Source organism: Aegilops tauschii, chromosome 6 (genome assembly GCF_002575655.3).
Source record: "Aegilops tauschii subsp. strangulata cultivar AL8/78 chromosome 6, Aet v6.0, whole genome shotgun sequence".
NCBI lineage: Eukaryota > Viridiplantae > Streptophyta > Magnoliopsida > Poales > Poaceae > Aegilops > Aegilops tauschii.
Genome location: NC_053040.3, coordinates 50,215,873 through 50,792,588, shown reverse-complemented (window position 1 = coordinate 50,792,588; position 576,716 = coordinate 50,215,873). Strand labels below are relative to the sequence as shown.

Below are 576,716 nucleotides of genomic sequence, written 5' to 3'. Positions count from 1 at the left end.
AAGTGAAAGTATGTGTGTATCCGACGTCGGTTGAGCCGTACTACGGACCACAAGCTAGTTGTGCCTCCGTCGATGCCCATGGGATTTTGAGTGCGTAGTTATGTACACGCGGCACGAATGCCATTACTTGATCGGGGCTGCGAGGGAGGCCGGATTGCTAGTCGAGCTCCTGACGAGCCGAGCTGTCCTGCTGCAGAGTAGTTCGGACCCTCTTAACGGTGTCCGTGGGCTTGGCAGCTGAATTAAGGTTCTGCTTGAGAAGGCCGCTCTGTACTTCTGCTGCTAAGGCAGCTGTGTGCTCTTCTGTACAGAGGGAGCGTTCCGTATTTCCATTGACTGTTATGACGCTGCGTGGACCGGGCATCTTGAGCTTGAGATAAGCATAATGTGGTACTGCATTGAATCGAGCAAACGCAGTTCGTCCGAGCAGTGCATGATAGCCGCTGCGGAAGGGGACGATATCGAAGATTAACTCCTTGCTTCGGAAGTTGTCCGGAGATCCGAAGACAACCTCTAGTGTGATTGAGCCCATACAACGGGCCTCTACACCTGGTATGACTCCTTTGAAGGTAGTCCTGGTGGGCTTGATCCAAGATGGGTTAATGCCCATTTTTCGCGTTGTATCCTGATAGAGCAGATTAAGGCTGCTACCTCCGTCAATAAGGACACCAGTCAGGTGGAACCCATCGATTATTGGGTCTAGGACCAGTGCGGCTGAGCCACCGTGACGGATACTGGTCGGATGATCCCGCCGATAAAAGGTGATCGGGCATGACGACCATGGATTGAATTTTGGGGCGACTGGCTCTATCGCGTAGACATCCCTGAGCGCACGCTTGCGCTCCCTCTTGGGGATGTGGGTAGCGTATATCATGTTCATCATTTTGACCTGAGGGGGAAACTTCTTCTGTCCCCCTGTGTTCGGTTGCTGGGGCTCTTGGTCATCGTCCTCGCTTTGCGATCCTTTTTCCCTGTTCTCGGCGTTTAATTTGCTGGCCTGTTTAAAAACCCAGCAATCTCTATTTGTATGATTGGGTGGCTTGTTTGGGGTGCCATGAATCTCGCACGGACGATCAAGTATGCGGTCCAAGCTGGATGGGCCTGAATTGTTCTTTTGGAATGGTTTCTTCCGCTGGCCGGACTTAGAGCCCCTGAATCCGGCTTGACTGTCGTGTCCTCGGTGTTATCACTATTGTTTCGATGCTTGTATCTGTTGCGTCGAGACTTGTCTTTGCTAGTTTTAGCTTCAGGGGTACCGGTGTCGCTTGCATTGTTTTTGCTACGGGCCAACCAACTGTCCTCACCCGCACAAAAAACGGGTCATGAGTGTCGTGAGAGCTGCCATGGATTTTGGCTTTTCTTGGCCGAGGTGGCGAGCGAGCCATTCATCGCGGATGCTGTGTTTGAAGGCTGCTAGGGCTTCGGCATCCGGACAATCAACGATTTGGTTCTTTTTAGTTAAGAACCTAGTCCAGAATTTCCTGGCGGACTCTCCGGGTTGTTGGACTATCTGCCTTAAGTCATCAGCGTCCGGAGGTCGAACATATGTACCTTGGAAGTTATCGAGGAAGGCCTCTTCCAAGTCCTCCCAGCTGCCAATAGAATTTGCAGGCAGATTGTTGAGCCAGTGCCGAGCTGGCCCCTTGAGTTTTAAAGGGAGGTATTTGTTGGCGTGGATGTCATCGCCGCGGGCCATATGAATGTGGAGAATAAAATCTTCGATCCACACCGCGGGGTCTCTGGTTCCATCGTATGATTCTATATTTACGGGTTTGAACCCTTCTGGGAATTCATGATCCAGGACCTCATCGGTGAAGCAATGAGGGTGTGCGGTGCCTCTATATCGGGCCGTATCGCGACGTAGCTCTGATGGAGTCCGTCTGCGGTTTTCATCCCGCGCATGACTAAATTTGTCACGTCCGAATAGGTGGCCGTCGTCGCGTGTCGAGGCACTGCCTCATGATCCATATATTGATCTAGTACGTCCTGCTTTATTGTCCAGGCTTTGCCAGAGGTCATATGTATGACCGTGGGCTAATTTACCTCTACTTGTGCGACGAGGCAGGGCTGGCTGGTGTTCGGCGTGAGTTGCCGTTTTGTCCCGACCACGTGGTGGTCGGTCAACCGCTTTGTACAATGGAGGTATGTATTCTGGCGCCTCCTCGTCGAACTGAGGTAGCAATTTGCGCTTTGGGTAGCTTTTGGTTGGGCGCTTGAGGCCGTACTCTTTGGCTGCTAGGATATCGGTGCATTTATCATTCAGCAGATCTTGGTCAGCTTGAAGCTGCTGCTGCTTCTTTTTCAGGCTCCTTGCAGTGGCAATTAGCTGGCGCTTAAAGCGCTCCTGCTCAAGAGGTTCCTCAGGCATGATGAAATCCTCGGTGCCGAGGCTCACCTCGTCCTCGGAGAGCGGAAGGTAATTATCATCCTCCGGATCTTCGTGCGTGGCCTGTTTACCGGGGCTAACCTACCCGCCTTCCCGTTCATCTTGTTCATTAGCTGTATCGACGGGGTCTTCATTGTCTTCGGCACCTTCCGGAGTGTTATCTTCTCCTTGCCTGTGTTGTTGTGTTTACTACGGCGAGACTTAGAGCGGCGCCGCTGACGTCGGCGCTTGGATTGTATTTCGGAAGGTTTATCCTCTACCGGATCTTCCTTGTCATCGCCGCTGTTCTCCTTTGGTGCATCCACCATGTATACATCGTACGAGGAAGTGGCCGTCCAGCGTCCGGTGAATGGCGGGTTCTGGGCCTCTTCTTCTCCGGCATCGTCGTCCATGCCGTCGATGTCCTCGGAGTCATAATCAAGTTCGTCGGTCAAATCCTCGACTGTGGCTATGAAGTGGGTGGTGGGTGGGAAGCAAAATTCTCCACCGTCAGCCCCTAGTTCGAGCCGAATATAGTTTGGCCGTGAGTCCTCCGCCAAGGACAGGTTCTTTAATGAGTTTAGCACATCGCCCAAAGGAGAGTGCTGGAAGATGTCTGCGGCGCTGAATTCGAAGGTCGACAAGCGATCAAGATCGGCAATGATCATGGAACTTCAGATCAAGTTGTTACTGAACCTCGTAGGTCAACCAGAGTAAGATCCGCACCAGAGTGGTACGGTAATCCTGTTCTGGAGGTTATGTTACTAGACCATGACGAACTACGAACTATGAAGAAGCGATGGTGAGCCCAGATTCCGCAAAATGGCTTGAGGCCATGAAATCTGAGATGGGATCCATGTATGAGAACAAAGTGTGGACCTTGGTTGACTTGCCCGATGATGGGCAAGCCATTTAGAATAAATGGATCTTCAAGAAGAAGACTGACGCTGACGATAATGTTACTGTCTATAAAGCTCGACTTGTTGCAAAAGGTTTTCGACAAGTTCAAGGGATTGACTACGATGAGACCTTCTCACCTGTAGCGATGCTTAAGTCTGTCCGAATCATGTTAGCAATTCCGCATTTTATGATTATGAAATTTGGCAAATGGATGTCAAAACTGCATTCCTGAATGGATTTCTGGAAGAAGAGTTGTATATGATGCAACCGAAAGGTTTTGTCGATCCAAATGGAGCTAACAAAGTGTGCAAGCTCCAGCGATCCATTTATGGACTGGTGCAAGCCTCTCGGAGTTGGAATAAATGCTTTGATAGTGTGATCAAAGCATTTGGTTTAGTACAGACTTTTGGAGAAGCCTGTATTTACAAGAAAGTGAGTGGGAGCTCTGTAGCATTTCTAATATTATATGTGGATGACGTATTGCTGATTGAAATGATATAGAATTTCTGAATAGCATAAAGGGATACTTGAATAAGAGTTTTTCAATGAAAGACCTCGGTGAAGCTGCATACATGAAGGAAATATGCCCTAGAGGCAATAATAAAATTATTATTTATTTCCTTATATCATGATAAATGTTTATTATTCATGCTAGAATTGTATTAACCAGAAACATAATACATGTGTGAATACATAGACAAACAAAGTGTCACTATTATGCCTCTACTAGACTAGCTCATTGATCAAAGATGGTTATGTTTCCTAGCCATAGACATGCGTTGTCATTTGATTAACGGGATCACATCATTAGGAGAATGATGTGATTGACTTGACCCATTCCGTTAGCTTAGCACTCGATCGTTTAGTATGTTGCTACTGCTTTCTTCATGACTTATACATGTTCCTATGACTATGAGATTATGCAACTCCCGTTTACCGGAGGAACACTTTGTGTGCTACCAAACGTCACAACGTAACTGGGTGATTATAAAGGTGCTCTACAGGTGTCTCTGAAGGTACTTGTTGGGTTGGCGTATTTCGAGATTAGGATTTGTCACTCCGATTGTCGGAGAGGTATCTCTGGGCCCACTCGATAATGCACATCACTATAAGCCTTGCAAGCATTGTAACTAATGAGTTAGTTGCGGGATGATGTATTACGGAACGATTAAAGAGACTTGCCGGTAACGAGATTGAACTAGGTATCGAGATACCGACGATCGAATCTCGGGCAAGTAACATACTGATGACAAAGGGAACAACGTATGTTGTTATGCGGTCTGACCGATAAAGATCTTCGTAGAATATGTAGGAACCAATATGAGCATCCAGGTTCCGCTATTGGTTATTGACCGGTGAGGTGTCTCGGTCATGTCTACATAGTTCTCGAACACGTAGGGTCCGCACGCTTAACGTTACGATGACAGTTATATTATGAGTTTATATGTTTTGATGTACCGAAGGTTGTTCGGAGTCCCGGATGTGATCACAGACATGACGAGGAGTCTCGAAATGGTCGAGACATAAAGATTGATATATTGGAAGCCTATGTTTGGACATCGGAAGTGTTCCGGGTGAAATCGGGATTTTTCCGGAGTACCGGGATGTTACCGGAACCCCCCGGTAACTTAATGGGCCTTAGTGGGCCTAGGTGGAAGAGAGTAGAGGAGGCCAGGGCAGGGCCGCGCGCCCCTCCCCCCAGTCCGAATAGGACAAGGAGAGGGGGGCGGCGCCCCCCTTCCTTCCTCCCCTCCACCTTTTCCCCCTTCCTCTCCTAGTCTAACATGGAAAGGGGGGAGTCCTACTCCCGGTAGGAGTAGGACTCCTCCTAGGCGCGCCTCTCCTCCTTGGCCGGCGGCCTCCCCCTTGCTCCTTTATATACGGGTGCAGGGGGCACCTCTCTACACACAATTGATCATTGATCTCTTAGCCGTGTGTGGTGCCCCCCTCCACCATATTACACCTCGATAATATCGTAGCGGTGCTTAGGCGAAGCCCTGCGTCGGTAGAACATCAACATTGTCACCACGCCGTCGTGCTGACGAAACTCTCCCTCAACACTCGGCTGGATTGGAGTTCGAGGGACGTCATCGAGCTGAACGTGTGCTGAACTCGGAGGTGCCATGCGTTCGGTACTTGATCGGTCGGATCGTGAAGACGTACGACTACATCAACCGCGTTGTGTTAACGCTTCCGCTTTCGGTCTACGAGGGTACGTGGACAACACTCTCCCCTCTCGTTGCTATGCATCACCATGATCTTGCGTGTGCGTATAAATTTTTTGAAATTACTACGTTCCCCAACAGTGGTATCAGAGCCAGGTTTTATGCGTTGATGTTATGCACGAGTAGAACACAAGTGAGTTGTGGGCGATATAAGTCATACTGCTTACCAGCATGTCATACTTTGGTTCGGCGGTATTGTGAGATGAAGCGGCCCGGACCGACATTACGCGTACGCTTATGCGAGACTGGTTTCACCGTTGCGAGCACCGTTGCTTAAAGGTAACCGGCGGGTGTCTGTCTCTCTCACTTTAGTTGAACCGATTGTGGCTACGCCCGGTCCTTGCGAAGGTTAAAACAACACCAACTTGACAAACTATCGTTGTGGTTTTGATGCGTAGGTAAGAACGGTTCTTGCTAAGCCCGTAGTAGCCATGTAAAATTTGCAACAACAAAGTAGAGGACGTCTAACTTGTTTTTGCAGGGCATGTTGTGATGTGATATGGTCAAAGCATGATGCTAAATTTATTGTATGAGATGATCATGTTTTGTAACCGAGTTATCGGCAACTGACAGGAGCCATATGGTTGTCGCTTTATTGTATGCAATGCAATCGCCCTGTAAAGCTTTACTTTATCACTAAGCGGTAGCGATAGTCGTAGAAGCATAAGATTGGCGAGATGACAACGATGCTACGATGGAGATCAAGGTGTCGCGCCGATGACGATGGTGATCATGACGGTGCTTCAGAGATGGAGATCACAAGCACAAGATGATGATGGCCATATCATATCACTTATATTGATTGCATGTGATGTTTATCTTTTATGCATCTTATCTTGCTTTGATTGACGGTAGCATTATAAGATGATCTCTCACTAAAATTTCAAGATAAAAGTGTTCTCCCTCAGTATGCACCGTTGCGAAAGTTCTTCGTGCTGAGACACCACGTGATGATCGGGTGTGATAAGCTCTACGTTCAAATACAACGGGTGCAAAACAGTTGCACACGCGGAATACTCAGGTTAAACTTGACGAGCCTAGCATATGCAGATATGGCCTCGGAACACGGAGACCGAAAGGTCGAGCGTGAATCATATAGTAGATATGATCAACATAGTGATGTTCACCATTGAAACTACTCCATCTCACGTGATGATCGGACATGGTTTAGTTGATTTGGATCACGTAATCACTTAGATGATTAGAGGGATGTCTATCTAAGTGGGAGTTCTTAAGTAATATGATTAATTGAACTTGAATTTATCATGAACTTAGTACCTGATAGTATCTTGCTTGTCTATGTTAATTGTAGATAAATGGCCCGTGCTGTTGTTCCGTTGAATTTTAATGCGTTCCTTGAGAAAGCAAAGTTGAAAGATGATGGTAGCAATTACACGGACTGGGTCCGTAACTTGAGGATTATCCTCATTGCTGCACAGAAAAATTACGTCCTGGAAGCACCGCTGGGTGCCAGGCCTGCTGCAAGAGCAACACCAGAAGTTATGAACGTCTGGCAGAGCAAAGCTGATGACTACTTGATAGTTCAGTGTGCCATGCTTTACGGCTTAGAACCAGGTCTTCAACGACGTTTTGAACGTCATGGAGCATATGAGATGTTCCAGGAGTTGAAGTTAATATTTCAAGCAAATGCACGGATTGAGAGATATGAAGTCTCCAATAAGTTCTACAGCTGCAAGATGGAAGAGAATAGTTCTGTCAGTGAGCATATACTCAAAATGTCTGGGTATAATAATCACTTGATTCAACTAGGAGTTAATCTTCCGGATGATAGCGTCATTGACAGAATTCTTCAATCACTGCCACCAAGCTACAAGAGCTTCGTGATGAACTATAACATGCAAGGGATGAATAAGACAATTCCCGAGCTCTTCGCAATGCTAAAGGCAGCGGAGGTAGAAATCAAAAAGTAGCATCAAGTGTTGATGGTCAATAAAACCACTAGTTTCAAGAAAAAGGGCAAAGGGAAGAAGAAGGGGAACTTTAAGAAGAACAGCAAGCAAGTTGCTGTTCAGGAGAAGAAACCCAAGTCTGGACCTAAGCCTGAAACTGAGTGCTTCTACTGCAAGCAGACTGGTCACTGGAAGCGGAACTGCCCCAAGTATTTGGCGGATAAGAAGGATGGCAAGGTTAACAAAGGTATATGTGATATACATGTTATTGATGTGTACCTTACTAATGCTCGCAGTAGCACCTAGGTATTTGATACTGGTTCTGTTGCTAATATTTGCAACTCGAAACAGGGGCTACGGATTAAGCGAATATTGGCTAAGGACGAGGTGACGATGCGCGTGGGAAATGGTTCCAAAGTCAATGTGATCGCGGTCGGCACGCTACCTCTACATCTACCTTCGGGATTAGTTTTAGACCTAAATAATTGTTATTTGGTGCCAGCGTTAAGCATGAACATTATATCTGGATCTTGTTTGATGCGAGACGGTTATTCATTTAAATCAGAAAATAATGGTTGTTCTATTTATATGAGTAATATCTTTTATGGTCATGCACACTTGAAGAGTGGTCTATTTTTGTTGAATCTCGATAGTAGTGATACACATATTCATAATAATGAAGCCAAAAGATACAAAGTTGATAATGATAGTGCAACTTATTTGTGGCACTGCCGTTTTGGTCATATTGGTGTAAAGCGCATGAAGAAACTCCATAATGATGGACTTTTGGAATCACTTGATTATGAATCACTTGGTACTTGCGAACCGTACCTCATGGGCAAGATGACTAAAACACCGTTCTCCGGAACTATGGAGAGAGCAACAGATTTACTGGAAATCATACATACAGATGTATGTGGTCCGATGAATATTGAGGCTCGTGGCGGATATCGTTATTTTCTCACCTTCACAAATGATTTGAGCAGATATGGGTATAACTACTTAATGAAACATAAGTCTGAAACATTTGAAAAGTTCAAAGAATTTCAGAGTGAAGTTGAAAATCATCGTAACAAGAAAATAAAATTTCTACGATCAGATCGTGGAGGAGAATATTTGATTTACGAGTTTGGCCTACATTTGAAACAATGCGGAATAGTTTCGCAACTCACGCCACCCGGAACACCACAGTGTAATGGTGTGTCCGAACGTCGTAATCGTACTTTACTAGATATGGTATGATCTATGATGTCTCTTACTGATTTACCGCTAACGTTTTGGGGTTATGCTTTAGAGACGGCTGCATTCACTCTAAATAGGGCACCATCGAAATCCGTTGAAACGACACCTTATGAACTATGGTTTGGCAAGAAACCAAAGTTGTCGTATCTTAAAGTTTGGGGTTGTGATGCTTATGTGAAGAAACTTCAACCTGATAAGCTCGAACCTAAATCGGAGAAATGTGTCTTCATAGGATACCCAAAGGAGACTGTTGGGTACACCTTCTATCACAGATCCGAAGGCAAGACATTCGTTGCTAAGAATGGATCCTTTCTAGATAAGGAGTTTCTCTCGAAAGAAGTGAGTGGGAGGAAAGTAGAACTTGATGAGGTAACTGTACCTCTCCCTTATTGGAAAGTAGATCATCACAGAAACCAGTTTCTGCGACACCTATGCCAATTAGTGGGGAAGTTAATGATAATGATCGTGAAACTTTAGATCAAGTTATTACTGAACCTCGTAGATCAACCAGATTAAGATCCGCACCAGAGTGGTACGGTAATCCTGTTCTGGAGGTTATGTTACTAGACCATGACGAACCTACGTACTATGAAGAAGCGATGGTGAGCCCAGATTCCGCAAAATGGCTTGAGGCCATGAAATCCGAGATGGGATCCATGTATGAGAACAAATTATGGACTTTGGTTGACTTGCCCGATGATCGGCAAGCCATTGAAAATAAATGGTTCTTCAAGAAGAAGACTGACGCTGACGGTAATGTTACTGTCTATAAAGCTCGACTTGTTGCGAAAGGTTTTCGACAAGTTCAAGGGATTGACTACGACGAGACTTTCTCACCCGTAGTGATGCTTAAGTCTGTCCGAATCATGTTAGCAATTGCCGCATTTTATGATTATGAAATTTGGCAAATGGATGTCAAAACTGCATTCCTGAATGGATTTCTGGAAGAAGAGTTGTATATGATGCAACCGGAAGGTTTTGTCGATCCAAAGGGAGCTAACAAAGTGTGCAAGCTCCAGCGATCCATTTATGGACTGGTGCAAGCCTCTCGGAGTTGGAATAAACGCTTTGATAGTGCGATCAAAGCATTTGGTTATATACAGACTTTTGTAGAAGCCTGTATTTACAAGAAAATGAGTGGGAGCTTAGTAGCATTTCTGATATTATATGTGGATGACATATTGCTGATTGGAAATGATATAGAATTTCTGGATAGCATAAAGGGATACTTGAATAAGAGTTTTTCAATGAAAGACCTCGGTGAAGCTGCATATATATTAGGCATCAAGATCTATTGAGATAGATCAAGACGCTTAATTGGACTTTCACAAAGCACATACCTTGACAAATTTTGAAGAAGTTCAAAATGGATCAAGCAAAGAAAGGGTTCTTGCCTGTACTACAAGGTGTGAGATTGAGTAAGACTCAATGCCCGACCACTGCAGAAGATAGAGAGAAGATGAAAGATGTTCCCTATGCTTCAGCCATAGGCTCTATCATGTATGCAATGTTGTGTACTAGACCTGATGTGTGCCTTGCTATAAGTTTAGCAGGGAGGTACCAAAGTAATCCAGGAGTGGATCACTGGACAGCGGTCAAGAACATCCTGAAATACCTGAAAAGGACTAAGGATATGTTTCTCGTTTATGGAGGTGACAAAGAGCTCATCGTAAATGGTTACGCTGATGCAAGCTTTGACACTGATCCGGACGATTCTAAATCGCAAACCGGATATGTATTTACATTGAACGGTGGAGCTGTCAGTTGGTGCAGTTCTAAGCAAAGTGTCGTGGCAGGATCTACGTGTGAAGCGGAGTACATAGCTGCTTCGGAAGCAGCAAATGAAGGAGTCTGGATGAAGGAGTTCATATCCGATCTAGGTGTCATACCTAGTGCATCGGGACCAATGAAAATCTTTTGTGACAATACTGGTGCAATTGCCTTGGCAAAGGAATCCAGATTTCACAAGAGAACCAAGCACATCAAAAGACGCTTCAATTCCATCCGGGATTTAGTCCAGGTGGGAGACATAGAAATTTGCAAGATACATACGGATATGAATGTTGCAGACCCGTTGACTAAGCCTCTTCCATGAGCAAAACATGATCAGCACCAAGACTCCATGGGTGTAAGAATCATTACTGTGTAATCTAGATTATTGACTCTAGTGCAAGTGGGAGACTGAAGGAAATATGCCCTAGAGGCAATAATAAAGTTATTATTTATTTCCTTATATCATGATAAATTTTTATTATTCATGCTAGAATTGTATTAACCAAAAACATAATACATGTGTGAATACATAGACAAACAGAGTGTCACTAGTATGCCTCTACTAGACTAGCTTGTTGATCAAAGATGGTTATGTTTCCTAGCCATAGACATGAGTTGTCATTTGATTAACGGGATCACATCATTAGGAGAATGATGTGATTGACTTGACCCATTCCGTTAGCTTAGCACTCGACCGTTTAGTATGTTGCTATTGCTTTCTTAATGACTTATACATGTTCCTATGACTATGAGATTATGCAACTCCCGTTTACCGGAGGAACACTTTGTGTGCTACCAAACGGCACAACGTAACTGGGTGATTATAAAGGTGCTCTACAGGTGTCTCCGAAGGTACTTGTTGGGTTGGCGTATTTCGAGATTAGGATTTGTCACTCCGATTGTCGAAGAGGTATCTCTGGGCCCACTCGGTAATGCACATCACTATAAGCCTTGCAAGCATTGTAACTAATGAGTTAGTTGCGGGATGATGTATTACGGAACGAGTAAAGAGACTTGCCGGTAACGAGATTGAACTAGGTATCGAGATACCGACGATCGAATCTCGGGCAAGTAACATACCGATGACAAAGGGAACAACGTATGTTGTTATGCGGTCTGACCGATAAAGATCTTCGTAGAATATGTAGGAACCAATATGAGCATCCAGGTTCCGCTATTGGTTATTGACCGGAGAGGTGTCTCGGTCATGTCTACATAGTTCTCGAACCCGTAGGGTCCGCACGCTTAACGTTATGATGACAGTTATATTATGAGTTTATATTTTTTGATGTACCGAAGGTTGTTCGGAGTCCCGGATGTGATCACGGACATGACGAGGAGTCTCGAAATGGTCGAGACATAAAGATTGATATATTGGAAGCCTATGTTTGGACATCGGAAGTGTTCCGGGTGAAATCGGGATTTTTCCGGAGTACCGGGAGGTTACCGAAACCCCCCGGTAACTTAATGGGCCTTAGTGGGACTAGGTGGAAGAGAGGAGAGGAGGCCAGGGCAGGGCCGCGCGCCCCTCCCCCCCCCCCAGTCCGAATAGGACAAGGAGAGGGGGGCGGCGCCCCCCCTTCCTTCCCCCCTCCACCTTTTCCCCCTTCCTCTCCTAGTCCAACATGGAAAGGCGGGAGTCCTACTCCCGGTAGGAGTAGGACTCCTCCTAGGCGCGCCTCTCCTCCTTGGCCGGCGGCCTCCCCTTGCTCCTTTATATACGAGGGCAGGGGGGCACCTCTCTACACACAATTGATCATTGATCTCTTAGCCGTGTGCGGTGCCCCCCTCCACCATATTACACCTCGATAATTTTAGCGGTGCTTAGGCGAAGCCCTGCGTCGGTAGAACATCAACATTGTCACCACGCCGTCGTGCTGATGAAACTCTCCCTCAACACTCGGCTGGAACGGAGTTCGAGGGACGTCATCGAGCTGAACGTGTGCTGAACTTGGAGGTGCCGTGCGTTCGGTACTTGATCGGTCGGATCGTGAAGACGTACGACTACATTAACCGCGTTGTGTTAACGCTTCCGCTTTCGGTCTACGAGGGTACGTGGACAACACTCTCCCCTCTCGTTGCTATACATCACCATGATCTTGCGTATGCGTAGAATTTTTTTGAAATTACTACGTTCCCCAACAATATATTGGGCATCAAGATCTATAGAGATAGATCAAGACGCTTAATTGTACTTTCACAAAGCACATACCTTGACAAAGTTTTGAAGAAGTTTAAAATGGATCAAGCAAAGAAAGGGTTCTTGCCTGTGTTACAAGGTGTGAAGTTGAGTAAGACTCAATGCCCGACCACTGCAGAAGATAGAGAGAAGATGAAAGATGTTCCCTATGCTTCAGCCATAGGCTCTATCATGTATGCAATGCTGTGTACCAAACCTGATGTGTGCCTTGCTATAAGTTTAGCAGGGAGGTACCAAAGTAATCCAGGAGTGGATCACTGGACAGCGGTCAAGAACATCCTGAAATACCTGAAAAGGACTAAGGATATGTTTCTCGTTTATGGAGGTGACAAAGAGCTCATCGTAAATGGTTACGTTGATGCAAGCTTTGACACTGATCCGGACGATTCTAAATCGCAAACCAGATATGTATTTACATTGAACGGTGGAGCTGCCAGTTGGTGCAGTTCTAAGCAAAGTGTCGTGGCAGGATCTACGTGTGAAGCGGAGTACATAGCTGCTTCGGAAGCAGCAAATGAAGGAGTCTGGATGAAGGAGTTCATATCCGATATAGGTGTCATACCTAGTGCATCGGGACCAATGTAAATCTTTTGTTACAATACTGGTGCAATTGCCTTGGCAAAGGAATCCAGATTTCACAAGAGAACCAAGCACATCAAAAGATGCTTCAATTCCATCCAGGATTTAGTCCAGGTGGGAGACATAGAAATTTGCAAGATACATATGGATCTGAATGTTGCAGACCCGTTGACTAAGCCTCTTCCATGAGCAAAACATTATCAGCACCAAGACTCCATGGGTGTAAGAATCATTACTGTGTAATCTAGATTATTGACTCTAGTGCAAGTGGGAGACTGAAGGAAATATGCCCTAGAGGCAATAATAAAGTTATTATTTATTTTTCTTATATCATGATAAATGTTTATTATTCATGCTAGAATTGTATTAACCGGAAACATAATACATGTGTGAATACATAGACAAACAGAGTGTCACTAGTATGCCTCTACTAGACTAGCTCGTTGATCAAAGATGGTTATGTTTCCTAGCCATGGACATGAGTTGTCATTTGATTAACGGGATCACATCATTAGGAAAATGATGTGATTGACTTGACCCATTCCGTTAGCTTAGCACTCAATCGTTTAGTATGTTGCTATTGCTTTCTTAATGACTTATACATGTTCCTATGACTATGAGATTATGCAACTCCCGTTTACCGGAGGAACACTTTGTGTGCTACCAAACGGCACAACGTAACTGGGTGATTATAAAGGTGCTCTACAGGTGTCTCCGAAGGTAATTGTTGGGTTGGCGTATTTCGAGATTAGGATTTGTCACTCCGATTGTCGGAGAGGTATCTCTGGGCCCACTCGGTAATGCACATCACTATAAGCCTTGCAAGCATTGTAACTAATGAGTTAGTTGCGGGATGATGTATTACGGAACGACTAAAGAGACTTGCCGGTAACGAGATTGAACTAGGTATCGAGATACCGACGATCGAATCTCGGGCAAGTAACATACCGATGACAAAGGGAACAACGTATGTTGTTATGCGGTCTGACCGATAAAGATCTTCGTAGAATATGTAGGAACCAATATGAGCATCCAGGTTCCGCTATTGGTTATTGACCGGAGAGGTGTCTCGGTCATGTCTACATAGTTCTCGAACCCGTAGGGTCCGCACGCTTAACGTTACGATGATAGTTATATTATGGGTTTATATGTTTTGATGTACCGAAGGTTGTTCGGAGTCCCGGATGTGATCACGGACATAACGAGGAGTCTCGAAATGGTCGAGACATAAAGATTGATATATTGGAAGCCTATGTTTGGACATCGGAAGTGTTCCGGGTGAAATCGGGATTTTTCCGGAGTACCGGGAGGTTACCGGAACCCCCCGGTAACTTAATGGGCCTTAGTGGGCCTAGGTGGAAGAGAGGAGAGGAGGCCAGGGCAGGGCCGCGCGCCCCTCCCCCCCAGTCCGAATAGGACAAGGAGAGGGGGGCGGCGCCCCCGCTTCCTTCCTCCCCTCCACCTTTTCCCCCTTCCTCTCCTAGTCCAACATGGAAAGGGGGGGAGTCCTACTCCCGGTAGGAGTAGGACTCCTCCTAGGCGTGCCTCTCCTCCTTGGCCGGCGGCCTCCCCCTTGCTCCTTTATATACGGAGGCAGGGGCACCTCTCTACACACAATTGATCATTGCTCTCTTAGCCGTGTGCGGTGCCCCCCTCCACCATATTACACCTCGATAATATCGTAGCGGTGCTTAGGCGAAGCCCTGCGTCGGTAGAACATCAACATTGTCACCACGCCGTTGTGCTGACGAAACTCTCCCTCAACACTCGGCTGGATCGGAGTTCGAGGGACGTCATCGAGCTGAATGTGTGCTGAACTCGGAGCTGCCGTGCGTTCGGTACTTGATCGGTCGGATCGTGAAGACGTACGACTACATCAACCGCGTTATGTTCACGCTTCCGCTTTCGGTCTACTAGGGTACGTGGACAACACTCTCCCCTCTCGTTGCTATGCATCACCATGATCTTGCGTGTGCGTAGAATTTTTTTGAAATTACTACGTTCCCCAACAATATATTGGGCATCAAGATCTATAGAGATAGATCAAGACGCTTAATTGTACTTTCACAAAGCACATACCTTGACAAAGTTTTGAAGAAGTTCAAAATGGATCAAGCAAAGAAAGGGTTCTTGCCTGTGTTACAAGGTGTGAAGTTGAGTAAGACTCAATGCCCGACCACTGCAGAAGATAGAGAGAAGATGAAAGATGTTCCCTATGCTTCAGCCATAGGCTCTATCATGTATGCAATGCTGTGTACCAGACCTGATGTGTGCCTTGCTATAAGTTTAGCAGGGAGGTGCCAAAGTAATCCAGGAGTGGATCACTGGACAGCGGTCAAGAACATCCTGAAATACCTGAAAAAGACTAAGGATATGTTTCTCGTTTATGGAGGTGACAAAGAGCTCATCGTAAATGGTTACGTTGATGCAAGCTTTGACACTGATCCGGACGATTCCAAATCGCAAACCGGATACGTGTTTACATTGAACGGTGGAGCTGTCAGTTGGTGCAGTTGTAAACAAAGCGTCGTGGCGGGATCTACATGTGAAGCGGACTACATAGCTGCTTCGCAAGCAGCAAATGAAGGAGTCTAGATGAAGGAGTTCATATCCGATCTAGGTGTCATACATAGTGCATCGGGTAATGAAAATCTTTTGTGACAATACTGGTGCAATTGCCTTGGCGAAGGAATCCAGATTTCACAAGAGAACCAAGCACATCAAGAGACGCTTCAATTCCATCCGGGATTTAGTCCAGGTGGGAGACATAGAAATTTGCAAGATACATACGAATCTGAATGTTGCAGACCCGTTGACTAAGCCTCTTCCACGAGCAAAACATGATCAGCAGCAAGGCTCCATGGGTGTTAGAATCATTACTGTGTAATGTAGATTATTGACTCTAGTGCAAGTGGGAGACTGAAGGAAATATGCCCTAGAGGCAATAATAAAGTTATTATTTATTTCCTTATATCATGATAAATGTTTATTATTCATGCTAGAATTGTATTAACCGGAAACATAATACTTGTGTGAATACATAGACAAACAGAGTGTCACTAGTATGCCTCTACTTGACTAGCTCGTTGATCAAAGATGGTTATGTTTCCTAGCCATAGACATGAGTTGTCATTTGATTAACGGGATCACATCATTAGGAGAATGATGTGATTGACTTGACCCATTCCGTTAGCTTAGCACTCGATCGTTTAGTATGTTGCTATTGCTTTCTTCATGACTTATACATGTTCCTATGACTATGAGATTATGCAACACCCGTTTACCGGAGGAACACTTTGTGTGCTACCAAACGTCACAACGTAACTGGGTGATTATAAAGGTGCTCTACAGGTGTCTCCAAGGGTACTTGTTGGGTTGGCATATTTCGAGATTAGGATTTGTCACTCGATTGTCGGAGAGGTATCTCTGGGCCCTCTCGGTAATGCACATCACTTAAGCCTTGCAAGCATTGCAACTAATGAGTTAGTTGTGGGATGATGTATTACGGAACGAGTAAAGAGACAACGAGATTGAACTAGGTATTGAGATACCGACGATCGAATCTTCGGCAAGTAACATAACGATGAAAAAGGGAACAACGTATGTTGTTATGCCGTCTGACCGATAAAGATCTTTGTAGAATATGTGTGAGCCAATATGAGCATCCAGGTTCCGCTATTGGTTATTGACCGGAGACGTGTCTTGGTCATGTCTACATAGTTCTCGAACCCGTAGGGTCCGCACGCTTAACGTTTCGATGACAGTTATATTAGGAGTTTATATGTTTTGATGTACCGAAGGTTGTTCGGAGTCCCGGATGTGATCACGGACATGACGAGGAGTCTCGAAATGGTCGAGACATGAAGATTGATATATTGGATGACTATATTCGGACACCGGAATGGTTCCGGGGGGTTATCAGATATATACAGGAGTACCGGGGGGGTTACCGGAACCCCCCGGAGGCTATTGGGCCTCATGGGCCCAATTGGTGGAAGAGGAGAGGCGGCCAAGAGGCAGCCGCGCGCCCCTCCCCCCCCCCCCCCAGTACGAATTGGACAAGGAGGGGGGGCGGCGCCCCCCCTTTCCTTTCCCCCTCTCTCCTTCCCTCTCCTCTCCTAGTCCAACAAGGAAGGGAGGGAGTCCTACTACCGGTGGGAGTAGGACTCCTCCTGGCGCGCCTCCTCCTGGCCGGCCGCACCTCCCTCCTTGCTCCTTTATATATGGGGGTAGGGGGGCACTCTAGACACAACAATTGATCGTTTGATCTTTTAGCCGTGTGCGGTGCCCCCTCCACCATAGTCCACCTCGATAATACTGTAGCGGTGCTTAGGCGAAGCCCTGCGTCGGTAGAACATCATCATCGTCACCACGCCGTCATGCTGACGAAACTCTCCCTCAACACTCAGCTGGATCGGAGTTCGTGGGACGTCATCGGGCTGAACGTGTGCTGAACTCGGAGGTGCCGTGCGTTCGGTACTTGATCGGTCGGATCATGAAGATGTACGAGTACATCAACCGTGTTGTGCTAACGCTTCCCCTTTCGGTCTACGAGGGTACGTGAACAACACTCTCCCCTCTCGTTGCTATGCATCACCATGATCTTGCGTGTGCGTAGGAAATTTTTTGAAATTACTACGTTCGCCAACATCCATAAGTGGCTCTCATAATAGATTCATATGGTAATTTAATTTTCTTTCTAGGGAAGTGTTCCATGCCTTTCCTTAACGGAAATTGGAATCTAATATTCCCTTCCTTCATATCAATTATTGCACCAATCGTTCTAAGGAAAGGTCTACCAAGAATAATAGGACACGAAGGATTGCAATCTATGTCAAGAACAATGAAATCTACGGGCACATAGTTCCTATTTGCAACAATAAGAACATCATTAATTCTTCCCATTGTTTCTTAATAGTGGAATCTGCAAGGTGCAAGTTTAAAGAACAATCATCAAAATCACGGAAACCTAGCAAATCACACAAGGTTTTTGGAATCGTGGAAACACTAGCACCCAAATCACACAAAGCATAACACTCATGATCTTTAATTTTAATTTTCATTGTAGGTTCCCACTCATCATAAAGTTTTCTAGGGATAGAAACTTCCAACTCAAGTTTTTTTTCATAAGATTGCATCAAAGCATCAACGATATGTTTAGTAAAAGCTTTATTTTGACTATAAGCATGAGGAGAATTTAGAACGGATTGCAACAAGGAAATACAATCTATCAAAGAGCAATTATCATAATAAAATCCCTTGAAATCCAAGATAGTGGGTTCATTGTTATTTAAAGTTTTAATCTCTTCAATCCCACTTTTATCAATTTTTGCATCAAGATCTAAAAACTCCGAATTTTTGGAACGCCTTCTAGGTAAAGGTGGCCCATCTTCAGTCCCATCATTATCAAGATTCATATTGCAAAACAAAGTTTAATAGGGGACACATCAATCACTTTTAGATCTTCATCCTTATTATCATGAAAACTAGAAGAACACGCTTTCACAAAGCAATCTTTCTTAGCCCGCATCCTAGCGGTTCTTTCTTTGCACTCATCAATGAAAATTCTCATGGCTTTGAGAGACTCATTGATATCATGCTTAGGTGGAATAGATCTAAGTTTCAAAGAATCAACATCAAGAGAAATTCTATCAACGTTCCTAGCCAATTCATCAATCTTGAGCAATTTTTCTTCAATCAAAGCATTGAAACTCTTTTGCGAAGTAATAAATTCTTTAATATTAGATTCAAAATCAGAGGGCATCTTATTAAAATTTCCATAATAATTGTTGTAGGAATTACCATAATTATTAGAGGAATTACTAGGAAATGGCCTAGAATTGAAATTACCTCTATACGCGTTATTACCAAAATTGTTCCTACCAACAAAATTCACATCCATAGATTCATTATTATTCTCAATCAAAGTAGACAAAGGCATATCATTAGGATCAGTAGGAGCACTCTTATTAGCAAACAATTTCATAAGTTCATCCATCTTTCCACTCAAAACATTAATCTCTTCAATTGCATGAACTTTTTTACTAGTAGATCTTTTAGTGTGCCATTGAGAATAATTAACCATAGTATTATCTAGGAGTTTGGTAGCTTCTCCTAAAGTGATTTCCATAAAAGTGCCTCCCGCGGCCAAATCTAAAAGATTTCTAGAAGCAAAATTCAACCCGGCATGAAAATTCTGTATAATCATCCATAAATTCAAACCATGTGATGGGCAATTACGTATCATTGATTTCATCCTCTCCCAAGATTGTGCAACATGTTCATGATCAAGTTGCTTAAAATTCATAATATCGTTTCTAAGAGAGATGATCTTAGCGGGAGGAAAATACATAGAGATAAAAGCATCTTTGCACTTATTCCATGAATCAATACTATTTTTAGGCAAAGATGAAAACCAAGCTTTAGCACGATCTCTAAGCGAAAACGGAAACAACTTCAATTTAACAATATCATTATCCACTGTTGGAAATATGCCCTAGAGGCAATAATAAAATGGTTATTATTGTATTTCCTTGTTCATGATAATTGTCTGTTGTTCATGCTATAATTGTATTAACTGGAAACCGTAATACATGTGTGAATACATAGACCACAACATGTCCCTAGTAAGCCTCTAGTTGACTAGCTCGTTGATCAATAGATGGTTATGGTTTCCTGACCATGGACATTGGATGTCATTGATAACGGCATCTCATCATTAGGAGAATGATGTGATGGACAAGACCCAATCCTAAGCATAGCACAAGATCATGTAGTTCGTTTGCTAAGAGCTTTTCTAATGTCAAGTATCATTTCCTTAGACCATGAGATTGTGCAACTCCCGGATACCGTAGGAATGCTTTGGGTGTACCAAACGTCACAACGTAACTGGGTGGCTATAAAGGTGCACTACAGGTATCTCCGAAAGTGTCTGTTGGGTTGGCACGAATCGAGACTGGGATTTGTCACTCCGTATGACGGAGAGGTATCTCTGGGCCCACTCGGTAATGCATCATCATAATGAGCTCAATGTGACTATGGAGTTAGCCACGGGATCATGCATTACGGTACGAGTAAAGTGACTTGCCGGTAACGAGATTGAACAAGGTATTGGGATACCGACGATCGAATCTCGGGCAAGTAACGTACCGATTGACAAAGGGAATTGTATACGGGATTGATTGAATCCTCGACATCGTGGTTCATCCGATGAGATCATCGTGGAACATGTGGGACCAACATGGGTATCCAGATCCCGCTGTTGGTTATTGACCGGAGAGTCGTCTCGGTCATGTCTGCATGTCTCCCGAACCCGTAGGGTCTACACACTTAAGGTTCGGTGACGCTAGAGTTGTAGAGATATTAGTATGCGGTTAACCGAAAGTTGTTCAGAGTCCCGGATGAGATCCCGGACGTCACGAGGAGTTCCGGAATGGTCCGGAGGTAAAGATTTATATATGGGAAGTCCTATTTTGGCCACCGGAAAATGTTCGGGATTTTTCGGTATTGTACCGGGAAGGTTCTAGAAGGTTCCGAAGTGGGGCCCACCTGCATGGGGGGACCCACATGAACGTGGGTAGTGGGGGCAAGGCCCCACACCCCTGGTCAAGGCGCACCAAGATCCCACCTTAGAAGGAATAAGATCATATCCCGAAGGGATAAGATCAAGATCCCTAAAAAGGGGGGATAACAATCGGTGGGGAAGGGGAATGATGGGATTTCTTTCCCCCACCTTTGCCAACGCCCCAATGGACTTGGAGGGCAAGAAACCAGCCCCCTCCACCCCTATATATAGTGGGGAGGCGCATGGGAGCAGCACGCCCAAGCCCTGGCGCCTCCCTCCCTCCCGTGACACCTCTTCCTCCCCGCTTGCGCTTGGCGAAGCCCTGCCGGGATCCCGCTACTTCCACCACCACGCCGTCGTGCTGCTGGATCTCCATCAACCTCTCCTCCCCCCTTGCTGGATCAAGAAGGAGGAGACGTCGCTGCTCCGTACGTGTGTTGAATGCGGAGGTGCCGTCCATTCGGCGCTAGGATCATCGGTGATTTGGATCACGACGAGTACGACTCCATCAACCCCGTTCTCTTGAACGCTTCCGCTCGCGATCTACAAGGGTATGTAGATGCACTCCTCCCCTCTCGTTGCTAGCATCTCCTAGATTGATCTTGGTGACACGTAGGAAAATTTTGAATTTCTGCTACGTTCCCCAACAGTGGCATCATGAGCCAGGTTTATGCGTAGATTCTATGCACGAGTAGAACACAAAGTAGTTGTGGGCGACGATTTGTTCAATTTGCTTACCGTTACTACTCTTATCTTGATTTGGCGGCATTGTGGGATGAAGCGGCCCGGACCGACCTTACACGTACTCTTACGTGAGACAGGTTCCACCGACTGACATGCACTTGATGCATAAGGTGGCTAGCGGGTATCTGTCTCTCCCAGTTTAGTCAGATCGGATTCGATGAAAAGGGTCCTTATGAAGGGTAAATAGCAATTGGCATATCACCGTTGTGGTTTTACGTAGGTAAGAAACGTTCTTGCTAGAAACCTATACAAGCCACGTAAAAACTTGCAACAACAATTAGAGGACGTCTAACTTGTTTTTGCAGGGTATGCTATGTGATGTGATATGGCCAAAAGGATGTGATGAATGATATATGTGATGTATGAGATTGATCACGTTCTTGTAATAGGAATCACGACTTGCATGTCGATGAGTATGACAACCGGCAGGAGCCATAGGAGTTGTCTTAATTTATTGTATGACAGGCGTGTCAATGAAAAATGCCATGTAATTACTTTACTTTATTGCTAACCGTTAGCCATAGTAGTAGAAGTAATAGTTGGCGAGACAACTTCATGAAGACACGATGATGGAGATCATGATGATGGAGATCATGGTGTCATGCCGGTGACGAAGGTGATCATGCCGCGCCTCGAAGATGGAGATCAAAAGGCGCAAGATGATATTGGCCATATCATGTCACTTTATGATTTGCATGTGATGTTTGTCATGTTTACATCTTATTTCCTTAGAACGACGGTAGCATAAATAAGATGATCCCTCACTAAAATTTCAAGAGATGTGTTCCCCTAACTGTGCACCGTTGCGAAGGTTCGTTGTTTCGAAGCACCACGTGATGATCGGGTGTGATAGATTCTAACGTTCGCATACAACGGGTGTTGACGAGCCTAGCATGTACAAACATGGCCTCAGAACACAAGCAAAACACTTAGGTTGACTTGACGAGCCTAGCATGTACAGACATGGCCTCGGAACACAAGAGACCGAAAGGTCGAACATGAGTCGTATAGTAGATACGATCAACATGGAGATGTTCACCGATGATGACTAGTCCGTCTCACGTGATGATCGGACACGGCCTAGTCGATTCGGATCATGTATCACTTAGATGACTAGAGGGATGTCTATCTAAGTGGGAGTTCATTAAATAATCAGATGAACTTAATTATCATGAACATAGTCAAAAGGTCTTTGCGAATAATGTCGTAGCTTACGCTTTAGTTCTACTAAGATATGTTCCTAGAGAAAATTTAGTTGAAAGTTGATAGTAGAAATTATGCGGACTGGGTCCGTAAACTGAGGATTATCCTTATTGCTGCGCAGAAGGCTTATGTCCTTAATGCACTGCTCGGTGTGCTGAACCTCGAGCGTCGTCTGTGGATGTTGCGAACATCTGACATACACGTTTTGATGACTACGTGATAGTTCAGTGCGTAATGCTAACGGTTTAGAATTGAGGCGCCAAAGACGTTTTTGAAATGTCGCAGAACATATGAGATGTTCCAAAGACTGAAATTGGGATTTCAGACTAGTGCCCACGTCAAGAGGTATGAGACCTCTGACAAGTTTCTTAAGCCTGCAAACTAAGGGAGAAAAGCTCAATCGTTGAGCATGTGCTCAGATTGTCTGAGTACTACAATCACTTAAATCGAGTGGGAGTTAATCTTCCAGATGAGATAGTGATGGTTCTCCATAGTCACTGCCACCAAGCTATTAGAGCTTCGTGATGAACTATAACATATCAGGGATAGACATGATGATCCTTGAGCAACTCGCGATGTTTGACACCGCAAAAGTAGAAATCAAGTAGGAGCATCAATTGTTGATGGTTAGTAAAACCACTAGTTTCTAGAAGGGCAAGGGCAAGAAGAGATACTTCATGAAATGGCAAATCAGTTGCTGCTCTAGTGAAGAAACCCAAGGTTGAACCCAAACCCGAGACTAAGTGCTTCTGAAATGAGGGGAACGGTCACTGAAGCAGAACTACCCTAGATACTTCGTAGATGAGAAGGCTGGCAAGGTCGACAGAAGTATATTGGATATACATTATATTAATGTGTACTTTATTAGTACTCCTAGTAGCACCAGGGTATTAGATACCGGTTCGGTTGCTAATTGTTAGTAACTCGGAATAAAAGCTGCGGAATAAACGGAGACTAGCTAAAGGTGAGATGACGATATGTGTTGGAAGTGTTTCCAAGGTTGATGTGATCAAGCATCGCATGCTCTATCTACCATCGAGATTGGGGTTAAACCTGAATAATTGTTATTTGGTGTTTGCGTTGAGCATAGACATGATTGGATCATGTTTATAGCAATACGGTTATTCATTAAAGGAGAATAATGGTTACTTTGTCTATTTGAATAATACCTTCAATGGTCTTGCACCTAAAATGAATGGTTTATTGAATCTCGATCGTAGTGATACACATGTTCATGCCAAAAGATATAAGATAATAATGATAGTACCACATACTTGTGGCACTTCCACTTGAGTCATATTGGTATAAAACGCATGAAGAAGCTCCATGTTGATGGATCTTTGGACTCACTCGTTTTTGAAAAGATTGAGACATGCAAACCATGTCTATTAGTATATATGCATGAAGAAAGTCCATACAGATGGATCGTTTGGACTCACTTGATTTTGAATCACTTGAGACATGCAAATCATACCACATGGGCAAGATGACTGAAAGGCCTCGTTTTCAGTAAGATGGAACAAGAGAGCAACTTGTTGGAAGTAATACATTTGATGTGTGCAGTCCAATGAGTGCTGAGGCACGCAGTGGATATCGTTATGTTCTTACTTCACAGATGATTTGAGTAGATGCTGAGAATATTTACTTGATGAAACACAAGTCTGAATTATTGAAAGGTTCAAGTAATTTCAGAGTGAAGTTGAAGATCGTCGTGACAAGAGGATAAAATGTCTGTGATATGATCATAGAGATGAATATCTGAGTTACGAGTTTGGCACACAATTAAGACATTGTGGAAAATGTTTCACAACTAATACCGCCTGGAACACCATAGTGTGATGGTGTGTCCGCACATCATAACTGCACCCTATTGGATATGGTGCATACCATGATGTCTCTTATCGAATTACACTATCGTTTATGGGTTAGTCATTAGAGACAACCGCATTCACTTTAAATAGGGCACCACACAATTCCGTTGAGACGACACCGTATGAACTATGGTTTAGAGAAACCTAAGCTGTCGTTTCTTGAAAGTTTGGGGCTGCGACGCTTATGTGAAAAAGTTTCAGGCTGATAAGCTCGAACCCAAAGCGGATAAATGCATCTTCATAGAATACCCAAAACAGTTGGGTATACCTCCTATTTCAGATCTGGAAGCAAAAGTGATTGTTTCCAGAAACGGGTCCTTTCTCGAGGAAAAGTTTCTCTCGAAAGAATTGAGTGGAAGGATGGTGGAGACTTGATGAGATCATTGAACCGTCACTTCAACTAATGTGTAGCAGGGCACAGGAAGTTGTTCCTGTGGCACCTACTGTTGGTGAACGTAGCAGAAATTCAAAATTTTCTACGCATCACCAAGATCAATCTATGGAGTAATCTAGCAACGAGGGGAAGGGGAGTGCATCTACATACCCTTGTAGATCGCGATGCGGAAGCGTTGAAAGAACGCGGATGAGGGAGTCGTACTCGTAGCGATTCAGATCGCGGTTGATTCCGATCTAAGCACCGAAGAACGGTGCCTCCGCGTTCAACACACGTGCAGCCCGGTGACGTCTCCCATGCCTTGATCCAGCAAGGAGAGAGGGAGAGGTTGGGGAAGACTCCATCCAGCAGCAACACGACGGCGTGGTGGTGGTGGAGGAGCGTGGCAATCCCGCTGGGCTTCGCCAAGCACCGCGGGAGAGGAGGAGGAGGGAGAGGGGTAGGGCTGCACCGAAAGAGAGACGTTCTCATGTCTTGGGCAGCCCAAACCTCAACTATATATAGGGGGAAGGGGGCTGCGCCCCCCTTAGGGTTTCCACCCCCAAGAGGAGGCGGCCAGCCCTAGATCCCATCAAGGGGGGCGGCCAAGGGGAGGAGAGGGGGGCGCCCCACTAGATGGGCCCTAAGGCCCATCTGGACCTAGGGTTTGCCCCCTCCCACTCTCCCATGCGCCTTGGGCCTTGGTGGGGGGGCGCACCAGCCCACCTGGGGCTGGTCCCCTCCCACACTTGGCCCACGCAGCCTTCTGGGGCTGGTGGCCCCACTTGGTGGACCCCCGGGACCCTCCCGGTGGTCCCGGTACATTACCGATTTCACCCGAAACTTTTCCGGTGACCAAAACAGGACTTCCCATATATAAATCTTTACCTCCGGACCATTCCGGAACTCCTCATGACGTCCGGGATCTCATCCGGGACTCCGAACAACATTCGGTAACCACGTACATACTTTCCCTATAACCCTAGCGTCATCGAACCTTAAGCGTGTAGACCCTACGGGTTCGGGAACCATGCAGACATGACCGAGACGTTCTCCGGTCAATAACCAACAGCGGGATCTGGATACCCATGTTGGCTCCCACATGTTCCACGATGATCTCATCGGATGAACGACGATGTCGGGGATTCAATCAATCCCGTATTCAATTCCCTTTGTCTAACGGTATGTTACTTGCCCGAGATTCGATCGTCGGTATCCCTATACCTTGTTCAATCTCGTTACCGGCAAGTCTCTTTACTCGTTCCGTAACTCACATCATTCCGTGATCAACTCCTTGGTCACACTGTGCACATTATGATGATGTCCTACCGAGTGGGCCCAGAGATACCTCTCCGTTTACACGGAGTGACAAATCCCAGTCTCGATTCGTGCCAACCCAACAGACACTTTCGGAGATACCCGTAGTGCACCTTTATAGCCACCCAGTTACGTTGTGACGTTTGGCACACCCAAAGCATTCCTACGGTATCCGGGAGTTGCACAATCTCATGGTCTAAGGAAATGATACTTGACATTAGAAAAGCTCTGAGCAAACGAACTACACGATCTTGTGCTAGGCTTAGGATTGGGTCTTGTCCATCACATCATTCTCCTAATGATGTGATCCCGTTATCAACGACATCCAATGTCCATGGTCAGGAAACCGTAACCATCTATTGATCAACGAGCTAGTCAACTAGAGGCTTACTAGGGACATGGTGTTGTCTATGTATCCACACATGTATCTGAGTTTCCTATCAATACAATTCTAGCATGGATAATAAACGGTTATCATGAACAAGGAAATATAATAATAACCAATTTATTATTGCCTCTAGGGCATATTTCTAACAGTCTCCCACTTGCACTAGAGTCAATAATCTAGTCCACATCACCATGTGATTAACAGTCATAGGTCACATCACCATGTGACCAACATCCAAAGAGTTCACTATAGTCAACAATCTAGTTCACATCACTATGTGATTAACACTCAATGAGTTCTGGTTTGATCATGTTATGCTTGTGAGAGAGGTTATTAGTCAACGGGTCTGAACCTTTCAGATCCATGTGTGCTTTACGAATATCTATGTCATCTTTGTGGATGCTACCACGCGCTACTTGGAGCCATTTCAAGTAATTGCTCTACTATACGAATCCGGTTTACTACTCAGAGTCATCCGGATTAGTGTCAAAGTTCGCATCGACGTAACCCTTTACGACGAACTCCTTTTCACCTCCATAATCGAGAAAATTCCTTAGTCCACTAGGTACTAAGGATAAGTTCGACCGCTGTCATGTGATCCATTCCCGGATCACTATTGTACCCCTTGACCAACTCATGGCAAGGCACACTTCATGTGCGGTACACAGCATAGCATACTGTAGAGCCTACGTCTAAAGCATAGGGGACGACCTTCGTCCTTTCTCTCTCTTCTGCTGTGGTCAGGTCTTGAGTCTTACTCAATACTCACACCTTGTAACACAGCCAAGAACTCCTTCTTTGCTGATCTATTTTGAACTCTTTCAAAATCATGTCAAGGTGTGCGTTCTTTGAAATTATCATCGGGCGTCTTGATCTATCTCTATAGATCTTGATGCCCAATATGTAGTAGCTTTTATCCAGGTCTTCCTTTGAAAAACTCCTTTCAAACAACCCTTTATGCTTTCCAGAAATTTTACATCATTTCGGATCAACAATATGTCAATCACATATACTTATCAGAAATGTTGTAGCGCTCCCACTCACTTTATTGTAAATACAAGTTTCTAACAAACTTTGTATAAACCCAAAAACTTTGATCACTCCATCAAAGTGTATATTCTGACTCCGAGATGCTTGCTCTAATCCATGGAAGGATCGCTGGAGCTAGCATACCTTTTAGCATCCTTAGGATCGACAAAAACTTTCTGATTGTATCACATACAACCTTTCCTTACGAAAACTGGTAAGGAAACTTGTTTTGACATCCATCTGCCAGATTTCACAAATGCAGCTAATGCTAACATGATTCCGACGGACTTAAGCACCGCTACGGATGAGAAAATCTCATCGTAGTCAACTCCTTGAACTTGTGGAAATGCTCTTTGCCACAAGTCGAGCTTCATAGATGGTAACATTACCGTCCATGTCCGTCTTCTTCTTAAAGATCCATTTACCTCAACAGCCTTACGACCATCAAGTAGTACTCTCAAAGTCTATAATTTGTTTTCATGCATGGATCCTCTCGGATTTTATGGCTTCTAACCATTTGTCGGAATATGGGCCCACCATCGCTTCTCCATAGCTCGTAGGTTCAGTATTGTCCAACAACATGATATCTCAGAGAGGATCACGTACCACTCTGAAGTAGCACGCATCCTCGTCGTCCTACGAGGTTTGGTAGTGACTTGATCCGAAGTTTCATGATCACTATCATAAGATTCCACTTCAATTGGTGTAGGTGCCATAGGAACAACTTCCTGTGCCCTGCTACACACTAGTTGAAGTGACGGTTCAATAACCTTATCAAGTCTCCATCCTCCCACTCAATTCTTTCGAGAGAAACTTTTCCTCGTGAAAGGACTCGTTTCTAGAAACAATTACTTTTGCTTCCAGATCTGAAATAGGAGGTATACCCAACTGTTTTGGGTTTTCTATGAAGATGCATTTATCCGCTTTGGGTTCGAGCTTATCAGCCTGAAACATTTTCACATAAGCATCGCAGCCCCAAACTTTTAAGAAACGACAACTTAGGTTTCTCTAAACGGTGTCGTCTCAACGGAATTGCGTGGTGCCCCTTTTAAAGTGAATGCGGTTGTCTCTAATGCCTAACCCATAAACGATAGTGGTGATTCGATAAGAGACATCATGGTATGCACCATATCCAATAGGGTGCAGTTATGATGTTCGGACACACCATCACTCTGTGGTGTTCCAGGCGGTATTAATTGTGTAACACTTTCCACAATGTCTTAATTGTGTGCCAAACTCGTAACTCAGATACTCATCTCTATGATCATATCACAGACATTTTATCCTCTTGTCACGACGATCTTCAACTGCACTCTGAAATTACTTGAACCTTTCAATAATTCAGACTGGTGTTTCATCAAGTAAATACACTCAGCATCTACTCAAATCATCTGTGAAGTAAGAACATAACGATATCCACTGCATGCCTCAGCACTCATTGGACTGCATACATCAAAATGTATTACTTCCAACAAGTTGCTCTCTTGTTCCATCTTACTGAAAACGAGGCCTTTCAGTCATCTTGCGCATGTGGTATGATTTGCATGTCTCAAGTGATTCAAAATCAAGTGAGTCCAAACGATCCATCTGCATGGAGTTTCTTCATGCATATATACCAATAGACATGGTTCGCATGTCTCAATCTTTTCAAAAACGACTGAGTAAAGATCCATCTACATGGAGCTTCTTCATGCGTTCTATACTAATATGACTCAAATAGCAGTGCCACAAGTATGTGGTACTATCATTACTTTTGGCATGAACATGTGTATCACTACGATCGAGATTCATTTTAGGTGTAAGACCATTGAAGGTATTATTCAAATAAACAGAGTAACCATTATTCTCCTTAAATGAATAACCGTGTTGCGATAAACATAATCCAATCATGCTCCACGCAAACACCAAATCTTGATGGTAGAGGGAGCATGCGATGCTTGATCACATCAACCTTGGAAACACTTCCAACACATATCGTCATCTCACCTTTAGCTAGTCTCCGTTTATTCCGCAGCTTTTATTTCGAGTTACTAACACTTAGCAACCGAACCGGTATCTAATACCCTGGTGCTGCTAGGAGTACTAGTAAAGTACACATTCATATAATGTATATCCAATATACTTCTGTCGATCTTACCTGCCTTCTCATCTACCAAGTATCTAGGGTAGTACTGCTTCAGTGACCGTTCCTCTCATTACAGAAGCACTTAGTCTCGGGTTTGGGTTCAACCTTGGGATTCTTCACTAGAGCAACAAATGACTTGTTGTTTCATGAAGTATCCCTTTTGCCCTTGCCCTTCTAGACTAGTGGTTTTACTAACCATCAACAATTGATGCTCCTTCTTGATTTCTACTCTCGCGGTGTCAAACATCGCGAATAGCTCAAGGATCATCATAACTATCCCTGATATGTTATAGTTCATCACGAAGCTCTACTAGCTTGGTGGCAGTGACTATGGAGAACTATCACTATCTCATCTGGGAGATTAACTCCCACTCGATTCAAGCGATTGTGGTACTCAGACAATCTGAGCACATGCTCAACGGTTGAGCTTTTCTCCCTTAGTTTGCAGGCTTAAGAAACTTGTTAGAGGTCTCATACCTCTTGACATGGGCACTAGTCTGAAATCCCAATTTCAGTCTTCGGAACATCTCATATGTTCTGCGACGTTTCAAAAACGTCTTTGGTGCCACAATTCTAAACCGTTAGCATTACGCACTGAACTATCACGTAGTCATCAAAACGTGTATGTCAGATGTTTTGCAACATCTACAGACGACGCTGAGGTTCAGCACACCGAGCGGTGCATTAAGGACATAAGCCTTCTGTGCAGCAATGAGGACAATCCTCAGTTTACGGACCGAGTCCGCGTAATTGCTACTATAAACTTTCAACTAAATTTTCTCTAGGAACATATCTTAAACAGTAGAACAAAAGCGTAAGCTATGACATAATTTGCAAAGACCTTTTTGACTATGTTCATGATAATGAAGTTCATCTGATTATGAACTCCCACTCAGATAGACATCCCTCTAGTCATCTAAGTGATACATGATCCGAGTCAAACTAGGCCGTGTCCGATCATCACGTGAGACGGACTAGTCATCATCGGTGAACATCTCCATGTTGATCGTATCTGCTATACGACTCATGTTCGACCTTTCGCTCTCTTGTGTTCCGAGGCCATGTCTGTACATGCTAGGCTCGTCAAGTCAACCTAAGTGTTTCGCATGTGTTCCGAGGCCATGTCTGTACATGCTAGGCTCGTCAACACCCGTTGTATTCGAACGTTAGAATCTATCACACCCGATCATCACGTGGTGCTTCGAAACAACGAACCTTCGCAAAGGTGCACAGTTAGGGGGAACACTTCTCTTGAAATTTTAGTGAGGGATCATCTTATTTATGCTACCGTCGTTCTAAGCAAATAAGATGCATAACATGATAAACATCACATGCAATCAAATAGTGACATGATATGGCCAATATCATTTTGCTCCTTTGATCTCCATCTTTGGGGCACCATGATCATCTTTGTCACCGGCATGACACCATGATCTCCATCATCATGATCTCCATCATTGTGTCTTCATGAAGTTGTCACGCCAACGATTACTTCTACTTCTATGGCTAACGCGTTAGCAATAAAGTAAAGTAATTTACATGGCGTTATTCAATGACACGCGGGTCATACAAAAAATAAAGACAACTCCTATGGCTCCTGCCGGTTGTCATACTCATCGACATGCAAGTCGTGATTCCTATTACAAGAATATGATCAATCTCATACATCACATATATCATTCATCACATCTTCTGGCCATATCACATCACATAGCACATGCTACAAAAACAAGTTAGACGTCCTCTAATTGTTGTTGCAAGTTTTTACGTGGCTTGTATAGGTTTCTAGCAAGAACGTTTCTTACCTACGTAAAACCACAACGTGATATGCCAATTTCTATTTACCCTTCATAAGGACCCTTTTCATCGAATCCGTTCCGACTAAAGTGGGAGAGACAGACACCCGCTAGCCACCTTATGCAACTATTGCATGTCAGTCGGTGGAACCTGTCTCACGTAAGTGTACGTGTAAGGTCGGTCCGGGCCGCTTCATCCCACAATGCCGCCGAAACAAGATAAGACTAGTAGCGGCAAGAAGAATTGGCAACATCTACGCCCACAACTACTTTGTGTTCTACTCGTGCATATAAACTACGCATAGACCTAGCTCATGATGCCACTGATGGTGAACGTAGCAGAAATTCAAAATTTTCTACGCATCACCAAGATCAATCTATGGAGTAATCTAGCAACGAGGGGAAGGGGAGTGCATATACATACCCTTGTAGATCGCGATGCGGAAGCGTTGCAAGAACGCGGATGAGGGAGTCATACTCGTAGCGATTCAGATCGCGGTTGATTCCGATCTAAGCACCGAAGAACGGTGCCTCCGCGTTCAACACATGTGCAGCCCGGTGACGTCTCCCATGCCTTGATCCAGCAAGGAGAGAGGGAGAGGTTGGGGAAGACTCCATCCAGCAGCAGCACGATGGCGTGGTGGTGGTGGAGGAGCGTGGCAATCCCGCAGGGCTTCGCCAAGCACCGCGGGAGAGGAGGAGGAGGGAGAGGGGTAGGGCTGCACCGAAAGAGAGACGTTCTCATGTCTTGGGCAGCCCAAACCTCAACTATATATAGGGGGGAGGGGGCTGCGCCCCCCTTAGGGTTTCCACCCCCAAGAGGAGGCGGCCAGCCCTAGATCCCATCAAGGGGGGCGGCCAAGGGGAGGAGAGGGGGGCGCCCCACTAGATGGGCCCTAAGGCCCATCTGGACCAAGGGTTTGCCCCCTCCCACTCTCCCATGCGCCTTCGGCCTTGGTGGGGGGCGCACCAGCCTACCTGGGGCTGGTCCCCTCCCACACTTGGCCCACGCAGTCTTCTGGGGCTGGTGGCCCCACTTGGTGGACCCCCGGGACCCTCCCGGTGGTCCCGGTACATTACCGATTTCACCCGAAACTTTTCCGGTGACCAAAACAGGACTTCCCATATATAAATCTTTACCTCCGGACCATTCCAGAACTCCTCGTGACGTCCGGGATCTCATCTGGGACTCCGAACAACATTCGGTAACCACGTACATACTTTCCCTATAACCCTAGCGTCATCGAACCTTAAGCGTGTAGACCCTACGGGTTCGGGAACCATGCAGACATGACCGAGACGTTCTCCGGTCAATAACCAACAGCGGGATCTGGATACCCATGTTGGCTCCCACATGTTCCACGATGATCTCGTCGGATGAACCACGATGTCGGGGATTCAATCAATCCCGTATTCAATTCCCTTTGTCTAACGGTATGTTACTTGCCCGAGATTCGATCGTCGGTATCCCTATACCTTGTTCAATCTCGTTACCGGCAAGTCTCTTTACTCGTTCCGTAACTCACATCATCCCGTGATCAACTCCTTGGTCACATTGTGCACATTATGATGATGTCCTACCGAGTGGGCCCAGAGATACCTCTCCGTTTACACGGAGTGACAAATCCCAGTCTTGATTCGTGCCAACCCAACAGACACTTTCGGAGATACCCGTAGTGCACCTTTATAGCCACCCAGTTACGTTGTGACGTTTGGCACACCCAAAGCATTCCTACGGTATCCGGGAGTTGCACAATCTCATGGTCTAAGGAAATGATACTTGACATTAGAAAAGCTCTGAGCAAACGAACTACACGATCTTGTGCTAGGCTTAGGATTGGGTCTTGTCCATCACATCATTCTCCTAATGATGTGATCCCGTTATCAACGACATCCAATGTCCATGGTCAGGAAACCGTAACCATCTATTGATCAACAAGCTAGTCAACTAGAGGCTTACTAGGGACATGGTGTTGTCTATGTATCCACACATGTATCTGAGTTTCCTATCAATACAATTCTAGCATGGATAATAAACGATTATCATGAACAAGGAAATATAATAATAACCAATTTATTATTGCCTCTAGGGCATATTTCTAACACCTACACCAATTGAAGTGGAAGCTTATGATAGTGATCATGAAACTTCAGATCAAGTCACTACCAAACCTCATAGGACGACTAGGATGCGTACTACTTCAGAGTGGTACGTAATCCTGTCTTGGAAGTCATGTTGCAAGACAACAATGAACCTACGAGCTATGGAGAAGCGATGGTGGGCCCGGATTCTGACGAATGGCTCGAGGCCATAAAATCCGAGAGGATCCATGTATGAAAACAAAGTATAGACTTTGAAAGAACTACTTGATGGTCGTAAGGCTGTTGGGTATAGATGGATTTTAAAGGGAAGACAGACAATGATGGTAAGTGTCACCATTAAGAAAGCTCGACTTATCGTTAAGATGTTTTCCGGCAAGTTCAAGGAGTTGACTGCGATGAGACTTTCTCACTCGTAGCGATGCTAAGAGTCTGTTAGAATTATATTAGCAGTTACTGCATTATTTATGAAATCTTGCAGATAGGATGTCAAAACATTGTTTCCTCGACGATTTTCTTGAGGAAAGGTTGTATGTGATACAACCAGAAGGTTTTGTCAATCCTGAAAGATGCTAACAAGTATGCAAAGCTCCAGCAATCCTTCTAAGGATTGGAGTAAGCATCTCGGAGTTGGAATGAACGCTTTGATGAGATGATCAAAGATTTTGGGTTTATACAAAGTTCATGAGAAACTTGTATTTCCAAAGAAGTGAGTGGGAGCACTATAGAACTTTTGATGAGTATATGTTGTTAACATATTGTTGATCAGAAATGATGTAGAATTTCTGGAAAGCATCCAGGGTTATTTGAAAAGTGTTTTTCAATGGAAAACCTGGATTAAGCTACTTGAACATTGAGCATCAAGATCTATAAGGATAGATCAAAACGCTTAATAGTACTTTCAAATGAATGCATACCGTGACAGGATTTTGAAGGAGTTCAAAATAGATCAGCAAAGAAGGAGTTCTTGGCTGTGTTACAAGGTGTGAGTATTGAGTAAGACTCAAGACCTGACCACGGCAGAAGAGAGAGAAAGGACGAAGGTCGTCCCCTATGCTTTAGACGTAGGCTCTACAGTATGCTATGCAGTGTACCGCACCTGAAGTGTACCTTGCCATGAGTCAGTCAAGGGGTACAAGAGTGATCCAGGAATGGATCACATGACAGCGGTCGAACTTATCCTTAGTATCTAGTGGACTAAGGAATTTTCTCGATTATGGAGGTGGTAAAAGAGTTCGTCGTAAGGGGTTACATCGATGCAAACTTTGACACTAGTCCGGATGACTCTGAGTAGTAAACCAGATTCGTATAGTAGAGTAGTTATTTGGAATAGTTCCAAGTGGCGCGTGGTAGCTACATCTACAAGATGACATAGAGATTTGTAAAGCACACACGGATCTGAATGTTGCAGACCCGTTGACTAAAACCTCTCTCGTAAGCATAACATGATCAAACCCTAGAACTCATTGAGTGTTATTCACATGGTGATGTGGACTAGATTATCGACTCTAGTAAACTCTTGGGTATTAGTCACATGGCGATGTGAACTTTGAGTGTTAATCACATGGCGATGTGAACTAGATTATTGACTCTAGTGCAAGTGGGAGACTGTTGGAAATATGCCCTAGAGGCAATAATAAAATGGTTATTATTGTATTTCCTTGTTCATGATAATTGTCTGTTGTTCATGCTATAATTGTATTAACTGGAAACCGTAATACATGTGTGAATACATAGACCACAACATGTCCCTAGTAAGCCTCTAGTTGACTAGCTCATTGATCAATAGATGGTTATGGTTTCCTGACCATGGACATTGGATGTCATTGATAACGGGATCACATCATTAGGAGAATGATGTGATGGACAAGACCCAATCCTAAGCATAGCACATGATCGTGTAGTTCGTTTGCTAAGAGCTTTTCTAATGTCAAGTATCATTTCCTTAGACCATGAGATTGTGCAACTCCCGGATACCGCAGGAATGCTTTGGGTGTACCAAACGTCACAACGTAACTGGGTGGCTATAAAGGTGCACTACAGGTATCTCCGAAAGTGTCTGTTGGGTTGGCACGAATCGAGACTGGGATTTGTCACTCCGTATGACGGAGAGGTATCTCTGGGCCCACTCGGTAATGCATCATCATAATGAGCTCAATGTGACTATGGGGTTAGCCATGGGATCATGCATTACGGTACGAGTAAAGTGACTTGCCGGTAACGAGATTGAACAAGGTATTGGGATACCGACGATTGAATCTCGGGCAAGTAACGTACCGATTGACAAAGGGAATTGTATACGGGATTGGTTGAATCCTCGACATCGCGGTTCATCCGATGAGATCATCGTGGAACATGTGGGAGACAACATGGGTATCCAGATCCCGCTGTTGGTTATTGACCGGAGAGTCGTCTCGGTCATGTCTGCATGTCTCCCGAACCCGTAGGGTCTACACACTTAAGGTTCGGTGACGCTAGAGTTGTAGAGATATTAGTATGCGGTTAACCGAAAGTTGTTCGGAGTCCCGGATGAGATCCCGGACGTCACGAGGAGTTCCGGAATGGTCCGGAGGTAAAGATTTATATATGGGAAATCCTATTTTGGCCACCGGAAAATGTTCGGGATTTTTCGGTATTGTACCGGGAAGGTTCTAGAAGGTTCCGAAGTGGGGCCCACCTGCATGGGGGGACCCACATGAACGTGGGTAGTGGGGGCAAGGCCCCACACCCCTGGTCAAGGCGCACCAAGATCCCACCTTAGAAGGAATAAGATCATATCCCGAAGGGATAAGATCAAGATCCCTAAAAAGGGGGATAACAATCGGTGGGGAAGGGGAATGATGGGATTTCTCTCCCCCACCTTTGCCAACGCCCCAATGGACTTGGAGGGAAAGAAACCAGCCCCCTCCACCCCTATATATAGTGGGGAGGCGCATGGGAGCAGCACGCCCAAGCCCTGGCGCCTCCCTCCCTCCCGTGACACCTCTTCCTCCCCGCTTGCGCTTGGCGAAGCCCTGCCGGGATCCCGCTACTTCCACCACCACGCCGTCGTGCTGCTGGATCTCCATCAACCTCTCCTCCCCCCTTGCTAGATCAAGAAGGAGGAGACGTCGCTGCTCCGTACGTGTGTTGAACGCGGAGGTGCCGTCCGTTCGGCGCTAGGATCATCGGTGATTTGGATCACGACGAGTACGACTCTATCAACCCCGTTCTCTTGAACGCTTCCGCTCGCGATCTACAAGGGTATGTAGATGCACTCCTCCCCTCTCGTTGCTAGCATCTCCTAGATTGATCTTGGTGACACGTAGGAAAATTTTGAATTTCTGCTACGTTCCCCAACATCCACATCTTTCTTCTTTTGCATATCACACAAATCAACAAAGTTGTTTAGATGGGTAGCGGCATCTTCACTAGGAAGGCCAGAAAACGGATCTTTCATGACAAGATTCAGCAAAGCAGTATTAATTTCACAAGATTCGGCATCGGTAAGAGGAGCAATCGGAGTGCTAATAAAATCATTATTGTTGGTATTGGCAAAGTCACACAATTTAGTATTATCTTGAGCCATCGTGACAAGCAAGCAATCCAACACACAAGCAAACAAGAAACGGGCAAAAAGGCAAATAGAAAAAGAGAAGGGGAACGGAAAGAGAGGGCGAATAAAACGGCAAGGGTGAATTGGGGGAGAGGAAAACGAGAGGCAAATGGCAAAAATGTAATGCGAGGGATAAGAGTTTGTGATGGGTACTTGGTATGTCTTGACTTGTGCGTAGACTCCGGCAATGGTGCCAATAATGGCTCGTTGTTGGGAGTCAAATCTTGACTTGACTTGGCGCGAATCTCCCCGGCAACGGTGCCAGAAATCCTTCTTGTGACCTCTTGAGCACTGAGTTGGTTTTCCCTTGAAGAGGAAAGGGTGATGCAGTAAAGTAGCGTAAGTATTTCCCTCAGTTTTTGAGAACCAAGGTATCAATCCAGTAGGAGATCACGCTCAACTCCCACGCACCTACACAAACAAATAAGAACCTCGCAACCAACGCGATGAAGGGGTTGTCAATCCCTTCACGGTCACTTACGAGAGTGAGATCTGATAGATATGATAAGATAATATTTTTGGTATTTTTATGATAAAGAGAAATAAAGATGCAAAGTAAAATAAACGGAAAAGGAAATAACTAAGTATTGGAAGATTAATATGATGGAAGATAGACCCGGGGGCCATAGGTTTCACTAGTGGCTTCTCTCAAGAGCATAAGTATTGCGGTGGGTAAACGAATTACTGTCGAGCAATTGATAGAAAAGCGAATAATTATGAGAATATCTAGGTATGATCATGTATATAGGCATCACGTCTGAGACAAGTAGACCAAAACGATTCTGCATCTACTACTATTACTCCACACATCGACCGCTATCCAGCATGCATCTAGAGTATTAAGTTCATAAGAACAGAGTAATGCTTTAAGTAAGATGACATGTTGTATAGGGATAAACTCATGCAATATGATATAAACCCCATCTTTTTATCCTCGATGGCAACAATACAATACGTGTCGGTTCCCTTTCTGTCACTGGGATTGAGCACCGCAAGATTGAACCCAAAGCTAAGCACTTCTCCCATTGCAAGAAAGATCAATCTAGTAGGCCAAACCAAACTGATAATTCGAAAAGACTTGCAAAGATAAACCAATCATATATAAAAGAATTCAGAGGAGAATCAAATATTGTTCATAGATAATCTGGATCATAAACCCACAATTCATCAAATCTCAACAAACACACCGCAAAAGAAGATGACATCGAATAGATCTCCAAGAAGATCGAGGAGAACTTTGTATTGAGATCCAAAGAGAGAGAAGAAGCCATCTAGCTAATAACTATGGACCCGTAGGTCTAAAGTAAACTACTCACACATCACCGGAGAGGCCATGGAGTTGATGTAGAGGCCCTCCGTGATCAATGCCCCCTCCGGTGGAGCTCCGGAAAAGGCCCCAAGATGGGATCTCTCGGGTACAGAAGGTTGCGGCGGTGGAATTAGGTTTTCGTGGTGCTCCTGGATGTTTGGGGGTACGTGGACTTATATAGGAGGAAGAAGTACGTCGGTGGAGCAACGAGGGGCCCACGAGGGTGGAGGGCGCGCCCCCCTGCCTCGTGCCTTCCTCCTTTGTTTCTTGATGCCTACTCCAAGTCTCCTGGATCACATTTGTTGAGAAAACCACGTTCCCGAAGGTTTCATTCCGTTCAGACTCCGTTTGATATCCCTTTTCTTCGAAACCCTAAAATAGGCAAAAAAACACAATTTGGGCTGGGCCTTCGATTAGTAGGTTAGTCCCAAATATGATATAAAAGTGTAAAATAAAACCCATTAACATCCAAAATAGATAATATAATAGCATGGACCAATCAAAAATTATAGATACGTTGGAGACGTATCAGAGCACCACCGACCCGAGATGTATTTTGATGGTGTCCTGGAGGGGTCCCGCATTGTTGCGGATCACTGTGCGAAAGACATTATCTTTGAGTGAATGTACTTGAGCTCCCTCTGCCTTGTATAAAACAAGTTGTTTATGCAATATAATGCTTGTTATGTTATTAAAATTTTACTTCCTATGCGGCCGTATTGTATGGAATCTGAGGGTTAACCAGTCGTCGGCTTCTGCCCCCACGTAGGTAGTACGGCGATGTTCGGGATGGAATCTAAACAATCTTGATCCAATTACATGGTCCTTGAAGGAGTTGTTTAGCGCAATGAACCAGGCAACCAGACTATGCGGCTGTAACGCCCTCACTTAGCCATAGGAGTGCGACAATAAAAACATGGGCGCATCCCCTAGTATCCGAACTAAGGTGCTATAGTCGTCAGAATTGGGAAGTACCAATCCTTCGCGTAATGCGGAAGAAATCTCCAACGATTTGCAACCTCTGAACAGCTGACCGGCTCTCGCCGCATCATGACAGTCAGTTTTCGGCTTTCTCTACTAAGGTGCTCCTTTGGATAAACCAAGGCACAATCATAGTAGTTCTCCCATTACTACCATAGCCGATATAGCGGAACGTAAAGTAGCAAGCACAGGAGCTGGGCAACCCAACTACCAAAGACATGATTCGGAGCCAATGCATATAATGCTAAATTCGGGGTGCCGAACTATACTTATAAAAAGTGTTCGGACTTTTGTTGCCATAGTGTGGGGTGCTATGCAGCCCCTGGAGAACATGAAAACGTACCAAAGTGTACGTGTGCTACCTGGTAGGATTATCCACAGGGGAGCTGAAAGAAAGAAAACAGAAAAGATACGAAGGTAAAAAGCTGGAGTCCTACAGCTCCAGCTGCAAACTGTTCTCATTGTAATTTAATTAGTATGTCAAAGCGCATTGATACAGGTAGTTCGATAAGCAACATGCTATTTGACATGCCGAAACCAAGAGAGAGCTGCATATGGGTCTTGAAAAACAGGTAGAGTTGTTGTTAACGGAATCACCTAAAAAGTCCCCCGTATGTCTGTGTTTCTCGTCGTCTTGGTGTGTTTATCCTTCCAGAGGACCGATGATCAGACCACCAGATGGTGCATGTGGGATTGAGACCTGCAAAGGAAACAAGTAAAAGTGAAAGTATGTGTATATCCGACGTCGATTGAGCCGTACTACGGACCACAAGCTAGTTGTGCCTCCGTCGATGCCCATGGGATTTTGAGTGCGTAGTTATGTACACGCGGCACGAATGCCATTACTTGATCGGGGCTGCGACGGAGGCCGGATTGCTAGTCGAGCTCCTGACGAGCCGAGCTCTCCTGCTGCAGAGTAGTTCGGACCCTCTTAACGGTGTCCATGGGCTTGGCAGCCGAATTAAGGTTCTGCTTGAGAAGGCCGCTCTGTACTTCTGCTGCTAAGGCAGCTATGTGCTCTTCTGTATAGAGGGAGCGTTCCGTATTTCCGTTGACTGTTATGACCCTGCGTGGACCGGGCATCTTGAGCTTGAGATAAGCATAATGTGGTACTGCATTGAATCGAGCAAACGCAGTTCGTCCGAGCAGTGCATGATAGCTGCTGCGGAAGGGGACGATATCGAAGATTAAATCCTCGCTTCGGAAGTTGTCCGGAGATCCGAAGACAACCTCTAGTGTGATTGAGCCCGTACAACGGGCCTCTACACCTGGTATGACTCCTTTGAAGGTAGTCCTGGTGGGCTTGATCCGAGATGGGTTAATGCCCATTTTTCGCGTTGTATCCTGATATAGCAGATTAAGGCTGCTACCTCCGTCCATAAGGACACCAGTCAGGTGGAACCCATCGATTATTGGGTCTAGGACCAGTGCGGCTGAGCCACCGTGACAGATACTGGTCAGATGATCCCGCCGATCAAAGGTGATCGGGCATGACGACCATGGATTGCATTTTGGGGCGACTGGCTCTATCGCGTAGACGTCCCTGAGCGCACGCTTGCGCTCCCTCTTGGGGATGTGGGTAGCGTATATCATGTTCATCATTTTGACATGAGGGGGAAACTTCTTCTGTCCCCCTATGTTCGGTTGCTGGGGCTCTTCATCATCGTCCTTGCTTTGCGATCCTTTTTCCCTGTTCTCGGCGTTTAATTCGCCGGCCTGTTTAAAAACCCAGCAATCTCTATTTGTATGATTGGGTGGCTTGTTTGGGGTGCCATGAATCTCGACGGACGATCAAGTATGCGGTCCAAGCTGGATGGGCCTGAACTGTTCTTTTGGAACGGCTTCTTCCGCTGGCCGGACTTAGAGCCCCTGAATCCGGCTTGACTGCCGTGTCCTTGGTGTTATCACTGTTGTTTCGACGCTTGTATCTATTGCGTCGAGACTTGTCTTTGCTAGTTTTAGCTTCAGGGGTACCGGTGTCGCTTGCATTGTTTTTGCTACGGGCCAACCAACTGTCCTCACCCGCACAAAAAGCGGGTCATGAGTGTCGTGAGGGCTGCCATGGATTTTGGCTTTTCTTGGCCGAGGTGGCGAGCGAGCCATTCGTCGCGGATGCTGTGTTTGAAGGCTGCTAGGGCTTCGGCATCCGGACAATCAACGATTTGGTTCTTTTTAGTTAAGAACCTAGTCCAGAATTTCCTGGCGGACTCTCCGGGTTGTTGGACTATCTGCCTTAAGTCATCAGCGTCCGGAGGTCGAACATATGTACCTTGGAAGTTATCGAGGAAGGCCTCTTCCAAGTCCTCCCAGCTGCCAATAGAATTTGCAGGCAGATTGTTGAGCCAGTGCCGAGCTGGCCCCTTGAGTTTTAAAGGGAGGTATTTGATGGCGTGGAGGTCATCGCCGCGGGCCATATGATTGTGGAGAATAAAATCTTCGATCCACACCGCGGGGCCTCTGGTTCCATCGTATGATTCTATATTAACGGGTTTGAACCCTTCTGGGAATTCAAGATCTAGGACCTCATCGGTGAAGCAATGAGGGTGTGCGGCGCCTCTATATCGGGCCGTATCGCGACGTAGCTCTGATGGAGTCCGTCTGCGGTTTTCATCCCGCGCATGACTAAATTTGTCACGTCCGAATAGGTGGCCGTCGTCGCGTGTTGAGGCACGTCCTCACGATCCGTAGATTGATCTAGTACGTCCTGCTTTATTGTCCAGGCTTTGCCGGAGGTCATATGTATGACCGTGGGCTAATTTGCCTCTACCTGTGCGACGAGGCGGGGCTGGCTGGTGTTCGGCGTGAGTTGCCGTTTTGTCCCGACCACGTGGTGGTCGGTCAGCCGCTTTGTACAATGGAGGTATGTATTCTAGCGCCTCCTCGTCGAACTGAGGTAGCAATTTGCGCTTTGGGTAGCTTTTGGTTGGGCGCTTGAGGCCGTACTCTTCGGCTGCTAGGACATCGGTCCATTTATCATTGAGCAGATCTTGGTCAGCTTGAAGCTGCTGCTGCTTCTTTTTCAGGCTCCTTGCAGTGCCAATTAGCTGGCGCTTAAAGCGCTCCTGCTCAAGAGGTTCCTCAGGAATGATGAAATCCTCGGTGCCGAGGCTCACCTCGTCCTCGGAGAGCGGAAGGTAATTATCGTCCTCCGGATCTTCGTGCGTGGCCTGTTTACCGGGGCTAACCTACCCGCCTTCCCGTTCATCTTGTTCATTAGCTGTATCGACGGGGTCTTCGTTGTCTTCGGCACCTTCCGGAGTGTTATCTTCTCCTGTGTCGGTGTTCCTGTGTTTACTGCCGCGTGACTTAGAGCGGCGCCGCTGACGCTGGCGCTTGGATTGTATTTCGGAAGGTTTATCCTCTACCGGATCTTCCTTGTCATCGTCGCTGTTCTCCTTTGGTGCATCCACCATGTATACATCGTACGAGGAAGTGGCCGTCCAGCGTCCGGTGAATGGCTGGTTCTGGGCCTCTTCTTCTCTGGCATCGTCGTCCATGCCGTCGATGTCCTCGGAGTCGTAATCAAGTTCATCGGTCAAATCCTCAACTGTGGCTATGAAGTGGGTGGCGGGTGGGAAGCAAAATTCTCCACCGTCAGCCCCTAGTTCGAGCCGGATATAGTTTGGCTGTGAGTCCTCTGCCAAGGATAGGTTCTTTAATGAGTTTAGCACATCGCCCAAAGGAGAGTGCTGGAAGATGTCTGCGGCGCTGAATTCGAAGGTCAACAAGCGATCAAGCTCGACAATGATCATGGAACTTCATATCAAGTTGTTATTGAACCTCGTAGGTCAACCAGAGTAAGATCCGCACCAGAGTGGTACGGTAATCCTGTTCTGGAGGTTATGTTACTAGACCATGACGAACTACGAACTATGAAAAAGCGATGGTGAGCCCAGATTCCGCAAAATGGCTTGAGGCCATGAAATCTGAGATGGGCCATGTATGAGAACAAAGTGTGGACTTTGGTTGACTTTCCCGATGATTGGCAAGCCATTTAGAATACATGGATCTTCAAGAAGAAGACTGACGCTGACGGTAATGTTACTGTCTATAAAGCTCGACTTGTTGCAAAAGGTTTTCGACAAGTTCAAGGGATTGACTACAATGAGACCTTCTCACCCGTAGCGATGCTTAAGTCTGTCCGAATCATGTTAGCAATTGCCGCATTTTATGATTATGAAATTTGGCAAATGGATGTCAAAACTGCATTCCTGAATGGATTTCTGGAAGAAGAGCTGTATATGATGCAACCGAAAGGTTTTGTCGATCCAAAGGGAGCTAACAAAGTGTGCAAGCTCCAGTGATCCATTTATGGACTGGTGCAAGCCTCTCGGAGTTGGAATAAATGCTTTGATAGTGTGATCAAAGCATTTCGTTTTGTACATACTTTTGGAGAAGCCTGTATTTACAAGAAAGTGAGTGGGAGCTCTGTAGCATTTCTAATATTATATGTGGATGACATATTGCTGATTGAAATGATATAGAATTTCTGAATGGCATAAAGGGATACTTGAATAAGAGTTTTTCAATGAAAGACCTCGGTGAAGCTACGTATATATTGGGCATCAAGATCTATAGAGATAGATCAAGACGCTTAATTGTACTTTCACAAAGCACATACCTTGACAAAGTTTTGAAGAAGTTCAAAATGGATCAAGCAAAGAAAGGGTTCTTGCCTGTGTTACAAGGTGTGAAGTTGAGTAAGACTCAATGCCCGACCACTACAGAAGATAGAGAGAAGATGAAAGATGTTCCCTATGCTTTAGCCATAGGCTCTATCATGTATGCAATGCTGTGTACCAGACCTGATGTGTGCCTTGCTATAAGTTTAGCAGGGAGGTACCAAAGTAATCCAGGAGTGGATCACTGGACAGCGGTCAAGAACATACTAAAGTACCTGAAAAAGACTAAGGATATGTTTCTCGTTTATGGAGGTGACAAAGAGCTCATCGTAAATGGTTACGTTGATGCAAGCTTTGACACTGATCCGGACGATTCCAAATCGCAAACCGGATACGTGTTTACATTGAACGGTGGAGCTGTCAGTTGGTGCAGTTCTAAACGAAGCGTCGTGGCGGGATCTACATGTGAAATGGAGTACATAGCTTCTTCGGAAGCACCAAATGAAGGAGTCTAGATGAAGGAGTTCATATCCGATCTAGGTGTCATACCTAGTGCATCGGGTAATGAAAATCTTTTGTGACAATACTGGTGCAATTGCCTTGGCGAAGGAATCCAGATTTCACAAGAGAACCAAGCACATCAAGAGACGCTTCAATTCCATGCAGGATTTAGTCCAGGTGGGAGACATAGAAATTTGCAAGATACATACGGATCTGAATGTTGCAGACCCGTTGACTAAGCCTCTTCCACGAGCAAAACATGATCAGCACCAAGGCTCCATGGGTGTTAGAATCATTACTCTGTAATCTAGATTATTGACTCTAGTGGGAGACTGAAGGAAATATGCCCTAGAGGCAATAATAAAGTTATTATTTATTTCCTTATATCATGATAAATGTTTATTATTCATGCTAGAATTGTATTAACCGGAAACATAATACTTGTGTGAATACATAGACAAACGGAGTGTCACTAGTATGCCTCTACTTGACTAGCTCGTTGATCAAAGATGGTTATGTTTCCTAGCCATAGACATGAGTTGTCATTTGATTAACGGGATCACATCATTAGGAGAATGATGTGATTGACTTGACCCATTCCGTTAGCTTAGCACTCGATCGTTTAGTATGTTGCTATTGCTTTCTTCATGACTTATACATGTTCCTATGACTATGAGATTATGCAACACCCGTTTACCGGAGGAACACTTTGTGTGCTACCAAACGTCACAACGTAACTGGGTGATTATAAAGGTGCTCTACAGGTGTCTCCAAGGGTACTTGTTGGGTTGGCATATTTCGAGATTAGGATTTGTCACTCCGATTGTCGGAGAGGTATCTCTGGGCCCTCTCGGTAATGCACATCACTTAAGCCTTGCAAGCATTGCAACTAATGAGTTAGTTGTGGGATGATGTATTACGGAACGAGTAAAGAGACTTGCTGGTAACGAGACTGAACTAGGTATTGAGATACTGACGATCGAATCTTCGGCAAGTAACATACCGATGGCAAAGGGAACAACGTATGTTGTTATGCGGTCTGACCGATAGAGATCTTCGTAGAATATGTGGGAGCCAATATGAGCATCCAGGTTCCGCTATTGGTTATTGACCGGAGACGTGTCTCGGTCATGTCTACATAGTTCTCGAACCCGTAGGGTCCGCACGCTTAACGTTTCGATGACAGTTATATTAGGAGTTTATATGTTTTGATGTACCGAAGGTTGTTCGGAGTCCCGGATGTGATCACGGACATGACAAGGAGTCTCGAAATGGTCGAGACATGAAGATTGATATATTGGATGACTATATTCGGACACCGGAATGGTTCCGGGGGGTTATCAGATATATACCGGAGTACCGGGGGGTTACCGGAACCCCCCGAAGGCTATTGGGCCTCATGGGCCCAATTGGTGGAAGAGGAGAGGCCGCCAAGGGGCAGCCGCGCCCCCCCCCCCCCAAGTCTGAATTGGACAAGGAGGGGAGGCGGCGCCCCCCCCCCTTTCCTTTCCCCCTCTCTCCTTCCCTCTCCTCTCCTAGTCCAACAAGGAAGGGAGGGAGTCCTACTCCCGGTGGGAGTAGGGCTCCTCCTGGCGCGCCTCCTCCTGGCCGGCCGCACCTCCCCCCTTGCTCCTTTATATATGGGGGCAGGGGGGCACCCTAGACACAACAATTGATCATTTGATCTTTTAGCCGTGGGCGGTGCCCCCTCCACCATAGTCCACCTCGATAATATTGTAGCGGTGCTTAGGCGAAGCCCTGCGTCGGTAGAACATCATCATCGTCATCACGCCGTCGTGCTGACAAAACTCTCCCTCAACACTCGGCTGGATCGGAGTTCGAGGGACGTCATCGGGCTGAACGTGTGCTGAACTCGGAGGTGCCGTGCGTTCGGTACTTGATCGGTCGGATCATGAAGACGTACGAGTACATCAACCGTGTTGTGCTAACGCTTCCGCTTTCGGTCTACGAGGGTACGTGGACAACACTCTCCCCTCTCGTTGCTATGCATCACCATGATCTTGCGTGTGCGTAGGAAATTTTTTGAAATTACTACGTTCGCCAACATCCATAAGTGGCTCTCATAATAGATTCATATGGTAATTTAATTTTCTTTCTAGGGAAGTGTTCCATGCCTTTCCTTAACGAAAATTGGAATCTAATATTCCCTTCCTTCATATCAATTATTGCACCAATCGTTCTAAGGAAAGGTCTACCAAGAATAATAGGACACGAAGGATTGCAATCTATGTCAAGAACAATGAAATCTACAGGCACATAGTTCCTATTTGCAACAATAAGAACATCATTAATTCTTCCCATAGTTTCTTAATAGTGGAATCCGCAAGGTGCAAGTTTAAAGAACAATCATCAAAATCACGGAAACCTAGCAAATCACACAAGGTTTTTGGAATCGTGGAAACACTAGCACCCAAATCACACAAAGCATAATACTCATGATCTTTAATTTTAATTTTTATTGTAGGTTCCCACTTATCATAAAGTTTTCTAGGGATAGAAACTTCCAACTCAAGTTTTTCTTCATAAGATTGCATCGAAGCATCAACGATATGTTTAGTAAAAGCTTTATTTTGACTATAAGCATGAGGAGAATTTAGAACGGATTGCAACAAGGAAATACAATCTATCAAAGAGCAATTATCATAATTAAATCCCTTGAAATCCAAGATAGTGGGTTCATTGTTATTTAAAGTTTTAATCTCTTCAATCCCACTTTTATCAATTTTTGCATCAAGATCTGAAAACTTCGAATTTATGGAACGCCTTCTATGTAAAGGTGGCCCATATTCAGTCCCATCATTATCAAGATTCATATTGCAAAACAAAGATTTAATAGGGGACACATCAATCACTTTTAGATCTCCATCCTTATTATCATGAAAACTAGAAGAACACGCTTTCACAAAGCAATCTTTCTTAGCACGCATCCTAGCGGTTCTTTCTTTGCACTCATCAATGAAAATTCTCATGGCTTTGAGAGACTCATTGATATCATGCATAGGTGGAATAGATCTAAGTTTCAAAGAATCAACATCAAGAGAAATTCTATCAACGTTCCTAGCCAATTCATCAATCTTAAGGAATTTTTCTTCAATCAAAGCATTGAAACTCTTTTGCGAAGTAATAAATTCTTTAATATTAGATTCAAAATCAGAGGGCATCTTATTAAAATTTCCATAAGAATTGTTGTAGGAATTACCATAATTATTAGAGGAATTACTAGGAAATGGCCTAGAATTGAAATTACCTCTATACGCGTTATTACCAAAATTGTTCCTACCAACAAAATTCACATCCATAGATTCATTATTATTCTCAATCAAAGTAGACAAAGGCATATCATTAGGATCAGTAGGAGCACTCTTATTAGCAAACAATTTCATAAGTTCATCCATCTTTCCACACAAAACATTAATCTCTTCAATTGCATGAACTTTTTTACTAGTAGATCTTTCAGTGTGCCATTGAGAATAATTAACCATAATATTATCTAGGAGTTTGGTAGCTTCTCCTAAAGTGATTTCCATCAAAGTGCCTCCCGCGGCCGAATCTAAAAGATTTCTACAAGCAAAATTCAACCTAGCATGAAAATTCTGTATAATCATCCATAAATTCAAACCATGTGATGGGCAATTACGTATCATTGATTTGATCCTCTCCCAAGATTGTGCAACATGTTCATGATCAAGTTGCTTAAAATTCATAATATTGTTTCTAAGAGAGATGATCTTAGCGGGAGGAAAATACTTAGAGATAAAAGCATCTTTGCACTTATTCCATGAATCAATACTATTTTTAGGCAAAGATGAAAACCAAGCTTTAGCACGATCTCTAAACGAAAACGGAAACAGCTTCAATTTAACAATATCATTATCCACATCTTTCTTCTTTTGCATATCACACAAATCAACAAAGTTGTTTAGATGGGTAGCGGCATCTTCACTAGGAAGGCCAGAAAACGGATCTTTCATGACAAGATTCAGCAAAGCAATATTAATTTCACAAGATTCGGCATCGGTAAGAGGAGCAATCGGAGTGCTAATAAAATCATTATTGTTGGCATTGGCAAAGTCACACAATTTAGTATTATCTTGAGCCATCGTGACAAGCAAGCAATCCAACACACAAGCAAACAAGAAACGGGCAAAAAGGCAAATAGAAAAAGAGAAGGGGAACGGAAAGAGAGGGCGAATAAAACGGCAAGGGTGAAGTGGGGGAGAGGAAAACGAGAGGCAAATGGAAAATGATGTAATGCGAGGGATAAGAGTTTGTGATGGGTACTTGGTATGTCTTGACTTGTGCGTAGACTCCGGCAACGGTTCCAATAATGGCTCGTTGTTGGGAGTCAAATCTTGACTTGACTTGGCGCGAATCTCCCCGGCAACGGTGCCAGAAATCCTTCTTGCTACCTCTTGAGCACTGAGTTGGTTTTCCCTTGAAGAGGAAAGGGTGATGCAGTAAAGTAGCGTAAGTATTTCCCTCAGTTTTTGAGAACCAAGGTATCAATCCAGTAGGAGATCATGCTCAAGTCCCATGCACCTACACAAACAAATAAGAACCTCGCAACCAACGCGATAAAGGGGTTGTCAATCCCTTCACGGTCACTTACGAGAGTGAGATCTGATAGATATGATAAGATAATATTTTTGGTATTTTCATGATAAAGACAAATAAAGATGCAAAGTAAAATAAACGGCATAGGAAATAACTAAGTATTGGAAGATTAATATGATGGAAGATAGACCCGGGGGCCATAGGTTTCACTAGTGGCTTCTCTCAAGAGCATAAGTATTACGGTGGGTAAACGAATTACTATCGAGCAATTGATAGAAAAGCGAATAATTATGAGAATATCTAGGTATGATCATGTATATAGGCATCACGTCCGAGACAAGTAGACCGAAACGATTCTTCATCTACTACTATTACTCCACACATCGACCGCTATCCAGCATGCATCTAGAGTATTAAGTTCATAAGAACAGAGTAATGCTTTAAGTAAGATGACATGTTGTAGAGGGATAAACTCATGCAATGTGATATAAACCCCATCTTTTTATCCTCGATGGCAACAATACAATACGTGTCGGTTCCCTTTCTGTCACTGGGATCGAGCACCGCAAGATTGAACCCAAAGCTAAGCACTTCTCCCATTGCAAGCAAGATCAATCTAGTAGGCCAAACCAAACTGATAATTCGAAAAGACTTGCAAAGATAAACCAATCATACATAAAAGAATTCAGAGGAGAATCAAATATTGTTCATAGATAATCTGGATCATAAACCCACAATTCATCAAATCTCGACAAACACACCGCAAAAGAAGATGACATCGAATAGATCTCCAAGAAGATCGAGGAGAACTTTGTATTGAGATCCAAAGAGAGAGAAGAAGCCATCTAGCTAATAACTATGGACCCGTAGGTCTGAAGTAAACTACTCACACATCACCGGAGAGGCCATGGAGTTGATGTAGAGGCCCTCCGTGATCAATGCCCCCTCCGGTGGAGCTCCGGAAAAGGCCCCAAGATGGGATCTCTCGGGTATAGAAGGTTGCGGCGGTGGAATTAGGTTTTCGTGGTGCTCCTTGATGTTTGGGGGTACGTGGACTTATATAGGAGGAAGAAGTACGTCGGTGGAGCAACGAGGGGCCCACGAGGGTGGAGGGCGCGCCCAGGGGGGTAGGCGTGCCCCCTGCCTCGTGCCTTCCTCCGTTGTTTCTTGACGCCTACTCCAAGTCTCCTGGATCACGTTTGTTGAGAAAATCACGTTCCCGAAGGTTTCATTCCGTTTGGACTCCGTTTGATATCCCTTTTCTTCGAAACCCTAAAATAGGCAAAAAAAACACAATTTGGGCTGGGCCTCCGATTAGTAGGTTAGTCCCAAAAATGATATAAAAGTGTAAAATAAAACCCATTAACATCCAAAATAGATAATATAATAGCATGGAGCAATCAAAAATTATAGATACGTTGGAGACGTATCAGAGCACCGCCGACCCGAGATGTATTTTGATGGTGTCCTGGAGGGGTCCCGCATTGTTGCGGATCACTGTGCGAAAGACATTATCTTTGAGTGAATGTACTTGAGCTCCCTCTGCCTTGTATAAAACAAGTTGTTTATGCAATATAATGCTTGTTATGTTTTTAAAATTTTACTTCCTATGCGGCCGTATTGTATGAAATCTGAGGGTTAACCAGTTGTCGGCTTCTGCCCCCACATAGGTAGTACGGGGGTGTTCGGGATGGAATCTAAACAATCTTGATCCAATTACATGGTCCTTGAAGGAGTTGTTTAGCGCAACGAACCAGGCAACCAGACTATGCGGCTGTAACGCCCTCACTTAGCCATAGGAGTGCGACAATAAAAACATGGGCGCATCCCCTAGTATCCGAACTAAGGTGCTATAGTCGTCTGATCGGGAAGTACCAATCCTTCGCGTAATGCGGAAGAAATCTCCAACGATTTGCAACCTCCGAACAGCTGACCGGCTCTCGCCGCACCATGACAATCAGTTTTCGGCTTTCTCTACTGAGGTGCTCCTTTGGATAAACCAAGGCACAATCATAGTAGTTCTCCCTTTACTACCTTAGCCGATATAGTGGAACGTAAGGTAGCAAGCACAGGAGCCGGGCAACCCAACTATTGACCAAAGACATGATTCGGAGCCAATGCATATAATGCTAAATTCGGGGTGCCGAACTATACTTATAAAAAGTGTTCGGACTTTTGTTGCCATAGTGTGGGGTGCTATGCAGCCCCTGAAGAACATGAAAACGTACCAAAGTGTACGTGTCCACAGGGGAGCTGAAAGAAAGAAAAAAGAAAGAAAACAGAAAAGATACGAAGGTAAAAAGCTGGAGTCCTACAGCTCTTGCTGCAAACTGTTCTCATTGTAATTTAATTAGTACGTCAAAGCGCATTGATACAGGTAGTGCGATAAGCAACAGGCTATTTGACATGCCGAAACCAAGAGAGAGGTGCATATGGGTCTTGAAAAACAGGTAGAGTTGTTGTTAACGGAATCACCTAAAAAGTCCCCCGTATGTCTGTGTTTCTCGTCGTCTTGGTGTGTTTATCCTTCCAGAGGACCGTTGATCAGACCACCAGATGGTGCATGTGGGATTGAGACCTGCAAAGGAAACAAGTAAAAGTGAAAGTATGTGTGTATCCGACGTCGGTTGAGCCGTACTACGGACCACAAGCTAGTTGTGCCTCCGTCGATGCCCATGGGATTTTGAGTGCGTAGTTATGTACACGCGGCACGAATGCCATTACTTGATCGGGGCTGCGACGGAGGCCGGATTGCTAGTCGAGCTCCTGACGAGCTGAGCTCTCCTACTGCAGAGTAGTTCGGACCCTCTTAACGGTGTCCGTGGGCTTGGCAGTCGAATTAAGGTTCTGCTTCAGAAGGCCGCTCTGTACTTCTGCTGCTAAGGCAGCTGTGTGCTCTTCTGTACAGAGGGTGCGTTCCGTATTTCCGTTGACTGTTATGACGCCGCGTGGACCGGGCATCTTGAGCTTGAGATAAGCATAATGTGGTACTGCATTGAATCGAGCAAATGCAGTTCGTCCGAGCAGTGCATGATAGCCGCTGCGGAAGGGGACGATATCGAAGATTAACTCCTCGCTTCGGAAGTTGTCCGGAGATCCGAAGACAACCTCTAGTGTGATTGAGCCCATACAACGGGCCTCTACACCTGGTATGACTCCTTTGAAGGTAGTCCTGGTGGGCTTGATCCGAGATGGGTTAATGCCCATTTTTCGCGTTGTATCCTGATAGAGCAGATTAAGGCTGCTACCTCCGTCCATAAGGACACCAGTCAGGTGGAACCCATCGATTATTGGGTCTAGGACCAGTGCGGCTGAGCCACCGTGACGGATACTGGTCGGATGATCCCGGCAATCAAAGGTGATCGGGCATGATGACCATGGATTGAATTTTGGGGCGACTGGCTCTATCGTGTAGCCGTCCCTGAGCGCACGCTTGCGCTCCCTCTTGGGGATGTGGGTAGCGTATATCATGTTCATCATTTTGACATGAGGGGGAAACTTCTTCTGTCCCCCTGTGTTCGGTTGCTGGGGCTCTTCGTCATCGTCCTCGCTTGGCGATCCTTTTTCCCTGTTCTCGGCGTTTAATTTGCTGGCCTGTTTAAAAACCCAGCAATCTCTATTTGTATGATTGGGTGGCTTGTTTGGGGTGCCATGAATCTCGCACGGACGATCAAGTATGCGGTCCAAGCTGGACGGGCCTAAATTGTTCTTTTGGAACGGCTTCTTCCGCTGGCCGGACTTAGAGCCCCTGAATCCAGCTTGACTGCCGTGTCCTCGGTGTTATCACTGTTGTTTCGACGCTTGTATCCGTTGTGTCGAGACTTGTCTTTGCTAGTTTTAGCTTCAGGGGTACCGATGTCGCTTGCATTGTTTTTGCTACGGGCCAACCAACTGTCCTCACCCGCACAAAAAGCGGGTCATGAGTGCCGTGAGGGCTGCCATGGAGTTTGGCTTTTCTTGGCCGAGGTGGCGAGCGAGCCATTCGTCGCGGATGCTGTGTTTGAAGGCTGCTAGGGCTTCGGCATCCGGACAATCAACGATTTGGTTCTTTTTAGTTAAGAACCTAGTCCAGAATTTCCTGGCGGGCTCTCCGGGTTGTTGGACTATCTGCCTTAAGTCATCAGCGTCCGAAGGTCGAACATATGTACCTTGGAAGTTATCAAGGAAGGCCTCTTCCAAGTCCTCCCAGCTGCCAATAGAATTTGCAGGCAGATTGTTGAGCCAGTGCCGAGCTGGCCCCTTGAGTTTTAAAGGGAGGTATTTGATGGCGTGGAGGTCATCGCCGCAGGCCATATGAATGTGGAGAATAAAATCTTCGATCCACACCGCGGGGCCTCTGGTTCCGTCATATGATTCTATATTAACGGGTTTGAACCCTTCTGGGAATTCATGATCCAGGACCTCATCGGTGAAGCAATGAGGGTGTGCGGCGCCTCTATATCGGGCCGTATCGCGACGTAGCTCTGATGGAGTCCGTCTGCGGTTTTCATCCCGCGCATGACTAAATTTGTCACGTCCGAATAGGTGGCCGTCGTCGCATGTCGAGGCACGTCCTCACGATCCGTAGGTTGATCTAGTACGTCCTTCTTTATTGTCCAGGCTTTGCCGGAGGTCATATGTATGACCGTGGGCTAATTTACCTCTACATGTGCAACGAGGCGGGGCTGGCTGGTGTTCGGCGTGAGTTGCCGTTTTGTCTCGACCACGTGGTTGTCGGTCAGCCGCTTTGTACAATGGAGGTATGTATTCTGGTGCCTCCTCGTCGAACTGAGGTAGCAATTTGCGCTTTGGGTAGCTTTTGGTTGGGCGCTTGAGGCCGTACTCTTCGGCTGCTAGGACATCGGTCCATTTATCATTGTGTAGATCTTGGTCAGCTTGAAGCTGCTGCTGCTTCTTTTTCAGGCTCCTTGCAGTGGCAATTAGCTGGCGCTTAAAGCGCTCCTGCTCAAGAGGTTCCTCAGGCATGATGAAATCCTCGGTGCCGAGGCTCACCTCGTCCTCGGAGAGCGGAAGGTAATTATCGTCCTCCGGATCTTCGTGCGTGGCCTGTTTACCGGGGCTAACCTACCCGCCTTCCCGTTCATCTTGTTCATTAGCTGTATCGACGGGGTCTTCGTTGTCTTCGGCACCTTCCGGAGTGTTATCTTCTCCTGTGCCGGTGTTGCTATGTTTACTGCGGCGTGACTTAGAGCGGCGCCACTGACGCCGGCGCTTGGATTGTATTTCGGAAGGTTTATCCTCTACCGGATCTTCCTTGTCATCGCCGCTGTTCTCCTTTGGTGCATCCACCATGTATACATCGTACGAGGAAGTGGCCGTCCAGCGTCCGGTGAATGGCAGGTTCTGGGCCTCTTCTTCTCCGGCATCGTCGTCCATGCCGTCGATGTCCTCGAAGTCGTAATCAAGTTCGTCGGTCAAATCCTCGACTGTGGCTATGAAGTGGGTGGCGGGTGGGAAGCAAAATTCTCCACCGTCAGCCCCTAGTTCGAGCCGGATATAGTTTGGCTGTGAGTCCTCCGCCAAGGACAGGTTCTTTAATGAGTTTAGCACATCGCCCAAAGGAGAGTGCTGGAAGATGTCTGCGGCGCTGAATTCGAAGGTCGACAAGCGATCAAGCTCGGCGTCTGCGGGCTCACGTGGTTCGGAACTTACGGCCGGAGACGAGTCCGGAGTTCCGCTGACAAAGACGTCGTGAGAGGTTAAGTTTATGTGCGGCTCCAACGCCGTGGAATCTGTGGTCTCCGTGGTGGGGTTGATCCTCCCGTCCTTGGATGGCGCAGCTTGCTCCGGATCTAGGGCCAGAGCGGTTACAGGAGCAATCTCCTGGATGCGACCAGATGACAGATTTAGGTCATGATCATCAGGGTGACCGGGAGCGGCTACCGCGGTTTCGAATCCGGCAGAGATCAAGTCTCCACGGGTGTCCGCAACATAGTTCAAGCTCCCAAATCTGACCTGATGGCCAGGGGCGTAGCTTTCGATCTGCTCCAGATGGCCAAGCGAATTGGCCCGCAGTGCGAAGCCGCCGAACACGAAGATCTGTCCGGGGAGGAAAGTTTCTCCTTGGACGGCATCATTATTGACGATTGAAGGGGCCATCAAACCTTTTGGCCATAGCACAGTGGAACTCTCAAGGAAAGCACCAATGTCGGTGTCAAAACTGGCGGATCTCGGGTAGCGGGTCCCGAACTGTGCGTCTAAGGTCGATGGTAACAGGAGACAAGGGACACGATGTTTACCCAGGTTCAGGCCCTCTCTATGGAGGTAATACCCTACGTCCTGCTTGATTGATATTGATGAATATGAGTGTTACAAGAGTTGATCTACCTCGAGATCGTAATGGCTAAACCCTAGAGGTCTAGCGTGTATGGCTATGATAATGAGTATCCTCTATCCGGACTAAGTCCTCCGGTTTATATAGACACCGGGAGGATCTAGGGTTACATAAGGTCAGTTACAAAGAAAGGAATCTACATATTCGGTCACCAAGCTTGCCTTCCACGCCAAGGAGAGTCCTATCTAGACACGGGTACAGTATTCGGTCTTCGTATCTTCACAGCCCATCAGTCCGACCCATAGCCAACAGGCCGGACGCCCGAGGACCCCTTAGTCCAGGACTCCCTCAGTCGTCCGGTATAAGGTTTATGTTTTTTCTAGTTTTTAACTTAAACGGTTGAAATATTGACCTTTATATTTAAAATATATGCGGACTTGAATGAAATCCATCTGGTTTAATCGAATTTTGTAAGGTTGGTTTGAATTGTAGGCCCAATGTATGCGGCTAGCGTTGGATATTGTCCTCCCACATCCGTGTCCACGGGCTGGTCTCTCCCTTTCTGCAGACGGATGCGGGAGAAAATTTGCGGGTTCCTATTGGAGATGCCCCTTATTGATTGTATAATAACAATGTCATTTACAAGTTGTGATGAAATAAAGTTCGGGATTCTGAACCCCAGAAAGCTAATGTTGAAATTTGCTCGGCTATCAGCAACATGATTAGGTTTATAGAGTCATAAGTGATCTATGGCGATTGGAGGAGTCCAATGTCGGTTCGGTCTCCTTGACTTGCACGACACAAATGCCGATTTCCTTCTTCTTGGAGAGCCCATAAGCCAGGCTAGAGTTTGGGACCCAATATTAGCACGGGGGCCCTGCATCGGCCTGATGGATTGAGTTACGGTGTCCTGCGGCACCCCTGGGCCATGGCACCGTGATTGTTGAAATTCATCATGGGCCGATGGCATTGGAGAACATGTCTATATACAATCTATTGTCTGAGTTATACATTATCCGTGGTTCACGCCTCGTTCCAATTGTGAAATTTTGGGGCTGACATCGGAGTCGCTTGATCACACTTGCCAATCACGACATTCAATAACACATTCAATAACACAGAAGAACTCATTGCACGATCATGATTAGCAGACCAATGAACACAAGTTGTAGGGAGACAAACTTCGGAGCTCTTGGTCATTAATCTTTGGTGGATTTATGTACAAGATCAAGTGAGCTACTCGACACCCTTGTGTTTTTATTTATTTACCAAACTCTCCCAAAAGGAGAGTATATATAGCCATTCATTCCTTAGCCCATAAGAAATCTTGCTTCATAAGTTTGCTACACTCCTTGGTCACCAAGTTACTTCATCTCTCAAAGCTTATCTACAAGATACCTTGGAGCGGAAGGAACTTGCATCACAAGTTTCCTTAGTAGTGAAGCAAACTTGCAAGACAAGGTTTCTTACTAGTGAAACTTGATTGTAGGGTAAGCTTGCTTAGTGGAGAAGAAAACTTGTATGGCAAGCTAGCTCAGCCAAGCGTGTCCAGATATATCTGTATCTCGATAAATCTAAAACTACTTTTTAAGACAAAGGGGCATGAGTTAAATGTTTCTATTACAGTATTATATTACCTGCATAATTACGTGTTATAATACGTAGTTTCAAACAGTTCCAAATATATTTCGCCATACTAAAAAATCGCCAATTGTGACGACCACATTGACAACCAATGCTACCGGACGCCGAAGCCCATGGGCCAGAATCGTGGGCATCGTGCGTCTATGCTAGGTGTGGTCAGGTCGCGTGTGAGTTTCTCTCAGCCGATGTATATGTACAGCGTGAGATAGTAGGGTGGTGTACAGCGTGAGACAGCGCGAGTAGTATTAATTGTCTTCATACACTCTAAACCCCAAATCCCAGCTTCTTCTGTTCATTCTCTAGCCCCCAATTCCAATCTAGATCTGGATCCAGGAGTGTGACAACGACCTGCAGCGTCAAAACACAGCGCCGCGTGCGCGGTCTTAAACCGAGATCGATCGACGATGGCATCGGAGCCGGTCGCGCTACCGGACGACGCGCTCGCGGAGGTCCTCCGGCGTCTCCCCCCGCACATCCTGGCCGAGACCCGACAGGTCTGCAAGGCGTGGCGCGACGCCGTCGACGACCGCCTGCGCGGCATCTTCATCAACTTCTCGGGGCAGTACTTCTCGGAGTTTTTCTCCCGCCCGTCAACGGGCCCGGCGATTGACGGAGGGTTCGACTTCCTGCCTTGCATGGGCGTCGAGGTCAAGGACCACTGCGACATGGGCGTCAAGGTCAAGGACCACTGCAACGGCCTTTTGCTTTGCCGCGAGTCGAGCTACCGTGCACTGCCGTGCCCGCGCGAGTACGTCGTCAACCCGGCCACCTGGCGGTGGGCGCGTTTGCCCAAACGCCCCCCGCCGCTCATGCCAGGATTCGACCACACCGCCCACCTCGCGTTCGAGCCCGCTGTGTCGCCGCACTACCAGGTCTTTTTGATCCCACGCGTGCCATGGCGACTGCCATCCGACGGAGAATCCGGCGACGACGATGACAACCCGTTGCTCGAATTGGAGTGGCCTCCCGCGTCATACCTCATCGATGTGTTCTCCTCGGTGACTCAGCGATGGGACACAACAACCTTCCTTCGGGAAGGGGAAGCTGCCGGGATCGTCGCCGATATGCAGTTGGATTGGCGGTATGATCCGTCTCTCTATCATGCCGTATACTGGCAAAGCGCACTCTACATCCATTGCCAACATGGCTATCTTATGAGGTACGTATCATAGCTCACTTCAACAAATTGTACATACCACCATGATTCACCCATGTTTATATTAATCTACTTTATCTGATTTGTTTGTGTTTGCAGAATGTCCTTGTCAGATCACTCGTACAGAGTGATTAAACTACCAGGTGCCGTTGGATTGATAGTATATTCCAACCACCGTCTCGGGAGATCATCGCAAGGGGTGTATTGTGCAATACTTGATGGCTCGAAACGACTTCAGGTTTGGTATCTCAGTGAATCGTGCGGTCGAATAGAATGGGTGTTAAAACATGATACCCGTCTTAAGACCGTCTATGCTCAACAGCTGGGCAAACAATGGATCTTACAACAGGTTAACCTCCGTAAGGAGGACCCTGAGCACAAAGCCTCAGTGGACGTGAAATATGACTATGACTGGAACTCTGATGAGGATAACGTTCTTGACATTGAAGACGTCGTTGAAGAGGCGGTAGATGTCATTGAAGATGAAGAGCATATATCTTATGGTTTCCTTGGATTTCATCCTTATAAAGAGGTTGTCTTCTTGAATACATCAACAAGAGGACTAGCCTATGACTGGATCAACTCAAAATTCCAGGACTTGGGCAGTTCATGGACATGTCAAGCGTATGGAACACCATATGGAGAGACAGGCGTATCTTTTCCATACACGCCTTGCTGGGTAAGCGCGTTTCCTGGAAACGAATTAGAATCTCTTCTTTTAGACGAGAAGCTATATAGGAACAAGCTAGAACTGGAAGCTCAACTTGAGGAGGAATCCTACTTCACCTACATGGGCGAGTACGAGCTGCGCAAGCAGTCTGGGCGTGCCAAGAGGGTCAAGGACTCCGCCGCCAAGATTCGTCGCAGACACCACATTGCCGCTCGGCAGGAACCCATCATCACCGACATGAAGTCGAAGGTGAATCGCACCGGGGCGACCAAGTTCAGCCTTGGCAAGGCCACCACAGAACTAGTCACCGCCATAGTTGGATCCTAGCTACCTACTTGATTAGTTTCCTGGAAACAAAGATGAGTATGTATGTGCAAATCAGATGCCCTAATCATCGCCAGCTTCATTTATCTTGCCTTACTTATCTATTTGTGCTCAGCTGCTGTCGGAGCCTTGTCTCGGTACTCTGCACAATTTGTATCGTTGTTATTTCGGTTTGCCTCGTAAGACTATGTGACTTTGTTATTTTCCGTTGTCGGGCTTTATTAATTTAAACCCGAGTGTTTCTTGTGACTTTCTTCTAAAGTAGGTATGTGCAAGCAATTTGGAAAATAATTTTTTTTGTGTATCTTGCATTTGATTGGAGAAAGCTAACATTGCCTTCCATGCATCTGCCTACCTATTTGGTCAAGAACGCACACAAGTTCAGGTTTCTTGCTTTCTGGTGGATGCTTGAGATCAGGTTAAAACAACCACAAAATGTTAATTTGCGAGTTTGTCGGGCGGCAACCTTGTAGATGTGATGCTGTTGTTTCAAACTGTGCAAATGGGCCGGTGTATCTCGTCTGATGTGAAACAGTATTTACTTTAGACAGGACGTATAGTTCATCTATTTTTAGTTTGAGCAACTAACTGTGTACGGGAATTTTCACCTTGTTTTTGTACGTGATGATGATGGCTCTCATGAGTAACTCTTTTTGTACGTGATGATGATGATCATGTGATTGAAAAAAAGTTTAACTAAACGACAATAGAAATTTGGGAAACTCTTCTTGTATTACTTTCGGTTCTTTCTTTTTCTCGAGGATAGTACTCTACGCCGGCGTGCCGGCCGAAATTTTCGGCCGGTCAGCCCCCAGCCGCATGATGTGCGCCTTCCCAACCACATGATTCCACACCTCGCCCCCACATGTGTGCCTCCTTCCTTACGCCAGTCTCCTTCCTCGCGCCCACCAGCCATGACTCCACGCTTGCCCCTGAGCCTCCCGTGCTCGTCGGCCGCCGTTGAGTGGTCGTGGCTTCCTCCCCGGGCGTTTCCAGCTTCCTTGATATGTAGTTCCAGCACTGCCGGTGGTGAGCGCCGCAACTCCGGGAAGCAGCGTCGCTGGCTCTCCGTCGGACTGGTTCCAACATCGATCTCTCTCCGCCGGTCCGCAGTTGCATCATCCCAAAAATCAAAAGAGGTCACCCCCCTTATAGCTCCACCGCACCGTGGTTCCAGCTCGCCTGGTAAGCAGCTGCAACATCCCAGCCGTAGGGGGTACTCTTGCAGCTCCATCGGACCGCCGTTGCAGCTCCGCTGGACTGCGGTTCCGGCTCTTGTGGCCATGGTTGCAACACCCCTTGCCTTGTTGCAAGCACGCCATGCCGGTGGCTATGTCGTCATCCATCACTGATGCAGCAAAATTCATCACCGATAGTAGCAGAACCAACAACGGTTGTAGCAAAAAAGGTCATATGTCGTCTCGCTGTGACTGTTTGTAGCAAAAACCGATACAGGTTGTAGCACCGAGGCTCGCCGGTTGTAGCAAAAAATCACCATGCTTGTAACCTCGTCGTCCGCCGGTTCCAGCAAATTTGCGCCGAGAGGTTGTAGCACCGAGGCTCATCGGTTATACCAAAAAAATCACCATGGTTGTAACCTCGACGTCTACCGCTTCCAGCAAATTTGCACCGCGGGAGTGTATCCCGGCATGGCTGGTTGCAGCTCCGGCGTGGCCGGTCCGGCGAGGTAGGCAGAGCTCCGATGCATGTGGATCCACGCGGATCTGGTCGAGGGCGGCCAGATCGGCTGATTCCCATGGCGGCGGTGCCCTGCGAGGCCTCCGGGCGGGGCGACGGTTGACAATGGCAGCGGGGGGAGAGAAGAGAGAGACGAGGCGACAGGAAGAAGAGAAAAAGGAGGGAGAATACGCATGTGGGCGGCCCCCCCATCCTACGTGTTGCTAGGCGAGTCGTTGAGTGCGTTTGCGCGTGGACGTGATCAGCCAAAGCTTCGACCAGCGCTCCGTCGTGAAACATTTTCCTTTTAACAAACGCATGCAAAACCTTCGGCACAACAGATTTTTCCAATGATGTAAATAAATAATAGTCAATCCATGGTCTTTCATCTGTTAAAAAAATCCATGGTCTTTCCCAATAATAAATAAATAATGTTGTACAAGACGATGGTGTCAATTAGCTATTTTCTTTTACAGGAATAGGACTTTATTCATTGTATAATACTAATGTCATTTACAAGTTGTGATGAAATAAAGTTTAGGGATCTGAATCCCAGAAAGCTGATGTTCTAGAACTGAAAGTAGCCTTTGCTCGGCTATCAACAACATGATTAGGGTTATAGAGTCCTAAGCGATCTATGGCGATTGGAGAAGTCCAATGTCGGTCCGGTCTTCATGACTTGCATGACACATATGCCGACTTTCTTCTTCTTGGAGAGCCCATAAGCCAGGCTAGAGTATGGGGCCCAATATTAGCACGGGCCTTGTGTCGGCCTGATGGGTTGAGTTACGGTGTCCTGCGGCACCCCTGGGCCATGGCACCGTCCTTGTTGAATTTGATCACGGGCCCAATGGCGTTGAAGAACATGTCCATGATCGCCTTCATCCAAGTTGTTGCCTCGACGCTAGCCCTCATGATGATGAGTGTGTCATCCGCGCATTGACTCAAGGGACACGGGGCGTCGTCGGCTAGGGGCTGTCTGGGTAGTGGATCCCGCGCAATGAAGCGATGGAGAATGTCTGCAACAAGAAGGAAGAGGTAGGGCAGGATCGTCTATATTGTCGCAGGCCCCTCTTGCAACCAATCCATTTGTAATTCAACATGTTAACAGAGCTGCCAATCTCCTAGCCCAATTGTGTGCGGAGCATGCTTGCTCGCTTCAGCCGAGTGAGGGTTTACTTAACTTAACTCCCTTCTTGGTCACTAGCCTCATGGGTATGATGACTCCATGACCATCCTTAATAAATGCTCTCAATTTCCGCAACAAAAAAGCAGACAAAAAAATAGATGAGCCGAAATACAATCTATCATCTGAGTTATACATTATCCAAGGTTTACACCTCGTTCTAGTTGTGAAACTTTGGGGCTGACACTGGAGTCGCTTGATCGCACTTGCCAATCACGACATTCAATAACATAGAAGAACTAATTGCACAATCATGATTAGCACACCAATGAACATAATATGTAGGGAGAGAAACTTGGGAGCTCTCGGTTATTAATCTTTGGTGGATTTGTGTACAAGATCAAGTGAGCTACTCGACACCCTTGTGTTTTTATTTATTTATCAAATACTCCCAAAAAGAGAGTACATATAGCCATCCATTTCTTAGCCCATAAGAAACCTTTCTTCATAAGTTTGCTACACTCCTTGATCACCAAGTTATTTCATCTCTCAAAGCTTATGAAGAAGGAACTTGCATAGCAAGTTTCCTTAGTAGTGAAGCAAAGTTGGATGATAAGGTTTCATAGTAGTGAAACTTGCTTGTTGGGTAAGCTTGCTTAGTGGAGAAGTAAACTTGTATGGTAAGCTAACTTAGCCAAAAAAAACTTTTATGGTAAATTTCATTGCTGAAAAAGATTGGTCCTCGATCTTTATCTAGACAAAACGTGTCCAGATACATCTGTATCTAGACAAATCTAAAACAACCCTTTTAGAACGAACAGAGTATGAGCTAAATGTTTGTATTACGGTATTAACCGCATAATTACGTGTTATTTCAGACAGTTCCAAATATATTTCGCCGTTTCTCGCAAAAATAAAATAAAATTCGCGATACTAAAAAATAATAATTCGCCAACTGTCACGATCACATTGACAGCCGTGCGTCCGTGTTATGTGTGAACAGGTCGCGCGTGTGGGTTTCTCTCAGCCGATGTACAAGTAGTTAAGTAGAGCGTGAGACAGTAGGTGGAGCAAATCTGATCCCCGCTTCTTCAGTTCGTGCCCTAGCCCCAATTTCCCCCCTGAACCTCCAGATCCAGGAGTGTGAGAACGAGCTGCAGCACCAAAACACCGCGCCGCCGCGTGCGCGATCTCGAAACGAGATCGACCGACGATGGAATCGGAGCCGGCCGCGCTACCCGACGACGCCCTCGCGGAGGTCCTCCGGCGTCTCGCGCCGCACGTCCTGGCCGTGGCCCGGCGGGTCTGCACGGCGTGGCGCGACGCCGTCGACGACCGCCTGTGCGGCAGCCTGCTTCCGCGCTCGGTGCGCGGCATCTTCATCAACTTCCCGGGGGATTACTTCTCGGAGTTCTTCTCCCGCACCTCGACCGGCCCGGCGATCGACGGAGGGATTGATTTCCTGCCCTGCCTGTGCATGGGCGTCAAGGTCAAGGACCACTGCGAAGGCCTTTTGCTTTGCCGCGAGTCGAGCGACCGCGCACTGCCGCGCCCACGCGAGTACGTCGTCAACCCGGCCACCCGTCGGTGGGCGAGTTTGCCCAAATGCCCCCGGCCGCACATGCCAGGATTCAACCACACTGCCCACCTCGCGTTCGAGCCCGCCGTGTCGCCGCACTACCAGGTCTTCTGATCCCACGCGTGCCATGGCGACTGCCAGCCGACGGGGAATACGACGACGACGATGACAACCCGTCGCTCGAGTCGGAGTGGCCTCCCGCGTCATACCCCATCCATGTATTCTCGTCGGTGACTCAGCGATGGGACGAGACGACCTTCCTTCGGGAAGGGGAGGCTGCAGGGATCGTCGCCAACATGGTGTCGTATCCGTGGTATGATGAGTGTCGTTATTATGGCGTCTACTGGCAAAGAACGCTCTACATCCAAACCAAGAATTGCTATCTTACCAGGTATCAACCTCCTCATCGGCCATCATTCTCCTTTAAAAAATGTATACCACCATGGTTCACTCATGTGTATATTAATCTGCATTATCCGATTTGTTTATGTTTGCAGAATGTCTTTGTCGGATCACACGTACAGCGTAATTAAACTACCAGGTGCCAGTGAATTGATGGGATATCCCAACAACCACCATCTTGGGAAATCATCGCGAGGGGTGTATTGTGCAATACTTGATGTCTTGAATCGACTTCAGGTTTGGTATCTCAGTGAATCCTGCGGTCGAATAGAATGGGTGTTAAAACATCATACCCGTCTTAAGACCTTTGAATATGTCGACTATGCTCAACAACTGGGCAGACAATGGATCTTGCAAAAGTTATGTGCAAATCAGATGCCCTAATCGTCGCCAGCTTCATTTATCTTGCCTTACTTATCTATTATCTATTTGTGCTCAACTGTTGTCAGAGCCTTGTCTCAATACTCTGCACAATTTGTATCATTGTTATTTCGGTTTGACTTGCAAGACTATGTGACTTTGTTATTTTCCGTTATCGGGCTTTATTAATTTAAACCCGAGTGTTTCTTGTGACTTTCTTCTAAAGTAGGTATGTGCAAGCAATTTGGAAAATCAACTTGAAGATGACTCGTGTCTGAGGCCCTATGTTGTAACTTGTTGGGTCAATGGAAAACAATGTTTTATACCCTTTTTGTGTATCCTGCATTTGATTGGAGAAAGCTAACATTGCCTGCCATGCATCTGCCTTCCTATTTGGTCAAGAACGCACACAAGTTCAGGGTCTTGCTTTCTGATGAATGCTTGAGATCAGGTAAAACAACACCTCTTTTTTGCGGGAAAGGTAAAACAACAACAAACTGTTTAATTTGTGAGTTTGTCGTGCGGCAACTTTACTCACTCGTAGATGTGATGCTGTTGTTTCAAAATGTGCAAATGGGCCGGTGTATCTCGTCTGATGTTAAACAGTATTTACTTTAGGCAGGATGTATAGTTTATCTATTTTTAGTTTGAGCAACTAACTGTGTATGGGAATTTTCACCCTGTTTTTGTACGTGATGATGATGGCTCTCATGAGTATAACTCGCTGCAAGCATTCACATCAGGTGATAAAAAGACTTTAATTAAATGGCAATAGAAATTTGGGAAACTATTCCTATATTACGTTCTGTTCTTCGTTTTCTCAAATGCCTGCAAAACCTGCGATACAGAATGTTGATCCAACGACGTAAATGAATAATAGTCAATTCGTGGTCTTTCTCAATAGTACATAAATAATGTTGTACAACATATAGGACTCTATTCATCATATAATAGCAATAACATTTACAAGTTGTGATGAGATGAAGTCTGGGGATCTGACTCCAATAAGCTGATGTTCTAGAACTGAAAGTAGCCTTTGCTTGTGTATAGGTGACATGATTAGCACTATGATTACATAAATAGAAGGAAGATTATTTGCGAAAATTCACCGCTAGTTGCAGACATTCAGCATAAACCGCAGCGTCGGCACCAAAGTACTGAGAGGCATCACAGATCGCTTCAATTATTACTGGTTGGTAGCTGGGAAGTTTAAAGGGAATGTCGACCCTTTCTTCCATAGGTTGCATAGGTGGACGAGTAGTGAGGAGTAAATGTAAGAAACTTGTATGATCTTGGTGGAGGCATTATTTTGCCTTTCTTCTTTAATATATAATATGCACACTCATGCATATTCGAGAAGAAAAAAATTACTGGTTGACAGTCGGACTCAGCTTCAACCTTACTGCAGTGCAGCCCATATGATCCGCCAACACCAAGCCATTTCGGAGAACCAAAGCTTTGGTTGCCCCTGCATTAGCGACATCAATATTTATTTAACCTTTACAATGTCATGCGGCGGGCCTCTGCAGGATGTCGGCCATCCATGGCTGGAGTGACGGCGAGGCTGCTGCTGATGCCGCTTGAGGAGTTGGAGCTGAAGCTGAAGCTCAAACTTGACTCTCAGGGTCAGATAGTACATTGACAGTTTCTCTCTTCAGATGGCTCGTATCTGTTTTTAAGCACAAACTGTAGTGGTGCCAAGGACCGAGCTTGCGGCGGAGGATGCTCCGGTGGAGTCGTCGAACGCTTCCGTCTCCGGCGAGCTGCTACCTGTTTCTGAAGCAAACAATGGAGAAGTTGCAGGGCCTGTTAAGCTGGACACAGAGGATGCACCTTTTTTCTTCAGAGAGCTACTATCGGTTTCTGAAGCACACAATGGAGAATTGCCTGGGTTTGTTGAGTTTGACACGGAAGGTGTTTCCACATCCTGACCTGTTCACTACAGCCAGATTATTCATCTTGCTTGAGAGGAAGGAGTGAGACATTTTATTTAAGGCAGGTGCAAATTGCAATTCAACATACAGGAGCTTCTTCACAGCTCCTAGGTCAGACTACTGGTGCAATTCAACATACGTGAGCTTCTTCACACCTCCTAGGTCAGACTACTGATGCAATTCACACATCAGAACCACTGCGATTTCTAGATACTGAGCTCGGAATCAGATTCTAGATACTGCGATTCTAGATTCAACACAAACACACACGCACAGACAAGCACAAATGGGACAAGCAGGGACATCATGGAACATATATAAGCAGAAACCCGGCGCCAAATTAAAATCTCCTGGCCTGATGCAACATGCAATCGGCACAGAGAGGGAGAAATTGTGCTGCCGCGAAAAACCATGGGCAAATCAATTTGTTCCTTGCTTACCAGTAACTAATCACCGTATTCCCCTCCCGAAAAGACATCACGATACATTCCCTCTACCATCCACAGATATCCGCATACACATTCGCAATTCATCCAATCCGCGAGATACGGTACATAGGAAAAACCTGACGGGCAGTGTCATAAGAACACACATGTTCGTGTAATACGTCTATTTTCACTTCCATAGGCACAGCAATATGTCTGGCAACCGTATATGTAGTATCGCGACCAAATGAGATTTCACCAGATACGAAGTGGTTATCGCACACGAAGCATCATGCCGCCGACCTGAAAAGGAGTGGTAAGGTGAAAGATGATTAGAACCATGTAGCCGAGGCATGTTTACATATGTGAAATCATCCACACAAAATATTTCTGAGATACAACTACATAAGCTTTCATACTAGGTGCAAAATATAAAACTAAGGTTTTCACTTCCAGCTCCAACAAACAGGCAGCGAGTAATTCAGAGAACAAGGAGGTAACCAAACATATGTTACCGGCTTTGTGGGTATATGCACCTAGACACAGAGAACAGAGGGGGAGCCAAAATACTTGTATAGATCAAACAGCTTTGTGGGTATATACAACTAGGAGTGTGTCGTGAAAATAGTACAACTTGAATCAGCTAATAATCATGCTAATCGAACTATAGCAAAAAAGGAGAGAGAAAACACTAACCAATTATAACATAACATGATCAAAATTGGTTGTCCTAGAGCATGATTGGTTGATTACCTAAAATTGGCCAACCAATATTTTGGCAAGACAAAAATTTGGCTACCAATTGGTTGGCCACCAACTTACTTTGACCATCTCACAAAATTTGCCAAAAACAGGCAAATCTTGGGTGTTGCAATATTTTGGCATGCCAAAATGTTGGCTAGCAAATTCTTGGCTACCAACCAATCATGCTCGACGCCTCGACATTGTTCATCCACAGATGTTCACTAATGCCAGTGGGAAAAAGGCTTACTGATCTATCAGCTGTTCGAGTTTCAGTGTTGTTCAAAGTCATGTTGCAGATATAGCTTATTAGGTGTTTCTCTACTCAAGATTTGTTTAGCTAGACTCAGTTATACTAAATTTACAATCACCAAGCCAATTTCAGGGGGGAAATGAATAATAATGCTAGCAGGCAGTAGTACATGAATTAGTAGCAATGCCGAATTTCCTTTGTTGTACTTCAAACAGTAAAAATCAGTTTGCTAGCAGATATGACAACTGATCTTTTTAGATCTTCACTCAAGCTGTATATATAGCACATTAGGCATTTTTTTCATGAACATTTATTGCCTATACAGAGGTATTTATAATATATTAAAAAACTAGAGGAAGTGTGAATGTATGAAAGAAGATGATAAGGATGCAAACATATGGTCCATCGAACTTTTATTTATCACAAAAGAAATTTCAGTACAAAGGATAGTATTTGATCCATTCAGAAATTTGTACCAAGAGAACATGAAGATACTCGTTACACTAGGCGATTTCACTCCATTGACCAGATAACGCTCACTCACATCCTAATTGACACTCAAATCGAGCGCAACTGGACAATCTACCAGCATCCACTTACAAGAACCACCGGTGAAGAAAGAGTATTCAAGTTTTTCACTAAGCATGGGAAAGAGGAAAATTTTCATTCTGCCACAACTTAACATGGCAGACACATCATCTATGAGAAGGCAGTGCAGTAGAGCCTGGAGAAAACATCCAGGAGACAGCGATTCATGGAAGCATGATGGGAGGCTGCTAGGTGGGCAATAGTTGAGCAAAGGGTTGTAGAGAGAATCATAGAGTACTCTCTTGAAATTTGGTACTTGAGAAATGGTAATAAAAATTAAAGCGAGACATTTTCGTAAAATAACAGTTCAGATGCCTCAACTTGCATGCAGAGGTTAAGCTTACCTTGCTCGACCAATACATCACAATAGCATATCTAACAGAATAATCCTCTTATTTGTTATCTCCATCGTTTCCACCACGAGCGCAACTGAATAATCCTCTTATGTGTTGCCTACATCGTTTCCACCACGAGCGCCTCTTGTCAGTTCCCTCTTGTCCACCACCAATGCCTGTTATACATGCATAAGAAGTCAAACGACCAATGGCATTACAAAAACAAAAGGCCAAATAGATACGAGGATGCACAAACAAGATACTTGGATCAACTCGCAGCTATAATCTGAGAAACAAAATAGTTTTGATAAAAAAAATGAATTGATAAACAGAACCACACCTGCTGTCAAATTCAAAGAATATTCTCAAAACAGTATATACTCATTATATCATGTAAGTGAAGAACATGCAGACTTGGACCGTCATCTGATCACAAAAGAAGTGAAGTTGTCCAGAATTATCTTATTCTCATTCCACTCCATACCGAACAACACAAAATAATTCGTACCAACAGAAGTGATCATGACTATTTAGATTTAGATTATCTTTTCAAAAGAATATCCTGAAAAGATGAACTGAACTTTATTTATTAACTTTCCCTGGTACAGATGGACCTGTCTCACATGCAACAGGACTCTCCTACAAGTGACAAAATGAGCAATTATTTCATACATTAAAAACTAAGTCGTTATTAATAATTTACTATTATTAGCAAGATCACCAGAGACAACAATATCGAAGGGAAGAAATATAACTAGCTTTTGATCCTCCAAGTACCAGTTGAGCTACATATTTGACATTTTTAGTTTGTTCAAGCTAGTTATTCATATATAGTTGTCTAAACTTCAAACTACTATGCATCAAATCTCAATAGGAAAAAAGCTGCACTGCAGCTATCTGCTAACACTACCATTATACATCTCTTGCATATTTCAGTAGGCAGGCAATTATGTAATTCAGTTCAGTTATTACACAAAGAATTAGCCAATCTTGGTATTAATTGTATGCCATTTCATATCACCTATGTATCCTGTTTAACTGATGCGGGGTCAATCCACGACATCAACAAAATAGATTGTCCGTTTGATAATTTCACAGCTTCATAGCCGCCGAGTAATTCCCTGTTACGGTATGCCTAGGTTCATATTGTTTTTGTTCTTCCTTGCATAGCTCTGACTTGAAGCAGATAGTTCAAAGTTCGATGAAAAAATAACAATAGTAGAAACAACATTTGTAGATAGGGAAGAGATATGTTGAAGAGGTCATGAAGCAGCAAAAGAAACAAGTGATCTTACTGCTACCTAAAATGGCCAGATTAACACAAAAGGAAATAAGCAACATTTAATCAGCCAATTATGAAAGGAATAACTCAATTTTGTTATAACCACAGTGAAAAGGCATGCTAATACCTGGAGTATAGACGGTTTCGAATGGATGATAACCATAACCAGAGATGCCAATCTCAGAAAGTCTCGTGGGCTCCAATGACTGAAGGTTGAACATGAAGACACCAACAACTGTCCAGAAGAACACCACATTGTTTTCCTCCGCATAACCTAACATACGCAGGGCTTCGTTATCTGAACCTGGGGGAAGTAACTTGTCCAATTCAACAGTTCCTCCAAGCATCCATGAACCATCACAGTCTGTCTCCCTCCTCCAAAATTCGGCAGTGAAGTCTGCCACGTTGAGGAAACCCATCCCACCACCCTCTGCTCGCATAACCGTGGACTGGTGACTCCTGCCGGTAAGCATGTCCGCTGGCACCAATATCACAGCTAGGCTCTGGCTATCCAAATCAAACTCGAGGATACTCGTCACAGAAATCAACCAGTAAATGCAACCCCCAGCCAGCACAGAGGGCTCGCCCCAATGGACCATGGTCGCGGATTGGAGCTGCGCGGAGATGAAATCACCCCATAACCCAGTCTCCGACGAGTAAACGCAGGCAAGTGCTGGTCGTCTCCCGTCGCTGGTTACCAGGACCACCTGGAAGTGGTCGATGTCCCCGGCGGCGCGAAGCACCGCCCCGTTGACTGGGTCCTCCGACGGGTCGAGCACGAACCCCTCGGGAATGTCGAGGCGGTGCTGGGCGCCGGCGAGGGGGTCCCAGACGACGACCTGGAGCGAGTCCGGGAGGTAGAAGAGCGCGAGGCCGTGGCGCCATCCGAGGGTCATGTAGTCGTCGTCGAGGTTGAGGGAGAAGTGGCCGCGGGGGAGGCGGTCGGGGGCGTCCAGGGCTGGCTGGAAGGTGACGACGCCCCGGCTCGAGCCGAAGAGACCGAGGAGCGGAGGGGTGCCGCGGCGGTGGTGAATGCGGAAGCGGCGGCGGAAGGCGGGGTCGGAGAGGAGGCGGCGCCAGCGCCTGCAGACGCGGGAGGCGCGCGGGAGGGAGGACGGCTGCGGGGGGAGGCGGAGGAGGATCTCGGAGACCAGATCGTCGTTCTCCAGCACCGCCGCCGCCGCCTCCGGCGAGCCGGGGAGGCTGGCCGTCGCCATCTCGCCCTCCTTGCTCACGCAGGTCGTGCGGTGCGGGGTGGTGTGCAGTGAGTCAAGCGCAGGTCCAAACCGACGCTCGGCTCAACAGACGACGCGGATATCACGCTGCGCTGCTGCTCAGAGCCCATAAGGCCATGACTGGAGGCCCAAAGTCACGTTCTGCTCCTTTCCCACACAAAGATTGAAGCCCACACACGAACACACGCCGCAGAGGTTGAAATCACCACTAATTTCTTTTATTCTTTTATATACCCCCTAAAAAATGATTTCTTTTGTAATACTCCCTCCAATCCATATTAATTGTCACAGACTTAATACAATTTTTTATTAAAGGTATATTAAATTTGTGACAATTAATAGGGATTAGAGGGAGTACTATATATATATATATATATATATATATATATATATATATATATATATATATATATATATATATATATATACTAGTTAAGTGCCCATTGGGGGCGTATATATTCTTGTAGTTCAATATCAATCAGTCATCACCTTTATCTTGGGCTCCAACATGAGTTACATGATTTTGGAAAAATAATTAACATTATTATAGTAGAATGACAGACACTCACATACATAGACAGAAAAGTTATTCTAACATGCATAGGATGTTGTTTTTTCTATATAAACACAGTTGTAGACCATATTAACACAGTTGTAGACCGAATGCATCAAGCCTCTTTTGCATTAAAATAACTGAGTTCTAGGATGCACCCCTCGCACACATTATTTGCAGCAGAAATTCCGGAAACTTTGGTACCACAAACAAAAGATGGGCTAGTGATTGACATTTGTAGATTTTTTCCAACAACGAATATCTAAAACTTTTCTTCCGATTCAACTATTTTGTGTCATATTTAATTTTAATATCATCCAAAGAATGGGGAAGTGCAGGTGACAATTCTTCACTTGGTTGGTTGGCCCCTGCCTGAAACCCTTTCTTCCTTTACACTTGCTTTCAATATCATGCACACTGAGAGCCCTTGTCCAATGATTCAAGGAAACACACAAAAGTGATATGACGTTTGTGGTTGAGAAAAAAGAAAAAGGAAAAATCATACCACATGCATACATTTCCATGACCTTCAAACTAAAGTCAACATAAAAGTTGCATGTTGAGTTTCATAACTATTTCAACCCTAGGGAAAATCCAAATAAATTATTCTCACAATATTAGTAAGAAACAAAGTTATTTTTACCATCCTCACCATGTGTCTAACCCCTCACTACAAATTTTGTTTAATAACTACATTTACAACAAGAGTCCAATTATTTTCCTTTTAAGCTAAAAAATCAATAAATTTTAAATATAGTTTCTTCTCAATATTACCCTAACCAAAGATATTGTGGTGCAACAGTAGCAATAGCAGGAACAAGATGAGCATTACCTTAATGTTGCAGAGATCCTTGTCATCCTTCTACAAATTGTCTCCTCTTACCATTACAACAACACGGTTGAGCTTGCCCAAATCTTAGACTTCACCAACTAGCTTTACCTGATGATGTTCACCTCGTGGGAGTCTCGCTATCTTTCGAAGCATGTTTGGGGAGGGTACTCAACAGTCGGTGGCTTTTGTCCACGTACGGATTACCGATTAGGTCAATTGAACCCCACGTAGAAAATTGGATGCCCACAAAGGAATGACGGTGATCGGAAACGAGAAGGGGTGATCTATTAATTAATTTCATTATTTTCATATGTTTGGCATCCGCATTTGCAAGGGGAAATTATTACCTTGTGCTCCGATGGGTTCGCTGGTTAAGATGCCAATAGGTGGGTCTTATATTTTTTCAAACTTATAACTGCAGGGCAAAGCCCCACAGCTCTTCCTTTATTAAAACACCAAAGAAATCAGATATGTACAAAGAAAATTACAAGGGAGAAGTCCCCAAAAAGAAAAAGGAACAAAAAAAATAAAAGAACCATACAAAAAATATAATAAAAAAAGAACTATCCTCCCTCAAGGAGGCAAGTGAGAAATCCACCTGATTAACTCCTGCTTATTTTTTGCCTTGATCCTATAAGCTAAGAGGGCCATGTCATTAATGAAACTAGCTCTCCGCCTTGCAAAAGATGGTCTCTCATTTCTAAACACCTTTGTTGTTCCTGATTATCGAAATGTTCCAACAGGCAGTAAAGACCACCTCAGCAAAGAAAGGTGGGTCTTATAGTTGATTTGATGATCATGGTGCATGGGACATGCAGCCTTCAGCAACACTTCTTGCATGCGATATCAAAGATATCATCAAAATTGAAATAAATCAACACCAAGAGGACATAATTGCATGGGGACTCGAGAAGTCTGGTATTTTCTCAGTCCCTAGTGTCCATAGAGCAGAGCTTGTGGATCTCCACCGACATAAAATCTAGTGCAGTGAGCGAGGCATTGGACCGCATGCGCGTCGTTTGGATGACACTATGGACGTGCCCTGCCCCACCTAAGGTATGTACCTTCATGTGGAGATTAGGCACTAACTCTTTTGCCACCTGCGATAACAGGCACTCAAGAAACGTAGGTGAAACTTTTATATGTCCACTTTGTGGTGCCAAGCCAAAAAATTATTTCCATGGTCTATCAGATTCCAACACGTATGGTGATCAAATGGCGGCTATTTGGTGCTTACGTACCTAATCTAGCTAATATCAAGCGTGCTGGCACCAAATGGATCATACACTACTTGACTGACCTTCCGGAGATGGAGCATGTCATGCTCTTCATGACTATTTGGCGAATTTTGCACCGCGGGAATGAGGCATATTAGGCGTAGCGAAACCAAGTGGATCATACACTACTCGACTCGATTGGCCTTCAGGAATTATCATCATGGATCACTTGGGAGGTATTGTTGTATTAGCTTGCCATCAACCTTTTTTCGTGTCGTAATGTGTTGGATTCAGATATTCAAGTGATTAGAGAAGGATGTTCACTTGCTCTAGAGTGGTGTCATTTGTCTTTGAAGCTAAAGATTGATATGTGTCTGGAAGCTTGTGCGATGATCAATAAAGGCGGCACATGTATGTCAAGGTATTGTAGCCTGGTGCATGAGATGAGAGAATTGATGTGTGTTGAACATGTAGTTTGTTTTACTTATGTTAGTTGTAGTCAGGATCTTGGCAAAATATGGTAGTACCAAACCTAGAACTACTGCTTGGATAGGCTATCTACATGTTGGACGAGGATTTGTGGCACACACGTCTCAGGGCACCGAGTCCCCTGCGCGTGCTTTTATTTTTGACTTCCGATTTTCAAACTTCTATATCATTTGAGCGAACAATCGATATTAAGTTTGTTTTCATATTTGTGTTTCTCGCGAGGATGGCTTTCAAATAAGATCCATTTTGAATATGTTTTGACGAATTTTACAGATAAGTGTTAAGTTTTAACTCTTGAAACTTGTACGAGCGACAGATAAAAATCACAATTTTTGCGCCTACCACCGACAGAACAATGCGCCTTTAAATTTTATCTATGAAACTTGGTAAAAGCGAGCGAGAAAATCGCAAGTTTCAGAATAAAATAAGTTTCGTGACTGAAACTTAAAACTTACTATGCCCTCGTGCGTGATTCAACTATATACTTCGCGAATCGTGAGACACTCAAGCGCCTGGGCAGGGCTTGGCAGGTGCGTGCCCTTGCAAATTTTGGCACATTTGGCCATGGTTGAGTAATACAAGCCACTATTCACCCCCAAAAAACCGACATCATCCTTGTAACAATGCTGTTTTCGCGAGGGAAAAATAATCTACATCCCGAGACCATTCTCTTTTATTTGATTATATTTCAATGTTTATCATACGTGATGAACAAAATGAGTGAATTCATTGCAAGAAACAGAGGACCAGTGACAATAAATGTTAAGTTTTAACTCTTGAAACTTAGTACGAGCTACAGATAAAAATCGCATTTTTTGCGCCTACAACCGACAAAATAATGCGCTTATAAAATTTATCTATGAACTTGGTAAAGCGAGCGAGAAAATCGCAAGTTTTAGAATAAAAATCATAAGTTTCAACGACTGAAATTAAAACTTATTGTGCCTCATACGAGATTCAACTACTTCGCGAATCACGAGACACTCAAGCGCCTGGGCAGGGCTTGGCAGGTGGGTGCCCTTGCAAATTTTGGCACATTTGACCATGGTTGAGTAAAGAGTTTTTAGAAATGGAGGAGGACCTCCGGCCTCTGCATCTGGATGACGCATGCAGCCACTTTATTAATAATTCATACAAGACCTTACAAAGTCATACAACAGTAAGACTGAAGCCACCGTCTAGGCAACAAAATTGTTGCTACTCCTATCCAATTGATGAAGGGATGCTGATAGTCTGGACCTAGTACTAAACAGACCTCGCAGCCAAACCTAACATCTAAGACCTAAGGTCCCAACCAGGACGCCTGCCGGGTATGGGGCACCTACCAGTCCGGCGCACTCCTCAACCAGGACGCCTGCCGGGTATGAGGGTCGCCGCAGCCACCTGCCACCAATCCATCCTCGGTGTTGTACTGTTTTGTAACATCCCAAATTTTCAATTTGGAATGTTATACATAGGTCATCATATGCATATCATATTTTATCTGCATTTCGTTTGTGATCCTACAAATTCTAAGCAACTCAAGGACCCACGGAGAGAGTTGGGGATTTCATTTATTTTTCATATTTGAATTTTTCTCAAATTTGAAAAGAGGATTACTTTGGTTTTAATTATTTTTCTCTCCAAAAATATTTCCAATATAAAAATAAACGAGAGGAGATAATATGACTTCTCCAAAATAAAAGAAATATTGGAGGAAAAATATTAAAATCAAATGATTATTTTATTTGGATTTTATTGCTATTTTATTCGAATTAGGAAAAAATATGCATTTTTCAAAATTGCATTTTTAGGCCAAGAAAATGTTCACTTTGTTCTAAATATTTTACTTAGACGGTGAAAATTGATTTTGGCATTTTTAGAATTTTTTATATTTTATTTAGGATTTTCTCTTTTCGGCGGAATTTGTTTTTTTAAGAGAGCCAGGCCGGCCCAGCCAGAGGCCGAGCCAGCCCCGCCGCCGCCTCCCCGTGCCTTGCGCGCGCGCCCGAGTGGGCCGCGGCCCAGCTCGCGCCCCGGTCGCCCCCGACCCCGAGCCGGAGTCCCGCCGCCGCACAGCATCACCGGCAAGCCGTCGCCGCCCCGGACTCCCTTGCCCCTCCCGCAAGCAGCCCCCCGGCCCCTTAAATACCGGAGCCCGAGCCCCCTCTCCACCTCGTCCCACGCCTCGCCCAGCCGCCCCGCCGCCTGCAGCCGCCGCCCCGCCGCGCCGCGCCGCACCACCATCCCGCGCCGCCGTCGCCCCACTCCGCCGGAGCCACGCCACCGTTGACCGAAGCCACCGCCGGTTTTTTTTCGATTTAGGTAAAAACCGTTCATTTTTTTAAACCCTAGATCAGTTTTTATTTATTTATTAGATCGGTTCGGTTTTCTCGGTTTAGCTTATTCCGCGAACGTTCGTTCATTAGCTCGTTTTAACGAACGTTTTCGTTCGTTTGTCTCTGTTAGCGGACGTTCGTCCGATAGATTTTTTTTTCTGTTTATTTTCGGCCAGGGACCTATCCGCGATTATTTTTATCGCGGATTAGCCCCTGATCTTCAAACCCTCGCAACTTTTTAACCGTTCGTCCAAATCCAGTGAAACCAACGCCAAAATCTTCGTCTCGAACCCCTCTTTCTGGTTAAGCAACTTGAACATGGTTTTGACAATTTAAATATTGGTTTCAAGCAGATTTGAATTCAAAGTTCTTTTGACCGTAGTTTCAGTTCCGTAGCTCCGATTCGATCGATTCTTTTTGAAAATCGAATCTCTTCAGTTGAACTTTCAGATTGGATCTTCTTATTTGAGTTTTACCCTTGCATCTGTGTTGGAGTGCTTATGTATGCTATTGTTTGTTTGCGATAGAATTCCCGGAGTACGAAGCGTGCTACTACGAGTCTCTAGGGTTTGCAGATCGTCAGCAAGGCAAGTAACACATTGATATTACCCCTTTATTATCTAGTTTTTATGCATTAGTTACAATCCTCAAACACTGCATGATTAGGATGTGATTTAACATGTGGGTATTGGGAAGTAGATGATGAGGTAGAACCTATTGTCCTTTATTATCAAACCATGGGAGTTACTTCTACGCTATGCTTATATTGCCATGCTATGCTCGTAGACGTGGATTGGGTTTGAGTGTATCCATGACAGATGTGAGATTGTTAATTAATGGTTAACTTAAGGTGGCTACTTGAATACACATCTAGGTGGATTGGTTGCGGGCACCTGGGGATATACCAGTGCTGTCCTTTTGGTTCGCCACCCAGGCTCAAAGGGATCATAAGATTATTCATGCAAGAAACTTCCGTGTGCAGCCACAAGCTATTATTGGCTCTAGCATAGTTGAGTACGTTGCATGACCTCTTTCAGTGGTAGACTAGCAGATGTAGGGGATGTAGGTTGGTACTGTCTACCCAGAGTAAAGAGTTAATGTTTCTGAAAGACTGTGTCTCGGTCATCCGTTTCTCAAACACCATGTAGTGCGAGAAATCCAACAGAGGAGATCGAGTCTTGTGGGGAATAGTGCGCAAACCTCTGCAGAGTGTACAAACTAATCATGGTTAGCCGTGTCCCCAGTTATGGACATCTTGAGTATCTGGTTCTTGGATTATCATGTTGATCTCATCACTCTAAATTAACTTTGTTGGGTTGTTAATTACTTTTAATTGGGATTGAGATGGGGGTACCATTCTCAATGTTTATCAACTATCATGATAGTTAAATAAAATATATTCCTTTGATGTAGGAATAAATTGGCTTTTTCGCAAAACCTTCTAACCGTAGAGCCTCCACCAGCCATATATACATGTAGTGATAGTATTTACTTGTTCATTGCTCTATTGTGTTATCTTGCCAGGATATTCCATGTGCTGACCCGTTTCGGGCTGCAACATATCATGTTGCAGACTTTTCAGACGAAGAGTAATGTGCGCTAGGTCGTTGTCGTGCACTCAGCCATGCCATTGGAGTTGATGGACTCACTTTATCTTCCAAGCCTTCCGATGTTATCTTATTTAGATGCCCTTAAGCCATATTTATTGTAAAAAGTTCTCTTTTGAGACACTCGATCTACTAAGTGTGTGATTCCACTCTGTTATAAATCCTTCAAGTATTGTGTGTGTCAGCATTAGCGATCCAGGGATGACACTTAAGCACAGAGATTCGACTGTTTGAGGTTGGATCGCTACAAGATGGTATCAGAGCACACGCTGATTGTAGGACACGACCACTAAGAAAAGCCATAGGTCACTCTTCTCTACTGATTTCTGACTCCTCTCCATTTTTGACTCTAAAGGATGGCGGACTCAAGGAACAAGTTTGCACAACCGGATGAAGACACACCTTTTGGGAGACACTTGAAGGAAGTCACTAGGTACCCGAACATCGGAATACCAAGCTTCACCGAGACCTACACCGCCACTTTACTAGAAGAGGAGCGTGATACGTCTCCGTCGTATCTACTTTTCCAAACACTTTTGCTTTTGTTTTGGACTCTAACTTGCATGATTTGAATGGAACTAACCCGGACTGACGCTATTTTCAGCAGAATTGCCATGGTGTTATTTATGTGCAGAAACAAAAGTTCTCGGAATGACCTGAAACTCCACGGAACTTATTTTTGGAAAATATTAAAAATACTGGAAGAAGAATCCACGTCAGGGGGGGCTCCACCTGTCCACCAGGGTGGGGACGCGCCTGCCCCCCCTGGGCGCGCCCCCCTGCCTCGTGGGCCCCCTGACGCTCCACCGACCTCAACTCCAACTCCATATATTCGTGTTCGGGGAGAAAAAATCAGAGAGAAGGATTCATCGCGTTTTACGATAGAGAGCCGCCGCCAAGCCCTAAAACCTCTCGGGAGGGCTGATCTGGAGTCCGTTCGGGGCTCCGGAGAGGGGAATCCGTCGCCGTCGTCATCATCAACCATCCTCCATCACCAATTTCATGATGCTCACCGCCGTGCGTGAGTAATTCCATCATAGGCTTGCTGGACGGTAATGGGTTGGATGAGATTTATCATGTAATCGAGTTAGTTTTGTTAGGGTTTGATCCCTAGTATCCACTATGTTCTGAGATTGATGTTGCTATGACTTTGCTATGCTTAATGCTTGTCACTAGGGCCCGAGTGCCATGATTTCAGATCTGAACCTATTATGTTTTCATGAATATATGTGAGTTCTTGATCCTATCTTGCAAGTCTATAGTCACCTACTATGTGTTATGATCCGGCAAACCCGAAGTGACAATAATCGGGACCACTCCCGGTGATGACCGTAGTTTGAGGAGTTCATGTATTCACTATGTGTTAATGCTTTGGTTCAGTACTCTATTAAAAGGAGGCCTTAATATCCCTTAGTTTCCGCTAGGACCCCGATGCCACGGGAGGGTAGGACAAAAGATGTCATGCAAGTTCTTTTCCATAAGCATGTATGACTATATTCGGAATACATGCCTACATTAATCGATGAATTGGAGCTAGTTCTGTGTCACCCTATGTTATGACTGTTACATGATGAACCGCATCCGGCATAATTCTCCATCACCGATCCAATGCCTACGAGCTTTTCACATATTGTTCTTCGCTTATTTATTTTTCCGTTGCTACTGTTACAATCACTACAAAACCCAAAAATATTACTTTGCTACCGTTACCGTTACTTCCATATTACTTTGCTACTAAATACTTTGCTGCAGATACTAAGTTATCCAGGTGTGGTTGAATTGACAACTCAAGTGCTAATACTTGAGAATATTCTTTGGCTCCCCTTGTGTCGAATCAATAACTTTGGGTTGAATACTCTACCCTCAAAAAATTTTGCGATCCCCTATACTTGTGGGTTATCAAGACTATTTTCTGGCGCCGTTGCCGGGGAGCATAGCTCTATTCTTTGAGTCACTTGGGATTTATATCTGCTGGTCACTATGAAGAACTTGAAAGACGCGAAAACAAAAATTTATCCCTCAACTACGAGGGGAGGTAAGGAACTGCCATCTAGCTCTCCACTTGATTCACCTTCTGTATTGAGTAAGCTTGCGACACCTAAACCTGCTTCTGCTATTAATTCTGATATGTCGCATGTTATTGATGATGCCACATCTGCTATGCATGATACTTATGATGAAACCACTTCTATGCTTGATACTACTGTGCCACTTGGTGAATTTCTTGATGAACAACTTGCTAGGGCTAGAGAGAATGAAATTATTGAAACTGATAATATTGAAGATAGTGATGATGAAGACTCTCCCCCTAATAAATATGAATTGCCTGTTGTGCCTGAGGGTTATGTTCTGGATGAAGAATCTGCTAGAGCCATTCTTGCTTGCAATGATAGAAGTGATCTTAAGAAATTATTAGCTAAATGGAAGTAGCAATCTCTTAATGCTAGAATGAAACCTGACCCTGCTTTTGCTACTTCACCTATCTATGTTCCTGATAAGGATTATGAATTCTCTGTTGATCCTGATATAATTACTTTGGTTGAATCTGATCCTTTTTATGGCTATGAATCTGAAACTGTTGTGGCACATCTTACTAAATTAAATGATATAGCCACCCTGTTCACTAATGATGAGAGAACTCGCTACCTTTATATCCTTAAAATATTTCCGTTCTCATTAAAGGGTGATGCTAAGATATGGTTTAATTCTCTTGATCCTGGTTGTGTGCGTAGTCCCCAGGATATGATTTATTACTTCTCTGCTAAATATTTCCCTGCTCATAAGAAACAAGCTGCTTTAAGGGACATATATAATTTTGTGCAAATTGAAGAAGAGAGTCTCCCACAAGCTTGGGGGAGGCTTCTCCAATTACTTAATGCTTTGCCTGATCATCCTCTTAAGAAAAATGAAATACTTGATATCTTTTATAATGGACTAACCGATGCTTCCAGAGATTACCTGGGTAGTTGTGTTGGTTCTGTTTTCAGGGAAAGAACACCGGATGAAGCAGAAATTTTATTGAATAATATGTTAACAAATGAAAATAATTGGACACTTCCTGAGCCAATTCCTGAGCCTATTCCTAAACCAACTCCGAAGAAGAGGGGTGTTCTATTTCTCAGTCCTGAAGATATGCAAGAGGCAAAGAAATCTATGAAAGAAAAGGGTATTAAAGCTGAAGATGTTAAGAATTTACCTCCTATTGAAGAAATACATGGTCTTAATTTACCGCCTGTTGAAGAAACATATGATCTTAATCCATCACCTATTGAAGAAACTCATGGTCTTGATAACCCGACATAGGTAGTAAAGGTAAATTCTCTCTATAGATATGATAAAGCTGAAATCCCTCCTATTAAGTTTGCTAGCCAATGTTTGGATGATTTTGATAACTTTATGGTTAAGCAAGAAGACTTTAATGCTTATTTTGGTAGACAATTAAAACAAAATGCTTATATGATTGAACCTTGGGTGATTATATGTCTAGAGTTAAAGGTGAACTTAAACTCATTAGTAAACATGCTTCTATGGTTACCACTCAAGTAGAACAAGTACTTAAAGCTCAAAATGATTTGCTCAATGAATTGAATAGTAAGAATAATGATTATGCTGTTAGAGTGGCTACTAGAACTGGTAAAATGACTCAGGAACCTTTGTATCCTGAAGGCCACCCTAAGAGAATTGAGCAAGATTCTCAGAGAAATAATATTGATGCACCTAGTCCTTCTAAAAAGAAGCAAAAGAAAAATGATAGGACTTTGCATGCTTCTAGTGAACCTATTGCTGAAACACCTGAGAATCCAAATGATATTTCTATTTCTGATGCTGAAACACAATCTGGTAATGAACATGAAACTAGTGATGATGTTAATGATGATGTTCATGATGATGCTCAACCTAGTAATGACAATGATGTAGAAATTGAACCTGCTGTTGATCTTGATAACCCACAATCAAAGAATCAGCGTTATGATAAGAGAGACTTTGTTGCTAGGAAGCACGGTAAAGAAAGAGAACCATGGGTTCAGAAACCCATGCCTTTTCCTCCCAAACCATCCAAGAAAAAGGATGATGAGGATTTTGAGCGCTTTGCTGAAATGATTAGACCTATCTTCTTGCATATGCGTTTAACTGATATGCTGAAAATGAATCCTTATGCTAAGTACATGAAAGAAATTGTTACTAATGAAAGAAAGATACCGGAAGCTGAAGTTTCCACCATGCTTGCTAATTACACTTTTAAGGGTGGAATACCAAAGAAACTAGGAGATCCAGGAGTACCAACTATACCATGCTCTATTAAAAGAAATTATGTTAAAACTGCTCTATGTGATCTTGGAGTCGGTGTTAGTGTTATGCCTCTCTCTTTATATCGTAGACTTGACTTGAATAAGTTGACACCTACTGAAATATCTTTGCAAATGGCTGATAAATCAACTGCTATACATGTCGGTATTTGTGAGAACGTGCCTGTTGTGGTTGCAAACGTTACTATTTTAACGGACTTTGTTATTCTTGATATTCCCGAGGACGATAGTATGTCTATTATTCTTGGAAGACCTTTTTGAATACTGCAGGGGCTGTTATTGATTGCAACAAAGGCAATGTCACTTTTCATGTTAATGGTAATGAGCATACGGTACACTTTCCGAGGAAACAACCTCAAGTCCATAGTATCAATTCTATTGGAAAAATTCCATCGATTATTTTTGGAGGTTTTGAATTTCCTCTTCCTACTGTCAAGAAGAAATATGATATTCTTATTATTGGGGATGTGCATATCCCCGTTGAGGTAACATAGTGTTATTCGAAATTTCTCCGGTTTCATGCGATTCGGAATGAGTTTGTTAAGTAGACATGATCAACCTTGTTAGTGGATTCCTTTTGATGAGCATGAGATGGATGAAGTTAGAAAGCACAACCTTCTGTACCCTCCTTTTACTTTCTGTTATTTGGTTGAAATAAAGTAAAAATAGTATTTTTTTTGTCTGTTTTCTGATTTATCCGTGCAATATAAAAATACCCCGAAAATAAAAGTTCTCCAAATGCCCTGAAAATGGAATATGATTTTTTCTGGAATATTTGAGAATATCTGGCACTGAGAACACAGCAGGGGGAGCAAGCACCTGGCGACGAGGGTCCAGGGCGCGCCCCCTGCCTCGTGGGCCCATGGTGGCTCCCCTCCACTTATTCCTGCACCCACACACTTCTTCCTCCCAAAAAAATCACCATCCAGCTCAAGCACGAGTTCTAGCTCATTTTGCTACGATTTTCGATCTCCTTGCTCAAAGCACCTCTCACAAAACTGCTTGGGGAGATTGTTCCTTGGTATGTGACTCCTCCATTGGTCCAATTAGTTTTTGTTCTAGTGCTTTATTCATTGCAAATTTGTGCTGCCTAGGTGACCATGTTCTTGAGCTTGCATGTCAAATTTATATGGTTCCAAGTAGTTCTAATGCATGATATAGCCTCTAGGCACTTGTAGGAGTAGTTGCTATCAATTTTGTTGAGCTTGGTTCACTTTTATTTGAAGTTACTAAAAATTTCAGAAATTTTTCAGAGGAAGAAATATGCTTAGGAAAATATACCAAGGTGGTCCTTCAAGGAAGCAAGGACCCAGGCTCGCTATGCGCGATGCCGATGATGAGCCACCAAGGAACGCTCCAGTGCGGCCTTGTGAATGGCCTTCAGAAGGCTTTATGGATCAAGCGGGAATCAAGGAAGAATTTAATGTGTATTTGTGTAACGCTAATCTTGTGAGTTTTGAGGGAGAAAAGTGCCGCCAGTACCACTATCTCACTAGTTCCTTTGTGAGGAGGTTTGAATTTTCATCTTCACGCAATTCTCAAACTGTCCTGTTTGATCTCTATGAAAAATCTTACACTATGGACTTAGAGGATTTTACCACTGCTTGCAAACTTCCACAATGGGGTAGTACTAGTGAACCCCGCAAATCTGAATTTAGAGAATTTCTTGCTAGTATAACTATGGGGGAATCTAGAGATATAGCACAAGCAACCATAGGGAGCATTCATTTTCATGCTATACATTATTTTGCTCTCTTCATAGGTAGGTGCATAAATGGTAAGGATGAAGCATGTCACATGTGTGTCCCTGACCTCAGTATTCTTAGGAGTGCTGTGTTAGGAGATAAATCTTATAATTTGGGAGCCATTGTTGCACGTAGGTTGCATCACAATAGATTTAATGGAGATTTCTTTGGTGGAACTTATGCAACCCGCTTAGCTGATTTTCTTGGTGTAACCATACGTGATGATGATATGAATTGCCTCCTACTTATCTAGACTTTAATGCTATGGTTCATCATCAGGTTGTCGAGAGGAATGAACCACCTCTCCAGTACAGACTAATCTTTGACAGGCGTCACGCCGTCAATATTGTTCTTCCTGCCCCTACTCTCTTTGACTTTCAGGAAAAAGGGAGACATTACATAACCAGAGAGGAGGTGGAGGAGTATAAGAGGAGGGCTGAGATAGCTCGCCTCCAAGCTGCTGCACACGATGCAATGACCGCTGCATCTCAGTACGACCCCAACTACAACTATGGATATCCGCCAGGCCATCCGTGGCAATAAACCAACTTAGGCCAAAAGCCTAAGATTGGGGGAGTACGTATTCCCCACCGACATTACATTTATGTTCACACACTCATTGCTAGATGTCAGTGCTCATACTCTTTCTCTGTAATATACATGCTAGTTTATTTTCCTTTTTCTTGCTTTCTTCTTGTGTGTTTAATAAACCTTAAGAAAAACAAAAAAATAGTTGTAGCTTTTAGTTAGTTTACTTTTCTTGCTGTAGTAGTAATAATTAAAAAGAAAACCCAAAAATATTTCCCGTTCTTCTTTTTGCTTGTTGGGAGCTTTCCCGTGTAAATAGTTTTATTTCTTTTCTTTTCTTTGGGGGTCGATAGGAGAAGACCATGATTAAATTGTTGAAGTGGCTCTTATATGCATTATTGTTGATTTAACCAAGAGCCCATATTGCCTTGTCTTCTCCTGTTTATTGAATGCTCGCAGATTCCAGCTTAGTCCAATGCACGTGCACTCTTATTATTTTCACATCGTTCGGTCGTGCAAGTGAAAGGCAATTATGACGATATATGATGGACTGATTGAGATGAGAGAAGCTGGTATGAACTCGACCTCTCTTGTTTTTGTAAATATGATTAGTTCATCGTTCCTGATTCAGCCTATTATGGATGAACATGTTTGCAATGACAATTAGAGATCATAGTTTCTTATGCCATGCTTGATTAGCTATGAGTTATAATGGTTTACCTTGCGTGCCAACATGCTATTAAAATGGTTGTGATGTGGTATAGTGGGGTGGTATCCTCCTTTGAATGATTTAAGTGACTCGACTTGGCACATGTTCATGCATGTAGTTGAAACAAAATCAACATAGCCTTCACGATATTTATGTTCATGGTGGATTATATCCTACTCATGCTTGTACTCAATGTTTATTAATTTTAATGCATGTTCATGACTGTTGTCGCTCTCTAGTTGGTCGCTTCCCAGTCTTTTGCTAGCCTTCACTTGTACTAAGCGGGAATACTGCTTGTGCATCCAATCCCTTAAACCCCAAAGTTATGCCATATGAGTCCACTATACCTTTCTATATGCGGTATCTACCTGCCGTTCCAAGTAAATTTGTATGTGCCAAACTCTAAACCTTCAAATGAAATTCTGTTTTGTATGCTAGAATAGCTCATGTATCAACTAGGGTTGTCCGTATCTTCCATGTTAGGCGGGTTATTCTCAAGAGGAGTGGACTCCGCTCCTCACTCACGAGAAAATGGCTGGTCAGCGGGATGCCCAGTCCCATGCTTTATGCAAATCAAATCAAAATAATTGCAAACAAAACTCCCCCTGGGACTGTTGCTAGTTGGAGGCACTCGTTGTTTCGAGCAAGCCATGGATTGATGCTTGTTGGTGGAGGGGGAGTATAAACTTTACCATTCTGTGTGGGAACCGCCTATAATGTGTGTAGCATGGAAGATATCGCCATCTCTTGGTTGTTATGTTGACAATGAAAGTATGCCGCTCAAAATATTATTTATCTCTGCTTTAAAATCGAGCTCTGGCACCTCTACAAATCCCTGCTTCCCTCTGCGAAGGGCCTATCTATTTACTTTTATGTTGAGTCATCACCCTCTTATTAAAAGCGCCAGCTGGAGAGCACTGCTGTCATTTGCATTCATTATTATTAATTTATATTGGGCATGACTATGACTGGATCTCTTTTACCATGAATTACAATGTTTACTCAGTCCTTGATCTTTAAAGGTGCTCTGCATTTATGTTTTGCGGTCTTAGAAAGGGCTAGCGAGATACCATCCTGTTATATCATATTATGATTGTTTTGAAAAAGTGTTGTCATCCGAGATTTATTATTATTGCTCGCTAGTTGATTATGCCATTGATATGAGTAAGCATGAGACCTAAGAGTTATTGTGAATGTGGTTAGTCATAATCTTTGCTGAAAACTTGAATGCTGGCTTTACATATTTACAACAACAAGAGCAAACAGAGTTTGTAAAAGTTTTTCTTTATCACTTTCAGTTTATCAACTGAATTGCTTGAGGACAAGCAAAGGTTTAAGCTTGGGGGAGTTGATACGTCTCCGTCGTATCTACTTTTCCAAACACTTTTGCCCTTGTTTTGGACTCTAACTTGCATGATTTGAATGGAACTAACCCGGACTGACGCTGTTTTCAGCAGAATTGCCATGGTGTTATTTATGTGCAGAAACAAAAGTTATCGGAATGACCTGAAACTCCACGGAACTTATTTTTGGAAAATATTAAAAATACTGGAAGAAGAATCCACGCCAGGGGGGCCTCCACCTGTCCATGAGGGTGGGGGCGCGCTTGCCCCCTAGGCGCGCTCCCCTGCCTCGTGGGCCCCCTGACGCTCCACCGACCTCAACTCCAACTCCATATATTCGTGTTCGGGGAGAAAAAAATCAGAGAGAAGGATTCATCGCGTTTTACGATACGGAGCCGCCGCCAAGCCCTAAAACCTCTCGGGAGGGCTGATCTAGAGTCCGTTCGGGGCTCCGGAGAGGGGAATCTATCGCCGTCGTCATCATCAACCATCCTCCATCACCAATTTCATGATGCTCACCATTGTGCATGAGTAATTCCATCGTAGGCTTGCTGGACGGTGATGGGTTGGATGAGTTTTATCATGTAATCGAGTTAGTTTTGTTAGGGTTTGATCCCTAGTATCCACTATGTTCTGAGATTGATGCTGCTATGACTTTGCTGTGCTTAATGCTTGTCACTAGGGCCCGAGTGCCATGATTTCAGATCTGAACCTATTATGTTTTCATGAATATATGTGAGTTCTTGATCCTATCTTGCAAGTCTATAGTCACCTACTATGTGTTATGATCCGGCAACCCTGAAGTGACAATAATCGGGACCACTCCCAGTGATGACCGTAGTTTGAGGAGTTCATGTATTCACTATGTGTTAATGCTTTGGTCCGGTACTCTATTAAAAGGAGGCCTTAATATCCCTTAGTTTCCACTAGGACCCCGCTGCCACGGGAGGGTAGGACAAAAGATGTCATGCAAGTTCTTTTCCATAAGCACGTATGACTATATTCGGAATACATGCCTACATTACATTGATGAATTGGAGCTAGTTCTGTGTCATCCTATGTTATGACTGTTACATGATGAACCGCATCCGGCATAATTCTCCATCACCGATCCAATGCCTACGAGCTTTTCACATATTGTTCTTCGCTTATTTACTTTTTCGTTGCTACTGTTACAATCACTACAAAACCAAAAAATATTACTTTGCTACCGTTACCGTTACTTCCATATTACTTTGCTACTAAATACTTTGCTACAGATACTAAGTTATCCAGGTGTGGTTGAATTGACAGCTCAACTGCTAATACTTGAGAATATTCTTTGGCTCCCCTTGTGTCGAATCAATAACTTTGGGTTGAATACTCTACCCTCGAAAACTGTTGTGATCCCCTATACTTGTGGGTTATCAAAGCGTTGGATGATTTGAGTTCAAGTTCCAGGAAGGACATTCACACTAGTTACTGAGCCCATAGAGTTTTCCTTTGATGCACCAACCTGGAGTCTAGGTAAGAGCATGGCAGCCCACATCGCCATGGGATGCATCGGCAAAGTTTATCACAAGGATCTTAAGGACACCATCTACCAGATATGTGGGCGCCGAAATGAGCAATGGGAGATGATCAGCACCAGGAGGGACAGGTCCATTGCAGCTTTCATCCAGGAGTTAAACCAGTACATTCGTCGACAGGAGAACTAGATGTGCGCAAGCATGATAGATTTGAAGAAGGTGATGACCAGGAACACGGAGCTAGAAGAGGAACTCAAGTCTACACGCGACGGATACAAGGAGGAAATTGCAATACTAGTGGAGAAGAATGACGACCTGACAAGGAAGCTAGGAGTATTCATGGGAGACCCCGCGCCAGGAGGAGATGACGACCATCCCGAGGACTACATCATCATCGACGACACTGACTCCGACCCCGACAGTAGTGATGATGATTATGAAGATGAAGTTGGAGCGGATATCATGGAGTCTTCCACCGATCAAAATTTCTAGTAGACCACCCTATTATTAGTAGTATTTCCCCATGTAGATAGTAGTAGTCCGAGCATTTCCGTAACGATAGTTAGATCGATTGTATGCCCTTGCTTGAATTGATTTGGTGCGATATGAATGTGTTTGTCTCATGTGCATATGGGTAGTGCTTTCTCATTAGACCTCACTCTATTCTAATCTCTTCCCTCTAAACCCATCAGATGCCTCCGAGACGTGACCCCGGATTTGTCTTTCCACCGAAGCTCACTCAGTTGATCCAACAGCAGAATGCCCTGATGCAGTTACTAGTCCAGAACCAAGGCAACAACAACAACAACAACAACAACAACAACAACAACAACAACAACCCACCGCCACCACCTCCTGTTGACAACTTAGCCCGTTTTCTGAGGTTGCAGCCACCGGTGTTTTCCAGTAGCACCGAGCCAATAGTTGCTGATGACTGGCTACGCAGGATTGGAAGGGAGTTGACCATCGCAGGTTGCACAGATGCAGAGAAGGTGCGTTTTGCCGCACATCAATTGGATGGACCCGCAGCCGCATGGTGGCAGAATTACGCAGCCACTTTCCCTATAGCCAATGCCACTTGGGAGCAGTTTCAGCAAGCATTCCACACTGCTCACGTCTCAACTGGAGCTATGAGCATGAAGAAGCGTGAGTTTCGCAACTAACGCCAGGGAAACCATACTGTGGGGCAGTACGTGGATGAGTTCAGTAAGTTAGCTCGCTATGCACCAGATGATGTGGCCACAGATGCCGCGAAGCAGGAGAAGTTTATGGATGGGCTGAATGATGAGATGAGTATGCAGCTGATGGTAGCGACATTCGCCAACTACCAGGAGTTGGTAGATAAGGCTCTTATGATTGAAGGGAAGCGGTGATAATCCCCAAGTGCAGGGAATCATCGTAGCAATTTCCAAAGGTGGAAGTGATAAGTATGGAGTGTCGAAACCATAAGGAGCTAAAGGTAAGATCAATATTCTTTCAAACCCTATCTGCCACTGATACGACTCTACGTGCACCGAACGGCTGCTTCCAACTAGAAACGAGAAATAAAACTACGTTGTGGGTATGAAGAGGATAACTTTGCATGATATCGGAGAGCTAAAATATAAAAGTAGGTGCTGTTATCATAAAGTTAGAATATATTACTAAATATTATAAATAGCGAGTGTGGAATAATGGTGGATCGGTGTGCAGAATTGTCCTAGGCAATTATTAACAAGACCGGTAATCACTATTGCAGTTTCATATGAGGGAGAGGCATAAGCTAACATACTTTCTCTACTTGGATCATATGCACTTACGATTGGAACTCTAGCAAGCATCCGCAACTACTAAAGATCATTAAGGTAAAACCCAACCATAGCATTAAAGCATCAAGTCCTCTTTATTCCCATACGCAACAATCCCTCTTACTCGGGTTTGTGTTTCAGTCACTCACCAACCCACTATAAGCGAATCATGAACGTATTGCAACAGCCTACAACGGGAACCCCTCACGCTTGCGCGACACGGAGGGCACCATAGGACAGCATCAAAGTAAAACATACAACTCATACCAATCTAGATCATCAATCAACCCAAAGACAAAAGATATCTACTCAAAACATCATAGGATGGCAACACATCATTGGATCATAATATGTGGCATAAAGCACCATGTTCAAGTAGGGATTACAGCGGGGTGCGGGAGAGTGGACCGCGTAAAAGAGATGAGGATGGTGATGATGATGGTGATGTTGATGAAGACGATCACCGTGGCGATGATTCCCCTCCCGATGGCACTCCGGCGCCACCGGAAGAGAGGAGGAGAGGTTCTCCCCTTGTGCTTCCTCCTCCATGGCCTCCACCATCTGGTCCTTGGCCTTCGTGGTGATGATGGCCCCTCCGGGATACTCCTCCATGGCCACCGGTGATGATGGCCCCCTCCGGCAGGGTGCCAGAGAGGGCCTAGATTGACTTCTCGTGGCTACAGAGGCTTGAGGCGGCGGAACTTCCGATCTAGGTTTCTTTCTGGAAGTTTGGGTATATATAGAAGAGTTTTGCATTGATTTCACGTCAGGGGGGTCTCCGGGCTGTCCACGAGGCAGGGGGCGCGCCCTCCACCCTCATGGGCAGCCCGGGACTCTTCTGGCCTGCTTCTGGTACTTCGTGGGCTTCTTCTGGTCCAAAAATGATCTCCGTCAAGTGGCACGTCAATTGGACTCCGTTTAGTTTTCCTTTTCTGCGATACTCTAAAACAAGGAGAAAACAGAAACTGGCACTGGGCTCTAGGTTAATAGGTTAGTCCCAAAAATCATATAAAATATCATATAAATGCATATAAAACATCCTAGAAGGATAGTATAATAGCATGAATACTTCATAAATTATAGATACGTTGGAGACGTATCAGCATCCCCAAGCTTAATTCCTGCTCGTCCTCGAGTAGGTAAATGATAAAAGAAATAATTTATGAAGTGTGAATGCTAGCAAGTGCTTAAGTTTGATCAATGATAATTCCAATCACTTTTTCTAGCATCATTACATGTCATAACAGTAGCTCATCTCATAAAACTTCTCATGATAAAGTAAAAAGCTATCCACATGATAAAGTATAGATCGTAAACTTTCTTGAAAACTAACAAACAATATTCTCAGTCATCAAACAATTGCAATCCATCTTATTTTCAGGAAGAGTCTATGTCAGAGCTTTGATTTAGCAAACTCCACATACTCAACTATCATTTAGTCATTCATAATTGCTAACACTCACGCGATATTTATGGGTTCAAAGTTTTAATCAGACACAGAGAAAGATAGGGGCTTATAGATTCGCCTCCCAACCTTTTACCTCAAGGGTAATGTCAACAATAATAGTTCATGATGCCTTACATCCAACTGGATATATATATATCAGAATCTTTCCAACACAAGGTGCTTGCCAAAGGATAAAATGTAAAAAGGAAAGGTGAAAATCACCATGACTCTTGCATAAGGGTAAGAAATAAAAGTAAAAGATAGGCCCTTCGCGGAGGGAAGCAGAGCTTGCCATGCGCTTTCAGGGTTGGATGCACAAAATCTTAATGCGAAAGAACGTCACTTTATATTGCCACTTGTGATATGAACCTTTATTATGCAGTCCGTCACTTTTATTTCTTCCACATCACAAGATCGTAAAGCTTATTTCCTCCACACTAATCAATCACACATATTTAGAGGGCAATTTTTATTGCTTGCACCGATGACAACTTACTTGAAGGATCTTACTCAATCCATAGGTAGGTATGGTGGACTCTCATGGAAAAACTTGGTTTAAGGATACTTGGAAGCACAAGTAGTATCTCTACTTAGTGCAAATAATTTGGCTAGCATGAGGGGGAAAGGCAAGCTCAACGTGTTGGGCGATCCATGACAATATACTTTATTTCAGATATAAGAAAACATAACCCATTACGTTGTCTTCCTTGTCCAACATCAACCTTTTATCATGTCATATTTTAATGAGTGCTCACAATTACAAAAGATGTCCAAGATAGTATATTTATATGTGAAATCCCTCTTCCTTCAATATTCTTTCATGAATTGTTCAAGTGACCAATTCTACGTTTGCTAACTTTCAATAAGTTTACTACTTATACTTATTATATGTGAAGTCATTACTCCCCATGTTATAAGCATACGAAACATATATAAATTCAGATTTATGACATTCAATTTATTCAACCATTTACTCATAGGATATACATGAAGCACATGAGCAAATGACAAACTACACCAAAAGATATGAGTGAAGAACACTGAGTAGTCAAATAATTAACTAGCCATGGGAGGATTCTTTTTCATTCAATATTTCAGATCCAATGATTTTATTCAAACAGCAAGTAAAATTGAAAATACGCTCCAAGCAAAACACATATCATGTGACAAATAAAAATATAGCTCCGAGTAAGGTATACCGATAGTTTTGAAGACGAAAGAGGGGATGCCTTCCGAGGCATCCCCAAGCTTAGGTACTTGAGTATTCCTTGAATATTTCCTTGGGGTGCCTTGGGCATCCCCAAGCTTAGGGTCTTTCCACTCCTTATTCTCCTCATATCGATATCTCACCCAAAACTTGAAAACTTCAATCACACAAAACTTAACCAAACTTCGTGAGATAGGTTAGTATGATAAAGAGCAAACCATTCACTTTGGTACTGTCAAATACAAGGTTCATAATTTTTCTCACACAATGCCTACTGTACCATATCATTTCTACAATTTATATTGAGAAATATAAATCATAGAAATTAGAAAACAAGCAAACTATGCAATGAAAACAGAATCTGTCAGAAACAGAACAGTCTGTAATGATCTGAACATAAACCATACTTATGCTACTCCAAAAATTATGAAATAAATTGGTGGACGTGAGGAATTTGTCTATTAATCTTCTTCAAAAAGAATCAACTAAAAATCACTCTTCTGTAAAAAATGACAGCTAATCTCGTGAGCGCAAAGTTTCTGTTTTTTACAGCAAGATCACATTGACTTTCTCCCAAGTCTTCCCAAAGGTCTTACTTGGCACTTTATTGAAACAAAAGCTATAAAACATGATTACTACAGTATCTTAATCATGTAAACACACAAAAACAGTAAGGGTAAATATTGGGTTGTCTCCCAACAAGCGCTTTTCTTTAATGCCTTTTAGCTAGGCATGATGATTTCAATGATGCTCACATAAAATATAGGAATTGAAGCACAAAGAGAGCATCTTGAAGAATATGACTAGCACATTTAAATCTAACCCACTTCCTATGCCTAGGGATTTTGTGAGCGCACAACTTATAGGAACAAGAATCAACTAGCATAGGAAGGTAGAACAAGTATAACTTCAAGACTTTAAGCACATAGAGAGGAAACTTGATATTATTGCAACTCCTACAAGCATGTATTCCTCCCTCATAATAATTTTCAGTAGCATCATGGATAGAAACTTTGTTCTCATACTCAATTGGAACCTCTTCCGAAATAGTGGAATCATTACTAGCTAAAGTTGACACTCTTCCAAATCCACTTTCATACATATCACACTAAGATTCAACACCCTCCAAAATAGTGGGATCACTAATTCCTAAAGTTGACACTCTTGCAAACCCACTTTAAATGATGGTATTATTCATACTCCAAAATATATAAGTGAAGTTCATGGAGAATTCTACAATTAATATAGACTAACCAATATCCAAGCTCAAAATGTATAAGTGAAGCACACGAAGCATTCTATAAAACCATACTCAAAAGATTTAAGTGAAGCACAAAGAGCAATTCTATAAGATCATTCTTAAAAGATATAAGTGAAGCACATGAAGTATTCTATAAATTTATGAAGGTACATCTCATACTATCATGGTTCTTAAAGAAAAAGAAAAACACAAAGGACACAAATCCTGTGAACAAAACAAAAACCGAGGTATACCGATAATTGTTGAAGAAGAAAGAGGGGATGCCAACCGGGGCATCCCCAAGATTAGATGCTTGAGTATCCTTTGAAATATTTACTTGGGGTGCCTTGGGCCTCCCCAAGCTTTAACTCTTGCCTCTCTTTATTCTTCTCACATCGGTAACTCCTCGTTCTTCGAACACTTCATCCACAAAAACTTAACAAAAACTTTGTGAGATCCGTTAGTATAACAAAGCAAATCACTACTATAGGTACTGTTGGAAACCAATTAATATTTTTTTTTTGCATTGTAGCTACTGTAATATAAATTTTCCATGGCTTAATCCACTAATATAAATCAATAGTTTCATCAAAACAAGCAATCAATGCATCAAAAACAGAATCTGTCTTAAACAGGACAGTCTGTAGTAATCTGGAAGTTTAGTAAACTTCTGTAACTCCTAAAATTATGAACTAAATTTTACAATTTGAAACATTTGTACAGAAGTAATGTGCAAAAAGTTTCAGACCCATTTGACTTTCCAGTAAAAAAATTAAATTCACGCATTACAGCCAAAGTTTCTGTTTTTGTTCTGCACATAGTAAACAAGCAATCTAATCATCCTAAAACCAAAGCTTGCCACATTATTTTTATAATACAATGAATATATACAAGGGGATAATTATTTACAGAGAAACTTCCATGAAAAATTCTACATTGTTTCCGTGAGCATGAACACAAGTGCTCAAGGTCGACCCTCACTTCTTCAATGCATAACTTTCCAATCGCTTCTCTTTTTGAAAAACTTTTTAGGTAAGTATTTTTTTTTGTATTTTCATTCTTTTAAAAAAATTGTATGTTTCACCCACAACTAAACAGAAACAAAAAGGAAAAGCAAAATCTACTTAGTGAAGAAAGCAAACAAGCACACACAAGAATATCAACCCCACGCTATTGCTCCCCGGCAACGGCGCCAGAAAAGAGCTTGATAATCCCCAAGTGCAGGGAATCATCGTAGAAATTTCCAAAGGTGGAAGTGATAAGTATGGAGTATCTAAACCACAAGGAGCTAAAGGTAAGATCAATATTCTTTCAAGCCCTGTCTGCCACTAATACGACTCTACGTGCACCGAACGTCTGCTTCCAACTAGAAACGAGAAATAAAACTACGTTGTGGGTATGAAGAGGATAACTTTGCATGATATCGGAGAGCTAAAATCTAAAAGTAGGTGCTGTTATCATAAAGTTAGAATATATTACTAAATATTATAAATAGCGAGTGTGGAATAATGGTGGATCGGTGTGCAGAATTGTCCTAGGAAATTATTAACAAGACCGGTAATCACTATTGCAGTTTCATATGAGGGAGAGGCATAAGCTAACATACTTTCTCTACTTGGATCATATGCACTTATGATTGGAACTCTAGCAAGCATCCGCAACTACTAAAGATCATTAAGGTAAAACCCAACCATAGCATTAAAGCATCAAGTCCTCTTTATTCCCATACGCAACAATCCCTCTTACTCGGGTTTGTGTTTCGGTCACTCACCAACCCACTATAAGCGAATCATGAACGTATTGCAACAGCCTACAGCGGGAACCCCTCAAGCTTGCGCGACACGGAGGGCACCATAGGACAGCATCAAAGTAAAACATACAACTCATACCAATCTAGATCATCAATCAACCCAAAGACAAAAGATATCTACTCAAAACATCATAGGATGGCAACACATCATTGGATCATAATATGTGGCATAAAGCACCATGTTCAAGTAGGGATTATAGCGGGGTGCGGGAGAGTGGACCGCGTAAAAGAGATGACGATGGTGATGTTGATGAAGACGATCACTGTGGCGATGATTCCCCTCCCGATGGCACTCCGGCGCCACCGGAAGAGAGGAGGAGAGGTTCTCCCCCTTGTGCTTCCTCCTCCATGGCCTCCACCCTCTGGTCCTTGGCCTTCGTGGTGATGATGGCCCCTCCGGGATACTCCTCCATGGCCACCGGTGATGATGGCCCCCTCCGGCAGGGTGCCGGAGAGGGCCTAGATTGACTTTTCGTGGCTATACAGGCTTGCGGTGGCGGAACTTCCGATCTAGGTTTCTTTCTGGAAGTTTGGGTATATATAGAAGAGTTTTGCGTTGATTTCACGTCAAGGGGGTCTCCGGGCTGTCCACGAGGCAGGGGGGCGCGCCCTAGGGGGGTGGGCGCGCCCCCCACCCTCGTGGGCAGCCCGGGACTCTTCTGGCCTGCTTCTGGTACTCCATGGGCTTCTTCTGGTCCAAAAATGATCTCCGTCAAGTGGCACGTCAATTGGACTCCGTTTAGTTTTCCTTTTCTGCGATACTCTAAAACAAGGAGAAAACAGAAACTGGCACTGGGCTCTAGGTTAATAGGTTAGTCCCAAAAATCATATAAAATATCATATAAATGCATATAAAACATCCTAGAAGGATAGTATAATAGCATGAATACTTCATAAATTATAGATACGTTGGAGACGTATCAAGCAGCAGCAGATTGAGAGCCACAAAAGGAAGTATGGACAAGGGAAGTACCATTCAGGAGCTCAGCAGAAGCCACGTTTTACCCCGAACTCGGGAGGTTATACCCATAACCATGGAGGCCACACCCACAATGGAGGAAGTTCACATAACCACAGTGGCCCCAAGAATGGAAATGGGAATGGAGCAGGTAGCAATCAGACCGCTCTAACCCAGCCAAACCCGCCAAGAAGGATCAAAGTCACATTACTTGTTTCAAGTGCGGGAAGACTGGACACTATGCCAATGAGTGTCCTAAAGCAAAGAATGGTAATGGCAATGGAAGCTCTGGGAAGAAGCCCAACCCTTTCAACAGGGGACAAGTGAACCACGTGAACGTAGAGGAGGTTGAAGAGCAGCCAGATGCAGTTATCGGTAAGTTTTTGGTTAAGTCATTTACCGCTCTCGTTCTTTTTGATACTGGTGCATCACATTCATACATATCAAGAGGATTTGTGGACAAGTTTAAGTTACCCACCTTAGCCCTTAGGTCACCCATGCTAGTAAGCTCACCAGGAGCAGAATATATGGCCAGCCGATGGTGCGATCGGATACCCTTAACCATTGGTAGCCATGTTTTCCCCTCAGACCTAATAATTTTGGAGTCACAAGGATTGGATATAATACTAGGCATGGATTGGCTATCAGAGTATGGAGGGAACATTGACTGTGCTAGTAGGTCAATTCTGCTCACCACCCCGGAGGGAAAAAGGATTAAGTATGTATGCAGGCACACGCCAAAGAGAACCCAAGTAAATTCCCTCTCAGGAGTTGTTCACGAGGAAGTGCATGTAGTGAAGGATTATCCGGATGTATTTCCAGAGGAGCTACCAGGCATGCCGCCAGATCGAGACATTGAGTTTTTGATAGAGCTGTTGCCAGGCACCGGACCGATATCAAAAAGACCATACCGGGTGCCCGCAAATGATCTAGAGGAGATTAAGAAGCAGATTAAGGAGTTATTGGAAAAAGGTTACATTCGGCGAAGTTCGTCACCGTGGGGAGCCCCATTGCTATTGGTTGAAAAGAAGGATGGATCTTTGAGAATGGTTGTTGATTATCGGGCATTGAATGAAGTGACGATCAAGAACAAGTACCCACTGTCGATGATCAATGATTTGTTTGATCAGTTGCAAGGAGCTAAAGTATTTTCCAAGATCGATCTGCGATTAGGATACCACCAGTTGAAGATCCGAGAACAGGATATACCTAAGACAGCCTTCACCACTAGGTACGGGCTATATGAGTACACGGTTATGTCATTTGGATTGACTAACGCCCTACCTATTTCATGAGTATGATGAATAAGGTGTTCATGGAGTTCTTGGATAAGTTTGTCGTGGTGTTCATTGATGATATTTTGGTGTGCTCGAAGAATGAAGAGGAGCACAAGGAGCATTTGCGTTTAGTTCTCGAGAAGCTCAGGGAACATCAGTTGTATGCCAAGTTCAGCAAATGTGAGTTTTGGTTGAAGGAAGTTGGATTTCTTGGACATGTTATATCAGGAGAAGGTATAGCAGTGGATCCCACCAAGGTTCAGTCAGTCACTGAGTGGTTGCCACCCACCTCAGTTGGAGAGATCCGCAGTTTTCTTGGACTCGCGGGATATTATCGGAGATTCATTGAGGATTTTTCTAAGATTGCGAAGCCCATGACGAAGTTGTTGAAGACGGACACCAAGTTCAACTGGACATATGAATGTGAAGCAAGTTTTTAGGAGTTGAAGAAATGTTTGGTTACAACCCCAGTGCTGATTCTACCGGATATACGCAAGGATTTCCAAGTGTATTGCGACGCTTCCCGCTTAGGACTTGGAGGTGTACTTATGCAGGACGGAAGAGTTGTTTCATATGCCTCACGTCAGCTTCGACCGCATGAGTTGAATTATGCCACGCATGATTTGGAGTTAGCAGCGGTAGTGCATGCACTCAAGACCTGGAGACATTTTCTTATTGGAAACCATTGTGATGTGTACACGGATCACAAGAGTTTGAAGTACATTTTCACACAGAAGGAGCTGAATCTCAGGCAAAGGAGATGGTTGGAGCTTATAAAGGATTATGATATGAAGTTGCATTATCACCCAGGAAAGGCCAATGTCGTAGCAGACGCTTTGAGCCGGAAGAGTTATGTCAATACCCTCGTAAGCAGAGGATTACCAAAGGAGTTAGCCGAAGATCTCAGGGAGCTTCGTTTGGAGATAGTCCCTAGAGGTTTCGTCGTAGCAATGGAGGTTCAGTCGACATTATTGGGAAAGATTCGAGAAGCTCAGAAGGGTGACAAGGAAATTGCTGAGATAAAGGAGAAGATGAGTAAAGGAAAAGCCAAGGGATTTCGTGAAGATGAGCACGACACCTTGTGGTTTGAGGACCGTGTTTATGTGCCCAATAATGCGGAGATCCGGAAGTTAATACTTCAGGAAGCTCATGACTCGCCATACTCGATACACCCCGGAAACACCAAGATGTATTTGGATTTGAAGGAGCATTTCTGGTGGACTGGAGTGAAGAAGGATATTGCCGAGTATGTAGCCGTATGTGATGTATGTCAGAGAGTGAAGGCAGAACATCAGAAGCCAGCAGGATTACTGCAACCTATGCCGATACCCGAATGGAAGTGGGATAAGCTTGGCATGGATTTCATCACCGGATTGCCCAGGACCCAATCGGGATATGATTCTATCTGGGTAGTAGTGGATCGGTTGACCAAAGTGGCTCATTTTATCCCAGTGAAGACCACCTATACAAGTGCAAAGTTGGCCAAGATATATATGACCAGGATCGTATGTCTGCATGGAGTTATGAGGACCATCGAATCTGATAGAGGGACTCGGTTTACTTTGAAGTTTTGGCACCAGCTGCACCAAACTTTGGGTACCAGGCTAGAGTTTAGTACAGCCTTTCATCCGCAATCAGATGGACAGACCGAGAGAGTCAATCAGATTCTGGAGGACATGTTGAGAGCTTTGTGCTAGATTATGGATCTATTTGGGATGATAATTTGCCTTACGCGGAGTTCTCATACAACAACAGTTATCAAGCCAGTTTGAAGATGGCCCCTTTCGAAGCTTTGTATGGAAGGAGGTGCAGGACACCGTTGATGTGGGATGAAGTTGGAGACCGTCAGTTGTTTGGACCAGATTTGATCAAAGAGTCCGAAGAGAAGGTTAAGTTGATTCGAGATAGACTGAAGGTAGCTCAGTCCAGATAGAAGAGTTATGCAGACTCAAAGCGCAAGGAGGTAGTCTATGAAATCAGAGACAGAGCATATCTTCGAGTGTCACCTCTGCGAGGAGTTAAAATGCTTTGGAGTTAAGGGAAAGTTAGCCCCGAGATTTTTAGGACCAAACCGAGTTTTGGAACATATGGGAGAAGTGGCCTACAAGTTGGAGTTACCCGAAGGACTGTCAGGAGTTCATGATGTGTTTCACGTTTCTCAGTTGAAGAAGTGCCATGCTGAGATGGCCGATATTCCTCTGAGAGATACAGTGCCCCTGGAAGCAATACAGTTGGATAGTGATCTGACCTACGAGGAGAAACCAGTCAAGATTCTCGAGTTTGCCAGCCGAGTGACACGCAGCAAGGTTATCAAGTTTTGCAAAGTTTAGTGGAGCCACCATACCGAGGATGAAGCCACCTGGGAACGAGAGGAAGACCTATGGAAAGACCACCCACACCTATTTTCTAGCCAACCCGAATCTCGAGGACGAGATTCATCTTAAGGGGGGTAGGTTTGTAACATCCCAAATTTTCAATTTGAAATGTTATACATAGGTCATCATATGCATATCATATTTTATCTGCATTTTGTTTGTGATCCTAGAAATTCTAAGCAACTCAAGAACCCACGGAGAGAGTTGGGGATTTCATTTATTTTCATATTTGAATTTTCTCAAATTTGAAAAGAGGATCACTCTGGTTTTAATTATTTTTCTCTCCGAAAATATTTCCAATACAAAAATAAACGAGAGGAGATAATATGACTTCTCCAAAATAAAAGAAATATTGGAGGAAAAATATTAAAATCAAATAATTATTTTATTTGGATTTTTATTGCTATTTTATTTGTATTAGGAAAAAATATGCATTTTTCAAAATTGCATTTTTAGGCCAAGAAAATATTCACTATGTTCTAAATATTTTATTTAGACGGTGAAAATTGTTTTTGGCATTTTTAGAATTTTTTATATTTTATTTAGGATTTTCCCTTTTCGGCGGAACTTGTTTTTTTTAAGAGACCCAGGCCGGCCCCGCCAAAGGCCGAGCCAGTGCAGTCGCCGCCTCCCCGTGCCTCGCGCGCACGTCCGAGTGGGCCGCAGCCCAGCTCGCGCCCCGGTCGCCCCCGACCGTGAGCCGGAGTCCCGCCGCCGCACGGCATCGCCGGCAAGCCGTAGCTGCCCCGGACTCCCTTGCCCCTCCCGCAAGCAGCCCCCCTGGCCCCTTAAATACCGGAGCCAGAGCCCACTCTCCACCTCGTCCCGCGCCTCGCCCCGCCGCCTGCAGCGGCCGCCGCAAGCCGCCACCGCCGCTGCTTCGCCGCCGCCGCTGCACCGCCGCCGCCGCGCCGCACCACCACCCCGCGCCTGCGCCGCCGTCGCCCCACTCCGCTGCAGCCCCGCCGCCGTTGACCGAAGCCGCCGCCGGTTTTTTCGGTTTAGGTAAAAACCGTTCAGTTTTAAAAAAAAACTAGATCGGTTTATTTATTTATTAGATCGGTTCGGTTTTCTCGGTTTAGCTTATTCCGTGAACGTTCGTTCGTTAGCTCGTTTTAGCGAACGTTTCTGTTCGTTCGTCTCTGTTAGAGGACGTTCGTCCGATAGATTTTTCTTTTTCCGTTTATCTTCGGCCAGGACCTATCCGCGATTATTTTTATCGCAGATTAGCCCCTGATCTTCAAACCCTCGCAACTTTTTAACCGTTCGTCCAAATCTAGTGAAACCAACGCCAAAATCTTCATCTCGAACCCCTCTTTCTGGTTAATCAACTTGAACATGGTTTTGACAATTTAAAATTTGGTTTCAAGCAGATTTGAATTCGAAGTTCTTTTGACCGTAGTTTCAGTTCCGTAGCTCCGATTCGATCGATTCTTTTTGCAAATCGAATCTCTTCAGTTGAACTTTCAGATTGGATCTGCTTATTTGGGTTTTACTCTTGCATCTGTGCTGGAGTGCTTATGTATGCTATTGTTTGTTTGTGATAGAATTCCTGGAGTGCGAAGCGTGCTACTACGAGTCTCTAGGGTTTGCAGATCGTCAGCAAGGCAAGTAACACATTGATATTACCCCTTTATTATCTAGTTTTTATGCATTAGTTACAATCCTCAAACACTGCATGATTAGGATGTGATTTAACATGTGGGTATTGGGAAGTAGATGATGAGGTAGAACCTATTGTCCTTTATTATCAAACCATGGGAGTTACTTCTACGCTATACTTATATTGCCATGCTATGCTCGTAGACGTGGATTGGGTTTGAGTGTATCCATGACAGATGTGAGATTGTTAATTAATGGTTAACTTAAGGTGGCTACTTGAATACACATCTGGGTGGATTGGTTGCGGGCACCTGGGGATATACCAGTGATGTCCTTTTGGTTCGCCACCCAGGCTCAAAGGGATCATAAGATTATTCATGCAAGAAACTTCCGTGTGTAGCCACAAGCTATTATGGGCTCTAGCATAGTTGAGTACGTTGCATGACCTCTTTCAGTGGTAGACTAGCAGATGTAGGGGATGTAGGTTGGTACTGTCTACCCAGAGTAAAGAGTTAATGTTTCTGAAAGACTGTGTCTCGGTCATCCGTTTCTCAAACACCATGTAGTGCGAGAAATCCAACAGAGGAGATCGAGTCTTGTGGGGAATAGTGCGCAAACCTCTGCAGAGTGTACAAACTAATCATGGTTAGCCGTGTCCCCAGTTATGGACATCTTGAGTATCTGGTTCTTGGATTATCATGTTGATCTCATCACTCTAAATTAACTTTGTTGGGTTGTTAATTACTTTTAATTGGGATTGAGATGGGGGTACCATTCTCAATGTTTATCAACTATCATGATAGTTAAATAAAATATATTCCTTTGATGTAGGAATAAATTGGCTTTTTCGCAAAACCTTCTAACCGTAGAGCCTCCACCAGCCATATATACATGTAGTGATAGTATTTACTTGTTCAGTGCTCTATTGTGTTATCTGATACGTCTCCAACGTATCTATAATTTTTTATTGTTCCATGCTATATTATATTCTGTTTTGGATGTTTAATGGGCTTTATTATACACTTTTATATTATTTTTGGGACTAACCTATTAACCGGGGGCCCAGCCCAAATTGCTGTTTTTTGCCTATTTTAGTGTTTCGCAGAAAAAGAATATCAAATGGAGTCCAAACGGAATGAAACCTTCGGGAACGTGATTTTCGGAACAAACGTGATCCAGAGGACTTGAGTCCACGTCAAGCAATCAACGAGGAGAGCACGAGGCAGGGGGCGCGCTCTCCACCCTCGTGGGGCCCACGTTGCTCCACAGACGTACTTCTTCCTCCTATATATACTTACGTACCCCCAAACCATCACAAGCATCCACGAAAACCTAATTCCACCGCCGCAACCTTCTGTATCCGTGAGATCCCATCTTGGGGCCTTTTCCGCCGTCCTGCCGGAGGGGGCATTGATCACGGAGGGCTTCTACATCAACACCATAGCCTCTCCGATGATGTGTGAGTAGTTTACCTCAGACCTTCGGGTCCATAGTTATTAGCTAGGTGGCTTCTTCTCACTCTTTGGATCTCAATACAAAGTTCTCCACGATTCTCGTGGAGATCTATTCGATGTAATCTTCTTTTGCGGTGTCGAGACCAATGAATTGTGGGTTTATGATCAAGTTTATCTATGAACAATATTTGAATCTTCTCTGAATTCTTTTATGTACGATTGGTTATCTTTGCAAGTCTCTTCAAATTATCAGTTTGGTTTGGCCTACTAGATTGATCTTTCTTGCAATGGGAGAAGTGCTTAGCTTTGGGTTCAATCTTGCGGTGTCCTTTCCCAGTGACAGCAGGGGCAGCAAGGCACGTATTGTGTTGTTGCCATCGAGGATAACAAGATGGGGTTTATATCATATTGCATGAGTTTATCCCTCTACATCATGTCATCTTGCTTAAAGCGTTACTCCGTTCTTATGAACTTAATACTCTAGATGCATGCTGGATAGCAGTCAATGTGTGGAGTAATAGTAGTAGATGCAGGCAGGAGTCGGTCTACTTGTCGCAGACGTGATGCCTATATACATGATCATACCTAGATATTCTCATAACTATGCTCAATTCTATCAATTGCTCGACAGTAATTTGTTCACCCACCATAATACTTATGCTATCTTAAGAGAAGCCACTAGTGAAACCTATGGCCCCCGGATCTATTTTCCATCATATTAATCTCCCGTCAACAAGCTATTTCTGGCGCCGTTTATTTTGCTTTCTTTACTTTTAGTCTTTATCATAAAAATACCAAAAATATTATCTTATCATATCTATCAGATCTCACTCTCGTAAGTGACCGTGAAGGGATTGACAACCCCTTTATTGCATTGGTTGCGAGGTTATTATTTGTTTGTGTAGGTGCGAGGGACTTGAGCATGGTCTCCTACTGGATTGATACCTTGGTTCTCAAAAACTAAGGGAAATACTTATGCTACTTTACTGCATCACCCTTTCCTCTTCAAGGGAAAACCAACGCAGTGCTCAAGAGGTAGCAAGAAGGATTTCTGGCACCGTTGCCGGGGAGATTTGCGCCATGTCAAGTCAAGATTTGACTCCCGACAACGAGCCATTTCTGGCGCCGTTGCCGGGGAGTCTACGCAAAAGTCAACATACCAAGTACCCATCACAAACCCTTATCCCTCGCATTACATTATTTGCCATTTGCCTCTCGTTTTCCTCTCCCCACTTCACCCTTGTCGTTTTATTAGCCCTCTCTTTTCCGTTCGCCTCTTTTTCGCTCGCTTCTCGTTTGCTCGTGTGTTGGATTGCTTGCTTGTCACGATGAGTCTACCTAGATTTGGTGATCTTCACCTTAAAAGGTTAGAGGAGATCGAAAGCAACGTCAGGAGTTTTATGACTTTACAATTTGAGCATAATGTTTCTTTAGGAACGAGCTTAAGGAACAAAAAAGCTTTATGGGATATATGAATAAAGAGCTCGATGATATGTCAAAAGAATTTTATGGTTTGAAATCTCATATTGCTCATCTTGAAAAATCAATAGCTGAAGTTTCGAATAAGCAGGCCACCTTAGTTAATAAGATGGCCGCTAAGCCGGAAAATTTCTATGAGAATAAAGATGAAGATCTAAAAGTTATTGATGTGTCTCCTATTAAATCTTTGTTTTGCAATATGAATCTTGATAATGATGGGACTGAATATGAGCCACCTTTACCTAGAAGGCGTTCCAAAATTCGGAGTTTTTAGATCTTGATGCTAAAATTGTTAAAAGTGGGATTGCAGAGGTCAAAACTTTAGATAGTAATGAACCCACTATTTTGGATTTCAAGGAATTTAATTATGATAATTGCTCTTTGATAGATTGTATTTCCTTGTTGCAATCCGTGCTAAATTCTCCGCATGCTTATAGTCAAAATAAAGCTTTTACCAAACATATCGTTGATGCTTTAATGCAATCTTATGAAGAAAAACTTGAGTTGGAAGTTTATATCCCTAGAAAACTTTATGATGAATGGGAACCTACTATTAAAATTAAAATTAAAGATCATGAATGCTATGCTTTGTGTGATTTGGGTGCTAGTGTTTCCACGATTCCAAAAACTTTGTGTGATTTGTTAGGTTTCCGCGAATTTGATGATTGTTCCTTGAACTTGCACCTTGCGGATTCCACTACTAAAAAACCTATGGGAAGAATTAATGATGTTCTTATTGTTGCAAATAGGAATTATGTGCCCGTAGATTTTATTGTTCTTGATATAGATTGCAATCCTTCATGTCCTATTATTCTTGGTAGACCTTTCCTTAGAACGATTGGTGCAATCATTGATATGAAGGAAGGGAATATTAGATTCCAATTTCCGTTAAGGAAAGGCATGGAACACTTCTCTAGAAAGAAAATAAAATTACCTTATGAATCTATTATGAGAGCCACTTATGGATTGCCTACCAAAGACGGCAATACCTAGATCTATCCTTGCTTTTATGCCTAGCTAGGGGCGTTAAACGATAGCGCTTGTTGGGAGGCAACCCAATTTTATTTTTGGTTTTTTGCTTTTTGCTTCTGTTTAGTAATAAATCTTTGATATAGCCTCTGGTTAGATTTGTTTTTATGTTTTAATTAGTGTTTGTGCCAAGTTAAACCTATAGGATCTTCTTGGATGATAGTTATTTGATCTTGCTGAAAATTCCAGAAACTTTCTGTCCACGAAAACAATTGTTAAAAATTACCAGAACGTGATATAATATTGATTCCAATTGCAGCAGATCAATAAACAAAATATTTAGGTCGTCCTATTTTGGTTGAATTTTTAGAGTTCCAGAAGTTTGCGTTAGTTATAGATTACTACAGACTGTTCTGTTTTTGACAGATTCTTTTTTTCGTGTGTTGTTTGCTTATTTTGATGAATCTATGGCTAGTAAAATAGTTTATAAACCATAGAGAAGTTGGAATACAGTAGGTTTGACACCAATATAAATAAAAAATGAGTTCAATACAGTACCTTGAAGTGGTGTTTTGTTTTCTTTCGCTAACGGAGCTCACGAGATTTTCTGTTAAGTTTTGTGTTGTGAAGTTTTCAAGTTTTGGGTAAAGATTTGATGGAGTATGGAACAAGGCGTGGCAAGAGCCTAAGCTTGGGGATGCCCATGGCACCCCAAGATAATCTAAGGACACCAAAAAGCCAAAGCTTGGGGATGCCCCGGAAAGCATCCCCTCTTTCGTCCTCATCCATCGGTAAATTTACTTGGAGCTATATTTTTATTCACCACATGATATGTGTTTTGCTTGGAGCGTCTTGTATGATTTGAGTCTTTATTTTTTAGTTTTCCACAATCATCCTTGCTGTACACACCTTTTGAGAGAGACACACTTGATTCGGAATTTGTTAGAATACTCTATGTGCTTCACTTATATCTTTTTGAGCTATATAGTTTTTTCTCTAGTGCTTCACTTATATCTTTTAGAGCACGGTGGTGGTTATATTTTATAGAAACTATTGTTCTCTCATGATTCACTTATATTATTTTGAGAGTCCCACAAAACAGCGTGGTAATTTGCTTTAATTATGATAGGCATTCAAGATTAGTAAAAAAATTATTATGAGTGTGTTGAATACTATGAGAAGTTTGATGCTTGATAATTGTTTTGAGATATGAAGATGGTAATATTAGAGTTATGCTAGTCTAGTAGTTGTGAATTTGAGAAATACTTGTGTTAAAGCTTGTGATTCCCGTAGCATGCACGTATGGTGAACCGTTATGTGATGAAGTCGGAGCATGATTTATTTATTGACTGTCTTCCTTATGAGTGGCGGTCAGGGACGAGCGATGGTCTTTTCCTACCAATCTATCCCCCTAGGAGCATGCGCGTAATACTTTGTTTCGATAACTAATAGATTTTTGCAACAAGTATATGAGTTCTTTATGACTAATGTTGAGTCCATGGATTATACACACTCTCATCCTTCCACCATTGCTAGCCTCTCTAATACCGCGCACTTTTCGCCGGTATCATACACCCACCGTATACCTTCCTCAAAACAGCCACCATACCTACCTATCATGGCATTTCCATAGCCTTTCCGAGATATATTGCCATGCAACTTACCACCGTTCCGTTTGCTATGACATGCTTCGTCATTGTCATATTGCTTTGCATGATCATGTAGTTGACATCGTATTTGTGGCAAAGCCACCGTTCATAATTCTTTCATACATGTCACTCTTGATTCATTGCATATCCCGGTACTCCGCCGGAGGCATTCACATAGAGTCATATTATTGTTCTAAGTATCGAGTTGTAATTCTTGAGTTGTAAGTAAATAAAAGTGTGATGATCATCATTATTAGAGCATTGTCCCAGTGAGGAAAGGATGATGGAGACTATGATTCCCCCACAACTCGGGATGAGACTCCAGACTAAAAAAAGGCCATAAAAAGAGAAAAGGCCCAAACAAAAATAAAAAATGAGAGAAAAAGAGAGAATGGACAATGCTACTATCCTTTTACCACACTTGTGCTTCAAAGTAGCACCATGATCTTCATGATAGAGAGTCTCCTATGTTGTCACTTTCATATACTAGTGGGAAATTTTCATTATAGAACTTGGCTTGTATATTCCAATGATGGGCTTCCTCAAAATTCCCTAGGTCTTCGTGAGCAAGCAAGTTGGATGCACACCCACTTAGTTTCTTTTGTTGAGCTTTCATATACTTATAGCTCTAGTGCATCCGTTGCATGGCAATCCCAACTCACTCACATTGATATCTATTAATGGGCATCTCCATAGCCCGTTGATACGCCTAGTTGATGTGAGACTATCTTCTTCTTTTTGTCTTCTCCACAACCACCATTCTATTCCGCATATAGTGCTATGTCCATGGCTCACGCTCATGTATTGCGTGAAGATTGAAAAAGTTTGAGAACACCAAAAGTATGAAACAATTGCTTGGCTTGTCATCGGGGTTGTGCATGATTAAATACTTTGTGTGATGAAGATAGAGCATAGCCAGACTATATGATTTTGTAGGGATAACTTTCTTTGGCCATGTTATTTTGAGAAGACATGATTGCTTAGTTAGTATGCTTGAAGTATTATTATTTTTATGTCAATATTAATCTTTTGTCTTGAATCTTTCGGATCTGAACATTTATACCACAATTAAGAGAATTACATTGAAAATTATGCCAAGTAGGATTCCACATCAAAAATTCCGTTTATATCATTTACCTACTCGAGGACGAGTAGGAATTAAGCTTGGGGATGCTTGATACGTCTCCAACGTATCTATAATTTTTTATTGTTCCATGCTATATCATATTCTATTTTGGATGTTTAATGGGCTTTATTATACACTTTTATATTATTTTTGGGACTAACCTATTAACCGGAGGCCCAGCCCAAATTTTTGGGACTAACCTATTAATCGAGACCAATGAATTGTGGGTTTATGATCAAGTTTATCTATGAACAATATTTGAATCTTCTCTGAATTCTTTTATGTACGATTGGTTATCTTTGCAAGTCTCTTCGAATTATCAGTTTGGTTTGGCCTACTAGATTGATCTTTCTTGCAATGGGAGAAGTGCTTAGCTTTGGGTTCAATCTTGCGGTGTCATTTCCCAGTGACAGCAGGGGCAGCAAGGCACGTATTGTATTGTTGCCATCGAGGATAACAAGATGGGGTTTATATCATATTGCATGAGTTTATCCCTCTACATCATGTCATCTTGCTTAAAGCGTTACTCCGTTCTTATGAACTTAATACTCTAGATGCATGCTGGATAGCGGTCAATGTGTGGAGTAATAGTAGTAGATGCAGGCAGGAGTCGGTCTACTTGTCGTGGACGTGATGCCTATATACATGATCATACCTAGATATTCTCATAACTATGCTCAATTCTATCAATTGCTCGACAGTAATTTGTTCACCCACCGTAATGTTGGAAATATGCCCTAGAGGCAATAATAAATTGGTTATTATTATATTTCCTTGTTCATGATAATCGTTTATTATCCATGCTAAAATTGTATTGATAGGAAACTCAGATACATGTGTGGATACATAGACAACACCATGTCCCTAGTAAGCCTCTAGTTGACTAGCTCGTTGATCAATAGATGGTTACGGTTTCCTGCCATGGACATTGGATGTCGTTGCTAACGGGATCACATCATTAGGAGAATGATGTGATGGACAAGACCCAATCCTAAGCCTAGCACAAGATCGTGTAGTTCGTCTGCTAAAGCTTTTCTAATGTCAAGTATCATTTCCTTAGACCATGAGATTGTGCAACTCCCGGATACCGTAGGAATGCTTTGGATGTGCCAAACGTCACAACGTAACTGGGTGGCTATAAAGGTGCACTACAGGTATCTCCGAAAGTGTCTGTTGGGTTGGCACGAATCGAGACTGGGATTTGTCACTCCGTGTAAACGGAGAGGTATCTCTGGGCCCACTCGGTAGGACATCATCATAATGTGCACAATGTGACCAAGGAGTTGATCACGGGATGATGTGTTACGGAACGAGTAAAGAGACTTGCCGGTAACGAGATTGAACAAGGTATCGGGATACCGACGATCGAATCTCGGGCAAGTAACATACCGATAGACAAAGGGAATTGTATACGGATTGATTGAATCCCCGACATCGTGGTTCATCCGATGAGATCATCGTGGAACATGTGGGAGCCAACATGGGTATCCAGATCCCGCTGTTGGTTATTGACCGGAGAACGTCTCGGTCATGTCTGCATGGTTCCCGAACCCGTAGGGTCTACACACTTAAGGTTCGATGACGCTAGGGTTATAGGGAATAGATATACGTGGTTACCGAATGTTGTTCGGAGTCCCGGATGAGATCCCGGACGTCACGAGGAGTTCCGGAATGGTCCGGAGGTAAAGATTTATATATGAGAAGTCATGTTTTGGTCACCGGAAAAGTTTCGGGTGCTATCGGTAACGTACCGGGACCACCGGGAGGGTCCCGGGGGTCCACCAGGTGGGGCCACCGGCCCCAGAGGGCTGCGTGGGCCAAGTGTGGGAAGGGACCAGCCCCTAGGTGGGCTGGTGCGCCTCCCACAAGGGGCCCAGGGCGCAGGAAGGGGGGGGGGAAACCCTAGGCTCAGATGGGCCTAAGGCCCACCTAGTGGTGCGCCCCCCTCTCTCCCCCCTTGGCCGCCCCCCCAAGTCCCATCTAGGGCTGGCCGCACCCCTTGGGGGGGGAACCCTAGATGGGGGCGCAGCCCCTCCCCCTCCCCTATATATAGTGGGGGTTTTGAGGCTGCCAGAGACATGAGAACATCTCTCTCTTGGCGCAGCCCTACCCCTCTCCCTCCTCGTCTCTCGCAGTGCTTGGCGAAGCCCTGCTGGAGTACCGCGCTCCTCCACCACCACCACGCCGTCGTGCTGCTGCTGGACGGAGTCTTCCCCAACCTCTCCCTCTCTCCTTGCTGGATCAAGGCGTGGGAGACGTCACCGGGCTGCACGTGTGTTGAACGCGGAGGCGCCGTGGTTCGGCGCTTAGATCGGGATCAACCGCGATCTGTATCGCTACGAGTACGACTCCTTCATCCGCATTCTTGCAACGCTTCCGCATCGCGATCTACAAGGGTATGTAGATGCACTCCCCTTCCCCTCGTTGCTATATTACTCCATAGATTGATCTTGGTGATGCGTAGAAAATTTTGAATTTCTGCTACGTTCCACGACACGTAATACTTATGCTATCTTTAGAGAAGCCACTAGTGAAACCTATGGCCCCCGGGTCTATTCTCCATCATATTAATCTCCCGTCAACAAGCTTTTTCTGGCACTGTTTATTTTGCTTTCTTTACTTTTAGTCTTTATCATAAAAATACCAAAAATATTATATTATCATATCTATCAGATCTCACTCTCGTAAGTGACCGTGAAGGGATTGACAACCCCTTTATCGCGTTGGTTGCGAGGTTCTTATTTGTTTGTGTAGGTGCGAGGGACTTGAGCGTGGTCTCCTACTGGATTGATACATTGGTTCTAAAAAAACTGAGGGAAATACTTATGCTACTTTACTGCATCACCCTTTCCTCTTCATGGGAAAAACCAACGCAGTGCTCAAGAGGTAGCATTATCTTGCGAGCATATTCCATGTGCTGACCCGTTTCGGGCTGCAACATATCATGTTGCAGACTTTTCAGACAAAGAGTAAGGTGCGCTAGGTCGTTGTCGTGCACTCAGCCATGCCGTTGGAGTTGATGGACTCACTTTATCTTTCAAGCCTTTCGCTGTTATCTTATTTAGATGGCCTTAAGCCATATTTATTGTAAAAAGTTCTCTTTTGAGACAATCGATGTACTAAGTGTGTGATTGCACTCTGTTATAAATCCTTCAAATACTGTGTGTGTCAGCATTACCGATTCAGGGATGACACTTAAGCACAGAGATTCGACTGTTTGAGGTTGGATCGCTACATGCTGCATCTACCTTGCCTGGCCTAGCTGTCGTCGACGCCAGACAACGCCACCATCCTGCGCGAGTCCATCTCCGTGCATCGGGCGCCGAGTCTCCACTACGCCACGCCGCCGAGATCCGCCGCTATAAATGGGCAAGATGAAACACCGCTCTTCCTTTTGTCCCCTTCAGCCAGCACTTGCTCCAAAACGATGCCCCCAGGAAGGAGAACGACACCGAAAGCTCCGTCATCGTCCGATCCGGTAGACCCAGATCTAAGGTTTCCCCCGGAACATCCGAATCAGGTTGACGTGACCTGCAACGATGATGCCTCGAGAAGGGAACGATGTTGAGACGCCGCCATCGTCCGCCAAGACCGCAGTCAGGAGCGATTTTCACCGGAAGCCACGTCGTCCCGATCTCTCTCGGCTGGCTGGAACCGAGCGGAGCCTCGCCACGAAGACGTACGCCGCCGTCGGTACTCCTGCGGAGATCCGTCATCGCCTCACCGGTCCCTCCACGCGCTGCCGGTCGGCGCAAGACCAACCCGCGGCGGATCCGATCGGGGCGTTGGATCCGCAGCCACCACCGTTACCATCTCCGTACAGATCAGCCACCCCCGCCGGATGGGGCGTTGCCACCGCCGACGTCCATCTCAGGGTCGCCGCTCCGCTAGCCATGGAACTGCAGCCACCGCTGCGCGGCATAGGGTCGCCGCCCTAGCCGCCGCCCTCGGACTCCCACGAGAGGTGCCGCCCCTGCCGCCTCAGATGGGATCCCGCAGCCTCCGCCCGCCCAGGTGCCTTCGACGCCGGGCCTGCCGCCACCGCGGCCCACGCCTAGCGGTAGCGGCGGCAGGAGGAGGCGCGAGGGGTAGCCTGCGGCGCTAGGGCGTCGCCCAGGGGAGGCGACGCGAGGGGAGATTGAGTAAGGAGTACAACCCACTATTCACAAATAAATAAATAAATCGACATCATCCTTGTAACAAATGCTGTTTTTCTGGGTGAAAATTAATCTACACCCTGAACGTCGAAACCATTTTCTTTTATTTGCTTCTATTTCAATGCTTATTATCACACTCACACATGATGAACAAATGAATGAATTCGTTGCAAGAAACAGAGGACCGGTGACAAGTCGCTTGGAACCGGCAAAATCCAATTTGTTTTGAGCTGCCTCCCGCCTCACTAGACGAAATTCCAGAGCCACACCAGCGATCCGCGCCATCTCTCCCCGGATCGTTATCCTGACCGTCCATTCTGTCTAGATCCAACGGCAGGCTGCACCTTCCTCCCCTATTAAATCCCCCCTTCGCTTCCGTCTCCTACCAACAGCCGCCACCACCGCACCGCTCCTCCTCCATTTCCAAACTCCATCAGCGCCACCAATCATGTCCGGGCGCGGCAAGGGCGGGAAGGGGCTGGGCAAGGGCGGCGCGAAGCGTCACCGGAAGGTGCTGCGGGACAACATCCAGGGCATCACCAAGCCGGCGATCCGGCGGCTGGCGCGGCGGGGCGGCGTGAAGCGCATCTCGGGGCTCATCTACGAGGAGACCCGCGGCGTGCTCAAGATCTTCCTCGAGAACGTCATCCGTGACGCCGTCACCTACACCGAGCACGCCCGCCGCAAGACCGTCACCGCCATGGACGTCGTCTACGCGCTCAAGCGACAGGGCCGCACCCTCTACGGATTCGGCGGCTGATCTGCTGCTGCTGCTGCTGTTCGGTTCAGTCTCTGCTCTATGGCTTTCTTCTGAGTGCGTGCGTTGTTGTTCCATTGATCTGTGTAGTTACTGGCGATTGAATATGAATGGAATGGAATTAGCGTTCTAATGGTTTTATCTTGCCTGCATCTCTCAGATATGTTCCTGTCTGCAGTCACTACCAATTTGCGTCATCCTAATTCTTCTCAGCAATGAAGTTGGTGCACTGATTGTGGGAAAGAAAAGTGCTCTTGTAATTTGAATGTGAATAGAATGGGATGGAATCAGCGTTGTATTAGGTTGTGCAGAAACGTTCTCTGAAGTTATGTATTTTTTTGGTTTTCTTTAAACAAGTCATACTGATTTGTGTTCTAAAACTCTTGAGAGTTGAGATGGCACAATTTTAGTTTACTTGGTCATTGAATTGCCCATTGGTCAACACAAAAGCTAGCTAACTTGTACTAATGTTTAAAAAAATTCACAATCATCTTGTGGTACTTTGTCAGTTGCTAGTATTTAGGTACCACTGGGGTTTCCTCTTCTTTGATGACATGTGGCCAAGGCTTCCATGAATTTGTTAACATTTGGGTGTCAATCCTTTTATGAGTGTTGTTATAAGAAATACGACATTTGAGTTACCAAAAAAGGCTCATGACTCGCTTTAAAAATAAAGTCAAGACCACACACCAACATATATCAAGTACGCAAACAAATGGGCAGACAGAGGTGCAAAGAACAGAAAAGAAAGACATCATGCTGAGGGCATAGCTCAACAAGCCCCAAATAAAAGGAAAAAAAGGGCATTTGAGTTACTAGAGGAATATGGACATTTGATCCAGATGGCTCGTAACGTAGCAATGGAACATACTGTTTCACTACAGTATTTATAGCAAATCAAATTCCAAGATGAGTCTCCTTTTGAATACCAATTCCTTCCGTGGTATTCAGTTTTCTGGACAATTGTGTCTTCCTGTCACTCGCCGGAAAAAAACAGCCTGGATCTTAAGCCGAGGAGACAAGCATGAGTTGTGCATGTACTCCCTCTGTAAACTAATATAAGAGTGTTTAGATCACTTTACAGAGGGAGTATCTTTTTCAGACACATCATTATGAAGCAGTTTTGATATAATGATGCTCATATGGCATGGCAAATTGGCCATGACATAGTAGTGAAAGGTCTTGTATGTGTTATTTAAGAGACATAAGCACCCCTGTTTAGTAGTAACAGGGCAACTACTTAACCTGATGTCAAGATCAACGGCGGGAGCACCTCCAAATGCCGGCAGAAGTCATGTATCTGCAGAATACCTCTCTTGCATACACTTACATCAATGTTTATAAGAAAATTATGTAATCATAAAATTTAACTATTTTGTTATCCAAAATATATTTTTACTAACTAATCTAGCAAATAATTCGTGATTTATTTTCCTACATATCTTCTAAACAATGAAAATTTGTATCGGAATTGCTGTGCGTACGACCAAAAGTGCGTACAATTTCCGTATGACGTCATCTTACCCATCCATGGAATTCAATCAACGGTTGATAACGATTGTCGTACATAAATTGTACGAAATTTGTCGTACATGTAGCAGGGCTCAATTTGTATCCAGCAATACTAGAATTTGCTTCCAGCAAAATTATTTTGTCATACTAGGAACCTACTAGGAAATTCTTCGGTTGACATGTTTTTGAATTGTGTGACTAATTCTTTTTGAATTATGCAAATATATTTTTAGTAATGTCACAAACATACTTTTGAAATGCGTTGACACTTTTGAATTGTTTGATTTTTTAAATTAGAAGAACATTTTTCACATGGTCTAAACATTAATAATAATAATAGTAATGAAGAGTTTCGAGAATGCATGAAACAAATTAATTGCTATGATTTTTATTTTGAATGGTACAAGCACTTCTTAAAGAGTGCATGAACAATTTTTTTACACTCCATAAATTATTTTTAGATGCACGATGACTGATTTTCAAAATTTAAGTAAAATATTTCCCATTTCAGAAATATACATAAAAGAAATATAAAGTAAAAGAAACTATGTATACGGACGTATTACTAATGGGCCGACCCACTAAACACTGTGCCACGTCGAGATTTCGTTTCATGCAAGACCGACGGGAGCGGCTTCGCCCGCAGCGAGACACAAGCACGTTTCGCCTCAAGGAGCCTAAATGGGCCTCCCAAGCGCATGTTGATATATTATTTTGATTTGCATTTATGAAATGTGAATAAAATTTGTTTATATTTCCATGAAAACATTAATCCTCATTTAAAAATGTACATGTAGTGAATAATAAATGTTGGTGCAACTTTTAGTTTTTTTATAGTATTGTCAAAATATGTTCGGCAATTTAGAAGATGTCAGCATCTTTAAAAAATATGTTCCTATTTTTTAAGTTAATACACTGTAAGAAATGTCCCCATAATTTATAAACATATGTCTCGTAATTAATTTTTTTTTTATGAAATGTAAAAACAATGTTCGCTTAGTTTTAACAAAAATGTTTGTACCGTCAAAAAAAATTGTTCGTATAGTTTAGAAAAATGCTCATGTAGTTTTAAGAAATTTTTGAATCTCAAAAAATATTTATGACATTATAAACTATATTTTATACAATGTAGAAAAATGTTTGCATAGTTTAAACATATTTTTATGTATTATTAAAATAAATATATCAATATGTATTTGAAAAATGTTGACATGTATTCGCAATAGTTCAGAAAGTTGTATACGCAAAATGTTAAACATGTATACAAATATACCATAGGTATGAAGAAAATAGACATCAAAACATATACTTCAAAACAAATATCAGTTATTTTATTGAAAATGTGTAACCTGAATAAAAAATGTATCTAATGCATACAAAATATGTAGAATGTATATGAAAATTAGACATGTGTTAAAAAATAAAGAAGAATAAAAAAAGGAGAGACTAAAATCGAAGAAAGAGAAAAAAACAGAAAAAAAAACCCAGACACAAAGTGTGAAAACCCATAAGAAACACAGAGAAAAAAAAATTCGAGCCAGAGAGGTAAGATCAAATTACATCCTGTACGGGTCAGAAATAGCTCTCGCGTGAGACCGACGACCGCCTCACCTCAAGCAGGCTTATGGTGGGCTCACACGTTAGTATATGGCTCATTAGATTCATTCATTTCCTTAGTTTCACTTGTCCTTTTCGCTTCCCTTTTTATTCCTTATTTACATTTCGTTTATATTTCAAAATTATTGCAACATAACATTGTTTACGGGGTAGAAGACCTATCATGGGCCCACACGCCCACACGGCGCACCCTGTTCCTAGGGCGCGCTAGTAGGGCCTGTGGGGGCACACACTTACCGCCTTACCTCGATTCCACCGCCATAAATCCCTATAAATACCGAAACCCTTTGCCTTATTTTTAGAAGAATTTTATCGCGCTGCAAGTTCCTATTTTGCAAAGATCCAATCTGGAGGCCTATTCCGAAGCTCTGCCGGAGGGGCAAGCCATTGCTGGAACCTTCTTCATCAACCTTGATTCCTCCATGATGATGTGTGGGTAGTTCCATTAGGACTTTAGGGTTCGTAGTAGTACTTAGATGGTTCTCTCTCTTTTTGGATCTTCATGGAGGGCCAGACAACCCCTGCACGGCCGCACATGGTGCCCAGCACCACCACGCGTGCAGCCACCGAGCCATACCCACCACGTGGATGCTACATGAGCACCCACCTAGCAACTAGAACATGTACTACCGCCTCTAACATGCCCCTTCACACCTAATTCAAGGTTCGCAACAAGACAAAGCCACACGATGCAGTGGAGGTTGACGCGAGGCCTTCCGCGGGTAGCTTCAACGAGATGCCGTCTGCTGACTAATGCAAAATCTGGGCGAGATGAGGCCAGCCACACCAGGAAAAAATACCAATGACCCGATGACGCGTGCCGACGATGACGAGGGAAGGATGGGAAGGGAGTGTTGGCGAGGTCCCTCTTGAGCCGCCTAATCGGGGAGAGGCCGCAAGGGCTCCTTACGCGTGATAATTCAATTGTCTTACTATTACCACATTTGATTACTCTATTGTACTTTAGGTAGATCCAATAACGAATGAAAAATTGATCAGTTGCCACACTGCTCCCCAACTGGTGGAGTCTAGGTTCACCCTCCATTGACACAACACATGACAAATGATCAAACACCCAAATAAAGTGTGGCAAATGATCTAACCCCCACCATTACAAAACTAGACTAGATCTCAGTTCACAAAGGTATCACTCCGGGGGCTCAAAGTTTGAGGGGGTGTATGAATTAGACTTCCTTCGACAATTTTTTTGAGACAAATGTGTGATGTACCATAGTACACGCGGGTTCTAAACATGCTGAGTATTGGGCCTCATGGTTGCTGAACTATGGCCCATCACTACTAGAATCTCGAGCGTCCAACTTTGCCGAGTACAGAGGTATGGGATCTTGGTGAAGACGGCATCTCGACACACTATTGCCGCCACGTGTCCCGCCCCAGGGCATATGAGATCGCCGAATCCCTGCGGCCGGCTCTCGGCAAAGACATCTGCCACGTGGCAGCCGCCATCTCTATTCGTCCCGTCAAGTTACTTTTGTTTGCTGAGTCCCCGACAGGTTTTGGGCCGAGTACCCTTAGCCGAGAACTATACTCGACAAACTCTATGCCGAGTGTGAAACAGCTTTCGTCGAGTTTTTTCAGTTCTCGGCAAACTCGGAAATTCAGGTAGCGCATGAGCTACCCATGAATCTTAACAACAGAAGGAAGCTCCTTAACTATCACTAGAGGTTGTTCTAAAGAAAAACCAGAGGCCTTCTAGGGCGGCGTCTATGGTTTTGTGCCCGATGGAGTCGAGATGCGGTGGATGGGAAGGGGGTCCTAGGGGGGCGTCTATGGTTTTGTGCCCGATGGAGTCGCCCTAGGACTACGCAGGGCCGGCGGGCCGGGGGTGGTGGCCAGGTTTGTGTCTGCGAGCTGCTCTTTGAAGATTGTTAGGATATAATTTCATGTCTCGGCTTTGCGAGCTGCATTGGTTCCAACTCCAATCGAATTAATCTTCACTTATTTTTGTGTTTTTTTTCAGCGATAAGAATGAATATTCACTTGTTTTTGCAAGTGACGCTGGTTGACCTTGGGTGCAGCCGTGCAGGTAATCGAGAAGCCGACATCAAGATCGCATCGCCACACCGACTTCAATTTCCCCTGACAAAGCTGACCAGTGAAATATATAGTGTCAGACTAATCGCATCTGCACGCCAGTTTAAAAGATACTACGTATCAGCCGGGTAATTAAGAGAGCTGTCAACAAAATCTTCCATCGATGCAATTTTTTTCCTAATCTACGTAATAATCAAGCACCCTCGACATGTATTCCAGCGCTATAAATATAAGTAAATAGCCCAGGCTTCCTATCATCACACTCACTCACCCCATCTAGCTTGTGTCTTCCATTGTAGCTAGCCATCTAGCATCACCTCGCCATGGGTGCTACCAAGCTGGTCGTGTCCGCTGCCCTCCTCGTCCTTCTAAGCATAGGGCTGTCCAGCGCCATTAGGGTAGTAAACCACGCCGCCACCGCCGATGGTCAAGGCAGTGGGGGCGGAGGCGGCAGCGGGACCGGCACCAGCCAGGCCTCTGGCCACGGGTCCGGCCACGGGACGTCCGAGGCGTACGACAAGAACAGCTACGTCTACGGCTCCGGAGGAGCCCGCGGCGGCGGCAGCTGGGAAGGCAGAGAGGAGCCCGCGGCTGGTTACGGAACTGGCGGCGCATCCGGCTCGGGCCACGGCGACTCGAGTAACACGGACACCGGCGGTTTGTCCACAAACGCGAATGGCCAAGGCGGCGGTGCTGGTTCTGGAGGGAGCGCCGGGAAGGGCAGCGGCTCCGGCTCCGGCGACGGAAGCGGGTCAGGGATAGCTGATAGCTATGGACCAGACGGTTCGAGCTACGCGAACAGCGGAGGGGGAGGAGGTGGCGACGCCGGCGGTAGCGACGATGGGTTTGCCAGTGGTTCTGGAGGTGGATCAGGGAACAGCAGCGGTGAATCAACACCTTAATTTGCTAGAGGCGACCTCATTTCATTTGGCTCCAAATAATACGGCTGGCCAGCTAGCTCTGGCCACTGCCTACTGTTGTTCTATTATGTCTAGCGTGTCAACGTGTTACCCTACACGTACTGAATGTTTCTTAGAATGTTTAAGCTGTAATATTTGGCTTTTCTAGTACTAAAAGCCAGCCCATTGGCTGTTTCTGAATAGCATAATGGTATTGCACAAGTGAAGAAACTCACCCTCGAGTCCCGGAAAACACTTACCCCAGATACTTCTGCAAAGAAACTGATACACTGGTTGTAATGGTTGGAAACATGAGCAATTTACCAAAAGATTTTATTAACAGAAATACAAAATAAAGCACGACTAGTATAGCAGTGATAAAACAAATCATGCGATTTGACAAAAAGAAGGTAAACATCATCTTCATATATGAACTGTAACTAAACACATCTAGAGCAGATAGTATAGCAAGTTGCATATATGAAACAGAGTCTAACATATCTAGGGCAAACACTAGAAGAAGGAACTGTAGCAGGGTCTCTAATAAAAAGAGAAAAAACACGTACGGGACAGCAGCAGCAGAAGCACTGGACTTGGGGTCGACATCCTCTCCAGCCATGTCATCGATGAGGTTGTCGACGTCGGGGAATAAGTCGTCGTCGGGGAAGTAGTCGTCGGAGTTCGTGATGGAAAAGTCAGTAGTCGCGCGGAGCGCTCCCCAAAAGCCTTATCACCCTTCTCCCGTACAGGACTCAAAGTGGTGCAGTTTCGGAGGCCTGCTGTCCCGAACTGCGGTGCACGCCGCAAGCCGGGATGGGGAAGATCGTAGCAGTAGCTCAGTGGTCGGAAACTCTGAGGCGAGAGGGTTGTGTTGTTCTGGTGCGCCTCTCTGAGAGGAGCGACCTCCCTTTTATAGGCGCAATAGAAGGAGGCGAGAGGGCAGCGACGGGAGGCGAAACGAAGAGACGGAGATGAAGCGAATAGCCAGCAGCCGACCCGTTCGCATTCGAACTCCACTTTCACAAAAATCTTTTCAGCTTCCGTGTGACCTTTCGTATACCCATAGTGCGTGGCAAAAATTTAGACATCGGCTCGGCTCATTCCCGCAACCCGCGGCGCGGCGCGGCGCGGCGCGGCGCGGCGCGGCGAGGCGGGCGGCGGAGGAGGAGCGCGCGTGGATGTCCCTCTTGTTCTCATGCTCATACAAGTGGGGAAAGAACCTCCCTTATAAAGAGGTCCAACTCCCTCTAAGCTAGCAATGTGGGACTAAACTTTAGTTCCACCTCTTGCCTTGCACGAATGGGCTGCGTGGGCCTCTAGGATTTATTAGGAATTTCTGAAACTGCTATTGGGCTAGGCCCAAAATAGACAAAATTCCAACAATCCCCCACCAGATCCCAGAGGCACACAAAATTTGCCTTTGATTCCAAAACACTTTTTTATATACCGGTACTGCAGTGGAGACTGTTAAGTTGAACTTCCACCTAGAACTCTATGCTACACTAGTAAGCAACTTGAACAGTGGACTAGGCCTTGAACTGCAAGTTTTCTGCGAATCTAGCTTCACATAAAACCTTGACCGATACGTGGCTACCGTGGGTCTTCCCCACGGGTGGATCTTATGCGTCATACTCCGAGACCTTTCATGAGTTTACTAGAGAGAACCCTACTCTCATAGATTGCGACGTTTAACAATCAGACTCATATAGGTGCGTTCTTCAAAAGATGTTCTGCAGGACGACATCTCTGCTTCAATGAGCCACTTAGAACACATTAAGATATACATCAACCTGCCATGCAGATTAGGAGAGTATTCCATCTTCATGGAGTGGTATTGTTAATAGTAAGGATACTCTCCTCTCAGTTGATCAACAGCTTGTCTTCCACATCTAATTCACGCGATCTCCGATCACAAAGAATAGGTTACCACTGTGAACAACTCATATTGTGGGTCTCATACCCATCTCCCTCGATGCATTATCTATCACATTACGTGATAGACCCTTAGTAAAAGGATTTGCCAGATTTTTAGACGTTTGGATATAATCCAATGCAATAACTCCGGAGTTTCTCATTTTCCCGACAGACTTTAACCTTCTCTGAACGTGTCTTGATGACTTCATGTTATCCTTTGAGCTACTCACTTTCGTGATCACAGTTTGATTGTCGCAGTTCAAAAGGATACCCGGTACAGGTTTCTCAACAACTGACAAGTCATTCAAGAGCCGACGAAGCCAATCTGCTTCGACCGTAGCTGTATCTAGTGCTGTGAGTTCTGCTTCCATCGTTGACCTCGTTAAGATGGTCTGCTTGCAAGACTTCCAAGAAACAGCGCCACCTCCACGAGTGAATACATAACCGCTCGTGGCCTTTATCTCATCAGCATCTGAGATCCAGTTTGAGTCACTATACCCTTCAAGCACCTTTGGGTGCCCGGTGTAGTGAATTCCATAATTCGCAGTGCCTTTTAAATAACGCAAAACTCTCTCTAGAGCTTTCCAATGCACATCTCCTGGTTTTGAGACAAACCGACTCAGTTTGCTAACAGCAAAAGAGATTTCAGGTCTTGTAGCACTGGCTAAGTACATAAGCGAGCCAATAATCTGAGAATATTTCAATTGATATCTAGCAATTCTTCGATTCTTTCGAAGTAACACACTCGCATCATATGGTGTTGGAGAGGGCCTGCAGTCACTATAGCCAAAGCGACTCAAGATCTTTTCCACATAGCGAGATTGAAGCAATGTAATCCCACCATCATCGTCTCTGAACAACTTGATGTTCAGAATAACATCAGCCACTCCTAAATCCTTCATCTCAAAACAACGAGATAGAAAATCCTTGACCTCCTTAATAACATTCAGATTTGTTCTGAAAATCAGTATGTCATCAACATACAAGCAAAGGATAACTCCCTCGCCCCCACCATGGCGATAGTACACACATTTGTCAGCTTCGCTTACAACAAAGCCTGCAGTTGTTAAAGTTCTTTCAAACTTCTCGTGCCACTGTTTGGGTGCTTCCTTGAGTCCATACAAAGACTTCAGCAACTTGCACACTTTTCCTTCCTGACCATCTAGTACAAACCCATCTGGTTGTTCCATATAAATTTCCTCGTCCAACTCTCCATTTAGGAAAGCAGTCTTAACATCCATTTGATGAACGAGAAGACCATGTGAGGCAGCTAGTGAAAGTAGAACTCGAATAGTGGTCAGTCGAGCCACAAGTGAGTAAGTATCAAAGAAGTCTTCACCTTCCTTTTGGGTATAACCCTTAGCCACAAGCCGAGCCTTGTACTTTTCAATAGTACCATCAGACCTAAGCTTCTTCTTGAATACCCATTTGCATCCTATAGGTTTGCACCCATAAGGACGATCAGTTATCTCCCAAGTTTCATTCGCCAAGATGGAATCCATCTCGCTACGAACCTCTTCCTTTCAGTAGTCAGCATCTTCAGATCCATAGGCCTCTGAAATAGAACTGGGAGTATCATCTATGAGATACACAAGAAAATCATCACCAAAGGACTTTGCAGTCCTCTGTCTCTTGCTCCTAGTAGGAACTTCATTGTTCTCCTCCACAGGACTTTCAAAGTGTTCCATCGAAATTGCAGGTTCAGTAATTGTAACTGGTTCCTGATTCGATGAACTAGGCATCTCCTGATTAGATGAGGTAGTCATATCCTTCATGGGAAAGATATCTTCAAAGAAAGTCGCATCATTCGACTCCATGATCGTACCGACATGCATGTCAGGTACCTCAGATTTTACAACCAAGAATCTGTAACCAATGCTATGAAAAGCATATCCCAGGAAAACACAATCCACGGTCTTTGGTCCAAGCTTGCGCTTCTTTGGAATTGGCACATTGACTTTCGCCAAACAACCCCAGGTTTGTAGATAAGAGAGTTTTAATCTTTTCTTCTCCCATTCCTCAAATGGAGTTATCTCTTTATTCTTTGTGGGAACTCGGTTTAGGACATGACATGCAGTCAATATCGCCTCCCCCCACCATGCCTTGGAGAGACCCGATGTGTCTAACATGGCGTTAACCAAATCTGTTAGAGTACGGTTCTTTCTTTCGGCCACACCATTTGACTGAGGTGAATAGGGAGGCGTCCTCTCATGGATTATACCACGTTCCGCACAAAAAGCATCAAATTCATTGGAAAAATACTCTCCACCACGGTCGGACCTAAGCCTCTTGATTTTCCGATCAAGTTGGTTTTCCACTTCAGCTTTATAGATCTTGAAAAAGTTCAAAGCCTCATCCTTAGATTTCAGAAGATACACACGGCAGTATCTAGTGGAGTCGTCAATTAACGTCATGAAATATTTCTTTCCACCTTTTGTCAAAACACCATTCATTTCACATAGATCTGAATGTATGAGCTCTAGTGGTGCAAGATTTCTCGTTTCCGCAGTCGTGTGAGACTTACGAGGTTGCTTAGCTTGCACACAAACTTGACACTTAGATCCCTTGACAGTGGTGAAACTAGGGATTAAGTTCAACTTCGCTAGTCGCGACATGCAACCAAAGTTAACATGACAAAGACGTGAATGCCACACATTTGATTCACTATTGTTGCAAACATGATTAACAACTTTATTGCAAACGTCTGACAAGGATAAACGAAACAGGCCTCCTGACTCATAGCCTTTACCAACAAAGGTTCCATACTTGGATATTACAAATTTATTCGACTCAAAGACATGCTTATAGCCATCTCTACACAGAAGAGATCCGCTAACAAGATTTTTATTGACGGAGGAGACATAATGCACGTTCTTCAGCCGCACGATCTTCCCCGAAGTAAACTTCAGATCGACCGTGCCAACACCACGAACAGAAGCACTTGAACCGTTGCCCATCAGCACGGTTGAAGTTCCTGTAGTCTGATAAGACGAAAACATGGAAATATCACTGCATACATGCACATTAGCACCCGTGTCAATCAACCAATCAGGAGAATGACATACTGAAAGAATAGTGGGAAATATACCATACCCAACATCCTTCATGTCAGTGTCTCCAATGACAACATTAGCGGTCTTGCCGCCTTTCCCAGGATGATGCTTGTCATAGCGATTAGGGCAAGTACGAGCCCAATGATCAGGATTCCCACACACATGACAAACACCTTTCTTCTTGTCATTCTTCTTCTTGAAGTTCGTGTGTTGCACAGCCTTGTTCTTCCCATCAAACTTTGCTTTACCATCAAACTTGCCCTTGTTCTTGAACTTGTGGGGCTGGAAGTTCTTCTTCTGTACCAGATTGGCACTAGATCCTCCCTCAATACCTCGAGCACGTGTGTCCTTTGCTCTCGCCTTCTCTTCCACATCAAGAGTGCCAATGAGATCCGGGACGGAAAACTCCTGTCTCTTATGCTTCAGTAAGGTAGCAAAGTTCCTCCACGAAGGAGGAAGCTTAGTGATGATACCTCCGGCAACAAACTTGTCCGGGAGCATACAACTGAAGTGCTCAAGTTCTCTAGCAAATGACTGTATCTCATGAGCTTGCTCGACCACGGAGCGCTCTTCAGTCATCTTGTAATCATAGAATTGCTCCATGATGTACAGCTCAGTGCCAGCATCCGAGACCCCAAACTTGGCCTCGGGTGCATCCCACATATCTTTTCCATTATCAATTGACGCATAAGCATCAACTATGTTCTCACCAAGAACACTCAAGAGAGCAGCATTAAACAGAGTATCCATTTTCTGAAAAGCTTGTGCCTGTTGAGCATCAAGCTCTCCTTCAGGTTTGCCAAGAGTGGCGTCATAGCAACTCATGGTTTGAAACCATAAGACTGCTCTCACGCGCCACCTCTTATAGTGGATACCCTCAAACATAGGAGGTCTCATGGAAGCAGCAAAACCACTCGGGGTAAATTGCCTATAATAAGGTTTTTGGGTTGTTGGAAATATGAGCAATTTACCAAAAGATTTTATTAACAGAAATACTAGATAAAGCATGACTAGTATAGCAGTGATAAAACAAGTCATGCGATTTGACAAAGAGAAGGTAAACATCATCTTCATATATGAACTGTAACTAAACACATCTAGAGCAGATAGTATAGCCAGTTGCATATATGAAACAGAGTCTAACATATCTAGGGCAAACACTAGAAGAAGGAACTGTAGCAGGGTCTCTAATAAAAAGAGGAAGAACACGTACGGGACAGCAGCAGCAGAAGCACTGGACTTGGGGTCGACATCCTCTCCAGCCATGTCGTCGATGAGGTTGTCGACATCGGGGAATAAGTCGTCGTCGGGGAAGTAGTCGTCAGAGTCCGTGATGGAAAAGTCAGTAGTCGCGCGGAGCGCTCCCCAAAAGCCTTATCACCCTTCTCCCGTACAGGACTCAAAGTGGTGCGGTTTCGGAGGCCTGCTGCCCCGAACTGCGGTGCACGCCGCAAGCCGGGATGGGGAAGATCGTAGCAGTAGCTCAGTGGTCGGAAACTCTGAGGCGAGAGGGTTGTGTTGTTCTGGTGCGCCTCTCTGAGAGGAGCGACCTCCCTTTTATAGGCGCAAGAGAAGGAGGCGAGAGGGCAGCGACGGGAGGCGAAACGAAGAGACGGAGATGAAGCGAATAGCCAGCAGCCGACCCGTTCGCATTCGAACTCCACTTTCACAAAAATCTTTTCAGCTTCCGTGTGACCTTTCGTATACCCATAGTGCGTGGCAAAAATTTAGACATCGGCTCGGCTCATTCCCGCAACCCGCGGCGCGGCGCGGCGAGGCGGGCGGCGGAGGAGGAGCGCGCGTGGATGTCCCTCTTGTTCTCATGCTCATACAAGTGGGGAAAGAACCTCCCTTATAAAGAGGTCCAACTCCCTCTAAGCTAGCAATGTGGGACTAAACTTTAGTTCCACCTCTTGCCTTGCACGAATGGGCTGCGTGGGCCTCTAGGATTTATTAGGAATTTCTGAAACTGCTATTGGGCTAGGCCCAAAATAGACAAAATTCCAACAATCCCCCACCAGATCCCAGAGGCACACAAAATTTGCCTTTGATTCCAAAACACTTTTTTATATACCGGTACTGCAGTGGAGACTGTTAAGTTGAACTTCCACCTAGAACTCTATGCTACACTAGTAAGCAACTTGAACAGTGGACTAGGCCTTGAACTACAAGTTTTCTGCGAATCTAGCTTCACATAAAACCTTGACCGATACGTGGCTACCGTGGGTCTTCCCCACGGGTGGATCTTATGCGTCATACTCCGAGACCTTTCATGAGTTTACTAGAGAGAACCCTACTCTCATAGATTGCGACGTTTAACAATCAGACTCATATAGGTGCGTTCTTCAAAAGATGTTCTGCAGGACGACATCTCTGCTTCAATGAGCCACTTAGAACACATTAAGATATACATCAACCTGCCATGCAGATTAGGAGAGTATTCCATCTTCATGGAGTGGTATTGTTAATAGTAAGGATACTCTCCTCTCAGTTGATCAACAGCTTGTCTTCCACATCTAATTCACGCGATCTCCGATCACAAAGAATAGGTTACCACTGTGAACAACTCATATTGTGGGTCTCATACCCATCTCCCTCGATGCATTATCTATCACATTACGTGATAGACCCTTAGTAAAAGGATTTGCCAGATTTTTAGACGTTTGGATATAATCCAATGCAATAACTCCGGAGTTTCTCATTTTCCCGACAGACTTTAACCTTCTCTGAACGTGTCTTGATGACTTCATGTTATCCTTTGAGCTACTCACTTTCGTGATCACAGTTTGATTGTCGCAGTTCATAAGGATACCCGGTACAGGTTTCTCAACAACTGACAAGTCATTCAAGACCGACGAAGCCAATCTGCTTCGACCGTAGCTGTATCTAGTGCTGTGAGTTCTGCTTCCATCGTTGACCTCGTTAAGATGGTCTGCTTGCAAGACTTCCAAGAAACAGCGCCACCTCCACGAGTGAATACATAACCGCTCGTGGCCTTTATCTCATCAGCATCTGAGATCCAGTTTGAGTCACTATACCCTTCAAGCACCTTTGGGTGCCCGGTGTAGTGAATTCCATAATTCGCAGTGCCTTTTAAATAACGCAAAACTCTCTCTAGAGCTTTCCAATGCACATCTCCTGGTTTTGAGACAAACCGACTCAGTTTGCTAACAGCAAAAGAGATTTCAGGTCTTGTAGCACTGGCTAAGTACATAAGCGAGCCAATAATCTGAGAATATTTCAATTGATCTCTAGCAATTCTTTGATTCTTTCGAAGTAACACGCTCGCATTATATGGTGTTGGAGAGGGCCTGCAGTCACTATAGCCAAAGCGACTCAAGATCTTTTCCACATAGTGAGATTGAAGCAATGTAATCCCACCATCATCGTCTCTGAACAACTTGATGTTCAGAATAACATCAGCCACTCCTAAATCCTTCATCTCAAAACAACGAGATAGGAAATCCTTGACCTCCTTAATAACATTCAGATTTGTTCCGAAAATCAGTATGTCATCAACATACAAGCAAAGGATAACTCCCTCGCCCCCACCATGGCGATAGTACACACATTTGTCAGCTTCGTTTACAACAAAGCCTGCAGTTGTTAAAGTTCTTTCAAACTTCTCGTGCCACTGTTTAGGTGCTTGCTTGAGTCCATACAAAGACTTCAGCAACTTGCACACTTTTCCTTCCTGACCATCTAGTACAAACCCATCTGGTTGTTCCATATAAATTTCCTCGTCCAACTCTCCATTTAGGAAAGCAGTCTTAACATCCATTTGATGAACGAGAAGACCATGTGAGGCAGCTAGTGAAAGTAGAACTCGAATAGTGGTCAGTCGAGCCACAGGTGAGTAAGTATCAAAGAAGTCTTCACCTTCCTTTTGGGTATAACCCTTAGCCACAAGCCGAGCCTTGTACTTTTTAATAGTACCATCAGGCCTAAGCTTCTTCTTGAATACCCATTTGCATCCTATAGGTTTGCACCCATAAGGACGATCAGTTATCTCCCAAGTTTCATTCGCCAAGATGGAATCCATCTCGCTACAAACCGCTTCCTTCCAATAGTCAGCATCTTCAGATGCATAGGCCTCTGAAATAGAACTGGGAGTATCATCTATGAGATACACAAGAAAATCATCACCAAAGGACTTTGCAGTCCTCTGTCTCTTGCTCCTAGTAGGAACTTCATTGTTCTCCTCCACAGGACTTTCAAAGTGTTCCATCAAAATTGCAGGTTCAGTAATTGTAACTGGTTCCTGATTCGATGAACTAGGCATCTCTTGATTAGATGAGGTAGTCATATCCTTCATGGGAAAGATATCTTCAAAGAAAGTCGCATCATTCGACTCCATGATCGTACCGACATGCATGTCAGGTACCTCAGATTTTATAACCAAGAATCTGTAACCAATGCTATGAAAAGCATATCCCAGGAAAACACAATCCACGGTCTTTGGTCCAAGCTTGCGCTTCTTTGGAATTGACACATTGACTTTCGCCAAACAACCCCAGGTTTGTAGATAAGAGAGTTTTAATCTTTTCTTCTCCCATTCCTCAAATGGAGTTATCTCTTTATTCTTTATGGGAACTCGGTTTAGGACATGACATGCAGTCAATATCGCCTCCCCCCACCATGCCTTGGAGAGACCCGATGTGTCTAACATGGCGTTAACCAAATCTGTTAGAGTACGGTTCTTTCTTTCGGCCACACCATTTGACTGAGGTGAATAGGGAGGCGTCCTCTCATGGATTATACCACGTTCCGCACAAAAAGCATCAAATTCATTGGAAAAATACTCTCCACCACGGTCGGACCTAAGCCTCTTGATTTTCCGATCAAGTTGGTTTTCCACTTCAGCTTTATAGATCTTGAAAAAGTTCAAAGCCTCATCCTTAGATTTCAGAAGATACACATGGCAGTATCTAGTGGAGTCGTCAATTAACGTCATGAAATATTTCTTTCCACCTTTTGTCAAAACACCATTCATTTCACATAGATCTGAATGTATGAGCTCTAGTGGTGCAAGATTTCTCGTTTCCGCAGTCGTGTGAGACTTACGAGGTTGCTTAGCTTGCACACAAACTTGACACTTAGATCCCTTGACAGTGGTGAAACTAGGGATTAAGTTCAACTTCGCTAGTCGCGACATGCAACCAAAGTTAACATGACAAAGACGTGAATGCCACACATTTGATTCACTATTGTTGCAAACATGATTAACAACTTTATTGCAAACGTCTGACAAGGATAAACGAAACAGGCCTCCTGACTCATAGCCTTTACCAACAAAGGTTCCATACTTGGATATTACAAATTTATTCGACTCAAAGACATGCTTATAGCCATCTCTACACAGAAGAGATCCGCTAACAAGATTTTTATTGACGGAGGAGACATAATGCACGTTCTTCAGCCGCACGATCTTCCCCGAAGTAAACTTCAGATCGACTGTGCCAACACCACGAACAGAAGCACTTGAACCGTTGCCCATCAGCACGGTTGAAGTCCCTGTAGTCTGATAAGACGAAAACATGGAAATATCACTGCATACATGCACATTAGCACCCGTGTCAATCAACCAATCAGGAGAATGACATACTGAAAGAATAGTGGGAAATATACCATACCCAACATCCTTCATGTCAGTGTCTCCAATGACAACATTAGCGGTCTTGCCGCCTTTCCCAGGATGATGCTTGTCATAGCGATTAGGGCAAGTAGGAGCCCAATGATCAGGATCCCCACACACATGACAAACACCTTTCTTCTTGTCATTCTTCTTCTTGAAGTTCGTGTGTTGCACAGCCTTGTTCTTCCCATCAAACTTTGCTTTACCATCAAACTTGCCCTTGTTCTTGAACTTGTGGGGCTGGAAGTTCTTCTTCTGTACCAGATTGGCACTAGATCCTCCCTCAATACCTCGAGCACGTGTGTCCTTTGCTCTCGCCTTCTCTTCCACATCAAGAGTGCCAATGAGATCCGGGACGGAAAACTCCTGTCTCTTATGCTTCAGTAAGGTAGCAAAGTTCCTCCACGAAGGAGGAAGCTTAGTGATGATACCTCCGGCAACAAACTTGTCCGGGAGCATACAACTGAAGTGCTCAAGTTCTCTAGCAAATGACTGTATCTCATGAGCTTGCTCGACCACGGAGCGCTCTTCAGTCATCTTGTAATCATAGAATTGCTCCATGATGTACAGCTCAGTGCCAGCATCCGAGACCCCAAACTTGGCCTCGGGTGCATCCCACATATCTTTTCCATTATCAATTGACGCATAAGCATCAACTATGTTCTCACCAAGAACACTCAAGAGAGCAACATTAAACAGAGTATCCATTTTCTGAAAAGCTTGTGCCTGTTGAGCATCAAGCTCTCCTTCAGGTTTGCCAAGAGTGGCGTCATAGCAACTCATGGTTTGAAACCATAAGACTGCTCTCACGCGCCACCTCTTATAGTGGATACCCTCAAACATAGGAGGTCTCATGGAAGCAGCAAAACCACTCGGGGTAAATTGCCTATAATAAGGTTTTTGGGTTGTTGGAAATATGAGCAATTTACCAAAAGATTTTATTAACAGAAATACTAGATAAAGCATGACTAGTATAGCAGTGATAAAACAAGTCATGCGATTTGACAAAGAGAAGGTAAACATCATCTTCATATATGAACTGTAACTAAACACATCTAGAGCAGATAGTATAGCCAGTTGCATATATGAAACAGAGTCTAACATATCTAGGGCAAACACTAGAAGAAGGAACTGTAGCAGGGTCTCTAATAAAAAGAGGAAGAACACGTACGGGACAACAGCAGCAGAAGCACTGGACTTGGGGTCGACATCCTCTCCAGCCATGTCGTCGATGAGGTTGTCGACGTTGGGGAAGTAGTTGTCGGAGTCCGTGATGGAAAAGTCAGTAGTCGCGCGGAGCGCTCCCCAAAAACCTTATCACCCTTCTCCCGTATAGGACTCAAAGTGGTGCGGTTTTGGAGGCCTACTGTCCCGACCTGCGGTGCACGCCGCAAGCCGGGATGGGGAAGATCGTAGGAGTAGCTCAGTGGTCGGAAACTCTGAGGCGAGAGGGTTGTGTTGTTCTGGTGCGCCTCTCTGAGAGGAGCGACCTCCCTTTTATAGGCGCAAGAGAAGGAGGCGAGAGGCCAGCGACGGGAGGCGAAACGAAGAGACAGAGATGAAGCGAACAACCATCGTTCGCACTCCACTTTCGCTTTCAGCTTCCGTGTGACCTTTCGTATACCCATAGTGCGTGGCAAAAATTTAGACATCGGCTCGGCTCATTCCCGCAACCCGCGGCGCGGCGAGGCGGGGCGTGGCGAGGTGGCGGCGGAGGAGGAGCGCGCGTGGATGTCCCTCTTGTTCTCATGCTTATACAAGTGGGGAAAGAACCTCCCTTATAAAGAGGTCCAACTCCCTCTAAACTAGCAATGTGGGACTAAACTTTAGTTTCACCTCTTGCCTTGCACGAATGGGCTGCGTGGGCCTCTAGGATTTATTAGGAATTTCTGAAACTGCTATTGGGCTAGGCCCGAAATAGACAAAATTCCAGCAGTAATTGGAAACTCGATTTGGAATAATAGAAATTCTAGCTGAAAATAATAAACAGAACTGATTTTTCATCCAACATGACTGGGATTCGGCTCATACAGGCCCACTCTTTGGATCTCTCCCACCCTCCCAAATCCCAATCGTGTCATGTAAAAATGCCTAAGAAACCTGGATCCGATCCCTCCCGACATGTTTCATATACCTTTCCCCCTCTGCATATCCCCATCAAAAATGATATTATCTTTAACACCACTAGCATGAGGAAGTGTTTGTAATTTTTTTAAAGATCTCTTCCATGGTATATGTAAGTCCTCATTTTAAGTTGAGCAAGGCTATGTACTTCTCTAGACATTCAATGCATGTTTTTAAGGAAGGTATTTGGCCAAAAATAATGCATAAGATGCCTCTAAACAATTTGGGCCCCTAGATGGAAGATTATAGAACCCGCTCTTAGAACTTCCTTCTAGTGAAAAAACATTAACCTGAGCATCAGAAAAATATGGGTTGATGTCTTAGCGAAAAAAAAAATCTCCTCAGTTATATCCATATGAGCAAAAAAAAATCTTATACTATTATTTTCCAAAAGAATTACCCCCCCCACACACACAGAGACCCACACCCACCTAATAAGCACCCCAATTTGCCAATTCCTCCGTCCTTAAACCTAATTCCCGTACACCGCCACCTTGAGCCTCTAGAACTATGTTAAGCTAATGCGAAATAAAATCAAATAAAGAAAATCCATGAAGCTACTGGTTACAAGGCAAAACCAGAAAAATTCATTAAGGCTCCCTACATCGCGCATTCTCCATAGATGGATCAATATTGTATGTAACATAAGGACCTCCACATCACGCCATAGATGCAATTTAGTCGGTGACACGCCAACAATGTCTCTTTTGATGCCATCCTCGATACATAATGTGTGCATTACTTTGGGCTATATAAAACTGTTGGTATGATGTCATATTTAACAAACAAACCATTACAACAATTTTGTAGGTCATCTTTTGGGCATCTGTACGGATTCGTACATGGTTGTTACTCAGCCATGCGAAAGTTAGGGAGCTTATGCCTATGGGTGCAACCGCCGGGAGATAGTAGCATGAGACACATACAAACGGTTTGAATGGCGGTCCAACAATTGGATAGGTGTCTAGTCATCTTACCCTATTTTTTGCCGGTTGTGGCAGTTTCTCCTTTTTTTATTCGGCTTTGATTGAGAGATTGTTTTGAACTTCATACTTTATTGCTACTTTGTTTAATAAAATGGTTGTGTGCATCGCAAGATGCAGAGGCCGGGGTCATCCCCTTTCCGAAATGTCTGAAATCACCTCTGTGAACGCACAATGTGAAAAAGTTCCCCTTTGTTGCATGTGTTTTTTGTTTATAGGCATGAATGGGCAGGGTCATTGCTCATATATCCACTCCATGGATTCACGCGCGAATCGTCGTTTCTCACATATGTATCTATGATATAGCTTTTGCTTCAATCACATCAATGTGCTTCAATCATCGTAGTATTGCTTCTTTCATTCAACTTTAGTTGGTGTGTGCTTCATCATTTTCCATAGATGTATATGTTGAAGTGAGCAGACCTAGCTGGAAACAGCAGCACCAACAGTGGAAATAGGCAGAGCAGCAATAGAACGCAAGCACCAGTATGACGGCAGTAGGCAAAGCAACAACATAACCTATGAAAACGGCTAGGCAATTCACATATACACTTCAACAATATCTATTTTACAGACATTTTGCTCTACTAGGTTGAAATCATGCTTCTTTATTTCCCGCGTGCACATGCGTATGACATTCCAATGTCGTCCAATGTCCCACGACCACGGTCTGCCATAGCACTGACGAGGAGCTAGCTTGCTAAGGCGTGGAACTCGTCCATGATTAGTCTCTTCAACACAATTCATCGTCTTTTAGGTGTTTATGTTGCAAAAAGGGTCATAAAGAGAGGATGCTGGTGGGATGCAATGCTGACTGGGCCATCGAAGACCGATGCCGATGGCTAAGCGGGCGCTTCCTTTATGTGATTTGGAATGCATGGAAAGAGAGGAACCCAAAGATCTTCAATGAAACGAGGCGAACCTACATCGAAGTAGCGAATCTGGCCCCCAAGGATATTCAGAAGCACGAGCTAGCTTTTGGAGTGCATGGCCATGGCCTTGCCATGGTGTCCGCAGAGTTCATTTTGTTCTGTTTAGCTAGGGTTTTGACGTGTTCCCTTGAAAAACATGTCGCCTCTTGTAAATAATTGGTTCTCTCTTCTATCTTAATGAATAGGCAGCGCTCCTGCCTATTGCTTGAAAAAAGATCATAAAATGTGGTCACATCCAACGATTTTTTTAGTGTATGTGCTTCTTATTTTGCCTCTTTCTCTTGTGAAGAAATGTACTTTATTTCCATTGCACCGACAAATTATATGGTTCTATACATGAGAACAAATAATTGGTACTTCCATCCATCATCAATACCGTTTCTGTTGCACAAAAGCATGTTGAACTTTGCTTTGGCACACCCCCACTGGAAAAGTTTATATATTTTGATACAAATTAAAGATTAGAAGTTATCAATTTTCAATCAAAAAGGATAATATAGTCTTTTGTAGCTAAATTTCTATCCAATATGTTTGATTTGCAGGCTAATATGGTGATAGAATTTTTAAGTAACTTCAAGATTCGCGTAAACTTTTAGGGGGTGTATGGAAGCAAACTCAAACATGTTTCCAATGGTGACATTTTTTTTTGATTTTACAGGTCTTTCAAAGATAAATTGATTTTACAAATTTATCTGCTGGAAACCCCATAATTCAGAAAAATCGAACATTAACAGAGACTACCCCTAAAATGAATAAAGAAAAAGGAAAAAAAGGGACTAACTAATTAGCACCAGATTCGAGAAAAAAAAACTAATTAGCACCACACGTACGCACGCATATCGTACAGGCCGTGATTACTTCAGTGTAACTTTGGGCCGATCCAGTTCACTTTGGGCTGCCTGCTCTGCTTCCACTCCACCGCATCCCGCATCCGCAGCGAGGAGGGCGAGATGAGCCGCCGCCGCCGCCGCCGCCGCCGCCACCCCCTCTCGCCGGCGGCGGCGCCCCTTGATGATGACGACCTGCTCTCCGAGATCCTCCTCCGCCTCCCCCCGCAGCCGTCCTCCCTCCCCCGCGCCTCTCTCGTCTGCAGGCGCTGGCGCCTCCTCGTCTCCGACCCTCGCTTCGCCCGCCGCTTCCGCATCCACCACCGCCGCAACCCTCCTCTCCTCGGTTTCTTTGATGAAGGCTTTCGCGACATCTCCTTCGTACCTACTCTGGAGCCCCACAATCGTGTCCCGCCCGGGCGCTTCTCTTTGAAGTTCGACGGCGGCGGCCGCTTCGTGCCTCTCGGATGCCGCCATGGCCTGGTACTCGTTTACCACGCATTTTGGAAACAGATCCTGGTGTGGGATCCTGTCACCACCGACCAGCACCGCATTGCAGTTCCCCCAGGGTTTGCGAGCGATAAGGGTTTCATCTTGATTACTGCGGCGGTGCTTCGGGCTTCCGTAGACGTCCACTTCCAGGTAGCCTTAGCAGTGGTAGACAGAGAACACAGGCGAGCTCTCGCCTGTGTTTACTCGTCAGAGACTGGAGAATGGAGTGATATCATCTGGACACCTCTTCCATCCGAGGCTTCTGCGGGCAATCTGTTCTTTACAGAGAGGCCCGCTGTGCTGGTTGGGCATTCTCTTTACTGGCTGCTTGTTGGGAATATGATTGGATTTCTGGAGTTTGATTTGAAGAGGCAGAGCCTAACTATGATACGGATACCGGTGGATTTGTTTACCAAGGGCACTTTTGATATCTGTGCGATGCGGGCAGAGGATGGTGGTCTTGGTTTCCTCTTTCTGCTGCACACAGACCACAGTATCCAATTATGGAAGAGGCGGACTGAATGTCATGGTGCTGCTTCATGGGTGCTAGGAAGAACTATTGAACTGGACAAGCTAATTCCCTTGAATTTAGTGGACAAATGGCCTTTTATGATACTGGGGTTTGCTGAGGACAATAATGTGGTGTTTCTGTGGACAAGTGGCGTCTTCTTTATGATCCATCTTGGGTCATTGCAGTTCAAGCAACTTTCTGAAGCCGAGGACAATAATGTGGTGTTTCTGTGGACAAGTGGCGTCTTCTTTATGATCCATCTTGGGTCATTGCAGTTCAAGCAACTTTCTGAAGCCGAGTTCATTTTTTATTGTCACCCATTCGAAAGCGTCTACACTGCAGGTAATAACATGCCTTCACATATTGGGTTTAACAAAACCAAGTTAATGTTCAATAATTGGTTGATGGAATTCCGCTCACATCCTTTGAGTTAGCAACTTTAAGTAGTGTCATATCACATGTTTGTTTTGCTACTTAATGACCTCTTTTACATTAATATTCCTGGTCTGATTCTTGTATGTAATGATTATGATTCATTTTAGTGGTATCTGATTTATTTTATGCTCTGTAGCCAGGCGGTGGGCTGCAATTGGTCTACTGTGAGCTTCATTTCTGTAATTCTTGCGGTTCAAGTCAGAACTAGCAAACTGTCTTTATTAAGTCATTATACGAATATTTATACAATAAAACAGTGAACACCAAGATTGGCAAATGATTTCTTTAAAGTTGAACTATGTTTCAATGTTCTATGCCTATGAACATATACTGTACAATGGTAGTTTTAGTGCATAGCTACAGCGCAGTTTTTTCTCGAGATAAGATACATGGTAAGGTTGAAGCCAACTACTTGAGACACTTGCTTGCAACAACAACAACAACAAAGCCTTTAGTCCCAAACAAGTTGGGGTAGGCTAGAGGTGAAACCCATTAGATCTCGCAACCAACTCATGGCTCTGGCACATGGATAGCAAGCTTCCACGCACCCCTGTCCATAGCTAGCTCTTTGGTGATACTCCAATCCTTCAGGTCTCTCTTAACGGACTCCTCCCATGTCAAATTCGGTCTACCCCGCCCTCTCTTGACATTCTCCGCACGCTTTAGCCGTCCGCTATGCACTGGAGCTTCTAGAGGCCTGCGCTGAATATGCCCAAACCATCTCAGACGATGTTGGACAAGCTTCTCCTCAATTGGTGCTACCCCAACTCTATCCCGTATATCATCATTCCGGACTCGATCCTTCCTCGTGTGGCCACACATCCATCTCAACATACGCATCTCCGCCACACCTAACTGTTGAACATGTCGCCTAGCTTTTAGTCGGCCAACACTCCGCGCCATACAACATTGCGGGTCGAACCGCCGTCCTGTAGAACTTGCCTTTTAGCTTTTGTGGCACTCTCTTGTCACAGAGAATGCCAGAAGCTTGGCGCCACTTCATCCATCCGGCTTTGATTCGATGGTTCACATCTTCATCAATACCCCCATCCTCCCGCAACATTGACCCCAAATACCGAAAGGTGTCCTTCCGAGGTACCACCTGGCCATCAAGGCCAACCTCCTCCTCCTCACACCTAGTAGTACTGAAACCGCACATCATGTACTCGGTTTTAGTTCTACTAAGCCTAAACCCTTTCGATTCCAAGGTTTGTCTCCGTAACTCTAACTTCCTATTTACCCCCGTTCGACTATCGCCAACTAGCACCACATCATCCGCAAAGAGCATACACCATGGAATATCTCCTTGTATATCCCTTGTGACCTCATCCATCACCAATGCAAAAAGATAAGGGCTCAAAGCTGACCCCTGATGCAGTCCTATCTTAATCGGGAAGTCATCGGTGTCGACATCACTTGTTCGAACACTTGTCACAACATTATCGTACATGTCCTTGATGAGGGTAATGTACTTTGCTGGGACTTTGTGTTTCTCCAAGGCCCACCACATGACATTCCGCGGTATCTTATCATAGGCCTTCTCCAAGTCAATGAACACCATATGCAAGTCCTTCTTTTGCTACCTATATCTCTCCATAAGTTGTCGTACGAAGAAAATGGCTTCCATGGTCGACCTCCCAGGCATGAAACCAAACTGATTTTTGGTCACGCTTGTCATTCTTCTTAAGCGGGTGCTCAATGACTCTCTCCCATAGCTTCATTATATGGTTCATCAGCTTAATTCCACGGTAATTAGTACAACTCTGAACATCCCCCTTGTTCTTGAAGATTGGTACTAATATACTCCGTCTCCATTCTTCTGGCATCTTGTTTGCCCAAAAAATGAGGTTGAAAAGCTTGGTTAGCCATACTATCGCTATGTCCCCGAGACCCTTCCACACCTCAATGGGGATACAATCAGGGCCCATCGCCTTGCCTCCTTTCATCCTTTTTAAAGCCTCCTTCACCTCAGACTCCTGGATTCGCCGCACAAAACGCTTGCTGGTCTCATCAAAGGAGTCGTCCAGTTCAATGGTAGAACTCTCATTCTCCCCATTGAACAGCTTGTCGAAGTACTCCCGCCATCTATGCTTAATCTCCTCGTCCTTCACCAAGAGTTGGCCTGCTCCGTCCTTGATGCATTTGACTTGGCCAATATCCCTCGTCTTCCTCTCTCGGATCTTGGCCATCTTATAGATGTCCCTTTCACCTTCCTTCGTGCCTAACCGTTGGTAGAGGTCCTCATATGCCCGACCCCTTGCTTCACCAACAGCTCGCTTTGCGGCCTTCTTCGCCATCTTGTACTTCTCTATGTTGTCTGCACTCCTATCCAGGTATAGGCGTCTGAAGCAATCTTTCTTCTCTTTAATCGCCTTCTGGACATCATCATTCCACCACCAGGTATCCTTATCTTCGCTTCTCCTTCCCCTGGACACTCCAAACTCCTCCGAGGCCACCTTACGAATGCAAGTCGCCATCTTCATCCACACATTGTCCGCATCCCCTCCTTCCTCCCAAGGGCCCTCCTTAATGACCCTCTCCTTGAACACCTGAGCTACCTCCCCCTTGAGTTTCCACCACTTCGTTCTAGCGACTTTGGCATGCTTATCCCGCTGGACACGAATCCGAAAGCGGAAGTCAGCAACCACCAGCTTATGCTGGGGTACAACACTCTCTCCAGGTATCACCTTACAGTCTAGGCACGCACGCCTATCTTCTCTTCTCGAGAGGATGAAATCAATCTGGCTAGAGTGTTGGCCACTACTAAAAGTCACCAGATGTGATTCTCTCTTTCTAAAGAGGGTGTTAGCTACAATCATGTTGTAGGCTAGAGCAAAGCTTAAGACATCTTCTCCTTGTTGATTCCTGATGCCATAGCCAAAGCCCCCATGCGCCCCTTCAAAACCTGTGTTAGATGTACCCACGTGGCCATTGAGGTCTCCTCCTATGAAGAGCTTCTCACCAATCGGTACACTCCTAACCATGTCTTCCAGGCCTTCCCAGAACTCCCTCTTGGTGTTCTCATTGTGGCCTACTTGCGGGGCATACGCGCTGATAACATTGAGAACCAAGTCCTCAACTACCATCTTGACCAGGATAATCCGGTCCCCATGTCTCTTGACGTCTACCACTCCATACTTGAGGCTCTTGTTGATCAAGATGCCTACGCCATTTCTGTTTGCAGCCGTCCCCGTGTACCACAGCTTGAAGCCGGTATCCTCCACCTCCTTTGCCTTCTGTCCTCTCCATTTGGTTTCTTGGACGCAAAGGATATCAACACCTCTCCTCACCGCTGCATCAACTAGCTCCCGAAGCTTCCCTGTCAGAGACCCTACGTTCCAGCTACCTAAGCGAATCCTCCTAGGCTCGGCTAGCTTCCTTACCCTTCGCACTCGTCGAGTCAAATGCGAAGACCCTTGCTCATTTTCCACTACATCCGGGCGCCGATGTAGCGCGCCACTAAGGATGCGACGACCCGATCCTCGCTCACTTGCCACCGTATCCGGATCAAGATACGGCGCGCCACTTGGGGGGTGACGGCCCGGCCCTTGCCCATTTTCCACCACACTCGGGTTCCGATGTGGCACGTCACTGAGAGGGTTACGCCCCAACGAAAATCTTTTGGGTTTCATCTCCATAAGAGTGGCTGAGTTTTTACGTTGGCTCGCCAAGCCTATCACAACCCTCCTCCTTTACCCGGGCTTGGGACCGGCTATGTTGAGACAACATAGGCGGAGTTACTTGGGACACTTGCTTGAACCAACTAAAATGTCGAATAGGTAGCTCAATTTGTACAGTTAGAAGCTTCAAGCTCATTCTATTTCCTTCATTCAACATTTATTATCTTGCTACTAAATTAAGCTCATATTGATGAATAACTTTTCACTTTATCACTTTTAGGAGATTCCTAGCACGAGTAGCAAATCCATTTGTACCAGGGAAAGAAAATAAACTGATATCATTTATTTTTTTGGGCTAAATTTATTTTAAGATGATCTAAATCTGAATGGTCTTGATCACTTTTATTGCTAGTTTATTTAGTATTGATTTAATTTTTTTGAGGCTAAATTTACTTGAAAATAATCTAAATTTGGATAGTCTTGTTCCCTTTTGTTGCTAGGATTTATCAGTATGCCTATATTTTATTTATTCCAATATGGCGTGGAATGAGCTTAATTATTCTAGATAACTTGTCTCTTCTGACCAGCTAATGCCTAATAGTCTCGAGTGTCCATCTTCTTCATTTTTAAGATAGTAATCAGCTTATACTTTTTTGGAATATTCATCAAATTTGATAGTAGGTGTGGTTTTGTTTATCCATTCCTAATCTGGTATAAAACTAATATTTTTTCCCAAACGATAACTGTGAGTTTATCTAAATTTCTTTTTGATGCCTCATCGTATCTATTTGGTTTTTTGTTGGAATGTCATTGGTTGTTTGACTTGATTACTTCTTATGCTTGCAGAAACAGACATTGGTGGACACGATGGGGCTGGTCTTTTGCAGAATACATAAGATGATTATCAGGTTAGATATGCTGTCATGTTGTACTGATTGAGCAGGTAAGCATATCTTCCGCATGTATGCTGAGGTATCTGGACTGTTTCATACTTTCATTAATGTATTGCTTCCCCTTTTATTGCCATTTCTCAAGTATCAAATTATAAGCGAGGACTAAGATTCTATCGACAATTCTTTGCTTAGCTGTTTCCTGCCTGGCCACCTCCTATACACGTCATGCCAAGCTGCATCTTCGATCTTTTCTCCAGGCCCTGCTTTCTCATCCCCTCATGCCTTCGTGAGCAGCTCTCCATTCTCTTTCCCATAACTTCACCCCTCCTGCCTTCCCTGTTATTTGCTGATGTTCTACTGAATGTGCTCTTTCGCTTACCTTCGCCGTCCATCTAGCTGCTTTGCTTTCAGTTACCTTCTCCCCTTCTCCTTAATACTCTCCTGGTTCCTTCTGTTAGTGCAGTTTCTATAGCTCCTCAGATGACTAATGACTTAGGGCCTCCCCCCCTTTTGTGTACATGTTAAGTGATAGCATAGTCAAATGCACTCTCTTTCTGCATTTGATTTTTTTACTACCAGTTGCTACATGTCTTTGGTTCGTTTTTTTACTATGCACTGTAGGGGAAAACCCCCACAGCCTGATTTATTTATTGCAAGAACACATCAAGTACAATATTTACAACAGAGTGGGGGGGGGGGGGGGGAGGATGTACAAAAGAACTTACAAAAAAATCCCAAGGAGGCAAGAAAGAGATCCACTTGAGGAGATCATCCTTGAATCTGGGTTTTATCCTGTGAGCCAGCAAGGATATATCATACACAAATCCTCTCTTCCATTTGTAGAATGTTGGCCTCTGGTGTCTAAAGACTCTGGCATTTCTGACCAGCCAAATATTCCAGCAGGCAAGAAAAACAACCTCAACAAAAAAGGGCTGATGAAACTCCCTCCTTGCATGCATTGCCACCTGTGAGATACTTCCATTATATGTCCAGTCTGCTTGCAAGTAATTCTAGACCCTTGTGCTAAATAGACACTCAAAAAAAACAAATAATTTCTGGTCTCTCTAAGTTGTGCATGACAGAGCAGACACTCTACTCCATCTGAAATATTCCAATGCCTTCGCTGAAGCATGTCTTTGGTGTCCACTCTGTCCATTATAACCATCCATGCAATCACCTTAATCTGCAAAGTACAACAACTCTTCCAAACTCAGTTAGAAGTGGAAAGGATCGCATAGTCTTATGGACCAAAGAGTAATATAGATTTGGTCGGAAACTTGTCCATATTTTCTCCATAAGCACTGTCACTGAATTCTTTCCAATTGCTTCATAATCCCAGGTGGTATGTTTAGACTGCACAGAAAGAACAGTGGCATGGAGGATAAATCGGAGTTTAGAAACTGTAGGCCTTCCACTTAGAGCCAAAAACATAGAGCTGGTAGACAATCTTCTCTCCGTGCAATCAACTACAGGCATCAGATCAGATATCTTAGGTCTGGTTGTTCCCACTGACAGCCCCAAATTAGTGAATGGCAGAGTGCCCACCTGGCAACCAAAAGCTTCAGCCAGTCTCTTAGTCTCCTGGTGATCAACTTTAATGGGGATCAGGGAAGATTTATGATAGTTGATGTTGAGGCCTGTAGAGATGGAGAACAAGTCCAACATTTTCTTCAAGGCCATCAACTGTGTCTCATCAGCAGGTATAATAAGAGTGTCATCAGCTTGCTGTATAATATGGTAATCCTTATCATGACAGGGAATAGGAAGCTCTAACTGCCCCAACTGCAACATATTATTGACAATTGATTGCAACAAATCAGCTGCCAGAACAAAAAGGAGAGGTGACAAAGGGTCACCCTATTTGACACCTTTCTTACAGTAGAAAGCCTTGCTAGGCACCCCATTTAGGAGAACTGCTGAAGACCCAGAGGATAGCAACTGTTGCACCCAGGAAATCCACGTAGGTGGAAAACCCTTGTGCTTCAAAATTAGCAAAATTGCTTCATACTTAATTGTGTCAAATACCTTCTCAAAATCCAATTTAAGGATCACAATGGGTTTCTACTGGTGCAAATACTCAAGGGTCCACCCAATACAATCCTGTATTGTTCTAGATCTGATGAAACCATAATGGTTTTTGGGCTAGTGGTCCTCTCCGGTGATCTACTCCCCCCCGTCTCTTGTCTGCCCTTGCTTTAGTGGTCTTTGGGGGTCCGTGGTCTTGGGCCGGGGCGAGATCCCTGCGCACTGACTGCCTGCGCTGACAACGGCGACACCTGAGGGTGTCGTTACCTCAATGGAGATGCTCTCAAGGCCTTGACTGGCCCCTCTCCTCGAGCACCGGGGGAAACCCTTGGTCTAGTTCGCTGGACAAGGCAGCGGCGGTGTCTCAACGCCATCCCCTTCTTGAAGGCGCTGTTTGGGTTTGCACTTGGAGTCCCCGATGCGTTGCTGTGATGTGGGCTCCAACATAGGGTGTGGGCGTTTAGGGCGCAATGTGCGCCAGCGTGTCCAAGACGATGGCTTCGCTAGTTCCGTCTGGGTCCTGCCATCGGCTTGCCGATTCTCCTAGGTACATGGTTGGAAGGTACGTTGGCCGAGGTAGCCTTGGAGATGTGGTCTTCTTTGGAGGCACCTCGCAATGGCTGTGACGCAGCCTTGACGCTTGGAGTCTAGCTGCCTCAGCCATTCATGGTTGGAGGCTGGACAAGGTGAGACCTTGCATCGTTGTTGTCTGTAGTTGGTGACACCTCCTCACCTGCTCATTTGGTGAGGACGGTGGTGTGAAATTTAAATTCGAGTCCCACCATTTTTGTCATAGCCTTTTCTTTGCAAATTAGTTTATAAAACCCGATCTCCCAAACGGCACAAGCGTTTACGGTCTATTTTAATAACAAATGGTCCGCTACACAAATATGACCTCCATCTCTCACAACATGATAATAGCAAGAAATTCCTTTTGGACAATCTCTAATTACTGACCTCGAGGGCCTTGCTATAAAATGCCATAGGGTGGTCATGTTACATAAGGACAACTTCAATCCCTGTAGCACATGCATCAGTCTCAATGCAAAAGGGTTGATTAAAGTTAGCTAACACTAGGATAGGGGTGGTGATCATAGCTTGCTTCAAACTATCAAAGGCCACCTGAGCTTCTGGGTTCCATTGAAAAGATTTCTTTTATAATAATGCAGTTAGAGGTCTAGCCAGAATTCCATGTCCTTTGATAAATTTCCTGTAGTACCCTGTGAGCCCCAAGAACCCTCTTAGTTTAGTGATATTTGTAGGGTTAGGCCACTGTAACATGGTCTAAGTTTTGGCTGGGTCTGTAGCTACCCCTTGAGTTGAGTTTTTATGTCCCAAATATACTAACTGAGGTCGAGAGAAAGAACATTTGGATATTTTTGCAAACAGCTGATTCCCTCAAAATTTGGAACATTACGGTAAGGTGTTGCGGGTATCTAGCCAAATCATTGCTATAGACTAGGATGTCATCCATGAACACAAGTACATACTTCTTGAATGGCCAAAGGCATAGACTGCATCATAAACACACTGCAAAAAAGGCCCTCGGGTCGCTCCAGGTGCAACACTGGCGACAATATCCTAGCTGCCAACAGGCCTCCCCCCACTGCCTTCCTCTTTAACTCGCCATTGCCAGAGGATCCCGACGGGCAAAGCCCACACCGGAGGATGGCTGCAGCGTGGCTACTCTGGCTCATGGTGGGAGTGATGCTTGCGGGGCATGGTCGGGTGCGTGAGGTGTGGTGGAGCTCATCGCCTGGCAGGTTGTGCGGTGCGTGCGGGAGGGCGCTGCTGTCAGGCGGGAGGGGGGGGGGGGGGTGAATAGGTGTTTTAAAAGCTTTCTACAGATTTGGCTTTATCCTAATGCGGAAATAAACTAAGAGGATACTTTTCAAGCACAAATCCTAAATATACTAGGCTCAACTAAGTGCACCAACAACTTAATCTAAGTAAGTGAGCACAACAAGGATACTAACAAGCACAAATTACACAAAATTGCTTGAGCAATATCACAAGATATGGAAGTGTATGTCACACGTTAGCAATTCACACCGATCTCAAGATTTTTTTTTGAACCGGGCTAATCCCCTTTCCATTAAAGATATAACGGAAATACAGCCAAATCCGAGTTCACACGACAAGGGAAAGGGAAAAAGCGAGTTCAGGCACTTTAGTGAAACCCGCTGTGAACGCTCGCAATCGAAACGCCCACTACGAGGCAAAAACCCTGAAGCACCGTCAACACGCACCAACCAAACTCAAGTTCAGACCACGTTACAGCCTACGCAGAGGCAACACAGACATGCAGAACACCAAAATGAACGCCGCAAAGACCTCCAGAAACACCGATCACAAGATATATCAATAGTAGCAAGTATGAATTGGGGAATATAAAGTGTATGCCTAATTAATCTCTACAAGGGAATAGCCAACATGATATGAGGACAAGAAGATATAGTGAATGCACGGTCAAGTGACCAAAGTAAACCACAGGTAAGGAGCTAGGGTTATGGATAACCGAAGTCATGGAGACGAGGATGTATCCCGATGTTCACTTCCTTGGAGGCAAGGTAGTCATCGTTGGAGGGATGGGTGTTACCATGAAGGCTCACCCTATTCTCCTTGAGATATCACCACAAAGACGATTCTCAACCACTAGTGGTAGACCTTGAGGCGGCCTTCAAACCTTTACAAACTTTTCAAGGGGTGGGGGAATCAAGTTGATTCATCACGGGAGCACTCCTACCGCCTAGGAGTCTCCAACCTCGAAAAGTAACACGGTGGAAATGTGTTGGGGAATGCAGTATTTCAAAAAAAAAATTCTACGATCATGCAAGATCTATCTAGGAGATGCATAGCAACGAGACGGGAGAGTGTGCAGTAACAAGGTGGAAATGTGTTGAGGACGAGGAAGAGTTCCGTCAGCACGATGGCGTGGTGACGGTGATGATGAAGTTACTGGTGCAGGGCTTCGCCTAAGCACTACGACGATATGACTGAGGTGTGTAACTGTGGAGGGGGCACCGCACACGGTTAAGAGAAACTTGTGTGTTCTAGGGTGCCCCCCTGCCCCCGTATATAAAGGAGAGGAGGGGGAGGCTGGCCGGCCCTGTAGGGCGCGCCAGGAGGAGGGAGTCCTACTAGGACTCCAAGTCCTAGTAGGATTCCACCTGGAGGAAAGGGGGAAGAAGGAAGGGAGAGGGAAAAGGGAAGGAAATGGGGGCGCCGCCCCCTTCCCCTAGTCCAATTCGGACCCCGGGGCGGGGGGGCGGCCAGCCCCTTGTGGCCCTTCCTCTCTCCCTACTAAGGCCCATCAAGGCCCATTAGTTCCCCCGGGGGGTTCCGATAACCCTCCGGCACTCTGATAATTATCCGGTACCTCTTGGAACTCATCCGGTGTCCGAATAACATCGTCCAATATATCAATCTTTATGTCTCGACCATTTCGAGACTCCTCGTCATGTCCGTGATCTCATCCGGGACTCCGAACAATCTTCGGTCATCAAATCACATAACTCATAATACAAATCGTCATCCAATGTTAAGCGTGCGGACCCTACGGGTTCGAGAACTATGCAGACATGACCGGGACACATCTCCGGTCAATAACCAATAGCTGAACCTGGATGCTCATATTGGCTCCTACATATTCTACGAAGTTCTTTATCGGTCAAACCGCATAACAACATACATTGTTCCCTTTGTCATCGGTATGTTACTTGCCCGAAATTCGATTGTCGGTATCTTCATACCTAGTTCAATCTCGGGCTATGGCTGAATGATCTAAGTCTCTTTACTCATTTCGTAATGCATCATCCCGTAACTAACTCATTAGTCACATTGCTTGCAAGGCTTATAGTGATGTGCATTGCCGAGAGGGCCCAGAGATACCTCTCCGAAACTCGGAGTGACAAATCCTAATCTCGATCTATGCCAACTCAACAAACACCATCGGAGACACCTGTAGAGCATCTTTATAATCACCCAATTACGTTGTGACGTTTGATAGCACAAGGTGTTCCTCCGGTATTCGGGAGTTGCATAATCTCATAGTCAGAGGAACATGTGTAAGTCATGAAGAAAAGCAATAGCAATAAAACTAAACGATCATTATGCTAAGCTAACGGATGGGTCTTGTCCATCACATCATTCTCTAATGATGTGATCCCGTTCATCAAATGACAACACATGTCTATGGCTAGGAAACTTAACCATCTTTGATTAACGAGCTAGTCAAGTAGAGGCATACTAGGGACACTTTGTTTTGTCTATGTATTCACACATGTATCAAGTTTCCGGTTAATACAATTCTAGCATGAATAATAAACATTTATCATGATATAAGGAAATATAAATAACAACTTTATTATTGCCTCTAGGGCATATTTCCTTCAAAATGCTCAAGACTTGCTCAAATCACAAATTGCTTTGGTCAAAAGAGAGAGGAGTGGATCTATCAATGGGTGAAATCTCTCTAAGAACTCCCACAAATCTCTCCGGGATCTAAGATTTGGTGTAGGAGAAAGAAGAGGGAACTTTTCTAAGTTCCTAGGTCAGATATTTGTGTTTCTCAGCCCCTTCACAAAGTGGTGAAGGGGTATATATAGGCTAGAGGAAAAACTAGCCATTTGGGACATTTTTCTGTAAGTGCCCAGATTGTCCGGGTAGCAAACCAGATCATTCGACCATAGCCCGGACATCTGGGAAGAAACCTAGATCATCGTGCTATGAGGCACAACCTTTTGTTGATTTTAGGTGCCATACCCGAACGTCCGGGTAGCAACTCAGATCATTCAGCTACTAACTGAGTTCGCCTAACTTGGTCCGGGCTATGGCTGAATGATCTGAGTTGCCTCTCTTGTGCCTTTGTCAACCATGTAATCCTTCGGGATGCCTCTCTTGTGCCTTTGTCAACCATGATCATCAATACTTGATGTCATCCTCTCATGGACACTTGGAATATTCCTCTTGATGCAAGCTGATGAGAATCGCCTAACCCACATAGACCTAGACAAACACATAGTATGGGTTAGTGCACAAAACACAATTGACCCTAGATCTGTGTGATTGGACGATGATGGTGCTTTGGCATCGTATCCCCTCTCGGTGTCTTCGTGTTTGGAGCTATGCATCGGCAAGCGAGACCGATGGATGATGACGGTGTTGGCGTCGAGGCTTCTGTGGCAATGATGATGGGAATGTGTGACATTAGAGACGCGACAATGGTTGCGATAGTTTGCCTCTTCTCTGACGTGTTTGTGGAATTACCTCACGTTGTTTTGTTGCGGTGAAGTCGGAGCTCAACGGCGGGGCCCCAATGGTGATGACGACAGGCAGCAGGTGGTTTGTTCGGTGGTCTTCCGCAGCGCCAACTTTGCATAGTTCTCCTTCTGAGCTATCCTTCAGAGTCGGAGTTGCGTTGCCCTCGGCGTGTGAGGTTGAGTTTGGCACGGGCTTTCTTGTGTTTTCGCAGCGCCTAAACGGCGAGGGTTGAGTCGATGTTCATCTTCGGCGGAGTTGGTTGCTCGGAAATTAGGGAGGGCGATGACGCCATGTGGGGAGAAGTGATGACGATGATGCGGGTGTGCGATGTTGATGAGGCCCTCTATGTGAGGTGTGCGTGGGGTGTTGTGTGAGTGCCGCTCAGCGGTTTGTGATGGTTTTTGCCCGGTTTTCCATTAATTAACTGGGCAACTCTCTTCTGATTAATTAATAGATGAGGCAAATCTTTTGCCTCTATTTTTTTTAGAAAAAAAGGCAGAGTAGGGTGTTGAGCAAAAACGGAGTTCATCAGGCAGGCACTGAAGGGTAGATGGTGCATTAGTGAGGCCAAAAGGCATGACCTTAAATTGGAACTGTCCATGGTGGATCTTAAAAGCAGTTTTATGCTCATTTGCTTCCACCATCCTTGTCTGATGGTACCCAGCTCTCAAATCAAATCCAGCTTGGATAAGTATGTTATACCAACTCATCCAACAATTCATCTACTATGGGCATGTAGAATTTGCACTGTGATGGAAGTCAACCTCATGTAGTCTATACAGAATTTCCATGAAGTCATCACTTTTTGACTTGCTTCTCAATCTTATCCTTCTGTAAAGGAGAGTACCTGTATCAGGTGTGTAGCATGATCAAACCGTCTGCTAGGAGGTAGAGTTTGGGATTCCTGAAAGATATCTGAAAATTTAGTCAGAAGCTACTCTATTTCAGAAGGCACAGGGTCAGTGTAGTCAGGTTCTATGGGCAACACTACTGCACTAGCCCAAATTTCATTGACCTTGTGCCATTTGATTACCTGATCAGCAATCAGCTCTTTTAGTGCAGAGATTTCAGTATTTTGCAAAGTCACCATTTTTCCTTTGTACTGAAATTGAATCCATTTTTTGTTTTCAGTGGCAAGTCATTGTTCCCCACTGTTCTAGCCAACCCATACCCAATATTAAATCATAATCCCCCTTTTATTGCATGGTAATACGTGTCTCATTTATATTATAAAGACCATAATACAAGCCACGTACACACCGACCTAGCAAAACTGAAAAGACACCAAAACACTAACCTTTTGCACAAAGGAACACCAGTCAAGAAGGAAAATTACAATCAAGACCGAAGAATCCTCTGAGCTTGACACCTACACCTGTCACCTGCCTGTGGCACCACCACAGCAGCCACCAAAGGAAAAAAAATGACGGATCACCTTCTCACCCGAGCTTGATGCGGCTCCATCGCTAATATGCAACTTTGAGGACCTCCAAGGTGGCTCACCAAAGGCGAAATCATTACCGTTGAACAAATCAGACCGGGGCAACACCTCGGACACGCCATCAGACTTGAGATCTAGCACCCCCGCACAACTAAGACGTCCCAGGAGGAAACCATATTTGCCATCCACGAATCATGAACCCAGCACACGATCCACCATCTTCCAGATGCAGTCGATGCAGACCACAATCTGCATCCGCTCCTGGACCATCTCCCAAGCTCCCCGCCGGCGCTGGAGCACACACTGTCGCAACGGCAGAGCCCGAAGGCACAAGTCCTCCACGAGGATGCCGCTGCTGCCGCCACCACGTTATCCTTGCTTGAGTAGACTGGCTTCCAAATCCATCCCCAACCAGAGGACCGATTGCCTCGTCCGCAAGGATCTGAAGATACTTTATTCAGCGCCACCATGGCTGTCGCTGAAGCTAAGACGATGAACAACCTAAAAACCTAAGCAACCAGGGCCTAAAAACGATCCGCACACGTGGATTCGACGACCCCCTCACCACCGGAGGACGGTCGCGGTGGAGACTCTCCTGGCGGCTAGGCGGATCGCCTTTCCTTTCTTCGAGAGGAAGAAAGAAAGGGGATATTATTAGATCATATCCCCCTAGCTCTAAAACTTTAAACTGTACTGGAAGGTTGGCCCTGAATCCACCAACATAGGTCAGGCATTCAGACTGACAGAGCATTTTGTCACCGTTTGAAACTTTAACAGTGAGAGGAACATCCACTGAAGCAGGTACCGTGTTGATGCGATCAAGCGAAGCACAACAACAACAACAAAGCCTCAAGTCCCAAACAAGTTGGGGTAGGCTAGAGGACTTCCAGAGTAAAACAAAAAACTATGAGAACTTCCAGGGTCTAGAAGAACCAGGACAACTTGATTGCCAATCATAGCATGCAGGCGAATAGTTTTTGGATGATCAGCACCTGACAGCGCATTGACTGACATTAGTGACTCTTCTTCCAGCCTCCGTCGATTTAGCCAAAGCAGGCCTGGAGAAAATAATGGGACTGCCTTTTCAATTGGAATGACATCAAGCACAATGTCTGAGATGAGCACATCTGCACTTTCCACTGTTTCCATCGCCTGAACTTGAGCTGGTACCGCTTTAGCAGAGACATGGCCAGGACTGTATTTTTCGCCACAACTGAAGCACAGACCATTAGTGTGACTGTACTTCAGTTGTCTCGCATGCCATAGCTTCCCTGATGGCGCAGTCTGACGATTGTCCTGCCGCCCAACTGTAGGGAATGCTGCTCAGTTGGTCTTGGCTCTATTGAGAGTTTCTTCCTGAACTGTTGCATAGGCTGCTGTCGCTGCTACAGTAGCCGGAAACTGAATATTAACAGCGCCCTTTAACTCATCCTTCAGTCCCAAAATGAATCAGGTAACCAGATAAGTATCACTCACAGCCGGCTCATACAGATGGATTTGGTACGCCAATTGGCTGAGCTGAATGCTCGGTTGTACTTCTCCACCGTACCCTCATGTTTCACCAGCAACAGCACATCTTGTCATGGTGAGTATTGAAGTCAAATTCCTGAAGCACAACACAGAAATTGTTCCCAGTCCAGCCATCCCACCATACTCTTGTACGTGTGATACCAGTTTGTTGCGTCACCCCTCAGATGCAGAGTAGCTGAAGTAACTTTGAACCCCTCAGGAATGTCGCAAAGGAGGAAGAATGCGTCGAACCTGTCCAAACATCAGTTCCATCAAATCTGGGAAACTCCATCTTTGGCATCCACAGGCGACAATCATGTTATTTGTCAGGCAGCCGCCCGCAATCAGGTTGTTGTTCAGACGTGTTCTATCCTGTCAGCTGTGGCATCTGCGGGATCTGCAGTGGCGGCGGTGGGCGGGGAGGTGGGGAGGGAAGCAATCGATCTCCTACCGATGCCAGGGAGGTCGGCTGCGGTGGTGCCTTCTGTGTCCTAACTGCTGTAACCTGCTCCTGACGCACATCCCTGATGGAGGACATTGTGAGGTTTACATTGGTCTGTATCTTGTTGGTCTGACCCGCCTGACCCTCAAGCGCTGATCAATGCCATCTAGGCGCTTGGCGACCTCGTCCATCCTCTTGAACTTCTCACGGACCAGCTTCAGATTCTCGAGCTCCTTCATGACCCTCTCCTCGAACTGCTCCATGGCCGAAATAACTTGCCGAGTCTGTGCGCTTGGCTTCGACGGCGCCGTCACTACTCCCACTCCGAATCGGCGAATCCGGTTTCGGAATTACACCGATCAAGCCCGAGGGGCGTTAGGTAACCTTCCCAAGAAATTACGAGCTAGATCAAGAGAGTATGGGAATGGGAGTCACTCAACTGGCCCACAACCCGCTAATTCAAAAATATGTAAAAATAGTTTAATAAACAGAATTTAATAAACATTGACATTTATTTTGGTCGAAAGGAAGTGTGTCTTTTAATAAGATGCTGCATGCCTCTTGTACTGCACGAGTTTAATCAAATTCAATCTGTTACTGACTAGCTAGCTCGTTCATTTCTAACAAGTATGTCTATGGGCTAGCAACCAGATGGTTCGGTGAGCCCCTTATATGCCCATGATAATAAGGTACTTTTTGATAAGCTAGGATGTCCAATATCTCCCTCTGATGGAGTTATTTGAGTCACTATCTTTTAGCCTTTACTAAGACCAGAATACCAGATGTAGCCACATACTTGAGAGTACGCCAACAATAAGAGTCAAAGGTGCAGCAGTAAAAAAGTAAAATAAACCATTCTCATAAGCTGCTCTCTGTTTCTAATGTTGGTTTTGTCCAATAATCGCCTAGACGATTCAGTTTTTGAACTTTTGGCACAATTTTCCACAAGGTAGTGAAGTTAATGTTTACCTTTTGAGTCATCCTTATACATAAATTTAACGGCTTTTCCGTGAATAAAGTGTAGAAATTGGGTTGACTGATGAAATGTGTTTCTCCGCAGGTAAGAATTGCATGCAGAAATGGGTTGTGTGCTGTAGGTTCTTCCATTTTGTATGATGTGCTCTGCTCAGAAATTGGCCCTCTTTACTGGTCAGTTGTGAAGTATGTGACTTGTAGAAACGAATCGCTTCAACTGCTAACCAGAGGTACTAGTATTATCTAAGTTATGTATTAGGACCCAGTGACTTGCTCGGGTTAATGAATGATCAGTGTTGGCCCTGTCGGTTTACTCTTGCGGTTCGTTTGCCTGATGCATTCCAAGCAAGCAATGCTGAGGCGAGCTCACCTGTCAGTTGCGGGCGCACGCCTCTTTTTGGTATCGCTTGCCTATGTCCCATGTTGCGTCAGATTCAGTTTTACTTTTCTGTTTTGATTGAGGAAGAGTAACAAACTCATCAGATAGAACTACATTCAGAGAGCATTACAGAACTGAGCCCGCTGGCGATGAATTCTTGATGGCGGTTTATGCTGGCGTGGGCAGCCAACTCATGTGACATTTGATTTTGATTTCTGCCCACAGAACAAACCTGATGGGAAGCGAAGCAAGCAAGCAACCTCTTTGATGTCTCTGACGAAAGGAAAACAAACTCATCTGCTTGTCGCTGGCTCATTCAGTTCTCTGGCAATAGAAGTGCTGTCCACCTCCAGGAGTACAGGACCCTTGTACACCTTCAGGAGGGTCGATAAGCCAATCAGAACCCCACTCACCTCTGCTTCATCAGCGTTGTTGCAACTTGCAAGTGCCTGTTTGGTGACGGACCGAGATGAAGACAATGCCTTTCTGATCACGAGCGACAGCTCCCGTCGAGCTCTGGCCAGTATTGATCTTCGCCGTCCTCTCTGCAGGAGCCACCCAAGTGCTCACCCCACCGGTCTCAGAGGCATCTGTACAGGCTCTACCTCAACAGTCCCGGGGTCTTTTGCTCTCACAAACTCAGCGCCCCGGACAATCCCCTTATGGCCTTATCTCATCAGCATACGGATCAGGAAGGTCACGGTCTCACGGATCCGAAATTGGCTCCTTGTTTCCATGGATGCAGTTATTTCCCGAGTGCCAAGCCCTCCATAAAGTTTTTCGCAAAAAAAAGCCCTACATAGAGTTAATACGTAGAATTTTACATCTCATCTCTTCGGTACATGAGCTCAAAAATAAATTCCTCTTTTCACTGGAACAGGGGCTTTCCAAAATAGCACCCCAAAGACTACGATCATCAGCATCACGTGTTGAAGAAGTGGTCGTAACTCGTCCAGTATGATTCAACCAGCTTGTATGCCCAACCAAGATACCGCAATAAGTTTTTTTGGAAAGGAGGTTGAAACTCCGGACATCTGCATCATTATGATGCACACAAATTTATTAAAATTGATGCCTGAGCGTATGTCAGATGGTTAGGTTCCTTGCGGTGGAATCAACCCAGCAGGGTTCAAGTCCTATATTTGGCATAGATGCTTGCATTTTTTTAGATTTTATTTCAAACTTTCCAGCGATGTTCATTAAGAGTGAGGAGACGTTCCCGTCGACTACCAGTCAAAAAAATAATGGAACTGTGTAACTAAAATTGAGGAGAGAATTCCAACTTGTTATACAAATGAGGTGATACCTATTTTTTCTTACTATAGCCAGATCTGATCAACCTTTTCTAATGTAGACCAATCTAATAACTTTGTGGTACAAACAAGACCAGACCTCAGCTCACAGGTAATAGCCCCGGCCGGGGCTCAAAGTTCATGGTTGGTGAGAACTGGATCTTAACTAGAGATTTTGATTTTACTTTAGTTCTCTTCTTACTCTTATCGGTGGCGCGATGGAGGCTATGTTTTGCGGGTTCGATTGCACATCTCCTTTGTTGAGTACTTGGGCATGCAGCTGCCAAGCTGCCTTGCTCACGATCGAATTAATCTTCACGTGTTTCCGCGAGTGAAACGCTGGTTGACCTTAATTAGGTGCAAGTGAGGGACGTACTACAAGTGATCGATCGAGAGGCCGACGACAGTGCGATCGCATCGCCAGACTAGTATATACAGCGACTTCAATTCCACCTGACAAGGCTAATCACTGAAAGATAGTGTCAGACTAATCGCATTTGGATGCAAAAGATACGCATCAGCCCAGTAATTAAGAGGCCCAACTCACCAAAATCTTCCATAATCTTCAGTGGGTAATAATAATCACGCACGCTCAACATGCATGCTAATTTAAAACTATAACCAAGCGCTATAAATAACCACGTTACTCACTTCCGACCATCACTCACTTCATCAAGCTTGCTTGCTTCTTCCACTGGAGTGGCAATCTAGCATCGCCTCGCCATGGCTTCCACCAAGCTGATCCTGTCCGCTGCCCTCGTCGTCCTCCTAAGCGTGGGGCTGTCCAGCGCCATTAGGGTAGTGAACCACGCCGCCACCGCCGACGGCCAAGGCAGTGGAGGAGGAGGCGGCGGCGGGACCGGCAACAGCCAGGCCTCCGGCTATGGGTCCGGCGATGGCACCGCCGAGGCGTACGACCAGGACAACTACGCCTATGGCTCCGGAGGCGGTGGCGGCGGTGGCCGTTGGCGAGGCCGCGACAAGTCCGCGGCTGGTTCCGGAGCTGGCGGCGCGTCCGGCTCGGGCCACGGAGACTCGAGTACCACGGACGCCGGCGGGTCTTCAACCAACGCGAATGGCCAAGGAGGCGGTGGTGGCGCTGGGGGGAGCGATGGCAATGGCAGCGGCTCCGGCTACAGCGATGGAAGCGGGTCAGGGGTAGGTGAGAACTATGCACCGTATGGTTCGAGCTACGCGAGCAGCGGAGGGGGCGGGGGTGGCGACGGTGGCGGCCGCAACGGTGGGTTTGCCGCTGGTTCTGGAGGTGGATCAGGGAGCAGCAGCGGTGAATCAACCCCTTAACTAGAGGCGAGCTCATTTCACTTGGCTCCAAATAATACGGCTGGCCAGCTAGCTCTGGCCACTGCCTAATGTTGTTCCATTATGTCTAGTGCATGTGTCAATGTGTGACACGTATTGTATGTTTCTTGGGACAATGGTTAAGCTGTAATATTTGGATTTTCTAGTACTAAAAGCCAGGCCAGTGGCCTAGTTTCTGAAGAGAATAATGTTATTGAATCAATAAAGAAAACTCATAGCAAATCCTCCTAGTCCGAAAAACGCTTACCCGAGATGCTTTTGCAAAGAATCTCATATCTGAGATGGTTGTATTTTGAAACTCGATTTGGAATAATAGAAATCTAATTGTTTTTTTCAAAATAATAATCCAGAATGACTTTACGTGCAAGATGACTCGGATTCGACTCAACTTTGGATCTCCCCACCATTCCAATTGTGTCATGTAAGTCTAAGAAACCCGATCCAATCCCTCCCGGCATGCTTCTTATGCCCTTCCAGAAACTTCCAACATCTTTCCCTCCCCCGTTTCACCGCATCCCTTCAGATCCCCATCAAAAAGCATATTATCTGTAATACCATTAGCAAAACAAAGTGTTTGTATTTTTTTAATAAAAAACCTCTTCCATGGTATAGGTAAGTCCTTATTTTAAGTTGAGCAAGGCTGTGAACTTCTATAACTGATCCATGCAAGATTTTTAAGGAAGGTATTTAGCAAAAAACAATGCCTAAGATGCCTCTAAACTATTTGTGCCCTTGGATGGAAGATTATAGAACCCACTCTTAGCATTTCCTTCTAGTGAAAAAAGATCAACTTGAGAATCAGAAAAATATGGGGAAAAAACAAATATCTCCTCAATTCTACTCATATGAGCAAAATTATTATAAAATTTCTGGGTTCACCCAGAACAATTCAAGACTACATATCAACTTCTCAACAAAAACACATGCCCCCCCCCTTCTAAAACCTAATTCTCTTTCACTACCACCTTGAGCCTCTAGAACTTTGCTAAGCTAATGTGAGAATAGATTGAATAAAAAAACCATGAAGCTGCTTAGGTTACATAGAAAAAATAGAAAAAAATTCATTAAAGCTCCCTACATCGCACATGATCCATTTATAGGTATGGATTGGCATGGTTATTGTTCATATAGCCACTAAATGTAATCAGGATTCGTCGTTTCTCACATATGTATCTATGATAGTTAACTTGTTCTTCGACCTCATCTATGTGCTTCACCCATTGCATCATTGGTTCTGTCATTCAACTTTAGTCGGTGTGTGCTTCATCATTTCCCATAGATGTGTCGAATTTACATACATTTTGATCTAGTGGATTAAAGTTGTGCTTCTTTGTTTCGTGTAAATGCCTATGGCGTCCCAATGTCGTTCAGTGTGCCACGGCCCCATGCACTCTCTTTGTCTGCCATATTGGTGTCGAGGAGCTATCTTGCTAAGGCAGGAACTCGTCCATGATCAGCCCCGTCAACATGATTCGCCGCCTTTTAGTTTTTATGTCACAAAAAGGATCATAAATTGTTGGCCACATCGAATGGATTTGTTTCTGTGTCAGGTGCTTCTGGATATGACTCTCTTTTTTGTGAAGCAAATGATCTGTAGATAGAATTTTTCTGTTGCACTGACAGATTGTTTCAAAGCACAAAAATATTTATGATAATGGGATGGTTTCTTTTTACCGGTCTCAAGAACTGCTCTCATAGTGCAAATTCCGAACATTAGATGTATGCTTTTGTTACATCAGAAAATATAATTGGTGCTTCCATCCATCATCAAGACCGTTTCTGTAGCGCAAAAAAAAGTGTTTCCACTAGCGAGAAGAGTATCTTAAAAATTAAAATCATCATTGATTTTACAGATTTTAATTTGTTGGCAGAAACCCTAATTTACCCTAATTGTTTTAAAAAAAATGCCACAATTTTTTTCTAAGAGGAGATCATACACACATGACTCTAGGAAGCAGCAACTAGTTTCCTCAATCAAAAGAAAGAAAGGAAGCCGCATGTGGGAAACAAATCAAAAATTAATGGTGACTAACTTCCTACTAAAAAACCCAGAGACAACGGTGTAACTTTGAGCCGATCCACTGCGCTTTGGGCTGCTGCTGCTTCGACTCCATTAGCTACCCTAGAGGGCTATTAGAAAGTGTAACTTCACTCATACGACAATTTTGGTGGGGGAGTAAGAGAGGCAAACGCAAACCTGCTTGGGTTGCCTGGGATTTGATGACAAGACCAAAGAGTTTGGGTGGCCTTGGTTTCCGGGATATAGAAATTTTTAACCTGGCCTTATTGTCAAGACAAGCATGGAGAATCTTGAATGAACCATCAACTTTAAGTGCTAGAATTCTCAAAGCTGCATATTTCCCAAACTGCTCTATTCTTGAAGCAGACTTGGGGGCTCACCCCTCTCAGGTGTGGCATTCTATTCTAGATGGGAGAGATATTGTCAAGCAAGGAGCAATTAGAAGGATTGGAGATGGTGCTTCAACTAGCATCTGGACACAAAATTGGATACCCAGGACAGGGGTGATGAAACCTATCTCATCACTTGTACCAAATCCTCCACGCTTGGTTTCAGAGCTGATTGACCACTCCACGGCGTCATGGAGGGAGGACTTAATTCGTCAGGTGTTCCTTCCGGTTGATGTTGAGGCAATATTACAAATCCCACTCTGCTCACGGCAAGTTGATGATTTTTGGGCTTGGCAAGAGGATAATAAAGGCCGGTTCTCTGTCCGATCTGCGTATCGTATGGTTCTCAAAACGAAAATCTGCCGCGAGGCGTGGCTGGAAGAAAGAGAGGACCCATCAAATTCGGAGGCTGAATCCAAGGGATGGCTATCACTCTGGAAGACCACAGTACCACCGAAGTTGAGATTTTTTGCTTGGCGTTTAGCACAACATTCACTCCCCACGGGAGATGTGCTTCTTCACTGCAACATGGCAACAACTGGCTCATGTCCTCTCTGTGGAGTGCATGACAATTGGCGCCACGCCTTGCTGGAGTGTACTGCATCCCGTTGTGTATGGGCTTTGTCAAACGAGGAACTGGTTGAGCATATGACCATGACTACGCAGACAGATGCTAAGCTCTGGCTCTTCTCAATGAGCGAGTCCCTCCCGCCGGATCAGTTTCTGTTGATGACTGTAACTTTATGGGCAATATGGAGCGCTCGCCGGAAGGTGATACATGAGGATATCTATCAAACTCCTTTTGCAACTGACAGATTCATCACGTCTTATCTCGCGGACATTGGGTTTCTACAAACGAAGAAGGACATGCCACTTTCGATGCCGAAAACAAAGCCAAGGTCTTGGATAGCACCACCACCTGAGCACATGAAGATCAATGTGGATGCAGCTGTTTCCAGGACAGGGAGGTTTGGCGCTGCTAGTGCTATCTGTAGGGATGAAGCAGAAGGTTTTGTGGGAGCATCGACACTTGTTCTCAACAACATCTTTGATCCCCAGATTCTTGAGACCATAGCAATACGAGAAGCTCTAGCTCTTGCTCAAGATCTCTATATCAACAAGATGACCATAGCATCCGACTGCAAGGTGGCCATCGATGCGATCAAGGAGGGGAGTGCTGCAAACTTTGGTGCAATAATCAGAGAAGTTAAAGATACCTCTAGTAATTTTTCTTCTTGCTTTTTTAGTCATGAGTTTAGGACCTCAAATGAGGAGGCCCATAATCTCGCAAAGTACGCTTTATCCTTAGGGTTTGGCCGCCATGTTTGGTTAGGTCAGCCCGGAGATCTTGTATTCGTCCCTACAAACATTGTGACGCAATAAAGCTTTGTGAGATTCTAAAAAAAAAGCTACCCTGCCTTGGATAGGGACCGGGACGCGGGAGGAATTATGATTTTCTGTTGGTCTGCCCCCGCGCTTGTGGTGGGGAGATCGGACTGCTGGACGTCACGAGTATGGCGAACAAAGGCGGATCGGCTACATCGGGGAGCAAAGGAAAGGGAAAGGTCGAGGACCTCATGAAGGAACTTGCCCTAAGGGAGGACGACCTAGATGATGGTGTCTGAGGAGGAGGATGCGCCGCCAGTGGAATATCTCAGGTGGATGATCTTGGTCGTGTTCATATGGATAAGGGATTCAACTCTTATTGGTTCTTCCGTAATATGCGGTCTGCATGGGATCTGGCCAGAAAAGTCAATTAAAAACCCTAGAAGACAACCTCTTTGTCATGCAATTCAATTGCCTGGGGGATTGGGAGAGGGTGACCCAAGGGGGGCCTTGGAACTTCAGAGGTAACCCAATGATCATCACGCCATATGACGGATATACTAAATCATCGACCATAGAGCTATTTAAGTTTGAAATTTGGGCACGAATTATCAACCTCCCAATAGCTTACCATGGAAAGGTGAAGGCTCTTGCTTCAAAATTTGGCGAGTTTGTGGACTCGGAACCCTCGTCCTTCGATTTTGAAGGCAACTTCTATAGGGTGAGAGTGCGTTTGGATGTGCGCAACCCTCTGAAGAAGGCTACTTCGCTCGTCCGAGGAGGGGAGAGGTAGATTTTTGCAGTAAAATATGAGCGACTACCAGATTGGTGTCAGGTTTGCGGTATGATGGGGCATGAGTTTAAAGAGCAGGAACATGGAGTTCATCCTCCCTCGGCCCTGATTTACAAGAACTTGCGAGCGCCAGCGGCTACAGCTTGGGGAACCAGGCGTAGGAGTAACAGGCAGCAAGCAAAAGAACATGACCAGCCGACGGGAAGCGATCTGAAGAATCCTGTGGTAATAATGGAAAAGGAGACGAGCCAACTGACACTGATATGGATGATTCTGACCTGAACCACAAGCGCTCATCTGATGAGGTTGTTGGACAGGACAATCTAACGGTTGGTACTGGAATGGAATTGGCCCTAGTTGCTAGGGATAGCAGCGGGGCGGCTGTAGTCCCACCTAGCCCTCCACCAAAACAGGACCCGACGAGATCCAAGACCTCGGTGTTGCCTGAGAAGAGCGGCAATGGAGGAGGGAGGAAGGCTCTGCTTAATAGAAAAAATGACCCACAAATGGCGGCCTCCCTGGCGGAGGACCGCCGGACGAAATGAGTCTTTTGTGCTAGAATTGTCGTGGGATTGGCAACGCCCCGACAATTCAAGAGCTACGTGCAATCGCGACAAAGTTTGCCCCTAAAGTTATTTGCTTAGTAGAAACTCAAATTAGTAGAGTTCGTGCTGAGAATCTAACAAATACATTAGGTTTTGATAATGCTTATGGTGTTGATCCCACTGGTAGGAGTGGTGGGCTTGTTATGCTTTGGAATAATGAAATAAAATTGGAGTTCTTGGGTTACTCTAAGTTCCATATAGACATGAAAGTTTCAGAACTAGGGGAGAGTCCCTGGAGATTATCTTGCTTGTATGGTGAGGCCCAAACCCGTCTCCGCCATCACACTTGGGACACCATGAAAGATGTGGCAAGTACAAGCACATTACCTTGGATGTGTTTTGGGGATTTTAATGAGGTTTTGGAACTGGAAGAACACAATGGGATAGGCCAGTGGCATTAGACACAAATGCAAGCGTTTTGGGACGCGGTGGATGTATGCAGACTGATTGATTTAGGTTTCCAAGGGAGACCATGGACCTATGAAAAGAAAGTTGCAGGGGGTTCTTTCACAAGAGTACGTCTCGATAGAGCACTTGGATCAGCGGAGTGGTGCGCCCAGTTCCCATTGGCGACCCTAGAACACTTGACTGCAGCGACGTCTGACCATTCACCCATACTGCTGAAGCTGCAAGCGAGCCAGGTACCACCTATGACGAAGCAATTTCGCTATGAAACCATGTGGGATACCCATGCAGATATGAAAAGAGCTGTGAAAGAAGCATGGAATGTGGATAATAATAGCTCATCTGTAGCCGAGATTAGGCGAAAGCTTACAGAGTTGGCGGGCAACCTGGGAACTTGGAGCAAGACTACCTTTGGTAATGTCAGAAACGAAGTTAAAAAGCTGAAGCAGGAACTTGACAATCTGCGCAATGATCCTCTTAGGATTGGCCCAACCCCAATGGAGATAAAAGTGAATGATAAACTGATTGAGTTGTACTTGAGGGAGCAACTCATGTGGCAGCAACGTTCACAGGTGGAATGGCTTTCAGCGGGGGACAAGAACACACGTTTTTCCATATCCGTGCATCTTTGAGGAGAAAGAAGAATCCGATACGTGCGCTACAGCGACCGGATGGGCAAATGACTGACATCCAATCGAGATGCAGGCATTGGCATTGGAATTTTACAAAACTCTATATACCTCGAAAGGGGTTGACGGGGTACAAGAGGTGCTAAACCATGTACCTAGAAAGGTTACAGCTGAGATGAACACAACACTAATGGCGCCATATAGTGAGGACGAAGCGAAGAAGGCCTTTTTTCAAATGTTCCCGACTAAGGCATCGGGACCAGACGGGTTTCCTGCACATTTCTATCAACGTCATTGGGATATTTGCGGACCGGCTGTGACAAAAGCTGTGTTGGGAATTGTCCGGGGTGACGAGAGTGTTGCCTGCATTAATGACACCATCTTGGTGCTAATACCCAAGGTTTCAAACCCTACCCTTTTATCTCAATTCCGTCCAATAAGCCTAGGTAATGTGTTCTATAAGATTGCATCAAAGGTCATAGCAAATCAGTTGAAACAAATCCTACCGGATATCATATCGAAAGAACAGTTCGGCTTTTGTCCCCGGAAGATTGATAACTGATAACATTATCTCAGCTTATGAGTGTTAGCATTTTATGAAAAGAAACAGGTCCAAGAATAATTGCTTTGCCGCTCTCAAATTGGACAAGATGAAAGCATATGATAGAGTGGAGTGGAGCTACCTTAGGGCAATTATGGTGAAGTTGGGATTCGTGTCACAGTGGATCTCAACACGATTCACAGCCTTTTAGTTTTTATGTCGCAAAAGGATCATAAATTGTTGGCCACTTTAAGTGCATCTAGTGCCCCTTAGTGATTTTGGTGTATTGAAGACTTATAGGTTAAGGGACTGGTGCGTTTGTGAGTGTACAAAGGTCTATAAGTCTAGGAGGAGTTTGATAATTACAGAGAAAGTCGACCCCTAAAAATGAATGTCTTCAACTGAAGACTTTGGATTTCTGAAGACTTTGAAAGTGAAGAAATTGGTGTGACCGTGAAGACTCTATATTCATGAGAGGAATATGAAGAGTGAAGACTTTGTTTTCGTAGTTTCGTTTTTCTCTTTATTGAGTCATAGGAAACACCGTATTGTTAGAGGGAGTCGAGGAAAAACTAAGGAAAAGTTTCCAAGTGATGCTCATCTCAAAATCCTACACCTACCAATCCTTTCGAGTGAAGCCATTGGAAATATCATGTAGTTCAGTCAATTTCTTCAGTGACTGAGGAGTTAGGAATTCGCCAGTGGGGATTGCCTACAAGTGAGGAACATGATAGCCCTGAGGAATTTGATAGTCAAATTTCCGAACGTTGTTGTGCTATGCGGCAGCTGTCCCAAAATATCTACCCACCTAACGGTCATATCACTTAAGGGCATTTATGTCTTATCATGTCGGGCTGCTCCCTAGGCTATAAATAGCCGCCCCTACAACCACTAGCTGGTTGGCTGCTTCGAGAGAAACTGACACTTGTCATTGAGAGCATCCCATCCTCCGAGGACTTTGAGCGAAAATCATCAAGTGAGGAAAACCCAAACCCAAACACCTACAAACCCAAGTGATTGAGCATCACTGAAGAAATTGTTCCTATGTGGATCCGACGCTTGTTACCTTTGAAGACTGTGCATCTTCTAGCCGGTTAGGCGTCATGGTCTAGAGCATCCAAGAGGAAATTGTGGATCGCCGAGTGACCGAGTTTGTGAAGGTTTGGAAGTCACCTGAAGACTTACCACGAGTGATTGGGCGAGGTCTGTGTGACCTTAGCTCAAGGAGAATACGGTGAGGACTGTGTGTCCGGGACTATGTGTACTCAGGTTTAAATACCTAGCCGCTCCAACCAGACGTACAACTATCACAGCAGTTGCAACTGGTCTACCAAATCATTGTCTTCACTGAGCTAACTGGTTCTATTTCCTCAACCCTTCCATTTCCTCATTACTGTGTTGTGTGCTTGTTCATATCTGTTTGCAAACTTTGCCTGAAGACTTTCTCAATTTCCTCAGTTTAATTTCTTCAGTCTGTTTGTCTTCATCCTGTTTTATCCTGTGCTTACGCTTTTTGTACTCTCACTACAAAAAAATACACTTCCGTGATGATACGTGTTTGTCACAGTAGGTCGCGTTTTTTGTCATGCATATACATCCATGACAAATTTATGACAGAATCAAGATAGTCATACCTGTGCTGTCGTAGAAGTGTTCCATGACATTACCAAAATTATCATCACGGAAGTGTCCACTTCCATGACGATAAATCGCGCGTCACAGAAGTGCTTTCGTCAAGGGTGACCGACACGTGGCATCCACCGTAACGGAACACCGTTAAGCTATCGGGTCGGGTTTTGGATCCGATAACCCGTTAACTGCCCCGACCAATGGGGATTTTCCACGTGTAAAATCATCATTGGCTGGAGGAAACACGTGTCGGCTCATCGTTGGGACAGATGTCATCCACTCATTGGACAGAAGGCGCCTATGATACGTCGACACGTGGCACGGCCCAACAGAGGCCCATTCCTGTGAAAAGGCCGGCCCATTTGACTTGGTCAAAAGGTGGTGGGCCGGCCCATGGAAAGCCTGTTAACGGCCTGTTCGCATATAGCCCATTTACAGCCCGCTAACCCAAGGCCCGTTACGCCCTATCCGAATTAGGCCCAGTAGCGTCATCTGGGCCATCCAATATGATTCCAGCCCGTTTTCACTTCTGGCCCATGTATGGCCCATGACGTCTTTCGGCCCATATGAGGCCCTATGTAACTCTTGGCCTATTAACGGCCCGTGGTGAAACTGGCCCGTAATGAACAGTGTATCACTTTACACCCATTAACGGCCCGTGGTGAAACTGGCCCGTAATGAACAGTGTATCACTTTATACCCATTAACGGCCCGTTATTCTGTTGGGCCGTTTCTAGCCCATGTTATCTTTCGGCCTTCTCAGAGCCCATTTATTCTTGGGCTCATTTCCAGCATTCGTTTACATACGGCCCGTTACTGTCATTTTCTGCTTGTGGGCCAAATTCAGCCCGTGGTTACAGTCGGCCCGTTTGTGGTCCGTTAATACATTGGGCCGTTTTCATAGCGTCATCAAATACGGCCTATTAACGATGGCCCGTTATGGTCGGCCCATGAACGGACGATTCCAACTCTAGCCCGTTTACGGCCATAATGCGGTCTGTTTGGCCCATGTTTGGCCAATCGATCATACGGCCCGTATAAGGCCCATTGATGATACGGCCCGTAGAAGGCCCATTGTTTCTACGGCCCGTAGAAGGCCCACTGTTTCTATGGCCAGTAGGAGGCCCAGTGTCACTACAGAAAATATTAGCCCATGGTTATTGTGGCCTAGTTTAAAAAAATAGGTTATTGCAGGCACTAGCTAACCGCGGAAAAAGAACTGCAATTACTACAAGCAAACAAATAAACAAGACAACAAGGAAATAAATAAGCAAGCAACTAACGCTAGGCTATCACGGCTATTACACATATTACATCCACTGGGCATCAAAGTTCGCCACCAGTGCAAATATAGGGAACAAAGCAGCATATCATATACACTGGTTGTCAAAGTTGGCGACCAGCGCAAATAAACGCCGCAGCAAAACAAATCCAGAACTGAAACCACTTCAGAAGATCTCAAGAAACAATATCCTGGGTACCCATAATGCTGGCAAGATGCTTAGCAAGCTTATTAACTTTCTCTTGTTTGGCGCTTAAATCCTCCAGCGCTTGCTGTTGCACCAGAAAATATGCATCTGAATTCTGCAGGGACTTCCTCAGTCCTTCAGCTTCCTATCGCAGTACATCTAATCGATGTCTTTCAACTTGAAGTTGAGACTCAAGAAGACGAACTGATTCAGGCAGCGAGTTCGAAGAGCTTGTGCCAGCAGTAGTGGCCAGTAACTCAAACACTACATCAAGACAGGACTTTTGGGTTCCCTCACTGTCGTCAAGATAGTTTTTATCAGCTTTCTTGGAGACCAACAGGGATGTCTCACTATCTTGAACCTTATCTGCATTACTTCCTTTACCATTGGATAATGCGGTACTGTTCTCCAATATTTTGTCCGCATTCTAAAAGAGAAACAAGCAGACACATCACGTGTTTACCATGTTGTATATGAAACTCATTTTGATAAATGAGTTCAGTAGTAAAGTGGACAGGATAACATCATGAAACAAACATATATCTATGTACCATGGTCACTTTATGGTCTATACCATTCTAGTTTTTGTTGCCAAATCAAGATAGAGACACAGTTCAAATAATATTTGTTCAAGACAAAGCAGAATAGACAGAATATAAGTGTGGGTAACTATAGAGTAATAAAAACACTTGTAATGTGCATGACATGAGAACATAACTGTTTATTCAATTGAAACTGAAATCAACATAGAGCAGGTTTCCAACAGCAAACCAGTTAAAGAAACAGGTTTAAAACATACCTGTTGCGCCATTGGAGTTTCAATTCCATCCTTCAAATTTGAAAATAGTTGGTATGAGTAAATACAGTAATGCAAGAGCAAAGGAGTATGAACCATAGCTACAGAACCTGACCTGAGAACAAATCTTCTTTTCCTTTAAGCGTTGAGTTGGGATTCAGAGTGGTGGTCCTCGTGCTTTGGGCACTGCAGTTCCCTTACTAACTACTCGTGTTTGGGTGCTCTGTGGTGGAGACGGTGCTGTGTCAACTGGAACTGGTTTACTATCTGCCGGGGTTGGGGTTAGAAGGGGTGTAGCTGGTTCTCTGTCCAACTGGGTAGGGGTACAATCTGCGAGAGTCTGGGTTATGTGTGGTGGATCAGGTCCTTGGGCAAGTACAACCGTGGTTCTATCTGCATCAACTGGTAGCACTATCTTTTCTGAAGACCGTGTTGTTACTCCCTTAGATACTGCCATCACGCTCTCCAATTCAAATGGCTGATAAACAAGAAAAGTAATTGAAAGTATAGACATTGTATGATAGACAGGTGCAATGGATAGTGGGGAATAAAACAGGGCATGAAATAATTCATATTTATGTTGTCTAACCAAACAGGATAGCATGACACAATTTCACATATATGATGGCTAACTAAACAGGATAGCATGACACAATTTCACATTATGATGGCTAACTAAAAAAGATGGAAAGACATAGTTCAAAATATGAGACTATGTAAACAGGATGACATGACATAACTATATAATGTGTTTATTAAATAGGTTGGCATGCCATAATTCACATACATTCACGGATAGAATGCCATAATTCAAAATATGATGACTGTAAACACTAAACAGGATAAGATGATATAACTATATGATGTCTTTATTAAATGGGTTGCCATGCCATAATTCAGATAGATGATGTGTATGTACTATGTAAACATGATGGCATGATATAATTCAAATATATGATTTATATAGTAAGCAAGTAAGCAGATGGCAATCCATATATGATGTAAAAACTAAGCAATGCAAGACAACATGCATGACATGGGTAATATAACCCTGCCAAGTTTGAGCATAGACCTCAGGGGGGAAATAGGACTGGTCATCAGTCTCTGAATCCTCCTCTGAGGAGCTCTCTGTAACCAGCAAGATGTCTGCTTCAGCAGGTAGCATTGTCTGCTTTGAATACCTTGTTTTCACTCCAGATACTTCCATCACCGCTTCAAATGGCTGATGCACAGGAAGAGTAGTTGAATATACAAACGTTGTCGACAAATGGAACACGTAATACAAAAAATGATAGCATGATATAATTCACATACATGATGATTGGCTAAACAACATGGCATTGCATAATTCACATATATAATGCCTTTGCAACAAGATAGCATTGTATAATTCACATACATAATGTCTTGCAACAAGATGGCAATGCATAATTCACATATATGGTAATTAGACACTGAACAGGTGGCATTCACACAAAGCATGTCTAAACTAATCAAATGACATAGCAATGCGAGACACCATACGCACGATATGAGCAACATAACCCTGCCAAGTTAGAGCATACACCTCGGGGGGGGGGGGGGGAATAGGACTGTTCATCTGTCTCTGAATCCTCCTCTGAGGAGCTATCCGTAACCAGCGAGATATGCGCTTCGTCAGATAGCATAGTCTGCTCTGAAGACCTTGTTTTCACTCCAGAATTTTCCATCACCGTGTCAAATGGCTGATGCACACGAAGAGCAGTTGAATGTACTAACATTGTTGACAAATGTAATATGTAACGAAAAAAAAGGATGGCCTGATATAATTTACATATAAGATGACTGGCTAAGCAGGATGGCATTGCAAAATTCACATATATGATGCCTGGCTAAACAAGATGGCGTTGCATAATTCACATAAACGATGAATAAACTAAATAGATGGCATTTGCACAAAGGATGTCTAAACTAAGCAGATGACATATTTGATGTATAAAGTAAGCAATGCAAGACACCATATGCATGATATAACCAACACCAGCATGCCAAGTTAGAGCGAAGACCTCAGGGGGTAAGTAGGAGTTGTCTTCTCCTTCTGAATCCCCCTCAGAACAGATATCTTCCTCTCGATTACAATCCGAAATGCGTGGAGGGGGGGGCTGCCTTTGCGCCTACCATGGAGCGACGTCTGCATGAAATTTTATTGCCACGCAAGGCTCGTCTCTTTTGCTCTACATGTTCAGTTCCATTGTTTACAATAACTGCCATGCATAGGAATAAAACATAGTGAGATTATGTAAGGAGTGCATGCAGAAATCCAGAGTGATGGTAGCAACCTGTGGATAGACCCAAAACCAATAATAGCAGGCAAATAATGGCTTCAGTTAAAAAATACAGATAATGGCTTCTTTACTGTTTGTTTCCCACCCAACATGAAACTCATAGTAGACACCGGAGATTAACCAGATAGTAGATAGATACTATTGATAGTGGCCCCGATATGTACCCCACAACCATTTAAAAACTCAAGTTTGACCATTAGTTTGGAGCTCACTCAGAGTCTAATCGGTGAACAGGACGATAAAGTAGCATGTAATATTAAGCGATGCATAACGTAAGCAGACATGAAAGAGTGCGACCTCTCTTGCGGACCCGTGTAGTCCTCGAGGTCATCTGCTCGGTTGATGATGGTAATGCAGCTTTCATGGCTGCTAGCAGCGGGGAAGAAGATCTGAGGCGGCGAAAGACAGTCTGGAGGCCGGATCCCTGCTGTGCTGGACCCTTCTGTCGTTGGAGCAGCTGAGCTGGGGTGGACGACGGCGCAGCAGGAGCGGGACAAACCACGCAAGGTTTTCTTTGACAACTATCTGTAAGAGAAGTAATTCTGTAAGGGCTCGTTTGAATTGGAGGATTCCAACAATGCAGGGATAGGAAATAGACAGGAATAGGATAGGAATGCACGTGCAAAACAGAGAATTTAAAAACACAGGATTTCTGCCAATCTGGGTGTTTGATTCACAACAATTGGAAGATCACAGGATGCAAAGAAGCATGGTGAGATTAAGTCAAACCACAAGAAAATGTACGGTTATAATGCTATTATGCTACTATCTCTTAGTCTTGTGCTTCATGAATAGGAATTTGAAAAGGAGGACAAGTGAAAATTAAAATTCCTACGTTTTTTCTTTCAAGGAGACACTAAAGGAACAAATCCGTGTGCTCAATGGACAATATATATAACATGTAGAGTAAAAAAGAGATGCAACAAGTGTAGAACCTCTTTGGCGAAGCCATGTCGATCTCAGCGTGATTGGGTTGGCCGGTGAGGATGCTCCGGCTGACTTTGCTGTCGGAGGAGGGGAAGAAGATCTTAGGCGTCTGGAGATGGAGCCCGAGGTACTGCTCCGCTGTGATGGAGGGTTTCGTCGTTGGAGCAGCTCCGGTGAGTTGTACGACGCTGAGGCTGAAGCAGGACAAGAGAGACAAGGAACAACGTTAACCTGAGTGGAATTCTAATAGCATCTCCAATACATGACGTAAAATACATAACCACAAAGTGCTAGATGTAAAATACATCAGCCGCTCATCTCTGAACTTAACTGTCGAAACTGAACTTAACCGTCGAAACTAAATTTGGCTGTCGAAACTGAATTTTGCTGTCGAAACTGAACGCACTAGCAAGGTGAGGCTACACGTCGGCCGACTGACTTTTTCATCTCTGGTCAGTCGATTTTGCAGCCGTTGGATACAAAATCAAGGGCCTGCGGTTCATCTTCAACCTCCACCCCCTGAGCCGCCAGCCACGACCGGCCAAACAGCAGCCCCCCGCCGCCCGCGGCCGGCGGTGCGCCGTCCCGCCCACCCCGAAAACACTCCCCACCGCCGGTCCGCCGCCGCCCCGGCCATCCCTCTAGGCCCCCCCGTGCCGAGATTTTTCTCCGGCGATCCCCACGCCACCGCCCCGCCAACGCCGGTGACCACCGCCCCCATCCTGAACCCTAAGATAGATAGTGGGGTACCTCTCCGGCGAGCCCCCCTCCCCGCTGCGGCTGGTTCTTCCTTCACCCCGGCGAGCCCCCCCACCCCCTGAAAATCGACTGACCCAAAAGTCGATTCAGTCGACTGAAGTGTAGCTAAATCGGAGCAGCATCACAAGCAAGAGCAAGAGGAAGAGCGAGAGCAGCAGCGCGAGCAAGAGCAATAGCAAGAGCAGACCAGGCAGGGGACCGAGAGCAAGAGCAGAGCAGCAGCGCGAGCGAGAGCTAAAGCAGCAGCAGCTCCTACTAATGTGGACGTCACCGCCGAGGGAGCGACACCGTGGAGGAAGTGGCCGGCGACGCCGCCGTGGATGGAGCCGCGCCGTGTCGGCTCGGGACCGAGCGCCGGCAGCACCGTGAGATCGAATCAAGAAGAAAATGCGGCGATTAGTGTACAACCTCTTTGGTGGTGCCGATTAGGCCGCAGCTTCATCCGAGGAAACGGTGATGATGATGCTCTTCCGGTGGTGCAGGTGAAGACGGTGGTGTGGGAATGGAGGTGGCGCGAAAGACGAGGGGAACGTCGGGGCAGCTCCTTGGAGGTGGAGGACGGGGTGGCTGAACCGGCGGGACAATGAGATCGACGACGGATCCTCATCCAGTACGGTGGATGAGGGACGTCGAGGTGTTGCTGTGGACAACGTCGTCGGGGAAGAGGCTCCGGCTGGGTGGCGGACGAAGCAGGGTGTGGGGTTTCGTCGCGGGTTTTCGCGGCCTCGGTGTACGAATGGGTGGGCGGATGGGATGGCAGTGGGGAACCATGGCTTAGAGACGCGCTTGTCCGAAATGTGGGGTAAGTTACGAAAATACCCCCACCGATTTGAGGCGGTTCTTTCGGTTCAGGGGTACCACGGGCATTTCGCGTGTCGGGATTGCACAGGAGGTGGGAGTTTTCGCGTGCGTTGTAATTTCGGAATAGCAAGGCGCGGGTTGAGATGGAGGGAGTTGTCGGAGCACAACGAGACAAAGATATATCTTAAATATTTCGGGCTAACAAGGCGCGGGTTGAAATTTCCGGACAAGCCTAACGTGTACTGTACCAAATCAATGCGCACTACAAATGTCATACAAAACTTTGAATTCATGTTATGTTCAATTAAAATATTTCGCTACGTGTATAATGCATGCAACCTACTACTCAAATGAACGTTTTAGTGCATTCCAAACGTATATACTACCGCTTCAATATGAACTAAATTTGAATTCGTTTCTCTATTTGAATAAGATCTACAGTAATGATTGTTGTGAAGTCAAAGCATTTGAATTCGTTTCTCTGTTTTAATAAGATCTACAATCATCATTATTGTCAAGTTAAACCATCGTTTGTGTATTATCTTCACAGCACACCACATGATTAGTCTCGAGTTACATATGAACTATGTGTACTATATGAACTCGAACTAGATTTTTTGAATCCACTTTATTTTGATTTCAAATCACATTACATTTCTAGCTCTAGCTAGATCTTCATAATCTAAACCATGTCTCATATGTATAATGTGTTTATCACATTATGTATGGTGCCCCGCCCCCTACGCCTACAAGTATTTAGATGTGAGTTGCAAACACCACACATTACCACAAATTCAAATAAAATGTGAGAATGTTCGATATATAGTATTGTTTAGATTGTTCGATATTTAGTTGTAAGCTGCAAACGCCACACATTATCACAAATTCAAATAAAATGTGAGATTGTTTGATGTATAGTATGGTTTAGATTGTTCGGCATTTAGCTGTGAGTTGCAAACGCCATGCATTATCACATTATGGTATAACATGTGCACAGCACGTGTATGACCGCTATATTCATGCATGCAATGTTTAAAACACTATGATCTCCTATTCAAATATATGAATCCGCTTTCATATCAAATTATGATCTTTGTTAGTCTCTTACACCCACACAATCCTCTAACCTTTGTAGCTACCACTAACTTTCTCTCGTGCATGCACACGCCCTCCTCGCCCTCCCCCTCCCTCGGCATTCTATCCACCGGGCACATTCATTTTTTTCTTTAGGTCGTTCTCCCAGAGTCTCCACAACTCCTTTCCGACACACACCGATCGATAAACCTCTCCAGCGATGCCTGCCTACAACATACACACACACCTTCAATCTCCTCCTTTATGTGTCCTTGCCTCGTGTCTCTCATACGGTCAGACACACGTGTAAACTCTCGCCCCTCTTTTCATCGATCTCACAACCGCACACTCCTCCCCCTATCTAGCTAGTAGTTGGGCCTCTCGCACCACCTCCTAGCTCCATTCTCTCTGTCTATCCGTCTCGCTGGGCCTTATTTGCCTCTAACAAATGGACGTACACCAACCGATCTCTCGCTATACATATAGCTAGCTAGGTCCTTATAACTCATTTTTACCCACACGTCAATCGATCTACCTCATTAGTTGTGTCTCTCCCTTCCTCTGACAAACAACAATTGATCTACCGATCTAGTTAGGTTTGCTTACCAAACACATGGTTCCCCTTCATCATCCATGGATGCGTCCCGACAGATCTATCACGCACAGGCACACATAGAAACACATCCCCACTCTTATTGATAACATTGCAGTTCCACCCTCAGTTTGTCTAGTAGGCCTCTCCCACCATCTTCGAGAAGCAACTCCATCACCCATCCAGCACTCTACCCCTCTCCCTCCCTCTCCCTCTCTCTCTCTCCTCTCTCTCTCTCTCTCTGTCCCATCATATTTCCCGTCCTTCAGTTATGTATGGATGTCGACCGATCTCCCTCAAGACATAGCTGGGTCTCTCCTTCTCAACACATATACGAGTCGTTCTACCTCTATAGTTAGGCCTCTGCCTACCCCTCCCCCCACTCCCTCCCCCCCACACACCGATACATCGAGCGCTCTAATCATGTCTCCCTGCCACACACAAACTTGACATGTGCCCTCTAACGTTCCGGTAGGCCAGTCGCCCTATATCTTTGACTTGCACACACACACAATTTCGATGGCTCTCTTCATCGATCTCGCACCCACCCACTTGATCCTCTCTTCGACTCTATCGATAGCTATGACCGCTCCCTCTCTTCTCGTGGATTGCCCGACCCTCTATGTATGATATGGATAGGCCTCCATTTCACACACATTGCATGCAAAAATTTGTTTGAGATGTCATCGACACATATTCCCACAAATAATTCACGAAATCAACCCCCCACCCCACCCCCACCCCAAAACAAAAAACACTCACGAACGCGGTTTGTATCTCTCACACACACCCACGTACGTGGGGGACGTGCACGAAGAGAAGAGGTGCATGCACGGCGCACGTACTCCCGTCTCTTTCCCAACCACACCCGCGCGGGTACACGGTGGAGCTCATTTCTGTACGAAAAAGGCAGCCCACGTGGTAATTTGGCACGTGTACTGGTTGTCCACTTGGTGGAGGGAGAATCGTCTACCACGGGTGAACAAACAAATTGCGACTTGACGTGTTATGTTGAAAAAAGAGGCAAACCATGTGGGACCTACCTTAGAGGCAAGGCTCTATACACTGGAGTACTTTTGATGTGTCCCGTCAACTCGCAGAACGAGGAGAAGCTTGCTTAGTACGCCGTCTCCCCCGCCCACGGGCGCGGTGGCTCGCAGGATGAGGTGAAGCTTGCTCCGCCTTACGCCCGCTCCCTCGCCCATGCGCGCGGTGGCTCGCAGGACGAGGAGAAAAATTTGCTACTCCCTCCGTTTACTCCTCGTCCCTACTACCTTGGTTATAGAGATTATATCATATTGTTTGGAATATATATGTCCTTTAGTAGATTTCAATATGAACTACTAGTACATACTCCAAACACTGATGTATATAGACGTATTTTAGAGTGTAGATTCACTCATTTTGCTCCGTATGTAGCACTCTCCCTCGCCCCTCGACCCTCGCCCACGTGGTGGATGTGCAGCAATTCATTCGGTCTCATATAGCCAGAACGATATATACTGCACTACCATTATTGCTCGACTCCCCGAAGAGGCGAAGAGCCAATCGCAAGGTTAATATTCTGGAGATGCCAAGCGCAAGGTTATAGGAGAACGAGTAGTAGGTGCCGCGTCATTTATAAATAAAGTTTTTTTTTCTTCAGTGGCACGTACGCAATATGATAGGTTCATATGGAGAGAAAAGGAAACCGCTCCACTATATACATAGTCAGGACGGGCCAGCCTACACGGTTGCTTGCTGGGGTTGCTCTCTTCACACTCCCTCGCACAAAATGACTGTGGCCACATCTCTAACATCCCGGCGGATCACGTCCGCTTGGGGAAGGGGTGGATGCTTAATGTAGATGCGGTGGCGGTCGCCGACAGCGAAAACCCACTGTCGGCACGTCCCGATCAGGGGTCCCTGCCGTTCTCTCTCACAAAGCCGGTAAGGTTGCCTTCGTCCCTTGCTCACTGCCGCGATGTGGGTAGTTGCCGCCTCCCGCCGCCCTCCTCAAGGTTGAGCTACGTCCCTCAGGTACAACTCCCTTTACAGCTGGCTTGCACCACTGCTCCAGCTGCCCACATCACTCCCTGTGGATATTTCTCTACTTCTTTGCCCTGCACATACCTCTACTGGCTTCTACGTACTGTATTTGTGATGAGTTTATGTCTCATCAACTAGTCCCAGTAATCTTATTCTAATCATGCTTCTTCAATTTCTTTGCCACAGGGATGCTCATCTCGATTTTGGTGAAACTGCACAAAATGATCCGATGGTCAAAAGGTTGCAAACTTCATTTATTAGGAAGCTCGAACGTTGCCAGCAAATTGAAGCCTGGTCAGGGTTCACGGTTCAAGGGCTAGGGACTGCATGGATCGTTTTTTTCTTTAGCTGCCTCTGTTCCAAAATAAGTGTCAACTTTAGTAGTAGTACAACTTTGTACTAAAGTTTGCACAAAGTTGAGACACTTATTTTGGAACGCAGGGAGTACATATTTGCTATGATCTGTCAATCATTGAGATGCAATAGCATGCATGTTAGTCTCCTTTGTATTTGATGAAATGTTGCAACGGGCAACCTTGGACGCAAGATACATGTAACAGAAGCTGGAAGCTTCATAGCATTGTACAAATTTATCTCGCTGATAAATTACAGTATGTACTATACTAGTACTTCCTCCATTCCTAAATATAAGTCTTTGTAGAGATTTCACCATGAACCACATGCGGATGTATATAGATGCATTTTAAGTGTAGATTCATTCATTTTGTTCCGTATGTAGTGGAATCTCTACAAAGACTTATCTACTAGTAATAGCTAGCCCCCACTTCTAGGAATTCTCTATCCTCTCCTTGAGCCACATCATCAAAATTGATGTAGCCGTTAGATGAAGTAAATCAGTCCATAATAGCCGTCTGATCTAGACGTTGAGAGGCTCCGCACTAAGCCACATGCAAGCATGCAGAAATACCGTGGCACATGCATGTGAGTGGGTTTTAAATCACATCAACATGTCTGCATGCAAGAATGCATCGGTAGCATGCATGTAAGTGAGCTTTTAAGTCCCATTAACATGTCAAAAAGAAAAATATAATCCCATTATGCAGTAGGAGTTGGCTGATCTTTTTTCCTTACGTGGGATGATCTAAATGATGATGGGAGTTTATTTAGTTTGGCTACCACATTTGTCATGCGGTTATAGAGTTTTTTTTAGTTCTATGAAATCGATAATTTTGCGCAGAGAGATATACCGCTGTTCCGCGGCAACGCGCGGGGACTCATCTAGTAATATTTAGGAACGAAGGGAGTACTATGTAAAGAGTTAGGTGTCGCACGGTGATAGTGTGAGGTGGGCCATGTAATCACTGAGCCTGTGTGTTTTCACTGCTCTTGCACGCCTCCGCTGTAAGAATGGAGAAAATTGTAATCTAGTAGTAGTACCTCCTTTCGCCGAAAGCGTGGGACATCCAGCAGTCCTACCACCTCAGTAATAAAGACCAATGAGCCGTCAAATCACATAGACCCAGAAGTAAGTTGGACGGACGAAGCAACCATCACTCTTGCGCCAGTGAGAGGTCGCGTCCGCTCTGCCCGGGCATGAATGTGGCACCGATTCTTTGGAGCGGCGCTGACCGTTTCGGGCGGGAAGCGCGCGCGGGCGATGGAGGGGCTTTGGGTGGGCCAGGCTGGTCAGGAGCAGGCGTGGCAGCTGTCCACATGTCCCTACCAGACACGCCCGGAAACGAGAGGATGCACCGACTCTCGCGGCTAAAATCGTTCTACACTACACAACATCTCTCTGTAGGAGTAGGTCGATCTGTCGCTCTCTCTAACACACACATGCTGTTAAACACACACACACACACACACACACACGCACGCACCTTGGTCCCGTTGCACCTTCTAACGTGACTACACCTAGACGGAGGGAGTAGTAAGTATACGAGATATGGTGGCACACTGACTTAAGTCGAATACAAGTGCCCAAAATTTGTGTGCATGTTATAATAAGGATTCACTTAAAATAGTACGTGAGCTAACAGAGGGATCAATTGGACAGTGTTCCCGAGCAGTAGCGAGATGTGTGAGGTAAGATACACCGCTGGCGCTTTTAATTTTTCTTATTAATTTGTTTGTTTCACACTCTGACTGGTGGGACCCAACGTACTACGTGGAGAGAGGTAAGGTGACTAAGGCTGCATTATTTCTGCACCACTATGGATAGTCTTACCACCAAAGCCACATGACACGATTATGATTGAAATCCCAATGACTCCCACACACACAAAAAAACACGGCATGCTTGTCACACGAATGCAGGAATGTATAAAAGGTTATTTCCCTCTCGTTGAACATAACGGGAGGGTTGTGTAGCTGGTTAGCCTGTTCGCTCATCAAACTTGAGGTCTCGGGTGGATTCTTTGACTGGTCAAAATGTTTTCTAGGGTTTGCACGCTTCACACACACTCTCTCTCCAGTATATATATATACACGCTGGAGCCTCAGCGCTTGTAGTTGCTCTCTTCACACTCTCTCGCCCTCTCCAGATCTAAACAAGACTTCGTTGGCCTCTCTCTCCCCTCACTGCTGCTCAAAGAGCCGGCAGGATCCGTCCGCCGAGAAGGGAAGGAGGCTTAACGCTGTCGCCGTCGGCGAGGGACTACCGGCGCAGCTGTTCACTTTCCACCCAGCGGCGGCGCGGGAGGGCCTCCGACCCCTTCTTCTTCGTCGCCGTCCCGTCGCCCACCAAACCACGCCCCAAGAACCTTAAGGTATAATTTACTTACTCCACATGCATTGCTCTAGCTGCATGTATACCATGAATCTAGGACGTGGTTCAAAGAGGAAAGGAGTGGGGGAAAGTAGTGGGAAAAGTTGTATATAGCATGAATCTAGGATGTGGTTCAAAGAGGAAATGAAGGGGGAAAGTTGTATAGCATGAATCTAGGATGTGGTTCAAAGAGGAAAGGAATGGGGGAAAGTAGTGGGGAAAGTTGTATCGCATAAATCTAGGACGTGGTTCAAAGAGAAAAGGAAGGGGCGAAAGTACTAGTTCAAAAAGAAAAGGAAGGGACAAGGCTGTAGAGTTTGAGCAGGACTAGATTTGCTGCGCTCACATAGGGAAAGGTGTCTAAAGATAACAAAACTGGGACCAACAAAAATATGCTCCTTGGTTGTTTGTTTTTTTGTTGCAACAGACTGTGCAGGACCACAGTACATCGGTAGATGCACATGGTGCTGGTGCGTCCACTGTCCCGTGCAACTCATTAGCTGTTGTTAATCTAAGGCCCTGTTTGGTTAAACACTCCCTAGTCCCTACCTGCTTGGTTCCAGGGACTAAACATGGACTAGAGGTTATTAAATGACATGCTAAAAGACCATGTTACCCCTAGTAATGAACTAATAGAGACAAGGTGCGATGCGTGGCAGGGGCAACTGTTGGAAAAAGTCCCAAAAAGACTCCCTCGGGGTCTTCTTTCTTTAGTCCCAAATGCCCACTTTTAGTCCCTAAAAGTCCCTCCTGTTTGGTTTAGATGGGACTGACACGGAGTTTTTTTAGTCCCTACACCAAAATGTCCCTGTAAACAAACACCCTCTAATAATGCCGCTGGAAAATTGATGCAATGCCACAGTTAAAAGCAAATTACATGTTTAACGAATTTTATTGTTAATATAATCTCTATGTTAATATTAATCAATGCCACCGTTTGAGAAATGCTACTGTCTTGCTTTCTTTCCCATTTAGATAAGGTAGATGCTTCTTTTTGTTGGCTTCTGTGTCATCCACCGTTATTGATCACTAATTGTTTCCTTTGCACCTCTGTGTAAACAGGGTTATCTACTTCACCTCGTTGCCATTGTGATCTTTTGTTGCACTGCACAAAACACTTTTGTTTTAAGAGTGTTTTGTGCAGTTCAACCAAAATGTCACACCGACAACGTTGCTTGATTGCTTGATCTTAGTGGAACTGCACAAGAGGAGATCTTACTTCCTATCCGTTAAGGCGAATTTGGTTCAGATCTTCTTCTTGTGAGTTGTTTGAATTCCGCATCATGAGAGGTCAGTACTAGCCTTCTTTCACATGATTCTGCAGTGTGCTTTCATATGTTGTGCTACTTGTACGATTTGCTTGATTTTAGTGAACTGCACAAATGGAGACAAGACTTCCAATCTGTATGTGCACCGTAATATCCCATTGAGGTAAGATAAGGATATTTCACAACTGCTAGCCTGTATTTTGCCACTTTCATCAGAAAATTAAGTTTAGTACTATACTTGTGCTCCCTAATTGACATGCCAAATCTTACATTGAAGGCGAAGCTTGTCTGTTATTGAACCAAGTGATGAAGGGGATGAACAAGCGGAAGAAAAAAAATCAACTCCCGGTGTTGTAATGAAGCACTGGAACTGTGATGACACAAGTAATGATATAGTTTTGCATCTTAATTTATTGCTATGGCTGGAACGAGCAATTGTTTTGCCACTGATTTGATGCCACTCTTAATGTAATATGTAATTATCTCTACTTGTGCAAACAGGGACCTTCTTTGAAGATACCATATATTTTAGTGGAACTGCACAAGAAGATGTTGGAAACATTAAACTAATCGAGGAGTATATAGTAAGCATGGCCACCACCGTAGATAGCAACAGATGGTTCCGGAGAAGTGCTTCCTCTGTATGCTCTACACAATAAGCCTCCTGACAAAGGTTGGTACTCGCCCACTGATTTCATCCATATGATTGAGCTTTGTCATCTCTATTGGTGTTGTGCTACTGTTTAGATACTGTCATGAAAAAGTGGTATTGTCCTTGAGAAGTGCTTCATCTGTGTTGTTTTAAATATTTCCTTTCCTTTTTTTCGAGCAAACAGGGATGCTAGCATTTAGTAGTCCTCTTGTCTTTGCACAACAGGATCATCTTCCTCTGAAGAAGAATATGGAGTACGTGAAGTGACTAGTTCCGATTATGCCAGGATGAAGAAGCCCTGTCTATCTTCTCATCAGAAGGAGCAGTTGAAGGATGGTTACATTACTCCCCACAAGACCAAACTAACTTCAGCTCAGAAGGACTGACAAATCTCCATTTTTTTGCTGTGATGCGCGAGTACAATGTTGTTCTAGGATTCTTTCTGGTGAGTTCCATTTTTCTAAAAGTGTGCTCTACATGGACCATGTATGTGCCTGTTGAAACTGTCAATTCATAGTACTGTTTGCTTTATACTAATCACTTTTTTGTATTTGTGCAAACAGGGGTGCTCAGCTTGATTTCAATGGGAACTGCACAAAATGTTCATGAATACATCGAATCATTCATTTCCACCACAAGAAAGGAGGTGCCGATAAGTTCAAGGCGTTGCAACATATGAGGGCGAAATCATACAAGCTACGTGCGAATTTGGTTGATTTTGGTGGAACTGCACAAAAAGAACAGCTGGTTTATTTAGCACGAGGTGCCATGTCAATGTCCGAATTGATGGCAAACCCTGCCCATTCCACAATCGTAGGCATTTAATATTTTGGAATGGGACAACCTTGTCAAATTTTCCTCATTGATTTTAGCAAGACATGCGTTTGATATTTTCGAATGGGATGCCCTTTGCTGTCAGCAGCGTCGATCAATTTTTTCTTTATTCTTTAGTTGTGAAGTAAATATTGCCTCGGACATGTGAGTCGCTGAGATGCATAATCATCGATTGTTTGAATGTTCTCTATGAATTGCCAGGCCTGTGTGTTTGATTGCAATGTACAGAAACGCTAAAAGCTGCTCAAACTCTTTGTACTCCTTCTATTCCTTTTTATTTCGCACATTGTGAAAGTACATACTTTTTTGTATAAGATTGGTCAAAGTAGAGATACTTTGACTGCAGACAAAACTTGTATGCAGACTAGAAAGGACCGGAGGGAGTACATGTGAAACTGCTGCAAACGAGGTGATCACCCTGGGAATAATGCTAGTACGTATTGTTTTGCATGTTCATCCAATGCCAGTGATACATGAATTCGAACTAATCGAAATAAATTCATTCATACACGGTCGGATTTCATATAAACATGTCGGATTTCATTACATTTCATACATTCTTCAACTAAAAAGGGGTGCGCTGGAGGTATAATTAATTAACTGAAGCTACCCACCTGTGTCCCGCTGAGCCGAACAGAAGCTTTAGTGACTTAACTGCAGGTGCAGTTGCGTAACTCACATGTGGCCTGTTGGGCCCACGTGTCAGTCAGCCAACTACACCAGCAGTTAAGTAGAAGCAGCGTTCTTCTCCAGCGCAGCTCTCCGACTCCACGTCGCCGCCAAGAAGCTAACTGGCCGTCAATGGTCAACCCGCCTAGCTTGGCTTCAACAGGAGGGTAGCAGCGGTGGCCTTACTTGGACCCGAGTGGCGGCGACCTACCGTGTTCTACTCTTCCTCGTTTTCTGTGTGGCGCGGCCTCGTTGGCAGCGGGGCGGGGCCTCGGCGGAGCCGGCGATGTCCTCTATCTCGTTGCCGGCGGGCGGCGCCTCAGCGGAGCGGTGGAAATCCTCCCCCACGTTGCCGGCAGGGTGGGGCCTCGGCTGAGCCGGCGATGTCCTCTACCTCGTTGTTGGCGGGGCGGGGCCTCGGCGGAGCCGGCAGTGTCCTCTGCCTCGTTGTTGGCACCGCGGGGCCTCGGCGGAGCAGGGCCTCGTCGACGCCAGCGGAGCGGGGACTCGTCGGAGCCGGCATTGTCCTCTGCCTCGTCCTCGGTCTCACCAAACAGCACCTCGCCCGCTTCATCGCCCTCTTTGCTAGCCTCTTTGTAGGCGGCCGCAGCCTCCGTCACCCGCATGCGGTACCGCCAGCGCTCGAGGCGGCCCTTGCGGGCGGAGCGGTACGAGTCGAGCAGCGCCTCCTGCTCCGCCCGCTCCACGGCGATCTGCTCCTCCGCCTGCAGGTGCTCCTGGAGGAGATGGTGGTTGTAGGCGGCGTCGGCCTGCGCCTCCCGGAACTGCTCCTCACGCATCTGCCTCACCCTGTCCATATATTGGGCACGGGCCTCGCCGATGGTCATGGTGCAATGCACCGGCGAGGATGGCGCGGAGGAGGGGGTTGGCGCCGGATCGTCGACTACCATGTTCTCCATTGGGACGTCGTCGTCCTCCGGCTGCCTGCCGGCCAGCCGGTCGGCAGCAATGGCTGCCATCTCCTTGTGGTCCATCGTCCGCCCGTCCCGAAGAGCGCTGGAGCGCGAGGAAGCCATGGTGGGCAGTAGTGGTGTGGACAGGAGAAAGGGAACGGATGCGGATGACTGCGGCTATGGCCGGCGCAGCAATTTATATAGCAATGGTGGGCGGGCGGAGGGACGGACGTGTGGCGCCAGAGTAGCCGCCTCGGCAATCGCGTATCATTAATGTGGGCGGCAGATGGACGGACGGACGGCACTTGTGTCGTTTGAAGGCGGAGCAATCGCCTGCACCGGGGAGCGGGGCAGGCGGCGCTGACTGTTTCGCGCGGAAAGCGTGCGCGGGCGAGGAGATGACTTTACTTGGAGAGGATGACAATGGGGACCCACCAGGTCCATAGCCTCACATACGCAAGTGCCTCCTTATTATATATATATAACTATAATTTATTTTGCTTCCTCCTGGTTTCCTGACATCACGGTCCCACACCATTGTCAACCTATGTAGTAGTCAATAAACGAGAGAATTGCACAAGAAGCGGCCGACAGCTGGGACCAAGCAGCTCGAGCAGTATCTGTGTTTTTGAGGTGTGAGCACTGCAGAGTTTTGCGATGTTTAGCCCAGATATTAATTTTTCTCCTCTGAACAACAACGAAAACATCGCTGCAGGTATTAACTGGGCGGGTTGTGGCCCGTCTAGCCCAGACCAGATATTCAGCCCAGATATTAATTTTTTTCAAGCTGAAAATGGCTAGCCCAGCTATACTTTTTTTAGGAATACCCTGGCAAGGTCAAGTTGTTATTCTCCGCCCCGCTGGCCTGCAAATCTTTCGTAGGACGGATGCATTAGGCTTAACAAGAAAATGGGCTTTAAGAAATAATAAATGGGATGTAATTATAAAAACTGGGCAGTAACTATAAAAAAATGCACCAAACACGTGATTACTTTATAAAATATTATTTTTGGATATTGAAAACTTTAATTTCATTAATTGTTGCGAGCGCAATGTTTCGTTGGAGTTTTACGTAATATAAATTTATATTGAAATTGTATTTAATTTGACTAGAAATTTCGGGATAAAAATATTTCGGATCCCATCAAAATGTGGGAAGTTTTATTGAATTCTGTTTTGAACGGTTGGTTGAAATGGGCTGTACTTTTAACAAACTGTAAATGGGCTGTAGTAAATTCCATTAGAATTCAAAAATGGGCTACACATTCTTACAAATCTCAAATGGGCTATAAGTTCTCTGCCACACACTTCTGGCTTACTAAGTTGACGCGTCCCCTAAAAAAACAGAGTTGACGCATATGCAAGGCTTTGTCAACTTATAGTCAACACACGGTTCTAGCAGCAGTGGTCGTTGGATGTCCATCCAACACATGCCGTGCTTCTTCTTCAATCTTGGATATTCTAGCTTCACCCACCCAAAAAATGGTTCCTCCCCCTGACATCTCGGGCGCACCATTTCGGAAGCTGACCTGTGGGCCTACTAAGTTGACGTACCAAGGGCTTTGTCAACTTAGTCAATATAAACGATTCTAGCTGCAGTGACCGTACGATGTCCATCCAACGGCCATCGTGCTTCTTCAACCTCTGGTCTTCTTGCTCCAGCCGCCCAAAGCAGCGCCGGTCGTGCCGCCTGCTCCTGCCTCCCGTGGCCGGCTGTGCTGCCGCGGAGGCCTCACCGCCCCCTACTACTCCAACCGCTGGCCAGGCCATCCCTCCACTCACCCACACCCCCTGTTATTCTACGGCGACGGCAGCGCAGCCGAACCAGTGAACCCTCGTACTCCTCTCCGCGTGTGGATCCACTGCCGCGTCTTCCCCGGCTCCGCGTCGTCCCCTTCCTAGGCCTCGCCGTCGTCCACCGCCCTGGTGCTCTCGGCGCGGCGTGGTCAACGTGGTCAAGGAACGACTTTCATCGGACGTGGACTGTATGTGGAGAGGCTGACAGCTGGGTCCACGGCAGCCGCAAGGAAGTGCCTCCTTATTACGCGGAAAATAATTATTCATCCACCTGACAGCGGGGACCCACCGGACGGGCCACCAGTATTTTGCAAAAAAATCGTTTCCCCCTGACTGTTGGGACCCACCGGACGGGCCACCATATTTCACGAAAAAAACGTTCCCCCCGCTGTCAGCTCAGACTCACCGGAAGTGCCTCCTTATTACGCACAAAAAAATGAATACTCCCCCGGCTAGCCGGGACCCACCTTGGTGGGAGGCTGACTTGTGGGCCTACTAAGTTAACGGGGACGAGTCAACTTAGTCAATATGAACGATTCTAGCTCCAGTGACCGTACGATGTCCATCCAACGGCCGTAGTGCTTCTTCAACCTCTGGTCTTCTTGCTCCAGCCGCCCAAAGCAGCGCCGGTCGTGCCGCATGCTCCTGCCTCCCGTGGCCGGCTGTGCTGCCGCAGAGGCCTCACCGCCCCCTACTATTCCCACCGCTGGCCAGGCCCTGCGGCGACGGCAGCCTCACACCGCAGCCGAACCAGTGAACCCTCGTACTCCTCTCCGCGCGGGCTTCCACTGCCGCGTCTTCCCCGGCTTCGCGTTGTCCCCTTCCTAGGCCTCGCCGTCGTCCACCGCCGTGGTGCTCTCCGCGCGGCGTGGTCAACGTGGTCAAGGAACGACTTCCATCGGAAGAGTACTGTACGTGGTGAGGCTGACAGCTGGGTCCACGGCCACAACCCAGTTTTTTTTGTGATTTGCCAAGTAAGTCGCTTTGTCAGGCCTGTTGGGCTGCAAATCTTTCAAGATGAGGAGAGCTTTCATTCGGCTGGTCGAGAAAATGGCCCATCAGTAATGAGAAATGGGTTGTACATTTTTAAAACACATCAAACCGGCAATTAGTTTCAAATATCTTTTTTTCATTTCAAGATTTTAAATTACATTAATTTTTATGCGTGGAGAATTTGTTGGATTTTATATTGATATACATTTATTTTTAAAATCAGTTTGAATGTGAGTCGAAATTTCGGGATTAAAAACAGTTCGGACCGCACCGAAATATGCAAAATTTCGTATAATTTTTTAACCGTGGCCACAATATGGGCTGTAATGCTAACAAAAAGAATATGGGCTCCAAAAAAAACCTTAAGAATTAGAAAATGGGCTGTAAATTATTAGAAATAATGGAAGATGGGCTGTATGCTTTTTTCCACAGATTTGAGGCTTTCCTTAAAAGAAAGGTTGACGCACAAGCACTGACTGTTGGATGTCCATCCAACGGCCGTCGTGCTTCTTCAATCTCTGCTCTTCCTGCTCCAGCCGCTCAAACAAGTGCCGGCGGGACTGCCTGCTCCCTCGTCCCCGCGGCGGGCTGTGCTGCCGCGCAGGCCTCACCGCCCCACCGTACTCCCATCGCTGGCCTAGCCATCCCTCTACTCACCCACACCTGCTGTTATTCTCCGGCAACGGCAGACGAACCAGTAAACCCTCGTACTCCTCCGTGTGGGAAACAACTGCCGAGTCTTCCCTGCCTCCGTGTCGTTCCCTTCCTAGGCCTCGCCGTCGTCCACCGCCCTGGTGCTCTCGGCGCGGCCTGGTCAACGTGGTCAACGACCGACATGCATCTGAAGTGGACTGTACGTGGAGAGGTCGACAGCTGGGTCCACGGCCGCACGCAAGGAAATGCCTCCTTATTACGCGCAAAATAATGATTCCTCCACCTAACATCAGGGACCCACCGAAAGGGCCTCTGTATTTTGCGAAAAAACGTTACCGTCGCTGACAGCTCGGACCCACCAGCTATATCTTCGCACGCAAGGAAGTGCCTCCTTATTACGCACAAAAAAATGAATACTCCCCCTGTTAGCTGGGACCCAGTATAGTGGCAGGCTGACTTGTGGGCTTACTAAGTTGACGGGGACGGAGGGCTTTGTCAACTTAGCCAATATGCACGATTCTAGCTCCAGTGACTGTACGATGTCCATCCAACGGCCGTAGTGCTTCTTCAACCTCTGGTCTTCTTGCTCCAGCCGCCCAAAGCAGCGCCGGTCGTGTCGCATGCTCCTGCCTCCCGTGGCCGGCTGTGCTGCTGCGGAGGCCTCACCGCCTACTATTCCCACCGCTGGCCAGGCCCTGCGGCGACGGCAGCCTCACACCACAACCGAACCAGTGAACCCTCGTACTCCTCTCCGCGCGGGCTTCCACTGCCGCGTCTTCCCCGGCTCCCCGTCGTTCCCTTCCTAGGCCTCGCCGTCGTCCACCGCCCTGGTGCTCTCGGCGCGGCGTGGTCAACGTGGTCAAGGAACGACTTCCATCGGACGTGGACTGTACGTCGAGAGGCTGACAGCTAGGTCCACGCCCGCAGCAAGGAAGTGCCTCCTTATTATGCGGAAAATAATTATTCCTCCACCTGACAGCTGGGACCCACCGGACGGGCCACTGTATTTCGCGAAAAAAATGTTTCCCCTGACTGCTGGGACCCACCAGCTACATCTTCGCACGCAAGGAAGTGCGTCCGGGCAAAAAAAATGATTCGCCCCCTGACTGCTGGGACCCACCAGCTACATCTTCGCAGGCAAGGAAGGTGCCTAACAGTCAGGACCTACCTGGTCGAAGCGTACGTAGCGTTGTCATTCTGGTCGCGAACGTGTACGTACATATATTCTGGGGGATGTAGAGGCGCGCACATGTCGTAGTAGAGGCGCGTACGTGTCGTAGTAGAGGCGCGCACGTAGCATGTACACGTACGTACAACGGCCAGGGTGCAGGAAAGAAAATACGGCCACGTATGTGTACATACGGGCGAGGTCTCGAACGCCTACTCGCGCATAGGTACGGCCAGGGCTCGTGTACATGGTTGGGTCGGAACAGAGAAACAGCATCGTCGTCGTGTTCATGGGGAGCCAACCGGCTGGGTCGGAACGGAATGCGTGGTCGTGTTCATCAGGAGGGCTTGGACGGAACATGTGATGGAAACGAGGCCTGGTGTAATGCAGAACGGAGGAAACGGACCTCCTATGGTCGAAACGGGGGTCCTGTTGATCGGGAGGGGTGTGGCGTACCGCAAAACGGAGGAAACGGACCTCCTACGGTCGAAATGGGGGTCCTGTTGATCGGGAGGGGTGTGGCGTACCGCAAAACAGAGGAAACGGACTTGTGTTGGAGCGCTACGGTCGAAACGGGGGTCCTGTTCATCGGGAGGGGTGTGGCGTACCGCAAAACGGGACTCCACGGGATACTGTTCATCTCCACCGTCGACCCCCTCCAGCCTCCAGGGGCTACTGTTCATCCACCGTCGACCTCCTCCAGCCTCCACCTGCGACTGTTCATCCACGGGCTCATGTTCATCCAGCCTCCACCACGCGCTACTCCACTGGCTACTGTTCAACCAGCCCTCTCCACGGGCTCCTGTTCAACCACCCCTCCACGGGCTACTGTTCATCCAGCCCTCCATCGTCTACTGTTCATTCTGCCCTCCACGGGGTGGTCCTGTTCATCCTGCCCTCCACGGGGTCCTATTCATCCAGCCCCAACCGGCTCGATCGATCGGGGTCCTGTTCATCCAGAGGCAACACCACGGGGTCCTGTTCATCCACCCCCACTGGGAACTGTTCATCCAAACCCCCCCAGCAACGCTCACTGTTCATCCAGAGGCAGCATCGATCGGCTTCAGTTAGCAGCAGTAGCGAAGGAATCGCTCAATCGGGTTCAGTTAACAGCCATCGATCGATCGCTCAGGTTCAGTAACGCGTAGCCTGCAGTGCAATCGCTCGGGTTCAGTTAGAGCCCAACGCCTCGCTCGGGTTCAGTTAGAGCCAACGCATCGCACACACGCGCGTACGTGTACGAGAGAAACGCGCATCGCTCGGCCCCCGACCTCCCACCGTAACCGGGAACTCCCCGAAATTTTCCTCGCCCTCGCTTCTACCACGGTTTTTTCCGTCATGGACGGCCCAAAGAATGTCATGCAGCTGCGTCTCCGGCCCGCCCAGGACGAAAAGCCCATTTTCTATCATGATTTTTTGTCATAGAAGTAGGAGACCACCACATCTATGATGATACCGGGTTTTGTCACAATTATCGTCATAGAAGTGTCATATGTATGACAGGAAAAAATTTCGTTCGGCCCAAAATGTCGGGGATGTGTCTTTTTTTTGTAGTGTCTGTGTTTGTTTTCATTTCATCATGATGACTGTGCTTATGTTATGTTATGTTTTCATCTGAGTACTTATTCCGCTGCAAGTAGTTCTTCCCTTAGGAAATTCCTCACCCTGAAGTTCCTCAGTGAAGAATTCATAAAAATCGCCTATTCACCCCCCTTTAGCTGACTTAACGCACTTTCAATTGGTATCAGAGCAAGGTACTTCCTTGTTCTGTGTGATTTTGGTTTAACCGCCTGGAGTTTTAGTTATGTCGATCGCAGGTATGATCAAGGTCTTTGTTGGGTGTCCTACCTTCGATGGTACGGACTACCCCTACTAGAAGAATAAGATACGCATACATCTTGAGGCAATTGATAACGATCTCTGGTATGTTGTGGAGAATGGTGTCCCCTCTGTCACCCCTACCATCAACGCTGCTGACGTGAAGAGATTCAAGCAACTCGACTCTCAAGCGAAGAACATCATATGTGGCCATCTGAGCAAAGGGCAGTATGGTAGAGTGAGTTCTTTGGAGACAGCTAAGCTTATCTGGGATAGGTTGTCCAAGGTCAATGAAGGAGTCTCAACATAGCGTGACTCTCGAGTTGACGTTCTTCGCAGTATCTTCAACCGCTTCAAAAGACTCGACAATGAAAATGTTCAGCAAACCCGCGACCGCCTCACTGGCATCTCAAATGAGCTTCAAGCACTTGGTGCCACTGACATCACCGACCATGAGGTGGTGAAGATATTGCTGAGATCGCTTGATTCCTCATTTGATACTCTGGCATTGATAATACAAGAACATGGAGACTATAAGTCACTTGATCCCGCTGATATCCTCGAGAGGCTAAACACTCATGAGTTCTAGCTTGCTGAGAAGAGAGATCTCTATGGACCGAGCTATGGCAGATCACGTGCTCTGAAGGCCAAGGCAGTGTCTGAATCTGAAGGTGAAGATTCTGGTAGCAGCCTTGGTGATCCTGAAGAACTGAGCCAGGAGCTAGCAATGCTCATGAAGAAATTCCAGAAGTTCTCAAGATGTGGTCGCTTTGGAAAATCCTCAAGAAGTGATGATTCCTCATCCCGTGACTACAAGAAGAGACTGTGCCACAAGTGCAAGAAACCTGGTCACTACATTCAAGACTGTCCTCAGTGGGAAAAGGAATCAAAGAAGAAGAAATACAAGGATTACAGTTCTGATGACTCAAAGAAGAAGAAGACGAAATATTCAAAGTCTTCATCATCAAAATCCTCGAAGTCTTCACCTCACAAGAAGAGTAGCTCGAAGAAGGCTCGGGCATTCATTGGCAAGGAAATAGACTCTGAAGCTGAATCTGAGGAACATGAGGATGAGGAGGCATCTGAGGAGTCAGAATCTGGTGTGGCAAGCCTAGCCCTCGCTACTGCATTCGTCAGCAAGTCCATCTTCAACTCTGAGGAGAATGACTTCCCCAACAAAGCTGACGATGGCGATGATGACTACGATCCCACCTAGTGCTTCATGGCAAAGGGTGCCAAGGTACTCAAATATCCCTCCTCTGAATCAAGTGAGGATGAATCTGATGAAAACATCAAGCCTAGCTACTCTAAACTTGCTAAGATTGCTGTGAAACAACAAAAGGCTTTTGAAAAGGTTCAAAATATGTTAGATAAAAGTGATGATATGTTGGGTGAAGAAATGGATCGCACTAAAACCTTGACTGAAAATCTTTAGAGACTTCAGTCTAAGTTTGACAACCTTCAAAGTCATCATAACACTCTCTTATCTGATCATGAGAAGCTTTCTTATGAATTTCTTCAAAGAAAGCAAGATCTTGAGAAGCTAAGGGTGAGTTATGAAGATCTTCAGAAGGAGCGTGATTCATTACTTTGCTCAACAAATCAGCGCTGCTCAGGAAGAATTCATTCCTCCATGTTTGAAGTGCATTGAACGTGAATCTGCTAATTCTTCACCTGAAAGTTCAAATGCTTCTATTGCTGCAAATTCTTCACCTGTCTCTGCTATCACTGATTCCTCATCTGAGGATATTGCTAGTATCACTGACAATGCAGGGCTGAAGGAATTGTATATGATAGGCATGTACAAAAGCCTCAAAGGGCATTAGGCCCTTTGTGATGTGCTTAAAAAGTAGGTCCTCAACAAGAACCCTAGGAAAGAGGGTATTGCCTTTGAGAGGAAACTCAATGTTGATGGAACATACTGGAAGCCTGAGCAGTATCCCAAAACCTCATGGGTTGCTGCAAAGGGACCTCCAGTAGATCCATCTACTTTATCTGGCTTTACATGTGAATCTTCTCATTCTTCTGATGAGTTATTTGACTCCAACTATAAGATGTTCAAAAATCAAAATGGTGAAGTATTTGCTAGATATGTTGGCACTAACTGCAGGAACAGTTCTCCTATGAAGAAAAACTGGGTTCCCAAAAGGTGCCTTGAAAGTCTTCAGGTGAATGTCATCATTGTTGGGGAACATAGTAATTTCAAAAAATTCCTACGCACACGCAAGATCATGGTGATGCATAGCAACGAGAGATAAGAGTGTTGTCCACGTAACCTCGTAGACCGAAAGCGGAAGCGTTAGCACAACGCGCTTGATGTAGTCGTACGTCTTCACGATCCGACCGATCCAAGTACCGAACGTACGGCACCTCCGAGTTCAGCACACGTTTCAGCTCGATGACGTCCCGCGAACTCCGATCCAGCAGAGCTTCACGGGAGAGTTCCGTCAGCACGACGGCGTGATGACGGTGATGATGATGCTACCGACACAGGGCTTCGCCTAAGCACCGCTACGATATGACCGAGGTGGAATATGGTGGAGGGGGGCACCGCACACGGCTAAGAGATCAATGATCAATTGTTGTGTCTAGAGGTGCCCCCCTGCCCCCGTATATAAAGGATGGAGGAGGGGAGGCCGGCCAGCCCCTAGGGCGCGCCAGAAGTGCGGAGTCCTACTAGGACTCCCTAGTCCTAGTAGGATTCCTCCTCCCACATGGAATAGGAAAAAGGGAAGGGAAAAGGAGAAGGAAGGAAGGGGCGCCCCCCTTCCCTAGTCCAATTCGGACCAGACCATGGGAGGGGCGCGGCCACCTTTTGCGGCCTTTCTCTCCTTTCCCGTATGGCCCATTAAGGCCCAATACGAATTCCCGTAACTCTCCGGTACTCCGAAAAATACCCGAATCACTCGGAACCTTTCCGATGTCCGAATATAGTCGTCCAATATATTGATCTTTACGTCTCGACCATTTCGATACTCCTCGTCATGTATCCGATCTCATCCGGGACTCCGAACTACCTTCGGTACATCAAATCACATAACTCATAATACAAATCGTCACCGAACGTTAAGCGTGCGGACCCTACGGGTTCGAGAACTATGTAGACATGACCGAGACACATCTCCGATCAGTAACCAACAACAGAACCTGGATGCTCATATTGGCTCCTACATATTCTACGAAGATCTTTATCGGTCAAACCGCATAACAACATACGTTGTTCCCTTTGTCATCGGTATGTTACTTGCCCGAGATTTGATCGTTGGTATCTCAATACCTAGTTCAATCTCGTTACTGGCAAGTCTCTTTACTCGTTCCGTAATGCATCATCCCGCAACTAACTCATTAGTCACATTGCTTGCAAGGCTTATAGTGATGTGCATTACCGAGAGGGCCTAGAGATACCTCTCCGATACGCGGAGTGACAAATCCTAATCTTGATTCATGCCAACCCAACAAACACCTTCGGAAACACCTGTAGAGCATCTTTATAATCACCCATTTACGTTGTGACATTTGATTGCACACAAAGTGTTCCTCCGGATATTCGGGAGTTGCACAATCTCATAGTCCGAGGAACATGTATAAGTCATGAAGAAAGCAGTAGCAATAAAACTGTAATGATCAAAATGCTAAGCTAATGAATGGGTCTTGTCCATCACATCATTCTTCTAATGATGTGATCCCGTTCATCAAATGACAACACATGTCTATGGCTAGGAAACATAACCATCTTTGATGAACAAGCTAGTCAAGTAGAGGCATACTAGGGACACATTGTTTTGTCTATGTATTCACACATGTATCAAGTTTCCAGTTAATACAATTCTAGCATGAATAATAAACATTTATCATGAAATAAGGAAATAAATAATAACTTTATAATTGCCTCTAGGGCATATTTCCTTCAATCATGACACCACCTGTGAAGAATAGGAACCCCGGATCAAATTCTTCATATGGATCCAAGTCCTCATATGGACCAAATTCCTCACGTGGATCAAATTCTTCAGATGGATCAAAGTCCTCATATGAACATCATCATGCTAACACTTCTGTTTCACAGGGAAAGACTAAGGGTTATGAATATGTGCATTATTCTTCAAATCATTATATTCATAAGTCCTTGAAGAATTTCTCTGCTTATTCATATGCTTACCCTAACTCCTCTTATGTGAAACAAAGTGAACTGGCTTCTATGCCACCTTTCTCTTATGGAGCTCGCAGAATGATGAACTCTTTGCCACCCCTTCAGATGTGGGTGGTGAAGAAAAAGAACTAATCTCTTATGCAGGGTCAGGTCTCCAGACGTACTTAAATGTCTGAAGAATTTGTTGGAGACCTGAAGATGCTTGAAAGGACGCAAGCTAATCATGAAGAAATGAACTTTCTTTTCTCTCGTCCTCATACTGCTTTATCTGTTCTATTGCTTGATGAAATTGATCTGATGAAATTGATGTCATATTCTTCACTGATGAAGTATATGAGTTCATAAGTTGCACTAATTCATCTGCAGGATGATCAACCCAAAGCCACTGAGTGGGTCCTTGATAGTGGATGTACAAACCACATGACTGGTGACCAGAATCTATTGATGGATGCTCCCTTATCTCCATCGCATCTGAAGCATATCACCTACGCTGACAAAGGAAACAAGCAAGGTATTGGGTCTAGGTAAGGTTGCGATCTCAAAGGATCGACACATGGACAAAGTCATGCTTGTCGAGTCTTTAGGATTCAACCTCATGTCAGTCTTAGTGCTTTGTGATCTTGATATGGTTGTTATCTTTGGCAAGTATCGTTGTGTTGTGATCATGGAAGCTGACCATTCCAAAGTCTTCGAAGGCTTTAGGAGAGGAGACATGTATATTGTTGATTTCTCTACAGGACCACAACCCGCTATATGCCTACTTGCAAAAGCTTCAGAAGGCTGGCTATGGCATCGACAACTTGGTCATGCTGGCATGAGGAACTTGCACACGCTCGCGAAGAAGAAGCATATCATTGGCATTAAGAATGTCAAATTCCTCAAGGATCACTTGTGTGGAGCCTGTGAAGCTGGAAAGATGACCAAGGCCAAGCATCCAGCGAAGACTATCATGACTACCACTCGTCCATTTGAATTGCTTCACATGGATCTCTTTGGTCCTAACCATTATTCTGCATTCACCAATGAAGCTTCTCTATATGGCTTTGTTATTTTTGTTGATTACTCTTGTTACACATGGGTACATATCGTCACTTACAAACGTGAAGTGCAGGAAGTCTTCAAACGATTTTCCTCGAGGGCTTCAACCAACTTTGGTGTGAAGATCAAGCACATCAGAAGTGACAATGGAACTGAGTTCAAGAATAGTGGTCTTGATGACTATCTTGATGAAGTTGGTATTACTCATGAGTTATCTGCTCCTTATACTCCTCAGCAGAATGGCGTCGTGGAGCGCAAGAACAGGACTCTTGTTGAGATGGCTCGCACTATGCTTGGTGAATACAAGACACCTTGTCATTTCTGGACTGAGCGCAAGAACAGGGTATATCTTCACAAATTCTTCAAGAAGACTGCATATGAACTCCTCACTGACAAGAAACCCAATGTGAGTTATTTCAAAGTCTTCGGTGCTAAATGTTGGATTAGAGATCCTCATCACAATTCTAAATTTGCACCGAAAGCACATGAAGGTTTTATGCTTGGTTATGGAAAGGACTCGCACACCTACATAGTCTTCAACACCGTTCACCACAAGGTTGTTGAAACTATAGATGTGCGGTTCGATGAAACTAATGGCTCGCAAAGAGAGCACCTACCTCCTGTGCTAGATGAATAGTCTCCTAAGGAAACCATCAAGTTCAAGGCTACTGAGGATGTCATTCCTACCGAAGAATCTGCTGAAGAAGTTATTCCAGACCGTGAAGAACATCATGTTGGTGCACCTGAGGAAAATGGATCTGAAGAAAATGCTGATCCAATTCCTCGTCGCCAACCCACTCATCCTCGAGTTGCAAATGAAGTGCAGATTGAGAAAATCATCAACGACGTCAACGCACCAAGTCCTCTCACACGCTCAAAAGCTTCACATTTGTCTAACTTTTGTGGGCACTTTGCTTTCGTCTCTATCACAGAGCCCACTAAGGTAGATGAAGCATTTCTGGAGCCTGAGTGGATTCAGCTATGCAAGAAGAATTACATCAGTTCAAGCTCAACAACGTCTGGGAACTTGTCAAGCGACCAGACCCTCGCAAGCACAATATCATCGGCACAAAGTGGATCTACCGCAACAAACAAGATGAAAATGGCCTTGTGGTGAGGAATAAGGCACGGCTTGTAGCTCAAGGCTACACACAGGTTGAAGGAATTGATTTCGATGAAACTTCTGCACCTGTTGCTAGACTTGAGGCTATTCGCATATTACTTGCTTATGCTAACCATCATAATATAATCTTATATCAAATGGATGTGAAAAGTGCATTCCTCAATGGTAAGCTTGAGGAAGAAGTATATGCTGCTCAACCCCCAGATTTTGAAGATCCAAAGCATCCTGACAAAGTCTTCAGACTCAATAAGGCCCTCTATGGCCTCAAGTAGGCCCCTCGGGCGTGGTATGAGACTTTGAAGGAATTCCTCATGAAGAAAGGTTTCAAACCCGCTTCACTTGACCCAACTCTTTTCACCAAAACTTATGATGATGAACTATTCGTGTGCCAAATATATGTTGATGATATTATCTTTGGCTGTACTGACCAACGTTACAGTGATGAAATTTGCCTATATGATGAGTGAAGAATATCAAATGTCTATGATGGGAGAATTGAAATTCTTCTTAGGTCTTCAGATACGTCAACAATGCAATGGCATATTCATATCTCAGGAAAAATACCTCAAAGATGTACTGAGGAAATCTGGCATGCAAGATTGCAAAGGCGTCAAAATCCCTATGCCCACAAATGGCCATCTATGCACTGATGAAAATGGTATTGACTTCGATCAAAAGGTATAGCGCTCCATGATTGGTTCTTTATTGTATTTATGTGCATCTAGGCCGGGTATTATGCTTAGTGTTTGCATGTGTGCCCGCTTTCAAGCTACACCGAAGGAATCACACCATAAGGCTGTGAAGCATATTCTTTGATATCTAGCTCACACTCCAACACTTCGATTATGGTATCCCAAGGGCTCGGCTTTTGATCTCATTGGATATTCAGACTCTGACTATGCTGGTGATCATGTGGACCGCAAGTCAACATTAGGCACATGTCATTTCCTCGAACGATCCTTGGTATGTTGGTCCTCGAAGAAACATAACTGCGTATCACTCTCTACTGCTGAAACTGAGTACATTGCTGCTGGTTCCTGCTGTGCTCAATTGCTATGGATGAAGCAAACCCTCAAGGACTACGGCATCAATGTGAAGAATGTGCCACTCTATTGTGACAATGAGAGTGCCATCAAGATTGCTCATAACCCAGTTCAGCACTCGAAGACAAAGCACATTCAGATTCGTCATCATTTTCTTCATGATCATGTGTTGAAGGGCGACATCTCTATCGAGCACGTGAAGACTGAAGAACAACTAGCCGACATCTTCACAAAACCCTTGGATGAGAAGAGATTTAGCTAGTTGCAGTGTGAGCTAAATATCTTAGAATCTTCGAATGTCCTTTGAAAAGGACACACATCCTAACACTTATGTAAAATTAATAACTTAGATGTGCAACAGACGAAGTAACATTTTTCTTCAATCAATGAAGACTAACACCCTAAGTGTGAAGAAACTAACGAAGAATTTGATTCTCAGAGCCCTACGACAATTGTACGCGGTGTCTGAAATCAGCATTCTTATACGGTGGGTTACGCCACCAACAACAGTTGAAAATCTTCAATTTGAGTTTTTCTTCATTTTTGAAATTCCTCAGTTGTTCAATTTCTTCAACTTTGCATTGTCTTCTCTCTCTCCGTCGTTTTTCTTCCTTGGCTATATAAATATATGAGTTTATGTCCTCTACGGCATTCACTTATTGCTAATTCCTCAAGTTGCTTTTTCTGCTAAGTGAATGTGATCGGACCCTTCCCCCTCTATGCTAAACTCAACCCAGTCTGTTAACAAATTCTTCTTGTGCGTTCTATTTGAAACCCGTTCAAAATCTTCACTATGTCCTTGTCAGCTGAAGAATTTGCGAACGAAACCTTAAAATATTCTAATCTGAATTTTCGGCTTTTGCTGCTCAAACCGTTCCACATTCCATGATATGATTATCTATTCACCCACGATCTCACACGATCTCCACCTCACAGTATGTGGGTGACACATGTCGCACGAATGAGAAGGGTCAGGGGCACGTTCGTCCATTTTCCTCGGACGAGCGGTTTTTCACCTCGGCTATAAATAGCCCTCACCCTCCTCAGACTGTTTTTACTCCGCTCGACCTCACTCCCTCGCTCGAGCTCTCAAAACCTAGCGCCGCCGCTACTTCCATCGTCGCCAGTGAGGAAGAGCTTCGATGCCTCGACCTCGTCGCCGTCGTACTCGCACCGGCCACGGAATTCTTCACTCCGCCGCCGTCGTAGCTGTCTTCCTCCGCCAAGTTAGGGCGTGGAAGATCTGAACTGACGAGCTTCAAATCTACTATTCACAGTTCGTTGTGTTCTTCGTTAAGGGTAATTAAAACTCATTTTTACTACCCTTGTTGATTCCTTTGATTTCTAAAAATCTTCAAAAGGTGTTTATTCTTCAATCTTCACACTCTAAAAACCTCACACAAACATCTGTTCTTGATCTGTTTCCCTAAGCAACGTTTTTCTTCAAGATTCCTCAGTTGTGTGGATTTTCAATCTATACAACTCTGGAACCTAAGACAAAGAACGCTTAATTAGTGAAATTCCTCAAGACACATCTGGTCAAATTCCTCAAACTTGTTCTTTTTGCAAATACTTCTGAGAACGCATATGACCTCTCCAAATTCCTTGCACCTATACTCTGTTCACAGGTACACATGTCCGCTGCTGAATCACTAGGTTCTCATCAACTTAACTCATTTGCAGCATTCCTCGAAGAAAAGTTGCATACCTCTTCACAGAATTCTGTTGTTCAGATTCCTCAGCTGAAGAAAATGGCTGACGGCAAGAAACCTCGGAAAGGAGGGAAGAAACCTGAAGTCAACACTGCGTTTGAGATTCCTGATGTCATCTATGCAGGGTACTGCACTCCTCCTCATGAAACGAAGAATGAGCGCAAAGTGCGCATTCAGAAGATAGAGAGGAGATGGGCCAGAGAATGGAGGGAATATCGATATGTCACTCCAAAGTACATGAAGAAATTCGCTGTACACCCTCCATGCCCAAGACCTCCACTGGCACCTGGCCAAGAAGCGGATCCCTCAAGCATCAGACGTGGTGAGGAATTTCCTGCTGAATGGGCCAAACGTCAAGCTAAACTGGCCAAAATGGCAAAAGAGATAGTGAAGAAATTCAATGAAGATTCTGCTGCTGCCACTACTGGGGCCTCTGCTCGCAAGCCTAAGAAGGCTATGCCCAAGAAGCCCGCTCACAAGCCCAGTACATCTGCTTCAATGCCCTCTCGGTCCAGTTCTGCAAAACCCTCACAGAAAATTCCTCATGCTGCTCCTGCTCCTCCAAAGTCCTCAACTCCTCCGACAACGTCCTCAGCACCTGTGCATCTTGCCTCGTGTCAAAGGACCATAGGCAAATCAATTGCCTCAGGAGGCTCCGCAAGTTCTTCAGCTCCTCCGAATTCCTCAACAGGCCCTACCTTGCTGAAGACCAAGACCATTGCTGGACAAGGCTCTAGACGAAGTCCTCACAAGAAGCAGGTTGCCTTTCAAGTACCGTCCGATGATGACGAAGCTGATGATGAGGAACTTGCCGAAATCATCAGAGATAGACAACAAAGGGCCGCTAGAGCCAAAGGAAGTGAAGTTCCTCTCCTACTGGATCCAAAGTTGATCCTTGAGTACATCGATCTCTGGCACAAGGACCCCAACACACCTGTGCCTGACTTCAAGCTCACCCCTGGCCAAAGTCACATGTTGACCGCCTTCATTGGCGAGGAAAAATGGAAGTTTGAGAAGGCCAGGCAGCTGAAGAAAGCTCAATACAAAAAGGAGCGCTTTCTGAAGAAAAATGTTGTCAACATGACAACTGATGAACTCATTACTATACAAACTGAGGTCAAAGGACTCACTGATGAATTCAACGTCTACCGCACTGATTGTCTAGGAGCCAAGGTCAGATTCGTCAAGTTGGCTGAAGGATTCACCACCAATATTGCAGCCCCAACGCAACATGAATCCCTTCATGCTGAAGCATCTGCTCAACCGACTGAAGAACATGAAAGCACCGCTGATGAAAATCAGGCTGCTGATGAAACTGCTAGTACCAGGGCTGATGACTCTATTTCAGCCATTGATGAAATTGCCAGGGCAACCACTAGTGTTGCGCCTGAGGAACAATCCAGGCCAGCTGAGCCATCAACCGCCGAGCCTGAAGAAACTGAACCAACCAGGCCAACTGCATCAGTTGTGCCTGAGGTAAATGTACCAAATTCCTCTGCTCCTCCTGCACCAACACCAAGTCCAGTTCTTCCTTCTGCATCAGAAGCGAAGAAAACCAAGGCTGCAGAGCGATCAGCAGTGAAGAAAAGGAAATCATCAGCTTCATCAGATTCTTCAACCCCGAAGAAGATGAAGACATTGACAAGCTCTTTTGAGAATCCCATTGATGCTGTTCCTGTCTCTAGTATGCCATCAAAGGAACTCGTTCCTTTTGGTGAAGATTATGAGATCCCAAGCGGATCGGATGAAGACGTTCCTTCTGCTGCTTCTTCAAAGCAGTTGGACGAAGAAATTGAAGTGGATAATATCCCTTCAACCCCAGTCATCTCATTGCCTATGCCTCAGTTCATAGCTGAAGAGGCAGGGGTTGAAGAATTAAGTGAAGAAGATGAAGACGTGGACATTGGGATCACCACGGCTGTGATGAATGATGACTTTTGGGAAAGTCAGCACCCCAACTCTGCTTTGTTGACGCCACTGCAACAAATTCCTCAGTCCCCAGTACACACTGAAGTTCAAATTGGCTCTGACGAACCTCACACCACTCCTTCCATTCCTGAAGAAATTCCAACCACTAGTGCTGATGAAAATGCTAATGAAGAAAAGAAGACCCAGGCTGCAACTGAAGCAGAAACTGAAATTCCTCAGCCTGTGGTTCCTGAGAATGTGATTCCTGAGCCTCTGATGACTTTGACTGATACTCCTCAGCCCAAGCCGAAGAATCCCTTCTCTAAGAAGCAAAACTTCAAGGTTGATGACTTCTTCCACGAGCATGTATTCTTCACATACTACAATCCCTATGACTCTGCTCGCCTACGAAGAAAGCGTTTCTAGACCACCAGCCAAGCAAACTTCTATTCTTCACTCCTTTGTGATAAGGACAAAGTCTTCGACCATGAGCATATTCCTCATGTGGACATGGAATCGCTGTCGTGCTTCACACCAGTTCTCAGCGTTCTTCACGACGTTGGATTGCTCAACTTCTGCATCGATATCTGTGATTGGAATGAAGAGCTAATTCTTCAGTTCTGTGTGATGCTGCACATCACAGGAAATACTAAAGATGTGAACTCTTGGGTGTTGGACTCGATGATAGAAAACACTCACTTCAAAGTACCAGCCTCTGAATTGCTTCATGCCCTGCCTGTCAGTCCTCCCCTTGAAGGTGCTTGTTGTATATATCATGAACCTGAACTCACTGATCACTATATGCAAGTGTTGATGAAGCCACTGAAGCCCAGTCAAGCCCCAAGGACCAAATTCCTCGTGAAGGAATTGCTATATGTGCCACGGACTGACTATCGCATTCTGACCAAGACATTGAGTCCAATCAAGGGCCACGACTCGAATGAAGAAGAGGTCGTTGGCATCATGAAGAATCTTCTGTTCAAAATCATTCATGGCGTTCTTGTCAACTACCATGATTTCTTCATGAGGACTCTGGCCAATGTTACATTGTCCCCTTTTGAATTAAAGCCTTACGCTCCCTGGATTATGAGATTCCTAAGATTAAGGTCTTCAATCAATTACAAGGCTGACACACTCAACCATGGCAGTAATGACCCACATGTATAGGGGATCTATCGTAGTCCTTTCGATAATTAAGAGTGTCGAACCCAACGAGCAGCAGAAGGAAATGATAAGCGGTTTTCAGCAAGGTATTCTCTGCAAGCATTGAAATTATAGGTAACAGATGGTTTTTGTGATAAGATAATTTGTAACGAGCAACAAGTAAAAAAAGTAAATAAAGTGCAGCAAGGTGGCCCAATCCTTTTTGTAGCAAAGGACAAGCCTGGACAAACTCTTATATAGAGAAAAGCGCTCCCGAGGACACATGGGAATTATCGTCAAGCTAGTTTTCATCACGTTCATATGATTCGCGTTCGGTACTTTGATAATTTGGTATGTGGGTGGACCGGTGCTTGGGTGCTGTCCTTACTTGGACAAGCATCCCACTTATGATTAACCCCTATTGCAAGCATCCGCAACTACAAAAGAAGTATTAAGGTAAACCTAACCATAGCATGAAACATATGGATCCAAATCAGCCCCTTACGAAGCAACGCATAAACTAGGGTTTAAGCTTCTGTCACTCTAGCAACCCATCATCTACTTATTACTTCCCAATGCCTTCCTCTAGGCCCAAATAATGGTGAAGTGTCATGTAGTCGACGTTCACATAACACCACTAGAGGAGAGACAACATACATCTCATCAAAATATCGAACGAATACCAAATTCACATGACTACTAATAGCAAGACTTCTCCCATGTCCTCAGGAACAAACGTAACTACTCACAAAGCATATTCATGTTCATAATCAGAGGGGTATTAATATGCATATAGGATCTGAACATATGATCTTCCACCAAATAAACCAAGTAGTATCAACTACAAGGAGTAATCAACACTACTAGCAACCTACAGGTACCAATCCCAGACTTAGAGACAAGAATTGGATACAAGAGATGAACTAGGGTTTGAGAGGAGATGGTGCTGGTGAAGATGTTGATGGAGATTGGACCTCTCCTGATGAGAGGAGCGTTGGTGATGACGATGGCGATGATTTCCCCCTCCCGGAGGGAAGTGTCCCCGGCAGAACAGCTCCGCCAGAGCCCTAGATTGGTTCCGCCAAGGTTCCGCCTCGTGGCGGCGGAGTCTCGTCCCGAAAGCTTGCTTATGATTTTTCTTCGGACAAAAGACTTCATATAGCAGAAGATGGGCACCGGAGGGCCAACCGGGGGCCCACGAGGCAGGGGCGCGCCCCCACCCTCGTGGCCAGGGTGTGGGCCCCCTCTGGTATTTCTTCCGCTCAGTATTTTTTATTATTTCCAAAAATAAATTTCGTGGAGTTTCAGGACTTTTGGAGTTGTGCAGAATAGGTCTCTAATATTTGCTCCTTTTCCAGCCCAAAATTCCAGCTACCGGCATTCTCCCTCCTTATGTAAACCTTGTAAAATAAGAGGGAGTAGGCATAAGCATTGTGACATAATGTGTAATAACAGCCCATAATGCAATAAATATCGATATAAAAGCATGATGCAAAATGGACGTATCAACTCCCCCAAGCTTAGACCTCGCTTGTCCTCAAGCGGAAGCCAATAACGATAAATATGTCCACATGTTTAGAGATAGAGGTGTCGATAAAATAAAATACGGACGTGAGGGCATCATGATCATTCTAATAACAGCAACATATATGGATATTGTCATATGATTTCTTATGCTCAAGTAATAATCTATTCACAATGCAAAGTATGAATCAGAAACTTCATTGAGAACCAACAAACTATAATCTCAGTCATTGAAGCAATTGCAATTTATCATAACATCGGAAAGAGTCAACATAAGAGCTTTTGAGCAAGCCCACATACTCAACTATCATTTAGTCTTTCACAATTGCTAACACTCACGCAATACTTGTGGTTACGGAGTTTTAATCGGACACAGAGAAAGATAGGGGCTTATAGTTTCGCCTCCCAACCTTTTACCTCAAGGGTAATGTCAACAATAATAGTTCACGCTAACTTACATCCAATTGGATATATATATCAGGATCTTTCCAACACACCGTGCTTGCCAAAGGACAAAATGTAAAAAGGAAAGGTGAAGTTCACCAAGACTCTTGCATAAGGGTAAGAGATAAAAGTAAAAGATAGGCCCTTCGCAGAGGGAAGCAGAGGTTGCCATGCGCTTTCAGGGTTGGATGCACAAAATCTTAATGCGAAAGAATGTCACTTTATATTGCCACTTGTGATATGGACCTTTATTATGCAGTCCGTCGCTTTTATTTCTTCCACATCACAAGATCGTATAAAGCTTATTTCCTCCACACTAATCAATCATACATATTTAGAGAGCAATTTTTTATTGCTTGCACCGATGACAACTTACTTGAAGGATCTTACTCAATCCATAGGTAGATATGGTGGACTCTCATGGCAAAACTGGGTTTAAGGGTTTTTGGAAGCACAAGTAGTATCTCTACTTGGCGCAAAGAATTTCGCTAGCATGAGGGGGAAAGGCAAGCTCAACATGTTGGATGATCCATGACAATATACTTTATTTTAGATATAAGAAAACATAACTCATTACGTTGTCTTCCTTGTCCAACATCAACTCTTTAGCATGTCATATTTTAATGAGTGCTCACAATCATAAAAGATGTCCAAGATAGTATATTTATATGTGAAACCTCTCTTTCTTTATTACTTCCTATTAATTGCAACGATGACCAAAGCTATGCTTGTCAACTCTCAACAACTTTTAATCATCATACTCTTTCTATGTGAAGTCATTACTCTCCATAAGATCAATATGATCTCTTTGTTTCTTTTTATTCTTTTCTCTTTTCTTTTATTCACTCAAGATGATAGCAAGATAATCAAGCCCTTGACTCAACACTAATCTTTATTATATATAGCTCATGGACTCGATTACATAGAGGGATCATAAAGCAAAACTCAAAACTGGATCATGCTTAAAAACTTTATTCTACTAAATCAAGATATTACTAAAAAGAATCGAACTAAGAAAAACGGTAAAGATAGGAGATGAGGTGGTGATACAATACCGGGGCACCTCCCCCAAGCTTGGCAGTTGCCAAGGGGAGTGCCCATACCCATGTGATTATGTTTCCTTCTTCGGAGGTGTTGGTGTGATATTCTTGGCGATGATACTCCTTAGGATACGATTCTCTTCTTCGAGCTTATTGAGTTGTTGCTTGAGATCCATTATCTCCTTACGAAGCTTTCCTGTAATGGCCAAAGCTCCTTGCACCCAAGGGTGTTGCATAGCTGCGGGAGAACAAGTGACACTCTTCTTCATATTTTCATAAGAAAGAAATCTAACATTGGAAGGGATAACCGAGTTTGGAATAGCCGAGCTCTGTAGTTCTCCCATTGTGAATCCAGCTCGGAATCGAGAAGTGACTTCTTGATCCTCCTGCATGGCGTCTATCCTTTTCAAATCAGCCTCCATCTCTTCCTTCGTTGCTGGCCTGAAGTGGTCAGCATCGCTATTTGTCCTTGATCTCGGTGCAGGATGAGACACCCGGCTCTCCCCGACTGACTCTTGAGAAGATATCTTTCTCTAATCTGCAGCAGCAGCAACAGCTCGAAACGAAAACAGAGGATATTTGCGTGATACAGGGGTCAAAACCTTCGGGAGATTATATAATGAATTTTTACCGACCAAAATACGTATCGTGCAAGAAAACGGAGTCCGGAGAGCGCACGAGGTGCCCACGAGGCAGGGGGACGCGCCCAGGGGGGTAGGGCGTGCCCTCCACCCTCGTGGAGTCCTCGTGTCCTTCCTGGACTACTTCTTATTTTTCTATTTTTCTAAATATTCCAAAACGGAGAAAATTTGCCATTAGAACTGTTTTGGAGGCGGTTTACTTACCGTACCACATACCTATTCCTTCTCGGAGTCTGAAACGTTCCGGAAGGTGTCCCTTATGTATTCCTCCGGGGTCACGGTTTCAATAACATTGGTTTCAACATTTATGGGATTACCTGAGATATAATGTTTGATTCTTTGACCGTTCACCACCTTTGGATTTGTGCCTTCGAAGTTGTTGATTTTTATGGCACCGGAACGATAGACCTCCTCGATAACGTAAGGACCTTCCCATTTAGAGAGAAGTTTTCCTGCAAAAAATCTTAAACGAGAGTTGTATAGCAATACATAATCACCTATATTAAACTCACGCTTTTGTATCCTTTTGTCATGCCATCTTTTAACTTTTTCTTTAAACAATTTGGCATTCTCATAGGCTTGGGTTCTCCATTCATCAAGTGAGCTAATGTCAAATAACCTTTTCTCACCGGCAAGTTTGAAATCATAGTTGAGCTCTTTAATAGCCCAATAAGCCTTATGTTCTAGTCCGAGAGGTAAGTGACATGCTTTTCCATAAACCATTTTATACGGAGACATACCCATAGGATTTTTATATGCAGTTCTATAGGCCCATAATGCATCATCAAGTTTCTTGGACCAATTCTTTCTAGATCTATTAATAGTCTTTTGCAAAATTAATTTGAGCTCTCTATTGCTCAATTCTACTTGACCACTAGACTGCGGGTGATAAGGAGATGCAATTCTATGATTAACATCATACTTAGCAAGCATTTTACGAAAAGCACCATGAATAAAATGTGAACCGCCGTCAGTCATTAAATATCTAGGGACTCCAAACCTCGAAAAAATAACTTCTTTAAGCATTTTAATAGAAGTGTTATGATCAGCACTACTAGTTGGAATAGCTTCTACCCACTTAGTAACGTAATCAACAGCAACTAAAATATGTGTGTATCCATTAGAGGCAGGAAAAGGTCCCATATAATCAAAGCCCCAAACATCAAATGGTTCAATAACAAGTGAATAATTCATAGGCATTTCTTGATGTCTACTAATATTACCAATTCTTTGACATTCATCACAAGATAAGACAAACTTACGGGCATCCTTGAAGAGAGTAGGCCAATAAAAACCGGATTGCAATACCTTATGTGCAGTTCTATCTCCAGCGTGGTGTCCTCCATAAGCCTCAGAGTGACACTTGCGTAGGATCTGTTCCTGTTCATGCTCAGGTACACAACGCCTAATAACACCATCTACTCCTTCTTTATAAAGATGTGGGTCATCCCAAAAGTAATGTCTCAAATCATAGAAAAACTTTTTCTTTTGCTGGTATGTGAAACTAGGTGGTATAAATTTAGCAACAATGTAATTAGCATAATCAACATACCATGGAGTAGTACGAGAAGCATTTATGACATTTAATTGTTCATCAGGAAAGCTATCATCAATAGGTAGTGGGTCATCAAGAACATTTTCTAACCTAGACAAGTTGTCTGCAACGGGGTTCTCAGCTCCCTTTCTATCAATAATATGCAAATCAAATTCTTGTAGCAGGAGAACCCATCTAATAAGTCTAGGTTTAACATCTTTCTTTTCCATAAGATATTTAATAGCAGCATGATCAGTGTGAATAGTTACTTTAGAATCAACAATATAATGTCTGAACTTATCACGAGCAAATACAACTGCTAAGAATTCTTTTTCACTAGTAGCATAATTTCTCAGAGCATTGTCTAGAGTTTTACTAGCATATTGAATAACATTTAATTTCTTATCTACTCTTTGCCCTAGAACAGCACCTACAACATAATCACTAGCATCACACATAATTTCAAAGGGTAAATTCCAATCAGGTGGCTGGACAATAGGTGCGGAGATCAATTCTTTCTTAAGTATTTCAAATGCTTCTACACAAACATCATCAAAGACAAATGGTATATCTTTTTGTAACAAATTAGTCAGAGGCCGAGAAATTTTTAAGAAGTCCTTGATGAACCTCCTATAAAATCCTGCGTGACCAAGGAAACTTCTTATACCTTTGATGTCCTTGGGACATGGCATCTTCTCAATAGCATCTACTTTAGCTTTATCAACTTCAATGCCTCTCTCAGAAATTTTATGCCCCAAGACAATACCTTCATTAACCATAAACTGGCACTTTTCCCAGTTCAAGACAAGATTAGTTTCTTCACATCTCTGCAAAACTCGATCAAGGTTGCTTAAGCAATCATCAAAAGAGGATCCATAAACAGAGAAATCGTCCATGAAAACATCACAAATCTTTTCACAAAAATTGGAGAATATAGCCATCATGCATCTTTGAAAGGTAGCAGGTGCATTACATAAACCAAAAGGCATACGTCTATAAGCAAAAGTACCGAAAGGACAAGTAAAAGTGGTCTTAGCTTGATCATCAGCTGACACAGGTATTTGAGAGAAACCAGAGTAACCATCTAGAAAGAAAAAATGTGTATGTTTGGACAATCTTTCTAGCATTTGATCAATAAAAGGTAAGGGGTAATGATCCGTTTTGGTGGCTTTATTTAATTTGCGGAAATCAATTACCATCCTATAACCAGTAATAATTCTTTGCGTAATCAATTCATCTTTATGATTAGGAACGACATTAATACCTCCCTTCTTAGGAACACAATGGACAGGACTTACCCACTGACTATTAGCAACGGGATAAATTATACCTGCCTCAAGGAGCTTTAGTATTTCCAACTTCTTTCATCTTAGGATTCAGCCATCGTTGATGATCAATAACCGGTTTGGCATCTTTCTCCAAATTTATCTTGTGTTGACATATAGTGGGACTAATACCCTTAAGATCATCAAGAGTATAACCAATAGCAGCACGGTGTTTCTTCAGAGTTTTCAATAATTTTTCTTCGTCCTTTGAAAGGTTAGCACTAATAATAACAGGATATATCTTCTTTTCATCAAGATAAGCATATTTAAGAGTATCAGGTAATGGTTTAAGCTCAAACACGGGATCACCCTTGGGTGGAGGAGGATCCCCTAGGATTTCAACAGGCAAGTTGTGTTTCAAAATAGGTCCCTGTTTAAAGAGCACTTCTTCTATTTCCCTTCTTTCAGTCATAAACATATCATTTTCATGGTCTAGCAAATATTGTTCTAAAGGATCACTAGGAGGTATGGCAATAGAAGCAAGACCAATAATTTCATCTTTACTAGCCAATTCCTCTTCACGGTGTTGTCTACGAAATTTAGAAAAGTTAAACTCATGAGACATATCACCTAAACCAATAGTAACAACATCCTTTTCGCAGTCTATCTAGCATTAACAGTGTTCAAGAAGGGTCTACCAAATATAATGGGACAAAAGCTATCTTGTGGGGAACCAAGAACAAGAAAATCAGTAGGATATTTAGTTTTCCCACACAAGACTTCAACATCTCTAACAATCCCCATTGGTGATATAGTATCTCTATTGGCAAGTTTAATTGTGACATCAATTTCTTCTAACTCAGTAGCTGCAATATCATGCATAATTTCTTTGTATAAGTCAATAGGTATTGCACTAGCACTAGAACCCACATCACACAAGCCATGATAACAATGATCTCCTATTTTAACAGAAATAACAGGCATGCCTACCACAGGTCTATGTTTATCTTTAGCACAAGGTTTAGCAATTCTAGCAGTCTCATCACAGAAATAAATAACATGCCCATCAATATTATCAGCCAAGAGGTCTTTAACAATAGCAATAATAGGTTCAACTTTAAATTGCTCAGGAGGTGTATAAGTTCTAATATTTCTTTTACGAACCACAGTTGAAGCTTTAGCATGATCTTTTATCCTAACAGGAAAAGGTGGTTTCTCAACATAAGCAATAGGAACAATAGGATCATTATAAGTGATAGTCTTTTCTTCAACTTTAATAGGTGCAGCTACTTTTACTTCTATGGGAGGATGATATTTAAACCACTTCTCCTTAGGGAGATCAACATGAGCAGCAAAAGATTCACAGAAAGAAGCTACTATGTCAGAGTCAAGTCCATATTTAGTGCTAAATTTACGGAAAACATCGGTATCCATAAAAGATTTAACACAATCAAACTTAGGTGTCATACCTGACTCCTTACCTTCATTGAGATCCGAATCTTCAGAGTTGCGTTTAATTCTTTCCAATAAATCCCATTTGAATTCAATAGTCTTCATCATAAAAGAGCCAGCACAAGAAGTATCGAGCATGGTGCGATTGTTACCACAAAGCCGAGCATAAATTTTTTGAATAATCATTTCTCTTGAGAGCTCATGATTGGGGCATGAATATAACATTGATTTAAGCCTCCCCCAAGCTTGAGCGATGCTTTCTCCTTCACGAGGCCAGAAATTATATATATAATTGCGATCACGATGAACAAGATGCATAGGATAAAACTTCCGAATTCCAAATTCAATCGTTTGTAGTTCCATGATCCCATATCATCACATAGCCTATACCATGTCAATGCATCTCCCTTCAAAGATAAAGGGAAGACCTTCTTCTTAATAACATCATCGGGCACACCTGCAAGCTTAAATAATCCACAAACTTCATCCACATATATTAGGTGCTCATAAGGATGCATTGTTCCGTCTCCTGCAAAAGGATTAGCTAGCAGTTTTTCTATCATACCCGAAGGAATCTCAAAGTAGACATTTTCATTTTCAGTAGGTTCAGTATGTTGAGTAGCAACTATGTGCTCTACTGGTCAGGGTGAAGATACCCCGAACAAGCCCCTCAGAGGATTACTTTCCATAGTAACAAGTGACAATAAATTTCAGCACACTATATAAAAATTTTCTTACCAAATTCCACCTACCAAAGGCGCTTCACTCCCCGGCAACGGCGCCAGAAAAGAGTCTTGATGACCCACAAGTATAGGGGATCTATCGTAGTCCTTTCGATAAGTAAGAGTGTCGAACCCAACAAGGAGCAGAAGGAAATGATAAGCGGTTTTCAGCAAGGTATTCTCTGCAAGCACTGAAATTATAGGTAACAGGTGGTTTTTGTGATAAGATAATTTGTAACGAGCAACAAGTAACAAAAGTAAATAAAGTGCAGCAAGGTGGCCCAATCCTTTTTGTAGCAAAGGACAAGCCTGGACAAACTCTTATATAGAGAAAAGCGCTCCCGAGGACACATGGGAATTATCGTCAAGCTAGTTTTCATCACGTTCATATGATTCGCGTTCGGTACTTTGATAATTTGATATGTGGGTGGACCGGTGCTTGGGTGCTGTCCTTACTTGGACAAGCATCCCACTTATGATTAACCCCTATTGCAAGCATCCGCAACTACAAAAGAAGTATTAAGGTAAACCTAACCATAGCATGAAACATATGGATCCAAATCAGCCCCTTACGAAGCAACGCATAAACTAGGGTTTAAGCTTCGGTCACTCTAGCAACCCATCATCTACTTATTACTTCCCAATGCCTTACTCTAGGCCCAAATAATGGTGAAGTGTCATGTAGTCGACGTTCACATAACACCACTAGAGGAGAGACAACATACATCTCATCAAAATATCGAACGAATACCAAATTCACATGACTACTAATAGCAAGACTTCTCCCATGTCCTCAGGAACAAACGTAACTACTCACAAAGCATATTCATGTTCATAATCAGAGGGTTATTAATATGCATATAGGATCTGAACATATGATCTTCCACCAAATAAACCAAGTAGTATCAACTACAAGGAGTAATCAACACTACTAGCAACCTACAGGTACCAATCCCAGACTTAGAGACAAGAATTGGATACAAGAGATGAACTAGGGTTTGAGAGGAGATGGTGCTGGTGAAGATGTTAATGGAGATTGGCCCTCTCCCTATGAGAGGAGCGTTGGTGATGACAATGGCGATGATTTCCCCCTCCCGGAGGGAAGTGTCCCCGGCAGAACAGCTCCGCCAGAGCCCTAGATTGGTTCCGCCAAGGTTCCGCCTCGTGGCGGCGGAGTCTCGTCCCGAAAGCTTGCTTATGATTTTTCTTCGGACGAAAGACTTCATATAGCAGAAGATGGGCACCGAAGGGCCAACAGGGGGCCCACAAGATAGGGGGGCGCGCCCAGGGGGTAGGGCGCGCCCCCACCCTCGTGGCCAGGGTGTGGGCCCCCTCTGGTATTTCTTCCGCTCAGTATTTTTTATTATTTCCAAAAATAACTTTCGTGGAGTTTCAGGACTTTTGGAGTTGTGCATAATAGGTCTCTAATATTTGCTCCTTTTCCAGCCCAGAATTCCAGCTGCCGGCATTCTCCCTCCTTATGTAAACCTTGTAAAATAAGAGAGAGTAGGCATAAGTATTGTGACATAATGTGTAATAACAGCCCATAATGCAATAAATATCGATATAAAAGCATGATGCAAAATGGACGTATCAGGCAGCTACTTGCCCCCCATTGAAGTCCTCAATCGGACATTTTCCTCAGCTGATGAAAAGGGCAATTCTACTGTTATTGATTAAGGCATTCGTCCATTGGATGGTCAGTTCCGCTAAGCTGCATCTTACTCCACCAATGATGACTCTGCCACTAATGACTCTGCCGCCAATGCCTCAAAGCAAAATCCTCAAGGCACAGCTCCAAGGGTGATGACTGATCCTGAGCTTCTCCTCAGTCTTCTCCAGAAGGTCGATCGCAACCACAAATGGGTTAGGCGTCAGTTTGGTTCAATTCTTCACAACATGACTGCTACGCACAATTCAGTGAAGAAGAACCACTACTACCTCCATGAAGTATTCAATCACACCTGGGCTGTTCTGTCTCATCTTTATGGTGAAGAAGATCTCAAGCAGATGGGCTTCAAGCAAGACTTTGACTGGTCTCAGCCATCGGCGAAGAAATTCAAGAAAGTCAAAGTTCCTTCCTTGGTAGCGAGCTCATATTCGTCATCGCGCGAGACTGATGAGCATGAAGATTTGGACGACACTGCGGCAGGCCATACTTCAACAACCGACCCCAACAATGCTGGCGCTCCTCCATCAACTTCATGATGATATTCTTCAGGGGCGTTAGTCCTCACTTTTCGTCCTTTTTGGTCATTCGATGACAAAGGGGGAGAAATTTGAGTTAGTCTTCAAGCGGGTCTATATATGGGCGTTTTTTTCTAAGTTACAACTCTCGTTCTTCTGAAGACTTTATTGGATCGAGTTGTAAACTTAAACCCGATGGTGGTCTAATACTTTTTCTATGTTCTTCTGCATGCTATTTCCTCATATATGTTAATGCACGCATGCTGAATTACACCAGTCACCATATTTCATCATGCATTTCAAATTCTTCATATCATATGTTAAATGCGTGTATGAATTACAAGATATAGGGGCAGATCTCCATGATTCTACTCTTCAAAATGTGCATTGATTCAAAAGAAAATTCCTCACTATGCACATCTTCAGGGGGAGTTCTTTTATATGTTGCAATCAAATTCCTCAATATCAGTATTTACACTTCAAATGTTTATCCCCGTTGAAAACTTAACCTATATTGTCATCAATCACCAAAAGGGGGAGATTGTAAGTGCATCTAGTGCCCCTTAGTGATTTTGGTGTATTGAAGACTTATAGGTTAAGGGACTGATGCGTTTGTGAGTGTACACAGGTCTATAAGTCTATGAGGAGTTTGATAATTACAGAGAAAGTCGAACCCTAAAAATGATTGTCTTCAACTGAAGACTTTGGATTTCTGAAGACTTTGAAAGTGAAGAAATTGGTGTGACCATGAAGACCCTATATTCATGCGAGGAATATGAAGCGTGAAGACTTTGTTTTCGTAGTTTCGTTTTTCTCTTTATTGATTCATAGGAAACACCGTACTGTTAAAGTGGGTCGAGGAAAAACTAAGGAAAAGTTTTCAAGTGATGCTCATCTCAAAATCCTACACCTACCAATCCTTTCGAGTGAAGCCATTGGAAATCTCATGCAGTTCAATCAATTTCTTCAGTGACAGAGACGAAGTTCTTCTGGTCTCTGAGGAATTTGTTCTGACTGAGGAGTTATGAATTCGCTAGTGCGGATTGCCTACAAGTGAGGAACATGATAGCCGTGAGGAATTTGATAGTCAATTTCTGACCGTTGCTGTGCTGTGCGCCAGCTGTCCCAAAATATCTACCCACCTAACGGTCATATCACTTAAGGGCATTTATGTCTTATCATATCGGGCTGCTCCCTAGGCTATAAATAGCCGCCCCCTACAACCACTAGCTGGTTGGCTGCTCCGAGAGAAACTGACACTTGTCATTGAGAGCATCCCATCCTCCGAGGACTTCGAGGGAAAATCATCAAGTGACGAAAACCCAAACCCAAACACCTACAAACCCAAGTGATTGAGCATCACTAAAGAAATTGTTCCTGTGTGGATCCGACGCTTGTTACCTTTGAAGAATGTGCATCTTCCAGACGGTTAGGCATCATGGTCTAGAGCATCCAAAAGGAAATTGTGGATCGCCGAGTGACCGAGTTTGTGAAGGTTTGGAAGTCACCTGAAGACTTACCACGAGTGATTGGGCAAGGTCTGTGTGACCTTAGCTCAAGGAGAATACGGAGAGGACTGTGTGTCCGGGACTATGTGTCCTCAGGTTTAAATACCTAGCCGCTCCAACCAGACGTACAACTGTCACAGCGGTTAGAACTGGTCTACCAAATCATTGTCTTCACCGAGCTAACTGGTTCTATTTCCTCAACCCTTCCATTTCCTCATTACTGTGTTGTGTGCTTGTTCATATCTGTTTGAAGACTTTGACTGAAGACTTTCTCAATTTCCTCAGTTCAATTTCTTCAGTCTGTTTGTCTTCATCCTGTTTTATTCTGTGCTTACGCTTTCTGTACTCTGTGTTTGTTTTCATTTCATCATGATGACTGTGCTTATGTTATGTTATGTTTTGATCTGAGTACTTATTCCGCTGCAAGTAGTTCTTCGTTTAGGAATTTCCTCACCCTAAAGTTCCTCAATGAAGAATTCGTAAAAATAGCCTATTCACCCCCCTCTAGTCGACTTAACGCACTTTCAGCCACATCGAATAAATTTGTTTCTGTGTTAGGTGCTTCTGGATATGCCTCTCGTTTTTGCAAAGCAAATGTTCAGTAGATAGATTTTTTCTGTTGCACCGACAAATTGTTTCAAAGCACAAAAATATATATTATAATGTGATAGTTTCTTTTTGCTGATCTCAAGAACTACTCTCATAGTGCAAATTCCGAACATTAGCGGTATGCTTCTGTTACATCAAAAAATATAATTGGTGCTTCCATCCATCATCAAGACCGTTTCTGTAGCACAAAAAAATGTTTAGCAAAATGAGTATCTTAAAAAGTAAAATCAGCTTTGATTTTACAGATTTTAATTTGTTGGCAGAAACTCTAATTTACCCAAAATGTTTAAGAAAATGCCAACACTTTTTTCTAAGAGGAGATCATACACACATGACTCTAGGAAGCAGCAACTAGTCCCCTCAGTCAAAAGAAAAAAAAAGGAAGCCGCATGTGGGAAACAAATAAAAAATTAACGGTGACTAACTTCCTATTTAAAAAAAACAGAGACAAACTACAGTAGACGTGCGTGATTTCTTCGGTGTAACTTTGGGCCGATCCACTGCGCTTTGGGCTGCTGATGCTTCGACTCCATTAGCATCCCGCATGAATATCAGGTGCAGCGGCGGCGATCTGCAGGGACAAGGACGGAAATTATTTGGGTTCTTCAGCAGTCAAATTTGACGGTTTGGTTGATGCTGCAAGCCTGGAAGCTCATGCGTGCAGCGAGGCCCTGGCTCTTGCCAAGGACATCAACATCTCACGTGTGATCATAGCATCTGACTGCTTGCAAGTAGTTTCAGATATTAATGGACGGGTGCTATCATCTTATGCCCTAGTCTTAGAGGAGATTAAAGAGTATGAAAGTTTTTGATAGAGTTTGTTATAGATATGAATGTAGGGAGGCAAATTCTGAAGCTCATGCCATTGCTAAGGCTGCTTCATCGCTCCCGTCAGGTCGCCACTTGTGGCTAAGGATCCTACCGGACATCACTTGTACTAGAACATAAGGGCGCGCATTGCCGCGCCCGTGCATTTTATTGGAAGAACAATACAAATATATGAGAAAATCTGGACGTCATAAAAAAGAAAAAAAAACTTACTTCAATATAGATAGTTGGGCATTATTGAAACTTTAGGTATAATTTGCGAAACTGAATGCCATCTAAGTCAGCATTGGATTGTCATTGTGCATTTTTTTGTCTATGCATAACATTTGCTAAGGCATTTGAATAATTGAATAAGTGGTGGATCATATTTGTGTGGTATGTGTCATCGTTCATCGTAGCCTTGCCGTGCTAAGGGGAAACCCTTGGTCCGTCCTTTGGACCAAGCAGCGGCGACAGCGGCGTCATGGCGTCGTCCTCTTCTTGGAGGCGTCGTCTTGTTGCTCAAGGAGTTCCGGTGGCACGGCTCAATTCGGTGTTGGCTTCTACTATGGGTGTGGGCCTCCTTGGCGCAATATACACCATCACGGGCGCTCTCTCGATGACGTCGTCTCTAGATCCGCCCAGGCCCTACCGTCCACTTGCCGACTTCTTGTTGGACAATGGGTTGGGTACATTAGTCTGTGTTGGCCTCGAGTTTTGGTCTTGTTGTAGAGGTCTCCGGCGTCGGTTGTGATGCGGCTTGGTTGCTCTGTGGCTTGCCCCATCGCCATCGGCATGAGGTTGGCCTAGGTGAAGCATGTATTGTAGTACATGTGGTGGGTGTGTTTCATGGATGTGGATTCTAGTTCTTGTGATTGGCGTTGCAATGGCCGAAAGACATTGTATCCAGCTTCTTTGCCGCTTCTCCTTTAATATATAATATGCATGCCAATACGTATTGCAGAAAAAAAAATAGTTGCTACGTAGTTGAGGAATAGTAAAAGGAACAAAGAATGATGATGTCCTCGTTTTAGCCTTGCAAGGTAGATGCTCCGTAGTACAGGAATATATATATATATATATATATATATATATATATATATATATATATATATATATATAATTTATTATTAAAGGTATGATTGATTCTTCCTCCAAAAAATTCGTCCGTGCTTTGTACGTCCGTTTCGTCCGTCATCTATTCGTTCTTCTATTTTGAAAACATGTGTACGTTGAGGTGGTTATTTTCAGATCGTGCCGCCGTATTGGGCCACGAGGCCACCAGGTGGCTTTCCAATTGATTTTCCTTATGGGCCGCCGCAGACTCCCCTAAAAAAACTAACGACCAGACATTAGTCCATTATTATGGGAGGAGAAGAGAGAGACCATGGGATTGTACGTTTCCTAATTATGAGAGGGCTCCTGATTAAAATATGCCGGAACATATAAGGGATTAAGGGGATGTTTGCTGTCAACTAATTAAGCTTAAATGCATGCATTCAGTTATGGCTACGCCTTGGAACGGAAAGTGCAAAAGCGATTAATTTCCAGATCCACAAACCGTTGATGATGAATAAAATTTAGAAGTTTAACAAATATTGAAGAAAAAACGAGGTTCTAGAGTACATATTCAATTTTTTTGGAAAATAAAAGCTTTATTACCTCAACGCCAGCCACGTTATATGTTTTGTACTATAGAAAAAATCCTCAGTTTTTTCTATTATATCATCAGGAGAATGTAGGCTCTTTGTTCAACGATTATAATCTTATCGAGCACGAACGGCGCTTGACGACCAAGTTCCTTCACCCGGTCAATCCTGGTTGATGTCAACTGATGTTTACTCCATAGCGAAGTATAACTCGCAAGGGTAACACTCGCGTCTAGCTCGATGATATTGGGTTTTTGTCATAAATTGTCACTTGCTCAGACGCAATTCGATGGCATGTGTGTCATGTTATGTACCAACTAATTGTTTTTGGATTGATTAGGGTCGAACACATTATGATCATGCAAACACTGCGGCCAATGTAGGCAAGACAGGAAAAAGGATAAGCGGCAACACGTGTGAGGTGTCGTGTTGACGTAGGGGGCATGGACCTTTGAAAGTAAGGGTTAGCTGAGTTGATATTTTTTTCACCCGTTGTAATGCACGGGCATGTTTGCTAGTAAAAGGATAAAAGAATGGTGCAGTAGAACCATAGGTAGCCAAAGTTTTTTTTAGACAAAGGTAGCCAAAGTTGAACGCTACTTTCTTGCACCATTAATCACGAATCGGCAGCAGCACCACGGATCGGCAGCCCGATCACTCTCACGACAGAAAATAAGTCATCAGGCGGCCGGCCTCACAGCCCACCACAGCCCAGTGCTTCAGAAGGCTCGGAAATAAGCCTGCGGAGCAGCGGCCCTTTTGATGTTGGTTCGACTTCGGCCGGTTTTGATGAGCGAACAGGCGCAAATGAATGCTACGGGGGGATGGAGTGATCTCACTCATTTATACGATTAATCGGACGGTTTAGGATGCCAAATCACTGTGGAGGCTCCTAACTAGCTGAGTTATACTGTTTAGTAATTCCTTCTTCATTGCATTATCAATAAAATCCCTAGTTCACTAAAAAAATTAGCATCCCGCATAGCCCTAAAAAAAATAGCATCCCGCATCAGCCGTGAGGAGCGTGAGATGAGTAGCCCCCGCCGCCACCCTTGCCCGGCGGCGGCGCCCCTGGATGACGACGACCTGCTCTCCGAGATCCTCCTCCGCCTACCCCCACTGCCATCCTCCCTCCCCCGCGCCTCTCTCGTCTGCCGGCGCTCGCGCCTCCTCGTCTCCGACCCTCGCTTCGCCCGCCGCTTCCGCATCCACCACCGCCGCAACCCTCCCCTCCCCGGCTTCCTTCACACAGGCTTTGACACAGCCTTTCGCGAGATCTCCTTCGTGCCTACTCTGGAGCCCCCCAATCGTGTCCCGTTCGGGCACTTCTCTTTGATGTTCGACGGCAGCAGCGGCGGCGGCCCCTTGGCGCTCCTTGGATGCCGCCATGGCCTGGTACTCGTCTACCACGCGTCTTGGAAACAGATCCTGGTGTGGGATCCTGTCACCGCCGACCAGCACCGGATTGCCGTCCCCCCAGGGTTTGCGAGAGATGATGAGGGGCACACCCTGCTCAGTGGAGCGGTGCTTCGTACCGCCGGAGATGCCCAACATTTTCGTGTAGCCTTGACAGTGGTGGACGACGAGGACAAACAACACAGACGAGCTCTCGCATGTGTGTACTCGTCAGAGACTGGAGTATGGGGTGATGTCGTCTCGACGCCGCTTCCATGCGAGGCTTCTGCGGGCAGGATGCTTATTACAGATAAGCCCGCTGTGCTGGTTCAGAATTCTCTTTACTGGCTGCCTACTGGGAATTTGGATGTATTTCTGGAGTTTGATTTGGAGAGGCAGATCCTAGCTGTGATATGGATGACAGTGGATTTGGTTGCCAAGGGCTGTTACGATATCTGCGTGACGTGTGCAGAGGATGGTGGTCTTGGTTTCTTCTGTGTGCTGCAGTTGGACTACATTGCCCAATTATGGAAGAGGAAGACTGATTATCATGGTGTTGCTTCATGGGTGCTAGGAAGAACTATTGAACTGGACAACCTAATTCCCTCGAATTTAGCAGGTAAATTGCCCATTGTGGTACTGGGGTTTGCTGAGGACAATAATGGGGTGTGCCTGTGGATAGGTGGCGTCTTCGCTATAGTCCATCTTGAGTCATTGCAGTTCAAGGAACTCTTTAAATCCAACCGCCTTTTTCATTGTCACCCATTCGAAAGTGTCTACACTGCAGGTAATAACACGCCTTCACATATTGGGTTTAACAAAACCAAGTTAATGTTTAATAATTGATTGGCGGAATTCTGCCGACATCCTTTTGCCTTAAGTTAGCAATTTTAAGTAGTGTCATATCACCTGTTTCTTTTACTACTTAATGGCCTCTTTTACATTAAGTGGCTTTGTTTCTGTAATATTCCTGTTCTGGTCTTTGTGCATTTTAATGAATGATTATGATCTAGATTTTTTTGTCAGTGGCATCTAGGTTATTATATGCTCTGTAGCCAGGCAGCGGTCTGCAATTGGTCTACTGTCAGCTTCATTTCTGTAATTCTTGTGGTTCAAGTCAGAACTAACACTAGTAGAAAACAGGGCTTAGGTCACAGGGCAGTTTTCACATTAGCCCCGGTTCAGTCACGAATCGGGACTAATGTGAGCATTGGTCCCGGTTCGTGAGCCCAGGGGGCCGGCCGGGGCCTCGTGGGCATTGGTCCCGGTTCGTATGGACCCTTTGGTCCCGGTTGGTGGTACAAACCGGGACCAATGGGCCACGCTCCTGGCCCACCACCCTTTAGTCCCGGTTCATACCGTGGTATTATAGGAGCATACCACATCACCTTGGCAGGAACCCTCTTCCTGGGGCGCTCGCCGTCAACATCACCAGGGTCATCTCGTCTGATCTTATACCGCAATGCACCGCATACCGGGCATGCGTTCAAATCCTCGTACGCAGCGCGGTAGAGGATGCAGTCATTAGGGTATGCATGTATCTTCTGCACCTCCAATCCTATAGGGCATACAACCTTCTTTGTTGCGTACGTATTGTCGGGCAATTCGTTATCCTTTGGAAGCTTCTTCTTCAATATTTTGAGTAGCTTCTCAAATCTTTGTCAGGTACACCATTCTCTGCTTTCCACTGCAGCAATTCCATTGTGGTACCGAGCTTTGTGTTACCATCTTCGCAATTGGGGACCCTTTTTGTCATCCTCTAACATGCGATCGAACTTCAGCTTCTCCTTTTCACTTTCACATTGTCTCTTTGCATAAACAATGACCCGGCAAAGATCATCATCGGGCACACCGTCTGGTTCCTCTTGATCTTCAGCTTCCCCCGTTGCAGCATCACCGTATTCAGGGGGCACATAGTTGTCATCATCCTCTTCTTCTTCGTTGTCTTCCATTATAACTCCTCTTTCTCCGTGCTTGGTCCAAACATTATAGTGTGGCACGAAACCCTTATAAAGCAGGTGGCTGTGAAGGATTTTTCGGTCTGAGTAAGACTTCGTATTCCCACATATAGGGCATGAACAACACATAAAACCATTCTACTTGTTTGCCTCAGCCACTTTGAGAAAATTATGCACGCCCTTAATGTACTCGGAGGTGCGTCTGTTACCGTACATCCATTGCCGGTTCATGTGTGTGCATTATATATAATTAAGTGTGTCAAAAACCATTACAGAACATCATGAATACATAAGTGACCAAATTAATGGAAGTTCATCATCACATTAAAACCAAAGTACATACATAGTTCTCATTGAACAACATATAGCTCTCCAGAGCATCTAATTAAACCATACATTGAAACTATCTAAAACATTTCAATGCAACAACAAATGCGATCATAATCGCAACTAAGGAAACAATTGATCGAACGGCATAATGATACCAAGCCTCGGTATGAATGACATATTTTCTAATTTTTCTAATCTTCAAGCGCATTGCATCCATCTTAATCTTGTGATCATCGACGATATCCGCAACATGCAACTCCAATATCATCTTCTCCTTCCTCAATTTGTTTCAATTTTTCCTTCAAGTAATTGTTTTCTTCTTCAACTAAATTTAACCCCTCGACAATAGGGTCGGTTGGAATTTCCGGTTCACATACCTCCTAGATAAAAAAATCTATGTCACGTTGGTGGGCATAATTGTCATAAACACTAAATGAACCAAACAGTTATAAAAGATAATATATACCACATCCGAATAATAGACAGGACAAGGGCCGACGAAGGCGGATACCAAAACCATCACACTATATAATAACAAACAATAATAAAAGTAAGAAAATTACACAAGTATCTATCTAAATCATACATGTAAGAACTTTTTTCTTTTAGAAAGAAGATAAGAAGAAGAGGCTAACCACGGTGGTGCCGGCGACGAGATCGGCGGGGGCAATCGACGACGGTGAGGACGGGGACGGGACAGGACGGACCGCCAAACCTAGACAAATCTTGAGGAAAATGGGGCTTGGACAAGGAGCTTCGAGAGGAGTGTGACGCCCCCGATTTGACCGTACACTAATCATGCACGCAAATGTGTACGATCAAGATCAGGGACTCACGGGAAGATATCACAACACAACTCTACAACATAAATAAGTCATTCAAGCATCAATACAAGCCAGGGACCTCGAGGGCTCGAATACAATTGCTTGATCATAGACGAGTCAGCGGAAGCAACAATATCTGAGTACAGACACAAGTTAAACAAGTTTGCCTTAAGAAGGCTAGCACAAAAGTAGCAACGATCGAAAAGGCAAGGCCTCCTGCCTGGGACCTCCTAACTACTCCTCGAAGCCGAACTCCACGTAGAATCATCCTCGGGATCTCTAGCTCCTGGACTCCAGCATCTGGTTGCGACAATCAGGTATAGAAAGGGGAAAAGAGGGACAAAAGCAACCGTGAGTACTCATCCAAAGTACTCGCAAGCAAGGAGCTACACTACATATGCATGTGTATAAGTGTAAAGGGGCCATATCAGTGGGCTGAACTGCAGAATGCCAGAATAAGAGGGGGATAGCTAATCCTGTCGAAGACTACGCTTCTGGCAGCCTCCATCTTGCAGCATGTAGAAGAGAGTAGATTGAAGTCCTCCAAGTAGCATCGCATAGCATAATCCTACCCGGCGATCCCCTCCTCGTCGCCCTGTTAGAGAGCGATCACCGGGTTGTATCTGGCACTTGGAAGGGTGTATTTTATTCAGTATCCGGTTCTAGTTGTCATAAGGTCAAGGTACAACTCCGGGTTGTCCTTTTACCGAGGGACACGGCTATTTGAATAGATAAACTTTCCTGCAGGGGTGCACCACATAACCCAACACGCTCGATCCCATTTGGCCGGACACACTTTTCTGGGTCATGCCCGGCCTCGGAAGATCAACACGTCGCAGCCCCACCTAAGCACAACAGAGAGGTCAGCACGCCGGTCTAACCCTATGTGCGCAGGGGTCTGGGCCCATCGCCCTATGCACACCTGCACGTTGCGTACGCGGCCGGAAGCAGACCTAGCCTAGTGGCGTTCCAGTCCAATCCGGCGCGCGCCACTCAGTCGCTGACGTCACGAAGGCTTCGGCTGATACCACGACGCCGGGATACCCATTACTACTCCCGCGTAGATGGTTAGTGCGTATAGACCAAATGGCCAGACTCAGATCAAATACCCAGAACTCGTTAAGCGTGTTAAGTATCCGCGAACGCCGACCAGGGCCAGGCCCACCTCTCTCCTGGGTGGTCTCAACCTGCCCTGTCGCTCCGCCACAAAGCAACAGTCGGGGGCCGTCAGGAACCCAGGCCCACCTCTACTGGGGTGGAGCCACCTGTCCTTTCAGCCCCCTCATCAGAATCACTTGCAGGTACTCAACGAGCCGACCCGACTTTAGTCACCACATGTGTCATGTATATAATGCATATAGTATATACCCGTGATCACCTCCCAAAGTGATCACGGCCCAGTAGTATAGCATGGCAGACGGACAAGAGTGTAGGGCCACTGATGGAACACTAGCATCCTATACTAAGCAGTAGGATAGCAGGTAAGGGTAACAACTGTAGCAACAATGACAGGCTATGCATCAGGATAGGATTAACGGAAAGCAGTAACATGCTACACTACTCTAATGCAAGCAGTATAGGGAAGAATAGGCGATATCTGGTGATCAAGGGGGGGGGGGGCTTGCCTGGTTGCTCTGGCAAGAAGGAGGGGTCGTCAACTCCGTAGTCGAACTGGGTAGCAGCAGCGTCGGTCTCGTAGTCTACCGGAGAAGGAGAGGGGGAAGAAACAGTAAATACGGAGCAAACAAAGCATCACAAAACATAAGGAGGCAAAACGCGGTGCTAGGTATGCCCTAACGCGGTAGTAAGCGATACCGGCGAAGCGGGGAAACATCCGGGAAAGTATCCCCGGTGTTTCGCGTTTTCGGACAGATGAACCGGAGGGGGAAAGTTGCGAGTTCGATAGGTTAGGGATGTGTGGTGGACGAACGGGCGGATTCGTCTTGTTGTTCTGAGCAACTTTCATGTACAAAGTTTTTCCATTCGTTATTTTATATTAATTTTTAAAAATTTAAATCATTTTAGGATTTATTTAATTAATTTATTCAACATTATCCAGAACAGTAAAATATGATGTCAGCATGACATCATGCTGACGTCAGCAGTCAACTGTGCATTTGACTGGGTCAACTACGGGTGGGTCCCGCATGTCATACACTTCTTAGCTTAATTAGGGTTTAGCTAATTAATTACTGTTTAATTAAATTAACTAATTAATTAGATTAATTTAATTAGGATTAATTAACTTAATTAATTTACTAATTAATTAATTAACTATTTAATAATTTTATTAATTACATTTTTATTAATTATTATTATTATTATTATTTATTTTTATGAATTATTTTTATTATTTATTTATTTATTTTTATTATTTATTTTTATTTATTAATTAATTATTTAATTTATTATTTTTTACATAAATCGTTCTGGGCAGTGGGCCCCGTTTGTCATAGGCCCAGAGTGCCGATGCGGGTTAGCGGGCGTCGGGTGCTGGGCGGAGCCGGGCGTCGGGCGTCGTCGCCCAACTGGGCGGGCGCCCAAATCGACGGGCAGGGGGGGCGCCAGCCACGGGCGTGGCGAGGCCGCCGGCGCCCACGATGCCGGCCAAGGGAGGCGGCGGAGGGCGGCGCCACGGGAGGGAGGAGAGGGCGGAGACGAGGCGAGCGGCGGTTCCGGCGAGCTGCAGCAGCTTCGGCGAGGCAGGGTAGCGAGGGACGCGGGCAAGGGCTCGGCAGGCGGGGCACGGGGTAGGGGCGACCGGCAGCGGTGGCCGTGGGCGAGGCAGGGCACGGCCACGGGGCACGGGTGGGCGCGTGCAGGGCGCGCCCCGAGCAGTGTGCAGGGGAGCGGGTGAGCGGCGTGGTGGCGCTAGGTGAGGGCGGGCGCGTGCGCGCACGACGACGCGTCGTGCGGTGAGCAGGGGAGGGCGCGCGTCGGCCGGGAACGAGGCAGAGGAGAGAGGAGAGGGGGGTAGCGGCTCACAGGGGGCCGTAGGGTTCGGGGCAACGTGGCTTGGGGAGGAGGACGAGGAGGCGACGACGGGGCATGGAAGTCTGGCGACGGGAGGGGCTCCGCGTGGCGACGTCGGCCTCAGGCCGCCGCGGGTGTCGGGGGCGAGGCGAGGCTTAGTGGAGCTCCGGGCGGCGAGGGACGGCGACGGGCCGTCGGGGGCGACGCGGCAGGCGCGGCGAGGGGCGCCGCTGAGGGAGAGGGGACGGGAGCGCGAGGATGAGGGCGGGGGCCGGCGAGGTCCAGGCGGCGGCGCGGGCGGGGACGGGCGCCGGCGTCGGCGCACGGCGTCGGGGTTCGGCCCGATCCAGTTCTGGATCGGGGGGGGGGGGGAAGAGGAGCAGGGGGATCGTGTGGGGGGGGGGAGTGGGAGGTGTCGGTGGGGGTTACGGGTTAGGGTTCGGCCTCCAGGGGGTTAAGGAGGAGTGGAGGGGTGACTGGGCCTTTGCCCAGTTGGGCTGGGCAGCTGGGCCACGGTTGGCCCAGTGGGGGGTTCTGTTTTTCTTTTCTTTTATTTTATTTCTTTCCTTTTATTTATTTTCTTTTACTGTTTTCTCTTAGTTTCACCCTTTTATAGTTTAAATGAAATACAAAACTAGTTCCTAATTTAGTTTTAATAAATATGCCACTGCCACAAACAGTTTAGCACTGAAATAAAATAGTTTTGAAATTGTTTATTATTTTTAAAAGCATTTGAGTAACTGTTTTGCCTCAGTTTATTTATTATAGTGCATTTTAACACTTCATAAAAGTGTGGTTTCTCCATTGATATTACATATGATTTATTGTCATATTTAGAACATTTTAGTTTAGACATTTGAAAACTTTTAATTTTTGCTTGATTTCGAATCTTGAATTTGAAACGATTTCGAACTAACGCGAGATTAGCAACAGAAATCGAAGTGACGTGGCATCCTTAACAGAGGGTTACTGTAGCTTAATTATCCGGGCGTCACAAGGAGAAAGCTTAAGTGTGGCTCGGGCATTTCATCGAACATCTCATGTGCATAGGAGGTGAGCTAGAGCACCACAAAGCTCTCCCATGGCCGGCCAAAAAAACAGAGCACTTCACTGCTCCGCTCGCGGGCAAGGGGGTATATATAGTCATCTCATTGGTCCCGGTTCGTGGCTGGAACCGGGACTAAAGGACCCCATTTGGTCCCGGTTCCAGCCACAAACCGGGACCAATGGTTGTGGGCCAGGAGGGAGGCCCATTGGTCCCGGTTCGCGTCTGGAACCGGGACCAAAGGGGCCAGACGAACCGGGTCCAATGGCCCACGAGGCCCGGCCGGCCCCCTGGCCTCACGAACCGGGACTGATGTCCCCATGGGACTCGGTTCGTGAGTGAACAGGGATTAATGGGCTTACCCGGCCTGGACCAAATCCCTGTTTTCTACTAGTGAAGCCGACACCATAAATATCCCAATATATTATTGAATTGCACATGTGTGACACGTGCAGGATTACTACTGCTTACAAGTGTTAGAGATTGTAATTGGTACGTTTGTACTCCTCCCTACAATAAAAAGGATCTTCTAGAGAAAATAGTATTCGTTTTCCTAACGAGAACCGAATGATCATCTTGACATTCACGTCAAGCCTCCTGTAATCTCTTATAACTCCACAACAATTTATGGACCGCTATACATACAAGTACGGTCCGAGACAAAGGGTTCAATGCTTCTCATTGTTTTTTACGTCAAAAAGGAAAGTATGCCCTTTGGCGCCGACTAGCACCCCTCCCTCGCAAATCCGTAACGCCACCATGAAGGAGAACCACCAAACCCCTCCTCCGCCATCACATTCATAATCACTAGACACATGAACGAAAGTACAAATCAAGAGAACCAAAAAACAAAACGAACTCAACACCATGGACCTATGTTGAATGAGAATCCAATGGATCGACACGCATCTATCCACGAGATAAAAACACCAGTAGCTTCCTGACATTGGTCGTGGTGAACACGCCAGGATTGAAATTGAGATGAGAGATAATTACTATGTACGACACCGGGACGTCTATGACAAAGACACAAAAATCAGTAATAGCCCCATAGAGCGTCGAGTGTGGGGTTTATGCAGGGCTGTGTACCGACCTATGTGTCAGAGACCTGCAATTGTAATCAAAACCTTGTTGCATAATAACTAGATTTAAATAAAATAATAATACTCACAAGTATTGTGAAACAGAATGAGTATCCATACATGATCGGTTCACAAAGTGAGGATTTAGTGAAAAACAGTACAACTCAGGAAGCAAAAACATGAGGCATTTACAGATTAATGTGAGATGTGTACTTATACGTTGATATGCAAATGTGAGCCAGTGAAGAATAGAAATGGATAACTCAGAAAATAATAAGAAGAATGGATATGAATTATTATGCTCTCTTTCAGGGTCTGAAGTTTCTTCAGCGTAGAGACAAGAGGGCAAAGACTGAACTGATATATCCCCAAGAAACTGATGGTGAAACGCGACAGCCAACTTCACCTTGTTCTGCTTTCGTTTGCTGTTAGATGATATTGGCGATCTGCTCTTTGAGCACTGCCTAGCTGACTATTCCCTGCGTCGCAGGCTATTAGGAGTTGATTGAGGCTTGGATGATTTTGTGCTGCGTAATACACGCATGACACATGGTGAGCTCGTGCACAGGAGTCTGAAACTCTGAAACCAACTGAAGAAATCGACGATCAACTAACAATATTTTCCCTTCTTTTTCTGAGGTACCATGAATGAAACCTTCCTATTATGAACGAAACGTCTTGTGCCATGTCGTCAGAGGCGCACAAGAACTAAGCAAAGAGAGGAGAGATTTTTTTTTTCCTGTAACGAATTTTTTTATCAGGTTTCACGGGCAGACCTACACTTTGACCGGGACTTCTTCACCACCGGCTCTTTAGGCAGGCCTGCCGGCACACACAGCTTCAGGAGAACTTCACTACGGCTCTTTTGGCAGGCCTGCCGGTATAACAACTTGCAACACAGAAAACAGATTCTCTAACGGTACAACAACTATAGACAGACAGGCACCCCGTCGAGCTCTTCTATGGGCGCAAGCAGGACATCATCGATCACGGATTCACGGTGTACAAACCCCACAGCAGAGGCAACTCGTGTTGCGGCAACATGAACTGGAGCAAAGACGCTTCTTCAGTCACCGCATCCCAAACAAAAAGAAAAGGGAAGCAGTACCAAAAATCAGGCATCTTTCAGTCACCGCATCCTAAGGTAAAAGAGAAAGAAGGTAGAGTACCAGGCAGGCAGACAGTTGCAGCTCAACATTCAACATTCAATAGGAAGGACCAGATAAAAGTTCAACATTACATAATTGATGCGGATTAGCAAAATACGCAGTCAAATTCCTAAAAGTCCACCGCACAGTTCTCCGTTGTGGTAGTACGAAGAGGGAGCACACCACAGGAACACCCCAACAGGCCATTTTGCATCTCGTTCTCAGCCATACGGAACAGAAGAACCTACGCCCAACCCAAGCCCATCTCTGGACCTCCTGCTAATACCTGCGGAGCAATAGTCAATGTTATTGGTCAAACAAGGTTGTACTGTTCCTTATATCTCACAATATTTGTATGATTCAAACACTGAACATTAGCTTCAACATCGTGGAAACTGGGCTGAAAGCTCCAAAGTCGAATCATCTAAGCTATTGGACAAAACCAACGGAACAGTTCATTTCAAGTGGCGCACCTTCAACTTCTTTTTTTTAATCGACGGCCTTCAATTTCTATTGTTGGCATATTCTAACTAAGTCTTTGGCTACATCAGAAGCTAAAAGACCAGTTGCTCAAATACCTCCATCAGAGGTAAATGCATAAAACAGGTGCATTCAGTTTGAACCTAATAGGTATACTTTTTAGAAATATACAAGCTAGATAGTCAGTAGCAAACCAAAACTAAGTAAATTCATGTTCATTTAGAAAAGCCTCAAGCAAAATAGTCAGTAGCAAATCGAAATATACGAGCTAGATAGTCAAGGGATTCCTCCAGCCATGTGCCATTGCCTGCTGGACTTTCGCCACCGTTGTCGCCAATCATCTTATATTAATTAATAATCACTGTTTCCTTCAGCTCTCAATTGATGAAGGCTAAATTTGACTATGTAGGTGCTCCAACCATAGCAGGTTTTATTGCCTTCACTCAAAAGGGAAGATTTATTTGGATGTAACTGCTCCTCATTCAATCATGATTCACTTCAATGATGACTGCCATGTATAGAATATTACATTTTGATACATATGTTTAACTAATAAAGAATCAAGAATAGCACATTCCATATCCATTTGGAGGCATGAAAAAAGTTCTAAGTTTTCATATCCGAAGCAGACTCATCTGATAGTGCGGCTATTTTTCCAGTAGAGCTCAATGTGATTTTTAATGATTCCTTTGAAATTGCTTTTTACAGCAGACATAGGCCTTTGTTCTTTAAGTCCATTGATAAGGTTGACAACTAGGATTCCAATTTGCAATCAGCAATGAGAGGTGGGAAAGATTTGTGCTCCGGATTTAAAAGGCTCTTCTAATGTTTTAGAAATTAGAAAATAAATGCCTCTATGAAGTCTGGGTGGTCAACCTAAAAGTTCTCAATGTGGAAGATCTTTGCTTTAGGGACTTTTGATCTGAATGGACAGAACACAACGGATGTACCCGAGGTGAGTCTTGAAAGAGGTTTGACAATGGTATTAGGGAATACCATAGTTCAGGACTCAAGATTTAAAAAAACAACATGTTCATATTTATTTATGGTTTTGTGAAAAAATGAAAACATAAAGGCAAACAGTTCCCACTTTGAATTTAAATTTCATATGTAAAATTCAGTTGTAGACTGTTCAATACTATCTGCCAATTGTACTTGTAAAATTTAATTTTAATGTGTTGCATGTTTTCAATCTCAAATAATTAGTGAGAACGTCTGAAAATAAATTATAGAGATGGTGAAAATAATCAGATATATCAAGTAAGATTATTGAAATCTATTTCATGAGAAGATTAATGTGTTTTATAAGATATTGCGTTCACGCTTCTATTAAAATTAATTAAAACTAAAATCTACCACGGTATTATTTGTTTCCTTATCTATCAAATGGCAGCTGACTACACTAGACCTTTAATGGTATTGGATAAAACCTTGATGAATGTGGACTCTTCGATCATACACTTGATGGTCCATACTCTACAAAATATCAACATCTAAAAGAACTTCTAGTTGGAGATAACATATGTGAGTTAGAGTGACAAACATAGGCATGTTGGTAAAATATTTAAACAAACTGCCTACAAGGCTAATATTGCACAATAATTGCAAACGAGCACTAGGTATTACAACAATCCCAAATGAGCAGCCACGTGAGATGGCAATTTATATAGGCACAATTTAATAAATGAAGTTCAAAGCCAAATGCTAAGGTATTTTTGGGTATCAATTACTTGTGTAGAGAGGACGACATACAAATTACACTCAGACTTCATAGATCCCTAGACAAAGAAATATCGAATGCAATGTTGCAACGACTAAAATGTAAATAGAAAATATAAAAGAAGCAAGGTAAAGGGAAAATATTTCATTCTGCTGCTACTTAAAGATAGGTTACTTACTCAGTTAATACGTCACAGTAGCGTATCCATGTGACCAATCATCTTATGTATTACGTAAACGTTCAGCTCCATCATGTCCACCACCAATACCCTTGCCTACAAGGGGGCATGCTAACCATTAGGTAACTCATTTCAAGAAACATCTGCACTGCTATGCACTGATACTACCATTCATATCAGATAAAAATATAAAATAGATACAAGGGGGCATCGATCAAATATTTGGCTAAACTCACATATAGAGTTAGGAAAACACCTCGGGTTTGATACACCATGAGAATATAAACAAAACCCCATCTACTATCAAATAAAGAAAAATATTCTCAAAACAGTATATACTCACTAGTGTAATACTCCCTCCGTCCCAAAATAACTGTCTCAAGCTTAGTGCAACTTTGTACTAGAGTTAGTACAAAGTTGAGACACTTATTTTGGGACAGAGGGAGTAGACATGAAGAATCCTGCACTCTCAAACTATTAGCTGACCGGAAGGGAGAAGTCACCTAAAATTATGCTTAAGCTCGCTCCATGCCATATGATAAAACAAAATACACTAATACTAATAAACCCACCAAGAGATGTTTTGCCAAATCATAACCATCACAGAAAACGCAACAACACAAACATCCAGAAAGAGGACGCTAGAACAACATTGCTATATGTTGAGAAGATCACCAAGTAGCAAGAAACAATTTATATGGCGCCACTTAAAATTGTTAGCTTAACACGAAAGGATTTGAGTGCTATTCAACGACCAATTATAAGTAATATCTTGGTTTTGTTATAGCAGCAATGTAAAGGCATCTGATATTATCCGCAAAAAAAGGCATATGTTGTTACCTGCAACAAAGACACTTTCGAATGGAAGATACCACCCCGAGATGTTGGTTTTGGAAACTTTCTTGAATTGCAGTGACTCAAGCTGGATCATGAAGAGGTCGGTGTGTGTCCGTAGGAACACCACGTTATTGTATTCAGCAAACCCCTGTATACTTCGGTGCCATCGATGCCATCTCTTCTTCTTCCCTGAATCAATGGGAAGTAGCTTATCCAGTTCAACAGTTCTTCCTAGGACCCATGAAGCAGCGCCATCACAATCGGTCTCCATCTCCCATAATTGGGCGCTGAAATTTGACAGAAAGAGAATGCCAAGGCCACCACCCTCTGCCTGCATAACCTGGAATTGCCATATGTTTTCCTTGGGAATACACACTGGCACCGGTTTCACAGCTAGGATCTGCCTCTCCAAATCAAACTCAAGTATGCCATCCAATATTGGAGTTTTTGCCGATCTGTCATTGAACAACCAGTAAAGGGAATGCCCAACTAGCACATCCATGGTAAAGACCATACGTCTCTTGGTGGGAAGTTTGGATGGTAGTGGTGTTGAGATGCGATCGCCCCATCCTCCAGTCTCCGACGAGTAAACGCGGGCGATGACCCGTGGATGTTGTTGCTCATCTGTCTCTGGTTACCAAGACCACCTGAAAGCGTCGGATGTCTCCGGCGGCGCGAAACACAGCCCCGCTGAACCGGGCCTTCTCCATATCGAACTCAGGGGGAACGGCAAGGCGGTGCTGGTCGACGTGGGTCCCACACCAGGAGCAGCTTCCGCGAAAGGTGGAAGATGAGTACGAGGCCATGGCGGCATCCCAAGGGTATGAAGTGGCCGAGGCCGTCGTCGTCGTCGATGCACGAGGGAAAGCGGCCACACGGGACACGATTGGGGGGAGCCATTGTAGGTATGAAGCGGAGGTCGTCGAAGAAACCGAGTAGGGGAGGGTTGCTGCGGTGGTGGAGGCGGAAGCGGCCGGAGAAGCCGGGGTCAGAGATTAGGCCGAGCCAGCGCTTGGAGACGAGGGATGCGCGAGGGAGGGATGAAGGATCTGGAGGGAGTCGGAGGAGGATCTCAGAGAGCAGGTTGTCGTCCTCCAGCGGCGCCGCCGCCACCGCCGGCGAGAGTGGGCGGCGGCGGCTCATCTCGCCCTCGTCACAGCTCATGTGGGGAATGGTGGTGGTGGAGTCGAAGCAGCAGCCCACGATGTGGATTGTGTTGTGGGGCTGTGGTGTAGTCACCTACGCGATACGAGAGCTCAAGTAAAAAAAGCCCACTACCCACAACCAGCATACCTAGATTTATTTTTTCTTACTTTCATGATTGATTTTCTTATGCAGAATCAAATTAATCAACTACTGTACAGAACAACTCCCCTGAAAATGTACACACAGCTAACAAAAATACAAGATTCAATGGCAGTCCAAGCAAAATTTAGGGCACCCTAAACCGGCATGGCCACAATATCACAAAGTCGACACACCGAAAAAAGAAAGCTAAAAGGAGCCGATGCTAGCATCATTGCCGTCACCCGTCGCATCACGGCCAAACGATCGTAACTTTATGACGGAAAAACACGGACGCGTTTTACATAGTGGTCATCCTTCCTACCTTCATGCATTCTTGGTCGAAGAGCCAAGTCTGTGTAAGAAACAAACAAACTTGCGCCAAGGACACTTTCTTCTCTACCCCACTGTTAATGCAATGAGGGCAAGGCTTGCCGCTTGACCATATGCTAGACATAGATAATTTCAACTTTGAATAGTACCTTCGAAGGAAGGATGTGCACAACTTGTATGTATTTGATTCGCTGCAACCTGTCACCACCGCCTGGATGATGACACGACTCCACTATTATGAAAATAAAAACATAACACATGAACCATCAAACATGTAACATAGTCGACTACAAAACCCTTGGTGCGACCCAAATGTCGCATGCCATGATTGTTATTTCCACCACAAGCCATCATGCCAATAACGTGCGTCACCCATAGGGAATGCACAAAGGGATGCACGTCTATCATGGCTAGCGAGGTGCCTCTGTTGGACACAATGCCATTTTCCAATCTGGCAAGCCTTATCCAAAGATTTCATCCAAAGACCAATGCTCAGAAGTAGACAATGATGCCCTTAGGCGTCGATGCGAGTAAAGGTTTTGCTCAGAGCACCTCTGACCAAACATCCCTGCACAACCATCCATGGCAGTAGCCACTGGCTTGTGGCCATAGTCCCGACTCTAAAGACCACACTCACAAGGGCCAGTAGACCCTACAGCGTCACTGGCTCTCACTCCCGCTGACTCGCAACCCTCCCCTCAAATTCATGCCGCTGTCGGCGTTCTGGGAACTAGGGTACCCAGACTTGCCTGCATGCGGCCCACGGCGTGGCTCCACCAACGGCTTGGTACGGCCCATCTACGAGCCATCAAGACAAGACCCTCGAGAGGGGCCAAGTCCCGCGAGGCGGGTGACATCAAGACCTCTGGAGGGAGCAGCCTCTCCAGGCGGCCTCTTGAGGAGCGGAGATTTCTATGCAGGTGCCCAACCTCATGAGGTTGCGGTGACGCAAGCCATGATGACCAAGGCCAGGTAGGCGCCAGCAGGCGCAGAGAAGATAGTTTCCTCTTTGGTGCTAAGGAGGCAGGCGCAGGCATGGGTTACCAAGGAATCAGACAAAGGTTTCCATTCCAGTGCAACGAGACCAAGACCGCCAGGATGGCAGGGCGGATGTCATCACCGAGCCCACCATGGCGTCACGACCAGAAGCTTTGCAGGCGAAAGACCACCTTTCATCAGGATAAGATGTACTACTTGTCCCCTTTCAAGTTGGCCACTGTGGGATCCCTTCCCGCCTATGTTTTGGGGGGGAAGAGGACCGAGGCCACTATAAGTATAGGTTAGCCACCACCGAGAGAGGGATCCAGACCAATCGGACCCTTTCCACCCTCACAAGAGCAGACCCCACGAGGTTGTTCATCCCTTGTACCAGTTCATCCTTAGCCCCTCGTGAGGCTAATCCACCACAAAGCAGGAGTAGGGTCTTACACCGCAAGGTGGCCCGGACCTGGGTAAACTGTCGTGTCCATCTTCTCCTTTGTTCATCGAGCTAGGCTGTGGGGGTGACGAGTTGGTTGGCTGGAGAGGTTGAGTTCTTCGCACACACCCCAGAGTTCGAACCTTTCTTGGGTCTGCGGAGCCCTGAATCCGACATTTGGCGTGCCAGGTAGGGGCGTGTCGAAGCTCGGTCTCTTCACCAACTACGTTCAGCCCTCACCCATCGCATCCATGGCGGAGGCTCCCCGACCTTGCGCTGAGCATTGGGCCACTCGCAACACCAGGGAGGCGCCCCTCGGCCGCGGAGATCATCATCACCCCATGCTCCCACTAGTAGAAAAAGGGCCTAATGTTCAGCTCATTACTCTCGGTTTGTAATTGAACCGGCACTAATGTGACCATTAGTGCTGGTTCCAATGGCTAGGCGGCCGGCGCTCATTAGTCTCGGTTCGTGGCGAACCTTTAGTACCGGTTCGTGCCACGAACCGGGACTAAAGAGGTGGCGGCAGGCTGGTGGCAGGTTGCTGCCCCACCAACACCTTTAGTCCCTGTTCGTGGCACGAACCGGGACTAGAGGTGCACCTTTAGCCCCGGTTCGTATAACCAACCGGGACTAAAGATCATCCTATATAAACCCTTCATCGACCCCGAGCTCTCTGTTCTTCCCCTTTCCTCTCCTCTCTGTTTTCTTCCTATCCTCTCGAGCTCATCCTCCATTTTTGACAAAATTTGTCAATATTTGAAGGCACCCCATCCATCCAAGTGATCACAAAGTTTAGCAACTTTGTCCTTTCATCTCTCATTGCTAGATTAGCTATTGCAATGCTTTATAAGTATAGTGATTTGTGGATTTTAGTTTGGGAGGAATTATATGTGGTAGTTTATTTGATTTATATGCAATTTGAGCTCAAAATAACTCTTAGTTTGCATATGTAGGTGTGGTTTACTTAGTGCCTTCCCGTCTCCATCCTAACCACCGTCGATCGCCCGCACCGTCCCGTCGCCGGCGTGACCTTGTGGTGAGCCTCTTGTTCTTATCTTCTTTATACAAAAAATAATGTATGTGTGATTTAGATATATAGTTACTTGTATAATTATCTTACCCGTACGTTGTTTGTTATACATAGTGCCATGGTTTTGATATTCGTCCCCGTCGGCCCTCGTCCGGTTTATGATTCGGATGTGGTATATTCTCTTTTATAACTATTTGTTGCATTTCGTGTTTATGAAAAATTATGCACATCAAGTTGACATAGATATTTCTATCTAGGAGGTATGTGAACCGGAAATTCCAACCGACTCTATTGTTGATAGGTTAAATTTAGATGAAAATGAAAACAAGTATTTGAAAGAAAAATTGAAAAGAATTGAGGAGCAGAAGATGGAATTGGAGTTGCATGTTGCCGATGTCGTCGATGATCACAAGATCAAGATGGAGAAAATGTGCTTGAAGAGTAGAAAGATTAGAAAATATGCCATTGATAGTGAGGCTTGGTATCATTATGTTGTTGGATCAATTGTTACCTTAGTTGCGATCTTGATCGCATTTGTTGTTGCATTTAAATGCTTTAGCTAGAGAGTTTGTATGTTGTTTTATGAGAATAAGTGTGTATGAACTTTATGTATGAACTTGTATTAATTTGGTCTTTTCGGTGCTGTGTAATGAAGATGAGCCGGCAATGGATGTACGATGACCGATGCTCTCCCCAGTTCGTTAATGGCGTGCGTACTTTTCTGCCTGCGGCTGAGGCAAACAAGCGGGCGAATGGTTTTATGTCTTGTCCATGTGCTGGCTGTAAGGATGATCGGAATTACTCTAAGTGAAGAACCATTCACGTCCACCTGTTTGAGTACAGTTTCATGCCCCACTATAATGTTTGGACCAAGCACGGAGAAAGAGGGGTTATGATGGAAGACAATGAAGAAGAAGAGGACGGTGAAAGCTATTCTGGCCATGGGTTCCCTGAATATGATGGTACAACAATGGGGGAAGAAGCTGGGCCGGTAATGCAGGAAGAAGCTGAAGAAGAGGCATCAGATGAGCCCATTGATGATCTAGGTCGGGCCATTGCCAATGCAAAGAGAAAGTGCACAACTGAAAAGGAGAGGCTGAAGTTGCAGCGCATGTTAGAGGATCAGAAGAAATTGTTGTACCCAAATTACGAAGCTGACAAGAAGCTGGGCACCACACTAGAATTGCTGCAATGGAAGGCAGAGAATGGTGTATCTGACAAGGGATTTGGAAACTTGGTGATAATGTTAAAAAAGATGCTTCCAAAGGACAACGAATTTCCCAAGAGTACGTACGAAGCAAAAAAGGCTGTCTGCCCTCTAGGATTAGAGGTGCAGAAGATACATGCATGCCCTAACGACTGTATCCTCTACCGCGATGAGTACGAGGATTTAAACGCGTGCCCGGTATGCGGTGCATTACGCTATAAGATCAGCCGCGATGACCCTGGTGATGTCTAGGGCGAGCGCCGCAGGAAGAAGATTTCTGCCAAGGTGATGTGGTATGCTCCTATAAAACCACGGTTGAAATGTTTGTTCCAAAACAAAGAGCATGCCAAGTTGACGCGATGGCACAGAGAAGACTGTAAGAAAGACGGGAAGTTGAGAGTACCTGCTGACGGGTCACAGTGGAGAAAAATTGAGAGAAAGTACTGGGAGGACTTTGCAGGTGATGCATGGAACGTATGGTTTGGTCTAAGCGCAGATGGCATTAGTCCTTTTGGGGAGCAGAGCAGCAATCATAGCACCTGGCCTATGACTCTATGTATGTATAACCTTCCTCCTTAGTTGTGCATGAAGCGGAAGTTCATTATGATGCCAGTGCTCATCCAAGGCCCTAAGCAACCAGGCAACGACGTTGATGTGTACCTAAGGCCATTAGTTGAAGAACTCTTACAGTTGTGGAATGGAAAAGGTGTACGTGTGTGGGATGAGCACAGACAGGAGGAATTTGACCTACATGCGTTGCAGTTTGTGACCATCAATGATTGGCCGTCTCTCAATAACCTTTTAGGACAGACAAACAAGGGATACCGCACATGCACGCACTGTTTGGATCATACCGACAGTATATATCTTGATAATTGTAAGAAGAATGTGTACCTGGGACATCGTCGATTTCTTCCGAGCAGGCATCCCGTAAGAAAGAAAGGCAAGCATTTCAAAGATGAGGCAAATCACTGGACGAAGCCTCGCCACCGTACTGGTGATGATGTACATGATATGTTAAAGGATTTGAAGGTAATCTTTGGAAAGGGTCCTAGCGGACAATCTGTTCCGAATGACGCTGACGGACGTGCACCCTTGTGGACGAAGAAATCTATATTTTGGGACCTACCCTATTGGAAAGACCTAGAGGTCCGCTCTACAATCGACGTGATGCATGTGACGAAGAATCTTTGTGTGACCCTGCTTGGCTTCTTGGGCGTGTATGGGAAGGCAAAAGATACACCGGAGGGACGGGAGGACCAGCACCGTATGCACGGAAAAGATGGCATACATCAGGGTCATATGCCAGCTATGCTCTTAACAAACAAGAGAAGGAAATCTTCTTTGAATGCCTGCTTAGTATGAAGGTCCCGTCTGGCTTCTCGTCCAATATAAAGGGAATAATAAACATGGTAGAGAAAAAGTTCTAGAACCTAAAGTCTCATGACTGCCACGTGATTATGACGGAGCTGCTTCCGGTTGCATTGAGGGGGCTTCTATCGAAAAATGTTCGATTAGCCATTGTGAAGCTATGTGCATTCCTCAATGCAACCTCTCAGATGGTAATCGATCCAGAAATCATACCAAGGTTAGAGAATGATTTGGTGCAATGTCTTGTCAGTTTCGAGTTGGTGTTCCCACCATCCTTCTTCAACATCATGACGCACGTCCTAGTTCACCTATGCGAAGAGATTAACGTTCTGGGTCCTATATTTCTACACAATATGTTCTCCTTTGAGAGGTTCATGGGAGTCTTAAAGAAACATGTTCATAACCGTGCTAGGCCAGAAGGAAGCATCTCCAAGGGCCATGAAAATGAGGAGGCCATTGAGTTTTGTATTGACTTTATTCCTGACCTTAAGCCGATTGGTGTTCTTGAATCGCGGCATAAGGGCAGACTGGGTGGAAATGGCACGCTAGGACCGAAACAAATAATATATATGGAGTGGCATTCTCTCACTCAAGCACACTACACAGTTCTACAAAATTCTGCCTTGGTGGCTCCGTATATGGAGGAACGCAAGAATATTCTACGCTCCAAACACCTGGAGCAGTCTGACGACTGGATTACACATGAACAAATGGGGACTTTCGCCGGTTGGTTGCACACACGTGCCATGCATGACGACGCTGTTGAAGATGACATGTACTTGTTGTCCCAGTTACCATCTCCGAATATAATGACTTTCAAAGGGTACGAGATAAATGGGAATACATTTTACACGATCACCCAAGATAAGAAGAGCACCAAAACAGTGGTGTCCGCTTTGATGCAGCAACCCAGAGGGGAAAGGACACATATTATGGTTACATAGAGGAGATATGGGAACTTGAATATGGACGTGGTTTGATGGTCCCTTTGTTACAGTGCAAATGGGTCAATCTGACACGAGGCGGTGTAATGGAAGACCCGCAGTACGGAATGACAACAGTGGATCTCAACAATCTTGCGTACGCGGACGAACCATTCGTCCTAGCCAGTGATGTGGCGCAAGTTTTCTATGTGAAGGACATGTCTACCAAGCCGATAAAAAGAAAAGATAAGGAAGTGAATACATCATACGATGAGGCAAAGCGCCACATAGTTCTTCCAGGGAAAAGAAACATCATGGGAGTGGATGACAAGACAAACATGTCAGAAGATTATGAAAAGTTTCATGAAATTGCTCCCTTCACAGTGAATATTCACCCGAGCATCCAGTTAAATGATGAAGATTGTCCATGGTTACGGCGCAAAGGGACACACGCAAAGAAAAAGTTTCACACCCAAAGATCCAACTCTGGGATGTGACCGGCTTCACTGTCATCACTTTCTTCTCTAGTGAGTTTCCGGACTTATATATCTGGAAAGTCCCACTTTGGACAAACCGTAGGGAATCTTTGTAATAGTTAGGGTGCTTATGTGTTTTCGCATTTGAAATGTGTACTTTTGTGCTTCGGAAAAACGTGTACCTTTCTGACTTCATTTGCTATTTTTCAGCTCACTTACTGATTTTTTTGAGCTAAATGACCCTGAAACTGAAAAGCACTACAAAATGAACTCTCAAAAGGTTGAAAGTTGGCATGGCATCACCATTTCACCCACATAGCATGTGCTAAAAAGTTGACAGGGTTACGGCAAAAAAAAGGATGCACTTCGTGTACAAAATGGACAATCTCTTTTGAAGTATCAGGGTTTCGGACGAAAACTCATTTGTTACAAAAGGCATTTCCTTTTCTTAAACTTATTTCAACTCCAGACTTTTTGTGCATTTAGTATGCACCATTCAAAGCCACAGCATCAATTTTCAACCCTTTCTAACTTCATTTGCTATTTTTCATGCATTTACTGATTTTTTCGAGCTAAATGACCCTAAAATGAAAATCACTACAAATGAATTCTGAAAAGGTTGAAAGTTGGCATGGTATCACCATTTCACCCACATAGCATGTGCTAAAAAGTTGACAGGGTTACGACAAAAACTTGATGCATTTCGTGTACAAAATGGACAATCTCTTTCGAAGTATCAGGGTTTCAGATGAAAACTCATCTATTACTGATACATCTCCAACGTATCTATAATTTATGAAGTATTCATGCTATTAGATTATCCATCTTAGATTTTTTATATGGAGTCCAATTGACGTGCCAATTTTTGATGATTTCTTATGGACCAGAAGAAGCCCACGGAGCATCGGAGATGGACCAGAAGAGTCCCGAGCCGTCCACGAGGGTGGAGGGCGCGCCCTACCCCCTGGGCGCGCCCCCTACCTCGTGGACGCCTCGATGATCCCCCTGACGTGAAACCGACGCCAAAAATTCCTATAAATACAGAAACCCCTAGAAAATAACCTAGATCGGAAGTTCCGCCGCCACAAGCCTCTGTAGCCACGAGAAATCAATCTAGGCCCTCTCTGGCACCCTGCCGGAGGGGGCCATCATCACCGGAGGCCATGGAGGAGGACCCCGGAGGGGCCATCATCGCCATGAAGGCCAAGGAATAGAGGGAGAACCTCTCCCCATCTAGGGGGGAGGCCATGGAGGAGGAAGCACAAGGGGGAGAATCTCTCCTCCTCTCTCTCGGTGGCGCTGGAGTGCCATCGGGAGGGGAATCATCGCCGCGGTGATCGTCTTCATCAACATCACCATCATCAGCACCATCCTCATCTCTTTTACGCGGTCCACTCTCCCGCACCCCGCTGTAATCCCTACTTGAACATGGTGCTTTATGCCACATATTATGATCCAATGATGTGTTGCCATCCTATGATGTTTTGAGTAGATATCCTTTGTCTTTGGGTTGATTGATGATCTAGATTGGTACGAGTTGTATGTTTTATTTTGGTGCTGTCCTATTGTGCCCTCCGTGTCGCGCAAACGTGAGGGATTCCCGCTGTAGGGTGTTGCAATACGTTCATGATTCTCTTATAGTGGGTTGCTTGAGTGATAGAAGCATAAACCCGAGTAAGGGGGTTGTGGCGTATGGGATAAAGGGGACTTGATGCTTTAATGCTATGGTTGGGTTTTACCGTAATGATCTTTAGTAGTTGCGGATGCTTGCTAGAGTTCCAATCATAAGTGCATATGATCCAAGAAGAGAAAGTATGTTAGCTTATGCCTCTCCCTCATATGAAATTGCAATGACGACTACCGGTCTTGTTAACAATTGCCTAGGATAATTCCGCACACCGACCCATCATTATTCCACACTCGCTATTTATAATATTTAGTAATATATTCTAACTTTATGATAACAACAACAACTTTTATGTTTTAGCTCTCCGTTATCATGCAAAGTTATCCTCTTCATACCACAACGTAGTTTTATTTCTCGTTTCTACTTGGAAGCAAATGTTCAGTGTACGTAGAGTCGTATAAGTGGCAGATAGGACTTGAGAGAATATTGATCTTCCCTTTAGCTCCCTTGCGGTTCGACACTCCATACTTATCACTTCCACCTTTGGGAATTGCTACGATGATTCCCTGCACTTGGGGATTATCAAGGTCTTTTCTGACGCCGTTGCCGGGGAGCAATAGCGTCGGGTTGATATTCTCGTGTGTGCTTGTTTGCTTTCTTCCCTAAGTAGATTTTGTTTTTCCTTTTTGTTTCTGTTTAGTTGTGGGTGAAACATATTTTTTTTAAAAGAATGAAAATACAAAAAAAATATTACTTGCCTCTCATGCCTAAAAAGTTTTTCAATAAGAGAAGTGATTGGAAGGTTATGCATTGGAGAAGTGAGGGTCAACCTTGAACACTTGTGTTCATGCTCATGGAAACAATGTAAAAGATTTCATGGAAGCTTCTCTGAAAATAATTATCCCCTTGTATATATCCATTGTATTATAAAAATAATGTGCCAAGCTTTGGTTTTAGGATGATTAGATGGCTTGTTTACTATGTGTAGTACAAAAACAGAAACTTTGGCTGTAGTGCGTGAATTTACATTTTTACTGGAACATTAAATGGGTCTGAAACGTTACAGAAGTTTACTAAACTTCCAGATTACTACAGACTGTCCTGTTTTTGACAGATTCTATTTTCTATGTGTTGATCGCTTATTTTGATGAATCTATGGGTAGTATCGGGGGGTATGAACCATGGTGAAGTTGGAATACAGTATATAAAGTGGTAATATGAAATTGGAATGAGTTTGCAACAGTACCTAAAGGTAGTGATTTGCTTTAGTATACTAATGGATCTCACAAAGTTTTTGTTATGCTTTTCTGGATGAAGTGTTCGAAGAACGAGGAGTTACCGATGTGAGAAGAATAAAGAGAGGCAAGCGTTCAACCTTGGGGATGCCCAAGGCACCCCAAGTAAATATTCCAAGGATACTCAAGCATCTAAGCTTGGGGATGCCCCGGTTGGCATCCCATATTTCTTCTTCAACAATTATCGGTATACCTCGGTTTTTGTTTTGTTCACATGATTTGTGTCCTTTGAGTTATTCTTTTTCTTTAAAAACCATGCTAGTATGAGATAGCCCTTCATCGATTTATAGAATGCTTCATGAGCTTCACTTATATATTTTGAGCTTGGATATTGGTTCGTCTATATTAATTGTAGAATGCTCCATGAACTTCACTTATATCTTTTGGAGTATGAATAATACTATCATATAAAGCGGGTTTGGAAGAGTGTTAACTTTAGGAATTAGTGATCCCACTATTTTGGAGGGTGTTGAATCTTAGTGTGATATTTATGAAAGTGGATTTGGAAGAGTGTCGACTTTAGTTAGTAATGATTCCACTATTTCGGAAGAGGTTCCAATTGATTATGAGAACAAAGTTGCTATCTATGATGATTATTGTGATGACATGTATGCTATAAAGAATAATGTTAACCATTAAACTTGTCATCATGATTTTAATTTTCAATTGGATTATGCCTCACATGGCAGTTATTTTGTTGAGTTTGCTCCCACTATTCCGAATGAGAAGAATTTTGCTTAGTGGAGAGTAGCAAAATTTCTATGCTTGTAGATCATGAAAAGAATGCTGTATGTGATGGTTATATTGTTGAACTCATTCATGATTCTACTGAAAATTATTATGAGGGAGGAATACATGCTTGTAGGAGTTGCAATAATATCAAGTTTCCTCTCTATGTGCTTAAAGTTTTGAAGTTATACTTGTTTTGCGTTCCTATGCTTGTTGATTCTTGTTCCTATAAATTGTGTGCTCACAAAATCCCTAGGCATAAGAAGTGGGTTAGATTTAAATGTGCTAGTCATATTATTCATGATGCTCTCTTTATGTTTCAATTCTTATCTTTTATGTGAGCAATATTGAAATCATCATGCCTAGCTAAAAGGCATTAAAGAAAAGCGCTTGTTGGGAGACAACCCAATATTTACCCTTACTGCTTTTGTGTGTTTACATGATTTAGCTACTGTAGTAATCATGTTTTATAGCTTTTGTTTCAATAAAGTGCCAAGTAAGACCTTTGGGAAGACTTGGGTGAAAGTTAATGTGATCTTGCTGTAAAAAACAGAAACTTTGTGCTCACGAGATTAGCTGTCATTTTTTACAGAAGGGTGATTTTGAGTTGATTTTTTTGAGGAATATTAATAGACAAATTCCTCACGTCCACCAATTTATTTCATAATTTTTGGAGCAGCAGAAGTATAGTTGCTGTTCAGATCATTACAGACTGTTCTGTTTCTGACAGATTCTGTTTTCATTGCATAGTTTGCTTGTTTTCTAGTTTCTATGGCTTATATTTCTCAATATAAATTGTAGAAATGATATGGTACAGTAGGCATTGTGTGAAAACAATTATGAACCTTGTCTTTTACAGTACCAAGGTGAATGGTTTACTCTTTATCATACTAACCTATCTCACGAAGTTCCGTTATGTTTTGTGTGATTGAAGTTTTCAAGCTTTGGGTGAGATATCGATATGTGGAGAATAAGGAGTGGAAAGACCCTAAGCTTGGGGATTCCCAAGGCACCCCAAGGTAATATTCAAGGAATACTCAAGTGCCTAAGCTTGGGGATGCCCCGGAAGGCATCCCCTCTTTCGTCTTCAAAACTATCGGTATACCGTACTCGGAGCTATATTTTTATTCGTCACATGATATGTGTTTTGCTTGGAGCGTATTTTCAATTTTACTTGCTGTCTGAATAAAATCATTGGATCTGAAATCTTGAATGAAAAAGAATCCTCCCATGGCTAGTAAATTATTTGACTACTCAATGTTCTTCACTTATATCTTTTGGAGTAGTTTGTCATTTACTCACGTGCTTCACATATATCCTATGAGTAAAGATTGAATGAATTGAATATGATAAATCTGAAAGTATATACCATGGGGAGTAATGACTTCACACAGAATAAGTATAGGTGGTCAACTTATTGAAAGTTAGCAAACACAGAATTGGTCACTTGAACAATTCATGAAAGAATATTGAAGGAAGAGAGATTTCACATATAAATATACTATCTTGGACATCTTTTGTAATTGTGAGCACTCATTAAAATATGACATGCTAAAAGGTTGATGTTGGACAAGGAAGACAACTTAATGGGTTATATTTTCCTATATCCGAAACGTTATATTGTCTTGGATCATCCAACATGTTGAGCTTGCCTTTCCCTCTCATGCTAGCCAAATTCTTTGCACCAAGTAGAAATACTACTTGTGCTTCCAAACATCCCTTAAACTAGTTTTGCCATGAGAGTCCACCATACCTACCTATGGATTGAGTAAGATCCTTCAAGTAAGTTGTCATCGGTGCATGCAATAAAAATTGCTCTCTAAATATGTATGATCTATTAGTGCGAAGAAAATAAGCTTTATACGAACTTGTGATAGGGAAGAAATAAAAGCGACGGACTACATAATAAAGGTCTTTATCACAAGCGGCAATATAAAGTGACGTTCTTTTGCATTAAGATTTTGTGCATCCAACCATAAAAGCGCATGACAACTTCTGCTTCCCTCTGCGAAGGGCCTATCTTTTACTTTTATCTTCTACCCTTATACAAGAGTCATGGTGATCATCACCTTTCCTTTTTACACTTTTTCCTTTGGCAAGCACTTTGTGTTGGAGCGATCCGGATATATATATCCACTTGGATGTAGGTTTTCATAAATTATTATTGTTGACATTACCCTTGAGGTAAAAGGTTGGGAGGCAAAACTATAAGCCCCTATCTTTCTCTGTGTCTGACTAAAACTTTGAACCCATAAATATCACATGAGTGTTAGCAATTGTGAAAGATTAAATGATAGTTGAGTGTGTGGAGTTTGCTGAATCAAAGCTCTTACATAGACCCTTCCCGAAAATAAGATGAATTGCAATTGTTTGATGACTAAGAGCACAGTTTGTTAGTTTTCAAGAAAGTTTATGATCTATACTTTAACATGTGAATAGCTTGTTACTTGATCATGAAAAGTTTTATGAGATGAGCTACTGTTATGACATATAATGATGCTAGAAAAGGTGATTGAAATTATCATTGATCAAACTTGTGCACCTGCTAGCATTCACACTTCATAAATTATTTCTTTTATCATTTACCTACTCGAGGACGAGCAGGAATTAAGCTTGGGGATGCTGATACGTCTCCAACGTATCTATAATTTATGAAGTATTCATGCTATTATATTATCCATCTTAGATGTTTTATATGCATTTATATGCTATTTTATATGATTTTTGGCTAACCTAGAGCCCAGTGCCAGTTTATGTTTTTCCTTGTTTTTGAGTTTTACAGAAAAGGAATACCAAACGGAGTCCAATTGACGTGCCAATTTTTGATGATTTTTATGGACCAGAAGGAGCCCACGGAGCATCGGAGATGGACCAAAAGAGTCCCGAGCCGTCCACGAGGGTGGAGGGCGCGCCCTACCCCTTGGGCGCGCCCCCTATCTCGTGGATGACTCAGAGACCCCCCTGACGTGAAACTGACGCCAAAAATTCCTATAAATACAGAAACCCCTAGAAAATAACCTCGATCGGAAGTTCCGCCGCCACAAGCCTCTGTAGCCACGAGAAATCAATCGAGGCCCTCTCTGGCACCCTTCCGAAGGGGGCCATCATCACCGGAGGCCATGGAGGAGGATCCCGGAGGGGCCATCATCGCCATGAAGGCCAAGGACCAGAGGTAGAACCTTTCCCCATCTAGGTGGGAGGCCATGGAGGAGGAAGCACAAGGGGGAGAACCTCTCCTCCTCTCTCTCGGCGGCGCCGGAGTGCCATCGGGAGGGGAATCATCGCCGCGGTGATCGTCTTCATCAATATCACCATCCTCATCTCTTTTACGCGGTCCACTCACCCGCACCCGGCCGCTGTAATCCCTACTTGAACATGGTGCTTTATGCCACATATTATGATCCAATGATGTGTTGCCATCCTATGATGTCTTGAGTAGATATCCTTTGTCTTTGGGTTGATTGATGATCTAGATTGGTATGAGTTGTATGTTTTATTTTGGTGCTGTCCTATTGTGCCCTCCGTGTCGCGCAAGCGTGAGGGATTCCCGCTGTAGGGTGTTGCAATACGTTCATGATTCGCTTATAGTGGGTTGCTTGAGTGACAGAAGCATATACCCGAGTAAGGGGGTGTGGCGTATGGGATAAGGGGGCCTTGATGCTTTAATGCTATGGTTGGGTTTTACCTTAATGATCTTTAGTAGTTGTGGATGCTTGCTAGAGTTCCAATCATAAGTTCATATGATCCAAGAAGAGAAAGTATGTTAGCTTATGCCTCTCCCTCATATGAAATTGCAATGACGACTACCGGTCTTGTTAACGATTGCCTAGGATAATTCCGCACACCGACCCATCATTATTCCACACTCGCTATTTATAATATTTAGTAATGTATTCTAACTTTATGATAACAACAACAACTTTTATGTTTTAGCTCTCCGTTATCATGCAAAGTTATCCTCTTCATACCCATAACGTAGTTTTATTTCTCGTTTCTAGTTGGAAGCAAACGTTCGGTGTACGTAGAGTCGTATCAGTGGCAGATAGGACTTGAGAGAATATTGATCTTACCTTCAGCTCCTTGTGGGTTCTACACTCCATACTTATCACTTCCACCTTTGGGAATCGCGATGATGATTCCCTGCACTTGGGGATTATCAGTTACAAAGGCATTTCATTTTTTAAAACTTATTTGAACTCCAGACTTTTTGTGCATTCAGTATGCACCATTCAAAGCCACATCATCAATTTTCAACCCTTTCTGAGTTCATTTGCTATTTTTCATGCATTTACTGATTATTTTAAGCTAAATGACCCTGAAACTAAAAAGCACTATAAATGAACTTTGAAAAGGTTGAAAGTTGGCATGGTATCATCATTTCACCCACATAGCATATGCTAAAAAGTTGAGAGGGTTACGGCAAAAACTGGATGCACTTTGTGTACAAAATGGACAATTTCTTTCGAGGTATCAGGGTTTTGGACGAAAACTCATCTGTTACAAAGGCATTTCACTTTTTTAAATAACCTAAGTATTACCAAATTGAATATAATGATAAAACACACTAATATTAAACATAAGAAAAAAGAGTCACTGAAAAATCTATTTTTAAAGTAAAGTTATTCACAAACTAGTGATTCACACAAATTTCAAATAATTCAAATTTAAACTATTCAAATTGGAAAACTACTGGCACTAACAGAAAGTTTATATTTTTTACCTAAAACAAAAATATTCACAAAGAAACTCTAAATAAAGCAAAAAACAACTCAGAAATAAAAGAAAATAAATAACGCAAAAAAGCCCGCCTACTGGGCCACAACGGCTTGCATATGACTAGAAACCCAACCTGTAGTTGGGCCAGGATGCAGGCCCGCAAGGCCCAGAACGCCCACAGGGAAGCACAGTCGTTTTAGGCCCAGAAGCCTGCTTTGGAGAGGAGCTCGAAGGAGCAGCCGCGGCTGGGTTTATAAACCAGGGCAGCTGCCCTTCGCTCGGCGAGGTGGGACTAAACTTTGTGCACCGCGGGTGGCAGCGCATCACCTTTAGTCTCGGTTGGTGGCTCCAACCGCGACTAAAGGGGGGGTCTTTAGTCGCGGTTGGAGCCACCAACCGGGACTAAAGGCCTACGCTTCCCGCCGCTTGGCCTGGCAAAAACAGACCTTTAGTCCCGGTTGGTGGCTCCAACCAGGACTAAAGGCCCCTCATATATATACTCGCACTTCAAAAAAATTCAGTTTCATCTCCCTCTTCCTCTGCTTCAACTTCGACGACATCGCCGCCGCCCCCCGTCGCCACCGCCATCGCGCGCCGTCCCCGTCGCCGCCGCCCCGGCCCGTCGCCGCCCCCTGTCGCCGCCCCGGTCGCCCCGCTGTGAGACCCCCTGCCGCCATGGCCGCGCCCTCATCCGATCGAGCCTGCACACACACACACACATTTTCTTAATTATTTTCTTTTTTCTGTTTTTTAGTTTTTATACTTTTAGTTATAGAAATGTTAGATGAATTAGATATATATAAATGTTAGATTAATTTCAAAGTTTTAGATGAATTAGATTAATGTCAAATGTTAGATGAATTGGATATATTAATGCCAAATGTTAGATGAATTAGATAGAAATGTTAGATTAATGTCAAATGTTAGATGAATTAGATAGAAATGTTAGATGAATTAGTTTTTTTATACTTTTAGTTAGATGAATTAGATATATATTAATGTTAGATGATTTAGTTTTTTTATACTTCTGTCAAATGTTAGATGAATTAGCTAGATATATTAATGTTAGATGAAATTAGCTAGCTAGATATCATATGTCAAAGTTTGAATGTTGACATATGCAACATTTGATCATATATGAAAGTTTGATCATATGTCAAAGATTGAATTTTGACATATGCAACATTTGATAATATGTCAAAGTTTGAATTTTGACATATGCAACATTAGATCATATGTCAAAGTTTGAATTTTGACATATGCACCATTTGATCATATGTCAAAGTTTGATCATATGTCAAAGTTTGAATTTTGACATATGCAACAATATTTGATCATATGTCAAAGTTTGACTTTTGACATAATTTATCAAGAATGCCTCCATTAGGGATATGCACAAGTTGATCCAATTTTTTCTGATCTCATCTATATATATATATATTCTTCTATATGTCACGTTTTCTGTCAAAGTATTGAAGAAATCCATGGCTTCATCATTAGCCCGAAGTAACAGGCGTATGATGCTACAAAGCTCTTCAAAGTTGTTTTGGAACGGAGTTCCGGATAGAATAATTCGCTTTTTGGTACGAATTTCAGCAAAGGCCTTCCAAATAGCGATATTCGGAAGGCTCTTGCTGAACTTCTTACCAAAAAGCTAATTATCCTATCCGGGACTCCGTTCCAAAACAATTTTGGAGAGCCTCGTACCATTATGCGCCTGTTACTTCTGGCTAATGATGAAGCCATGGTTTTCATGAATCCTTTGACATTAGACAACCTGACATATGGAAGGGTAGATGAGATCAGGTAAAATATGGACCATTTTCTGCACATCCAGAATGGCACCATTTTGTTAAATCCCTTAAAGGTTAAGAGCCGTTATGATTCTGAATCCTGTTCCTATAGTCAGGGACTAAAGGTTTCCTCATATATAAGAAATCACAATCCAATCATTTAAAAAATGTTAGATTTGCATATAGAATTTGTTATCGACGTCAATGATGCCCGACCCGCATCCTCGCCGTCGACCCGTTCGCGACGACGTCCTGCTTCAGATGAGGCATGTCTGAGACTGGGCTCCACCCGGCTGGCACTGGGAGGTGCTACCTTCAGGGGCACACCGCTTGGTGAGGAACCCGGCCTCGGGTCCTGTCGTCGACCCGGAGCTCCTTTGGTGGCGTTTGCGTGGGCCACTTTCGGTGCGCAGGGAGCCGGCCCCGCCGGAGGTGGTACGTCACCGTGTGAGGGAGGAGGACGAGCTCGTCCGTCGCTACATGGCTGCGTGATGACCCACATGTATAGGGGATCTATCGTAGTCCTTTCGATATGTAAGAGTGTAGAACCCAACGAGGAGCAGAAGGAAATGACAAGCGGTTTTCAGTAAGGTATTCTCTACAAGCATTGAAATTATCGGTAACAGATAGTTTTGTGATAAGGTAATTTGTAACGAGTAACAAGTAATGAAAGTAAATAAGGTGCAGCAAGATGGCCCAATCCTTTTGTAGGAAAGTACAAGCCTGGAAAATTTCTTATATGAAGGAAAATGCTCCCGAGGACACATGGGAATTATCGTCAAGCTAGTTTTCATCACGCTCATATGATTCGCGTTCGTTACGTTGATAATTTGGTATGTGGGTGGACCGGTGCTTGGGTGCTGTCTTTTCTTGGACAAGCATCCCACTTATGATTAACCCCTATTGCAAGCATCCACAACTACAAAAGAAGTATTAAGGTAAACCTAACCATAGCATGAAACATATGGATCCGAATCAGCCCCTTACGAAGCAACTCATAAACTAGGGTTTAAGCTTCTATCACTCTAGCAACCCATCATCTACTTATTACTTCCCAATGCCTTCCTCTAGGCCCAAATAATGGTGAAGTGTCATGTAGTCGACATTCACATAACACCACTAGAGGATAGACAACATACATCTCATCAAAATATCGAACGAATACCAAATTCACATGACTACTAATAGAAAGACTTCTCCCATGTCCTCAGGAACAAACGTAACTACTCACAAAGCATATTCATGTTCATAATCAGAGGGATATTATATGCATCATGGATCTGAACATATGATCTTCCACCAAATAAACTAACTAGCATCAACTACAAGGAGTAACCAACACTACTAGTAATCCACAGGTACCAATCTAAGGCTTTGGGACAAACATTGGATACAAGAGATGAACTAGGGTTTGAGATGAGATGCTGCTGGTGAAGATGTTGATGGAGATTGACCCCCTCCCGGTGAGAGGATCGTTGGTGATGACGATGGCGATGATTTCCCCCTCTCGGAGGGAAATTTCCCCGGGAGAACAGCTCTGCCAGAGCCCTAGATTGGTTCCGCCAAGGTTCCGCCTCGTGGCGGCGGAGTTTCTTCCCACAAGGTTCCTTATGATTTTTCCTCGGACGAAAGACTTCATGTAGCAGAAGATGGGCACTGGAGGCCTGCCAGGGGGCCCACAAGGCAGGGGGGCGCGCCCCCACCCTCGTGGCCAGGGTGTGGGCCCCCTCTGGTATTTTCTCCGCTCAATATTTTTTATTAATTCCAAAAATGACTTCCGTGAAGTTTCAGGACTTTTGGAGCTGTGCAGAATAGGTCTCTAATATTTACTTCTTTTCCAGCCCAGAATTCCAGCTGCCGGCATTCTCCCTCTTCATGTAAACCTTGTAAAATAAGAGAGAATAGTTATAAGTATTGTGACATAACGTGTAATAACAGCCCATAATGCAATAAATATCGATATAAAAGCATGATGCAAAATGGAGGTATCAACTCCCCCAAGCTTAGACCTCGCTTGTCCTCAAGCAGAAGCCGATAATGCCAAATATGTCCACATGTTTAGAGGTAGAGGTGTCGATAAAATAAAATACGGACATGAGGGCATCATGATCATTCTTATAATAGCAACATGTATGCATATTGTCATATGATTTCTTATGCTCAAGTAATAATCTATTCACAATGTCAAGTATGAATCAGAAACTTCATTGAGAACCAACAAACTATAATCTCAGTCATTGAAGCAATTGCAATTTATCATAACATCGGAAAGAGTCAATATAAGAGCTTTTCAGCAAGTCCACATACTCAACTATCATTTAGTCTTTCACAATTGCAAACACTCACACAGTACTTGTGGTTACGGAGTTTTAATCGGACACAGCGAAAGATAGGGGCTTATAGTTTCGCCTCCCAACCTTTTACCTCAAGGGTAATGTCAACAATAATAGCTCATACTAACTTATATCCAATTGGATATATATATATATATATATCTGGATCTTTCCAACACAATGTGCTTGCCAAAGGATAAAATGTAAAAAGGAAAGGTGAAGATCACCATGACTCTTGCATATTGAAATAGACCAAAGCAAAAGATAGGCCCTTTGCAGAGGAAAGCAGAGGTTGTCATGCGCTTTCATGGTTGGATGCACGAAATCTTAATGCAAAAGAACGTCACTTTATATTGCCACTTGTGATATGGACCTTTATTATGCAGTCCGTCGCTTTTATTTCTTCCACATCACAAGATCGTATAAAGCTTATTTTCTCCATCCTAATAAGTCATACATATTTAGAGAGCAATTTTTATTGCATGCACCGATGACAACTTACTTGAAGGATCTTACTCGATCCATAGGTAGATATGGTGGACACTCATGGAAAAACGGGTTTTAAGGATATTTGGAAGCACAAGTAGTATCTCTACTTGGTGCAAAGAATTTGGCTAGCATGAGAGGGAAAAGGCAAGCTCAACATGTTGGATGATCCATGACAATATACTTTATTTCGGATATAAGAAAACATAACCCATTACGTTGTCTTCCTTGTCCAACATCAACTCTTTAACATGTCATATTTTAATGAGTGCTCACAATCATAAAAGATGTCCAAGATAGTGTATTTATATGTGAAAACCTCTCTTTCTTTATTACTTCCTATTAATTGCAATGATGACCAAAACTGGGTTTGTCAACTCTCAACAACTTTTATTCACCATACTCTTTATATGTGAAGTCATTACTCTCCATAAGATCAATATGATCTCTTTTATTTCTTTTTATTATTTCTCTTTTTTTTAATTCCCTCAAGATCAAAGCATAGTAATCAAGCCCTTGACTCAACACTAATCTTTATTATATATAGCTCACGGACTCGATTACATAGAAGGATCATAAAGCAAAACTCAAAACTAAATCATACTAAAACTTTATTCTACTAGATCAAGATATTACCAAAAGGATCAAGCTAAGAAAAACGGTAAAGATAGGAGTGTGATGGTGATACGATACCGGGGCACCTCCCCCAAGCTTGGCAGTTGCCAAGGGGAGTGCCCATACCCATGTGATTATGTCTCTCTCCTCGGAGGTGAAGAGGGTGGTGATGATGAAGATAATTGTGCCTTCAGCTTTTTCATATTATACTTGAGAAGAGCAATTTCCTCCTTTAGGTTATCGACTTCTGTTTCCAGCTTCAAGATCTTGTCACATAAATCTCCTTTGCTTTTCTGCCAAAAACGAGAAGGAATAGATCGGTGGTTAGACAATTTAGCTCTCTTAGGAAGACTAGACTTCTTGAACTTCACGTGCATATCCCCAGGTTGAGGTAGAGGGACATCCTCCTCCTCCGAACTTGAATCGTTGATCCTCATCAAATGAGCATCCTCTTCATCATCCGTAGTTCGACCACAAGGATATAGATCCCCATAGATCTTTGGGTCAGCAACGAGATGTGAGACATAGCTCTCTCCGTCGGAATCCTGAGATGACATATTGCTCCAAACCTGTGGCAGAAACAGCTCGAAACAAAAACAGAGGATATTTGCGTGATACGGTGGTCAAAACCTTCAGGAGATTATATAATGAAATTTTACGGACCAAAAGAAGTATCGTGCAAGGAAACAGAGTCCGGAGAGCGCACGAGGTGCCCACGAGGCAGGGTGCGCGCCGTCCACCCTCGTGGAAGCCTTGTGTCCTTCCCGGACTACTTCTTATTTTTCGTATTTTCTTAAATATTCCAAAACGGAGAAAATTTGCCATTAGAACTGTTTTGGAGTCGGTTTACTTACCGTACCACATACCTATTCCTTTTCGGAGTCTGAAGCGTGCTGGAAAGTGTCTCTTATGTATTCCTTCGGGGTTACAGTTTGAATAACATTAGTTTCAACATTTATAGGATTACCTGAGATATAATGTTTGATTCTTTGACCGTTCACCACTGATAACCCACAAGTATAGGGGATCAATTGTAGCCTCTTTCGATAAGTAAGAGTGTCGAACCCAACGAGGAGCTAAAGGTAGAACAAATATTCCCTCAAGTTCTATCGACCACCGATACAACTCTACGCACGCTTAATGTTTGCTTTACCTAGAACAAATATGAAACTAGAAGTACTCTGTATGTGTTTTTGGATAGGTTTGCAAGATAATAAAGAGCGCGTAAATAAAATCTAGGGGCTGTATAGGTAAAGAAGCAATAAAGTAAATATAGCGAGTGTGGAAAAGTGGTGGTAGGAGTTGCGAAATTGTCCCTAAGCAATTGACTACTTTACTGGACCGATAGCAAGTTTTATGTGGGAGAGGCCACTGCTAGCATGTCATCCTTGACTTGGAATTCTATGCACTTATGATTGGAACTATTAGCAAGCATCCGCAACTACTAACGTTCATTAAGGTAAAACCCAACCATAGCATTAAGATATATTGGTCCCCCTTCAATCCCGTATGCATCAATTTCTATGCTAGGTAGAAGCTTCTGTCACTCTTGCCCTCCAATACATAGTCCTATCAACATACAACTAACCCTATGGTGTGATCCACGCGCACGCTCATATGATGGGCACCAAAGGACAACAACATAACCACAAGCAAATTAAATCAATCATAGCAATTCATCAACCACCGATAGGACAACGAAAATCTACTCAGACATCATAGGATGGCAACACATCATTGGATAATAATATGAAGCATAAAGCACCATGTTCAAGTAGAGGGTACAATGGGTTGCGGGAGAGTGGACCTCTATAGATAGAGGGGTAAGGTGATGGAGATGTTGGTCAAGATGGCGGAGGTGTTGGTGAAGATCGCAGTGATGATGATGGTGGCCACGGCAGCGTTCCGGCGCCACCGGAAGAGAAGAGGAGAGGGGGCCCCTTCTTCTTCTTCCTTGACCTCCTCCCTAGGTGGGAGAAGGGTTTCCCCTCTGGTCCTTGGCCTCCATGGCATGGGAGGGGCGAGAGCCCCTCTGAGATTAGATCTATCTCTCTGTCTCTCTCTGTTTCTGCATTCTCCCCTCTGCCCTTTCACCGTTTCATATATATATGGAGATCCGTAACTCCGATTGGATTGAAACCTTCGCCCAGATTTTTCTCCAAAAATTAGCTTTCTTGTGGCCAAAGTAGAGCAGCAACCGCCTTACGGGGGGCTCACGAGGGTCAGGGGTGCCCCCAGGGGGTGGGGCGCCCCCCCTGCCTCGTGCCCCCATCGGGCACCGTCTCGCGTTGATTCTTCTTTCGGAATTTTCCAAATATTCCAAAAATATTCTCCGTCCGTTTTTATCCCGTTTGGATTCCATTTGATATGGGGTTTCTACGAAACATAAAACATGCAACAAACAGGAACTGGAACTGGGCACTGGATCAATATGTTAGTCCCAAAAATAGTATAAAAAGTTGCCAAAAAGTATATGAAAGTTGTATAATATTGCCATGGAACAATCAAAAATTATAGATATGCCAGAGACGTATCAGCATCCCCAAGCTTAATTCCTGCTCGTCCTCGAGTAGGTAAATGATAAAAAAGATAATTTTTGATGTGGAATGCTACCTAGCATACTCTTGATCATGTATCTAATCATGGCATGAATATTAAGACATGAGTGATTCAAAGCAATAGTCTATCATTTGACATAAAAACAATAATACTTCAAGCATACCAACCAAGCAATTATGTCTTATTGAAATAACATAGCCAAAGAAAGCTCATCCCTACAAAATCATATAGTCTGGCTATGCTCCATCTTCACCACACAAAGCATTCAAATCATGCACAACCCCGATGACAAGCCGAGCAATTGGTTCATACTTTTTAACGCGCTTCAGCCTTTTCATCCCTCACGCAATACATAGCACTGTAGGTAGAATAGCATATGATGATGGACGTTGTGTGAGAAGACAAAAAAGGAGAAAGTCTCACATTGACGCGGCTAATCAACGGGCTATGGAGATGCCCATCAAGTGATGTCAATGTGAGGAGTAGGGATTGCCATGCAACGGATGCACTAGAGCTATAAGTGTATGAAAGCTCAAACTGGAAACTAAGTGGGTGTGTCCAACTTGCTTGGTCAGGAAGACCTAGGGCATTTGAGGAAGCCCATCATTGGAATATACAAGCCAAGTTCTATAATGAAAATTCCCACTAGTATATGAAAAGTTATAACTCAAAAGACTCTCTATATGAAGAACATGGTGCTATTCTGAAGCACAAGTGTGGTAAAAGGATAGTAACATTTCCCCTTCTCTCTTTTTCTCTCATTTTTTTTCTTTTTTTTTTCTTTTTTTTCTTTTGGTGGGCTTCTTTGGCCTCTTTTTTTTATTTGGGCTTATTTGACCTCTTTTATTTATTTTTAAAGTCCGGAGTCTCATCCCGACTTGTGGAGGAATCATAGTCTCCATCATCCTTTCCTCACTGGGGCAATGCTCTAATAATGATGATCATCACACTTTTATTTACTTACAACTCAATATTACAACTCGATACTAGAACAAAGATATGACTCTATATGAATGCCTCCGGCGGTGTATCGGGATGTGCAATGATCTAGCGTAGCAATGACATCAAAAAACGGACAAGCCATGAAAACATCATGCTAGCTATCTTACGATCATGCAAAGAAATATGACAATAAATGCTCAAGTCATGTATATGATGATGATGGAAGTTGCATGGCAATATATCTCGGAATGGCTATGGAAATGCCATAATAGGTAGGTATGGTGGCTGTTTTGAGGAAGATATAATGAGGCTTATGTGTGATAGAGCGTATCGTATCACGGGGCTTGGATGCACCGGCGAAGTTTGCACCAACTCTCGAGGTGAGAAAGGGCAATGCACGGTACCGAAGAGGCTAGGAATGATGGAAGGATGAGAGTGCGTATAATCCATGGACTCACATTAGTAATAAAGAACTCATATACTTATTGCAAAAGTTTATTAGCCCTCGAAGAAAAGTACTACTATGCATGACCCTAAGGGGATAGATTGGTAGGAAAAGACCATCGCTCGTCCCCAACCGCCACTCATAAGGAAGACAATCAATAAATACCTCATGCTCCAACTTTGTTACATAACGGTTCACCATACGTGCATGCTACGGGACTTGCAAACCTCAACACAAGTATTTCTCAATTTCACAATTACTCAACTAGCACAACTCTAATATCACCACCTTTATATCGCAAAACTATTGCAAGGAATCAAACATATCATATTCAGTGATCTACAAGTTTTATGTAGGATTTTATGACTAACCATGTGAATGACCAATTCCTGTCATCTCTCTAAATAGATATAAGTGAAGCAAGAGAGTTTAATTTTTTCTACAAAAGATATGCCCACGCTCTAACAAATATAAGTGAAGCAAAAGAGCATTCTACAAATGGCGGTTTTCTATGTGAAGAGAAACAGGCAATCCAAACTTCAAATGATATAAGTGAAGCACATGAAGCATTCTATAAGGCCATACTCAAAAGATATAAGTGAAGTGCAAAGAGCATTCTATAAATCAACCAAGCACTATCTCATACCAGCATGGTGCATAAAAGAAAAGTGAAAACTAAAAGCAAAAGACGCTCCAAGATTGCACATATCGCATGAACGAAATGAATCCGAAAACATACCGATACTTGTTGAAGAAAGAGGGGATGCCTTTCGGGGCATCCCCAAGCTTAGATGCTTGAGTCTCCTTGAATATTTACTTGGTCTGCCTTGGGCATCCCCAAGCTTGAGCTCTTTCCTCTCCTCCTTTTCCTCATATCGAGACCTTCTCGATCATCGAACACTTCATCCACACAAAACTTCAACAGAAAACTCGGTAAGATCCGTTAGTATAATAAAGCAAATCACTACTCTAAGTACTGTTGCAAACGAATTCATATTTTATTTTTGCATTCTAGCTACTGTAATATAACTTTTCCATGGCTTAATCCACTGATAGGAATTGATAGTTTCATCAAAACAAGCAAACTATGCATCAAAAATAGAATCTGTCTAAAACAGAACAGTCTGTAACAATCTGAACATTAACCATACTTCTGGTACTTGAAAAATTCTTTCAAAATTATTAAAAATAAACAATTTTTATAGAAAGACAGTGCAAAAAGTTACAGAACCATTTGACGTTCCAGTAAAAAAATGTAAAATCGCGCACTACAGCCAAAGTTTCTGTCCTGCACCGCACAAACCAACAAGTATTGTAAACATCCTAAAGGCAAACCTTGGCACATTATTTTTATAATACAAGGAATTGTACAAGGGGATAATTATTTTTGTTGGAAAGTTTCTGTAATCAAGATTCACAAAGTTTCCGTGAGCATGAACAAAGTTCAAGGCTAGCTCCCACTTCAACAATGCTTGTCTTTCTCACTTTCACTTTCCTTTTTGAAAAGTTTCGGGTTCCCCTCTTTATTTTTTTTGTTTTTAAACTATATGAAAGCACTCAACAGAAATAAATGACTCTCTAAAACTTCCGGGTTGTCTCCCTGGCAGCGCTTTCTTTAAAGCCATTAAACTAGGCATATAGTGCTCAAGTAGTGAATCCACCCGGATCCCAAGGTATATCAAAGCCAATTTTAATTAATAATGATTTGGCATTTAGTAGTGAGCACAAGGCAACATATATCAAGCAATGACGAAGTCTAACTCTCTTCCTATGCATCGGCATGTCATAAAAGAACAATTCATGCACACATAGTAAAGGCTAATGCATAGTATAAACAGTTTCTTGCAATTTTTTCGTGTTGGAAACATAAAGAGGCGGAGATGTAGTTCCTCTCTCATAATAATTGCAAGTAGGAGCAGCAAGCACATGCATATTACACTCATCAAAATCATCATGTGCAACGGTAAAAGGCAACCCATCAATATAATCCTTAATAAGTGCAAACTTCTCCGATATAGTGTAGTCGGGAGAATTCAAAAAGATAATAGGACTATCATGTGTGGGTGCAATAGCAACAATTTCATGTTTAACATGAGGAACTATAGCAAGTTCATCTCCATGAGCATAATTCATATTGGCATCTTGGCCACAAGCATAGCAAGCATCATCAAAAAGGGATATTTCAAAAGAATCAACGGGATCATAGCAATCATCCTTCGGTAAGCACGAAGGGAAATTAAACACTGTATGAATTGAAGAGTTACTCTCATTGGAAGGTGGGCACGGGTAGCTAATCCGCTCTTCCTCCTTTTGTTCTTCGCTCTCCTCATCATCTTTTTCATCCAATGAGCTCACAGTTTCATCAATTTCTTCTTCCATAGACTCCTGCAAAATATTAGTCTCTTCTTGGACATCGGAGACTTTCTCAATAAATGCATCAATATCGGCATTGTATTCATAATTCTCATAGCAATTTTTAAGGATAGCTAAATTTTCAGGTCTATAAACAGCATCATAAAGATTTTCAAACTCTTTGAACATAGATTCAATTTCATAAGCACCCATAAAAGCAACAAATTCTCCTATTTGTTCCACATCATAGTAATCATATATACCTTTAGCATAAGAAGCCAATGTTTAATTATCATTAAATTTGCATGAAAAAGGAAGGTGTGGAGCCTTCATCCTAGAGCAACAAGTATAATCATATCTCAAGCATAGTTGCCTAGCATACCACTTCAATATATGAATTTGATCCCATAATAGTTTCCCTTTTTGAGTCAAGCGATAAACCCTAAAGTATTCACATTGATCCAACGTGTCTCCCATTACATAGTTGAATGGGGTTTTCTCAGGATTACCAAAGTAGTACATAATATCTTTCACATAACCAGCATCGAGGGTTTTAGGAGGTTCCCCATCTCCATGAGTAGCAAGTACCACTAATTTTTTTGGTATTTCGTGTTCCATATACATAACTAAAGATAGAGAACAACTAAGAGCAGCATATAAAAATTACTTAGTGATAAAGCAAACAAGCACACACGAGAATATTCACCCCACACTATTGCTCCCCGGCAACGGCACCAGAAAAATGTCTTGATAACCCACAAGTATAGGGGATCAACTGTAGCCTCTTTCGATAAGTAAGAGTGTCGAACCCAACGAGGAGCTAAAGGTAGAATAAATATTCCCTCAAGTTCTATCGACCACCGATACAACTCTACGCACGCTTAACGTTTGCTTTACCTAGAACAAGTATGAAACTAGAAGTACTTTGTAGGTGTTTTTGGATAGGTTTGCAAGATAATAAAGAGCGCATAAATAAAATCTAGGGGCTGTTTAGGTAAAGAAGCAATAAAGTAAGTATAGCGAGTGTGGAAAAGTGGTGGTAGGAGTTGCGAAATTGTCCCTAAGCAATTGACTACTTTACTAGACCGATAGCAAGTTTTATGTGGGAGAGGCCACTGCTAGCATGTCATCCCTGACTTGGAATTCTATGCACTTATGATTGGAACTATTAGCAAGCATCCGCAACTACTAACGTTCATTAAGGTTAAACCCAACCATAGCATTAAGATATATTGGTCCCCCTTCAATCCCGTATGCATCAATTTCTATGCTAGGTAGAAGCTTCTGTCACTCTTGCCCTCCAATACATAGTCCTATCAACATACAACTAACCCTATGGTGTGATCCACGTGCGCGCTCATATGATGGGCACCAAAGGACAGCAACATAACCACAAGCAAATTAAATCAATCATAGCAATTCATCAACCACCGATAGGACAACGAAAATCTACTCAGACATCTTAGGATGGCAAAACATCATTGGATAATATTATGAAGCATAAAGTACCATGTTCAAGTAGAGGGTACAACGGGTTGGGGGAAAGTGGACCGCTGTAGATAGAGGGGGGAAGGTGATGGAGATGTTGGTGAAGATGGCGGAGGTGTTGGTGAAGATCGCGGTGATGATGATGGTGGCCACAGCAGCGTTCCGGCGCCACCGGAAGAGAAGGGGAGAGGGGGCCCCTTCTTCTTCTTCTTCCTTGACCTGCTCGCTAGGTGGGAGAAGGGTTTCCCCTCTGGTCCTTGGCCTCCATGGCATGGGAGGGGCGAGAGCACCTCCGAGATTGGATCTGTCTCTCTCTGTTTCTGTGTTCTCCCCTCTGCCCTTTCACCGTTTCGTATATATATGGAGATCCGTAACTCCGATTGGATTGAAACCTTCGCCCAGATTTTTCTCCGAAAATTAGCTTTCTTGCGGCCAAAGTAGAGCAGCAACCACCTTACGAGGGGCCCACGAGGGTCAGGGCCGCGCCCAGGGGGTGGGGCGCACCCCCCTGCCTCGTGCCCCCATCGGGCACCGTCTCGCGTTGATTCTTCTTTCGGAATTTTCAATATTCCAAAAATATTCTCCATCCATTTTTATCCCGTTTGGATTCCGTTTGATATGGGGTTTCTGCGAACCATTAAACATGCAACAAACAGGAAAGGCACTGGGCACTGGATCAATATGTTAGTCCCAAAAATAGTATAAAAAGTTGCCAAAAAGTATATGAAAGTTCTATAATATTGGCATGGAACAATAAAAAGTTATAGATATGACGGAGACGTATCAACCACCTTTGGATTTGTGCCTTCGAAGTTGTCGATTTTTATGGCACCGGAACGATAGACCTCCTCGATAACGTAAGGACCTTCCCATTTAGAGAGAAGTTTACCTGCAAAAAATCTTAACGAGAGTTGAAAAGCAACACATAGTCACCTACATTAAACTCACGCTTTTGTATCCTTTTGTCATGCCATCTTTTAACTTTTTCTTTAAAAAGTTTGGCATTCTCATAGGCTTGGGTTCTCCATTCATCAAGTGAGCTAATGTCAAATAGCCTCTTCTCACCGGCAAGTTTGAAATCATAATTGAGCTCTTTAATGGCCCAATATGCCTTATGTTCTAGTTCGAGAGGTAAGTGACATGCTTTTCCATAAACCATTTTATACGGAGACATACCCATAGGATTTTTATATGCAGTTCTGTAGGCCCATAATGCATCATCAAGTTTATTGAACCAATTCTTTCTAGATCTATTAACAGTCTTTTGCAAAATTAATTTGAGCTCTCTATTACTCAATTCTACTTGACCACTAGACTGCGGGTAATAAGGGGATGCAATTCTATGATTAACATCATACTTAGCAAGCATTTTACGAAAAGCACCATGAATAAAATGTGAACCACCATCAGTCATTAAATATCTAGGTACTCCAAACCTCGGAAAAATGACTTCTTTAAGCATCTTCATAGAGGTGTTATGATCAGCACTACTAGTTGGAATAGCTTTAACCCACTTAGTAACGTAATCAACATCAACTAAAATATGTGTATACCCATTGGAGGAAGGAAACGGTCCCATGTAATCAAATCCCCAAACATCAAATGGTTCAATAACAAGTGAATAATTCATAGGCATTTCTTGACGTATACTAATATAACCAATTCTTTGACATTCATCACAAGATAAGACAAACTTACGGGCATCTTTGAAGAGAGTAGGCCAATAAAAACCAGATTGCAATACCTTATGTGCAGTTCTATCTCCAGCGTGGTGTCCTCCATAAGCTTCGGAGTGACACTTGCGTAGGATATGTTCCTGTTCATGCTCAGGTATACAACATCTAATAACACCATCTACTCGTTCTTTATAAAGGTGTGGGTCATCCCAGAAGTAATGTCTTAAATCATAGAAAAACTTTTTCTTTTGCTGGTATGTGAAACTAGGTGGTATAAATTTAGCAACAATGTAATTAGCATAATCAGCATACCATGGAGCAGTACGAGAAGCATTTATGACAGCTAATTTTTTATCAGGAAAGCTATCATCAATAGGTAGTGGGTCATAAAGAACATTCTCTAACCTAGACAAGTTGTCTACAACGGGGTTCTCAGCTCCCTTTCTATCAATAATATGCAAATCAAATTCTTGTAGCAAGAGAACCCATCTAATAAGTCTAGGTTTAGCATCTTTCTTTTCCATAAGGTATTTAATAGCAGCATGATCAGTGTGAATAGTTACTTTAGAATCAACAATATAAGGTCTGAACTTATCACAAGCAAATACAACTGCTAAAAATTCTTTTTCGGTAGTAGCATAATTTCTCTGAGCATTGTCTAGAGTTTAACTAGCATATTGAATGACATTTAATGTCTTATCAACTCTTTGCCCTAGAACAGCACCTACAGCATAATCACTAGCATCACACAGAATTTCAAAGGGTAAATTCCAATCAGGTGGCTGAACAATAGGTGCAGAAATCAATGCTTTCTTAAGTATTTCAAATGCTTCTACACAATCATCATCAAAGACAAAAGGAATATCTTTTTGTAATAGGTTAGTCAGAGGCCGGGAGATTTTTGAGAAGTCCTTAATGAACCTCCTATAAAAACCGGCATGACCAAGGAAGCTTCTTATACCTTTAATGTCCTTGGGACATGGCATATTTTCAATATCATCAACCTTAGCTTTATCAACTTCAATACCTCTTTCAGAAATTTTGTGCCCCAAGACAATACCTTCATTAACCATAAAATGGCACTTCTCCCAATTCAAGAAAAGGTTAGTTTCTTTACATCTCTGCAAAACTCGATCAAGGTTGCTCAAGCAATCATCAAAAGAGGATCCATAAACAGAGAAATCATCCATGAAAACCTCACAAATCTTTTCACAAAAGTCAGAGAATATAGCCATCATGCATCTTTGAAAGGTAGCAGGTGCATTACATAAACCAAAAGGCATATGTCTATAAGCAAAGGTACCGAAAGGGCAAGTAAACGTGGCCTTTGCTGGATCATCAGCTGACACAGGTATTTGAGAGAAACCAGAGTAACCATCTAGAAAGCAAAAATGTGTATGTTTGGATAATCTTTCTAGCATTTGATTAATGAAAGGCAAAGGGTAATGATCTTTTTAGTAGCTTTATTTAATTTGCGGAAATCAATTACCATCCTATAACCTGTAATAATTGTTTGCGGGATCAACTCATCTTTATCACTAGGAACGACAGTAATACCTCCCTTGTTAGGGACACAATGGACAGGACTTACCCACTAACTATCAGCAACGGGATAAATTATACCTGCCTCAAGGAGCTTTAATATTTCCTTTCTTACCACTTCTTTCATCTTAGGATTTAGCCATCGTTGGTGATCAATAACTAGTTTGGCGTCTTTCTCCAAATTTATTTTGTGTTGACATAGAGTGGGACTAATGCCCTTAAGATCATCAAGAGTATATCCAATAGCAGCACGGTGCTTCTTCAGAGTTTTCAATAATTTATCTTCTTCACGCTCTGAAAGGTTAGCACTAATAATAACATGATATATCTTCTTTTCATCAAGATAAGCATATTTAAGAGTATCAGGTAATGGTTTTAGCTCAAACACGAGATCACCCTTGGGTGGAGGAGGATCCCCTAGGATTTCAACAGGCAAGTTGTGTTTCAGAATAGGTCCCTGTTTAAAGAATACTTCATCTATTTCTTTTCTTTCATTCATGAACATATCATTTTCATGGTCGAGCAAATATTGTTCTAAAGGATCATTAGGAGGCACGACAATAGAAGCAAGACCAATAATTTCATCTTTACTAGGCAATTCCTCATCACGGGGTTTTCTACGAAATTTAGCAAAGTTAAACTCATGAGACATATCACCCAAACCAATAGTAACGACATCCTTTTCGCGGTCTATCCTAGCATTAACAGTGTTCAAGAAGGGTCTACCAAATGAAAGAAATATGCCCTAGAGGCAATAATAAAGTATTATTTATTTCCTTATATCATGATAAATATTTATTATTCATGCTAGAATTGTATTAACCAGAAACATAATACATGTGTGAATACATAGACAAACAGTGTGTCACTAGTATGCCTCTACTTGACTAGCTCGTTAATCAAAGATGGTTATGTTTCCTAGCCATAGACATGAGTTGTCATTTGATAAACGAGATCACCTCATTAGGAGAATGACATGATTGACTTGACCCATTCCGTTAGCTTAGCACCCGATCGCTTAGTATGTTGCTATTGCTTTCTTCATGACTTATACATGTTCCTATGACTATGAGATTATGCAACTCCCGTTTACCAGAGGAACACTTTGTGTGCTACCAAACGCCACAACGTAAATGGGTGATTATAAAGGTGCTCTACAGGTGTCTCCAAAGGTACTTGTTGGGTTGGCGTATTTCGAGATTAGGATTTGTCACTCCGATTGTCGAAGAGGTATCTCTGGGCCCACTCGGTAATGCACATCACTATAAGCCTTCAAGCATTGTGACTAATGAGTTAGTTGTGGGATGATGTATTACGGAACGAGTAAAGAGACTTGCCAGTAACGAGATTGAACTAGGTATCGAGATACCGACGATCGAATCTCGGGCAAGTAACATACCGATGACAAAGGGAACAACGTATGTTGTTATGCGGTTTGACCGATAAATATCTTCGTAGAATATGTGGGAGCCAATATGAGCATCCAGGTTCCGCTATTGGTTATTGAACGGAGAGGTGTCTCGGTCATGTCTACATAGTTCTCGAACCCGTAGGGTCCTCACGCTTAACGTTATGACAGTTATATTATGAGTTTATGTATGTTGATGTACCGAAGGAGTTCGGAGTCCCGGATGAGATCGGGGACATGACGAGGAGTCTTGAAATGGCCGAGACGTAAAGATCGATATATTGGACGACTATATTCGGACTTCGGAAAGGTTCCGAGTGATTCGGGTATTTTTCGGAGTACCGGAGAGTTACGGGAATTCGTATTGGGCCTTAATGGGCCATACGGGAAAGGAGAGAAAGACCCCAAAGGGTGGCCGCACCCCTCCCCATGGGCTAGTCCGAATTGGACTAGGGAGGGGGGGGGGCGCCCCCTTCCTTCTTTCTCCTTCCCCCTTCCCTTCTCCTACTCCCACAAGGAAAGGAGGAGTCCTACTCCCGGTGGGAGTAGGACTCCCCCCTTGGGCGCGCCACCTCCCCTTGGCCGGCCCTCTCCTCCATCCTTTATATACGGGGGCAGGGGGCACCCCATAGACACAACACTTGATATATGATATTTTAGCCGTGTGCGGTGCCCCCTCCACCATATTACACCTCGATAATACCGTTGCAGAGCTTAGGCGAAGCCCTGCGTCGGTGGAACATCATCATCGTCACCACGCCATCGTGCTGACGAAACTCTCTCTCAACACTCGGCTGGATCGGAGTTCGAGGGACGTCATCGAGCTGAACGTGTGCTGAACTCGGAGGTGCCGTGCGTTCGGTACTTGATCGGTCGGATCGTGAAGACGTACGACTACATCAACCGCGTTGTTATAACGCTTCCGCTGTCGGTCTACGAGGGTACGTGGACAACACTCTCCCCTCTCGTTGCTATGCATCACCATGATTTTGCGTGTGCGTAGGAATTTTTTTGAAATTACTACGTTGCCCAACAGTGGCATCCGAGCCTGGTTTTATGCGTTGATGCTATGCACGAGTAGAACACAAGTGAGTTGTGGGCGATATAAGTCATACTGCTTGCCAGCATGTCATACTTTGGTTCAGCGGTATTGTGAGATGAAGCGGCCCGGACCGACATTACGCGTACGCTTACGCGAGACTGGTTTCACCGTTGGGAGCACTCGTTGCTTAAAGGTGACTGGCGGGTGTCTGTCTCTCTCACTTTAGTTGAACCGAGTGTGGCTACGCCCGGTCCTTGCAAAGGTTAAAACAACACCAACTTGACAAACTATCGTTGTGGTTTTGATGCATAGGTAAGAACGGTTCTTGCTAAGCCCGTAGCAGCCACGTAAAACTTGCAACAACAAAGTAGAGGACGTCTAACTTGTTTTTGCAGGGCATGTTGTGATGTGATATGGTCAAGACATGATGCTATATTTTATTGTATGAGATGATCATGTTTTGTAACCGAGTTATCGGCAACTGGCAGGAGCCATATGGTTGTCGCTTTATTGTATGCAATGCAATCGCCATGTAATTGTTTTACTTTATCACTAAGCGGTAGCGATAGTCGTAAAAGCAATAAGTTGGCGAGACGATAACGATACTAAGATGGAGATCAAGGTGTCGCACCGGTGACGATGGTGATCATGACGGTGCTTCGGAGATGGAGATCACGAGCACGGTGCTTCGGAGAGGGAGATCACAAGCACAAGATGATGATGGCCATATCATATCACTTATATTGATTGCATGTGATGTTAATCTTTTATGCATCTTATCTTGCTTTGATTAATGGTAGCATTATAAGATGATCTCTCACTAAAATTTCAAGATAAAAGTGTTCTCCCTGAGTATGCACCGTTGCAAAAGTTCTTCGTGCTGAGACACCACGTGATGATCGGGTGTGATAGGCTCTACGTTCAAATACAACGGGTGCAAAACAGTTGCACACGCGGAATACTCAGGTTAAACTTGACGAGCCTAGCATATGCAGACATGGCCTCGGAACACGGAGACCGAAAGGTCGAGCGTGAATCATATAGTTGATATGATCAACATGGTGATGTTCACCATTGAAACTACTCCATCTCACGTGATGATCGGACATGGTTTAGTTGATACGGATCACGTGATCACTTAGAGGATTAGAGGGATGTCTATCTAAGTGGGAGTTCTTAAGTAATATGATTAATTGAACTTAAATTTATCATGAACTTAGTCCTGATAGTATTTTGCAAATTATGTTATAGATCAATAGCTCGCGTTGTTGCTTCCCTGTGTTTATTTTTGATATGTTCCTAGAGAAAAAATTATGTTGAAAGATGTTAGTGGCAAAGATGCGGATTGGATCCGTGATCTGAGGATTATCCTCATTGCTGCACAGAAAAATTTGTCCTTGATGCACCGCTAGGTGATAGACCTATTGCAGGAGCAGATGCAGACGTTATGAACGTTTGGCTAGCTCAATATGATGACTACTTGATAGTTTAGTGCACCATGCTTAACGGCTTAGAATCGGGACTTCAAAGACGTTTTGAACGTCATGGACCATATGAGATGTTCTAGGAGTTGAAGTTAATATTTCAAGCAAATACCCAAGTTGAGAGATATGAAGTCTCCAACAAGTTCTATAGCTAAAAGATGGAGGCGAATCGCTCAACTAGTGAGCATGTGCTCAGATTGTCTGGGTACTACAATCGCTTGAATCAAGTGGGAGTTAATCTTCCATATAAAATAGTGATTGACAGAATTCTCTAGTCACCATCACCAAGTTAGTAGAACTTCGTGATGAACTATAGTATGTAAGAGATGACGAAAGTAATTCCCGAGCTCTTCGCGATGCTGAAATCGATGAAGGTAGAAATCAAGAAAGAGCATCAAGTGTTGATGGTTAACAAGACCACTAGTTTCAAGAAAAGGGCAAAGGGATAGAAGGGGAACTTCAAGAAGAACGGCAAGCAAGTTGCTGCTCAAGTGAAGAAGCCTAAGTCTGGTCCTAAGCCTGAGACTAAGTGCTTCTACTACAATGGGACTGGTCACTGGAAGCGGAACTACCCCAACTATTTGGTGGATAAGAAGGATGGCAAAGTGAACAAAGGTATATTGGATATACATGTTATTGATGTGTACTTTACTAGTGTTTATAGCAACCCCTCGGTATTTGATACTGGTTCAGTTGCTAAGAGTAGTAACTCGAAACGGGAGTGCAGAATAAACAGAGACTAGTAAAAGGAGAGGTGACGATGTGTGTTGGAAGTAGTTCCAAGATTGATATGATCATCATCACACACTCCCTATACTTTCGGGATTAGTGTTGAAACTAAATAAGTGTTATTTGGTGTTTGCGTTGAGCATGAATATGATTTGATCATGTTTTTTGCAATTCGGTTATTCATTTAAGTTAGAGAACAATTGTTGTTCTGTTTACATGAATAAAAACCTTCTATGGTCATACACACCAACGAAAATGGTTTGTTGGATCTCGATCGTAGTGATACACATAATCATAATATTGAAGCCAAAAGATGCAAAGTTAATAATGATAGTGCAAATTATTTGTGGCACTGCCGTTTAGGTCATATTTGTGTAAAGCGCATGAAGAAACTCCATACTGATGGGATTTTGGAATCACTTGATTATGAATCACTTGATACTTGCGAACCGTGCCTCGTGGGCAAGATGACTAAAACGCCGTTCTCCGGAACTGTGGAGAGAGCAACAGATTTGTTGGAAGTCATACATACAGATGTATGTGGTCCAATGAATATTGAGGCTCGTGGCGGATATCGTTATTTTCTCACCTTCACAGATGATTTGAGCAGATATGGGTATATCTACTTAATGAAACATAAGTCTGAAACATTTGAAAAGTTCATATAATTTCAGAGTGAAGTGGAAAATCATCGTAACAAGAAAAATAAAGTTTCTACGATCTGATCGTAGAGAAGAGTATTTGAGTTACGAGTTTGGCCTTCAGTTAAAACAATGTGAAATAGTTTCACTACTCACGCCACCTGGAACACCACGGTGTAATGGTGTGTCCGAACGTCGTAATTGTACTTTATTAGATATGGTGCGATATATGATGTATCTTACCGATCTACCACTATCGTTTTGGGGTTATGCATTAGAGACAGCTGCATTCACGTTAAATAAGGCACCATCAAAATCCATTGAGATGACGCCTTATGAACTGAGGTTTAGCAAGAAACCAAAGTTGTTGTTTCTTAAAATTTTGGGGTTGCGATGCTTATGTGAAAAAGTTTCATCCTGATAAGCTCAAACCCAAATCGGAGAAATGTGTCTTCATAGGATACCCAAAGGAGACAGTTGGGTACACCTTCTATCACAGATCCGAAGGCAAGACATTCGTTGCTAAAAATGGATCCTTTCTAGAGAAGGAGTTTCTCTCGAAAGAAGTGAGTGGGAGGAAAGTAGAACTTGATGAGGTAACTGTACCTGCTCCCTTATTGGAAAGTAGTTCATCACAGAAATCTGTTCCTGTGACTCCTACACCAATTAGTGAGGAAGTTAATGATGATGATCATGTAACTTCAGATCAAGTTACTACCAAACCTCGTAGGTAAACCAGAGTGAGATCCACACCAGAGTGGTACGGTAATCCTGTTCTGGAGGTCATGTTATTTGACCATGACGAACCTACGAACTATGAGGAAGCGATGATGAGCCGAGATTCCGGGAAATGGCTTGAGGTCAAGAAATCTGAAATGAGATCCATGTATGAAGAACAAAGTATGGAATTTGGTTGACTTGCCTGATGATCGGCGAGCCATTGAGATTAAATGGATCTTCAAGAGGAAGACAGACGCTGATAGTAGTGTTACTATCTACAAAGCTAGAATTGTCGCAAAAGGTTTTCGACAAGTTCAAGGTGTTGACTACGATGAGAGAGTTTCTCACTCGTATCTATGCTTAAAGTCTGTCTGAATCATGTTAGCAATTGCCGCATTTTATGAAATCTGGCAAATGGATAAACAAAACTACATTCCTTAATGGATTTATTAAAGAAGAGTTGTATATGATGCAACCAGGAGGTTTTGTCAATCCTAAAAGTGCTAACAAAATATGCAAGCTCCAGCGATCCATCTATGGACTGTTGCAAGCATCTCGGAGTTGGAATATACGCTTTGCTAAGTTGATCAAAGGATATAGTTTTATACAGACTTGCGGTGAAGCCTGTATTTACAAGAAAGTGAGTGGGAGCACTACAGCATTTCTGATAAGTATATGTGAATGACATATTGTTAATCAGAAATAATGTAGAATTATTCTGCAAAGCATAAAGGAGTGTTTGAAAGGAGTTTTCCAAAGATAGACCTCGGTGAAGCTGCTTACATATTGAGCATCAAGATATATAGAGATAGATGAAGACGCTTGATAAGTTTTTCAATGAGTACATACCTTAACAAGATTTTGAAGTAGTTCAAAATAGAACAGTCAAAGAAAGAGTTCTTGCCTGTGTTACAAGGTGTGAAATTTAGACTCAAAGCCCGACCACGGCAAAAGATAGAAAGAGAATGAAAGTCATTCCCTATGCCTTGGCCATAGGTTCTATAAAGTATGCCATGCTGTGTACCAGATCTATTGTATACCCTACACTGATTTTTGGCAAGGGAGTACAATAGTGATCTAGGAGTAGATCACTGGACAGCGGTCAAAATTATCCTTAGTGGAATAAGGATATGTTTCTCGATTATGGAAGTGACAAAAGGTTCGTCGTAAAGGGTTATGTCGATGCAAGTTTTGACACTAAATCTAGATGACCCTAAGTCTCGGTCTAGATACATATTGAAAGTGGGAGCAATTAGCTAGAGTAGCTCCGTGCAGAGCATTGTAGACATAGAAATTTGCAAAATACTTACGGATCTGAATGTGACAGACCCGTTGACTAAAATTATCTCACAATCAAAACATGATCACACCTTAGTACTCTTTGGGTGTTAATCACATAGCGATGTGAACTAGATTATTGACTGTAGTAAACCCTTTGAGTGTTGGTCACATAGAGATGTGAACTATGGGTGTGAATCACATGGTGATGTGAATTATTAATGTTAAATCACATGGCGATGTGAACTAGATTATTGACTCTAGTGCAAGTGGGAGACTGAAGGAAATATGCCCTAGAGGCAATAATAAAGTATTATTTATTTCCTTATATCATGATAAATGTTTATTATTCATGCTAGAATTGTATTAACCGGAAACATAATACATGTGTGAATACATAGACAAATAGTGTGTCACTAGTATGCCTCTACTTGACTAGCTCGTTAATCAAAGATGGTTATGTTTCCTAGCCATAGACATGAGTTGTCATTTGACTAACGAGATCACCTCATTAGGAGAATGACGTGATTGACTTGACCCATTCCGTTAGCTTAGCACCCGATCGTTTAGTATGTTGCTATTGCTTTCTTCATGACTTATACATGTTCCTATGACTATGAGATTATGCAACTCCCGTTTACCGGAGGAACACTTTGTGTGCTACCAAACGTCACAACGTAAACGGGTGATTATAAAGGTGCTCTACAGGTGTCTCCAAAGGTACTTGTTGGGTTGGCGTATTTCGAGATTTGGATTTGTCACTCCGATTGTCGGAGAGGTATCTCTGGGCCCACTCGGTAATGCACATCACTATAAGCCTTGCAAGCATTGTGACTAATGAGTTAGTTGCGGGATTATGTATTACGGAACGAGTAAAGAGACTTGCCAGTAACGAGATTGAACTAGGTATCGAGATACCGACGATCGAATCTCGGGCAAGTAACATACCGATGACAAAGGGAACAACGTATGTTGTTATGCGGTTTGACCGATAAAGATCTTCGTAGAATATGTGGGAGCCAATATGAGCATCCAGGTTCCGCTATTGGTTATTGACCGGAGAGGTGTCTCTGTCATGTCTACATAGTTCTCGAACCCGTAGGGTCCGCACGCTTAACGTTACGATGACAGTTATATTATGAGTTTATGTATGTTGATGTACCGAAGGAGTTCGGAGTCCCGGATGAGATCGGGGACATGACGAGGAGTCTCGAAATGGCCGAGACGTAAAGATCGATATATTGGATGACTATATTCGGACTTCGGAAAGGATCCGAGTGATTCGGGTATTTTTCGGAGTACCGGAGAGTTACGGGAATTCGTATTGGGCCTTAATGGGCCATACGGGAAAGGAGAGAAAGACCCCAAAAGGTGGCCGCACCCCTCCCCATGGGCTAGTCCGAATTGGACTAGGGAGGGGGGGCGCCCCCTTCCTTCTTTCTCCTTCCCCCTTCCCTTCTCCTACTCCCACAAGGAAAGGAGGAGTCCTACTCCCGGTGGGAGTAGGACTCCCCCCTTGGGCGCGCCACCTCCCCTTGGCCGGCCCTCTCCTCCATCCTTTATATACGGGGGCAGGGGGCACCCCATAGACACAACACTTGATATACGATATTTTAGCCGTGTGCGGTGCCCCCCTCCACCATATTACACCTCGATAATACCGTTGCGGAGCTTAGGCGAAGCCCTGCGTCGGTGGAACATCATCATCGTCACCACGCCGTCGTGCTGACGAAACTCTCCCTCAACACTCGGCTGGATCAGAGTTCGAGGGACGTCATCGAGCTGAACGTGTGCTGAACTCGGAGGTGCCGTGCGTTCGGTACTTGATCGGTCGGATCGTGAAGACGTATGACTACATCAACCGCGTTGTTATAACGCTTCCACTGTCGGTCTACGAGGGTACGTGGAAAACACTCTCCCCTCTCGTTGCTATGCATCACCATGATCTTGCGTGTGCGTAGGAATTTTTTTGAAATTACTACGTTCCCCAACACCAAATATAATGGGACAAAAGCTATCTTGTGGGGAACCAAGAACAAGAAAATCAGCAGGATATTTAACCTTCCCACACAAGACTTCAACATCTCTAACAATCCCAATCGGTCAAATAGTATCTCTATTGGCAAGCTTAATTGTAACATCATTTTCTTCTATCTCAGCAGGTGCAATACCATGCATAATTTCTTCGTATAAAGAATAAGGTATTGCACTAGCACTAGCACCCATATCACATAAGCCTTGATAACAATGATCTCCTATTTTAACAGAAATAACATGCATGCCTACCACAGGTCTATGTTTATCTTTAGCACCAGGTTTAGCAATTCTAGCAGTCTCATCACAGAAGTAAATAACATGCCCATCAATATTATCAGCCAAGAGATCTTTAACCATAGCAACATTAGGATCAACTTTAATTTGTTCAGGAGGTTTGTGTCTCCTAATATTACTTTTGTTGACTACAGTTGAAGCTTTAGCATGATCCTTTATTCTAAGAGGGAAAGGTGGTTTCTCAACATAAGCAGTAAGAATAATCGGATCATTATAAGTGATAGTCTTTTCTTCATCTTTAATAGGTGCAACTACATTTACTTCAATGGGAGGATTATATTTAAACCACTTCTCCTTAGGGAGATCAACATGAGTAGCAAATGATTCACAGAAAGAAGCTACTATCTCAGAGTCAAGTCCATATTTAGTGCTAAATTCACGGAAAACATCGGTATCCATAAAAGATTTAACACGATCAAACTTGGGTGTTATACCTGACTCCTTACCTTCGTCGAGATACCAATCTTCAGAGTTGCATTTAATTCTTTCTAATAAATCCCATTTGAATTCAATAGTCTTCATCATAAAAGAGCCAGTGCAAGAAGTATCGAGCATGGAGCGATTATTGAGAGAAAGCCGAGCATAAATTTTTTGAATAATCATTTCTCTTGAGAGCTCATGATTGGGGCATGAATATAACATTGACTTAAGCCTTCCCCAAGCTTGAGAAATGCTTTCTCCTTTGCGAGGCCAAAAATTATATATATAATTACGATCACGATGAACAAGATGCATAGGATAAAACTTCTGATGAAATTCCAATTTCAATCGTTTGTAGTCCCATGATCCCATATCATCACATAGCCTATACCATGTCAATGCCTATCCCTTCAAAGATAAAGGGAAGACCTTCTTCTTGATAACATCATCGGGCATACCTGCAAGCTTAAATAATCCACAAACTTCATCCACATAGATTAGGTGTAAATCGGGATGCAATGTTCAATCTCCTGCAAAAGGATTAGCTAGCAGTTTCTCTATCATACCCGAAGGAATTTCAAAGTAAACATTTTCAGTAGGTTCAGTAGGTTGAGGGGTAGCTAATTGTGGTTCCGGACGAGGTGAAGATACCCCAAACAAGCCCCTCAAAGGATTGTTTTCCATAGTAACAAGTGATAGTAAATTTCAGCACACTATATAAAATTTTCCTTACCAAATTCCACCTACCAAAGGCGCTTCACTCCCCGGCAATGGCGCCAGAAAAGAGTCTTGATGACCCACAATTATAGGGGATATATCGTAGTCCTTTCGATACATAAGAGTGTCGAACCCAATGAAGAGCAGAAGGAAATGACAAGCGGTTTTCAGTAAGGTATTCTCTGCAAGCACTGAAATTATCAGTAACAGATAGTTTTGTGATAAGGTAATTTGTAACGAGTAACAAGTAATGAAAGTAAATAAGGTGCAGCAAGATGGCCCAATCCTTTTGTAGCAAAGGACAAGCCTGAACAATTTCTTATATGAAGGAAAACGCTCCCGAGGACATATGGGAATTATCGTCAAGCTAGTTTTCATCACGCTCATATGATTCGCGTTCGTTACGTTGATAATTTGGTATGTGGTGGACCGGTGCTTGGGTGCTGTCCTTTCTTGGACAAGCATACCACTTATGATTAACCCCTATTGCAAGCATCCACAACTACAAAATAAGTATTAAGGTAAACCTAACCATAGCATGAAACATATGGATCCAAATCAGCCCCTTACGAAGCAACTCATAAACTAGGGTTTAAGCTTCTGTCACTCCAGCAACCTATCATCTACTTATTACTTCCCAATGCCTTCCTCTAGGCCCAAATAATGGTGAAGTGTCATGTAGTGGATGTTCACATAACACCACTAGAGGAAAGACAACATACATCTCATCAAAATATCGAACGAATACCAAATTCACATGACTACAAATAGCAAGACTTCTCCCATGTCCTCAGGAACAAACGTAACTACTCACAAAGCATATTCATGTTCATAATCAGAGGGATATTAATATGCATAATGGATCTGAACATATGATCTTCCACCAAATAAACCAACTAGCATCAACTACAAGGAGTAATCAACACTACTAGTAATCCACAGGTACCAGTCTGAGGCTTTGGGACAAAGATTGGATACAAGAGACGAACTAGGGTTTTAGATGAGATGGTGCTGGTGAAGATGTTGATGGAGATTGACGCCCTCCCGATGAGAGGATCGTTGGTGATGACGATGGCGATGATTTCCCCCTCCCGGAGGGAAATTTCCCCGGCAGAACAGCTTTGCCGGAGCCCTAGATTGGTTCCGCCATGGTTCCGCTTCGTGGTGGCGGAGTTTCTTCCCGCAAGGTTTCCTTATGATTTTTCCTCGGACGAAAGACTTCATATAGAAGAAGATGGGCACTGGAGGCCTGCCAGGGGGTCCACGAGGCAGGGGCGCGCCCCCCACCCTCGTGGCCAGGGTGTGGGCCCCCTCTGGTATTTTCTTCGCTCAGTATTTTTTTTAATTCCAAAAATGACTTCCGTGAAGTTTCAGGACTTTTGGAGCTATGCAGAATAGGTCTCTAATATTTGCTTCTTTTCCAGCCCAGAATTCCAGCTGACGGATTTCTCCCTCTTCATGTAAACCTTGTAAAATAAGAGAGAATAGGCATAAGTATTGTGACATAACGTGTAATAACAGCCCATAATGCAATAAATATCGATATAAAAGCATGATGCAAAATGGACGTATCACTGCGTTAGACGTCAGGTTCTCCAATACCTGGCAGGTTCTTCGGGGATCTCACCCGAGCTACGATCCTATGATGGTTCCTTCTCTTTGGGTGTCCACCGCCCGCGCCTCAGGAACCGCGAGTGAACTAGATTATTCGATAGTATTCGATATGTATTAGCTAGTGATGTATTCGAGATATTCGAGATGATTTATTCGAGATTATATTATTTGATAATATTCGAGACTATGTATTCGAGATTATATTCGATGATGCATATTAATTATCTAGATTATTCGAGATGCATATTTTGTACTATGATTCAGTTTTTCCTTATTGATTGGATGCATGCATTCTAATTTGAATACTAAATTGTTTTATATTTCTTCTGGATTAGTTAAATAAAAGTTATGGCTGACAATACCGGCAGAGAAGGAGAGGAGGCCCTGTTCGCGATCATACGCTCCCCGAGCCGGCTAGATGAGAATGAAGAAGATGACGACTCACAATATCTGAACAATACGGGGGAGGGTGATATGATATTCGATGAAGACGAACGAATAGATGAAGTCCAGAACTATGATGATCTTCAAATTGCAAATACCGGTGAGGTATATTTATAGAAGCAGGCATCTGGTGATCATCACCTGTTTTAATTAATGAATCGATCTTTCTTCTTTCAGCCCTCCGGATCGAGCAAATCTTCTACAGGCAGCAGGATAGTGCGAGGCCCGGCCAAAAAGTTGAAGGATGGCGTAAAGTACAAGATCGATGCCATCAAATCTAATGGCGAACCGCGCGACCCTAAGAAGAATGCGGGCAAGTTCATTCGTCAGCGCGGCGTTCTTGTGAAGGACCAAATCTCGATCTCCATTCAAGAATGGAAGAAGCCAGCAAAGGAACGTCCAGATCTTACTTTTGTCAACCAAAGAGCAAAAGATTGGCTTTGGGAATCTCTCATGTCACATTTCACGCTACCAGATAATTTCACAGATACAGAGAAAGTCAAGAACGCTGCTCTTAGGAAGATGGTGATAGCATTCAACAACCACAAGAAAACTATATGGAACAAGTACGTCAAAGGAGGAAAGAAGACTCCAGAATTCAAGGGAATACTGGAGAAGCAAATAGATCACTGCGACGCTTTCGTGAAATTCAAGGAATCGGAAGTAGCTCAGGAACGGTTGAGAATAAAAAAGATCAATGCCGCGAAAAAGATATGGCACCATAAGCTAGGGCCAGGTGGCTATGAGGTGGCCCGACCTAAGTGGGATCTCTCTGAGCGACAGATGATGGATGCAGGGGTCACTCCAGTTACATTGAGCTGGCCCCCACAGGTGCAGGACTTGGTTCTATGCGCATGGGGGGGCATTGGACCCAAAGACAGGCGAGGTTTTGGAGCGGGCAAGTCTTAAAGGAACCGACATCGATTTACTTGTTGCAATCGAAGAGGCTCGAACGGGGGTGTTCACGCCCAACAAAGAGAACGACAAGCTTACACGCGCCCTGAAGAACACTGAACACCCGGGAAGAACACAAGGCAAAGTCGTTGTTCCGTGGTTTGAGGGGTTTGCGGACTAGAATACCGACTACAGAAGCCGTCCGAGAAAGAAGATGGAGGAGGAGAAGAAGAGGAAGCTGGAGGAGGAGCAGAGGAAGCAGGAAGCAGACCGCCTTCAAGGCCTAGAATCAGCGCACGCGAGGTTGGCACTCGCTTTCCAGCAGCAGCAGATCGACTCACTTAGCCAGGAAAGGGGGTCTCAGCAGCGGCAGCAGCTAGCGGATCCAGCATTGGATAGCACCATCCCATCCATGCCGAGGAGTAGCATGGGTTCCGCCATGGGTGATGAGGCACTGCTGGATAGATACCCTGTGGATGACATCATTGATAACACTAATTGTGAGCTACACTTTAAAATGAAGAACATATCCATGAAGGTGGCGGACGGCGTTGCTTATACAAATCCCCCTGAAGCAGCCTTCCATTGCAATCCGATTCCAGCTGGTTATGCTCGTGTCGCGGTTGATGAAGTGGTGGCACAATATTCAGGGATAGAGCTTAAAATTCCTGGAGGTGACGACGAGCACACACTAGGAGAGGCCATACATCATATCATTCTATGGAGAAAGGATTGCATCGTCTTTCCAAGGCCACCGACACCGCGTGAGCCGGCTCCTCCTCCAAGTCCGCCATCACGTCAGCAGACTCCAGCTCCTCCAAGTCAGCCCCCGCCTCTGTAGACTCCTGCTCCTCCAAGTCCGCCAACGTGTCAGCCCACTCCTCCTCCTCCAAGTACGGCACCGCGTCAGCCCACTCCTCCTCCAAGTACGGCACCGCGTCAGCCCAGTCCTCCTCCTCCAAGTTAGGCACCGCATCAGCCGTCTCTGCCGCCTAAGCAACAGCGGAAGAGAGCCGCTGTAGCTACGACGACTAGTGGTACAAGTATAGGAGGCAAGAGATACAAATTTGGTCCAAGCCTCAAGCTTCTTCGGAAGAGGCCTTACGACATGACTGAGGAGGAAAAGATGCTGAAGTGCAAGCCCAACTGAGGGCCCATTTTGGACCAAAACCGCCACCGTCGCCAAAGGAGAAAGTGCCTGAGCATGTCATTGCCCACTTTATTCGTATGGATGAACCACCATCTCCCAAGCCTATTGACTCAGACTATCAGCGCCAAATCAGGAAGTCATATCAAGCACAAAAAAGAAGGAGTCAGGCTCGAGCTCGAGCCAAGCAGCCGCCAAAAAAAGCGGGAAAACTGTTCCCCAACTGGGAGAACAGGTGGTGCAATCGATCCCCCCGGCCGCTCATTGTACCAACACATGTGAGTACCGGCGCCGATCATCTGGTAATAACCGATGATTATAGAAGGCAGGCTGCAGAGATCGGATGCACTATAGAACAAATCCTAGGCATCGAGCCCATGGAAAAGTTTACAGAGCAGGAACTAAAATGGAAATATGCCTACGGCTAGCCTATGGTGAAGCCTGAGAAGGTCAAGAAGCTCTCAACGAGAATGTATGAATTGCATGAATGGTACATGAAAATTGCCAAGACTATGAATCGAGAGTCCCTCGTGGTGAGAGTCAAGCCAGACCATTACTACCATGAGAATGATTTGTATGTTGAGTTTACAGAACTGTTTCAGTTATTCAATCAAGACACACTCAACAAATCTATCGTCAGTTGCTATTGTCTGTAGGTGATCTCTTTATGTAATTTAAGTCTCTAACTAGCTGTAGTGCTCGTTGATCATTACCTGTAATTATCCTCACTATATTCTTTTCTGTGGTATTATGCAGAATGAAGATCTATGAAATGAAAAAAGCTGGACGCTATGGCATTGGGTTCATTGACCCAAATACCATTAATCAAGAGACATGGACCTGTCAATGGGAACGAAAAGACACAAAGAACAGCTTGCTAGAGTTCTTGAAGCGCCTAAATACCAATCGAGATATACTACGTCCTTACAACTTCAGTGAGTCACACTGTCTTGTACTACAAATTCTACTTTTGCTTACTAGCTAGATGTTAATAAGTGTATAGGGTTTACGGTAGTTGATGAGTTAGATGCACATGCCCGCTTAATTTATACATGCAAATGTGTGCACATGCAATTTCCACTGGATCTTGTTAATCATTCAAGTTGACGATGTGTGTACTAAGACTGACAGTAGAATGGGGGGTAGGTATGAGGAGGCAAGATCTCAGCTATGGTGAAGTTGTACACACAAGATTTACGAGTTCAGGCCCTTCAGAGTGGAAGTAATAGCCCTACGTCTCGGTGCCCAGAGGCGGTCGACTGGATTATATGTGTGTTGAGTTACAGGGGATGCGAGCCCTTGTCCCTGAGGAGGGGGGTGGCTTATATAGAGTACGCCTGACCCCTCCGGCCCTCAGTTGCACAGGGTTTAAGGTACATAACTATGGGGCGCTTCTGGTAATGCCAGTAATAAAGTGACATAAATGACCATTAAGTCTACAGAGTAAATGTCCGACCGTTGCTATACAGAGTGGCTTTAGGTCTTCTGGTCGTCGAGTGATAATTGCTGCGGTCGAGTGACTTCGAGTCTTCCGAGTGGAATGCTTATGGTCGAGTGGATGATGATGATATCCCTCGAATGTTTCTGGCTTTAGGGTGATGTCCTAGGAGAGGGTGTCTAGGTCAGGCCTATGACCCTACCCTAGGTACATAGCTTCATCATTAGCCCCCGAATGGTTCAGGGTTCGAGTGGAGAAGGAGTTGAGAATACCTCCGACTCAATTCTTGCGCTTCAGAAGCGTCTTACTGGGATTAAATGAACAAATCATGATGACTTCAACTTCTTTTTCAGTCGCCTTGATCCATTCTTAGTTTGTCGAGTGAACTTTTACTGAAAAGCTCCGAGTGTTGATATGGAAAAAAACTTCCGTCTGACAGGTTGCTCTGCTGCTTGCGGATCTTGCGGGATTCGAATTTCAGGAAGCGCGCGGGGCAGAGGAGGCCGCAGTAATAGAAGAAGATTAGGTAGGGGCGCCTTGATCCCCGCGCCACCTTTTTCGCCACATACTGCGCGCGCCTATTGCGGGATTTGACGGGATTGCTTGGACCCACAAGTCAGCCACTCGGGAGAAGACCTCATATAAGGTGACGCGGCTGGTGGTTTCTGTACAGTGCGCCTCATTCTACCCCTTTCTCCTCTGTTTCTCCACCGTATCCGCTTCTGCTCTCGGCGCTGCCGTCTCGCTCGAGCTCCGTCCGCTGCAATGGGGAAAGAGAAGACGGTAGCCTTGGAGCGCGTGAAGAAGGCGACGGCGAAGGCGAAGGGGAAGAAGACCAGCCGGGGCGGATCTTCGTCGAGATCCGGCCTGTCGCGTTGCTGGATCCAGGGCAATTGGATTCGGTCGACGATCCGGCAAGACGACATTGATGATCTGGTTGAGGGGGGACTGATTCCCCACGGATCAGGGCGGCTCCCGGAAGACGAGACCGAGCCACGGCCGCAGGAGGGTGAGTGTGTCCTCCTCGCCACCCATGTCGACCGTGGTTTTTCTTTGCCTCCCCACCCTTTCTTCCGACGTTTCTTGAACTTCTTTGGAGCACAACTCCATCACTTTTCCCCCAACACCATCGTGTATCTTGCTGCGTTCGTGTCCATGTGCGAGAATTTCCTGGGTTGTCGACCACACTGGGGTCTCTTCAAACACATTTTCACCTGTCGTTCTCAGTCGGTCAAAAAGGCTAATCCGAGTGATGAGAGGACACATGTGATCCAGATGTGTGGGGGTCTTTGGGGTCCAAATGATAGGTAAGAGTACTTTCCCAACCATGATTCTCTCCGAGTCAGTCAGAGGGTGGCAGTCGACCTGGTTCTACTGCAAAGACCAGCCGACTCCAGGCCAGTCGACTGTGCTTCCCCCCTTTTCTATGGCTCGAGTCGAGAAGCCCTCTGCCTTGAAAGTGACTCCGGCAGAGAAGGCGGAGGTGAAGGTGCTGGTCGAGCGAGTAGTCCAGCTCGTTCGTGATGGCGTGACCGGCATGGATCTGCTGGAGGTCTTCCTCACACGACGCATTCAGCCGCTTCAAGCTCGCGACCATCCGATGTGGATGTATTCGGGCATCGATGATACCACTCGGATCCACCCATAGGAAGTCGACGAGGATACGGTGGAGCAGTGGTTGAGAGGCATCACTAGCAACAAGGATAACCCCAGGTGGTCTAGGAGAATCCCTCCACTCGACCACTCATATGAACCAGACAAGGTCCAACTCTAAACTTCCGAGTGTTTTCTTAATCCATCATGTAATTGCTTTTTTGCCAGTCGACTGACATTTGTTCCACTTGTTGTCTTTCAGGCCCTCACTGAGATGTACTCGATGCCCAACGGAGAGCAGGAGCAGGACCCAGAAGGGGAGGCGAGCGGAGGCGAGAGCGGCGAGTGGCATCCTGACGGAGGAGAATATGACGAAAGCAACGACTCTTGCGACGGCGAGGAAGTCGACTCGCCTCCTCGCACCAAAAGGCGGTCCAATCACTCTCATGACCCGGCGAGTGTCCGTGCCAAAGCGACTCCGTCTACTGGACAGACCTCGAAGCGCCCTCGGACGTTTTCTCCAGCACCGACTGAGAAGGCCCCAAAGCAGTCCAAAGTTGTAGCATCGAAGTCTCGGAAGACCCTGCCCAAAATCAAAATCGATATCCCCGTTGCTTCCGCGTGAGTGTTTTGTCTTCATTTTTTACCCGAGGTTCTATGATGTCTATTCTTTTCTTGGTTTGACCGAATGAATCTTGAAACCAGCAGTGCCGCTACCTCTGGGACTTCTGCTTACAAAAACGAGGACGAGGACATGGAAGACGCGGTTACTTCTAACCCAGGTATGACCTTCGTAATCTTGTCGTTGTTTTGTCGATTGAACTGCGGTCGACTGAATTCTGGCGACTAATCTTTTTGCAGCTCCTCCCAATGTCATTGATCTTCCAGACGACGACGAGGATGTGCGGCTGAGGCCCTTGGGTAGGAAAAATAGGAAAACGTCAACTGGTAAGACGCCTCAGTCGACACCGGTGATGGAACCGGTAATCCAGGAAGCCGGCGATGCCAATCGGACTTCTGTCACCTTCGCCATACCACTGTCGAGTGCTCAGCCTTCAGCGTCAACCGCGCAGACTCCAGCCGATCCACCTTCACTTTTTGCTGCACATCACGTCCCAGAGGACCAGGTGGGTGCAGCCAAGGAGGCTATACATCAGGCGGGTATTATGATGGAGCAGATGAAGATGGTCCGGGAGGCCAACCAAGCTGCTTATGATGCCAGCTCAGCTCTCCAGAGCAACGTCCAGGTTAGCAGATTACCGACTGACTCTTTAGCTTGGCGCTTGTTCTGTTAGGATATGCTACCTGAAAACTTTCTTTGAAGGATCTTTCCATCAGTCTGTGTTTTGCATTGGTACACCCACTGGGTGTTTTGACATGCCGTTGAGTAGATTTCTGTCTTGAGTCGGCTAAGTTATGTCGATTCAATCTTTGTACCAGTGGGGGCACGCTAAGTGCACCCACTGGGTGTAGTCCCCGAGGCCATACACTACAAAAAAAGACACATTCGTGACATTTTGGGCCGAACAATTTTTTTTTCTGTCATACATATGACACTTCTATGACGATAATTGTGACAAAACCCGGTATCATCATAGATGTGGCGGGCTCCTACTTCTATGACAAAAAATCATGACAGAAAATGGGCTTTTCGTCCTGGGCGGGCCGGAGACGCAGCTGCATGACATTCTTTGGGCCGTCCATGACGGAAAAAACCGTGGTAGAAGCGAGGGCGAGGAAAATTTCAGGGAGTTCCCGGTTACGGTGGGAGGTCGGGGGCCGAGCGATGCGCGTTTCTCTCGTACACGTATGCGCGTGTGTGTGAGGAGTTGGCTCTAACTGAACCCGAGCGAGGCGTTGGGCTCTAACTGAACCCGAGTGATTGCATTTGCAGGCTATGCGTTACTGAACCCGAGCGATCGATCGATGGCTGTTAACTGAACCCGATCGAGCGATTCCTTCGCTATTGCTGCTAACTGAAGCCGATCAATGCTGCGTCTGGATGAACAGTGAGCGTTGCTGGGGGGTTTGGATAAACAATTCCCGGTGGGGGTGGATGAACAGGACCCCGTGGTGTTGCTTCTGGATGAACAGGACCCCGATCGATCGAGCCGGTTGGGGCTGGATGAACAGGACCCCGTGGAGGGCAAGATGAACAGGACCACCCCGTGGAGGGCAGAATGAATAGTAGACGGTGGAGGGCTGGATGAACAGTAGCCCATGGAGGGGTGGTTGAACAGGAGCCCGTGGAGAGGGCTGGTTGAACAGTAGCCGTTGGAGTAGCGTGTGGTGGAGGCTGGATGAACAGGAGCCCGTGGATGAACAGTCGCAGGTGGAGGCTGGAGGAGGTCGACGGTGGATGAACAGTAGCCCGTGGAGGCGGGAGGGGGTCGACGGTGGAGATGAATAGTGTCCCGTGGAGTCCTGTTTTGCGGTACGCCACACCCCTCCCGATGAACAGGACCCCCGTTTCGACCGTAGCGCTCCAACACAAGTCCGTTTCCTCCGTTTTGCGGTACGCCACACCCCTGCCGATCAACAGGACCCCCGTTTGGACCGTAGGAGTTCCGTTTCCTCCGTTTTGCGGTACGCCAGACCCCTCCCGATGAACATGATCCCGTTTCAAACGTGGCCGATCGAACACAAGGCCGTTTCCTCCGTTTTGCGGTACGCCAGGCCTCATTTCCATCGGTTGTTCCGTCCAAGCCCTCCCGATGAACACGACGACGCATTCCGTTCCGACCCAGCCGGTTGGCTCCCCATGAACACGACGACAACACTGTTTCTCCGTTCCGACCCAGCCTTGTACACGAGCCCTGGCCGTACGTATGCGCGAGTAGGCATTCGAGACCCTGCCCATATGTATGTACGTGGTGGTATTTTCTTTCTTGCACACTGGCCGCTGTACGTACGTGTACATGCTACGTGCGCGCCTCTACTACGACACGTGCGCGCCTCTACATCGACCAGTATGTACGTACATGTTCGCGACCAGAATGACAATGGTAGGTACGCTTCGACCAGGTGGGTCCCGACTGTCAGGCACTTCCTTGCCTGCGAAGATGTAGCTGGTGGGTCCCAGAAGTCAGGGGCGCGAATCGTTTTTTTTTCGGACGCACTTCCTTGCGTGCGAAGATGTAGCTGCTGGGTCCCAACATTTAGGGGGAAACGTTTTTTTCGTGAAATACAGTGGCCCGTCTGGTGGGTCCCAGCTGTCAGGTGGAGGAATCATTATTTTCCGCGTAATAAGGAGGCACTTCCTTGCTGCGGCCATGGACCCAGCTGTCAGCCTCTCCACGTACAGTCCACGTCCAATGGTAGTTGTTCCTTGACCACGTTGACCACGCCGCGCCGAGAGCACCAGGGCGGTGGACGACGGGGAGCCGGGGAAGACGCAGCAGTGGAAGCCCGCGCGGAGAGGAGTACGAGGGTTCACTGGTTCGGCTGCGGTGTGAGGCTGCCATCGCCGCAGGGCCTGGCCAGCAGTGGGAATAGTAGGGGGCGGTGAGGCCTCCGCGGCAGCACAGCCGGCCACGGGAGGTAGGAGCATGCGGCACGACCGGCGCTGCTTTGGACGGCTGGAGCAAGAAGACCAGAGGTTGAAGAAGCACTACGGCCATTGGATGGACATCATACGGTCACTGGAGCTAGAATCGTTCATATTGACTAAAGTTGACAAAGGCCCCCGTCCCAGTCAACTTAGTAGGCCCACAAGTCAGCCTCCCACCATGGTGGGTCCCAGCTAGCAGGGGGAGTATTCATTTTTTTCGTGCGTAATAAGGAGGCACTTCCTTGCGTGCGAAGATATAGCTGGTGGGTCCGAGCTGTCAGCGGTGGTAACATTTTTTTCACGAAATACAGAGGCCCTTTCGGTGGGTCCTTGATGTCAGGTGGAGGAATCATTATTTTGCGCGAAATAAGGAGGCATTTCCGTGCGTGCGGCCGTGGACCCAGCTGTCGGCCTCTCCACGTACAGTCCACTTCAGATGCATGTCGGTCGTTGACCATGTTGACCAGGCCACGCCGAGAGCACCAGGGTGGTGGACGACGGCGAGGCCTAGGAAGGGAACGACACAGAGGCAGGGAAGACTCGGCAGTTGTTTACCACGCGGAGGGGAGTACGACTGTACGGGGGTTTACTGGTTCGTCTGCCGTCACCGGAGAATAACAGCAGGTGTGGGTGAGTAGAGGGATGGCTAGGCCAGCGATGGGAGTATGGTGGGGCGGTGAGGCCTGCGCGACAGCAGAGCCGGCCGCGAGGAGGAGGGAGCAGGCAGTCCCGCCGTCGCTTGTTTGAGCGGCTGGAGCAGGAAGAGCAGAGATTGAAGAAGCACGACGGCCGTTGGATGGCCATCCAACACTCACTGCTTGTGCGTCAACCTTTTTTTTAGGAAAGCCTCAAATCTGTGGAAAACAGCATACAGCCCATCTGCCATTATTTCTAATAACTTACAGCCCATTTGCTAATTATTAAGGTTTTTTGGAGCCCATATTCTTTTTTTAGCATTACAGCCCATATTGTGGCCACGGTTAAAAAATTATACGAAATTTTGCATATTTCGGTGCGGTCCGAACTGTTTGTAATCCCGAAATTTCGACTCACATTCAAACTAATTTTAAAAATAAATGTATAACAATATAAAATCCAACAAATTCTCCACGCATAAAAATTAATGAAATTGAAAATCTCGAAATGAAAAAAAAGATTTTTGAAACTAATTGCCGGTTTGATGTTTTTAAAAAATGTACAACCCATTTCTCATTACTGATGGGCCATTTTCTCGCCCTGCCGAATTAAAGCTCTCCTCGTCTTGAAAGATTTGCAGCCCAACAGGCCTGACAAAGCGACTTACTTGGCAAATCATAAAAAACTGGGCGGTGGCCGTGGACCAAGCTGTCAGCCTCTCCACGTACAGTACTCTTCCGATGGAAGTCGTTCCTTGACCACGTTGACCACGCCGCGCAGAGAGCACCACTGCGGTGGACGACGGCGAGGCCTAGGAAGGGGACGACGCGGAGCCGGGGAAGACGCGGCAGTGGAAGCCCGCGCGGAGAGGAGTACGAGGGTTCATTGGTTCGGCTGCGGTGTGAGGCTGCCGTCGCCGCATAGCCTGGCCAGCGGTGGGAATACTAGGGGGCGGTGAGGCCTCCGTGGCAGCACAGCCGGCGACGGGAGGCAGGAGCATGCGGCACGGCCGGCGCTGCTTTGGGTGGCTGGAGCAAGAAGACCAGAGGTTGAAGAAGCACTACGACCATTGGATGGATATCGTACGGTCACTGGAGCTAGAATCGTTCATATTGACTAAGTTGACAAAGCCCTTCATCCCCGTCAACTTAGTAGGCCCACAAGTCAGCCTCCCACCAAGGTGGGTCCCAGCTAGCCGGGGGTGTATTCATTTTTTGTGCGTAATAAGGAGGCACTTCCGGTGGGTCTGAGCTGACAGCGGGGGGAACTTTTTTTCGCGAAATACGGTGGCCCATCAGGTGGGTCCCAGCAGTCAGGGGGCAAACGTTTTTTTCGCAAAATACGGTGGCCCGTCCAGTGGGTCCCTGCGGTCAGTTGGAGAAATCATTATTTTCCGCGTAATAAGGAGGCACTTACTTGCTGCGGCCGTGGACCCAGCTGAGACTCTCCATGTACAGTATACTTCCGATGGAAGTCGTTCCTTGACCACGTTGACCTCACCGCGTTCCGTTGCATCCATGGGCGTGGTGCGTCCCCACTATCAGCCTCTCACGTACAGTCATCTTTCGATGACTCTCGGCTGTTGACCACGTTGACCACACCGTGCCGAGCGCACCCAGACTGGAACGACCCGGAGATGGGGAAGACGGGGCAGTGGAGTCGCAGATGAAGAGGAGTGGGAAACTTCACTGGTTCGGGTGCGCGGCAGCACAGCCGCGGTGCCGCCCACGGGAGACAGGAGCAAGAACAGAGGTTGAAGAAGGAGCACGGCTGTTGGATTAACATCAACGGTCCAGCTGCTAGAATCATTTGTTGATTAAGTTGACAAAGCCATGCGTACACGTCCGCTTAGTAGGCCCACAAGTCAATCACCAAATCTGACGGGTCCCAGCTGTCAACGGGATGAATAATTTTTTTCACAAAACAAGGAGGCACTTCCTTCCGTGCGAAGATACAGCCGGTGGGTCCCAGCTGTTAGGTGGAGGAAACATTTTTTTCAGCTTAATAAGGAGGAACTTTCCTTGCGTGCGACCATGGACCTCGTGGGTCCCAGTCGTCAGGCTCTCCACTTACAGTCCTCTTCCGATGACTCTCGTTTGTTGACCATGCCATACCGAACGCAGCGAGGCGGTGGACGACGGCGAGGCCCCGGACAGGAACCACTCGGAGATGGGAAAACGCGGCAGTGGAGTCGCAGATTGAGCGGAGGAGAAGGGTTATAACTGGTTCTGTTGCGGCGTGGGGCTGTAGTCTGTGGAGAATAACAGGAGGTGTCGAGGGGTGGAGGGATAGCCTGGCCGGCAGTGGGGTAGCGCTTCGCAGCGATGCGTGCTAAGCAGAGCCGCTAGCCGCCGGAGGCCGGACCAGGCGGTCCCGACGACGCTGGAGGAAGAAGACGAGAGATTGAAGGTGCATGCCGGCCGTTGGATATAAATCCAATGGCTGTGGATGACACAATCATTTGTTGACCAAGTTGACAATGCCCTGCGTAGGCTTCGACCTATTGGCCCACATGTCAGCCTGCAAAAATGTGGCATATATTTAACCCATGTTATCTAGAATGTACAGTCCATTTGCTGGGCTGGGTGAACAAATAATTTCGCGTCAGTCAGGCCCATTTATATTTTCTAAGAAAACCCAGCCCATTTGCACTTCCTTGAAATACACGTATTAGGTGGGCTCGTTATATATATAATGTTATGTTAGAAGGAGCAATTAATATCAAAGAATAAACCGGAGAGGCACATTATATATATATATATAATTAAGAAATTAGCGAGTTATTGCTCAAAATAAAAATGAGCGCTTTATTATTAAATTGGTCCTTAAAATCTTCGCAAGCTTTTGTACGCAATCACCAGGATTTTCCTTGCCAACTTCCGTTAAACATTTACTTTTATAAGTTAATAACACGTGGGATGTTTTTATAATGTATATACAAGTCTCTATAAAATATACGATAATAGTAATAATATGAATATATATAATGTGGTTAGAAGGGAAAACATAAATTGGACACAACATTACTTTTATAAGAGACCTGCGTTTTATACCCCACAGTAGGCATACTAACAAGTTCACACACAAATACAACAGAAAATGTAAACATTCATATCAAACTCAGGTTCACGGGACACGTTCATATTCATAGCCAACATTCACTATCAACAACCAAAAGATTCATATATACACAAGCTCAGCATATCTATGCATCCAAATGATTGATAGATCACACGACAATATTCATACATAATTCACAAAAAGATTCAGATATACACATGTTCAGTATGTTTATGCATCCAAATGATTGAGATCACAGCCAATATGATCCATGGACGAAAGGAGGCGGTTGAGAAAATGAACCACCCAAATTTTTTGTGCAGTTCAACTGAAATGGAGCATCCTTGGCGTGCAGACTGATTAAGTGCCAGATGAATATACGCGTCAACCAACTTGTCTGGAATCTTTAGACTCCATGCCATATAGTTCTCTACCATATGTGCCGATAACCAAAAGGCACAAGTTGGGACCAAAGACTGGACTGCGTTTTTCTGGGCTATGCACCAAGCAATATTTTTGGCATTCACTCTCCTAATACTTCGAGTTTGACAATTGGTTGATGCCGGTTGATACTCGAATAAATATAGGCACTTCTTGTCAACATCGATGCTTGTCTGAGTGAACTTTGGAGTACATAGCAGCAGCATAAGTACCTGTCCATCTGATCATTTTGTGCAGTTCTACTGAAATCACCCGATGTAATGATTTGTCTGCGAGTTCAGGCTCCAAATTACTCCTTTATGAAATCGGCAAACAGTAGCACAATACCAAATTACCAATACATATGACAGGCACAATAATCAGGATAAAGACCAGTACCAACCTGTGTGAGGTAGCATATCAATTACTATTTCCTTTGACTGGAAGCCGAGATAAGCCAAGCGACTGACAACAAAGGAAGAAAGAAAGCGAAGATTAGCAACTGACAGGAAAGGACGGAAGCTATCGAGGCAATGAAGCACCCAAAGTTTTTGTGCAGTTCCACCAAAATCGAGCATCCCTGTTGGCACATATATTGAGAGAGTAAGATTACTGTAATAGTGGGACTAGTTGATGAAACATACACTAACAAATAGAAGCACCCTCATTATCTTAATGGGTAAAGTTAGCAACTTAGTAGTCTTGCTTAAAGAGAGGTATTACTTTATTTAATCAGTGCCAATTAGCTCAACTCAACACTCAAAGCATTGCCATTTATCATAGGTTGCAAAACTTTAACGTGCAAAGATAAAGGAGTTCTCATGAAAGTAGCATGATACAAATAGAGATGATAGCAAACTAATATGGATGAAGGCCTTAGGCCCGTACCAACCTGAGAAAAAAGCTTATTCATGTAGTCCCATAAGAGATGATAAGGCACTCACTTGAATCACACAATAGTATATATTTTTTTGCACTTCAAATGTATGGTTGAAATCACTCTTGTTTACCAGTGTTGAGATTATATCGAAAGATTATCAAGAACTTCCAGCAGAGTTAAAGCATTGGCTGGGATACAGTTCATTGTATTGTCTTGTGTAGTTCCACTAAAATGTATGATTGGCACAACATGATCCCTGTTTGCACAAGTAGGAACAAGGTGAAACCTTTATTAGCTTAGTGAGAAAGGATAGGAAGACATTAGCATATTACTCAAATAGTAGCATCAAATTCATGATGGACAATACGCAAAACATTGCCTCATTGAACCAATGGCAATAAATTGACATGCAAAACAATAGCACTATTATGTCATGACACTAATAATATTCCCTCCCTGCTCCACCACATGATTCACCTCCATAGACAAACATACACACGTACATGATTTAGCATAGGGTCCTACTAAAGATTTGTTTAACTCCAACAGGAAAATTAGGCAGTAATAAATTAGTGGTACTTAAGTACTCCTAATTAATTAAGTGAGACACCAGAAGTGGAAGGGCTCCCTGGAGGATCGTCTCACATGTAAGGTAGTCATTGCCGGAGCCCTTGAATGGCCTCGACTGAGGCCTCTGGCTTCAACAAGATCGTCTTGGCACTGTTTATTCTTCTTCTTCTTCTTCTTCCTCTTCATGCTCGGTTTCTCATTCTCCTCTACATGATTGGCCTTCTAATTCAGAATTGGTTTTGTCAGTGAGGGAGTACAAGTGTACTAGTAAAAAATAGCATTATATTCTCATGACAGTCGGAAAATAGAGATGAACACATGCATTAAATATCATTCTTACCTAAAGGAAGGTTATGGCGCCAATATGGATGATGAGGATTGGAACACAGATCTCCCTTTGTGCAGTTCCACCAAAATGAACCAACTGTTCCATTCTGACATTCCAGTTAAACAACACAAAAGTCACTTCTTTTGAGAAGAGTTTTGTGCAGTGCACCAAAAGGTCACAACAGCAACCAGGTGAATTGGATATCCCTGTTTGCACAAAAAGGCACAGAGGAAACAGTCAGAGTCTCAAACAATTACAGGCAAAAACATTTGGCTAAACTTGTCATGGCTTATAATAGTGGCATGGCTTCATTTTTACCAGGGACATTAGATTAAGAACAGCTAAGGCTGCGTTCGGTTCACAGGTTTGGTGCAGGATTTTCGTAGGAACACAATTCCTACGGTATTATTTCCCTTCCAACCGTTCGGGACACGGGAAAGGTGAATAGTGTTTCATAGGAAAGCTGGTCTGGTAGTACTGATTCCATAGGATTAGAAACATCCACGCGCTGCTCATTTTTTGGGCGGAAGCCCGAGGCAGGCGCTCGCTGCCATGCGTTAGACAGGTTGCTGTGCTGTGTTGCCGGAATAAAAAAATCAACCTATGTGTGGTACGTGAGGTGAGGACAAGAGCAGTCACTGTGCAGCTATATAAACAAATAGCATCTCATACTGCCAAGCCTGCTACTCTAAAAAAACAAATCTGTACATTTCGTAGTCCATCCGAACACATTCTCTTGAGAGTTTCCTCCGGTTCGCTGTTCCATAGTTTTATACCTACATTCCTTTCCTATTCCTCTATTTTCATCAAGACCTATGCTTTCTGCCCCTTTATTCCGAACGGAGCCTAAATATTTGGTATAAGGGCATGGGACAGTGGGTGCACCAGCAGTCCAACACCATGTACGTAAACAGGGGCATAAAGTGGTGATTCATAGTTTGTTGCCCCGAGAAACAAACATCCAAGAAACATATCTGGGTTGGTCCCATTTTTGTTCACTCTAGCCACCTACTCCTATGTGTGGATAGCAAATCTAGTCCTGGTCATACCACTGTGTACAGCGTTACCCCTATATTTCCCTTTTAGACCAAGAGACCGGTTGGATGACCAATCTGTACTACTTTCACTCCCGTTCCTTCCTGTTTGTACCAAGTCCGATGTACTCCCTCCATTCGGAATTACTTGTCGCAGAAATGGATGTATCTAGATGTACTTTAGTTCTAGATACATCCATTTCCGAGACAAGTAATTCTGAACGGAGGGAGTACATACTAAATTCCCCCAGCCCCACTTTATTTCTTGTTAGAACCAAGTACTCCCTCCGTCCGGAATTACTTGTCATCAAAATGGATGTGTCTAGAACTAAATTACATCTAGATACATCCATTTCAATGAAAAGTATTTTCGGACGGAGGGAGTACAAGATTCGACTCCATGAAGTAGCTTTACCTCTAACAATAGAAGAAAAAAAAATGTGACATTGGACCATCAGATCAAGAGGCGCTGAGAGGTAGAAAATGATGCACATGCAGCGACGTAGTGAGCTGGGGAAGTAGAGCTAAGGCGGTTTCGAACGAAGATATACCTGAAGGTCGTCGGGATGTGGATAGGTGGGCGGCGGGAGGGCGGATCCGCCCACAGGCAACGACGAGGCAACGACGAAGGGATCGGAGGACCCCCCGTGCCGGCGCTCGGCCAGAGATAACGGTGCGGCCGGCAGTGGGTCTCCTCCCTCACTGTCGACGACGGCCTAAACGCTGCCCCTCCTCCCGTTCACCGGCGGAGGGGGATACGTCCGGATCTGTAACCAGCGGTGAGGATAGAAAGCCGGTGTTTTTTGAAGGGAGAAAGACAGTGTTACTACCCCTATCTTGTTTATATCTGGAGAGGATGAGAGTGTGTGAATAGAGCAACGCTAGCAAGCAAGCGCGGAGGCTCCGGCCTATATATACGTAGTGGGGTAGTTTTCCTTTTTCACTCCATCAAAACAATCGTTTAAAATTGTGCACTACTACATGCCAGGTCGCGGTTTTTTTAGTTGTTGATTGTTTTTTGAGATAGCTACCCGCTTGTTCCAAGTGGTGTTACGGTGTGCCAGGTCGCACTTTGTATCGTTCAAGTCTGGTACAACAAGTCCCTCCATTAAATGAACAACCAACCCCTCGTAAAAATTGTGAACAAGCCCACGGCTAAAATTAACGGAAACGTGGGTTGCCCCAACATGCATTATTATTTATATTTTCTACTCCCTCCGTTCCTAAATATAAGTCTTTTTTATAAGCCACACCTAAGACAAGATTTTTTTTATTAGCAGTGAACCCCACATGTCATAGACACAAAAATTGTGGCAAGATTCCCTTAGGCAAGCCAAAGTGTGTCTAACAATTTGAGCAACTCAGGTTAGGCAAGTGTGGCAAAAATAATGTGGCAACATAAGACAAACATAGTCACAATCCAAACAGCCCCGTAATTTTTTGTGACATGCATGAAAATTTGGTTAGTTAAATTTATAGTCAAAATTTGGCAAGGTGCATCAAATCAACACATGCAAGTATCAAAAGGAAAGTCACGGCATGCATGCATGCGTTGTACTCCCTCCATTTCCAAATATAAGTCTTTTTAGAGATTGCAACAAGTGACTACATACGAAGCAGAATATGTCTACTCCTACATATGAAGTAGCCCATTTTAAATGTGTAAAAAGACTTATATCGAGTGCAGTGCTTTGATGTGTCGCGTAAACTCGTACAAGACCGAGAAATTTGATTACTACAATGCCCTCTCCCTCGCGGACTGAGGTCCGGTGACTTAACTGCACCTGCCTTTGGCTGCATGACAGGAGGGCCAACCACCTGTTGGGCCCACCTGTCATAGACGCAAAGGCAGGAGCAGTAAGTAGAAGCTTTCGCTACACGCTATCCCTCCCGCACGAGGTGGACGGACATGCAGCAGTGGATTCGATACTGTAGAAGTAGGAGTAGCATCATTGTTCGTCTTCTCGAAGAGGCGAAGAGCCAAGCGCAACCCGAACGTGGCAGTTGCGAACGCTCGTGTGGTGCGGTTCCTTGGAGTACTAGCCAGGCTCTTGCATGAGACAAAATTGCTATTGTTTAACAATTAAACTCCATTATCCATTGGTTGATACTCATTCTGCATAGGTCCACGCGCTTAGCACCGTTTCCTCCTGGGGTCACCAATGTTTATTTGCTAATTAATAGCATTGCATGCAATGAACTAGCCATTGCATTTCATTAAAAGCATGCACACCTCTCATCTCTTATTGGTTGATATGTCAAGAAACAAGAAACAAGGTAGAAGTTAATGCACCGTGCCTAAGTGTTTTGGGACTATTTGGTTTTCATAAGATGACTTACACACCTAGACGGAGGGAGTAGTATAGCCCTGTAAACCGGAAAGGAGTATTTGCCTTTCTAGAGATTTCAACAAGTGACTAGACTACACCGTGTGCAGTACTCCCTCCCTTCTGGTTTATAGGGCTCAAATCTCAAATCTCATGAACCAAGGCATTTTGCGATTGGAGGAATGTATCTCGTACTTTACAAAACTACCATAATTAAACTCATGCATTAATTACGTAGTTCTCTCGTTTTCCTCTCCGCCTTGGTCGCGGTGCACAATATTGAGCACTCCTATATGACTAGCCGCTCTATCTACATGCAGCACATTTCAAAGCATCCGGGCCCGCGTGCCATCCACCAAATCACAGCGAGGTGCTACAGTCGAGACTCACCTGTCACCCCGGTGTGTCCGTCATGACCCGTCATATCACAAAACCCACACCTTTACCAGCAGTGGTAAGGTGGCCTCCAAGTTGGACTGGACGAAGCAACCTTCATTTCACTGGAACGCTCATTCAATCCCTTTCTTGAAGAAAACCTCACTCTAGGCTACTCACTTCTGCCATTTTTCTTCTGTACCGATGAAGGAAAGGTGGGCGAATCAGTTATCCTGCTATATTTTCATTCCAAGAATCTTCTTTTTGCGAAGCACCAACCGATTCTCACATCCTATTCTTTTCCCGTTTTCATTGAGATTGTGGTTTCCTTTCGATTGTTTTTGTTTGTCAGTTCATTGATGGATCCTGGAGCACTAGGCAAAGAGTTGCCGGCGGACAACCCGCTGGAGACAGCGATCTCCAGGAAGCGAGCACCGACCAACGAGTTGACCATGTTGGCGGCCAACCCATGGACACGAAGAACTCCAAGAAACAAGCACTGGCCAAAGAGTTGAGAACGTTGGCGGACGAACTCCTCAAAGAAAGTTGGAAGAACAGCAAGGGCCCCACCGTGCCTACCCCAGGAACTCTGATTGCCACCTATGTGAGGCTAAAGACCGAGTTTGAGGAGATATTCGCCGTTGAGAAGCAGTATTTCCCTGGCAAGGTGATGGCCCCATCGAGGACGAGGAGATGGCCCCGGAGGGATGAGATCCCCCGGTGAGCTGCACAAGGTAAAAAATAATGGCTTATTACCATAGTTGTGGTTTTTGATTATTTGCAATGTGCTTGCTAATATGTTAGGGTTGTGCAGGTGCCGGTGGACGTCCTTGATGATTCCGATGTCGTGGCCCGTCCTGTTGGCGTCACCCCGGAGATCGATTCCGATGCCATTGTCCATCCTGTGGACATCGCCCCAGAGATCGATTCCGATGTCGCGGTCAGTCCTGTGGACATCGCCCTAGAAATCGATTCCCATGCCGCTGTCCGTGTTGTGGTCATTGCCCGAGAGATCGATGACAAGAAATAGTTGGTCGCGCTAATCCTTCAGGGTAGTTTGCATTGCCCTGTGTTTAATTACCAGAACGATGCGTGTTATCAAACCATCGTAGGGCTAGTGCACTGTCTTGTGTGGGCGGATCTTGCTACTTTTGTTTGATAGTGAATCATGCGAACCCTCTCCGAGTTATGGAAACAGATGTATCCTCACCAGCTTTTGATGTAATATATGGCATGCTTAGATGTAAGTTTGAACTGTTTATCATATCAGCAGGGCTTGTTTGATGATTCTTGGTGTTAGTAGGCTAGCTACTGTGCGAGCTATAGTACTTGCAAAACACTCACTGAAGAGAAACGTTGGGGCTGATGAGCTCGTGGTACTCTTATACTTATCCCTCGTCGATCGACCAATAGCCCTAGCTCCTAAAATTGTAGGCTTAGCGATCGATCAGACAATAGTCGACATACATTCAGGCCTCATTTGGTTCATAGGGTAGGAAAATCATAGCAAAAGTACGGAGAACGTGCAACACAAAATCATAGCAGTGCAGAGACGTACTCCCTCCGTTCCAAAATAGATGACCTAGGCGGGCTAGTTTGGCCTAGTGGGTTTCATTGATATGACGTGGTACAGTGCCGTCCAGTCTTCGCGTGTGGTAGCAGTATTGCGGGTACAGTAAGTTTTCTTGAAGAAGCGGAATTCAACGAAGTCATGATGGTTCCTTCGTCCAAACAACTTACAGTGGGAAAGGTTGGGCCTGTGATTCGACCGGGGTAGACCAGGATAATTTTGTGCATGGCAGGTGGACCAGGATGGTCGACGTCCCACATGTCGGCGAATGAAAGTATTATTTTCCGATATAGAGGATGAGCAACGAGTATTTATTGTTTATTTTTGATGAAAGCTATTGTCTCCACTGTTACGATGGAGGAGTGTGAAACACGGCAGCCCAGTGAACTTGGCATGTGCACCACTCCCTCCTTCCTCATGTAATGCCCAGGTTACAACTTTTTCTCACTTTCTCTCTATCTATTTCCTCTCAAATGTTTTTCACCTTTCAGTACTAGGAAAAGGGCTATAGATGGAATGGCCACTAATGGCGCACTGTACATGTGGTGCGCCATTACTAAATACTAATGGCGCACCTTGTGTCGGTGCGCCATTAGTGTGAAAATACTAATGGCGCACAACATCCACGGTGCGCCATTAGTAATTTTTTTTTTAATTTTTCCAAAACTACTAATGGCGCACCATGGGATGGTGCGCCATTAGTAGTTCAACTAGTAATGGCGCACCACCCCACGGTGCGCCATTAGTAATTATGTTTCAATTTTTTTTTCAAATTTTTTTATTTTTATTTTTTAAACTACTTATGGCGCACGTGTGAGTGGTGCGCCATTAGTAGTTCAACTACTAATGGCGCACCACTCCCACGGTGCGCCATTACTAGTTGAACTACTAATGGCGCACCACTCACAGGTGCGCCATTAGTAATTTTGTTACAAATTTTGTTTGTTTCATTTTTTTTGGAAAACTACTAATGGCGCACGGTTGGGGTGGTGCGCCATTACTAGGTGAACTACTAATGGCGCACCACCCCCACGGTGCGCCATTAGTAACTTGGCCCATTCCACCGAATGCACCCCCCCGGTGGACCGCCTTTTCAGTTTTTAAAAAAATAAAAGAAAATGATGGAAATGTCAAAAAAATAAAATAAAATAATATTCCCATGTGATATGTGGTCTAGTTGTTGGGAAAATTAACAAATATGAATTTCGACTTTATTTGCAAAATCTCTCTGGAATTTCTTAAAATGGGCATAACTTTTGCATACGAACTCGGATGAAAAAGTTTTTTATATGAAAAATCATCTACTCGAAAAGTTACATCCGAACCCCGTTAAACATTTTCAAAATCCTCAAAAACCTAACAAAAAAAAGATACGGGGCTTTCAAGATCTGGAGGCAAAAAAATTCAAAAAATTTCAAACTTACTAATGGCGCACCTGCCCATGGTGCGCCATTACTATCTTCCCGCCTTCAAAATTCAAAATAAATTAAAAAAATAAAAAAAGTTACTAATGGCGCACCTGCCCATGGTGCGCCATTAGTATCTTCCCGCCTTCAAAATTCAAAATAAATAAAAAAAATAAAAAAAGTTACTAATGGCGCACCTGCCCATGGTGGGCCATTAGTATCTTCCCGCCTTCAAAATTCAAAATAAATAAAAAAAATAAAAAAAAGTTACTAATGGCGCACCTGCCCACGGTGCGCCATTACTATGCCGTATGTATGGCTGGGCGTGTCCTCTCCTCCTTACCCCTTCATTCTTCTCCTCCACTCCACCTCTGCTCCACTTCATCTCCTCCTCCCTCCTCTCCGGTGAGCTCCTCCTCCCTCCTCTCCGGTGAGCTCCTCCTCCCTCCTCTCCGGTGAGCTCCTCCTCCCTCCTCTCCGGTGAGCTCCTACTCCCTCCTCTCCGGTGAGCTCCTCCTCCCTCCTCTTCGGTGAGCTCCCCTCATGGTTTCTCCTTCCTCCTCTCCGATGCTCCGGTGAACTCCTCTCCGGCGACCTCCTCCTCCTCTCCGGCGACCTCCTCCTCCTCCTCTCCGGCAAAAGAACACGGCAAAAGAACGTACAAGATCCAAAAACAGGAACAAAATTTGAAATAATATCGTGCAAAAAAATGAGCCAAAAAAACGAGCAAAAAATGGGCAAAAAAATCGCGATCCAGATCCAAATTCAAAAATAGCAAAGGATACTAATGGCGCATCACTAAACAGTGCGCCATTAGTATGCCGAAGTTACTAATGGCGCATCCTGTTGTTGTGCGCCATTAGTATGCCAAAGCACCTGGGTATAAATGGCCCCCTGGGAGGCATACTAATGGCGCATCTGGGGTGCGCCATTAGTATACCAGATACTAATGGCGCACCAGTGGTGCGCCATTAGTAAAATATACTAATGGCATGCTACTAATGGCGCACCACTAATGCGCCATTAATGGCCAAATTAGGTGCGCCATTAGTAGGCCTTTTCCTAGTAGTGTTTCTTTTTTTAATTTTATGCCTTTTTTAGAATTATTTTTTTATACCTAGGAGCACGTGTAGAGATGCGCTCTTGCAGAGCCCACACCTTGACTTTGTCAATGCCTCTCTCTCCTCCACATAAGGAGTACTACTTGCTATGCATGCATGCGGCGGGCAGCAGGCATCTTGAGGGGCCAGGGCGGTGAGAGCGGGCTCCGGAAGCGGTCCGAACTCCAGCATGGCCCACCTCACATTATCACCATATATTTCTTGGAGTCCGTGCGCGGCGGGTGGGCGATCTCTTCTCCCTCCCCCATTTCTCTCCTCAGCCGACGCCCGCCGAGCGATTAGATTTCGGCTATCGACGGTTTATTCAATTACGGTCCCACATGTCAGTGAAATTGCAAGACAATGTGTGTCCCCTCTGGTAAGCGGCGTGCGAGCCGGACTGTCGGGGTTGCGACGCGTACGAGTCGTAAGTGTGCCGCCTTTTCCTTTAGAACTTGCGAAGCATAACATTTTTGCGCGATCGATCGATAGAAATCCAGAACAAAATGACGAGGGCGGTGCTTTCCCGCTCGTTAGGCGGGCTAGTTCGAGTGATATGACGTGCTACAGTGCCGTCCACTTGCTCCATTTTTATGTAAGCAAAGTTTACACTCTTACGCGGGAGGAGTGCGAAACACCGCGGATCTGATTTTGATCGAGGGATAACTGTTCCCTGCCAAATAATGGAGGATTGTTAGTGATTATAGCATGATAGTTAGGGCATCTCCAGCGCTGGCCCACAAATTTACACCGGCATCTGTCCGAGGACACTGATGGATGCCATCCGATGCTGCCCGCATACCTTTCAACAACTATATGAACTAACCGGACGAAATTCGTGCAAACAAAGCAAATTTCAAGTTAACCGGATGAAATTCATTACATTTCGAAAACTTTTCCTACAAACTGGACGGAATTCATTACATATTTCGCACAAACCGTACTAAAACCTACTGTAAACCTAATCTAAATGATCACCGGCGCCCGACCACCATGTCGGGCCATGAACCCGAGAAAGCCGGCCATTACCTTTTCCTCCTCCTCATCCGCCTCGATAACCTCCTCCTCCAGAGCGGCGGCGACCTACCGTGTACTACTCTTCCTCCCTGCCGGCTGTGCCTGCGCACGCGCGCCGGCTTTGTGGTTGTGGCGGCGGAGGGCGGCCGGGGCCGGGGGGGGGGTGGTGCCGGCGATCTCCTTGGTTTGCTCCTGTGACAGTACGTCGAAGAGAGCTTTGGACCGCGCCCGGAGCGGAGCCGCCGATGTCCCTCGTCTGCTCGTGCGACAGTACGTCCAAGAGAGCTTCGGAGCGCCAGGAGGCCATGGTTGAAGTGGTGCCGACAGAAGGAAGGGACTGGAGGAGAATAACTGTTGGACTTTGGCTATGGCTGGGAGCTGGGGCTCAAGTTAATATAGCGGGCGAATGGCAATGAGCCGTGGCAGACGGATGGACAACTGGCACCGGAGTAGGTTCATCGGGCGTGAATGCGGACGCTGCTTCAGTGACTTAACTGCAGATGCGTTTGGGTTACTGACATGTGGGCCCAACGGGCATCTGGCCCGCATGTCAGTGACACACCAATTGCACCTGCAGTTAAGTCCGGTGAATGCGGCATTGACATTCTGGAGAGACGGTGACCATTTCAAGCGGGAAGCGCGCGCGAGTAATGGAAGGGGTTTCGGTGTGCAGTGGCACTAAGATCGGTCGCTCACGATAGTACATACTCCGTACCATACTACCATAGTACCCTCTCTAGCCTAGGTTGTTTTATAGATTGTTGTTGTGATGGATGATATACATGAGCATGGCGGTCCGAGTATGACCGTTGGTGTTGAGCCAGGTGAATACATGCTCGGCGTTCGCGTAGGCCTCCATCAAACGTCTAAACAGTAATGTCAGGCACCGCCGGGGCGCGCAGGTGATGGGCTCGCCGTTTGCATTGCGCCATGAGGAGGACTTTGATTTAGAGGGCGACGTGCATGCATTAGCATGCTTTGACAACATGAGCGTGAGTGTCTGACGCGAAGTATTTCATTTTCATTTGGCTAACGAGGGTGCGTTGCAGCGACGAGTCCGTGGTTTGATTCCCCACATACGCATAATTTTGGTTTTTACAGTATTTCTTTCTCCATTGACAGGTAGGCCCGCGTAGATAGATAAAGAACACGAGTTGATGAGGCGCATGCGGACTGTTTGACTGGTCAACCAGACAAATACGGAGCTATACGCTGAGCCAGTGACTGTATAATCACCATATCTCGTATACAATGATCAAAGTGAGCTATCAAGACAAGTTCGATGACCGCCAATGCATTTTACTTGGTAATAAATGACCAGGATTGAAGGGGAATCCAAATTTGCTTCGTCTTCTGTCCTTGAGCTCTTGATAAACCAATGCACTATACGGTTGTCCGGCCACTCCACCCCAGAGCTCTCACCAAGCGTCGTTCATGCCATCGCGCCGCACACTAACGGGTAAGGCAGCGATGGCATCCCGCCGCGCCGAGTTCCTCGCCGCCCACGACCGCACACAAAATGGTAGGGAAGCGATGGCATCCCGCCGTGCCGAGTTCATCGCCGCTCGCGACCTCACAACAATGTGGGAGGAATTTGAAGATGCCAAGGCCGAATGGGCGGTAGAGCAAGAGGCGGCCAAAGCCGCACAGAGGGAGCGGAAAAGTCAGAAAGCACTCAAGAAAAGAGAGGCTCGCCGCCGCAAGAAAGAAAAGGACGCACGCGCTGCTGCGGAGAGGTCGGCGGAGATCCAAGCACGGTGGGGTGTCGCCGACAAAGCCGGGAAGGAGAACGACGGCGTTTGGCCAGCATGTGAGAAGTAGTAGTACTAGTAGTTAGTGTGTGTGTCTATGTCTGAGTACGAGCATGTACCAATACTACTAGTTACTACTGTAGTTTTAGAGCAAATTACCAGTACATTAGCCTAGACTAAATGGAAAAATTCCTATCCAAAGAATCAAATGGCATCTCTTTCTCTATAGGAATTGAGATGCATGTCATCTCACTTCCTATGATTTTCATATTCCTATCCTATGAACGACAGGAGGCCTCTGTTGGAGTAACTACTGTAGCTAGCAGTACTGCTGGTACAGTAGTTTGCTTCAAGAAGCGGAATTCAATGAAGTCATGATGGTTCCTTCGTTCGAGCAACTTCAAAGTGGGAAGTGGGCCTGTGATTTGACGGCTCATTAGTCTTTGTTACTGCGGCGCGACGACCTGGGTGACTCTCCCTTGGAGTTCTGCGTGCATGGCAAGTGGCCCAGGATGGTCGACGTCCCACATGTTGGCGAACGGAAGTATTCTTTCCGTTATCGAGGAGCAAGGAAACCGCGTGGTATAGTATCACTGCTGATTGGTTCGCAAAAAAATAGTATCACTTCCGATTTATAATTATTTTTTATTTCTGATGAATGCTAGCGTTTCAACTCTTACGACGAAGGGTGCCAAACACGGCACATGCTGGATGTCCCACACGTCAGCGAAAGGAGTGGGACATGAACAGCGTGGTAGAGCCCAGCGTAAAAAAACAGCGTGGTAGAGCGTCTCCACTTCTTCCACTTCTGGGTCAGAGACCACACGTAGTAGTACTTAGTGGTATGAACGATACAAAGTGCGACCTGGGGAGAAAGACACGTCTAGTTGGAAGGTCTCGGGGCATACACGTAAACAAATATAAAAGTTAATATGTGCCTCCAACTAATATAGTAGTAGTAGAGTACTTAGGCACGTACTCCATAACATCACCGTGCATTGCACGTACAACATTTAGTGGTAGTACGTAGTAAGAGACAAATGCCGCCCAAGAATTCCCTTCTTGACCTACTTTTGTGTGTTTGGTAGAGTGTATGGAGGGTGCATGAGTCCACACTAGTTTAGCACAAATACACTAGAAGCATGCATGAAGAGAGCATGCATGAAGAGGGAACAACTATGCTGAGACGAGAACGCAACCAAACACACCCTATATGCCACGCATGTTCATACCATTTGTGCCTTTCTACTTCACTTACTGCGTTACATTACTCAGGTTCGTACGTCCACTCCTGGGTACATGTCCGTCTCGTAGTTCCAGTCCCACGTGTTCTTCATATAGGTGGAACGATCCTTGCATAACATGTGCACCTTGATGCTAGATGTCTCGCGTGTTGGCAAAAGGATGAACAAAGCTCACGTAAAAAAAAGAGTGGAAGAACATAGTTTCCGGACGACCGAGAAGGAGCAAGAAACCTCGTGGTGGAGCGTCTGCACTCATAATATTTAATATTATTCAGCGATATAAAATTAACCAATCATCTCCACAGTGGACTGGAAGAGTACGAAACACGGCAGCCCAGTGTAGTTACATCATACTAGTACATAGCTAACCCACGCTATCACCATATTTCTTGGCTTCCATGCGACACCTATCTCTAGTAATCCAGCAGCCTGTATCGCTTCTCAATCCTCGTCTCTATCAAAGTGCGGCGGGCTGGCGTTTCTGCCGTCTATTGAGGTCGGTTAACTATCACATGTTAGCGACATGCCAAGAGCATTCTAAAAAAAATTCCTTTCACGTTCCATTTTCAAAAAGAAAAAATCCTTTCACGTACGAATTTGCCTGTATGCTTTGAGCAACTTGCATGTCCTATACTGCTCCTGTTTGATACTCTAAGTTAGCTAGAGGTTAGACTAACTCATGACTAACCCCGAACTAACTGTAGCCAAAGAGGTGTTTGGGTGACGGGGTTAGATTGACAATAAATGCACTTCATGGAGAGAGAAAAGTGATTTTTCAGTGGTCCCAATGAGAACTATCTCCAGTTAGCACCTCTTGGGTGGGATAGTTTTTTTTGGTGGGTTCGGTGCAACTTTCTCCAATTAAAACCCTCATGCTTGGATACTTTAGGGCTATTTGAGCCCCAACTAGCTCAAACTAACTCTAACCCATGGATCCAAACAGGGCCTATGGCCAGTCTCGACGCGGAGCAGTCGCGTGCATCGGGAAGCGGCGCTCTCTCGGCCGTCGCGCCACTTCAAAGCCGGCGCCAGTGAGAGGTCACCTCTGCTCTGGCCGGGCATTAATGCGGCACTGACGCTCCAGGGCGACGCTCCAGGGCAAGGGAGTATAGGTTTTGAACCGTTTCAGGTGTAGTACTGGTAGTTTGCAAAACTACTCAATTATTGCACTCAGTTTCCTATGAAATTGTGGTAAAATACTTTACTGCACAGCCCGCTTCCCTTCTCCTTCCTCTTCCACCGCCCGCGCACGTCCGCGGGAAGCGACATGTCAACCCTTATATAGGAGTGCTAGCACAAAAAGATGCATGCATGACCACTAAAATTTCCATATTAAAGCGCCGCTCCGGCGAAAGTATGGCGTATGTTGTTACCTTCGGCCGGCCCATGGCTACCGGGCGACGGCGACCAGAGAAGAGGCGGCGGGAGGGGAATGAATGCAGCTAATGTTTGGGTTCGCCTTCCGGCTTAAATAAATGCGCAGCGTCACGTGTACCCGCGGGTGCACAAATTGTAACATACGTGTCTGCTTAAGTGGGCGTCACGTAACTGGTGTGTGTGTGAGAGAGAGATTCTGAGAGACAGAGTGCATGTGTGCGACTCTACTCTTCGTACATGTACTCAACCTTTTGCATCGGGATATAAGTATAATGGTATTTACTTTAGCTAGTGATTTACGTGGCCATGTTAACGTGGTTGTGTCAAAAAAATGTCACTTCCTGCTCGTGATTTGCGTTATATAATTACAAGCAAGATTCTCGTGCATTGCACGGAACATCAATATGCTTTTTTTACAGAACACCTGTTGTGATTGACCCATGCAGGAGTAATCCCATGTGCAAAAACTAATGATATCTCGAGAATTTTATCGGAAAACCGGTATCTCGAGAATGTCATCGAAAAAATGAAAGATGAGAGATAAGGCGAGGAGGAGTGGAGTGTGGTGGTGACTGGTGGTCGGAATGGGTAGAGGCATGGGGATGGACGGCGCCGGCAGGCGGCAGCGGCCACCATGCATGCTAGATTGTTCCAGAGACTTATTCCTTTTTTAATTGCTGAGCAATGAGGTTGCGGGAGATAATGATGTGGAGAGAGGTGCGGGTATCTTTTGTAAAATTATCATAGTTTGATTTCTATCCTCAGATATAGATCATACGGTCTGTATTACAAGATGGCAGGCACACCATCACCGCCAACTCGTTTTTTTATAAGGGTACAGATGATAAGTTTGCTGACTACTAAAGTAAAGTGGAATTTGTCCATGTTATGCAAGTAAATAAAGGTGATTGTTTATCATACGGGTAAGGTTGGATGAAGGGTGGTAGGAACAAATGCTCCGCCTAGAGCATGTGTGTGTGAGATGGAGTCTTAGTGTGTGTGTGGGGTGTGTGTGTGAGAGAGAGAGAGAGAGAGAGGAGAGAGAGAGAGATGGAGTCTTAGTTTGTGTGTGTGTGTGAGAGAGAGAGAGATGGAGTCTTAGTGTGGGTGTGTGGGGGGGGGGTGTGCATGCGTGAGTGCATGTGTGTGTGTGAGAGAGAGAGAGAGAGAGATGGAGTCTTAGTGTGTGTGTGGGGGGGTGCGTGCGTGCGTGTGCGTGTGTGTGTGCGTGTGTGTGTGTGTGTGTGTGTCGCGGGGTCCTCTGTGGTGGATGTAATTTAAGTCTGCATGGCTTCATCATAGAGAGGTGATGTGTATGGCAGAGGCCACCAACGATGGGGTGCGAGAGAGAAAATGCCCATAGAGAGGGAAGAGAAGGTGTGTGCGCGTGAGAGGAGTCGACATCGAGAGAACGTGTTTGTTCGAGAGACACCGAGGAAGACTACTATATATCGATGGTGCATGTAGGCGGGAATTAAACAAAGGGATGGTCTTATTGGTTTCGGGGATATAGGGGAAGAGTGAGAGGCGGGGGGGGGGGGGGTAGCTAGATGGAGATTGTTAAGTGTGAGTGTGTGTTTTACCCATCCAGGCGGAAGTTATGTGCACAAAACAGGAGAACGATTCGATGTGGTGTTAGGATTGAGGGTAATTAACTACGTATGGAGACATAGAGACCTTGAACGTGCATGTGTGAGAGGTATACATGTGTACGTGGGATGTGTGTGTGTGCGCGCGCATGATCGAGATAAAAGAAAGAAGACATAAGTCATAAGATCAACGACATGGGAGAGACGGATCGGTATGACAATATGCATGCATGTGAGAATGCATGGAAGAAGGCCCGACAATTGAGCATGTGTTTTTGTCTTTAAGAGATAGTGGCGTGGGCTGGAGCATGCATCTATGGCGAGCAGAGGGAGTGAGGCGCAACAGTTGTGCAAAAGAGACCAACCTATAAATGCATATGTATGGAGAGACATATATAGTGTGGGTGATAGGAAGCAAGACTCCGTGCGAGAAAGAAATGTTGACAGAGAAACTACAGATAGATACAGAGATGGAGATGCTAGCTAGAGGGACATCCGCTAGTTTGGGTGTTGGAGATGACCGTCGGGTGGTTCAAAGGGTGAAGTTATATATGTGTGTGAGAGGGCACTTGACTGCATGTAGAGAGAAACATATGTAGTGTGCGTGATAGGAATCAAGAGTGAGGGCGAGAAAGAAGTTTGATGGAGAAACAGATAAATAGAAAGATAAAGATGCTAGCTAGTGTGCGTTAGAGATAGGAGTCGAGTGGATCAGAAGGCCGGGTTATGTGTGTGGGTGTGAGAAAGATAGAGAGAGGGTGCATGTGAGTCACATACAAACAGATATCAGAGAGAAATGAGATCCAGAGAGACGGAGTTTTGTGTCTGCGAGAGAGAAAGATATTTCACAACGAGAGTGATAGCTAGAGAGACATACGAGGGAACGCAAGATATCTGTAGGGAGAGAGGGTGTGTGTGAGCGACATACAAGAGAACAATGGAGAAATATGAGACCCTGGGAGGCAGAGTTTGTGTTTGTGTGTGAGAAAGAGACATTGAAGAGGAAGAGTCGTCGGTTCTCATATCTAAGGAGCGAAAGACATCTCTGTATGTGGGGTGTGCGAGTGGCACACATGGGAATAGTAGAGAGAAATGAGACCCCGGGAGACAAAGTTTTGTGTTTGTGTGAGAGAAAGAGATTCCACATGGAGAATCATAGTTAGAGACACATAGCAGGGAGCGAGATATACTTAGAGAGAGATAGAGTGATGAAGGTCGAGGGAGAGAGTACCGTGAGTGTGTTACGAAGATAAAAGATCATTGTCAACATACAGGTATCATGAGAGATACCTGAGAGACGATGAACGCGTATAGGTCTAGAGAGATAGTCCTATATAAGCATGAGTGATAGCTATATGAGACGAATATCCGGATTAAAGGGGATTCAAATATTTAAACTGGAGATCACAACATCGATAATATCATAATGCAAATTGGTGTATCAAACATGCATATTCATTTGAATTTGGGCACACGTGTAATATTATATAGTTTATCAATATTGGTGATCCATGGATTCTTCAATTACAAACAATGCATGGTTTATATGCAATTAATGTCTAAACGGTATTACACTATATGTTGCGTGTGTGAAACACATTATACATGTTTGAGTAGTAAAAAAACCGCATGAAACACACATTAATTGGAGACAGTTAGCGAGGAATGCATACATTGGATTTCAACATAAAGTGGTTTAAAATATTTGAAAATCCAAATTGATGAATACAACCTTATGAATCTGAGATCATGCCATTTGTAAACCATATTTATGTATAAATGGTGTTGTGCTTTTAAAAGTATATATAAAAAAATTATGTATATAGAATGTAATTCCAATTGAAAATGGATCCCGCAAAATTTGAACGGGATTCGAATTGAGTTGGCACGGTAAACGTGCACTCTGCGAAATTTGAACGAAGCGGGGAAAGTCACAGTAACCGCCCGAAACCAAAATCTGCGAGATGGAAATCACTACTGCCTATCCCTGCCACGCAAAGCCTATCTGCTGGATTTCTATAGGTTTCGATAGGGGTAGGTTTGTAATTTCACCCAAACGTGACATAACCGCGTCTCGCCCGGATTCATACATGGTGGGCGCCAAAACACAGTGTGTCCTCGGCCAAAATCGACTCCCTCCCAGATTCATATTCATACACGGTGGGCGCCAAAAACAAACTCTCGTCGTCAAATATTCGGTGCATGCAAGATTACCGTCCTATCCCCAACCGACTAATGTTGCTGCGATGTAGTAGAAATTTGAAACGGGGGCTAAGTTTGTAAATTTCCTCGCATTTGAGACAAGCGCGCCCTGAATACATGGTTCCCCCCTTCCTCTCTACCTCCCTTTCCCCATTCGTACTCCGCGGGCGCCAAAACACCCTCTCCACCCCACCCTCCTCCGTCCGCCGCTGTCCGCCACCCCATTCACCGCCGTCCTCCTCCACCATGCCGGAGCTCATACCCCGACGCCGCCGTCCATTACAAGAGATCGACCTCATCCACGGCTTCAGACCGGGATTCTTGCATCCCGTCCTCTCGCTTCATCCCCGCCATTGTCCACCTTGCCGGCGCCGCTCCTACGACCGTCTCGGCCACCCCGCCCCGCCGCCACCGTCTACCCTCCTAGATCTGCTTCCACACCGCCGACAGCCATCGCTACCGCGGCACCGTCAAATTCTCAGCAGATGCATACACGGGGCCGCACCAGAGGCGGTACTGTTTCGTATCTGCTCAACTTATTTATCGCAGCAAGAAAATAGATCGCCACCGCTTTACTCTGATTTCTTGTCTTGGTTGCAAAGTTGCCTTTGTCCGGTTTGCACCTTCAGATCCGCCATGGCACTCTCAACACTATACTACCAATGCTTATGGTTTTCTCCATTTATATTCCACACTAGTTAAATCACAGTAGACTAAATTTCAAAATTGGGCAGTCGATATTTTAGAGCTCGCCGGAGTTCGCCGGTGCGAACGAAGGCGCTCGGGTGGTTGTGGGGCCTCGCCGAACGAAGAAAACTCGACTCGGGTGGGGGTTGGGGCGGGGGTGGGGGTGGCGGAGGAACACAGGCGGCGGGGGCCGGTGGTCCGGCCGGCAGCCCGTGCGGTGTTCTGTATGGGAAGAATTAGAGACGAGGAAGAAGATGGGTTAGGAGACGTAGGATCTTCATCCAACCGCCTGAAATGTTCGAGAGACAGCTGGGAGTTACATTCTTAATGCGCTCTGGTTCATCATGTGTGGGCACTGCGCAACCAACATTTTATTATCCAAAATCTGCTTGCTCTTCTTTACCATGTTCCTCTTCCGTTCTTCTTTAATATGTACTCTCTCCGTTCCTAAATACAAGTCTTTGTATAGATTCCATCATGGACTATATATGGAGCAAAATGAGTGAATCTACACTCTAAAATGTATCTGGATACATATGTATGTGATCCATAGTGGAAATCTCTACCAAGACTTATATTTTGGAACGGAGGGAGTATGATAGTGGTACAGTATGTTCCTTGTACTGAAGATGAGCAGGGACTTTTGTAGTGTACAGGTCTATACGGTCGGTTGTGATGGACACTTTGAGCCTCTTTGATTCGTAGGATCTTGTAAACATAGGAATAGGATTTGTAGTCACCTGCCCACTTGAATCCTATAAGAATAGCAAGGAAATGCGGGGAGCTGTGTCGCCTTTGAGAGTAACACTGATATTAACAGTACCGCACCTTCACTTGAAGAGAGCTGGTATCCGAAGCCTTTCTAGCCGTACCGGCAATACTAGCACATATATTCCAGCAAGTTCCACTTTGCTGATTTTACTCTGATGCTTACGGTTTTCCCCGTTATATCTACACTATGATCTGTGTAGCTACTTTGTGTCACACTAGCAGCAGTCCACACTTGAAGCTAAACACTGCAATGACTTACAAAATTGGCACCAAGGCATTGAGTGCCATTCTGGATGCAATGAAACTCATACGCTCCCCACCTGTTGATTCTTGTTCAGAATATGATCCTAATGACTCTTGTTCAAAATTGCCACATATAGAGAGACAGCATGGAATTGCATTTCTTTGGGCGCTGTGATTCATCATGAGTGGGCAACCAACATTGTATGCAATGATGCGGAACCTCAAGAATATGCTTCCTCTTCTGTTCTTTAATATGTTCCTCTTTGTTTATTCTGTATTTAGTACGTACAGTATGTTCCTTGTTAGGAAGGGGCGCAGGGACATCTGCAGTCAACAGCTGATAGAGCTGGCCTGTACGTGATCGATAGGCTTTCAATTAGTAGCGGCAATACAACACCATATTTTCAAGCCAGTTCCACTTTCCCGATTTATATATCGTGGTTATGGTGTACCCCTGTTATGTACACTATGATCTGCCTAGTTGTTGTGTGCTCTTGTTATCATGGTTTTGCAATAAACTCTCTATATAGTATATTATGAACCTATCATCTGCCAGCTATCCTTACTTCTGGAGCCTATTTTTTTGTGTACTTGTGCCAGATTATATAAATGCACGCACCATATTACAGCACACATGAGCTCTCTCATCAGAATCCAGTGATAGCACACAAGTGTTTACAGGGGCGCCCCTATATTAGAATATCATCTGCATTACAAAAATAATCTCACAACTATTTATGTTTTCATGGTTCTCAGATATTATACGCAATTACAGTGAATATCAGAATCCGCATCAGAAGAATATTGTGGAACACTGCAATGACTTACAAAATTAGCACCAAGGCATTGAGTGCCATTCTGGAAGCAATGAAACTCATACGCTCCCCACCTGTTGATTCTTGTTCATAATATCATCCTAATGACTATTCTAACCTCGAGGAGTCAAAGGCAGATGGCCTGTCCTGTTCACCCATCAAGGTGCCTGTTCTAATTTGGCAAGGTTTAATTGATTGCGTGTATCTTGCATATGTTGTCTTGCTTTTCTTCTACTTTGTTGCACCGCCATCTGCTTAGTTTACTCATCATATAACTCGAGATGCCATGCCCATCCATTATCAATACATATTCCATTTGTCATCATACCATGTTTTTTCACTCAAATGCTGTTCTTGTGCATCAGACATCAAAAATGAAGAGGGTGATTGCCGAACCTGAAGGAGCACTAGCAAAGTCCTTGAAAAATGTGATGGTGCCGGAGAAATCAGACAGCGCCCCACTTATATTGGTTGTACAACCAGTGACACTAAACGTAGGACCGACTCCAGCTGACTATACCCATACTTCACTGGCCACACCACTAGCCCCACCACACAGGACCTGCACTCCAGCAAAAGGTATACCGATTTCATTTGCCATAGCACCAGCTGTACCACAGAAAAATCCCACTCCAGCAAAAAGTACAGCAAGTCCACCGCCCGAAGATCTATCCCAACTGAAGAGACGGCCAATTCCTGGAGGTTGGAACCCCATTCCATTTATTCCTAGTTTAAAAGACAATGCTTTCAATGTTGTTAGGGACTACGTGCATATATTCCCATCAAGGGAAGATTATAGTGAAGACAAACACCATTTTCACATCTTCCTGTCCAACTTACGTGTAAGTGCTATTATTCATGGTTATTATTTTCCTGTTTTCTGTTGATCGAACACATCAATGATTTACATTACATTGTTGTAACTAGGCGAGGGTCAATCTGGATAGTCATGACGAGCAAAGCTTGCTTGTGCTTTTCAAGGAAGCATTGCAGCAGTATCGGTGTTACCTGAGGAAATCACACTTTGATGGCAAGTCTATAAACGAATTTCCGGTGAAGTCTCCTGTGCTAAATTTAGAATACATTGAATGGAAAAACCTTGTTATGCACTGGTCTCGTTCCCAGGATGAGGTACTGTCTATGAAATCAAATGACAATTTGAACTTCTACTTTTCCGCATGTGCCTTACGGATCTTTTTTGTAGGAAATCTGCTCGAAGAAGAATTCCGGTTTGAAAAGAACGACAGGATATTGCAAATATGCAGCCTGCTGCTTTGCTCTTGTTAGTACATGTTGTCCTGTATCACTGTACTTGCATACATACCTTGTTCATTATGTGACAGCAGTATGCATGATAGCTTGCTTATCAATTGGTCGCTCCAAATTATCTGATCTGTATGAATGGTTACATTAGTGTAGAATATATCCAATGCCAATGATTTTTTTAGCTCTGCATTGTTCTTGTAAGTACATGCTGTCCTTTATCAGTGTACTTATCTTGACAGGTAGTTGTTCATGTGCCATCACTCTGCAGCTTATTTTCCTTTGCCCTCCATTTTCTACACATCAAATCTATACTTACTCTTACCATAAGGTTGGCACTGAAGAAGTTTAGCTGTGCATTGCTCTTGGCTGTGCCTTTTGCCTGTATCGCTGCACATACATTTATAGCTACTTGGTTATGTAGCATCACTCTTCATCTTATCTTAAATATTCTCCATTTTTTCGTATATTATCACATCTATATTTACTCTTAACAAAATGTAGAATAAAGGCAATGCTTATGAAGAAGATTATGTGGTAAACTTCTTGAATTGCCCCCCCCCCATCAGCATGGACAAGGGCTTTATAGAGCCTGTCTTCACCAGTAATGTAAGTTTGTCCTTCTCAAGCCTTCAAAATTTGTTGTGTATATTTTGTTAGGCATGACTGCAACAACTGTTTATTTTTGGTGTTTGCATCAAATTGCATGTTTAAAGTTTATTATGTAGTTCATAAACAAAAGTTTGTCCTTCTCAATTTAAGTTTTCAGTTGTACAACTAAGTGTCTTCTTCATACCATGTAAATTAAACTATACAGAGCAAGTGATCTTCTTTTGCACTACATGTATGCTTCTGTTCTTCATCCGTAATCCAGTGGTGTGGTGAACCTACCCACTACAACACAATGTCATATTCTGCAATGTCTTAACTATGAACAATGTCATATCATTCTACTATTATTTAAACTGTCTCTTTATTTGCCAATCTGAAATGGGATAAATTGATAGCACACTAACCATTGATACTTATGAGTTCTTGATCTGTAATCCAGTGGTGTCGTGAAGCTGCCAACTCCTTCACAATGTCATTTCCTGCCATGTCTTGACCTGAACAATGCCATATTGTGTTAATGCAATTTTAAACTGTGTCACTTTATTCGTCAGTAAGAAATGTGATGAATTGTCAGCACTGATACTTTTATGTGCAAAACCTGTCATCTGTTTGCTTGTTTATCTTTCAGAGTGAGGAAGATATAAGTGTTGGACAAGCGCAGTCTCACCATCTTGCTCAGGTGGTTGCGCTGCAGCTCGCCAGCAGGGCTAACCTTTCTTGAACTCTATTGAAGTGCTGTCGGTTTTGTATATTATTTTGTCGGCGTGTTTATTTGCACTGGTGGCGATCTTTGATGCCCAGTATATGTAATCTGCTGTCTGCTTGTGCTTTATTATCATAGTGGCGAACTTTGATGCCCAGTGGATGTAATATGCTATAATTTCTTTATTGTATAGTCTAGGTTTTTTCTTATTCACGATGCTGCAGTTATTTTACTGTATATATATCCTGTCTTTGCAGTAAACCGGCCAAACCGTAAAATTACGGTACATAATCGGGCCGTCATGCAATCATGATGTATGATCCGCATCATGGGCCTCGTCAAACTGGCCCACTAGTAGATTCAGGACTCTAATAGGCCGAGTAACCCCCGGCCCTCTTTTCGCAAGAAAACTCAATGGGCTTTTAGGAGGCTGAGAAGTAGGTTGGGCCTGAAACATGCCGAACAGCTCACGGGCCGGCAGCAGCCCGAAATGGACCCCGGCCCATGATTGTGCGAATCAAATCACGGGCTTTTAACAGGCCAAAATTGTCTCGGTCCTTGTTTGGCCCAATCAGATATCGGCTGCGAGCAGGCCGGATGCAAACCGGGCCGTAGTTAGGTCCAACTATATGACGGGCTTTTAACAGGCCGAAATTAATGTAGGGCCAAAATGTTAAACGGGCCCTTAACAGGCCGAAACTAATATCAAGCCGAATTACAAAATGGGCCTTTAGCAAGTGGGCCCAAAAGCATAGCGTCCAGTTAACGGGCCCAATCTGATATGGGCCATAATTGAGGCCAAAGCCTCTTAAAGGGCCGGACTTGATATGGGCCATGATTTGGCCCAGAACATGGGAGGCTTTTAACGGGCCGGATCTCATATGGGCCATTATTAGGCCCGGAACGTGGCAGGCCATTAATGGACCGGATCAAATATGGGTCGGCATTTGACCCAAAACATGGCAGCCAATTAATGGGCCGGCCTACTAGGGTCCTCAAAATCTTGTGGGCCTACAGCTAGGCCGACCCATTAGTGTCGGCGAAATCTCATGGGCCTTTAGGGGCCGACCCATTATGATCCGCAAGAATTTTGTGGGTCTTTACCTGGGCCGGCCCATTATGGCACACAAAAATCTTGTGGGCCTTTACCTGGGCCGGCCCATTATGGCCCGCGAAATCTTGTGGCCATTTAGCTGGGCCAGCCCATTATGGTCCGCAAAATCTCGTGGGCCTTTAGCTGGGCCGGCCCATTATGGTCCGCAAAATCTTGTGGGCCTTTAGTTGGGCCGGTCCATTTAAACTTGATGGGCCGTGCCACGTGTCGACGTATCATAGGCGCCTTCTGTCCAATGAGTGGATGACATCTGTCCCAACGATGAGCCGACACATGTTTCCTCCAGCCAATGATGATTTTACACGTGGAAAATCCCCATTGATCGCGGCTGCTACCGGTTATCGGATCCAAAACCCGACCCGGTAGCTTAACGGCGTTCCGTTACGGTGGATGCCACGTGTCGGTCACCCTTGACGAAAGCACTTCTGTGATGCGCGATTTATCGTCATGGACGTGGACACTTCCATGATGATAATTTTGGTAATGTCATGGAACACTTCTACGACAGCACAGGTATGACTATCTTGATTCTGTCATAAATTTGTCATGGATGTACATGCATGACAAAAAACGCGACCTACTGTGACAAACACGTATCATCACGGAAGTGTATTTTTTTGTAGTGATAGTTGAGTGCGGGCAGTCGACTATGGTTTGAGAGTCAGAATTTTCTCACTCGGCCTGGACGGACCATGTCGAGTGGAACCTGAGCCAGTGGGGGCACGCTAAGTGCACCCACTGGGTGTAGTCCCCGAGACCGTAGTTGACTGCGGGCAGTCGACTGTGGTATGAGAATCACCCCCCTTTTTTTACACTCAGCCTGGACAGACCATGTCGAGTGGAAACTGGACCAGTGGGGGCACGCTAAGTGCATGCACTTGGTGTAGTCCCCGGGACTACTATTGGATGTTTGATTGGGCAGTAGTCTTAGAACCTGTTGAATTTATCACTCTTTTGTTCTAAAGTAACCAATCCTTTCATCTGCCGACTGACTGTCCTTTGATTACAGAAATCCTGTGAACTTGGAGCTCGTTTTGCTGACCTGGAGCAGAAGCAGATTCAGCTCAATCTCGATCTAGAGCTAGGCAAGACGAACTTGCAGAAGGCCAAGGATGAAGCTACTAGTATGAAAAATTTGTCGACTACTCAGTTGCTGAACCGGGTGTTATTTGCTTTTGCTGAACCGAGTGTTATTTCTTTCAGAAATAATAAACCAAGCTCTGGCGAAGAAGGATCTGGACCTTGCAGCCGCACAGAAAGCAGCCAACGAGAAAACTGCACTCGCTGACCAGAAGCTGGCTTCAGTCGGCAAGATGGAGGAAGAGAATGCGAAGCTGAAAACTTCCCTTGATGAAGCCAACAAGGAGGCGACTCGTCTGAAGAAGGACAAGAAGAATCTGACCGAAAAGATGGAAGGCATTGCTCGCAAGTGGGATGACCTGGAGAACTATCTGGGAGGGCTTGTCAAGAAGCTGTTCATCATGCTTGAAGGTGCTTTCCTTTGTCCGACTGACTTGTTGCTGTCGACTCGATATATAACCATTGACTCATCGTTGTATTGTGTGTGCAGAATTTTGCCAAGACTTCGAGGAAGAAACTGGGCGAGTTGAGACAAGCTTGGACCCCATCGTCTCTCATGTAAAGGACGAAGCTGCTATGAACGTGCTCCGACGGGAATCCCGTGTCGCTGGTGTTGTCGACTATCTAGCCCGACTGAAAGTCGCGATGTCGCGGATCGACACCACACTCTGGCCAACGGCGACGCTCCAAAACGACCTCGAGTCTCTGATGGCTCGACTTAATGAGGTTCCTGGTCGAGTGCAAGAATGGAAGAAATCTTCTGCTTGGTACGGCGCTGATGTGGCTCTGTCTCTGGTTCGTGTCCACTGCAAGGAAGCGCGAGAAGAGAAGCTAGTAGTAATCAAGGTTGCCAACACCAAAAGGCACGACTTCCAATCCTGCATGGAAACCTTCATCGCTGCCGCCACTTGGATTGTTGACGGAATCGACCTCGACGAGTTCGTCGAGCCTGCTAGCCCACCTCCTGCAGAGTGAACAAACTTTATGCCTCACCTTAAATTTGCCTCGGAATGCCGAGTGATTTTGTAACCGTTAAACTCCTTTGGGCTTGATGCCCGAGTACTTTAATCCGTGGTCTGGAACCTTAGGATTTATCTGAACTTGGTTTATCTCTGAATATGCTTGTGTTTGTCTTCGAGTGGAACTTGTTCTTCACTCAAAATAGTCTTTGTACTTGTGATGCAACTCTGAGGAGAAGGTCACAGTCGACCAGCACCTCGTCGTCCTTGCGGATCCGGATGGAGCACACATTGTACTTATGGCGCACCTCCGAGGAGAAAACCGCAGTCGACCTATACCTCGTCGTCCTTGCGGATCAGGATGGAGCGCACATTGTGCTTATGGCGCAGCTCTGAGGAGAAAGCCGCAGTCAACCTGCAGCTCGTCGTCCTTGCGGATCAGGATGGAGCGCACATTGTACTTGTGGCGCAACTCTGAGGAGAAGCTCACAGTCGACCTGCACCTCGTCGTCCTTGCGGATCAAGATGAAGCGCACATTGTACTTGTGGCGTAGCTCTGAGGAGAAGGTCACGGTCGACCTGCATCTCGTCGTCCTTGCGGATCGGGATGGAGCGTGTGGCCAAGTTCCCGAGCGAGAAGATTGATTCTCACTTGGAACGTGTTTTATACTTAGGTGAGTACCAGACTGCAGCTAAGCCCCCGAGTGGGAGGATTGCTCACCACTCGGTTGGATTTTTCAAACTTAGGCGGGTACTGGACTGCAACTAAGCCTTTGAGTTAGAGGGTTGCTCACCACTCGGTAGGATTTTTCAAACTTAGGCGGGTACTGGACTGCAGCTAAGCCCCCGAGTGAGAGGGTTGCTCACCACTTGGTAGGATTTTTCAAACTTAGGCGGGTACTGGACTGCAGCTAAGCCCCCGAGTGAGAGGGTTGCTCACCACTCGGTAGGATTTTTCAAACTTAGGCGAGTACTGGACTGCAGCTAAGCCCCCGAGTGAGAGGGTTGCTCACCACTTGGTAGGATTTTTCAAACTTAGGAGAGTACTGGACTGCAGCTAAGCCCCCGAGTGGGAGGGTTGCTCACCACTCGGTAGGATTTTTCAAACTTAGGCGAGTACTGGACCGCAGCTAAGCACCCGAGTGAGAGGGTTGCTCGCCACTCGGTAGGATTTTTCAAACTTAGGCGAGTACTGGACTGCAGCTAAGCCCCCGAGTGGGAGGATTGCTCACCACTCGGTACGATTTTTCAAACTTAGGCGAAACAGATTCACAGCTAAGCCTCTGAGTGAGAGGCTTGCTCATCACTCTGCAGGATTTTCTTTTTTTTGGAACTTAGGCGAAACAGATTCATAGCTAAGCTAAGGCACCCACTAGGGGATTTAGGACACATGAGAAAAAAACAACAATCATTTAGACGACTGTAAAACTGTGTCTTTGATAATCAAACTAGAAGATATTTCTAATTACATCTCAACAGTCTGAATGCTTAAGTATAAAAGGGGCGGAGCAGCTCCGCATTCCAAGCGTGTGGCTCTTCTTAATTGTGCTCGACATTGTAGAGGTGATATGCTCCGTTGCGGAGCACTTTGGTAATGATGAAGGGGCCTTCCCAAGCAGGAGCAAGCTTATGAGGTTTCTGCTGATCCACTCAAAGGACCAAGTCTCCCTCTTGAAATGCTCGACCCCTCATGTTTCTGGCATGGAACCGACGCAGTTCTTGCTGATAAATGGTTGACCGGATTAAGGCCATCTCTCTTTCCTCTTCTAGGAGATCAATTGCATCTTGCTGAGCCTGTTCTGCTTCATCTTCTGAGAAAAGCTTGACTCGGGGTGCATTGTGAAGCAAGTCACTCAGAAGGATAGCCTCAGCCCCATAGACTAGGAAGAATGGAGTTCGACCAGGCGACCGGTTAGGAGTCGTCCTCAATCCCCAAAGGACTGATGGAAGTTCATCGACCCAGGCGCCTGCTGCATGCTTGAGGTCACGCATCAATCGGGGTTTCAGTCCTTTGAGAATCAATCCGTTTTCTCTTTCAGCTTGTCCATTCGACTGGGGATGAGCGACTGAAGCATAGTCGACCCAAGTGCCCTGGGAAGCGCAAAAGGCTCTGAACTCATCAGAATCGAAGTTCGACCCATTATCTGTTATGATGCTGTGCGGGACGCCATATCTGAATGTTAACTCTCTGATGAAGCTGACGGCAGTACTTGCTTCGAGATTCTTGATAGGCTTGGCTTCAATCCATTTGGTGAACTTGTCGACTGCTACGAGCACATGGGTGAAGCCACTTCTGCCAGTCCTCAGAGGTCCAACCATATCTAATCCCCAAACAGCAAAGGGCCAGACGAGTGGAATGGTCTTCAAGGCTGATGCAGGCTTGTGAGACATGTTGGAGTAGAACTGGCAACCTTCACATTTGTCGACTATGTCTTTTGACATTTCATTTGCTCACGACCAATAAAATCCCGCTCGGTATGCTTTGCCCACAATGGTCCGAGAGGATGCATGGTGACCACAGGTCCCCAAGTGGATATCGTTGAGGATCACTTGACCTTCTTCTAGTGTTATGCACTTCTGAGCAACTCCGGTAACACTTTCTCTGAACAGCTGTCCTCTTATCACAGTAAAGGCTTTGGATCGATGGACGATCTGTCGAGCCTCTTCTTCATGCTCTGGGAGTTCCTTCCGAAGAATGTATGTGATGTATGGCACTGTCCAGTCGGGAGTGATGACCAAAACCTCCATGATCAAGTCGACCACGGCTGAGACTTCGACTTCAGTCGGATCAGTGGCACTCTTTGGTTGTGGGGGCTCTTCAGTGAAAGGATCTTCCTGAACTGAAGGTGTATGAATATGTTCCAAAAACATATTGCTGGGAATGGTCTCCCTCTTGGAACCTATTTTTGCTAAATTATCAGCTGCTTGATTTTTCGGTCGGGGTATATGATGCAGCTCTAACCCCTCAAACTTCTTTTCTAATTTTCTCACTGAATTACAATAACCAGTCATAGCCGGGCTCCTGACGTCCCACTCCTTCATCACTTGATTAACCACCAAATCCGAGTCGCCATAGACCATTAGGTGACGGACGCCGAGTGAAATGGCCATACGTAACCCGTACAAAAGTGCTTCATATTCAGCTTCGTTGTTGGAGGAATCAAAATGAATCTGAAGAACATAGCTGAGTCTGTCTCCTCAGGGGGATACCAAAACCACCCTAGCACCAGAACCATTCAACATCTTGGATCTGTCAAAGAACATAGTCCAGTGCTCCGAATGAATCTGAGTCGGTTGTTGCTGCTCAACCCACTCGGCGAGGAAATCTGCTATTGCTTGGGACTTGATAGCTTTCTTTGCCTCAAACTTGATATCCAAGGGAAGGAGTTCAATCACCCACTTTGCCACTCGACCAGTTGCATCTCTGTTGTTCAGAATTTCTGACAATGGTGCGTCGCTGACGACTGTAATGGAGTGATCAGATAAAAAATGCGCAACCTTGTTCGTGGTCATGTAAATTCCATAGACAAGCTTCTGATAATGTGGATATCTTTGCTTGGATGGAGTCAAGACTTCAGAAACATAGTACACTGGGCGCTGAACTTTATAGGCTTTTCCTTCTTCTTCCCGCTCGACCGTGAGTACTGTACTGACAACTTGTCCAGTGGCTACAATATAAAGCAGTAAAGGCTCTTTGCTGATTGGGGCAGCGAGCACCGGCTGGGTGGAAAGCAGGGCTTTGAGCTCTGCAAACGCTGCGTCAGCTTCAGGAGTCCACTCAAACTTATCAGATTTCTTCCTCAGTCGGTAAAGAGGTAATGCCTTTTCACCGAGGCGAGAGATGAACCAACTCAAGGCGGTCAAACAACCAGTAAGCTTCTGGATATCATGCACACGCACAAGGCGCTTCATCTGGAGTATGGCACCAACTTTCTCTGGGTTCGCGTCGATCCCTCGTTCAGAAACGAGGAAACCGAGTAACTTTCCACCAGTAACTCCGAATGTGCACTTCGATGGGTTAAGCTTGATATCATACCTTCTCAGGTTCGCAAAGGTTTCAGCGAGGTCAGCAGCAGGTCGGAACCTTTGCGCGACTTGGCCACAATGTCATCCATATATGCTTCCACATTCCGACTGATTTAAGTGAGCAAACACTTCTGAATCATCCTCATAAATGTGGCTCCGGCGTTCTTGAGGCCGAATGGCATGGTGACATAACAAAAGCACCCGAATGGAGTGATGAAAGCTATTTTTATCTCATCGGGTCCATACAGTCGGATCTGATGATACCCGGAATAGGCGTCCAGAAAAGACAAACACTCACACCCCACAGTCGAGTCGACAATTTGGTCAATACGGGGGAGAGGAAAATGATCTTTCGGGCAGGCCCGATTGATATGCTTGAAGTTAATGCACAAACGAAGCGAGTCGTCCTTTTTGGGGACCATGACAACATTGGCCAGCCACTCGGAGTGGTAAATTTCTCGGATGAACTCGGCTGCCAGGAGCCGACCCACTTCCTCGCCAATTGCCTTTCTCTTCTGTATGGCGGACCGTCGAAGATGTTCCTTGACTAGTTTCACTTTCGGGTCGACTCGCAAACGGTGCTCAGCCAGTCCCCTGGGTACACCTGGCATGTCAGAAGGTTTCCATGCAAAGATGTCCCAGGTCTCACGGAGGAACTGAATGAGCGCTTCTTCCTATTTGCTGTCGAGTGATGTTGAGATATGAGTAGGAGCAGCATTAGGATTGGTCGGGTGAACATGAATCGGCTTCGTTTCACCGGACAACTGAAATGCAGAATCTGTGGCAGGCTTCTTGGCTCGCAACAAATCACTCTGATCTGCATTCTTCCGGTATTCTTGCATTTCGACAGATGCCAATTGTGCATCGGCGATTTTTGAGCCCTTCTAGAAGCACTCTTCTCCCTTTTGCCGATTGCCAGTGATTGTGATCACTCCTCTGGGACCAGGCATCTTCAGTTTGAGGTACACGTAACATGGTCGAGCCATAAAATGTGCATAAGCAGGCCTACCCAGAATAGCATGATAAGCACTTTGAAAATAGGTGGTTTTCGAATAGCCGATCAATCCTATCTACGAGGGGGCCTAAGAAATAGTAAAAGATACAAATGCATCGACGTTAGGAGCTCGGGAAGTAGAGCAAGGCCAGTTTCAAAGGAAGTTATACCTGACGGTTGCCGGGATGTCGCTAGGTGGGCGGCGGGAGGCCGGATCTGCGCACACTACGGTAGCGAGGAAGAAGGGGTGGGAGGCCCTCCCTCGCCAGTGATGCTTGGGAGAGAAGGCACGCTGATCGGGACGCGCCAGCAGTGGGTAAGAGCCGTCGCCGAGGACGACCGCATGAACGTTGCACCTTCTCACCTTCCCCGATCTGTGACCTACGGTGAGCAGAGAGAGAGAGTGTGTGGCCACCGCTATCGTGTTTAGATCTGGAGAGGACGAGACACTGTGAAGAGAGCAACACTAGCAAGCAAGCGCGGAGGCTCCTGCCTATATAGTGGAGTACTATTTTTCTTTTGTCTACCGGCCGGAGCCGGCTTGACCTCGGCAATGACTGTCGAGAAGTCTTCATGCACGTGCCCCGGAGGCGCAGTTGCTGTCATTTTGATCTGAAGCACCGGATTATAACATATAACACGAAAAAATGCCACATGACAAGAAATCATGATCTCACTGCCCAAAGGAGACAAGATGAATCCCGACTGACGAACTAGACGAGGATCAAAGCTCAAATTAAAGATAAACTCATAGAAAAGGGGTCCGTCGATAGATGTCCTAATTAACACAGCCGGCTTGACCTAGATGGCAGCCGAGTAGTCTTCGTGCATGTGCCCCCAATAACTAGCCCAACTCAGTTGTCGTTGTTTAACCCTCGCAGTGATCCGAAGCACATGACACCTAATTTTGCGAGATGACAAGAAACCTTTTTTTAGATTTCTCACCAGAACTACAGCCCTGTACAACACAGCCTGCACGATATGTAGACGATAGCCAATCTAGGCATGTCTGCTAAAGTCTGGTCACATGCATGGATGAACTGATCTTCCGTGTCTTGCAGGGATCATCCAGGTACCAACGTATGTACTCCTACAACACTTCTCCAGTAGTACTATCGCTCATCTTTCTCTTCTATTAACTCACCCGACTTGCGGGGCCAGGGAGTGTGCCTATGGTCGGTTCTCAATTGTGGTCCCACATGTGTGTGCAAACGCAATATGATGTGTGTTCCACTCGGAGAGCGGCGTGCCAGACCGACCGACCGTCTGGGGTGCGAAGCGAACGCGACGGGCGTGCTGTATAATCCGTACATGTGTACCGCCGTTTTCTTGAGGCTTTGCTCCATGGCGCAATCCATGGATACAAATTTAGTATACTGTACTATTTAAAAGTCGACGGCGGGGCTTTTCCTGCGCGGTAGACGGGGCAGTTCCGGCTAGTCGGTTCGACAGAGACGCGAGAAGATGAGGGAGTAGGCTGCTGGAAACGTAGGGCTGTGTGATTTGACAGCGAGTTACTGTTGGACAGGTGGGGTCCCGTGATTTGACTTGCCATTATCATTTTAACTGCGGTGTTACGCTCGGCGTGAGTCTCCCGATTCCTGACCACCTCCATACAGGTACCTCTCCCAATGCTCCACCAGGTAGACGCTGGCTCTTGCATGAGAGCCCACTCCTCCACTTTTTCCTTGCCTCTTTCCTCCACATATGCAAAAATGCCATGCAAAGCGGGCTTATAGCCCACTATTGTACTCCCTCTGTTCGAAAATAGATGACCCAACTTTGTTTTGGAACGGATGGAGTACTTACTTGCTCCTACAGGTGCTAAGCTTGGCACATAGGCATAAAGTCTGATGTGGAAGTTAATTAAGAAGAGAGAGACTAGTTTGGTGACCCAAGGAAGAGAAGGTGCTAAGCGCGTGTACCTAGGTGAAAAGACAATTTTGAGTCTATAGTTAATTAAATGAAGCAAACTTAGCAACAAAAAACTAAGCACCTATGCATTGGGGACTTGATTGCTAAGCCATTTAATGCCCTTAGCAGCTCATCTAAGCACCATTTCATCGAAAGAGGTCACTCCTTGGCAAATGCAAGAAATACTACAAAGAAAGAGATAGAGAGAAGTAAAAAAAATACTCTTATAGCCAACCTTATAGCTAACCTTGTTGTAGTACGAGTGACTAAGTGATGACTATGTATGACATGCCAACATCAGATAGCCTAACGCACCGTGTTAAATCTCCAAGGGCGCGACCGCGCGAGCGAGGCGACGGTCATGGTAGGCGGCGCGACCATGATACGGGCTGCTGGCAAACCTTGGATCTGAGATCGAATGGTCGCATTCTAAGTTGCTGAAAATTTGCAGAATAACCATCCACGATAGGATATTCAGCCATAGGTCTAGAATCACGCCATGCAACCGTTCGATCTCAGATCCAAGGGCTCTCGGAAGCCCGTATCATGGGAGAATGGAAAGCTTCGTATCACCTATAATTTTCCCAATGCTTGACATGACATCGAAAGCCATTTAATTGGGCGTCGAGTAGACATGACATCTAATTGGGCCCCCATAGCACCGTGCATGAATCCATTTATCCAGCAGGCAAGCCACTACCGTGCCATTTGCATGCCCCACTCAGCATTTTTACAATTGAAAAACCGCTGGCAGTTCGCTCCTACTCGTCCCCGGACGTCCTTTAACATTATGACAGTTCGCTCCTAGTCGTCCCGTCCTTTCACATTACGGCAGTTCCACTAATCCTAACCCTCCTCCCAAATTCATGGCGTCCCAAATCTCCATGATCAGCGGTGAATACAAGGTTAGAACCATCACCGGCGATGAGTTCGACGTCATCTACACCCGTTCTTCTGCGACGGTGAAAGGATGCCTTGCTCGCTTCAGTCGCATGTTCGAAAACTCAAATGATGAGTGGGTCGCTGGGCTAGATGTTGAGTACACCACAGTCCTGGGACAAGAGAAGGATCTAAAGGAGGAAGAGAAGATGAAGCCCGCCGTGATCCAGCTTTGCGTGCATGACTTATGCTTGGTTTACCACATATGCCATGCCGACGTTGAGTGCGAGGAATTTAAGAACTTCCTCAAGGGCAGCCTAGTCAAATTCGTTACTGTAGACTTTACGAATGACAAAAGAGTCCTGGGTTGGATAGGCCTCGTTGTAGGCAACCCCTTCGACCTCCAGAAGAATCGGCTGCTACCCTCCCGTGGTCAGCCTTCAAAGCTGACCCTGGCAGGAGCCATGGTTCATCCTTCGTACGGTAAACTAGAGAAACCTCCGTACACATTTCATCATCATGCATGGTAGTGGAATGTACTAGATATAGACCACATCCACTATGCTGCAATGGATTGCTACCTTTGTTTCAATATCTACAAGGGTTGGATGAAGAGCAAGAGCCAAGTGTGCGGTTCAAGCAAAGAAGTATCGGTCAAGAGGAAGAGGGACAAGGACGAAGTCGAGGACGTGGATGAGGACTCCGAGTAAGGTGACAGTGTCGTTGCTCATGGTGGTTCTAATGAAGTGTCTACCGGATTAGTTGCATAGTTTAATTTCAGGTGTGCTTAGTTTAATTTGAGGGGTGTGTTGTGCTGAGCCCCCAGCAGAACTATGTTATGTTCATTCTCACTATATTTCGTACATTTCATCTTTTAGTTGGTATAGTACTACCACTCATTTCTTCACATTATATACGTACAATATATATGGCCAACATCATATAGCCAGCAGTTTAGTTGTCAAAGAATTTCAGGGTGCTTAGTTTTGTCAAAGAATTCCAGGGTGCTTAGTTTTATTTGAGGGGTGTGTTGTGCTAGACATCATTAACTTATCATTGTGAGAATCGGCTTATTTTTGTCATGTAACATGGTCAACGGGTTTGACGTGAAAATAACAATGTCTAATGGCATTTCTGAGCAAACATCTGACTTAACGATGGCATTTTTTAGATATCTAATTGCATTTTTGAGCAGGCATCTCACGGATCGATGGCATTTTTTGAGTAGTTGTAACTTCTAATGGCAAAACTGAGTAGTGATACACAACTAGTGGTATAAATAATAAGAACCCAAGAATTAAATAGGTATGCTAATTTATTTATTTCTTTATACCTTTGTCTGCGAAACAATATACGCTGCCTCCCCCCAGATTTTATTTACAGAGGCAACATAGAACTATATGAGTGCCCTGTTAAATTTTGGAATTATTCCAGGTTCGTTTGGCCTTTTTTATACATTAATTGAGTTTCTGGTCATTTAATGTGCATAATTCAAATTTGATCTACAAGCCCTTGTTCCCGTGCACCAAAGTTGATTGAAAAATCACATGTGTGTCCTCGGGTGAATTTCTAGGTCCCATGCAAGAAATGGGAAAGAAATTCAAACATCTGGGCATCGTGGCTCGGCCGAGAACATTGAGAAGGTTGGTTTTAAAATTCTTGTAAATCCAAAACACGCCTGAAGATCGTGAATCTTGGCATGGTCTCATGTCATGGTACTACCATGCTGTGGTAAAAAAATTGCGGAATAGGAACAAGTTTTGGTATAAGTTTCTTGCAAACCGGAGCTCCTCTCAAGAAGGCTCGTGGTTCTGAGAGGGAACGTGTCAGTGGAAACGACACCTATGGGATCACTGGGATCCCTTCTATGGTTGGCTGGCGCGGGGTTGTGCAAAGAGCAGGTCCAGAAGCCAGCACAAGGATCGTTTACCCAGGTTCGGGCCGCGGGGATGCGTAAAACCCTAGTCCTGGTTTGGTGTATGTATTTGAGTGTTCTTGAGTTCTTGAACTAGCTACGGTGTGTCCCTAGTCCAAAAGAACCGAATCCTTCTCCTGGTCGCCTCGGGCCTCCTTTTATAGACAAAAGGGGTTGCCACAGTGGCACACAGGAGGTGGAAAGGTGTACAGTGGATGAGTCTATCCTCTGGAACCGTCGGACAAACGCATTTAATGCACTGCCGACCTGCCCCTCTTGCTTTATCGGGGACGGCAAGGAAGCTCGTCCCAGCTGTCGCCGCCTCGCCTGGCTGCGACGTGCGTCCGGGCTGACGAGACATTGTAGCGCCACGTTGGCTGGCTGCTGGGCTGGCGCGGTGGTGGAGTCTTCACGAAGATCTGCATGCCATCACGCAGGTGCTAGCTGAGTCGGCGTAGAGGCCGCACGCTGCCACTCAGGTGCCTGCCCAGCTAGTGGAGCTAGCAGCTGCATGGGAGCGGCGGTGTAGTCTTGGCAGACGTGGGCCTGGCCGCGGCCCCGTAAGTGTCCTCGGCAAGGGCCCTGCCGGGGCCCCGGCAAGGGTCCTGCCGCGGCACCGTGGTCATTGTCGGTGTCAAAACCGGCGGATCTCGGGTAGGGGGTCCCGAACTGTGCGTCTAAGGCGGATGGTAACAGGAGGCGGGGGACACGATGTTTACCCAGGTTCGGGCCCTCTCGATGGAGGTAATACCCTACATCCTGCTTGATTGATCTTGATGATATGAGTATTACAAGAGTTGATCTACCACGAGATCGTAGAGGCTAAACCCTAGAAGCTAGCCTATGGTATGATTGTTGTTGTCCTACGGACTAAACCCTCCGGTTTATATAGACACCGGAGGGGGCTAGGTTTACACAGAGTCGGTTACAAGGGAGGAGATCTACATATCCGTATTGCCAAGCTTGCCTTCCACGCCAAGGAGAGTCCCATCCGGACACGGGACGAAGTCTTCAATCTTGTATCTTCATAGTCCAACAGTTCGGCCAAAGGATATAGTCCGGCTATCCGAGGACCCCTTAATCCAGGACTCCCTCAGTAGCCCCTGAACCAGGCTTCAATGACGATGAGTCTGGCGCGCAGATTGTCTTCGGCATTGCAAGGTGGGTTCTTCTCCAAATTCTGAGTACCTGTCGAGTAGTGTCCGGCTTCCCATGAATGTTGTACTCCTCGGCTTCTGCGCCTAATAATGGCTATCGTCCACGTGTCGAGCGAATGCGAGAAGTCGGGGCATTTTTGCACTTGCCACCCTAACCATGTGAGTAAATCGTCTATTTAAGGGACTGGGGATCCTCAAATCCAGATCACACCAACCTCCCTCAGCGAGTATCCATCGGAGCGTGCCCGGAAAAATCCATCCCATCATGGCTGGTCGTCGCAGCTCCTCCTCTCGCTCCCGTAGCCCTAAGCCAGGCAACTGGAAGAAGTGTTCCGTCTCCCACAGACAGTTAGTAGAGTTACAAACCCAGGGGTTTCTTCCTCCTGCGTATATGGTCCCCGTCCGAGCTGGACTAGCCACTTACAATGGCGGGGAACAAGCGGAGAGCTTTCCCAACCCATCCATGGGGGAGCGGGTATGCCTTGTCCCGTACTTGTTAAGGGGACTTGGATTTCCGATCCATTCGTTCCTCCGCGGGCTCCTTGAGTTCTACGGCCTCCAGCTGCATAATTTTACTCCTACCTCCATATTACACATCGCAGGCTATGTCGCCCTTTGCGAGCTGTTTTTGGGCTGCGAAGCTCATTTCGAGTTATGGAAGGGGCTATTCTGCCTCGTACCCCATACACAAGAGGCATCGATATATCAAGTGGGCGGAGCCGAGATATGGCGCATCGCCGGGACCGGATATCTATCCGGTACTCCGAAAAAGACATCCGAAGACTGGCCTTCGGAATGGTTTTATATGGAGGACGTCCCTCTTCCGGACCCTGTTCGGATGGGCCTTCCTGAGCTTAATAATGCCCCTTTGAAGAAACGCCGCAGCTGGCGCCCTCGGAGCCCCCAGGAGGAAGATAACAGAGAGGTCCTTTACCTGATGAGCCGGATACAAACGCTGGCCAAATCAGGATTGACAATAGTCGAGGTTATGTCACTATGTATAATGCGGGGGGTGCAGCCACTTCAATATCGGGGACAACCCATGTGGCACATCAATGGAGAAGACGATGCCACACGCTGCGGTCGTAAAGGCCTGGACTCCGACGCTGCTCTAGCGAAAATACTGTCCGATTTATACAAAGGAGAGGAAGAGGAGTTCATCCGTATCAAGCCACGGGATGGATTCTCCATGTACAACCCCCCAAACTGGGTGAGCTGCTACTTTTTACTCCAGACCTTCCCGCATTCTTTGTCACAAATATTTACCTTGCTATTTCATAGCAGGAACTGTGAAAAGCCGTGGGGGAGGTCCACAGCCCGCCTCCACAACCAGAGGACCCTGACCGGGCCCTCGACCCCGGACTCAAAGAGGATCCGGACACATTTGTGGAGCTTATTGACAGGACGTTCTATCCATTGAGCTGCAATGATGCCATGGTGGCCATCATAGCCGATTATCCTGGACTACTCCCTGCATCGCATGTAAGTAAAACCGGAGTCCCAACTTCCGAGAAGGATCCCTTTTTCTGCACTTCACCTACTGCACACATATGGTGTCTTACAGGGAAGGCCCTCGGGACGCCATGCCGAACCCGCAGTGACTTACCAACAAGGGGCACCGAAGCTGGGTAGGCTTAAAAGGAAGGCGGTCAGGACTGAGACGCCGTTGCAGAGGTATGAAACAGAACCCCGCTCCGTGGTTGTCGTCTTTTAAAATATAATGACATCCATGTTTCCTAGTAGGAAAAACGCTCGTCGGACTATATCCGGAGAGGTTGCCGGCCACGCCTCCACCAGCCGAGCTCCAGAGCCGGACCTAAAGGCGGACGCTAACATGGGGCCAACACCGGATGTTCCTCCTACAGAGGATGCGGATAGGCTGTCCGCTACGAATTCCGAAGTGGAGAGTGCCATGAATCACAGGCGCTGCCGGGCCGTACTCCGCGATGCTTGTTTCTCCCAAGAGGCGTTCGACGCCATTAACTCAGGAGACGCGTACATCCGACCTGCTCAAAATGGTCTTGCCAAAGGCACGGACCAGTATGTAAAGGATATACGGGTAAGAAAATCGAATAATTATGTATATCAGTAGCCCCTGAGACTTGAAACAGTTGGCACAACTGATTTAAGGATCATTGTTTGCATAGGTTCTTACGGAGAAGAATACCCGGTTGTCTCAAGAGCTGGAGGAGTGCAAAGCCCGGCTTTAGGCCGCAATTGCCGTAGTAAAGGAGTCCGAGAAGGCCCCATCTGGTAACACTTATTTCTATTGCAAAGGATGACAGGTACCAGGTAGTATGCGGCATGCATGCGAATCTAACAATAGATTCTGCAGATGACTCCGGAGTCAATCCGGAGGTCGTGATAGGGGATGAGCCGCATGCTCAACGACAGCTAAATCCTGGCGAGCGCGTGCTTACACGGGTTAGGCGGGAGAAAAACGATCTCCAAGACGCCAATATCCAGCTGGGCGTGGAACTGAAAGATGTTCGAGCCCAGCTTGCTGACTCCGTAAAGGAGAATAAGAGGCTTCGACGTGGCATTTTCAGTAAGTGCTTGAATGAACTTTTAAAGAGTTCGGCAAAGAAACGGGCTAACAGAGTTATGTCTGCAGGTATGCTGACGGGTCGTCCCGCGGAGGAGATGCCCGGGTCTGCGGGTGATCTTCTGCCAAAGCTCTTACAACTGCACGAACAAGTTCGCAGGTGATGCAGGGCATTGCCCAAGCCTTGTGGCCATCCGCCTCCCTGCCAGGAGGCATGGGGGAGCTTGTAGAGAAGCTCAAGGGAGCGCGGCGCTTCCGACTATGGAAGATATCAGCTTGCCGACAAGGTGCGAGGGAAGCCTGGTTCATGGTGAAGACGCGATATACCAGGGCTGACCCGAACCACATGGCCGAGGTCGGACCTGTGGGGTCCGATGGGAAAGAGATCACCGTCAGTTTGGTGTATGACCAAGTAGAATTAGCCACAAAGTATTCCCAACAGGATTGTAGGCTAGACAACATGTTGGATGGTATAGAAGAAGAATTTAGTCAGTCTAAGTGACTGTGTACTTCAAGTGATATGTATTGTCCCTAGCCGGATTGTAAATCATTTGTCATGGCGGACCTTTTCGCTTCGACCTCTGGACCCGACAGTCCGGAGTGTATCCGAATACCCGCTCAGTTATGTAAAAACCGGGGTACGCGTGGAAACCAGGCGTAGGGGTCATAAGTGCTTGAACAGACAAGTACCCAACTAGCTATGTTATATTACATGGATAGTAAGAAACATCTTCCAGGGAGAATAGTTCCGTGAAGGGTTCCTTTCCTAGGTACGCATGCCCTAATGTGCACGTTCGAGCTGCGAAAAGAGACGCGGGATATAAACATCGGGGGCATGTATTACAATAAGTAAAGGTCATCTTTTGTTCACCGACCGAGTATTCCCTTAAGAACGCTACCTTTCGGCTTCACCCAGTCTGAGGTATACATCCGGCTGACCCGGCAGTAACAATCGCAAAGGTGCTCCCCTTATGCCCTAGCCGAATTAACGGGAACGTAGGGCATAAACACAAGATCCAGGCAACCCAGCTTGGCCAAAACTTAAGTCATATCGATGCATATAATGACGAAAAAGGTACATGTGGAAGAATAACACATGTGTGGGGCATAGAGCCCGAAAAATAGTTATATTAAGCTTATGTATAGGAAGCCCCCAGGTATAATGAGCGCGGCTAGCGCGTCAAGATTGTGTAGTCAAGACACAATTTAGACTTTTAAGGCCTTGAAGAGAAAGGGAAGAAAGAAAGAAATAAAAGACAGATAACGGATATATAAAAAATTGACGGGGGTAAGGAGACGAACATAGAGTCCGGCACTAGGCGTAGAACCTTCAGAGTCTGGCTGCGTTCCATGGGTTTGGCTCGAGTCGATTGTCCGATGCATCCCGCAGACGATACGTCCACCGGTCAGAACTTGGACAATAACGAAGGGACCTTCCCATTTGGGCTTGAGCTTGTTCTTTTTCTTCTCCGGTAGGCGTAGAACGAGTTCGCCGACGTTATAAGTTTTGGCCCGTACTTCTCTGCTTTGATACCTTCGAGCCTGTTGCTGATAAAATGCGGAACGGGCTTTTGCTACGTCACGCTCCTCCTCCAAGGCGTCCAAAATGTCCTGCCGATCAAGCTCGGCTTCTTTCTCTTCGTACATGCGCACTCGAGGTGAGTCATGAATTATGTCGCAGGGCAGTACCGCCTCTGCGGCGTACACCATGAAAAACGGTGTGTATCCGGTAGTGCGATTCGGCGTGGTCCGCAGCCCCCATAGTACGGAGTCGAGCTCCTCTACCCAGTGCGTATCTGATTCCTTTAAGGATCGCACTAATCTAGATTTAATGCCGCTCATGATAAGACCATTTGCTCGCTCGACTTGACCGTTAGTTTGCGGGTGATAGACAGAAGCATAATCGAGCTTAATGCCCATGTTACTGCACCAAATTTTTACCTCGTCAGCTGTAAAGTTCGAGCCGTTATCGGTGATGATGCTGTGGCGGACGCCGTAAGGGTGTACAACCCCGGATATGAAGTCTATCACTGGTCCGGACTCGGCCGTTTTAACTGGTTTGGCTTCTATTCATTTGGTGAATTTATCCACCATGACCAACAACTATTTTTTTCTTGTGGCTTCCCCCTTTGAGGGGTCCGACCATATCAAGCCCCCAGACCGCAAAGGGCCAAGTGATGGGGATTGTTCGGAGAGCGGTAGGCGGCATATGGCTTTGATTTGCAAAAAGCTAGCAACCGACGCATCGTTTAACGAGATCCTATGCGTCTGCTCGGGCCGTCGGCCAGTAAAAACCTGTACGGAAGGCCTTTCTTACCAGGGTCCGGGCTGCGGCGTGGTGGCCGCCAAGTCCAGCATGAATTTCTGCCAAAAGTTGCCAGGGTCCGGTAGCGCTTTTCTTATAAAGCTCTGCCTCGTGGACCCTGTAGGCTTTAGACCGCCGCACAATGCAACGTGCCTCGTTTGGGTCCCCAGGTAGTTTCTGCCTAGTTAGGTAGGCCAAGAAGGGTTCTGTCCACGGGGCGATGACAGCCATAATCACGTGCGCGGAAGGTGTTATTTCGGTGGTAGAGCCCCCGATTACGTCAGGGTGTTCGGGATCTGGCGTTGTGTCCGGGTCCGGACTATTGTTTCCGGTCTCTCCTTCCCATACCACCGATGGCTTAAACAGCCTTTCCAAGAAGATATTAGGTGGGACCGGGTCGTGCTTAGCGCTGATGCGGGCGAGGATATCTGCCGCCTGATTGTTTTCCCGGACCACATGGTGGAATTCAAGCCCCTCGAACCGAGCTGACACTTTGAGGACGGCATTGCGATAAGCCGCCATTTTTGGATCCTTGGCATCGAAGTCTTCATTTATTTGAGATATTGCAAGGTCCGAATCCCCACGCACCTCTAGGCGTTGAATGCCCATGGAGACTGCCATCCCGAGACCATGTAACAAGGCCTCGTATTCTGCTGCATTGTTGGAGTCTGTGTATAGTATTTGGAGCACGTATTGGACTGTATCTCCAGTGGGGGGTGTCAGGACGACACCAGCCCCCAGACCAACCAGCATTTTAGAGCCGTCATAGTGCATGACCCAATTGCAGTATGCGCCGTACTCTTTAGGGAGTTCGGCTTCTGTCCATTCGGCGACGAAATCAGCCAGTACTTGTGACTTAATGGCTCGCTGAGGTTTGTATATTATGTCGAACGGGAGGAGCTCAATAGCCCATTTAGCAATCCGGACCGTGGCTTCGCGGTTGTTTATTATGTCGTTGAGTGGTACTTCAGAAGCCACCGTAATTGAACATGCTTGAAAGTAGTGTCGTAGTTTCCGGGATGCCATGAAGACCGCGTATGCTATCTTTCGATAGTGTGGGTACCGTGATTTGCATGGAGTGAGGATAGTGGATACATAGTATACTGGCTTTTGAAGCGGGAACTTATGTCCGTCCGTCTCTTGTTCGACGACGAGCACTGCACTTACAACTTGGTGTGTTGCCGCTATATATAACAACATTGGTTCGCCTACATTTGGCGCGGCCAAGATTGGGTTTGTGGCCAAAACGGCTTTTATTTCCTCTAGTTCGGCCGTGGCCGCATCCGTCCACTCGAAGTGTTCGGTGCGTCAAAGAAGGCGATAAAGAGGCAGTGCCTTTTCCCCTAATCGGGAGATGAAGCGGCTTAAGGCAGCCACGCATCCAGTTAGTTTCTGGATTTGCTTGAGGTCTGTTGGGATGGCCAACTGTGACAGAGCTCTAATTTTAGACGGATTTGCTTCGATTCCTCTGTTGGAGACGATGAAGCCTAAGAGCTTTCTGGCGGGCACGCCGAAGACGCATTTTTCCGGATTGAGCTTAATGTCGTATGTTCGGAGATTATCGAACGTGAGCCTCAAGTCGTCTATTAAGGATTCGACGGGTCTGGTTTTAACGACCCCATTGTCTATGTATGCCTCCACTGTTTTGCCGATCTGTGTCTCCAAGGATGTCTGAATCATGCGTTGATAGGTTGCACCGGCGTTTTTGAGCCCGAAAGGCATGGTGTTAAAACAGAAGGGGCCATATGGAGTGATAAATGCCGTTGCGGCTTAATCGGACTCCGCCATCTTAATTTGATGGTATCCGGAGTATGCGTCGAGGAAACACAATGAATCATGTTCTACGGTAGCATCGATAATTTGATCGATGCGAGGGAGGGGGAAGGGATCCTTGGGGCAAGCCTTGTTAAGGTCCTTGAAGTTGACACGTAGGCGCCAGGATTTGTCCTTCTTTGGTACCATCACCAGGTTTGCTAGCCAGTCCGGATGTTTTATTTCTTGGATGAATCCGGCCTCCAGTAACTTGGATAGCTCTTCTCCCATGGCTTGTAGCTTAGGTTCAGAGAAACGCCGAAGAGTCTGCTTGACCGGCTTGAACCCCTTTAGAATGTTAAGGCTATGCTCGGCCAGCCTGCGTGGGATTCCTGGCATGTCTGAAGGATGCCAGGCAAAGATGTCCCAATTTTCGCGCAAGAACTCCCGTAGTGCGGCGTCTACTGTGGGGTTTAATTGTGCCTCGATGGATGCTGTTTTGGTAGGGTCCGTTGGGTGGACTTGGAATTTGACTATTTCATCCGCTGGTTTAAAAGAGGTGGATTTGGATCTTTTGTCGAGTATCACGTCGTCCCTGTCCACCGTGGAGCGCAGCGCCGTCAGTTCTTCGGCCGCGAGGGCTTCGGATAATGCCTCAAGGGCTAGTGCGGCGGTTTTATTCTCGGCGCGGAGTGCTATGTCCGGATCACTAGCTAGAGTGATGATTCCATTGGGCCCGGGCATTTTGAGCTTCATGTACCCGTAATGGGGTATAGCTTGGAAGATCGTGAATGCCTCCCGCCCTAAAAGGGCGTGGTATCCGCTACTGAACGGGGCCACTTGGAATAGGATTTCTTCGGACCTATAATTCTCCGGCATGCCGAATACCAAGTCTAGTGTGATTTTTCCCGCGCAGCGTGCCTCCCGACTAGGGATGATTCCTCTGAAGGTCGTGCTGCTTTGCTCAATGCGGCTCCTATCTATTTCCATTTTGCTAAGAGTTTCTTCATAGATGAGGTTTAATCCGTACCGCCGTCCATGAGCACTTTAGTAAGCCAGAAGGTTAAGGACTAAGAGTTTCTCGGGCTGTTCGGAATTTAGGTTCGTCACTGGCATTGAAGGCGATAGCCGTATCGCTCCATGGATTTATTGCTGCTACGTGGCAGACTTCGGCAAGGCTGCGGAGTGCTCGCTTACGCCTATTATTTGAGGCGAAGGTCTCAAAGACTGTCAATACTGTATTGTTGTTTTCCACGGGATGGTGCTCTGCGGTGTTGCTGATGAGGAGATCCTTACCGCTCTTGGCCACCTGCCGGAGTACCCAACATGCTCTAAGGCTGTGTGTTGGCATGGTATCCGCTGTACTGTGAATTTTGCATGGCCCGTTAAGCCATCCCTCCAATACGGTTCCGCGCCCTGTAGTGGGCTTTTGTTTCTTTGTAATTGGGTCGGGTGACTTACGAGAGTACACCCTTTTAGTTCGGACGGGGGGTTTTGTGAGAGCCGGGGGATCTCAAAATTTTGTTTGGGTTTTCTAGGCGCTTTCCATCGCACAGTACTTCCGTACTATGGCCGCCAAGTCAGCGAAGTGTGCTATGTCACGGCGACTTATGGCGTTGAGGATTCCCTTGTCCGTGCAATTATTGCAAAAGAATGATAGTGCATCTTCCTCGCGACAGTCCTTAACCTTGCTCATTAAAAGGAGGAATCTGGCCCAATAGATGTGTACTGTCTCTTGGGGCTCTTGTCTAATGTGGGAAAGATCGCTTATATCTGGGTGGGTGGGGTGGATTTAAGTCCGAACCCTGACCCGATCTGAGACCCAGGGGCGGAGGAGTTTCCGAGCTTGGAAGTTCGGGCTCCGGGATGTTGCTCAACAGGTATGTCCCACTGCCAGATTCTAGGTTCAAGGTTTGGGCCATGTCCTCCCGTAGACGGGTATCAGGCTCGGAGAGCTCGCAAATCCGGACATAGTTTGTCCTCAAGATAGAGGAGGAATCACTGCGTTGCTCCTCTACCACCGCTATCTGGTGGGTGACCGGCGGGGAGTTAATCTCCCTTTGGTCGGGTTTAAACACGATCTGATCATAGTCTGTAGCGATTCCCAAGGCGGCGATGCGATCCAAGAGCTCGTTCAAGGAAGAGAGCTCCATTGGATCCAACTACTCGGCGAATTCCGAGCCGACGTGGAGGCTGTTTTCGATGACCCGAGAAGTCATCGCCGGCGCAGCGGCCGAACGGGCGGTCATGACGAAACCGCCTAGCCGGAGAGTTTGGCCTATAGCCAGGTCTCCCCCAGAGGTGATGTTGTCCTTGGCAACGAGACGAGCCATCCAGCCTTATGATGACGGCACAGTGGAACTCTCAATGAAAGCACCAATGTCGGTGTCAAAACCGGCGGATCTCGGGTAGGGGGTCCCGAACTGTGCGTGTAAGGCGGATGGTAACAGGAGGCGGGGGACACGATGTTTACCCAGGTTCGGGCCCTCTCGATGGAGGTAATACCCTACTTCCTGCTTGACTGATCTTCATGATATGATTATTGAAGGAAATATGCCCTAGAGGCAATAATAAAGTATTATATATTTCCTTATATCATGATAAATGTTTATTATTCATGCTAGAATTGTATTAACCGGAAACATAATACATGTGTGAATACATAGACAAACAGAGTGTCACTAGTATGCCTCTACTTGACTAGCTCGTTAATCAAAGATGGTTATGTTTCCTAGCCATACACATGAGTTGTCATTTGATTAACGGGATCACCTCATTAGGAGAATGACGTGATTGACATGACCCATTCCGTTAGCTTAGCGCCCGATCGTTTAGTATGTTGCTATTGCTTTCTTCATGACTTATACATGTTCCTATGACTATGAGATTATGCAACTCCCGTTTACCAGAGGAACACTTTGTGTGCTACCAAACGTCACAACGTAACTGGGTGATTATAAAGGTGCTCTACAGGTGTCTCCAAAGGTACTTGTTGGGTTGGCGTATTTCGAGATTAGGATTTGTCACTCCGATTGTCGGAGAGGTATCTCTGGGCCCACTCGGTAATGCACATCACTATAAGCCTTGCAAGCATTGTGACTAATGAGTTAGTTGCGGGATGATGTATTACGGAACGAGTAAAGAGACTTTCCGGTAACGAGATTGAACTAGGTATCGAGATACCGACGATCGAATCTCGGGCAAGTAACATACCGATGACAAAGGGAACAACGTATGTTGTTATGCGGTCTGACCGATAAAGATCTTCGTAGAATATGTGGGAGCCAATATAGGCATCCAGGTCCCGCTATTGGTTATTGACCGGAGAGGTGTCTCGGTCAGGTCTACATAGTTCTCGAACCCAAAGAGTCCGCACGCTTAAAGTTACGATGACAGTTATATTATGAGTTTATATGTTTTGATGTACCGAAGGTTGTTCGGAGTCCCGGATGTGATCACGGACATGACGAGGAGTCTTGAAATGGTCGAGACATAAAGATTGATATATTGGACGACTATATTCGGACACCGGAAGTGTTCCGGAGAAGTTTCGGATTAAACCGGAGTGCCGGAGGGTTACCGGAACCCCCCGGGGAAGTATTGGGCCTTAGTGGGCCTTGAGGGGAGAGAGAGGGCAGCAGCCAGGAGGTGGTGCGCCCCCTCCCAGGAGGAGTCCTAGTTGGACTAGGAGAGGGGGGCGCAGCCCCCTTTCCCTCTCCCTCTCCCTCTCTTTCCTTCCCCCCTTCTTTTCCTAGTAGGACTAGGAAAGGGGAGTCCTACTCCTACTAGGAGGAGGACTCCCCCCTCTCTTTGGCGCGCCAAGGGCAGCCGGCCTCCCCCTTGCTCCTTTATATACGGGGGCAGGGGGCACCTCTAGACACACTTGATATACGATATTTTAGCCGTGTGCGGTGCCCCCCTCCACCATATTACACCTCGATAATACCGTCGCGGAGCTTAGGCGAAGCCCTGCGTCGGTGGAACATCATCATCGTCACCACGCCGTCGTGCTGACGAAACTCTCCCTCAACACTCGGCTGGATCGGAGTTCGAGGGACGTCATCGAGCTGAACGTGTGTAGAACTTGGAGGTGCCGTACGTTCGGTACTTGATCGGTCGGATCGTGAAGACGTACGACTACATCAACCGCGTTGTGATAACGCTTCCGCTGTCGGTCTACGAGGGTACGTGGACAACACTCTCCCCTCTCGTTGCTATGCATCACCATGATCTTGTGTGTGCGTAGGAATTTTTTTGAAATTACTACGTTCCCCAACAGTGGTATCCGAGCCTGGTTTTATGCGTTGATGCTATGCACGAGTAGAACACAAGTGAGTTGTGGGCGATATAAGTCATACTGCTTACCAGCATGTCATACTTTGGTTCAGTGGTATTGTGAGATGAAGCGGCCCGGAGCGACATTACGCGTACGCTTACGCGAGACTGGTTTCACCGTTGCGAGCACTCGTTGCTTAAAGGTGACCGGCGGGTGTCTGTCTCTCTCACTTTAGTTGAACCGAGTGTGGCTATGCCCGGTCCTTGCGAAGGTTAAAACATCACCAACTTGACAAACTATCGTTGTGGTTTTGATGCGTAGGTAAGAACGGTTCTTGCTAAGCCCGTAGCAGCCACGTAAAACTTGCAACAACAAAGTAGAGGACGTCTAACTTGTTTTTGCAGGGCATGTTGTGATGTGATATGGTCAAGACATGATGTGATATAATTTGTTGTATGAGATGATCATGTTTTGTAACCGAGTTATCGGCAACTGGTAGGAGCCATATGGTTGTCGCTTTATTGTATGAGATGCAATCACCATGTAATTTTTTACTTTATCTCTAAGCGATAGCGATAGTTGTAAAAGCAATTAGTTGGCGAGACGACAACGATACTACGATGGAGATCAAGGTGTCGGGCCGGTGACGATGGTGATCATGAGGGTGCTTCGGAGATGGAGATCACAAGCACGGTGCTTCGGAGATGGAGATCACAAGCACAAGATGATGATGGCCATATCATATCACTTATATTGATTGCATGTGATGTTAATCCTTTGTGCATCTTATCTTGCTTTGATTAACGGTAGCATTATAAGATGATCTCTCACTAAAATTTCAAGATAAAAGTGTTCTCCCTGAGTATGCACCGTTGCGAAAGTTCTTCGTGCTGAGACACCACGTGTTAATCGGGTGTGATAGGCTCTACGTTCAAATATAACGGGTGCAAAACAGTTGCACACGCAGAATACTCAGGTTAAACTTGACGAGCCTAGCATATACAGATATGGCCTCGGAACACAGAGACCGAAAGGTCGAGCGTGAATCATATAGTAGATATGATCAACATAGTGATGTTCACCATTGAAACTACTCCATCTCACGTGTTAATCGGACATGGTTTAGTCGCTTTGGATCACGTAATCACTTAGATGATTAGAGGGATGTCTATCTAAGTGGGAGTTCTTAAGTAATATGATTAATTGAACTTAAATTTATCATGAACTTAGTACCTGATAGTATCTTACTTGTCTATGTTAATTGTAGATAAATGGCCCGTGATGTTGTTCCGTTGAATTTTATTGCGTTCCTTGAGGATTATCCTCATTGCTGCACAGAAGAATTACGTCCTGGAAGTACCGCTAGGTGCCAGGCCTCCTGCAAGAGCTACGCCAGAAGTTATGAACGTCTGGCAGAGCAAAGCTGATGACTACTCAATAGTTCAGTGTGCCATGCTTTACGGCTTAGAACCGGGTCTTCAACGACGTTTTGAACGTCATGGAGCATATGAGATGTTCCAGGAGTTGAAGTTAATATTTCAAGCAAATGCCCGGATTGAGAGATATGAAGTCTCCAATAAGTTCTATAGCTGCAAGATGGAAGAGAATAGTTCTGTCAGTGAGCATATACTCAGAATGTCTGGGTATAATAATCACTTGATTCAACTGGGAGTTCAACTTCCGGATGATTGCGTCATTGACAGAATTCTTCAATCACTGCCACCAAGCTACAAGAGCTTCGTGATGAACTATAACATGCAAGGGATGGATAAGACAATTCCCGAGCTCTTCGCAATGCTAAAGGCAGTGGAGGTAGAAATCAAAAAGGAGCATCAAGTGTTGATGGTCAGTAAAACCACTAGTTTCAAGAAAAAGCGCAAAGGGAAGAAGAAAGGGAACTTCAAGAAGAACGGCAAGCAAGTTGCTATTCAGGAGAAGAAATCCAAATCTGGACCTAAGCCTGAAACTGAGTGCTTCTACTATAAGCAGACTGGTCACTGGAAGCGGACCTGCCCCAAGTATTTGGCGGATAAGAAGGATGGCAAGATTAACAAAGGTATATGCGATATACATGTTATTGATGTGTACCTTACTAATACTCGCAGTAGCACCTAGGTTTTTGATACTGGTTCTGTTGCTAATATTTGCAACTCGAAACAGGGGCTACGGATTAAGCGAAGATTGGCTAAGGACGAGGTGACGATGCACGTGGGAAATGGTTCCAAAGTCGATGTGATCGCCGTCGGCACGCTACCTCTACATCTACCTTCGGGATTAGTTTTAGACCTAAATAATTGTTATTTGGTGCCAGCGTTGAGCATGAACATTATATCTGGATCTTGTTTAATGCGAGACGGTTATTCATTTAAATCAGAGAATAATGGTTGTTCTATTTATATGAATAATATGTTTTATGGTCATGCACCCTTGAAGAGTGGTCTATTTTTAATGAATATCGATAGTACTGATACACATATTCATAATGTCGAAGCCAAAAGATGCAGAGTTAATAATGACAGTGCAACTTATTTGTGGCACTGCCGTTTAGGTCATATCGGTGTAAAGCGCATGAAGAAACTCCATACTGATGGAATTTTGGAATCACTTGATTTTGAATCACTTGGTACTTGCGAACCGTGCCTCATGGGCAAGATGACCAAAAGACCGTTCTCCGGAACTATGGAGAGAGCAACAGATTTGTTGGAAATCATACATACAGATGTATGTGGTCCGATGAATATTGAGGCTCATGGCGGATATCGTTATTTTCTCACCTTCACAGATGATTTGAGCAGATATGGGTATATCTACTTAATGAAACATAAGTCTGAAACATTTGAAAAGTTCAAAGAATTTCAGAGTGAAGTTGAAAATCATAGTAACAAGAAAATAAAATTCCTACGATCTGATCGTGGAGGAGAATATTTGAGTTACGAGTTTGGTCTACATTTGAAACAATGTGGAATAGTTTCGCAACTCACGCCACCCGGAACACCACAGCGTAATGGTGTGTCCGAACGTCGTAATCGCACTTTATTAGATATGGTGCGATCTATGATGTCTCTTACTGATTTACCGCTATCGTTTTGGGGTTATGCTTTAGAGACGGCTGCATTCACTCTAAATAGGACACCATCGAAATTCGTTGAGACGACGCCTTATGAACTATGGTTTGGCAAGAAACCAAAGTTGTCGTATCTTAAAGTTTGGGGTTGCGATGCTTATGTGAAGAAACTTCAACCTGATAAGCTCGAACCTAAATCGGAGAAATGTGTCTTCATAGGATACCCAAAAGAGACTGCATGGTATACCTTCTATCACAGATCCGAAGGCAAGATATTCGTTGCTAGGAATGGATCCTTTCTAGAGAAGTAGTTTCTCTCGAAAGATGTGAGTGGGAGGAAAGTAGAACTTGATGAGGTAACTGTACCTGCTCCCTTATTGGAAAGTAGATCATCGCAGAAATCAGTTTCTGCGACACCTACACCAAGTAGTGAGGAAGTTAATGATAATGATCATGAAACTTCAGATCAAGTTATTACTGAACCTCGTAGGTCAACTAGATCAAGATCCGCACCAGAGTGGTACGGTAATCCTGTTCTGGAGGTCATGTTACTAGACCATGACGAACCTACGAACTATGAAGAAGCGATGGTGAGCCCAAATTCCGCAAAATGGCTTGAAGCCATGAAATCCGAGATGGGATCCTTGTATGAGAACAAAGTATGGACATTGGTTGACTGGCCCGATGGTCGGCAAGCCATTGAAAACAAATGGATCTTCAAGAAGAAGACTGACGCTGATGGTAATATTACTGTCTATAAAGCTCGACTTGTTGCAAAAGGTTTTCGACAAGTTCAAGGGATTGACTACGATGAGACCTTCTCACCCGTAGCGATGCTTAAGTCTGTCCGAATCATGTTAGCAATTGCCGCATTTTATGATTATGAAATTTGGCAATGGATGTCAAAACTGCATTCCTGAATGGATTTCTGGAAGAAGAGTTGTATATGATGCAACCGGAAGGTTTTGTCGATCCAAAGGGAGCTAACAAAGTGTGCAAGCTCCAGCGATCCATTTATGGACTGGTGCAAGCCTCTCGGAGTTGGAATAAACGCTTTGATAGTGTGATCAAAGCATTTGGTTTTATACAGACTTTTCGAGAAGCCTGTATTTACAAGAAAGTGAGTGGGAGCTCGATAGCATTTCTGATATTATATGTGGATGACATATTACTGATTGGAAATGATATAGAATTTCTGGATAGCATAAAGGGATACTTGAATAAGAGTTTTTCAATGAAAGACCTCGATGAAGCTGCATATATATTAGGCATTAAGATCTATAGAGATAGATCAAGACGCTTAATTGGACTTTCACAAAGCACATACCTTGACAAAGTTTTGAAGAAGTTCAAAATGGATCAAGCAAAGAAAGGGTTCTTGCCTGTACTACAAGGTGTGAGATTGAGTAAGACTCAATGCCCGACCACTGCAGAAGATAGAGAGAAGATGAAAGATGTTCCCTATGCTTCAGCCATAGGCTCTATCATGTATGCAATGCTGTGTACCAGACCTGATGTGTCCCTTGCTATAAGTTTAGCAGGGAGGTACCAAAGTAATCCAGGAGTGGATCACTAGACAGCGGTCAAGAACATCCTGAAATACCTGAAAAGGACTAAGGATATGTTTCTCGTTTATGGAGGTGACAAAGAGCTCATCGTAAGGGGTTACGTTGATGCAAGCTTTGACACTGATCCGGATGATTCGAAATCGCAAACCGGATATGTATTTACATTGAACGGTGGAGCTATCAGTTGGTGCAGTTCTAAGCAAAGTGTCGTGGCGGGATCTACGTGTGAAGCGGAATACATAGCTACTTCGGAAGCAGCAAATGAAGGAGTCTGGATGAAGGAGTTCATATCCGATCTAGGTGTCATACCTAGTACATCGGGACCAATGAAAATCTTTTGTGACAATACTGGTGCAATTGCCTTAGCAAAGGAATCCAGATTTCACAAGAAAACCAAGCACATCAGAAGACGCTTCAATTCCATCCGGGACTTAGTCCAGGTGGGAGACATAGAAATTTGCAAGATACATACGGATCTGAATGTTGCAGACCCGTTGACTAAGCCTCTTCCACGAGCAAAACATGATAAGCACCAAGACTCCATGGGTGTAACAATCATTACTATGTAATCTAGATTATTGACTCTAGTGCAAGTGGGAGACTGAAGGAAATATGCCCTAGAGGCAATAATAAAGTATTATATATTTCCTTATATCATGATAAATGTTTATTATTCATGCTAGAATTTTATTAACCGGAAACATAATACATGTGTGAATACATAGACAAACAGAGTGTCACTAGTATGCCTCTACTTGACTAGCTCGTTAATCAAAGATGGTTATGTTTCCTAGCCATAGACATGAGTTGTCATTTGATTAACGGGATCACCTCATTAGGAGAATGACGTGATTGACATGACCCATTCCGTTAGCTTAGCACCCGATCGTTTAGTATGTTGCTATTGCTTTCTTCATGACTTATACATGTTCCTATGACTATGAGATTATACAACTCCCGTTTACCAGAGGAACACTTTGTGTGCTACCAAACGTCACAACGTAACTGGGTGATTATAAAGGTGCTCTACAGGTGTCTCCAAAGGTACTTGTTGGGTTGGCGTATTTCAGATTAGGATTTGTCACTCCGATTGTCGGAGAGGTATCTCTGGGCCCACTCGGTAATGCACATATGAGACTGATTGAACTAGGTATCGAGATACCGACGATCGAATCTCGGGCAAGTAACATACCGATGACAAAGGGAACAACGTATGTTGTTATGCGGTCTGACCGATAAAGATCTTTGTAGAATATGTGGGAGCCAATATGGGCATCCAGGTCCCGCTATTGGCTATTGACTGGAGAGGTGTCTCGGACATGTCTACATAGTTCTCGAACCCAAAGAGTCTGCACGCTTAAAGTTACGATGACAGTTATATTATGAGTTTATATGTTTTGATGTACCGAAGGTTGTTCGGAGTCCCGGATGTGATCACGGACATGACGAGGAGTCTCGAAATGGTCGAGACATAAAGATTGATATATTGGACGACCATATTCGGACACCGGAAGTGTTCCGGAGAAGTTTCGGATTAAACCGGAGTGCCGGAGGGTTACCGGAACCCCCCGGGGAAGTATTGGGCCTTAGTGGGCCTTGAGGGGAGAGAGAGGGCAGCAGCCAGGAGGTGGTGCGCCCCCTCCCAGGAGGAGTCCTAGTTGGACTAGGAGAGGGGGGCGCAGCCCCCTTTCCCTCTCCCTCTCCCTCTCTTTCCTTTCCCCCTTCTTTTCCTAGTAGGACTAGGAAAGGGGAGTCCTACTCCTACTAGGAGGAGGACTCCCCCCCTCTCTTTGGCGCGCCAAGGGCAGCCGGCCTCCCCCTTACTCCTTTATATACGGGGGCAGGGGGCACCTCTAGACACACTTGATATACGATATGTTAGCCGTGTGCGGTGCCCCCCTCCACCATATTACCCCTCGATAATACCGTCGCGGAGCTTAGGCGAAGCCCTGCGTCGGTGGAACATCATCATCGTCACCACGCCGTCGTGCTGACGAAACTCTCCCTCAACACTCGGCTGGATCGGAGTTCGAGGGACGTCATCGAGCTGAACGTGTGTAGAACTTGGAGGTGTTGTACGTTTGGTACTTGATCGGTCGGATCGTGAAGACGTACGACTACATCAACCGCGTTGTGATAACGCTTCCGCTGTCAGTCTATGAGGGTACGTGGACAACATTTTTGAAATTACTACGTTCCCCAACAAGTATTAGAAGAGTTGATCTACCACGAGATCGTAGAGGCTAAACCCTAGAAGCTAGCCTATGGTATGATTGTTGTTGTCCTATGGACTAAACCCTCCGGTTTATATAGACACCGGAGGGGGCAAGGGTTACATAGAGTTGGTTACAAGGGAGGAGATCTACATATCCATATTGCCAAGCTTGCCTTCCACGCCAAGGAGAGTCTCATCCGGATACGGGACGAAGTCTACAATCTTGTAACTTCATAGTCCAACAGTCCAGCCAAAGGATATAGTCCGGCTGTCCGAGGACCCCCTAATCCAGGACTCCCTCAGTCATCCCCGGAAAGGGTCTTCTTGGGGTCTTGTGGATCTCCTTGGCAAGGATCTCGCCGAGGGTCGTCGTCTTCTAGTCCTCATCTGATCTTATGTGTTTATGATCTTGACGAAGATCTGCATGCCACCACAGAGGCGACTCCCGAGCCTTGGTTCCAATGTGGTTGGTTGGTGGTGTTGGAATCCGCGGGCTCAAGGGTGGCTTGATCTGCTAGCATTGGGCAAGTTGCCCCGGCAAGGCACTTGCCGGGGCTGCGGAGGTTGCCCCGGCAAGGGTCTTGCCGGGGGAGTCCACCTCGCCCCCTTGCTCTTCATGTTTCTTGGTCTTGGCGTTGCTTTGGTTGCCTTGTGCTCCAGCTTCCCTCCTCTGCCCTGCTTGGTGTGGCCGTGGGCGCGGCTCCGACTGCCCGTGCACAAGTAAAGGGGTAAAAAAGGAGTGCCCCTACTTTTCTACACCGACAGGAGCCCCCGGGCCTGGGCCACACATAAGCGCAACACGTTGTTGGGCCGGGCCCAGAACGGTGCGCGGGCAGGCGGGGCGGATTTTTACCGTGGTAACTTTTTCGCTCGCTTGCGCTTCCCCACGACCCATGTTGAATGCGCGTCGTGGACGGTCGTGCGTGACATGGGGGTCATGCGTGGGGCGGTTCCCGCACGCATGCATCACATCACAGTAAATGGTAAAGAGGCGGCCCGCGCCTTCCCCATAAAAAGGAATAACCGCAGGCGCGCTGCTCATTTACCCTCCGTGCCTTCTCCAATCTCGGAACCGTCGTCCCCTTCTTCCTCCCTCTCGAGCTCTTGCCTTTGCTCGCCGCCACCGCGCCTTCGTCACCCTTCGTCCCTCGCCTCTCGCAGCCGCCATGGCACCCAAAACCAGCAAAGGCAAGGGAGTGGCTAAGGACGTCGGTGCGAAGGAGCCGCCGGAGAGCGAGTTGGCGGCGCGGCGGATGCAGTCCGCCTACTTCCCATCGACGGTTGACGCGGTCCATCTCCGGGGCTACTTCCAGCATCTGTGGGGGTGCAAGACGGGGGGGAGACGACGGGGCACCCAGCCACGCGCGTCATCCCTGCTGCTTTCGCCGAAGCCGGCCCGAATCGGTACCCGTTGTTCGTTGACTACTTTTCCTGCGGCCTATGCCCCCCTTCTCTGATTTCTTCAATGACGTCATGCACACCTACGGCTTCCACCTTCTGGATTTCACTCCAAACGCCATGGCGTGCATGGCTCTTTTTGCCCATCTCTGCGAGGGCTTCGCCGGAGTGTATCCCAACACGGCACTCATCCGCCACTACTTCTTCCCTCGGATCCAAAAGGGGGGCGCCATTTTTGGTTGTGTCACATGGATCCCAAGGAGCCAGGGGAAGGGGACATATCCGGAGGGCGCCCAGAAGGAGAGGTGGGAGGAGTAGCGGGGTCGGTGGTGCTGGATTGAAGAGGAGGACCCGCAGGAATTTTGCCAGGTTCGCCAGGCGCCGCCGGTTCGCAGAGACGATTGGAGCAATGTCGATGCCGACGACGCGAAGCTCATGGTTGCCACCACCAGGATTCATCACCACACCGAGGCCGGGCTCACCCTTGAGATGATCGGGGCGGATTTCATCCGCCGCCGAATCGCTCCGCTGCACAACAAGGGGAGGCCGGCCTGACTATTCACGAATGTGTCCGACATCATGAGGCTTCGCCCCGGTTTGGACCACAACCTCGCGGTGATGGGGCACGCCCACTTCTGCCAGCGGCTCTTCCAGCTCGACGTGAACCGCGACGGCAAGGTCGAGAGGTCCGGCAAGGCTGTGAAGGCCGGCAAGGTTGCCAAGGGGCCCTTGTTTGGGTTGCCGGCAGGGGTGGTCCCACTGAGCAATAACTCTCACCGAACCGACATCATTGCCATGATGCCGGAGTTCAACGCGCACGGCCGAGCCGCCAGCGGATCAGGTGCAGGAGTTCTTTGATACCTTGGTGGAGGGGTACGTCCGCGACGAGCCGCTGCTCATTCAGGACACCACCCAAGCGGAGCTGGACTACATCGCCGCCAGGGCGGCGGAGGCGGAGCTCGCCAGGGAGGCCGGCAGCGCCGGCAGCGTGGAGGACAAGGCCATGGTGGCCGCGAAGGAGAGGGAGCTCGCCCAGTGGGCGGAGTCCGCTCGGGAGGCCAGCAGCGCCGGCACCGGGGCCCCCCTCATGGAAGATGTGGTCGATGAGTCATCGGAGGAGGAGGTCGAGACTGTCGACCCTCTGGCCATGGGAAGGGGGTGAGTCCTGCGGCGGGCCAGCTCTCGCGAGCCGGTCCGGCTTGGCAGGGCCGCGCTGCCGCAGCAATCCCAGGAGGCGTCCGTGCGCCAGACAAGGGCCGCGACAGCGAAGAAGGTGGTGAAGGTTGCGGTGGCGAAGAAGAAGGCAACTGCCTCTTCTGCGTCCAAGCGTCCTCGGATTCCATCTGCTTCCCCTCCTCCGACAGATGTCGACGCGGAGGTCGTCTTCGATTTTGGGTCCCTCCGCCCAAGGAGGAAGAGGAAAGCAACAGAAGAGCAGGTGGAGGATGAGTAAGTATCTTGCTCTTTTTTTGTCATCTCCGTCTCCTCAAAATGTGCCGCTTATCTTGATTCGTTTTCATCTTCGCAGGGACGCAGATACGCTGGCCCACAGGGTGAAGAGGGCCAGGGCTTCGACGGGCGGCCAGCCCCCGGTGGGCACTTCGAGTACGCCGCTGGTGGTGGTGAGCAGCCCGGACAGCAGCTCCCGGCGCAGCCCCCAGCGTAAGTTCACCACTCCCCCCCCCCTCAACGCATGCTGGGGTGCGATCACTTGGTGCTGACCTTGTCGTGGTCGCAGGAGGAGGACGGCAGCAGGAGGAACCACTAGGGGCCACCCGCAACATGCCGTCCCCATCAACTACACCGCCCCGAGGGGCGTCCCCGGCAAGGGCGCCAAGCGTCGAGCCTAGGCGCACGGAGGAGGAGGAGGAGAACCCAGGTGCTGGTGGCTCCGTCCCGGCGCCAGACGTTGGTGGGGAAGGGGCTACTTCTTCTTAGCCCAGCACGGGTAAGTGATTCACCTTCTGTCCTTGTTCGCCCCTCTTTCTTCTTTCCTCTTTTTTTTGAATCTTGGCCTTGGCCTCGCCTCACTCCCCTTCTCTGCGTCTAGATCCTTCCCCGGCAGACCCGGAGGACGTTGACACTGTCATCGAGGAGGTCGCCAGGGACGCCACGGCCGAGGCCGGCAAGATTGCTGCCGAGGAGGCCGCCAAGGCTGCCACCGAGGAGGCCACCAAGGGGTCTGCTGAGGAGACCGGCAAGGCTACTGCCGAGGAGGCCGCCAAGGGGCCTGCCGGGGAGGCTGGCAAGGCCGCTGCTGAGGAGGGGGCGGTCGACCACCAACCCTCCTCCTCCGCTGCTTCTGGCTCGGGCAGGTACCTGAGGGTGAGCGACGACCTGTTCGTCCACCTCCCAGGGACGGCGAGCACCGGGCGCCCGTCGAGGGGGAGGTGTTCGATGACGAAGTGCTCGCCGCCGCCGGGCTTGAGGTTGTTGGCGAGCCGAGCGCTGGTGGCGGCGGTTCCCAGGAAGAGCGGCTCCTCTAGGGCATGAGCGCCAACTTCCTGAAGCTCCAGGCGCTTCACCGTGCCCGCCTGGACAAGGCCAAGTCCAGGATGGCGGTGGTGGATAAGGCGGAGGCGGACCTCGAGGAGCGTGTTGCCGAGGCGCAGGCTTGGTTCAGCCAGGCCCACGTGGACTTGAAGGCCGCCCAGGACGTGCTGCCTGAGCGCAAGCTGGAGCTTGTGATGAAGCAGGCCGACATCAAGAAGGCCCAGGAGCTGGTGAAGCAGCAAGCCGCCCAGGACAAGGCCACTCGGCACCAACACCAGGCCGTGCTGAACTCCGAGGAGGAGGACCTTGCCGCGCGTGAGGAGAAGCTCGCCGTAACGCTCCGCGGCAAGGACGAGGAGGTGGAGAAGCTCGTCGTGCAGCGGACCCAGGAGCTGGAGCAGAGGCACAAGGGGGCACTCAATGCCCAGACACTGGTTCATGCCGGCAAGGTGCAAGAGCTGGAGGTGGAGCGGGACGGGCTGAGGGATTAGGTCCTGAAGCTGTCCAAGGAGAAGGATACGCTCAACGGTGCCCTGGTGGAGGCGCAGGGCGCAGTCCTCAGCAAGGCTGAGTAGCTCTCCAAGGCAAACGACTCCATCAAAGACCTGAATCTGAAGCTGGAGGATCTTGAGGAGATGCTTTCAGGGGTTAGGGCCCGGGAGGAGACCCTGACCAAGGATCTTGAGAAGGAGAGGCAGCTGCGGAGGAACGTCGCCGCCAAGCACGAGGATTACGTGAAGGGCGAGAACCTCTGGATTAGCCGCCTCGAGGAGGTCCCCGGCAGGATCACCACGAAGCTGGTGGCCATGGGGAAGCCAAATGTAAGGTACGCCCCGAAGCTAAACGTGAGTCCCAACGCCAAGCTGACTCTGTTCTTCGAGGGTGTTCTTGGGGCCCTGGAGCTGTTCCGCTCCAACAGGGTGGCCTCGCTGCCGCTGAGGCCCGGAGGCTTTGCCGGGGTGCCATGACCAAGGTTCTCACCAAGGTGGCGCATTGGAACCCCAACCTCGACTTCGACGCCGCGCTGGAGAGCTTGCTGGAGGATGCGGACCTTGCGGCACTCGAGGAGCGTATCAAGCCCATCACCAGCCGCATCGACAGAATCCAGAGGGTGGAGGGCCAGCGTCGGGACTAGGCACCCCGTTCTTCATCGCCGTTGCATGCTCATGACCAAGAAAATATCTATCTTTAGTTAGAACCGCGACACAATTGATGTAATATAACTCTGCAGTACTTTTGATATTATGCATGCTATCTTCCCGTTAGATCTCCCCTTGTATGTTCATACCCTACGTTCATTGAGATAAGGCTGCCGGCGCGTAAACCCATACCGTGGTGCTTTAAGGACGGATCCTTAGCACCTTGCCGGAAGGGCGCTTGCTGCCGGGCAAGCCACCTTGCCACTGCCAGAGCGGTTGCTTGAACTGTCGAGCGGACTTGAAGCAGGACAAGAGCGCTGTTGGCAACGGGTAGGCCACCTTGCGCCACTAGCGCGGCCGCATGAACTGTCAAGCGGGCTCGAGACAGAAACAAGGGTGTTGCCCATAACGGAAGTGTCCCATTGCGTGCAGGTTTCCCATACAAAGAACGAGATCTCTCGGGGAGGACAGCCTTGTATAAGTGAAAATAACCAAGATTTTGCGTGACTTACCTTTTCTGTCGTTGCGCGGGCGTGCACCGCACCCACAGGCGACGCCGCCCATTTGGCTGTCTTCTTCCTTGGAGTGACAACCAACACGAAGCCGCTGCTCCAACCAGACCAAATTTCCACAACTACACCCCCTACCTGCCTGGCGCGCCAAAGATGTCGGTGGAAACGACACCTATGGGATCACTGGGATCCCTTCTATGGTTGGAGGGCGCGGGGTTGTGCAAAGAGCAGGTCCAGAAGACAGCACAAGGATCGTTTACCCAGGTTCGGGCTGCGGGGATGCGTAAAACCCTAGTCCTGCTTTGGTGTATGTATTTGAGTGTTCTTGAGTTCTTGAACTAGCTGCGGTGTGTCCCTAGTCCAAAAGATTCGAATCCTTCTCCTGGTCGCCTCGGGCGTCCTTTTATAGAGAAAAAGGGTTGCCACAGTGGCACACAGGAGGTGGAAAGGTGTATAGTGGATGAGTCTATCCTCTGGCACCGTCGGACAAACGCATTTAATGTGCTGCCGACGTGCCCATCTTGCTTTATCAGGGACGGCAAGGAAGCTCGTCCCAGCCGTCGCCACCTCGCCTGGCTGCGACGCGCGTCCGAGCTGACGAGGCATTGTAGCGCCACGTTGGCTGGCTGCTGGGCTGGCGCGGTGGTGTATTATTCACGAAGATCTGCATGCCACCACGCGGGTGCTAGTTGAGTCGGCATTGAGGCCGCACGCTGCCACGCAGGTGCCTGCCCAGCTGGTTGAGCTAGCAGCTGCATGGGAGCGGCGGTGTAGTCTTGGCAGACGTGGGCCTGGCCGCGGCCCCGTAAGTGTCCTCGGCAAGGGCCCTGCCGGGGCCCCGTAAGTGTCCTCGGTAAGGGCCCTGCTGGGCCCCGGCAAAGGTCTTGCTACGGCACCGTGGTCGTCCCCGGTAAGGGTCTTGCCGGGGGTCTCGTGGATCTCCTCGGCAAGGATCTCGCTGAGGGTCGTCGTCTTCTCCTCCTCATCTGATCGTGTGTGTTTATGATCTTGACGAAGATCTGCATGCCACGACAGAGGCGCCTCCCGAGCCTTGGTTCCAATGTGGTTGGTTGGTGGTGTTGGAACCCGCGGGCTCAAGGGTGGCTTGCTCTGCTGGCGTCGGGCAAGTTGCCCCGGCAAGGCTCTTGCCGGGGCTGCGACCCTTGCCGGGGGAGTCCACCTCACCCCCTTGCCCTTTGTGTTTCTTGGTCTTGGCGTTGCTTTGGTTGCCTTGTGCTCTGGCTTCCCTCCTCTGCCCTGCTTGGTGTGGTCGTGGGCGCGGCTCCGACTGCCCGTGCACAAGTATAGGGGTAAAAAAGGAGTGCCCCTACTTTTGTACACCGACAGAACGTGTCACCTTTGTGTGCATAATTCAAATTTTAAATACAAGCACATGCTCCAGTGCACCAAAGCTAGTCGAAAAATCACATGTGTGTCCTCGAGTAAATTTCTAGGTCCCATGCCAGAAATGGGAATGAAATTCAAACATCTAGGCGTCATGGCTCGGCTGGAAACATTGAGAAACTTGGTTTTTTAATTCTTGTAAATTTGAAACACGCATGAAAATCACGAAACTTGGCTTGCTGTCATGACATGGCACCAACATGCTATGGTAATTTTTTTTGTCCAATTCGCGAAGCCGCACACATTAACAATCAACAAAGTCATTTTGGAACAAGTGATGTCACGTTACAATCGGAAACACACGTATTATTGAAACCATGGGCGTTCTATTTACCATTTACGTGCCGCCACGCGTCCCCTTTTTTTATTAGCTAGGAGGCGCCGTGCAGGGTAGCTATTTTAGTACGGGAGGCATGCGATCAGACCCCTGCGGGTGCTTATTGGGAGGAGAGCCCATTGACCTCCATCTGCCATCCACCTCTCTCCCAAGGTCTCCATTAATGGCGCCGGAGCCTCTGTTTAATGGCGTGGCAATCTCTCACTCGACTGAGATTTAAGAGAGAAAAAAGAAAATCTGAAAAGAAAATATTTCACGGATCTTGATATAAGATCCGAAGGACCTATATAGCATCTACTGCAACTTATAGCAAGACTGATGAATATATATAAGGACGACGAGAGTGGATAATAATTGTCTTACATAATTAGGAAGATAATTAAAAAAGCCACATGCAGCTACGCCCGAAATACACAAGGGCAAAAGAAGAAGGAAGACGCATATAACGATCTGGCTCGCTGATCTCTACTTTCTTTATGCGCTGCAGGTCGCGGAGACTAGTTCTCACGGCGAGTGATGATCTCTTTCATCAGTTTCATGCCCTTAATATGCTGCTTGGTAGCATCCATGGATTCCTCAACCAGCCTATTGCGCTCGATGCGGAGCATGGCATTCTCGTCCATAAGTTTCTTGATGATGACGCCCGTCCTCTGCAACAAGGCAGCGGTCTCCTCCTCCTGCTTCGCCCTTCCAGCGATCTTTGCCCTTAGTAGGTCGCGCTTGCCCCGGAGCTTCGCATTGCCCTCCCCTAGTTGTCGAATGACGCTGTAGCCTCGTCCTGCAACCTTGCCCAGCCGGAGATCTGATCCATCTGGCTATGGACCATCGCATGCATGTGCCTGTAAGAGTCCTCGCCTGCCCGCGAGAAATTTTCCCAGGCCACCGCGGCGTGGCGGGACCTCCGTGCTGCTTCGGCGGTGCGGCGGGACATCTCTGGTGCTTCCGCGGCGTGGCCGGACCAGTCTGCTTCATCGACGGCGCGGCGGGACCTCCGTGCTGCTTCGGCGGCGCGGCGGGACCTCTGTGCTGCTACTGCTGCGCGGCTAGACATGTCGGCTGCTTTCGCGGCGAGGCGGGACATCTCTCGTGCTTCCTCTTCCATGCTCACCTCTCCCTGGTGGAAATCTCTCGACCCAGAACTCACGCTGGCCATGGCTTGATTGACTTGATTGTTTTTTGTGGATGAGGAGTTGAGGAGGAATGTGCAGGCATCTTAGCATAGTAGTATTTATAACCGAGTACTACTAATACGCTCCTAAGTGGGAAACTGTTTAGGTTGTGGTCGGTGTGAACAGGTATGCAATTAAATATAGCATGGTAGTACTAGTAATTTGGAATGTGACGAGACGCGCTCGAAATTTATTGACGGTTCTAGTTTCGAAGTGCGGCACTATTCCCGGATGGCGTAACATCGGCACGTTTTCTCGGCGGTGGTGTATCATATGCCATGGTACTAGTTCTTTTTCTACTGTTGTGTATGTGCAAAAACTGGCACCGCCGGATACATATCTTACGCTTGGCGTTCGACAGGAATAAACTCGTGCCGAGCTATAGACTAGTCTTTTTTTCAGACGCATTACACCTATCTCTCGGGACTTCTCGCACGCACCATCACTGCTCCCTAGGTCAATGCCACCCACATACACTTGTACTCTGAGAAGAGGTGCACCTATGCACTCGTCCTCTCTCACACACGCATCTGTAGCTACGAATTGTAGTGTTCTCAACCATCCGATTGGCTCTATCATAGGTTTCACGTTGCTCCTTGGCCTTGAGATTGAGAAGTTTAAAACACGGAGGCTAAGATGGAGGCGCGAGGTTTTGGTTAATGTGCGGGCTGCACACGGCACCAACACGACACGAGCTTCGTCTACCTGGTGCGCATGCAGTCGGGTGAGTTGTCCAAGTATAGACACAACCAGGCCCTGGTTGGTATCCGCACCTCGACTTTGGTTGGTCATAGTGGAGAGTAACATAGACTAGTTACTAGTCTAGTACCTTCATAGTGGGTAGTGTCATATAGTATATGCATAATTTGGCGACGAGCGCTCTCTATATGTACCACCTTTTTTCTTTAATTTCATCTTGTTAGTTTTGCTCCATGGCGCAATCCATCGATAGTACTGTACAAATGTATACATTTTTTAAAAAGCTAGAGGGCGAGGCAGTCTAGCTTGGTCCTTTTCACGAGAGGTGAGGGCCTTTGTGACTTGACGGCTCATTATTACTGGAAGGCGGGGCCTTGTGATTTGACTGCTCGTATAAATGTGCCTACGACCTGAGGAGGAGCAAAGAACCGTGCGGTATACTCAAGTTTTACACTGGAGTAGTACTACGACGGAGGAGCAGGAAACACGGCAGCCCAGTGCCATATGGCGATAAAAAATGATCTAATTTGCTAGTCATCTCATTGTTAGCATTGTTCTATTCATGCCTCCAAGAGAACATGACACGTGCGGCGAAACACCCGAAGCAAAAGAAACACAGGAGCAAAAGGAGAAGGATGATTATCACCCCAAATCATCTAATTCGCCGCGGAGTCGTAACTACTTCTTCATCGCCTCCACGACCTCCATCTCCTTGCACGTCTCCTCCGCCATCTTCTTCATTTTGTACATGACGCGGGATTTCTCGACGCGAGCCTTCATCATCTGTTCAACGGCCACATTACGTACCTTGACAGCAGTCGGGTGCTCGATGCGGAGCTTCGCCAACTCCTCCTTCTATTCCATGACGAGGGCCTGCAGCATCTTCATCGAGGAACTACTACTCTCATGCAGCTTCTTCCAGCCGGCGTTCTTCTCCTTCAGCAGGTCGAGCTTGTGGCAGAGCTTCGCCTTGTCCTCCTGAAGTTGCAGGATTTCGCCGGTCGCCTTCTTCTCCGAGGCAATGCTCTTCTTCAGCAGCATCACCAAGCCGGCGGTCAACTCCCCCTGCTTATTGAGCTCAGCGGGCATGTCGTCGAGGCTCTCCTTCAGCAGCTCCACCAAGCCGTGGATGAACTCCTTCTGCTTATTGAGGTGCTTATTGAGCTGATCGGGCATGCCTTCGAGGGATAACGACTCCAGCTCTGCCAGCTCAGCATGTTCGCCATCGCCAGCCCGTGAGACATCTTTCGAGGTCTCTGCGTGGTGGCAAGCCCTCTCTTTTTCCGCAGCCTTGGTTGCCGCTCCCTTGTTACGAGTAGTTCCCGACCTAGAGCTCTGCGCACCAGACATGACAAGGACGGACGAAGAAGAAGCACTTATGAGGAGGAAAGGTAGAGTAATTTTTGGTTAGGTAGTTCCCCTTTTTATAACCCAAGTACTAGCACTAGTACTAATACCTGCATAGTGGGAACACGTTCAGGTTTGCTACGTACTAGTAGGTGTGAGCAGGCTTGCACTTAATTGTAGCACTAGTACTTTCGAATGTGATGGGAACAAGGTAAAGATAAATTGATGGGTTTTGGTTTCGAGGCCCAAAACGGCTCCCAATGAGTTTAGTGGAACAAAAATTTCAAGTAGACTACACTGCTCAGATGCATAAATATTATGTTACTGTCAAACATGGCACAAAATACGAAGGAGACCAATGGAAGTACTACTAGCAACCCATGATTTAACTACTCGCATGCGCGCAGTGGAGTAGTAATGTCTTTCTTCCGCCCTCACATCCACTCAATTTGCTTGCGCTGCATTAATTGACCATCAATGAAGTGAAGGACTTTACACGCGTCAAATTATCACATGGGGTGGATCTTGGTACAGAATTGCGTTCGCCCGTGTACCCGCGTGTGCGTGCGAGGGAATGAGTGCGTGCATGGCATGCGTGCACATCTTCGCTTCGTGCATGTACCGCCATGTGGCTCAGGGAGGACGAGTACATTCTTCTGGAACCAGCAGCACGTCACTGTGATCAATCCACACAAGGATGTCACGACAGCGCCTCCACATGTGCCACGTGGCTTCATGAACTGTAAGAGAGACACTATGTAGCATGCCATTGTGTTTTGCACATACTCGAAGTACTAGTAAGGTACACGTGCATTGCACGCGTCAGATTTTGCAACCAAATTATGAATAAATACCACACTATAGCATGTAAGCTCTGAGTCATATATGCCTGATGTAGACCTTCATTTAATTCTTTTAGTTCATATCATTCAAAATCAATTAGTTTTTATAAAAAAACCTATGGCCTCTTTGATTCGTAGGATTTCCAAAATGCGGGAATAGGAAAAACATGGGATTAGAGTGGAATGTCGTCTTGAATCCTACAGGATTGTACGAGAGTTTGATTGTGCATAGAAAAAACGCAGAATTCTTACAAAGAGGTTTGAGTGGATGAGATGTTTCCTATGAAATCTAGTGCAAATGAATCATATGGAAAAATTCCTATGGTTTACAAACCTACGAATCAAACAACCAAGATAGGAAAAATTCCTAAGGATTAGAATCCTCCAAAATTCCTTTGAGAATCCTTTGAATCAAAGAAGCCCTTAATCTATTTTATGATGCATGGAATTGTGCGTTGTAAAGCATAAAGTAAAAACAAATAATGGCAATTCAACTAGAAAAAAAGTTTGGGCAGTTATGATACGGATGATTCTAGAACAAAGGAGAACCAGTGTTGTTTTGAGATTTGTGCATATGCTTAAGTTCAACCATGGAGTCTGCTAGATTGTAGATGTGGCAAAATCCGGTGGGGGGCTAGAAGATGGTGCGAGGGGCTGAGTGGAGGGAGACTATGAAGGAGTGCACAACTGCGAGATCGATATTTAGAGAGAGGGGGCGAGAACGTGCTCTGTTGCACGCAGTGGCGGAGCCATAAAAATGTCCCATGAGCTAGGAGGCCAAGCATTGCTAATCCTTTACGAGGAGGGCCAATTCATCAACTTAAACCATTTTTACCAGCAATTGTCTAATGATCACATTCATATTAGCCTCGATATATAGTGATGTTAGGGGGGCAGGGCCCTTGCGGCCCCCTGTCTTCGCCATTGTGCGCGCGTCTAAGAGATGAAGCGGAAGGGGCGTTGGATATATAATTAATGTGGGTGTATTAGCTATATATGTAATCCTATATAGAGAGGTATAGATTGATCGATGTGGACGTGGGAAAGAGGGTGAGACCTCACTAGATATATAGATTGATCGGTTTATGTGGAAAACTATGAAAGACCTAGCTATATACACACACACATAGAGGAACATCGATCGTTGCGCATGCACGTGAGAGATAAAGAATGCCCGATATAATGGAGAGGGGTATGTGTGTGTGCGCCTTCATGGGAGACCGACCTGAATAAAAAGATTGCATGTGTGCGATGGATAATGCCGACTGGTAGTGTGTGTGCATGCATGCACGAGAGAAAGTTAGTGGTACAATTATAAAGAGAAGACCAATGTGTGGGTGTAAAAGACTAGGTGAGGTCATAATCAATGTAAAGTTGAATTCAAATATTTGAATAAGAGATCATGATGTTTGAAACCCATGCATGCATGAATATAACGGAGATCTGCGCGGTGTGGTTTGGAAACGAGAATGTTGTAATCTATACACATTGAACAAGGTCAGACTGGTTTGAATTTGAGATACCGATGGCAGACATCGTTTGGCCACATTGCATCTGTGCATGGACACACTATTCTAATTGGAGATGATGGGTGGCTTTCGCATCACATATCTATATCTATACCCCTATGTATATATATATATTATATTTTATATTTTTTATATAGTGTGCGGATAACTTTAACTTTGAAAGATGGTCGTTGGATGAGGCCAATCCGATGGTGCAGAGCTGGCAAATTTGAGCACTACTGGCCGTTGGATATCATCTAGATTCCACCAGATTTTGCCACATGTACAATCTAGAAGACTCTATGGTTGAACTTAAGCATAATGCACAAACCTCAAAACACTAGCACATCTTCTTTGTTCTAGAATCTTCCATATCAGAATTGCCCAAATGTTTTTCTACATGATTTGTTTTTACTTTATGCCTTACAACGCACAGTTCCATGAATCTTAAAATAGATTAGCTTTCTATAAAAACTAGATGATTTTGAATGAAATGAACTACAAGAATTAAACGAACTTCTACATCATGCATATATGACTCAAAGCTTACATGCTATAATGTGGTATTTATTCATATTTGGTTGCCAAATCTCATGCGTGCAATGCACGTGTACCTTACTAGTATAAATGGGGTGTGTGTGTGTGTGTTGTGTGTGTTAAACACATTGTACGTAGTATATCATACTAGTCTAAATTGTCTTTTTTTGGTACACGTTAAGCTTGTTCTCCCGAAATTTCAAGCCGCGCCTTGTTATGCCAAAATTTCAAGCTAGCGTCTCTGTCTATTATGCTGCGAAACTCCCGCCTCTTCAACCCACGCCTTGTTACCCTGAAATATTTAAGATAAATCTTTGTCTCGTTGTGCTCCGACAACTCCCTCCATCTCAACCCGCGCATTGCTATTCCAAAATTACAACGCGTGCAAAAACTCCCACCTCCTGTGAAATCCCGACACGCGAAATGCCCGTGATACCCCTGAACCGAAAGAACCGCCTCAAATCGGTGGGGGTACTTTCGTAACTTACCCCACATATCATACAAGCGGGTCCCTGAGCCATGGTTCCCCACTCCCATCCCATCCGCCCACACATTCATACACCGAGGTCGGGAAAACCCGCGAAGCCCCACAGCCTCCTCCGTCCGCCACCCAGCCGGAGCCTCTTCCCCGACGACGTCGTGCACAGCAACACCACGACGTCCCTCATCCATCGTACCAGATGAGGATCCGTCGCCGATCTGGTCATCCCGACGGTTCAGCCACCCCATCCTCCACCTACAAGGAGCCACCCCAACGTTCCCCTCAACTTTCGCACCACCACCACTCCCACACTGCCGTGTTCACGTGCTCCACCGGAAGAGCATCATCATCACCGTTTCCTCGGATGAAGCTACGGCCTAATCGGCGCCACCAAAGAGGTTGTACACTAATCGCCGCATTTTCTTCTTGATTCGATCTCACGGTGCTGCCGGCGCTCGGTCCCGAGCCGACACGGCGCGGCTCCATCCACGGCGGCATCGCCGGCCACTTCCTCCATGGCGTCACTCCCTCGGCGGTGACGTCCACACCAGTAGGAGCCGCTGCTGCTTTAGCTCTCGCTCGCGCTGCTGCTCTGCTCTTGCTCTCGGTCCCCTTCCTTATCTTCTCTTGCTCTTGCTCGCGCTGCTGCTCTCGCTCTACTCTTGCCTGCGATGCTGCTCCGATTTAGCTACACTTCAGTTGACTGAATTGACTTTTAGGTCAGTCGATTTTCAGGGGGTCGGGTGGCTCGCCGGAGTTAAGAAAAGAACCAGCCGCAGCGGGGAGGGGGCTCACCGGAGAGGTACCCCACTATCTATCTTAGGGTTCAGGGTGGGGGTGGTGGTCGCTGGCGGTGGTGGGGCAATGGCGTGGGGATCGCCGGAGAAAAAGCTCGGCACGGGGGGCCTAGAGGGATGGCCGAGGCGGCGGTGGACCGGCGGTGGGGAGTGTTTTCGGGGCGGGTGGGGCGGCGCACCGCCGGCCGCGGGCGGCGGGGGTGGCTGTTTGGCCAGTGGTGGCTGGCGGCTCAGGGGGGTGGAGGTTGAAGATGAACTGTAGGCCCTTGATTTCGTATCCAACGGCTGCAAAATCAACTGACCAGAGATGAAAAAGTCAGTCGACTGACGTGTAGCCTCACCTCTAGTGCGTTCAGTTTCGACAGTAAAATTCAGTTTCGACAGCAAAATTCAGTTTCGACAGTTAAGTTCAGTTTCGATGGTTAAATTCAGTTTCGACAGTTAAGTTCGAAGATGAGCGGCTGATGTATTTTACATCTAGCACTTTGTGGTTATGTATTTTACATCATCTATTGGAGATGCTATTTGAATTCCTCTCAGGTTAACATTGTCTCTCTTGTCCTGCTTCAGCCTCGGCGTTGTACAACTCACCGGAGCTGCTCCAACGATGAAACCCTCCATCACAGCGGAGCAGTACCTCGGGCTCCATCTCCGGAATCCTAAGATCTTCTTCCCCTCCTCCGACAGCGAAGTCAGTCGGAGCATCCTCACCGGCCAACCCAATCACGCTGAGATCGACATGGCTTCGCCAAAGAGGTTGTACACTTGTTGCATCTCTTTTTTACTCTACATGTTATATATATTATCCACTGAGCACACGGAGTAACGGGAAATACGATTATTTTACCCTACTATATGACAAGCAGTGAGATACCAGGCCAATTAGCTATCCGTGATGGACTCTTTTGAACGCCATCATTATTTATTTCTTCGCGTATGAGTTGTGCATTTGTCGATGGCTGTCGGAGTAAATGGCCACGGGTAGCCTAACCAACTCCCCCTGGCTCTTTGAAAAATTATCAGGCCATTCGAGCCTTCAAGCATACAAAGCATAGGGCCGCCTTCCCCCAGCCGGCTATCCCCAGGGCCGGCTCCCAGAAGGCGACCCGGTCTCAGAAAGCCTCCCCCAAGAAAGATACGAGATAGCCGACTCCAGGAAGCCGGCCCCAAGAGGACCGACTCCCAGAAGCCGGCCATGAAGGAGGCCGACTCCCAGAAGCCGGCCAAGACTGCACCCACTAAGACTGTACCCACATAACGGTGACAGGATGGGGCGTGACCGCAGTACAGCCCGCTACCCACGAATCCCGGAACAGGCATGGCCACAGGGCGCCGTACGGGCCAGCCATCCCCCGTCCGGCGCGGCACTGTAGCCATGTTGGCCCCAACGTCAGCCATGACAGGTGCCAGAACGGCCAGCGGGCGGCGGGCCCCTTTGCCAGGGAAACATCTGGAGACGGCCCTGCCTCCTCTAGTCGGCCAGGGATGTGGCCGGCTCCCAACAGCCGGCTGCCTCCCTCCCTCGAAGCATGCGCCCTGTTAAGGAGACAAGACGAGGTAAGGCTACAGCGAGAGCTTGCAAGGCGGTGACACTGTAGCCATGCTTACCTCGACAAAGCCTCGTCATTAGAGGTGAGGCAACAGTAACCAGCCGCCGACAAAGCCCCCATGCGGTGGGGCCGGCGTGCCGGCCAAGAAGCCGGCAGCCGGTGGGACCCACCACTCGGCGGGCCCCAATGACCGGCGGAGAAGCCGGCAAGCATAGACACTGATGGCTGGGACCCGCGCCCAGCCGGGTTACCATTGTACCCCTGGGGGTAGGCCTATATAAAGCCCCCGGGACACCCATGCAAAGGGTGGGTCTCATAGAATTACACACACCACATAGAGAGAAAAGGAGAGCTAGCCTTGCCCTTCTTCTCCCTCTAACCCGACAGCTCAAGAGCACTTGTAGCTACTTGTCTTGATCTAGTGATCATGCGGAGACCCCGCAGAGCAGGACTAGGGGTGTTATCTCCACGGAGAGCCCCGAACCTGGGTAAGATTCGCCGGCGTGCATGTCTTCGCCTCATCCCGTAACTAGGCACCGGCGACGTCTTACTGGCTCCCACAATGATAAGCCACCCGTTGGCATATGTCGCACCTACCACCCGACATTTGGCGCCCACCATGGGGCCAGGTGCACCGTCGTCCGGAGACCTGTTCTGGACGGGAACCCTTTTCCTCCCCCGCGAGCACAGCCAGCCCGCTGCACCCGATGGCGCTTGCCCCGACGCGCTGCAAGGCGTTGACGACGTCTGTGCAGCGAGCTGCCTCGCCAATCTTCTTGGCGAGGCTCACATCTCCGACGAGCCCGCGTCCGACGCAGGCACGGACTACCCCGAGAGCCGCCTCGTCAGCCTCCTCGACCAACTTCACGTCTCCAGCAAGCCTGTTGTAGACTTGGAGTCGGTCGGCTCCACCGACCCGATGCTTGTCGTCTCCAACACGGCATCGCTCGACGCCTACCCCTCCGACGTGGTAGTCTTCGACGACCCTCTCCCTCGAGCTGACAGCGGCAGCAGCGCTGTCACTGAGGTGCTGGTCATCAGCCACGTCGCCGACTCGGGCGAGAACGCCCACGACGCCCTGCAAGCGGCGATGCATGACTTATCCGTCCCCATCTCGTGCGACGCCGACGCCGAGACCCTGGAGGCACGCTGCCTCGCCCTCATCGCGGAAGGCCAGAAGATAGCCTCCATCAGACGCCTCACCGAGGCTCACCAGCGCGAAGTCGACCGTGCCGCCTTTGGCACGCCGCCTCATGGCGGCCGAGCCGAGCCGGCCTCGTCAAGAAGCGCGGCGCGGCCATCGCCAGCATGCTGGGGGCAGACCGCCCCGTTTACGCCACCCCGCTCGAGAATCTGCGAGCCGCTCAGGCGGCCGCTGAAGAGCTAAATGGGCTGGGAGCTGATGAGCTCCCCTACATGATAAGGCGAATCCAGCAGCTGATCGACGCGGCCGCAGAACGGCACGAAGCCGGCGCCCGCGCTGAGAGTCCTCCCCCGTGCCGAGAGCACGCCGCGACATCCCGGTCGCCGACTGCGAGCGGCGCCCGCGCAAGGAAAGACAAGGAGCCGGCTGCTAGCTGCAGCCGGACTCGGATCACCATCGAGCGCGACGTGGAAGGCCGCCCTCGAGTAGTGGAGCGCCAAGGAAATCCGCCTCCTCCCCCGCCTCGAGGGGAGAGATATCCCACCCCGCCACCTGTCACGCATCCGCTCTTGGTGGCCGACTAGGCCACTGCGAAGGAGTCGGCGAGAACGACGCCCGCCACCGGATCGACCGCCTAGCTCAATGCCTGGCGCTAGAAGAAGAAGACGATGTCGGCCCGCCATGCTTTGGCCGCCGCATCCGCGACGAGCCCTTCCCCAAAGGGTTCTCGCTCCTAGAGACATGCCCAAGTACAACGGCTCTGTGAAGCCGAAAGATTGGCTCATCGACTACTCTAGTGCTATCAGCATAGCGAATGGCAACAGGCGCGTAGCCGTGAAGTACGTCCCTCTCATGCTGCAAGGCACGGCACGCACCTGGCTCAACAGCCTCAAGCCCTACAGCGTCAACAGCTGGCTGGACTTCACGGAAGTCTTCGTCCGCAACTTCACCAGCACGTACAAGCGGCCTCCCAAGCCCCGCCAGCTCTCCCTATGCATCCAAGGTCCCAACGAGTCGACCCGCGACTACCTCACGCGGTGGGCCAAGCTCCGCAACTCCTGCGAGGGGGTGCACGAGGTTCAGGCCATCGAATACTTCACCGCCGGGTGCCGAGAGGGCACCCTCCTCAAGCACCGACTCCTCTGCGATGAGCCGGCTACCCTCGACGAGATGCTGATCATTCCGTACAAGTACACCACGGCCGACTCCTCGATGAAGACCGAGCTCCGAGTGGACGCCTCTGGGAAGGTGCTCGCTCCGGCTCCCAAGACGCCGGCTGGCGACCCCAATCGGCGCCCCTACCAGAACGACCACAAGCGCAAGGCCCCTATGCCGCCTTCCACCAGTCGGCAGGTGGCCACAGTCGAAGATGAGCAGCCCGAAGAACGGCCCGCTCCCAAGAAGAAGGGCGGCAGGCCGGCTTGGCAGCCGGCCTTCTCCTACGAGCAGACTCTCGATGCCCCCTGCAAGTTCCACAGCGGCGCGAAGCCCTCCAACCACACGACCCGAAAGTGCCACTCGCTCACACGGATCTCCAAGGGCGAGGGGCTGGTGCCCCCTCCGCCTCCCGGTCCGCCGCCTCCAGCCCCCCAGCAGCCGGCTGCTCGACCAGCAGTCGGAGCCATTCAAGATGAGTTCCCTGAAGAGCACGCCGCCTACGTCATCGTCACGAGCCAGGTTGAAGACAAGCGCAGCCGGCGCCGACAGCACCAAGAGGTCAACGCAGTCACCTACAGCAATCCCGAGTTCATGCATTGGTCCGAGAAGCCTATCAACTGGAGCCGGGCCGACCACCCAGAGGTGATGCCGTCCCCTGGCTCCTACGCATTAGTATTGGATGTCACCCTCGCAACGGAGAGGCGAGCTGCCCGATTCTCCCGCGTTCTGATTGATGGCGGAAGCAGTATCAACATACTATACCGCGATACCATGGAGAAGCTAAACCTCAAGGCAAAGCAGCTCATGCCAAGCCGGACCGTGTTCCATGGCATCGTACCCGGCCTGTCCTGTTCCCCGATCGGCAAGATCAAGATGGATGTTCTCTTCGGAGACAAGGATCACTTTCGCCGAGAAGCAATCTGGTTCGAGGTAGTAGATCTGGAGAGCCCTTACCACGCCTATCTTGGCCGACCTGCTCTGGCCAAGTTCATGGCTGTGCCCCACTACGCCTACCTGAGGATGAAGATGCCGAGCTCGAAGGGGATCATCACTGTAGCCGGCGACTACAAGATGTCCATCGAGTGCGCCGCAGCCAGCAGTCGGCTGGCCGAGTCCCTCGTAGTGGCCATGGCCGGCAAGCAGCCGGCCTGGTCCCCCAACCCCAAGGATTATGATGCGCAGGGCTCCTTCCAGGTGGCCAAGGAGACGAAGAAGATACCTCTCGACCCGGAGAACCCGGAAGTTTGCAGTCATTGGTGCAAACCTGGACACTAAATAGGAAGGCGAGCTCGTCGACTTCCTCCGTGAGAATCGAGACATCTTTGCATGGTCCCCAAAGGACATGCCGGGTGTTCCGAAGGATTTCGCCGAGCACAAATTGCACGTCCGAGCCGACGCGAAGCCGGTCAAGCAGCCCCTCCGCAGACTGTCAGAAGAGAAGCGAAGAATCATAGGAGAAGAGATAACCCAGCTCCTCGCCGCCGGCTTTATTATGGAAGTATTTTTCCCAGAGTGGCTTGCCAACCCAGTCTTGGTGTTGAAGAAGAACAACAAATGGTGTATGTGTATAGACTACACCAGCCTCAACAAGGCCTGCCCCAAAGATCCGTTTGCTTTGCCACGGATTGATCAAGTGATAGACTCCACGGCCGGATGTGAGCTGTTGAGTTTTTTGGATGCCTACTCAGGATACCACCAGATCAAGTTGGACCCAGCAGACCGCCTGAAGACTGCCTTCATCACACCATTCGGAGCTTTCTGTTACCTGACTATGACATTCGGCTTGAGGAATGCCGGTGCCACTTTTCGGAGTTGCATGCAGAAATGCCTCCTCAAGCAACTCGGCAGAAATGCCCACGTCTACGTAGACGATATTGTGGTGAAGACAGAGAAGCGTGGCACCCTGCTGGAGGACCTCAAAGAAACATTTGCCAAATTGCGCCGATTCCAGATCAAGCTCAACCCCGAGAAATGCGTGTTCGAAGTACCAGCCGGCCAGCTTCTAGGTTTTCTGGTCTCCGAACGCGGCATTGAGTGCAACCCTGTGAAGATCAAGGCCATTGAGAGAATGGAGATTCCCACCAAGTTGCGGGACGTGCAGAAGTTCACTGGGTGCCTGGCGTCCTTAAACCGCTTTATCAGTCGGCTAGAAGAGAAGGCTCTCCCCCTGTACCGACTCATGAAGAAATCCACCCATTTCGAGTGGAATGACCAAGCAGACCAAGCCTTCTATGAGTTGAAGAAGATGCTGACTACTCCACCTGTCCTCGCGTCGCCAACTGAGAAGGAGCCCATGCTCCTTTACATTGCCGCGACTAGTCGAGTGGTCAGTACAGTTGTCGTGGTCCAGCGCCCGGAAGAAGGCCGAGCCCAGCTAGTCCAGAGGCCGGTATATTATCTAAGCGAAGTACGATCCAGCTCAAAGCAAAACTACCCGCACTACCAGAAGATGTGCTATGGAGTGTACTTCGCCGCCAAGAAGCTGAAGCCCTACTTTCAAGAGCATCCCATCACAGTCGTGTGCACCGCCCCGCTTGCCGAGATCATAGGCAGCCGGGATCCATCCGGCCGGGTGGCTAAATGGGCCATTGCGCTGGCACCTTACACAATCTTCTACCAGCCCCGCACCGCCATCAAGTCTCAAGCATTGGCCAACTTCCTCGTCGACTGGGCCGAGACCCAGTACCTGCCGCCGGCTCCCGACTCTACCCATTGGCGGATGCACTTCGACGGGTCCAAGATGCGCACCGGCTTGGGAGTCGACATCGTCCTCACCTCTCCCAAAGGCGACAAACTCAGATACACACTGCAAATCCACTTCGCCACCTCCAACAACGTGGCCGAGTACGAGGCACTCATACACGGGCTCCGGCTAGCCAAAGAGCTCGGCATACGCCGGATCCTGTGTTATGGCGACTTAGACTTGGTGGTCCAGCAGTCATCTGGCGACTGGGACGCCAAGGATGCAAACATGGCGAGCTATCGATTCCTCGTCCAGCAGATCAGTGGGTACTTTGAAGGGTGCGAGTTCCTTCACGTGCCACGGGCCGACAACGACCAAGCAGATGCCCTGGCGCGGATCGGCTCTACCCGACAGGCTATACCGACCGGTGTCTCTCTCTAGCGCCTCCTCAAACCGTCCATCAAGCCGTCTCCAGAGTCGGACTCTATCTTCGTACCGCCTGCCACCGATGCAGCCGGATCCGACTGTAGGAACCCAGCAGGCGGCTCGGGGACTTCGACAACCGGCCCGGGGACTGCCGTAGTCGCACCCAGCTCGGGGACTTCAGAACCCGGCCCGGGGACTGCAGCAGTCGGCCCGGGGACTGCAGCAGTCGGCCCGGGGACTGCAGCGACACAAGAAGCGGTGGCCGACTCCAACTCCCCACCACCCAACCCGCCCACCCGAGTCACAGTGGCCGTACTGATAGTAGAAGAAATCACAGCTCCATCATGGGCCCAGCCCATCCTCAACTTCCTAGTCAATAGAGAGCTGCCGGCTGATGAGATCTCGGCAAGACTAGTGCAACGTCGTGCCGGAGCATATGCAATAATAAACAGAGAACTTGTCAAGCGCAGCGTCACTGGAGTCTTCCAGCGCTGCGTCGAGCCAGAGAAAGGTGTGGCAATCCTCAAGGATATCCATCAAGGCGAATGCGGCCACCACGCAGCCTCAAGATCACTTGTGGCCAAAGCTTTCCGCCACGGTTTCTTTTGGCCGACTGCTTTGGAAGATGCCAAAGAGATAGTCAAAAGCTGCAAAGGATGCCAAGTCTTCAGTTCCAAGCAACACCTGTCGGCTTCTGCACTCAAGACCATCCCCCTCACCTGGCCCTTTGCCGTCTGGGGGCTGGACATGGTGGGCCCATTCAAGACAGCCCGCGGCGGCCTGACACATCTGCTTGTCGCCGTGGACAAATTTACCAAGTGGATCGAAGCAAAGCCGATCAAGAAGCTGAACGGGCCGACTGCCGTGACGTTCATTGCCGACATCACTACCCGGTACGGCGTGCCGCACAGCATCATCACCGACAACGGCACAAACTTTGCCAAAGGAGCACTGGCATGTTTCTGCGCGACGCAGGGTATCCGACTGGACTTAGCGTCCGTTGCCCACCCGCAGTCAAACGGCCAGGTCGAGCGAGCAAATGGACTCATCCTCTCCGGCATCAAGCCCCGACTGGTCGCACCACTGGAGCGATCGGCCGGCTGCTGGCTCGATGAGCTGTCGGCTGTCCTCTGGAGTCTGTGTACTACCCCTAACAAGTCAACCGGCTTCACTCTGTTCTTCCTTGTATATGGTGTCGAGGCTGTCATCCCAACCGACATCGAGTTCGACTCGCCTCGGGTCACCATGTACACGGAGGCGGAAGCCAAGGAAGCGCGAGAAGACGGCGTCGACCTGCTGGAAGAAGGCCGGCTGTTAGCACTCAGCCGGTCCGCCATCTACCAGCAGGGTTTGCGCCGTTACCACAACCACAAGGTCAAGCCAAGATCTTTCCAAGAGGGCGACCTTGTGCTTCTGTTGATCCAGCGAACAACCGGCCAGCACAAGCTCTCGGCCCCTTGGGAAGGCCCTTGCGTCATCAGCAAGGCACTAGGCAACGACTCCTACTACCTGATCGACACACAAAAACCAAGAGCACGCAAGAGGGATGATTCCGGCAAGGAGTCGGAGCGACCATGGAACGCGAACCTCCTGAGAAGATTTTACAGTTGAAAGCAATATGTATCATGCTACCTTTTTGTATTAAGTACGAAACAACGGGCCCCCCGAGGAGCACTCGAGGACTGCCCTCCTTTATCTATGAATGACGAGTGTCATATTCATGAATGTATTATTACATTTGATTTACTGTCTGGCACCGGGTTCGACTAGTCGGCCCGGGGACTGGCCGCCTTAAGTTATATTAAAGTTCTACCTGAAGTCAGACAAGTAGTGTGCCAGCTCCCGAGCCCTCTCTTGTTTAAAGTCGCAGCTCGAAGAACCGACTGTCCGACTGGCAAGAGCCAAAGGCAGAAAGGATGCCCACATGAAAAACGGCTAAGGACTAACGAACTTGTATAACGCAAAGATGGCCTCCAACCATGCTCGCCGGCTGTCAAAACAGCCGGCTGGCTGGCCTCCCAATCACTTCGCTATAATCCAACAAAGCTAGAGTACTTGCCCTCCCAACTGGCCAAGCACTTCTCCAGCCACAGATTGCAGAGCAACTGTTCGACTGGGGAAGCGGCAACCAAGGGAGGGTGGCAAAGGAAACAGCAGAAGGATGAAAAGCAAAGAACAAGGGAAAGCCAAACGCATGCATAATTATATTTACACATAAGGCCCCCAACAGGCCGGTAATCAATATAGTTCGAATACACCCCCAGTGGGTGGAATTGTGCAAACCTAACAAAATACTGTTCCAAGAGTGGTAAAACAGGAAAATAGAGGCAGCAGAGTAGACTAAGGGCGCAGTGTGGGAGCCGGGTTGGTCGGTGGAGACGGCGCCACCGGCTGGAGGAGTGGCCGGCTGGCGGGTCTCGGCTTGATCATCGCCGGCTGCAGGCGGTGCACCCGCGCGTGCCTTGTTGCTGGAGGCACGGTCAAGCTGAGGCTGACCGGCCGCTCCACCATCTGGCCCGGCGTCTTCACCCTCCTCCTCCTCCTCCTCGCCCTCGTCGCTGGAGTCGATCTCCTCCGCCGAGTCCTCGCCGTCTGCCGGGTTCAACCCGAACCACTCCTCCGGCTGGGCAACACCGTTGTCGTCCACCTCAGGAGCGAAGGCGCTGGTGTCGGTGTAATCGGCAATCGCCGAAGCCCGCTGGATGATAGCCGGCCGCGCCGGCTCCAGCTCCGTGTTGGCCTCCTGCCGCCAGGTGGCCAGCTGGTCCAGACTCAGCTCGGGATACCAGGCCTTGGCGAACTCCAGCGCCCGCCTGGCGCCGGACCAAGCCGCCGAAGCCTTCGAGGCCTCGAAGCGGCCGACCGCCACCTCCAGCCAGTCGGTAGTCTGACTGGGGGTGTGGGGAATCACTTCACCAGGCCAGAGAGCGGCCAACACCTGCGCCCCAACACGCTGAAGCCGGCGAAGCAGGCGATGAGCCGGCTGGAGGCGGGCCTGGATCGCCAAGAGCTGCTCCTCCAGCGACCGGCGAGCGTTTGGTGCGATTTTGGCGCCAGCCTGCCTTTGTGCCTCGCGGTGGGCCTCGACGACCTGGTTGGCGGCGGTAGAGTAGCCAGGGAAATACTCTGCGCAAGGAAGAAAGAGAAAGAAGAGAAAAATACCAAGTCAGAAAACGAGCTAAAACGGCAAGCGGCAAGCAAGGACAAAGAGGAAGGCGGCCTACCGTCAACCAAGTCTTCGATCTGGCCATAACCGTTGATCAGCGTCTGCTTCGCTTCGGCGCAGCTGGCCGCCTCTGTCTCATACTCGTATGGGAGGGCGGCCTCGCTATCCCGCACCGCCTTCAGGGCCGCCTTGTGGCTCTCCTCCTGGTCGGCCAACCTCTTGGCCAGGCGGTCACGCTCCTGTGCCAAGGCGGCAAACTCGGCCTCCTTAGCGCGGAGGGCGGCCTGAGTCCCGCCCAGCTGCTCCCTTAGACTGGCATTGGCCGCTGCAGGGATGGCAGAAAAGAAAGAAGCAACAAGGAAGAAGTCGTCAAGGAAGATCCGACCCGACTACTCAGCAGTCGGCCCGAATCTCGGGGACTACACCCAGTGGGTGCGCTGACGCGCCCCCACGTGAGATAAAATACGAAGCACTTACCCCGGCTCTCAGATAGGTCAGCAGTCTTCTGGGTCAGCTCCCGAGCCTGGGAGTTGAAGGCAGCCGCGCGGAGGTTGTGGTAGTCCTGCAAGTCAGGCAGAGGAGCGAATGAGAACAAGAATAGCAAAACAAGGCCCGCTAGGAAGTTCCAAGCCGCCTGCTCAGCAGCCGACTCGAAACTCGGGGACTACACCCAGTGGGTGTGCTGACGCGCCCCCACGGAAGAAACCAAGATCAAAAAAGCAAAGACAAGAAGACTAACCCGAATGGCCGCCCACGCCGCAAGGAACTCGTCATTATATTTCCTCAGCGCCGCAGCCTGGGCTTGAAGCCGGTTTCGGACGTCCTGCGCGGCCACGTTCACCACAGCCGTCCCTCCACCCGGCGTCCACCCCGAGCTGGCGCTGGCCGCCTCCATGTCCTGGGCCGACGAGCTGGAGCCCGCGGCCTTCTGCAGCTCCAATGCAGCCTTCCCCGCGCGCTAGCGTGACGGCGTCTGGACCACCAGATCAGTCCTCGCGGCCGGCGCGCCCCCGGCCGATTGCGCAGGCGGCAAGTTAGGCTGGCCGCCTTGGGTCGCCCCAGTCGTCGGGGCCGGTGCTGCCTCCCTCTCCGGGATGACGACGTCGTCCTCCCTCTCCAATCCCGGCTGGTCACCGCCGGCCTCTTCTGGCGGGGGCTCTGGGGCCTCAGGCGCCACGACGCGCAGAGGGGTGACTAGCAAGGCCCCCTCCGCCATCGCCGCGGCCGCAGCCTCCGCTTGGGCCTTGGCTGCTGCATTAGCGCGCGCCTTCGCCGCCTCCTCCTCCTGCGCCGCCTTGGCGGCGGCCGCCCTCAACTCCTCCATCTCCTGCTCCTCCCGCGCATTTCGCTCCACGCGGCGAGTGGTGCTGCCGGATCCTCCCGGCGATCCAACGATAGAGGCGGCAGCAACCCGCTCGAGCGACAGTGGAGCCCTGATTTTTTTAGAAAGGACAAGGATTCAGGAACTACCCGAGAAAAGAAGAAAGAATACACGAAGGAGTATACACTTACGCCTTCACCGCCTTGCGGAAGCAGGCCACCTTCGCGGCCGCCTCATCCCGCCTGGTCGCCGCTGCCCCGCCCTTAGGCTTCTTCGGCCGACTGCCGAACAAGCCCGACGTGGCACGACGCTTCTGCCCGCCGCCCCGAGCAGGCGGCGCGGCGGAGGAACCCGCGCAGTGCCCAGACGCCGGCTGGCGGCGTGGGACGACTTTCGCCTCGTCGTCATCCGGCCAGTCGTCGAAGCTGACTCCAAACCCGGAGCCACCTGCCTCGCCGCCGGCTTGGCCGCCACCAGCCTCGGTGTTGTCATCCATGGCGGCCGCCCCCAAGTCCGGGTCCTCCAGGTCGTGCTCCGTCCGGTCGGGGAGGAATCGGCGCTCCGCCTCTGACCCGCCTGCAGGCCGAAGGAGAGGGCTCTGCCGAGACGTGCCAACTGGTCAGAGTCGGCCAAAAGGAACTCGGCGACAAAACTAAGAGAAGAAAGGGAAAAAGAGAACATACCGTGGGCGGCGGATGTGCCCGGAAATATGGCTCCTTGCCAAACTGCCATTCTGCGGAGAGCTTGCAGTTCGCAAGGTAATTCACCATATGGGCCACCTCGTCGTGCGGCATGTCCTTGGTGCACATCCGACTCGGATCGAGCTGGCCGCTCATCTGACAGATCAGGTGAGGGCGGCTTTGAAGCGGAAGCACCCGGCGCGCGACGAAGGCGGCCAGCAAGTTGGACCCAGTCAGGCCCTCCGACTGGATCATCACCCGCAGTCGGGCGACGGCCACGGCACCAGCCGGCGTCAGCGTCACGGCCCGATAGGACCACTGGGGCCGCCTACCCGCCGGCGGGCCGGCTACATAAGCCGGCAAATTGACGTAGTCGCCTTGCGGGGCGACGTTCTTCACGTAGAAGTATGACTTCCGCCAGAGCTTCACCGACTGGATTAGCGTGATGACGGGGAAGGGGTTATCAGCTGCCACCCTCCGCATCGCGATGAAGGCGCCACTCTGGGCCGGCACGCCCTGCATACGCGTGCCCAGCTTGGACTGGAAGAACTCCCCCCAGAGCTCGAGGGTGGGGAGAACGCCAAGATAGCCTTCGCACAAGGTGACGAAGGCGGACAGCAGCACCACCGTGTTCGGGGTGAGGTGGTGCGGCTGGAGTTGATAGAATTCGAGGAAGGAACGGAAGAAAGCACTCGCTGGCAAGCCAATGCCACGCAGGAAATGCGAGCGGAAGACCACCCGCTCGCCTTCCTCCGGCTCCGGCGTGATCTCCTGCTCAGGCGCGAGACGGACCCGCACCTTATCCGCGCCGGGCAGCCGCCGCGTCTTGCGGAGGAACTCGACGTGGTCCATATGGACGTTGGAGCCGTCCCAGTCCCTGCCGTACTACATGGCGGCGTGAGGCCGGCAAGAATGAGCGCGGCGGTGGGGAAAAGAATGGTGGGACGGCGCAGCGGCGACGCGCTGCTGTGAGGGAAAGCAGGAGGAAGAAGATGGCGGAGAGGAGAGGAGCGTGCGAGCGTCCGCCGCTTCCCCTCCTCCCCCTACTTATAGCCTCGTGCGGCGAAGCCGAGGAGGCGAGGCGTGGGGTGGGACGTGGGATTAACTGCACCCACTCCCCCAGATCCCGCGATTACTGCGCCCTAAAGACATGCGGAAACCGCCGCCGGAAGACGTGCGGACGGCTTTGGGCCGCAAAGAATCCACGCCTGGGCCTAGGCGTAGGAGTGGTGGGCCCTTGGCCTGCGGTGGCGTCTTGTCACGCGCGTGGGTTGGTAGGCTCTCTTCAGCTAGGGGATGCCACGTGGTTCGCAGGCGGCGAGCGGCCGGCCCGCAGCCCAGCGCACGCGCCAACAGACTCCCGCCTTCCAACTTTAAAAATTTCGCCAAGACGGCACGCCCAACGGGAGCCGGCTCCCAACTGCTGGCTCGTCAAGATAAGAAGCTGCCCGAGCTTCTCGACCTCCACTCAACCTCGAAGCCCAATCAGCTTCGGGGACTACTGTCGGGGTAAATGGCCACGGGTAGCCTAACCGACTCCCCCTGGCTCTTTGAAAAATTATCAGGCCATTCGAGCCTTCAAGCATACAAAGCATAGGGCCGCCTTCCCCCGGCCGGCTATCCCCAGGGCCGACTCCCAGAAGGCGACCCAGTCTCAGAAAGCCTCCCCCAAGAAAGATACGAGATAGCCGACTCCAGGAAGCCGGCCCCAAGAGGACCGACTCCCAGAAGCCGGCCATGAAGGCGGCCGACTCCCAGAAGCCGGCCAAGACTGCACCCACTAAGACTGTACCCACATAACGGTGACAGGATGGGGCGTGGCCGCAGTACAGCCCGCTACCCCCGAATCCCGGAACAAGCATGGCCATAGGGCGCCGTACGGGCCAGCCATCCCCCGTCCGGCGCGGCACCGTAGCCATGTTGGCCCCGACGTCACCCACGACAGGTGCCAGAACGGCCCACGGGCGGCGGGCCCCTTTGCCAGGGAAACATTTGGAGACGGCCTTGCCTCCTCTAGTCGGCCAGGGATGTGGCCGGCTCCCAACAGCCGGCTGCCTCCCTCCCTCGAAGCATGCGCCTTGTTAAGGAGACAAGACGAGGTAAGGCTACAGTGAGAGCTTGCAAGGCGGCGACACTTTAGCCATGCTTACCTTGACAAAGCCCTCTTCATCAGAGGTGAGGCAATAGTAACCAGCCGCCGACAAAGCCCCCATGCGGTGGGGCCGGCGTGCCGGCCAAGAAGCCGGCAGCCGGCGGGACCCACCAGTTGGCGGGCCCCAATGACCGGCGGAGAAGCCGGCAAGCATAGACACTGATGGCTGGGACCCGCGCCCAGCCGGATTACCATTGTACCCCTAGGGGGTAGGCCTATATGAACCCCCCGGGACACCCATGCAAAGGGTGGGTCTCATAGAATTACACACACCACATAGAGAGAAAATGAGAGCTAGCCTTGCCCTTCTTCTCCCTCTAACCCGACAGCTCAAGGAGCACTTGTAGCTACTTGTCTTGATCTAGTGATGATGCGGAGACCCCGCAGAGCAGGACTAGGGGTGTTATCTCCACGGAGAGCCCCGAACCTGGGTAAGATTCGTCGGCGTGCATGTCTTCGCCTCATCCCGTTTCCAGGCACCGGCGACGTCTTACTGGCTCCCACAATGATAAGCCACCCATTGGCATATGTCGCACCTACCACCCGACAATGGCCCTGGGAGTTGAGCTAGTAGGGCAGTGGCCTGGGTCCAAAGTAATAGAAGTAGCACAAAAACATTTTTTAGTGTAGGCTTTTCCTTGCTCAAGCCTGCCTACTAGAATCGCCAGTGCTTGAAAGGAAAAGTGAATGAAAAACATAGGAATTGGAAAGTTTCGTATGGTACTACTTTTCATGAATTTGGTGCAAAAGAATGGAGCAAAGGAAAACTATAGGATTTGTTCCTTTAGTGTCTCCTTGAAAGAAAAACCGTACGAATTTTAATTTCCACTTGTCCTCCTTTTCAAATTCCTATTCATGAAGCACAAGACTAAGAGATAGTAGCATAATAGCATTATAACCGTAGATTGTTTTGTGGTTTGACTTAATCTCACCATGCTTCTTTGCATCATGTGATCTTCCAATTCTTGTGAACCAAACACCCAGATTGGCAGAAATCCCGTGTTTTCAAATTCTCTGTTTTGCACGTGCATTCCTATCCTATTCCTGTCTATTTCCTATCCCTGCATTGTTAGAATCCTCAAATTCAAACAAGCCCTTACACAATTACTTCTATTACAGATATGTGTCAAAGAAAACCTTGTGTGGTTTGTCCTGCTCCTGCGGTGCTGTGTTCCACCCCAGCTCAGCTGCTCCAACGACGGAAGGGTTCAACACAGTAGGGATTCGCTCTCCAGGCTGTCTTTCGCCGCCTCAGATCTTCTTCGCCGCCGCCAGCAGCCACGACAACTGCATTACCATCATCAATTGAGCAGATGACCTTGAGGACTACACGGGTCCGCAAGAGAGGTCGCTTTCTTCCGTGTCTGCTTATGTTATGCATCGCTTAATATGATGACATGCTACTTTATCGTCGTGTTCACCTATTAGACTCCGAGTCAGGTCCAAACTTATGCTGAAACTTCAGTTTTCAAATGGTTGTGGGGTATATATTGGGGCAGCAATCAGTACTATTTGTCTACTATCTGGTTAATCTTGGGTGTCTACTATGAGTTTCATGTTGGGTGCAAACAAACATTAAAGGAGCCATTATCTGTATTTTTTAACTAAAGCTATTATCTGCCTCCTATCATTGGTTTTGGGTCTATCCACAGTTTGCTACCATCACTCTGGATTTGTGCATGCACTACGTACATAATCTCACTATGATTTATTCCTATGCATGTCAGTTATTGTACATAATGGAACTGAACATGTAGAGAAAAAGAGACGAGCCTTGCATGGCAATAAAATTTCATGCAGACGTCGCTCCATCGTGAGCGCAAAGGCAGCCCCCCCTCCACCCATTTCGGATCGTAATCAAGAGGAAGATAACTGTCCTGAGGGGGATTCAGAAGCAGAAGACCACTCCTATTTACCCCATGAGGTCTTCGCTCTAACTTGGCATGCTGATGTTGGTAATATCATGCATATGGTGCCTTGCATTGCTTACTGTATACATCAAAGATGTCATCTGCTTAGTTTAGACATGCTTTGTGTCAATGCCATCTATTTAGTTTATTTATCGTATATGTGAATCATGCGATGCAATCTTGTTTAGCCAGGCATCATATATGTGAATTTTGCAATGCCACCCTGGTTAGCCAGTCATCTTATATGTGAATTATATCGTGACATCATTTTTTATTACGTGTTAAATTTTTCAACAATTTTAGTACATTCAATTACTCTTCCTGTGCATCAGCCATTCGGCATGGTCATGAGAAAATCTGGAGTGGAAACAAGGTCTTCAGAGCAGACAATGATATCTGAAGAAGCGCATGTCTTGCTGGTTACAGATAGCTCCTCAGAGGAGGATTCAGAGACAGATGACCAGTCCTATTCCCGCCCCCGCCCCTGAGGTGCATGCTCTAACTTGGCAGGGTTATGTTGCTCATATCATGCATATGGTATCTTGCATTGCTATGTCCTTTGCTTAGTTTAGACATGCTTTGTGTGAATGCCACCTGTTTAGTGTCAAATTACCATATATGTGAATTATGCAATGCCATCTTGTTGCAAGACATTATATATGTGAATTATGCAATGCTATCTTGTTGCAAGGCATTATATATGTGAATTATGCAATGCCATGCTATTTTTCAAGCGTCATATATGTGAATTATATCATGCTGTCCTTTTTTGTATTTCTCATTGCTTTTGTCGACAATGTTTGTATATTCAACTGCTCTTCCTGTGCATCAGCCATTTGAATTGGTGATGGACAAATCTGGAGTGAAAACAAGGTCTTCATAGCAGACAATGCTACCTGCTGAAGCAGATATCTTGCTGGTTACAGATAGCTCTTCAGAGGAGCATTCAGAGGCAAATGACCAGTCCTATTATCCCCCTGAGGTGTATGCTCAAAATTGGCAGGGTTATATTACTCATATCATGCATATGTTGTATTGCAATGCTTAGTTTTTACATCATATACACAATATTGAATGCCATCTCCTTAGTTGACACATCATATATGCGATTGCCCTCTGCTCACTTCCTTAGTATATAAATCATATATTCGAATTATGTCATGCCATGATGTTTACATAGATAGCATGTATCTGAATTATGGCATGCCAACCCATTTTCTAAAGACATCATATAGTTATATCGTCTCATCCTGTTTACATAGTCATCATATTTTGAATTATGTCATTCTATCCGTGAATTATATCATGCCATCATGTTTCCATCGACGGCATGTTTGTGATTTATGGCATGCCAACCACTTTAATAGACACATCGTATAGTTATATCATGTCATCCTGTTTACATAGTCATCATATTTTGAAGTATGTCATTCTATCCTGTTTAGTTAGCCATCATACATGTGAAATTGTGTCATGCTATCCTGTTTAATTAGCCATCATATATGTGAAATTATGTCCTGCTATTCTGTTTGGTTAGACAACATAAATGTGAATTATTTCATGCCCTGTTTTCTTCCCTACTATTCATTGCACCTGTCTATCTTACAATGTCTGTACATTTAGTTGCTTTTCTTGTTTATCAGCCATTTCAATTGGAGGGGGTGTCGGTGTGAAAACCGGGGGATCTCGGGTAGGGGGTCCCGAACTGTGCGTCTAGGATCGATGGTAACAGGAGACGGGGGACACGTTGTTTACCCAGGTTCGGGCCATCTCTACGGAGGTAATACCCTACTTCCTGCTTGATTGATCTTGATGAATATGAGTGTTACAAGAGTTGATCTACCACGAGATCGTAATGGCTAAACCCTAGAAGTCTAGCCTATGAGTATATGGTAATGAATCTATCCTATCCGGACTATCCCTCCGGTTTATATAGACACCGGAGGGATCTAGGGTTACATGGAGTCGGTTACATAGGAAGGGATCTTCATAATTGGTTGCCAAGCTTGCCTTCCACGCCAAGGAGAGTCCAATCCAGACACGGATATAGTATTTGGTCTTCGTGTCTTCACAGCCCATCAGTCCGGCCCAATGAGTAACAGGTCGGAGGCCCGAGGACACCTTAGTCCAGGACTCCCTCAGTAGCCCCTGAACCTGGCTTCAATGACGAGGAGTCCGGTGCGCAGATTGTCTTCGGCATTGCAAGGCGGGTTCCCCTTCTTCCGAACTCCAATACAGTTCTTCGGATGTGATGATTGTATCCGGACCTGTGTACATAATTGCAAAAAATACAATACTCCACGAGTCCAATCGGTCTACAACTGTTACGACATTGCATCACGCCTGCCCGGTTATTACTTCCAACCGTTGGCTATCCTATCGCCCCACGTCTCGGGAAGCGGTTTTATTGGCACGTCTTGTCAAAGCAGAGATCGTGTCCCCTTATTCACGGGATTTTCAATAATGTTGGTATGGGTAACCCGACCGTCCCCTGGGTACAACTCTTTGAGAATAGGCAAGTTTCGAGACCCAGGAGGGGATGCTCGATATTCTGGGCCTTTATATAGGGGCCCGAGCTTGTCTTTCTCTTCTGCACCTGCTTCTTCCTCAATCCCAGCCACCTCGAGTTCTAGCCCTCGAGTTCCAATCACCAGCTGCCCCAATCATGTCCGGGCCTAGCCGTTCAGGCCGGTGGGTGGCCTCTTCCATCACGGAGGAGGATATTGTGAAGCTCCGCGTAGCGAGGTACCTGACCCCAGAAATCCTTCATCGGCTTCCTGCCGAGGGGCAGATTATTCCCACACCCAAATCTGGCGAGAGGGTAGTATTTGTGTCCCACTTCCTTCATGGGCTAGGGTTCGCACTTAGCCCCTTTGTCCGGGGGCTCATGTTCTACTATGGGCTAGACTTTCACGATCTGGCCCCGGACGCCATTCTTCTCATCTCGGCATTCATCGTCACATGTGAGGCCTTCCTCCGGACTCCTCCGCACTTTGGTTTGTGGCTCAAGACTTTTCATGTGAGACCGCAGGTGACAGAGGAGGAGCTGGCAGAGTGTGGCAGCGTTGCAATAAGCAAGCTTGCCAGCGCGGTTTGGTTTGAAGGATCTTTCGCCGAGTCTTCCGAACTATGTCAGCAGGGATGGTTTTATGTCAACGAGCCGCGGGGCTCCATGTGGATGGCTACTCCTGCTTTCCGACCCGGCCCTCCAATTCAACTCGCTTCATGGATCAACAAGGGATTGAACTGGGGATCTGTTAATGAGGTGCAGACTCTGCAAAGTCGCATCCGAAGCCTTACCGAGAGAGGCATCAAGCTTGTGAACATTCTTCAAGTAATGCTAGTCCACCGAATCCTGCCATGTCAGCGGCGGCCTATCCGTATGTGGGAGTTTAATCGAGAAGGGCGGTGGACTCTTCAGCACTACTTCGGCACTACGCACGAAGGAATGTGGAAATTATATTTCAGGGAGCGAGAGCAATGGCCGGACACCACCAAAGATGTTGGCCTCGACTGCAATCATCCGGACACTTCGGTAAGTATTGAACACCTTTTATTCCAACATCTTTTGACAAGATACTGAGCAATCCGTCCCTATGCAGGACTGGATAAAGAAAGCGGTATTAATCTGGAGTCCGGCGCCCCTTCCTGAAGATCCCGCATCCACCCTGCTGACGCAGATGTTAATTCCGACACCGTACCGGGTGTCTGCAGAGGGGGGTGAGAGCGGGGAGCCCAAAGGAGATGCCTGCCACGGCAAGAAGCAGGCTGCTTCTGGAGGCCAGGAGGGGAAACTTTCCAAGAAAGGAAAAATGCCATCATCGGTCAGCTTGAGCCGGGCAAGCGATGTCATTGTAGAGCCTGATGATGCGGACGAACCTCCGGCTAGACCGTAAGTGAAGCGGGGCACTTTAACCATACCTCATTCTTTTCTTATTACTGAAGTAGTTCTCCGATATGTACACGTCCTCGCAGGTTAACGCCTGGTGTTTCTCAATCATCCTCCTCCTCGGGGGACCTTCTTCCAGAGATGATGGAGAGTGATACGCCTTCTCCGGCCTACTCGCCCAATAGGGCGGATAATCTTGAGGTGTCGTCCCGGAGGGCCCCTCCCGACCGTCAAGTAGCATGGGAAACGAGGAAGGAGTTACCCAAAGGTGGTGCCTCTATCACTCTGGGTTCGGGGGTCAAGAATGGCGGCCCCGAACTGTCCGGCTTACAACCGGAGATGATTTTGGAGGCAGGTAAGCGGATTCCTTTAAAGGAATGTTGTGCTCCGGCAACGGTGTCCAAAGACCCAGGAGTGCCAGGGACGCTGACGGACATGCTGCGACAGGCGTCCGTTTCAGAGGAGCACCGTGCCTTAATGGCTACAGTGGTCGAAAAGGTTCTCTCCACGAAGAGCGGGTTGAATGAGGTCTTCATGAGCCTTCTAAGGGGTTTTGAGGTTTGAGGTTTGAGACTCGGATTGCCTTCCAAAAAGAAGTGATCAGAGGATCGAAAAAGACACGCTCAGGTACTGACCTTGGTTTAACCTGGAATGCAGGTTGTCTCGCTTCCTGCGGCTACCCGTGGTACGAAATTGGCCGAACTGCAGCGAAAGCTGGATACTGCGGAGGATGACATTGCGTTGATCAACAGGCGTCTTGACGACTCGCAAGGTATGTATTGTGGGCATTCCTTACACCAATGTGCTTGTAATGTAAGCCTGACTCTAAAAAGAGTTTTATATTGAATGTGCATGAATGCAGATAGTGCTGCCGCCGTAGAAGCCCTTCGGGCGGAGCTAGCCCGGGCCAAGGTGCAGGCCCGGTTTAGTAATGCGGCTGCCGAAAAGGCATTGGCTGAATTGAAGGCCGAACAAGCCGCGCGGCGCCAGTACAAGGAGGCCATGTCCACCATGGCGCGTGAGTTAGAGAATGCGGCTGGCCTCTGTAAACTTCTTGAGAAGGAAAATGAAGCCAAAACGGCTGAACTTGGCAAGGCCTTACGAGAGGCGAGAGAGGCGCGGTCTGAATCCAGAGCAACTCGTGAGGAGATTCGGCAAGCTGGGGAGATTGTGGCTAGCAAGCCCTTTTTGCTACAGGCTAAGTTCGGCGATCCGAACTATGCTCAGGTTAACCAAGTATGGAGTTCTCCGGACAATTTTTTAGATTTGCCGAAGAGTTCTTCCGATGCGGTGCAGTTTTATCAGGCGCAAGAGGGATGTGCAACGGAGAAGCTTTTCTGGTCGCAATTCGGCGCGTCGAAACACCCTCTGTTGCTGAATGAACAGATGTCCCAGTGGGCCGAGCTGCATAGGATATCCGGCGCTGTCATGAAGAATGTCGTAGTCCATTTGTGGCCGACTGAACCTGTTCCGAGTAGTTACTTCGGCCTGGTGCAGCGGCTTGCTGACGCGGTGCCGCGTATCAACGTTGTGAAGCGGTCGGCGTGCATTGAAGGTGCACGGATGGCCTTGGCCCGAGTCAAGACATTCTGGGGGAAGATGAAGGCCATCAATATTGCGACGAAGAGTCCACCTGAAGGCAAGGGCCGTCCGAAACCAGAGCATTATTTTGGAGACGTCCTAGAGGCCGCCCGCTTGATAGAGGGTCAGTGCTCAAAAGACATAATATTCGAGTGATGTGTACAAGGGTTGTAACAGACAACTTTATAGTTAATCTATTTTTTTGCTCGAAAGCTTGTATTCCTCTTGTGCGGCCGTTTTACTGTAATTTGAAAGTTTTCCAGTCATCGGCTTCAGCCCCCTCGTAGGAAATACGGGGGTGTTCGGAAAAGCATTGAATCACTCTTTATCCAACGTCTTGGTCCATAAGGGAGGTGATAATGCGGCGAACCAGGCAATCGGACTATAGGGCGTTAACACTTTCACTTAGCCATAGGAGTTTTATGGTGGGGCTACGACATAGCCCCTGGTATGTATGCGGCGTATCGTAATATTGTGCCTTACATGTTTTTATCTGAAAAAGACCCTTCGTGTGACACGGAGAATCGCTAAAGATTCGAATAAGTCGTCAAGTGGTTGACTAGCTCTCGCCGCATCATGACAGTCAGTTTTCGGCTTTCTCTACTGAGGTGCTCATCCGGTCAAAGCTAGGGCACAATCGCAGTAGTTCTCCCTTTACTACCCTAGCCGATAGAGCGGAACGTAGGGTAGCAAGCACAGGAGCTGGGCAACCCAACTATTGACCAAAGACAATGATTCAGATCTGATGCATATAAGGCCAAACTTGCAATGCCGAAGTACGCTATAGGGCTGTTCGGGCTTTTATTGGCGACTCATTTGTTCCCAAACCGAGCCCCTGGCAGGTTATGCCGAGGTGCGTCTTGTAACACCGTCATTACGGCCGTACTCATTGTAAAAGGAGTATAGAAGATTAGTTCAGATGAAGTTTACTGGGAGTGGAGCAATAAGCCAATGATAAATTCATATATATAAAAGGAAAAATCCACAACCCCGCCATTTGACATGCTCAGGGTCAGGAACAGAGGAAAAAGGGCATAGTACAGGCTCAAAATAAATAGTGCGGTCTACAAAAACTATTTTGGACCTCCTGTCGCACGTCTGCGCCGCCCGTCCTCTAGGAGGGGTGTCCTTATCTGAAGTAACCCCTTAGGTGAGTGTGCGGATCCGAACTCCGACGGGGTCTGTTGTATATGCAGTCCAGTCGGTCACCTGTTTATAATAAAGAAAAGTAAAGAAAAATGGATAAAAAACGTTACAGGAATGCTTGCAGGGTTGTCCGTATTGTGCTTCCGCCGATGCCCATGGTATCTTGAGCGCGTAGTGATGTACGCATGGTGTAAATCCTGCCATCATAGTGGGTGGGTGGCGGAAGCCGAACAGCTATTTCCGCTCCGGTAGTGGTCGAACGTCGGAGGGAAACTGCTTCTGGCTCCCGGTGTTCGGCTGGTGAGCCTTGCCGTCGTGTTTATCGCTTGGTGGCCTTCTCCCCTTGTATTCGGCATTAAGCTTGCCTGCCTGCTTGAAGACCCAACAGTTTATGTTGGTATGGTTAGCTGGCGTATCAGGGTGGCTGTGAATCTGACAAGGTCGGTCCAATATCCCGTCAAGGGCGGATGGTACGTCCTGTTTGGCCTTAAATGGCTTCTTCTGCTGACCGGGTTTCGGATTGTGAAATCCGGCGCTGACCGCTATGTCACGCAATCTTTCGTTATTGCTGCGACTGTTATGCTCGTTTAGTCATGGCTTACCGTTGCCGTCTCGGATTTTGGAAGCGCCCGGGTCGCTGGCATTGTTGCTTTTGCGAGTGAGCCAGTTGTCTTCTCCCGCACAAAAGCGAGACATTAGAGCGGTAAGGGCTGTCATGGATTTAGGTCCTTCCTGGCCGAGGTGACGTGCTTGTCATTCATCCCGGACGCTATGTTTGAAGGCCGCTAGGGCTTCCGCGTCCGGACAGTCGACAATTTGGTTCTTTTTGACTAAGAACCTAGTCCAGAGTTCCCTGGCTGACTCGCCGGGCTGTTGGACGATATGACTTAAGTCATCGGCATCTGCTGGCCGGACATATGTTTCTTGGAAGTTGTCACGGAAGGCGTCTTCCAGATCTTCCCAGCTGCCTATAGAATTTTCTGGCAAACTGTTTAGCCAGTACCGTGCTGGCCCCTTAAGCTTGAGAGTCAGGTACTTAACAGCATGAAGGTCGTCTCCGCGAGCCAAGTGGATATGGAGGAGGAAGTCCTCAATCCATACTGCGGGATCTATTGTTCCATTGTATGATTCGATGTTGATGGGTTTAAACCCGTGTGGGAATTCATGCTCCATAACTTCGTTGGTGAAGCAGAGAGGGTGTGCGGCTCCCCTATGTTGGGCCACACTGTGGATCACATCCGGCGGACTCCGCTTACGGTTTTCGAACCGAGCGTGCTCGGGTTTGTTGTGTCCGTATAGATAACCATTATTACTGGCCGGGGCATGTCTTCGCGATCTGTGTGTCGATTGTGCCCGGTTCTACCCTCCGGGTCTTGTTGGATGTCGCGAGTGTTCCCCCGAGCCTCTTTATTCTTGCTTGGACGGCCGGGTTGGTTGGTATGGTGCTCTGCTAGGGCTACTGCTTTGCCCGGACCGAACAGTGGTTGGCCTACCGGCTTATTCGATGGTGGTGTGGGCTCTAAAGCCTTGCCATCGTATTGAGGGACCCACCTAGCTACTGTTGTGGTGGCTTTGGTCTGGGACACTAAGGCCGTATTCTTCGGCGGCCAGGACCTCGGTCCATCTATCGTTGAGCAAATCTTGGCTCACTTGAAGCTGCATCTGCTTCCTCCTTAGGCTCCTTGAAGTGGCTATTAGCCGGCTTTTAAAGCGCTCCTGTTCTAGAGGTTCCTCAGGCATGATGAATTCCTCATTGCCGAGGTTCTCTTCTTCCTCGGAGGGTGGAAGATAATTACTATCCTCCGAGTCTCTGTATGTGGCCTGTTCATCAGGGCTATCCTGCCCGCTTTCCTAGTCCTCCTATTCAGATCCTGTCTCGATAGGGTCTTCGTTGTCCGGAGTATTATCACCTCCGATGCTAGTATTGTTTTCTCTTGAGTGACGTGACTGAGAGTGGCGCCGGTGTTCGGACTGTGTACCAGGAGGCCTTTCCTCGACTGGATTCTCCTTGTCATCGTCGAGATCGCCGTTGGGTGTGTCTACCATACACACGTCATACCAGGAACTGGTCGTCCCGCGTCTAGCGGATAGTAAGCTCTGGCCCTGCCCCTCATCGTCGTCCAGACCATCGATGTCTTCGGAGCAGGGGTCAGGCATTTGTTTTGGTCTTCGACGGTGGCTATGAAGTGGGTGGCGGGTGGGAAGAAAATTCTCCATCATACGCCATAAGGTCGAACCGAACATAGTTCGGCGACGAGCCGTCTGCCAGGGATAGGTTTTTTAGTGAGTTTAGTAGGTCGCCCATGGGAGAGTGTTGGAAGATATCCGCGGCGCTGAACTTGAAGATCGATAGACGATCGAGTTCGGTATCCGCGGGCTCGCAGGGTTCCGAACTCGATATCGGAGACAAGTCCGGGGTTCCGTTGATGCAAGTATCGTACGAAGTGGAATCTGCATGGGCTCCACCGCCGCCGAGTTGGTAGCCCCCATGATGGGGCTGAGTTTCCCATATTCGGACGACTTGATCTGCTCCAGATCTAAGGCCAGAGTTGTTACAGGAGCTCTCTCCTGGATGCGGCCCGATGACAGGTTTAAGCCATGTTTATCGGGGCGAAGGGGAGCGGTTGCCGCGGTCTCGAATCTGTTGAAGATCAAGTCTCCATGGATGTCCGCGACATAGTTCAGGCTTCCGTATCTGACCTGATGGCCAGGGGCGTAGCTATCGATCTGCTCCAGATGGCCTAGCGAGTTGGCCCGCAATACGAAGCCGCCGAATACAAAGATTTGTCCGGGGAGGAAGGTTTCTCCCTGGATCACGTCATTACTGACGATCGAAGGGGCCATCGAATCCTTTTGTCGACGGCACAGCGGAACTCCCACTGAAAGCACCAATGTCGGTGTGAAAACCGGCGGATCTCGGGTTGGGGGTCCCCAACTGTGCGTCTAGGATCGATGGTAACAGGAGACGGGGGACACGGTGTATACCCAGGTTCGGGCCCTCTCTACGGAGGTAATACCCTACTTCCTGCTTGATTGATCTTGATGAATATGAGTGTTACAAGAGTTGATCTACCACTAGATTGTAATGGCTAAACCCTAGAAGTCTAGCCTATGAGTATATGGTAATGAATCTGTCCTATCTGGACTATCCCTCCGGTTTATATAGACACCGGAGGGATCTAGGGTTACATGGAGTCGGTTACATAGGAAGGGATCTTCATAATTGGTCTCCAAGCTTGCCTTCCATGCCAAGGAGAGTCCAACCCGGACACGGATATAGTCTTCGGTCCACGTGTCTTCACAGCCCATCAGTCCGGCCCAATGAGTAACAGGCCGGACGCCCGAGGACCCCTTAGTCCAGGACTCCCTCAGGGGGTGATGGCAGTATCTGTGGGAGTAAAAACACGGTCTTCAGAAAAGTAAGTGCTACCTGTCGATTGAGATAGAACCATGGTTGTACTTGCCCAAGAACCAGCCCCACCACACATAACCCAGACTCATGCAGATTGTACCCCTACCCAGTTGGACAGAGAACCAGCTACACCCCTTCTAACCCCAACCCCAGCAGATAGTAACCCAGCTCCCGTTGACACAGCACTGTCTCCACCACAGAGCACCCAAACACGAGCAGTTAGTACGGCAATTGCAGTGCCCAAAGCACGAGGACCACCACTCCGAACCCCAAGTCAATGCTTAAAGCAGAAGAAGAATTGTTCTCGGGTTAGGTTCCGTAGCTATGGTTCATACTACTTTGCTCTTGCATCACTGTATTTACTCATACCAACTAATTTCAAATTTGAAGGATGCAATTGAAACTCCAATGGCGCAACAGGTATGTTTTAAACCTGTTTCTTTAACGTGTTTGCTGTTGTAACTTGCTCTATGTTGATTTCAGTTTCAATTGAATAAACAGTTATGTTCTCATGCCATGCACATTACAAGTGTTGTTATTGCTGTGTAGTTTCCCACACTTATATTCTGCCTATGTTGCATTGTCTTAAATAGATATGATTCGAACTGTATCTATCTTGATTTTGCAACATAGACTAGAATGGTATAGACCATACAGTGACCATACTACATAGATATATGCTTGTTTCATGCTGTTATCCTATCCACCTTACTACTGAACTGGTTTATCAAAATGAGTTTCATATACCACATTGTAAACCTGTGATGTGTTTGTTTGTTTCTCTTTTAGAACGCGGATAAAATATTGGAGAAGAGTACACCGTTATGCAATGGTAAAGGAAGTAATGCAGATAAGGTTCAAGATAGTGGGACATCCCTGTTGGTCTCCAAGAAGGCTGATAAAAACTATATTGAAGACACTGAGACAACCCCAATGTCCTATCTTGATGTAGTGTTCGAGTTACTGGCTACTACTATTAGCACCAGCTCTTCGAACTCGCTGCCTGGATCAGTTCGGCTTCTTGAGTCTCAACTTCAAGTTGAAAGACATCGATCAGATGTTATGCGACAGGAAGCCGGAGGACTGAGGAAGTCCTTGCAGAATTCAGATGCATACTTTCCGGTGCAACAGCAAGTGTTGGAGAGTTTAAGCGCCAAACAAGAGAAATTTAATAAGCTTGCTAAGCATCTTGCCAGCATTATGGGTACCCATGATATTGTTTCTTGAGCTCTTCTGAAGTGGTTTCAGTTCTGGACTTGTTTTGCTGCGGCGTTTATATGCTGCTTTATTCCTTATATTTGCACTGGTGGCGAACTTTGATGCCCAGTGGATGAAATATGTGTAATAGCCGTGATAGCCTAGCGTAAGTTGCTTGCTAATTTATTTCCTTATTGTCTTGTTTATTTATTTTCTTGTAGTCAGTGCAGTTCTTTTTCCGCGGTTTGCTAGTGGCCGCAATAACCTATTTTTTAAAACTAGGCCACAATAACCATGGGCTACATATTTACTGTAGTTAACATGGGCCTCCTACGGGCCGTAGAAACAATGGGCCTTCTACGGGGCATAGAAACAGTGGGCCTTATACGGGTCGTAGACACAATGGGCCTTCTACGGGCCGTATCATCAATGGGCCTTCTCCGGGCCGTATGATCGGTTGGCCAAACATGGGCCAATAACAGACCACATTATGGCCGTAAATGGGCTAGAATTGAAATCGTCTGTTCATGGGCCGACCATAACGGGCCGTCGTTAATCAGCCGTATTTGATGACGCTATGAAAACGGCCCAACGTATTAATGGGCCACAAACGGGCCGACTGTAACCACGGGCTGAGTTTGGCCCACAAGCAGAAAATGACAGTAATGGGCCATAAGTAAACGAATGCTGGAAATGAGCCCAATAATAAATGGGCCCTGAGAAGGCCGAAAGATAACATGGGCTGGAAACGGCCCAACGAAATAATGGACCGTTAATGGATATAAAGTGATACAATGTTCATTATGGGCCAGTTTCACCACGTGCCGTTAATGGGTATAAAGTGATACACTGTCCATTACAGGCCAGTTTTACCATGGGCCGTTAATGGGCCGAGAGTTACTAAGGGCCTCATATGGGCCGAAAGACGTCATGGGCCATACATGGGTCGGAAGTTAAAACGGGCTGGAATTATATTGGACGGCCTAGATGACGCTACTGGGCCTAATTCGGATAGGACGTAAACGGGCCCTGGGTTAGCGGGCTATAAATGGGCTATATGCGAACAGGCCATTAACAGGCTTGCTGTGGGCCGGCCCGCCACCTTTTACCAAGTCAAACGGGCCGGCCTTTTCACTGGAATGGGCCTCTATTGGGTCGTGCCACGTGTTGACGTTTCATAGGCGCTTTGGGTCCAATGAGTGGATGACATCGGTCCCAACGGTGAGCCGACACATGTTTCCTCCAGCCAATGATGATTTTACACGTGGAAAATCCCCATTGGTCGGGGCTGTTAACGGGTTATCGGATCCAAAACCGGACCCGATAGCTTAACGGCGTTCTGTTACGGTCGATGCCACGTGTCGGTCACCATTGACGAAAGCACCTCTGTGATGCGCGATTTATCGTCATGGAAGTGGACACTTCCGTGATGATAAATTTGGTAATGTCCTGGAACAATTCTACGATAGCACAAGTATGACTATCTTGATTCTGTCATAAAATCGTCATGGATGTACATGCATGACAGAAAACGTGACCTACTGTGACAAACACGTATCATCATGGAAGTGTATTTTTTTGTAGTGCCCTAACAAAACTAACTCGATTACATGGTAAATCTCATCCAACCCATCACCGTCCAGCAAGCCTACGATGGGATTACTCACGCACGGCGGTGAGCATCATGAAATTGGTGATGGAGGATGGTCCATGATGACGACGGCGACGGATTCCCCTCTCCGGAGCCCCGAACGGACTCCAGATCAGCCCTCCCGAGGAAGATTAGGGCTTGGCAGCGGCTCCGTATCGTAAAACGCGATGAATCCTTCTCTCTGATTTTTTTCTCCCCGAAAGTGAATATATGGAGTCGGGGTTAAGGTCGACGAAGTTCTAGGGGGCCCACGAGGCAGGGGGCGCGCCCAGGGGGGCCCCTGCACCCTCGTGGACAGGGTGTGGGCCCCTTGATGCTAATTCTTTCACCAATATTTTTCTTTAATTCCAAAACGTGTCTCTGTGGATTTTCAGGTCATTCCGAGAACATTTATTTCTGCACAAAAATAACACCATGGCAATTCTGCTAAAAACAGGGTCAGTCCGGGTTAGTTCCATTCATATCATGCAAGTTAGAGTCCAAATCAAGGGCAAAAGTGTTTGGAAAAGTAGATACGTTCGAGACGTATCATGATCCAAGGCCACCAGGTGAGGATGAGAATGCTCATTTAAAGAAAGGGATCAAGTTTGGTTGTTTACAAGAGTTCAAGATATGATTGAATGACTACGCCATTCGGAACCATAGGCCGTTCGTTGTTGGTCATTCCAACCAAAAATTGCGCTACACCATCAAATGTGACAAAGAAGGTTGACCGTGGAAGGTCCGTGGAAGAAAGATCAAGGAAACAGGGCAATGGGAGTTGAAGAGTTGTGTGGCCACCCATGAGTGCGTATCACCATAGAAAGCGAACCGAAGCAAGGGATACCGCCAACTCACATCTGAGTATCTAGGCTACAAATTATTGAATGAGATATCCCATGATCCAACTGTGAAGGTGAAGTTCCTCATGAGTTCGGTCTTCAAATGATTCGGGTACCCGGTCAAGTATGGAAAGGTGTGGATGGCCAAGGCAAACGCTATAAGGATGTTGCATGGTGATTATGTCGTCGCGTACAATATTCTTCCGAGAATGTTGGGAGCCATTGCTCATCGAAACCCGGGCATGCGCCATAGGGTCGAGTCAATCAAGGGAGGGTTTCATCGAGCTTTTTGGAGCTTTGGGCAATGCATCGATGCATTTAGGCATTGCCGCCCCATCTTGTCAATTAATGGCACGTTCTTGACCGGAAAGTACAAGGGCACGTTGATGGTAGCAATGGCCCACTCGTCCAATGACAATGTATTGCCAGTGGCATTTACGTTGGTGCCTTCCGAGCACGATGATAATTGGGAGTGGTTTATGGATAATGTGAGGACGAAGGTGATTGGCCCCAAAAGAGGTGTGCATCATATTGGATCGCCATCATGGGATTCTCAAAGCAATAGAAGTTGACATTCCAGGCTATCCAAAGCTCCAACACCATTCGTGCATGAGGCATTTCGTGGCAAACTTTTACCGTGCATGCAAGAGTAAGGAGTTTTGCAAAGATCTTACCCATGTTTGTGTTTGTGTGGCATTCAACACCGACACATTCCAAAGCCGCTATGATAAACTATTCAAGGCGTTGGAGAAGAACAAAGGAGGGAGAGAATTCTTGACAAGGCATCTTCCGGAGAAGCATACACTACAAAAAAAGACACATCCGTGACATTTTGGGCCGAACGAAAAAAAATTCTGTCATACATATGACACTTCTATGACGATAATTGTGACAAAACCCGGTATCATCATAGATGTGGTGGGCTCCTACTTCTATGACAAAAAATCATGACAGAAAATGGGCTTTTCGTCCTGGGCGGGCCGGAGACGCAGCTGCATGACATTCTTTGGGCCGTCCATGACGGAAAAAACCGTGGTAGAAGCGAGGGCGAGGAAAATTTCGGGGAGTTCCCGGTTACGGTGGGAGGTCGGGGGCCGAGTGATGCGTGTTTCTCTCGTACACGTACGCGCTTGTGTGCGAGGCGTTGGCTCTAACTGAACCCGAGCGAGGCGTTGGGCTCTAACTGAACCCGAGTGATTGTACTGCAGGCTACGCGTTACTGAACCCGAGCGATCGATCGATGGCTGTTAACTGAACCCGATCGAGCGATTCCTTCGCTACTGCTGCTAACTGAAGCCGATCGATGCTGCCTCTGGATGAACAGTGAGCGTTGCTGGGGGGTTTGGATGAACAGTTCCCGGTGGGGGTGCATGAACAGGACCCCATGGTGCTGCCTCTGGATGAACAGGACCCCGATCAATCGAGCCGATTGGGGCTGGATGAACAGGACCCCGTGGAGGGCAGGATGAACAGGACCACCCCGTGGAGGGCAGAATGAACAGTAGACGATGGAGGGCTGGATGAACAGTAGCCCATGGAGGGGTGGTTGAACAGGAGCCCGTGGAGAGGGCTGGTTGAACAGTAGCCGGTGGAGTAGCGCGTGGTGGAGGCTGGTTGAACAGGAGCCCGTGGATGAACAGTCGCAGGTGGAGGCTGGAGGAGGTCGACGGAGGATGAACAGTAGCCCGTGGAGGCGGGAGGGGGTCGACGGTGGAGATGAACAGTGTCCCGTGGAGTCTCGTTTTGCGGTACACCGCACCCCTCCCGATGAACAGGACCCCCGTTTCGACCGTAGCGCTCCAACACAAGTCTGTTTCCTCTGTTTTGCGGTACGCCACACCCCTCCCGATCAACAGGACCCCCGTTTCGACCGTAGGAGGTCCGTTTCCTCCATTTTGCGGTATGCCAGACCCCTCCCGATGAACAGGATCCCGTTTCAAACGTGGCCGGTCGAACACAAGGCCGTTTCCTCCGTTCTGCGGTACGCCAGGCCTTGTTTCCATCGGTTGTTCCGTCCAAGCCCTCCCGATGAACACGACGATGCATTCTGTTCCGACCCAGCCGGTTGGCTCCCCATGAACACGACGACGACGTTGTTTCTCCGTTCCGACCCAGCCATGTATTCGAGCCCTGACCGTACGTATGCGCGAGTAGGCGTTCGAGACTCTGCCCGTATGTACGAACGTGGCCGTATTTTCTTTCTTGCACACTAGCAGCTATACGTACGTGTACATGCTACGTGCGCGCCTCTACTACGACACGTGCGCGCCTCTACATCGACCAGTATGTACGTACACGTTCGTGACCAGAATGACAATACTATGTATGCTTCGACCAGGTGGGTCCCGACTGTCAGGCACTTCCTTGCATGCGAAGATGTAGCTGGTGGGTCCCAGCAGTCAGGGGGGCAAACCGTTTTTTTTGCCCGGACGCACTTTCTTGCGTGCAAAGATGTAGCTGGTGGGTCCCCGCAGTCAGCGGGAAACATTTTTTTCACGAAATACGGTGGCCCGTCCGGTCGGTCCCCGCTGTCAGGTGGAGGAATAATTATTTTCCGCGTAATAAGGAGGCACTTCCTTGTTGTGGCTGTGGACCCAGCTGTCAGCCTCTCCATGTATAGTCCACGTCCGATGGAAGCCGTTCCTTGACCACGTTGACCACACCGCGCCGAGAGCACCAGGGCGGTGGACGACGGCGAGGCCTAGGAAGGGGATGACGCGGAGCCGGGGAAGACGCGGCAGTGGAAGCCCGCGCGGAGAGGAGTGCGAGGGTTCACTGGTTCGGCTGCGGTGTGAGGCTGCCGTCGCCGCAGGGCCTGGCCAGCGGTGGGAATAGTAGGGGGCGGTGAGTTCTCCGCGGCAGCACAGCCGGCCACGGGAGGCAAGAGCATGCGGCACGACCGGCACTGCTTTGGGCGGCTGGAGCAACAAGACAAGAGGTTGAAGAAGCACTACGGCCGTTGGATGGACATCATACGGTCACTGGAGCTAGAATCGTGCATATTGACTAAGTTGACAAAGCCCTCCGTCCCCGTCAACTTAGTAGGCCCACAAGTCAGCCTGCCACTATACTGGGTCCCAGCTAGCAGGGGGAGTATTCATTTTTTTGTGCGTAATAAGGACGCACTTCCTTGCGTGCGAAGATATAGCTGGTGGGTCCGAGCTGTCAGCGGCGGTAACGTTTTTTTCACGAAATACAGAGGCCCTTTTGGTGGGTTCCAGATGTCAGGTGGAGGAATCATTATTTTGCGCGTGATAAGGAGGCATTTCCTTGCGTGCGGCCGTGGACCCAGCTGTCAGCCTCTCCACGTACAGTCCACTTCAGATGCATGTCGGTCGTTGACCATGTTGACCGGGCCGCGCCGGGAGCACCAGGACGGTGGACGACGGCGAGGCCTAGGAAGGGAACGACACGGAGGCAGGGAAGACTCGGCAGTTGTTTCCCACGTGGAGGGGAGTACGACTATATGAGGGTTTACTGGTTCGTCTGCCGTCGCCGGAGAATAACAACAGGTGTGGGTGAGTAGAGGGATGGCTAGGCCAGCGATGGGAGTACGGTGGGGCGGTGAAGCCTGCGTGGCAGCACAGCTGGCCGCGGGGAGGAAGGAGCAGGCAGTCCTGCCGGCGCTTGTTTGAGCGGCTGGAGCAGGAAGAGCAGAGATTGAAGAAGCACGACGGCCGTTGGATGGACATCCAACAGTCACTGCTTGTGCGTCAACCTTTTTTTAGGAAAGCCTCAAATCTGTGGAAAACAGCATACAACCCATCTGCCATTATTTCTAATAATTTACGGCCCATTTGCTAATTCTGAAGGTTTTTTTGGAGCCCATATTCTTTTTGTTAGCATTACAGCCCATATTCTGGCCACGGTTAAAAAATTATACGAAATGTTGCATATTTTGGTGCGGTCCGAACTGTTTTTAATCCCGAAATTCCGAGTCACATTCAAACTGATTTTAAAAATAAATGTATATCAATATAAAATCCAACAAATTGCCCACGCATAAAAATTAATGCAATTTAAAATCTCGAAATGAAAAAAAGAAATTTGAAAGTAATTGTTTGATGTGTTTTAAAAATGTACAGCCCATTTCTCATTACTGATAGGCCATTTTCTCGTCTAGCCAAATGAAGCTCTCCTCGTCTTGAAAGATTTGCAGCCCAATAGGCCTGACAAAGCGACTTACTTGGCAAATCACAAAAAGACTGGGCTAGCCATTTTTAGAAAGAAAGAAAAAACTACTGGGCAGGTCTGTGGTAAACATAAAAGAGAAGGTTGTCTAGACATGCCAGAGTGCCCCGCACAGCCCAGTTGACACCCTGCTTTTGTCTAAAAAAATTAGATAAATGCCACAACAAATATGGCGATTCATAAAAATGCCACTGCAATTTCCAAACTTTGAAAAATGCCACTGCAATTTTTGCAAACTTTGGAAAACGCCACTGCAATTTGCAAACTTTGAAAAATGCCACTCCAGACTTCGAAAAATGCCACTAGGGATGGCATGAAATGGCATTTTTCAAAGTTTGGAAATTGCAATGCCATTTCTTAGAAACACCAGATTTGGAGTGGCATTTATCAAATTAACCCAAAACAAAAATAACTGGGTGAGCTGCTGGGTCCCTGATGTCAGCCGCTCGTTGTGCAACTCTCTTGTTTATTGACTACATTGACAATGGCATGGGACCCAGATGTCAGAAATCCATTACGAGGAGCCATTTTTTATTGGATTTAAATAAGGAGGCACTTTGCTTGCGTACTGCCATGACCTTGGCGGGTCCCTGCTGTCATCCTCTCCACGTACAACCATCTCCTGGTTGTGTACGCGTCAACTTGGTAGGCCCACAAGTCAGCCTCTAAACCCGTGGAGGACAAATACAACCCATTTAAAAAAATAGCAGCCCATTCCATATGTTCACATGGAAAGTTCAACATTCAGAGCAAAGTAACAGGTCTGATCCACATATAGAGTACTGAACTTCCACGTTGACAACCATCATAGCCAAGTTAACTATCTAGTTCCACTAATACTCTAGTAGCGTACAAGTACTAACTTACTCTTAGCTAACTAGACGATGCCGGCCGCCATCTGCGGTACACGCTAAACGCCGGCGCCGGCGTCCTCCGCCTCGCCTCAGACTTGCCAGAGGTGCGATAGGGCGCGTTGCTCGTGCGCGTTGTCCCTTTCCATGCCGGCGTGGTCCACCGAAGCTTCGGCTTCTAAGCGGGAAACCCACTTGACGAGCTGGTAGTAAAAATCAGCGTCGCGAACGCGTGCGTGCCCGACAGCCTCTAGGCCTATTTGCCGGGCGCCGGCCTCCACGTAGTCGGCCCACGTGCGGGCGCTCTGCTCGCGACTCAGAGCGTCCGTGCGCTGCTGCTCCATGTCCCGCTGGCGGCGCAAATCGGCGATACGCTGCTCATCCGCCAAGCGGTCACGCTCCAATAACTCCTGCTCCTCCGCCAGGCGGTCGCGCTCCAACAAGTCCTCGATCTCCGCATTGCCATCTAAAGACCGATAGAATGCCTCCTCCCTCCGTCTGCCTTCCGGTGAAAAACCGAACACTAGTTCCGGCGATGACCGCCTCCGGCCACGCCTATCGCGGACGGGCGGGGCATGGCGGACGTGGCGAGAGCGAGGATAAGTGGCGAGCAACGTTGGGCTAGTGGGGGCTTATGAGGATAGGGCGAGTTGGGTCACGGTGCCACCATAGAAGGCCGAGAAACAGTACTAATAAGCAGAAGGTAGCGCGACGGTCATCGCAATTCAATGCATAATGAAGCAGGCATGGCTTAGCGCGTCAGCTTGCCGTGGAAAACTAGAGAAACTGAAATTCTGACTGTGCCGTCCCGTCTCGTCCGTGCTGGGTCGCACGCCGGCCTTACGGTCAAACGAGTGCACTCGAATCATCTCCCTCCTTGTCAATAATGATTCCACTAATTTAAAAGGCCCGCAACAATTAAAGCACATCTTTTTCGCATCAGTTAGCTGCCTTAATTACGGCCGGCTGCATGCGGGCACTCAAAATCGCTCGCAGCCAGTACGCGGAGCAGCATGCAACGAGTCGCAGCCGAGGGCATTAATTGATGAACTTTAGCTGGGAGATAAGGCATTTGCGAACGTTTTTGCTAGCAGTTTCTTCAGATTCGCATGGCATTTTCTTCAAAGCAGCTTGTCAGTTTCTTCAGAGTTGGGCATTTATATTCAAAAAACTGCCACGTCGGATCTTGCATCGCAACTAAAATAGCCAGGAGCGCATTAGTAGGCTAGCTAGTGATCGATCGGTAACTTGTAAACACTGAGCGAACAGATATAAGGAACTGTTAATGCATCTCAATGATTCACAGATCATATACAAATATGTAGCTCCAAAAGCAAAGATCAGCCACAACTAAAACCAACTAGTACGATTCCCATACATAAGATCAACATGTTAATGCATCTCAATGATTCACAGATCATATACAAATATGTAGCTCCAAAAGCAAAGATCTAGAAAAAACATATGTTCTTCCTACTAACATGGATGCTTCTCTTGCCCAACATTCAGTACAGACTAAATGACAAATTTTTTTGTGAAGTCTACAATTCCTCTTGCAAACGTAAGTGGTTTCACCAACAGCTTTGAACCATGGGAATGAACCGCACATGATGGAGGAACATCCACTGCAATATGATTTGGTCTTCTCTTGATCACACGGCAAGACTATTTTTGGAATACAAACTTTAACTTAGGCAAAATGATGCCCATTGTATAATCAGACCAAAGTAGTGAAGCACCTAGTGTTGGCCAATAAATAGTACAGTACTACTTTTTTGCAGTCCATGAAGTGACTATCCAATCTTTCTGTGTCTATTTTAAAATGGCACTGCATGCAGTGACTATACTATTCTCTTGTGCAGTTCAACCAAAATTGCGGTCACTTTGTGTGTTTGCTAAATAGCAACGGGCAGACATCTCCGTCTGCACAAATATCGAGCAGCTAGTAAACATATACCCCACCTTGTATTTTCGGTTTAAACATGTCTCTTCCGCTTAGATCTGTCATGTTTTGCACTGGACAATTTGATACAGTCATGTTTTGCCCTGGACAATTTCATACTGAATTGATTTGCTTGTTCAGAGTAGAAATATAGTGCCTATTCTTCATCAGACCAAGGATATCCATGTTCACAGTGATGGAAGAGGTGAAATCGATACAACCGAAATTGAGCATCCAGTCATTGAATCATGTCCTGCACCTCCAATGTAGGTCCACCCTGCCAATAAATTCACATGCAAACCACTATTATTACTATCTAATGACAGTACAAAAAGAGTAGCAAGATAGTAGCAAACCATGTACCTTCTTAATGAACAGCTCATAGTGCCACCAATTGGATATAAAGGTTTGGGAGAAAACATGCTCCTAATGTTGAACCAGTTGGACTTTTTGTGCAGTTCCACTAAACTCGAGCATCCCTGTTTGCATAGATATTGAAAGTATGATTACTATAAAAGTGGCACTAGTTGAAGCATAGACTCACAAATATAAGCATTCCAATTTCTTAATGGGAAAAGGTAGCAAGACTGTTTCTAACCACCTTTTTGAAGGAATAAATAAGGCAACAGAGGCTGATGTCAGAAAGGCATATATAGTTCTTTCTGAAAGAATGATCGATTCCTGACCTTTCCTCTTCTTTTAAGCATATTTTGTGTAGTTCAACTAAAATAAAATGCCATCACCGCCTTGACAATTCAGTGACACTGTACAAAAGGAAATGACTTAACATTACATCATGATGTCAGGTATGCAGTCGACAGGCATTAGAGACAAACTTACAGACCTCCTCCGATAACATAATGAACATTAATTCTAACAAAGGTGAACTCTACACCCTCTGTTCCTTAATATAAGAGGTTTTTGCGGTTCAGTTTAAAGTACCCAAACGTCTACTAGTATTTAGAAAAACAGGTAGTAGTTTTCTTGAGCACATATCTGGGAAAGCTTGCCACCCTTTATTTATTTCCATACGCTAATGCAACACCATTCGAAATTTCGAGTACTACAAATATACACTAATCCAGTGGCTAGTGCAACAGTAGAGTAGTTATTTTATTATAGGGTACAGTACAATGGTTTTACTGAACAGATTTCAATAAACTCTGGCACTGGAAGATTTCTATAAGAATTAACAATACAAAATGTAAAGGTAACACGTTTCAGCATTGGTATACTAGCTGTGCATGAGCATTAAACCAAATACAAAAGTCTGAAGGTAACTAGCATTATTAACTAATGACAGTATAAAAAAATTGCAAACCATGTACCTCTAAGGTAAATGTCATTTCGAACTCGGGGGGACCTTAAAAATTGCTATCCCAATCTTGATAATCGATCAAACATAAAAACTTCATCGAACGAATCAAGAGAACAGCCAGAGGAGGAGGTGCCCACTCTTAACCTTTCGTCTTGTCTTCATAATTTTTTGTGCAGTTTAACCAAAATAAAATGGCATCAGCGCCTTGGCATTTTGGTGACACTATAAAAAAATTAATTTATCTCATGAAAGTGAGGTATGTAATCTATAAGCATTAACAGTGCAAAAATCTGAAGGTAGTAACAAGTTTCATCGTTGGTATACTGGTTGTGAAACATCATTAGAATGCCTTAGTTGAAAAATCTTTAATACATCCACAATCAACAGCTAACCCTGAAATAATCCAGTGACATTAAATGGCATTGCTTAAATTTATCGGTGGCATTAGACTGAGTGCGGCATTAGTTAAATGTGGCATCACTTTAGCAGTAGCATTGCTTGACTTGACTGCTGGCGTTATCCTAACAGCAAAAAAGTTAGACTAAGAGCATGCGAGGCCCATTCGGACAGTGGGCGCACTAGTACGATGTACCGCCATGGATGCATAGAGTGGTGAGGGAGGTATGGTTGCCCAGAGCAACAAATATACAGGCAGCATATGTGGATTACGTCCCATTTTTGTTATGTTTAGCCACCTTTTCCTATATGAGGACAACAAACCGATCGACCTGGTCATTCTCTATTGTGTTGGCATGCCTTTCTACCCTTCTTCAACCAAGAGACATGAGACTCGTTCCTTAGCTATTGATTTTCCCCTTCTCAACCTAGATGCGGGTTCGATGCCTACTCTCTTGGACAGTACAGTCTCCCTTCCTTTCCTTATTCAACCCAGACATGGATTAGTCTGCATGAAGTAGGGTTTCCTTTAATAGTGCAAATTAAGGTTTTCGTCTGCGTGACCAGCAGAGCAGAGGATAGCAAATTGGGAAGATGGTGGAGTGGAAAAAGATCCACATGCATCGACATGGCAGATGGGGCAATAGAACAAGGGTATGGTTCGAAAAGAGGTAGCATACCTGAGGGTCGGTGGGAAGTGGCTTTGCTCGTGGTCATCGTCCTCCACATGCACTACGACAGCGAGCTTGGGGACGGAGGCCATCCCGCGCGGGCGCTAGGTCTGAGAGGACGGCCTTGTCGTCAGTGCGTGACCTCGCTCGCCGACGACGAGTGCGTCAACACTGCACGTCCTTTTCTTCCCCGGCGGATCTGTGACCACCGGTGAGGAGGGAGAGAGAGGCCGTCTTTTTTAGATCTGGAGAGAGGGTGATAGTGTGAGAAGCAAGTGGGCAGCCCTTAGCAAGAAAGCTCTGAAGCTCTAGCCTATATTCTTTTTTATACTACTAGTACTAGAGGTGGAGTAGTGGTAGAGTAGTTTATATTTTCTCTGCAAACAGTACCAGTTAGTCGTGCTTCAAAACTGAACGGCACGCCATTAAAAAAATAAAGTCGAGAAATAATGCGGCACCTCGGGCCAACACAGCCAGATCGCATTTTGCACGAGAAGTTACACACGATGTTTCGTTGACATATGGTCCCGTTCCAACATGTCAGTGAAACAACGGCGAGTCCTTTTGTACAATTTCCGAAAGGACGTGTAGGCTGTGGCGCCTCTTCATGTACCGTGGCAAATTGGCAACCATCCACCGACTCTTCGCCTTTCCCTCTCGATTTGGAACTGCTGTAGCACGCTCTTCCTCCCTCCTCCATTTGCCTTCACCCTTCCTTCTGCCATTTTTCGATCGTCTTCTCCATGGAGGGAACAAGCCGGAAACGACCCCGTTATTCTTGCCCCGATCTGAAAGATGACGTGGTGGGGGAACTCATTGATCGGTGTGACGTCATCACCTCAGCTAGCATGGCAGGTTCGTTCAAGCCCATTCTCGACTCAACTAATAACATCATTACAAGGAACCCAAGGGTCCAGGAGCGGTTTGATCTCCCTTATCTTCTTTGCTATAAGCCTGTTCGCATGGGCGCGGACGACGGAGGCCTCGCCTTGTGCAAGTTGATGCCGCTTGATAATGATATGTGTGATGTCAAGATGCCATCGCTTAAGGGTAAGTCATGGGCTGGCACAAATGGAGATTGGGTTGTTTATATTGGGCACAATTGCGAGTGGGAACTTGTGAATGTGTACACTCGTCAGTGGATTCCACTTCCAAAAATCTCCGAGTGCCCTGAGGTTGAGCACACAGATGATCTACGTATGTTCAAATACGATCATGGCGACTGTCGTCTACTGAAGATAGCAATTTGTCGAGTTCCCAACCGCTCTTGGAATTACAAGAACTATCAAGTTGTTACTATCTTTGACAAGCTTGTTGCCGTCCTTCGTGGTTCGACTGGATGGATATTGCTCAAAAATCAGTTTCTATACACGGATGTGTACTGTGATGCAATTGAATATGAGGATCTTGTGTTTGCTGCCACCACTTGTGGCACTGTTTTTGAATGGGATCCTCGTAGTTTCGGTACGTTTGTCTTCCACCGTAATTATAATTGTTTCATCCACATGCATGCGGGTTAGCAAGTTTCCCTTTACTAATTAACCTTCTTCTTGTGTTTCCAAGGTCCTGTGAACATTCCACCACCTATACTTGAAAAAATTTATAAGCAAGGGGGAGATGACGATGGTGATGATCACGAGCATGAGGAGGTGCAGAACTTATATACTCAGTGGCGCCTGGCAACTAATTCCGATGGATCACCTCTTCTTGTCTGTATACAGTGCACTCAGACTGTTACTACTGAGGAAGCAGGTGTTGTCTCCCATGGTCGCCCTCTCCTGACCTATTCCAACACCCGTTGCATGGTATTCAGGACGGATACTAGTGTGCTAGCGCAAACACCTTCTCCCTGGTTCAGTATTGATAGTCTTGGAACAAACTCGCTCTTCCTTGGACCAAACTATCCAATGATGGTGAAAGGCGATCCAGCTGCTGTTGACACAACGTTACTACCATTTATGAGAAGCAATTGTATCTATACCTCGGACATTTCGGTGGTTCCCTACCCTGGTCCTGATATATGCTGCTTCAGCCTGGATGATCAGTCCTGCGTTGCTCTCGATATTGACAATAGCTGGCCCTTCCCAGAGCACCTATGGTTCAAAGCAAGCGTTTCCAACGCCGAGGATTGGTTGAGTTGAAGTTCATTTCATTGCTTGTTATTTGTTGTGTGATGAAAACTTTAGTATTTGCTAGAATGTTTTGTTGGAAATAATCTATAATCCAACATGTATCCTTGTTGTCGTTGTGTGTTGATGACTTGTTGTATTTAATGAATGGTACATTTCAGTTGCGAATGCATGTCATAGAATCAATTTATGAATGGTTTTCGAGTCACTTCTTGGAGTGTGAGTACCGTAGTAGTATAGCCAGCATCCGGTTAGTATATGAAGTTGCCACATCACATAGAGCCAACCTAATATTGGAGTATGCTAGCCCTCCACCGGCGCAGCTTCAAATGGCGGAGGAAGTGAGAGGTCGCGTCACCTTGTGTCCAGATCTGAGATGCCACGTGTACCAGATGAATGACTCCAAGTTCGACCACCGTGATGTTAGGTGCGAGCCCAAGAACACTGTTGGAGAGACCCCCCTCATAATTTTCCTACATTGGTCGTTTGAGTCATAGGATAGAATGCTATAGGATTTTTTTTCCTATGTAATCATCTTTTAATTGGCAATCTAGCATCCACTCCAACTTTTGTTTCACTTCCTTTGTTTCTACGAAGAGAGTACTTGCTCTAAATGATGTGTCGCTGCAAGAGCCGCCTATATTTATTAACCATGCTCTAAAAAGGTGGACCAGCTTTGGCTATAGTAGTACTGTACTAGGTTAGTAGGTGACCTTGCGCTTGGCTCTTCTCCTCTTCTGGAAGTCGAACAATAATGATGGTACTACAGTAGTACTTCTGGCAATCTGACACCAAATGAACTGCTGCACGTCCACCGCTTGTAAGCAAAAGTTTCTCCTCGTGCTGCGAGCCACCGCGCACGCATTGGCGAGGGAGAAGGCGTAGTAAGCAAGCTTCTCGTCATTCTGCGAGTTGACGGGACACATCAAATTTATTTATTAGTACTCTTGGAGTAAACTCGCTCTTGGAGTAAACTCGCTCTTCCTTGGACAAAACTATCCAATGATGGTGAAAGCCGATCCAGCTGCTGTTGACACAACGTTACATTTTCACTGACATGTGGGACCGCATATGGGCAACCAGACGATGGGCTCCGCACGTCTGCTGGCTGGCTGAGAAGAGAGATAGAGGAGGGTCGAGCACGGACTCCAGGAAATTTGTTCTACGTACTCGATATAGTGGAGTAACCAGCACCTCGATATAGTGGGGTGGCATGGGCCATAACTAGCATTCATGTCTAGCAGTACGGCACACGCCACCCACACCAGTCCCATCCGACACCAATTTTCTTGGAGTCCATGCTAGCTACAGCCATCTCTTCTCCCTCCTGTTTTCTCAGCCATCGCGCGGTGGGCGGGCTGGGGGTCTACCGATAGTCGGTTTGCTCAACTGCGGTCCCACTTGTAAGTGAAAATGCAACATAGCATGCATCCCCCCTTGAGCGGCGTGCCGGACAAACCGTGTGGGGGTGCGACGCGAACACGGCAGGCTTTTCCTTTTGAACTTGTAACTTGTAAAATTTGGTTCTGCTCCATGGGGCGACCGATAGATAGAAATAACGATTTTCCCTAGAGTAATGAGAAGTTTGGTTCTGGCACGGTTCATGCATGGAGTACGTAGGAAAATTATGAATTTGATGCGAAAGGTAAGATAATTACTAGTAGTACCATATACTACTACATGGATTTGACGGAAAGATAAAGATACATACGGATCCATCCACGACATCCTCACGCCCTAGTGCACCGGGTCACCAACCGACGTGTGAAGAGCAGCGGCGTTGGCGGCAAGCTCAACGTGCTTCTAAACAATGCCGTCCAAGGTTGCCCTGCGGTCCAAGAAGGCCAGCGTCCTATCATCCTCCTCTTGCATGTAGTAGTCCTTGTGGACGATTTGCGCGTAGACGTGGGTGATTATGTCGATGGTGTCTTGCTGCGCCAGGCGCTGCGCGGCGAGCGCGACCTCGAGGTGGACATTCTCTGGCGCGACGGCGGGCAGTCGCAGGTCCACGAGTGCGTCGAAGAGGTTGTCACCATAGAGGCTGTTGAGGGTGGCAGGCATCGCAGAGCCTGGGCGCGTGGGCTGGAGGCGTACGTCAAGGTCGTCCGCGAGCTTCTTGACGACGGTGAACTTGTCGAGGAAGCCGACGAGGACCTCGTCGAACAAGGAGATGAAGTTGTCGTCCAAGCGGCCCCTCGCCCTGGCGGCCTCAAGCACTACCTGGAGACATTCCTCGGTGCTAGGATGCAGGCTGGCGTCGTGGACCATCTGGCATAGCCGGCTGATGCTCGCGCTCATCGCCTCCATGGGTCTAGCTTCTAGTCAACTGATCTTGCGATTGGAGTGATCACTCTTGCCCTTAGGTGCGTAGGTGCATAGGATTTCATAGATTGGACTGGCGGGAGCCTTTATATGAGAAGTGCAGACTGCGTTGAATTCACGTGCGTGTTGGCCATCTACTCCTCGCCCCTCTACTGCACCTGCCTTTGGCTGTATGACAGGTTGGCCAGCCACCCGTTGGACCCACGTGTCATACACCCAAAGGCAGGTGCAGTAAGTCAATGAAGCTGCGTCCCCCTCCGTGCCCGTGCATGCTTTCAATGACTTGAGACTACCAAACATCACATGCGGTGGTTAGTTCATTGCATGTAATCCTATTAAGTAGCAAAAAGACATTAAGTTACCTTACCGATAGGAATAAAACAATACACCATGTATTTATTTACAGAGGGAGTATAGCCAGCATCCGGTTAGTATATGAAGTTGCCACATCACATAGAGCCAACCTAATATTGGAGTATGCTAGCCCTCCACCGGCGCGCCGCTTCAAATGGCGGAGGAAGTGAGAGGTCGTGTCACCTTGTGTCCAGATCTGAGATGCCACGTGTACCAGATGAATGACTCCAAGTTCGACCACCGTGATCCTTGGTGCGAGCCAAGGAACACTGTTGGAGAGACCCCCCCCCCCCCTCATAATTTTCCTACATTGTCGACGACGAGGTGCCTATGGTGACTTCGTAAATTTCAAGATGATAGTGCCGTGCGTGTGTGCGTTCATAGGGGTGAGTGTATGCGCGTGTATATGAGCGCTTGCGTCTGTACTGTGTAAAAAAAGTAAATCTGTGTCAAAAATAGACTAGTCAGTATACTCAATATTGTGCACCTCGGAGAGGAAAACAATAGAACTAGTTCGTATTTATTTACGGTGCAGATTCACTCATTTTGCTCCATATGTACTCCGTCTCGGTGTAGTCTAGTCAGTTGTTGAAATCTCTAGAAGGGCAAATACTCCTTTCTGGTTTACAGGGCTATTCTAGCAAGTAGTTGTACGTACTAGTACAATAGTGGGCTCACATAGCAATTTTGTCTCATGCAAGAGCCTGGCTATATGCGTGCTCCAATGTTCGCAACTGCAACGTTCGGTTTGCGCTTGGCTCTTCGCCTCTCGAGAAGACGAACAATGATGTTACTACTACTGCTTCTACAGTGTCGAATCCACTGCTGCATGTCCGTCCACCGCGAGCGGGACGGATAGCTTGTTGTAGAAGTACTACTAAGCAAAAGCCTGTCCTCGTTTGCGAGCAACCGCACGCATGGGTGAGGGAGAAGGCGTGTAGTAAAATCATGCTTCTCCTCGTTGTACGAGTTGACACGAAACATCATAGCACTGGCCCCACATGCTTGCCTCTAAACTTGGCTGAAAGACCCGCGGTGTACAATATATTTGCTGCAACCTCTAACATTTACCCACCACAAATTAAAATATATGGGGCCGTATGCATCGTTCTGATGCAGAGGCCGGGGAGTCCCCCCTTTTCGAAAAAAAAACAAATTAAAATATATATTCCTGTCTTGACCAGATGAGCGTGCAAACTACAATCACCAGGGTGTCAGGTAGGGCCAGAAGACTATTTTAATAAAATTTTTAAACTTCGAGACGGCCACCTAGCATGGAGCCGACCCCAACGATTTTAAGCTTACAGGCACGGTACACGCTATCCTAGACTACTCTACACGTGAAACTGCCACACGAGCGTCCGGGCTGCGCTTGGCTCTTCGCCTCTTCGGGGAGTCGAACAATGATGGAGTACTACTGCACTGGAGGAGTACTATAGTACGCTTCTGGCCATCTGACACCGATTGAACTGCTGCATGTCCACCGCGTGCGGGAGGGAGAGCGTGTAGCGAAAGCTTCTCCTAGTCTTGCCAGCCACCACGCTCATGGGCAAGGGAGGGACGCTCCTGCCTTCGCGTGTATGACAGGTGGGCTCGACAGGTGTGTGGCCAACCTGTCATAGAGCCAAAGGCAGGTGCAGTTAAGTCTGCGAGGGAGAGGATAATCAAACTTCTCGTTGATATACGAGTTGACGCGACACATCAAAGCACTGCACTCGATATATTTCAATAATTTGCGTTTACCGATGCATTAATTACAACGCATGCATGCATGCCGTGACTCTCCTTTGGATACTTGCATGTGTTGATTTAATGCACCTTGAAGTAGTATAAAATATGTGACGGTAAAGCTTTGTAATACCCCGGCCCAAGTCGAGAGATGGTTGTGCACGAGGAGGGCGAGATCATGCAGACCGAACAGGACCCGACGATGGAGCTCTCTAAGGTCTCGATGGACCTCACGGTGCTCCACTGCCCCTTGTGCCTCCGCCCTTGAATTGTGGTTTCTTAACGAGTTGTGCTGAACTTCTTGTGAATTGTGGTGGTTTTTAGTAATGAAAATCAGAAGGGGCAAGCCCTTCTTTGATCAAAAAAAATTAATCGTCCTTATATATTCATCAGTCTTTCAATAAGTCGCAGTAGATGATATATAGGTCCGTCGGATCTTACATCAAGATCCGTGCTTTTAGATTTTCTTTTTTCTCTCTTAAATCTCAGTCGAGTGAGACATAGTCATGCCATTAAACAGAGGCTCGGGCGCCATATAATGGAGACCTTGGGAGAGAGGTGGACGGCAGATGGAGGTCAAAGGGCTCCCCTTCCGATAAGCACGCGCAGGGGTCTGATCGCACGCCTCTCGTACTCAAATAGCTACCCTGCACGGCGCCTCCTAGCTAATAAAAAATGGGGACGCGTGGCGGCACGTAAATGGTACTAGTAAGTAGAACGCCCACGGTTTCAATAATACTTGTGATTCCGATTGTAACGTGACAGCACTTGTTCCAAAATGACTTTGTTGATTATTAATGTGTGCGCCTTCGCAAATCGGACTGCAAATTTACCACAGCATGTTGGTGCCATGTCATGGCACCAAACCAAGTTTCATTATTTTCATGCATGTTTTGGATTTACAGGAATTAAAAAACTAAGTTTCTCAATGTTTCCAACCCAGCCACGACGCCCAGAATTTTGAATTTCATTCCCATTTCTTGCATGGAACCTAGAAATTTACCCGAGGACACACATGTGATTTTTCAACCAACTTTGGTGCACTGGAACATGTGCTTGTATTTCAAATTTGAATTATGCACACAAAGGTGACACGTTCCCTCCCAGAACCACGAGCCTTCTTGAGAGAAGCTCCGATTTGCAAGAAGCTTATACCAAAATTTGTTCCTATTCGGCCAATTTTTTTTACCACGGCATGGTACTACCATGACATGACACCATGCCAAGTTTCATGATTTTAAAACCAAGTTTCTCAATGTTCTCGACCGAGCCACGATGCCCAGATGTTTGAATTTTATTCTCATTTTTTGCATGGGACCTACTCCCTCCTTCCATCTATATAGGGCCTAATGTGTTTTTCAAGACAGCCTTTGACTATTGACAAGATTAATAGCACATGAGATGTATACTATGAAAATTATATTATTGGAAGCTCCTTTGACATACAAATTTGAAGGTATGCTTTGTGTAAGTTGCATGTCATATATTATTGCTCTAACGTTTGGTCAAAGTTAGCCTCGAAAAATGCATTAGGACCTATATAGATGGAAGGAGGGAGTCGAAATTCACCCGAGGACACAAATGTGATTTTTCAACCAACTTTGGTCCATGGGAGCATGTGCTTGTAGTTCAAATTTGAATTATGCACATTAAATGACCAAAAACTCAATTAATGTGTAAATAAGGCCAAACGAAGCCGGAATAATTCCAAAATTTAACAGGGCAGTCATGTAGTTCTATGTTGCCTTTGTAAATAAACTCAAGGGGGACAACATATATCGTTTCGCACTCAAAGGTGGCACATTCCCTCTCAGAACCACGAGCCTTCTTGAGAGAAGCTTCGGTTTGCAAGAAGCTTATACCAAAATATGTTCCTATTCGACCAATTTTTTACCACAACATGGTAGTACCATGACATGACATCCATGCCAAGTTTCATGATTTTCAGACGTGTTTTGGATTTACAAGAATTTTAAAACCAAGTTTCTCAATGTTCTCGGCCGAGCCACGATGCCCAGATGTTTTAATTTTATTCTCATTTCTTGCATGGGACCTAGAAATTCACCCGAGGACACGAATGTGAATTTTGAACCAACTTTGGTGCACGAGAGCATGTGCTTGTAGTTCAAATTTGACTTATGCACATTAAATGACCAGAAACTCAATTAATGTATAAAAACGACAAACGAACCCGGAATAATTCCAAAATTTAACAGGGCACTAATGTAGTTCTATGTTGCCTTTGTTAAGAAACTCAAGGGGGGCAGCGTATATCGTTTCACACTCAAAGGTGGCGCATTCCCTCTTAGAACCACGAGCTTCCAAATCGGCCCAATTTTTTACCACAACATGTTAGTGCCATGACATGACACCATGCCAAGTTTCATGATTTCCAGGCGAGTTTTGGATTTACATGAATTTAAAATCAAAGTTTCTCGATGTTCTCGGCCGAGTCATGACGCCCAGATGTTTGAATTTCATTCTCATTTCTTCCATGGGACCTAGAAATTCAACCAAGGACACACATGTGATTTTTCAACCCACTTTGGTGCACCGGAGCATGTGCATGCAATTCATATTTAGATTATGCACATTAAAAGTCCAGAAACTCAATTAATGTATAAAAAGGCCAAATGAACCCGAAATAATTCCAAAATTTAACAGGGCACTCATATAGTTCTATGTTGCCTCTGTAAATAAAATCAGGGGGGAGGCAGCGTATATCGTTTCGCACACAAAGGTGACACGTTCCCTCTCGAAACCACGAGGCTTGTTGAGAGAATCTCCGGTTTTGCAAGAGGCTTATACCAAAACTTGTCCCAATTCAGCCAAAAATTATACGTATGAAAACAGGGTTTAGATTATCCCAAACATCTCGCTACCTAGACCAATAATGTACTATGATTTGAATTCAACATAAAATGGATACAAATATTTGAATTGGAGAGCGTATGGTACATGTAGTTCATAGTGAAATATGATTACTGCTATATGTATGTTTTTTGTTATCAAGATAATATTTAAATTATTGTATAACTTGACAACAATCGTATTCAAATAAGGAAAAATTGATTCAAATTTAGTCCATATGGTAGACGACAATATATATGTTCACATGGTGGAGTAAAATGTTCATATATGATGGAAGATCAAAATGTACGACTACATCAATAATAAACCGCAAGGTCACCTAACGATATATTTGAATTCAACATAACGTGGATTCAAAAATTGAAATTCGAGATCATGGCATCTGTAATCATATAAAAAGGGACATTACTCTTTATTTGGTGGGAATTGATTTGTTTTTTGTTGTTGTTGAGGGAAGTGCGAATCGATTTGGTACTGTGCAGGGTAATCTTGTTCTTCCGATTTTTTTTACATTTTTCTTGTAGTTTTTTCAATGGCATCTATAGCAATATAGTAAAAGGGGACATGACTCTCTTGTGTCTTGTATGAATTGTTTTTTTACACGTTAAGTTTGTTCTGCCGAACAAGGAATCCGCACCTTGTTATCCCGAAATTTTCAAGCTCGAGTATCTGTTTTTTTACTGAAACTCCTGCTTTGAAACTCCCGCTTCTTCAACCCACGCCGCGCCTTGTTATCCCGAAATTTGGACGCGCGCGAGAACTCCCTCCTCATCCGAAATCGCTCCCGCAGCAAAGACACGCGAAATCCCCCTTCTACCCCTCAGCCGGAAATGAAGCTCCACGTCGCGGTGTCAAAACCGGTGGGGGTACGCTCGTAACTTACCCTACATTTCGGACAAGCGCGTCCCTACGCTTGGCTCCCCCCTCCCCCTTCGCCCCCCCCCCCCATTCGTACGCCGAGGCCGCCAAAACCCGCGAAACCCCACGCTCCTCCGTCGGCCTCCCGACCGCGGCCCAGCCGGAGACTCTTCCCCGACTACGTCGTCCACCGCAACTGAAGGAAATATGCCCTAGAGGCAATAATAAAGTATTATATATTTCCTTATATCATGTTAAATGTTTATTATTCATGCTAGAATTGTATTAACCGGAAACATAATACATGTGTGAATACATAGACAAACAGAGTGTCACTAGTATGCCTCTACTTGACTAGCTCGTTAATCAAAGATGGTTATGTTTCCTAGCCATAGACATGAGTTGTCATTTGATTAATGGGGTCACCTCATTAGGAGAATGACGTGATTGACTTGACCCATTCCGTTAGCTTAGCACTCGATCGTTTAGTATGTTGCTATTGCTTTCTTCATGACTTATACATGTTCCTATGACTATGAGATTATGCAACTCCCGTTTACCGGAGGAACACTTTGTGTGCTACCAAACGTCACGACGTAAATGGGTGATTATAAAGGTGCTCTACAGGTGTCTCCAAAGGTACTTGTTGGGTTGGCGTATTTCGAGATTAGGATTTCTCACTCCGATTGTCAGAGAGGTATCTCTGGGCCCACTCGGTAATGCACATCACTATAAGCCTTGCAAGCATTGTGACTAATGAGTTAGTTGCGGGATGATGTATTACGGAACGAGTAAAGAGACTTGCCGGTAACGAGATTGAACTAGGTATCGAGATACCGACGATCGAATCTCGGGCAAGTAACATACCGAGGACAAAGGGAACAACGTATGTTGTTATGCGGTCTGACCGATAAAGATCTTCGTAGAATATATGGGAGCCAATATGGGCATCCAGGTCCCGCTATTGGTTATTGACCGGAGACGTGTCTCGGTCATGTCTACATAGTTCTCGAACCCGTAGGGTCCGCACGCTTAACGTTACGATGACAGTTTTATTGAGATTTGATGTACCAAAGGAGTTCGGAGTCCCGGATGAGATCGGGGATATGACGAGGAGTCTCGTAATGGTCGAGACGTAAAGATCGATATATTGGACGACTATATTCGGACTTCGGAAAGGTTCCGAGTGATTCGGGTATTTTTCGGAGTACCGGAGAGTTACGGGAATACGTATTGGGCCTTATTGGGCCATACGGGAAAGAAGAAAAAGGGCCTCAAGGGTGGCCGCACCCCTCCCCTTGGTTTGGTCCGAATTGGACTAGGGAAAGGGGGAGCCCCCTTCCTTCCTTCTCTTTTTCCCTTCCTCTTTTCCTATTCCATATGGGAGGTGGAATCCTACTAGGACTAGGGAGTCCTAGTAGGACTCCACACTTGGTGCGCCCCCTCCTAGGGCCGGCCTCCTCCTCCCTTGCTCCTTTATATACGGGGGCAGGGGGCACCCCAGACACAACAATTGATCCTTGAGATCTTTTAGCCGTGTGCGGTGCCCCCCACCACCATATTACACCTCGATAATACCGTTGCGGAGCTTAGGCGAAGCCCTGCGTCGGTGGAACATCATCATCGTCACCACGCCGTCGTGCTGACGAAACTCTCCCTCAACACTCGGCTGGATCGGAGTTCGAGGGACGTCATCGAGCTGAACGTGTGTAGAACTCGGAGGTGTAGTACGTTCGTTACTTGATCGGTCGGATCGTGAAGACGTACGACTACATCAACCGCGTTGTGATAACGCTTCCGTTGTCGGTCTACGAGGATACGTGGACAACACTCTCCCCTCTCGTTGCTATGCATCACCATGATCTTGCGTGTGCGTAGGAAATTTTTTGAAATTACTACATTCCCCAACAGTGGCATCCGAGCCTGGTTTATGCGTTGATGCTATGCACGAATAGAACACAAGTGAGTTGTGGGCGATATAAGTCATACTGCTTACCAACATGTCATACTTTGGTTCAGCGGTATTGTGAGATGAAGCGGCCCGGACCGACATTACGCGTACGCTTACGCGAGACCGGTTTCACCGTTGCGAGCACTCGTTGCTTAAAGGTGACTGGCGGGTGTCTATCTCTCTCACTTTAGTTGAACCAACTGTGGCTACGCCCGGTCCTTGCGAAGGTTAAAACATCACCAACTTGACAAACTATCGTTGTGGTTTTGATGCGTAGGTAAGAACGGTTCTTGCTAAGCCCGTAGCAGCCACGTAAAACTTGCAACAACAAAGTAGAGGACGTCTAACTTGTTTTTGCAGGGCATGTTGTGATGTGATATGGTCAAGACATGATGTGATATAATTTGTTGTATGAGATGATCATGTTTTGTAACCGAGTTATCGGCAACTGGCAGGAGCCATATGGTTGTCGCTTTATTGTATGAGATGCAATCACCATGTAATAGTTTTACTTTATCACTAAGCGGTAGCGATAGTCGTAAAAGCAATTAGTTGGCGAGACGACAACGATACTATGATGGAGATCAAGGTGTCGCGCCGGTAACGATGGTGATCATGACGGTGCTTCGGAGATGGAGATCACGAACACGGTGCTTCGGAGATGGAGATCACGAACACGGTACTTCGGAGATGGAGATCACGAACACGGTGCTTCGGAGATGGAGATCACAAGCACAAGATGATGATGGCCATATCATATCACTTATATTGATTGCATGTGATGTTAATCCTTTATGCATCTTATCTTGCTTTGATTGACGGTAACATTATAAGATGATCTCTCACTAAAATTTCAAGATAAAAGTGTTCTCCCTGAGTATGCACCGTTGCGAAAGTTCTTCGTGCTGAGACACCACGTGATGATCGGGTGTGATAGGCTCTACGTTCAAATACAACGGGTGCAAAACAGTTGCACACGCGGAATACTCAGGTTAAACTTGACGAGCCTAGCATATACAGATATGGCCTTGGAACACAGAGACCGAAAGGTCGAGCGTGAATCATATAGTAGATATGATCAACATAGTGATGTTCACCATTGAAACTACTCCATCTCACGTGATGATCAGACATGGTTTAGTTGATTTGGATCACGTAATCACTTAGATCATTAGAGGGATGTCTATCTAAGTGGGAGTTCTTAAGTAATATGATTAATTGAACTTAAATTTATCATGAACTTAGTCCTGATAGTATTTTGCAAATTATGTTGTAGATCAATAGCTCGCGTTGTTGCTTCCCTGTTTATTTTTTGATATGTTCCTAGAGAAAAATTATGTTGAAAGATGTTAGTAGCAAAGATGCGGATTGGATCCGTGATCTGAGGATTATCCTCATTGCTGCACAGAAAAATTATGTCCTTGATGCACCGCTAGGTGACAGACCTATTGCAGGAGCAGATGCAGACGTTATGAATGTTTGGCTAGCTCAATATGATGACTACGTGATAGTTTAGTGCACCATGCTTAACGGCTTAGAATCGGGACTTCAAAGACGTTTTGAACGTCATGGACCATATGAGATGTTCCAGGAGTTGAAGTTAATATTTCAAGCAAATACCCGAGTTGAGAGATATGAAGTCTCCAACAAGTTCTATAGCTAAAAGTTGGAGGAGAATCGCTCAACTAGTGAGCATGTGCTCAGATTGTCTGGGTACTACAATCACTTGAATCAAGTGGGAGTTAATCTTCCAGATAAAATAGTGATTGACAGAATTCTCTAGTCACCATCACCAAGTTAGTAGAACTTCGTGATGAACTATAGTATGTAAGGGATGACGAAAGTAATTCCCGAGCTCTTCGCGATGTTGAAATCGACGAAGGTAGAAATCAAGAAAGAGCATCAAGTGTTGATGGTTAACAAGACCACTAGTTTCAAGAAAAGGGCAAAGGGAAGAAGGGGAACTTCAAGAAGAACGGCAAGCAAGTTGCTACTCAAGTGAAGAAGCCTAAGTCTGGTCCTAAGCCTGAGACTAAGTGCTTCTACTGCAAAGGGACTATTCACTGGAAGCGGAACTACCCCAAGTATTTGGTGGATAAGAAGGATGGCAAAGTGAACAAAGGTATATTGGATATACATGTTATTGATGTGTACTTACTAGTGTTTATAGCAACCCCTCAGTATTTGATACTGGTTCAGTTGCTAAAGAGTAGTAACTTGAAACGGGAGTTGCAGAATAAACAGAGACTAGTAAAAGGCGAGGTGACGATGTATGTTGGAAGTAGTTCCAAGATTGATATAATCATCATCGCACACTCCCTATACTTTCGAGATTAGTGTTGAAACTAAATAAGTGTTATTTGGTGTTTGCGTTGAGCATGAATATGATTTGATCATGTTTTTTGCAATTCGGTTATTCATTTAAGTTAGAGAACAATTGTTGTTCTGTTTACATGAATAAAAAACTTCTATGGTCATACACACCAACAAAAATGGTTTGTTGGATCTCGATCGTAGTGATACACATAATCATAATATTGAAGCCAAAAGATGCAAAGTTAATAATGATAGTGCAACTTATTTGTGGCACTGCCGTTTAGGTCATATTGGTGTAAAGCGCATGAAGAAACTCCATACTGATGGGATTTCAGAATCACTTGATTATGAATCACTTGATGCTTGCGAACCATGCCTCATGGGCAAGATGACTAAAACGCCGTTCTCCGGAACTATGGAGAGAGCAACGGAGTTGTTGGAAATCATACATACAGTTGTATGTGGTCCGATGAATATTGAGGCTCGTAGCAGGTATCATTATTTTCTGACCTTCACAGATGATTTGAGCAGATATGGGTATATCTACTTAATGAAACATAAAGTCTGAAACATTTGAAAAGTTCATATAATTTCAGAGTGAAGTAGAAAATCATCGTAACATGAAAATAAAGTTTCTACGATCTGATCGTGGAGAAGAGTATTTGAGTTACGAATTTGGCCTTCAGTTAATACAATGTGAAATAGTTTCACTACTCACGCCACCTGGAACACCACAGTGTAATGGTGTGTCCGAACGTCATAACCGTACTTTATTGGATATAGTGCGATATATGATGTCTCTTACCGATCTACCACAATCGTTTTGGGGTTATGCATTAGAGACAGCTGCATTCACGTTAAATAGGGCACCATCAAAATCCGTTAAGACGACGCCTTATGAACTGTGGTTTAGCAAGAAACCAAAGTTGTCGTTTCTTAAAGTTTGGGGTTGCGATGCTTATGTGAAAAGGTTTCATCCTGATAAGCTCAAACCCAAATCGGAGAAATGTGTCTTCATAGGATACCCAAAGGAGACAGTTGGGTACACCTTCTATCACAGATCCGAAGGCAAGACATTCGTTGCTAAGAATGGATCCTTTCTAGAGAAGGAGTTTCTCTCGAAAGAAGTGAGTGGGAGGAAAGTAGAACTTGATGAGGTAACTGTACCTGCTCCCTTATTGGAAAGTAGTTCATCACAGAAATCTGTTCCTGTGACTCCTACACCAATTAGTGAGGAAGTTAATGATGATGATCATGTAACTTCAGATCAAGTTACTACCAAACCTCGTAGGTAAACCAGAGTGAGTTCCACACCAGAGTGGTACAGTAATCCTGTTCTGGAGGTCATGTTATTTGACCATGACGAACCTACGTACTATGAAGAAGCAATGGTGAGCCCAGATTCCGCAAAATGGCCAGAGGCCATGAAATCTGAGATGAGATCCATGTATGAGAACAAAGTATGGACTTTGATTGACTTGCCCAATGATCGGCGAGCCATTGAGATTAAATGGATCTTCAAGAGGAAGACGGACGCTGATAGTAGTGTTACTATCTACAAAGCTAGAATTGTCGGAAAAAGGTTTTTGACAAAGTTCAAGGTGTTGACTACGATGAGAGTTTCTCACTCGTATATATGCTTAAGTCTGTCCGAATCATGTTAGCAATTGCCGCATTTTATGAAATATGGCAAATGGATAAACAAAACTGCATTCCTTAATGGATTTATTAAAGAAGAGTTGTATATGATGCAACCAGAAGGTTTTTTCAATCCTAAAGGTGCTAACAAAATATGCAAGCTCCAGCGATCCATCTATGGACTGGTGCAAGCATCTCGGAGTTGGAATATACACTTTGATAAGTTGATCAAAGGATATAGTTTTATACAGACTTGCGGTGAAGCCTGTATTTACAAGAAAGTGAGTGGGAGCACTACAGCATTTCTGATAAGTATATGTGAATGTCATATTGTTGATCGGAAATAATGTAAAATTATTCTGCAAAGCATAAAGGAGTGTTTGAAAGGAGTTTTTCAAAGAAACACCTCGGTGAAGCTGCTTACATATTGAGCATCAAGATCTATAGAGATAGATCAAGACGCTTGATAAGTTTTTTCAATGAGTACATACCTTAACAAGATTTTGAAGTAGTTCAAAATAGAACAGTCAAAGAAAGAGTTCTTGCCTGTGTTACAAGGCGTGAAATTGAGTAAGACTCAAAGCCCGACCACGGCAAAAGATAGAAAGAGAATGAAAGTCATTCCCTATGACTTGGCCATAGGTTCTATAAAGTATGCCATGCTGTGTACCAGATCTATTGTATACCCTACACTGATTTTGGCAAGGGAGTACAATAGTGATCTAGGAGTAGATCACTGGACAGCGGTCAAAATTATCCTTAGTGGAATAAGGATATGTTTCTCGATTATGGAAGTGACAAAAGGTTCGTCGTAAAGAGTTACGTCGATGCAAGTTTTGACACTAATCTAGATGACTTTAAGTCTCGGTCTAGATACATATTGAAAGTGGGAGCAATTAGCTAGAGTAGCTCCGAGCAGAGCATTGTAGACATAGAAATTTGCAAAATACTTACGGATCTGAATGTGACAGACCCGTTGACTAAAATTATCTCACAATCAAAACATGATCACACCTTAGTACTCTTTGGGTGTTAATCACATAGCGATGTGAACTAGATTATTGACTCTAGTAAACCCTTTGAGTGTTGTTCACATAGAGATGTGAACTATGGGTGTTAATCACATGGTGATGTGAATTATTGATGTTAAATCACATGGCGATGTGAACTAGATTATTGACTCTAGTGCAAGTGGGAGACTGAAGGAAATATGCCCTAGAGGCAATAATAAAGTATTATATATTTCCTTATATCATGATAAATGTTTATTATTCATGCTAGAATTGTATTAACCGGAAACATAATACATGTGTGAATACATAGACAAACAGAGTGTCACTAGTATGCCTCTACTTGACTAGCTCGTTAATCAAAGATGGTTATGTTTCCTAGCCATAGACATGAGTTGTCATTTGATTAACGGGATCACCTCATTAGGAGAATGACGTGATTGACTTGACCCATTCCTTTAGCTTAGCACTCGATCGTTTAGTATGTTGCTATTGCTTTCTTCATGACTTATACATGTTCCTATGACTATGAGATTATGCAACTCCCGTTTACCAGAGGAACACTTTGTGTGCTACCAAACGTCACAACGTAAATGGGTGATTATAAAGGTGCTCTACAGGTGTCTCCAAAGGTACTTGTTGGGTTGGCGTATTTCGAGATTAGGATTTGTCACTCCGATTGTCAGAGAGGTATCTCTGGGCCCACTCGGTAATGCACATCACTATAAGCCTTGCAAGCATTGTGACTAATGAGTTAGTTGCGGGATGATGTATTACGGAACGAGTAAAGAGACTTGCCGGTAACGAGATTGAACTAGGTATCGAGATACCGACGATCGAATCTCGGGCAAGTAACATACCGAGGACAAAGGGAACAACGTATGTTGTTATGCGGTATAACCGATAAAGATCTTCGTAGAATATGTGGGAGCCAATATGGGCATCCAGGTCCCGCTATTGGTTATTGACCGGAGACGTGTCTCGGTCATGTCTACATAGTTCTCGAACCCGTAGGGTCCGCACGCTTAACGTTACGATGACAGTTTTATTGAGTTTTGATGTACCAAAGGAGTTCGGAGTCCCGGATGAGATCGGGGATATGACGAGGAGTCTCGAAATGGTCGAGACGTAAAGTCGATATATTGGACGACTATATTCGGACTTCGGAAAGGTTCCGGGTGATTCGGGTATTTTTCGGAGTACCGGAGAGTTACGGGAATACGTATTGGGCCTTATTGGGCCATACGGGAAAGAAGAAAAAGGGCCTCAAGGGTGGCCGCACCCCTCCCCTTGGTCTGGTCCGAATTGGACTAGGGAAAGGGGGCGCCCCCTTCCTTCCTTCTCTTTTTCCCTTCCTCTTTTCCTATTCCATATGGGAGGTGGAATACTACTAGGACTAGGGAGTCCTAGTAGGACTCCACACTTGGTGCGCCCCCTCCTAGGGCCGGCCTCCTCCTCCCTTGCTCCTTTATATACGGGGGCAGGGGGCACCCCAGACACAACAATTGATCCTTGAGATCTTTTAGCCGTGTGCGGTGCCCCCCTCCACCATATTACACCTCGATAATACCATTGCGGAGCTTAGGCGAAGCCCTGCGTCGGTGGAACATCATCATCGTCACCACGCCGTCGTGCTGACGAAACTCTCCCTCAACACTTGGCTGGATCGGAGTTCGAGGGACGTCATCGAGCTGAACGTGTGTAGAACTCGGAGGTGCCGTACGTTCGGTACTTGATCGGTCGGATCGTGAAGACGTACGACTACATCAACCGCGTTGTGATAACGCTTCCGCTGTCGGTCTACGAGGGTACGTGGACAACACTCTCCCCGCTCGTTGCTATGCATCACCATGATCTTGCGTGTGCGTAGGAAATTTTTTGAAATTGCTACGTTCCCCAACAGCAACAGCTCGCCGTCCCTCATCCACCGCACCGGATGAGGATCCGTTGTCGATCTCATCGTCCCGCCGGATCAGCCGCCCCGTCCTCCACCTCCAAGGAGCTGCCCCGATGTTCGCCTCGTCTATCGCGCCACCTCAATCCCCACAGCGCCGTCTTGACCTGCCCCACCGGAACCGCAGCACCCTCACCAATTCCTCCGATGAAGCGAAGGCCAACTCGACGCCACCAAGGAGGTTCTGCACTCACCGCTGCATTTTATCTTTTATTCGATCTCACGGGGCTGCCGGTGCTTGATACCGAGCAGACATGGCGTGTCTCCATCGACGGCGCCGTCGCCGGCCACATCATCCACGGCGTCTCTCCCCCATGTCGTTGCTTCCTCGGTGGCGACTTCCACAATAGCACTAGCTGCAGCTGCTCCGGCTCTCGCTCGCGCTGCGGCTCTGTTCTTGTTGTCGGTCGCGCTGCTGCACTACTCCTGCTTTCGTTCGTGCTGCTGCTCTGCTCTTGCTCTCGCTTGCGCTGTTGCTGCTGCACGACCTCCGGCAGCTACAGGAGTTGCTGCTTTAGCACTCGCTCGCGGTGCTACTGCACGACTTGCTCTCTGCTAGTGCGTTCCCTGCTCGAGCGTCTGCTGATTTAGATCACTGCTTCTCTGCTACTAGTGCTCGAACACCCTAAACATCTATTGCAATGCTCTGTTACTAGTTCAATCAGTTTTGACAGTAAAATTCAGTTTTGACTGTGAAGTTCATTTTCTTCAGTTAAGTTCAGAGTGAATAGTACTTACAGCATCTGTCGGAGCGGCCGTGGCGCTGCTGATGCGTTTTACATCTAGCACTTTTTGGTGATGTATTTTACATCATCTATTGCAGATGATATTAGGGTCCCACTTCAGATTAACATTGTCTGTCTTGTCATGCTTCAGCCTCGTCGCCGTACACCTTAGCGGAGCTGCTCCAACGACGGAACCGTCCATCACAGCGGAGCAGTACCCTCAGCGCCGTTTCCAGAGGCCTCGGATCTTCTTCCCCGCCTCCGACAGTCACACCAGCATCATCACCATCCTCCACGTCCAACCCAATGATGCTGAGGTCCACAAGGCTATGCCAAAGAGGTTGTACACTCGTTGCATCACTTTGTTTCTCCATTCCTCTGTTCTTCCAATTCATGTGAACCAAACACCCAGGTTGACTGAAATCCTATGTTTCCAAATGCTTTGTTTTGCACGTGCATTCCTATCCTATTCCTGTGTTTTTCATGTCCCTGCGTTTATAGAATCCTCCAATTCTAAGGAGCCCTTACAGATTTACTTCATTTTCAGATAGGCGTCAAAGAAAACTCTGTGTGTTATGTCATGCTCCTGTCGTGCCGTCATCCACCCCACCTGCGGTGCACCATCGACAGAAGCGTTCACTGTAGCAGAGATCCCCCTGCAGACTTCCTTTCGCCGCCTCAGATCATCTTCCCCGTTGCCGGCAGCCACGCCAACTGCATTACCATCATCGACTGAGCAGATGAACCTGAGGACTACACAGTTCCGGAAGAGAGGTCGCAGTCTTTCGTGTTTGCTTACGTTATACATCGGTTATTATTACCTGCTACTTTATCATTCAATCTTGAGTTTTGAATTGCCCATGGGTCTCATATCGAGCCAGCAACGAATAGTATCTATCTACTATCTGGTTCATCTGGGGTCTTCTATGTTGTTCATGTTGGGTGGGCAACAAACAATAGATGATCCATTGTCTATCTTTTTAAACTGAAGCTATAATCTACCTGCTATCATTAGTTTTGGATCCATCCACTCGTTTGCTACCATCAGTCTTGATTTTTGCATGCACCCCTTAGGCCTTACAAAATCTAACTATTTTTTATTATTATGCATGTCAGATATTGTACACAATCGTACTGAACATGTAGAGAAAAAGAGAAGACCGTTGCGTGCGAATATAATGTCATGCAGACGTCGCTCCATGGTGGGCGAAGTGCCCCCCCCCCCCTCCTGCATTTCCAGATTGTATTCCAAAGGAAGATAACTGTTCAGATGGAGATTCAGAAGGAGCCGACCACGCCTGTTTACCACCTGAGGTGTTTGCTCTAACCTGGCATGCTGATGTTGGTCATATCATGCATATGGCGCCTTGCATTGCTTACATTATACATCTTATATGTCATCAGCTTAGTTTAGATTTGCTTTGTGTGAATGCCACCTGTTTGGTTTCTGTATCATACTCCCACCATTCCTAAATATTTGTCTTTTTAGAGATTTCAACAAGTGACTACATACGGAACAAAATGAGTGAATCTACACTCTAAAATATGTCTATATACATCCGTATGTGGTAGTCCATTTGAAATCTCTACAAAGACAAATATTTAGGAATGGAGGGAGTATATGGGAATTATGCAATGCCATCTTCTTTAGCCAGGCATCATATACGTGAATCATGCAATGCCATCCTGTTTAGCCAGTCATCGTATATGTGAATTGTATCGTGCCATATTTTTTCCATAATGTATTCCATTTGTCAACAATGTTTATACATTCATCTACTCTCCCTGTGCATCAGCCATTTGAGTCGGTCATGGGAAAATCTGGAGTGAAAACAAGGTCTTCTGAGCAGTTAGTGCTACCTGTCGATGCAGATTTCTTCCTGGTTACAGATAGCTCCTCATAAGAGGATTCAGAGAGAGATGACCAGTCGTATTCCCCCCCCCCCCCGAGGTGCATGCTCTAACTTGGCTGGGTTATATTGCTCATATCATGCATATGGTGTCTTGCATTGCTATGCATCTGCTTAGATTAGACATGCTTTGTGTGAATGCCTCCTGTTTGCTTTCTATATCAGATATGTGAATTATGCAATGCCATGTTTTTCAGCCAGTTATCATATATGTGAATTATGCACCGCCATGGAGCCAGGCATCATATATGTGAATTATCTCATGCCATCTTTTTTTTCATTACGTATTCCATTTGTCGACAATCTGTGTATATTGAACTACTCTTCATGTGTATCAGCCATTTGAGCCGGTTATGGAAAAATCTGGAGTGAAAACAAGGTCTTCAGAGCAGGCAATGGTACCTGTTGAAGCATATATCTCGATGGTTACAGGGAGCTCCTCAAAGGAGGATTCAGAGACAGATGACCAGTCCTATATCCCACCTGAGGTGTATGCTCTAAGTTGCAATGTTTATATTTCTCATATGATGCATATGGTGTCTTGCATTGCTTAGTTTAGACATCATATGCACAATATTGAATTATATCTGCTTAGTTTAGAGATCATACATGCGAGTGCCAGCTGCTTAGTATATGAATCAATTATGTCAATTATATCATGCCATCCTGTATACTTAGACAACATGTATGTGAATTATTTCATCCCAACCTATTTTAGAAAGACATCATATAGTTTTGTCATGTCATCCTGTTTAGGTACTCGTCATATATTGAATTATGCCATTATATCATGTTAAGTTATCCATCATATATCTGAAATTGTGTCATGCTATCCTGTTTAGTTAGGCATCATATATGTGAAATTGTGTCATGCTGTCCTGTTTGGTTAGACAACATATATGTGAATTACCACATCTGTCTATCATACAATGTCTGTACGTTCAATTTCTTTTCTTGTTTATCAGCCATTTGAATTGGAGGGGGTGATGGCAGTATCTAAGGGAGCAAAAACCCGTTCTTCACAAAAGACAGTGCTACCCGTCGATGCAGATAGAACCATGGTTGTACTGGCCCACAAACTAGTCCCACCACACATAATCGAGACTCTTCCAGATTGCACACTTACACCGTTGGGCAGAGAACCAGCTACAACCCATCTAACCGCAACCCCAGCGGATAGTAACCCACTTATAGTTGACAAAGCACCATGTCCACCACAGAGTACCCCCACACGAGCAGTTTGTAAAGCTACTGCAGTGCCCAAAGCACGAAGACCACCACAGCTAACCCAAACTCCACGTTTAAAGCAGAAGAGCAACTGTTCTCAGGTCAGATTCCGTAGCTATGGTCCATACTCCTTTGCTGTTGCATCACTGTATTTACTCATACCAACTACTTTCGAATTTGAAGGATCCAATTGAAACTCCAATGGCGCAACAGGTATGTTTTAAACCTATTTCTTTAACTGGATTGCTGTTCTAACTTGTTGCTCTATGTTGATTTCAGTTTAAGTTGTATAAACAGTTATGTTCTCATGTGATGCACATTACAAGTGCTGCCAATGTTGTGTAGTTTCTCACACTTATATTCTGTCTATGCTGCTGTGTCTTAAAAATATATGAGTTGAACTGTGTCTCTATCTTGATTAGGGAACATAAACTAGAATGATATGGACAATACAGTGACCATAGTACATAGATATATGTTTGTTTCATGTTGTTATCCTGTCCACCTTACTACTGAACCGGTTTACCAAAATGAGTTGTATACTACAAGCTAAACCTGTGATGTGTCTGCTTGTTTCTCTTGTAGTATGCAAACAGAATATTGGAGAAGAGCACCCCACTATGCAATGGTAGAGAAAGTAATGCAGATAAGGTTCAAGATAGTGAGACAACCCTGTTGGTCTCCAAGAAAGGTGATAAAAACGATCTTGTAGACAGTGAGAAAACCCCACAGTCCTGCGTTGATGTAGTGTTCGAGTTACTGGCCAGTACCGCTGGCACAAGCTCTTCGAACTCGCTGCCTGAATCACTTCAGCTTCTTCAGTCTCAGCTACAAGCTGAAAGGCATCAGTCAGCTATGCTGCGGCAAGAAGCCGAAGGACTGAGGAAGTCCCTGCAGAATTCAGATGCGTACTTTCTTGTGCAACAGCAAGCGCTAGAGGATTTAAGCGCCAAACAAGAGAAAGTTAATAAGCTTGCTAAGCATCTTGCCAGCATTATGGGTACCCAGGATATTGTTTCTTGAACTCTTCTGAAGTGGTTTCAGTTCTGGACTTGTTTTGCTGCGGCGTTTATATGCTGCTTTGTTCCCTATATTTGCACTGGTGGCGAACTTTCATGCCCAGTGGATGTAATATGTGTAATAGCCGTGATAGCCTAGCATAAGTTGCTTGCTTATTTATTTCCTTGTTGTCTTGTTTATTTGTTTGCTTGTAGTTAGTGCAGTTCTTTTTCCGCGGTTTGCTAGTGGCTGCAATAACCTATTTTTTAAAACTAGGCCATAATAACCATGGGCTAATATTTACTGTAGTGACACTGGGCCTCCTACGGGCCGTAGAAACAGTGGGCCTTCTATGGGCCGTAGAAACAGTAGGCCTTCTACGGGTCGTAGAAACAATGGGCCTTCTACGGGCCGTAGAAACAATGGGCCTTCTACGGGCCGTATCATCAATGGGCCTTATACGGGCTATATGATCGATTGGCCAAACATGGGCCAATAACAGGCCGCATTATGGCCGTAAACGGGCTAGAGTTGGAATCGTCCGTTCATGGGCCGACCATAACGGGCCGTCGTTAATAGGTCGTATTTGATGATGCTATGAAAACGGCCCAACGTATTAACGGACCACAAACGGGCCGACTGTAACCACGGGCTGAATTTGGCCCACAAGCAGAAAATAACAGTAACAGGCCGTAAGTAAGCGAATGCTGGAAATGAGCCCAAGAATAAATGGGCTCTGAGAAGGCCGAAAGATAACATGGGCTGGAAATGGCCCAACGGAATAACGGACCGTTAATGGGTATAAAGTGATACACTGTTCATTACGGGCCAGTTTCACCACGGGCCGTTAATGGGTGTAAAGTGATACACTGTTCATTACGGGCCAGTTTCACCACGGGTCGTTAATAGGCCAAGAGTTACATAGGGCCTCATATGGGCCGAAAGACGTCATGGGCCATACATGGGCCAGAAGTGAAAACGGGCTGGAATCATATTGGATGGCCCAGATGACGCTACTGGGCCTAATTCGGATAGGGCGTAACGGGCCTTGGGTTAGCGGGCTGTAAATGGGCTATATGCGAACAGGCCGTTAACAGGCTTTCCATGGGCCGGCCCGCCACCTTTTGACCAAGTCAAACGGGCCGGCCTTTTCACAGGAATGGGCCTCCGTTGGGCCGTGCCACGTGTCGACGTATCATAAGCGCCTTCTGTCCAATGAGTGGATGACATCTGTCCCAACGATGAGCCGACACGTGTTTCCTCCAGCCAATGATGATTTTACACGTGGAAAATCCCCATTGGTCGGGGCTGTTAACGGGTTATCGGATCCAAAACCCGACCCGATAGCTTAACGGCGTTCCGTTACGGTGGATGCCACGTGTCGGTCACCCTTGACGAAAGCACTTCTATGACGCGTGATTTATCGTCATGGAAGTGGACACTTCCGTGATGATAATTTTGGTAATGTCATGGAACACTTCTACGACAGCACAGGTATGACTATCTTGATTCTGTCATAAATTTGTCATGGATGTACATGCATGACAAAAAACGCGACCTACTGTGACAAACACGTATCATCACGGAAGTGTATTTTTTGTAGTGATAAGTGGTCATGTGCTTACGACGAAGGAGGTTTCCGATACGGAGACATGACAAGTAACATGGTGGAATGCTTCAACAATGTGCTCAAGGGTGTCTGTTCCTTGCCGGTCACTGCAATAGTGAAATATACCTTCTTCAAGCTCAACGAGTATTTTCTGAGGCATTCCGAAGTGATGGCTAAATGGATAGGTGAGAAAATGGAATTTCCCTTCAAAGTTGAGGATTGGTTGAAGCATCAAGCGCGCAAGTCTTGGCGTGAACAAATCATTATATAGTTTCAATGAAAAAGAACAAATCTACCAAGTCGATGAGCCGGGTGGCACAACAAGGGACGGCATGCCATACGGTGGAGTAGCGTATGAGGTGCGCCTCAAGACCCGGTGGTGTCAGTGCGAGAGACCTCACAAGTATCATTGGCCTTACTCGCATGTGATGACCGCCGCAAGGTTCAGAAACTTGAACGTATCCGATGGTACCACCGTGCGGTTGCATGAGTTCACATTGGAACGAACGAGGTTGACATGGGCTCCTAGGTTTCATCCCTTCCTCAACCAGTCACAGTGGCCTGAGTATGATGGTCCACACATCGTCCCGACCCCGAACTCATGGTGCCTACAAAGGGAAGAAGAAGAAAGAAGAGGTTTAGGGGTCACATGGATGATCTAGCTAGATACACCGGAATGAAACAATTTGGTAGCGGCCATTTCATGGAGGCACCGTACATCAACAGTTGTGGTCAATGTGACGAGCCGGGACACAATGTTAGGAAATGCACCAATAAGCCACGGACCGATGCCAACACTCCGGATCCCACTAGTCAAACTAGTGCCCACAGAGGAGGTACCGGTGGCACACGAGGAGGTAGGAGTGGTAGTGGACGAGGAGGTAGTAGTGGTGCGCTTGGAGGACGGACGAATCTTGACGGTAGTGGACGAGGAGACACTATAAGAGGGCGGGGGGACGGTCGACTCTTAGAGGAGCCGGTGGACGTGGTCTTAGGACGAGAAGGGTTCATAGAGGAAGGCCTATTGACATATTTCTTAACCCGGATGGTTGAAATAATGTGAACGGTACTTAAATTTATTGGCTTAATTCGGTCTTGTTATTTGTTTTTCTTGCATATATACATGTTATTTTACTTTACTAACAACCAAATTTTTCTTTATAGGCATGGCTTCTTCCGGTTCCATGACGAGGTCCCCATGTGCTAACCGCGAGGACATGCCGGACAAGTGGACAAACGTCGAGTTGGATAAGATGAAGGACAAAGATATGAGAACTCCATCATGTTGGTGTGGAGATGTTTGCAAAGTTAAGGTATCCACCGACCGCAAGAAATCATGGACGGAAGGACGAAGATATTTTGTTTTGTCCCAACTATGCCTATGATCGTCCTCCTCCAGCTCACGCCTATGATGTGTCGCCGGTAAGTTGATCAAGTTCAAATAGTATTCAACCATTGCTACAACTTGAACCTATCTTAGTAATGACCACATTTGTTCTTTATTCGTACGTAGTCGCCGCCTCCGCTTTGTAAGTACTTCACATGGATAAATCAAGATGTGCCAGAAGATGTTAAGAAAGATCAACATCGAGATTGTCTAAGGAGGCAGTGGTTGTTTGAAGAAGCATTTCAAAGAGGCTTTGATGAAGAGCGTCATGAAAAGGAGAAGATGGAGCGAAAGAAGTGTGAGGAGGAGAGGGCACGCAAGGAGAAGATTGCTCGTCAAGAGGAGAGAGCAAGAAAGCTTGCAAGGGCTCGTGAAGCCCAATAGGAGGACGAGGCACGCGACAAGAAAGGAAAATGGCCTCGTGTGACCCAATAAGGCCTTCATTTCAAAAAACTAGTCATGAACTATGCCTTCGATTCGAGAAACATGTGATGAAGTGTGTCTTTGATTTGTGAAACCTATCATGAACTATGTGCTTTATTTCTGAAACCTGTCATGAACTATGTCTTCGATTTGTGAAACTTTTGATGAAACTATGCCATGAACTATATTTTGTTGTGTTGTTGTTCTGACTTGACTAGTCTTGAAATGATGGAGAAGAAAAACAGAGCAAACTCTGCTATGCTTTGCACCCTACCGCCAGACGTCTTGGCGGTAGGATATGAAACCCTACCGCCAGAGGTCGTGGCGGTAGGGTGGCGAAATCTCCTATGACCGAAATGGTCCCCTGTTCCGCGGTAGGGTTGGCCACCCTACCACCAAGGTCCATGGCGGTAGGGTTGGCCACCCTACGGCCTGCTCTGTTGCCTGTCCTATGACCAAACCGGCCACATTTTCAGCGGTAGGGTGGGCCACCATACGGCCTGCTCTGCTGCCTGTCCTGTGACCAAACCGGACACGTTTTCAGCGGTAGGGTTGGCCACCCTACCGCCAGGGTTCATGGCGGTAGGGTTGGCCACCCTACGGCGTGCTCTGCTGCATGTCCTGTGACCAAATCGGCCAATTTATCTGCGGTAGGGTTGGCCAGCCTACCACCAGGGTTCATGGCGGTAGGGTTCTGATCCCTGTCCCTTTCCCTTTCTTTCGTAGCCCTTTGCCTTTCCATTTCTTAGAAAATTCTATAAATTAAGCATCCACAAATGACATCCAGAAATGACCGAGTAGCAAAGACATACATAACTGAGCATAGTTCATTACATCCACAAAAGACACTTGTTCAAATGACTTAAAACATCTAGTGATTCGAATAACATGAGTTCAAACTAGAAGCTCAAGCTCGAGCATACATTTTCTACAACGGAAAAAAAGATTTAAACCATATAAGACGTTTAATTTGTGAGTCACGATCAGGATTAGGCTTCAGTTGAAAATCCGACGATCCCGCCCAATTCTCCAACACACCTTTCGTTTCGCCGAACCAGGCCCATCGAGCACGGCGTTCAGGAATCTCTGACATGCCTTGTGTGATTGCCCATCCAATAACCTGTCCGGGTTTTCTCAAGACCAGCTCGCGCAATTCTTCTTTGCTCATAGAGAAAAAGATCTCCGTTGCCAAAGAATGTATGCAAGCATATTCCATCTCGTGCAGCTCATTAAGGATCTTCTGTTTTTCTTTCACAAGCCTCCGGAAAACTTTTTTCTCTGTAAGATCAGAAGGTTCCTCCATCAAAGGATACTTGTTGAAATCCATCATGGCCGCATTTTCCTCATCATTGCTCTTGAACCATTCTTCAAGCTCCCTCTTGATACCAAGTTGTCGCTCCGCTACAATCTTCTCATGATCTACCGCCAGACTGATAGATGCAATGTCACAACACTTCTCATATGCTTTCTTCATCATCTCCAGGGTCTTGTTTTCCATGCTACATGAAATGGAACAAACCAAAACTCAACTCAAACCAAAAGTCAATACAAACACAAAGCATAACTTATTTATAATGACCTGGGTTACATAATGTTCTCACTTGTTCAAATGACATACGATACATAAATGATAAGGGTACATGCCATTACAGTCCAAATGACACTACAACATCATGTGTTTCAACCCCCTCTATTAGTCCATCAACAACATCTTTGTCATATGGCCCCGGGTTGCAACAAATGACATCATTTCTTTCACGGACCTAAGCCCAACGAGATGCCCGACTAGGTATCGCTGATGATGGTTGCCTAACTAGCCAGTCAATGATCTGGCCAGGGTTGTTAAAGTCCATCTCATTCACTTCATCCCTTGTTTCACACAATGCAATTTGCCTTGCAAAAGCGCATCTATGAATTTTCTCTTCCTTCTTGAGATTGCTTATGTTTTTCTCTTTAGCTTGGTATAACTTAACTTTGTCATCGTCGCACTTCGACACATAATACTTTGAAAAATCTCTACAAGCCGCATTCAATGCATCGACAGCTTTGACCCACAAGTCCATCTTTTCCTCAATGACTATACGTTCATGCTTCGCCGCCGCCTCCGCAGAAGTCTCAACAAAGATGATCGATCCCATCCTACAAGTCGAGGGATTACTATAACGGTCATCCAAGGGAAAAATCCTAACCGTCTCTTGCCGAAAGCTATAACCCTAGGACTAGATCGAGCTACAATTTGAGAGGTAACTAATATAACGTTCATGATATAGGCATTTACTTAAGCATAACCTTAACCCTAACCATAACCTTAACCCTAACCATATCATTAAACCTAACCCTAACAAAACCCTAAATGATATTTCTTACTACCCAAACAAGGCTAGTGACACAATACATTGTCATAGCACAAACATTACCCTAAATGCATCATATACATTGATTTCACCACAACAAAACCATGAACTAGGGTTTCCAACAAAATGAGCAAAATGCATGATTTGAACCAACCAAATGAAGGGGGAATGGGAGAGATACCTTGGGTGATGCAAATGCCCACGATCCACCAGACAAACCTCAAGCAATGGAGGGGAATCTAGTGGGTGCTTGGGTGGGGGAGAAGAGGGGGAGAGAGTGAGAGCTCGAAAGAGGGATGGGTGAATGAGTGGGTGGGGGAGCAGCACAGCCCCAGCCCTCACAACCTTATCCAGGACCCTACCGCCAGACATCCCGGCGGTAGGTTGCAATAGCCTACCGCCAGGGCCCGCGGCGGTAGGTCCTTCGTCACGTGTACGGGCGGCGGTTAACTGGCAGACAACATCAGGGAACCTACCGCCAGGAGGGGCGGCGGTAGCCTGTAGAACGCTACTGCCAGGTCCTCCGGCGGTAGCAAAAGGGTCAAATCTCGAATTTTTTCCAAACCAGGGTCAGATCCTGATTTTATACGCCAAAAGGGTCAAAACACGAAATTTTGCCGCCATCTGTATCACTCCATACAATGCACTGCCAACCTTGTAGGCTCTGTCCCCTTGAAGCATGCCATCACATATCCAGTGGTTGCAAGCATGAGTGCCCCAATCATAGTCAACACTGATAGGCCTCCATCGTTGATATATCAGGAACATTGAGTACAAAAAGCAATCCAAAGCTATTGTTGGGCTGACCTCATCCATGCCGGTGTAACCAATCACTTCAGCGGCTTCTTTGTGAAATAAATGATGCAGTAGTTCATTGGAACCAACTTTATGAGGATATAAATCAATCTTTTGAAAAAATCAAGACTGGACTTTAAATTCCCCTTTCTGTCTGGGAGCTGAAATCTTGCATGGCCGCTCCATAACAGCTTTCCAAGCATAGGGTCCAAATTCAGGATTAGGAATGCCACACTCTACCAGATCAATGTCTTCTTCTCCCCCATAATGAACAATCATTAGAAATCTTCCGTTTCCAAGAGACGCATTGATCTCACTTGCAATGCTTGGTATCTCTACTCTAGAGCAAACATCTTTTCCTCTAAAATCATCATCCTCATCCTGCTTATCAAAGATGGGCATTAAATGGCCAAGGTTTAACTCCTCCATGATTGCCCTCTGCATAGCTCTTCTATTTTTCCATAGAGAGCAATCTACATGGATAATTTTTCCAAATTGCTCCCTCGTGTCAGGATTACTTCTTCCGGATTTCAGGAGTTCAGCTGTAGCTCTAAGAACAGCAGAGGCTCCTACACCATGGCCGAACCAGCCACCAAAGAAGAATGATTTAGTTCTACGAGTGTACTCTAAGTGCAACAGAAAATCAAGCAGATTTCCGGGGGCGTCATCAAGACCGTCTGCATACTGTAGTAATGAACAATTGTCAGATATGACGATAAATCCATTCTGGAAGTTTAAAAATAAACTGAAGTAATCTATAAATGCTCAAAATAACTGATTTGTATATACCGCTAGAGTGTGTGTTGTTGTGTGTAGCTTAGAAAAAAAGAAAAGAAAGAAAACAGGTGCACTTTGGTAATGTTGGATGTTAGGTGCCTGAGTGTTGCAGTGTGGCCGATTACCAGCATGGTGCACACATATGAACAAAATCAAGTTTTGGACAAACTATTATTATATAAGAGAAAAATAACTCCCAGTCCACGAGGTTAGCAAAGGAGAGAGGTACTGACCAGTTTGTCTGGACGAACCATTTTGATCTTCTCCAAAGGAAGTAGTAGCCAATACTATTACCAGCAGCAGAAGAAAACCATGATGGTTGGGCATACATATCTAACCCATCGCCTGCAGATTACATTACTAGCTACTCGGCTCCACACAAATGTTTCTGATATCTGACACCACAAAAACAGAAGCAGCAGCATCAATTATATATATGCGTGCCTATTCATATGCACAGAGAAATATGTTACCTGGTATAGTGGTGTCTCCTTGCTCGAAATTGAAGATGATTTGATGCCGTGGCAGCAGAGCTCCGGCTTTGGGAGTAGCCGTGAATGCTATGGCAGATCGATAGATAGATGGTGCTGAGAGCTACATACGTTGCTTTGCTTTTCTCTCTCTCCCCAGATTAAAGCATCTCTCCATTGTTCCTTGCTTGCAAGCTACTGATGCACTTTGTCAGCTTTTCCTCTTTTTTCCCTTCTTCTTCGCTTCTTTTGCTTTATGTAGTACTCCCTCCATTCCAAATTACTCGTCGTGGTTTTAGTTCAAATTTGAACTAAAACCACGACAAGTAATTTGGAACGGAGGGAGTAGTATAGATAGATGCAAAAGGACTGGTAATAACTTGTAGCATATCGTTCTGTTTCCTTAAGGATTAGTATAAGTAGAGGTAAATACAAGATGGTGACTGATAGAAAACAATTAGGCCCCTACTTCCTCCCATTTTGATTTGTTGCTGCCTATGCCTGCTCTCAGGCAGGGATACACATGGCTGGGCAAGTGCTTTCGATACTATCTGTTTTTCTTCAGAAATAGTATAAAAAATTCTACTGTGAAATGGAGCAACTACCAGTGATTCAGTGAACAACAATCCATATAGCAATTTGGTGCAAACTATTATATCTCAGAATACAAAAGCTTTAGGTATCTACAAACTAATGTGACTTTTTTTTGCAAACAAAATATAATGTGAGCTATTCGATCATATTTTGATACGCAAATGTAGTTAAGGCAACAGGCTAAAAATGATGTACTATCAAATAGGAGTACACACAATCTTAAAAAACATGGCATATTTTTATATGAACATCAGTACTATCAGAAAATGGAAAGCAAGACTAAACTTGTTGTTTTTCCTGCTCAAAAGTAACTGACAGTAACATGCAACGGTACAGACGAACTCGAGTGACGAAGATCATCAGAGTACCATGAGAAGCATCAAAACTTAATATGCTCCAACATTACAACAAAATATTAGCTACCACCAACTCAAAAGCCGGATGTATCTCCAAGCACTTCCTCTTTTGCAGCAGTGTTCACATGAACTCCAGAGTTCAGAATGAATACCAGGCAGATGTTTGTGCACCCACTGCACGTTGATAAAACATCCAGCTTTTTATCAGGACTAGTAAGGAAAATAACCAATGATCCGAGTTATGACCTGATGTACTCTGTTTCTTCTGCATTTGCAATTTTGCATGCTTGCATTTGGGTTAGTATAAGAAACTTCAGCTTAAGCAAGTAGAGACACTAATGATTTTGTCAACAATATATGCGACAGCAGTTAAAAAAACAATATATGCGACAGGATTAACCAACGATTTTTTTCCTTCTGATGAAGTCTGACACCATGAATGAAACCTTCGTATTATGAATGGAACCTCTTGTGACATGTCAGAGGGGCACATTGACTAAATGCAGAGAGGAGAGATTTTTTTGTAACCAAAAAGGAATCAGCTGTCTGTCGCGGGCAGACCAGCACTTTGACCTGGATTTCTTCAGCACTACTGCCGCCGGCGACCGTAGGAAGGACGGGCGCTTGCAGCTCTTTTGGCAGCTCTAGTCTGTGTATTTCTCAGTTGACGGTGAGTGGGCGACACCTGCGGTACAACTTGCAATACACAAACAGATTATCTAACGGCGCAACAACTAGAGACAGACCGACACCATCAAGGGCTCTAGGGCCAAGAGTAGCGGCATGTCATAAAAAATGGATCACGGCATGCAGACCCCACAACAGAGATAACTGGTGTCGCAGCAACATGGACTGGAGCAAAGACGCTTCTTTCAGTCAGCACATGTCATGCTCCGAACTAATTGGGGCCAGAGATGCTCAAGATTTCAGAGGAATTCAGATAGGGAACAAGTAAGCAACGAACTGAAGGGGATTTATTTAGCTACGACACATAATTACGGAGGGCCAGAGACAACAGAGGAATAAGTAAGGGTCCTGACACCACATACCAAAGAAAAAGAAAAGGGAAGCAGTACCAGAAACGAGGCATCCCAAGGTAAAAGAAAAAGAAAAGTGGTACCAGGCAGGCAAGCAGTTGCAGTTGCAGTTCAACATTCAACATTCATTAGCAAGGGCCAGATAAAAGTTCAACATGACATAATAGATGCGGATTAGCGAATTACGCGGTTAAATTCCTACAAGCCCATGCACAGTTAACCAGTGTGTGCTATTGTTGGTGTGAGTTGATATTTATGTATCTGCTAGAGGGCTCAAGTGTAAAATGTACATATAATATAGATAGAGAATAGAGAGATGGATCGGTAGAGATCCAGAAAATTCCCCATTCATCGCCTCTGCCCTCTCTCTCTGTTCTTCAACCCAGATCACTCAAATCTTCCAGTTTTTTGTATGAAAATCAATATGGCATCGGAGCAGGTTCGTTCCTTTGCGCTCTCCCTGCAATTTTGAGCGCAGATTGGCCGCCGACGAGGTGCTGTGTCGCCGTAGTCTGGAGCTTGCGGTCGTTGCTGTCGTGTGTGGTGTTGTGGTCTGTCCGCGTCCCTGTCTTCATCCCCTCTGCAGTCCGCCGGAGTGAGGTGCTGCACCACCGCCGCTGGACCCGGACATAGGTCTGTAGCGCTGCTCTGGTTTGGTGTCAAGTGGTTTGCGACGTGGTCAACTTCATCCCCAAAGTGCTGTCCTACTTCTTTCTGGTACCTATCAAGCCGCTGGTTCATCTCCAAGTTTTTTATTTGGCACATATTTTCTTGCGTGAGGTCTCCATCACAAACAGAGGAGAGGCCAAGTTAAATCAGACTAGTGTGCTACAGGCTACAACAAATTAGCAACTGCCGTGGTGAACTTTAATACAATTGTTGAGTGTGCTTGGGGTGTGCTTTTGCATTGAAAATGTCAGAGCAAACTAAGGATAAATCAGGGGATTCAAGTATAGAAAAAATGTATGAAATATTCAGTAAATTGCTTGAGCAGCAGCAGCTTAAAGCAGTCCCAGAGACAGTTAAGTATGCCCTGGAACCAAATCCAGTGAGGTTATCAGGTCCTGGCAACTATGTCAGTTGGGCACGCCATGCTCAATTGATACTGAGTTCTCATGGCTATGAGAACCTACTTGTAGATGATGAAGAAAAAGCAGAAAAGTGGTGATACTCACACAAGACAGATCAATGATAGAGTTTTAGTATGGTTGTTGGGAAGCATGGATCCAGTAGTGCGACAACAAGTCGAAATAATGTCAACTGTGTCTGAAGTATGGACCGCTTTGGAGAAGCAATTCGCTGGGAAATCAAACAAAATGCAGGCAACCCGCATTATGGAGGAATTAGTTCATCTAAATCAGGGTACAAAGTCTGTAACAGAATATGCTGGGGAATTGAAACGGCTATACAGGGATCTGCACTATTATCATCCTTTTCAACCAGTTGACAAGAAAGATCTGGCCATTCATCACAAATGGTTTGAGACAATTGTGGCCAAGCTGTTTCTAGATGGACTAAATCAGGAGCTTAACCTTCGACGACAACTCATATTCTCTCAACCAGAATGGCCCAGTCTTGATGATATTATTTCCAGTGTGCTCGAGGAAGAAACCCGGTTGGCTCAACCCAAGGAGGAGGATCTAAAATGTGGAGATGACCGTGCGGCTTTATCTATGCAATACCGCCATACTCCCAGGCCCTTTGGCAAGATAGAAAAAAACAAGTTGTTTTGTGATCACTGTAAAAGAAAAGGACACACAAAGGTTGGATGTTTCGAGCTGCATGGATATCCATCATGGTGGGAAAAAGGAAAATCTCGGACAGGGGGAGTTCAGAGTGTGAATAGAAGGCAGGCTAACCTAACCGCGTCTCTACGGGAGCCACCAGTGGTAGATGTACGAGCTCTTGAAGAGTTCAACTCCAAGCTTAAACTCTCAGAAAGCTCATCTTCCTCCCAAGGCACTTCTAAGGTTGATTCCAATCTAATTGCCACTTCTCACCAAGGTATGAACCTTTGTCAAGCAAACACCAGCACCAAATCAAAACCTTGGATTATTGATACAGGAGCTACAAATCATATGACAGGGGATTCAAACCTGTTTGTATCTTATACACCTTGTTCAGGTAAAGACAAAGTCCGTGTAGCAGATGGATCCATGGTGCCTATTGCGGGGCGTGGATCCATCCGGTGCACCAAGTCATTGTCTTTACCTCATGTTCTACACGTTCCCAAGCTTCCAGTTAACCTATTATCTGTTAGCTCTATCGATAAATCTCATAACTGTAGAAGTTGGTTTGATCCTACTTGTTGTGCTTTTCAGGAGCTAGGGACTGGGAAACAATTGGGGACTGGGACCGAGCATGAAGGACTTTATTATCTTGATGATGGAAGTGATGAAGTGGCTCTTGCATCATGTTTGTCTTCCTGTCAGGAGTTATTGTTGCATCACCGCAGGCTTGGACACCCTTCTTTTGCTGTTTTATCCCGCGTTTATCCTGCTTTATTTAAGTTATGTCCTAAAGAGGCACTAGTATGTGATGCTTGTGAACTAGCTAAACATACTAGGGGCTCTTATCCTAGTATTGGTCTTAGAAGTGAAAAACCATTTGAAAGAATTCACTCTGATGTGTGGGGACCCTGTGAGGTTCACTCAGTTTCCGGGCACCGGTGGTTTGTGACCTTTATTGATTGCTTTAGTCGATACACTTGGCTTTATCTTCTGAAGCATAAGAGTGATGTATTATCTGTTTTCAAAGACTTGTGTGCCCTTATTAAAAATCAGCATGCAACTACTGTTAAAATTCTACGTACAGACAATGGTACTGAATATGTTAATCATGAGTTTGAATTGTTTCTTGCTTTGAATGGTATTGAACATCAGACATCATGTGTCAATACACCAGAGCAAAATGGTGTTGCTGAACGTAAAAATAGACATTTGCTCGAAGTTGCACGTTCATTGATGTTTACAATGAATGTGCCCAAATTCCTTTGGGGTGAGGCAATTAAAACTGCAACTTACTTGATAAATCGCATGCCTCTTCGTGTTTTAGGTTACAAAACTCCTGCTGAATGTCTTTTAAATTCTAATGAATTTGTGGTTCCTCCAAAGGTCTTTGGGAGTGTTTGTTTTGTGCATGACTATAGAAATTCGGTTGGGAAATTAGATCCCCGTGCTCTAAAATGTGTGTTTATGGGTTATTCCCCCTCAAAAAAGGGCTATAGATGCTGGTGTCCTTCAGAGCATCGTTTTTTTGTGAGCATGGATGTAACTTTCCGTGAAAATGAACCGTATTATGGGTCAAATGTTGGGTCTGGTATTTCCTTGTCACCTCCTGATGAGGAGCAAGAAAGGGGAAGTGAAGGGCCTGTCCTTGTTCTTGCTCCCACTTTAGGTGATTCTCTGTCTACTGATAACACTCAAAATCAGGGAGAGGCGAATGATGGTGTTAGCGATGATAACTCTTGTCATGGAGACGAGGGCGATGTCACTGGACACTTATCACTTCCATCTCAAGGTGAGGAGTCTCAAATGCGTGAGGGCCCAGGTACCAATACTATGCCTTCTAATTCTGTAGCTCCTACTAGCACATCAGGGCAGAGTGATAATCAACTTTCTACTCCTGTAGACAACTTACCTATTGCCTTGCAAAGACCAACTAGAACTCGAAACACACCAGGATATCTTAAAGACTACAAACATGATATAGCCAATTACATCTCCTACAAATATTGTAGTCCATCCCTCCAAAGTTTTATTGCTTCTGTAGATCTTGTTTCTATACCAAATAACTGGAAAGTAGCCTTGGAAGACCCAAAATGGAAGGAAGCAATGCTGGATGAGATGAGAGCATTGGAGAAAAACAAAACTTGGGAGCTCGTGAATCTACCTCCAGGTAAGCAACCGGTGGGATGCAAATGGGTGTTTACTATTAAGCACACCCCAGAGGGTAAGATAGATAGATACAAAGCACGCCTTGTAGCCAAGGGGTACACTCAGACTTATGGCATAGACTATGATGAAACCTTTGCACCTGTGGCAAAGATGAGCTCTGTGAGGACTCTCATATCTTGTGCAGTTAATTTTGATTGGAGCATCTACCAGATGGATGTAAAAAATGCATTTCTTCATGGCGATCTTCATGAAGAGGTGTATATGCAAATTCCACCAGGTTTTGAGTCCAGTCGTAATACAGGAAAAGTACTACGCCTACATCGTTCCTTGTATGGGTTGAAACAATCACCAAGGGCATGGTTCGATCGTTTTAGACAAGCTATGTTGAAAAGAGGCTATCGACAGAGCAATGCTGACCACACATTGTTCTATAAACATTCCAATAACAAGGTAGCAATCTTGATAGTTTACGTCGATGATATTGTGATGACAGGCAATGATACCGAGGAAATTGCTGGCCTGAAGCATCATCTTGCACAAGAGTTTGAAGTGAAGGATCTAGGACACTTGAGGTACTTCCTTGGTATAGAAGTCCTGCGTAGCAAAAAAGGTATATTTCTAACACAAAGGAAGTACATCTTAGACCTGCTCAAAGAAACTGGCATGTACGGTTCAAAACCAGCTGCTACTCCCATTGAACAGAATCACAGATTAAGTAGTGATGTAGGGAATCCTGTTAATAGAGAGCGCTACCAGAGACTTGTGGGTAAATTAATTTATCTCTCCCACACTCGTCCCGATATTGCATTTGCCGTAAGCGTTGTGAGTCAATTCATGCATAACCCAAGAACGGCTCACCTGGATGCTGTTAATAGAATCCTACGGTACCTTAAAGGGTGTCCAGGGAAAGGTCTTCTCTATACAAAGCAAGGGAATTTACAAGTTGAGTGTTATACAGATGCGGACTGGGCTGGTTCCCTAGATGATCGGCGATCCACTTCTGGCTATTGTGTATTTGTTGGCGGAAATTTAGTCTCTTGGCGAAGTAAAAAACAAAATGTTGTAGCTAGGTCAACTGCTGAGGCTGAGTTTAGATCCATGGCACATGGCCTATGTGAGCTATTATGGCTACAGATTCTTCTAACAGAGCTGAGGTTATGTCATAGTAAGCCTTTGATGCTTTACTATGATAACAAATCAGCAATTGATATTGCAAATAATCCGGTGCAACACGATCGTACTAAACATGTTGAAGTTGATCGTCATTTCATCAAAGAGAAGCTGGACCGAGGAGTGGTTTGTGTACCATACGTGACTTCAGCAAGTCAGATAGCAGATGTTCTAACAAAAGGTCTACCAGAAAAGTTGTTCTCTATCTTTTGTAGCAAGATGGGTTTATCTGATGTGTTTGCCCCATCTTGAGGGGGAGTGTTGGTGTGAGTTGATATTTATGTATCTGCTAGAGGGCTCAAGTGTAAAATGTACATATAATATAGATAGAGAATAGAGAGATGGATCGGTAGAGATCCAGAAAATTCCCCATTCATCGCCTCTGCCCTCTCTCTCTGTTCTTCAACCCAGATCACTCAAATCTTCCAGTTTTTTGTATGAAAATCAATAGCTATATAGTCCGAAGAGGGAGCAAACCACAGAAACACCCAACAAGCCATTTCTGCATCTCATTCTCAGCAACACGGAATGGAAGAACCTACCTCCCCCACAAGCTATCTCTGCACTCTTGATAATACCTGCGGAGTAATAATCAATGTCGACGATGGTCAACAAGTTTGTACCATTAGTATCTCACAGTTTTCGTATGATTTAAACACCTAACATTAGCTTCTGCTACTAAGAAAGGAAGAGAAAGACCAAAGTCCTTCCACAGTAGGCCTAGTTTCACCTTCAAGAGAGTAATTAGCAAGATCCACCAAAAAGACGGAACTACAGGCTTTATTGGCCGCCGCATGAAAGGATTTCAAGTTTACATCTCCGAAGCGGACTCATCTGATAGTGCAACTATATTTCCAGTAGAGCTTAATGTGATTTTTTTAATGACTCCTCTAAAGTTGCTTTTTACGACTATGTTCCAATTTGTAATAAGAAACGAGAGGCGGGAAAGATTTCTGCTCCAGATTTGAAAGGCTCTTCTAATGTTTTAGAAATTGTAAGAGATGTGCCTCTGCCGTCAAAGTTTTTGCAAGGGAGACTCCGAGCTTGTTGGAATACCTCTATGAAGCCTGGGTGGTCTGAATGGACAGAAGAGAAGGGATGTATCCGAGGTGAATTTTGAAATAGGTTTAACAATGGTATCAGGGAAGACCATAGTCCAGCTAGCCAAGGTCAAAAATAAATATATTCATATTTATCTGTTGTTTGTGAGAAAAAAAACATAGAACCTTCACACAGTATAAGGTAAACAGTTCTCATTTTGGATTTAAATCTCATATGTAGAATTCAGTTACAAATCAAGGGTGAAAAATTATAATGAGAATATTATAAGTTCAATACTATCTCGAACTTGTACTTGTAAGATTTATTTGAATGTTTTGCATGTTTTCAATATCACATAATTAGTTTGGACGCCCGAAAATATATTATAGAGATGTTGAAAATAATCAGATATACTCCCTCCGTTCCAAAATAATCAGATGTACTAACTTTAGTACAAAGTTGGGTCATCTATTTTGGAACGGAGGGAGTATCAAGTAAGATCATTAAAATCTATTTCCTTCAGAAGACTATTGCATTTTATTAGACATTGCGGTCATGCTTTTATGAAAATTAAAATCCAGCATGGTATTATTTGTTTCTTTATCTATCAAGTGGCAGCTGACTACACTCGCCTTTAATCGGTATTGGATAAAAACCTCGATGAATGTGGACCCTTCGATCATACAATTGACGGTCCATAACTCGAGAAAATATCAACATCTAAAAAAACACTAGAAGGAGATTACATAAGTGAGTTAGAATGACAAACAAAAATATGCTGATAAAATATTTAGGCAAACTGCCTACAAGGCTAAGATTGTACAATAATTGCAACCGAGCACTAGGTATTACAACAATCCCAAATGAACAGCAATATGAATTGCAATCTATATAGGCCCAAGTTAATAAATGAAGTTCGAAGCCAAATGCTCAGGTATTGTTGGGTATCAATTACTTGAGTAGTAGCCACAAAAATAGCAAATGCAATGTTGCAGCCAGTAAAAGTAAACAGAAAATATCAATTAAGCAAAAGAAAGGGAAATATTCCATTCTGCTACTACTAAAAAGATAAGCTTACTCCCTCATTTAATACATCACAATAGCATATCCATTTGATCAATCATCTTATGTATTGTGCAAAAGTTTAGCTCCATCATGTCCACCACCAATGCTCGTTCCTACAAGGGGAAATTCCAACCATTATGTATCTCATCTTGAGAAACATCTGCACTGCAGCTATGCACTAATACTACCAGTTGTATCAGATTATTGGGCATGAGATATTTGGATAAACTCACATATGTAATTTGAGGAAAACAACTCAGGTTTGATACATCATGCCGAGTAGATAAACAAAACCCCTACTCTCTAAGAAAGAGAATATTCTTGAAACAATAAATACTCACTATTGCCATAAAAATGAAGAATATGCACACTCAGACAATTAGCTAACCTAAAGGGAGAAGTATGCTTAAGCTCGCTCCACAGTAAGAGTATGAGAATAGCAAAAAAGAGCATGGCTAAATTTTATTTTATTTTTGACAAATGAGATTCACAACCGGTTTCAACTAAGGGAACTCAAATCACGATAGAGTAGAATCACCTCTCCAGAGAGCAGAACTGGTTAGCTACAGTAAAAGATATTCTTTCCAAATCATAACCATCACATAGAACACCGCCACACAAACATCCAAAAAGAAGACTCCATCGCTATATGTTGAGGAGATCATCCAGCAGCATAGAACACCACCACACAAACATCCAAAAAGAACCGATTTATATGGAACAACTTACACTTGTTAGCTTAACACGAAAGGATGTGAACAGCATTTAATCAACCAATTATAGATATTATCTTGATTTTGTTATACCTACTACAATGTAAACGCATATGCTATTACCTGCAGCATAAACACTTTCAAACGGATGATAGCGAGCCCACTTCTTGGTCTTGGAAACTTTCTTGAACTGCAGTGGCTCAAGCTGGATCATGAAGAGGTCGGTAGGTGTCCGTAGGAGCAGCACATTATTGTACTCAGCAAACCCCTCTATGTTTTGGTGCCATTTCCTCTTCTTCCTTGAATCAATGGAAAGTAGCTTATCCAGTTCAACAGTTCTTCCTAGCACCCATGAAGCAGCACCATCACAATCGGTCTCCACCTTCCATAATTGGGCGCTGAAATTTGACAGAAAGAGAATGCCAAGGCCACCACCCTCTGCCCGCATAACCTGGAATCGGCACATGTTTTCCTTGGGAATACCCACTGGTACTGGTTTCACAGCTAGGATCTGCTTCTCCAAATCAAACTCAAGTATGCCATCCAATAGTAGAGTTTTTGTCGATCTGTCATTGAACAACCAGTAAAGGGAATGCCCAACTAGCACACCCATGTTAAAGTACATATGACTCTTGATGGGAAGTTTGGATGGAAGTGGTGTTGATATGCGATCACCCCATATGGCAGTCTCCGTCGAGTAAACGCGGGCGATGGCCCATGTATGTTGCTGCTCGTTTGTCTCTGTGCTTACTAAGACCACCCGGAAGTGTTGAATGTCTCCGGCGGCGCGAAAAACCGCCCCGTTGAACAGGGCCTTCAGCCGATCGAACTCCGGGGGAACGGCTAGGCGGTGTAGGTCGACGTTGAAGGGATCCCACACCAAGAGCTGGTACCGCGCTAAGTGGTAGATGAGTAGGAGGCCATGGCGGGATCCCAAGGGCATGAAGATGCCGTCGCCATTTTCGCCGTTTCGGCACAAGGAGAAGTAGCCATCCGGGACACGATTGGGGGGGGGGGGGGGGGGGGGGGGGGGGGGGGGGGGGTCCATTGCAGGTTTGAAATTGAAAAGGTCGAAGAAACCGAGGAGAGGAGGGTTGCGGCGGTGGTGGAGAAGGAAGCGGCGGGAGAAGCCGGGGTCAGAGATGAGGCCGAGCCAGCGCTTGGAGACGAGGGAGGGAGGACGGATCTGGTGGGAGGCGGAGGAGGATCTCGGAGAGGAGGTTGTCGTCCTCCAGCGGCCGCGCCGCCGACGAGCGGGAGCTGCGGCGGCGGCGGCGCCTACTCCTCTCGCCCTCGTCACAGCTCATGGGGAAAGTGGTGGATTGACCAGACAGACGAGAGGAGTCACGCCGTCAGTGAGATAGAAGCCGAAAACTCATTTCTTTTTTTTGTTGAGACAACCCAAAACTCATTTCTTTTAGGTAGAGAGAGAGAGCCCACTACAGCTAAAGTAAAAGAAAGCCCACAGCACATAAACATAATGCGCAGATTTCTTGCCTTTTTTATTTTCTGAAGTTCTTTGTAGGGATTATTTTCTGAAGTTATATACACTTGAAAGTTGTACAAAGTTACAACTTCCCTAAAAATGTACACATAATCAACAAAATAAAAAAAATTAATGGTGAGCCAAGTTAGATCCCTGGCACCATAGACCACACGCCATCATACGATGAGCTTCGAAGGAAAGATGTGCATAGCTTATCTGCTCTAATCCGTTGTAACCTATCAATTTCTAAAGGATGCCATGACCTCTCCGACTCTAGTGTGACACAACAAAACCAGAGCACATAAACCCATCTGACACATTATGGAGCCAACTACAAAAGCCCTGCCAGATTGTTTTTCCTCAATAATGAACTTTTTATGGTTGTTTCACACAAGCCATCATGCCAACAACTTGCATCTCCTACTAGCCTCCTACAACCGTGATGTCGTGTACATCCATCCCCAAAGGTAATGCACAAAGAGACACTTCCTCCATCCCAAAATGTAAGATCAGTTTTGACACTATATCAAAAATGTATGGTCTTACATTTTGGGATGGAGGGAGTGCATGTCTTTCATCCAAGAAGGTGACACCATGGGATACATTGTCATCGTTTGATCCGGCAAGCCGAATCCAAGGCTTCCACCCAAAGATCAATCTATCTACTATCTACCACTACCAATAAAAGCACGAGTTAGATGAATCCAAATTATCTCAGCCATTCAACCACTTGTATTCAATGTTGCATGACGCTCCAATGATGCACACCATGGTTGCCATAAGCCCCCACAGTCTAGCAACAACACCTGACCAACCCACCCAACCGGTGATGCATACGGATGGTATGCACGCTTAGCTAGACCAGCACAACTGGGAAGCAGCTTCGCCGAGGACGGCGACCCCTATATTGTGAATTCGGAAAGGTGTGGTGGCACCCGGGGCTCCAGGCACCCCATTATCTGTCCGTTCACCTTCTCTGAGATTCGTGCGCTGGTCTGTAAAACTGCAGAGCGTTTGCAGCGGCAGCATGCTTTACCACGCGATGTGACCGAGCTAATAGCCCTGTTTCTACGCGCGAGTAGGTCATAGCCTCACTGTTCATTGTTCGAGCTATAACACCCTAGTCTCGACAGGAGTGCCAGCCCACTGTTGTCAAGAATCAAAAGCTGTGCTCGCATGCAGCAAAGCTGACTTCTTTGCATCATCCCATCCCGTGAGTAAGTAGTAAAAGGTGAGGAGAGAGAGGTTGTGATGGGAGGGAGAGAGACATGAAAGGGGAGGAGAGAGAGGATAAATGGCAGGGGAGAGAGAGGATAGAAAAGATGATGCGTCCATGAGAGAGAGAGCGACAGCGAGAATCTTGGGAGGGGAGAGAGAGAAAAACTGATATGTTCCATCAGAGAGAGAGAGCCTGGGAGAGCTGAGATTGGCTTCTATGTGTACTTTTCCTGTTCATCCGGTTGCCTCTTTAGCTTTGCATGCACTATGTAATAAAATCGACATCCACCACATACAGCCAATGCTTACTCCGCAGACCCCAATGGCTGCTCCACTTCATTTAATTAAGTAGGGAATGTACACAGTCAAACAGGACCAGTCCTAGGCTGCAGCAGATAAAGTTGGTCAATGGCTACTGTAGTAAAGGCGAGATGTTTTGTCTAACTCGTTCACGCAGCGCATGCATGTGATTCTTATGTCTTTTCTTCTGTTCTTTTCTTAATTGAAGAGAGAGGAGAAAGGTGAGGAGACAGAGCATTTTTTATGAACCTGTAAGAGAGAGAGGAGGAATGGAAGGAGAGAGAGGCTGTGAGAGAGGGAAGAGAGAGGAGAGAAAAGAATTGTTTTCCTTGAATGGAGAGGCTGTGAACGGAGAGAGAAGAAAGGTAGCAGGCCGACATGTCATCTCCGATGTCTATCCATCTTCTTTTCGGTAGGTGGTCAGGAGGAACAGGCCTAGAGTAGGCCCAGATTCATTCGAATATTATGAACTCTTCCGTGCTTAACGATGCAGTAGAGCTGCTAATTGATTCCAACGCTACAGTGCATGGCACATATCTCCAGACGCCATATTCTGCGTGGACGGTACAGATAACAGGGTGTCTAGGCACCCGGGTGCTAAAAACCATGTCTCTTGTGAATTAGGACCTTGGCGTACTGAAAAGCTGAAACCAACGAGCGCGACACGTGCTTTGAGTGAACAAACGAGGGTGTCAGTGTGGGTGTGCATTCGATGCAAAGTGACCACGGCCATACATGCACATGATATAGCTCAGATTTTAAAAAGGACAAACCTTAGGAAACATCCGTGTAGCAAAACCGGAGAGTAATCGACATCTTATATTATGGGATGGAGGGGGTAGATTTTAATAATAATTATTAATATTCCCAAGTATTGTGAAACAATGTTTGTATCCATGCATGACCAGTTCACAAAGCGAGAATTTGGTGAAAAACAGTAGTACATCTCATGAAGCAAAAACATATATAAGGCGATGTGTATACTTATACGTTGATATACAAATGTGAGCCTGTGAAGAATAGATATGGATAGCTCGATGTTGAACATGTATACATGTACGTAGGTCTGGGTTCTGAATGCAGTACCTGTAGTATCTGTCTTCCTCTGTATGTACGTGTATCTTAGGAGACAAGATACCGGTCGCACCCCTTGTACCTATATATATATGTGCCTAGTGCACGATCAATCAATTATCGATGCACCAAATCATTCTCTACATAGTATCTATCGCAAATCGATTTTCCAGCTTCCGCTAACCCTAGCCGCCGCCTCGGGCCGCCGCCTCGGGCCGCCGCCGCCGCCCCAAGCCGCCGCCACCACCCCTCCTCCCCGCGCGCGCCACCTCCCCACCGCGCACCTCCACGCCGCGCCGCCCCTTCCCGCCGCGCCGCCTGCCTCCCGCCGCCGCGCCGCCTCTCCTTAGCCGCGCCGCTACCTCCCTCCCCACGATCTCATCGCCATGTCTTCCAACGCCTCCACCTACTCCAACCCCTTCGCCATCGACCCTGCCGAGATCCGCGACATCAACGTCCATGCACGCGTCCCCGTGACCCTCGACGCCTCCAACTCCACGTACTTCGCGTGGAAGACGTACTTTACGCTGCTCTTCCCCGATGGCACCGTGGACTCCCGCACCATGGTGGCCGACGCCGAGTGGACCGCGATCGACGCCACGATCATCCGGTGGTTCTTCACCACCATCTCCAAGGACTTGTTCCACACGGTCGTGAGTGCCGGCGACGACGCCCGCGCCCTGTGGGTCAAGCTGAACGGCCTCTTCACCGACAACCAGCTTCAGCGCCGCGTTTTTTTGCAGCAGGAATTTTTTGACTGTCACCAGGATGAACAGTCTATTGATGACTACTGCCGCCGCCTGAAGACATTGGCGGACGAGCTCCGTGACATTGGAGCCAAGGTGGACAACGACCTCCTCCTCAGCACGCTCACCGCCGGCCTCAACGAGGACTTCGGCAACGCCGCCTCTAACCTCACCTTGATGCCGGAGCCCTCCTTCCCCAAGTTTGTGGCGTACTTGAGGTTGGAGGAGCGCCGGATGAAGGGGGTCAAGAAGCGTGTGCAGCACCACGCCCTCGCCGCCGGCACCTCCCGCGGCGCCCCTCCACCGACCGCCCCACCCGCGCCGCGCCAGCAGCCGCCGCCACCAGCGCCTCCGGGGTACTTCCCCCTCCCGCCCGCGCCTCCCGCCCTTCCCGCTGCCCCCAGCAGCCGGGTGGCGGGTGCCGCGACAACCGCCGCGGGGGCGGCCGCAAGCAGCAACAGGCGCCGAGGGGGGGGGGGGGGCGTCAGCCGCAGCAGGTGACTCCCCCATGGACGTACGGCACCAACCCGTGGACTGGCGTCGTCCACGCCTACTCCATGCCGGTCCCTCGGGCTCCGGCTCCGGGCATCCTTGGGCCCCGCCCGGCGGGTCACCAGGCCCTCTTCGCCGCGTCGCACGCCGCTCCCTACAGCGGCTATGGTACCGCGCCCCCGCCGACGCCCGCCTATGGGTCCGCGCCGGCCTATGGCGCCGCCGCCGCGCCGGCCTATGGGACCGCGCCCTCCTACGGCGCCGCCGCTGCTCCGGCCTTCGGGGCTGCTCCCGCGCCGGCCTACGGAGGGTTCTACCCTCCTCAGGCGCCGCCGCCGTGGGACTAAAGAATGTATATGGATTCTTAAGCTTCCTTTCAGGGTCTGAAGAATCTTCGTGTAGAGACAAGAGGGCAAAGACTGGCCCTGATATATCCCCAAGAAACTGACGGTAAAACGCGCATCGACAGCCGACTTTATCTTCTACGTAAATGGGTCTCAAATTTTGTACTGACAACAGCAACAGCCGAATTCATCTTGTTTTGTTTCCGTCGTCCGTTTTTCAATCTGCAACGTGCAGCAGCAGCCGTATCTTCGTTTCATTTTGGCTGGTTTATCTCAGTACAGATACTAGTAGATGGCAGCACCGCAGCGTTATCCACTCAAAACTCTTCAGTGCAACGGCAAAATTACCATACAATTAACGAAGCGATTCGGAGCCGAGCAAACCCAACTGAAGAAATCGACGCCAGCTAATAACGCGACAGGATCAACCAACAGTTGTTTTCCCTTGTGAATTGTGATGCTACCAGGAATGAAACCTTCCTATTATGAACGGAACATCTCATTTCGCACAAAAAAAAAAGAACGAAACATCTCGTGCCATGTCGTCAGAGGCGCACAAGAACTAAAAGCAGAGGAGGGCTTTTTATTTTTTGTTACGAAAATGGAATCAGATTAGATTTTGTGTACGTCGCGGGCAGACCTACACTTTGACCTGGACTTCTTCGCCACCGGCTCTGTTGGCAGGCCTGCCGGCACACACAGAGGTTCTCAACCAACGTGGGCTTGACTCGGTCGGAGCAGTTCAAGGAGCTTCAGGAGGACGTGCATTTCTCAGTCGACAGTCGATAAGCGACACCCCCGTAGTACAACAACTTGCAACACAGAAACAGATTCTTTAACTGTACAACAACTAGATGCAGGTGGGCACATGGTCGGGCTCCAGGGCCACGAGCAGCAGGCGTCGGTGATCACGGCCTGCGGACCCCACAGCAGAGGCAACTGGTGTCGCGGCAACATGAACTGGAGCAAAGACGCTTCTTTCAATCACCACATCCCAAAGAAAAAGAAACGAGAGCAGAGCCAGAAACCAGGCATCTTTCAGTCACGGCATCCCAAGGCAAAAGAGAAGGAAAGTAGTACCAGGCAGGCAGTTGCAGTTGCAGTTCAACATTCAACATTCATTAGCAAGGGCCACATAAAAGTTCAACATGACATAATAGATGCGGATTAGCAAATTACGCAGTTAAATTCCTACAAGTCCACCGCACAGTTCTCCGTTGTGGTAGTACGAAGAGGGAGCACACCACAGGAACACCCCAACAAGCCATTTCTGCACCTCATTCTCAGCCACACGAAACTGAAGAACCTACGCCCAACCCAAGCCCATCTCTGGACCTCTTGATAATATCTGCGGAGCAACAATCAACATTATTAGTCACAACAAGGTTGTACTGTTCCTTATATTTCACAATATTTGTATGATTCAAACACTGAACATTAGCTTCAACATCGTGGAAACTAGGCCGAAAGCTCCAAAGTCGAATCATCTAAGCTATTGGACAAAACCAATGGAACAGTTCATTTCAAGTGGCACACCTTCAACTTCTCCCTTTTTTTTATCGAAAGCCTTCAGTTTCTATTGTTAACATATTCCAACTAAGTCTTTGGCTACATCAGAAGCTAAAAGACCAGTTGTTCAAATACCTCGATCAGAGGTAAATGCATAAAACAGGTGCAATCAGTTTGAACCTAATAGGTATACTTTTCATAAATATATGAGCTAGATAGTCAGTACTAAATCAAAAAAATTAAATTCATGCAGAAGAAAAGCCTCAAGAAAGATAGTCAGTAGAAAATCGAAATATACGAGCTACATAGTCAAGGGATCCCTCCAGCCAATGTGCCGTTGCATGCTGGTGTTTCGCCGCCATCATTGCCTACCATCCTATTAATTAATAATCACTACTTCCTTCAGCTCTCAATTGATCAAGGCTAAATTTGACTATGCAAGTGCTCCACACATAGCAGGTTTTATTGCCTTCCCTCAAAAGGGAAGATTTATTTGGATGTAACTGCTCCTTATTCAATCATGATTCACTCCAACGATGACTGCCGTGTATAGCAGATTACAGTACGTATGTTTAACTAATAAAGAGTCAAGAATAGCAGATTTCATATCCATTTGGAGGTGATAGGGGTTGGTAAATTCCTAAAGCTCTAAGTGGAGTATCTTTTGGCTTGGTATGAAGGATGGCAGATTCATAACGGTCATCACAAAGGCTGTAAAGATCATCTTTGATGATTGTACAGCATCTCTTGATGAACAACCCGTTAAAGCTGTCAAGGCCAGGGTAATTTGCTTGACCACATTATCAACCTCCTATCCAGAGAAGGGGTCCGAGAGGTAGCCAAAGACCATCAACCTGTTGCGCAAGCTCAGAAAGATCAAACAAGTGGGGGTTGGCCACGGCAGATAATCTGTTACCGAACATTCTCGAGATGATAGCAGCTTTGACTTCATCCTCATCAGTTGAGGAGCCCTAACGGTGCAGCAACTACTTCACAACGGTGCAGCGGAAACAGCGACGATAACTTGAACCCACGTAGCGAGCCATAACCAACAGGCAAGCTGACTGGGGAAGCGGCCTAGTTCGCATCGACGTCATCGAAGAACACATCTTCATAACCTGTATCTTCCATACCTGGCCAAGTTGATAACCAGGGACAAGCCAGGTGAGTACGTTTGAATGTACTCGCAGGCAACCCAAGGAACGTAATAGCAGAATATTCATGCAAGGCTCAGTACAAAGGAAAGGCTTCTATACTAAGTTCAAAAATTTGTGGAAAGCTGGTTTTTAATGCACATGTCCTACTTTTGGAAATCAACAAGGCCTCGAGGTCCGAAGAACCACGGAGCCTCAGGTTACAGATATCAACATAAACAGGTTAAGTTCAACACTAAATCATCTCATCATCAAGTCTGGGTACCTATTATCCCTCATTATCATCATCAGCATCTTTCCCATAGGCATGACTAGAAGAGCTACGGCCAAACACAGAAACTGCGTGTTGTTCCTGGCATGTGCCATGGCGAATGACTGGCTAGTTAATTAATCCTCTTCTTGAGTGTTTGGATCGAATCCATCCATCTCAGGTGATATACTTGCCAAAGCCGGATGGCTCCTCTCCCTTCTCCTCCTTCGTCCCCTCGCGCGCCGCTCCCCTCCTCCCCCCCTGCCCTCGCCGTGGCCCATGGCTCCCCCCTCCCCCCCCTCCCCTCCCTTCCCTCCCGCCGCCCCCCCTCCCCCCCCCCCCCCCCCCGTCTTCTGCGAGTCGGGATGGCTCTCCCTGCTCCTCTTCGGCGGCGTCCTTCCCCGGATCGCGTTTCTGGGCGCTGGGCGACTCGGTGGAGTCGGATTCTGACTCGGCGGAGGATGCCTCGTCGGGTGCGGTCTCGCTGGTGCCGCCCGTGCTGGCGCCGGGCCGCGTCCGGAAATTTGCTCCGGGTGGCAGGGGCCGGCCGGTGTCGCTTCCCTCTGGGTCGTCTGGGTGGTGGTGCGTTGGCCGGCGTCGGCGCCGTGCGGGACGGGGCCCGGCACCCTCTCCTGAGTGTGGTCTCCTCGGTTCCTCCCCGTCCGTTGGCCTGTTGGATTTGGGTGTTGGTGCTTCTCCGGTCGCTTGTCCTATTCGCCCTCCTCCTCGCCGGCCTGGGCCGGTGGCGGCGGCGGCGGCCTCGCCGGTGTGTGCGGGGGCGAGCGGTGGCCAAACCCTAGATTCGGTCTGTTCTTTGGTCGATATGGGCCTTGGTGAGCTCGTGGGCCTGGCGGCGCCTGGATCGTCTCGAGCTAGGCCGCCCGGGCCCCCGGCTCTGTCGTCCCTCGTGTCTTTTCCCCCCCTCTCGTCTATGGGCCCAGGGCAGTTGGTTGTGGCCACTGCTCCGCGTCCGCCCTCTCGTCTAGATGCACTAATCCACCCTTCTGCCTCATCTGCCGCTCGGACGGCCATCTCACTGTCGACTGCCGTAACCGTACCAAGATTCCCTCTTTCATCCAGTTTGGCTTGGGTATTCCCGGATGTTCTTTCTTCGCTCTGGATGCTGTTGTTCCTGTGGTGATGGTTGCGCCGTCCCTTTCTAACGCGGCCATCGTCACGGTGCGTGGTCAGCTGATCTCTCCGCAGACCCTCTTGGATGGATTGAAAATTTGGGACGATGGTGGCTGGGATTGGCAGGTGCGCCAGCTTTCAGAGTATGAATTTGCAGTGGTTTTTCCCTCTAAGGACTGTCTACGGATGATCTCCTCGTGCACCAGTTTTACCCTCCCCCTCAACCAGCTTGTGGTTTCTGTCAAAGCAGCTACTTGTGGTGCCAAGGCGGTGGGCCCTCTTAGCAAGATCTGGGTGCTAGTTGACAACGTGCCCGTGGGGCTTCGATCTGTGGAGTTCATGATGGCGTTTGGTAAGCTCATTGGCAAGCCCGTTGAGGTGGATTCGGAATCCCTGGGCAAGGTTGGCCCGGTTCGTCTCAATGTCTGGTGCATCGACCCCGTTTGTGTTCATGGCTCTGTGGATGTCTTCCCTTCTCGTGAGGGTGTGCGACTTCGGGTTCGGGTGGAGGGTGCAGAACCCCGTGCTCCCCCTCCACCCCCGCCTCCTCCTTCCAAGCCTTCGGACCAGGACAAGGATGACACGCAGGGGATGGGTCGGCTGGGGGGCAGAACCCAAGTGGAGGAACTGATCCGCGTTTCACACAGTCTGAATGGGATAAGCTGGATTCGGATGAACGCGAGCTGCTCAAGGACAATGCCCCTGCCCCTAACCCTCAGAAGGAGGACCTGGCTTCTCGTGCCGCTGTTGCTGGTAAGGGGACCCCCATCTCTGGAGTTTGCTCCAATGTGCCTACTCGCCCGCAATCTCCCTCCTTCTCTGGGATCGAGGACCTTCCAGCTTCCCCCTTGCGCTCCACCGAGCCCTCATCTAAGAAGAAGAAGAAGTCTTCGGTCCGGAAATTTTCGGCTAAGAGTCGGGCCTCCTCCACTTCCAAGCCGTCGGCGACGGGTCTGGCTCGGCGTCTGGACAAGGACCTGGGCTCCCTCTCGGGGTCTGGCCCTGGGCCGGCGTCGCCGATTCGGTGCTCCCCTGTGCTGCACTCTCCGGCATCCACGGCGCGGAAGGGCCGGCGTGTGCGCGACTCTGGCGTCTCGGTGGCGGTGCGGGCGGAGCGGCGTGCCGCGGCCAAGGACCTCCCTCCTTCAGGTTCGTCTGCCCAACCATCTCTCCCTGCCTCCCCTGTTCGCCTTGTTTTACTAGCTCTGTCAGATGACCATTTGCTGCATATCATGTCTGATATTGGGGTGGCTGCGATACCGGGGATGAGCTCCCCTTCTCACCTTCTTTCTGTCATTAGGGCCAATGAGGCAGCCCAGGCTGCCATTGCTAAGGCCGTTGAGGCCGCGAAAGGTGCTGTTCCTGCTGATGCTCAGGGCCAAGCCGGGGGGCTGGAGGCGACAAATGGTTGTGGCCAGTCGTCGGCCCCCCCGGTCCTTTCTAAGGTGGGGCGTCCCAAGCGATCTAAGCCTTGTGGGGCTCCATGCAGATCGATTCTCCATATTAAAAACCTTTCCTTCAAATGAGAGCCCTATTCTGGAATATTCGTGGTTTCGGTGCTAGGGGGCGCCGTGACCAGATTCATGACTTGGTTTGTGGTGAACATATTGACATTTTACAGCTGGTCGAAACGTTCAAGGAATCCTTTTCCCCTTCTGAACTCTCTGCGATAGCTGGGATGGATAGGTTTGATTGGCACCTTCTCCCCGCCTTGGGCCACTCTGGGGGAATCTTGATTGGGTCCAAGCGGGACGTTTTTTATTTCATTACTTTTGATCATAGCATCTTTTGGGCTAGTTGTGTGGTTCATCATCGTCAGCTCAACACTTTGTGGGAATTTATGGTGGTTTATGGCCCTGCGGATCACACGCTTGCTCCTCTCTTTTTGGACGAACTATCGACTAAGATTGAAACATGTTCTATTCCTCTTCTAATTGGGGGTGATTTCAATTTGTTACGTTCTCCGGCCGACAAGAATAATCCTAATTTCTCCTGGCCTCTTGCCAATGCTTTTAATGATTTCATCAGTAGTTGCGCGCTGCGTGAGCTCCCTAGGGTGGGGGCGCGGTTCACCTGGTCTAACCATCAATCCTCGCCTGTCCGGTTGGTGCTAGACAGGGTTTTTGTTCTGTTCAGTGGGACTCGCTATTTCCTCGCGTGCTGCTTAAGGCTAGGCCTGCGGTGGGCTCTGATCATGTTCCCCTGATCCTGGATGCGGACATCCTCTCTCTTGTTTCTCCCTCCCGTTTCCAGTTTGATGCTTCTTGGCTGGTTGTGGAGGGTTTTTGCGACATGGTGGCTTCTAAGATCACTAATCTTCTCTCCTCTCCTCACCACTCCTTTGGCCCCTTGGATGATTGGCACAAGCTATCTTATGAGTTGCGTAAATTCTTAAGGGGGTGGTCTCGGAATAGGGCGGCCGAGTTGCGTAGAGACAAGGAGTCCCTCGAATCTCAAATCCGGGATTTGGATCTATCTGCTGACACATCTGGGCTCTCACCTTCTCAGTGGGCTTCTCGCTACTCCCTGGAAGATGCTCTGCTGCTGCTCCACCAACAGTCAGAGATTTACTGGCGCCAATGAGGTGACCTTAACTGGACCTTAAAAGGGGATGCTATGACGGCCTATTTTTTTGCGATCGCGAATGGCAGGCGCCGCAGGTGTTTCATTGACACTCTGTTGACTGACGGTGTTAGAGTTTCTGACCAGTCCCTCATTATGAATCACATTGTTAGTTTCTATTCTACTCTACTCGGCTCTAAGCCGGACCCTGGGCTTGGCCTCTGTCCTGAGTTTTGGGGTGAGGGGTCTAAGATCTCTCCGGACGAAAATTCGGACCTGATGGTTCCCTTATCTGATGATGAGATTTGGCAGGTGATTAGCTCGGCTAACCCGCAGGCTGCTTCCGGCCCTGATGGTTTCTCGATCCCCTTCAAAAAATTCTGGCCGCAGTTGCGGCCTCTCATTTGTTTGATCATCCAAGGGTTCTGTTTGGGTACGGTGGACATTTCTCGCCTTAACTATGATGTCATTACCCTTATTCCTAAAGTCAAGGGCGCGAATTTGATCTCGCAATTTAGGCCGATCGCCCTTATTAATAATTTCGCCAAGTTTCCGGCTAAAGGGTTAGCCACTCGTCTCTCCCCCATTGCCCACTGTACCATTAGCCCTTTCTAGTCGGCTTTCATCAAGGGTCGTTTCATTCTGGACGGGGTCCTCTGTTTGCATGAAATCGTTCATGATCTTAAGATTCGTAAGTCGAAAGCGGTGATTCTAAAATTAGACTTTGAGAAGGCCTATGACTCGGTGAGTTGGCATTTTCTGCGTAGAGTTTTATTGGCCAAAGGGTTCGAGGGGCCCCTCGTCCATAGGATTATGCAGTTGGTCTCGGGAGGCCACACTGCCATCAATGTTAATGGTCAGGTTAGCAAATTCTTTGCCAATGGTAGGGGCCTAAGGCAAGGCGATCCTGCCTCTCCCATCCTATTCAATTTCGTTGCAGATGCTTTATCTCGCCTCCTTTCTAGGGCGGCTGCCACTGGGCACATTACCCCGGTTTGCTCTAATCTCATTCCCCATGGTCTCACCCATCTCCAATATGCGGACGACACTATTATTCTGGTCGAGATGAATGAGGCCTGCCTTGCCCACCTCAAATTTATTTTACTTTGCTTCGAGGCTATGTCGGGGCTTAAGATTAACTTTGCCAAGAGCAAAGTAGTTGTGACTGGTGTGGACGAGTCGGAAGCCGCGTGAGTGGCCCACCTTCTTAACTGTAAGCAGGGCTCCTATCCGTTCAAATACTTGGGGTTGCCTATTTCCCCGGATGTGCTACATGCCAAAGATTTTGCCCCGATAGTCACTAAGGTGGGAAACAGGGTCCTTCCCTGGCGGGGTAGATATAATACGAACGCTGGTAAACACTAGTAGAAAACGGGGCAAAGGTCACAGGGCAGTTTTCACATTAGCCCCGGTTCAGTCACGAACCGGGACCCATGGGGGCATTCGTCCCGGTTCGTGAGCCCAGGGGGGCGGCCGGGGCCTCGTGGGCATTGGTCCCGGTTCGTATGGAACCATTTGTCCCGGTTCGAGCCACGAACCGGGACTAATGGTCCTCGCTCCTGGCCCACAACCATTTGTCCCGGTTCTTGGCATGAACCGGGACAGAAGGCCCGGATTTAGTACCGGTTCATGCCACGAACCGGGACCAATGAGGTGCCTATATATACCCCTCGCCCGCGACCAGAGCACTCCAGTGCTCTGTTTTTCTCTGGCCGGCGAGGGGAGGGCTTTGTGGTGCTCTAGCTCACCTCCTATGCACATGAGGTGTTCGATGAAATGCCCGAGCCACACTAGTTAAGCTTTGTCCTCTCGAAGCTCGACCTCAAAGCTCCATTTTCCTCGAGATTTGTCTAGGTTTAGCGGCCCGTCACATCCCATTCCCGTCTTCACCGCCGTCGACCGCCCGCGCCGATCTCGTCGCCGGCAACACCGTGGTGAGCCTCTTGTTCTTATCTTCTTTTTGAAAGAAAAAAAATTCTTACTTTAGATAGATACTTGTCTAATTTTCTTACTATTTTATTCCTTCTTATTACATAGTGCGATGGTTTTGGTATCCGCCCCCGTCGGCCCTCGTCCTGTCTATGATTCGGATGTGGTATATATTATCTTTTTATAACTATTTGATTCATTTATTGTTTATGACAAATATACCGACCAGCGTGACATAGATTTTATTTATCTAGGAGGTGGTTGAACCGGAAATTCTAACCGACCCTATTGTCGAGAGGTTAAATTTAGTTGAAGAAGAAAATAATTACTTGAAGGAAAAAATAAAAAAATTGAGGAGGAGAAGATGATATTGGAGTTGCATGTTGCGGATGTCGTCGATGATCACAAGATCAAGATGGATGCAATGCGCTTGAAGATTAGAAAGATTAGAAAATATGCCATTCATACCGAGGCTTGGTATCATTATGCCGTTGGATCAATTGTTACCTTGGTTGCGATTATGATCGCATTTGTTTTCGCATTGAAATGTAAAAGTTTTACATAGTTTCAATGTATGGTTTAATTAATTAGATGCTCTGGAGAGCTATATATATGTTGTTAGATGAGAACTATGTATGTACTTTGGTTCTAATGTGATGATGAACTTCTATTAATTTGGTCACTTAATTATCTATTCATGATGTTCTGTAATGGTGGAAGCTGCTGAAGATGAAGAGGAACCAGTGCCCGATGATGATGATCTCCGCCGGGTCATTGTCGATGCAAGGACGCAATGCGAAAGTCAAAAGGAGAAGCTGAAGTTCGATCGCATGTTAGAGGATCACAAAAAAGGGTTGTACCCCAATTGCGAAGATGGCAACACAAAGCTCGGTACCGTACTGGAATTGCTGCAGTGGAAGGCAGAGAATGCTGTGCCTGACAAAGGATTTGAGAAGCTATTGAAAATATTGAAGAAGAAGCTTCCAAAGGATAACGAATTGCCCGACAGTACATACGCAGCAAAGATGGTCGTATGCCCCCTAGGATTGGAGGTGCAGAAGATACATGCATGCCCTAATGACTGCATCCTCTACCGCGGTGCGTACAAGGATCTGAACGCATGCCCGGTATGCGGTGCATTGCGGTATAAGATCAGACGAGATGACCCTGGTGATGTTGACGGCGAGCCCCCCAGGAAGAGGGTTCCTGCGAAGGTGATGTGGTATGCTCCTATAATACCACGGTTGAAACGTCTGTTCAGAAACGAAGAGCATGCCAAGTTGATGCGATGGCACAGTGAGGACCGTAAGAAAGACGGGAAGTTGAGAGCACCCGCTGACGGGTCGCAGTGGAGAAAAATCGAGAGAAAGTACTGGGCTGAGTTTGCAGCTGACCCAAGGAACGTATGGTTTGGTTTAAGCGCGGATGGCATTAATCCTTTCGGGGAGCAGAGCAGCAATCACAGCACCTGGCCCGTGACTCTATGTATGTATAACCTTCCTCCTTGGATGTGCATGAAGCGGAAGTTCATTATGATGCCAGTTCTCATCCAAGGCCCTAAGCAACCCAGCAACGACATTGATGTGTACCTAAGGCCATTAGTTGAAGAACTTTTACAGCTGTGGAATGGAAACGGTGTACTTACGTGGGATGAGCACAAACAGGAGGAATTTAACCTGCACGCGTTGCTGTTTGTAACCATCAACGATTGGCCCGCTCTCAGTAACCTTTCAGGACAGACAAACAAGGGATACCACGCATGCACGCACTATTTAGATGACACTGAAAGTATATACCTGGACAAAAGCAGGAAGAATGTGTACCTGGGCCATCGTCGATTTCTTCCGACCAACCATCAATGTCGAAAGAAAGGCAAGCATTTCAAAGGCGAGGCAGATCACCGGAAGAAGCCCGCCATGCTTACCGGTGATCACGTACTTGCTATGGTCAATGATTTACACGTAATCTTTGGAAAGGGTTCCGGCGGACTAGCTGTTCTGAATGACGTTGAGGGACACGCACCCATGTGGAAGAAGAAATCTATATTTTGGGACCTACCCTACTGGAAAGAGCTAGAGGTCCGCTCTTCAATCGACGTGATGCACGTGACGAAGAACCTTTGCGTGAACCTGCTAGGCTTCTTGGGCGTGTATGGGAAGACAAAAGATACACCTGAGGCACGGGAGGACCTACAACGTTTGCTCGAAAAAGACGGTATGCCTCCGAAGCAGTATGAGGGTCCTGCCAGCTACGCTCTTACGAAAGAAGAGAAAGAAATCTTCTTTGAATGCCTGCTCAGTATGAAGGTCCCGACTGGCTTCTCGTCGAATATAAAGGGAATAATAAATATGCCAGAGAAAAAGTTCCAGAACCTAAAGTCTCATGACTGCCACGTGATTATGACGCAACTGCTTCCGGTTGCATTGAGGGGCCTTCTACCGGAAAACGTCCGATTAGCCATTGTGAAGCTATGTGCATTCCTCAATGCAATCTCTCAGAAGGTGATCGATTCAGAAATCATACCAAGGCTAAGGAGTGATGTGGCGCAATGTCTTGTCAGTTTCGAGCTGGTGTTCCCACCATCCTTCTTCAATATCATGACGCACGTCCTAGTTCATCTAGTCGACGAGATTGTCATTCTGGGGCCCGTATTTCTACACAATATGTTCCCCTTTGAGAGGTTCATGGGAGTCCTAAAGAAATATGTCCGTAACCGCGCTAGGCCAGAAGGAAGCATCTCCATGGGCCATCAAACAGAGGATGTCATTGGGTTTTGTGTTGACTTCGTTCCTGGCCTTAAGAAGATAGGTCTCCCTAAATCGCGGTATGAGGGGAGACTGACTGGAAAAGGCACGCTTGGAGGGGAGAACTCAATAATATGCAGGGACGGATATTCTTGGTCTGAAGCACACTACACAGTTCTACAGAACTCTACCTTGGTGACCCCGTATGTCGATGAACACAAGAACAGTCTGCGCTCCAAACACCCGGAGCAGTGTGACGACTGGATTACATGTGAACACATCAGGACTTTCAGCAGTTGGTTGGAAACACGTCTCAGAGGTGACACCACTGTTTGTGATGAGTTGTACTCGTTGTCCAGGGGACCATCTTCGACTGTATTGACTTACAAAGGATACGAGATAAATGGGAATACATTTTACACGATCGCCCAAGATCAAAAGAGCACCAACCAAAACAGCGGTGTCCGCTTTGATGCAGCAACCGAGAGGGGAAAGGACACATATTATGGTTACATAATGGACATATGGGAACTTGACTACGGACATGATTTTAAGGTCCCTTTGTTTAAGTGCAAATGGGTCAATCTGTCAGGAGGCGGGGTACAGGTAGACCCACAGTACGGAATGACAACAGTGGATCTGAACAATCTTGGGTACACTGACGAACCGTTCGTCCTAGCCAATGATGTGGCACAGGTTATCTATGTGAAGGACATGTCTACCAGACCGAGGAAAAGAAAAGATAAGGAAGCGAATACATCATACGATGAGCCAAAGCGGCACATAGTTCTTTCAGGAAAAAGGGACATTGTGGGAGTGGAGGGCAAGACAGACATGTCTGAAGATTATGAAAAGTTTCATGAAATTCCTCCCTTCAAAGTCAAGGCTGACCCAAGCATCGTGATAAACGATGAAGATTATCCATGGTTACGGCGCAATAAGCAAATGACACAAGCGAAGAAAAAGTGAAGACTTTCTCCCTCAACTATTATGATGATACCATGCCAACTTTGTAATAGACGAGTATGATACCATTGTCCGTTTTGTACAAGAAGTGCATCTAGTTTTTGCCGTAACCCTCTCAACTTTCTTGCACACGCTATGTGGATGAAATGATGATACCATGCCAACTTTCAACCTTTTCAGAGTTCATTTGAAATGCTTTATAAGCCCAGAGTACAGAGAGGTTATGCCCGTAAGCCTGCTTTAGAGAGGAGCTCGACAGCTCAGGCGCACCGCACCTTATAAACAGGTGCGGCTCTCTCTTAGCTAGCGAGGTGGGACTAAACTCACCACCACGCCGCTGTGCAAGGCCATTGGTCCCGGTTGGTGGCACGAACCGGGACCAATTCCACCCTTTGGTCCCTGTTGGTGCCACGAACCGGTACTAATGAGGTTGTGGCCCCACGAGCACCTTTAGTACCTGTTCGTGGCACGAACCGGTACTAGAGTTTCTTACTAGCTAAGCAGTTTTTTAGTCCCACCTCGCTAGCTGAGAGGCACTAGGAGCGGTTTATAAGCCCTGAGTGCAGAGACGATGAAGAAGAGGCGCAATGCTCACGTTGCTTAGCTTCAAGCCTTGAGGAATAAGGTAGACTGCATCGAGCTATGTGCAGTGCAGTCTACACTATTCCGAAAGGCTTGAAGCAAATCAACGCGCATTGCGCCTCTTTTTTATTTTTAATCATTAAAAGCAAAAAGAATTTTCATAAAGAACTTTTTTTGATAGAAACTTTAATAGCAGAAAGAATTATCATAAAGTAAAATAAATAATAATTACAAACAAAATAAAATAAAATAAATAAGTTTTTTGTTGTAAGTAGAAATAGAACAAAATAAATATAGAAAAAAGAAAATAAAAAAACTAAATACAGCAAAAAGAATTTTCATAAAGAACTAATGGCACTAATAGAAAGTTTATATGTTTTCTAAAACTAATGGCACTAACAGACAGTTTATAATTTTGCTGACCTAAAAGCAAAAAGAATTAAAAAATAAAGCAAAAAACAAAAGAAAATAAATAATGCAAAAAATTTAAAAAACTGCCACCTATTGGGCCACCACGGCCTGAATACGACTAGAAACCCAACCTGGGCCAGGATTCAGGCCCGCAGAAGGCCCAATAGGCCAACAGACAGCACAGTGTGACATTAGGCCCGTAAGCCTGCATTTGAGAGGAGCTCGAGAGGGCAGCCGCAGTGGAGCTTATAAACCACTCCGAGCCCCTCTCAACTAGCGAGGTGGGACTAAACTTTTGGCCGCGGGCAGCGCAAGGCCTTTGGTTCCGGTTGGTGGCACCAACCGGGACCAATGCCCCCCCTTTAGTCCCGGTTGGTGCCACCAACCGGGACCAAAGGCCGCCGCTTCCCGCCCTTTGGGCTGCTGAAAAGAGGCCTTTGGTCCCGGTTGGTGGCACCAACCGGGACTAATGCCCACCTTTAGTCCCGGTTGGTGCCACGAACCGGGACTAAAGGATTTGCTATATAAGCAAACACTTAGGAAATTTTCGACATACCTCGCCAGTTGCCCCCGACGCCGTCAGGCTGCCCGTGCTCGCCGTCGCCGCCCGCTCCTCATCGCCGTCGCCCCGAGCCCTTGCCTCGACGGGTCGCCGCCCGGTGCTCGTCGCCGTCGCCCTGCCCCCACGCGCCGCCCCGCCTCGTGCTCCCCTGCTCGCGCGCGCCGCCTCGGCGCCCCGAGCCCCCCTGCCCTGCCCGCGCGTGCTCGCCGGCGCCCTCGCCGCCCCCGCCCCCGCCGTCGCCATCGTCCTAGCCGCCCCCGCTGTGAGAGCCGCCGCCCCGGCTCTGTTTTTTTAATTAGTTTAATTTTTTTGTTCATATGTGATGTATACGTGTATGTGGCTATAATGTATATGTGAACAAAAAAAATTTGTATGTATGTAGATGTTTAAAATGTATGAATATATATGTCAAAAATGTTTTTTTGTTCATAGAAAGTTTTTTGTTCATATATAGAAAGTTTTTATATATGGCAGTGGATATATATTCGATATATATGAGAAATGATGATCCACATGGAAAAGTTTTATATATGCAAAAGTTACAATTTTAGAAAAGTTTTATATATCTAGCTAGGAAGGGAAGAAGAAGAAAAAGAAGGATAGGAAAGAAGAAAATAAGAAGAGGAAAGAAAGAAGAAGAGGAGAGGAAGAAGAGGAGATATAAATAAGAAGAGGAAAAAAGAAGAAAAAGAAGAGGAGAAGAAGAAAGGAATAGAGTAGAAGAAGAAAAAATAGATTTCTTCTCCTCTATTCCTTTCTTCTTCTCCTTTTTTTTTCTTCTTTTTTTTATTCAATCCTCTCCTCTATTCCTTTCTTCTTCTCTCCTCTTTTTATTTCTTCTTCGTTTTCTTATGTTTTATCGGGTCTGTCGTCGTCGATATATACCCCCTCCTGATAACTTCAACACGTGGGGGGGGGGTCGATATACCCCCTCCCCGATAACATTATTTTCCCGTGTATGTATGTTGTCGTTGTCGATATTACCCCCTCCCGATAACTTCAACACGAGGGGGGATATAACTTCAACACGAGGGGGGTCGATATACCCCCTCCTCGATAACATTATTTTCCCGTGTATGTATGTCGTCGTTGTCGATATAAAACCCCCTCCCGATAACTTCAACACGTGGGGGGGGTCGATATATACCCCCTCCCCGATAACATTATTTTCCCGTGTATGTATGTCGTCGTTGTCGATATATATAACTCCCTCCCAGATAACTTCGACATGATGGACGGTCGATATGTATACCCCCTCTCGACCGTGATAACTTATACCACGGGAGCACCCCCGGCCCTCTCGCTCGACCAAAACTCTCGAGGACACCCAAACCCTAGAAAAAAACGATGTCGGTCTCCTACCCCCTCCCGCCGCGCCCCTACCCTTGAAGCATTGCCTAGGCCACCCCAAACCCGGAATAAGCTAGGTCTACGTTTGCACTAATATATCCACCTGCTGTCATGTTTGTGTAATAATTGCCATGTTGTAATATTTGCAGAAACAACGGCGCACGGACGAGATGAGCAAGCAGAACAGGTGTTGGGGGACATAATCTTAGCCGGAGGTGATATCTTGTCGTATCTTAACGACAATGATGGTCTGGAAGAACAGGGTGAAGAAGCTGGCTGCGGTGATCGAAGAGTGGAGGAGGAAAGACATGATTATGATGGCTCCGGTGACCCAATGCTGGTGCAAGAAGGAGCCCGTGGTGACGGCTCCGGTGACCGAACAGAGTCCGGCCAGGTAAATATATTAGTTAAGCCTGTGCTGACTAGCTAATTGATGCATTCATTGTTTTGGTATGTACACATATTAATTAACACTCGTCTTTCTTCTTTTTTCTAGCCCTCCGGATCGAGCACAACTGCGGTAAAGAGACGAGGCCGGAAGAGAAAGTTGCGCTCGGATGAAAGGTTTGAGATCACAGCAATCACGCGCGACGGCCAACTGATTGAACCCCTCCGGACAAAGGATGCTTTTGCTGCTCAGTGCGGGGTTCTAGTTAGGGACAAGATCCCGATCAGCATCCACCAAAGGTATAAGCCTAAGAAGGAAGACCCTGAGGTGTCTTATGTCAATGATATGCAGAAAGATGATCTTTGGACTGAGCTGAAGGCAAATTTCACCCTACCGCCAGAGGAGGATCCGGAGAAGCCAGTTATAGAGCAATTAATCAAGTCTCATGCTCTTAAGAAGATGGCAGACCTATTCAGGAGGTGGAAGAATGAGCTGAAAACGTTTGTCGACAAAGAAGAGACACCTAAATTCATCGGCCGGTATGAGAAGATCAGAGATCACTGGCCCGCATTTGTGGCCCACAAGACATCGGAAAAGAGTAAGAAGATGTCAGCGACAAACAAGATGAATGCTGCGAAGAAAAAGCTTCACCATCGCACGGGGTCAGGTGGCTACCTCAAAGCCCGGCCTAAGTGGGCCAAGTCTGAGAGGGATCTGCTTGATAAAGGGATCGAACCACACACAATGAACTGGCCAGACCGTTGCCGGACTTGGTTCTTCGGGGCTGGCGGAACCTTGGACCCTGTATCAGGGAGGTGTCGTTGGATGGACGAGCAACTTGCAATACCCGTCAAGAAGATTCAGCACTATATCGATGCAGCGCAGCAAGGGACGTTCGTTCCAGACAGAGAGAACGACGAGCTCACAATGGCCCTAGGGAATCCTGAGCACCCTGGACGGACATGAGGCACGCCAGGCTCCGTTCCGTGGAAGGCTGGTTTTCCGGACGCGGGCGGTTACAAAACCCAGGAGAGGAGGAAAAAAGTGGAGCAGATCCAAATTCAGCGTCTGCACGAAAGGGTTCAAGTGCTAGAGGAACGAGACAGCAATAGAGATGCCGAAACTGCCCCCGAAGCTACACCGCCATCTCAGCGTAGAAGCAGCGTGGCTTCCACCGAGCTGCCTCAGCTGGAGCATGCGGCTACTCCTAGCTACCCCGTGGATGCTATCACGGAGTCTCAACATTGCCACCTTATGGCGGAATGGCAGAACTTGAAAGTCAAGGCGGCTGTTGGCTCTGTTTTACCTACTGAACCCGGCGCAACCTACCACTGCCGGCCGATTCCAGAAGGATATGCTAGGGTGATGGTGGATGAAATAACGGAGGGATTTGAGGACCTCCAGCTTGACCACCCTACCGGTGAAGGGGAGACTCGGCTGGGTTTAGCTCTGAAAACTCCATGCCTATGGCGGAAGGAGCTCATCAAGCTTCCGAACTGGACGGCTCCGGCGAGTAAGGGCACTCCGCCTCCTCCTCCGCCTCCTCCTCCGGCGAGTGATCAGGACACTCAGCCTCCTTCTCCGGCGCGTGGCGGCACTCCGCCTCCTTCTCCGCCAGCGCTGGCGCGCCAGAGCAGCCAACCTCCTCCTTCTCCGCCTCGTCAGCAAGGGCGGAAGAGACCCGCCGCCGCTGCGGCTGCTCCGGCGCGTCGTAGTCCTTCTCCTCCGCCTCGTAAGCAAGGAAAGAAGACAGCCGCAACCGCTCCGTCTGCTCTGCCGGCGTCTAGCAGTACAGCTGCCAGAGGCGGGAGGCAATACAGATTCGGTCCTTCTCTGAAGACTCCAGAGAAGTTACCATATGAAAGGACCGAGGAGGAGAACGCGAAGATCGTGCGAGCCGAAGTGAAGAACTTCTTTGAAGGGGTCAAAGCAAAGAAACATCCACCTCCGGAGGATAAGGTAGATCCGGTGAAAGCAAAGCGCACTCTGGCTGTCCTGACAAAACCACCAAAGTCTCCGCCAAAAGGCAACTATGAGCGCGTTCTTGCAAAGGCATATGCCGAAGCGGAGCGGTCGGGAAGTACTGTCAGTGATAAAAGGATGAAAGAACGACGAGCTGGGAAAAAAATTGCCCAGCTCGGCGAACAAGAGAACCAATCCTGCCCCCCGCTCAAGGCACTACTAGAAAAAGGGCTATAGATGGGATTGACACTAATGGCGCACCAGACAAGCGGTGCGCCATTAGTATATACTAATGGCGCACCACCTTCTGATACGCCATTAGAGTTGAAACTACTAATGGCGCACCTGGCCCAGGGTGCGCCATTAGTATCAAAAAAAAATTAACTAGTGCGCCTGTCCAAACATACTAATGGCGCATCCAGACACAGTGCGCCATTACTAGTTGTAACTAGTAATGGCGCACCTGCCGGAAAGTGCGCCACTAATGTTGTTTTTTCTATTATATTTTTTATTCCCTTTTTTGCAAAACTACTAATGGCGCACTTTTCCACCGTGCGAACTAGTAATGGCAGTGCGCCATTAGTATGTTTTTTTTTTGCAAAACTACTAATGGCGCACCACCAGAAGGTGCGCCATTAGTAACCTGGATTACTAATGGCGCATTTAGAGTTGATGCGCCATTGCTATTTTTGATACTAATGGCGCATTGCTTAGGAGGTGCGCCATTGTGGTTTTGTAGGTAAGTGCCGCAGCCCGACCGTCCACCATCTCTCTCCTCTCTCTCTCTCGCACGGAACCCTATCCTCTTCTCCCTCACCCCGCACACACACACACACGTCTCTCGGCCTCGCCCCAGCCCCGATCCATGCGCCATTGTGGTTTTGTAGGCAAGTGCTCCCTCCTCTTCCTGCGCGGCGGCCCTTGCCCTTCTCTCTCTTCGGTCACCTTCGCGCCTCCTCGCGGCAGTTGCAGCCAAGGAGCCCGAGCTCGGCGGCGACGGATCGGAAGGCAGCGGCGGCGCTGGATCTGGCAGTGGTGGAGCCGCCGTCGTCTCCACGGTGGCCTCCCCCGCCCCGTATCGGCGCGGATCGAGCCGCCATTTCCCGCAGCAACGGCGGCCTCGCCCTGCTCCGCCCCCGCTCCTCCTCCTCCTCCTCCTCCTCCACGCCTTCGCCTCGCTCCCCATCCCGGCCGCCGCGAGAGGCGGCCTCGACCCGTCTCCCTCAGGTTCTCTCCGCTCTCACACCCTCCGTGTCCGTCCTCTGGATTCCGTTTCCCGGGGCCTTGCGCTTAGCGACGCACGCCGCGCGTGCTGGACCGGTGACACAAGCTCAAATTTCCTGTGAATTTGTTTCGATTTCATGGGAATTTCTGTGACAATTAACTTGAATCGTGGATTTTGTTGTGGTGTGGGCGCAGGACCCGAGCATCAAGGAGATGGCGGAGCAGATTGCCAAGGACCCGTCCTTCAGCGAGATGCCCCGTAAATCTACTGTATGATCAATCAAAACACGTTTTGTCCAAAGTCCAAACTTAATGGTAAACAAGAGGCTAATCTTGCTATTTTTGTTTGTTATGCGGTTTGCACTTTCTGTTTCCTTGAACAGTTTACAGTTCATCTAATTTACATTTTTATGTTAACTTTAGCAATTAATTTACCTCAAACAAGGTAATTAATATGATAATTATCCCCTGTGTATACCGCAAGTAAGTAACTTACTGTAATTATGTTAAGAAATTAGAATGTTTGTGACCGACTGTTTAATAAGATGCTCTTTTCACAAGGTGTGATATTGTGGCATATTTACCCTGGAGCTAGCATATATATGGAGCTGACTTTGTTCCTGGAGGTGAGCATATATTGTTGATCTTCTCATGTCAATTGCAGCAGTTCCTTGATTCACAATTTATATAGTGTGGTATAGTGGTTATATTTGGAGGTTTATCCCTGTGAAATAATCACCGCAAGGTGAGTACTTTCCGCAGCTAATGTGTTATGCATAAGCTCAGTGTGTTTGCTCAATTAGCTACTGCTCAATTAAAATTGGTGACCTTCCATTGATGATAGGTTTAGAAATTATGCATTGAGTAACTGGACCTGACCTGGAGTACTTGGTTAATTTAGTGATCTTTTAACAAAATTTTAACTGAATTATTTTGGGCAATGGAGTACTGAATTTTAACTGAGTAACTTGCACTTGCATATGCACTAGACCACTTGTAAATTCTTTGGCTCCTCTTTAATCTGGTGCAATTACTTAACTAACCGTAATAGCCCTGACACTTGTAAGTAACCATATCATTCAAACATCCAATTAAATCTATTCTACTCCATTTCCTGAGATGAAATTGTGATGATGGGAGTGACATTAAACAGCTTGAACATCTAATTGTGCATGTACTCCATTGTTATATACTGATCCATCTTGTCTTTGCCCCATGTTAACATTCAAATTGTTAATTGCATTCAAAGTGTTAATTGCAGGAGCAGACACAGAGGAGGAATCTGCTACCTCAAAGCAGTTGATCGACGCCGGGAGGGTGGGTACGTGATGTCGGAGGCTGCCGGGAGGGTGGTGACGAGCTACCGAAGAGATGAGTTCTGGCTCTCCTCGATGCCAGGACGAGGCGCTGTTGCCGATCGGACATGGACTCGATTGATTTTGATTTGAAATATGACGGGTTGTAATGTAAAATGCACTTCAGTTCCAAATTTCCTCCCCTTGCGAGAGGTATTCTTGGACGGAGGGAGTAGAAGATTAGTTATAGGATTTTGTTTTATTTCTGTGCAATTTTCTTTTTATTGGATACTTATAAAGACATGGTAATATTCTTGCTATAATAAAAATGATGGTTCTATTTCATTTTTTGTTTTTAAATTATTTTTCCTTATAGGTTGTTTTTTGTAAATTTGTATTTTTTTTGTTTTCCAAATATACTATTAGTGGCGCATTTCACCCTTTATTGGTGGCGCACCTAGCTTTTTAGCTAGTGGCGCACCCTAAGGTTACTAGTGGCGCACTTGGCTTTATTACTAGTGGGGCACCTAAGGGTTAGTAATGGCGCACTATTAGGTGCGCCATTACTGTCTGGGATAGTAATGGCGCATCAAATGTGCGCCATTACTAAAACTTACTAATGGCGTGCTAGTACTGGCGCACCTAATGTGCGCCATTAGTAGCCAAAATAGGTGCGCCATTAATAACCTGTTTTCTAGTAGTGAGGTGTCAAAAGACATCGTCGCTAATGATCCGGGTATGGTGCCCGGTTATACCGATTTTGGAGATTACCTGCCCGACGATGTACATTATGAAATCATGGAGGTGGACGAACACAAATACCATTACGGGAAGCCTCTCGTCAAAGATGTCAAATCTCTAAGCACGATGATGCGAAGACTACATGATTGGTACATGAAAACCTGCAGAGAGTCTGATGGGATGAGTACTTTAACGCTGAGAGTTAAACCGGAGCATGACCTCGTTGGAATTGAACTGGTGAATGTTCCATTTGAGGATTTCTTCCAGTTTTACAATCTAAAGTCCCTCGATAAAACAACGATCACTTGCTATTGTCTGTAAGTAGTACTACTTCTGTCATTAAGTCTCTCTATATAGGTCAGCTCTTTCATTGCATGTATTTATACTCATCCTCACTATATTATGCAGATTGAAGATCGCCGAATTGAAGAAAAGACAAATCGGTGATATTGGGTTTATTAACACAAATCTCATAGATGATTATCAGGTTAAATTTCATGCCAAAGAAGCCGAGGCCAACTTGCTACAATCGTTGGTATTAAATCAAAACAAAGATATAATACTCTTTCCTTACAACTTCAAGTGAGATATAATACTCTTTCCTTACAACTTCAAGTGAGTGTTACTGTCTTGTGCATATTCGGTTTCCCTTATTAGTCCAGGTTATGGTAATGTAATTGATGACTTATGCATGCATGCGCAGCTTCCACTATATTCTCCTAGAGATTAAGCTTGAGCCGGGAGTAGTAACCGTCTTAGACTCGAGACGAAAAGGTCCCCAGGACTATGCGAACATGACTCAAATGCTCCAGAAGTAAGTTAAATCGATCATTATCCACCATATCAGCAACTTTGTTCATTTCCTGATATCAAGTAATTGTTTTCTTTGTCTGGCAGGGTTTGGAGAAAATTCACCTCAAAAGCCCCGGGACTGCCGAACCAGCTGCAATTTAGACACCCGAAAGTAAGTACTATAGTAGCATGTTCCGCGCATCTCCTAGTGATTCAAGCGCTAGTTTGATCAATACCATTTAGCATGCTTGCTTATCAGTTTGATTGACCTCTATTTCTTGTAAAGTGGTTGTGGCGGCAACCCGGGAATAATTACTGTGGATACTACATTTGTGAGTCCATCCGCTACCATACCTGTGAGCGGGGCTACACTGAAGAACACTATGAAGTGCGTAAGCAATAATATTCACAATTTTATTTTATTACCATCATTTGTGTTGAGTTTCATTTATTCATATATATATGTATTGAACCCCTTCTTCAAATTAGATTTTCCGGAAGCGGGATGAACTCCTAGCAGAAGATCGTATGCGAGGAATTCAAGAGGAATTGGCGGCATTCTTCCTTGACCATGTGATCGCTGAAAACGGAGAATACTATGTGGACCCTGTGTTCCTACAATATAATTAGGAGATTGTATTGTAAGAGATAATTATTGTATATATGTAGCCGGTAGTGTCGGATAGATATACGAGAACTTGTTGTTCGACCAATATCTCGGAGAAGGAGAGGTGGTCGATATCACTTATCTCTGTATGCATATATATATGTTCATGACGATCTTCTGTTTCCTTCATTTGATTACTAGCTAGCGTGTCTACTCCTCTCCATACGTATATAGTACGTAGCGTCGACCAAGCACGGAGATAAGAGAGGACACTTCTCTCTATTAATTAGCTAGCTAACACAATATATGAAACACCTAAATTAACCCCCCAAAACCCCTAAACCACCCCCTTTCAAAAAAAAACCTCAGCTCCTGCCAGGTGCTGACGCGTGGATGCCTATTGGTCCCGGTTGGTGGCACCAACCAGGACCAAAGGCCCTCCTGCCTGGGCTCCCCGCACCGGCCACGTGGACGGCCTTTAGTCCCGGTTCGTGTAAGAACCGGGACTAAAGGGCTAGGGCATTAGTAACGACCCTTTAGTCCCGGTTCCAGAACCGGGACTAAAGGCCCTTATGAACCGGGGTAAAAACCCCTTTTCCTACTAGTGAAAGTGGCCCTAATTAATGCTTGTCTCTCCTCCCTCCCCATGTTCCTTATGGGCTTCTTTCTCTTGTCGGCTGGGATTCATGCTGGTTTTGACAAACACCGTGGGGCGTTTTACTAGAATGCTGCGGACAACCGTCGCAAATATCGCTTCATCAAATGGAAATTGATGTGCAGGCCCAAAAACCTTGGGGGGTTAGGGATTCTCAATACTTCCATCATGAACCAATGCTTGGTGATTAAATGGTGGTGGAAGATTATGAGCGCTGAGGATCAACCCCTTTGGCTGTTGATCCTTAAGGCTAAATATTTCCCATCCTCAAGCCCGATGTTCGCTCTGCCGCGTGGTGGCTCTCAGTTTTGGAAGTCTCTGGTCAAAGTTAGACCTGTTTTTCAATCTTTTGTTAAGTTTGTTGTTGGGGATGGTTCCTCTATTCGGTTTTGGCTTGATTGGTGGTGTGGAGATTCACCTCTCTCGGTGACCTTCCCTACCCTTTTCTCTTACTGCTCTGATCCTAATATTTCTATTGCGAAGCTTGCTTCCCAGGGGTGGAACCTGGCCTTCCGCCGTTCTCTGTCGCCTATAGAGTTTGAAGATTGGCAACGTCTTACTGCCCTCTTCCCTACGCTCTCGACGGTCAGGGACTCGGTGCTCTGGCCGCTTTCTGCCTCTGGGCAGTTTTCTGTTAAGTCGCTCTATTCTAAGCTAGTTGGTGGCACACCTACCAGTCTTTTTTCCCAAGTTTGGAAGGCCCGTATTCCTCCTAAGATAAAAAATTTCTTGTGGCAAGCCTTTCGAGGCCGGCTGCCCTCGGCTGATCAGATTCGTAAGAGAAACGGGCCGGGTTCCCAGTTTTGTGCTCTTTGTGGTGAGGTGGAGGACTCGGATCATATCTTTTTTCACTGTCACCTGGCTAAGCTTATTTGGAGTTGTGTGCGGGACTGGCTTCATGTGTCTTGGGCCCCTGCCTCCTTTGCTGACTTGCGCAGCCTGGCATCCAACCTTTCCGGTGTTTCTAGACGGATCTTTTGGGTGGGCTTGGGGGCTTTATGCTGGTCTCTGTGGACTACTAGGAACAAATTTACTATCGAGCACATGTTTCCGGCTAAACCGGCTGACTTCTTATTTAAATCGTGTGCTCTCCTGCAGCAGTGGAAATCATTGACTAAGGCCGACGACCAAGAGGCGCTATCTATGCTGATCGACAAAATCCGGACCACGGCGTCTCAGTTATGTAGACAAGAGCACGATGCTTGAGGGATTCTTTTGGGCCTGAGTCTTTAGCTTAGTTGGTTCCTTCTATTCCGGCTTGCGTGCCGTGTACTGGCGTGGGAGCCATGTACCATGACTTTATCCGAGTTGTCTTGCCCAGCGTTGGGGCTTGGGTGTGTTTGATACGTTTCGGTGATGCTGTTGCTACCTGCCTTATGGCTTTATTTATAAAGTCGGGCGTATGCCTTTCCTCTAAAAAAAGCATCTTTCCCATATCATCACCGTCCTTATCATCATCAGGTTTTTATGGACATAGTCTAAGCGGGGTCATTCCAACTGCCCTTAAGCGAGGCCAACGGCTATTCGAATAGATTTACACTCTGCAGAGGTAGCACACTTTACTCACAAGAACCGGAGAGCTTTCGTGTCAACCACGACTTCTCACCACACAACTGACTTGCACCTGAGACAAGCCTCCGATCAATACCTTTCCTCAGACGACACTATTAGAGAGACCACACACTGGTACTCGTTCCCCGTGCAACGTCCTCATCATAACATTTTTGTATAAGGAGCTACAAGTCCCAGACCCATCATCTCACCCACACACGAGGGTACCAACGATGTGTCCGCTGCCGATATAAATCAAGCATAGCCACCGATCGAATAGTGACCGCGTGCCAAGATTGGCTACAACCGCACTCGTCACTAGAAATGTGGGCCCTCTTGTAGTATCAAACAAGGTACTCAATAATGCCCCTTTCCCATATAAGAGGTAGTGTGGTTGCGCTAGGTGTTGGGCCGACAACACATCTTAGCATCTAATCCTTTCCGAAAACATTGGTTTACTTCCTCCCTCGGGAACCTTCGTTACCCGACCGGGTTTTCACAGAACTTTTGTAATGGTTTTTTTTTGCTTGTGTCCAACCTATAAGCTTGCTACCCATTTTGCATGGCTAAGCAACTACCATAGCATTTAGTTATGCCCATTTGTGTTTCCCGGGTTATCAAGGTCAAGGTAATAACGGCATCTAGGGTGTCACCTATGTCATGCAAATAGGATCAACTACTAGAAGCGCATAATCATAAGTTTTGATGCACGAAAATAAACTACATCATGAGCAAAACTTGGGTGAATCAACATGGTCAAAAGGTTGCTTGCCTGGCTCAGCAAAGTCTTCAAATGCTTCTGGTCTTTCTCCAAATACTCCATCTACTTCGTCAACTAACGTCGAGAGCAATCACAATAATAAACACAACAAGGCAGAAAATAAAAGTGCTCTAAAAATAGGAATTTCACTTTTCTAGTACCTCTCTGGCTATAAAATAACCAGAGTAACCCTACTAATTTTAGAGCTACTGATATCTTTGAACATTTCATATAGGTGGAATCAATGGAATAATGAACATCCAAGAAGTTCACAAAATGCCTTTTGTAAAAATGAGTGAAGGTACTCATTAAATAAGGCACGATTTTAGAAACATTTAGAAATTGGTTTCAATGGATTTGGAGTTCAAATGATTTTCCTAGGGATTTGCAAGGTTGACATAAAGGAAGAAATGGCCTATTTAATGGGTCAGACAGAAACTAGGCACATGAGAAATGTTCACTATGACTAGATAAATAGATATTGATTTATGAAACACCTAGGAATTTGAATCAGCTTATTCGGAGCTAGGATGGATATTCTGGAGATGTTCAAAGTAGACTTTATATATGAGGATATGGCCAAAATAATGGTTGTGCAGAAAATGCTACATGGAAAAGTGTACATGGTACACCATTGGATAGATCATGAAATTAGGGGCATGCAAGAATTTGAATCATCAAATTTGGATTTGAAATGAATATTCTAGGAACATTCGAATCTCTGGATAATTAGAAAAGGAAAGGCAACAACCTGCCTGGCTGGATCTGGCGGCGCAAAGGCGTGTACCAGGCGCAACTTAGCAGAGCAGCGAACTGGGCCTGGCCCAACTACTCGTGCGCGCGCTGGAGGGCGATGTCAAAGACTGGTTGCAGTCGGCGGGAGTCTTAGAATTTAGCATTTGTGCTCTGGGGCGCGAGTGCCAACGGGTTTTTTTTGTACGTCCTTCTATGGGGGCATGATGAGTGCACCCACTAGGTGTAGTCCCCGAAACTACCGTCGATTGCTGGCAATCGGCGGGAGTCTTTTTGAACCGACACTTTGATGTTTTTGGCACTTGGAGTGCCGCCCCCACACGGCTGCCAGAGTGTGGCGCTTTAATGCTATTGGATAAAACCTTGATGTATGTGGACTCCTCGGTCATACAACGGTCCATTACTCTAGAAAATATTAATATCTAAAAGAAACTTCTAGAGGGAAATTACATATATGAGTTAGAGTGACAAAGAAAGGCATGTTCATAAAATATTTAAGCAAACCGCCTACAAGGCTAATATTGTACAATAATTGCAAGCGAGCACTAGGTATTACAACAATTCCAAATGAGCAGCAATGTGAGATGGCAATTTATATAGGCCCAAGTTAATAAACGAAGTTCGAGCCAAATGCTAATGTATTGTTGGGTATCAATTACTCCCTCTGTCCGGAAATAACCGTCCTTCAAACGGATGTATCTAGACGTCAACGTCTAGATACATCCGTTTGAGCGACACTTATTTTCAGATGGAGGAAGTACTTGTGTAGAGGGGACAACATACAAATGACAAATCACACTCAGACTTCACAGATCCCTAGCCATAGAGATACCAAATGCAATGTTGCAACCACTAAAAAGTAAATAGAAATATAGACGAAGCAAGGTAAAGGAAAAATAAATCATTCTGCTACTACTTAAAGATAAGGCTACTTACTCAGTTAATACATCACAATAGCATATCCATCTGACGAATCATCTTATGTATTATGTAAAAGTTCAGCTCCATCATGTCCACCACCAATACGCTTGCCTACAAGGGGGTATTCTAGCCATTAGGTGCCTCATTTCCAGAAACATCTGCACTCCAGCTATGCACTGATACTACTATTCATATCAGATAAAGTAGATACAAGGGCGCATCGATGAGATATTTTGACAAACTCACATATGGAGTTAGGAGGAAAACAGCTCGGTTTGATACATCATGACGAGTATATAAACAAAACCCCATCTACCATCAAATGAAGACAAATATTCTCAAAACAGTATATACTCGGTACCGTCATAGAAATAAAGAATCCCGCACACTCAAACTATTAGCTGAACCGAAGGAAGAAGTTACCTAAAATTATGCTTAAGCTCGCTCCATGCCATATCTGTTAAAATAAAATACACCCATACTAATAAACCCACTAAAAGATGTTTTCCTAAATCATAACCATCACAGGAAATGCCACCACGCAAACATCCGAAAAGAGGACGCTAGAAGAAAATTGCTATATGTTGACAAGATCATCAAGTAGCAAGAAACAATTTAAATAGAGCCACTTAAAATTGCTAGCTTAACACGAAAGGATTTGAGCGGTATTCAACCAACCAATTATTGGTTTTGTTATACCAGCAATGTAAAGGCATATGCTACTACCTCCTGCAGCATAGACACTTTCGAATGGAAAATAGCGACCCATGAGGGTTTTGGAAACTTTCTTGAACGGCAGGGACTCAAGCTGGATCGTGAAGACGCCAATATGTGTCCATAGGAATACCACATTATTGTACTCAGCAGAACCCTAGTATTATTGGGGGCGGCCCTCTCTCAATATCTGAATTCGTGGAAAGTAGTTTATCTAGATTGATAGTTCTTTGCAGCATCCATGAAGCAACACCATCAGAATCGGTCTCCATCTTCCATAATTGGGCGCTGAATTTTGACAGAGAGAGAATACCAAGGCCACCACCCTCTGCCCGCATAACCTGGAATTGGGCTAGACTATTATTGGCAATATCCAATGGCACCGGTATCACAGCTAGAATCTGCCTCTCTAAATCAAACTCAAGGATGCCATCTAATGTGTTAATTTCTGCCGATCTGTCAATGAGCAACCAGTAAATGGAATGCCCAACTAGCACACTGATAGTTAAGAACATTGTAATCTTGGTGGGAAATTCGCCCTCGCCCATAGTAGAACTAGAAGCCTTGGGTGGAAGCGGTGTCGAGACAATATCACCCGATCCGCCAGTCTCCGATGAGTAAACACGGGCGATTGTCCGTGTATGTTGTTGGTCAGCTGTCTCTGTGCTTACCAAGACCACCTGGAAGTATTGGTTGTCTCCGGCGGCGCGAAACACCGCCCCGCTGGCCCAGGCCTTCTCCAAATCGAACCCCGGGGGAACAGCTAGGTGGTGCTGCTCGACGTTGAAGGTGTCCCACACCAGGAGCTTGTTCCACAATTCGCAGAAGGTGAGTAGGAGGCCATGGCGGGATCCCAAGGGCATCAAGTACCAGATGCGGTCGTCGTCGAGGGTCTCGAGGCACGAAGAGAGGTGGGAATCCGGGACACGATTGGGGGGATCCATTGCAGGTTCGAAGTCCGAGACGTGGTAGAAGAACCCGAGGAGAGGTGGGTTGTGGCGGTGGTGGAGGCGGAAGCGGCGGGAGAAGCCGGGGTCGGAGACGATTCCGAGCCAGCGCTTGGAGACGAGGGAGGCGCGAGGGAGGGAGGACGGATCTGGCGAGAGGCGGAGGAGGATCTCGGAGAGGAGGTTGTCGTCCTCCAGCGGCGGGGCGGCCGCCGGCGGGAGCGGGCGGCGGCTCATCTCCTCACAGCTCATGTGGGAAGTGTCTGGAAGCGGCAACCCACGATGTGAGGTGAGCAGAGTCACGGCTGCCACTGAGATTGAAGCCCAAAGCCCAAAGGTAAATCCTTCCTACTTCGGGAGAGAAAGCCCACTACGCTATACTCCCTCAAATACAAACAGTATACACAGTCTCTCTCTCTCTCTCTAAAAAAAAGACAGTATACGCAGAATTTTCTAACTGTTTCTCTGAAGCTAACAAATAGTGTCCTTTTTTATGGCTGCTGCTACGAATCAGCCGGCTGATTTCTCCAGGAACCGTCGGATACGTCTCTCTTGATTGTTGGATGAGTCAACAAGATGCCGCTCCCGATCTCTTCTTGCTTTGTTCTCCTTTGGGCCACTGGCCACATCAAACGCAATGCATGCGTCGTCGTTGGAAATATCACCGCCCCAGCTTGTAGGTGTCACTCCGCCACACAGCAAGACCTTGGGCGTTGCATCGCAGCTCTGCCGCCAACGAGATCCGTGGCCGCAGTACCTTGGGGGTTGCATCGCAGCTTCGCCGCCAGCGAGATCCGTGGGTTGCAGCACTTCGCGTGCTACATTGCAGCTCCGTCGCCGGCCTGCAGCAGCGCAACATCGCGAAGTGCTGCATAGCAGCGCCGGCGAGGCTGTGTTGCAGCACCAGCAGCCACCAATGGTCGTGTGGCAGTGCAACGCTCACGAGTGTTGCATAGCAGCCGTCGGGGGTGTCGCATCGGAGTACCGATGTCAAGGAGCGTTGTGTCGCAGCACACCAGCACCGGTTTGTGGTTTCTCGCGCACCAGTAGGTGGAGCATGTGCAGCCATGGCAGACACAACAGGCATGGGTGAGATGTGCAGGGACGAGAAAAGGGGATCGAGCTTGCGCTAGAGGATGAGGAGATAAGGCTAGCAGGTGGGTGGGCCCCACCAAGACGCGTGGCGTCCGTAGCACGTGGTTAACGCGAGTGGAAAATCATCCAGTTGAATATAATCGTTTTTCTTTTTTGATTCATTGGGATGCAAAACTTATTTATGTGAAAAATATTGATTATAATAAAGCATCGTTAGCGCTGTCTACCATGTTCGGCTATATATTCAACAGTTGTTTCTCACGGGTGGCACATGTTTTTTGCACCTGTCTAGTGCAAATCCAGGTTGACAAGTAACGAGAAGGAGTTATAGAGGTCGAGATTGGTGAAACTGATGGAGCAATGGACCGATTGCACTCGTGACTCGTTGGACTAAGTGACCCTATGAAACATGTACAACTCAGTGACTTGCAGCGGATTATGACAACAAAACTATGACGGGAAATTGGTGATGGAACAATATACTCTACCTTCTATTTTAGTAGTTTGCGGCTTCTAAAATTATGTTATCTTTCTATAGAATTTGGCATCTTAAAATTGCATGTGTTTTATTGGGGAGCACAAATTCTGTGACTGTTCACCATGAATATGACTACTTTACTAAACCATATAGAAGTATGAATTTCAAACATTTGTTGGCAGCCTTCGAGAATATATATACTGGAACCAAAGAAGTTAGTTAATTTCGCGGACATGCAAGTGACAATTAGTCTATGAAAAGTACTCAACCGGCGTGGCTTCAGCAATCACATTCCACAGAATGTGACGTCCTTAATCTAGGTTTTAGATTCTATAGATGAACAATGGTTGCTCACGACGACCAAGTTATGAGCCGAACCTCTCCTACAGTTCTCTTTCAACACCTTCAACTTCTTTGGTTGTATTTATGCCTCATAAAGCAGCAGTAGGCACTTGGTATTGGGTGTTGTCAAGGGTAAAAGCCTCAGAACAAGACCATGCATTGCTTCTCACATGCCTCACCGGATAGTCAGCAAGCTGCAGAGCGCTAAGCAGAAGCAAACCATAGAGAAATATCAGGAACGGTAACTGAATTTTATCCAAAATGGAGATAGAGATAATTATTCGTTTCTTGTGTGTGTTCACATACATGAGAACATGTCAATAAAACTGATACAAATTCCTACTTGATTTGAATTGGTATGAATGGTACCACTAATCATTGGGAGGGAGGAAACATCAACCATATCCATATGCATCATTACCTTGAGGATGTTGGGCACGACGACTGCGAGGATGATTCGACTGAGCCTGGAACTCATCCGCCGCCTCCCGGACTCCAGCTTGTTAGATGTACTTCGCCACCTCCACTCGTCGGCAGCTGCTTTCCCTCCTCGTTCGCGGTTGCACCATAGTTGAGAAACAACTTGACGAAGTCCTCCACCTTCAACTAGTGGCTGCTGCAATTATAGGATGTTCGACTACTGCTGGAACGTCCGCTGATAAACCAAACCATGGCTAGGGTTTGTCATCGGGGCACGGGTGCGGGTGCAAGATCGAGGTGGCAATGAGGGTTACAAGAGGGAAAGGCAGGCTGACCTAGACGCCAGCATCGCCGATTAGCGGTGGAGGAGGCCAGAACCAGAGTGGGGCGGCGAAGGTGATTTTGGGAGCAAGGGGCAGATGATTAGAGAGGAAGGCCAACTCATAATATGTATCAAACGTTAGCCAGTTCATGAATCCTTCAGTCGCCGCATCTCAATGAAAAAGAAAAGGCAAGCAAACGCATTTCGCTGCTGGTAGGCAGGCGCAATCATAGTTGCCATGTTTCCGGTACGGTGGGAACAAGGAACGGGAACGGGGGACGAGAGTCGGAGGCTGGAAAAAGTCGGGTACAACGGGGGTATACATCTCTAGAACGATTTTTCTAAATCCGATTTTTCTAAAGCGGAAACGCGAACCAATCAATTCTGGTACGATGAATCCAGTACGGTACCATGAAACGAGGAACGTGAATCTTTACTACCGGTACGACGGTGGATCAACCATATGAACAATGATAAGACATGATATATTTAATTAAAATTTCAGCACGAGTACTTAACAAAATACTTGACTTAACCAAAGTAGCAAACAAGAAAACAGATTGACCAAGGTAACAGACACAATCACTTCAATAGCAGCATCCAAGTGACTCATCTTCCAGGTTTCCAACCAATAAAGTTTCACCAACAGATTAACTCGCCATGTACTCCCTCTGGTCCTTTTTTCTCTGCCCATAAGTTTTTTCAGTTTTTCCCGGATTAGTCTGCGCGTTCCCTTTTTCTCGCGCTAGTTTCCAACCATGCCCCGCATCTGTCGCAGTAATTAGCATATGCATGCGCAGCCGCAGCAAAGCTGTAACCAATCAAACGCGCCATGCAGATGGGCCATGCCTTGCTCGTGGGGTGAGAAAAAAGAGACCGACGGAGCCGCCCAATCAGGTACACGCAGTTACTGATCCCTTGCATGCGGGAATTAGAGCATGGTTAATAGTATAGCCAGCCGCTGGCTATAAGCCAGTGTCATGTCATCTACAGCCCATTTTACAGTTAACATGTACAATAGTAGATTAAAAAAGTGTACTACTTTTCTATTATGTGACCCACATTTCATTCTCACAGAATGCCTAAGAGCACGTGCTAGAGCTGGCTCTTCACGAAGAGCCCGCTTACCTTCTCTCTCCTCTTCTCTTTCCTCCAACTAAGCAGAAATATACTAGTTTATTCCTTATAGCCCGCTGACTCAGTTCTATTATACTTGCTCTTAAACTACCGCGGCTCTCCCCATGCATGTAAGGGGCAAAATAGTCCAGAAAATATACATCGAGTCCCTCCTTGGTATCCGCATTTCTACTTATGCGCAAAGAAAAAAGGATAGGAGGGAGTACCTTCAATTAAAAGAGAACTATTAGTGACCATAGAATCAAGAATGTAAAGATTGGAGTCAATATATTGAAGAGTTCAGATTTAGTACCGAACACTTCCTAGTGTTTCAACTCCTCTGAATTTTGCGTGGTGGTTCAGCATCAGCTGCTTCATCCTCCAAGCTATCCCAACACAGCTGCTCAAGCTTCAAGCTTGAATCCTCCAGCAAATCATTCTCAGGCTCAACATCCCACTTATAATGTGGACCTGAATTGTAGCCCTCTGAAAACCTCCTCTTCAGACGCTCGTTTGCATGAATAAAGACAAGCTTATCGGCTGTCGTTGCATTCAACTTGTTTCTCTTTACATTATGTATGAATGAGTAGGTACTCCAATTTCTTTCGGCAGAGGAGCTGCTTATTGGCTGAGACAAGACTTTCTTTGCCACCTCACTTAAAGTTGGAGTTTGTGAGCCATAATTGAACCCCCATTCTGTGGCATTCATCGTGGCTGCATCAGCTTGAACGGCGTCTATTGCATACAAACCTTTCTTCATTAAAGGTGTTAAGCTCCTCACGTAAAAGAGCATACTCTTTTTTATCTTCTGCAATTCTATTTAGAGCCTCTATAATACCTTCCATAACCTCACTGTCATCATTTGGAGCTTTCCTTTAACCACCACCAGGAGCAGGACTTGCAAGATAGGCTTGATCATAATACTTAGGAGAAAGAGCAAACGCTAAGCAATGAAAATGCCAGTTCATCTTTCCCCACCGATGAAGAATAATGTCATTTACCTTCGACCAATCATCTTTGTGAGGGTTATCTTCCCTTGTCATGACTTCTTGCATCTCGCCAAGCATATTGTCCACTTTTTCCGTATATATCACCAGATTTTGGACCTTCTCCGTCACTGAACTTGATTACCATGTATAATGGTTTTGTGATGTCAAGGATGATTTTAATCTCATCCCAAAATGTCTCATCAATGATATTTTGGGCATTCGCATTTGCTGCTGCTCTTGTTTGTACATCACAAGCCTTCACCAGTTCCTTCCACTTGCTTGTGACAATGGTAGTTGTGAGCGCCTCTCGAACATCCATAAGCCTCTTAAGCAAAATATAATGAGAAGCAAATCTTGTTTTTGAGACCTTCAAAAGATCCAACTTGGAGTTGCGTCTAAAGAGGTCTTGAAAGTGCTGGTGGTTCCTAAAGAACTTCACAATTGCTTTCCCAGTCTGGTATGTATCAACCATCCAAGCAAACTTTTTTGCAAAAACTTTGAATACTAGATTCAGTGTGTGATCCACACATGGAGACCAAAATATATGCTTATGCACCTGTCAAATAGAAAAGAGAAACACAATTGGATATACGTGATCCTCAAACTAAAATCAATGTACCAAACTATGAAAAACATACTCTCTGAATTTCTTCACCCGCAACTCTGCAATTAGATGCATTATCAGTGATGACCTGAAGGATATTTGGAAGGGCCAATCTCATCAGTGGCTTGCAGTAAGAATTGTGCAATGGCTTCACCTGTCTTCTCTTCTCCAGAGAAGTCTTCTGCGTACAGAAACATTGAACCACAGCTATTCGATGCTATTACGTTGATTAATGGATGGTTCTTCATATTTGTCCATCCGTCAGAAACAACACAGACACCATGGGAATACCTATAGACACCATGAGACACCATCTGTCAGAAAAAATAGATGATTACAAATGCTAAATGTTTGAGGCTTACAATGTTTGTCTAACCGGAGCCAAATCATTCTCCACCTCTCTCTTACATGCATCTAGAAGAGTAGTCCTAGCCTTCTCATATGCAGGAGGTTTGTATCCCTTTGGTGCTCTCTGGATGGCTGCTACCATTTCATAGTATTGTGGACTTCTCAACACATTGAAGGGAATTCCATTAGCACAAAGGAACAACATTATTTGCATGTCCACTGCATCTCTTTCCACCCCAGCAAAAGCTTCTACTAATTGCTTTTTAGGCACCGAGCCTGAAGCTTGTACTTTCTCAGGTTGGTGATACTGTAAATCAAAACAGGGAAAGAGTCATATAGGTGCCAATTGTTGTGGTGTTGTCTGAATAATTTTTCTCATAAAAAGCATGTGCATATACCTTATCATATATTTTCTTATACTTACGCGATCACTTGCGACAGAGCAACGAGCAATTTGTTTCGTCTTGCCAGGACCAACACCAAAGAAGTGCTGATGAATTCTTGTATAACTACTTGTGTACTTCTTATCACAATGTTTGTATCGCCAGGGTCTTGATCCACCAGAGTTCTTCCCTTTAGGTGCATCAAGAAAAAATACCTCATCTAGAAGGGATTTAGGAGGTTTTGCAGTACCATGCTCGGCAGATTCATCTTGTTGATCAGAGGCGTCCTCTATTACGCTCATCATCGGAATTGATGAGATCAACATCATTGGCGTCATCCTCCTCGATGTCACTCCGATCTGCTAACTTACGTTTCGACCCAAACGCCATCGCAATCTCTGAATAATGAACAGGTTCATATATTACATTCTTACTCACAAAATTGTAATTCAAAGGCAAGATCTGATTTCTGATCATCTGATGAACTGAATGGCGTAGGTTAGGTGTACCTGAATCTGAAAACTGAATGCCTGAATGTCACTGGACTCTTGGATCCTCGAGCAATCAAGTCTTCTGAAGCATGGCTGGTTTTGAATCTGAATTTCTACTGCTGCATGTGCCTCTGGTCGCTGGATGCCGGGAGCAACTGGCTGGGAGGGACCGAGGGAGTACTTATACAGGGAACTGGCTGGGCTGGGAGCAACTGGCTGCATCGTCGATCCATGAAGACTAAAATAAATCATCTCCTTCCCAATGGAAAATTTATCAGCAGCCTTGGAGTAATTGGAGAGCAAAACGAGGAGTTATTTAGGGGAGGGGAAAAGAACGGGACAGAGAGTAAAATGAGGAGTTCGTGATTGATATGGCTGACCTTTTGCTTACTCGATCGATTCAAGAACCACGACTGTCGAGTCGCCGAACCTGAATCGATGATCCGGCTGCGGAAACGTCGAATCCGCATCGAATCTTACCGAATCGACCCTCATTCCCGAATCTGATTCTGGGTCGATGAATCTGGATCGAGGGACGGCCCACCGTTCCCCGTTTCCGGCTACTTTGGGCGCAATTCTATGTTCAACATTCATTAGACGGGATCAGCTGAAGATTCAACTAATCACCGGTGCATGCCACAGTGTTAATTTCCGTGTGGAGCATATGAAATGGAATAACTCGCACCCAACAAGCCATTGCATCTTAGCCACCAGAATGTAACTCTAGATACCTGTGGAGAAATAAATGTCATGAGTCAAACACTTTTGTATTATTAATTCAGGAAAAAAACGAGCTATATCTCAGATATATTTACGACTCAAATAGTCAACATCAGCTTCATCACTGTGGAAGGTGGACCAAAACAATAGAGCAGTTCACTTGCAGTGGCACATCTTCAACCTCTACTCTTGTGCCAAAAACCTTCAACTTCTATTGTTGACCTGTTCTCAAAGTCTTTGCAGTTTGGCTACATATGATCTCAGCAGAAGCTAAAAGACCAGTTGTTTAAATACCTCCATTAGAGGTAAATGCTGAACTGCCTAGCTTGTCAAATCATTCAAAATATGATTTGTTGTCATGGACATATGAGGGGATAGAATAGAACAGAAGCATCTAGTTTGCACCTAATAGGCATACTTTTTTAGAAACATACAAGCTAGATGGTCAGTGGCGAATCAAAATTAACAAAATTCAAGCAGTTCCATATCCACTTGGAGGTGATAGGGATTGGCAAATTCCTGAAGGTCCGAGTGTATCTTTTGGCTAAGTATGGAGGATGGACATTCCTGAAAATCATTACAAAGATTATAAAAATATTCTTTAATGATCGGTCAGCATCTCTTGACAAAGATACTGCTAAAGCCATTGAGACCAGGGAAATGGTCCAGGGGAATTTGCTTGACCACATTATCAATCTCCTATCTAGAAAGTGGGGTTAAGAGGTGCCAAGATCCTCAGCCTGTTGGACAAACTTAGAAAGATCAAATAACATGTGGGGGTTAGCCAAGATAGCCACTCTGTTATTGAACGTTCTCCACATGATAGCAGCTTCGACTTCATGATCATTGGTTGAGGAGCCATGTCGGTCGGGAAGAGATAGAATGGGATTTTTTCTGGCCAACGCATGAAAGAGTTTCGAGTTTTCATCTCTAAAGCGGACTCATCTTAGTGAGTATATTTTCCTAGTCTGCTTGTACTGTATGAGTCAATTAATGTGGTTTTTAATGATTCCTCTAAAATTCCTTTCTACAACAGACATAAGCCTTTGTTCTTCAAGTCGATCAGTAAGGTCGAGACTAAGTTCCAATTTGCAACTAGCAACTAGAGGTTTCTGCTCCGCATGGCTCTTCTAATGCTTTTGAAATTAGAAGAGAAGTACCGCTGATGTCTTTGTTTTTGTGAGGAAAACTCCAAGCTTGTCGAAACACCTCTATGAAGCCTGGATGGCCAATCCAATAGTTCACAAATCAGAAGGTATTTGCTTTAGGAAGAACACAAGGGATGTATCCTAGGTGAATCTTGAAAGAGGTTTTGATAATGGTATTAGGGAAGACCGTGGTCCACGCAGCCATGATAGGAAAACCTATGTATTCGGGTTTTCTGTTGTTTTGTGAAAAATGAAAACATGAAACCTTTACGTAGTAGTACTCGCTCCTTTTGATAATACAGTGCGGATAGGACTTTTGAAAAGACAAGTTCCACAAACTTTCGCCAAGTTTATAGACAAAAATATTTACATCTACGATACCAAATAAATATCGTTAGATATGAGATATATTTTAATTACTGTGGAATTAAGCTGATGAGCCATACAATGAAGCTATGGGAGAGTCATCGAGCACCGCTTAAGAAGAATGACAAGCATGACCAAAAATCAATTTGGTTTCATGCCTAGGAGGTTTCCTGGTACGACAACTTATGGAGAGATACAGGGAGCAAAAGAAGGACCTGCATATGGTGTTCATTGACTTGGAGAAGGCCTATGATAAGATACTGCGGAATGTCATGTGGTGGGTCTTGGAGAAACACAAATTCCCAGCAAAGTACATTACCCTTATCAAGGACATGTACAATAATGTTGTGACAAGTGTTCGAACAAGTGATGGCGACACTGATGACTTCCCGATTAAGTGAGGACTGCATCAAGGGTCAGCTTTGAGCCCTTATCTTTTTGCTTTGGTGATAGACGAGGTCACAAGGGATATACAAGGAGATATCCCATGGTGTATGCTCTTTGCGGGTGATGTGGTGCTAATTGACGATAGTCGGACAGGGGTCAATAGGAAGTTAGAGTTATGGAGACAAACCTTGGAATGAAAAGGTTTTAGGCTTAGTAAACTGAAACAGAGTACATGAGGTGCGGTTTCAGTACTACTAGGCACGAGGAGGTTAGTCTTGATGGGTAGGTAGTGCCTCAGAAGGACACCTTTCGATATTTGGGGTCAAGCCTGCAGAAGGATAGGGGTATTGATGAAGATGTGAACCATCGAATCAAAGCCGGATGGATGAAGTGCCACCAAGCAGCTGGCATTCTCTGTGACAAGAGAGTGGCACAAAAGCTAAAATGCAAGGTCTATAGGACGGCGGTTTGACCCGCAATGTTGTATAGCGCCGAGTGTTGGCCGACTAAAAGGCAACATGTTCAACAGTTGGGGGTGGCGGAGATGCGCATGTTGAGATGGATGTGTGACCACACGAGGAAGGATCAAGTCTGGAATGATGATATACGAGATAGAGTTGGGGTAGCACCAATTGAAGAGAAGCTTGTCCAACATCGTCTGAGATGGTTTGGGCATATTCAACACAGGCCTCCAAAAGCTACAATGCATAGCGGACAGCTAAAGCGTGCGGATAATGTCAAGAGAGGTCGGGGTAGACCGAATTTGACACGGGAGGGGCCCGTAAAGAGAGATCTGAAGGATTGGAGTATCACCAAAAAACTATCCATGGACAGGGGTGCGTGGAAGCTTGCTATCCATGTGCCAGAACCATGAGTTGGTCGCAAGATCTTATGGGTTTCACCTCTAGCCTACCCCAACTTGTTTGGGACTAAAGGCTTTCTCGTTGTTGTTTGTTATTTATTTGGTATGATTGTTGTTGATACTTTTCTTAATGAAGTCGGTCAAACTCTATGAGATTTGACTTTGGAAAAAAGTCTATACACACTATATTGTGGAACGGAGGGACCAGTTCTCAATTTGCCTTCAAATCTTCTATGTAATTCAGTTACAAACAGAGGGTGACAAACTACAATGTGAATATTACTATTTCAAAAATTATACTTGTAAGTGTTATGAATATGCAACTTGTATTCCCATGAAGCCATAGGCCAGTATATATACATGTACAGGTGTAGGAAATATGCAAGAAACTCCTTATACAATGGGGTAAATACAAAGACTACATGACTATAGATATAGTACTCTTAACACCCCCCTCAAACTCATGGTGAATGAACAACACCGAGTTTGGAGAGATAGAAGTCATGTTGCGCTCTAGTCTGGTCCTTCATAAAGAAATCCGCCAACTGTAACTCGGAAGGCACATACTGAAGAGCAATAACCTGATCCTGCACACCAGCGCGCACATAAAAAGCATCAACACCAATGTGCTTGGTGAGCTTATGCTTCACCAAAGTCCTGAAGTAACCACTATAACCAAGTCACCGCTGCCGTCAAAAGAGCCATAGCTCGCAACTTAGCCTCTGCACTCGAACAAGAAACTGCAATATGTTTCTTTGTCTTTCAGACAATAAGAGAGCCACCAAGAAAAACACAGCAAGCAGAAAGTGAACGGCGATATGAGGGATCACTAGCCCACGTAGCATCTGAATAGGCCTGAAGCTGTAAGGAACTGGAGCAAGGAAAAAACAAACGGTGAGAGATCGTGCCCGAAGATATCAAAGAACACAAAGGAGATGACTATAGTGAACCAAACTGGGAGCAGAAAAAAACTGACTTAGAATATGGACCAGATAAGAGATATCCGGACGAGCGACAGCTAGATAGACAAGACTCCCAACAAGATGATGATAACGCGTCGGATCAGACAAGGTGTCACCATCAGTATCACGAAGGTGAACATTGAGCTCCATGGGAGTCTCAACAATGCGCTCATCAATAAGAGCAGCACGAGCAAGAAGATCCTGGATATACTTTTTCTGGGAAATAAAAAAGGCATTAGAGGTAGAAGAGACTTTGATCCCAAAAAAGTAGCGAAGAGGGCCAAGATCGGACATAAGAAACTGCTCACTAAGACGGGCCTTCACAAAGGCAATATACTCGGGGCCAGTGATGATCATGTCATCGACATAGAGAAGAAGAGTCCGAGCATGAGTTGGAAGGTGGACAAACAACGCTGGATCATGAGCACTCACTGAAAAACCAGCGACAATCACCACAGAGGCAAAATGCTCAAACCAAGCGCGAGGGGCTTGCTTAAGGCCATAGAGGGAGCGACAAAGACGGCATACCATGCCATCAGGAACAGAACACCCAGGTGGGGGCTGCATGTACACCTCATGCAGCTTGCCATTGAGAAAGGCATTCTTAACATCAAGCTGAGATATAGACCAGTGGCAAACAGAGGCCACAACAAGAAGTGTACGAATAGTTGTCATATGGGCCACAAGAGCAAAAGTCTCATCGTGCTCGTGTCTGGCTCACATGAGTTTCTCTCTCGTGCGTGGCATCTCTCAAACTCGAGACATGGACGAGCACCTCTCCCTTAGGTTAGATAGCCACTATGGGCCTGAGCCATTTGGGTCGGCCATGAGCCCCTCATTCAACACTCCCCCTCAAGAGATCTATCATCCCATCTTGTCACATGCTAGATTGCATTCTTTAGTTCCCAATCCTTTAGTCAAACTGTCTGCAATTTGTTGCCCAGAACTCATATGCTCAATCTTGATGATCCCAGCGTCAAGCTTTTCTTTGATGAAGAATTTGCTTGTTTCACATGCTTGGTTCTATCATGCTGCACTAGATTATGTGCTATGTTGATTGCTGATTTGTTATCACACCACACATTCATACAACTAGTCTTCAATATCTTCAATTATTCTAATAAATTTCTAGTCCACAACATCTCACCCAGTCCCTTGGACATGGCTCTGTATTCAGCCTATGCAGTTGATTTTTAAACAACAGGTTGTTTCTTGCTTCTCCAAGATACTAGATCTCCTCCTACAAAGACACAATAGCTTGACGTTGATCTCCTGTAATCCAGGCAGCTAGCCCAATCAGCGTCACAATAACCATCTACAACAAGGTGTACATAACTCTTGAACGACAATCCTTTTCCAGGAGTACCTTTCAAGTATCTCAAGAATCAAGATTCTATGTACCGCCTCAAGATGTCCACTTCTAGGCTCATGCATGTATTTGCTCACAACACTTACTGCAAATGCTATGTCTGGTCGTGTATGACACAAGTACAACAACCTACCAACTAATCTTTGATATCTCTCCTTATTCACTGGCTCTCCTGACTGAGCTATCACTTTGTGGTTTGATCAATTGGAGTTGATGCTGCCCGACATCCTAGCATCCCTAGATCGCTTAGGATATCTAAAGTATACTTCCTCTGAGATAGCGCAATCCCCTTGGCAGACCTGGCCACTTCTATGCCCAGGAAGTATTTTAGTCGGCCCAGATCTTTGACTTCAAAGGCCTTACCCAAACACTCTTTTAATCTTGCTATTTCTTCTTCATCCCCTGTGATAATAATATCATCCATATATACGGCAAGCATAGTGATTTTCCCTTCTTTATGTCTGTAGAACAGTGTATAATCACCATTACACTTCACATACCCCCATACTACATATAACACATCTGAACTTGCCGAACCATGCTCTCGAAGACTGTTTCAGACATAAAGAGATTTCTTTAACTTGCGTACCTTGCCAATAGCCTCAGACATAGAGAACCCCAATGGGATCTCCATGTAGACCTCCTCCTTCAGGTCCCCATGCAAGAAAGCATTCTTCACATCAAGTTGATGTAAGGACCACCCCAAATTCGCCGTACAGGAGATCAGGATCCTCATAGTGTTCCATCTTTGCTATTGAAGCAAAGGTCTCATCATAGTCAATGTCGTAGGTCTGGCTGTACTCCCTTGCCACAAGCCTTGCTTTGTACCTTCCAATCTTCCCTTCTGCATTCTGCTTCACAGTGTATACCCACTTGCAGCTAACTGCCTTCTTTCCTCTTGGAAGAGGTGTTAGAACCCATGTCCTGTTCTTACTTAATGCCTCGAGCTCCTCTATAATAGTTGATCGCCACTTTTCTCAAAGCAATTGGCAAGTCCTCTCTGTCAGATGAGCTTGCATTGCTGCCTTGCTGCTCCCCCTGCACATGTGTTGGTTGCTCCCCCTGAACCTGAAGTTGTCGTCTTGAATATACTTGAGGATTACGCTCCTCATTCACCTTCTGCCATCTATGAGAAGCATCACCTTGCTTCCGTGAATACACCTTTAGCTGCTCCTCTTGCTCTGTTGTCCACCTCTGCACATAACCGATCTGGGTGGGAGCACCGCCAATCTGACTCGGCACTCCATCAATTACAATTGATCCTTCACTCTTTGGTGTTATCATTTTCTAGGGCTACTGCTCTCTTCGCTGTACTAGAATATCACCCTCAATTGGTTGTTGCAGCACTGAATCGGCACCACCACCACTCTCCCCCTCTTAACCTATCACAATAGACTGGATATGGTCAAGACTTCAAATAATCCACTAAGATCGGATTTTTCACCATAAAAATGGCTCAGATTCCCTGAAGGTGACATCCATGCTCACAAAGGTCCTCCATTCAGAAGGACTCCAACACTTGTAGCCGCGCTGCCTAGAAGAGTGCCCAGTGAAGATACACTTGACGGCCCATCGATCCAATTTGCCCACAAATGTCATGTGATCCCTCACAAAGCAGACACAACCGAACAGCTTGGGAGGAACCACAAAATCATTCTTTCCCAGAAGTAACACGGAAGGAGACTTCATACCCAGTACTCTCAATGATGTGCGATTGATCAGGTGTGTCGCGGCTATCACAACTTCACTCCATAAGAAATTCGGGACATTCATAGTAAACATCAGTGATCAAGCAACCTCCAGAATATGGCGATTCTTCCTTTCTGCCATCCCATTCTGAGGAGTGTCCGGACATGAGGTTTGATGCAAAATCCAATGCTCTGATAAGAAAGTCCCAAACACTTTGTTCACATACTTAGTGCCATTATCACTTCTTATCACTTGTACCCAAACATTGAAGTGATTTTTCACATAGGCATAGAAAGTCTTGAAGCATTGAAAAGTTTCATCCTTATGACGTATCAAATAGATCCATGTCACCCATGAGTGGCAGTCAATATAGGTCACAAAATACTTTGCACCACTAACCTACACCACCGGACTTGTCCACACATCCAAGTGAACAAGCATGAATGGGGATATACTTCTAAGTCCCTTACTCACATAAGACGTCCTCGTGTGTTTTGCAAACTCACACGCATCACATTTCAACTTGTTCTTATCGCCTCCATGCATTACATCAGGAAACAACTTGAACAATTTATCAAAGGATACATGCCCCATTCTGTAGTGATGTTTCATCGCCACAGACTCTATTTCTTCCACAGTTACCGCAAACACTGGGCTGCCCGTCTGACGAAGCCCCTCACGGTCCATGTACCATAGCCCCCTGCGCCTTACTCCAGCCCCAATCCTCCTTCCAGTTGGCCTGTCAACAATCAAGAACATTTCTCTATCGACTCCTACAGTCCACCTGTCAATTAGAGCACTAAAAGACAACAGATTGACCGAGAAAGATGGCACTTGTAGGACTGAAGATAGCTTAATATCAAGTGTACATTGAACTATCCAAATGCCCTTAATAGGCTAAGATGTCCCGTCAATAGTACATATCGTGTTACTTTGAGAGGGAGTGAGATGATCATATGACTCACTCCCTGAAGTCACCTGCAACATGTTTAGAAGCACCAGAGTCTAGAACCCAGTCCGGATCAGTCCTATGAGCAGCAATTGTGGGCTTTTCAGTGCCATCTCCATTGATACAGAAAAAGAGGGCCGAACTTGTCCTCTCCTCCTCGATGGCCGCTGTCGTGTACATCATGTGAGCCACCCTTGCCCTCGCTGCATATAAGGACGCTTCGATGGAGGCCAAATGTGCACGCAGCACAACTTCCTCCTTGATGGCGGCGAGCAGGGCATCCTCCAAGTCTCTGCTTGACACATTTCCTCCTCCTCTCAGCTCTTCATCTCCAACGTTCCTTCCTCCTTCCTCTGCACCACACAAACATCCATCATCTAACTGCACCAAATCCATGACCCTCTCCTTCCCTGCACCACCTGCAGTACTACAGCGCACACAGTAGCTCCCGCGCAGCGCAGATGCCCACACCTCGGTCCCCAGCAGCCGGAGCTGACCCGTCGCGCGGATCCACACCTCCTTTGTAGTCGCACCTCCCGCGCAGCAACAGCACCAGCAACCACCTGAGCAGCTGCTCTCCCTCCGCAACCGTCCGAGGATGAGGAAGAGCTCGAGCAGGGGCTCTGCCTCGGGTCCAAGAAACAGCCGCTCGCGCAGCGTCCACCGGGCCACTACCCGCGTGGCGCGCGCTCACACAGCACGTCGCAGCCACCGCTGATTTGAGCCCCTCCGCCGCCTCCTCGCCAGACCCCGCACCGGCCGGCGACTAGACCAACCTAGCCTCTGATACCAATTTGGACTTGGGAGAGAGGAGTACCTGCAAACAACGTCCTGCTCGTGTCTGGTTGCTCGCGTAAGTTTCTCTCTCGTGTGTGGCAGCTCTGGGACTCAAGACAAGGACGTTCTCCTCTCCCTTAGTTTAGATAGCCACTATGGGCATGGGCCATTTGGGCCAGCAATACATGGGCCATGAGCCCCTCATCCAACAGAAATGGATGTATTAGATGTATTTTAAGTTTTAGATACATCCATTTCTCCGACAAGTAATTAGGGATTGAGGGAGTAGTATGTAGTAGTTGACTACAGTAATCCTTTAAATGGTATTGGACAAAAACCTTGCTGAACCAAGATTCTGCAATCGACGCTCCATAACTCCAGAAAATAACAACCTCCAAAAAACTTCTAGAGGTTAATAGCCAATTACATATGTGAGTTATAGTGACACACAAAGATATGCTGAGAAAATATTTAAGCAAGCGGACTAAAAGGCTAAGATTGCACATAACTTTAAGCGGGCACTACGTATTATAATGATCCCAAGTGAACAGCGGTGTGAAATGGCAATTGTATAAGCCTGCATTAATTAAGGGAATCTGAAGCCAAATGATCAAGTACTATTGGTTAACGATTACTTGCATAGAGGGGACAACATACAAATAGCAATCGGACTAGCCACAAAGATATTGAATGCAATGCAGCAACAAGTAAAAGTAAAATAGAGAACTATCCATAAAGCAAAGAAAAAGAAACTATTTCATTCTGCTACTACTTAAAGACAGGCTTACCTGCCCAATCCAGTACATCATGATAGCATATTAATCTGACCAATCATCTTATGCATTGTGCAAAAGTTTAGCCCCATCATGACCACCAGCAATGCCCATGCCTACAAGCATATGTCCAGGAACCGATGACATTCCAATGAGAAACAAATAGACACGAGGGCATCAATGAGATATTTAGATAAAATGGTTGATGAAATTTGAGAAAAACAAAACAGGTTTATACAACAATAGGAGTAAATAAACAAAGCCCCATCTACTACCAAATAAACATAATACTCAAAAAACAGTATGTATTCAAGTGTCATAAAAATGGAGAACATAGCCAGCAGCATCCGTTGCAGCCCAGAACTGAGTCCCAAATCAGAGTTACCTGTGCTCTTGCTGCTAACAGTGATTTCAAACCCTTATGTATCTCATCTCGGGAAACAACTGCACTGCAGCTAAGAACTAATATTACCATTGTTATACTTTTTATTAATTATGCCCATAGGCAGGCAACAAATTCAGTTATACGAAAAATGGACACTCTTGATAAAAAATATTGGTATTGTCTCTTTTCATTGTTTTATTCTATAAATATCCACAGAATAAATAAACAGATAAAAAATATGCTACCTTGGCTCAAACCATATAATTCCACAATAATACTAGTATGAGAATATAGCAAACAACATCACTTTAATTTATTTGTTTTTGGTAAGAGGCACAACCTTCGGCTTCAATTAAGGAAGCTCAAAATCACGGACCAGTAGAATTAGGTTGCTAAAGAAGCATAACATGACAACAGCCATATAGGAAGCCAGCTAAGCTACCATTAACATATATTTTCTCAAGTCATAACCATCGCATACAATGCCACCACACAAGCATCAGAACAGATCACAGAGCAATATCGCTATATGTTGGGAGTGTTCATCAAGCAGCAAAAGCAAATAGTTGATAGTACAACATTGTTGAGACTGTTTAACCAAAAAAAGGAGGTGCTATGCTTCTTTAGCAACTTTATTCTACTGTTCCATGATTTCGTGTTCTCGGTTACTAAGACTGGCAAAGCATAACATCTCATAACCGCGTTCCATCAACTAGTTACTGAAAAATAACCTGGTTTTGTTATATCCAATGTAAATGCTATTACCTGCAGTATAGATACTTTCGAATGGATAATAGAGAGGAGAGACACCGAGAACTGTCGACAAGAACACCACATTATTTGACTGCAATGGATCAAGCTGGATCATGAAGACACCGTGAACTGTCGACAAGAACACCACATTATTTTCCTCAGCGTATCCTAGAATCCTTAGGGGCACCTGCTCACTATGTAAATTTAGGGAAAGTAGCTTGCCCAGTTCAATAGTTCTTCCCAGCACCCATGGAGCAGCACCATCACAATCGGTCTTCCTCTTCCATAATTGGGCACTGAAGTCTGACAGAAAGAGGAAGCCAAGCCCACCATCATCAGCCCGCATAACTGAGTACTCGTAATCTCTCCAAGAATCCATATCCACCGGGATCCCTATCACAGCTAGGCTCTGCCTCTTCAGATCAAACTCGATAATTCGAACAAAATTCCCAGTAAGCGCCCAGTAAAGGAAATCCCCAACCAGCACACCGGGCTTGGCCATGAAAACGATGGTGGGATCTACATGCAGATAAGGCACGGATGGAAATGCTGTTGAGACGAGATTACCCCAGCTGCCGGTCTCGGACGAGTAAACGCAGGCTATCACTCGCGCATAATTTTGTTGGGAGCCTCTCTCCAAGCCTACCAAACACACCTGGAAGTGCTGGCCGTCTGCGGCAGCACGAAGCACTGCCCCCTGGAGGTGGATCAGGGTCTCCACCATGTGAAACCCCGGGGGGAAGGCGATGCTTTGCTGGAGGCCGTTGGCGAGATCCCACACCAGGATCTGCAACTTCCTCCAGTCGAAGGTTAGCACGAGGCCATGGCGGCATCCGAGGAGCAGGAAGCTGTCGCGGGGGAGTTTCTGAAGGGAGAAGCGGGCGCGCGGGACATGGTTGGGGGCTCCAGGGTAGGCTCGAAGTAGAGCTCGTCGGAAGTTTTGACGAAGCAGCCGAGGAGGGGAGGGTGGCGGCGGTGGTGGATCCGGAAGCGGCTGAGGAAGCCGGGGTCGGAGACGAGGCCGCGCCAGCGCTTGCAGACCGCGGAGGCGCGTGGGAGGGAGGACGGCTGCGGAGGGAGACGGAGGAGGATCTCGGAGAGGAGGTCGTCGTCGTCCAGCGGCGGCGCCGACGCCGGCGAGCTGGGGCGGCGGCGAAGGCTGGGCCTGGGCGTCATATCGCCCTCCTCACAGCTCGTGCGGGGATCTGTTGGAGTGGAGCGGAGAGGGCCAGAGGGGAAATGTCACGCTGCGTATGGAAAGCCCAGAACTTTAACTTTTCTTTAGGGAAAAAAAGGCCAACAACGCAGGCTATCACTCGTGCATAATTTCGTTGGGAGCCTCTCTCCAAGCCCACCAAACGTGATAATAACTACTCCCTCCGTCCCATAATGTAATACGTTTTTTGACACTAAAAAACGTCTTACATTATGGGACGGAGGGAGTAGATCAGAGAAAGCCACAACAAAGCCCACAAAAAACCAAGCTGATACATAGAGTTACAAGAGACAATCTCATATTACATTTTCGCCGAACCACACAAAACACAACATACTACAATGCCGAGTAATGCTAGAGATACATAGAGTTACACGGGATTTACAAACTAGTGAGTTTTGATTGGAGATTAAGGGGGAGGAGGGGCCCAACCCTGTGAAAATCAGACGGGGGAGATTAATTAGAAATAAAGAATCCTAGTTAGCGTGTAATTGTGTGGTACTCTGTACGTTTAGCATTATTGCTACGATGCCCTATTGTTTTCATTCCCATGACCAAGAATATTGGAGAAGCGCACATGTGTCTACTAGCATCGAGCTAAGCACCTCTCAACGTTATTTTATACTCATTATAAAAAAATGTAGAATATCAAATCTGCACAAATTAGACGAACCTTAGAGCTCGTGTCATCATGTTCTTTTTTTTTAAATGTATCATTTCCTCGCTATAAAATAGCAAGCTCTGGCTGCTAAAGGCTTTGGCACCGGCGGTGGTCTTCACACACAATTCAGAGAACGTCAGTTAACTAGTCTTCTACATCTCCTTTAGCTTGGAAAAATATTGGAATCTGATATATGGTTAGGTCTGAGAATTGACAAGTGCGCTCCGATTGGTTAGGGAAACCATGCTTGCTCGAAATAGTAAGCTCTGGTTGCTCCAGGCTTTGGCCCCTCTAGCAGTCCCCATGTGTCATCTGATGATCACTAGAAATAGAAACTCTGGTTGCTCCGAGCTTTGGCCCCACTGGTTGGTCTCTGTGTGTCATCCAGTGAGCATGTTTAACTACATTTCTACTTTCCCTCTTGCTTGATTGGAAAAAGGATTGGGAATTTGATGTATGGTTGGATTTTGGAACCCGACGGTAGTAGACTTTACGTAAATCAAATTAGGGGTTGGGAAAGTGATCACTACGGGGATATATTCAAGGAGAAGAGATCATTCTTTGTGACGTTTTAAATGTTGGCTAGAAATGCATATGCTATGTGTAAACTTGCCATATTCCTTTAGTTCATGCCTATTGTTACCTTTGACAATTTATAATCGCAAAAAAGATGTTGCATTGTTGTTGGCATGTTAGCATTTGTTACAATATACTATCATGAATCTATGGTGAACCAATTGAACCATATGTAATGACATAAAAATGGCTTCGCAAGATCACTCACAGTATAAGTCGGAGCACAAAGTGTGCTTATGCTTCTAGTGTGATTCCATCATATTTTTAGAGATCAAAACTGACGTCTCTCATGGTTTTTAATCTATGTGCACTAGTAGAAAAAGGGTTAAATGTGAGACACATTAGTCCCGATTTGCATTTGAGCCGGCACTACTGTGTCCATTAGTGCCGGTTCAAACGGCTAGGCGGGAGGAGATCTTTAGTACCGGTTCAGTGCGAATCTTTACTATCAGTTCATGCCACGAACCGGTACTAAAGAGGCAGTGGCCCGGCCAGCACCTTTAGTACCGGTTCGTGGCATGAACCGGTAGTAAAGAGGTTGTGGCAGGCTGTTTTTAGTCCCACCTCGCTCCCCTAGCAAGATTTTTACCACCTTAAATATGTTACTTCTCAAATTATCACAAGCACTTGGTCTTCACTGAACTCTATGTATAGAATTTGTGGTCGCAATATGAGTCTTCACCGGTTTCTAAACCGTAGAGGACTCATATTGACAATTCATATTGTACACAAAAAGATCATTGATAATCAATGTATTTTTATGTATATTTTTACATGTTTACGCCCTCACTCTCTCCACTCACTCGGTCTCCCCCTCAATCCCCCGCGTCGGTCCTCCCCCGCCGGCCGCCCCTCACTCTCTCCACTCACTTCAAAACTGGACGCACTTCATGTACAAACTGGACAATCTCTTTCGGAGTATCAGGGTTTCGGACGAGAACTCATCTGTTACACGTGCACTTCAATGCTTTTTAAACTTATTTGAACTCCAGACTATTTCTGCGTTCAGTATGCAGCATTCAAAGCGACGTCATCAATTTCCAACACGTTGTGACATCATTTGTTGTTTTTCAGTCATTTACCGATTTGTTTAGAGAGCTAAATGACCGTGAAATTGTGAATCACTACAAAATGAACTCTGAAAATGTTGGAACTTTGCATGGTATCATCATTTCACCCGCATAGCATGCGCCAAAGAGTAGAGAGGGTCACGGCGAAAACTGGACGCACTTCATGTACAAACTGGACAATCTCCTTCGGAGTATCAGTGTTTCGGACGAGAACTCATCTGTTACATGGGCACTCTAATGCTTTTTAAACTTATTTGAACTCCAGACTATTTTTGCGTTCAGTATGCAGCATTCAAAGCGACGTCATCAATTTCCAACATGTTCTGACATCATTTGCTGTTTCTAGTCATTTACCGATTTGTTTAGAGAGCTAAATGACCGTGAAATTGAAAATCACTACAAAATGAACTCTGAAAATGTTGGAACTTGGCATGGTATCATCATTTCACCCGCATAGCATGCGCAAAAGAGTAGAGAGGGTCACGGCGAAAACTGGACGTACTTCGTGTACAAACTGGACAATCTTTTTCATAGTATCAGGGTTTTGGACGAGAACTCATCTGTTACACGGGCACTTCAATGTTTTTTAAACTTATTTGAACTCCAGACTATTTTTGCGTTCAGTATGCAGCATTCAAAGCGACGTCATCAATTTCCAACACGTTTTGACATCATTTGCTTTTTTCAGTCATTTACCAATTTGTTTAGAGAGCTAAAGCAAAAATATTCACACAAAAACTAAATACAGCAAAAAAAACTACTCCGAAATAAATTGAAGAAAATAAATAAAACAGAAAAGAAAAAACTATATAAGAAAATTACTCAAAAATAAATAAAAGAAAATAAATAATGCAGAAAAGATAAAAACTATATAAAAATTGTTGGGGCGCTGCCCAGTGGCCCCTGCTAGACCTAGGGTGTGCAAATTCAGGCCCAGAAAGGCCAGCAGGCTCACAGGGCAGCGCGCCATAGTTAGGCCCAGAAGCCTGCTATATAGAGAAGTTCGAAGAATCAGCCGGGCTGGGTTTATAAACCAGTGCGGCTTCCCTTCGCTCGGCGAGGTGGGACTAAACATTGTGCACCGCGGGTGGCAGCGCACAACCATTAGTACCGGTTGGTGGCTCCAACCGGTACTAATGCGTGGGCCTTTGGTACTGGTTGCAGTCAGGAACCGGTACTAAAGGGGGCCGTTTCCCGCCGCTTGACCTGGCGAAAATTGGCCTTTAGTACCGGTTGGTGGCTCCAACCAGTACTAAAGGCCCCTCCTATATATATGGCACTTCTTCGACCACCACTTCTTCTCCAACTTCTTCGCGCGACATCGCTGCCGCCGCCGCGCCGTCGCCCATCGCGCGCCGCCCTCGCCGCCCCCGCCGCGCGCCGTCGCCCCCACCGCCCGTCGCCGCCGCTCCGTACTACGTCGCCGTCTCGATCGCGTCGTCGCCCCCGGCCCGCCGCCCGTCGTCGCGCCGTCCCCGTCGCGTCGCCGTCTCGCGCTGCCGCCCCCCGCTCGTACACACACACACATTTTTTTTTACTTATTTTCTGTTTTCTATTGTTTAGATTAATATTAGAAGAATTACGTAGAAAAGAATGTTAGAATGTTAATGTTAGATGAATTAGATGGAAAAGTTGTTAAATATTAATGTCAATTGTTAGATGAATTAGCTAGATATTAATTAGGTATATATATGAGATTTGAACTAGTTGAATTAATATAACTAGATTATTTTTAGTATGAAAATTAATAGAACTAGTTTATTTTTAGTAAGAAAATTTAGGTATATGAGATTATTTGAACTAATTGAATTAATATAACTAGTTTATTTTTAGTAAATGCTTAGTTGAATAGAACTAATTTATTTTTAGTAAGAAAATTTAGGTATATGAGATTTGATGATCTAATTAAAATATTACTATATATAGCTACTTTATATATTTTAGTAAGAAAATTAATAGAACTAGTTTATTTTTAATAAATTCTTAGTTGAATTAGCCAATTGAATTAATAGAACTAGTTTATTTTTAGTAAGAAAATTTAGATATCTGAGATTTGATGATCTAATTAAAATATTACTATATATAGCTACTTTATATATTTTAGTAAGAAAATTAATAGAACTAGTTTATTTTTAGTAAATTCTTAGTTGAATTAGCTAGTTGAATTAATAGAACTAGTTTATTTTTAGTAAGAAAATCTAGATATATGAGGTTTGATGATCTAATTAAAATATTACTATATAGAACTAGCTACTTTATTTTAGTAAGAAAATTAATAGAACAAGTTTATTTTTAGTAAATGCTTAGTTGAATTAGTTGAATTAATAGAACTAGTTGAATTAATAGAAGTAGTTAAATTAGTTGAATTAATAGAACTAGTAAGTGTTTAATGTTTCACCTATATGAACATAGGAAATGTCGTCTGACGACGAAAAAGATTTCATTATGTGCGAATATTGTGAAGACCAGCGCGGCCTGTGCGACAGAAATTTCCTTGTTGATGATAGGCGCTTCAGCATCAAGCTGGATGAGACATTCGAAGTGGATACAGTAAGTCACAACGACAAGTCTTTTTTCGTAATTAAGCATGACTTATATATGCTTCATTTGCTTCAACTTATAATTTTAAATTTTCACTATTCTACTAGTGCATCCCCTGTCATGCAAGAATTTTTCTCTTGGATAAGATAGGTTTCAGTGCTATGGAAACTATGGAGGTAAAGAGAGTTTACCTGAAGACCGAGCATGGTTATACTTTCAACGTCAAATTATACAATGCAGACACGTACACCTATTTTGAATGCAAAACTTGGTAAGCACTATGCAAGGCTTATGCATTTGAGCCTGATATGGTTATCACCTTTGATATTTGTTCGGAAGATGATATTGAAGGTAATAGAGAGATCTGGGTCGATGTGCAGACGCCTCCAGTTCTACCATTATGTGAGTTTCTCAACCATATTTATGTATTTGATATTGTTTATTCAAAAATAGTTGACAACTAATTTCTATTGACAGTTTATTTCCATTCAAGCAAACATGTCCGGCGCTTGGTAGACAGGACCTACTGTCCCGGAGCTGAACTAAACTGCGAGGAGATAAGTCATTATGTTTCATGGCTTGAGGATCTTCATACTGTCAAGACAAATTTTCTTCCTGCACTTAGAAATGTTAGTACTCAAAACGTGCGACCAATAGTGATCGTATTGAACTACGGTCACATCTATTTAGGAAAGATGGTAAGATTTTTACTATTATTTGTCCTCAGTGCATCTTTTGCATACATTATTTTTTTCTAAACTTTCATTGCTAAGTATATTAATTACTATACGATGTTTTTATACAGGGACTCCCGATGACAGTTGTGCCTCAGTGGATCGAGACTAAAGGTCACATGCCAATGGTTAGCTTACGGCCAAGATATCCTACATTGCACATGAGTGCATTCAGGATTTCTAAAAGCGATGAATGCTTAATAGTGAAAGATTGGAGCAAAATTGTTAACAATTCCAGAGAAGTACTAGGGGGCAGCAATGAGAAGCGCAGCCCAAGATTAGGAGACAGGTTCATCTGCATGCTCCAGTATGATGAATCAGGAGAGCTATACATGTTCTATGCTATTTTACCTGAGAGAGAGCAGCAGGAGTGATTTAGCTAGTTCATGCTCTTAGTACTTGTCCTCTCATGTCCGTGTTCTTCGTCCTGAACTTAATCTCAAAGAGTGATTTGCTTTTGTGGTGTTATGAACGCTTATAATAGCATGACCATGTTGAACTCGATGATATCTTTGCTTCTGGTACAAGTGAATGTTTCTTCTTTAAGCTAGTGTTGGTGGTGATTAGATAGCGGTAATGACTATGATGATTAAACAGTGGTAATGACGACTATGATGATTTTTAGCTAGCTAGTATACTGTTGTTGATGATATGATGCAAGAGTTTTTATATTAATATGATGATGATGATGATGAGTTATTATATCATTTATGAAAGAAACAGCAGATTAGTTTCAGCTGGATGGATCCTAGCTAAGTGATCAAGTATATGCCATATCCATGTTATACTTGATCACTTAATTATAGGTGATCAAGTATAATATGGATATGGCATATACTTGATCACTTAGCTAGGATCCACATGCATCCAGTCGAAACTAATCTGCGGTACTTTCACCTAATGATTTAACAACTCATTATAATGTAAAATAATCACTAAATTAAATTGAAAACACAAAATTAAAGGAAAAATAAAAAATAAAACCAAAACACCCCCAAACATTTAGTACCGGTTGGTGTTACCAACCGGTACTAATGTCCTACACGCACCCGGGCCTGGCTTGTGCCATGTGGTGGCACTTTAGCGTCGGTTCGTGATGAACCGGTACTAAAGAGGGGGACCTTTAGTCCCCACTCTTTAGTGCCGGTTGTGGAACCGGCACTAAAGGCCCTTACAAACCGGCGCTAAAGCCCGGTTCTGCACTAGTGGTGGACCGGTCCACCACTGGACCAGAGAGAATTGGTTAAACCGAACACAATATTAAAACAAATTGTCAATGCACAAATCAAACTTGGTCACTATAGGAAGAGGTCGAAGCCATGAGTTGAACCCGGGAACCAACTTGCCCTACCCAAGTTATTGTCACATGGTAGAAACTTAGTATATATGACACTTTTTAGTATTATGCTAGTATAAGAAAAACATAATACTTATGGCTTAACACTAGTAGAAAAAGGGCCTAACGTTCAACTACCGATTCGTGCCACGAACCGGTACTAAAGAGGTGGTGGCCTTTAGTACGGGTTGGTGGCTCCAACCGGTACTAAAGACCCCCCCTTTAGTACAGGTTCGTGCCACCAACCGGTACTAAAGGGGTGCGTTGTCACCCGGCGTGCACAATGTTTAGTCCCACCTCGCTAGTTGAGAGGAGATCGCACCGATTTATAAGCCCCGCCGCGGCTACCGTGTCGAGCTCCTCTCTAAGCAGGCCTTTGTGGGCCTATTGCAAGTCTTCTGCCCTGTGGGTCCTACTGGGCCTTATAGGCCTGCATCCTGGCCCAACTAAAGGTTGGGTTTCTAGTCGTATGCAGGCCGTGCCGGCCCAGTAGGTGGGCTGTTTTTTCTTTATTTCAAAAAAAAGTTCAAAAAAATCCTTTAGTACCGGTTGGTGGTACTAAAGGGCTCCCCTCCCCCGGCGCTGGCTCGTGCCACGTGGTGGTCCTTTAGCGGTGGTTCGTGCAGAACCGGTACTAAAGGGGGGGTCTTTAGTCCCCACCCTTTAGTGCCGGTTACAGAACCGGCACTAAAGGGCCTTACGAACCGGTGCTATAGCCCGGTTCTGCACTAGTGTAAACTACCATACAATGAACTGGTGAACCGATGGCCGAACCTGTGAAAATCTAAACTAGCAAACTCACTAATTCAATGACTGGTACATTTTTAAACTATGGATGCTATACAAGATAGTCCAACTTTTGGTGAACGACCACGTAACATGGTCCAACCGTTAAGAGAAAATCATGCTTGTAAGTATTTTCATTTCTAGCATCATTTTTTGTCATTTTTCCTAACTTTTCTCTAAGGTGTTTTATGCTTTCTATGTTTTGACAGGTTTGGTTTTTATGTATCTAATCGTTGGGGAAAGGCAATTTTGTCATAGCATTATGTGAAGAACAGTACGTTTTCTTTTAAAAATGCATACAATCTTGTGTTGAATCTCAAGGTTCGGAAGGAGAACTTAGGGCAATCTAGTGGTGATGCGTTCCCCAAAATATTAGAAATTTTGCCCGACGGGCAACAATGAACAGCCAGTCCAGGTCAACAGAGTTACGCGCCATCAGTTCACCTCAGGGATGTGCTACATTTGTGGTGTGGAAGAAGACGGATTTTTTCGTGCTCTTGTGTCTTTTCTAAGGCTCGTGCCCGCAGTTTGGAGATGAGGGATTTGTGGAATCTAATGTCAGAAGAGGGTTTTATTTATTCGGGAGACCTTAGGAATGATTTGATTTTTGGTAAAAGAGAAGATTATGCCACTGCCTATACTAATTTTATTGAGAACTAGCTATATGCCCGTGCGTTGCAACGGGAAACATCAATTATGTGAAAAACCATTACAGTGGTACGTATCCTTCATTACAAAGAGCCAGTTTGTCGTTGCAGTGTTTTTCTATTCACTTAAATCTATACATAGTTAGATGTCTTTCCCGATGTGCAAAACTCGATGGATGGCACATAAATTGCTTGTTTAACAGATGGAATTCAGGGATTAATGGCATTCATTATATTGATTATAATGCTCTGTACATATACATTACACATATGCTAACTGCAGTAGCTACAGAGTGGTTGGTGAGTGCGAAATAGAGTGCAATGCACGCGCCAGCATGATCAGATCATTGGTAGATCAATTTCGAAGCCTGGCTGATGAATGACTAGCTTATATGGTTCTGTTGTTGTAGGCTGAAGTTTTCTTTCTTGGGCAACTAAGGCAGAAGAACCTGGTGTAATTGGCTGGGTAGTGCTACGAGCACGAACACCGGATGTTGGTGTACAAATTCATGAGCGTTGGGAGCCTTGAGACGCACCTCTTCAAAAGTGAGTTCTTCACCGCTTTCTGCTGTCAATTGATCATTCCAAGTATTAGTATGTTTGGTGGTTCTTGAGATCAGCAAGATAAAGAAAAATGTTACTCTCTCCAATACAAAATAAGTGTCATGGTTTCAATTAAAATTTGAACTAAAACCATGACACTTACTATGGATTTGAGGGAGTAATTCAGAATTCTGAGCACGACGAGTGCCATCTGGTCCATTGATGATGAACTGTTCTTGTCCCCTGAACTTTCTTTTCCATAAGTCACAAGTCAAGAGGATGGCTGAGCTCTCTCTCCTTTCCAAAGGGACTACACTTTCTCTTTCTAAAGTCAGATGAATGTAGATATTCGATATTTACTAAAAAGGGATACTGGATATTTTGGATTGAAAATTTACTTGTCCGACCAGCTTCTTGGTACTTGCAAGTTAGTACAACTCTTGGTCAATGTGGAGGAAACTGACCTGAAACATCCTATTTCCTTCACGTATAAATGGCTCCCTCCTGCGGATGATAAGGATGAAGATCGCCGTCAGCCCAAGGGCCTTAACTTTCTCCATGACGCCAACCTGCCGGTGATCTACAAGCAGGCCTCCAACATCTTGGTCGACTAGGTATGTCACACGTAACTTGAGACTTTCTGCTAAGAAAAGGAGCAGTTCTCAAATGTCTCTTATTTTGGAACTGTAGTGATGGTTACTGGAAAATGGGGTCGAACAGTACATCACACCTCTTATGCTGAAATTACCACAAAAGTATCTGACAAATGAAAATAATAATTTGATCTTGAATCTTAATTTCAAATCTTTACCTTTTGACCTGTTGAACCCATCCAAGATGCCATGTTTCTGAACTTTAGCTAGCCCAGTGCATTAAGTGTAGCTCTGACCTGACTGGAACTCTGAATATTCTTGGATGGATGCCAAACCTGAGAAATCCTATGAACATTTTGCTGTCATGGTCACATAATTGTCCAGTGAGATATGAAGCTTCTTGTGTACTTTGTCTACCTATATTTGAGAATGAATCCACTTTATGAACAAGAATGCTTTAAAGTATTTACCCCAGGTATCTGTAAGCTATTACAAGGATCGAACTTATTTCCATCTTTCTTCAGTGCAAGCTGCAGGGTCAGTCTGAGCCTTCACGAGCTCGACATCGGGGCCAGCACTCTACATACTTATCGACGCGGTGTAGTACCAGGAGGAGCAGATGTGCCTTATGATGCTTGGAACTGTGCATCTACTTTTCGCCAGTGCATGGTTCTTTTGAACCACCTCTCTTTGTAGTCAGTCATTTAAGCTGCAAGAATGCTGCATCTCTGTTCATATAAGCTTATCCATATATATGATGCCCCTGTCTTTGCACACCTGATGTGTTTTATGAATGTGCACTGCGCCAACAATGCATTTTTACTGTTGTAACTTATTTTTCCCATCAATAAGATGGTACTGTCACTTGGGTTGGATTGCTCTGCTTTCTAGAGTTTAGAACGTTATATAAGTTGAACAACAGTTGCATGAAAAGGACATAGCATAGTGACGCCTCAGGAGCAACAGCAAGATTGGTGCGCCCAGTCACGCAGAGGAGGCGCGCCCCTGCCACTAGTATGCAATCAAAAGTGGTGGCATCCCTGAGCTCAGATCCTTGGTCAACGATGCAGGGAGCACATCGTGTCATAATAATGAAGAAAAGAGGCCCGCGCCCACCGAAAGGAACTCACGCGCGGAGGTAGTAGTACGAAGCAGTACGCGTCCGATCGCGTCTCCGTCTGTACCCCAACGCCAACCCAACCACATTTATTTCTCCTATATACTACTACGAGTATATATCCTAAAAAAATCCCAACCATATTAATTTACGCAACCCCGGCCGACCGAGACCCGCTCGTGCACGAGCACGACGCGTCTCACATTTATAACACGAAACCGATCCCGGCCCGCGCTTCCTTCTCCCTCCCCTGCTGCCTGCCTGTGCTCCACCTCCGTCTTAATGGTAGCTCAGCTCCGGTGGTTGCACCCACCTCCCGCTTACCGCAGCTAGCCCCTATATATGGCTTCCGATCCGATCCCACCCTCCCATTCATCCCGGACAAACACTTCCCAACCCCGACCAACCGCAGCCACCACGCACGCACGCTAGCCGGCCCACGGTGCTACGTACGTACGCCACCATGAGCGCCGCCGCCCAAGAAACCACGGCCGGCGGCGGCGGCGGCGATGGCAAGCGTCAGGGACCTTGCCGCCCGGGACACCTCAAGCTTGGCTACCACATCGTGGTGTCCAACGCGGTCTACGTGCTGCTGGCCCCGTTCGCCGCGGCGTTGGCGCTCCGCGCGTCCCGTCTCACCCCGTCCGACCTCGCGGCAGCGCGCGCCTACCTCCTCGCCAACCTCCAGCTCGCTGCCTCCCTCGTGTCCGTCGCCACGGCCCTCGCGACGGCCTACCTCGCGCGGCGGCCGCGCGCGGTGTACCTGCTGGACTTCGCGTGCTACAAGCCCGGGCCCGACCACGTGGTCACCCGGGAGACCTTCATGAGGCAGTCCAGCAAGGCCGGGGCGTTCACCGACGACAACCTGGCGTTCCAGCGGAAGATCCTGGAGCGGTCGGGGCTCGGGCAGGGGACCTACTTCCCGGCGGCGGTGCTCAACTCGCCCCCTAACCCGTGCATGGCGGAGGCGCGGCGGGAGGCGGAGGCTGTTATGTTCGGCGCCATCGACAGCCTGCTCGCCAAGACAGGGGTGCGGGCCAGGGACATCGGCGTCGTGGTCGTCAACTGCAGCCTCTTCAACCCGACGCCGTCGCTCTCCGCCATGGTCGTCAACCACTATAAGCTCCGCCGTAACGTCGCCAGCTACAACCTCGGCGGCATGGGATGCAGCGCCGGGCTCATCTCCATCGACCTGGCCAAGCAGCTGCTCCAGGTAATATTTCCTTTTTTATACCACTCGAGACTCCTCCTCGAGTACGTAGCCTAGTGTTAATTTGGCGATGGGTTAGGGAGGTTGAGCGACCGCAGGTGTGCTCGCACGTCAGCCGATGGTTGGGTAGATGGACGGCGTGGATCGTACCCAGTGGGTTGTTGAGAAGGAAAAGCAAACTTTGACTTGGTTTGACTTTTCATAGTACTTTTTATGTCCTATATACCCATACTGTCATCGTCAACATCCGCCGCTGCTGCTGTACGCGTAGTACTCACTCCATTTTTTATTTACTTCATATATTAGCTTTGATCAAAGTCAAATTTATAAACTTCAATAAAATTTATATACAAATACATTAACATATATACAAAAACAAAGCAATACCATTTGACTTCTTTCACATACGAATTCAATGATATGCTTTGTGTAACATGTACTCCCTCCGTTCCTAAATATAAGTCTTTTTAGAGGTTTCATTAGGGAACTACATACAGATGTATATAGACATATTTTAAAGTTTAGATTCACTCATTTTGCTCTGTATGTAGTCACCTAGTGAAATGTCTAAAAAGACTTATATTTAGGAACGGAGGGAGTATGTCATATATCATTGTACTAACCCAAGGTCAAAGGTAACCTCAAAAAACGTATTGGATCCTATATAAGTGGACAGAGGGAGTAGCGCATTTTAAAAAGAATTACTTATGTGGCATGTATTGAACGAGGAGAGATTTGTTTAGAGTAACATAATATGTTACTCTAAATGAAGCCATCTATGAAACCACGCTTTTCAAAAGAACACAAGTCTACAAGCTAATAAATGAAGCCATCTGTGACACCACAACCATGTTACTTTGCATCATGAAGGAGTAACTTAGACTAATGTCATATGCCTTAGGTATTATTTGTAATTGTAGTAAGTCAGTGGCAATCAGAATCTTAATCTCGCTGAACAGAGATCTGCATCCTTGATTAATTTGTTGACTACACACCTGAGGAACTAATCTTTTCATTTTGGTGGGCCTGCGCACCTTGCGTGTGCTTGGGGTGTTGTTGTTAAGATGATAACATCTCATTAACTAACACTCAACCACTGTCTAGTAGCATTCCTATGTGCACAGATCGAAACCTGTACTGTTGGTGCACCAGCTCGGGAGCTAGTGTTTCTGTTTCATTCGCTTGTCCTCCCGAAATGGTCCATGCAGCCAGTGTTTCCCATCTTTGAGTGGTTTAAGCACCTACAGGCTATAGCTAGGTAGACCGTTGACGTGTCCAGGGACCGATCGATCCATCGACGAGCTAGCTGATCACCACTTGTCCTAATAGTACTAGTAAACATTGATGAGGGCAGCTAGCTGACAGGAAGAGCTCGTCCAATAAATCTCGTGTTGATGAGTAGGGCCAATTATTGGTCGACGATAGCTGTCTCTGTTGTGAATACGGATGCACATGCAGACGTCTAGTAGCAGCAGTAGTAGTAGTAGGCACGTGTTTATTTGGTTGACCGATTAATTTGCTTCTGATTGGAGTTGCCATGTTGTAATGGATGCATGCAGGTCCACCGGAACTCGTACGCGCTGGTGGTGAGCATGGAGAACATCACGCTGAATTGGTACTGGGGCAACGACCGCTCCATGCTCATGTCCAACTGCCTCTTCCGCATGGGCGGCGCGGCGATCCTCCTCAGCAACCGCGCCGCCGACAAGCGCCGCTCAAAGTACCAGCTCATGCACACCGTGCGGACGCACCACGGCGCCGACGACCGCGCCTACCGCTGCGTGTTCCAGGAGGAGGACAAGGCTGGCCGGGTCGGCGTCGCGCTCTCCAAGGACCTCATGGCCGTCGCCGGCGAGGCCCTCAAGACCAACATCACCACGCTCGGTCCCCTCGTTCTCCCCATGTCCGAGCAGATCCTTTTCCTCACCTCTCTCATCGGCAAGAAGATCTTTGGCCTCAAGATGAAGCCCTACATTCCGGACTTCAAGATGGCGTTCGAGCACTTCTGCATCCATGCCGGCGGCAGGGCGGTGCTGGACACCATCGAGAAGAACCTGGAGCTCAGTGACTGGCACATGGAGCCTTCAAGGATGACGTTGAACCGGTGGGGGAACACGTCCAGCAGCTCGCTCTGGTACGAGCTTGCGTACACGGAGGCCAAGGGACGCGTCCGGCGCGGGCACCGTGCGTGGCAGATCGCCTTCGGGTCAGGGTTCAAGTGTAACAGCGCGGTGTGGCGCGCGCTCAAGGACATTCACCCGTCAAAGGAAGCCGGCAGCAACCCGTGGATTGAGGAGATCCACCGGTTCCCGGTCGAGGTGCCCAAGGTGGAGAGCGTCGTTTCATCGCCATGATAGACTCGTCAAGGTCGAGTACCCATGGTTTTCTAGAAAAGAATCTTTCTTTCCAAGTTGAAAGGTATCTGTTGAATTATTTGTATCATTGTGATGTAGCATCAAGTTAATTGATGGTTTGAGCTAGCTGAATTGATATGGAGCTTCAATTGGTGTATTTTTGTTGGTTTGGCTGGGTGCCTCAGTTTGTTAGACTATAAGGGAGTGACTACGTGCAAGGTGACTGTTTTTAATTTTTGGGTCAGTTGACTGACCATAATTTTTGCTCAGTCGATTTGCATGCAGAGGGCCGCAGCAGCCCCCGTAACGTCTGCACAAGTGCATGTGTGTGTTCTCCTTAATTACCATCAAGCTGGACCATGGGCTGCCCCCGTCAAGTGCTACTGCAAAGTCAGATTTTTTCTCTCTCTTGTACGTTGGTACAGACTGCTCTAGTATAGTGTTCAAAGCGTTTATAGGTGACCGAAGAATAGCACTCTCACACATATTTGCATGCAACGGTTAGCGATCATATGAGCAATCTGTCACACATGTATATTTATTTTTATATGCATGCATACAATACATACACTATACACATGTATATATCATTTTGAAGGGAGAGAAAGGAGAGGGGGGGGGGGGGGGGGGTACTTAAACCCACATTTGATATTTCTAACTCATTTATGTCTATTAATCATCACACTAGACAACTTAATATTAGTTTTTTTTCGATAAATTACACAGGCCATACTGAATGTTCTTATAGAAGCCGCACAACTTTGGACCCAAATTGAGGATTGCACTAACATTCTTCATCTTTAAGCGGCTATTGAAAAATAAATGAAGTCTCACCCAGAATTTGAACTGTTAAATTAAAAATCTAACACCTGTGTTGGTTTCACCTTAAAGAGTAAAGGGTAAAAAATAAGAGTAAATACAAATAAAAAAATAAATTTATAAAAAATGAAATAGTGCAATTGCCACTAACCTTAAAGAACAACGAAAATGAAAACAAATACTGAAAAAATCTGCACACAATTTACACAGAAATTGCGCTATTCTAAAATATGCAAGAATATGCGTATAATAAAGGAGTTTTCACAAAAAAGAAAGTTTCCTAGGAAGAAATGATTTTTTTAGAGGAATGCCCTTGGGTGCACTTTATTAAAATCAAATGACGGTTACATCAAAAATAATGTCTGGGACAATAAATTATTAGCATTGTTATTACCCTTAACGAAGAAACAAAACAAAACAAAACTGAAACAAATTCAAAATAATAAAGTTTTCTATGAAAGAATGAATTAGTGGCTTTTGTATTGCCCTTCAATAAGAAAGAAGATGAAATAAATACTAAAACGGACTCAAAGTAGTGAAATTTCCAAAAAAAGAATGAATTTGTGACATTGGTATTACGATTTAAGAAGAAAAAAACAGAAAAACAAATCTAAATCAGACAATTACAAAATTTACACACGATATACATAAAAATGCGCGTTATAAAAATACACAAGAATAAGCATATGAAAGTGATTTTTTTGCAAAAAAAATATAGTTTCCTATGTACGGTTGAATTAATGACATTCGTATGACCTTTAAAGAAGAAAGAAAATGAAATAAATACTAAAACAAAACCAAAATAATGAAATTTTCTAAGGAAGAATGAATTGGTGGGCATTGATATTACCATTTAAGAAGAATGAAAATGAGAAAAAAAAACTAAATCAAACAATGACAAATTTTGCAGATGATATACATAAAAGTTGTGATTTAAAAATATATGCAAGAATGAACATATAAAAGTGGACTTTTATACAAAAAGAAGTTTCATTAGTACGAATGAATTAGTGGTACTTTCACTATCGTCAAAGGAACTGAAGTTTTTAATAAAGAATGAATTAGTTGGTATTAACCTTTGTGAAGAAACAAAATGACAAAAAGAAATTGCATACGAGTTTGCATTGAAATTGCACCTTTTCTAATATGAAACAATAGTCATATAATAATGAAATTTTGACACATATTGTATAGTTTTTATGTGTATACATTTACACTCATCAAACACCCTAAAATAGCCGCAAAAGAAAAAAACAACTGAGAACCAACTAATAAAGAAAAACAGAAAACAAAAGCAAAAACGCACATGTAAATAAAGAGAGAAAGGGGAAGGTTGGGTCGCACATGTAATGGGTTCAGCCCACTAAGGAATCGACTGACCCAAAATATATGGTCAGTCAAGAAAAAACAGCCAAAAGCAGTGCATAGACCAGCCCAGAAAAAAATATGAGCACGAATCTGAAGTAGAATTCAACAGTCCAAAAATTGACTGATCCAAAAGTAATTTTCAGGCGACTTGCGTATAGCTAAAGTGAGAATATAATTGTGCTTAAATATGGAATTCCAAGGATCACATGATATGTATCATTTTGCATAAACACTACGAAGGTGTGCATTCCTTGGGACACATTGCAGGGGGCGGACGACGCTGTGGAGGGAAGGGGAGACTACGGTGAGAGGAAAGTACATGTCGAATGTCGTTGTATCGAGGGAAGACAACAGTGGTGGCGGCGACGCCATGGCAAGGAGAGTAGGTCGAGGGAATGAGATGTTAGTGTGAGTGTTGTGTCGTCTGGTGATAGAGCGAGAAAGTGAATTGTTTTTTCTTAAGATAAGAAGAAAAGGAATGGATGTTTGTGTATTTAATAGCGAAAAGCGCCTCTTTGCTATGAGAGAGATGTCACATACTTATTTATATAATGATAAATATCACCAATGTTTTTATGGCGTCGGTTATAGTGATGACATAATGTTGTGGCGCGGTCCTAGCCCCAGATGTCCATATTTTTGGCATGTGACGTCTGACATACCCACATGGCGTCCCCATGTCATCCATGTGACGTGATATTCATCGCCATGTCTAAATCGGGACGCCGTGGGTTGGTGGCTTTGGTCTCCCGCGCCTAGGACAAAGAAAATTGGCGCGCACGGGTGCCAGCAACCATGCGCGGGAAGGCAACGGGGATCGGGAGGGAAAGGAAAAGATCCGTCCAGAGGTGAAGAGAGGAAGTGAGCGGGAAAGAGACAGAGAGGGGCAGCCATGGCGGAGGAAATTAGCCGCGTACCTCGACCTTGTCCTCTCCGGCGACCACCCAACGACATGTAACACCCACGATGCGGCTATATCTCCCACGTGTCGAGGCACGACTTAGAGGCATAACCGCATTGTGGTTTTGTCGCAAGAAGGGTCATCTTCACACAATCTCATGTAATGAACAAGAATGGGATACAGAGTTGGCTTACAATCGCCACTTCACACAATACATAAATGAATTCATACATCATTCAAGATACACACATAGGTCCGACTACGGAACCAAAATAAAAGAAGACAACCCAACTGCTAGATCCCCGATCGTCCCAACTGGGCACCACTACTGATCAACATGGAAAGAAACATAGTAACGACCAAGGTCTTCGTCGAACTCCCACTTGAGCTCGGTTGCGTCATCTGCACTGGAATCGTCGGCACCTGCAACTGTTTTGGAAGTATCTGTGAGTCACGAGGACTCATCAATCTCACACCCGCGAGATCAAGACTATTTAAGCTTAAGGGTAGGAAAGGGGGGGTAGTGGGGTGGAGCTGCAGCAAGCATTAAGCATATATGGTGGCTAACATACGCAAATAAGAGCGAGAAGAGAAGCAACGGAACGGTCGTCAACTAGTAATGATCAAGAAGTGATCCTGAACTCCTACTTACGTCAAACATAACCCAGAAACCGTGTTCACCTCCCGGACTCCGCCGAGAAGAGACCATCACGGCTACACACGCGGTTGATGCGTTTTAATTAGGGTCAAGTGTCAAGTTCTCTACAACCGGATATTAATAAATTCCCATCTGCCACATAACCGCGGGCACAGCTTTCGAAAGATAATACCCTGCAGGGGTGTCCCAACTTAGCCCATTATAAGCTTTCACGGTCAACGAAGGATATTCCTTCTCCCAGGAAGACCCGATCAGTCTCGGAATCCTGGTTACAAGACATTTCGACAATGGTAAAACAAGACCAGCAAAGCCGCCCGATGTGCCAACAAATCCTGATAGGAGCTGCACATATCTCGTTCTCAGGGCACACCGGATAAGTCAAGCTACGAGTAAAACCAGACCTCGAGTTTCCCCGAGGTGGCCCCGCAGGCTGCTCGGTTCGGACCAACAATCGAAGGAGCACTGGCCCAGGGGGTCTAAAATAAAGATGACCCTTGAGTCTGCAGAACCCAAGGGAAAAGGGGATAGGTGGTAGCAAATGGTAAAACCAAGGTTGGGCCTTGCTGGAGGAGTTTTATTCAAGGCGAACTGTCAAGGGGGTCCCATAAATCACCCAACCGCGTAAGGAACGCAAAATCAAGGAACATAACACCGGTATGACGGAAACTAGGGCGGCAAGAGTGGAACAAAACACCAGGCATAAGGCCGAGCTTTCCACCCTTTACCAAGTATATAGATGCATTAAATTAGATAAGAGGTATTGTGATATCCCAACATAAACATAATCCAACATGGAGCAATCTTCATCTTCACCTGCACCTAGAAACGCTATAAGAGGGGCTGAGCAAAAGCGGTAACATAGCCAAACAACGGTTTGCTAGGAAGGGTGACAAAGATTAGAGGTTCATGGCAATTTGGGAGGCTAGATAAGCAAGTGGTAGGTAGCGCGACATAGCAATAGAGCGAAACAACTAGCAAGCAAAGATAGAAGTGATTTCGAGGGTATGGTCATCTTGCCTGAGATCCCTCTAGGAAGAAGAACGAGTCCATGAAGAAGACAAACGGACGAAGTCGAACGAATACTCACAACTCCGGAACGAAACCGAAGGTAACGAGAGAAGCAACCCGGAAAGAAACAAACAACATAGTAAACAACCACCACATAAACATGGCATGATGCAAAAACAAATATGATGCATGTCCGGTATAATGAGGCATGGCATGGCAAAGTGCAACAAACAACACTACAAATTAAATGGAGCTCAATATGCAACGAGTTGCATATTGACGAAACACCATATTCGAGTTATTTAGTTCGCTCTTGTTTATGTACCCAACAATATTAAATGTTGATTAACATGGCAAGAGGTGAAGCATAGTAAACTAACTATTTAAGCAAGTTAAAAGAGGCCGGAAACAATAAACAACCATTCCGGAAAATCCCCACATCAATTATTTAGATTTGGTACTGTTCTGCCTAAAACCATATTTTAATGTTGTTAAACAGCAAAATGAAGTGCACCATGTTAAACTAGGCATTTTTCTACCCCATTTACATATAAAGTTTATTAAATTCCGAGTTACGGTTAATTAGTTATGAAATAAATCATTTTAACATGGCATTTAGCAAATTAATACAAACAGCAATTTAAACATTTTAAACATGGATGAGAGTGGCATAATGTGAAACTAGATAAAATTCTAAGCATTTTACATATTAAAATCATTTTAATCCGATGCACGGTTAATTAGTTATTACATGCATGGACATGAGGGGTTTTTCTGCAAAACTGGAATACTCTGGATAATGGACAAAATCGTAGCTCTGGGAAAAAAACTACACGGGCCGAAACTGGCTAGCCCGATAGTGCACCGGAGAGGCTGGGGGCTGCTCACCCTGGGCCAAGGCCCGGCTGGAGAGGAGGACGCCAGGCAGGCCGCGGCAAGGGAGCTGGGCCGGCTGTGGCTTGTGGCCCGCGAGGAAGCAAGCCGAGAGGCTGGGCTCGGCGACGGGTCAATGCGGGGGCGGCAGCGTGCGCTCGTTCTCTGCTCGTTTCCAACAGAAGCAGCAGCAGAAGACGGCGACGCAGAAGACGGCGCCGGGGAGGGACTGGCGAAGGGGCGCTGGATCCGGGCGACGGCAGGAGGTGAAGGGCGGCAGGAGGCAGTGGAGCTTGGTGAGCTCGGCGTCGAGGAAGGACCAGAGACGCAGAGGCGGGGCGAGGGACTTGGCGCAGCGACGGGAATCGAGCGCGGAGGAGCCGGGGATGGCGGATCCAGGCGCGCATGGCAAGAGCTTGGCGATGGCGGCTTCCTCCTTGCGGCTCCTGCACGGGCGTACCTGGGAGAGAGAGAGCATGAGAGGGAAAGGCAACAGGAGAAGAAAGGGAAATTAAGGAGAGGCGCGAGCGTGGCTGTCCTGCTGGTGGCTGCTAGCAGAACTGCTCGCCGGGGATGACGGCAGGGAGCTAGAGGAGAGGCGCAGGACTTGGAGAAGGGGCACGGCATGGAGGAGCTCGGGAGGGTGCTGCTCTCCCTGGATCAGATGCGGGAGGCTGCAGGGGCGCTCGGAGTCGAGGTGGGAGATGGATTGGTCCGGTGGGGAAAACGAGGGAAGGAGAGAGGGTGGCTGCGGGCTTGGATCCCGAGGAAGAGGATTTGGTGGAGTGGCGGCGGCGAGGATTGCTGGATTGGACAGGATAGGTTAGGATTTGAGCGTTTAAATAGGAAGGGTGGCTAGACTAGGGGCTAAAAGGACCCTCCGATTAAAATCGGACGATCGAGAAAAAAATAGGTAGGGAGTCCAAATAACAAAACAGAGATATTTTGTAGATGTTAGGGGATGATCCGGACCCAACGGTAACAACAATCCGGGTCGGGTTCGGGGAAGTTGTGGACACGCACCGAGGGGGGTCTGAGAGGGGTCGCTGTCGAGAAAGGGGCATGTCAAAAGGTCGACGGGGACAAGCAAGGAGCAGCAACTACGAACGATTGCAGTTTTTAAAAAACAATGACGGCAACGAGTGCCGATGCAATGCGGATGATGCCATGATGAAATGCAACAAACAAATAAAACACACGACGACAACGAAAAACATGGAAGGCGTCTGAAACGTCGGTCTTGGGGCGTTACAACACTCCACCACTACAAGAGGATCTCGTCCCGAGATCTAGGATGGCACCGGAGAAAACCGGGAGAGGAAGAGGTAAAACAAAGTTGCTTCTTTGACAAACGAGTGAAACCAAAGAACCTTGAGAGGCGGCAAAGCTTGAAGAAATGACACGACGGAGGTGAACAAAATTTAAAACACTCCTTTCAGCAAGAGGAACAAGGACCATTACAAGAACCTTGTAGGTTGAAAGACAAACAAAAATGGTTACGATGGACAAGAAGTACATGCAAGCACTCCGGTTGAAACGAGATGTATAAGGAACGATAAAGATCAATTACGACAACACTCCTGTTAAAACAAGATAGAGAAGGAATAAGAGTGATATAATTTGGACAGCACTCCGACTGTAAATGGAAGGAATTGAACATGATCTTGACAAGATGAGAGGATACTCGATGAAATTAACAACACGTTGCCTCCGAAACTAATGAAAGAATGGCACAAGGGGTAGGAAAGATTTCAGACAGCACTCCGGTTGAGGAAGGAGACAAAACTTGATAAGATGAGAGAACTCGAATGAAAACACGACACTCCGGCTAAATGGATAAGAAAGGAAAAATTACATGATCTTGACAAAACAAGATGATTGGTCGAAGAGAGCAACATCACAAAGCCTCCGGAAACAATGCATGATAGTTAGATAGTTGGAGTGAATAGAACGAAGAATGAAACCAACATCTCCTACCATAAATGAATTTTAAAGAGCATCCTTACGAAGTAGGATTGAACGGAGTTGTTGGAAAAATCAACAACGAAAAGACGCTTGTTGTGGGCTTATGGAAAACATCCAACTTTTGAGGTTATAACCAGCCACTAGCGGAAACAGTTGATTGGATTGAGATCAACAGGTAGATGAAAAACTTCTTCACCGAGATGAGAAGGAGAAAATTGGATCATTGATAAGCACCACAAATAGCTACATTCCTTAGGGAAGGCTGTAGGTGAAATATAACCCAATATAACTCCAACAAAAAATTGATTGGTTGAAAAGATCTCTTGAACGAACAGAAAATGATGGATTTAAATATGTCACCCTTGAAAACTTGTGAATCATGAAACCCGAAGGGAAATTATCAAGAATGACATAACACCACCTCAAAAGATAAGGTAGAAAGAATTGCACTTCGGAATGCGAGATGAAGAATGCTTGAACTCCTCAAAACAACACATTTGTTGAGCACCATGTTTATTTCACAGTATAGCTCGGCGGATCTTAACTTCAAGAGAAATCTTGAAGGACAATTGAAGAATAAAAAGAATCTTTGATGAACCACCATGTAGAGCCTCCATGAAGAACTCCGGTAATAAAAGGAAGATAAAAAGAAAGAGAAGTTGACAACAAAAGGTGAAGCCTTGCAATGATTAGATGAAGGTTTGAAATGATATAATTGAAATAACTTGGAGCTCCGGAAAGAAAAGATGAACAACTTGGAACCGAGAATTTGATATCATGAACGAACTCCGGAAGAAGGAATTAATCACTTGGAGGAAACAAGAATAAGAATTATGTTATGCATATCCTTCACCAATTAAATTGATGACAAGCAATGGATTTGGCATACTATTTATTCTCGTAGAAAGGATTAAGATAGATATTGCGCAAACTTGGGAAGGTCTTCATCGAATCACCGGTAGGATTGAAACAACGAATAAATTGATATGATAACGAAGGAAGAGAAAATCTTGAACGAACCACCGCGAGAATTGAAAACAATTGAAGAAAAGAGGACGAAACACCGTAAGAATTAAAGAACGGGCGAAAATACTCGAGGGAATTTAGATACATGAGAACGAATAGATCACGAGCTGACTAGAGGAAACTTGAACGATGCACCGGGAGAATATGGAGATGAACGAAGAGACATCAATTAGAATAATTGGAGAACGAAGCTGAAAACTTAGAACGAAGAAATCTTCTGAAATGATGGCCTTTGGATGATCAAGAAATGAAAACAACTCTGAAATGCTCCAGATGGGTAAGAAAAGAATTACGCGACTGGAAACAATTATGAGAGGATGGCATAAGCTAGAACTATGAATCTTCAAGAGAACGGACCAAGATTCAAGAGAAATTCTACCTTGATCTTGAAATGTTGAGAATGACAATGAGAAACACCACTATGAATTGTTGAGGCACTCCGGAATGAAAATTAGAAAGGTTGAACCAACGATGAAAAGAATTCGAAAGAGATCTTGGAGAAAGAATATGACTGATGAAAATTCATTCTTACGTCGAACTTTGAAATGAATTTGAGAATAACTCCAGAAAAATTAGAAGAGTCAGGTAAGATCCTGGGAAAAGACCTGTGGGTTAGGGCCCACTCAAAAGTTACACCGTTGAATGATTAAAAGAAAGATTGCGCCGGTTGAATTAAATGGCTTGAATGTGATAACAACCTCGAAATAGCTTGAACGGATTGATAATGGAGACACAAATCTTCTGAGATATCTTCGGCACTCCAGAACAAATGAATGGCGAGAAGTGGATGATTAAGAGGTACACCGGCATGAGAAAGAATTTGAAACGAGGACAAGAATACGATCAACACTGAAAGCTTGACTTGAGTCCACCGGAGAAGAAAAAGAACGAAGAGTAATAAACTTGAAGAACATCTTCATGAGAACCACCGGGTAAGAGCATTGACGGAAAAGAATGAAGGGACTTCACATGAATAAAATGGATACTTGATTAAGAAATCTGGGTCCTTGAAGAAAAAGGGTGGGAGGGCAGGAAAACAAAGACAACTTGGGACGGATGAAGCAAACACCGTTGCAAAGAACTGAGAATTGATCTCGCGAATGTTGAAATGAACGGACCCACTTGAAAAAAAAGAGCACGTCGGTTGGAAAGAATTGGCATGACAATCTCGATAATCAAGAAGGATTATCATCCACATGGAAATATGAGAACACCGCTTAGGAAGGTATGGAATCAACACTTGACTTCGAAGCAACTCGAATACCACAAAACAAAACAAAACAAAGGATTGGCTTGCAGAATAAGCCGGAACAAACATATGATAGAGATTTCGTCCGAAGTTTTTGTGGTGGGGCCCACACGGGCTCGAACGTACAGCACCATCATGTACAAGGCAGTGCACATGACATACGAAGCGTCCCCGAGTCGGCATAGCCAAGGACTCTTTAAGACACTACGCGACCACTGTAAAACCAACCGTGGAAAGGCGGACCACTAGTCGTCGAACCCCAATCTCATATCATGCATCTATCGGAAAGATATCCTAGGAGCTACTTGAATTCCCACTTATAAACTCCCGAAACTTTCTGGTTATGCAATCAGGTGTTGGGGATACAGGGGACACAAAATATATCACCCAAACTAACAATACCTAGATCCAGCTGTATCCATCCTTCAACACATAACCAAGAAACCTTCGGAAATCATTTACCTCAACCTTCGAAAAGCATCTGTTATACGAGTTATGGCAATACTCCCGAACTCCCGCCCCAGTACTGGGTGGCGTCGAGGTGATCTCACCAACAACTGCATAAAAGAGATTTTCGATGTCGGCGAAACTCAGGTATTCTAGAACTGCAACGATAAAATTGTGACGACAACACCTCGGAGCTCAACTCCCCGGAACACTGCCAGAACCCCTAAATGTCAGGAGGCACCAAGAACAATGTTCTCGTCACAAAACCATCGGAACGATTCCAAGATACCCGCGTGATCCTAAATTTTTTTTAGTGAAATTTGAGGAGAGAAGAGTCAAAACTTCTACGTCAGGATGTAGGGTAATGCGACAGAAAACAAAAATTTCCCGACCTACGCACCAGCCCAGGACCACTATGGAGACTGCATACATGGTTTGATCTTTTTCGTTACCGACTCGTAGCGCAGCGGGAAGTAGAGTCGATGACGATCGGCGGTGCAGATCCCCGCAGCTAGGATTTACAACCTCCCAACCGCGAGGATGTATACCCTCATCTGCTCCTCAGACAGCCCTCCGGGAGGCGGTCGAACAGCCCCCCGGACGGTGTCGCGGACAGCCCTTCGGGGGGACCTTCGAAACTCGAACGGTCACTCGGACAGCCCTTCGGGAGGACCTTCGAAACTCGGACGGTCACATGGACAGCCCTTCGGGAGGCACTCACGAACTAAGACCGAAATTATGATCTCTCTACAGAGTTGCACACATACGGTGTCATCTATCCGGTAGGGCTTCGCCGTCCAGAACTAGTTCCTGCCGGAACCCAGACAGCCTTACGGCTCTACGAAACTCTTTTCGTGGGAGGGAGAGAAGAAGCCAGATAATGCATGGCATGTGTTTGAGAGCAAGGGATGAGTGTGGAGGGCTGCCCCTCCACCTCTATTTATAGGAAATCCCAAGGGGTAGGGTAGTTTCACAAAAAACCCAAAATGCACATGAATGAAGTCCTTCCACAAGGACCTAGGAGTGAAACCAAGGAACAAGAGGGTCCCCAAGGGGGGATACCCCATGTGGCCGGCCACACCCCCATGAGGGGCCCATAAAATGGCTCCTATCCATCCATGTCATCCCCAAGATCTTTTGGAGCAAAGCCCCAAAAGGTGGCTTTCCATAAAGTAACCATAAAGCTGATTTTCACTATTCACGATGACATTTTTCAGCGTCTGATCGAACTGAAAATATTTATGTGGGCTAAGAACATTTCCAGTACACACTAAAATGATTTTCAACGCGTTCCGAAACAATTCCGATTTTAGTGATTTTCATCTGCGAAACGCATCTGAAGTGGCTCCGGCAGCTGCGGAACATTTCCGGTTTTTATCTCAGAAAATTCCAAAAAGCTTGCAGAATGATTCTGGCATCCTCCAAGAATTATCAGGCATGTGCTGAAACCAATTTGACTTAATGGTGTATCCCGAAACAACTTTTCGGTATCATCGAAACTTATCCGATGACCTCTCTCTGCGGTACGATTCCGCTGTCCGAAACTTTTCGGTGTCCGAAACTTTTTCGGTGATTTTCTCTCAGACTCCCTGTCTAGTATTCAGCAGATAGATGACCCTTAAGCGTGTGACCCTATAGGTTCGGTGAAGAATAGACATGACCCAGAACCCCTTCCGATCAATGATCAACATCGGAGCCGTGGACACCCATATTGACCCCTATACCCACACGAATAAATATTCGAGTGAACCTCCAGTTGCCGTGTGCTATTCCAATTGCTTCGCGATATGTTACAAATACCCGAGGTGAGACATGTTGGCATTCCCGTGGATCAACAACTTGTCCACTATGCTAGTTACCTCGTTACCGGTTTTGTTCTCTTTTCTCGTTTCCGTGTTCCGGCATCCCAGTGATCAAATCACACTGTGTCTGGCCAGACGATGATGGATACCGTAATACCGAGAGGGCCCGAGAATATCTCTCCATCGTTGGAGGAGCAAATCCCAATCTTGAGCTATCAAGTTACTTGACACACTTTTCCATGAACCCGTAAGCCGCCGTAATAGCCACCCATTTACGGATGACGTTTAACAAACCCCAAAGTTCATGAAGCAAGCATGAAGAAACTCGATACTCTCATGGTCTAAGGAATCATGCAAACGTTAACCATCTCTATGTTATGTACCATTAACTTGTGACGAATGAATCTCTTAGCATAACATCATGCCGGGTCGATTCAACACAAATGTTCTCTTAACATTGTGCCCTCAAGGTTGCTGACATAGACATGCCCATGATCAGGAAAACATAACCATCATGCAACACTTGAGCTAGTCTTAGAGGCCAGACTAGGAATACATTTTACCGTTTATTATTCCACACGTGCATATGAGTCTTCCTCCGAGCCTCGTGGTTATTGCAGACTTGAGAACCATAGCAGTTATAGCATGGAACATAAACATAATTATGAACTCGGAGATAAATAACATCATTTATTATTGCCTCTAGGGCATATCTCCTACAGACTCCCACTTGCACTAGATTCAATAATCTAGCTTATGCTAATGCACTTCACACCTGTGGCACACCGGTGTAACTATGCTTCGCTTGTGGTATAGCCTGATGTCCAACGGATCTGACGACTTCAGTTCCTTGTGTATCTTTGCATGTCCTCGCGTTTTCACGTTTTCACAAAATTCATATTTTGTGTGGACTTGGCTTTGTATGTATGGAATCACAGGTCGAACCTGGATTCCTCAGACTGAGTTATGGAGCAACTACCTGCAGTAGTGTCCCATTGTCAAAAGCCATCTTGGAACTATACTAAGTTCATGAATGAACTATATGATTCAACATCTTCTTTGTCGCTTCTAAAGCGTCAACATACTTAGCCCTTGTTATAGAATTCGCCATAGTAACTAGTTTGAACAAATTCCAACTAACTGTGCCACCACATTGTGTGTTACACAAAACCCTTAATTTAAATCGAAAATCGCATGGAGAAAAGATGAAGACTGTATCGATGTAACATTTTACAACGAACTCTTCATGATCTCTGCTTGCGAGAAAACCATGTCATCAGTACTTACTCTAGTACTCTGTGACATCTTTCACTGTTGTCCCATGATCAGTAATTTGATCACTTTGGTATCCATACTCGCAACACCTTGGGAGTATCGGACATATCTGGTTGTTTTACATACCATGGAATACATGATTAATCCAAACACAAAAGTGTGTGGAATCTACATCATGTATTTTACTCATCAGTGTTTTGGGACACCGAGTCTTGCAAAAACTCTTTCCATGTGACTTTGGCAAGAATCACTCCTTGGCGTTTTAAATGCTAAAAGGTTTTAGCATCTTGTCAATATGTATTCATTGCTTAGCCCCATTAGGTAAATCTATCTCCATAGATCATCATGCCTAATATTGAGGCTATTTAGCCTAAGCACTTCATCGAAAAACTATTTTCAAATGAAGTCCTAATTTGTATCAAGAAATTTATTTCCAATTACCAATGTGCCAAGCACATAAGGTTTTTAGAAATATTATTACGCACCCACTTACTTTCTTGAATTACAAATATCTTCGTTACCCATTGATGAAGTCAAAACCCCTTTGACCATTTCATCAAAACACGAAGATTCCAACTCCATTTTGCTCTCTTATGTCCATTGCTGGAACTCTGAAGTTTGCATACCTACTAGCATCCTCTGGATCGACAAATTACTTTGGACTGTATCATATACAAGTCCTAGTTTTCATTTCCATCAGATGGAAATCCTTTTATCATCCATGTTTCATATCTCATGATTGAAATATGTATTAATTGCTAGTTCAACCCGAAACGACTTTAAGCATCGCTACGATGAAAACAACCTCATCGTATTATTTCAACAAGTCGAGCTTTATGGATAAAACATTTTATCCGTATCAGTTTTAAGTTCCATAAATATTCGTTAGACTCTAAGTCTTCCGAAAGGTGTATCAAGGTTTTAATCTTGAATCACTTATATGGAAACTAACTCGGGTTGTATTGGCATTTAGCCAATTCCGGAGTCAGGGCCCATCAACGCTTCCTTGTGTATCGTAGGTATAATGTTGTCTAACAACAATATCTCGTTTGCGCACCTGAGAGGTTTGCACGAGCCTTGCCTACGTGGTTCAGCTGCAAGTTCGACCGAAGTTCATACATTTTATTGTAGAGACTTCCGTATCAGTCGCAGTAGGAAACTCTGGAATCACTTCCAAGGTCTCTTTCCTTTGATCTGATGACGTAGATACTGTTTATCTCGTCGAGTTGCACTATTCTCCCACTCACCTTTTTGAAAGAACCATTCTCTTTAAAAGCACACCGTTTCGCGGCAAAACTATTTGCCTCGGTATAGTGAGGGAGGAATACCCAACATTTTGGTATAACCTACAAAGTAGCACTTGTCTGATTTGGAATAGGTTTGTAACCTTTTACACAAGCCCCATATTCCAAATGTTAAGAAAAGATATAACATGGTTGGGCGTACCATACCATGGCTTCATTTCAACAGACCCGATGTAGCTCTTTTCAGTGTAAAAGCCGCAGTCTCTAAAGCATCACTTTAAAAGGATAATGGCAAATTTATTTATGTCATCTTTGACCTTACCATGTCATAAATGGTTTGATTACATCTCCACGGACTTTCCACCTGCAGTGGTGTTCCGGGAGGTGCAAGTTTATGAAACCCCTTTCACAACTCATCAGACATTCGCTAAACATGTAACTCAAATATTCCTTTGTGCAATCAAATTGCAGAAACATAATTTTCTTGTTACAATAACTTGTACTTCATTTTTGAGAACCTTTCGAATGATTTAAAAAGATCCAGACTTACGTCTCATCAAGTAAATATTCATATATCTACTTGAGTCATTTCTGAAGATAAATAAATCCACCACTAACAACACTTATCGGACTACACACATCAAATGTATGATCACTAATAAGTTTGTTGTTCGTTCCTTATAGCCTGTGAACGGTATTTTAGTCACTTCACTTTTCGGAGGAAAGTTGCAAGTGTCAGATGATTCAAAATAAAAAAGACTTCAAAATCCATCATAATGGAATTTTCCATGCGGGTTTCTCCAATGTGACCAAATGTAGTGCCACACTTGTGTGGTATTCTTTTAGTCTTGCGACATTTAGCGTCAGTGTTATGGATGTATCATATTACCCTCAATATTCATAGCATACATCCCATCGATGATGGAAGTATGGCCCTTATGTTATTCATAATACTTAACAACAATTGTTGTTTTTATGAACAACTCTTTTGCAACAAACATTGTGCAATGGGCTAGAGTGTATGAAACTCTAAAATGAATTATGAAAGTAAACCCAGAGGTATTGTATTATTATCAATATTCATAACATACATCTCATTCATAATGAAAGTATGGCCCTTGTGTTATTCATAACATCGAACATAAAAAGTTCTCTTATGAACAAGCTTTTTGCAAGATACCCTATGCAATGGGATAGAGTTTGTAAAACTCTAAATGAATTATGAAAATAAATACAGACGGCAATACACCGATGGAAGGTATAGTAACATTTACCATGTTCCCTGTGTATACCTTAACCTCATTTCTAGCTAGTCTTTCAGGCCATAGTAGTTCTTACATCGAGTTGCAACAGAATGCAATCGAGCGGGCATTTTTGTGATGAACTCACAATACCCAAGAATTAGTGATTAATATGTTTAACCATAATTCGCAAGAACTATATCTTTGACCAGCCTTCTATACATCAAAAACTTGTATGACATTCATCCATGATCTGGATATTCCAGTCTTCTTTCCTTTTGCCTTTATACTTCTAGCAGTTTAACTTTTAGTATTTCTCCTACTCTCAGAAGAAGCACCCAACTTAAGAGTGGCATTAGCCCCGGACTTCCTAGGCGTGTAAGTCATACTAACACCCTTTGGACACTTCCTTTCTCTTTAAGTTGTTGTTTTATTCACCTTTCATTATATGACAGGCGTTCTTCTGGATCCCTTTCCCAACAGTCAAATGCATAGTAAACACTTTTACTAATACTTGCAAACAAACATTGCATTGTTTGTATCTGAAAATAATTTTCAGTTCCATGAATATCATATGACTATCCCAACTTTCGAAGTTTGGGTTTCATGGAAGCAAACATATTCCACTTGACCGTAACAGAATTCTAGCTTTTGGATCAAAGGACGAGAGTCACATGATCCATAGCATTAGCGGGAGGATACGGAAAGCATGCGATAGGACAAAGTCCTTCTCGGCACTTTTGAGGACAATCCTCATATTACCATACCAATCGTAAAGTTTTAACCAGATATTTAACAGCTATTCAATTTTAACAGGGAAAGTGGAATCGCGAGCCATTATTCTACAACTATTATGCAAGAAACACTTAGACAGTGTTCATAATTAATTGCACTGAGAATTAAACATGTTAATTCAACAGTGCGCTCCCACTCAAATCAATATCTCTCATAATTGATTTAGAGTGATTCAAGATCCATATTTCTATTCGATGCCATTGACGGGTTCATCACTGATGACACGAATTTCAATCGGTAGGCCAACTTGCCGATCACATCTCTATGTGATTCTTGTTCATCTTTCGATGGGCGTGTTCCGAGCTCAGGACTCTCCTGCCTGAATGTCAAAGACAACCAAGTGATCTTGCTGCAAGGTCTGACCTCACCCGCCTCATTCCTCTCGATTCGTTCGTGCTCATGTGTACATGGCGCACCCCGAAAAGATACGAATTTCAGACGGTGCTACACTTGGGTGAACACTAACTACTTTGATATTTTAAGTGAGAGATCACCCTAATAAAAAGCGACTACCGCGCAATCAAGAAGGGTGCATCATAAGGGATAAACATCTCAGGCAATTCATAATAGCATGATATGGTATAGCCCTTTCTGACGGAGAAGTCTTTCATTTCTTCGTCTTCGGCATTCGCGTCAGTGTTCACCTTCGTGAAGATTGCCACCACCTTGTCGATGCACCAGATAATATTGCTATCTCCATAGCTAACAAAATAATGCATTACAACAAGGTTGACACGCAGGTCATTAAAGTGCAATCATATGGCTCCAGCCATCATGCCGAATCATGACACGCAAGTCATGCTAATCAAATTACATCATATAGTCATCTCATACATAATCGAATTAGTATGAGCACTGCTATACCACATCACATGCACATCCTGCAAAACCAAGTTAGACGCCTCTAATCGGTTTATGCAAAATTTATTTTATGTGGCTTCTAAGGTTTTGACTTAAACCGCAGCTACCAACATTTTATCATCAAGTATGATTATTCAAGTTGCTAGATTAACATCTCGGGGTGTATGAAACACGAGATAATTAAATCTCGAGCCCCATACTAAACTTCGTCATACGTATGACCCCCGTGCAGATCATATCTGCAATGCCCTTTCATCTGCGAATTTCATCTTTCTTTTGACTACGGCAGAACCCAAAGAACTGATAGCACTTCCATGATCAATCAGGATCACGGATTGCGAGAACTTTGTCAAATTCCACCATGTTGTCTCGAGATTGAGAAAACGCAAATTCTAGGGAAGCAACAAGAACCTCGGGTAACAGATTTCATCTGTCACCCGCATAAATAATTTTCAGCAATAGATCTCATCTACTACCTAATTATATTATGCAATACCCATACATCTCCATGTATTCTAGATCGAAACCTGCATCTACGCATAGCACGGCTCTTGATGCCACTGTAGGGTAACGCGACAGAAAACAAAAATTTCCCGACCTACGCACCAGCCCAGGACCACTATGGAGACTGCATACATGGTTTGATCTTTTTCGTTACCGACTCGTAGCGCAGCGGGAAGTAGAGTCGATGACGATCGGCGGTGCAGATCCCCGCAGCTAGGATTTACAACCTCCCAACCGCGAGGATGTATACCCTCATCTGCTCCTCAGACAGCCCTCCGGGAGGCGGTCGAACAGCCCCCCGGACGGTGTCGCGGACAGCCCTTCGGGGGGACCTTCGAAACTCGAACGGTCACTCGGACAGCCCTTCGGGAGGACCTTCGAAACTCGGACGGTCACATGGACAGCCCTTCGGGAGGCACTCACGAACTAAGACCGAAACTATGATCTCTCTACAGAGTTGCACACATACGGTGTCATCTATCCGGCAGGGCTTCGCCGTCCAGAACTAGTTCCTGCCGGAACCCAGACAGCCTTACGGCTCTACGAAACTCTTTTCATGGGAGGGAGAGAAGAAGCCAGATAATGCATGGCATGTGTTTGAGAGCAAGGGATGAGTGTGGAGGGCTGCCCCTCCACCTCTATTTATAGGAAATCCCAAGGGGTAGGGTAGTTTCACAAAAAACCCAAAATGCACATGAATGAAGTCCTTCCACAAGGACCTAGGAGTGAAACCAAGGACAAGAGGGTCCCCAAGGGGGGATACCCCATGTGGCCGGCCACACCCCCATGAGGGGCCCATAAAATGGCTCCTATCCATCCATGTCATCCCCAAGATCTTTTGGAGCAAAGCCCCAAAAGGTGGCTTTCCATAAAGTAACCATAAAGCTGATTTTCACTATTCACGATGACATTTTTCAGCGTCTGATCGAACTGAAAATATTTATGTGGGCTAAGAACATTTCCAGTACCCACTAAAATGATTTTCAACGCGTTCCGAAACAATTCCGGTTTTAGTGATTTTCATCTGCGAAACGCATCTGAAGTGGCTCCGGCAGCTCCGGAACATTTCCGGTTTTTATCTCAGAAAATTCCAAAAAGCTTGCAGAATGATTCTGGCATCCTCCAAGAATTATCAGGCATGTGCCGAAACCAATTTGACTTAATGGTGTATCCCGAAACAACTTTTCGGTATCATCGAAACTTATCCGATGACCTCTCTCTGCGGTACGATTCCGCTGTCCGAAACTTTTCGGTGTCCGAAACTTTTTCGGTGATTTTCTCTCAGACTCCCTGTCTAGTATTCAGCAGATAGATGACCCTTAAGCGTGTGACCCTATAGGTTCAGTGAAGTATAGACATGACCCGGAACCCCTTCCGATCAATGATCAACATCGGAGCCGTGGACACCCATATTGACCCCTATACCCACACGAATAAATATTCGAGTGAACCTCCAGTTGCCATGTGCTATTCCTATTGCTTCGCGATATGTTACAAATACCTGAGGTGAGACATGTTGGCATTCCCGTGGATCAACAACTTGTCCACTATGCTAGTTACCTCGTTACCGGTTTTGTTCTCTTTTCTCGTTTCCGTGTTCCGGCATCCCAGTGATCAAATCACACTGTGTCTGGCCAGACGATGATGGATACCGTAATACCGAGAGGGCCCGAGAATATCTCTCCATCGTCGGAGGAGCAAATCCCAATCTTGAGCTATCAAGTTACTTGACACACTTTTCCATGAACCCGTAAGCCGCCGTAATAGCCACCCATTTACGGATGACGTTTAACAAACCCCAAAGTTCATGAAGCAAGCATGAAGAAACTCGATACTCTCATGGTCTAAGGAATCATGCAAACGTTAACCATCTCTATGTTATGTACCATTAACTTGTGACGAATGAATCTCTTAGCATAACATCATGCCGGGTCGATTCAACACAAATGTTCTCTTAACATTGTGCCCTCAAGGTTGCTGACATAGACATGCCCATGATCAGGAAAACATAACCATCATGCAACACTTGAGCTAGTCTTAGAGGCCAGACTAGGAATACATTTTACCGTTTATTATTCCACACGTGCATATGAGTCTTCCTCCGAGCCTCGTGGTTATTGCAGACTCGAGAACCGTAGCAGTTATAGCATGGAACATAAACATAATTATGAACTCGGAGATAAATAATATCATTTATTATTGCCTCTAGGGCATATCTCCTACACAGGAGGCCTCACCAGAGCGACGAAGGGACTGAGGAGTAAAAATAATCCTACTCTCCGATATATATAATCCTAAGACTCAAAACATTTTTGTTCTAGACTCAACAACGTCAGCGATTCGATCAAGCAGGGGGCTCCTAAGTCGGGGATGGCTTTGATTACCAACTTAAAACACCCACGATGCGGCTATATCTCCCACGTGTCGAGGCACGACTTAGAGGCATAACCGCATTGTGGTTTTGTCGCAAGAAGGGTCATCTTCACACAATCCCATGTAATGAACAAGAATGGGATACAGAGTTGGCTTACAATCGCCACTTCACACAATACATAAATGAATTCATACATCATTCAAGATACACACATAGGTCCGACTACGGAACCAAAATAAAAGAAGACAACCCAACTGCTAGATCCCCGATCGTCCCAACTGGGCACCACTACTGATCAACATGGAAAGAAACATAGTAACGACCAAGGTCTTCGTCGAACTCCCACGTGAGCTCGGTTGCGTCATCTGCACTGGTATCGTCAGCACCTGCAACTGTTTTGGAAGTATCTGTGAGTCACGAGGACTCAGCAATCTCACACCCGCGAGATCAAGACTATTTAAGCTTAAGGGTAGGAAAGGGGGGGTAGTGGGGTGGAGCTGCAGCAAGCATTAAGCATATATGGTGGCTAACATACGCAAATAAGAGCGAGAAGAGAAGCAACGGAACGGTCGTCAACTAGTAATGATTAAGAAGTGATCCTGAACTCCTACTTACGTCAAACATAACCCAGAAACCGTGTTCACCTCCCGGACTCCGCCGAGAAGAGACCATCACGGCTACACACACGGTTGATGCGTTTTAGTTAGGGTCAAGTGTCAAGTTCTCTACAACCGGATATTAACAAATTCCCATCTGCCACATAACCGCGGGCACGGCTTTCGAAAGATAATACCCTGCAGGGGTGTCCCAACTTAGCCCATTATAAGCTCTCACGGTCAATGAAGGATATTCCTTCTCCCAGGAAGACCCGATCAGTCTCGGAATCCTGGTTACAAGACATTTCGACAATGGTAAAACAAGACTAGCAAAGCCGCTCGATGTGCCGACAAATCCCGATAGGAGCTGCACATATCTCGTTCTCAGGGCACACCGGATAAGTCAAGCTACGAGTAAAACCAGACCTCGAGTTTCCCCGAGGTGGCCCCGCAGGCTGCTCGGTTCGGACCAACACTCGAAGGAGCACTGGCCCGGGGGGTCTAAAATAAAGATGACCCTTGAGTCTGCAGAACCCAAGGGAAAAGGGGATAGGTGGTAGCAAATGGTAAAACCAAGGTTGGGCCTTGCTGGAGGAGTTTTATTCAAGGCGAACTGTCAAGGGAGTCCCATAAATCACCCAACCGCGTAAGGAACGCAAAATCAAGGAACATAACACCGGTATGACAGAAACTAGGGCAGCAAGAGTGGAACAAAACACCAGGCATAAGGCCGAGCCTTCCACCCTTTACCAAGTATATAGATGCATTAAATTAGATAAGAGGTATTGTGATATCCCAACATAAACATAATCCAACATGGAGCAATCTTCATCTTCACCTGCACCTAGCAACGCTATAAGAGGGGTTGAGCAAAAGCGGTAACATAGCCAAACAACGGTTTGCCAGGAAGGGTGAAAAAGGTTAGAGGTTCATGGCAATTTGGGAGGCTAGATAAGCAAGTGGTAGGTAGCGCGACATAGCAATAGAGCGAAACAACTAGCAAGCAAAGATAGAAGTGATTTCGAGGGTATGGTCATCTTGCCTGAGATCCCGCTAGGAAGAAGAACGAGTCCATGAAGAAGACAAACGGACGAAGTCGAACGAATCCTGACAACTCCGGAACGAAACCGAAGGTAACGAGAGAAGCAACCCGGAAAGAAACAAACAACATAGTAAACAACCACCACATAAACATGGCATGATGCAAAAACAAATATGATGCATGTCCGGTATAATGAGGCATGGCATGGCAAAGTGCAACAAACAACACTACAAATTAAATGGAGCTCAATATGCAACGAGTTGCATATTGACGAAACACCATATTCGAGTTATTTAGTTCGCTCTTGTTTATGTACCCAACAATATTAAATGTTGATTAACATGGCAAGAGGTGAAGCATAGTAAACTAACTATTTAAGCAAGTTAAAAGAGGCCGGAAACAATAAACAACCATTCCGGAAAATCCCCACATCAATTATTTAGATTTGGTACTGTTCTGCCTAAAACCATATTTTAATGTTGTTAAACAGCAAATGAAGTGCACCATGTTAAACTAGGCATTTTTCTACCCCATTTACATATAAAGTTTATTAAATTCCGAGTTACAGTTAATTAGTTATGAAATAAATCATTATAACATGGCATTTAGCAAATTAATACAAACAGCAATTTAATAATTTTAAACATGGATGAGAGTGGCATAATGTGAAACTAGATAAAATTCTAAGCATTTTACATATTAAAATCATTTTAATCCGATGCACGGTTAATTAGTTATTACATGCATGGACATGAGGGGTTTTTCTGCAAAACTAGAATACTCTGGATAATGGACAAAATCGCAGCTCTGGGAAAAAAACTACACGGGCCGAAACTGGCTAGCCCGATAGTGCACTGGAGAGGCTGGGGGCTGCTCACCCTGGGCCAAGGCCCGGCTGGAGAGGAGGACGCCAGGCAGGCCGCGGCAAGGGAGCTGGGCCGGCTGTAGCTTGTGGCCCGTGAGGAAGCAAGCCGCGAGGCTGGGCTCGGCGACGGGTCAACGCGGGGCAGCAGCGTGCGCTCGTTCTCTGCTCATTTCCAACAGAAGTAGCAGCAGAACACGGCGACGCAGAAGACGGCGCCGGGGAGGGACTGGCGAAGGGGCGCTGGATCCAGGCGACGGCAGGAGGTGAAGGGCGGCAGGAGGCGGTGGAGCTTGGTGAGCTCGGCGTCGAGGAAGGACCAGAGACGCAGAGGCGGGGCGAGGGACTTGGCGCAGCGACGGGAATCGAGCGCGGAGGAGCCGGGGATGGCGGATCCAGGCGCGCATGGCAAGAGCTTGGCGATGGCGGCTTCCTCCTTGCGGCTCCTGCACGGGCGTACCTGGGAGAGAGAGAGAGCATGAGAGGGAAAGGCAACAAGAGAAGAAAGGGAAAGGAAGGAGAGGCGCGAGCGTGGCTGTCCTGCTGGTGGCTGCTAGCAGAACTGCTCGCTGGGGATGACGGCAGGGAGCTAGAGGAGAGGCGCAGGACTTGGAGAAGGGGCACGGCATGGAGGAGCTCGGGAGGGTGCTGCTCTCCCTGGATCAGACGCGGGAGGCTGCAGGGGCGCTCGGAGTCGAGGTGGGAGATGGATTGGTCTGGTGGGGAAAACGAGGGAAAGAGAGAGGGTGGCTGCGGGCTTGGATCCCGAGGAAGAGGATTTGGTGGAGTGGCAGCGGTGAGGATTGCTGGATTGGACAGGATAGGTTAGGGTTTGAGCGTTTAAATAGGAAGGGTGGCTAGACTAGGGGCTAAAAGGACCCTCCGATTAAAATCGGACGATCGAGAAAAAAATAGGTAGGGAGTCCAAATAACAAAACGGAGATATTTTGTAGATGTTAGGGGATGATCCGGACCCAACGGTAACAACAATCCGGGTCGGGTTCGGGGAAGTTGTGGACACGCACACGAGGGGGGTCTGATAGGGGTCGCTGTCGAGAAAGGGGCATGTCAAAAGGTCGACGGAGACAAGCGAGGAGCGGCAACTACGAACGATTGCAGTTTTTAAAAAACAATGACGACAACGAGTGCCGATGCAATGCGGATGATGCCATGATGAAATGCAATAAACAAATAAAACACACGACGACAACGAAAAACATGGAAGGCGTCTGAAACGTCGGTCTTCGGGCGTTACACGACAGAAGCTCCAGCCTCCGCACTGTTGGGAATCGTAGCATAATTTTAAAATTTTCCTACACTCACCAAGATGCATCTATGGAGTATAGTAGCAACGAGGGGAAAGGAGTGCATCTACATACCCTTGTAGATCGCGAGCGGAAGCGTTCCAATGAACGTGGATGACGGAGTCGTACTCGCCGTGATCCAAATCACCGATGACCGAGTGCCGAACGGACGGCACCTCCACGTTCAACACACGTATGGTACAGCGACGTCTCTTCCTTCTTGATCCAGCAATGGGGAAGGAGAGGTTGATGGAGATCCAGCAGCACGACAGCGTGGTGGTGGATGTAGCGGGATGCCGGCAGGGCTTCGCCGAGCTTCTACGAGAGAGAGAGGTGTAGCAGGGGAAGAGGGAGGCGCCCAAGGCTGTAATTGTTGCTGCCCTCCCCCCCTTTATATAGGCCCCCTGGGAGGGGGGGGGGGGCGCCGGCCAGAACCCATCTAGGGTGGGGGCGGCGGCCAGGGGGGTGCCTTGCCCCCCAAGGCAAGTGGGAAGCCCCCCACCCTAGGGTTCCCAACCCTAGGCGCGTGGGGGGAGGCCCATGGGGGGGCGCCCCAGCCCACTATGGGCTGGTTCCCTTCCCACTTCAGCCCATGGGGCCCTCCGGGATAGGTGGCCCCATCCGGTGGACCCCCGGGACCCTTCCGGTGGTCCCGGTACAATACCGGTAACCCCCGAAACTTTCCCGGTGGCCGAAACTTGACTTCCTATATATAATTCTTTATCTCCGGACCATTCCGGAACTCCTCGTGACGTCCGGGATCTCATCCGGGACTCCGAACAACTTTCGGGTTTCCGCATACACATATCTCTACAACCCTAGCGTCACCGAACCTTAAGTGTGTAGACCCTACGGGTTCGGGAGACATGCAGACATGACCGAGACGCCTCTCCGGTCAATAACCAACAGCGGGATCTGGATACCCATGTTGGCTCCCACATGTTCCACGATGATCTCATCGGATGAACCACGGTGTCGAGGATTCAATCAATCCCGTATGCAATTCCCTTTGTCAATCGGTATGTTACTTGCCCGAGATTCGATCGTCGGTATCCCAATACCTTGTTCAATCTTGTTACCGGCAAGTCTCTTTACTCGTACCGCAATGCATGATCCCGTGACTAACGCCTTAGTCACATAGAGCTCATTATGATGATGCATTACCGAGTGGGCCCAGAGATACCTCTCCGTCTCACGGAGTGACAAATCGCAGTCTCGATCCGTGCCAACCCAACAGACACTTTCGGAGATACCCGTAGTGCACCTTTATAGTCACCCAGTTACGTTGTGAGGTTTGGCACACCCAAAGCACTCCTACGGTATCCGGGAGTTGCACGATCTCATGGTCTAAGGAAAAGATACTTGACATTGGAAAAGCTCTAGCAAACGAAACTACACGATCTTTTATGCTATGCTTAGGATTGGGTCTTGTCCATCACATCATTCTCCTAATGATGTGATCCCGTTATCAATGACATCCAATGTCCATAGTCAGGAAACCATGACTATCCGTTGATCAACGAGCTAGTCAACTAGAGGCTTACTAGGGACACGTTGTGGTCTATGTATTCACACATGTATTACGATTTCCGGACGATACAATTATAGCATGAACAATAGACAATTACCATGAACAAAGAAATATAATAATAACCATTTATTATTGCCTCTAGGGCATATTTCCAACACGCACGACCTCCCCTCCCCCTCCGCTATGATCCCCTCCTCGCGTGACCCCTTCCCCCCTCCCGTCAGCCCCCTTTTATCTCAAGGTTCAGCTCGTGCTCGAACTCCAGACCCGTGAGTTGCAGGCCAGGCCACCTTGGCGGACTAAGCTCCAATCCGGACACCACTTGCTGCTACGTGCATCAGGGCATCAGATCAGCAAGGTATGCTACCTCTCCCCTCCCTCTCTCCTTCTCCCTATTCTCCCCCACCCGCCTATGTTGAGCTATGTTTCTTCTCTCTTCTATTTTCTGAATTTCTCATGAATCTGTTTTCAAGTATTGTCTTCCGCTATATATATAGTGTTGCAACTTGCTGTTATTGTAATGTTGTGGAATGTGGACTTATTTTTCATTGTTCATGAAGTCTGCTTTGGAGAAAAGAAGAGAGACGAGCAAGTGGGAAAACAATCTTTACTACATGGGCAAACCATGTAGTCATGTACAACTCATTTATTGTTGATTTAATTAGCTATCATTTGCCATAAGGTTGTGTCTATGATGTCGCCACCTCATACTCCATAACAGTGGCGAATCTAGAAAGAAAATGAAGGGTGGGCTCAAAGTTTACGTCCAGAAAACTAAACGCTCTTTTGAAGAAAAAACTGGTTATCTCCTAATCCGTCTGTTCAAATATAATTAAATTTTCCCAGATTACTACTGAAAAGATGTAGTATTTATTAGAACTTTTGTGTAAAAGCATCAAATTTTGAATAAATATTTGAATCTCTTTACTAGATGGATCAATATATCTAGAACTAAACTAGCTACTGACTAGAAGTCTAGAACTAAACTAGTGAAGGACTGAACTAGCTAAACTGCTAAAGCACTGCACAAGATTGAAGTCTCTGAACTAAGAAAGTAGACAGAGAAGAAAACAGCATGCGCTTCCATCGACCGGGCCTTCTGGACTGGACGGCAGCGGAGCTGTGGCTATCCCTGACGAGCGACAAGCGACGGCGGAGCCGGCGAGCTGCAGATGGCCTGGACGCCTGGACCCTGGGCGACGAGCTCCGCATCTCCCTCGGTTGATTACGGCCTCCGACGGCTAGGTTTCGTGGCCGGCTGCTCCTGCGTGTGCTGGTGGACTCGTGGTCGCCTAATTTGCTTAGATGGGCTGGTTGGACAAGTTTCTCTAGGCTGGGCCTGCCAAATATTCTGAAGCCCAGTACTAATTTTTCTTTTCGCGAAGTTGGAGGGTAGGCTCGAGCCTATCGAAGCCTCCCCGGTGGATTCACCACTGCTCCATAAGTGTTTTAATGTTATCAAGGGGATCGGTCGCCATATAACGTGTTACGCCATAAAAACATTGAAGGGGTGTTTGGTTCAGAAGTCTTAGGACTTTTTCTAGTCCCAGAGACTAATCAAAAAAGACTCTCTAGTAGAGTCTTTTTCTAGTCCCTGTAGAAAAAGTCCCTCCCGTTTGGTTCCTAAGGACTTTTTTTAGTCTCTGGGACTAAAAAGTCCCTGAACCAAACACCCCCTGAGTATCACATACCATAACAAGTCATTTATAACAAGGATTGGAATGCGACTCACTCTACTAAAAAGCACAATGTCGCTGACTCACTCCCGACTAAAAAGGTCACCTGCTCGCATTTAGCAACGGACCAATTGTGTATGTTTCTTTTTAATATGTGTTTATATGTTCACTTTAGATCAGAGAAAAAACCCGATGCCTTCGAATGATGCTTTGAAAATGTCGATTGACAAAGCTTTATGATGGATTGGATTAAAAACTTGTTGTGTTTTACAAAATGAGAAAAGATGCATACAAATAATTGTTCTTCTTTATATATTTCTTACACGTATTCCTATATATTTTTATTTCTGCAGAGTATGAGAGGGATGAAGATGGACAAAAGGACTCCATTAGCAATGGTGTCGAGGTGATGTCGTTGGAAGGGGCCAAAAAATTATCGAGTTTTGTATGCAATCAGAACAAAATTGCATTCTACTAGTTATAACCAAACTTAACAACCACGCATAATGACAGGGGTAAGTCGGTTTGCAGCAAGAGGCCCATGCGAACGCGAAGAAACAAAACGAATCTGCGACGGACCAGATCCAGCCTCGCCCCATATAACAAACGAACCCAGCCGCCTGCCTCCCTCCTCCCGTCAGATCATCCTATCTTCTCCCCCGAGCCCGATCGATCCCCCGAAACCCTAGCGCGGCAGCAGCCATGGCGACGGAGACAGAGCCCGCCGCCGCCGCGGCGCCGTGCCTCCTCCTCGGCCCTCCCCTCATCCGCGCCGCACGCCCGTCCCCTGCCACCGCCGCCGCCGCCAGTGCTGACACCGACGCGTCGCACCCGTTCCTCGACCTCCTGGACGCGGCCTTCAACGAGCCGTCGGCCGAGGAGATCAAGGCCGCGCTCAAGCCGCGGAGGGCGCTCACGGAGAACTGCTCCGCCACGTACGCCAACTCGGGCAACCCCTGCCTCGACTTCTTCTTCCAGGTGGTGCCCGACACGCCGCCCGAGCGCGTGCGCTCCCTGCTCGCCGCCGCCTGGGCCCACGACGCGCCCACGGCGCTCAAGCTCGCCTGCAACCTCCGCGGCGTGCGCGGCACCGGCAAGTCGGACAAGGAGGGCTTCTACGCCGCCGCGCTCTGGATGCACGAGAACCACCCCAGGACGCTCGCCTGCAACGTCGCCGCGCTCGCCGAGTTCGGCTACCTCAAGGACTTCCCCGAGCTGCTCTTCCGCCTCATCCACGGCGCCGACGTGCGCAAGGTCGCCAAGGCCGGAGTGGAGGCCGACAAGGTGCGCAGGAAGGCCAAGGCCCTGGCCCAGCAGCGGGAGGGCCTCCGCGCCAGGCTTGCCGGCCGGAAGCGCGCCCGCGAGCTGGCGCCCGAGCCGGCCAAGGCCACCTTCGGCGACTTCCTCTCGGCCGCCCTCTCCAAGTTCGGCAAGGGCAAGCCCGTGGAGGTGGAGACCGCCCCTGTCGCGGTCCAGGAGCCGAAGCCGGAGGCGATGGAGGTTGATTCGAAGAAGACGGCGGACAAGCCGCGGCGGGTGTCCAAGAAGGTCCGCAAGGTGGCCAAGCTCGCCGTGCAGTCGCTGGAGACGTACTACGGCGACCGCGCCTACCGCTTCCTGTTCGACGCCGTCGCCGAGTTCTTCGCCGCGCTCCTTGCCTCGGACCTCGAGCAGCTGGCCCCCAAAGGCAAGAAGAGGAAGATCGGGCTCGCCGCCAAGTGGTGCCCCACGCCGGGCTCGTCGTTTGACCGCACCACGCTGCTCTGCGAGGCCATCGCCCGCCGCCTCTTCCCGCGCGACTCGGACCCTGAGCTCGCCCAGCTCTCGGATGACCACTACACGTACCAGGCCCTCCGCCGCCTCCGCCGCGAGGTGCTCGTGCCACTGCGCAAGGTCCTGGAGCTCCCGGAGGTGTACATGAGCGCGCAGCGGTGGTCGGAGCTGCCCTACAACCGCGTGGCCTCGGTGGCCATGCGTCGCTACAAGTTCCTCTTCAAGAAGCACGACGAGGTGCGCTTCGACAAGTACCTCGAGGACGTGGAGGACGGCAAGGCCAAGATCTCGGCGGGCGCGCTCCTGCCGCACGAGATCGCGGCGCCTGCCTACCGCGGCGAGGACGACAACGTGTCGGAGCTCCAGTGGCGACGCATGGTGGACGACCTCCGCTCCAAGGGGTCGCTGCGCAACTGCATCTCGGTCTGTGACGTGTCCGGGAGCATGAACGGCACCCCGATGGAGGTGTGCGTCGCGCTGGGCGTGCTCACCTCGGAGCTCAGCGAGGAGCCATGGGCGGGCAAGGTGATCACCTTCAGCTCGACCCCCGAGATCCACCTGATCAAGGGCAAGACCCTTGCCAAGAAGATGGCCTTCGTTAAGCGCATGCAATGGAACATGAGCACCAACTTCCAGGCGGTGTTCGACCAGATCCTCCGCACGGCCGTGAACGCCCGGCTGGCGCCGGAGAAGATGATCAGGACCGTGTTCGTGTACAGCGACATGGAGTTCAACAAGGCGTCGGGGCACGGCGGCGGTGGATACTACGGATACGGATCACGGCGATCGTCCGGATCATGGGACACTGACTACAACGTGATCTGCAAGAAGTTCAGGGACGCGGGGTACGGCGATGTGGTGCCGCAGATCATCTTCTGGAACCTGCGCGACTCCAAGTCGACGCCGGTGACGTCGACGCAGCCGGGGGTGGCCATGGTGAGCGGCTTCTCCAAGAACTTCCTCAAGATCTTCCTGCAGAACGACGGCGTGGTGAACCCGGAGGCCATCATGATGCAGGCCATCGCGGGCGACGAGTACCAGAAGCTGACCGTGTACGACTAGATCAGTAGTTGCCGCTTGTCATCAGCTTAGTTAGAATGTTCGTGGTGTTCGATTAGCTTCCTCTTCTTCAGAATTCGTGGTGTTCGATTAGTTTCTTATTCAGAATTGTGAACAGCTAGTTTGCTTTGCTTGATGATTAGTTTTTTTTTTCGAATTCGAACCAAAATTATGCGTGCAATTTTTTATGTTGAAAATCATATGCTTAGTTATTATCATGCTTGGGTAGGATGATTGGAATGTTTGAATGGTCAATGGTGTTTGGTAGCTTCTTTTCTGCATTCGAACATGGAAGTTCACCTTGCTGGCATAGGGAGAGCTGTTTCACGGGGGCCAATTTGTAATGTTTTCTGCATGCAAGAACGCAGAAACTCACTGACAATGAACGAGGAATACTAACGAGTGAAACTGTCCACAAGTTTATTTTTTCATAAAACTTTGGCAGTTTCTTTTCGTAGGAGAACATTTGTAAACACACTCCAGATGGCTGATCTTATATGCACAAAAAAAATAGTAAGAGGCCATGGTAACTTAGATTTATTTGACAACTTATTAATTATTAACGCTAGTATACTAGAAATAACCTCCATATCCCGGGTAGCAAAAATCTGAATTAGTTGCGGTGAGACACATCTAAATCGTGACATGAGCAAAGGTTCTTATTTATTTTATTTTCGCGTCATTTTCTTATTTGTCTTTGTCCTTCGGGCGACAAAAAAAAGGCAACTGATGCAGCGTGCCGTACAGGATTACAACTCGCGATCACACACTAGTCTGCGCATGCTCCTGCCACACCAACCAATAGCTATTATTGATATTTGGGAAGAGGGGATATATAAGAACATAGCAGACCGTCAAGATTAGAAGACAATCTTGCAATTTGTTGAAACCTTTTTGCAAATTATAAATAATTTTATAATGTAGATTTTTTTTAAACACAAACAATTTGAAAATTTTGAACAGCCTTTTTAGAATGTGAATAAACTTTGTAGTTCCGAACATTTTTTTAAAGAACAAAATTTGGTATTCCGAACAATTTCTTCATGAACAATTTTTTAAAATCCCTGAAAAGTTTTTAAAGTGTGGACACTTTTGAAAATTCCAAACATTTTTTTAAATACGAATACATTGAGTGTATTATTATTTTAATCACAAATTTTCAATAAAAATGTGTTTGCAACATTTAAAAAATGTTGAGATTTACAAAATGTTCATGCATTTCAAAATAATGTATGTCATGTTTAAAAAAGATATTGTACAATGAAGAAAAGTTTCATAACATCCAAAGAAATGTATGTGACAATTTTCTAAAGAAACTTCATGCATTTCAAAAAAAATAAAATCACGACATCTATGAGCATAATTGGTTTGATGCCAACAATTGGCATTGCCAATATTTGGCAAAATCAAAATTTGCCAAATGTTGGCAACTTTTTATGAGGTTGAGAAAAAAAGTTGGTAGCCAACCAATCACTAGCCAACATTTGGCATTTGTCAAATATTGGCATGCCAACTTTTGGCATCAAACCAATCATGCTCTATATCTATATCTATATCTATACCTCTATATCTACTAATAAACAGGCTATTGCTTCTTACCACCGTAACTTTGTCCGCTTTGGTCCGTTCACCTCCTTGGTCCAGTTTTCGTACGTGTCTCTCTTCCATAGATTTCGTCCAATTCTTTTTCGGACTGTTTCTATGGGCCTTTTTTTAACACAAGGTACGTTTGTGGGCCAAACGCGAAGCAGCAAAAAGTAAATCACTGTATGGGAATCGAACACGCGACCTTCTGTGTTGCCCTGATAGCTACAACCAACTGGGCTAAGATACGGATTTTAATTTGTCCCACCTCGCAAATTTAGAGGTAATCCTACCAGTTTATATGCTTCGTGAGTTACATGAAATATCAGCAAGAAAGAACTGGCGAAACGGAATTGCGGGCTGTCTTGTAGGCATTAAAGGAAGGATGCATTTCGACATTCACATGGTAAGAATTGGACGTACTCCAAAGAAGGAATTATGTGGGGTGTATTAAAGGAAGGACGGGTTTCAAAGGACAACATATTCACATGGCAAGAAATGGACGTACTCCTATTGGTGCGGGTATTTAAAGGAAAGATCAGCAATTAAAAGGAATCGTATGACCGTCTTTTTTTTTTTTTGCATGGAATCGTATGACCGTCTTACAAAGAAGGATGGCAACGCAATGTGTATTCCACACATGTTGATTACGTATTATTTAGAGTATAGCGTTATAGCGTTTTGATGCTCAGGCAACCATGGTTGTATAATCATCTAAAAAATACATTGATTCGTGAGCCACACAAAAAGTGAAAATCGTTGGTTTTATTCAGGATTAAAGACAATGAGGGCATTAAGGTGAACTGAAGCCAATAGATCAGGAGATTCTCGATAGGAGGAGTGCTCTACCCGTGTATCAATCTGAATTTCTCCATAAAAGACACTACTAGGAAAAGGCCTACTAGTGGCGCACCAGTTTTGCCTATTAATGGCGCACTACTGGTGCGCCACTAGTACCACACCACTAGTATTAAGGGGGTGTTTGGTTCAGGGACTTTTTAGTCCCAGAGACTAGAAAAAGTCCCTAAAAAGTCCCTAGAAACTAAACGGGAGGGACTTTTTCTACAGGGACTAGAAAAAGATTCTACTAGAGAGTCTTTCTTGATTAGTCCCTGGGACTAGAAAAAGTCTTAGGACTTCTGAACCAAACACCCCCTAAATACTAATGGCGCACCACTGGTGCGCCATTAGTATCTGGTATACTAATGGCGCTTCACGCCGTGCGCCATTAGTATAGACCAACATGCGCCATTAGTGTGCCTCCCAGGGGGCGATATTTACACATGTGCTTTGCCATACTAATGGCGCACTGTGGGGTGATGGTTGTATAATCATCTAAAAAATACATTGATTCGTGAGCCACACAAAAAGTGAAAATCGTTGGTTTTATTCCGGATTAAAGACAATGAGGGCATTAAGGTGAACTGAAGCCAATAGATCAGGAGATTCTCGATAGGAGGAGTGCTCTACCTGTGTATCAATCTGAATTTCTCCATGAGAGACATTACTAGGAAAAGGCCTACTAGTGGCGCATCAGTTTTGCCTATTAATGGCGCACTACTGGTGCGCCACTAGTACCACGCCACTAGTATTAAATACTAATAGCGCACCACTAGTGCGCCATTAGTATAGACCAACATGCGCCATTAGTGTGCCTCCCAGGGGCGATATTTACACATGTGCTTTGCCATACTAATGGCGGCTTGTGGGGTGATGCGCCATTAGTATCCTTTGGCATACTAATGGCGCACGTTGGGGTGATGCGCCGTTAGTATGAATATTAGGATTGTTTTTTTTCTTTTCTGATATTTGCACATGTTACAAAATATATTATTGCACAGAATATAGACAGCACCACACAGCAACAGCAGATTCATCGAATACAATAGAAGATTAGTCTCCGAATACAATTCATCATATTAGTCTCCGAATTCAAAAGACCGAACAAAGATAGAACATTACAAGTCTCGAGACCGCGAGTAGCGAGTTTGTCTTCACATTACAAGTCGATATCGATCATCTAAACTACCATCACATAGAAGAGAGCTGCGGTCATCACGATGAGCATCATCGCGATGAAACTGGTCTTCATCCGGTTCCTCCAACGCTCCCTCCTCTCTCCCGCTAGATAGCGCGCGTATCTAGATTCCGCATCCGCCCTAGTGGTGTACCCTTTGTAACTGTTACCGCTGAAACGGTGAACCTGTCTTCGACACTCCTCCCAGTCGTCGTAGACTCACGACATACGACGGCATCTCTATGCACTAGCCAAACAACAGACAATACATAAGCAATATATAAGTATGCAACAAAAGGATCGGAAGAGAAAAGCAAGACATTAATAGCACGATTCATGGTCCTACTAATAAATAGCATCGATTACATCTAAGTTGAACGACTGTCCAAACCAAAGAGACATACAAGTTCATTAAAGTTTAATTACAACATGAGCTAATCGATGTTTCAGAACTACACATAGCATCACTACTTTCGACTCGACTCATGGGACCGGAGCGTGGATGAAGCCGCCGTCTTTCGTGATGGTCATGAAGTCGCGGGCGTTGTCAGCCTGCATTTGTAGCGTTGTGTCTATCTCACTGTTGGACGGTTGATATTTGAGGTAGAACTGCCCCGAGGTACGAAGGACATCTTGATGGATGATTTCTGCAAACTCCGACTGGATGCGAAAGAATTCTTGTCGGATGTCCGCGTCCTGGATTGCCGCCAAGGTTGCGGCCCAATCTTTGAGATTATTTGGTAGTAGAAGGTAATAATGGTCCTGTACGACCGCCCGCATGTGATGGAGGGCATAGTAGGCATCCTTCTGACCGCCAGGCGGCTGCTTGACGCAGGGGAACATCGTATTGTGGGTGAACATGTGCCTGCCGTACCTACGAGCTGGCCTCTTAAAGGTGCCTACAGATGCAGCGTAGCCGGGGAGAGCATCATCAAGAACTTTCTTGATATTTGTGTAGTCTATCTTGGAGTCACGGTCCTGGTCGAAATACGTGGCCATGGAATATTTCGGGCTTAAGAGGATGAGTGTGCAATGTGTGTCACTGCACAGAACACGGAATGTTAGAAAAAAAAAGAACGATTAAAATCTAAGAAATCATAGGTTACGGGGCGGTTAGGGGATGACTTACTCGGGAAAGTAAGGCACGAGGAAGTTATCCTTATCTGGGTTTGCCAGAATGACGCCTTCGAGGTGTGAACTCGCGACTTGCCGGTCCCCAGCGCTGCCCAAGATCTTGGCACGCATGTAGAAGGGGTCGACTATCACAATGTCCGAGGTCTTGTCTCTAATGATCCGCATCTCCATACTCAGCGAAAACAGCCGAACGAAGGTGTAGTGCAGTGGATGAAGGTTAAACATAGCAAAGATGTCATCAAACCGCAGGATGATCGTACCCCCGACGGCGCTATCCACAAAGCCCTTGCCCTCTGGCACCTTGGCCACGAAAACCGGGTATGCCACATCATTCTCTCTGAGACGCCGCTTCTTCAAAGAAAGAACACTGTCATGCAGACTCCGCATAGCACCGGTTACAGCATTGAACATATTTGTCGGTAGCATCGCCCTACCCGCCACATGCACCCTCCTCGAGATATCCTTAGGTGAAGGTGGCCTGTCCTGAGCACGGATCGTACTCGGTGCCGGCTGGCTCGAACCGGCGCCCTTGTTAGTCTTTCGTTTCCGTCCCTTCTTCTTGATCTGCTGTAATGGGATCGAGTTCTGCTCACAGACCGCCTTCTTGAGCGTGTTGGGGCTGATAATATTTCGCACCTCAGCTATCTGAGGCTTGGTGAAGGCGGCAGCTGGAGGCGTCTCCTGAGAACTGAACGCCAGACGACGCCTGTTGCAATTGGGTTTCTCCGCCGTACCAGCTAGATCGCGGTCGTCTTTTTCAGGGTTGGGTTCTTGAGAAGGAGGCCCGCAGAACTCGTCACCGTACCCATGTTCGGCAAAGTACTTATCGACGTTGGTAAATGTACCGTCGTCGTCGTCGTCCGGATCCTGTGCCATATGCATGTCCGGATCTTGTGCCATAGGGATGTCCGGCATGTCCGGTAGCGTTGCGGCGTTCTTGCCATGGCTTGGCGCTGGCACGACTGGCGGTCTTGTCTGTGGGGTGGTGTCCCCCGCCCCCAAACGAATCTGGTTCTTCGGCCAAAGCAGGGGCCAGCTTACGCAGGCGCTGAGGGTCATCACATCATCTTCGTCGGCCCCAGCGGGTCGAATCGGAGGTAACAACTCGTCGCAGCCTGGCAGCACCCGAACCAGTTCAAACCTATACAAGGTGGGTGGCATCGGATTACCGTGGAACACGCGGTTGCCCGGTTGAACGATTCTGCCCTTGCGACATCGACCAACTCGCCGCCCACGAAGTGCAGGAGAGTGCAAGGAACGTCGGCGGCGCCCTGCGAAAACACGTAGGGCGTCAGGGATGCCCAGTAAAAGGCAAGGAGATGAAGTCAACGGCCGAGAGGCTTAGTTACCGTGATGCCGTCGAGCTCGGCTAATGTCGAGGCACCGCCAACGGCAGGCGTGCAACTGACGGAGGGGCCGCTTGCTGGCGAGGTGCCGGCCGGCGTACACCCGGGTGCATTAAGCTCCAATGCCTGTGCCGGCGCCGGAGACACGAATACCGCCTCCGCCGGAGACACCAATGGCGCCGCCTGCGCGTTGTGCGAGTTGCTGGCCGTGAAGCTGGGAACCGGGGGAGGCCCCTATTGGCCGCCCGCAATCCACGTCGTCAGCCCCTGAATCAAGGTAGGCACCATGGCGGTGAGCGTCGTTCCCAGTTGTTGTTGCACTTGCTCTTGGAAAATCTTCGGAATCCGCGCCACTTGTGCCTTGAGTTCTTGAACCTCGCGCGACTGGCTTTCCGAGCTGGTCTTTTTCTCCTTTCGCCCACCAGCGGTATAGTATGACGACCATTTTGTGGACAAGCCTTTGCCGGCCACACGACCAGCTGACGACGGCTTACTGAGCATATCCTTGTTTTTCATTACGTTCAACGCCCTATTTAAAGGGGTGTCGAAAGGGGAGCTCTGAGATGACCCCGTGCTACTGCTTTCACCCTCCTGCGGAAGGAATGTGAACCATTTAGAAATTTGGCTTCATTAATTAGAATGCAACCATATGGAGCTAATTACGCGGGTGTGTATTCCTTACCAGAACAAGCTCAAGCGCCCTGGTCTTCGGATCCATGGTAAGCTCCTTTGTTACCGGGTCCTCCTTGTACCGTGCCCTAACAAAGTTCCTGGTCTGCTTGTCACGGGATTTCTCGAAGCGGGGCGGTAGGCCTTGCTCGGCACGCTCCGCGTCCTCCTTGTCCCATATAGGCTCCGCCACTCTGTAACCGTCGGGACCGAGTTGGTGGACCCCTAAGTTCAACTGCCGCATTTCTTTCCCCCACTGACTTGATTCGGAGGTTGCGCTGCTCTCGCACTTGATCTTGAACTCCTTGTAGTCATCTTCGCTAATCAAAGGATATTTCACCTTGATCTTCTCATAACTATCACCTTTTTCAATCATTGCCTTCACCGTGCTTCTCCAAGTAGACAGGGCCGTGCTCATCCTCGTGAGGGCGGCATGGTTCACTTTATTCCCTGAGAGGCGTGTGTTTGCAAAGTCAGCGGGGAACTTGTATCGTTCGTGCAGCTTCGTGAAGAGGAGGCTGCGCAAATTCCCTCGGTCCTTATGCCTTAGGTTCTCGGTGTTGATCGAGACGGTGCTCCGGAGAATGCACCCGAGCTGAACCGAGTACCCCTTGACTAATTCTTTGGGCGCCGTTGGATGTCCGTCGGAGTTCACTTCAGTAAATTCCTCCTTGACGGTGCCGAGCACGCTCGGGCGCCGGTCCTTCCGTTGCCTCTTCGGTTGGCTGCCATCTGTGCGTGCGCCGCCATCATCAGTGGTGGCATCCTCGGCGGCACCATCAGTGGTGTCATCCCCGACGCCACTAGGGGTTGTGTAGTCAGGATCGGTGTCTTCCGCGGCGTCCTCATAGTGGTGAGGTTCTTCCTCCAGCTCCTGGGACAGCTCCTAGAATTGCTTGCCGCCCGAACCGCCGGCCTCATCGTTGTGGGCCATGTTTCACTCTAAATAGGAAAAAAGTTTGGTCAAAAAGTTGGTTATTGTCAAGGAACAAGATCATGGTCTCATCATTTAGGGTTTGTCGACGCCGAGGCATCCTAAAAGCTAAGCTTTTATCATTTAGGGTTTATCGACGCCGAGGCACCCTAAAAGCCTAAGCGTACATCATTTAGGTTCTCATCGACACCGAGGCACCTTAAAAGCCAAGGTTTTATCATTTAGGGTTTGTCGACGCCGAGGCACCCTAAATGCTAAGTTAAGTTTTCATCATTTAGGGTTTATCGATGCCGAGGCACCCTAGGTTGACTGATATATATATATATATATATATATATATATGGGTATCTTCTAATAATATGCCCTACTTAATTAAGGACAAACACCAAGAGACAGTAAACATATCACACTTCTATATGTATAACACAAGAGGCAGTTGATCCTACTTAATTAAGTACTAAGATACCCCGGCCCATGCATTAGTCGCAAGTACCCCGGCCCATCCTACTTGAGTTTAATTTTTTCCAGAATTTTAGAGGCCCCACAAATTCAGTTCAGGTAGTTTATACCATGTTAAAGACAATAAAGTACAGAGGTTTAGCCCTGGTCCTTAGATTCAGTTTCCTAATCTTTTTGTTTTCTACAAAGATATTCCCAACCTTCATGATGCTGGTAAGAAAAGAGCTACTCTCTGAATCTTTTATCTATTTATACCTGTAAATTAGCACTCTGATGCTGGCCTTGACAAATGATCCCACTATGTTGTTTGCTGGAATCTGCAAAATGATCCCACTATGTTGACAAATGATCCCACTATGTTGTTATACTTGAGAACACTGTAATAAAATCAAAACCACAATAAACAGTGGTCAAATACAGAAGAAGGAACACTTTATTTGTGACATAGTTACAAATGATGACAGAATAAAGCAACACCCTGCACTAGCCTAAAAACAAGTGAAGTTTCACCCATATAAGAACAAGTGAATTCTAGTCACATTGACACTCCTGATTTTCTACAAACACCAAGTACTAGGGCACACAAAAGTTCTAAAATTTGTGTGCCTAACTGAATTAACTGAATTTTCAGTAACCGAATAAACTGAATTTTCAAAACTGCAAGAAGCCATTTAAAAAAATCCTCTCATCTCATATGAGGAGTGCTAATCCTAAGACTAATAGTTTGTTGTGCAGTACATCTACAGTGATGCCCTGTCCATTTGTCCCTCCCCAACTAGATACTAGAGTAGCACTGTTGATGCCCTGTTCTTGCTGAACTTTACGATAGTATATACAACAACTTATCCTCTTAAGCCAAAACAACTTTGTAAAAGCCAGATGCAACTTGTTGAGCTAATTTTTTTAGATGACCCATAAGACAAACTGAAAATAGTTGTTGTTGCTGAACTAATCTGACCACTATAACCTGTTCATCATTCAGCCATAGTTGTTGTTGCTGCTACAATTTCAGCAAGCAACATGCCTAAATCCAGTGCTTGTTTGACTTTACTAAATTACCAACGCATGGCACACACCACATTTATATTTTGTCAGGTCACACAACACATGCCTGAGGAGGAAGATTGAATTTTCTACAGAAGCATCATCAGGTACACTTCAACATGTGCTAGCAGCAACAAATGGTCAATATTCATTCTTATTTATGGTCAATATTTATAACATATCAACAAATGGCAAGAATATTGAGTAATCTAATGCAGTTTGATCTACTGCAAATAATCTGTTGCAATTTGATCTACTCCAGAAAACTTTCAGTAACAAGTGAGAAGCAATTGCATTTTCTTAGTGAACTTTTGAGTGCATTTATCACTTATTGGAGTATGCTACAGCTTCTGCAAATCACAAACTCCTTTAGTTTACATCTCAGTTTTAGCTAACACTACAGTTTCAGTGAAGGAGTCATAACTGAATAACAGGCACTATAAATGAATTTGATGGCATCAAACTGAATTTTCACTATAATATGTTCATCATTTAGCAGCAGTGTACAACCTTTGTCCTGGATTATTTCTCTACCTTCGTATCCACTGACTGAATTTCCTCTACAGCTTGACAACCAGTGTAAACTACTGTACTGAGAACAACAAATTCAAACTCACAGCAACAAATTGAACAGTGAGTAAGCCTGACGATTCTTCTCTTGCAAACCCCCAACCCTAGCTACTTAATTCTCCAACCCCCTTTCCTTGTCCAAAATTCTCCAACCCCCAACCCTAGAACACATCAGAAGGAAATCAAGAGGGGGAAGAGGGGGAAGCGGCTCGGGTGCTCACTGGGGAGGTCGAGGGCGACTCGGGGTAGCCGGAGCTAGTCGAGGCGGCGCGAATTCGGCGTCGAGCCGTGGCGATGGTGGCCGAGGCGGAGGAAATCGGCGGGCGTCGAAGGGATGGCTCGAGGGCGTCCGAGCTCGTCCGGGTCCTCGTAGTCGAAGAGGAAGACGGTGGCGGTCCTCCTGGGCAGGCCGCGCGGTGTTGGACAGCGAGCACGAGGTTGACGCAGGCAGGGCCGCGGGGGGAGGGGCGCTTGGGCGGGAGGACGTCGAGGGAGCGGGCGTGGGCGGAGGGGGGACGGCGAGGGAGGCGGCGCTCGGCTCGGGGAGGCGGCGTTGGGGGCGGTGGTGGTCGGGTGTGGCGGGGACAGCGAGCACGGCCGGGGACGGCGAGCATGGGGGCGGTGGTGGTCGGTGGTGGTCGGGCGCGGGTGAGATGAGGCAGGGGAGGGATTAAAGAGAAATGTGAGAGATTGTGGATTTTAGTGTGGGGGGAGGCTTAGCAATGGCGCACCACCTAGCGGTGCGCCATTAGTATGTTTTTTAGATAGCAATGGCGCACCCCCGAGCGGTGCGCCATTAGTAATCTTTTTTTAGATAGCAATGGCGCACCACCCAGCGGTGCGCCAGAAGTAACTTTTTTTTTGCATAGCAATGGCGCACCAGCCAGAGGAGCGCCATAAGTAATTTATTATTATTATTATTTTTTGTTGCATCTAATAATTTTTTAGAAAATGAATATGAATATGAAACAGTAATAATTTTTTATAAAAACAGTAATAATTTTTTAAAAAATATCATCAAATTTGTTATTTGAAAATATCATCAAATTTGTTATTTGAAAATATAATCAATTTTTTTTTGTATTTTTAGTTGCATTCATTTGTGACGGTGGAGCGGGGGAGGGTGCGGGGGGTCGGCGGCGGCGGTGGAGCGGGGGAGGGTGCGGGGGGTCATCGACAGCAGTGGAGCGGGGGAGGGTGCGGGGGGTCGTCGGCGGCAGTGGAGCGGGGGAGGGTGCGGGGGGGTCGTCGGCGGCGATGGAGCGGGGGAGGGTGCGGTGGGTCGTCTGCGGCGGTGGAGTGGGGGAGAGGGTGCGGGGGGTGCTCGGCGGCGAGGGGGATCTGGCGAGGTGGGATAGCGATCGAGATGGAGGGGGATCGAGATCGAGTGTCCTCATGAATATTCAATATTTTTTCATATTGAATATGAAAAAATATCATCAAATTTGAAAAAATATTCATGAATTCAAAAAGTGCCCATGAAATTTAAAAATATTCATGAGTTCAAAAAGTGCCCATGAAATAGAATCGAGAAATGAAGGCTACAATTTAAATACAATCGATCTTAGCTAGCTATCTGTTCACAATCTTCTTGCCCTTATTTTTCGTAAATGGAGTTCTTCTCTTGAACGGACGTCCTTTAGGTAGGGTGGTCCTGCTTCTTCTTGTGGTGTATGCTGATACTTCATCGTCGTCGTCATGTTCCATCTTCGGGCCGCCGTACTTGTCGAAGTCTTGCTCATTGGCGACTCCATCCATTCCGATGATCTTCCTTTTGCCTCTCCTCACGACAACACGACTGGGCTTTGACGGGTCGGTAATGAAGAAGCATTGGTCCACTTGGGAAGCCAGTACCCATGGCTCATTTTTCGCGGTGACGTTCGCACCTGCGGTCTTGGATTTGGCTTCGGGTATAACCATGGTGGTGAAATACCGGTCTTCTTTTATGACGCTCTTTTCCCATCTGATACGGAACATCGGGACCTTCCTCTTCATGCACAAACAGGGGGGAAGGTTGTACATCCACACAAACACAGGCCAGGTGCTATGTGTGCTTCTCTGGCTGCCAAACGGATTGACTCCATCGGTGCTCGTGCCCAGCACGATGTTCCTTGGATCCTTCCCAAATTCTGGGTGTTCGAAGTTCAATGCTTGCCACTGGCTCCCATCCTTAGGGTGACTCAACATCTTGTCTTTTTTATTTATCTCCGGATCATTTGCGTCATCTTCTCGCTCCTTCTCCTCCCTATCCACGTGCCAACGCAGGAGCTTTGCTACCTTAGGGTCCGCGAAATACCGCTGCAGACGAGGAGTGATCGGAAAGTACCACACCACTTTTCGAGGAGCTTTCTTCCTCTTCTTGTATCGAGTGACACTGCACACCGGACATATGGTAGACTCCGCGTGCTCGTCCCGATAAATGATGCAATTGTTCATGCACACATGGTATTTCACGTGCGGTAAATCCAGAGGACACACGATTTTCTTTGCCTCCTCCAAACTGGTCGGGCACTTGTTCCCCTTGGGAAGACGTTCGTGCCAGAATGACATGTTCTCGTTGAAGCATGCGTCGGTCATTTTGTGTTTTACCTTCATCTCCAGAGCCATGAGCGTTACTTTCAGGCGGGTATCCTCGGGGCTGCATCCTTCATACAATGGAGTAACCGCGTCTATTTCCAGTTGATCCAGCTTGGCTTTCTCTCGGGCGGCAGCTCTTGCATTATCCGTCTGCTTGAGAAGCAGCTCTTGAATATGAGGGTCCTGCACCCAGCCCATCGATGGTCCATCGTCGTCTGCTCCGCCGGCATCTTCATCTTCATGATCATGCCCTTCGTCTGCTCCGGCATCTTCCTCATCATCATGTCCGGCATCTTCTACATGATGACTGTGTACAGCATCACCGTCGTGATCATGTCCTGGAGATTCTTCGTCTTCTCGCCCGCCCGAGCCGCGGTGGATGTCTTGCTACCCTTCCTCATTTCTTGCCCGGCCCCCATGGACGACTTCATAGTCATCTTCATCACCTTGCCACCGATAGCCATCCATGAAACCACGCAAGAGCAGGTGGTCCCGCACCTGCCCGGAATCCGGGTCCGCAATAAGGCACTTCAGCTTGCATCTTCGACACAGACATCTTATCTCCGTCTCGTTCTTTTGAAGCATCTCGGCCTTCGCGGAGCTCAAAAACCCATTCACGATGCCTTCGGTTATCGTGCGGACCATGGTCGCCTGCGGGGTAGAGCAGAACGATATTTTAGAACGAAGAAAAAATTTGGCATGACTTTCCCTAAAAATAGGACCAAAAGGAACGCATAGTGCCAAAATTCTCGCCGAAACGGAAATGAATGAACATTCCGGAAAAATATTGGCAACTATCGCATTTCAAATACCGGTACCTGCAAACACAAACATATATGCAACACCACAAACATATGCAATACCACAAACATACATAGATCTAGCTAGGCCATAAAAAGTGCATGTGCACGTTGTTGGAGGGAGAACAACATAAAGATAGCTTCCCCCTTACTTACCTATCAAAAAAAGATAATTTAACCACTTAATTTGGATGAATCTATGGTGCAAATGAGGTGAGGAGGAGGAGGCAGCCGAGACAAGCTTGGAGGAGGAGGTGGAGAGAATGAAGTGGGGAAAGTGAGTGGGTAGGTGTGGCTGTCCAAAATATCTAGCTGGTCTCAAGTTACTAATGGCGCACCACCTACAAATGCGCCATTAGTAACCCTGGTTACTAATGGCGCACCTGCTGGTGGTACGCCATTAGTAGTTTTGCAAAAAAATAAAAAAAATACACTAATGGCGCACCAGGGCACAGTGCACCATTACTAGTTTAAACTAGTAATGGCGCACTATACCCTGGTGCGCCATTAGTAGTTTTGCAAAAAAGAAATAGTAGTGGCGCACTATGTGGCTGGTGCGCCATTACTAGTTAGACGCACTGTGCCCTGGTGCGCCATTAGTATGTTTGGGAAAAAAATTTGTTACTAGTGGCGCACCACGTGTCTGGTGCGCCATTAGTGTCTTTCTCACTAATGGCGCACCAGCACATGGTGCGCCACTGCTATATAGTAGTGGCGCACCACATGTCTGATGCGCCATTAGTGGCCATTTCATCTATAGCCCTTTTTCTAGTAGTGAGAGATGTGGTCCGCTCTCACGAACGAGATAAACTTCTCACCGGGTATCACAGGGTGAACGACCATCGTCGGCGATGGCAAAGAGGATACAGACCACTAGGGTGGATTGTTGAGTAGAAATAAATGATGTGAACTATGCATGATAGAGGAGCGGATTGTGATATTATTTTTTCCGTTGCAATGCACGGGCATTTTTGCTAATTTTCTAGAAAAAATGTTTGTGCAATGTAAAAGAAATGTCCACGTAAGTTTTCTAAAGTTTCATACCATTGAGATAAATGATCAGAAGGAGTTTAAAAAAGTTTACCATATATTCTAAAAATTGCTCGGGCCTATATTTGAAAAAATATATTCATCATGTATTTGAAAAAAATGTACAATGCATGTTAAAAATAATGTTCCCCGTATATACAGAAAAATATACAATGTATCTATACCTACTATTAAAGGGAATATGTATTCTTGGTTTGGTTTAGTCCTTTTCGTTTGGTTTATACACGTTAAGCGATCTGGGCCAGGTAATTGTATGTGGATGGGTCTTTTATGGGCTTTCATAGAGACCGCGAAAAATAATGGGGTCAAAATAAATCAACGTTATAGGAATTGAACACAGGACCTATGCGCCTTTCTATTTACTAATCCCAACTCACTCTAAATATACGAGTGGCAGTCATCATGTTTAGGGCGAGCTAATTAAGCGAATTAGCTAATAAAGGAAGGATTGTGGGTATAAATAGAATATTTAACGGATGTGGCTAAATAAAGAAAGGATCATGGGTAAAGCGGTGGAATAACTAAAAGAAAGATTGTGGTCTTAATAAACTCTCGGTGTATAAGTCATTCGTGTAGTTCTAGGTCACCGATTTGAGGAATTAAATATGTGTTATATGTCATAAAAAGTATATCACTAGATTTCTACATGGCTGTGGGACATTATGCTTGCACAAAACATCAATTTTTCCCGTTGCAACGCACGGACATATGTGCTAGTATTACAAAAGTTCACATGTATTTAGAAAAATTTAATACAACTAGATAGGGTACTGGGTTGGGGGAACGAGTTGCATGCGGGGAGTGGATATGCAACTCTGTCGGACATGAGTTGCATGTTTGGGCTGGACATGCAACTGGGTCGGGTGGGTTTGCGTGTTCGGTTTGGACATGGAACAAGATAGGGGCCTGGGGAAGTTGCATGTTGGGGTTCGACATGCAACTGTATCGCGCGAGTTGCAACTTTCAAGTTTGGTTTGGACATGCAACTACTCTCTTCGTCCGGTGAAAAGTATACATCTAGCTTTAAAATTTGTCCACAAAAGAGTGTACTTCTATCTTTCCAATACACTTTAAAGTAGAAAAGAATATTTCTCTCTCATCACACGGTAATCAAGACTAATAGCAATCTACACATGGTCTTCTTAATTGCTACAGGCACTTAGCTCATTGGGGGTTGGATAATTAAAGAGGAGAGATGGTGGCTTGCAACCTTCCAATGCATTTTTTACTTCACTTCATAATTTGTCCTAAAAATTTTAGATGTACATTTTTCACCGGACGAAGGGAGTAGATAGGAGTCGGGGCAAGTTTTGCGTGTCGAGGGTGGACATACAACTAGGTCGGCGAGTTGTGTGTTCTGCTGAACTTTCACCTTCATGTTCTCAAAAAAATTGCATTCACGGTGAAAACGAAACTGTTGTAGAGGAAAGGAAAGGATAGTGTTGCTCTCCAGAAAACGCATATAGTGGCCTTCGTCGATGGGACAAATGCTTCAGTGTATGCATTACAAGGCTTGTTTGTCTATTTGTTTATTTTGGTTGATAGTAGTCCAGCCATCACAATGTGTTTCACGCCGGTGCACTGTAGGCTGGGGTCCGTTCAACGCGCGTACGAGTGGACATAGTACTACTACACGGGAACTTTGCCCTAAAAAAACTACTAGGCGACATCTCGTGTCCCTTCTCCTCTTGCACACACATGAAAATTTGTTAAAGAATGACCCAAAGCGCATGGACAGAAACCACATGCAAAATTCAGCTAAAAAAAAAACCACATGCAAAACGCCCATGCAAAATGGCGAGGCCACATGCAGGTCGAGAAAGTTATATAGGACCAGACTAAAAAAAAGCTAAAAACACACATCTTAAAATTCCCTTTAAAAAGTTTTTCAAGCATTTCAAAAATATGTTTGTGACATTAAAAAAAATGTTTACATAATGTGAAAAAAGGTTAGTCCCAGTTGCAAGTTGAGGTGGGCTTGCAAGTGGTACAGCTAAGACAGAAAAACCATCGGGCCAAGCAGCAACAATATTTAAAATTTCTAGACATTTTTCAAACTAGTGAATAAAATATTAAAATTCTGGAACATTTTTTTAATTTGTAAACAAAACTTGAAAATGATAATATCTTTGAAATTGTAAAACAAAATTGAAGCAATTTTTTTGAATTGGTGAACACAATTTCTTTTAACGGAACATTTTTTGAATTGGTGAACAAACTAGCTTGATATACGAAAGGATATGACTCAAGAGGATGTGTCTCATTTTTACACATTCATGAAATTGACGAATGTGCATAAAATTTGTTAGACTGAAGTTGCGAGTTGAGGGTGGACTTGAGATTGGGACTAAGAAAGATCGGGCACCAGTTCCAGGTAGAGGGTGGATTTACAAGCACTAGTAAACAAAGGGTCAAATGTGAGACACATTAGTGCCGGTTTGCATTTGAGCCGGCACTAATGTGTCCATTAGTGCCGGTTCAAATGGCTAGGCGGGAGGAGATCTTTAGTACCGGTTCGTGGCGAACCTTTAGCACCGGTTCGTGCCACGAACCGGTACTAATGAGGCTGTGGCCCCACGAGCACCTTTAGTACCGGTTCGTGGCATGAACCGGTACTAGAGTTTCTTACTAAGTTGTTTTTTAGTCCCACCTCGCGAAGAGAGAGGCACTAGGAGCGGTTTAAAAGCCCTGAGTGCAGAGACGATGAAGAAGAGGCGCAATGCTCACCTTCACGTTGCTTGGCTTCAAGCCTTGAGGAATAGGGTAGACTGCATGGAGCTATGTGCAGTGCAGTCTACACTATTCCGAAAGGCTTGAAGCTAATTAACGAGCATTGCGCCTCTTTTTTATTTTTAATAACTTATTACAACTCCGGACTTCTTGTGTTACGGCAAAAACTGGATGCACTTCGTGTACAAACTGGACAATACGGCAAAAACTGGATGCACTTCGTGTACAAACGGGACAATCTCTTTCGAAGTATCAGGGCCGGTTTCGGACGAAAACTCATCTGTTACACCGGCACTTCATTTAGTGCCGGTTCATGCCACGAACCGGTACTAAAGAGAATGGGGCCCGGCCAGCACCTTTAGTACTGGTTCGTGGCACGAACCGGTAGTAAAGAGGTTGTGGCATGCTGTTTTTAGTCCCACCTCGCTCCCCTAGCAAGATTTTTACCACCTTAAATATGTTACTTCTCAAACTATCACAAGCACTTGGTCTTCATTGAACTCTATGTGTAGAATTTGTGGTCGCAATATGAGTCTTCACCGATTTCTAAACCGCTGAGGACTCATATTGACAATTCAGATTGTACACAAAAAGATCATTGATAATCAATGTATTTTTTATGATAATCATCTCGTGTACAAACTGGACGCACCTCGTGTACAAACTGGACAATCTCTTTCGGAGTATCAGGGTTTCGGACGAGAACTCATCTGTTACACGGGCACTTCAATGTTTTTTAAACTTATTTGAACTCCAGCCTATTTTTGCGTTTAGTATGCATCATTCAAAGCGACGTGATCAATTTTCAACATGTTCTGACATCATTTGCTGTTTTTCAGTCATTTACCGATTTGTTTAGAGAGCTAAATGATGGTGAAATTGAAAATCACTACAAAATAAACTCTGAAAATGTTGGAACTTGGCATGGTATCATCATTTCACCCGCATAGTATGTGCAAAAGAGTAGAGAGGGTCACGGCGAAAACTGGACGCACCTCGTGTACAAACTGGACAATCTCTTTCGGAGTATCAGGGTTTCGGACGAGAACTCATCTGTTACACGGGCACTTCAATGTTTTTTAAACTTATTTGAACTCCAGCCTATTTTTGCGTTCAGTATGCATCATTCAAAGTGACGTCATCAATTTCCAACACGTTCTGACATCATTTGCTGTTTTTCAGTCATTTACCGATTTGTTTAGAGAGCTAAATGACGGTGAAATTGAAAATCACTACAAAATGAACTCTGAAAATGTTGGAACTTGGCATGGTATCATCATTTCACCTGCATAGCATGTGCAAAAGAGTAGAGAGGGTCACGGCGAAAAATGGATGCACCTCGTGTATAAACTGGACAATCTCTTTCGGAGTATCAGGGTTTCGGACGAGAACTCATCTGTTACACGGCCACTTCAATGTTTTTTAAACTTATTTGAACTCCAGCCAATTTTTGCATTCAGTATGCATCATTCAAAGCGACGTCATCAATTTCCAACACGTTCTGACATCATTTGCTGTTTTTCAGGAATTTACCGATTTGTTTAGAGAGCTAAATGACGGTGAAATTGAAAATCACTACAAAATAAACTCTGAAAATATTGGAACTTGGCATGGTATCATCATTTCACCCGCATAGCATGTGCAGAAGAGTAGAGAGGGTCACGGCGAAAACTGGACGCACCTCGTGTACAAACTGGACAATCTCTTTCGGAGTATCAGGGTTTCGGACGAGAACTCATCTGTTACACGGGCATTTCAATGTTTTTTAAACTTATTTGAACTCCAGCCTATTTTTGCGTTCAGTATGCATCATTCAAAGCGACGTCGTCAATTTCCAACACGTTCTGACATCATTTGCTGTTTTTCAGTCATTTACCGATTTGTTTAGAGAGCTAAATGACGGTGAAATTGAAAATCACTACAAAATGAACTCTGAAAATGTTGGAACTTGGCATGGTATCATCATTTCACCTGCATAGCATGTGCAAAAGAGTAGAGAGGGTCACGGCGAAAACTGGACGCACCTCGTGTACAAACTGGACAATCTCTTTCGGAGTATCAGGGTTTCGGACGAGAACTCATCTGTTACACGGGCACTTCAATGTTTTTTAAACTTATTTGAACTCCAGCCAATTTTTGCGTTCAGTATGCATCATTCAAAGCGACGTCATCAATTTCCAACACGTTCTGACATCATTTGCTGTTTTTCAGCCATTTACCGATTTGTTTAGAGAGCTAAATGACGGTGAAATTGAAAATCACTACAAAATGAACTCTGAAAATGTTGGAACTTGGCATGGTATCATCATTTCACCTGCATAGCATGTGCAAAAGAGTAGAGAGGGTCACGGCGAAAACTGGACGCACCTCGTGTACAAACTGGACAATCTCTTTCGGAGTATCAGGGTTTCGGACGAGAACTCATCTGTTACACGGGTACTTCAATGTTTTTAAAACTTATTTGAACTCCAGCCTATTTTTGCGTTCAATATGCATCATTCAAAGCGACGTCGTCAATTTCCAACACGTTCTGACATCATTTGCTGTTTTTCAGTCATTTACCAGTTTGTTTAGAGAGCTAAATGACGGTGAAATTGAAAATCACTACAAAATGAACTCTGAAAATGTTGGAACTTGGCATGGTATCATTATTTCACCCGCATAGCATATGGAAAAGAGTAGAGAGGGTCACGGCGAAAACTGGACGCACCTCGTGTACAAACTGGAAGCACCTCGTGTATAAAACAGAAAATAAATAAAACAGAAAAGACAAAAACTATATAAAAATTACTCAAAAATAAATAGCAAAAAATAAATAATGCAGAAAAGAAAAAAACTATATAATTTTTTTTATATTCACAAAGAAACTAAATACAGCAAAAAAAACTACTCAGAAATAAATAGAAGAAAATTATATAAAAAATTGTTGGGGCGCTGCCCAGTGGGCCTGCCAGACCTAGGGTTTGCAAATACAGGCCCAGAAGGGCCAGCAGGCTCACAGGGCAGCGCGCCAAAGTTAGGCCCAGAAGCCTGCTATATAGAAAAGTTTGAAGGAGCAGCCGCGGCTGGGTTTATAAACCAGTGCGGCTGCCCTTCGCTCGGCGAGGTGGGACTAAACATTGTGCACCGCCGGTGGCAGCGCACAACCATTAGTACCGGTTGGTGGTTCCAACCGGTACTAATGAGTGGGCCTTTAGTACCGGTTGGAGCCACGAACCGGTACTAAAGGGGCAGTTTCCCGCCCCTTGGTCTTGCGAAAATTGGCCTTTATTAACGGTTGGTGGCTCCAACCGGTACTAAAGGCCCCTCCTATATATATGACACTTACGAAAAATCCAGTTTCATCGACCATGACTTCTTCTCCAACTACTTCGCGCGACATCGCCGTCGCCGCCGCGCCGTCGCCCATCGCCCGCCGCCCTCGCCGTCCCCGCCGTGCGCCGTCGCCCCCGCCGCCCGTCGTCGCTGTCACCGCCATCGCCCCCGCCGCCCGTCGTTGCCGTCACCGCCGTTGCCCCCGCCGCCCGTCGCCGCCGCCCCGTACTACGTCGCCGGCTCGATCGCGCCGTCGCCCCGGGCCCGCCGCTCGTCGTCGCGCCGTCCCCGTCGCATCGCCGTCTCGCGCCGCCGCCCGTACGCCCCCCCCCGCTCGTACACACACACATATACAAACACACAGATACACACACACAGACACACACACACATATTGTTTTTACTTATTTTCTCTTTTCTGTTGTTTAGATTAATGTTAGATAAATTACGTAGATAAGAATGTTAGAATGTTAATGTTAGATGAATTATATGGAAAAGATGTTAAATATTAATGTCAATTTTAGATGAATTAGCTAGATATTAATTAGGTATATATATGAGATTTGAACTAGTTGAATTAATATAACTAGTTTATTTTTAGTATGAAAATTAATAGAACAAGTTTATTTTTAGTAAGAAAATTTAGGTATATGAGATTATTTGAACTATTTGAATTAATATAACTAGTTTATTTTTAGTAAATGCCTAGTTGAACTAGTTGAATTAGTACAACTAGTTTATTTTTAGTAAGAAAATTTAAGTATATGAGATTTGATGATCTAATTAAAATATTACTATATATAGCTACTTTATATATTTTAGTAAGAAAATTAATAGAACTAGTTTATTTTTAGTAAATTCTTAGTTGAATTAGTTGAATTAATAGAACTAGTTTATTTTTAGTAAGAAAATTTAGATATCTGAGATTTGATGATCTAATTAAAATATTACTATATAGAACTAGCTACTTTATTTTAGTAAGAAAATTAATAGAACAAGTTTATTTTTTATTAAATGCTTAGTTGAATTAGTTGAATTAAGAGAACTAGTTGAACTAATAGAAGTAGTTGAATTAGTTGAATTAATAGAACTGGTAAGTGTTTAATGTTTCACCTATATGAACATAGGAAATGTCGTCTGACGACGAAAAAGATTTCATTAAGTGCGAATACTGTGAAGACCAGCGCGGCCTGTGCGACAGAAATTTCCTTGTTGATGATAGGCGCTTCAGCATCAAGCTGGATGAGACCTTCGAAGTGGATACAGTAAGTCACAACGACAAGTCTTTTTTCGTAATTAAGGATGACTTATATATGCTTCATTTACTTCAACTTATAATTTTAAATTTTCACTATTCTACTAGCGCATCCCCTGCCATGCAAGAATTTTTGTCTTGGATAAGATAGGTTTCAGTGCTATGAAAACTATGGAGGTAAAGAGAGTTTACCTGAAGACCGAGCATGGTTATACTTTCAACGTCAAATTATACAATGCAGACACGTACACCTATTTTGAATGCAAAACATGGCAAGCACTATGCAAGGCTTATGCATTTGAGCCTGATATGGTTATCACCTTTGATATTTGTCCGGATGATGATATTGAAGGTAATAGAGACATCCGGGTCGATGTGCAGACGCCTCCAGTTCTACCATTATGTGAGTTTCTCAACCATATTTATGTCTTTGATATTGTTTATTCAAAAATAGTTGACAACTAATTTCTATTGACAGCTTATTTCCATTCAAGCAAACATGTCCGACGCTTGGTAGACAGGACCTACTACTGTCCCGGAGCTGAACTAAACTGCGAGGAGATAAGTCATTATGTTTCATGGCTTGAGGACTCTTCATACTGTTAAGACAAATTTTCTTCCTGCACTTAGAAGTGTTAGTACTCAAAACGTGCGACCAATAGTGATCGTATTGAACTACGGTCACATCTATTTTCGAAAGATGGTAAGATTTTTACTATTTGTCCTCAGTGCATCTTTTGCATACATTAGTTTTTTGCTAAACTTTCATTGCTAAGTATATTAATTACTATACGATGTTCTTCAACAGGGACTCCCGATGACAGTTGTGCCTTAGTGGATCGAGACTAAAGGTCACATGTCAATGGTTAGCTTATGGCCAAGATATCCTACATAGCACATGAGTGCATTTAGGATTTCTAAAAGCGATGAATGCTTAATAGTGAAAGATTGGAGCAAAATTGTTAACGATCCCAGCAGAGAGGTACTAGGGGGCAGCAATGAGAAGCGCAGCCCACGATTAGGAGACAGGTTCATCTGCATGCTCCAGTATGATGAATCAGGAGAGCTATACATGTTCTATGCTATTTTACGTGAGAGAGAGCAGCAGGAGTGATTTAGCTACTTCATGCTCTTAGTACTTTTGTTCTCTCATGTCCGTGTTCTTCGTCCTGAACTTAATCTCAAAGGGTGATTTGCTTTTGTGGTGTTATGAACGCTTATAATATGATGACCATGTTGAACTCGATGATATCTTTGCTTCTGGTACAAGTGAATGTTTTTTCTTTAAGCTAGTGTTGGTGCTGATTAGATAGCGGTAATGACTATGATGATTAAACAGTGGTAATGACGACTATGATGATTTTTAGCTAGCTAATTTACTGTTGTTGCTGATATGATGCAAGAGTTTTTATATTAATATGATGATGAGTTATTATATCATTTATAAAAGAAACCGCAGATTAGTTTCAGCTGGATGGATCCTAGCTAAGTGATCAAGTATATGCCATATCCATATTATACTTGATCACTTAATTATAGGTGATCAAGTATAATATGGATATGGCATATACTTGATCACTTAGCTAGGATCCACATGCATCCAGTCGAAACTAATCTGCGGTACTTTCACCTAATGATTTAACAACTAAAATAATCACTAAATTAAATTGAAAACACAAAATTAAAGGAAAAATAAAAAATAATACCAAAACACACCCAAACATTTAGTACCGGTTGGTGTTACCAACCGGTACTAATGTCCTGCACGCACCCGGGCCTGGCTCGTGCCACGTGGTGGCACTTTAGCGCCGGTTCGTGATGAACCGGTACTAAAGGGGGGGGGCTTTAGTCTCCACTCTTTAGTGCCGGTTCTGCAACCGGCACTAAAGGCCCTTACGAACCGGCGCTAAAGCCCGGTTCTGCACTAGTGAAGTGGGAGAAAAAAGGTTGGCCCCGGTTATGAGTTAGCGGTGGACTTGCAATTGGGACAAAAAAATGTCAGACCTCAATTGTGAGTCGAGACTGGACTTGCAATTGGGACAGAAAAAGACCAGGCCCAGTTGCGAACGAGCGTGGACTTGCAACTAGGACAAAAATATCAGGCCCAGTTGCAAGTCGAGGGTGGGATTGCAACTGAGACAAAAAAAGATTGGGCCCGAGTTACGAGTCGAGGGTGGACTTGCAACTGAGAAAAAAAGGTCATACCCCAGTTGCGACTCGAGGGCGGACTTGCAACTGGGACAAAAAAAGGTAGGGCTCTAGTTGCGATTCGAGTGTGGACTTGAAACTGGGAAAAAATGTGGGCCCCACTTGCGTGTCAAGGGTGGACTTGCAACTGAGACAAAAATGCCGGGCCCTAATTGCGAGTCAAGGGTGGACTAGCGACCTGGACAAAAAAAATCGGGCCCAACTACGACCTCCAACTAGGACAAAAAAATGTTGGCCCCTGTTGCGAGTGAAGGGTGCGCTTGCAACTACGACCAAAAAAGACCGGGTCTTAGTTGCGAGTCAAGTGTAGACCCGCAACTGGAAAAAAAAAGATTAGGCCCATGCGAGTCGAGGTGGACTTGCAACTAGGGCAGAAAAGATTGGCCCCAGTTGTGAGTCAAGGTTGGACTATCAACTAGGACAAAAAAAGGCCGCCCCCAGTTGCAAGTTGATGGCACACTTGCAACTGGGACAAAAAAAGATTGGACCTCAGTTGTGAGTCGAGGGTGGACTTGCAATTGGGACTCAGAAGACTAGGACCCAGTTGTGAATCGAGTGTGAATGTGGAATTGGGACAAAAAAGTTTGGCCCTAGTTGCGAGTCGATGGTGGACTTGCAGCTAGGACAAAGAAACTTTGAGACCCATTTGCGAGTTGATGGTGAACTTACAACTGAGACACAAAAAATGTTGGGGCCTAGTTGTGAGTCGAAGATTGGACTGCAACTGGGACAAAAAAGTCCGACCTGAAGGAAATATGCCCTAGAGGCAATAATAAAGTTATTCTTTATTTCCTTATATCATGATAAATGTATATTATTCATGCTAGAATTGTATTAACCGGAAACATGATACATGTGTGAATACATAGACAAACAGAGTGTCAATAGTATGCCTCTACTTGACTAGCTCGTTGATCAAAGATGGTTATGTTTCCTAACCATAGACATGAGTTGTCATTTGATAAATGGGATCACATCATTAGGAGAGTGATGTGATTGACTTGACCCATTCCGTTAGCTTAGCACTTGATCGTTTAGTATGTTGCTATTGCTTTCTTCATGACTTATACATGTTCCTATGATTATGCAACTCCCGAATACCGGAGGAACACTTTGTGTGCTACAAATGTCACAACGTAACTGGGTGATTATAAAGGTGCTCTACAGGTGTCTTCGAAGGTACTTGTTGAGTTGGCATATATCGAGATTAGGATTTGTCACTCCGATTGTCGGAGAGGTATCTCTGGGCCCACTCGGTAATGCACATCACTATAAGCCTTGCAAGCATTGTAACTAATGAGTTAGTTGCAGGATGATGTATTACGGAACGAGTAAAGAGACTTGCTGGTAACGAGATTGAACTAGGTATTGAGATACCGACGATCGAATCTCGGGCAAGTAACATACCGATGACAAAAGGAACAACGTATGTTGTTATGCGGTTTGACCGATAAAGATCTTCATAGAATATGTGGGAGCCAATATGAGCATCCAGGTTCCGCTATTGGTTATTGACTGGAGACGTGTCTCGGTCATGTCTACATAGTTCTCGAACCCGTAGGGTCTGCACGCTTAAAGTTCGGTGACGATCGGTATTACGAGTTTTTGTATTTTGATGTACCGAAGGTAGTTCGCAGTCCCGGATATGATCACGGACATGACGAGGAGTATCAAAATGGTCGAGACGTAAAGATCGATATATTGGACGGCTATATTCGGACACCGGAAGTGTTTCGGGTGGTTTCGGAGAAAACCGGAGTGCCGGAGGGTTAACGGAACCCCCCTAGGAGAAATAATGGGCCTTATGGGCCTTAGTGGAGAGAGAGAGGGCTGGCCTAGGGCAGGCCGCGCCCCCTCCCCCTCTGGTCCGAATTGGACTAGGAGGGGGGGGGGGGGGCGGCGCCCCCCTTTCCTTCGCCCTCTCCCCCTTCCTTTCCCCCTCCTAGTAGGAGTAGGAAAGAGGGGAGTCCTACTCTTACTAGGAGGAGGACTCCTCCTCCTAGCGCGCCCCATAGGGCCGGCCGGCCTCCCCCCTTGCTCCTTTATATACGGGGTATGGGGCACCTCTAGACACACAAGTTGATCTGTTGATCTCCCAGCCGTGTGCGGTGCCCCCCTCCACCATAATCCACCTCGATCATATTGTAGCGGTGCCTAGGCGAAGCCCTGCGTCGGTAGCATCATCATCACCTTCATCACGCCGTCGTGGTGACGGACCTCTCCGGCGAAGCTTTGCTGGATCGGAGCTCGCGGGACGTCATCGAGTTGAACGTGTGCTGAAGTCGGAGGTGCCGTGCGTTCGGTACTTGGATCGGTCGGATCGTGAAGACATACGACTACATCAACCGCGTTGTGCTAATGCTTCCGCTTTAGGTCTACGAGGGTACGTGGACACACTCTCCCCTCTGGTTGCTATACATCACCATGATCCTGTGTGTGCGTAGGATTTTTTTTGAAATTACTACGTTCCCAAAAGTGGCATCCGAGCCAGGTTTTATGCATAGATGTTATAAGCATGAGTATAACACAAGTGAGTTGTGGGTGATATAACTCATACTGCTTACCAGCATGTCACACTTTGGTTCAGCGGTATTGTTGGATGAAGTGGCCCGGACCGACATTACACGTACGCTTACGCGAGACTAGTTTTACCGCCGTGCTTTGCACACAGGTGACTAGCGGGTGTCACTTTCTCCAACTTTAGTTGAATCGAGTGTGGCTACGCCCGGTCCTTGAGAAGGATAAAACAACACTAACTTGACAAACTATCGTTGTGGTTTTGATGCGTAGGTAAGAACGGTTCTTGCTCAGCCCATAACAGCCACGTAAAACATGCAACAACAAAGTAGAGGACGTCTAACTTGTTTTTGCAGGGCATGTTGTGATGTGATATGGTCAAGACATGATGCTAAATTTTACTGTATGAGATGATCATGTTTTGTAACCGAGTTATCGGCAACTGGAAGGAGCCATATGGTTGTCGCTTTATTGTATGCAATGCAATCGCCCTGTAATTGCTTTACTTTATCACTAAGCGGTAGCGATAGTCGTAGAAGCAATAGTTGGCGAGACGACAACGATGCTACGATGGAGATCAAGGTGTCGCGCCGGTGACGATGGTGATCATGACGGTGCTTCGGAGATGGAGATCACAAGCACAAGATGATGATGGCCATATCATATCACTTCTATTGATTGCATGTGATGTTTAGCTTTTATGCATCTTATTTTGCTTAGATCGACGGTAGCATTATAATATGATCTCTCACTAAATTTGAAGCTACAAGTGTTGTCCCTGAGTATGCACCGTTGTGAAAGTTTGTTGTGCCGAGACACCACGTGATGATCGGGTGTGATAAGCTCTACGTTCACATACAACGGGTGCAAGCCAGTTTTGCACATGCAAAATACTCGGGTTAAACTTGACGAGCCTAGCATATGCAGATATGGCCTCGGAACACTGGAGACCGAAAGGTCGAGCGTGAGTCATATAGTGGATATGATCAACATAGTGATGTTCACCATTGAAAAGTACTCCATCTCACATGATGATCGGACATGGTTTAGCTGATATGGATCACGTGATCACTTAGATGATTGGAGGGATGTCTATCTAAGTGGGAGTTCTTTAATAATTTGATTAATTGAACTTTAATTTATCATGAACTTAGTACCTGATAGTATTTTGCATGTCTATGTTGTTGTAGATAGATGGCCCGTGCTGTTGTTCCGTTGAATTTTAATGCGTTCCTTGAGAAAGCAAAGTTGAAAGATGATGGTAGCAATTACACAGACTGGGTCCGTAACTTGAGGATTATCCTCATTGCTGCACAAAAGAATTACGTCTTGGAAGCACCGCTAGGTGCCAAACCTGCTGCAGGAGCAACACCATATGTTATGAACATCTGGCAGAGCAAAGCTGATGACTACTCGATAGTTCAGTGTACCATGCTTTACGGCTTAGAACCAGGACTTCAACGACATTTTGAACGTCATGGAGCATATGAGATGTTCCAGGAGTTGAAGTTAATATTTCAAGCAAATGCCCGGATTGAGAGATATGAAGTCTCCAATAAGTTCTACAGCTGCAAGATGGAGGAGAATAGTTCTGTCAGTGAGCATATACTCAGAATGTCTGGGGTATAACAATCACTTAATTCAACTGGGAGTTAATCTTCCGAATGATAGTGTTATTGACAGAATTCTTCAATCACTGCCACCAAGCTACAAGAGCTTCGTGATGAACTATAACATGCAAGGGATGGATAAGACGATTCCCGAGCTCTTCGCAATGCTAAAGGCTGCAGAGGTAGAAATCAAGAAGGAGCATCAAGTGTTGATGGTCAACAAGACCACCAGTTTCAAGAAAAAGGGCAAAGGGAAGAAGAAGGGGAACTTCAAGAAGAACGACAAACAAATTGATGTTCAGGAGAAGAAACCCAAGTCTGGACCCAAGCCTGAGACTGAGTGCTTCTACTGCAAGCAGGCTGGTCACTGGAAGCGGAACTGCCCCAAGTATTTGGCGGATAAGAAGGATGGCAAGGTGAACAAAGGTATATGTGATATACATGTTATTGATGTGTACCTTACTAATTCTCGCAGTAGTGCCTGGGTATTTGATACTGGTTCTATTGCTAATATTTGCAACTCGAAACAGGGACTACAGATTAAGCGAAGATTGGCAAAGGACGAGGTGACGATGCGCGTGGGAAATGGTTCCAAAGTCGATGTGATCGCAGTCGGCACGCTACCTCTACATCTACCTTCGGGATTAGTATTAGACCTGAATAATTGTTATTTGGTGCCAGCGTTGAGCATGAACATTATATCTGGATCTTGTTTGATGCAGACGGTTATTCATTTAAATCAGAGAATAATGGTTGTTCTATTTATATGAGTAATATCTTTTATGGTCATGCACCCTTGAAGAGTGGTCTATTCTTTTTGAATCTCGATAGTGGAGATACACATATTCATAGTATTGAAGCTAAAAGATGCAGAGTTGATAATGATAGTGCAACTTATTTGTGGCACTGCCGTTTGGGTCATATTGGTGTAAAGCGCATGAAGAAACTCCATTCTGATGGACTTTTGGAATCACTTGATTATGAATCACTTGGTACTTGCGAACCATGCCTCATGGGCAAGATGACTAAAACACCGTTCTCTGGAAGAATGGAGCGAGCAACAGATTTGTTGGAGATCATACATACTGATGTATGTGGTCCGATGAATGTTGAGGCTCGCGGCGGATATCATTATTTTCTCACCTTCACAAATGATTTGAGTAGATATGAGTATACCTACTTGATGAAACATAAGTCTGAAACATTGGAAAAGTTCAAAGAATTTCAGAGTGAAGTGGAAAATCATCGTAACAAGAAAATAAAGTTTCTACGATCTGATCGTGGAGGAGAATATTTGAGTTACGAGTTTAGTCTTCATTTGAAACAATGCGGAATAGTTTCGCAACTCACGCCACCTGGAACACCACAGCGTAATGGTGTGTCCAAACGTCGTAATCGTACTTTACTAGATATGGTGCGATCTATGATGTCTCTTACCGATTTACCACTATCGTTTTGGGGTTATGCTTTAGAGACGGCTGCATTCACGTTAAATAGGGCACCATCTAAATCCATTGAGATGACTCCTTATGAACTGTGGTTTGGTAAGAAACCAAAGTTGTCGTTTCTTAAAGTTTGGGGCAGCGATGCTTATGTGAAAAAGCTTCAACCTGATAAGCTCGAACCCAAATCGGAGAAATGTGTCTTCATAGGATACCCAAAAGAGACAGTTGGGTACACCTTCTATCACAGATCCGAAGGCAAGACTTTTGTTGCTAAGAATGGATCCTTTCTAGAGAAGGAGTTTCTCTCGAAAGAAGTGAGTGGGAGGAAAGTAGAACTTGATGAGGTAACTGTACCTACTCCCTTATTGGAAAGTAGTTCATCACAGAAACCGGTTCCTGTGACATCTACACCAATTAGTGAGGAAGCTAATGATGATGATCATGAAACTTCAGATCAAGTTACTACCGAACCTCGTAGGTCAACTAGAGTAAGATCCGCACCAGAGTGGTACGGTAATCCTGTTCTGGAGGTCATGTTACTAGACCATGATGAACCTACGAACTATGAGGAAGCGATGATGAGCCCAGATTCCGCAAAATGGCTTGAGGCCACGAAATCTGAGATGGGATCCATGTATGAGAACAAAGTGTGGACTTTGGTTGACTTGCCCGATGATCAGCAAGCCATCGAGAATAAATGGATCTTCAAGAAGAAGAGAGACGTTGACGGTAATGTTACTGTCTACAAAGCTCGACTTGTCGCGAAAGGTTTTCGACAAGTTCAAGGAGTTGACTACGATGAGACCTTCTCACCCGTAGCGATGCTTAAGTCCGTCTGAATCATGTTAGCTATTGCCGCATTTTATGATTATGAAATTTAGCAAATGGATGTAAAGACTGCATTCCTGAATGGATTTCTGGAAGAAGAGTTGTATATGATGCAACCTGAAGGTTTTATCGATCCAAAGGGTGCTAACAAAGTGTGCAAGCTCCAGCGATCCATTTATGGACTGGTGCAAGCCTCTCGGAGTTGGAATAAACGTTTTGATAGTGTGATCAAAGCATATGGTTTTATACAGACTTTTGGAGAAGCCTGTATTTACACGAAAGTGAGTGGGAGCTCTGTAGCATTTCTAATATTATATGTAGATGGCATATTGTTGACTGGAAATGACATAGAATTTCTGGATAGCATAAAAGGATACTTGAATAAGAGTTTTTCAATGAAAGACCCCGGTGAAGCTGCTTACATATTGGGCATCAAGATCTATAGATATAGATCAAGATGCTTAATTGGACTTTCACAAAGCACATACCTTGACAAAGTTTTGAAAAATTTCAAAATGGATCAGGCAAAGAAAGGGTTCTTGCCTGTGTTACAAGGTGTGAAGTTGAGTAAGACTCAATGCCCGACTACTACAGAAGTAGAGAGAAAATGAAAGATGTTCCCTATGCTTCAGCCATAGGCTCTATCATGTATGCAATGATGTGTCCCAGACCTGATGTGTGCCTTGCTATTAGTTTAGCAGGGAGGTACCAAAGTAATCCAGGAGTGGATCACTGGACAGCGGTCAAGAAAAACATCCTGAAATACCTGAAAAGGACTAAGGATATGTTTCTCGTTTATGGAGGTGACAAAGACCTCGTCATAAATGGTTACATCGATGCAAGCTTTGACACTGATCCGGACGATTCTAAATCGCAAACCGGATACGTGTTTATATTGAACGGTGGAGCTGTCAGTTGGAGCAGTTCTAAACAAAGCGTCGTGGCGGGATCTATGTGTGAAAAGGAATACATAACTGCTTCAGAAGCAGCAAATGAAGGAGTCTGGATGAAGGAGTTCATATGCGATCTAGGTGTCATACCTAGTGCATTGGGTCCAATGAAAATCTTTTGTGACAATACTAGTGCAATTGCCTTGGCAAAGGAATCCAGATTTCACAAGAGAACCAAGCACATCAAGAGACGCTTCAATTCCATCCGCGATCAAGTCCAGGGTGGGGACATAGAGATTTGCAAGATACATACGGATCTGAATGTTGCAGACCCGTTGACTAAGCCTCTCTCACGAGCAAAACATGATCAGCACCAAGACTCCATGGGTGTTAGAATCATTACTGTGTAATCTAGATTATTGACTCTAGTGCAAGTGGGAGACTGAAGGAAATATGCCCTAGATGCAATAATAAAGTTATTATTTATTTCCTTCATGATAAATGTTTATTATTCATGCTAGAATTGTATTAACCGGAAACATGATACATGTGTGAATACATAGACAAACAGAGTGTCACTAGTATGCCTCTACTTGACTAGGTCGTTGATCAAAGATGGTTATGTTTCCTAACCATAGACATGAGTTGTCATTTGATAAACGGGATCACATCATTAATTAGGAGAATGATGTGATTGACTTGACCCATTCCATTAGCTTAGCACTTGATCGTTTAGTATGTTGATATTGCTTTCTTCATGACTTATACATGTTCCTATGACTATGAGATTATGCAACTCCCGAATACCGGAGGAACACTTTGTGTACTACCAAACGTCACAACGTAACTGGGTGATTATAAAGGTGCTCTACAGGTGTCTCCGAAGGTACTTGTTGAGTTGGCATATATCGAGATTAGGATTTGTCACTCCGATTGTCGGAGAGGTATCTCTGGGCCCACTCGGTAATGCACATCACTATAAGCCTTGCAAGCATTGTAACTAATGAGTTAGTTACGGAACGAGTAAAGAGACTTGCAGGTAACGAGATTGAACTAGGTATTGAGATACCGACGATCGAATCTCGGGCAAGTAACATACCGATGACAAAGGGAACAACGTATGTTGTTATGCGGTTTGACCGATAAAGATATTCGTAGAATATGTGGGAGCCAATATGAGCATCCAGGTTCCGCTATTGACCGGAGACGTGTCTCGGTCTCTACATTGTTGGAAATATGCCCTAGAGGCAATAATAAATAGGTTATTATTATATTTCCTTGTTCATGATAATCGTTTATTATCCATGCTAGAATTGTATTGATAGGAAACTCAGATACATGTGTGGATACATAGACAACACCATGTCCCTAGTAAGCCTCTAGTTGACTAGCTCGTTGATCAATAGATGGTTACGGTTTCCTGACCATGGACATTGGATGTCGTTGATAACGGGATCACATCATTAGGAGAATGATGTGATGGACAAGACCCAATCCCAAGCCTAGCACAAGATCGTGTAGTTCGTTTGCTCAGAGCTTTTCTAATGTCAAGTATCATTTCCTTAGACCATGAGATTGTGCAACTCCCGGATACCGTAGGAATGCTTTGGGTGTACCAAACGTCACAACGTAACTGAGTGGCTATAATGGTGCACTACAGGTATCTCCGAAAGTGTCTGTTGGGTTGGCACGAATCGAGACTGGGATTTGTCACTCCGTGCAAACGGAGAGGTATCTCTGGGCCCACTCGGTAGGACATCATCATAATGTGCACAGTGTGACCAAGGAGTTGATCACGGGATGATGTGAGTTATGGAACGAGTAAAGAGACTTGCCGGTAACGAGATTGAACAAGGTATCGGGATACCGACGATCGAATCTCGGGCAAGTAGCATACCGATAGACAAAGGGAATTGAATACGGGATTGATTGAATCCCCGACATCGTGGTTCATCCGATGAGATCATCGTGGACCATGTGGGAGCCAACATGGGTATCCAGATCCCGCTGTTGGTTATTGACCGGAGAACGTCTCGGTCATGTCTGCATGGTTCCCGAACCCGTAGGGTCTACACGCTTAAGGTTCGATGACGCTAGGGTTATAGGGAAAGTATGTACGTGGTTACCGAATGTTGTTCGGAGTCCCGGGTGAGATCCCGGACGTCACGAGGAGTTCCGGAATGGTCCGGAGGTAAAGATTTATATATAGGAAGTATGGTTTTGGCCACCGGAAGTGTTCCGGGCATCACCGGTAGTGTACCGGGACCACCGGAGGGGTCCGGGGGTCCACCGGGAGGGGCCACGGGCCCCGGAGGCATACATGGGCCAAGTGTGAGAAGGGACAAGCCCGTAGGGGGGCTGGGGCGCCTCCCCACCAAGGCCCATGTGCCTAGAGAGAAGAGGGGGCAAACCCTAGGGCAGATGGGCCCTAAAGGCCCATGCCTGGTGCGCCTCCCTCTCCCCCCCACTTGGCCGCCACCCCAGATGGGGATTGGGGCTGCCGCCACCCCTAGGGAGGGAACCCTAGGTGGGGGCGCAGCTCTCCCTCTCTCCCTATATATAGTGGAGGCAAAGGGGCAGCCCAACGCACGAAGTTCTTCTTCTCTTGGCGCAGCCCTTCCCCTCTTCCATGTCCTCCTCCTCTCCCGCGGTGCATGGCGAAGCCCTGCAGGATTGCCACGCTCCTCCACCACCACCACGCCGTCGTGCTGCTGCTGGATGGAGTCTTCCCCAACATCTCCCTCTCTCCTTGCTGGATCAAGGCGTGGGAGACGTCACCGGGCTGCACGTGTGTTGAACGTGGAGGCACCGTTCTTCAGTGCTTAGATCGGAATCAACCGCGATCTGTATCACTACGAGTACGACTCCTTCATCCGCGTTCTTGCAACGCTTCCGCTTAGTGATCTACAATGGTATGTAGATGCACTCCCCTTCCCCTCGGTGCTAGATTACTCCATAGATTGATCTTGGTGATGCGTAGAAAATTTTAAATTTCTGCTACGATCCCCAATAGTGGCATCATGAGCTAGGTCTATGCGTAGTTTCTACGCACGAGTAGAACACAAAGTAGTTGTGGGCGTCGATTTTGTCAATTTACTTGCCGTTACTAGTCTTATCTTGATTTGGCGGCATCGTGGGATGAAGCGGCCTGGACCGACCTTACACGTACACTTACGTGAGACAGGTTCCACCGACTGACATGCACTAGTTGCATAAGGTGGCTAGCGGGTGTCTGTCTCTCCCACTTTAGTCGGAACGGATTCGATGAAAAGGGTCCTTATGAAGGGTAAATAGAAATTGGCATATCACGTTGTGGTTTTACGTAGGTAAGAAACGTTCTTGCTAGAAACCTATACAAGCCACGTAAAAACTTGCAACAACAATTAGAGGACGTCTAACTTGTTTTTGCAGCATGTGCTATGTGATGTGATATGGCCAGAAGATGTGATGAATGATATATGTGATGTATGAGATTGATCATATTCTTGTAATAGGAATCACGACTTGCATGTCGATGAGTATGACAACCGGCAGGAGCCATAGGAGTTGTCTTTATTTTTTGTATGACCTGCGTGTCATTGAATAACGCCATGTAAATTACTTTACTTTATTGCTAAGCGCGTTAGCCATAGAAGTAGAAGTAATCGTTGGTGTGACAACTTCATGAAGACACAATGATGGAGATCATGATGATGGAGATCATGGTGTCATTCCGGTGACAAAGATGATCATGGTGCCCCGAAGATGGAGATCAAAGGAGCAAAATGATATTGGCCATATCATGTCACTATTTGATTGCATGTGATGTTTATCATGTTTACATCTTATTTGCTTAGAACGACGGTAGCATAAATAAGATGATCCCTCACTAAAAATTTCAAGAGACGTGTTCCCCCTAACTGTGCACCGTTGCGAAGGTTCGTTGTTTCGAAGCACCACGTGATGATCGGGTGTGATAGATTCTAACGTTCGAATACAACGGGTGTTGACGAGCCTAGCATGTACAGACATGGCCTCGGAACACATGCGAAACACTTAGGTTGACTTGACGAGCCTAGCATGTACAGACATGGCCGGATCACAAGAGACCGAAAGGTCGAACATGAGTCGTATAGTAGATACGATCAACATGGAGATGTTCACCGATGATGACTAGTCCGTCTCACGTGATGATCGGACACGGCCTAGTTTGACTCGGATCATGTATCACTTAGATGACTAGAGGGATGTCTATCTGAGTGGGAGTTCATTAATCAGATGAACTTAATTATCATGAACATAGTCAAAAGGTCTTTGCAAATTATGTCATACGCTTTAGTTCTACTGTTTAAGATATGTTCCTAGAGAAAATTTAGTTGAAAGTTGGTAGTAGCAATTATGCGGACTGGGTCCGTAAACTGAGGATTGTCCTCATTGCTGCACAGAAGGCTTATGTCCTTAATGCACCGCTCGGTGTGCTGAACCTCAGCGTCGTCTGTAGATGTTACGAAACATCTGACATACACGTTTTGATGACTACGTGATAGTTCAGTGCGTAATGCTAACGGTTTAGAATTGTGGCACCAGAGATTTTTTTGAAACGTCGCAGAACATATGAAATGCTAACGGTTCAGTGCGTAATGCTAATGGTTTAGAATTTCAGACTAGTGCCCACGTCAAGAGGTATGAGACCTCCGACAAGTTTCTTAAGCCTGCAAACTAAGGGAGAAAAGCTCAATCGTTGAGCATGTGCTCAGATTGTCTGAGTACCACAATCGCTTGAATCGAGTGGGAGTTAATCTTCCAGATGAGATAGTGATGGTTCTCCATAGTCACTGCCACCAAGCTACTAGAGCTTCGTGATGAACTATAACATATCAGGGATAGATATGATGATCCTTGAGCAGCTCGCGATGTTTGACACCGCGAAAGTAGAAATCAAGAAGGAGCATCAATTGTTGATGGTTAGTAAAACCACTAGTTTCTAGAAGGGCAAGGGCAAAAGGGATACTTCATGAAACAGCGAATCATTTGCTGCTCTAGTGAAGAATCCCAAGGTTGAACCCAAACCCGAGACTAAGTGCTTCTGTAATGAGGGGAACGGTCACTAAAGCAAAACTACCCTAGATACTTGGTAGATGAGAAGGCATGCAAGGTCGACAGAAGTATATTGGATATACATTATATGAATGTGTACTTTACTAGTACTCCTAGCAGCACCAGGGTATTAGATACCGGTTCGGTTGCTAAGTGTTAGTAACTCGAAATAAAAGCTGCGGCATAAATGGAGACTAGCTAAAGGTGAGATGACGATGTGTGTTGGAAGTGTTTCCAAGGTTGATGTGATCAAGCATCGCATGCTCCCCCTACCATCGAGATTGGTGTTTGCGTTGAGCGTAAACATGATTGGATTATGTTTATCGCAATACGGTTATTCATTTAAGGAGAATAATGGTTACTCTGTTTATTTGAATAATACCTTCAATGGTCTTGCACCTAAAATGAATCTCGATCGCAGTGATACACATGTTCGTGCCAAAAGATATAAAATAGTAATGATAGTACCACATACTTGTGGCACTGCCGTTTGAGTCATATTGGTATAGAACGCATGAAGAAGCTCCATGTAGATGGATCTTTGGACTCACTCGTTTTTGAAAAGATTGAGACATGCGAATCATGTCTATTGGTATATATGCATGAAGAAACTCCATGCAGATGGATCGTTTGGACTCACTTGATTTTGAATCACTTGAGACATGCAAATCATACCACATGGGCAAGATGACTGAAAGGCCTCGTTTTCAGTAAGATGGAACAAGAGAGCAACTTATTGGAAGTAATACATTTTGATGTATGCAGTCCAATGAGTGCTGAGGCATGCAGTGGATATCGATATGCTCTTACTTCACAGATGATTTGAGTAGATGCTGAGAATATTTACTTGATGAAACACAAGTCTGAATTATTGAAAGGTTCAAGTAATTTCAGAGTGAAGTTGAAGATCGTCGTGAATGTCTATGATATGATCATAGAGATATCTAAGTTACGAGTTTGGCACACAATTAAGACATTGTGGAAAGTGTTTCACAATTAATACCGCCTGGAACACCATATTGTGATGGTGTGTCCGAACATCATAACTGCACCCTATTAGATATGGTGCATACAATGATGTCTCTTATCGAATTACCACTATCGTTTATGGGTTAGGCATTAGAGACAACCGCATTCACTTTAAATAGGGCACCACGCAATTCCGTTGAGACGACACCGTTTAGAAAAACCTAAGTTGTCATTTCTTAAAAGTTTGGGGCTGCGATGCTCATGTGAAAAAGTTTCAGGCTGATAAGCTCGAACCCAAAGCGGATAAATGCATCTTCAACCCAAAACAGTTGGGTATACCTCCTATTTCAGATCTGGAAGCAAAAGTAATTGCTTCTAGAAACGAGTCCTTTCTCGAGGAAGAGTTTCTCTCGAAAGAATTGAGTGGGAGGATGGTGGAGACTTGATAAGGTTATTGAACCGTCACTTCAACTAGTGTGTAGCAGGGCACAGGAAGTTGTTCCTGTGGCACCTACACCAATTGAAGTGGAAGCTTATGATAGTGATCATGAAACTTCGGATCAAGTCACTACCAAACCTCGTAGGACGACGAGGATGCGTGCTACTTCAGGGTGGTACGTGATCCTGTCTGAGATATCATGTTGTTAGACAATGCTGAACCTACGAGCTATGGAGAAGCGATGGTGGGCCCATATTCCGACAAATGGTTAGAAGCCATGAAATCCGAGATAAATGGATCTTTGAGAAGAAGATGGACGTGGACGGTAATGTTACCGTCTATGAAGCTCGACTTGTGGCAAAGAGTATTTCCACAAGTTCAAGGAGTTGACTACGATGAGATTTTCTCATCCGTAGCGATGCTTAAGTCCGTCGGAATCATGTTAGCATTAGCTGCATTTATGAAATCTGGCAGATGGATGTCAAAACAAGTTTCCTTACCAGTTTTCGTAAGGAAAGGTTGTATGTGATACAACAGAAAGGTTTTGTCGATCCTAAGGATGCTAAAAGGTATGCTAGCTCCAGCGATCCTTCCATGGACTAGAGCAAGCATCTCGGAGTCAGAATATATGCTTTGATGGAATGATCAAAGTTTTTGGGTTTATACAAAGTTTGTTAGAAACTTGTATTTACAATAAAGTGAGTGGGAGCGCTACAACATTTCTGATAAGTATATGTGAATGACATATTGTTGATCCGAAATGATGTAAAATTTCTGGAAAGCATAAAGGGTTGTTTGAAAGGAGTTTTTCAAAGGAAGACCTGGATAAAAGCTGCTTACATATTGGGCATCAAGATCTATAGAGATAGATCAAGACGCCCGATGATACTTTCAAAGAACGCACACCTTGACATGATTTTGAAAGAGTTCAAAATAGATCAGCAAAGAAGGAGTTCTTGGCTGTGTTACAAGGTGTGAGTATTGAGTAAGACTCAAGACCTGACCACAGCAGAAGAGAGAGAAAGGACGAAGGTCGTCCCCTATGCTTTAGACGTAGGCTCCACAGTATGCTATGCTCTGTACCGCACATGAAGTGTGCCTTGCCATGAGTTGGTCAAGGGGTACAATAGTGATCCGGGAATGGATCACATGACAGCGGTCGAACTTATCCTTAGTATCTAGTGGACTAAGGAATTTTCTCGATTATGGAGGTGAAAAGGAGTTCGTCGTAAAGGGTTACGTCAATGCGAACTTTGACACTAATCCGGATGACTCTGAGTAGTAAACCGGATTCGTATAGTAGAGCAGTTATTTGAAATGGCTCCAAGTAGCGCGTGGTAGCATCCACAAGATGACATAGATATTCGTAAAGCACACACGGATCTGAAAAGTTCAGACCCGTTGACTAATAACCTCTCTCACAAGCATAACATGATCAAACCAGAACTCATTGAGTGTTAATCACATAGTGATGTGAACTAGATTGTTGACTCTAGTAAACTCTTTGGATGTTGATCACATGGTGATGTGACCTATGAGTGTTAATCACATGGTGATGTGGACTAGATTATTGAGTCTAGTGCAAGTGGGAGACTGTTGGAAATATGCCCTAGAGGCAATAATAAATAGGTTATTATTATATTTCCTTGTTCATGATAATCGTTTATTATCCATGCTAGAATTGTATTGATAGGAAACTCAGATACATGTGTGGATACATAGACAACACCATGTCCCTAGTAAGCCTCTAGTTGACTAGCTCGTTGATCAATAGATGGTTACGGTTTCCTGACCATGGACATTGGATGTCGTTGATAACGGGATCACATCATTAGGAGAATGATGTGATGGACAAGACCCAATCCCAAGCCTAGCACAAGATCGTGTAGTTCGTTTGCTCAGAGCTTTTCTAATGTCAAGTATCATTTCCTTAGACCATGAGATTGTGCAACTCCCGGATACCGTAGGAATGCTTTGGGTGTACCAAACGTCACAACGTAACTGGGTGGCTATAATGGTGCACTACAGGTATCTCCGAAAGTGTCTGTTGGGTTGGCACGAATCGAGACTGGGATTTGTCACTCCGTGCAAACGGAGAGGTATCTCTGGGCCCACTCGGTAGGACATCATCATAATGTGCACAGTGTGACCAAGGAGTTGATCACGGGATGATGTGAGTTATGGAACGAGTAAAGAGACTTGCCGGTAACGAGATTGAACAAGGTATCGGGATACCGACGATCGAATCTCGGGCAAGTAGCATACCGATAGACAAAGGGAATTGAATACGGGATTGATTGAATCCCCGACATCGTGGTTCATCCGATGAGATCATCGTGGACCATGTGGGAGCCAACATGGGTATCCAGATCC

General features: G+C 45.8%; 10 protein-coding genes, 2 long non-coding RNA genes and 2 pseudogenes across 20 annotated transcripts; 10 read left to right on the top strand and 4 right to left on the bottom strand.

Annotated features, from left to right (window-relative positions):
* Positions 1–57,389: 57,389 nt before the first annotated feature.
* On the top strand, positions 57,390–59,646 carry LOC109731460 (uncharacterized). Its single transcript, XM_020290614.4, has 2 exons — positions 57,390–58,364; positions 58,461–59,646. The coding sequence occupies exons 1-2, from the start codon at positions 57,610–57,612 to the stop codon at positions 59,356–59,358; spliced, it is 1,653 nt and encodes a 550-aa protein (XP_020146203.1). The 5' UTR covers positions 57,390–57,609; the 3' UTR covers positions 59,359–59,646.
* Positions 59,647–63,253: 3,607 nt separating this feature from the next.
* On the top strand, positions 63,254–64,763 carry LOC109731469 (uncharacterized; annotated as a pseudogene).
* A 1,970-nt stretch (positions 64,764–66,733) lies between these two features.
* On the bottom strand, positions 66,734–71,342 carry LOC109731477 (uncharacterized). The gene is made up of 3 exons (XM_020290638.3): positions 70,185–71,342; positions 68,785–68,951; positions 66,734–67,161 (listed from the first exon to the last, which is right to left on the bottom strand). Exons 1-2 carry the CDS (start codon positions 71,272–71,274, stop codon positions 68,833–68,835), a joined length of 1,209 nt encoding a protein of 402 aa, XP_020146227.1. The 5' UTR covers positions 71,275–71,342; the 3' UTR covers positions 66,734–67,161; positions 68,785–68,832.
* A 42,019-nt stretch (positions 71,343–113,361) lies between these two features.
* LOC109731478 (histone H4) lies at positions 113,362–113,883 on the top strand. Its single transcript, XM_020290652.4, has one exon. It carries the CDS (start codon positions 113,434–113,436, stop codon positions 113,743–113,745), a length of 312 nt encoding a protein of 103 aa, XP_020146241.1. The 5' UTR covers positions 113,362–113,433; the 3' UTR covers positions 113,746–113,883.
* A 21,475-nt stretch (positions 113,884–135,358) lies between these two features.
* On the top strand, positions 135,359–153,211 carry LOC109731431 (uncharacterized). 2 transcript variants are annotated; one of them, XM_020290581.4, is made up of 3 exons: positions 135,359–136,638; positions 141,198–141,294; positions 152,984–153,211. In XM_020290581.4, exons 1-2 carry the CDS (start codon positions 135,417–135,419, stop codon positions 141,245–141,247), a joined length of 1,272 nt encoding a protein of 423 aa, XP_020146170.1. In that variant the 5' UTR covers positions 135,359–135,416; the 3' UTR covers positions 141,248–141,294; positions 152,984–153,211. The 2 variants fall into 2 exon arrangements, with proteins under 2 accessions (XP_020146170.1, XP_040247793.1); XM_040391859.2 differs by having other exon boundaries at positions 135,372–136,638; positions 141,198–141,259.
* A 1,759-nt stretch (positions 153,212–154,970) lies between these two features.
* LOC109731486 (uncharacterized) lies at positions 154,971–156,199 on the top strand. Its single transcript, XM_040391860.3, has one exon. The coding sequence runs from the start codon at positions 155,293–155,295 to the stop codon at positions 155,869–155,871; it is 579 nt and encodes a 192-aa protein (XP_040247794.1). The 5' UTR covers positions 154,971–155,292; the 3' UTR covers positions 155,872–156,199.
* Positions 156,200–161,672: 5,473 nt separating this feature from the next.
* Positions 161,673–198,294, top strand: LOC141025798 (uncharacterized; annotated as a pseudogene).
* Positions 198,295–216,759: 18,465 nt separating this feature from the next.
* On the top strand, positions 216,760–218,257 carry LOC109731503 (uncharacterized). The gene has a single exon (XM_020290683.4). It carries the CDS (start codon positions 217,020–217,022, stop codon positions 218,229–218,231), a length of 1,212 nt encoding a protein of 403 aa, XP_020146272.1. The 5' UTR covers positions 216,760–217,019; the 3' UTR covers positions 218,232–218,257.
* Positions 218,258–226,223: 7,966 nt separating this feature from the next.
* LOC109731522 (uncharacterized) lies at positions 226,224–474,090 on the bottom strand. Of its 4 annotated transcripts, none has more exons than XR_012187120.1 (3): positions 472,579–474,090; positions 471,868–471,963; positions 226,224–227,031 (listed from the first exon to the last, which is right to left on the bottom strand). XR_012187120.1 is itself a non-coding variant. In XM_073500991.1 (3 exons), exons 1-2 carry the CDS (start codon positions 473,763–473,765, stop codon positions 471,880–471,882), a joined length of 612 nt encoding a protein of 203 aa, XP_073357092.1. In that variant the 5' UTR covers positions 473,766–474,090; the 3' UTR covers positions 226,224–227,031; positions 471,868–471,879. The 4 variants fall into 4 exon arrangements, 2 of the variants coding, with proteins under 2 accessions (XP_073357092.1, XP_040247788.1); XM_073500991.1 differs by having other exon boundaries at positions 473,238–474,090; XR_005759262.3 differs by lacking the exon at positions 226,224–227,031 and adding an exon at positions 446,090–446,401.
* On the top strand, positions 431,796–434,287 carry LOC109768217 (uncharacterized). The gene is made up of 2 exons (XR_012187119.1): positions 431,796–433,512; positions 433,830–434,287. It is a non-coding gene; the product is annotated as an uncharacterized lncRNA (long non-coding RNA).
* Positions 438,464–440,400, bottom strand: LOC120967342 (uncharacterized). Its single transcript, XR_012187118.1, has 2 exons — positions 439,517–440,400; positions 438,464–438,793 (listed from the first exon to the last, which is right to left on the bottom strand). It is a non-coding gene; the product is annotated as an uncharacterized lncRNA (long non-coding RNA).
* Positions 474,091–476,646: 2,556 nt separating the features above from the next.
* On the bottom strand, positions 476,647–492,515 carry LOC109731440 (uncharacterized). Of its 5 annotated transcripts, none has more exons than XM_040391856.3 (9): positions 491,254–492,515; positions 490,119–490,219; positions 480,120–480,832; positions 479,652–480,008; positions 479,242–479,534; positions 479,034–479,170; positions 478,914–478,938; positions 477,600–478,831; positions 476,647–477,513 (listed from the first exon to the last, which is right to left on the bottom strand). In XM_040391856.3, the coding sequence occupies exons 4-8, from the start codon at positions 479,946–479,948 to the stop codon at positions 478,786–478,788; spliced, it is 798 nt and encodes a 265-aa protein (XP_040247790.1). In that variant the 5' UTR covers positions 479,949–480,008; positions 480,120–480,832; positions 490,119–490,219; positions 491,254–492,515; the 3' UTR covers positions 476,647–477,513; positions 477,600–478,785. The 5 variants fall into 5 exon arrangements, 4 of the variants coding, with proteins under 4 accessions (XP_040247790.1, XP_073357094.1, XP_073357093.1 ...); XM_073500993.1 differs by having other exon boundaries at positions 478,914–479,170; positions 480,120–480,383; positions 480,482–480,832; positions 491,254–492,506; XR_005759265.3 differs by having other exon boundaries at positions 478,914–479,170; positions 479,256–479,534; positions 479,626–480,008; positions 491,254–492,504.
* Positions 492,516–503,206: 10,691 nt separating this feature from the next.
* Positions 503,207–506,782, top strand: LOC109731451 (3-ketoacyl-CoA synthase 20). The gene is made up of 2 exons (XM_020290605.4): positions 503,207–504,274; positions 505,831–506,782. Exons 1-2 carry the CDS (start codon positions 503,525–503,527, stop codon positions 506,623–506,625), a joined length of 1,545 nt encoding a protein of 514 aa, XP_020146194.1. The 5' UTR covers positions 503,207–503,524; the 3' UTR covers positions 506,626–506,782.
* A 27,878-nt stretch (positions 506,783–534,660) lies between these two features.
* Positions 534,661–537,093, top strand: LOC109746285 (uncharacterized). Its single transcript, XM_020305411.2, has one exon. It carries the CDS (start codon positions 534,749–534,751, stop codon positions 536,879–536,881), a length of 2,133 nt encoding a protein of 710 aa, XP_020161000.1. The 5' UTR covers positions 534,661–534,748; the 3' UTR covers positions 536,882–537,093.
* The last annotated feature ends 39,623 nt before the right edge of the window (positions 537,094–576,716 follow it).

Coding starts and splice junctions, on each gene's coding strand:
- LOC109731460 (XM_020290614.4), top strand. CDS start 57,610: ATGGCATCGGAGCCGGTCGCGCTACCGGACGACGCGCTCGCGGAGGTC. Junction 58,365..58,460: donor CAACATGGCTATCTTATGAG/GTACGTATCATA, acceptor TTGTGTTTGCAG/AATGTCCTTGTCAGATCACT.
- LOC109731477 (XM_020290638.3), bottom strand. CDS start 71,274: ATGGCGACGGCCAGCCTCCCCGGCTCGCCGGAGGCGGCGGCGGCGGTG. Junction 68,952..70,184: donor CGAAACCGTCTATACTCCAG/GTATTAGCATGC, acceptor CATGTATAACAG/GCATTGGTGGTGGACAAGAG.
- LOC109731478 (XM_020290652.4), top strand. CDS start 113,434: ATGTCCGGGCGCGGCAAGGGCGGGAAGGGGCTGGGCAAGGGCGGCGCG.
- LOC109731431 (XM_020290581.4), top strand. CDS start 135,417: ATGAGCCGCCGCCGCCGCCGCCGCCGCCGCCACCCCCTCTCGCCGGCG. Junction 136,639..141,197: donor CGAAAGCGTCTACACTGCAG/GTAATAACATGC, acceptor TTATGCTTGCAG/AAACAGACATTGGTGGACAC.
- LOC109731486 (XM_040391860.3), top strand. CDS start 155,293: ATGGCTTCCACCAAGCTGATCCTGTCCGCTGCCCTCGTCGTCCTCCTA.
- LOC109731503 (XM_020290683.4), top strand. CDS start 217,020: ATGAGTAGCCCCCGCCGCCACCCTTGCCCGGCGGCGGCGCCCCTGGAT.
- LOC109731522 (XM_073500991.1), bottom strand. CDS start 473,765: ATGAGCTGTGAGGAGATGAGCCGCCGCCCGCTCCCGCCGGCGGCCGCC. Junction 471,964..473,237: donor AATACTTCCAGGTGGTCTTG/GTAAGCACAGAG, acceptor ACCCCCTTGTAG/GCAAGCGTATTGGTGGTGGA.
- LOC109731440 (XM_073500994.1), bottom strand. CDS start 479,948: ATGACGCCAATGATGTTGATCTCATCAATTCCGATGATGAGCGTAATA. Junction 479,535..479,651: donor GCTCTGTCGCAAGTGATCGC/GTAAGTATAAGA, acceptor TTTGATTTACAG/TATCACCAACCTGAGAAAGT. Junction 479,171..479,241: donor GCTCCGGTTAGACAAACATT/GTAAGCCTCAAA, acceptor TGGTGTCTATAG/GTATTCCCATGGTGTCTGTG.
- LOC109731451 (XM_020290605.4), top strand. CDS start 503,525: ATGAGCGCCGCCGCCCAAGAAACCACGGCCGGCGGCGGCGGCGGCGAT. Junction 504,275..505,830: donor TGGCCAAGCAGCTGCTCCAG/GTAATATTTCCT, acceptor GGATGCATGCAG/GTCCACCGGAACTCGTACGC.
- LOC109746285 (XM_020305411.2), top strand. CDS start 534,749: ATGGCGACGGAGACAGAGCCCGCCGCCGCCGCGGCGCCGTGCCTCCTC.